This window comes from Stigmatopora argus, chromosome 5 (genome assembly GCF_051989625.1).
Source record: "Stigmatopora argus isolate UIUO_Sarg chromosome 5, RoL_Sarg_1.0, whole genome shotgun sequence".
NCBI lineage: Eukaryota > Metazoa > Chordata > Actinopteri > Syngnathiformes > Syngnathidae > Stigmatopora > Stigmatopora argus.
Genome location: NC_135391.1, coordinates 3,757,047 through 4,302,500, shown reverse-complemented (window position 1 = coordinate 4,302,500; position 545,454 = coordinate 3,757,047). Strand labels below are relative to the sequence as shown.

At 39.8% G+C, this 545,454-nt stretch overlaps 24 protein-coding genes, 4 long non-coding RNA genes and 1 other non-coding gene across 52 annotated transcripts in view; 14 read left to right on the top strand and 15 right to left on the bottom strand.

Moving 5' to 3' along the window:
• LOC144074923 (leucine-rich repeat transmembrane neuronal protein 4-like) overlaps positions 1 to 2,067 on the top strand; it is a 2,743-nt gene extending 676 nt beyond the window's left edge. Inside the window, exons 1-2 of one of the 2 annotated variants that reach the window (XM_077601615.1) lie at positions 1 to 93; positions 159 to 2,067. The exon at positions 1 to 93 is cut by the window's left edge and continues 676 nt beyond it. In XM_077601615.1, coding sequence (XP_077457741.1) covers positions 1 to 93; positions 159 to 1,472 — 1,407 coding nt within the window. In that variant the 3' untranslated portion in view covers positions 1,473 to 2,067. The other variant, XM_077601616.1, reaches the window with a different exon arrangement.
• LOC144074924 (uncharacterized) overlaps positions 1 to 3,626 on the bottom strand; it is a 5,842-nt gene extending 2,216 nt beyond the window's left edge. Inside the window, exons 1-2 of the long non-coding RNA XR_013300418.1 lie at positions 3,576 to 3,626; positions 1,608 to 1,679 (exon numbers count right to left, since the gene is read on the bottom strand). This is a non-coding gene — a long non-coding RNA (uncharacterized LOC144074924). The remainder of the gene's footprint in view (positions 1 to 1,607; positions 1,680 to 3,575) is intronic.
• Positions 3,627 to 13,851: 10,225 nt separating this feature from the next.
• LOC144074926 (uncharacterized) lies at positions 13,852 to 29,540 on the bottom strand. The gene is made up of 5 exons (XR_013300419.1): positions 28,473 to 29,540; positions 28,093 to 28,148; positions 25,790 to 25,860; positions 21,406 to 21,581; positions 13,852 to 13,941 (listed from the first exon to the last, which is right to left on the bottom strand). It is a non-coding gene; the product is annotated as an uncharacterized LOC144074926 (long non-coding RNA).
• vsig8b (V-set and immunoglobulin domain containing 8b) lies at positions 25,575 to 32,292 on the top strand. Its single transcript, XM_077601618.1, has 8 exons — positions 25,575 to 25,688; positions 26,013 to 26,084; positions 28,471 to 28,640; positions 28,755 to 28,953; positions 29,082 to 29,237; positions 29,324 to 29,446; positions 31,261 to 31,408; positions 31,485 to 32,292. The coding sequence occupies exons 2-8, from the start codon at positions 26,018 to 26,020 to the stop codon at positions 31,711 to 31,713; spliced, it is 1,092 nt and encodes a 363-aa protein (XP_077457744.1). The 5' UTR covers positions 25,575 to 25,688; positions 26,013 to 26,017; the 3' UTR covers positions 31,714 to 32,292.
• Positions 32,293 to 33,682: 1,390 nt separating this feature from the next.
• LOC144073916 (uncharacterized) lies at positions 33,683 to 40,255 on the bottom strand. The gene is made up of 3 exons (XR_013300189.1): positions 40,141 to 40,255; positions 35,030 to 35,187; positions 33,683 to 33,942 (listed from the first exon to the last, which is right to left on the bottom strand). It is a non-coding gene; the product is annotated as an uncharacterized LOC144073916 (long non-coding RNA).
• Positions 36,281 to 37,264, top strand: tas2r202 (taste receptor, type 2, member 202). The gene has a single exon (XM_077599896.1). It carries the CDS (start codon positions 36,284 to 36,286, stop codon positions 37,262 to 37,264), a length of 981 nt encoding a protein of 326 aa, XP_077456022.1. The 5' UTR covers positions 36,281 to 36,283.
• Positions 40,256 to 42,199: 1,944 nt separating the features above from the next.
• On the bottom strand, positions 42,200 to 73,048 carry dock5 (dedicator of cytokinesis 5). 3 transcript variants are annotated; one of them, XM_077600879.1, is made up of 51 exons: positions 72,665 to 73,048; positions 68,774 to 68,857; positions 67,878 to 67,918; positions 67,033 to 67,088; positions 66,694 to 66,790; positions 66,405 to 66,553; positions 66,152 to 66,287; positions 65,916 to 66,073; positions 65,121 to 65,202; positions 63,788 to 63,917; positions 61,682 to 61,754; positions 60,525 to 60,667; positions 60,244 to 60,369; positions 59,990 to 60,114; positions 59,442 to 59,540; positions 59,177 to 59,249; positions 58,970 to 59,073; positions 58,299 to 58,473; positions 57,948 to 58,045; positions 57,782 to 57,871; positions 57,596 to 57,696; positions 57,357 to 57,491; positions 57,164 to 57,275; positions 56,868 to 56,938; positions 56,603 to 56,709; positions 56,301 to 56,437; positions 55,455 to 55,550; positions 55,153 to 55,251; positions 54,761 to 54,931; positions 54,555 to 54,655; positions 54,228 to 54,286; positions 53,657 to 53,811; positions 53,327 to 53,412; positions 52,531 to 52,687; positions 52,396 to 52,436; positions 51,170 to 51,260; positions 50,973 to 51,092; positions 49,957 to 50,046; positions 49,433 to 49,537; positions 49,045 to 49,186; positions 48,631 to 48,712; positions 48,455 to 48,539; positions 48,238 to 48,324; positions 47,976 to 48,152; positions 46,469 to 46,552; positions 46,249 to 46,386; positions 45,892 to 46,064; positions 45,660 to 45,804; positions 44,308 to 44,467; positions 44,006 to 44,124; positions 42,200 to 43,894 (listed from the first exon to the last, which is right to left on the bottom strand). In XM_077600879.1, exons 1-51 carry the CDS (start codon positions 72,732 to 72,734, stop codon positions 43,793 to 43,795), a joined length of 5,637 nt encoding a protein of 1,878 aa, XP_077457005.1. In that variant the 5' UTR covers positions 72,735 to 73,048; the 3' UTR covers positions 42,200 to 43,792. The 3 variants fall into 3 exon arrangements, with proteins under 3 accessions (XP_077457005.1, XP_077457003.1, XP_077457004.1); XM_077600877.1 differs by lacking the exons at positions 67,878 to 67,918; positions 68,774 to 68,857; positions 72,665 to 73,048 and having other exon boundaries at positions 44,006 to 44,467; positions 66,694 to 66,767; XM_077600878.1 differs by lacking the exons at positions 66,694 to 66,790; positions 67,033 to 67,088; positions 67,878 to 67,918; positions 68,774 to 68,857; positions 72,665 to 73,048 and having other exon boundaries at positions 44,006 to 44,467; positions 66,422 to 66,545.
• A 5,983-nt stretch (positions 73,049 to 79,031) lies between these two features.
• neflb (neurofilament light chain b) lies at positions 79,032 to 81,587 on the bottom strand. The gene is made up of 4 exons (XM_077601034.1): positions 80,495 to 81,587; positions 80,263 to 80,387; positions 79,486 to 79,829; positions 79,032 to 79,409 (listed from the first exon to the last, which is right to left on the bottom strand). The coding sequence occupies exons 1-4, from the start codon at positions 81,557 to 81,559 to the stop codon at positions 79,288 to 79,290; spliced, it is 1,656 nt and encodes a 551-aa protein (XP_077457160.1). The 5' UTR covers positions 81,560 to 81,587; the 3' UTR covers positions 79,032 to 79,287.
• Positions 81,588 to 87,134: 5,547 nt separating this feature from the next.
• On the top strand, positions 87,135 to 111,603 carry cabin1 (calcineurin binding protein 1). 2 transcript variants are annotated; one of them, XM_077600620.1, is made up of 30 exons: positions 87,135 to 87,312; positions 87,727 to 87,860; positions 87,953 to 88,173; positions 88,257 to 88,320; positions 88,519 to 88,703; positions 88,782 to 88,919; positions 89,006 to 89,194; positions 89,281 to 89,523; positions 89,616 to 89,769; positions 89,830 to 89,945; positions 90,076 to 90,237; positions 90,366 to 90,572; positions 90,987 to 91,132; positions 91,240 to 91,501; positions 91,584 to 91,754; positions 92,220 to 92,309; positions 92,542 to 92,702; positions 92,785 to 92,996; positions 94,774 to 94,839; positions 95,354 to 95,533; positions 96,762 to 97,156; positions 97,817 to 97,930; positions 102,273 to 102,436; positions 103,120 to 103,216; positions 103,287 to 103,961; positions 104,303 to 104,377; positions 106,266 to 106,518; positions 108,495 to 108,674; positions 109,609 to 109,811; positions 109,875 to 111,603. In XM_077600620.1, exons 1-30 carry the CDS (start codon positions 87,155 to 87,157, stop codon positions 110,016 to 110,018), a joined length of 5,559 nt encoding a protein of 1,852 aa, XP_077456746.1. In that variant the 5' UTR covers positions 87,135 to 87,154; the 3' UTR covers positions 110,019 to 111,603. The 2 variants fall into 2 exon arrangements, with proteins under 2 accessions (XP_077456746.1, XP_077456744.1); XM_077600618.1 differs by having other exon boundaries at positions 88,257 to 88,332.
• A 149-nt stretch (positions 111,604 to 111,752) lies between these two features.
• Positions 111,753 to 123,009, top strand: tbx16 (T-box transcription factor 16). 2 transcript variants are annotated; one of them, XM_077600621.1, is made up of 11 exons: positions 111,753 to 111,994; positions 112,252 to 112,862; positions 118,611 to 118,711; positions 118,781 to 118,934; positions 119,022 to 119,124; positions 119,975 to 120,139; positions 120,208 to 120,354; positions 120,871 to 120,941; positions 121,027 to 121,112; positions 121,357 to 121,573; positions 122,274 to 123,009. In XM_077600621.1, exons 3-11 carry the CDS (start codon positions 118,696 to 118,698, stop codon positions 122,710 to 122,712), a joined length of 1,398 nt encoding a protein of 465 aa, XP_077456747.1. In that variant the 5' UTR covers positions 111,753 to 111,994; positions 112,252 to 112,862; positions 118,611 to 118,695; the 3' UTR covers positions 122,713 to 123,009. The 2 variants fall into 2 exon arrangements, with proteins under 2 accessions (XP_077456747.1, XP_077456748.1); XM_077600622.1 differs by lacking the exons at positions 111,753 to 111,994; positions 112,252 to 112,862 and having other exon boundaries at positions 117,759 to 118,711.
• Positions 123,010 to 126,328: 3,319 nt separating this feature from the next.
• klhl22 (kelch-like family member 22) lies at positions 126,329 to 133,033 on the bottom strand. The gene is made up of 8 exons (XM_077601329.1): positions 132,799 to 133,033; positions 132,164 to 132,477; positions 131,275 to 131,440; positions 130,750 to 131,061; positions 130,238 to 130,641; positions 129,031 to 129,223; positions 128,717 to 128,950; positions 126,329 to 127,649 (listed from the first exon to the last, which is right to left on the bottom strand). The coding sequence occupies exons 2-8, from the start codon at positions 132,415 to 132,417 to the stop codon at positions 127,311 to 127,313; spliced, it is 1,902 nt and encodes a 633-aa protein (XP_077457455.1). The 5' UTR covers positions 132,418 to 132,477; positions 132,799 to 133,033; the 3' UTR covers positions 126,329 to 127,310.
• Positions 133,034 to 141,767: 8,734 nt separating this feature from the next.
• On the top strand, positions 141,768 to 146,711 carry npy8br (neuropeptide Y receptor Y8b). Its single transcript, XM_077600819.1, has 2 exons — positions 141,768 to 142,172; positions 145,282 to 146,711. The coding sequence occupies exon 2, from the start codon at positions 145,358 to 145,360 to the stop codon at positions 146,525 to 146,527; it is 1,170 nt and encodes a 389-aa protein (XP_077456945.1). The 5' UTR covers positions 141,768 to 142,172; positions 145,282 to 145,357; the 3' UTR covers positions 146,528 to 146,711.
• Positions 146,712 to 146,786: 75 nt separating this feature from the next.
• Positions 146,787 to 167,840, top strand: ankrd39 (ankyrin repeat domain 39). Of its 2 annotated transcripts, XM_077600820.1 has the most exons (9): positions 146,787 to 147,820; positions 149,402 to 149,502; positions 156,473 to 156,554; positions 161,807 to 161,989; positions 162,086 to 162,314; positions 164,987 to 165,089; positions 165,161 to 165,264; positions 165,343 to 165,546; positions 165,670 to 167,840. In XM_077600820.1, the coding sequence occupies exons 5-9, from the start codon at positions 162,093 to 162,095 to the stop codon at positions 165,814 to 165,816; spliced, it is 780 nt and encodes a 259-aa protein (XP_077456946.1). In that variant the 5' UTR covers positions 146,787 to 147,820; positions 149,402 to 149,502; positions 156,473 to 156,554; positions 161,807 to 161,989; positions 162,086 to 162,092; the 3' UTR covers positions 165,817 to 167,840. The 2 variants fall into 2 exon arrangements, with proteins under 2 accessions (XP_077456946.1, XP_077456947.1); XM_077600821.1 differs by lacking the exons at positions 146,787 to 147,820; positions 149,402 to 149,502; positions 156,473 to 156,554; positions 161,807 to 161,989; positions 162,086 to 162,314 and adding an exon at positions 164,724 to 164,756 and having other exon boundaries at positions 165,670 to 167,641.
• kctd9a (potassium channel tetramerization domain containing 9a) lies at positions 159,751 to 164,470 on the bottom strand. The gene is made up of 12 exons (XM_077600818.1): positions 164,304 to 164,470; positions 163,779 to 163,900; positions 163,673 to 163,716; positions 163,514 to 163,610; positions 163,381 to 163,439; positions 163,172 to 163,300; positions 163,043 to 163,110; positions 162,881 to 162,976; positions 162,334 to 162,483; positions 161,897 to 162,002; positions 161,681 to 161,814; positions 159,751 to 160,542 (listed from the first exon to the last, which is right to left on the bottom strand). Exons 1-12 carry the CDS (start codon positions 164,349 to 164,351, stop codon positions 160,426 to 160,428), a joined length of 1,170 nt encoding a protein of 389 aa, XP_077456944.1. The 5' UTR covers positions 164,352 to 164,470; the 3' UTR covers positions 159,751 to 160,425.
• Positions 167,841 to 168,649: 809 nt separating the features above from the next.
• On the top strand, positions 168,650 to 197,849 carry fgfr1a (fibroblast growth factor receptor 1a). 7 transcript variants are annotated; one of them, XM_077600232.1, is made up of 20 exons: positions 168,650 to 168,747; positions 168,837 to 168,975; positions 174,982 to 175,037; positions 179,988 to 180,168; positions 184,881 to 185,123; positions 185,211 to 185,297; positions 185,368 to 185,540; positions 187,416 to 187,539; positions 188,542 to 188,732; positions 189,139 to 189,289; positions 192,730 to 192,927; positions 193,240 to 193,384; positions 193,483 to 193,604; positions 194,178 to 194,288; positions 194,572 to 194,762; positions 194,868 to 194,990; positions 195,424 to 195,494; positions 195,573 to 195,710; positions 196,440 to 196,545; positions 196,629 to 197,849. In XM_077600232.1, exons 4-20 carry the CDS (start codon positions 180,081 to 180,083, stop codon positions 196,803 to 196,805), a joined length of 2,439 nt encoding a protein of 812 aa, XP_077456358.1. In that variant the 5' UTR covers positions 168,650 to 168,747; positions 168,837 to 168,975; positions 174,982 to 175,037; positions 179,988 to 180,080; the 3' UTR covers positions 196,806 to 197,849. The 7 variants fall into 7 exon arrangements, with proteins under 7 accessions (XP_077456358.1, XP_077456357.1, XP_077456359.1 ...); XM_077600231.1 differs by lacking the exons at positions 168,650 to 168,747; positions 168,837 to 168,975 and adding exons at positions 174,476 to 174,694; positions 174,765 to 174,856; XM_077600233.1 differs by lacking the exons at positions 168,650 to 168,747; positions 168,837 to 168,975 and adding an exon at positions 174,476 to 174,694.
• A 2,666-nt stretch (positions 197,850 to 200,515) lies between these two features.
• On the top strand, positions 200,516 to 210,019 carry lgi3 (leucine-rich repeat LGI family, member 3). 4 transcript variants are annotated; one of them, XM_077600137.1, is made up of 12 exons: positions 200,516 to 201,067; positions 201,319 to 201,422; positions 201,674 to 201,764; positions 203,774 to 203,900; positions 204,668 to 204,739; positions 205,759 to 205,830; positions 206,670 to 206,741; positions 206,886 to 206,957; positions 207,028 to 207,197; positions 207,736 to 207,900; positions 207,990 to 208,080; positions 208,960 to 210,019. In XM_077600137.1, the coding sequence occupies exons 5-12, from the start codon at positions 204,672 to 204,674 to the stop codon at positions 209,687 to 209,689; spliced, it is 1,440 nt and encodes a 479-aa protein (XP_077456263.1). In that variant the 5' UTR covers positions 200,516 to 201,067; positions 201,319 to 201,422; positions 201,674 to 201,764; positions 203,774 to 203,900; positions 204,668 to 204,671; the 3' UTR covers positions 209,690 to 210,019. The 4 variants fall into 4 exon arrangements, with proteins under 4 accessions (XP_077456263.1, XP_077456265.1, XP_077456264.1 ...); XM_077600139.1 differs by lacking the exon at positions 201,319 to 201,422 and having other exon boundaries at positions 203,771 to 203,900; XM_077600138.1 differs by lacking the exons at positions 200,516 to 201,067; positions 201,319 to 201,422 and having other exon boundaries at positions 201,596 to 201,764; positions 203,771 to 203,900.
• A 292-nt stretch (positions 210,020 to 210,311) lies between these two features.
• On the top strand, positions 210,312 to 216,872 carry chmp7 (charged multivesicular body protein 7). Of its 2 annotated transcripts, XM_077600142.1 has the most exons (10): positions 210,312 to 210,809; positions 212,452 to 212,623; positions 212,690 to 212,875; positions 212,947 to 213,080; positions 214,201 to 214,249; positions 214,331 to 214,450; positions 214,526 to 214,624; positions 214,695 to 214,752; positions 215,202 to 215,388; positions 215,947 to 216,872. In XM_077600142.1, the coding sequence occupies exons 1-9, from the start codon at positions 210,547 to 210,549 to the stop codon at positions 215,378 to 215,380; spliced, it is 1,260 nt and encodes a 419-aa protein (XP_077456268.1). In that variant the 5' UTR covers positions 210,312 to 210,546; the 3' UTR covers positions 215,381 to 215,388; positions 215,947 to 216,872. The 2 variants fall into 2 exon arrangements, with proteins under 2 accessions (XP_077456268.1, XP_077456267.1); XM_077600141.1 differs by lacking the exon at positions 215,947 to 216,872 and having other exon boundaries at positions 215,202 to 215,566.
• ccdc92 (coiled-coil domain containing 92) lies at positions 215,695 to 303,996 on the bottom strand. Of its 4 annotated transcripts, XM_077600144.1 has the most exons (10): positions 303,850 to 303,996; positions 300,168 to 300,395; positions 291,099 to 291,141; positions 289,357 to 289,493; positions 268,456 to 268,572; positions 258,720 to 258,815; positions 257,282 to 257,446; positions 254,740 to 254,877; positions 254,613 to 254,654; positions 215,695 to 217,567 (listed from the first exon to the last, which is right to left on the bottom strand). In XM_077600144.1, the coding sequence occupies exons 8-10, from the start codon at positions 254,873 to 254,875 to the stop codon at positions 216,747 to 216,749; spliced, it is 999 nt and encodes a 332-aa protein (XP_077456270.1). In that variant the 5' UTR covers positions 254,876 to 254,877; positions 257,282 to 257,446; positions 258,720 to 258,815; positions 268,456 to 268,572; positions 289,357 to 289,493; positions 291,099 to 291,141; positions 300,168 to 300,395; positions 303,850 to 303,996; the 3' UTR covers positions 215,695 to 216,746. The 4 variants fall into 4 exon arrangements, with proteins under 4 accessions (XP_077456270.1, XP_077456272.1, XP_077456271.1 ...); XM_077600146.1 differs by lacking the exon at positions 257,282 to 257,446; XM_077600145.1 differs by lacking the exons at positions 258,720 to 258,815; positions 268,456 to 268,572; positions 289,357 to 289,493; ... (1 more) ...; positions 300,168 to 300,395; positions 303,850 to 303,996 and having other exon boundaries at positions 257,282 to 257,657.
• Positions 256,794 to 269,439, top strand: LOC144074047 (uncharacterized). The gene is made up of 3 exons (XM_077600148.1): positions 256,794 to 257,511; positions 268,464 to 268,695; positions 268,783 to 269,439. Exons 1-3 carry the CDS (start codon positions 257,479 to 257,481, stop codon positions 268,956 to 268,958), a joined length of 441 nt encoding a protein of 146 aa, XP_077456274.1. The 5' UTR covers positions 256,794 to 257,478; the 3' UTR covers positions 268,959 to 269,439.
• On the top strand, positions 292,591 to 303,804 carry rflna (refilin A). The gene is made up of 4 exons (XM_077600147.1): positions 292,591 to 292,898; positions 292,966 to 293,312; positions 301,101 to 301,204; positions 302,058 to 303,804. The coding sequence occupies exons 2-4, from the start codon at positions 293,088 to 293,090 to the stop codon at positions 302,389 to 302,391; spliced, it is 663 nt and encodes a 220-aa protein (XP_077456273.1). The 5' UTR covers positions 292,591 to 292,898; positions 292,966 to 293,087; the 3' UTR covers positions 302,392 to 303,804.
• A 132-nt stretch (positions 303,997 to 304,128) lies between the features above and the next one.
• On the bottom strand, positions 304,129 to 356,722 carry ncor2 (nuclear receptor corepressor 2). The gene is made up of 45 exons (XM_077600206.1): positions 356,464 to 356,722; positions 347,606 to 347,807; positions 346,395 to 346,510; positions 342,682 to 342,859; positions 341,259 to 341,441; positions 338,511 to 338,624; positions 335,488 to 335,544; positions 334,977 to 335,029; positions 333,570 to 333,636; positions 332,671 to 332,843; positions 332,468 to 332,561; positions 332,154 to 332,332; positions 331,609 to 331,663; positions 331,423 to 331,521; positions 330,424 to 330,563; positions 329,187 to 329,347; positions 328,041 to 328,103; positions 322,817 to 322,959; positions 322,601 to 322,739; positions 321,541 to 321,970; positions 320,365 to 320,485; positions 319,340 to 319,604; positions 318,296 to 318,460; positions 318,067 to 318,203; positions 317,880 to 317,979; positions 317,680 to 317,778; positions 317,377 to 317,468; positions 316,358 to 316,508; positions 316,059 to 316,193; positions 315,874 to 315,966; positions 315,521 to 315,723; positions 315,097 to 315,442; positions 314,423 to 314,623; positions 313,340 to 313,588; positions 312,174 to 312,326; positions 311,866 to 312,078; positions 311,591 to 311,762; positions 310,511 to 310,884; positions 308,576 to 308,706; positions 308,300 to 308,481; positions 307,991 to 308,125; positions 307,762 to 307,901; positions 306,887 to 307,147; positions 306,601 to 306,780; positions 304,129 to 306,429 (listed from the first exon to the last, which is right to left on the bottom strand). Exons 2-45 carry the CDS (start codon positions 347,708 to 347,710, stop codon positions 306,212 to 306,214), a joined length of 7,065 nt encoding a protein of 2,354 aa, XP_077456332.1. The 5' UTR covers positions 347,711 to 347,807; positions 356,464 to 356,722; the 3' UTR covers positions 304,129 to 306,211.
• Positions 356,723 to 372,560: 15,838 nt separating this feature from the next.
• Positions 372,561 to 381,765, bottom strand: LOC144075026 (uncharacterized). 2 transcript variants are annotated; one of them, XR_013300448.1, is made up of 4 exons: positions 381,668 to 381,765; positions 377,563 to 377,686; positions 373,034 to 373,139; positions 372,561 to 372,966 (listed from the first exon to the last, which is right to left on the bottom strand). It is a non-coding gene; the product is annotated as an uncharacterized LOC144075026 (long non-coding RNA). The 2 variants fall into 2 exon arrangements; XR_013300447.1 differs by having other exon boundaries at positions 372,561 to 373,139.
• A 741-nt stretch (positions 381,766 to 382,506) lies between these two features.
• ep400 (E1A binding protein p400) lies at positions 382,507 to 407,253 on the bottom strand. The gene is made up of 53 exons (XM_077600560.1): positions 407,082 to 407,253; positions 405,086 to 406,436; positions 404,081 to 404,188; positions 403,916 to 403,997; positions 403,548 to 403,667; positions 401,722 to 402,110; positions 401,190 to 401,489; positions 400,425 to 400,610; positions 400,215 to 400,355; positions 400,031 to 400,109; positions 399,922 to 399,953; positions 399,786 to 399,843; positions 399,590 to 399,673; positions 399,361 to 399,474; positions 398,612 to 398,790; positions 398,353 to 398,530; positions 398,138 to 398,274; positions 397,892 to 398,061; positions 397,643 to 397,817; positions 397,366 to 397,502; positions 397,057 to 397,243; positions 396,786 to 396,955; positions 396,522 to 396,703; positions 396,226 to 396,390; positions 395,780 to 395,932; positions 395,596 to 395,651; positions 395,204 to 395,493; positions 394,607 to 394,809; positions 394,320 to 394,489; positions 392,902 to 393,098; positions 392,693 to 392,804; positions 391,333 to 391,623; positions 391,185 to 391,259; positions 390,835 to 390,960; positions 390,717 to 390,761; positions 390,321 to 390,474; positions 389,507 to 389,739; positions 389,261 to 389,434; positions 389,149 to 389,196; positions 388,929 to 389,065; positions 388,783 to 388,839; positions 388,625 to 388,703; positions 387,635 to 387,796; positions 387,513 to 387,558; positions 387,324 to 387,430; positions 387,041 to 387,245; positions 386,149 to 386,273; positions 385,795 to 386,028; positions 384,809 to 384,983; positions 384,581 to 384,699; positions 383,682 to 383,837; positions 383,525 to 383,596; positions 382,507 to 383,452 (listed from the first exon to the last, which is right to left on the bottom strand). The coding sequence occupies exons 2-53, from the start codon at positions 406,403 to 406,405 to the stop codon at positions 383,165 to 383,167; spliced, it is 8,982 nt and encodes a 2,993-aa protein (XP_077456686.1). The 5' UTR covers positions 406,406 to 406,436; positions 407,082 to 407,253; the 3' UTR covers positions 382,507 to 383,164.
• Positions 393,214 to 393,342, bottom strand: LOC144075053 (small nucleolar RNA SNORA49). The gene has a single exon (XR_013300462.1). It is a non-coding gene; the product is annotated as a small nucleolar RNA SNORA49 (small nucleolar RNA).
• A 117-nt stretch (positions 407,254 to 407,370) lies between the features above and the next one.
• Positions 407,371 to 418,708, bottom strand: ulk1a (unc-51 like autophagy activating kinase 1a). Its single transcript, XM_077601178.1, has 25 exons — positions 418,204 to 418,708; positions 418,046 to 418,138; positions 417,564 to 417,605; positions 416,333 to 416,365; positions 416,224 to 416,260; positions 414,999 to 415,172; positions 414,039 to 414,112; positions 413,858 to 413,959; positions 413,367 to 413,425; positions 412,505 to 412,587; positions 412,296 to 412,340; positions 411,923 to 412,216; positions 411,788 to 411,848; positions 411,598 to 411,687; positions 410,929 to 411,048; positions 410,740 to 410,858; positions 410,415 to 410,625; positions 410,198 to 410,316; positions 409,896 to 410,021; positions 409,649 to 409,800; positions 408,983 to 409,158; positions 408,774 to 408,892; positions 408,543 to 408,700; positions 408,318 to 408,453; positions 407,371 to 408,219 (listed from the first exon to the last, which is right to left on the bottom strand). Exons 1-25 carry the CDS (start codon positions 418,291 to 418,293, stop codon positions 408,176 to 408,178), a joined length of 2,757 nt encoding a protein of 918 aa, XP_077457304.1. The 5' UTR covers positions 418,294 to 418,708; the 3' UTR covers positions 407,371 to 408,175.
• A 574-nt stretch (positions 418,709 to 419,282) lies between these two features.
• Positions 419,283 to 447,709, bottom strand: adgrd1 (adhesion G protein-coupled receptor D1). 3 transcript variants are annotated; one of them, XM_077601563.1, is made up of 26 exons: positions 446,935 to 447,709; positions 446,794 to 446,830; positions 446,254 to 446,370; positions 445,148 to 445,246; positions 444,255 to 444,377; positions 443,979 to 444,155; positions 442,455 to 442,712; positions 441,143 to 441,210; positions 440,077 to 440,226; positions 439,955 to 440,005; positions 438,459 to 438,582; positions 438,159 to 438,266; positions 436,526 to 436,601; positions 434,883 to 435,024; positions 426,822 to 426,895; positions 426,628 to 426,751; positions 424,467 to 424,570; positions 424,260 to 424,371; positions 424,016 to 424,169; positions 422,428 to 422,494; positions 422,165 to 422,231; positions 421,980 to 422,071; positions 421,770 to 421,896; positions 421,664 to 421,705; positions 421,416 to 421,508; positions 419,283 to 420,300 (listed from the first exon to the last, which is right to left on the bottom strand). In XM_077601563.1, the coding sequence occupies exons 1-26, from the start codon at positions 446,986 to 446,988 to the stop codon at positions 420,205 to 420,207; spliced, it is 2,736 nt and encodes a 911-aa protein (XP_077457689.1). In that variant the 5' UTR covers positions 446,989 to 447,709; the 3' UTR covers positions 419,283 to 420,204. The 3 variants fall into 3 exon arrangements, with proteins under 3 accessions (XP_077457689.1, XP_077457690.1, XP_077457691.1); XM_077601564.1 differs by lacking the exon at positions 445,148 to 445,246 and having other exon boundaries at positions 446,935 to 447,708; XM_077601565.1 differs by lacking the exon at positions 445,148 to 445,246 and having other exon boundaries at positions 446,278 to 446,370; positions 446,935 to 447,708.
• Positions 447,710 to 448,946: 1,237 nt separating this feature from the next.
• On the top strand, positions 448,947 to 455,129 carry stx2b (syntaxin 2b). The gene is made up of 9 exons (XM_077601567.1): positions 448,947 to 449,015; positions 449,080 to 449,179; positions 450,422 to 450,496; positions 450,573 to 450,646; positions 450,736 to 450,844; positions 453,415 to 453,488; positions 453,583 to 453,720; positions 453,836 to 453,946; positions 454,023 to 455,129. Exons 1-9 carry the CDS (start codon positions 448,995 to 448,997, stop codon positions 454,116 to 454,118), a joined length of 798 nt encoding a protein of 265 aa, XP_077457693.1. The 5' UTR covers positions 448,947 to 448,994; the 3' UTR covers positions 454,119 to 455,129.
• piwil1 (piwi-like RNA-mediated gene silencing 1) lies at positions 454,091 to 536,592 on the bottom strand. 2 transcript variants are annotated; one of them, XR_013300409.1, is made up of 28 exons: positions 536,501 to 536,592; positions 536,084 to 536,169; positions 534,939 to 535,026; positions 534,636 to 534,770; positions 533,425 to 533,636; positions 533,227 to 533,348; positions 532,484 to 532,564; positions 532,156 to 532,353; positions 531,943 to 532,051; positions 531,427 to 531,550; positions 531,227 to 531,344; positions 530,928 to 531,042; positions 529,058 to 529,245; positions 528,896 to 528,968; positions 528,587 to 528,787; positions 528,392 to 528,495; positions 528,240 to 528,310; positions 528,016 to 528,169; positions 527,801 to 527,926; positions 527,571 to 527,718; positions 527,119 to 527,288; positions 520,816 to 520,946; positions 505,820 to 505,947; positions 484,042 to 484,234; positions 470,275 to 470,343; positions 466,224 to 466,397; positions 463,051 to 463,171; positions 454,091 to 454,296 (listed from the first exon to the last, which is right to left on the bottom strand). XR_013300409.1 is itself a non-coding variant. In XM_077601566.1 (21 exons), exons 2-21 carry the CDS (start codon positions 536,147 to 536,149, stop codon positions 527,172 to 527,174), a joined length of 2,550 nt encoding a protein of 849 aa, XP_077457692.1. In that variant the 5' UTR covers positions 536,150 to 536,169; positions 536,501 to 536,592; the 3' UTR covers positions 526,983 to 527,171. The 2 variants fall into 2 exon arrangements, 1 of the variants encoding a protein (XP_077457692.1); XM_077601566.1 differs by lacking the exons at positions 454,091 to 454,296; positions 463,051 to 463,171; positions 466,224 to 466,397; ... (2 more) ...; positions 505,820 to 505,947; positions 520,816 to 520,946 and having other exon boundaries at positions 526,983 to 527,288.
• Positions 456,275 to 527,010, top strand: rimbp2b (RIMS binding protein 2b). The gene is given in 31 exon segments (XM_077601561.1): positions 456,275 to 456,301; positions 456,375 to 456,494; positions 468,569 to 468,712; positions 494,283 to 494,366; positions 499,908 to 499,997; positions 500,623 to 500,745; positions 502,996 to 503,100; positions 504,406 to 504,456; positions 504,644 to 504,664; positions 506,126 to 506,327; positions 506,700 to 506,851; positions 506,989 to 507,068; positions 507,329 to 507,438; positions 507,512 to 508,384; positions 510,046 to 510,197; positions 510,438 to 511,058; positions 511,769 to 511,918; positions 512,076 to 512,240; positions 513,730 to 514,461; positions 515,833 to 515,941; positions 516,326 to 516,451; positions 518,625 to 518,806; positions 518,870 to 519,038; positions 519,132 to 519,191; positions 519,357 to 519,460; positions 520,195 to 520,221; positions 520,640 to 520,711; positions 521,476 to 521,610; positions 525,885 to 525,949; positions 525,951 to 526,181; positions 526,307 to 527,010. Coding segments are annotated over 31 exon segments (5,280 nt in total). The 5' UTR covers positions 456,275 to 456,298; the 3' UTR covers positions 526,329 to 527,010.
• Positions 536,593 to 545,454: the final 8,862 nt, after the last annotated feature.

The following is a 545,454-nucleotide window of genomic DNA, read 5'->3' as shown; positions in this document are numbered from 1 at the left end:
GCCCGGCCAGTTGTCGCTGCGAAGGCAAGCTGGTCTACTGCGAGTCGGGCATTTTCCGAGACGTCCCCGAGAACATCACGGCGGGATGCCAAGGTCTGTCTCTGCGCTATAACCATCTGCTCCTGCTGATGCCATACCAGTTTGCGCATCTCAATCAGCTGGTCTGGCTCTACCTGGACCACAACGCCATCGGCGGCGTGGACGCGCTGGCCTTCCACGGGGTGAAGAGGCTCAAAGAACTCATCGTGAGCTCCAACCAGATCGCCCACCTGCACAACAACACCTTCGGCGCCGTGCCCAACCTACGCAATCTGGACCTATCGTACAACAAGCTCCGGGTCCTTCAGCCGGGTCACCTGTTGGGTCTGCGTAAGCTCCAGAATCTCCACCTGCGATCCAACGGCTTGCGCCAGATCGTAGTTCGTACCTTCCTGGAATGCCGTAGCCTGGAGTTCCTGGATTTGGGTTACAACCGGCTGCGGAGTCTCAGCCGGACCACCTTTTTGGGACTCTTCCGGCTGAAGGAGCTCCACTTGGAGCACAATCAATTCTCCCGGATTAATTTCTACATTTTCCCCCGGCTCACCAGCCTGCAGACGCTTTACCTGCAGTGGAACCGCATCCGCGCCGTGAGCCAGGGCGAAGCGTGGACCTGGGCTAAAATGCAGAAGCTGGACCTCTCGGGGAACGAGATCCAGACCTTGGACCCTCTGGTCTTCCGCTCCATGCCCAATTTGCAAACGCTCAACCTGGAGTCCAACAAGCTCCGGAGTGTGCCGGCGGAAGCCGTGGCGGCGTGGACTTCGCTGAGCTCCGTGGGCCTGGCCGGGAACGCCTGGGACTGCCGGCCCGCCATCTGCCCCCTGGTGGCCTGGCTCAGGACCTTGCGGGACGCCAAAGACATCGGCATGATATGCAGCGGCCCCAAGTCCGTGCAGGGAGAGCGGGTCCTGGACATCGTGGGGAATTATTCCACCTGCGGGGACGGGTGGGCTAAACCCGACACCACCGGCGTATCCACCTACGGCCCCTCGGCCGACCCCTCTTCGCGGCCGGATTCGGACCAACCCCTCTCCCCCACGCCTTCCCCCGCCTGGCCCGATAAAACCGACGGACTCAATCTGAGCTCCGCTGAATCCCCGACTCCGTCCTACCCGGAGACGCCACCGGAACACATGGTTTTCCACAAGATCATCGCGGGCACGGTGGCCCTGTTCCTGGCCGTCTCGCTGATCCTGCTGGTCATTTACGTGTCGTGGAGGCACTACCCCAACGCGGCCAGACAACTGCAGCAGCGCTCGGCCAAACACAAGCGGCGGAAAAAAGCCCACAAGCAGGAGCAGGACTTGAACTCGCAGTTGCAAGAGTACTATCTGAGCTACCATTCCAACTCAGAAACCATGGATTCACTGGCAAACGAGGCCAGGCCCTGCACATGCACCATTTCCGGATCCATCGAATGCGAAGTGTAGACGTCGGCTGGGGCTACCGGCGACAAATCTTTCATCGCGCGGTGTGATTTTTATAATAAACGGCGTTCAGCGAGAGGAGCGGAGCAGGAGGTATCCCGGGGGCTCGTTATTCCGGTGACTAACACGCCATTTTACCTGTGCATGACGCCATCTGCGAAGGGGCCGTTATCCGGTGGTGTCGATCGGTGGATCCGTTGGTTGGTCGAACTGAAAGGGTCAAGAAAAAAAAAAAGCCATTTTTTACTTGCCTGTTTACCTGGTGTTCATTGTATACTATGTAAATACAAAGTTGTTGGGGGGAATTGTGATGTCATGGAATGTGTAAGTGGATGCGTGTTTGGGAAACCCAAAGGGAGGAGTTGGTTATCCGGATTGAAAAAAAATATATTGTCAGTTTTAATACTTCGCTATCTATTTTACTCTTTGTCCTACTAGTTCCAAAAAAATGTAAGCCATTTTGCTGAAACCAGATGCTTCTCACACATGTGGAAAAGAGATATGACAGCCTGTAGATGCAATGTGTGTATATTAGATCAGATCCAATGTTTGGGATAGTTCCCAAAATATGAATAAACTCGTACTTCAGAAACATTCACTTAAAGGCGTTTGGAAAGTTGTGTTTGCGTGTGCATTTGGGAAGCATCGCCAGGTTTGAGAGAACAGGTTTTCAAAAAAATAATAATAATATTAATAATGACTAAAAGTTGCTCATTTTTTAGCCCCTCCCACCATGTTAACAGCCTATTAAATGGCAATCCTTTTCATCATTGATCAGAATAAAGAATTTGAATAGAACATGGTTGCTAAGCACATGTTTAATCATCTTTGGGCAAATTCTTCTCTTTGATTTCCCTCAAGTTTGACGTTATCTTCATTTATTGTCCAGTTTGGAGAAGCCCAAAAACAATTGTTTTCCTTTTGTGAGCCATGTATCTGCTTTTGGTTGAACACTCACATATGATTGATTGCTACATCCATTTGGAAAAACTGACCCAAAGTGACTTTCAAATTTAAAAAAGGCATCTCTTATGATCAAATCTGTTTAAAAAAAAAGATCAATACAAGTAGTTACAAGACCCTTAAATCTATTATCTCCATTGGAGATCATGACGTTGCGCCATTGATCATAACATTTTGTACTTTATGAGAAACAGTGTATTGATTGGGCATTGTTTGTGAAAAGCGCTAACAAACGTCGTGTGGAAAATGACAGTAATTAGCACAATACCGATAGAAGGAAAGTAAAAGAATCAGTCTTTGTTTTTTTTTCCTTTGCCATTTGCGGATGAACATTTCACAGTACGTGAAGGCGCATATTAAAATGATGGCAGATTTTCCCTCTTTTGACTTTAATCACACAGACAAGAGTATTGACTTCATAAATGTGCTTAAAGGCCCCCAATTGGGAGTTTTACAATCTTATCTTCCAAAATAAAAGATCCAGACTCACACAGAAATTTCATTTAATTTTATTCGTCGTCTGTACTGAGGTTGCGGGGGTGCTGGAGCCTATCCCAGCCAACCAACAGTGGGCAGTAACCTGAATTGGTTGCCAGCCAATCATAATTGTCAATTGGTCAAAACAATCTTTCGCAATATGTTTCATTCAAAACAACAGAGTACTTATCGACTTCTATTCGATCTAAAAAAACAAAAAACAAATAAAGCGTTGTATCTGCAGGTACAACACGTATTTTTGGTGATAAAACTTCAATTTAACAAAAATGTGGGCCACCACAGCTTAGAAACAAAACGTTTCAAAAAGCCTACCTTCCTATAAATGACTGTGTTCTCAGCAAAATGGAATTCCAATTGTATTTTGCACTTTTTGGCTTTCTTTTACAAAAGAAAGCGCCTCAGATCGTAGCTCTATCTAATTCGGTTAGGAACACCCGGAGGTGATGGTGGGACTTTAATAACACTGACAATTGTATTAACTAAATGTGGGTCACTCGTGTTCTAACAGCTGCTCTATTTAGCACAACTCCACTATTCTTCTTTCCCCCCAAAAAGAAAAAAACAACAACAACAAAAAGATCCCAAAAGCAAAGAAGGATGTTACAAGGCAAGCCTGTTAGGCTAATAGGAAGACATTCTACTTACCCACCTTCATCCGTCTCCTTCCACCCACCCACGTCTTTCTGGGATAACCTGCAGAGGGGACACGTGGGCATGTGTTGAGTCAGGCAGGATTAACTGATGCTCCGGCATGTGAATTCTATAATAAGGCCATACCTTCTCCCCCCCCCACAATCCCTCCCCCATCCCTCCCCCCCCGGGTGAGCCACGACTTGTACTGTTAATCAGTTTACGACACATGTGGTTTATCATCCAGCTGCCATGCATGTCATCAGGGCTGGTTTTTGCTATGGGCAATGTGGGCGACCGCCCAGGGCTCAATCTGTTTGGGGGGGGGAACAGATTTTTTTTAAATTATATTGCCAGTTGTCTAGAATATTATTCCGCATTTCCAAGTCAAGATAGTGGCATGGACCGTTTGACTGAATTTGCAGAAGGGCCATGGCCTTTTAACCCTAGTGGCAGTAAAGTGCCATTGCATCTGATATAAAATGGGGCAATTTTTTTTTTGCTTATGATGCGTTTCATGATTTTACATCCCTAAAAGCCAGGAGTCAAATTTGGGGTTTAATTCAATCATCCAGAACACAGTATAACACTAAGTGTAAAAAAAACAACGAAAAAAACAGGAAAGACATAAAACCGCTGCTTTTGTCTGGATTAGATTTACATCCCTAAAAGCAAGGAGTCAAATTTTGGGTTTAAGTCAATCATCCAGAATACAGTATAACGCTAAGTGTAAAAAAACGAAGAAAAAAAACAACGAAAAAAACCACGAAAGACAACAAACCGCTGCATTTGTCTGGATTGGATTTACATCCCTAAAAGCCAGGAGTCAAATTTTGGGTTTAAGTCAATCATCCAGAACACAGTATAACGCTAAGTGTAAAAAACGAAGAAAAAAACAACGAAAAAAAAACAACGAAAAAAAACACGAAAGACAAAACCGTTGCTTTTGTCTGGATTGGATTTACAGCCCTAAAAGCCAGGAGTCCAATTTTGGGTTTAAGTCAATCATCCAGAACACAGTATAACGCTAAGTGTAAAAAAACGAAGAAAAAAACAACGGAAAAAAAACCAACGAAAAAAAACCCACGAAAGACATAAAACCGCTGCTTTTGTCTGGATTGGATTTACATCCCTAAAAGCCAGGAGTCAAATTTTGGGTTTAAGTCAATCATCCAGAACACAGTATAACGCTAAGTGTAAAAAAAAAACTGAAGAAAAAAAACAACGAAAAAAAACACGAAAGACATAAAACCGCTGCTTTTGTCTGGATTGGATTCAAATGATGATTATTTTATGTTACGACTTTAATTGATATATTTTTGTGGTTCACAGTGTTTATACATTGGCACAGTGGTGCTTATATTGGTTCCAAATTTTTAGCAAAAATAATCCAATGGAAAAGAAGACCTACATTAGCATTTATGTGTATACTTGATAAACAAAACATGAACGATATAATAGAGTATTCCTGTGTTTGTACGTTGGAGTGGTGTGTGTGCGGGTGGGGTTGCGGGGTGGGGGACTAGGAGGGTTGTCACCCCAGGGCGCAAAATTAGCCAGAACCGCCTCTGCGTATCGTTGATTTTTTTCTTCTTTTTTTAGTTTGCGAAGAAGGCACGTTTGCGTCTGTTTTGACAGACGTTATTTGGTCACTGAGCGATGTTTCCATCTCTCCCGAGGACTTTCTGGCAAAGACCAACAGGAACATTTCCAAAGAAAATTCACTCAAGCGTATAAATGATTTGCTGATCCCAGTTTGACACCTATTGTAATTACTGTGTGATTTGTCATTTCGTGACTGATGAAAAGCAATTTTCCCCAGTTTTTTTTTTGCTGCGTGTAGCCAAAACAAGAATGCTGATTAGAGAGTCGTGGTCTGCATCTCGGAGACCATTATCGAGGCTATTGGTTTTGGGTGAAATATTGCAGCGGTGCACGGTATTGACGGAGTGACAACAAGGTACAAATGCAACCGCGCTACGTGGAAAATAGAATGGGGGGACGGACGGGGCTGACAGGGTAGGGAGGGGGGGTTTTGCTTTTTGATTCTTCGTCTATGCTGTCACTTTCCTGAACTGGAGAATGTCCTTGTGTTGATGGAAGCATCTTCGCGTAGACAGCGAAAACAAGCGGATGACGGCGGAAAAAAAAAACACAATTGCTAACATCCTGCCGGCAGAAATCCAAAAATATGATTGGTTTTCCCTCTGTTCCCGTTAAGTCCGGCCGTGAGGGGCCGGCGCTCGCTTGGCAGGCGGAACATTTTGATTTACATCTGTCACCGTGCACCCGTTTTTCCAGCAATGCATGCTGGTATTTGCCAAAGGTGACTAATTTAGAAGGTAAAATGAAGCCAACGTGGCAGTTATGAGAGGCCGTTAAAGATGCGACATAAAGTTTTATTGTCATTGTTTTATTTTCCATTATATGATGTTGGGGAAAAAAATCAATAGTCATTCATTACTTTTAACGAAGTCCTTTGCAGGTGCAATCAATGTCGGTGGATTGCACTCGGCCTCCTGAACGGCGCACGTAAAAAAACGAATTCTATTTTTAACTTAATGGAATCGAATGCTGCGCGCCGATAGTTTGGAGACGTCGCAAAAAACATATTTCATGTATAGAAGAAAAGCACATTGTAACTGAAATTTGAAAGATTGTCATTGATTCCATTAATAAAGTTATTATAGATGAATGTGGTTTTTTAATTTGTTTTCAAAAGAAGTCTCCCCCTAACAAATAGTGGAAAATTGAATTTAAAAAAACTTGTATTTTAGTCTAATTTTGTTTTAAAATGCTTCAAATTAAATGGCAAAGATAAATAAATAATACGGAAATAAATAACCACCTTTCAAATCCAAAACCCCAAAATAAATCATCAAATCCTGTATTAAAATTGACACTTCACGATGAAAAGCCTATTTGAAGATGCATGATCTTACAAGATCTGACTTCCCGTTGTTGTTTTCTTGTCATCTACTCCGAGAAATGAATGCTTCCCATCTTATTGATTGACGATTAAGGAAAATATCATTTGCATAATCATTTCAAACGCAGTGCAGACTTGATTAACCGTCTCAGTAGTTTGTCTGTCATGATTAAATGAAGCAAAAAATGTCTGACCGAGGCCTAAATGATAGACGTGAATAATCTTAACTTTAGCTTCCTAGCATCTCGTGACGCTATTCTTGCCGCAATATTTAGCCGAGGTTGTCATCGATTGCCGTATTAAAAATGACTTAGTCTTGTTTTGGTGCTGGAGAATGCGGTCGTTTTGGAAAAAAGCTTTAGCACGTAGCACATTATCACCCGCTATCAATCAGAGTTTTACATTTTAATCTATGGGGAAAAAATATTACAGCTTGACAAAACCATTCTAATTTTTGGCTGCCTGTTAATATATGAGTTGCACATTTAGTGTCTTCTTTTTCATTTTTATGATGTGTCAAGTGAGCCCGCTGAAGACCAACTCATATGAAACGGGAGCATTTAAATGAATTGGATGTCAACTGCCGTCGATGGTTAAGCAAAGAGTTCAAAATTATGAAAAAACAACAAGTTAATCATGTTATTTGGCACTGGAAACAGTGTGTAATTGACTTTTTCTTCATTGTTATTTTAGTCTGTATTTACATTGATTAATTCATGAATGGATGTATATTACAAAATGATAATATAGAATTAAAATATTCATTAACAATAAAAAGAAATAATCCAATAATGAATATATATACCTAAAAACAAAATAATAACAACAACAAATGGAATTTGGAAGGAGTTAAATGAATTGGACGTCTAATGCCATGAATGGGCTACCATGAGTTAAACATTATGAAAAATAAAATAAAATTTAGTATTAATTTTAAAAGTTACTTGGGCCCATGATAAGTGTGTATTTTAAGTGTTTATTAATTTTAATTTCATGATTACATTGTATTCATTTATGTGTTTTTCTAAAAATAAATAAATAAAAAACAATAACTATGAATTATTTCAAAAATATGCATAATAGCAATTGCTAACATTTGAGCCAATTTCCCTAAAGATGGTTAAAGGTCACGTGTGTCCAAAAACAGAAAAAACAAAAAGAAAATAATTATTTCAATAAGGTTTTAAAGTTGTTCAATGCCAACTTTTGAATAAATTGTGGTTAGCCTAAAGGGGTTAAATCAATTAAAAATATTAACCACAGCAGTCATAAATGAATTCTACGTCGCAACAAAAAAAAATTCAATTAATTTCTTGTCACAGTGTCAATCAAAATGGAGCAAGATGATTTTTTTGTTCATTCAGAACAATTTATTCTGCTCTTTAGGAAATGCTTCCATTTCATGTTTGTGGCTATTTGTGCTCCTTCTTTAATCTGCACCAAAATTATTATTGGAAAAGGTTAGCGGTTGAAATGTTTCGTCATTCCATGACGGGCCACTGCTTTTATCATTTCTGCTTTTTTTCCTTGCCACCCAACCAGAAGGGTTTTTTCTTCAAGGATGACTGCTTCTTAAATTCAATAAAATTAGTTCACAAGATAGACAAGACATCCTTTTTTCCCCTCCTTCATCTCAAGAGTGAAAATTGCAGCCACTCTTCTTTGATTCTAAACGTCCTAACATTTCCTTCCTTCCAGCTACCTGGTCAAAGTAATGAGTTCCTGTCTGTGAAATTAAAATGATTAAAGATGACTGAAAGTGGAGTTAGTGGAGTATGAAGGAAAGTAAAGTTTGCTGTGTCCCTCTTTTTGCAAAACAGCCTTTCTTTATTATGCTACCTTTTGTGAGCCCACCTCACCTGTAAAAACTCATTTGAATGCTAATGCGTTAGCGCCATTGTTACACGAGACAGTAAACTCAAAGGGGAGAACTTTTTTTTTTTTTGAAACGGATTAGACGTCTATTGCCGTCAATAGGTGCTTGCAATATCGATGTCCTGACTTGTGTACACAAATAAATCCAATTTGAGACTCATAATAGCAGAAAAAGGAACTTCTGAATATACATATGCAAAAGGACTACTGGTCGAAGCAAATCAGATCCAAATATTGAATCGAATAATTAAATTAAAGCCAAGCTTATGTATGCAGCAAATATTAGAGAAGAATCCAATTCTCTCATGTGACCAATATTTCGCACAGAAAACTTGAAAAAGGAGCTTGTCGGGCACTTCCAAGCTCATTTATTTTGAAAACTTGTAAAATATAAAGTAACCAATGAATAAATAAGCAGGACCTAATCAAGGCTTATCTTGTATTGCACCATAGGCTGCTTACCACTTTAATCACTTTTGTACCTACTTATTATTATTCGTTGATTATTTATCGGTTTGTTTGGATTGGATTGCATTGGATAACTTTATTCATCCCGTATTCGGGAAATTTCATTGTGGCAGTAGCAAGAGGGTGGGTGATTAGACAGAACAACAAAGTACAAAGTAAATCAAAGTAAATGGGATCATTGAGAATTACCAAATCAAATCATGTTGACAGAAAAGCAGCAAAAACACAAAACGAACAAGAGTGGATGGAGCTACCGCCACCGGCTGCCACTTGAACGGCGCTATTTTGTTGCGGTAGCGCTTCCCTACTTATTTATGTTTTTGACTACTTATTATGTGACTACTTATTTATTTAGGAATTATTTATTGATTATTTGTCTGTTTGTTGTTGTTATTTGTGCACTTTGTGGTGAAGCTATAAATTTCATTCTACTTGTATATCGACCATAAAATCTCATTATACTTGTATAATGACAATAAAAGCATTCAATTCAATTCCAAATCATTCAATTCAATTCCAAATCATTCAATTCAATTCCAAATCATTCAATTCAATTCCAAATCATTCAAATACAATTCAAAATTATCCAATTCAATATCATTCAATTCAAAATCATTCAAATCAATTCAATTCAAAATCATTCAATTCAATTCAAAATCATCCAATTCAATTCAATTCAATTTCGACCTTTAGAGCAAGTGACTTTGATCATCAATACTATAAAAATAGCTGATAACATTCCCAAATGGTTAGAATTACGAAGCCATCTATCATTTAAATAACATTAGCTAAGACGAGGCGAGTGTATGTAACACGTGGTTTACTTTGAATCCATATTTTAGTGAATGACTTTTCATTTGCAATAAAGGGTTCTACGGCAAGGTACTTTTGAGTTTATTAACTTTTGGTTGATGCAAAATCACAAAGTAGGGGCGGCCAATGTGATGCAACAGTAATACTGTGCCTTCTTAATAACTCTTGGCCCTTGATTTAATTTTCGCATGATTTATTTCCCAAGATTCTCCTTCAGTTTCCTTTGCCAACACCTGGGAAATCAAACAACCCCCACAATTAAATGCATGTGATTTATAAGCACATACAGTAGAGCTATTTATTTGGTGGCTTCTTCGCAATAAAAGCATGTCTTTAATAAGTCTTTTCAATAAAATATGGGGACATTTTTCACAGATGGACAGGTAAGGAGGATATTTAAAACATGAAATATTCAACGCTCAGACATTCATCCTGTTTTTGTATTAGACCGCTCTAATGATGGGAAAAAAATAATCTAATATTAAACAACTTCATAAATAAAACAGGTTCACTCGCCTGACTTGGGTTTCGCGGGCTCAATTCCGGCTGTTGGCGGTAGGATTGGGAGTGCGAAAGGTCGTCTGTCTCTCGGTGTCCTACAGCGGCGACCAGTCTTTGGCGGCGACCAGTCTTTGGCGGTGACCAGTCTGCCTTTCGCCCCAAGTTGGCTGGGATAGGCTGGGGCGACCTTTGCGAGGTAGGAAAGATGAATGAATGCATGAATGAATGCATGAATTTTGCCGTACGGATTACGCCGGGGTACCGGAGCCTATTTCCGCTCCAAGCCAGGAACACTCTCAATTGGTGGCCAACCAGGGTACCCGGAGAAAACCCACGCAAGCCTGGGGACAACATTGGATAACTTTATTCATGCCGTAGAAGGTGAGAATACAGACACAGAAAAAGACATTTTAGACATAAATAGATAGGTAATAAGTAAGTTAATAAATAAATAAATGAATATATAAATAAATAAGCGTGTTGCTGAAATATATATATATATATAGTATATATACATACATATACACATACGTGTACATACACAAATATATACGCATATATATACATACATACACATAGATGTACATGCATGCATACGGTAGGTGTTAACACTCAGCCATTTGTTTTGTTAAAGAGCCTGAGAGCTGATGGGAGGAAGGAACTGCGGAAGTGCTCCTTCCAGCAATGAAGGTGCAGCAGTCTATTGCTGAAAGAGCTTTGGAGGGACTCCACAGACTCATGCAGGAGGTGGGAGGTGCTGTCCATGATGGACATCAACCAGCAAACTCCAGAAAATGACCCAGCTGGGATCGAACCCTCGACCTCAGGACCATGAGGCGAACCACTCGACCACCGGGCTGCCTAATCATTATTTTATAAATTGTTTTATCAAATACAAATACATTTAAAAAAAATAAATACAATGTTAATGAAGAAATTTAAAAATATATAAGCAGAAATACAGATAGAGTTTAAAAAACCACTGTGGCTATTTTATAGTTGGAAGAATAGAAGTACTATAGTAAAAGTTACTATACTTATAAAGTAGGTCAAATTTGAAGCAACGTTTTTCATTGTTCATTGTGACCTAAGTGCAAATTCAGGTACTGCCAAAGTGTAGATGTCTTCCCGTTCCTGATGGAACACGGCCTACGATGCTGTTTTTTCTTTTTCGCTACAATTTTCAATCATGTTTTCAAGTCATTTTCCATGGCGCTCTTCCTCATTTAAAGTCACAGCAAGCGATTGCTCGTCCCAACTGACTTCACATGAAAGATAAGAGTCACCCGTACGAGTCACCAGTCAGTCACAGGGAAACGACTGGCGTGGGTTCTCTCCGGGCAGCTGCCTTCCTCCCACGGTGAAATGGTGAGCACATCAAAAAATGAGAACTAGACTTCACTCATGTCATTTTACATGCATGGCTGTCTTTTTGAAAATCAAAATCACAATCAGAATTGATGATCATTCCTAGCTTGCTAGCGCTACGTTAGTTAGTACATGTTGGAAGAATGACAAAACATTCACGGATGAATAACTCGCTAGGCGATACTCATTCTGGGTGTGTCATAATATGCTAACTATTCTAGTGGGCGGGGCCAGAGCATCTGAAAATAGAATTAGATCCAACGTCATTCATTATAAAGCTTTTTCTGTCTTTTTGTGGAATGGATTTGTGTCCAAAATATAGTCTGCTAACATTTTAATGTCATGTAATGTAATGTTTTATGACAAATTTCAGGAACTGCGCAATTTTTATCCACCGCTGCTTTAGAGTGAATATTTCGCAACCATTCTAGAAAAATAACATATTTGGGGCATTTTATGACATTACTTTCTACAAGACATTTTTCCAAGAGAGGATTTATTTCATCAAAAAATGAAAAATAAAAAAGAGAGAAAGCTCCCACTTACAGAAATTCTCAAAGGTCGTTGCTGGGGGCTTTGTCGTTTTCATGTGAATGATGGCGGCGTTGGGGGTGCCGTGGTACACAACAAGATAAGACAGTACAGACCAATAAAAAGCAAAAGTAGCTATCTCATTTTTATCACCACGCCATAGGATGTTAAAGACGAGCGAATAAATAAGCGTTATCTGCCATTGAGTTGTTTGGTCACTGATGTTTAAACCTATTTAACCATCGGGAATGTGGAGCTAGCTACAAGGATTTCCTTGTGGTGACCTTGCAAAATCAAATTTACGCACTGTAATTCCAACACAAGTCAACGTTTTTTTTTACGATGGTGCTTTGGGGCTGAGGGGAAAAATAGGAGTCCAAAATTTGGAGATTACATTTGCAGCATTACGAGAAGAATGAAGTCATACATCGTAAGTTACACTACTACAAAAAAAGCCTTAATATTCATCTGCGACCCCTGAGACTGGTCGCCAGTGAGTCGTCGGGCAGAAACAGAGACAGACAACCATTGGTTACTGTCGCACATTTCTTATGATGTTGTTGATGATTTCCCATCACAGAAGGCCACAACAGTCAAGTTTTTTTGTTTCAATCCAATCATTTGGAAAAAAAAGTGCAAAAAGAGCAAAATACATCAACATTTCAGTTAATAATTTTGTTAAGTATTGTAATTAGCTTATTATTTAAATGTATTTTATTTTTGTGGTTCACTGCAACTTAAATTGGTATTTTTATGTTGGCTCATTTGTACTCTTGTATTGGGTCAAAATGAGTTTTTTGATGCAATTATCTGCGTTTGTATTTACGCGTGAATTTGATAAGCACAAATAAGATGGATAATATAATATATTCTTATGACTGTGTGATGTGAATTTTGTGTTTTTCCCAGCGCACAAGTTTAGCTAGTTAAGACCAACCGTATGTATACATGTACATCTGTGTATGTATGTATATGTATATTTATATATATAAATATACATATATGTATGTATAGGTATATATAGAGATATATTTCAGCAACACGCTTATTTATTTATACAGTGGTACCTCTACATACGAGCAGCTCTACCTACGAGATGCTCGAGATACAAGGAAAATTGTGAACAAATAATTCGCTCTAGATACGAGAAAAATTTCAAGATGCGAGAAAGCCAGGTGGCCATGACATGAGAGGCTGTTTATCATTGTAGCGCACTGTCTTTTTTGTCGCATCTCTTTCGTGTATAACAGATATCTACGAGCACTGAACGGTTTCTTTCGCCTACACATGGACCAGAAAACGCGCAATGCGCATGCGCGAGCAAAAAGAGGGCTTTCTGGGTAATGAAGTATACTCGTGCACACAACACCGATAGCCAATGGCACCCTTTCTCAGAATAAAACTTCATTACCCACAATCAATACATGGGTAAGCTCAGCTATTGCATTTCCTGTTATTCTTTCTAAGAAAAGGAGCTCCCGCGATCGTTCTATTTCTCGTTGGCAAGTGGTCGTGCGTTATCCTATTGTGAGGACATTTGTGTGCATCATTTTCGGAATATTTTGAAGGGAATAGTACGACAGCAAACAGCCCATCGATAGCGAACGTGAGGGTGGAGGCGTGGCAAACAGCTAACCCGCAGAACGAAGGTAAAAAAGATTAAAACAAAATTAGACTTCAGTTTTGTGTAAAGTTACATTAAACATATGTTTGAGTGTGTCTGTATATATTAATCCAAGTTCATTTAAATTTGTTTGTTCCGTTATGAGTGCGTTATCGTGGAAAGACATTAGATAGATTAGAATCACCTGCAATTGGCTGGCGACCACCTGAGGGTGTATTTCACTTCCTGCCAACTGTCATCTGGGTGGGATAGGCTCCAGCTCCCCCATGACCCTAATGAGGACAAACGCAGTAAAAAAAAATGGATGGATGAGTTAATTCACAGTGTTTTGATTTTATGAATAAGATTTATATCTTAATTAGTATGCTATGGAGGGGAAAACACATTAGCGTCGGTATTATCGGCTTTGACTTGATTTTTCTTTTAACTGCTACTCCAATGTCCTTCCCCAGCATAAAAAAAAGAGACTCATCATTTTTCTAATCCAATACCAAATGACCTTCCATTTTATAAACATGAAAATAAATGGCATTTGCCGAGGCAGCACTTTAGTGGCGCGCCGAGTAATTAATGTCACATATATAACGTGCCTAATTGACATCTAATATATTAAGTGGAAGGTGCAAGACGGACGGACGGACGATCTTGCGCCATTGCGGCCTTTTTGATTCTCACAAATTCATTGAAGACTAAATATGTTTCTCTGGTAATTCAAATCAATCAAATATATACATTTTTTCTTGGTAGAATTTGTTCAGTTGTTGTTGTTCAGTGTTTTGGCCACAACTGTAAACACAAAGTCACAAAGTTGGAATAATGAGTCTGTCAAAAGCATGCGGGTTGCATGGCAAAAAAAAGTGGACTCAATTCAATGTTAATTTGTTGTTATTATTTTAGCGGGCTGATTTTGCATAGTAAAGCAACTCCACAAAAATGACTGAATTCCTTCAATGACTGAGTTCCCTGATTTATTGATAAAGATTCATCGTTATTGTTACTAAGACAACGAATAGTGTTCTTGAAAACATTGTTTCCATGATGTTGAGGCTTCAGAGCTCCCGAATAGAAATGTTAGCAACAAGGCCAATATTTCTGGTTTTCAGAGCCAATAATAGCTGACATCCAGCTTATTAAGAGCACTTTGCGCTGCATTAAATGTGAGGGAACAAAAGGTTGTTGTTGTTGTTTTTTTATCCATCTGTACTTGAACAGCTCCATTATTTTCGACCATAACTGGTCAAGTTTGCACTTGTAACTCATGTCATCACATTTTCTGAACCGCTTGATCCTCGCAAGGGTCGCGGGGGGTGCTGGAGCCTATCCCCGCTGACCAGTCAATCGCAGGGCTCAAGGTGACAAACAACCATTCACCCTCACACTCATACCTGGGGGCAATTTTGAGTGTCCAATCAGCTTAGCATGCATGTTTTTGGATTGTGCGAGGAAATCGGAGTACCCGGAGAAAACCCACGCAGGCCCGGGGAGAACATGCAAACTCCACATAGGTGGACCGACCTGCATTTGAACCTAGGGCAACGCGCTAACCACTCAACCACCTGATCACCCTGCAATTGTAACTATTTTAAATAAAAACCTTAGACTCTGTCAGCGCGAATTGGACTTTTAAGGTAATTGTTTTTTTATACGAGCCGTACAAGTCAGCTGCGATTATGCGGGAGCTCACCTGCAACTCTAATGACTTGTGATTACCATACAATTAATCAAGCGATCATTATCAGCAGCTTCCTGCTGCAGCCTTTTACAAATATCTTTTCCCCAGAATGTAAGGGTGCAACGCCAGGGTGTCCAAACTGCTACTACTCTTGCCTATTTCCCAGTTTCCCTGCCATTGACGGCGATATACGCCCAATCCAACATGACTGTCCCAGCCATGTTGTTGCCAAATATGTTTTTTTAGAATTTTAGAAACCCCCTTTTTTACTCCAATATCCATTTTTTTTCACAATGCGGGTACCTATGGATTATTTTATTGTTTGTAGCGCTTAACTCATTCACCCCCATTGCCATTTTACCATTTTTCAAGATCAAGAGCACTGCCAGTGACGGCGATTGACGCTCGATCAACGACGACTGTCCCAAAAATAATGAGACGGACGTCTATTGGTGCTGACTAATGAGTTAATACTTAAACATTGAAATGAATACTTTTTAAAAATGAAAGTCATCACTTGCGGTCTCGGATTTTTCAGAATTCGGTGTGTACATGATATAAAACTTCAATTAAAATGACTGAAAGTAGAGTACTTGAACTAATATTAAAAAAACGAAACAATTCATTATTGTTCCATGTGAAATCCCATTGAAAACATTCTACTCAAAATGTTCAAATGTCTATTAAAATCTCATTTTTTCTATGCGGTCATGGCTGATTTGTAGAACAGTGTGATGATAACTTGTTAAGCCATGTGTGATGAAAATTGTGTTTGCTCAAGTTAATAGACGTTTTAAATATTTGATCTTATTCGTGTGGCTCGCTTTTCTTTCCGGTTCTTTATTTATGAATGCGTTCATCCAAAAGCATTGCATGCAATATGGATTCTGTGGTCCGGGGTGAGCACATTTGACACGGCCCGTCTGCGGAATTCAAGTCCGCGGGGTAACCGAGCGTGCGGCCGGAAACGGAGAACATTTGACTTGGTAACGTGCGATTATCAGCGTATGGCCATGTGCATTTGGACCGTCTCAAAGAAGAAGACGCGCTCGAGGGAATTCATGTGTTCATTTATCACACGACACAGCAAAAGGATCTGCTTGGTCAAGTGCTTTTTTTAACAGCGCGAAGGAGAACACTTTAGAAAAAGAAAACTAGGATTTTGGTCTATAACGCTTGCAAAGAAAAGAAAAGTTGGCATTTTTAATGCATCTCGTTTATAAAACGATTCAGGGTACAGAACTTGTTTGGAATTTTTAACTTTTTTCATGCATTGTGATTTTTTTTTTTAATCCAAAAGGGAACATTTTAAATATTTTTGTTTTTAAATCATTTCTTTTTCATGCAATCAAAAGCTGTTTATATTTTAGGAAATATATTTTCTTTTCTTTTTTTAAATGTGAAATATTCAGTATCATTGGTGGATTTTTAGATTTTCAGAAATCGAAATATTACATTTTGGGATGAAAAAAATATGTATTTTTAAAGAGGAAAAACTGTAAAATGATCATAAAACACAAAGTCACACAGATGATTTAATTTGGCGAGCCTCACAAAATGACGTGACGGGCCGGATCTGTCACTTTCACAAAAAGACTGACTGGGATCATATTTTTGAAGAAAAAAAAAAGGATTGCAGTCAATTACAAAGTTCCCACTTTAAGCGCAGATTGTCACTCATAGCGACAGCAGCACTTGTTCGCAATATTTGCGCAGCCTTTTGGGACGTGCTCGACAGCCTTCGTCTTGTTCCCGTTCCTTTTCTATCTTGCGTCTAATGATGCTTGTGAGAAATGCACCACGACCCAACTTCCAAAAAAACAACACACGTCACCGTAGTGAGTGATGCATAATACAATAAAATCCAAATGCAAATACGCAAGCCCCAGAGGGAAAGTATGACTCAAAATTTCTCAAGACGAGGACGATAACAATGAACACGATCATGGAAGAGCATCTGAAGAACATTTTTTTGGAATGCGCCTTCAAGTGAATTTTCTTTTGTTTTTGAATATTGATTTTACGACTAAAATTGCTGAAACAAAAGGGCAGCGTGAATTGTAAAGTGGAAAATGAGCCGTTTTAATGGGCCGTTTCTGTTATAAAATCATCACACATAACACGAGAGCAGATGTGAAAGTGAACTCTGAACTCACTGGAATTAACGCTTTTTAAAAAGTCCCACTCTCACGTCACTAAATTTTACAGCACTTCGGCTATAAAAAATAAAATGCAAGAAAAATGAAAATGCATATAGTTATTGTATTTGGAAATTTGAAAATGACTGGAAAACATGATTGAAAATTGTAACCCAAAAGAAAAAACAGCAATGTGGAACGCAATTATGTCCCAATTAAGAATGAAAAACGTTTCCCCAAATGTGACCTTGTTTATAAATGAGAATATTTGAAGCGTGGAACAAACAATTATTCTATTATTCCAACTATATAATAGCCGGGGAGCTTTATTAACTCTATAGAGAGCACTCGTTTAACTCAATATCATTTTTTCTGCTTACATTGTTTTTAATTTCTTCATTACCGTATTTTCACGACTATATGGCGCATCGTATTTTAAGCCGCAGTGTCAGTAACAAGTGCTATTTCTGTATTTGACACACACAAAGGACGCACCGTTTTTAAAGACGCAGCCAGGCATGGCAAAACATACACCAGCTTAAACATGCACTCTACAACCACACGGTAAAAACACGTTTTTAAAAAGGCAATGGAAGCAAAACTGACTTCGGTTGTACTTTATTTAGCCATTTTACAATGTACTCACGTCATCATCACCCACAAATCCATCAAAGTCTTCATTTTCTGTGTCCGAATTGAACAATTCTCCAAATGAGTCATGGAAAACGCTGAGTTTGATACGTTCGTCCAGGCGGCCACAATCCATTCGCAAATAGTAGCTAGCTAGTAGCTAGCGTAACTATCCCAACGCTGTCTTCCATGCTTCGTAAAGCTGTGTTGATGTCGATGTCCAGGCCACAATCCATCCGCAAATAGTAGCTAGCTAGTAGCTAGCGTAACTATTCCAACGCTCCCTTCCATGCTTCGTAACGCTGTGTTGATGTCGATGTCCAGGCCACAAACCATTGGGTGTATTGACAAAAGAACTATATATCCCAGCAGTCACTGTGCAGTAAGTTTTCTACGGGGAAAATAGTAGAGTCGGGGGCTGCTTGCCGTAGTTGTGAGAGCTGTAGAGGATGGTGTACCCTATCGACTGATTTATTTTATGGCTAAGCTTGTTCAAGTTTGCGGAAAGATGTTTAGATGTGTTCCTTTTTGGCCTCCTTTATACATTTTCCAAGTATCAGATCGGCACTCGGGATCAGTAGAGCTTCAAAATCAAGTGGCTCATACATATGTGACTGTAACATCCCTAAAGAATACAGTTGGAAAAGGTGTTTAGAGGAGGAACAGATGGGATCTGTTATGATAGGGCCAGACGAACTGAAAAGGAACAATTCTGATCTCATGACTTAGGTGTCCAATTCACTTTGGTTGGCGGACCACATTCATGCCAACTGGATCTCCTTTGGGCCGACCAGTATATTTTGGTCCGAAAAAGTTAACTTACTTGCCACCATTGACGGCAATAGACCTCCTCTGACAGATCTCCACAAAAATGACAGTGGAATATAGCAAACACGTTGGTTTGGAATTCAATAGGCAAAAAGCAAATATTTTCACGTTGGGATTGATTTTTCTTTTCAGAACAAATACATAGCCGCTGGCCTCAGCGAAACACCCTAGCCTGACCCCTGGTTGTCGTGGTAACCAAGATGTATTCTATATCTTCTCCCCATTCCACAACGGCAAACCAAGCAGAAGCTCATTTGCTTGTTAAAGAGCAAGCGACACCTGTGAAGCGTCCACAGTTCCTCCCGCCTTGGATTTCTCGCAGTATCGCAATTAGATCGTTCACATTTCCCCCAATGGTCAGATAGGATGGCCATCATTTATTAAAAACTTAATTTAAGGGGGGAAATAAATATATATAGAGCTATTTAAACTCTGTGCTGTAACGTCGCTGTTATAATAACAAGAACCTTATTCAAGAATTCCGAGAATTACCGCGTGAATTGAATTGAATGCGTTTATTGTCATTGTTATTTTGTACAATGTGATTTAAAGTTTCACCTTGAAATGCACTAGAAAGATGTTTTTTTTCATTCATCATTCATTTTTTCATTGTCACTCAATCATTGACATATACAAAGCAAATCCGGATCATAGACTTTTTTCCTCGAACATTGATAACTGTTTTTTATTTTTTCATTTTTAAAGGGCAACTATTTCACACTCAAAGAGTCAAACAAACCTCAGTCATGCGTCAGATCACAGGAGTGTTCAGCATTTGATTTTTTTCTTTGTGTCAATGTATAATGTAAGAGCACACCTGTGATCAAACAGAATTGGGGGGGCATACTATTGGGTAAAAAATATGGCTACAAAAGAAACAATGACAGACAATCATAAAAGAAAAACATTGTTTTGGATCTGTTCCTTGTAATTTCCTTTTATAAACAGTCTTCATCATGCCACTCCGTCAGCAGGGCTTAAAATATTCACTTTGTATGGACTCTCTCACCGTGTGCCAAACTTGACTTAGTTTGTCATGAGAAACACAATTTATCGGATTATAGGAGTCCGTCATATATTGCTGGGGGCTACGTGTGGGTGTGCGCTTGGAAAACGAGGCGCGGGGGGAAAAAACGTGGATACGCGACGCGTTCCCAAGTCGTTTTCTGCTTCCCAATTTCACGATTCAATCCAACCATATTTCAAACGCCAGTTTTCACAAAACAAAATCATACCCGCACTTCATATCCCGATGGAGGATTTTTCGTCCTAAAAACGTTCTGGCTGCTTATCCAGTTTACCCACTGGAGGAGAGGCTTTTGCAGGGAAACCGTCACCGAGCCATTCGGCGTCCCTGCCGCCTATTCAATTGAAATAATAACGCGATGCGCCTTTCACGCGACTCCGCCAAGGTAGTGTGGGTGTTGCACTTTCCTGCTGATGATAACAACAACATTCCAGGAATCCTTGAATGTGCTTAATGATTAGAAATTCTCCTTGAGACATTTTAGCAGTCTAGCTTAAAATAAAAGGCGCTCAAAGCCTGCCAGTAATCCATCTGGTTTGAAAAAGCCACCAAATGACAAATGACAATATAATGACCATCATGTTTGTGTTGACAAATGAATATTTGATTTTAAAATGTAGTTTATGATCTTGTCAGATCTTGTGGATTCTTTCTATGGTGCTTAGAGAACTCCATACTATACTAAAATTTACTACTACTATTGGTATCGTTAACGATACGCCACTAAATGACATCATCGGTATTGGGGAGTACTAAAAGCAATTACGTGCCGATGCTGTGCAGTATTTTTGTTGTTGTCAATAAGTTCCCAAAGGTTAGCAGCGCCTACTCTCGGACATCGGCTTTGTCATCATCATTGACTCGACAAAAGCCTAATTGGGTATGATGACAATTAGCCTTTTGTCGAGTCAATGATGATGACAAAGCCTATGTTCGATTATTATTATTATTACTCAAGACGAACGCTAGCTACACACTCTACCGTAAATTAAAATAAAAAATAAAAAAGGGGTACCTGTTGCCTACTCAAGACCATGATAGATGTCCAGTTGTGTGCTATCCAATTATGCTATTGCTGTCAATTTAAATGAATTCATCAGGCCGTCAGTGTGCGTCCAATCCATTTGAAGTGGGAGGCTACGGCAGCGAATGAATGTTTGCTCCTTCACACTGTGGTAGTTATTTGTGTTAGTGAGTTGTAGCGGTCTTAGTGTTAAAACTGGTTTCAGTGTCCATACAGGGATGCCAGGCCTGAATTCAAGTCCTAATTGCAGAACTTTGCGGCAGACCTCTCATGTGTATTTCTTCCCTTGGGTGGTTAACTGTATTTTGTATTCGCAAAAACGTCAAAATGCCCTGGGGAATCTTTTCTGCATTTAGTGAACATGCACCCCGGCCTACTGCAGTCTCATCATACCACGAAAAGAAGGCATCCACTCACCTCTTTCTCTGACATCGACACACTATGAGTCATGCCATGGTGCTATTTCAGGACGCCTCCTGGCAAATTCAGCCTCTTTGTCACTTCTCCCCTTCTTGTGTTGGTCATTTATTTGCCTGCTGTTAGCAACATCTTTCCTCCTTTTAATGATCTCAATATTTTTGCAGCTGTAAAACCTGCGAGGATGAACATGAAAACCAGTTAAAAAACTGCGAGACCAGACTTTGACTAGTGGCTTGAAAAAGACGGTGTCAGATTTCACTGAAAACGTCATTTTGTTGATAATTAGTCAAAGGATATGTTTACACCACAACTTAATTACACATTTTCTGACGTATAACTGATATTTTCCCACAGTACGAACAGTGCAATACCAATACTTCTAAATCTGACGTGTTCTTTTTTTTACATAAATGTGGGTATAAATCAGCTTGTGCAGTGATGCTGAATCAATTAAATGAGCTATTTAATTAGACAAATTCTTAGAATTTTGAAGATTTGTTGTAATTGCTATAGCGTTATGATGGTTTGTTTTGAAAGTGTTGTATTTAGTTTGAATTATTTGGCTAAATACATCATTTTGCTCATAGTTATAAATGTGTTTGTGTTACAGCTTCACACACAAAAAAAACGAATGTGGAAAAAGTGAAGGAAGTCAAAAGTTCCAAGACTCACAAATTGTCTTCTTGTCTGTCTAGCTGAATAGGGTCAAATTCAGTGAGGACAAAACAGGCGTATGACTAATGGGATAACTTATGAACTGTGGCTGCCTGAGTTCACCCAAAAGTTGCAAAAATCCAAATACGTAGTTGTTCTTCACCACATTTCCAATGTTTTCAGGAAATATTCTAAACCGCCTCACCTTTTAGCCTCGGGTATTTAAATTTAGTTTTCAATACATTTATTGCTCTTGTGAAATAAAAAAGCAATTTTCTCCAATTTGAAAAAAACGGGTATTTTATTTTATATTTCACATTTAATGCTCTTTTGAAAGTGTGATCCTTCGCCAATGCAAGTCAAAACAAAAGTTATTGCAAGCATAAATGTTGGGGTTATTCCGGGATGTTATTATATATGTGCATATTAGTCATTATATGGTATATGAGCTTGATTTCAATTTGGGACCGAGCAAGCTCGAGGTCACTCTACATGGCAGCTGGCTCCGAGGACATTTAATTGTTTCAGGACTATTGACCTGACAGGTCACCATGTTCCGGGCCGAGGACTGTTGATCTGAGTTCGCAATGAAGCTCTGTGAAGGACTCTTAAATTGCTTTGACTTGGATTCCGGCAGATGGCGATAATCGAATCAACTTCCGAAAATACTCGCATATTGTTTAAAAATACTGTCGCTCGGTTTACCTTATATGAAATTATTATGCTTACTTGTGCAAATTCTTACGCAGGTGTTTTTGGTTTCCGACCTGATAGGCAATTGTTGTTGCAGTTGTTTTTTGACCTTAATTGTTTTATTCAGTTAGCTAATGCAATTGTTTGAATAGGCCCCGAGGACATTTAATTGTTTTGAGGACTATTGACCTGACAGATCACCGAGTCCCGGGCCGAGGACTGTTGATCTGAGTTCCCAATGAAGATCTGTAAAGGACTCTTAAATTGCTTTGACTTGGATTCCGGCAGATGGCAATAATCGAATCAACTTCCGAAAATACTCGCAGATTGTTTAAAAATACTGTCGCTCGGTATGAAATTATTATGCTTACTTGTGCAAATTCTTACGCAGTTGTTTTGGTTTCCGATCCGCTCGGGTCACCTTGTATACTTACTTGTGCAAATTCTTGTTTCTCTGTTTGACCTTTCCTACAATGACACCATAAATGTAGATTCGCCCAACCAGTCAAAACGGATTGGATATCTAACGCCGTCAATTCGCCCTCAAGTTAACTTTTTATAGCCCAAAATAAACTGGATGCTATTTAGTTGGCCCGCCAAGCAAACGGAATTTGACACCCCCGATGTAGATGGCCCTCTCACGCCATGTCTGGACGCAGTTTATCCGGTCCCGTGGCGGGGCCTTCAGACCGTCTGTTCACGCGGTTGCCAGGTCGCCGTCATCCAGCGAGATAATTAACCACCTGCTGATGAAGCAGCCATCCAGTATAAGATTACACTCCTCTTGACATTTGCAGAATCACTCACGGACATATAAAAGGACAGATTTATCGACGGAACCCCCCCACCCGTGAACGGCGCCGCGATGGGGCGGCAACGCCGGAGAAGCGGCTGCGACTCCCGATGCACTGATCGCGCTTCCCACTGAGCGTTACTAATTTGTTCATCTCCTTAATGAACATTATTGCCAGAATCACATTAACCCGGCACTCCGCCGTCTTAATGACTAGCGCCATGCTCGCTGCTCGCGTTCCCTCGTGCCGCTCCCTCCGATGCGATCGATAAGTTCAATTTAGTCTTTTCATTTTAGCCTCATCAGCCCCGGTGCGTCGGAACCTGTAGTTGCAAGCTGATTATGTACACCGCAGTGGCGATTCATTGAAAGCTTCTGTAAATCATTCACGGGTGATAAGAAGTTGAGGCTGGATGATAAATCAAACAATAAAACGCGTCGTATCCGATAGCCAGGAAATGGATTAAGTTGATGGGGAAAGTGCTCTTTTGTCCACCCAATTTGAATAAAGCTATCGCAGAATTAAAATCATATCACAGGGTGATCTCAACGAAGGAAAATTAAAAAAATCGGTTGTGCATCAACAAAATAAGGAGCAAACAAACTCTGTAAACAATGTATTTTACCTAAATAATCTTAAACAGCGAATATCGTTGGTCACGCAATGCGATAAATGGAGATATTTTAGGAGTGATTTGTTGGATCAGATTGTGCAGTGATGCTGAATCAATTAAATTAGTTATTAAATTAGACAAATTCTTAGAATTTTGAAGATTCGTTGTAATTGCTATAGCGTTGTGATGGTTTGTTTTGAAAGTGTTTATTATATAGTATTTAGTTTGAATTATTTGGCTGAATACATCATTTTGCTCATAGTTATACATGCGTTTGTGTTACAGCTTCACAAAAACAACAAATGTGGAAAAAGTGTCAACCCAATTTCAATAAAGCTATTGCAGAATTAAAATCATATCACAGAAGCAAAAGAGGAAAAAAAAATCGGTTGGGCATCACCAAAATATGGAGCAAACAATGTATTTTACCTAAATAATCGTAAACAGCAAATATAGTTGGTCACCTAATGCGATAAATGGAGATATTTTAGTTGTGATTTGTTGGACAGTTTTGACTGCAAGATTTCTTTCACTACTGTCAATCTACATGTAGAAATATTATAAAATATGCTGTAAATCTCTAAATTTTTGCATGATTCGTGATCGTTTTGTTACGTTATCATAAACTGCCGTAGCAAAAAAATCCTGTTTCACTGCCAATGTTCGATCGCTGCCAAAGCCCACAGCAACATTGGATTGGACACTAATGAGCCTATACATAAAAATGTAAACCAACACATTATTTTTTTAAATTGCCTGATTTTAATCTCCTGAAAATGATGGTATCGATTGTAATTTCCGATCCTCAAAACAAGCGACTTCCTCGAGTATAGGGAAAAGGAAGGCTTCATTTCCCATATGAGCGCCACAGCTATTGCAGAACTCGGCACTAAACTCGCACACTTCATCAGCCACGACAGCGCGCGTTCATATCAAGGTGTGTCAGGAGGGTGTGCTGGGAAATGTAGCTATTAAATGTTTACACGTGTCGGCTTGAAAAATTTCTACCTCCAGTCTAAAAGTGAGAAAAATATTGTCTACAGAAATCTTTTTTTTATGTGCCAGCTTCCGTAAAAAAAACGAGAACTTGGCCATAAACGCAGCCGTTCAAATCAGGGCACGTGATCGGCGGGAGAACTTGCGCGGCAACATAGTTGCCGTGGCAGGCAATTACTCATCAACGTCTTCACCCACTGCTCAGAATACATTTATAGACAAGAAACATCGACAGACGACAAATTAAAGTCGTTTGCCGTGCTGCTTTCTGACGGACGGCTTCCATTGGCGCTCATAATTACGCACTCGCTGTCTTTTAGGGCCCAAAAACATAAAAGCTCCCATGGAGGTTAAGTTCTGCAACGTTTGTGGGCGTGGCCGAGAGCTGCCCTATGGACAGAGAAGGTGTGGCCATAGTTATTTCAGTGGAGTTTCCTCTGACAGCTAAATCAGCACAATTCACCTGTGGTGAACTACTGGCAAGTTGTACTAAAGCGCCCTTGATTTTGGACTATTTTCTGTCTCGCAAGGTATGTTCCTACTCATTTTTGTTTGTTTACTTTGGGCATCGGCTGAAGCAAACGACCCAATATACGTTGTGTATGTTTACCTAAGAGGCAGTTTGTCTTACCTGTGTTTGATTAGCATTGCTATTCAGGTTTATTCTGGTGAATGTGGCAGGAAGCAGGTAAAATAAGGATTCTGAAAGCACAAGGTGAACATTAAATGTTTCATTGATGTCTCTTTAGAGAGCCTGGTGATGAGAAAACATGAAATGAGTGACACATCAACTGCACAAAAAGAAATAAATAAATAATGATCATAAGCTAACTGAAGATTTTTTTCCCACTCAGGTTTCATGATGGAATCTGCGTTGTTGCTGAAAGTGACTGCTTTTTTTCTGCTAACAGTTCATCTAAAGACAGGTGAGTCAGATAATTCTCATCTCAAACTCCTGAGGCGATTCTATTTATACAACTCATTCATTTTCAAACAATAACAATCTAAATTGGGGCGCTGTGAAAGATAGGAAATGACAATCATAATAGCTGCTTAATTCACGCGATAGCTGATCTAAAAAGTCAAGGTAACCTGTACTGCGTGTGTACGTAAATTATTATGTTCTATAACAACAACATAACGTATTTACTCGCACATAAGCCGCATTTGACTGAATCAAGGGTACGGCTTATATGCGCATAAAAAGACAATATGCACAAAACTGCAAGGTGACAAAGACGAAACGCCATAACCCAAGACAATGCAGTCGATACGGTAATTTATTTAAAAATACAGAAAAAAATCAACAGATAAAACGCTAAACAAAATTTATTTTGACGTCTATGAATGAAATTCAAGAAAAAAAAAACCATATTCTTGCATAAAACGTGAAAAAACTCACTTGTACCTGTCACTACTTGCTCAGGGCACCGCCATCTTACCTAGTTAAACGTGCTCAAATTGTGAATCAGGGGGCAGCTTATACGCGAGAAATGGTAAAATTCAACAATTTTTAGGCCATTTTAAAGGTGCGGCTTATACGCGAGAAATGGTAAAATTCAACAATTTTCAGGCAATTTTAAGGGTGCGGCTTATACGCGAGAAATGGTAAAATTCAACAATTTTAAGGCAATTTTAAGGGTGCGGCTTATACGCGAGAAATTGTAAAATTCAACCATTTTAAGGCCGTTTTAAGGGTGCGGCTTATACACGTGTAAATACGGTAACATCTCCCTCCCAGTCTAAATGGATTGGACGTCTAGCGCCTTCAATGGTGACAAGAAAATGAACTTTTAGGGTAAAAAATAAACGAGTCTAGATTGAGTTGGCATGCCAAGCAAAGTGACTTTGACACCCCTGATCTCATGAATGAGTGACTGTACTTTGTGGTGCCTGCGGAGTGTTTGCCAGGTGAATTAAAAGCCAAGCTTGTCAACAAACATTCCAGCTGACTGGATTTATCAGCATTCTCCATTAAGATTTTGTACCCAAGGTCGAAACATCGAAACATGAAAATGGGGGCTAAGATGGATGACAACATTACGAGTTAAAACGTGGCCAGCTAAATTAAGAAAATAATCTTTTCAGATAATATATTGAACTTCTGTTCGGAAATTACGAATATTTCTGATACATTTACTTCCCCTCGCCCTTTAAAAATAAGAATTACTCCAGAATAACTGTCTGTTCTTGTTCCCTTTGTCAACTAGGATGAAGTTTATTTACTGATAAAATAAATTGAAAAACAAAGTCAACGGGGCTCTCCATCCTTTTTTTGTTGTGTTTTTCTCAACCGTTCGCTGAATGAACTCTTGTTATTAATGATAATGGTAACCAACAACAAATCTAACGGTGGCGGCATATACATTTCAACTGAAGAGAAATACTTATGTTAGCACTCGAAAATGCAGTAGATAACGGCTGACTGGTGAACAAAGCTTGGATTACATTTTTTTTTCAAAGAGAAATTAATTCAAAGGCACTGATATCTTCTTATTTGTAAATTCCTAGTCATCAAAGGAACAGGGCAAATGGACTTTTTTGTCATTTGCCAATGACGCTTCACCTCTAAAATCCTAAAGACTTCTTAAATAGTCATATTGTCAATTTCAAGAATGTTTATTTTCATTTGGGTTGTGAATATAGCACTTATCCTCATTGTATTATGATTTTTTAAAACCCCTTATATCGCTGTCAATGGCATCCAATGAAAAAAGTACAATTTTATTGTGTTATTTCTGACCGTAACTCGAGTTTTATTCAATTGAATTTCATTGATTTAGATTTATTAACATTGCATTCCATTATACATTTTTCAAAATAACACAAAAAATAAAATTAAGAATAATCATTTAAAACTAACCCAATTTGCACTATAATGTCAACAAACGCCAAACATTGATGCATATTTGTCAATTTTAAGTACATACTTACATTAAGATGAGGACGAGGTGCCGTGACTCATAAGCTTCCGGACTTCATATTTAAACCTGCGTGAAAAAAATGTGATTAAACAGTAAACATTTACTCATTTTCGGAACCGCTTATCCTCACAAGGATCGCAGGGGGTGCTGGAGCCTATCCCAGCCGAATTGGGGCACCAGGCAGGGAACACTTTGAATCGGTGGCCAGCCAATCGCAGGGCACAGGGTGACAAAGGACAACCAATCATAGCTAGGGGCAATTGAGAATATTCAACCAATTTGTTACTGCTAGTTGGTGAAAGTACTTTTGACAGTCTACAAAAAAATCTATAAATTCTGGTACTTGACAAGTATATTCTGAGTTTTTGAAACATATTTGAGCACACAGACGTGACAGAGGCAATGCAAGTGACGTCTTCGGGACCGCAAACCATCCAGAAGGCCCAGGGTGAAAACGTCTTGCTCAGTTGCACATACACTCCGGGACCCCAAGACGTCGGCGAGCTGGACATCGAGTGGTCCAACCTCAGCCCAGACATGACGCAGAAAGACAAACTGGTAGGCTTCTACGAACAAAGACAGGAATGTTTCAGTCTTGGCGAACACGAGACGTCATACCTCAGCGAGTCGTAAAACCGGCTCCGCTCTCATTCCTCAATGCTTGTTTCCCAGATCATCGCCTTCACGGAAGGACGTATACACAACTACGACTCCTCCCTCGCCAGTAGAATAAGCTTCGTGGGAGACCCTAAGCGAGGAGACGCGTCCATATCGATGTCCAACTTGAGGCGGTCCGACACGGCGACCTATCAGTGCAAAGTCAAAAAGTCGCCAGGCGTCGACATGCGAAAAGTAACCTTGGTCGTGATGGGTGAGGACGAATCGTCAACCGGTTTCGCCGGTTGACTCCCACTCGACATGGTGGAATGCCGTCCAAAAGTTGGCGCCACCGCCCTCTGGTTTTCGCTTTCTAACGACACGTGATTTGATTTTCATCAGTTCCCCCATCGGTGCCAAAATGTTGGGCGGACGGCAAGGAGGAGAAAGGCAGTCCGGTCACGCTCCGCTGCGAGTCTTCCCAGGGATCGTCTCCGATGACGTACACATGGAGACGAGAGAACGCCGGCGCAAATCCGCCCGTGGCCGTCCCGCTGAGTAAGTCCGTCGAGGTTCTCCAGGCGAGATACCACGGTAGTCCCTGAGCGATAATCCCATGTTCCTCTGGAATGTCTCCTATGAAGATTCAGAGAGTGGGGAGTATTTGATCAAGAACCATTCAGACAGCTACGCTGGAAGTTACGTGTGCGAGGCCAAAAACCCTGTTGGCAAAGCTCAGTGTAGATATGCACTGAAGGCCCACAATCGTAAGTAAAGGAGAGCGTCACTCCGACTTTGACTTTCTGAACCTCTCAGGAACCATCTTCCAATTAAAAAAATACTGCCTTTTGGCTAACTCGTGTCCGCAACTTGAAAGCGCCGCAAAATACAAACATGATAAAGATTTCAGGAGTCCGGGGCTGTCGATACGTAAGTGCGCTTCAATTAGGAAGGGAAAAATATTTTGCGCCCGCCGCTGTCTGCCGTGATGATCAAATTCTCTGTGAAGTTGTCGGACAGATGGAAATATTCGGTCAGGTTTCTGTTGAATAATAAAAAAATATAGTCAATTGGGTATAAATGTTCTCAGGCTATAATTTCTCTAACTGACGTCCTAATTTATTGGGCTTCGTGCGGTCTGCTGCCAACTCTTTTTAAACATCATTTGACATCGTGCCATGCAACCCATTTTGAAAGATCTACAAGCAGAGATATGGAAAATGAAATATAAAATAATTGTTTTTAGTGCAGTCGTTTGTTGTTCATTTGACATTAAATTTTTTACAGCTTTTCCGCTCGTTTTTAAACATGATAATTCTGGCAACCACAGCTGCAAGTAATTTATTATAAACAAGGCTTTAGGCCGCCTAGCGGGAGGTCTCAAAATCTCGCTAACTTTGTTCTTGTTTTTCTTAGGAAGGTTACTAACTAAAATAGCTAGTACCGGTACTCCTCTGTTATTCATGGATAGATCAGAATGAAATTTGTTAGGTGTGTATAGTACGTAACCTCAGAACCAATGTTCCCTCTAATTTTTTGTTTGTCTGGGCAGAAAGACAACCTCCCTGAGCACTCTGAATACCGGTGTGAGCTATGGGCACACACCAGTATCACACCTGCCATAAGCAGGTGTATGTCTACTACACATAAATGATTTAGTAATAATAAAATGTAATGATTAATATCTATGAATGGGCGGCCCGGCGGATGAGTGGTTCGCGCGTCGGCCTCACAGCTAAAAAATAAATAAATAAATAATAATAAAAATTGGGATTTGATTTTGTGCGCTCCATATGATTTGCTGTGCGCAGAGAAGATGAGAGTAGTGCGCAATTGCGCAAGCGCGCAGCTTAGAGGGAACATTGCTCAGAACCGTATTTTATTTTACCTATTTTTCATCCCAGGGCTATGTAGTAATTGCTCCCCTGATGCTATTTGAGGACAGATTGCCAGGAAATTTGGGCTGTATATTCTCAATTCAAATAGGATTCTCATGACTGATTAATTACAATAATAAATTGCGGACGTATTGTTGCACGTAGCTTCCGAGTTCCACTAGAGGGAGCCGGGCGGTTTCCATTGAATGTGAATTATTACAAAGATCTCCCGATGCGCCACGAATAATTTGTCTAAATGTCTTCAGCTATGTTAATTGGCCATTCAGGACTCTGAATAAGTGGTTTTGACAAGCATGACGAATGGCATGCTGATAAATGCAAGCGAGAAGCTTCGGCTAAAAGCCCGTCCTACTTTACGACTGTTGGGCCGGCCCGCCTCGAGCTGCTTTGGGTGTCCTCGTTAAATTTACCGACGGACAAAAGCCAGTGGATAAATCCACAGTTATGTCGAAAATTGCCGCACGGGTGTGTTAACCGACTTTAAACGGCACAATCACACGGTGAATGTCGAATCTGTATCGTGTAAGGAAATCAGATGGATATGGTCACTTCAAAAAATGCAGAAAAATTAAAACTGACACGAGTCTTACAAGGGCAAAAAGTTTAGAAAGAACCTGTCGTGTGAACATCGCCTTGAAAGTCATCAAGAAACGTTGCGATTCCCTTGACGTTTTCTCTTCCAGCCGCAAATAAAGTGGGAATCATAGTCGGGGCTGTGATTGGTGCGCTCCTCCTCCTCCTCCTCCTCGCGCTGGCCATCTGTCTCCTGGTCTACTGCTGCTGCCACGGCTTCTTCAAATGCTTGGGAAAAGAGTCTGCAAATGAAATCAGGTATTCCAATAGAAAGCATATCAAAGCCTTCATTCACATCTTCGTATGAGATGAAGAGAGTTGTGTGTTTTGCCAGGGAGGACAGCCCCGCCCCCGAGAGCCGTCCACCGAGCAGGAACTCCAGCTACCGCTCGGTCTTGGGCTACCGTACCCACCAAGGGGTGGCTTATAACTCAGTGGGCAACCGCCTGCCCAGTGTCAATGAGTCTAACGGCAGCAACAGGGGTTCCAAACTGGGCGCCTCCGTGAGGACACCACCACCTCCGCCACTCAAATATGACTCTCGTTTCGGTTACCCGGTGTAACGGCGCTGCACAGAAAGGACTCCTAAAATGAAGAAACTTTTGTTTAGTATTTGGATTGGATTGGATAACTTTATTCATCCCGTATTCGGGAAATTTCATTGTGACAGTAGCAAGAGGGTGATTAGACAGAACAACAAAGCAAAAGCACAAAGTACAAAGCAAATCAAAGTAGATGGGATCATTAAGAATCACCAAATCAAATCATTAAGACAGGAAAGCAGCAAAAACACAAAAACGAGCAAGAGTGGACGGAGCTACAACCACCGGCTGCCACTTGAACGGCGCCATCTTGGTTGCGGTAGCAAAGACGGATACAGACTCAAAAAGGACGATGTAAAGTTGGACAAAAACTGGAACAATACACAGGAAGTCTTCCACAAGATGGGGAACTTCTGCAAACTGTGACCGAGGTAGAGAATATGCAGAGTCACTCTTTCAAGCTTATCCGCACAGTTCCTCCGTAGTCTGGAGCTGAAGACAACAGTAGCAGAGTAGAACCCCTCGACTCCGTTTCCGGCCTAGTAAGCGCCAACAGCTCTTCCATCTTATCCCATGATGGAATGGTTTGTCAGAAGCGTTGCTTCTCACTTTTGTCCAGCTCCAAATTTCCAGCGACATTGAGGTGTTGCTCCCTCTGCTGCGTATTGTAACAGCTAGTCCCATGTGTATGACAGCGTAGGTGTTAGGTTCACCAATAGATACGCTTTAAGATAAGGAAGACATCGGAGGCATATTCTGCTTTATCTTGCAAGAGAGAATCGATCCTGACTCGCCTTCGTCCCAGATCATTCTAAAGAACTGAATGCTCTCCTGCCCATTTAATTGCATTAGAGTCAAAACAATTAAGGTTACCTATTAAAAATACTTAAAGTCAGAAATCAAAACAATTGCAGAAGAATTAAAACAAGCAAGCATCCATTCAAAACACAGGAATCAAAACAATTGCGAGTCTTTTCGAAGGGCGAACGGTATAGCCACCTGCCCCAGAATTCAAGTCAAAACAATTAAGAGTCCTTCCCGGATCTTCGTTGTGAACTTGCGACTGGGTGAGAAGTCGAGGTTTAAAAACAATTTGAACTTGAAGTCCAACTTGATAGAGACCTTTCCCTTTGTTTACCAGGGTTGCAAGCAGATGTACTAAAGTGACCCTTTTCAGTGTCAATAAGCTAAGTTAAACAAAGCATTTCCAATATAAAATAATGTATAAACCTAAAGAAAGCGAAGCAGATATATAATAAACCCAACAGTAGGCATGGCTGAATGGTTCCAAAAAAGAAGTAGCAGAAAGAAGCCAGGCTAACAGAACAAGGGAAGTTGTAAAAACATTAAAGTAAAAAGTATAACGTACAAAGTAAAGTAAAAAGGAATGTATTAAGAAATATTAAAATGTAATTAAAAAAGATAGAAGGGCTTTAAAGCACGAAAAACATGAGTGGACAGAGCTACTGCCACTGGCTGCCGCGTGAACGGCGCCAGACATGACTCCAGCTAACTTCATGTTCTACGCTACGCACTGTCTATGTTGTGCATTATTGTCGGTGTGGAAAACATGTTAATATTAAGCGCCATTGATTTGTGCCAGTTGTAAATAACAGATGGTTTATATTGTTATCAGATATTATTACACCTTTGTCCTATAGCTGTAAGTCCAATATACTTTGAATTAAAAAAAAACTAGAGAGGGCGATGGACCAGGAGTGTACTAGATTTTTTTTGGTTTCCAAATGTATTCACTGTCAATTCCAAATGAGGTGTAATATTTCACTTACCGTCCCCCGAACAGCCCATTTGAAACAAGCGCAATCAGGAGTAATGCATTAGCATGCAGATAACATTCAGTCATAAACAAATTACCGTCCAGAAATCTGACCAAGTTCATAAACAAGAACAGACGGCAGCTTTTTCCCTGGCCTTGTATATTTGCCTTTTGGAGATTTTCATTTGCACAACGCCATGTTGCAATATTGTCGTTTCTTGCGCAGCCACCAGTAAACTACTGATTAGTCTAATGGCCAGTCAGGGTACTCACCCTTGATCGCCACTCCGTTAAAGGCCGAGTCAGCACGGTACCTGCGGTGCAACCTCCATAGAAAAAAACAGAGCTTCATTTAGCCTGATGGTGCTTCTTTATTGTGTATGTTGAATTAATAATGGCGGCTGGATGGAAGGGAAGGCACGTGCTCGCTCGCCCTCAGCAACAAATTTTGCCCCGGGACCGCTTCCAGGCAGCTGTGGCGCAGGAGAAATCCTTTAGTTAAGTGAAAATGCCAACCAGGCCAGTGCAATAAGATCCAGAATTGTGGATGTGTCAGAGAGAAAGGAAAAAAAAAGACAAAATACCTGGACTAAATGGAGCGCTGATTCATTTTCTTATCATCGTGTTTTTGTCAGATACTCAGTTTCATAAAAGTAAATTCTCTTACACGGCTCGTCAGTTCCCAGTCTACACACTAATTAAATGATAACATCTTGTCAAAGAGTATTCAAAAATAAATGGCCACACAGATCCAAAACCACTGAAATTGAGCAATAAAAATAAGGTCGGTGACGGAGTTTCTCGGTATTGCGAAACCGATGATTCATTGGAAAACAGTGGAAGAACACGATCGATGTCTGGATTTCCGTGATTCATTTGAAATATCTCACTTTCTGTTTGCCCGATTTAAATGTTAAAATGGGCACGTTAGAAAGACAATGGTTTCAAAGCTGGAGTGTGTTCACGCGAGCATGTCCTCCAGTAATGAATGCGGTGAGAAAATGCTGAAATGAAGATGATGGCTTGCAAATATTTGTCTGGCAGCTTCAATCGGAAATCTCATTTGCTTTGAATTTCAATCTCTAGCGACATTACTTTTAACTGGAAAAACGTTCAATAGGCTTTTCCTTCTCTATTTTGTTTTAATTAATTAAAAAAACTAAATATAACTTTCTCTTTCCTAACAGTGGCGTCTGAGATGAAAAATGTGTACCGATTTCTACCCGGGCTGGTTTACTTATTGTTTGACTCCTTCATGCGTGCAAAAAAAGCATTTAAGATGACAAACATCCGAGTGCACTCTCCTACCACTCAGTGGCAACAGCATTAGCTTATTTTTCAAGGTGATAGAAAGGTTATACGCTTTTCTTATCATGCAAATTGGAAGTGCGTGGTCTGGTGTTTGCAAATGTGCGGCACGCTGCATGAAAATTCTTATTCAACTGTCATGGCACGCTGATCATATTATAGCAAAATCACTGGTTCAATCGCGTGAAACACATCCCGCAGTACAATGCGAGTTTGGGCTTTTATGGAGATTTTAGGGTGGTCACATGTCACCTGATTTTTAGTGGTGCAGTGGTTGTCTCGCCTGACTTCGGTGCAGACAGCGTGGGATCGATTTCCAATGCGTGCCCTGTGACTGACTGGCGACCGGTCTAGGGCATAGTCCACCTTTCGCCCAAAGTCAGCTTGGATGTACTCCAGCACCCCTGGCCCTGACAAGGATAAGTGGTGTTAAAAATAAGTGAATTAAATGATACATACAATGGTGAACCTTGATTATTACAACTGGGAAAATGAGAAATTCATTGACATTAACAGCACAACTGCAATCCACTAGAACACATGTGTCAAAGTGGCGGCCCAGGGGCCAAATCTGGCCCGCCGCATCATTTTGTGTGGCCCAGGAAAGTAAATCATGAGTGCTGACTTTCTGTTTTAGGATCAAATTCAAATGAAGAGTATAGATGTATATTAAATTTCCTGATTTACCCCCTTTTAAATAAATAATTCTAATTTTTAATCCATTTTTTCTGTGTTTTTAGTTCAAAAATCATTTTGTAAAATCAAAAAATATATAAAAAAGCTAAAATAAACATTGTTTTAGAGCTATAAAAACAGAATATTCAGGGCTTTTAATCCAGTTCTTTTAATCCATTTATTTAAAAAAATCTAAATATTATATCTAAAATGGTCCAGCCCACGTGAAATCAAGTTGACGTTAAAGTGGCCCGCGAACCAACCCGAGTCTGACACCCCTGCACTAGAACATACTAGGTATGGCATTAACACCGCTTCCAATATGGCCACCATAGGTACCCGAGCTGCTACGGCGCAATGGCTTATCGGATGTTCACATCAGTTGAAATTGCTGCGTAATTTCAAGCGCCCAAATTGACCCGTCGGGCGCCCATGCGAAAAACCGCCTGTGCATGCAAATATCAACACTTCCTGTGGTTACGACTGATGCAAATCGCACGCAATGCCGGAATGTATAAAGCTTCACCTTGACGCGCACCACTTGGGGCGAGGATTAACACAGTAAACCCAAGATGTGAATTTTCAGACTGAGCCCAAGGTGTCAAAAAGGATTCTGAAGAAAATGTACGCAGAACTCTTAAGTAGGATTGCAAAGTGATTGAAAAAAAAAAAAAACGGATACAAAAAAAGCTTTGCCCTGCCGCCGTAAATTTGACTCACACCCAAAGATTTGGACTAAGCTTTTGTTTCAATCCATTTAAAAGTCTAAACAACGACCCTGGAATGACTGCATCACCTCACGCGACAGTAGTGTGAGGGGATATTCTCAACATGCTCGTGACCAACAAACTGTCTTTGTGGTTTTTGACCGGCATTTTGGCTGTGACGACTTTGTTCTTCAACCTCTACATCTTCTCGACCAGCTTTTCCAACTACAAGAAGAAGAAGCAGTGGAGCCCCAGCGAGACCATGATGGTGGCTCTCTCCTTGGCAAGCACCGCTCACCAGCTGGTCAGCTACTTCTGGATGAGCATGGACGAGTTGGACAGCAATTGTGTGGTGGCCCAGACGCCCTACGCCGTCCTGCTGGTGATCACCTTCAGTCTTAAATTCACCGTCATGTGGGACAGCAGCTTCCTGACTTTCTACTACAGCACCAAGCTGGTGAGCACGCCCAACCGCCGCTACACACGCTTCCAGGCGGCCATCATCCATCACGCGACACTCGGGGTGCTCGCCATCCCTCTGAGCGGCCTGGGGACCTGCTTGCCCATGCTGGTGGTCTTCCACGCCGCCAACGACACTCGAGACAACAGAGACTGCGGGGTGTTAATGCCCGACACGACGCCCGGGAAGATTTACGAGGGCCTCTACCTCGTCGTGGCCGACGTGCTGCCGGGGATCTTGGTGATAAAATGCTGCATCTCCATCTCCGCGCACCTGGCGGTCCACCTACGCCGCATGAAGGCCAGCGCCAACGGCGCTCGCGTGCCCAAGACCGGCAGCCAAATGAGAGTGATTGAAATGGCCCTCTCCCTGGTGGCCGTCTTCTTGCTGTTCCTGGTGGTGGACCTGTACGTCAACTATCAGATAGCGGTACATCACGAGAACGCCATCACGCTGACGTTATTCTTCATATCCATTTATACGACACTTTCTGCCGTCTTGCTGATATATGGGAAAAAAAGCCTTTGGAAAGCATTGATCCATGACGTTAAGGTGTGCATAGGTGCGTGTCCGTGTTTGACATGTCTGAGGGTGCCGGAGCAGAAAGACCATCTGAGCCGCAGCCCTGCCAAGATCGAGAGCTGAAGGGCTTTTTTTCCCCCTGAATCTGTATATATTTTAATCCAATGATTCATATTGCAGAAAAAAATATAATCAGTTTGCTAATTGTAATCATGTCACAAATTAATTTGGTTTTTTAAAACTTGTCAAACCATAATAGGACTACTTGCAAAATTAGTGTTCGGGTTTTATTTTTTAATTTACTGAAGTTCAAGCAAGAATCAAGCAATTATCCCAATAAAGTTTCTTTATAGGGCACGTACGTATGTGAGTATATTTCTATAAACAATTATTCATTTATATTTATTTATATATATATATATATATATATATATATATATATATATATATATATATATTTATTTATATATATATAAACATATACACATACATATACACATACACACATACATATATACACACACATACACACACACATATATATACATACATCCACACACACACACACACACATACATACACACACATATACACACACACATACACACACATATATACACACACATACACACACACATACATACACATACACACACACAAACATACACATACACATACATATACTACCAAAATTGATGCAACAGAATGTAAGCTGAATGTAAGCTTCTTATGCAGGCCATGTTCAATGATATTTTGATCATTTGCTGCGGGCCAATAAAACTGGCCAGTGGTCCGTAGTTGGCCACACAATGTGGTGCATTTACATTTAGGAATAGGGAAAGAACAATAGGGCAGCCCAGAAAATGTCAAGATGCTCTACTTTCTCCTCGGAGGGTTTGAGGTTATGTTTCTCCAGCGAATGAACTATCTAAGCATACCATTAACTCCTTGGCTCAGAGGGGATAGGCTACAATAACGCTGAAAACAAAATGAATATATTTACCTACGGTAGAAGCGGCATTCGTCAAAAAGCATCACAGTACAATTAGAGTGATGCAAACAATGAATGTGTGATTAAGAAATGATGTCTGTGCATACTTATTTTCCCTCCGTCCATGGAGGGATGTGTCGTCTCCCGTTTTGCTCGAAATTTAACCAATCTGCAGGGACGAGATTTACCTAGCACACATCATAGCCAACCAAATGAAGTGCTCGCTATTCCGATCACACGCTCATCACGCAAAAGCTGAGAATGTAAATATTTCATTGCAACATATAACTGTGAGGCACAAGCATAGCCGGCCGGACAGTGTTAAGTCCCCTCCGAAAATGTTAAAAAATACATGTGACATTGAGGGCACAGAGCATATTAATAAAAGAACAGCTACCCACAACCTGAATAGCTTTTTTCTTTTAGTTGTCTAAATCAAAAAAAGAGGTTCAAGAGTTCTTCCTCAGGTCAGCAGTTTAAGCTAGCGCCCTCAGGAAAAGCCTCTGCAGCTACAAAACTGTATATATAAATGAAAACAGATGTAAAGGCTATATAAAACATAGTGGGATACTGAGATTTTGTGTGTGTGTGTGTGTGTGTGTGAGAGTGCATAGAACCGGAGGTGTTCTGAAAAGTGCGCTCATGCCTACCAAATCTACTACCCTCGGTGTCGAAGAAATAAAACATATTTGCCATACTCGAGTGATTTACACCTTGTGGCAGAACACAGCGGAGTTCAAAGATGAGATAATCCCGGACACCCCCGGCAAGTAAATAGACAAAGTAAGAGAGGCCGTATTTTCTTTTCATGAAAGCTGTTCAGTTCTACAAGGCTGTGGCCTTCATCATTTACTGTATTTATCTGCTGCTGTGGAGGCTGAGCCCTGAACGAGCATCCATAGAATAGCTCGCAGAAAAATCCTGTTTCTGGATTTGTGTTGAACAGACATTGGAATGGATCAAAAATAATAATAATAACTCAAATATATTCCTTTTTTTTTTAAAGAGAGCTATTGACGATTTGTTAGTGAAAAACGTGACCGGACGTTTCGTCAAAAGACGTTTGGTCCCCGGATGTTTGGTCCCCGGGCGTTTGGTCCCCGGTCGTTTGGTCCCCGGGCGTTTGGTCGACCGGACGTTTGGTCCCCGGGCGTTTGGTCCCCGGGCGTTTGGTCGACCGGACGTTTGGTCGACCGGACGTTTGGTCCCCGGGCGTTTGGTCGACCGGACGTTTGGTAGAACAGACGTTTGGTAGAACGGACGTTTGGTCGCTAGGTTCGCTCGCTGTCAAATTATGACAGAGTTTACTGTTGATATTTTGATATTAGATATTTAGATATTAAACTATCTCTCTCTCTCTCTCATAATTCTAATTTTGAGAGCTGGTTTCAACAGTAACAACCCGGCGACCAAACGTCCGGTCGACCAAACGTCTTTCGACCAAACGTCTTTCGACCAAACGTCCAAGTACCAGTGAAAAAGGGTGTCAACATTTTAAAGAACAGAAAAGCAATCACAATGATTCCACTCTAATCAATCATCAATCAAATCAAAAGCCTTTATTGTCATCATACAGAGCTGCGTATAACGAAATTGGTGGTACTACTCCACAAAATGCGTTTTCCCAGTAAAAAAAAACATAAATAGTAATATAAAAGTATAAAAAGTCACATCCCGGCTAGGTAAATTGTGACTTTTTATACTTTTATTACTATTTATGTTTTTTTTATTACTGGGAAAACACACTTTGTGGAGTAGCACCACCAATTTCGCTATACGCAGCTGTGTATGATGACAATGAAGGCTTTTGATGATTTGATTGATTAGAGTGGAATCATTGTGATTGCTTTTCTGTTTTTTAAAATATTGATACCTTTTAACTAAAATGTTTCGAAGTAAGAATAAAATGTATTGCAAAATCCCTCGTTATGAAACATCAGCATGTCATATTCATATTTTAAAGCTAGCTAAGGCCTACCAAGGGTTTCAATTAATTGAATAAACCTACCCCGAAAAGTCTTTGCTTCCTCCTTCTTCCTCACATAGGCCTCCGTAATTGAAATCCAGTGTTGAATTGCAAGTGGTAAGATTTAGTTGAAAGTATCCACAAATGTGTTAGTACATGTCAAAAGGGTTTCTTCCAGGAAAAGTCCTAAATAGAAATACAACATTATTCATTGGACAGAAGTTTGTGTGCAATCGTTTGGTGTAAAACATCTAGCGCTTTGCACAGCCGCCACGGAGCAGCTAGTAAAGGACCACTTTTATTTGAAGTTGCCGCTTCAAATGCTGATTATGTGATGAAATATTTTACCACCCCACGATCATTTGAAGGAATATATTGTTATAAAATACCGAGCGCTCGCCGTTGCGGCAGAGCAATCTATCAGACATTTCCACTTGACAATTAAACTGGTATTGGAAGCCATTACTGGATGGGATCGGACCAATGAAATGGTGTCAATGGCAATTTTTGGAGATTGGCAAAAATTGACATGGCAAATAAACGACTGTCAAACTAGATTTTTTAGACCTAGTGATACAAAAAAAGGCAACCTGACCTCATAAATTTGACAGACCACAATATGTGAGACTCCAGGACTGTATGTCTGATGTGGTAGCTTGCAGCACGGGGGTCATTGATTTTCAGAGGAATCCTCAACAGACCACTCAGGTGAACATCCAGGGTACAGACATTGAAATCGTGGAGAATTTTAAGTACCTGGGTGTTCACGTCAACAACAAACTAGACTGGTCCACAAACATAGATGCCCTGTATAAAAGGTGCCAGAGCCGCATCTACCTTCTGAGGAGTCTACGGTCCTTTGGAGTGTGCAGGACACTGCTGAGGACTTTTTACAACACTGTGGTGGCATCTACAGTGTTTTATGCAGTGGTCTGTTGGGGATGGAGAGGGACAGGAACAGGCTGAATAAGCTGGTCAGGAGGGCTAGCTCTGTTCTGGGCTGTCCTTTGGACTCTGTGGAGGAAGTGGGAGAGCGGAGGATGCTGACCAGGATGATGTCCATCATGGACAGCACCTTCCACACCCTGCATGAATCTGTGGAGTCCCTCCAAAGCTCTTTCTGCAATAGACTGCTGCACCCTCACTGCAGGAAAGAGCGCTTCCGCAGATCCTTCCTCCCATCAGCTGTCAGGCTCTTTAACAAACACATGGCTGAGTGTTAAGACCTACCGTATGCATGCATATATCTGCTTATATATGTATGTGTATATATATAAATATATATATATATATATATATATATATATAAATATAAATATATATATAAATATAAATATATATATAAATATATATATATATATATATATATTTATATATATATATATATATATAAATATATATATATATATATATATATCAGCAACACACTTATTTATTTATATATTTATTCAAGTATTTATTTATTAACTTACTTATTACCCATCTATTTATGTCTAAAATACCTTTCCTATTTCTGCATCCTCACCCTCTTGCTAGTGTGACAATGAAATTTCCCGAATACGGGATGAATAAAGTTATCCAATCCAATCCATTCTACCCCCTGGCTCGGATTGATAAACAAAGATTGCCGCCGGCATAAAGTTGCACATGTGATAGCATGTATAGCATAGAGGTGGCAATTTCCATAGCAACTGAGGCTTCTGACACATCAAACTAGAAACCAACATTTGTCTGCGTGGGTGAAATTGTTGTTTCTTGCAGGATACGCAGTGCAGATGGGATATCCTGTAGTATACTCTCTGAAAAGGCATCAGCAATCCAGATTAACAGAGACAAGAACCATCAAACATCTCCTACTAAACATCCTTGTGACTCCCTAAAGACATTCTTGAGGGACACAGGAGCCGTTTGGAGATTTGTGTTAGTTTAACCGTCAGCATTTCCCATCACTTACACTAATTGTGTTAGAAACACATCAGCCTCAGTTTTCTTTATCTTAGAGGCTGCAACCTTGACTAGGTGTAAAGAAGTCTGGTTGGTATGGTAACAACATGAGAATAAAAGAGAAGGCCTGGCAGAGTCAGAAACAACCTTTTCGAAACATTGTATGAAATGGATGTTTAATTTTGGTTTGATTCTTGTGTGCTATAGAAAACTGAAAATTCTTTTGGAAAAGTAAAACAGACAAAAAGAACAATTGTAAATCTAAGGACACATGTACAACAATTGTGCGAGACAGTATTCATGCGATGAGTCATCTCTGCGCACACTGGATGTGCAAAATCATTTTAAAAAAAATTAAATTCAATGAACAATAAGTTAATTGCGGTAATACACAGGAAAACCATGGAAATATGAATGCAACTTCAAAAGGCATCCATGTTTTGTGCCGTACAGTGTATAGGAATTTCCAAAAGAAATAGTTTGATATTCTATTGTAATACATGTGAAGCGTTGATGCAAATGGGAGCTCATTAGCTAAAAAACAACAGAAGCAACACACAGTTCTTAGAACGACACCGGGGGTACTCAAAGGGTACTGATTTAGGGCAATTTTGGATTCCTGACTCGAAAAACAACACCCGTTGTTTATTCAATTCTGATTTTGAAGCCAAGCAGATTTTCTTTCTAACTGAACAATTCTTAGTTTTATTTCTTACACGGAAGGCTTCACTTGAGTTGGTTCAATGGGTTAAGAAATGTCTGTCCAAGCCACCATTGAAATGACTTTACATTAAAGCGAGTTTAATTTACTATTTAAATGTATTTATTTTGTCCCAAAGAAACGTATTGATCGGTAATGGCCGATATCCCATTGTGGTGCTGGAATCGGTATTGGGAGCCAATAAATGGTATCGTGTAAGACTAGTTGAGAGGCGAAGACAAATATTTTGGGGGATTTTTTTTTTGTTTCCTGTTTTTATGGGGAGAGTAGGACTAGTTGTAGCTAGACATTCGTGTAAATTCATCAAATTTCTCAAATAACGTCTAAAAATGCAGAGGTTTGTACAATATCTTAATTCTTACTGGCTCAGGTGGAGTCTCGCTTTTGGTGCGTGGTTGAGATCAGATGAAGGCTTCCACTCCTTTGGACACTGTGCAACGCATTGATCTTTTGAAGAACGACCATTCAACAAGAAATGCCAAACTATTCCTCTGAGTAAAAAGCACCAACATGATGCTCCTTGGGGGCAAAGAGTTACAGTATCCACATCATAAACAAACGACAACAAATATGCATAACATTCAATAAGGCAATCCAGTGTTTCGAAAACATAAACGCTTAAACACCCGCACCGCAATTGTAAATGAACCGTTGTATTGCTTGCTCGTGATTATCGTAAACTATGCAATCCAGCTTTTCCTCTGAAAATATGGAATACTTTTAAGCAGCATTAAGCGTTTTTTCTTTGATTAGGAAAAAAAAACAAGTTCATAAAAAACAGTGGTACCCAAAACTATTATTCTGTCATAATATTTTCTCCAGGGCCGTAAAACAGCCCCTAAAACTGGCGACTTGGCATAGAAAAGATCTCAAAAACCCAACAGTCCTGTAAACACATGTCAAAGATGATCCTGCATCGGTTGTTAACTGTTATTTTGTTCCACTACTACTTGATTACGGTATCGCGTCCTTATGGTCTCACCGCTACTTGATGACAGCATCACATCTTTACGGCCTACGCGGCGTCCCTTACTGGGGGCTGTGCTCGTACGAGGGGAACATGGACTTCCGTGTCTTGGGAGGCGGCGGTGGAGGTTTGCTATCAATTTTCATCGGCAGCGGGGGAATGAACTGCAAAGAAGAAGAGACCTGTTGTATTTTTCCCGTTATTTGACTGTTTATATGCCCTTAAATATGCATTGGCGGGTTGGATTTTTTTTTCTTTCTCGTAGGCGACGTTACCTCTGAAGGCAGCGCGAGGGTGTCAATCTCGTGCGGGTGTTTCTTTGGAGGCATCGGCGGAGGGATCCCTGGGGTGTCGATGGCGTTGGCATCGTTGTCGCTGAGGAGCGATGAAAAGCCTAGCGCACGGGAGGGAGAAAAAAAGAAAGCTAACCAGGTGGTGTGTGCATCTGCGAAGATACAATACTGTACGCGGGAGACCGAATTTTGGAACAGAATGCTGTTATATTTGTCAGGAATGATGGAAAATAAAACGATGACAGGTTCCGTGGGGGTTTGGGGTGGGAGGTTGCCTTGCATACTTGAGCTGCGTGGTGTGTGAGGCGTGTGAGGAGAGGCAGGTAGAGGACTGAGTGGATTGGACAGGCTGAGCTGAGATGAGACGCCCTGGAACAAGGAGAGCGTCAGTCGTCTGTCGTTCAGTTGTAAACTCTTGGGCCGCTGCTGCCTCTCTGTAGTACTCTGGAATTAAAGTGTAATAAAACCGAGAGCGTGAGCTACTCCCAATTCACATCTGGATGGCTAAATAAGATGGGGATGGTTGTGCTTTGTGGGATTTAAAAATAACAGCTCAGAACATCGGGGTTGTTCTGGAATCGGAGGACATTTTGACTTTAAAAGCCTGGGGAAAAAAAACAGGTCTTCACTTCTAAGATTTTCTGTTACATACTCATTAATAATGCATCATATTGTCTTAAGGGCTGGTTTAGCTCATCTTACAGTATGATGGTAACATTTTATTACATAATGTTTTTGATATTTACAATATTTGACTAAATCGCTGTGAACAAAGTCGTATTATACAGGAATTGTGTTTTAAAAAGCTATTATTCCAAGACTAGCCTATCATGATTCTGTTTTATCTTTTTTCTTTTTCTACCGCGATAAAAAGGTTAAGAACATAAGCGTGACCGGACGTTTGGTCGCCGGACTTTTGGTCGCCGGACGTTTGGTCGCCCGGACGTTTGGTCGCCCGGACGTTTGGTCGCCCGGACGTTTGGTCGCCCGGACCCATACAACCGGCGACCAAATGTCTGGCGACCAAACGTCCGGCGACCAAAAGTCCGGCGACCAAACGTCCGGCGACCAAAAGTCCGGCGACCAAAAGTCCGGCGACCAAAAGTCCGGCGACCAAAAGTCCGGCGACAAAACGTCCGGCGACAAAACAAGGTAAAACAACACAGTCTACGCATCAAAAAAAGCCAACAATGGCCCTGAGCAGTTTCACTGAGCCGACGTGTGAGTGTAGAAGAGTTTGTATGTACATGAGTTGTCCCTTTAAGAAGCTACGTCAGTCAGGGTCTTAACAAGTTCTCCAACAAAACACAATAAAAGTATGGGAAATTTGGAGCTTTTCTTTAGCCTAATAATTAATAGGGCTTTAAGTATGACTAAATAATAATTCACAGTTTGTATTTAGGGAATTTGAGCAACAATTTTAAATGGTAATTATCAATAACCTTCCGGGCGACCAAACGGCCGAGTACCGAACATAAGTGGCTTGTAATAATTTTAGGGGTTAGTTCAGACTCATTTAGGTTTTTTGTGCCAAGTAAATTTAGTCAAAAACGTATAATTTTGTATGTGTACTATTCAAAATTAGAGAAGCGGGTTGTAAAATGTCCTCCAATTCTGCAACATTATTAGCACTCGCCTCATCTGCGTCCGATTGTCTTTCCAGCAGGACCTGAGACTTGCTCACACTCCATTCCTTCCTGTTCTTTCTCCCTATCCTGTTATCTTCCTCCGAGCGGGACAACACGGAGGTCCTACGATCGCTGGGGCGGGACAACAAGGAGCTAGTTGGGAATATTAGAAGAGAGCAAAAACAGAAGTCTGAAGATAAGACCAGTCCAAACGAGCAGGTGAAGACAACAGAGACTGACTCTTGGGAGGAAATGCCCGAGGGTCCCTCGGAGGACGCCGAGCCGCTGGAGAGCGCCGAGGAGGTGTTGGAGACGGTTGAGACGGTGGACATGCGACGCAGCGTGGAGGACAGGATGTAGGGCATCACCACCGAGCCCACGCGGCTCTTTTTTCTCTCTGTGAGCGAGCATGGCTGGGATACACAAATAGGATTGATCAACAGGGCCAAATACGTAGGAGACGCAGTTAAAAAAAACAAAATTAAAAATTGAAAAAAGCACGCTCTCCTTTGAATGTGAACAGCGTGGTAGGAAGGAAGGCTAAAGAGTCAAGTTAGTAAATGACTTCCTTTAAAATGAAGTTTCCTGACAACACACCAAGGTTATGACGCCGTAATGCTTCTCCACTTTCTCCCGAAGGTCCTGGAAGCAAGTGACCAGGCGGTTGTGTAAGGGTTTCAGCTGCTCTGTTGCCTTCTCCCCGTGGATACGAATGCCATCTGCCAAGACAGGGATCTGGGGAGGGGCAGTTAGATTATTATGCAACACGTTAGACCTGTGTCAGTGGCGAGCGACGCCGGTACGAGGATTTATTTACCTGCAGGGCAATGAGGTGTTTAAGGACCTCAATACGCTCGTGGTCTTCTGGGTGTTCGTGGATGTAGGTGTCAGTAAAGAAGGCCTAAAAAGGAGGAAGCATTTTATAACATCTTAAACATGCACATTTTAAAGCTTGCCCTAAAGTTAAACTACATGTTTCACGACAGTCACAAATGAGCCCCAGCAGTTCCCTTCTGAACGGAGCCGGCTCGAGGCCAGCCAGAATTCATGGCCGTCATTTTCTTTTGGGGGATAGGGATAAAACATACATTAGAAGTGTATTTACTGAGCAATTCTGCAGAGAATAGAAAATGTTGCCTTGAAGGGAACGTTTATTTGATCAATTGGCATATTTCATGCACTGCAAATGACTAGTAAGTGCTTTAAGAAAAGAAAGATATTGGTTGTTTTTTTAAATGACCTGATTTCATATTTTTGTACCCGAGTTGCCTACTTTTTAGAAGCTGCCAAATAGAGTCCTGATTCAATAGTCCAGCAATTATTAAAGACGGGGACAAGCAAATTTATATCTTTATCTATATCTATATAAATATCAGGATCAGAAAATATATATATATATATATATATATATTTTTTTTTTTTTTTTCAGATTTGTTTCCAGAAAAAAATAATATATATATATATATATATATATATATATATATATATATATATATATATATATATATATATATATATATATATATATATATATATATATATATATATATATATATATATATATATATATATATATATATATATATATATATATATATATATATATATATATATATATATATATATATATATATATATATATATATATATATATATATATATATATATATATATATATATATATATATATATATATATATATATATATATACATACACACATACACACATTTTTTTTTCCTGATCCTGGGTTTCCCATAAAATAAAAAGCCAATAATAATAATTTATAATAAACTTTTCATTCATTCATCTATACCACTTATCCTCACAAGGATTGTGGGGGTGCTGGTGCCTACCTCAGCCAATCATGGTCAGCATACTAATAATAAACTCATTTTGAAAAATACAATACTTGCAGTAAAAACAGAAATTCAAAATGAACATTCATCAATTTTACAGTGCTTAACATCACTAACTAAAACAAAAACAATTGAATGATTCAATTTTTTTCACCCTATTCTGATCCGCTGAAAATAATTCATGTGATCAGACCAGATTTCAACAGCGTCCAAAAAATTGTACATTGGCTCCATAAAAAAAGTCTATTTAACCATTAACACAACTGCCTTGTACAGACACTGCATTTATCCGACACCTAAATTCAGGCCCCATTTCTTCTCTTGTGTGTCATTTGGCAAACGGTAGTAAGCGCCCATACGTTTCCATCCCAGTTATTTTCAGCCCTTGCACACAGTTAAAACCACCAAGCATGTGGCGAACAGAGGGACAGTAAACATTATATCCTGAAAGAGGATTGCCACCCACCTTCTCATAGTTGGAGAAACCACCCATGACAGCGGGATCAACAATGCCGCTGAGCATCATGGACAGTGGGTTGATAGACAATGTGCGATCACAGGCTTGCTGCTGTACCAGGTTGCTCAGCTTCTCGTTTGCCATCTCCATGGTCTCTATGGCATTCTCCAACGGACTGATCTCCTCCTGCCCACGAACACAGTGTTTGGAAATAGTTTGGAGGAATGTTAAAAATGTAAAAAGTGGAAAACAAAATGAGAACACTGCTTACCACAGAGGCGGATTTCACTTCAAACCATTTCAGAATCCCGGGGAAACTGTAGGCTGTGATGTAAGTGGTTCTCTCGATCCACATCGTCTGCAAGGGAGAGTTCAAAGAGTGAGTTTGCAGTGTGTGCAAAAATAAGAGGCTTTTGGAAACATCTGAGGGAATGACATGCGACAGAAAAAGGAGTTTCCATCTGTCAAGAACATTAAAACGTACTCACTGCAAACTCGTTGTCTGGATCTTTTTCACCTTTTCTGAAGGGCCGAGAGTACTGGAATTGCTCCACTTCGTTGGTTCGGTAATAACTGTGAGAACAGAGAGTTGCGGCTTCAGTGACGGGACCTTAAAATGACTATTCATCATCATTCCGTGGAGTTTAAAGGAACTATTGATCACTTTAATATCTGCTCTGGAACACCCTTGTCCTTAAACTGATGAGGCACAATGAGCACTGGCTTGACAGTAAAGCACTGGATGTCTGGAAGTTCGGCTGAGGATAAAGACGAGCTGTACTGTGCAAGCAAAGTCAAATTATACAGATGTCTTCATTCTTTCATTTTAAAAACAAAAAAGTGTGTCACAATAAACACCAAGGGTTTTTTTGTTCATTGTGTTTTAAAAGAAAAACCTATCAAACAAGGCTATTCAATAGATTAAAAATCAAACCAACACTAAAAGGAATCTTTGTGAGCAAGATAATGGAAAAGATCACAGGTTTTCTGTTTTTTTCAAACCCAGTTCCATTTTCGCCAAAAAAGGACAGACATGTTGAACACAACACCTTAACAGTTTTCCAAAATTGAAGGATACGCTGTCCAGGAGAGTTACTGATATTATCTCCAGGGGGTGCTGTGCTGGTCATGCGGACCGCGTTTGGGAACTGAGAGAGCAGTTTCTGACTGAAGTCTTCAAGCCACTCATATTCTTTGCCTCTGTAGATGAAAATCTTGTTCTAGAAAGAATGGAAAACATATATTACCTCACCTGAAAAAAAGCAACACCAACAACATATACTTGATATTTTGGCAATGCAGTCATGCCACCCTTAGTAAAGACTAATAAATAAAATAAAAACTGGTGACATTGCCCTTGCCTTAAGATCATCAATGTAATCCCAAAAAAGGATAAGTGCATGTTCATTGAATAAGTAAAGTTGTATGTTTTTTTTAAATCCTTGAAATAAGCAATCAATTCCTACCCTGAGGAAAGAAGGGAATCCGAGACCATAATACCCAACAGCAAAGTACTCTGGCTGTGGTCGCATGGCGTGCATAATTTTTTCATAGAACTCTGCCTGTTTTTTCTGCAAGAGATAATGAAAATTTAACATATTGTATGCAGTCTGTTTGCTGTTTGCGTTTTCTCAATTCAACAGTTCATAACGCAAGGCGGTTAATACGGCAAACAACAGCTGACACACGATTTGGTTATGACTCGTGGTCATACGTGCACTATATTTCAATTCGTAATTCATCAAAATACATTCAAATTTAAACACCACATCAGGAAGCAAATGTGGGAAAATCAGGTACACGCATCCACACACCCTGCTTGAAATTCTTGAGTGTTTTTTAGTAAGTAATTGCACTCAGCCTCTGGCAGCCTGACACATTTCCACTATTATTCATCAGAAATAAGCTTCAAGTGAAATTAAAAAGGCCACATCTCTATAGTTGCTATTTTCGGTTTGCACTGTTTTTTAATGCACGTGTAGCTACTTACCAGCAGCTGGCTAAGCTCCATGAAGTCAAACATGTGGCTCTCGTGCATCTTGGCTAACTCTTTGCCGAGCTCGATGGCCTTCTCCCACATCTGCGAAGACATACATACTTCAGTTCATAAAGTCAAACGTGGGTGTACAAATCGAATCTGGTAATACAGCTCACAGCCTCCATGAATAACCATTAATAACCAGCTGTAATATTTGACATTTTGAACATTACTAAGCTGGATAGACACTCTAAATTGCACCAAGGTATGAGTGTGAGCGTGAATGGTTGTCTTTTGTCTCTTAGTGTCCTGTGATTGGCTATCCACTGATTCAGGGTCTCCCCTGCCTGGTGCCCATAGTTGGATGGGATTGGCTCCAGCACCCCCTGCAATCCTTGAGAGGATAAGCCACAGGTGTCAAAGTGGTGGCCGATGGGGCCAAATCTGGCCCGCCACATCATTTTGTGCGGCCTGAGAAAGTAAATCATGAGTGCCGATTTTCTGTTTTAGGATCATGAAGATTATAGATGTATATTATATTTCCTGATTTTCCACTTTTTAAAATCCATAATTGCAATTTTAATCCATTTTTTTCTTTCTTTTTAGTTCAAAACACATTTTGTAAAATCTAAAAATAAATCTATAAAAATATTTTCTCTTTTCCACTTTAATATTGAACATAATTTAAAAATTATTTTAGTTCCTTTTGGAATTATATTTTTAAAGACTTTGCCGTTACTAAGAAAAAAAAGCTCAAACATTTAGATCTAAAAAAAACAGACTATTTAGGTCTTTTTATCCATTTATAATAAAAAAAATCTAATTATATCTAAAATGGTCCGGCCCACATGAAATGGAGTTGACGTTAATGCAGCCCGCGAAACAACCCGAGTTTGACACCCTTGGGATAAGCGGTACAGATAACGAATGAATACCTTTGCAGGGGTAATAAATTGAAATGATTCTAGGAGCTAACGTGCTCATAATTACAGTGACCTCAATACAGTGGCTTAGCTGGAAATACTTACCTTGCCCTTGTCCAAATAACATATGATCTCCTGGAAGAGTCTTTCCTTCAACTCCTGCTGTGTCCACACATGCTTTCCATCTCTTGGGATTAGATGAGCTGCACAGGCTTTGTCAGACCACTGAAACAAAATCCAAGTTGAAATCAACAGCAGCAGTCTTTTAGACTAAGAGAAATCATCATCTTGATATGACAGACCTCAAGTAATTCAGCATGTAGCAGCAGCGTGTAGGAGGCCTCCGTGTAATTTTCACAGTCCAGGTGTAAATCGCGCAGCTTGTACAAGTACCTATTTAAAAGAACACAGCCTGAAGGAACACTTAAAATGATGCTTATAAGGTCAATTTCATGATTTTCTTCTAAATACATTAAATCTGTTTAGACACCTCATCTCATTTTCCGCTTTATCCTCTTTAGGGTCGCGGGGGGTGCTGGAGCCAAACCCAGCTGACTCCGAACACATTGCCGTCAATATGCACATTTCATGCACTTATCAACACGATGACCTTATTTCAACTACCGTATTTTCACGACTATATGGCCCATCGCATTTAAAGGCGCAGTGTCAGTAACGAGTGCTATTTCTGTATTTGACACACACAGAGGACGCACCGGTTTTAAAGACGCAGCCAGGCATGGCAAAACATACACCAGCTTAAACATACGGACTTACGCTAAAACACGTTTTTAAAAAGGCAACGGCAGAAAAAACTGAGTTCGGTTGTACATTATTTAGCCATTTTACAATGTGCTCACGTCATCATCACCCACAAATCCATCAAAGTCCTCATTTTCTGTGTCCGAATTGAACAATTGTCCAAATTAGTCATCAAAAACGCTGAGTTTTATACGTTCGTCCAGGCGGGCACAATCCATTCGCAAATAGTAGCTAGCGTAACGTAAAGCTGTGTTGATGTCGATGTCCACGCCAACATCTAGCGGCAGGAGTTCTTTTGTAAATCCAGCTGGAATGACGGCGAGCACCAAATTAGTGCGCTCGCCGTCATACTTGGTGTATTGACAAAAGAACTATATATCCCAGCAGTCACTGCGCAGTACTTTTTCTACGGGAAAAATAGTAGAGTCGGGGGCTGCTTGCCATAGTTGTGAGAGCTGTAGAGGATGCTGTACCCAATCGACCGATTTATTTCATTTTATCGTGATAACAATTTTAGTATTGGTCCATATATAAAGCGCACTGGATTATAAGGTGCCCTGTTTATTTTGGAGAACATTTAAGACTTTTAAGTGCGCCTTATAGTCGTGAAAATACGGTGCAGAGAAATGAAGCGATAAAAAAATACTTTGTTAAGAGCCTAACAAATGGAGACCTTTCTTTAACCCAATCCGACAATTTATTCATTTTAATTTGACCCTACAGGACCTATAGTCAATGTAGCTATCAACAGTGCTGGCTGACTTACCGAATATAAATGTCCTCCCTCTTTTTTTCCTTGTAAAAATTCTGGAGGAGCAAACAAAGTGTCATGTCAAATAACTGCCTTAGGGCAAGCTCAATGTGTCAGCCTTTTTGGGGGAAGACGGGAGGGGGGTTTTACCAGCACGTTGACAGTGCAGCTCATGCGATGCTCAGGACTTTCATCATGTGTGATGGTGCGATATGCCAGGAGATTCTCTAGGAGGCTACTCAGCAGAAGCGCCAATTCCTCACCTGGCTGCGACAGATATCTGTGGCGTCTGCAGTGTTCCAGCAACCTGTAATTTCGTGTACACAAGTATCATCACTTAACCATTATATTTGACAGATGCAGAAATAAACACACACAACAAACCATATCTTGTTTCAATGACCTTCACATGAGAGACGGTTTTCTTAACGCATTTAAGTACGGAAAGGGCAAATTTCTCAGTTAAAAATAAAATATCTGCCCACTTGTTGGCTTCTGGGTAATTGTGGCTTTTATCTACGATTGTCTCCACTATTACATATAAAAAATATTTTGTTCTGGTGTGTTATTAAACAAGATTCTTTCCACTGGAATGACCTTTACAACATGTTTTCTGCTCCTGTATTTTTAATCAAAGCAGATATGTCTGCCAATTTCTTCAGGGGCTTCAAATGTAAAGTTACAAAATAAATAAATCAGAATATTTTGCAAGTGAACTTATCATTTGCACAAAAAAATGTGAGAAATGTGTGAAGATGAAATATATGTCGCTTTTTAATAATTAGGACACAAATATTCTGCGCTGAAATTGGGGTGAATGTAACCCCTGAAGTAAAATGAGTTTGACACCCACGATCTAGAGTTTCAGACCAAATCTGTGTCTATTCAGTGGGGGGAATCTGCAAGCAAGAAAATTGTGTCTATTGGAATGAGTGTCAAAAGTTACGTTTTTTCCAGCAGGACTTTGTATTGCTCATCTCCTCGACCTCCTTCGACTTCTTGGTCCAGTTTTGTGATCAGTTCATTTTCAAACTGAAAGGAAAATCATGGGTAAATGACTCTATATGACAGTTTTGTTTGTTGCATTTGCACTTAATTTTCTACATATACTTGGTAAACAGCTAAGTAGCATAGTTCCTCTCTGTTCTGCACAAAAAAGGATGATAGATGCAGGCACTAACATGCTTATAGTCAAATACTAGCACAAGTGATTCATCAAAAAACTATGACAGTATTAGAAACACACACACACAGTGCATAAAAGTGGACACTGTACCGTTTCAAATGTGCGCCCAGGGCTGAAATTATGCTCACACTGCATCATATCGAAGAAGATGGGAATCGTGGCCTTTCTCAAATCAGGCTCAGGCACCAGTGTGACCTCTAAAATAGGTCCGACCATGGCTGGGATGAACTTCATTTTATGGGGGCCTGCCGGGCAGCAAAAGATTACCACTCAGATGAGTACAAACATGATTTGAAGAGGCAATAATATTCATCTTCATCTTACAGTAAACGCAGGGCAATCCAATAATAATGCTCCCAAAGAAACAGTACAGTGAAACTGAACATAAAAAATAATGTCTTGTTTTTCTGCCTGCATTGCAAGCAGTGCAACTTCATGATTGTCCCAGAAATAGATTTGAAATGAAAAAATCAGTTTTGCTTATTTGGACTTTACAAAAGTCTGAGATACATGGTTTTGTTTTAAAAAAGAACGATTGATTTTTTTTTAATAACTACTTTTTTGTGTTTGAATTTAAAAAGGAAACTATTCACAATTTCCCTTTATTTTTTAAACATGAAACCATAACCCTGATCCGGATTAGATGCTTGTAAATACTCACCAAGATTGTACCACATGTCTCTGATCTTAAAGCCAACTGTCATCCTCATATCACCATATCTATAAGAAATTTAAGTCAATGAGCACACAATCCACAAATGTTTCCTGTGTGTAAAAGCTGTAAAGTTTCCCTCTCTTCTCCTGTATTCCGTATGTCGAACTCAATTGTTTTTACCAAACAAATAAAGGAAGTGCCTCAGTGTTAAAAGAGTGCACATTTCATCAACATGGCCCAAATAAAATGTGACCTGTATTCTATCATTAAAATTTCAACACTGCAACTTGGGTTTGACACATTAATTTACCGCACAAATCCAAAAAATCTCACTTGTTTAGTATCTTGTTGCGTTTCTCTTGAGAAAAGGATTCCAGTTGCAGTATCTTATGTGTGAGGAATGCCACAGTCAAATGAAAGTAGCTATTCCACAGCTGTGAAGGGCACATAGGTTTAAAATAGTGAATCATCAAATGATTTTGAATGAATAAAAAGGGAAAAACCTTGAACATAAATAAATAAAATCAATGAAAACTCACCGGGAGTTCAAAATGTGCCTGGTCTAAAAAATACATGTTGAGGACATCAGAATACTGATTGATGGCCCTCAGGAAAACTTGCATCTGCACCAGATTCATAACCATCCAGTCCAAAGGAAAGACCTTCCCCATTAGATCCTTGAACATGAGGAACGTCTCCATGAGGAAGTCCTGTTGATAAGAGAAGCTTCGTAGTAACTGTCATCTGAAGACAATTTGGTTCCCTCCCCCCAAAAAAACAAAAAAACGCACTGTTGCTGAACACTACAAGCCGTCTGACATCATGTCATTTTCACCAATTGCATGCTACCTTTACAAGCAAAAAATGTCCATCCTAGTGGATAGTTTGTTTCAAGGCGTGCAGCTAACAAGGGCACCACCAGGACACTTACAGTGATATCCTGCCTTGTCTTGAAGGTGCCAATATAGTGGGCGTAATGCATGTCATCCATCTGCTTCAGTATGGCTGTCATGCAGGACAAATAGTGGCCCTGTCACAAAGAAAGTCATTTCTTCCATTAAATTCATTCACAATTGCACACACAAAAGCTTATGGTTTATGTTGGCTTTACTCAAGCAAACGTTAACAAACATTACTGTCTTGTTTGTTTGCCCCTCTATAAAGAAAGCATTTAGTATTATAAATGCTTGCTTGCACAGCCCGAGGACATAACTGTAGGAACATGACACTTACAATGAGAGGGGAAGCCCTGTCCATGCCAATGACTGTGCGATTAACTCTGCGAAGTAGCCGCTCCATTACCAGTTGAACATGTTCCCTGGTCGGACCCTGCAAAAATGGGTATTTTAGAATATTAGAAAGAGAAAGCCAACACCTTCATCATGTGTATACCAGTAGAAAACGTCATCCTTGATTGGTCACTCCAATTAAGTGTTATGGGGTAAAAAAAAAAATGAAAATAAAATTTGGAAAATAAAGAAAATCAGCTTTCTGGTGTTGTTGAGGGGCATAACCGTAGTTATTTTGGTTTTTATTTGTTTGCAGTCTGTGGATGTTGTTTGTATTAACTTGTAAATACAAAAAAAAGCATAAATAAATCCGGAATTTCCAAGAAGTGGGGATGGACATCTTGTCAATGCCAGTACAATTTTAGCAGATCAAATGTGAGTAACCAAAATTAAGGGCTCTTCTTCATTAATACCTGTTATCACATACACCTGTTGTTAAGCCTATGACTGTGTATGTGGAAAGTGACATTTGTTTGGGACATTATTTTTGTTTGAAAATTATTTTCTCAATAATGAGAGCTGTAAGAAGTCTGCAATGGACTTTGAGAAAGTCTTTTGAAGGTCATTTATACTAGGTGTTTTTTCTTTTATTGCAAAATACATCCGTCAATGGTAAAGCAAATTATACACACATGTAGGGCAACAACATAAATGTACTGTCATCAATCACTATATTGTAGTCGCATGAAATCATTACTCTATTATGAGCAAAATCAGTGCAATTAGCGCCATTACCAATGCGCCGGTCATGTCGCATTAACAAAATGATTCCTTCATTTCGACTACTTACCACATCCTTGCGATCTAGGATGTCCAACACTGTGCTAAGCACTTGGACGCAGGCCTCGTAGTCAGGTTTACTGGAGTGATCGTCCAACTGCCCACTCAGCTGGTCATTGACAAGTGGCAGAAGCACATCTCGGCAATCTGCGGAAACAAATTAAAGAAATTAAGTCGCGCAATGTCGTGCTGCTTTGCCCGTCCCTGCGGGAGCTGTGGTAAAGTTTTATGAGCGCGTGAGGCAGAGGTTTTTGTTTTCATTGCATCTCGTGGGAAATTTCATGATGTGGCTTCTGGCTTCGAAACACCTACCTGGCTGCATGAAAAGGTCACTCTCCACCATTTTGCACATGCAACCAAGCTTCTGCCGCACAAGTTGAGAGTCGGGAATGCTTTCAATAAACTTTGCAACCAGCACGCTGTAAAAGGAAAGTTCCATTTTTTTAGGCTGACATTTTTCCAAACAAAAACAGCTCGCGTGATGTGTTGTTGACATCACAGTAGAAAAGTGCTTTGAAATTAATCAGGGTGGAAAAAAAATATCATTAGCGGTAGTGCAGAATCCCTTGAGAATTACCTTAACTCCACAGGATCAAATACAGACTTGATGTCATTGATGATGCTGGGGAGGTATTTCAATATCGCCCCCTGAAAACACAGTGTGCTTTGCTTGCTTAATATATTCTACAAAAACCTCCTAGAAGCAACATTTCTTTACTAGACAATACCGGCGTGTAGCCGACATCTATTTTCCTTATCATTGATTTGCTAAACTATTCACACTTTGACAAGACGTAAAGTCACGAAACGAACTGCTTAGTTCACAGAGAGCGGGAAATCAATGCGACGAAAACATAAGCACACGGCTCCAACCTTTATTTTGACTCCTTCGTCAAGTGGTCTATCCATAAGAGTATTGAATGAAAGAAACACAGAGCGAATGGAGTTGGAGAAAGCATCTCCATCTTCACTGTTTCCATAGAACCTGTAACGGGAATCAAATAGTAAAGCTTATCTTCCAGAAGACAAGTAAATGTGGGAAAATGAAAGGCACCTATATATATACCTTAAATAGAGGATCCGAGACTGGACAATAAACCTAAACAAATACTTGAGAGCCTTGAGTGCCGCATAGAGCTTCTCAGTCAGGGCCGGCTCCTCCGCGTGACCCACATAGTGATTGAGCACTTTGGTAAGCTTCCTGGAAATGGAATTTTACCTCTAATTACACACTAAAGGTAGGCGGGGAATAACATAAATGAAGCTTGTCCCATTGCGAGCGATTTCAGATGTGAGAAGACTCACATGTAAGCCAACGTGGCGCTGAAGTGCTTGTTGATGTAGGTTTCAAGGACTGGATTAAAGTGCTGGAATTTAATGTCACCGATGAGCGAGATTATAAAAACCTGGAAAAAAATAAGGAAACTACAGTCAGCAAATGGAGAAAATGCTCAAGGAATATGCGATGAAGCTAACCGATAAATAACTAACCAAGGCATCGAAAACCAGTGTGTCATAGGTATCCTTTTCTGAAGTCTCCATCATGATGTTAAACAGAGCATCCAGTGTGTCCTGGAGAAACTGTGAATAAAAGAAAACCGTGGCAAAAAAAAAATCATTAAGATACTGAAACCTTGTAAATAAGTGTGGCACTTACTTTGACTATCTCCCCTCCTTCGACCTCCATCAGCCTCTGCAAGATCTGATCAAGATCGTCTGGGTTTGACCTCCAGTTCAACAGTCCGAGTAGATCGACTAAAAATGCATCAGCACATCAATTTTAAAAGTCTCCACAGCATCAATTCAGTTTGATGAACATGAAATTGCATGTATACCAAACCAAATGCATTTTCATCAATCAACAAAAATGAATAAAGCATTTAACCAACAACAAAACAAGTTTAAATTTAATTAACATGCCATAGGAATAAAACTTCCAGCACCTCCCTCCTTGTGAACAAGACTTTTTGATTATCTAAAAAGAAAAAAAATGACAGTTGATAAATACCATTCTGTGTTAGTTTAGTGGAGCAAGTAAGCGTGGAAATCTGGAAGCTGTCCTTGGTGACGGGTCCTGAATGATGAAACTGCTTTCCCGTTTGTTTCTCTTTCTCCTCCACTTCAGCCCACGTCCCCGGCAAGGTCAGATAAACTTTTGCATCATCTGGCCTTTTCATATCGACCTAAGAAAGTCATCAGATAGTAAAAGACTCTGGACAACATGCGTTCAATCCCGCTCCATCTATACCCAAATTACTGTGACATTCGAGTAATCCCTCAAATATCGCGAAAAATGGACCCATTGCCACAAGAAGACAAAGGACTTAGACTAAAACTTCCATTTACCAGTTTTTTTTATTATTTATATCAAGCAGAGAGGAACTATTTTCACTGTCAGTACAGCATTTAAAATAGTTACATTTTTAAATATCTACATTATATTTAGATATTAATACATTCTTCAGTCTTTTGCTATGCTTATAGCTATAATATTTAATAAATATACACTTTTTGATAATTGTACTTGTATTTCTGTATAGGCGCAAAAACGTATTGTGTTAGTTATAACCCTACTTTGCAGTTTTTCGTTTATCGCGGCCATGTCTGGTCTACATTAACCGTGATATTCGAGGGATTACTGTAGTGTTCTTTAAATAATAAAGCTAAAAAAGAAACTACCTTATAGACAATAGGTTCATGCCTTCCATCCCTGAGTGTTGTCCCATCTCCTCTCATTAGGCGGACGAAAGCCATGCCGAAGGGTTTTTCTGATTTGTCCCTAGCTGAAGGATAAAGTGGAAGAGATCAGCTCTATTTACCGTGGTGGGGGGATTGCACGTGGGTGTTTGTCATACAAATAAGTGACAATATGTCAGGGTGACTCACAGTCCTGGGAGGATCTATGTCGAAACGTCACCCTCAGGTGACAGCGGCACACATCTTCAATGGGAATTGTCACCTTGCAAAGTGGAGACAAAAATCAGAGGAATTACATCGGCAAGATAAAAAGATGGTGTATGCAAATGATCATTAGCAGTACATTCTGACCCTTTAGAATTATTCCGTTACACTGAGCTGTGCTAAGTCAATTTCACTATCAAATTTGAGCTGATAGGATGTTATGCTCACTGGTGCATGTTAGTAAGCTCACCTTCACTGTTTCATTCCAACAAGGTTGCTTCACCTGGTAGTAAATGACAGACTTGTACTCTGTGATGCCATCGTAACCAGCTCCAGGAAATATTGCCTTCTATGAAATGAAATTCAGATTGAATATTCCGCCAAAGGCTGGAACAAGTTAACATTACATGGGAATTTACACATCAACAAATTGGAGTCTACCGTCCGTGTACCATATCATTTAATGGAAGAGTTAGACCGTCAAAGCAATTTTTCAAGGGTGAAAATTTGAAAGACATTTTTAAATTGCATTACCTATACTTAAACCAACGAAAAAAAGATCTTCAATTTAATGGACAATCAGAAATAACAGACGACACCTCCCCCCTTTTAGGTGTTAGAGCAACGTTTAAATGTAGGTCACTCTGCGACTGCAATTATGCAGCGGTTTGCCCAATAAAAATATCAAATGCCTGAATAGAAGTGATTTGACTTAAAATATACTCGGTGCAAAATAGTCATTGGATGTTGTGACATGCCATTACAGTATTGGAAACAATCATGTCTTATTATTACTACCTCCATGGCATTGCCTTCGTCATCATGCACACTCAATATGACCTCCACATTCTTGGGTGTCTTCTTTTTACCACGGTCAAACTCTCCCTGCAGCAAGGTGACGTAAATATCGTTCCTCACGTTGCCTAAAGAAAGGAGAATAGATGACGGGCTAAACGTGGCAGCAATTTGTGCGGCCTACTTGCAGCTCTGCGGGCCATTAGAATGAACATGACCCAATCATATGTAGAGCAAACAAAGAGCAACAAAGCCACCTGGGAGGATGATTTCTGGAAAGCCCATTTTTCTGACGACGGCTGTGCTCCGGTCCACGAAGTGAGGGTAGTCTTTCCTGACCTGTGCAAGATCCCCCGGGAGTAGCTTCAGGGTCACAAACAAGCCTGCCAGCAGACATGAAAAGAAAGCCAATGAGGCGCACGACAAAAACTGTGATATTGTAGTCCCCCGTGATTTATCCCCCTCTAAACAAAAAGGTCAATTTGGAACGACCTCCCAAATCACGGGGGAAGGAACGTATGGGAGCACTTCATTTTACCCTGGCCTTTATGATTGACCTCCCTCGTGGCAATGACTTTGTTGAAAACAGCAGTGAGTGGCTCATTCTCGCCGATGACTCGAGACGGGATGAGGGGAGACATGATGAGTTGCCTCTGACGAATGTAGGTCTCCATTGCAATCCTGAGAAAGCGCACAAGGGTAAAAATAAGACAACCGGCGTGCCGCGAACACACGTCGGATAGTTGACACAGAAATGGACATCAAATTGTATCAAAGGGGAACGATGTCATGTCACCATAGCCCTCGGCTATGGTTCTGTCTATGCCATATTGAATAGTGGCACGAGGATTTGATGACCTGAAAGCTTCAACTTGACATAAAAATGTTTGGTGTTCCTCATGGCCAATGTCTTCAGACAGTTTTGAGCGTTATTTATTCACACAAATATGGTATGATAGTGTGTGATTAATTCATGAAGTCAAAATATTAAGCATTGTCCTCTTTGCTGGTTGGAAATGTAGAAGTTTTAAGATCCTGAGTGTCTTTCGTCATGGTTGCAAAGTCATTCATACGAAACGGGTAAAGTGCTTTGACCTGTTTTGCCGAATGAGCATACACCGGAGTAAAGGCTTCTGGGAGCTCAGGTTACTTTAGCTTTTTTTTAAATCTTTTTGTAAGGGTGCATTGGAAAAATGCTAAAAAAAAAAAAAAAAGGAGAAAAAAATATGGTGTATGACTTGGACATTTTTGTGACTGGAAATTTTCAGATTGCTGATGATTTGAAACACAATTTGCAACAAAGTAATAATTATAAAATGCTTGTATTTTTCCAAAATAACATTTGTGGAAAATCTAACATAAAGCCCCACTCTATGCATATGTTGGTTCAAACCACTTGAATTTGGGTGCACAATCGAGTTTTACAATTATATAAGAAGTAGCATATCTTGTTTTGTTTTTTAAAAATAGAATAAATAACAGCAATTTAGTTTCAATAGGTTTATCCCAAGTGTTGGACGTACTGAAATTGATTTGTAGAATTAATATCCAGATCTGACAGAGTAGCGAAGTTCTGAGCGGAGCAAGTTAAAAGCGAGTCCAGAACATTTCCACCATCAACAAACATGTGACTTTTTAACGCAAAGTTGATGAATTCAATTATGTAAAAAAGTATGCTAACATCACAAGACTCACTGCTGAAAAGGGATGAAATGCTGTTTGTCCTCATCGTCAGTTTTGCCATGAGCGATATCAGTGATGTCCATCACTGCAATGACATCACATAATCAAAGACTGTTCCGAATGTCTCTAAAAAAATAAAATAAAATAAACACTTTGAAAGATTCCTATCCTAAAAGAATTGCTGGCAACATTCGAACAATCTGCATAAATCTATGTTTTATGCTGTAACTGGACAAAGTAAACAATAATTATGACAGTACATTGTAAAAATGACTCTGTGCATTTAGCTCTCTGGTATTTTATATAGTACATTGTATAATTAAAGTGACATTCATCCAAAATCAATAAGGAAAAAAAATCTGTTGTTATAGCACATAAAGCACATAAATTGGAATGTTACATTTCACATGATAAAAAAACAACAAATTGTTTGGTCTGTCAATGTTTCCAATAATAACATAACTTCCTTGCACAATAACAGCTTAAATGGAATTTCATTCCCTCAAAGTATTTAAAATTCTTGTGTATGTTGTATTCCTCAAAGTAGACTGATGACTTCTTGTGAATTTCCCTCATATGCTTTTTGTTTTACCCATCAAAAGACATATATTTCACCCTTAACATATAATTTTTGCCTCAACATCAAAGAATCTTGGGTCGAGTCAACTCAGCTTTATTTTAAGAGCGCTTTGACAAGCGCTGTAAATAAAAAGAACTGTATAGAAAGAAAATGGACACTGAGGACCACCTGGTTTTCCACCAGGATCCTTTGGGTGGTCTCCAGGTGTTTGAAGTGGTGGTCCGAATCATAGCCCTATGCTAACCTAACCTCATGGAGACAAACAGAAGGGATATTGTTTTTTTTATTTACGTTGATTTTCAGTCTACTAAAGCCTGATGTTGTTAGCAGATCACATAAACCACATGTGTCAAAGTGGCGGCCCGGGGGGCCAAATCTGGCCCGCCGCATCATTTTGTGTGGCCCGGGAAAGTAAATCATGAGTGCCGACTTTCTGTTTTAGGATCAAATTAAAATGAAGAGTATAAATGTATATTAAATTTCCTGATTTTCCCCCTTTTAAATCAATAATTGTAATTTTTTAATCATTTTTTCTGTGTTTTTAGTTCAAAAAACATTTTGTAAAATCTAAAGATATATTTAAAAAAAGCTAAAATAAACATTGTTTTAGATCTATAAAAAACTGAATATTCAGGGATTTTAATCCATTTATTAAAAAAAAATCTAAATATTATATCTAAAATGGTCCGGGCGACGTGAAATCAAGTTGACGTTAAAGTCGGACACCCTTGACATAAAGCAATATTATAGGCAAATCTGATTCATATGAAACTGTGATGCTGAAATTAGGTCATAATATTGTGTATGACATCACTCAAATTGGCTTCACCTGATGTAAACGAAAAGTTTCTTAGCACGCGTTAGTTCATCCATTGGCAAGTAACTTAAGATTCTTTCCATCGTCATGAAAGGAAATGCTTTATATCAACTGTCGTTCAGTTCTTTTGCTTTACCTCTTGAATTACCCTCCATTCTTCATTGGGCCAAAAAAAGCAGGAGTTTTAAATCAAATATTTATTGGGAGACAGAAAGTGCAGAATGTTTTTTCCCCGACTTGTGTTCCCAGTGAAAGGGAAATACTATTTCAAAGTGAATGTCACACCTGAAGCTAAACACAATCGACATTTTCTTTTCTCTTCCAATTTAACAAAGCACCCAAACATCGTACTCACCTTTCCTGATTTTCATTTCCCCCCCAAAACGCGGTCGCTTCAGAAATGTGTATTTTACCCAGCTCTTTTCTTAATGTGTTCAATTTTCCTGGCAAAGAAGAAAAATGTGACATCTTCTCCGCCAGACTGCGGTTTCGCTCCATTTGCTGAGAAGACATTTCTCAAACAAATAGGCTAATCGTCTGGCCAAATACAAAAGATGGTCGCTCAACTAGTTTCCACGCGTCATTCTGCATTTTCTACCTCAGGAAACAGGTGTTGCTATTGAATTCCGCACCTGGAGCTCTCATCAGTAGCAGTTCAAAGGTACTGCAGCACAAAGAAATCTAAGTGTATTTTTCTTTCTGATATGAATAAGCATCTCACCAGCCACACCAAAAGGTCTTCTTAGTCCACCTGTTTGTTTCTTCCCTTCTTTTAGCTCCATGCTTCCTACTCTGATGATTTGACACACCAGGAAGAGACGCTGCCTCATCAGGTCACTTCTGCTTAGTTCCTGGATGTAAAAATCCAACCAATAAAAATGACAGAGGTAAATTAAAAAAACAGGTTGTAAAAACCACCATACAAATACTTAATATTAGGTGTTGAACTTGAATAGAATAAAAACTCTACATATTTTTGGCAATTTATGTAAGTATCACAAGAGTAAAAAAACTGCTAAAGTAATACAGTGGTACCTCGTGGTGGTACGACATGCTCGTGGTACGACGAAAATTTCGATCGAATAATTCGCTCGTGATACAATTAAAATTTCGAGATGCGACGAAGCCAGGTGGCCATGACATGAGAGGCTACTCGTGCACACAACACCCATAGGCAATGGCACCCTTTCTCAGAATAAAACTTCATTACCCACAATCAATACGTGGGTAAGCTCAGCTATTGCATTTCCTGTTATCCTTTCTAAGGAAAGAAGCTCCCGCGATCGTTCTTTCAAGACAATTTCTCGTTGGCAAGTGGTCGTGCGTTATCCTATTGTGAGGACATTTGTGTGCATCATTTTCAGAATATTTTGAAGGCAATACAACAGCAAACAGCGTGGCAAACAGCTAACCCGGCCAGAAAGTTGCATTAAACGTATGTTGGAGTGTGTCTGTATATATTTATCCAAGTAAATTTTAATTTGTTTGTTCGTTTACGGGTGCCGTGGATAAAGTCCCCCCGAACATTCCCCCCTCCGTCTCCGTGTGTGTCGTTGTCTCTCCCCTCCGCGAAATGCGTCTAATTTTACATCTATTAAACACATTTTATTACTATTAAACCACTGGTTATTTATTACTTTGTCAATATATGCCGAATTAGAAGAAATAAAACATTTTTTCCAATCCAATATCCTGTTTTTGGTGTTTTTTCAGAGGGTTGGAACGAATTAATTTGTTTTCAATTCATTTCAATGGGAAACGTTCGCTCGAGTTACGAAAAGATCGACATACGATCTCAGTCTCGGAACGGATTGCGATCGTATGTCGAGGTACCACTGTACTGTCTTTATGTTTGCATGGAATTAAGAAAACCAGTCAAAATAGACTGTCTGCAAATATATTACAACTGGGAATGGTTGTTGGAAGATGGGCAAGGGACAATAATGTATATAATCAGTTAGACTTTGGGGAAAAGGAACAAAGTGTCTTATTTGTCACATAATTCCGCATTTTCAAAAGCTGAAGAATGATTGGCAGCTTGTGATTTGGATTACCGTGAAGAGTGCTGGAAGGTTGTTGAGTTTTTCGATTTCTTTGGGCATTCCCATGCTGTCCCACCGCACCAAGAAGTTCTCACTGCATGAATTTAAATGAGGAGCACTTTAGGAAGAGCATACTTGTATCAAACAATCCTATGCAAATATTCAACAGACTGCTTTTACTCTGTTGGAATGTAAATGGATTGTAATGCATCACTGAAATTTCAAATTTCGAACAAATGAATTGCAAAAATGGTCACTTTCATGTGGTAAAGACATTGTATTAGGAGTTGTGGTCATTTGTGGGGGGAATTATCTTGTCTCTCTATCTGGATCCATAATTGCAGATGTAATGACGGCATTACGTGGAAAAAAAAAATCATCTTTGCTTAAAAATGCTCATCTTTTTATCTTTTTTACATCTGGTTCCAACCCACAAAGTGGTATTTTTATTTTTACTACATTACAACCTGCTTTTAATTCTACCTCTTATTTTAGAATATAATTTAAATCACTTTACGAATGATCGAAAAATATTCAAGGTTATATTATCGGGAAGACAGAGGATGCAGAAGTTTAGAATTTTGAATTATTAAGTATACCTACTTGATTTTCATTTGAAAGAAATTCTATAATGCAGTCAATTTTCCATTATGATTCACTCTCAAAGTGTCAGTTTTTGATTTTAGCCTGTTACAAACCATTTTCACCTCCCTTTTGTCATGTACCTACATCATGTTAACAATAAATAAATAATGATAATAACCCAGGTGTTACACGATGCAGTTCGGCCGGAGGTGAAGAGCTCACCTGATAAATTCTGACTGATCTGGGTCATAGAGAGACATCAGTAGCTCAGCATCTTCTCCAATGTTGCAGACAAAGTTTTTCAAGTTCATCAGCAGACTATATGTGTGAACAGTACTAAACAGAGCCTGCCGTCTCATTTCATGATTTTGTAACCGTGTCTGCAAAAAAAAAAAACGCAAATGACAACATTATTACAACAACAAAAAACACGGTCACCAATAAATGTTCCTCCCTACCTTCTCCTCTTGTATCCTGTCATCCACACAACGGGACGCGGTCTCGTGGGCCCGGAAGAGACTGACCGTACTCGTGCAATCCGGATCCAGTGTATTTCCCGCTTCGTCTCTCACGACCAGATCCAAGCCCAAAATCCTGTATACCACAGGGGGGTTAAACAAATAACCACGGTGCTATGACTCAAGCGTATAAACTTTACAGTGTTGTCAGAGTCCAAATTATCGTGAGGTAGTACGTCAATATGATTCATACCGGTTTCCGTAGTCTACCTTGGCAGTGACTTTCTTTTTTAGTTCTACAAGGTCATCCTTGGGTAGTGTTCCTGACACTATCTGTGATCGATATTCTATAAGGCTGTAGGCCATCTGCTGAACACTCCGGAACAGGGAGACTTTGTTCGCCTGTCAGACACAGATTTATAAACTTGTAACGGAAGACTTTCAAGGCAACAGAGCGTTCCAGTGTGAAAAGTATTGAAGTATTTATTAGAGGAGTCCACAAATATGAGCGGAAAGAGACCAAGTAAGTATGCTGGACCTACCACAAACAGCTTGTGCCATATCTGCGCCCATTCCCTCAGAGTAGCCCCTAGCTCCTGCACCAGTGGTAAATCTGCTGGAATAATTATTTCCTGCTGGCTACAGGCCACAAAAGCAGAATAATAGGATATTGGAAAAGTGGCTCATTGCTCACAGCATGTATGGTATAATTTCAACAGAGACACCAGTATTTGTATACATGACGAATACTAGACTAATGTTTCCTTTCATAGCCAAGAAATGCATTTCTCAAACTATAGTTCAAATCATTATAAATGCACTACTACAAAGAGTAAAGTGTATTATTACAAAATGACATGTTTACTGATATGTGAGCTTACCCAATTCCCTCAACTGATGCCTCCTTTAAGTGGATGTAAGAAGATGGGAAAATTCCCTAAAGAAAGAATCAAACACTTTAATGAACCAGTCAAAAAATAATTCAAAAAATATCCAGCATAATGCTATTTCATATAAACAATGCTAATGGTAGGAGATATCTTTTAAAGGTTTTTTTTCTGCTGCTTTGTAAATTTCATCCATGTTTGCACTTTGTTGCTTACTTAAATTTGGCTTAAGAATGTTAATACGATTCTGAGAATTGCATATGCCAGTGTTGGACAATTAGCAAAATAAGCATGATTAGCCTTAATAGCCTAAATTTCATTGTTTGGCTAATAAACGATTTGGCTTTCTGGAACTTTCAGATTTCAAAGTGCTATTTTTATGATCTGATGATTTATGATTTTTTTTAACATGCAATTGCACACTGACAATTATATTGTTAGCGTTAAAATTTCAACATCTTGAGACAGATAGATTTTTTTTTACATCATGTTTACTTGGCATAACAATGTCTAAATCAATTGTCAGCCTGGATGATTATGGGTATTATGCTAATTGCATTAATTATAAAGGTTATGCAACAGGTAAATTAGCATTTGAGAGAGTCTATACTCTAAGGACCAACATAATACATTTCTGAAATTAAATGTTGGTGTAATATTTCTGGTTCCACAGTTGAGCCATCGCTACAATATTTACGGCACGCATGTAATTGTAGCATACTTCTCCCCTTGATCAATTATTGAAACTTCCAAGAATTTAGTTTTTTTTTTTTAAATAGCTTATTTTACAGCCTTAATTAATATCAAATAAGAAATGTTCTAATGAATAATCCAAATACCTCATGTGACTTCTCTCGCAGTGTGTATCCCCGATACCAGCCTTGAAAAATACAGAAATAATCATGTTACACTGAAGAGAGAGACAGAGAGACAATGGCTGTGGGAGTAATAACGGTCTCGTCTTGGCTTCTTGAGGACAATATGGAAGACTGCACACTCATTTTAATTACTCCCCCACATATTTAATGACAGTCAGCTTAAAGGTCCCCCATTCCGTCAAATTTCATTGAATGGGAGACGCTTTTAAATATCCCCTTCTCTCTTATTTACATCAAGTCCCCTTTTCTTTGTGCTCATTTGTAGGGGCCGGACGGTTGGTAAACAAACATTCAACTTCATCATTATTTTGCATTAGCTCAGACTACGTGTAGTTATTTTGCTACATGAAAAAAATGCAACGGGTAATAGAAATATTGGTATTTAGGATAGAGATGTCCCAGCTCTGATTGGAAATCGGCAACGTAATTTTTAGAGGTTTGGAATCGTGTACATTTTTATTTATTTTTTTAAACGTCGGGGTTTTAAAATGTATTCATTTATTTTTATGTATTATATCAATGGCTGCCATTGACGGCTATAGGTGTCCAATCCATTTGGACTAGGGTGCCGAATGAGAGCTAATTTATCACATTATTTTTTTATATAAATTAAAATAATCCAGAGGTATAATGCATAAAAAAACCTACATTTAATGCTATATATTTATAAGAAAGCATAAAAATCAAGACAATCCCAATCACAAGAGCACACTTTATCCCAATGTTTATTTTTGAGAATCAAATATTTAAACATTTGTTCTCAATATTTTCAATATTGCAATATTCAACATCCTTACAGCATATTGCAGATTTTTCAAATTAGGTGTATATCTTATTTCATAGTCGGGCTCACTCACCTTCCAATTTCTCGAGTATATGCACAGTGTCCCCAACCTGTAAACACAGCTCCAGCTCCCCATTGGCATCATAATTGTAGATTGCTACAAGGACAGAAAAACAAAAAAAACATAAGTCAAAGTTCACCTACCCAAGCACATGTCACCGTAATATTCGGATGTATTCCCTCCCCAGCTCCTCTAATAGTGCAAACTTGAAGCCATTTCATAATTGAAATGAGATCCTATATACTAGCAGGTAGCTCCGATCGCTGCACTAAAGACTTTGACTTTATGGCCTCATTATATCTGTTGGTCAATAAAGGTTCTGTTACTGCGGGCCGACACACTTGTGAACCCTAAACTTTCCTGTAATCATTCCTTCCCATGTGTTATCCTGAAGGTGACCCTGTGCTTTTTAAACCACCATTAATACAGAGTAATGGTCACCCTCAAGAGAGAACGCTTCCCCAGGCAAATATGTGCACATTTAAGCAGATGTTAAAGGAGAAAGAAAGCTTAGCTAGATATTTGCCATGGCTTCAGGGATATGCAAGAGCATGCAAGCTGTCAAGCGCATAACTAGGTGCAGGTATCTGTCCTGACTTGCATGTGCTGAAGGCTGAACATTTCAAGGCACACTCTGAATGCCTTATGTAAACCAATGTTTTATCACCCGCCCAAACCGTGAGAGGTTTAAAATGTGAAAACACACCTAAAAGTGGTTGTGTCTCCTGCTTCTGGGCTCTCAAGACACTAGATTATTATCTTTTATCTAAACACTATCAAATTTGTGCAGTGGTTTAAGGAACAGTTTAATGCAACAGCTTTGTTACACTGTACCCTCGAAGCGATAGGGGCATAACTGATTTGGTTACTTTACGGTCTAAACAGGTGCCGAAATGTTATCTAAAAGATGAAACGCTAACTCAAATAAATGAGTATTTTACAACTTGTTTTTTAGCTGTTATATCATTTAGCATTCCAATTACCGTTTTTTCTCGCATATTAGCCACCTCCGCGTATAAGCCGCACCCTTAAAACTGCCTTAAAATCGTTTAATTTTACAAATGCCCTTGTATTAGACGCCCCCTGGCGCGAGTGGTTAGCGCATCGGCCTCACAGCTCCTGGGTTCAAATCCAGGTTGGTCCACCTGTGTGGAGTTTGCATGTTCTCCCCCGGGCCTGTGTGGGTTTCCTCTGGGTACTCAGGTTTCTTGCCACATTCCAAAAACATGCATGGTAGGCTGATTGGACACTCTAAATTGCCCCTAGCTATGATTGGCTGTCGGTCTCCTTGTGCCCTGCGATTGGCTGGCCACCGATTGAGGGTGTCCCCCGCCTCTGGCCCGGAGACAACTGGCATTGGCTCCAGCACCCCCCGTGACCCTAACGAGGATAAAGCGGTTCAGAAAATGAGATGAGATGAGTTTTATCCGTTTATGTTTTCTCTATTTTGAAATAAATGACCGTATCAGTCGCATTGTCTTGCGTTATGGCGTTTCGTCTTTGTCGCCTTGCAGTTTTGTGCATGTGGAGTCTAATTTGTGCCCATATAAGCCATACCCTCGACTCAGTCATCATTTTTTTAGCGACAAATATGGCGTATATGCGAGAAAATACGGTACGTAGATGTTTAAGTTACATGATTCCTAATACTACTGTAGATCAGACTCACTCAGATGCATCTTAATTCATCACAGTTACAGATTAGTCAACAATTAAAGGATGTCACTGTTGAAAGATCTGAGCGGCGACTGACAGCTCATTAAAGTGACAAAATTAATGATCTGTACTATTAAACAGTGTCTAGATGAGAACCATAAAAATACAGCTTATGGCAAAACTGAATAATTGATTTTCCGGCTCCTTCAGACCAAATCCTTTTCTCTTTGAAAACTAATAGCCATAGTGCCCACTATTCAGCTGTTCTTTGGCGGTTTATCATTCGTTCTTGGCAGGGATAGGGACTAGTAAATAAGAGAAAATAGAAGTAGGGAGGTGACTCTCTGGATTGCACAAGTTTTTGTGCAAGGTTCTATCGTGAGTATAACTCACGTCGTTGGGTGGACTTACGCAGCAAATTAGCTAGGAAACACAACAGTCTAGACAGGGCAGAAACTTTTGACAAGAATTCTGCGAAAAGTTGGGCAGTGTTCGTATTGATTATGTTAAGTCTGGCAAGTAACAAACTAGCGTGCACTGCAAGTGATATGAAAAAAGGGTTTATCAGTTTGAACATGAAATGTGTTGTCTTTGTAGCAAATTCCATCAAATAGGTTGTGAAGTACTTGAAAAAACGTGTATTCTATATTTAATTTCAATTTCACACACGGTCCACAAACGTAGTAACAAATAGTTATTATTCTGATCAGGAACAATTCTGACCTCCCCTCTGGCGGTCCAAATAATTTAAATAAATAATCCAGAAATCTGTACACCTTCGCTGTACTGTGATGTACTATATTGTACTACGAGGAAGAAACTGTAGGCGGCCCGGCAGATGAGCGGTTAGCGTGTCGGCGAACTTGGGTTCGAATCCAGGTCACTCCACCTCCAATTCAGGGTGTCCCTCGCCTTGTGCATGAAGTCAACTGGGCTAGGCTCCAGCAACCCCGCGACCCTTGTGAGGATAAAGCGGTTCAGAAAATGACATAAGAAAATGAATGAAGAAACTGTGGCTAATTCTCTTTCCTCAATTAGTTTGAGTTCCACTGGCCATATTTTCCCCTCAACCAACATTATTAATATTATGATAAAAATCAAAGGCAATACCTTCTTTCCTCAAAAATGTAAAATCCCAAAATACAGCATGATCTGACTAATCAGACGATAACAAGATAGTAGTAGACGGCGGTCTGATAGCTTTTTAGGATGAAAGCATTTCCTATCCTTTTTCTAATTCAAAAGCAGAACAAGCGCATTGTCTTGAAGACGAACTTAACTTTTGAAAGTCACGCCAATTGCCACGTAAAAGGATTAAGATGGAAATTCCTCAATGTCAATCACTACACCCAAGGTGACGTCTCCTCTCACCAAAAAGCAGTGACGGTGAGCCCTCCAATACTTGACTCATCGCCTGCCTTTGACAATGACAGACGTGCAGTTCATCCAAACGGCCAGAGAAGGCTCTCTTTCAATGCCATTGACAGCGATAAACGTCCAATCCACTTTTGTCACTGCCACTCCTCCCAGTCAAACTAGATTGGACGTCTAAAACTCTCCAAGGCAGGCGATGAGTTCAACATGAATTGACAGGAGATTGAGTCGAACTGCAATGGTCAAAACTACTTTAAATTTCCAGAACTCAAGTAAAATGCAATATATTTTCAGGTAAAATTGAATATATCTTTGCTGCAGAGTTTCAATTATGCGAACAGGATTTTTTTTCTTCTTTTTTATGCCTTAAGGGTGCAGTCTGCACACACACGTAGGTATCAATGCCACACCTTTCCGAAGCTTCCAGCAATGTGTGTTAAAGTCCAAATATTGTGAATAAAAATGTTGAACAAACGGAAAGTCTATCCTAGGGTGCCACATGTCTCAAACGACGGTAGTGCCACTTTTTGCCACCTTATTGTCACACTTTTAGAGCCTCGGGAACTATTTTCAAAAGGCATACAATTCTTACGTGTACTTTAATGTCGTCTCAAGTGAGATTATGTGCAAGAATAGTTAGCATGCTCATTCAAATCCCAAACATTTTCCATTTTCCATCGTTCCAAAGCCCCTTAGAAAACTTTCGCAAGTCCACTCATGGAATTTGTAACGAGTTGTTTTCAACCGCCACCTTTAAACAACAACACATTCGCCAGAATAGAGGCTTTTTCTTTATTCTTTTAAAAGTTATTTTACTTTTCTGGGAGCCGTCGACCAACTTTCAAAAGAGCACCGCTTGTTTGGAAAACTTACCCACACCATACTTCTCTTTCTTTGTGGGAACCCAGCGTGTCATGGCGTTGTGGTGGGGAGAGACAACCATTGAGTTCTCAAAATAAATAAATAACTATTTACAAAGGATATGAGAGGGAGGCTAGTGCACTTTTCCTGCTCGTCCCGAAGTCTACGAGAGTATTTCCGCCATCATGACTTTCTTCTGCGAGTGTGGCGGGAGGGCGAAAAGGCTCAGAAAAGGGGGGTTCAATGAGTTGGAAAAATACTCGAAAAACTTTTATTTATAACCAATTCTTACAAAAAATGGCATAATGAGATTCAAATAAATAAATAAACGAGTTCAGGGAGTTCCCCCATTTTTCCTGCATGTCCTGCAGTCCTTTTAAAATAACTCGCCCTGCATCCTGCGTACCCTTTTAAACAAAATATTATGTTTTCCTTTATGGACTTGGACCTGAACGCAACACCCTCGAGTGTGTCGGTGATTGCTGCGTTAAAGTCCCGTTGTCATTTTGACATATTCATTAAGTGAATTTTGTCAGTACATATAGGAGTTATTACAGAAATTATGAAAAAACGCCAAATTTTGTTTCTGAATATGGGACGCTTCCGTTTTTTAAAGGACGGTTGGCCACCCTAATTGTAAATACCGTGGCAAAAAATTATTATTCATTTTTTTTACTTCACTCTCTCTTCTTAATTTCATTGAATTTCTCTTGGTTGCTCTGCTTTGTATAATATTATTTATTTGTATATTAAATGAAAATTATCATCATTATTGATTCATGATCATCTCATCTCATTTTCTGAACCGCTTTATCCTCACTAGGGTGCTTATTTCATATATATTTTGGAATGTTCATCTAATTTACAGTTTCACGAGCCTTCAGAATCGTTTGTGCTGGCCCATATAAATTAAACTATATTGCCAATTGAACTTCAGTAGCTGGGAAAAAGGACGTCTGGACATCCCCGTTGAAACCGTGGCCCCCGCGACCCCACATCATCCCTCACAGCAAATCACAACCACTGTTAAGTTAATGAAAATGACATCCAGGCTATTCTATTCCCCTAATGCTTCCTGGGATGTCATTGGTGTATTTTTTCTGTGTCACGCTATTACCCGACATTTAACGATCTGTTTGGTCATTAAATGGTTATTCTTTTCAATTTCAAACACTCATAATGCAAACACGTAAAGGTTCGCGGAGTACAATGACCTGATATAACTGTAAAGATAGTCACATTGCAAATAGCACACAAGCACGGTGAAAACAATTCTATTGAACGTTCTTATTATGAAACCATCTGCTTATTGATGCCTTCGTATTACAAGACATACTCAACAGTCCTTTCCGTATTAGTTGAAGTAATTTACAGCTGTTGGCAGAGAGCTGGTTGACCACTTACCCTCTTTGTTTGCTTGTGTGCATACGTGTGTGTGCATGTGGGTGTTTGTGTGAATTTCCGCTGCCAAATTGTTTAGTTATCCAGTTTGTTTTTGTTCTTCCTGACAGGGTGGTTCTTTTACACGGTTATCGAGCAATCTGTCTGTTTTTAAAAACAACCAATTACAGCCAATGCAATTAGAAAGGCTTTCCATGTATGGCTCTTTTGATTATGATTCTCCGCTAACCTTGGAGGCAAAATATGGAAACCGCCGTCCCCAACGCACCAATCGGAGCGTCAAGTCGGCAACGTGGCGCCGACGCAACCTCTAGCGCCGAATCATATAATCATATTTTTTTCATTATACTCCTCTGAATGCATCCTCCCATTGATAGACATTAGCTACAATGTAACAATGTTGTCAAAAGACACTTTTTGTACACTAAGTGGTGAAATATAGGCACACATTTTCATATATTTTAACGGTAAAGTTGTGAGTTGAAGGAATAACATTTGTTGCTGTCAATGTTCACATTTCAGATAGTAAAAATGTATTGTCAAAGAATATAAAAATGCACTTATCCTCTTTTTCTCACCCTAAACCTCTAATGTAAAGTTCATTGAAGCCAGAGAGAAATAGTGAAAAAGAATACAATATTGCCATCACCTGCCTCATTTGTGCTATTGCAGAAAATATATGATCAGTGACACAACTTAATTAAACACTAGTAATTAAATTTAAAAAAAAAATGCCCAGAGACGCCACTATGGGATGCTCATACTGGTATGGAACAGTTAGTATGAAATGCATCAGTGTTTTTGATGGCTCTATTAGCAGTAATGGCCCACACATAAAAAATAACTGTATTTTAATGTAAGTCAATTTTACTGAAGTATACATTGCCGCATTAAACTACCTAACCATTTTCCATAGCACCTTTTTAAGGCACTGTGTATTCATTCAAGTGACATTTTCATTTGTTGTTTGATTTGTTTAATCAATTTTGCTCCCTCATTTGGGTTGTAAATACTACACAATTCACCTGAATTTGAATGTAAATCCTCAGTTTAAAGTCTTACTGGTCCTAAATTAAAAAAACAAATGTCAAAAGCCTGTGTAGCGTGAAAAAAAGAAAATGTAAGAGGACTAACAAAAATGGACTGGGCTGTAAATGAAGAGAAACTTATTTAAATCAATGTGTTCACAAATGTAAAGTTGCAATACAAACACTATGTGTGTATATATATATATATATATATATATATATATATATATATATATATATATATATATATATATATATATATATATAATATAATTTAATTGCCCTTTTGTTTTTCCTCCCATTCGTCACAAGCTGAACTCAAAGACTTTCTGTATACAAAAAGGAAATATTCCTGCTGAGCAAACAAGCCGATCATGCCAATCCTAGAACGGCGCAATAAAATGTCTTTATGTGCTTTTATCACACAGCACAATGCCACAGAAATTTATGGCGGCATTGAATAGGGAGCTGACTGCAGGAATGGCCACCGGAGGTATTAATCGTAAATGAAAATTTTAATCACTCTACCATAAACTGTCTCTAAAGGCTTTTCAGATAATTTGGCAGTTACATCCAAGTAGCTTCACCAGCATGTCGCGAGTGCAATCACACCAGCCTCCACATCTCACCTACGAGATCATCCGAGACGAGCCACTGGAGAGCTGGTGTAACAATCTGTTGGCACAATTGAGTAATCTTTGCACAAACTGCCAGAAACCATTTCAGAAAAGCTCATCTTCGCACTGGGGGGACGTCGCGCAGTGGCCCAAGACAGATCGTGGCCCAAGGAAACAGTCCCGAGCAGCGATGCATTTATTTATATTTCAAGCAAACCCTGACAGTAGCCGGAATCTTATCGGCTCGCGTCCTAGTCATGGGAAGTCCAATAGATTACCAGTACATTCCACTGTCAGAATGCAGCAGGTAATGTTCCGCTTCAAAGCGCATAGGTCGATGACAGCTACAATGTGACTGCAATCCCACTTTTTCTTCAGCGGAGAACGAAAAAAACATTGGAAAAGCAGCAGACAAAGAACGTATTCACAAACTGTAGACCAGGCAATTGTTTTGGAAGACTTTGAAAGGGACGACGTGTGGCTGATTACAGGCAGAACAAGTGTCTGTAGTGTATTTTCTCCGTATTATTCATTTATTTTCCTTACTGCTTATCCTCACAAGGGTCGTGGGGGTGCTGGAGCCTATCCCAGCCAACTATGGGCACCCTGAATTGGTGTCTAGCCAGGAAACAGACAGCCTTTCACGCTTGATGGATTGAACTCTCGATCTCAGAACTGCGAGGTCGACGTGCTAACCTCTCTTCCACATGGCCACCTCTTCATGTTGTTATTATTCTTTAAATAAATTTGATTAATGACGTATCATTGTTCCATCTGGTCTCCTATATATAAAGGGTCATAACCTTACTGTACTAAACTGACTTGAATCACTTTCTAGAACAGAAACTAGCATGACTAGCATGTGCGAGGCCCACGCTGCATGCGAAATCTAGCTAGCCTTGTCTGAATGGCTACGTTTTCTTACTTGTGAAAGCCACGACCTACGTTGATTGTGGTTAATGTTGCGGTATATGATGTCCAAAAGCCACTTTAATTGAATTAGCAGATTCTCTGAGCTCGTCAGGGTGAGCCAATCCGCTTATCAACGAGTTCCTTTTCTTTGTGGAAACAAAGCAGGGTTGTCAAACGATTACGAACTGTCGCCAGAACACTTTGTCTGTAACAGTGTGTCATTATTAGGGATGTACACAGCAGTTGAAAACCCATTATTGCTCAAAGTGCATTTTCTTCCAATGAAATCTGATCTACATTTTTGTGTTGTTGTTGTTGTTGTTGTCTTGCGCAGAACAACGTACTGCGGTTTTCAGCACTGTCATTGTTGTTTGATGTGCATTTCCAGGATACGAAAGTCATGCAATTTCAGCACTCTATAACCTTAATTAATAATTCAAATGTTATTGGGCGCATCAGACTGAAAGGCAACACTAGATTTAGATTTTCTCAGGCCGACAGATTGTATTTCCAACTTCAGTTTAGCATGTGGTTTTACAGAAGGAATGGTTCTAAAGGAATCCACATCATTGAGCATGTCAGATCTGCCATTACAGGAAATGCTAGTTTGAGGCTATTGCTTCCAAACGAGGGGTGAACAATATTAAATGCAACGTTTCACTTTATCGTCCCTCGACTGGGAATGTTCAAATATGACATTGCGTAAATCCAAGCTGGATGAAAATCCTATAAAACAATTGCTCTGGTGCGCACAGAAGAAATCTGGCATAGACTGTATTATAGGACACATTATATGGTGATAAACCATGATTAAATATATGGAGCCATTCATATACGCAGACCATGTCACACTATCATGTCCAATTTGAAATCAATCCAAAATGAATTTACCATAAACATTGTGTTTTATTGGTCTTTTTTGTTCCTGACCATGCGTCTAACCAATAAAAAAAATCTCAAAAGCTTAATTAATGATGCTATTCATTCACAGTGCTATCCTGTTTAGCGTTACTATAGCTTTAGGGTGTTTTTGTGTATGTGACTGCAGTCAAAAGCTTCATTAGTTGAGTGTTTTAATCAATAACAATGCATTTATCAAATTGCCATTGCCTTCCTTGAGTAGCGAAAAGTGTGCATCCAGCCAAAGCCGCTAAATGTAGTATTTGCAGTGATTACATTGAGTGCACTTTTGGACTGGCTCATGCTGCATTCTATCGCTAAAATAAGATGCTGCTACTTTCACTCAGGGTGAAGTAAGACAAGGGCAAGGAGGATGGAGATAATGGCCGCGACAGTTGAGGCCATTACCTGGTTATTAAAGGCATTCTTCAATATTTATTATACGAGCATGCTGGGATGCATGTTGTTAGCCTGCGCTACACCTCGTAATGAAATGTAGCCATTCCTCAGGCAGTGTCTGGGTGTAATAAGCCAAGATATTGAGTATATGTGCGTGTGGTCAATTCATTTAAGTGATATACTAGCGTGGATTGAGACTACGGTGGCCTAAAGGAAGACCTGGCGTTGGTGTTTTTTTACTGGGTATAAAACAGTCTGTCCTCTGTCAAGGTTTAATGCAATGAGATATGGCAGTGCAAATCCTCCCTGAGTCATTCCTCCTCTATTCCGCCCTCTTTATGTCTGTACCCCACCCTAATGAAATAATGAAATTCCTCTTCCCCGGCTGTCTTGCAAGAGTTGACACTTTGCCAGATTCATTGACGCAGCACACTTGCTGAATCATCAAGGTTTCAACATGCTTCACTTCACAGGCGGGAACGTGGCTGAAGGGGCGAGACGGGCAGGAAATACGTTGGCATCCACTCAAGTGATCACACGTTGAAACGGATTGGATTAGAAGGATGTCCTTCTCACTCAAAAATGAGCTAAATTACAACTAGCAATTTAGGGGAACAAACATGAGACGATCTGATACGGTACTATACAACATTCACTTCAATTAGCGCAAGGGTGCTAGACTCGGGTTGGTTCGCGGGCCGCTTTAACGTCAACTTGATTTCACGTGAGCCATTTTAGATATAATATTTAGATTTTTTTAAATAAATGGATTAAAAGAACTGGATTAAAAGCCCTGAATATTCCGTTTTTTTAATAGATCTAAAACAATGTTATATTTTTTAGATTTTACAAAATGATTTTTGAACTAAAAACAAAGAAAAATGGATTAAAAAATGACAATTATTGATTTAAAAGGGGGAAAAAATCAGGAAATTTAATATACATCTATACTCTTCATTTTAATTTGATCCTAAAACAGAAAGATGGCACTCATGATTTACTTTCCCGGGCCACGCAAAATGACACCCTTGCTATAAAAGATCATCCAAAAAAAAAAATCAATTTGCTGTGAGATGCGTGTTTAACTATAAATGAAAACCACAACATTGATTTTGTGTTTATAAGGCGTCAGGGCTTTATTATTGCAGAGAATTGTAGCTAGCAATCACCATAAGTTGTTAGCCAACACAGAATAGGCTTTTTTATTAGCACATTCTAGTGAGATGCAAGCACTAAAACGCAAATATACACAGTCCGGAATAATAGTTTGATGTTTTTAACATTCTCCTTGGATAATAAATCATGTTTAGCAAGCATCCATGCAACAAAGGAGAGGGCTTGCTTTCGTTGTCATTCTGTAAACCATGCAAATAAATCATTAGGAATGTTTTTGTTTTGCTTCCTTGTCGTCGTCACTTGCATCTTCTTCTTTCATATTGTCAGCTTCATCTGCTTCTTCTTCTTCTTCGTCTTCTTTAACTGTTTCTTCTGCTTCAGCGTCTGTAAGGGGAGAGAAAAAAATCGAGATATTGACCGCTACACTTTCATAGACGGTGTATAAAAATACTGCATTTACCTCCTCCATCCGCTTCATCCTGGCCATCCTCGTCTTCCTCTCCGTTTTCCTTGTTATCGAGTTGGTCCTCTTCCTCCTCCGCCTCTTCTTCATCTTCCTCCTCTTCCCGAAGAGGGCTGGCTTCGGCTTGTTGGGCTTTCCGAGCAGATATCGTCTCCTGAGCGGAAAAGGTTGACGTGTACAAGCGAGGGGTCAACAGGTATGACGCTTGTGAGTGCAGTTGAGATTGCGTGGAGACACGGTTTCGTCCATGATGGTGTCCAGAAAACTGAACATGGGAGTGGACAACAGAGGACATCTGGCCACAGCGGTCCAAGCGGTTCTCCTCTCCTTCAAGTAACTTTCTAAAATAGACAGAAAGGAGAAATATTCGTGGATTTTTATTAGTACAACCCACAAGTGTCAAAGTGGCGGCCCAGGGGCCAAATCTGGCCCACCGCATCATTTGGTGCGGCCCAGGAAAGTAAATCATGAATGCCGACTTTCTGTTTTAGGATCAAATTAAAATGAAGAGAATTGATGTATATTAAATTTCCTGATTTTCCCCCTTTTAAATCAATAATTGTCATTTTTAAATCAATTATTTTCTGTGTTTTTAGTTCAAAAATCATTTGGTAAAATCTAAAAATATATTTTAAAAAAGCTAAAATAAACATTGTTTTAGATCTATAAAAAACTGAATATTAAGTGGGTTTTAATCCAGTTCTTTTAATCAATTTATTAAAAAAATAATCTAAATATTATATCTAACACCATGTCTGACACCCTTGGTACAACCTGTATGCGGCAATTTCAATATCCAAGGCCATCTTCACGTTGAGAAGATCTTGATAATCTTTCAGGTAGCGAGCCATTTCGTTCTTGTTGGCCCTCAATTCCTCCTCCAGCTGATTGATGCCATCCTGTCACGAAAAATGAAAAGACAGAACTTTGAAAATTGCCTTGCTGAATCATTTGAAAGTTATTTGCTATTTTTTTCCTCACACACGAATGACTTGCATTTCCTCACCTGCAGTGCGGAAATCTCGGCGCTCTGTTTCCCCTCCACTTCCTGCAATTGGTTTTCCAATGCATGATTGACATCTCTACAGGCGTCAATCTCCATGCTTCTGGTTTTAAGCTGCCTGCGGTATTCGCACGCCTCATCTTTGAAGTTTCGTACGCTCTCGGCGTTAGGTGCGCTTCCTACCGACATTACATTCATCTTATTGCAGAACCAGTCTTCGGCGGTCTGGCGATTTTGGTGCGCCATGGTTTCATACTGGGCCCGTATGTCCCGTAGAGCTACGGAAAGGTCGGGTTTGACCACGTTCATTTCCACCGACATCTCCGCGCCGTACTGAATTTGGCCTTGCAGTTCGACGATCTCGCTCTCGCAGAGGCGCTTGAGAAAAGCCAGCTCGTCCAGAAGAATTTCCACTCTTTTCTCGAGCTCGCTTCCGTCCATCGCGACCTCATCTGCGTCCTTCCTGGCGTCCATCAGCCTGCCCTCCGCTGCCTCTCTGGCAAGGACTTCATCTTCATAGCGTTTTTGCAGGTTTTTCAGGACGATCTGGACCTCGTCCCGGTGCCTCTGGACTGCTTGCCTCTCGTAACGGGCCTCCTCTACCGCGGCGTTGAGCTGGCGGATCTCGTGCTCGTATTGAGCCCGGAGATTGGACGGCTCGGTTTGGCGTTGCCTCAGCAACAGCCGTTCGGTCTCCAGCAACTTGTTTTGTTGCTCCAGTTCGTGGACGCGATCGATGAAACTGGCAAAGCGGTCATTCAGGTCTTGCAGCTCGGCCTTCTCCTGGGTCCTCAGTCGTTTGAATTCATGGGTCACCTGCGCCGCCTGGTCGAGGCGGAGCTCGGTGGGGGCGCCGTACGCCGGGGCGGAAAGCAGGAAAGAGCTGGAAGACAACCGAGTCTGAGGAAAACTTCGGGATGACGAGGCGTAAGACGCCGGAGCGGAGTGGCTGGAATACGCAGCAGACCTGGATTCGAAAGATCCGCTTGGTCCGTACCCCGGACTACGCACGACTGTTCTTCTCTTGTAGGTGGACGGGAAATAAAAGTCAAAGCCGGAGGAAGTCATGATTCAAGGCGATGCGTCTCGGGATGCAGCCGTGTCAACTGCTCCGTGATTCTGCATTACGCCGGCTTTTATAGAGCCGGTAATGACCGTGACGTAAGCTGCTTTTTGCGGGCGTGCTGACAAAACGAATTGGTAATGGAGCCGACCGGCAAGCCGTCTCGGACGGGAGAGAGAGAGAGGGGTGCGGCGAGGACGTTCAATAAGTTGAGTGGCGGTGGCACTGCATCGAGAAAGGTCACCGAGTGCACTGGCATCCTAGCCCGCAACCTGCAACTTGTTGTAGCATTATTACATTTTCTGCAATGTCACGAGGAACAAGAGTGATAAGGCAAATGACTAAGTAGGCCTACAACAATTTATGTTGTAGCTAATGATTGCAGTTTAAGATTCATGAGATTACAGTGAAAGCACATTGGACATTCTATACTCATGTGTAATATATACATTGCATGTGTCAAAGTGGCGGCCCGGGGGCCAAATCTGGCCCGCCGCATCATTCTGTGCGGCCCGAAAAAGTAAATCATGAGTGCCGACTTTCTGTTTTAGGATCAAATTCAAATGATTATAGATAGATTTCTTGATTTTCCCCTTTTTAAAATCAATCATTGCAATTTTTCATCCATTTTTTTCTTTTGTGTTTTTAGTTCAAAAAGCATTTTGTAAAATCTAAAAATAATTATATAAATATTTTCAATTTTCCACTTTATTATTGAACATCATTTAAAAAAAATTGTTTCCATTTGAAATGAAAAACATGATTAAAAGAATTTTTCCCTTACTAAGAAAAAAGAGCTCAAATAATCATTGCTTTAGATATATAAAAACTGACTATTTAGGGCTTTTGATCCAGTTCTTTTAATCCAATTAAAAAAAATCTAAATATTACATCTAAAATGGTCTGGCCCAGATGAAATGGTGTTGATGTTAATGCGGCCCGGAAACCAACCCGAGTTTGACACCCCTGGTATATACATTTTACACAGGGTGAGATAGTCTCCAGCCCAATTACATCGCACCACCCGTGCAGTTCTCATCTCATCTCATTTTCTGAACTGCCACCAATTCAAGGTGTCCACAGTTGGCTGGGATATACTCCAGCACCCCCTGCGACCCTTGCCAAGATAAGTGGTGCAGAAAATGAATGAATGGACCCCCAAATCATAGATGACATAAATTTGACAGTTCCACGTGCAATGAGGTGCTAAAATGCCAGATTTAATCAGAGCAAAAAAGATGCTGCTGCAAGAAAGCAGTGTAGCTGAACTCCAAGGTGGTAAAAAAAAAGTTTCCCTGTCAAAACGAATCAAACTGCCAAACTTTGTCAAAAGTAATCCCAGAATGAATCAACCCGACCCTAATCCCAACCCTAACCCTAATTTTGCATTGCAAATGAGATGTAGTATTATTTTCCTCTTTGAAAAATGGTATATAATATATGGCAATATACTATAGTGCTCGTATTAGCGATCGCTCCAGCATTCGCGCTGAGTGACGGAAAAAAACACTGAAAAAAATGGAACGCTCCGCCCAGTGCTCGTAGATATCTGTTATACACGAAAGAGAAGCGGCAAAAAAGACGCGCTACAATGATAAACAGCCTCTCATGTCTTGGCCACCTGGCTTTCTCGCATCTCAAATTTTTTCTCGTATCTAGAGATAATTATTTGCTCGAAATTTTCCTCGTATCTCGAAATATGCTTGTATGTGTAGAGGTGCTTGTATGTAGAGGTACCACTGTAAATAGGTCTAAAGCAGTCATCGTGGGCAGCTGTGGGTGGGGAGGGTGGAGCTTTTCTGTTCCAAGCCATCCAGCACCGACCGAGCTGACAAAGTTGAACCAGTGGGGGTTGTGCTGCAAGAAGCACCTGACAGCAATCCACTGATTGCACTTGTAAGACACTAGTATTGTGGAAAGCTTTGCTCTTTAGAGCAGGGGTGTCAAACTCATTTTTTGTTGCGGGCCACGTTGTAGTTTCGATTTCATCCGGAGGGCCAGTATGTCTTCCAACTAGGCTGCCAAAATTAATTGATTAATAAATTGATAGATTTTTCAATCATGCTGATCGATAGATCATTTTTGGACATTCAAATTTGTACAAATCATCTGCAATTATTGATTTGAAATCAGCAAACAGGAAATATTCCCTATACATCTATAATTTTCATTTGAATTTGATACTAAAACAGAAAGTGGGCACTCATGATTTACTTTCTCGGGCCGGACAAAATGATGCAGCGGGCCAGATTTGGCCCCCGGGCCGGCACTTTGACACCTGTGCTTTAGAGGTTGAAACCAAAGCACTCACTTTGGCCCTTATTTTAGTCTGCCCAGCCCTGTTAAATAAATGCCTAGTCTTGTGGATGCTACGTTTTCCTTCATATGTCCAATGCTTCAATTTCTTCGAGGCGCTTCCTCGCTCTTCAATGGTGAAAAGTTTGCACTTTGATGGCCCACGTATGAAATAGGGCCAAAAAAGTCTTGAACTGGCTTTGACAGTTTAAACCAGGCAGGGGTGGCTTTGCAAAGCCATTCGGCACATATAAATGTTTGCCCTCTAGCGGAATTTTGATGACTGTGCAGGTCGGATTCTTTTATTTTTGACACCGCTCAAAAATTTAGTCATGAGCAAAAAGCAGAAGCTGGAAATGCGGATAGCCCTTTAGCTTATAAACTTTAAAGGTTTTGAATGACAAATTGCTTTTTTTCAACGGAAAAAGACATTGACTATTTGCCTGTTGATAATTCAGGAAAATGCCGTGAGTGGTTTAATATAAGAAAATATGATTGGCCAAGTGAATACCATATTGGCCAATGAGCGACGAGCTTCCTGTTGAGTGACAACGTCCCACTCAGATGCTTCTTCCATGCACAACAACAAAGGCTGATGGATTGTATGAAGTTCCGAACTTAAATAGTACTTATAATACACTCGTTTGCAGAATTTTCAAAATATATGTCTTTATTTTACAACATGAGTCTTATAGTTCCTGCCGAAATGAAAATGAATGGTAAGTCTCAGTCTCTTTGCATCAATGGCATCCACTTCACGTATGCCACACATTGAGCTGAGCTACCTAACGGAGATTTTCTTATTGTTTTATTTTATTTTATGACGTTGAAAACGGAATAACAGCTCATTAATTCATTATGATAAGTTGCCTTTATTTAATTCGACATTGTCTCGTGGCAGAGCTATGCTAACTATGCTGTATGTACTTTCATTGACACACCGGGTAAGGTTATGCTAATCATTTCGGCAATGTTCTCAGTGGTTTGAACTCACCAAACCCCAGAATTGTAAATAGTTACCCCCTTGTAAGTTTTCCCTTTCAACGCTACTATGTTTTAAACTTGTAAACAGATCCCTTCGGGAGTTGCTGAACCCAAAGGTGGATGGATGGTTTGCTATGAAATAGCACATCATCTTTGACATCAAAATGGTAAGGTGGTATAAATAAACCGCTGCCCCACATTAGCATGTTTTATCAAGCAATCACTCAAGGAAGTGTTTTATTTTTTTGGAATGACTCCTCTATTTGTGAGCTCTTTTGTTTGAGTCATTTTTTCTGCATACAGATTCGAATTGCTGCCCTAAATGCTGCATCTTCAGCTGCAGATGAGTCTCAAGACCCCTTGAGAAGTAAAAAAAGCAGAACAAAAGAAGCTCAGGTATGATTAACCTATGCAATCTGGAATATTTCAGTTGATGTTCCCTTATTTTTTCATCTTTGCAGGAAGCAGAGGCTTTTGCACTTTATCATAAAGCATTAGATCTACAGAAACATGACAAGTTTGAGGAATCTGCTGAGGCATATCATGAGCTGCTTAAAACGCCGCTCCTCAAAGAGGTAAGCTAGCATGCTACCTTGCTTTACTTATTGCATTTTCAAGCCATAATGTAAGCTTGATAATAATAATAATAATAATCGAACATAGGCTTTGTCATCATCATTGACTCGACAAAAGCCTAATTGTCATCATACCCAGCTGCGTATGACGAAATTGGTAAAAGCTTTGACTACAGTTGTCTTTTAATTTTAGTCTACTGACAACTAAACAACTTTTTTGGCATTGCCATAACATTTCATTAAAATGGAAAATACTACATACAGCAATGTGTGGGAAAGCAAAAGTTGGGTTTTTATCAGGTGGTAAAAACAAAATATCACTTTAATTTGGAATATTAAATCCATTAATTATTGAGTATTAAGAAGAATTTACTTGAATCCTATTTGTGATTTAAGGCTATGCCATCGGAGGATCAGAGCATGGGCCTCAAGCACCCTGGACTGATGTTGAAGTATTCCACTTTTAAAAACTTGGCTAGTATGTCTGCTTCACGGGATGACCTGGAAACAGCCATGGACTTTTATTTAGAGGTGAAAAGAAAAGAACAATAAACCACACATAATTTTAGTTTAAATGATGTCTCACTTTATGGGAAATTGTTGCCTATTGTTTTCTCTAATAGGCTGTTCTGTTGGATTCCACCGACGTTAACATGTGGTATAAAATTGGACAAGTGGCTATACGACTACTGCGCATTCCTTTGGCCCGACATGCATTTGAAGAAGGTTTGCAGTGTAACCCAGATCACTGGCCCTGCCTGGACAATCTGATCACTATTCTGTACACACTCTGTGATTATACCTGTATGTTAAACATCCTCATATATCTGTTGGCTGTCTAATATTTCACAATAACTTGATGATCATTTGTATGCATATTCCCAGGGTGTTTGTACTTCATCAGCAAAGCCCTTGAAAAGGATCATTGTTACACAAAAGGCCTGGTATTGAAAGAAAAAATCTTTGAGGAGCAACCTAGTCTTAAGAGGGACACAATGCAGATGTTCAAAAAGTGGTGACTACATTTATTTTTCTGTCCTTTATTTTGTTTCAATCCTGTGCAAAGAGCTTTTAATTAAAAAAGAAATATTTTTATTTCAGTGACATGTCCATCCACTATGTGGAAGTAGAAGAAGAGGAACATAAATCTATTTTGGAGGAGGCTTTGGATTTGCGAAAACGTCGACAGGCAGTGTCTTACACGGAACCGACCCCTGATCTTACTTTAATTCAGCCTATTCGCTGTCTTTCGTGAGTCTAAATTTGTTCAATATTTCATATACTAATCAAAATCTGTAGACGCACCCCCCAAAAAAACTTTACAACATCAGCATTAACATTGGTCTATTTCCTGAACACAGGTGGAGGAATGTGGGCGAATGCCTCGTGGCAATGTATCGATATCAAACAACCTGCGAAGCGCCACGGCCAAGTCTCGGTCGCAGGATTGACTTGTCGGCGTACCGTGATCGAAGCTTTCTCCAAAACCTGCCCGAACCCAGCAGTCCAACCAGCACGGGCCAGACGACAGTGCTGAGCAGCAGCCCCAGCTCATCTCTGCCGCCGACTGCCCCTCCTGAGCCGGCAGCGTTCTCCCAACCGGCCATCCTTACCCAAATGGCAATTGTAGAAATCCCCGCAGCTTCTCCTTCTGTCGGTCAGTTCTATACTTTGATTCAATAAAGTCAAATTCATGGTTTGAACACTGTTTTCTCCCCATCCACAGTTTCAGCAATAGACATTTCTATGGTGGATAAGGCAAAAAAGGCACCTAAAAGGAAGCGCGTTGTAGAAGATAACGTGGAGACCGCCAAGCGACGGTCAGCGCGGGTTCGGAACACTAAATGCAAAAAGGAGGAGAAAATAGATTTTCAGGAGTTGCTGTTCAAGTATCTTCCTTCTAGGTGAGCCCCATTTGCTTTATATGTACCGTATTTTCTCGCATATAAGCCGTATTTGTCGCTCAAAAAATGATGACTGAATCGGGGTACGGCTTATGCGCACAAACTGATTTATGCAGGATCTCAGAAATACCAAGTGGCATGATTTTTCTCAAGATTTTCCCTTCAAAGTAACATATTTGTACTCACTATTAAAACCATGAATATGGAGGCGAAAATTGTGAATCAGGGGATGGCTTATACGAGAGAGATTGTAAAATTCAACGATTTTAAGGGTGCGGTTTATATGCGGAGGCGGCTTATATGCGAGAATATACGGTAGTTCATTATCGTATTATGCGGTTCGTGATCGAGGTGCATGAAATCAATCCTCTTTTTGTAGGTTAAGAAAGTTTGAAATCAATCCTCTTTTTGTAGGTTAAGAAAGTTTGATCCCGATAATGAAGATGAAAGTCTGAGCAATCTTGAGACACAGTGTATTGGGAAGGACGACATACAGCCTCTTCTTGGGAGCTCCATTCCAGTCGATACAGTTGATTACATGAAATTTGGTATGTAAATCATTCATGTGTCTTTATGCTGACATCACTCCTGCAATTTTATTTTATTTTAAAAATGGTGCTTTTTTTGTCTGGTTTTACAGAGCAACAGGATGTTCATAACTTCCTCCTCAAGAATATGAGCAATGGAGGAATACTGGACTTGATGTTGTGCTATCTGAAAGCAGTGGGTCAGAAATTCCTGGAGGAATGGCCTCCAGGTATGGCTGCCGTGGTGCTGGAAGTCTACCAACTTTGGAGAAAGCATAGCTCCGGGCTTCCGAACCCTTTGTTTCGGGACTGCAGTAAACAGCAGCACCTCCGGGTAAATGATAAGATAAGAATAATTCAGAATTATGGACATCGATTAATACATATGCAGTGAGCATTCTATTTCTTTCTGCACAGGAAATGTTGGAGATGAGCTTGGCATGCATGGAATTGCAGCTAGAACAATGGTTGCACAACAAAGGCAAGACTAGTGGTACCAAGAATATCATTAATGAGGCATTACGACAGCATTTTTTTTTCAATGTCCATTTGTACACTGTCATGAATGTCATTTCATATTTCGGCTTAGCAAAATTGTTCTGCGTAATTTATCATCTGGGCTCACTGATTTCCTTTTCCAAAGTTGTGAGGAACTGCACATTTCCTTTTTTTCTTCCAGTGACTCCTAGAAGAAGCACAGGTTCCATTGTTGACACGGCGGAAAATGAATTTCCTGGGCAATATTTCCAAGCGGATGTTTTGCTCCTGGCTTTGGGGTCATCCCAAAAAGATCTATTTGAGGACAAATGTTTACAAGCCATGGTGCGTGTCTACTGGCTGAAGGCGAGATTCCTCGCTCTTCTTGTAAGTACACCCCACCCCTTAACTATAATATTTGAATTTATCCTAATCCATATATGACAGGTAATTTTGTCTTTCTAGGGTGATATGGAATTGGCTCAAGAAAGCTATGACGTCTGCACTGGGCTTCTGCAGAGCAAACCTAAGCAGCCTGATGGAAAACATTATACTATTAAACTCCCGAATTTAAGAGTAGATGCAGCAATCTCTGTTGAGGAGGTCGGCATATTAATTATTTAGCCGCATGGGCTTTTTCAGTCATATTTCTGACATTCCAAATGAAATTTGTCTGTGTTGGTGATCAGATTGACAAAAGACTGAAGTCTCTGGAACGTTGTCAGTCATTGGAAGAAATCCAACGTCTCTTTGAGTCCGCAGACTTTGAGTCTGTCGTGCGCTTGTTGCAGCCTACTCTCAATCACGGCAGCAGGAGTAAACATTTGGAGTTCGTCAGCTCCGCGCCAGAGCGTCCTGCTCAGATTCTGTTGTTGCAGGTCATGATTAGCAAGTACTTTTCTTAATGCAAAGTTCGTGTAATTCATGTCGCTTTTTGGTTCTAACATTTGTCATTTTGCCGCAGAATTCCCTCTTGAGCCTCCAAGATTACCAGCAATGTCTAAGGACAAGCGAAGTGGCTCTGAATGAAGCCGTGCAGCATCTCAACTCTTCTACCACCAGCTCTTCGCCTATGAAAGAAGAATGGGTCAGCGTCATTACAAAGCTCTTGGAGGGCATCGACACCTGTTTTACGAAGGACTCGCAGCTCCTGAGCCACATCACTCACTTTTCCAGCATGGCTCGACTGGCAAACAATCTTATTCAGGTGAAAAGAGTGCTCACTATTTGTAATTTCCACTCAATTCTGATCCCATTTATCTCATTCAGCGTTAATATATTTTGCGGTTGTCTTTTCAGCTGATCGACCTCAGCATGACAACTTCGGACGATCCCAAAGAACCGTATTTTTTCTCCGTGCTGCCGTGGATTATTTTATACCACATCATCAAACACGAGGAAGCTGCTTTCAACGCTCTCCTTCAACAACATTTGTCTGTAGGAGATGATGAAGGTTGGTGTTCTCCTTGAATTGTTGCTGTGTGTTTACCCTGAAAAACTGCATGACCTCTAGATGACTCAGACGCGCCGATGCTGCCATCCTCCCTTATGCTTCTGAACACCGCTCACGAGTATCTCGGACGCCGTTCCATGTGCTGTTGTTCAGACGGTTCACTACTCAAGTTTTTCGTAAGTTTGTCCAATATTTACAATATTTATTAACTACTAGGCTACAAGGGGCATATATATGCATGATTGAATTCAGCTTATGTATAAGCTAAATAGGTCTAACCGCATTGTGCTGTTGTGATTAATAAAGGTCCGAGTTTTGGAAAAAGAGTTTTCTGCCAGCGCCAGCAACATCTGTCACCCCTACAAGGAGGAGTTGGAGATGGCTTTAGAACAGTGCTTTTTTTGCCTCTATGCCTACCCTAGCAAAAAGAGCAAAGCCCGCTTTCTTGAGGACCACTCCTCTCCACAGGTCTGATTCGGATTATAATGTTAGCTTTTCACTGGAAATCTTTTTGTGTCAAATGTACTAGGTGTAAGCGAACAAAAATAACATTCAATACACTAATCTGGTGCTTGAAACTAATCATTCTATTGCAGGTGGAACTGTTGTGGAATGAGGCCCTGTTCATGTTCCAGTATTTTAAACCAAAATCCCTGCCTGAGTTTGACAGCTACAAAACGAGCACCGTCTCTGCAGATTTAGCTAATCTGTTGAGAAGATTTGCAGGAATCGCCCCTCCGAGTGAAAGTCCTGTGCTTACCATGGATGAAGTAGCAGCCTACATCGATGGCGGCGCAAAAAAGGTCACTTTGGGTTGCTCTGAATACAACAACAAAATCAAACATGGAACTTTAATTTACTATTATTTTTGATTATTATTTTATATACATATATTTTAATTTTATTGTTTAATTTGAAAAATAATTTAATTTTAATGTTAAAATTAATTTAATTTTAATGTTAAAATTAATTTAATTTTAATGTTAAAAATATTTAAATTTTAATTCACAATATTTTATATATATAAATATTACAATATTTAATGTACTTTAAACATTGAGATATAATTGTTCCGAAATCAATATCTAATGCCAAGGTCAGACTGACTTAGTTGCACCAAGGCACAAAAAAATGTTAACACTATACATATTTTTACCAAGAAATCTTCCTTATTGAGTGTCTTTCCTTCTGATATCTTGATTGTTTCGTTTCCTAAGACTCCAAGCCTTCCCGAGGGTACTCCTCCTGCCCCTCCAATCGTCAACGAGGTTTACTACTTGCTGGCTGATTATCACTTCAAGAACAAGGAGCAGTCTAAAGCCATTAAATTTTATTTGCATGACATCTGTGTGTGCCCCAACAGGTGGGTAATGTCAAATATTGAATAGTTCGACAGCTAAAGTATGATATCCAATATCTAGGCGTCTGGTTTTAGGAGGCTAACTCCTTGTGTGCGTCTTTTGTGTATAGGTTTGATTCCTGGGCGGGTATGGCCTTAGCCAGGGGCAGCCGGATTCAGGAAAAACTCAATTCAAATGAACTTAAGAGTGATGTGCCCATATGGAAACACTCGCAGTCGGTGCTCAACTGCTTTCAACGGGCCTTGGAGATTGACAGCTCCAACCTATCGCTCTGGATTGAGTACGGAACAATATCATACTCTTTGCACTCCTTTGCTTCCCGACAGCTAAAGCAGTGGCGGGATGAGCTTCCTCCAGAGGTGGTAAAACAGGTGAGGTCAATGCAGTTTCTCCAGGAATTATGTCATCTAGACTACTTTACTGACCATAGCTCTGACCTGTCTTTATTTTCAGATGGAGGAAAGGAGGGAGTCCATGTTAGAGACTGCATGTCAGTGTTTCCAGGGAGCTTCTCGTTGCGAAGGAGACAGTGATGAAGAAGAGTGGCTCATACATTATATGCTGGGGAAGATAGCAGAAAAACGCAAACAGACACCAGCGGAATATCTGAGCCTTTACAAAAAGGTAAACACAAAAGTATTTGTGAATGCACCCATTTGTAATGATAGCTAATGATATTCTATTCATGGAAGACAAGGCTAGGTGACATAAAAGTAACTTTTTATTGTTGAAGCTAGGCAATCTTGAGAAGAATCCACCTATACAAACACTAAGATTTCTGTTTCTCCCCTATCACAAGATGTTGTTTTGTGCGCGTATGTTTTTCTTTTTATTCCCACCTATGCTGGAAAGACATTTACTATACTTGTAACGCTATTGTTTTGATGGAATCGTTGGAGGCAGGTGAACTTTTGAAATTTCAAACATAATGTCACGGCGGCCAGCTGCTATTCTAGTAGAGTGAATTCCTATTACAGTGCTCCCATCATTCCGTTTCCATACAAACCCCATTCTTGTCAAATATGTTTATATCGTCGTCATATGCTTCTTTCCTGGTTTTCTGAGTCATCGTTTGTTGTGAATTTGAAGGCAGCAAACTTTCTGCATGAGGAGGCTGCCAGGTACCCTCGTAAAATCCATTATCACAATCCACCTGACCTGGCGATGGAAGCCCTAGAGGTAAGTCCTTTCTATATAGTGATAAACCGATATGGGTTTTTCTGGACGAATACCGATTATTAGTAGAAGGTTAAGGGGTTAAATTTGCATTGGTGCTGGTGTGTTTATTACCCAAAAAGGGCTCTGCGAATTGAAGCATAGCAGCCGCAACAACATCATTGGCCCCAATATTTTTTTTTTTAATGTCAAAAGAAGTGCTCTTAAAAGGGATTGTTAACTTTATTTCTTCTAGTTGCACTTCCGTCTCAGTGCCACCATCTTAAAGTTGTTGGAAGCTAATGACCCTAAAGTGGACCATGAAGTTTTGTTCAGTTTGTTGGTCGAGGCTGCTACAGGCCCCTTTGCCATAGGTGAAGAAAAGAGTATGCCCAGCATTCCTAGGTCGAATGAAAAGTAAGTATGCAATCGTGCAATGGTTAAAAAATGCTTTGATTCTACCACAAAAAAAATCAACAATGTTTGGAATTTATTTCAGGGAGAAATCGGTCTCTGTGGTTGATGAAGACTTTAATAGTTCTTCAGTCGCCATGGGCAACATCCTTAGCTCTTCCCTCCCCTCAGCTGCCACTCCAGGTGTGACATCCCCACTCTATGTGGCCACGCCGTTTGACCACGATTACGCCAAACGCAAAACGCTCCGACGGCAGCAGTGGCAGCAGCAGCGGCATGAGGAACAGCAGGCTGATGGTACAGTCCCAGTCCTAGACACGGTCTCTGGGCTTGGGCCCTTTGCCATTTTTCGCACTGGGGCAGGAAGTCTACTGAGGAGTGCTCAGATTGATAATCACCATTTTGTGCTTCCTAGATTTGGGTTACATTAGTGACCCTCCCTACACGGGCTGATTGGGATGTGGTGAAATGGGCAATATGGCTACAATTTAGTCGACTACTTTTTAATAGCAGGGCGCACACTGGCCAGAATGCACTGCGCATGATCACGTATGCCTTTTCACTGCTTTTTTGTAATTTTTGCTGTCCTTACCTGCTTATCAGTTTGCTTATCCGCATGAGGTCAGTGTAACTGCCCCAAGTTTAAAGTTAAAACAACCGTATTAAAGTAGCTTGTCGATAAAAATGAACAATTAATTCAATTTAATGTCAAACTTTGAGCGGTGTGAAACTCTAACCATGCATCCCAGTTTCACCCCTGTTTCAGGGACATGTCAAAATGAGCATGACCTGCTTTTACGTTGACATCTCCACGGTTTGTCGATTGATGGCGATAGCCTTTCAAAGTCACTCATCTTGCAAACAAGTGAGTTTGAATTGAGTGCTGAAATGTTGTCAAATTGTTTCATTGTTTCTTTGTAATTGCCTATTTGTGGTTGCGACACGTACCAGAAAAACTGGCTGAGAGACAATCATAGACTGCGAAAAATCCTCCTTGACATGACAAAAAGGACTAGTCTACAATATCTTATTGGCTATTTCTCTTCTCAATGGCTCTTCAAATGACTTTTAAAATAGATACATCAAATTAGAGGAATCCTACAATGACTATACAAGAATATTTTAATTTGACAGTTTTAACATATGACTGAGGATATACTGTAAAAAGTGTTATGTTTTTTAAACTACAAATTGAAATCCCACATAGCTTGAATTTGCAATGCAGCTATATTGCCCATGTTGCCAGGTTTGTCCCGCTTTTCCAGATTTTTTCCCCCCTTCCTCCTTCCCTACCTACCTGCCTGCCACCTCTTTTGCCTGCTTGCTCCTACCACCTGCTTTGCCATTTTTATGCATGTTCTTTCAATGGGGTCAGTGTCTTCAGCAATGAGTAAAGTTCACTTTCTTGTCTGATGCTTTTTTTTTAAATTAGATTTTGGTGTGGGTTTATTCAGCTAGACTCAAATTCTTGACTCTCTAGAGATGGCTTGCCCTGGTGTGATTCGTTGTTCACTGCACTAATGGGACATATTTGGAAAGTCTTTCCAATTAGTGAAAAAAATGGGTGGTCTGTTATTGGCAAAGAACTGAAACCCAAATTTTGGGAAAAGTGGCACTTGTTAGCCAATCTAATATGCTTCTATCTTATTCTGGCAAAACTCTGTAAGGCCTAATTCAGACATCCAGTCATTTAGAGATTTTATTTTAGTTGTTTTCTCTTGACTGTGTCTTTACACAATGATAGAAGATATTCATATTAATCGTAATAGGTCAGACCACTGACCAATGCAAAGAAGATATTCTTATTAATAGTAATAGGTCAGATCACTGACCAATACAAAGATGTTGACTAGGCAAAAAAATAGGCAAAAGGTAAAGTGAGAAGTAATCTAATAGAGAGCGGTTGTGTTTCGTTGTACAAATATGTAATTGTCTGAATTGGTCTCTACATGGGGATTGGCTTTTTTATTTTCCTGTTGCCAACCTGCATTTGAAATGCAATGTATAAAAATGCATTGAGAGGTACAGTTCTGCTTGATATTGTTGTAAAACAAGCTCCCCATATCTTCAACAGCCTCACCAGAGTTTGACCATGATTACTGCTTGCCCAGGTCTTCAATGTGGCTGGCTTCCCTGAATGGTACTGCTCTCCAAACTCTTAGAGGCTATGTCTTAAGTCAGAAAACAAGCTCTTAAACAAAGTGCATTCTCAACGGAGGCACCCATTCTCACAGTTTTAACTGTATTAGTCACTTCCGGTGCCATAAAATGTTTGATGTTACTCATGACTGTGAATCTTTTGACAAATCCCGTGTGTTTTATCCTCCTCTCCCCATTTGGTTATCTACAGTTCTCTGCCAATGATCCTCCATATCTCAAATAAGGGAAATGCTGAAATAGTTTTGGAGTCCTTTCCAAACTATCCAACCCTGCCCACCATACCTAATCCTCTTTTTGTGATTGCTTAAAATCTGTGTGACTTATTTTTTGGAATGTAGTCATTCTTTAATACTTTGAAACGGAATACACTTAAGCAAAAGAACCATATAGCGAACTTCTAGGCAAAATGAACTTGAATTGCTTTGCCATGTTTTTCTGGAAGCTTTAATTTCCCTTCAATGGAGGAAATGACTTGTAATTTCTTGTTTCAATAGAACGCAGCCAGGACAGCGAGGTGGTCTTGCTTTCTGACTCCAACTCCACCCAGGATGCTTTCACAGATCCTACCAGTTCACAAGACAGTAGCCACAAACCTGCTTGTGGTGAAGTCAGTTCTTCATCATCAGAGAGCACAACCCCTGTGAAGGAAGGACACGCTGGAACTGAGGATACAGGTATACCAGGACTCTGATACTAACAGTAAAATAAGCTCGGGAGACAGAAATGTACAGATCAGTTTTGCAATTACAGTGGTACCTCTACATACGAGCTTAATTCGTTCAGGGACTGAGCTCGTATGTCGATCTTCTCGTAACTCGAACGAACGTTTCCCATTGACATGAACTAAAAACAAATTAATTCGTTCCAACCCTCTGAAAAAACACCCAAAACAGGATATTGGATCGGAAAAAATGTTTTATTTCTTCTAATTCGCCATCTATTAACAATGTAACACATAACTAGTCGTTTAATAGTAATAAAATGTGTTTAATATAACTAAAATTTGACACATTTCGTGGAGGATACACAGGCGGACATAGAAGCAGGGGGGGGGCTCGGGGGACTTTATCCACAGCAACACACTCGTAACCGAACAAACAAATTTAAATTAACTTGGATTAATATATACAGACACACTCAAACATATTTTTAATGTAACTTTACACAAAACTGAATTCTAATTTTGTTTTAATCTTTTTTTACCTTCGTTCTGCGGGTTAGCTGTTTGCCACGCCTCCACCCTCACGTTCGCTTTCAATGGGCTGTTTGCTGTTGTATTCCCTTCAAAATATTCCGAAAATGATGCACACAAATGTCCTCACAATAGGATAACGCATGACCACTTGCCAACGAGAAGTAGTCTTGAATGAGCGATCGCGGGAGCTAACAGGCTAAGGAAGGAATAACACCCTACCCACATATTGATTGTGGGTAATGAAGTTTTATTCTGTGAAAGGGTGCCATTGGCTATCGGTGTTGTGTGCACGAGTATACTTCATTACCCAGAAAGCCCTCTTTTTGCCCACGCATGTGCGTTGTGCGTTTTCTGGTCCATGTGTAGGAGAAACTCGTGTGAAGAAATCGTTCAGTCCTCGTAGATATAGTAGTTATACACGAAAGAGAAGCGACAAAAAAGACAGTGCGCTACAATGATAAACAGCCTCTCATGTCATGGCCACCTGGCTTTCTCGCATCTTGAAATGTTTCTCGTTACAAGAGCGAATTATTCGCTCGAAATTTTCCTCATATCTCGAGCATCTCGTAGGTAGAGCTGCTCGTATGTAGAGGTACCACTGTAATAGATTTTCTTTATCTGTGGACTCAAGATAGCCTTCCATTTCACCACAGTATTGGATTTTTCTTACAACCCTAATTCATGTCTTTAATGTTTCCTCCCTTAAGAGTCACACAGCGTTCAGACTGTCCCCCAAACCGATGAAAATCTGGTTGAAGAAATCGTAGAGCTGGTGGTCATGACACACCCCGAGACGTCAAGTGGCAAAATCTCTTCAGATCTCAGCCTTCCTCCCGTACTTGTACCAGCTACTCCTGCGAAAGCCGCCTCTAACCCACTGATCGTTCCTCAAAGCCCAGCCAACGAAGTCAAAAAGAAGCCGGAGCCTCCCGCTGAGGTGATAGAGCTACCTAAGACCCTGCCTGCAGAATTCGCTGACCAGAGAAGATTGCTGGTGGAAATGTGCGTCCGTTCGCTTTTCCTCTGCCTTGGACGATTCCCTCAACACTATAAGAGTCTCTACCGCCTGGCATTCTTTTACTCCAAAAGTCAAACCCACCAGGTCAGTCCACCACCAGATGTCATCTTATTTGGTTGGGGTTAAATCCCGTTCCCACTGTTGCCCTATGTAGAATGTTTTTTTAAGACTCCTGATTTAAACTGATAAAGCTAAATTTATTTACACAGCCTGTCTCTAAAGGGCTTCACATGTTAACATTTGATGACCCATAACAACTTATCTAACACCTCCAAAGAAATAAGTATACTTTGTAACATTTGTTATGCCAAGTGGCGCCCACTCTGAATTAGTAAACGATATCATCTACAATGACTGCTTCACTTCTCCCCTCAATTTCTCTGACTCTGCACACTGGTTGCTGAAATAGGCCATGTGAGCACTAAGGCTTTGTGGGTAGAGAAATGTGTGGGTTGAGAACCATGCTTTGCTCAGCCAACTTGGCGTATTGCTTAACTACTGTAGGAGCATCCTTCTGTTACCAGTAAAACCGAGTCTATTGTGTAATTACATTTTAAAATGTGCCTTTTACCTTTTTTTTAAAGCCGTCTGCATCACAGATTTCCTTTCCTGCTTCCAAATGTACTGTTTAAACATTAGGTCAAAAATAACATGATGATGTAAGGCGTGCCAAAGGATGATCATTTGTTTTTGTATAAAAATGTATCTTGTTGCATTTAATTAAAAAAAAAAATATGACCACAGAACCTACGGTGGGCCCGAGATGTGTTGCTAGGAAGCAGTGTCCCATGGCAACAACAGAAGCACATGCCAGCACAAGGACTGTTCTGTGAAAGAAACAAGACAAACCTATTCAATGTAAGTTTACTTCAGTTCTTTTGTACACTGCACTTTTTTCCCGTTTTTGCAGACCCCACGCTTTGCCAGTTATTAATACATCTACAAGGCTTAACATAAGTAAATACTTAATTAAATACGCATTTTTTTATCCAATCTATGAAAATTCCTGGGAGTTGTTGTTGCTTTCTGACTCCCAACTCCACCCATGATACTCTCACAAATCCCACCAGTTCACACAAACCCACTTGTGGTCAAGTCGTGACCAGTCCTGCAGATGGTAGCAATGGGTCTTGACAGGCTTGTCTTAGAGTGACAGAAATAAGAGAGGAGTATAGAAAGAGAAAATGGCTGACCAATAATAAAAAAAGAGCTTCTTCTGCTTAAAGAAAATGTTTGTGGGGTAGGTCACGATCAAGCATACCACAAAGGAGAGCTCAATTAGAGAAATGGTATTTATCTGTAAACCTTTTTTTGAAGCTCCAAGGGTTTTTCGGGATGGTTCGGATCAAAATCCCAGAATTGATTTTGATGTTTCATTATACAACCCGCTTGCATTTGAGCCAAGTGGGGGAAGTGACCCATCAGATTGAACAGATGGTGCTGTGGAGAAGAGCATACCATTTTTGGTCAATCAAACAGGGTAGGAAGACAAAGCAGTATTCCAGTTCGCTTTACATTAAAAGCAGATTTTCATAGATGTGCGTATGTTCTTGTTCAGGTTGAGCCGGTACGTGCAATGCAGTATTAGCTGAATTTAATGTATTGCAAATGTTGCTTCATAATGTGTTGCTAACAATGGCTGCTGTTTTTGGTAGGAGCACAGTTTTGTCATTTTTAAGTTCACTGTTTTCTTTGTACACAAGTAGTCCACAATAGGTCGTATTTGATTGTTTCAAAAGGCTGGTTGGCTTCAGAGTTGGAGTTCTCATCCTTTATTTGCTCTTCGTTTCTCCACTCAATCAAACGAGAAACTAACTACTCGAAAATTCAAGCTCGTAGCGGCGTGTCTAATACGCATCAGTTGTTGCTACCGATTTCAGCAGTGTTTCCCTCAGAATTCAGCGTTCCTTGACAGGTTTACTGAGGAGTCCTTCTGTGTTAGAACATTTCTTATCATACCTTCTTACATCTTTTAACTGATTTGTTCGTATCAATATTATTGTATTGGAGTGTTGATATTGTGCCTGCTCTCATTTGCTTCAATTGTGACAAGTGTCTACCCAATACACTTACACACAAACACAACTTTCATGTGCAGTCCACCCACGTGTTTTTTCCCTTCTCCATTTCTAACACATTTGTCAAGCTTTCTTTTCAGGAGATTTTTATTTATTTATTGTGACTGTTACCCTAAAAGGTTGCTATTAGGAGCAACTTACTATCAAAATATCATGACAGTGTTCCACATAGCTCAAATGACTTCCCTCAGTCTGATGTATGATGCAAGCATTTGTGTGTTCAGCTGCGCAGTGTGCTGGTTGTAGGAGGAGCTCCTCTCAGGAAAACCGTGTTATGTTTTTTTCTTTTTTTTCTTCTTAGGCAAACTGTATTGGACAGTGAAAATATTGCTGTAATCTTTTGATTTGCATGTTGGCGGCTGTAAGATGGGATTTCTCTGCCTCGCCTCAGTTGTTTTGTTCAGCCTGGCCCTTTTTTAGAACTTTTTCTGGCACTACGCGTACACAGGAAAGAGTTGTGCATGGTTAGTATGTTTATCAACTTGAGGGACGCAGCTAGCGTTGAAAAAAAGCAGGTGAGGAGGGGTCTTGGTTGGAAAAAAAATATGTATGGCAGTGATTTGTTGCCTGTTTGTTTTGTTTCGTTTTGGTTGATTGTGAGATTGTATACAAGCCTGTTTTTTTTTCCTTCAAAAATGCATTATTATTATTTTTACCTTAAATGGTATGCCAGCCTGGGAATGTGCGTTTGTCGCACTCGATTCATTTTTTTTTCACCCAGTTTATGTTCTCATGTTCTTTTCCTGTTGCTTTGGCTTCAGCATGATCATGCTTTACCCCTCCCCCTGGCTGTTATTCGCTCCACTCATCTCGTCTCTGTGTTCCTCTTGTTCGGCTTCCTCATTACTCTCTCGCTCCTCTGTTTGTGTGGGTGTGCATTAATAGGCGGGACGTTTTTTTTTCGCCGCTATACCATTGGTTGGCACGGACCTACGAGGGCTGGTTTGTGCCCTGTGTAGAGTGCAAGAGAAAACTCGGGAGGAGGAGGGAGGGAGGGCCTGGGGTTCTCCGCCAGGCTGGGGGTCAGGGGAGAGTGGAGATGAAGTGCGTGGGTGTTTTTGTTTTGAGACGGAAGGAGAGGGAAAGAGAGGAGTGGAGTGGAGAGGAAAGACTCTCCCGCTCTGACAGCGATGACCTGAGCTTGACGGTTGTCATCTCACCAAGGCGGCTATCGTTCTTTCTTCCGATCGCTTTCTACCGTGCGGAGCTGAGCTTCCCGTTTTTCCTCCTCTGCGGCTCTGCCCTGCCACCCAAATGCATCCCACCCGTTGCTCTTTAAGCGCGAGCTCCTATTAGGGTGGAGGCACAGCCGGGGATGTGCCGCCGCTACCACTCGCGAGCCTACCTTCAAAAAATAAAAGCGTAGGAAACGAGGAATTAGCCTTCTTTGGTGATGGTGAGTTGCTTGCAGTCCGCTGTCTTAGTTGTGGGATTTTGTGGGAGTTTGGAGTTGCCACTTTGCGATGAGAAATATGCTTGGGTATCTTCATTTTTTTTTTTGCAAGGCTCCATGTGATAAGTAGGATCGCATACGTGAAGTGTTTGTAGTATTGGCAGGTTACCGCCATCTTTGTCGTAAACCATATTTTCATAAGTTCTGCTTGCTGGCGTGATGCCGTTGTCGTGATTGATTAACTGCATCAATTGCTACTGGTTGCTTCTAGTCACATGACTACCCAACTTTTCTCCAGTTGTACCTGGTAATCTTCCGTGCTATTATGTGGTTCACGTCGAGGCATGTATCCACGAAGACGAACAGACACACCCACGCGTCATGTTTTTGTGAAAGTATACTACATTTGACGCACACGTTTCACAAAGCTTGGGGAATAATTACATTTCCTAATTCTTCCACACGATGCATTTTCTTATTAAAATCTCATGTTTTTTTCCATTGGCCCTGGTTTCATTTTCTCGCAAAATAGATGGACAAAATCATTGCAGTCTTACCCAATCTGCTTTAGCTCTTGTGCTAGAGAATAATCTGCGTAAAGCCATGGCTTTGCGTTCTCCGAAAGAGATTTGTGTGATGATAGTTTGATGGTTCTCTGGACAACTCTTGTCCATTAGTGAAGCTGTATAAAGCGTACTTATCTTGCTTCCTTCTCTTTGAGTGTGCTTGTAATTTGAGCATGGAAAATCATCATCCTTGCAAAACTTGGCCGTCACTGATTCAACCTAATGTCGGTGAAGAATAAAGCATACACACCTACTGGCACCTGCTACAAAGGATATCCAAAAATACATTGGGCGTTTTTTGGGTGGCAGATTTGTCACTTTGGCTGGCAAGTGGAAGTTTTTCTTTTAGATATGTTTTTTATCTGGATAATAGTTTTCCCTTGTCATGCTTTCGCGCTTGATTTTCCTCCAGAGTTTTTGCAAAAAGCCATCTCGGACCATCTGGAGCTGTCTTTTCAGAGGACCACTAGGCTCCCGAGCGTCTCGCCGACTGATAGAGCCATCTCATTCGTTGTCGTCAATCCTGATAGGATCATCTTTGTTTTGTCTCGCGTACGTTTTCCTTTGCCAGAAGCTGCACTCCGCTCAGCGTGATCCCTGACTGTAGCTTAGGCCGCCATCTGCACCAGCATCGATTAAAAAAATGGTGGGGTAAATACAAGTTGGCCCATTTCACCTGCCCGGCAAACACGTCATTGGCGAAAAGGTGCATTTGGCCATAAAGGGAGACATCAAGCCCGTGTTTTGTTGGCTTCCGTTCTGTGGCTGTTTTGCACGGCGTGGCCACAACCAAGAACTAATGAGGCCTCCTATCATGGGTGCCCAGAGAGAGCACTCTCTCCGCCTCCCTCCCCACCTCCAACGTGTGTCCAGGCAGTCTGCAAGATCTCCCCTGCAGCCTTTCTATCCCTCATTACCGTCTCTTTGAATGCCATGTTTTTCCTCTCACTTAATTGTTACTTTGCGCTCTATTGCATCTTTCCTTTCATATATTCGTCTTGCTAATTGATTGCTCCGATGCCGCATCCCCGCCAAGTCTGTTGCCGTTTTCTTACGTCTAGCAAAGACACTAGTTGCATAGAGGAATTCTCCTCTTTTTTGAAACCCTGGTAGAACTGTCACAAAGGCTATTTTCACCTTCTTGTGTTCAATTTCCGTTGCAGGGCATCTGGCGTATTCCAGTAGATGAGATTGATCGCCCGGGAAGTTTTGCATCTCATATGAACCGATCCATTGTCCTCTTGCTGGAGGTGTTATCACAGCTTCAAGATCACGACACCTTGCTGAAAGTCTCTTTCATGCTGCAGAGAACCCCTGACCAGGGAAAGTAAGGAGCAATTTTCTCTTATTCCTGCACTGGTTGACATTTTGTGTTGACTCTTAATTCACATAACTCAAAAATTCACATTAAAAGATGACTTTCTGAATATATAACCTTGTCAATATAGTTAATTTCCTATTATTGATTGATAAATAACCTATTTCTCGCATATTAGCCACACCCACGAATAAGCCGCACCCGTAAAATTGCCTTAAAATTGTTGAATTTTACAATTTCTCTCGTATAAGACACCCCTTGATTCGCAATTTTTACCTCCATATTCATGTGAGTACAGATGTGCTACTTTGAAGGGAAAATCTTAAGAAAAATAATCGCACGTGGTATTTCTGAGATACTGTATAAAGTGATTGCTGGATTGCACATTCCTAAAGGGTGTGGCCTGCACGTAGACAAATTCCAAAAGGAAGTCACGTGAGCAGTACAACCGGGAAGTGTGTCCGTAGCGTTCTAATTTATCATCCCTACGTAAGATGCCGGCGCCCTGAGCGAGCCACGGCAGGCACAAGTATGACAAATACGGCTTATATGCGAGAAAATACGGTAACAGGAAAAAAAAGCAGACAAGTGAAGGTTTAGTTTTCCAAAATGTCTGTTATACGTTCTGCAATTCTGGAATGACCCTCTTAGGTCCTCCGTTAATCACCCTCCCAACTACTTGTCTTCTTCAGGAAATATTTACGGGATGTCGATCGCCAGGTTTTGGCCAAGAGAGCATTTTTCCTTAATGTAAAAGTCCTGGAGGACAATCTGAACAGTCTCACCAGGGTAAGAAAGCGAACCTTAGAAATCGCAGGTCCTCTTTGCTCGTTTGTGACTTGCTTCCATTGTCATTTAGGTGCAGCTTCCCAAAGCAGCGACAACACCCTCCATGGGGGAGATGACTACGACAGTTGCATCCAGCAGGCCACGTTCAGAGGAGAGCAAACATGCGCTTCCCAAGAAACCGCTGCTCACAGAAGGGACGGCTGACACTGGACACAAGGAAGGCTCCCACCCACCAACGCGGCCATTTGCGCCATCCTCCGATAAAGGTGGCAAGCTTGACAATCAACCTGGAAAGATGGAATCCGCTGGGATTGAGGGGCACAGAACAAGACCAGAGGAGCCGATGGATTTGGAATCCAGTCATTGGCGGAGACCCGCGTCAATCACCGCAGACGTTCAAAACAGGGAAACGGAGGCCAAGATCTCCATGGGCACGATAGAAGCACAGCAGAGAGGGACCGACAACAGCCGGACATCAGAGCTGTCCCTGGAGGAGCTAAGTATTAGTTCACGCCAGCAGCAGCTCCAATCTTCAGCGAACAAGCTGACTTTGGCAGCGGGCGGCGCTGATCAAGGCTTACTAAGAAGGCCCAGCAGAAAAAGGAAACTTTTGGAGGACGTGGAGTCGGGAAAAACCTTACTGCTTGATGCCTACAGGGTTTGGCAACAAGGCCAGAAGGTCATGACCTATGACTTGGGCCGCATCGAGAAGATCATGTCCGAGACATACATGCTCATAAAACAGGTAAAAGTGCCACACTGAGTGTTCCCACTATGCAGACTTTCAGATTGTGTTGGTTCTGCTATAATTCTTTCTAGTTCTGCAGTCATAAAAATTTTATTGTCTCCTTGATTAAATTGCGCCTCACAAACACCTCTTCTAGGGAATAGTATACCACCTTTAAAACTTACATTTTTGAACTCATTGGAAATGGTGCTCCACAGTACGAAGAAATATTTTGTGTTATGTAAAACCCATAGCATATTCGTATTTGGTTCAGTGACCACGTGTAAGAAAGAGTAAAGAGGAATAGTTTGAAAAAGAGAACTGATTGTTTCTTTCTCATTTGGCTCTTCCTTTTTCAGGTTGATGAAGATGTGGCTCTGGACCAGGCCGTCAAGTTTTGCCAGATCCAGTTGGCTACTTCCGCTCAACGACAGGTACACCGACCTCATCTCTTTCGCTCACTGCATCTTTGCACTCGGACTGGGTGAACATGGAATTGAATTCACACCCAAAAGTAATAATACCTGGTAATGTCGGACTTATAAAGCAATGGTTTTCATTTCCCCGAAAAATGACCACTCTGTGAGTATCACCTTCAGGGCTAACATTGACTCACTGGCTTCCATGGATGGCAATAGATGTTTTTTTCCTGGGAATGACTGGGAGCTAATGGTCGCTAACACCGTCAATAGCACAGAACCTCACTTTCTTCCAAAATATTTTCCAGAATTGACCATATAAGTGTTTTGTCTTAGGCATCATGAGTTAAATTGTGCCAGACTGATAAATAATTGGTAATCCCCAGACATATTTGAGTAGATGCCAGCGCTAAATATAAGCCAGTTCTCACCGGTACTTCCCCCGTACTCACCAGTTCTCAATTTGGCATTGATTTCTACGCATTAGCGGTTGTCCTGCAGCGCAACTGCGTCACTTAATAGACGATCTCGTTAAAAGGGAAACAACTCGACATGGTTGTCATGTCGTAAAATGGTAACGAATTGTTTCGTATTGGTTTAGATAAGGGAAAAAAACAACGATATCAGCCGCTTATTAGTTCTGCCCTTTGACTGTGATTCCTCTTTTAACACGTTGTAAAAAAAAAAAAAAAAGAGTGGAGTGCATCAGGCTTCGGGTAACCTATTCAACTACTGGCTGTGTGGAGTCCTTGTAGCGCCTGCTCACATTGTGCAATGGCAAATGTGAGGAGACACCTCTGCGCATGAAAATTGTGTGCCTGCTTCTTTTCCACATCCACAAATTCTTTCAAGCCCACACAAGTACAAAGCGCCAACGTGCCGGTGTAGAACTGACAATGAGCTTTGGATATAGGCTGTCTTTTTATTTCCTTTTGTTTGAACAGCAACCACAGCTACTCGTAGCTAATTTCAATACCTGCAAATGCTGGTAATATTTTTCAGTTTTTCCCAGGGATAAATGCAACTGGTCCATTGTCTAGGAAATTAGGTTATACAGTAATCCCTTGATTATCGCAAATTCGCTACTTAGAAATTTTTTTCTGCTATTAATTATTTTTAAAAAAAAAATAAAAAATAAAAAAACATTTATAATTTTTTTATGAACTTTAAAAAATATGTGTATATATATAAAAGTTCATGAAAATGTGAAATTCCACGCTGAAACTCGTAAGCAGAAGCTACTCTTGCGACTAGAACTCAGCACTGAAAAAACTAAAATTAATTAATTAATATATTTTTTTAAGTTATAATAAGGGTGACCCTAATTTGGGATTTTTTTTTTATCGCGTCCATGTCTGGTCTACATTAACCGCAATATTCGAGGGATTACTGTTGTTTTTCTTTACTGTAGTTTAGCTATCAATATTTGTTCGTTTAAATTCACTTTCATTTTTCTTGTCGTTTTAATGTTAGCTTAAGTTAATTTTATTATTTATTATTATTATTTTGTACGTTTTAGGTTTTTTGTTTAAAAAATAGATAATGAAACTCAACAAATAGGAGCATATTACGTTTTGGAATGTGTAAATACGATACGGTTGAAGTTAGTTGCCGTGGACAACAAGATTTGAAGAAAAGGAGACACCTGGGCTTCATGAAAAAAACGAATTATCCTTGAAATTCTCATAAAGACAATGAGAGGAAGTATCCATTGCTACCAACTCTGCTCCTCTGTTGCCATAGCAGCCACTGTAGGAGCAAGCCCACAGTTGTCACAGGTTGTTTGCGCAGCTCTCGTGTTTTTGATTCTTCTCAAAGACATTGAGGAATGTAACAGATACCTCTTAAACATTAGTCTCATTTTGACTATCATGTTTTCAATGGCAATCTTCTTCTTCTTTAGCCCACGTGTGACGTCCCTGCCACCACACCGAAATATACCAAGGAGCACAAAGATCTCTTCTTCCCTGCCTCCCTGCTCAGCCATGCCGCCTGCCATCCGTTATCCAACCAAGAGGCTCAAGTCAAAGTCATGTTTGAGCCTTCCAGCAAGCTAGCCAGACCTCAAAGCTCGGGCTTCCACGATCAGCACGCGCAGAGGAAAATGGCGTGCCACCCACCGGCGGCAACAGCTTTGTCCTTCCTACAACATACAGGTATTTTATTGTCATCATACAAGTATAATGAGATTTAAAGCTTTCGCCACATGGTGCACAAATAACAACTGACAGACAAAATAAGTAGTCCAAATGAGGTCAGCAGAGCGGAGCAGGCTTGTTCTATCAGAAGTCCAGGACGCGGTCCACGGTTTTGGAGACATTCGGCGCCTAGTTGCACCACTCGCTGATTCTATGGTATACAACAAGAGACCACATCCACCTCCTCTCTTCCAGTACAGTGGTACCTCGACATATGATCTTAATCCGTTCCGGGACTGAGATCGTAGGTCGAGCTTTTTGTAACTCGAGCGAACGTTTCTCTTTGAAATGAACTAAAAACAAATTAATTCGTTCCAACACTCTGAAAAAACACCAAAAACAGGATATTGGATTGGAAAAAAATGTTTTATTTCTTCTAATTCAACATCTATTAACAAAGTAACACATAACTAGTGTTTTAATAGTAATAAAATGTGTTTAATAGAACTAAAATTAGACGGATTTCGCGGAGTGTACAGAGAGGGACTTTCCACGATAACGCACTCGTAACGGAACAAACAAATTTAAATTAACTTGGATTAATATATACAGACACACTCAAACATGTGTTTAATGTAACTTTACACAAAACTGAATTCTAATTTTGCTTTATTTTTTTTTAACCTTCGTTCTGGGCGGGTTAACTGTTTGCCACGCCTCCACACTCACGTCCGCTATCGATGGATGGGCTGTTTGCTGTTGTATTCCCTTCAAAATATTCCGAAAATGATGCACACAAATGTCCTCACAATAGGATAACGCTCGACCACTTGCCAACAAGAAGTAGCCTTGAATAAGCGATCGCGGGAGCTAACAGGCTAAGGGTGGAAAAGCAGGAAATGCAACAGCTGCCTACCTACGTATTGATTGTGGGTAATGAAGTTTTATTCTGAGAAAGGGTGCCATTGGTTATCGGTGTTGTGTGCACGAGTATACTTCATTACCCAGAAAGCCCTCTTTTTGCCCGCGCATGAACGTTGTGCGTTTTCTGGTCCATGTGTAGGCGAAAGAAACCGTTCAGTCCTCGTAGATATCTGTTATACACGAAAGAGATGCGGCAAGACAGTGCCATGGCCACCTGGCTTGGTCGCATCTCGAAATTTTGATCGTATCTAGGGCGAATTATTCGATCCAAATTTTCATCGTATCTCGAGCATGTCGTAGGTAGAGCTGATCGTAGGTCGAGGTACCACTGTACTGTGAAAGTTGAAACTCTAAGATGGTGCTTGGGTTGACCAGCAGAGGGCGCCCATTAACATTGCCAGTGCTGTTACATCATAGCACAGGGGCGGCCAAGTCCAGTCCTCGAGAGCCCCTTTCCAGTCTCTTTTCTGTATCTCCCTTCTCTACCACACCTGAATCAAATGATCAAGTCATCAGGAAGCTATCCAGAAGCTTAATACCGATCCCGATGATTTGATTCAAGTGTGTTGGTGGAGGGAGATATGGAAAACAGTGGATAGGGGCTCTCGAGGAACCGGACTTGGCATGACAGAACTCATTACCCCTACAATGGCGGTACAGACAGTAATGAAAGGAAAAAGCGTGGTTTAGAAATGAAAATGATAATCTACGAGATGTTTCCTTTGCAAACCGCACTTGTTTTTTTTTCTGATTAAGTTATTCTATAACCAAAGTCTACAGTTTAGTTCGCACACTATGACACATGGGGTGTGGCTCAATTCTTTTATGAGCATGTAATTGAACAGGTGTTGTTTTCAAGTCAGCTGAATGTAATAGTTCATTCTTAATTCGCTAATGGCAGACTGCCATCCTTTCCACTTTCAAATGGGTTATACAATTATCGCCGTCAATGGCAGCCAATAAATTCAAATTAGGGCAATCTTTAAAAGCTTTCCAGGAATGCAATAGGAACTTTATCGGTTTGTTCTCCATGTGGATTGTCACATTTGATTTGTGTCACCCTCCCCTAGATGAACGTGAGGAGCCCACAGAGGGGCTTTTGTACCGACAGCAGGAATCCCACCTCTGTCACCAGATGAAAATGGCGTCCGTGTCCCAAGCCCGGGAAGCGGCGGGGGCGGCGGCCGGCTCCTTCCGGGAGGAAACCGCCACATGTAGCAGCAGCGGTGGCAGCACGCAGCAGTGTACAGGTCAGCGACATACCGTAGCGGGGTGCTTTTCATAAGCGCCTTCAATTTTTTTCTTTTAAATTGGCGCTTAGAATATGGAAGTGTGCGTATTTTGTTATGTTGGCTGTTTTTGTGAACAATGTTATCATGATTGTTTTTATGTCTAGTGAGAAACATATTTGGCTCATGGGTGTTACTGTTAAGGCATTTGAATTGAAAAACATGCTTTTTTTGCAGATTGGATTGGATTGGATAACTTTATTTATCCCGTATTCAGGAAATTTAATTGTGACATTGGCAAGAGGGTGATTAGATAGAACAACAAAGCAAAAGCACAAAGTACAAAGCAAATCCAAGTAAATGGGATCATTAAGAATCACCAAATCAACTTGGGTAGAAATCAAGTTGCAAATAAATTACGTTTAAATATTTGGATTTATAGCAACAAAAGTATATGAAAATTCAAGTTGGCGATCCATTGGGATCAAATGAGTCATGTTGATATATTTTTTTACTTTTTGTTTTGTTTTCCTTGATGTTTTTCATAGTCAGATTGGATGAGACGTCTGTCGCCGTCAATGCTTGAACTCCCAAAAAAGTAAAAAATACGTTTTAAAAACTGGATCTATTGAACATGTCAAATCATGTGATCGAGCGATGACGTGATCATTGAGAGATTGGATTGGATTGGGTTGGATAACTTTATTCATCCCGTATTCAGGAAATTTCTTCAAAGCAAAAGCAAAAAGCACAAAGTACAAAGCAAATCAAAGTCAATGGGATCATTAAGAATCACCAAATCATTAAGACAGAAAAGCAGCAAAAACACAAAAACGAGCTACGAGTTTCGGTAGCAAAAACGGATAGACTCAAAAAGACGTAAAGTTGGACAAAAACTGGAACCACACACAGGATGGCAAACCTGTTAATAATAATGTTAAATGTTTGTCCCTAGACCTGCAGCACTACGCCTGCAGTGATTTATCCAAGCTTCCGGACGCCAGTCGAATCCGCTCTCGCGTCCCGCCCAACATGCCAAAGCTCTTCATCCCCTGCACCATCAGCAAGTTCCCCCCGGAAATCACAGTGACTCCCCCCACGCCCACTCTTCTCTCTCCCAAAGGCAGCATCTCGGAGGAAACCAAACAAAGGCTAAAGGTACGATCCCGTCGCGTGGCGCTCCCATTCACGGGTGACCTTCCCTTTCCGCTCCGCGCGCAGAATGTCATCCTGTCGTCGCAGTCGGCCGCCACCGTCAAGAAGGACAATCTCAGCCAACCCTCCCTGGAGGTGCAGGAGACGTCCAGCCAGGAGTCGTCTTTCGAGAGCGAGTCGGAGGAGGAAGACGATTACATGGACATCTGAGCGGCGCCGAAGTACGTCAGCGCGGCTTCGCTTTTTTATCCGTGCAATCCGTGTTTATTCTCAATGGGCTCTGGCCACCCTGTCCACTTTGGGTGGCGCGCCGTGGCTGCGAACTCAGCGCGCAAGTCGCTTACCCGGGCGGCGACGGCCGTTTATGCATCGTTCGTGAGGTCCACCGCCGCACATCTTCCGAAGATGAGGACCGAGGTACTCGGTCGTTTAGTCGCCGGTCTTTTAGTCGCCCGGAAGGTTATTGATAATTACCATTTAAATCGTTGCTCAAATTCCCTAAATACAAACTGCAAATTATTATTTAGTCATACTTAATGCCCTATTAATTATTAGGCTAAAGAAAAGCTCCAAATTTCGCATACTGTTATTGTTTTTTGTTGGAGAACTTGTTAAGACCCTGACTGATGTGGCTTCTTAAAGGGACAACGCATGTACATACAAACTCTTATACACTCACACGTCCGCTCAGTGAAACTGCTCAGGGCCATTGTTGGCTTTTATTGATGCGTAGACCGTGTTGTTTTACCTTTTTTTGGTCGCCGGTCTTTTGGTCGCCCGTTGTTTGGGTCCGGGCGACCAAGAGACCGGCGACCAAAAGACCGGCGACCAAACGACCGGCGACCAAAAGACGGCGACCAAAAGACCGGCGACCAAACGACCGCACACGGAGGACCGAGGCCAGTTGTGATACATTTCATCGGACGCGCAGGTGACAAAGAGACGCTCGCCGCCGCCGCGCTAGGCCGTAACCTGTAGCACATGGGGAATGTTTACACTCAACATTTGGGTCAGTAAAGCACTGTGCAAAGTGTATTGCTTTTGTACTTCCCGTCTTCTTGTGAGAATATGTTCCTTCTTACTTGGGAGGGCATTCGTAGCCGTCACCAGCACTGATGTGAATCACGTTTAAAAAAAAGAGGACATTTTTGTACATATCCAAATCCAAATATCTTTAATGAATGTGGCTTTCATTCCAAAGCCTTTTATAAAGTCACTACAATTCAACATGCATGCAGACGTGGTGTCGATGAATTCTTAGGCTTTTTTATCAATTTGTCGCAATTTGGCGTTCTCAGTGGAAGACAACGGAATGTTTTTTTTTACGGATTGCTTTCTATAAAATGAATTGTGTCAACTGATTTTTTTTGGGGGGGGGAGGTCCAGTGAAATGATAACAAGAAAATGTAAATTGTAAGTGTTTTTGTATTTTTTAATTGAGGTGTGGGATATTTTTCTGCAGAGCTTTTGGAAATGTATCACAGTTTAGAGGCCATATGTCTGGCTTCTGAGTATTATTGATGTCCAACCAAAAAAATCTATTTGAACATTTTTAGGCATTGTGCTGCTGTACTTAAATTGCATACAAATGATATGACAAGGAACTATGCTGCAGTAAAAGCCGAGATGGGAGGAACAACGCATGCTGTCGTGTTACAATGATCTGTCATCAAGTCAACTAAATGACATCTCACTCACTGCATGTAAGCACTTCCTTTTTTTATCTTGTCGTATCAAAATTCCTTTTCATGTGATCTTCCATTCTATACAGTATTAAAAATCTTGCTACTGTTTATTATTGGGCGAACATTCATCGGACATGCTTATAATCAATGACTTCAAATATTAACTAAGTTTTCAAGACATGTTTAATAAAATATAACACTTCAATGGCAGTCTTTAGTTGTCTGCCATCTTACATAATTATAATTAGAGAAAGTCATACACATGCAAAAGTTGAAAAGAAATAATAAAGATGCGCCATTCCATGCCCACAAATCCCACATAGTAATCTTCCCAGTCTCACTTTGTTTTGTGTATATGAATATATTCACGCAATGTAATGTCAAATGACCAAATCTGATGTTTAAGCCTCCTAGTTAAGGTTTAGGTGCCACACCCACTTTGGAATCTGGAAATTGGACACAAAATGTGGGATCATATGTGGAGGCCATTGCACTTTTAAGGTATGTATCGACATTTTATCTCCGATTTTGAACAAATTAAGACGTCTGAGTTTTAAAATGAAAAAACAACAACAACTATCCTTTAAATCCAAATAAAAGAATGTCATTTCTGCCAGCTCCTCTGTTGCCATGGCAGCAGCTGTTGGAGCAAGCCCTCTGTGGTCAAATATTGTTTATGCAGCACTTGTGTTTTTTTTATGTGGTCTTCTAAAAGACATTTAGGAATGAACCAGTTGTCTCTTTTCATCAACATACAGGCATAGGACGAGTTAACATCCACTTATCTTCCAAATGATGGAACGCTAAAATGGTGTTTGAGTTGACCGACAGAGGGCGCTTGTTGACTTCTAGCCAGCGCTATTACATAATATACTAACATGACAGAGTACATTACGCCTACTGGTTAGTCTATGAACTGTGACTTATGGGTTTGACTTAATGATGTCATTTATGTTTAAAGAGCATATTAGATTAGATTTGATAACTTTATTCATCCCGTATTCGGGAAATTCACTTGTTACTATTATTATCATCAATATTTTATATTATCATTATTATCACTAATTATACAGGGGTTATTTGTAAATTAGTTTAATGTAATTGTTGATCATCCATTTACTGTTAATATGTACATTTTTATTGGATAAATTTGTGGTTTTACAAAGAAATTTTGGACAAAGGCAGCATCTCAGACAAACAAAGGTTAAAGGTACAATTTGGAAGCAGATGGCTCTGATTTCTCGGTGACCCTTCCTGTCTACTTTACAGAATGTCTTCCTGTCGACAAGGACAATCTGAGCCTGAAGACGTCCAGCCAGGAGTCGTCTTTCGAGGGCAGGTCGGACGTGGAGTCCCGTCTGGAGTACACGTCAGTGCAGTTTTTATTGACACTTAAAGTATTTCTTAACTCTGGATTTGGCCAAAAATTGATTGGAACATGCTTTTAACTAAACACCAATTCTTTCCATTTAAAAGATCATTTAAATAATAAATTTTAAAGATCTATTTAATTTAAAAAAAATCAGGCCACAATGATATAACTGAGTTGGATTGGCCTCCTTTTTCCATTTATGCAGGGGTTATTACCATTTTGTGAATTTATACATTAATGTTCATTAAAAAAGTAAAAGTACTAACAGTACTACTTGATTAAGAATGGTCACATTTTTATGACCAAAAATCTACTCACTTAAATTATAAAGGGTAACCAAAAAAAAGAAGTGTATATTGTAGTAGCTAAATTTTGAAAACATATACAAATACATATGTGTTTATGACCACTGTGTTTATAAAAATATAAAAATACAGTAATGATTGATTTAAAAAAAAAGGTAATATTTTTTACTGACCAAACACATACAGGGTAAACCTAAAAAAAATAAGATGTCCATTGTAGAAGCCACTGTCATAAAAGGGTTAAGACGCTGATTAGGCAGAGTGAGTTGATCCGCACGTGTGCCGCTGCACTATTAAAAAAACACTCTAAAATGTGCGGGTATTGTCGCCTTCTCCAGACGGCTTAAGACGGTCATATTGCGTACAATTTTTTTTTATTTTTTGGGAGGGAGGGGTCCCTCTTAGTAATGGCTGACCTTTTGAATTCAATTATCTATCTCTCATTTGTAACATCTTTGAGAAAACAAAATCCGCAAGACCCGAAATGGCGTTTTCCTGTCCCGAGTTAGCGGCCCAACCCCGCGGACCCCGCTTCGGTGCTCAAAGGCCTCGTACACTCAGGTGTGAAGTCTGCGACACGAGGGAAGTCATTAGTCTTCATTAGCAACTTCCAGCAGTTTCTTATGAAGTGCCGCCAAGTTGTCATTTGGCCCAGTCACATGTGACCTTTGTTTTCTTACGTGGGCGACCAAATGTGAGCGTAGCCCTCCTCTGCTTGCCTTACCAACTACTCAATTTTTTAGTCAGCGTTCAACTTTTAACCAATCCGATTTCCTGTTCATTGCCACCGGAGAACCCCCCGAGGGTCCTTGGTGTTAATTTTTCGCCCGGGCTTTTCTTACGTAAGAAACGGCGTCTCGTCCGAACTAACGGTGAACAAACCCCTGAAAGCGGCCACTTAGCCATCAAAAGGGCATGCTGCATGGCTAATGTGAGCAAAAGGTGCGAGATTTCTCGTCAGTCCACTCCGGGGGCTCTTTATTGGGCCGCTAGAGAGCCGTCTGATCCTCGGCGCGGGCTGTATATTGGCAGCTGTTAACGGCGGAAAACGGGAGGGGTCTGTGCAGTTAAAACAAATGGCAACAAGAATCACGCCAGATAAATGGCATGTCGGCGGCGGGTAAGGAGATAAGTCGGGAGATTCTCTTCAACTTGGGCCTATCTCTCGATCGGGTCTGGTTCAGGGCAATGTCACGACAATCCTGTCTGTTAACTGGAGTATGAGATTGCAATAATATGGCCGCTGTTAAAATTAAGGAAGCTGGTTGACGTTAAAATCTGATCAAACTTGCACAGCGTAGTGAACACAAAACTGTGCATCAGTGCAATGATCACTTCCGGTTGTCTTTTCTTTTTCAACACTTTTGTGTCCTTTACAGCCAGATGAGACTCATTAGGCAAATAAAAGGGAATTCACTGGGCAGCCATTTTTTCTCGAATTTTTAAAAAACTAATTCTTGTGTGCAGAATCCACATGCCTGTCAACCTCTGCCGATAACTGCCCTTATAAATGATTATGATTCCCCTTACAAACCCCCCAAAAAACCTTACAAACACCGTACGACTCGTACGGTGTTTGTAAGGTTTTTTGGGGGTTTTTAAGGGGAATCATAATCATTTATAAGGGCAGTTATTGGCAGAGGTTGACAGGTATGAATCCAAAACTGATCAGTTTTTGTCTCATTTTTTTTCCCTCCATCATTTATCTGGTTACACAACCAGACATGTATGCATTCCCCCAAAAATGTTACATAAACAATGCACTTGTTTGCTTCATATTTCATTGTATCTTATTTTCCGTAGCATAAAGTACACCATTAATGAATGAGTTAGAGTTAGGTTAATATTGTAATTGTTGTTTTATTAAATATTTTGAATTAATTGTTTGATTAATGCATCTCAAGCACTTTTCTGGACTAGTATAATACAGGTATGCAACAACAAAATAGGTTTGAAATCATTACGCACAACCAGAAAACTGTCGCACTTGAAAATTAGGATAGATTTTGGGTGAAAATAAAGGTTTTGAAGTGTGTATTATAGTCCCAAAAAATTAATGTGTGCCCATACCTTAAAACTTATCAAAAAAGCACGTTTCCGAATTGACTGGCATTAACAACAGGGCACGTCCAATTCCTTTAGACTGGGAGGACTGACTGAAGGCTCATGTTTCAGCTAGTGGGCGGCTAATTGGTTCATTTTTTAATGTATTATCATTATTTATTTGTATTTTTGGGGATCCTATAGTTCCAAAGCTTGACCCGTTTTGGATTCTGCGACCCCAGACTTCCAAATAGTAAGAGAACAAAATGTCAGCACAACTTCACATGCCTTGGACAAGTGAAGTCGCTTGACAGTGTGATTCCCCTCAGGCTTCACTCAAGGCAGGTGTGAGGCTCAGTAAATAAACAACAATTATTAGACGTTAAACGGCGTCAAGAGGTGTGTCGATGAATGAAGTCTATTTAACTCCATTGACATTCTAACCCCTAAATGGCGAGCTCCACCAATGACCTCGGACCGCTTTCTAAAGGGCCTTGTGCTAAGTGCTAAATGCTAAGTGAGCACAGCCACACGCAACCTGTGACTAATAACTCCTTGGCAACAATTGCTTTCACAAAAAGGTGGATAAAAACACAGCTCTCGTCGAAGACCGTCGTGGCCACGCCTCGGCCAATCGTCCGAGTCCGCGTTTAAGCTTTAACTCGCTCGTCAAATAAATGCGCAAATCTTTAAGTGCAACCTTACGAGCCGGGCGCCAATTTACCGTCTCGTCGTTCATCGACACGGCGCGTCGACCCTCGTCGACCCCAAACGAGCCGGTCGATATTTTTGATGCGCTCTGAAATTGCCACGGATTCCTCCTCCAAAGTGCGGCCATTTGGAGTGCATTAAGTGCGGCCCTCTCCATACAGTAACTGTAAAGTGGCTTTTATGTGGAGGTGTTAAGCTCAGGCTCTGTATGTATGCAGTGTGGGGGGAAACAATGAAAAAAAGGGGAAAGGAAGTGGTAAGACTGTCCAAAAAAAAAAGAAAATCTCTTCAATTCAAATTTGGATGTTAGTAGGAAGAGACTATGCTAATCGCTACGGCGAGGGTGTCGAGCTCGCCACATGTTGACGTTAGGGTTTCCTTCGGTGGCGAACAAACCATTGGAATGTTGACCTCGATTGGCGGGTATGGACAAAGCGAGACGTCCAATTCATTTTGACTGCGATTCAAAATGGATGCCGCGGTGAATTGATTAGCAAAGGAACCATTGAGAGATGTTGCGAAAGTCATTTTTTTTCAAATTCTCTTTGAGCCCATTTGTATTTTGCTTTATAATTTTGAATTAAATCAGTGGAAAGGCAATTTTGAAAGGAAATATATTTAAATTGTAATAAAATCTGTGGTCAAGTGGCTAGCTAGCATGTGGTCCTGGTCCTCACAGTTCTGAGATTGAGGGTTCAAGCCCAGCTTTTGACTTTTTTGGATGATTAAGACACCGACAAAAAATTGTAAAGAAAAAATGTAAGGCGATTATTTTAAGAGGGTGATGATATATGATCTTGCTTGTTAATTTTATTTCATTTTATAAATCTCATTAACTCTTTGGAACGGTAAAAAACGGTTAAATGGTATTCAGTGCCACATGATTCCAGCAAAATTAGCCTGACATAATAAAAGTAATTCAAACGTCAAGGTTATTTATTCACTATGCTTCAGCTGGTTAAAAAAAACAGTGCAATATTACATAGTTTTAAAACTCATTTACTCCTAACTTGACAATAAATATGGTTTACAATAAATATGATGACCAACATAAGCATAAATATGAACAAGGAGAACTTATACATTTGCTCATTCGAATGAACACTTCTTTTTTTGTACAGTGCTAACATGCTTCCTTTAAATGGTTTATTTTATTTAAACACATTTTTTTCTGGGAAATTGCTAGCAATAGACGTCCAATCCATTTGAACAGGGATCGATGGCTTCCAGTTGGAATGGATTGGACGTCTATTGCCGTCAATAGTTGTTTTCAATCCTCACTGTCCCCAAAAAGCTTCGTACTGGTCCCTCCTGTCCCAACCAGAACTGATTTTGAGCTTGTGGTGCTAACTGCTTGTTAATTAGCAACTTTGACTACATGCAGAACAGACCGACTACATGCCTTCTCAGGGAAACTAGCCTAATGAGATTAGCTGTCTAGACAGCCCCAATACACACACAAAAAAAAGAGAATGTCCTCCAGGTAAAATCTACCTGTGGAAGAAATATGACATTGTTATCGTCATCCCATTATGGATTTCCATTGAGTTTCCCGCCCAGAGTGGTGTGGCTTTTGTCTTTTCATGAATTTATTCCCTGCCTGGCTAGCTATACGTCAAGTATTCAGAGAGTAGGTGTCGTGCTAGTTGGTAAAATAAGACAGTTCCAGATTAGGACAGAATTTGGCCTTCAAAATTCTTGTGAGCTTTCAACAAATGGTCAACAAATTCTTGTTTTATTTCCTGTTGTGTGACTTTTATTTTATTTTTTACTGATGCAATACCATTTTTTGCTTGCTGATTTCCCATCTTCTAATGTTTTCCCCCTTCTTTATGTATGACATGCTGTTTTTTCCGGTTGGTATCCATAACTGGCGGCCGCCTTGGGTAGGAAACTAGATATACTAACTTGAAAAATACAAATGGCATAAGATTGCCGCATTTTTTCGATACCAAAGATTTAGCGATACAATTTTTTTTTACTTTTCAGTCCTTCACATATATATAAGTCAATTTTCCTAAATTATTTTCAACATTAGCTTGGTTGATTAGCACCATTGCTGGTCTCAATTTGTCTAAAAAAGGCATTATTTTGCTACTTTTGGGCTATACCAACATGGATCAAAATATCACATTGCAGCAGAATGGAATCCATTTTTTGGTCAAAACTTTGATTATCTCACCCTATGACTCAGCTGTACATTTATTGAAGACATATTTCGTTTGATTTTGTGTCGGACACTAGACTAGACCCCGGTTTAGCACGCAGGTCATTTAGCACGTTGCGCGCACACTTTTTTTGTGTACGTGAACGGTCTTTAGACCGGTCCTGGCGCCCCCGCGATGGGCAGGCGGGGATGTGCGTCCATATTTGTTTAAAAGTCTCTTAGCAGTTTATAAAGATGCATTTCCTCCGAGCCTCTTCCTGTGGGGACGGTATCAAGGCTCTGTTAAGTCCCTTTGATTTTTGCCACCTCCAATCACAGCGGGACACTGACTGGTCATTGTGCCACTTCAAAGCCTGGGAATGGGCGTCCTGACCCCGCCCACCGCAGGAGCCTCCTTAAAAGTCACGGCGGGACCTCGCCCCTTTGCACCCAAGGATGCTAACGTGACGTGAGGACACTTGGATGAATGACTGGATTTCTTTTTTTCTTTCTTTTTTTTTGTTTTTGTTTTTACTCCAGTGTGGATAACTTGGTTGGGATTTCTGGATTGCCTCCTGTGTGGGATTTTCTTCTCCTCTAGAAATTGCACTATTGAATATTGAAAATGCAGTCCATTAGAGGTAAGTTGACTGTTTTTTTTTTTTGCACAATCATTAAGATGTTTTGAAGAATATTTGCTTGTTTTGCAGACTTGAAGGCCAATTTCAGCGGGCCTCCTCCGTCCGCCATGCCTTCGAGCGACGCTTACCTTCAGGGCAGTATCCGCATGACTTTGGAGGACCCGGAACTGTGGAGGACTTTTCATGGGATCGGAACGGAGATGATCATCACCAAACCGGGCAGGTTAGTAAGGCAAAAAACATCTGGGGATGACTAAATGGCATTTTCTTTTTTTTTTTTTGCATTCTTACATGCTCACTTGTTTTTCAGGAGAATGTTTCCTCACTGCAAAGTCAATCTTTCCGGTCTTATTCCTTGTGCCAAGTACATTTTGCTGGTTGATATGGTGCCAGAGGACGGCTTCAGATACAAGGTAAAAATACATTTGTTGTCGTTTATTTTTATTTATTTTTATATAATGGAATTGACTGACATGAATTTGTTGTCTGGGGACAGTTCAGTTCAGTCTAAAAGTAAAAGGGCTTTTTTTCTGAAAATTTTCCCATGTCGTCTTTGCATGTCAACAGTGTTTTTTTATACGCCCTGTCACATTTTAATTTTCTTTCTTTGTAGTTTCATTCATTCTAATTGGTATAATCTGGAGGTTTTTTTTATTACTGGTTTAATGAAGCACTCTATTGGTTGTGTTGCTCCCTATTAGACAATTGTCATTTGTCTTGTCGTATCTGGGGGAAAAAAGTCAAACTAAATGTTGTAAATTGTGCTTTGACGCCACAGTAATCTTAAAAATTCATTGGGATATTTTTTCCCTGCAAATTCTTAACTTGGTAAAAAATAAACGATTTTCCGCGGGTGACTGAAAAAAACCCCACTCCCGCAATTCCAACTATGAAAAGAAATCGACTTCTTTGCCTCAGCATTGTAACAGTTGAGTTGAGTTTCCCTATTTGTATTTCTTGATCTGTTGATTTGTCTCCGCCTTGCCAGACAAGTTTGTCACCCCCCAGGTGGGCCCCCCCTTTGCTAACATTGAACATCAAAGGGTGCTATCTCTTCCTGTTTTTCTATCCCCTGCTGGGAGACCACTGTACTAGCCCTCTATCTCAGTGGGTGGCACTTTCCCCTCTAACTCCCCCCCCCTCCGACCGTGGGGAGAGGGGACCAGGTTCCCTCTCCGTCTTTCTCCGTCTTTCTCCGTCCATCCATCGGCTTGCCTCGCTCCCCTTTTAACGACGTTCTGCGTCCATCCGTCCGTCCTGCAGTGGAATAAAGAGAAATGGGAGGTGGCGGGAAAAGCGGAGCCGCAGCCCCCCTGCAGGACGTACCTGCACCCCGACTCCCCCGCCCCGGGGAGCCATTGGATGAAGCAGTCCATCTCCTTCCTCAAGCTCAAGCTGACCAACAACACGCTGGACCAACACGGACACGTGAGTCCAAAAGTAAGCCCTTTTTCCTTCTAGGCTAGGCAAGTTGATCCCTTTTTATTGGTCCGCAGATCATCTTGCACTCCATGCATCGCTATCACCCTCGCTTCCACATTGTTCAAGCCGACGACCTGTTCAGCGTCCGCTGGAGCGTTTTCCAGACGTTCACCTTCCCCGAGACCTCCTTCACCGCGGTCACGGCCTACCAGAACACCAAGGTACCTTTCTGTTTGTATATTAAAAAAAAGAAAGAGTCCTATTGCCCAAAAAAGGGACAAATGTAGCTGATTGCTGAATTTTTGGCTCGCTTCTTAGTTAAAAAAAAAAATCAGCTGCAAAAGTCTTGATTTTTAATCATCGGAAAATTCTCTGGACAAAATCCATGCAACTGAATATATATGTATTTTTTTGTATCTATGATGATTTTTAAAATTATTTTTCCTTGCAATTTGATTTTCTTCATTTCATTTTATTAAGAATTTCCGACCTGGCAAAATACAAGCCTGCTTTTTATTTTAGTTTTTTTTATTTGTTTACCACTATTTTTGTCTATTTTATTATCCCTGTATTCATTCATTTTCCAAACCGCTTATCCTATGCGCAGGCCACGCCAATATTATAGTACTTTGATGATCAATAGGTGGCCGCAAAATATTTTTTGCCGGCCTCAACTAGCGAGTTGTGACCCCTTTAGCTGCTGAAGTCACTAATTTGAACCTCTTTTCAATGTCTAGATCACCAAACTCAAGATTGATCACAACCCCTTTGCCAAAGGTTTTCGCGATGAAGGCACAACAAAAAAAAGGTACCAACGTGAGCCACCCACATGATTTTTTTTACCTATAAAACGCTTCAAAAAGTTTTTGAACGGTGACAACGCTTCTTTTCAGGCGCGCAAACAAGAACCAAAACGACCCGGACAAGAAAGCCAAACTCTCTGAAATGAACAGGGACTCCGGGGAAGACAGTCCCACAGGTATTGGTCAGATTTTGTGTTATATACTTGACAAATGACAGAATGGTCGACAAGAGAAGGAACCTGTACGTAGCATGCTAGCAGGTATACGTAGGGTCTGCTTTCATTGGTCGGCCTTTTTGATCTTTTTTTAAATGTCTTTCATTATTTCAAAGTCATTAGCGGTAGTATTTACGGCTCTTCTTTAATGATTTTCTTTTGTCTCCACTTGGAAAGTTGAATCTGAGGGTTTGTGCCATGCCAGGTTTCTGCAGATCATCTTTCGAGGGCTACGACGGAGATGAAGCAGAGTTACGGAAGAGGAAGGAGAGGGAGGAGGAAATCAAGGGCGAGCGCTACTCCCCTTGGTCTACGGAGAGGGAGCGCAACACCAGGAACGGATCTTCTCCCGCTGCCGAACCACGCGACGTTTACAGCGCGGAGCAGATGGTTCCCGCTCTTGCATCCTACCAACCTTACAGGTGACAACCGGCAAATTAACAAATTCATGACGATACACTGACGGTCCAAAAAGAATCTGCGTCATTTAAAAATGAAACCTCTCAGCTCACCCAATAAAATGGAATGGGTTGTTTGGGTTCATATGCTAGGTTTTATTCATTCATTCATTCATTTTCTGAACCGCTTTATCCTCATTAGGGTCGCGGGGGGTGCTGGAGCCTATCCCAGCTGATTCGGTGCCCAGGGCACAAGGAGACAAAGGACAACCGTGCACACTCACACCCATAACTCGGGGAAATTTAGAGTGTACAATCACGTTTTTGGGACGTGGGAGGAAAACCGGAGTACCCGGAGGAGACCCACGCAGGTCCGGGGAGAAAAACGACCTGGACTTGAACCCAATACCCCCGGAGCTGTGAGGCCGACGCGCTATCCACTCGCCCCACTATGCTAGGTTTTAATCATTCAAATTTGAAAGCCAAAATCAAAGATTAGTATATTTTGTAACCAAATCCCAAAGTTCCCAGCATATTCTAAATGTCAAAATATAATCTAAAATAATATAATATATATCTTATAGCGTTTCTCAACCTCAGGAATGATAAACTTTTCTTTTTTAAACTTTTACAGCAGTTTGACACTATTGACTTAATGGTAACAAGTACAAACTATATAAAAAAATATTCAATAAATATATCCCATTTTTTGTGGGCTTTTTAGATTCCAGGAGTACGGAAAATCTCCGTCCCCGTCCTCCAGCGTGGGCAGCAGCGCCAGCGGTTCGGCCCGCGGCAGTTTCGAGTCGCGCGTCCCCGACGTGGCCGTCCCGGACCAGGACGCCTCCAAGCCCCGCCCGCACGGAGCGGCCCCTCCGTGCGTCGCCCCCCAGCCTCTCCCGGGCTCCCAAGACTACCCCGGGCTGCTCAACGCCTCGGCGGCGGCCCCGGGGGGCAAGCCGGCCGTCCTCGGCCACCACGTCTACGGCCCCTACGGCGCCGAGCAGCCGCTGGGGCAGTGGAGCGGCTCGGCTCCGGCCCAATACCCGCCTCCGCACCACCTGAGCGCCGATTACGCCACGCCGGCCGTGCATCACGGCTATCCCCACGGCAACGTGACGGAGTGGAGCCAGTACCCGCTCTTCTCTTATTCTTGCTGGTGAGGGCCCCCCCACCCCGTTCAGGGACCACAGTGACGTTTTCGCAACCCGTCATGGGTGCGCGTTGACGACGGGGGCGACGACGAAACCGTCGGTGGCGACGAGGCCGTTTTTGAGTTTGTGATGCCGTACTGAGGACTTGCTTTATTGTTCACTTGTCTATTTATTTGCTATTTGGTTCTGTTTGCGACTGTATTATTTTTGTAAAAAGTCAAAGGAGAAAGAAATTAAAAGGAAAAGAAGAAATTAAAGAAAAGAATAAGAAAATACTAATCATAAATGTGTGCAATTTTTTTTGGGGTTCCCCTCTTGTGATGTGTTGAGGAAATAAAAACTTTAAAAGGTTTGTTTGGTTTGTTTTCTTTTCAATTGGAAATTTCAGGTGTGGGATTGATGCCCAACTTGGTTAAATGGAAAGGAACACGATCTAGTGATGAACTAATAAAAATATCACAGACTAATTCATTGTATTAACTCATTCAAACTGCAGCAGAAGGATGGGAAGAGCCACATGCGGCTTTAGAGCCGCAGCGGATGTCATTAAAGGTCACCCTGTATCCAAAAAAGAAACCCAAATAAGAATTATTTTAAAACCACTCGTCAGCTAATTGTAATGTTCTTTTTAAAAGCAACTTTAACCCTTTCACGAGCCATTCACGGACGGCGCCAGACGTCCAATTCATTTTGAATGGGAGGGTTGCCGAAGACAAAACATACAAAATTGTCCGTCTTTCCACATTTTCCGCATTTAGCATTCAGATTTCAACAACAATGAGTTCACATAACACTCTTTTGCATTTTTGATCCTCTCCAATCCAACGTTATCATTATTATACTGCCGATTAAAAGTACACAGCAACAAAATACAATTTGTATCTAATCAGAAGAATGAGATGTGACCCTAATAAAAAACAACATAACAAACATGTCCACATTAATGTGTGCTGTTGTTGTTTTTTTCCTAGGAACAATCATGTTTAATAAGCAGCACAACATTGGTGTTTATTTGTATTTGTCCATTGTGGCTCTAATGAGCGCCAGCGCGTAGTTTGGACAGGCCCAGCATGCTTTAAAGGCCGTGCGTAACTGCGACTGGCGCTCACCTGCTGAGGTTTACCCACTCGCATCATAAAGCAAAGCACGACTCTTGTTCTTCACGTCAATGGCTCTAAAAAGCATGACAATGGAGGCTTGTCGCCCAGCCTTTCAGCCCAGGAAAACACAGGCTGAGCACTGACACACCACCCGGGATGGATATGGCCCGCTAATGACTGTTGTAAATAAGGGGGGAGGTTTTTAGGCCTCCTGGAAAACCATCTCGTGTACAATTGCTGATCTCGGGGGCTGCCGGATGGTCGCGTCCTCCTGCTGTGCCACCTAAATGGCAAACTGCTGTTTCAAGGTCAACTTTGCCAAAATCTTTTTTAGCTCCCAACTCTTATCCAAAGGTGACGACATGTTGTTTTTCAAATTCCACCGGGTGTCATGGTCGTCACGGTGGTCTTTTAATTGCACTGATAATGGCCCGAGCTTTGATTTGTCCGTAAAAAATCCACTATGTCGTGCTTGAGTGCCAGAAATGAGTCGGAAACGTCCCTCGGTGGCACTAGAGGAGAAAGATGAGCAGCGTGTATAGGTTGATGGTGGACATCCGTGATGGGTGTTGGTGGGCCGCAAGGTCCCCCCCCAGACGGGCAGCACAATAGTGTGAAAGATAGCAAGTGGGGGGATTTTGGAGAGGTTGACAGATGTAGAGGAAAGCAGCAGTCAGCCTTCATAAAGCTGATGGAGTGCAGGGACAAATGGAGAGGAACTACGAGAGACTGCCTGCCTGCCTGGCTGCCTTAAATAAAAGTAGGACGTCTGCAATAAGCGCAGTTGCTACAAATGTCCAAAGTTGGACCGTAAAATGATGAATAAATAGAATAAAATGTATTTTTTGCCAATGTTGATCTTAAATGAAATAATACAATTTGAACAAGGGATTTTTTACCTTTTGGCAGCTCGATGCTGCGACGATTTCTCATCTCATCTTATTTTCTGGGGGTGCTAGAGCCTATCCCAGCTGACTTTGGCTGGAAAATTGCATTTTATTGATAATATAGGAGTGTTCTATTCTATTTTCTTGCATCAGTGTCTGATGTTGTGTAGTTTTCCGATGATTCAAATATACCAGTATTATCTTCTAAGATAATTCATGTTTATTATGAATATTTTTTGGGGGAAAATGAAATATTTTAAGCCAAAAATGTTTGTTTACCTCCAAACAACTTGTAAATGTTTTTTTTGGAATCCGGTGCATTTTTTTCTATTTAGGCCTGTCATGAAACTGTTTAAATTTTGTAGTATGTCCTTTAGGCAGTTAAAGGGTTAAATTAGGATAATTTGACCCAGCTGTGGTATTAAATGGGAATTAAGACTCCTGACAGAACTCCTTTAGAATGGTCTCAAGTTCCCCACTTTGTCAACTTTTAATCGATTAAGTAGATTAATTTAGTTAAGGGAAAATGCGTCAAATTCCATTTTCACACTCAGACGAATCATTTAATTACTGGCGTTTTAGTAGTTTTGTTTTGAAATTGCTGTTTTATTTTTTAATGATTTGGGAGGAAACACCGCTCTCTGACGGCAACAGTGAATATAACAACTCTTTTTGATTTTGGGAGCATCGCGAATGAAGGCAGCAAGCTTCCGGTATGATATATTTAATAATACAAACATTTTTATCGACTATTATCTAATTTATTTGGATGTCTAATGAGTTGTTTACTTGATAGGACACAGAAGTTGGCATTTATGCAGATTTCAAGCCCTGTGGTCGTCGTGTTGAGCTACGGTAAGCAAAACGTATTATTGATTAAGCCTTAATACTAAACCGTGTACGTACTAATATCTTATTTAGCTAAAGTAAGTCTTGTTCGAAAATTCATAGAAACAATCGGAGAAATGTTGAATATTTTCGTGGGGGTCATCAATTGCAATATCATGTTAATTAGCGATTAGCATGAGGCTAGCGCTAGTCGCGAGTGGCTAATCGCTACGCTAGCAGACAAAGTTCATATATTGTTTATTTTTGGTACATGGTAAGTGATAAATGTGAGGTTTATTAACGTAGTGTGCTTACTGCTGACATGCTATATAATGTATTTTGTTTGTATAAAACACTCTTGGTTTCAGTATTAAATCAAAAGCCTTAATTGTCATTATACACAGCTGCGTATAACGAAATTGGTGGAATGTTTGTTTCAATGCATCACGTCGTTAATACAGTGTGAAATGAATTGTTTTATTGATATCTCTGGCTGAATATGACATTTTACCTGTAGTTTTTATCATGGTCAACTAGATATTGCTGTTAAATAGCATGCACCACAGACAGAAAACTCCATTTAATTGCCAGAATTTGAGGGATTCCATCATTTAAGGTCCATTATATCGTCCAATGAATCCCTGAAAAGGTCATGTGAAATGACCTATTCATGGTCATCATAACATTGCCACGTAGATAGAAATTATTTCCTTGATATTGAACATCTGTTTGTTCCATTAAATGTTTTAATAAAAGGAAATGTATAATGAAACCCCTCTTTTTTTTTAAATGATCAAACCAGAACACAAAAGTGTGTACCGCATATTATTCTTTATTTTTCTTTCACAACATTTGCATAACATGGGTGACAGACTTAATGGTAGTCATTCAATAGAAAATATTGCTTGATTATGAGTATGATTCTGAACTAACCCATTCATCCCACTTTGAAAATAAACAAGCAACTTTTGACTTATCTGCATTAAATATTGAAATGTTAAACCGCAGCGATCAATTTATGAGGCAAAATAGGGTTGCATACAGTGCACATTTCTAGATTAATAACAAAATGCAAAATAGTGTGAAAGAACACAAAAGTGACAAGAGTTATTAGCTTTTTCATGATCACAAACACACAATACACCAACAATTAATTCAAAAAAGGGCAAGTCAACCCAAAATTTTAAACCTATGTAACAGTTTTTGGTTTAGTACAGCTAAAGACAATTTCCTTGCTTTTTCGGATTCAAACCCCTTCAAAACTGAGGTCTTTATCCAACAGCCTCCATTATGAATAGGTGCAACAATATTCCGATACAGTCCGCTTTAAGCCTCATATCTATCAAATGTCAATACAAACATTAATATACAGGAGATATGGAAAACCTAAACACTTGGTTTTTAAATGTCAGGTTTTTGTGCTACAAAAAAAAGACCTGAATCCGCTCAAAACTTTCCCCACCAATAATGTGGCCCAAAACCTCCATACTTTATTCATTTAATTTAAAACACTTGGAGGCCATTGACGGATGGCACTTAGACATCTAACCTATTGTTCATTTGCCCCACTCAGTAACAATGGATTAGACGTCTAACGCTGTCAATGGCAGCCAGTGAGTGACACGAGTGCTCCCCAAAAAGTTGGTGTTCCATCGTAAATTAGCGTTTAAATGTGCAAATTTGTCTTTTGATAGGCACGGAATAAAGGCCATAAGCTTGACGTAACGCTTCCATAAATAAGACGACCACGCCGATACCTTGACATCGCTAACGCCGAGTTCGTTCGCAGTCGTTAGTCTTCATCGGAGCTCGTTTCCGAGTTGAGAAATTCATCCATCGACGCCTTGAGGTTCCGCTCCAAGCCGTTGGCGAGCTCCATCACGACCGGCGGCACCAGCGCCACGCAGGCCGCCAGCCCCGAGACGCGATCCTTGAACGGCGTGCCGCTCTCCCACTCGCCGGTGTCGGGGTCGAACACGTGAACGTATTTCATGCGGTCGCCTTTGTTGTGAGAGCGCCCTCCCAACACGTAGATGCGATCGTTCAAAACTGCTACGCCGGGTTCCCCGTGGCCGGCGGGGAGGGGGCTCAGTAAAGTCCACGAGTTGTCCGAGGGGTCAAAGCACGCCGTCTGAAAACATTGAGATAGAAAAAAAAATACGTGGTGATCTGTCGTTTATGGTTGACCCACAAAAAATATTGTAAAAATGTTTTTACGCTCTTAACTCATTGGATGTGATCATTGACCTCCTTACTTCAACATTCAATTTCCTCTGACAAACATAGATCTTTAAACTATAGAGCAAGGGTGTCAGACTCGTCAACTTGATTTCACGTCCTGGACCATTTTAGATATAATATTTAGATTTTTTTTAATAAATAGATTAAAAGAACTGGATTAAAATCCCTGAATATTCAGTTTTCTATAGATCTAAAACATTTATTTTAGCTTTTTTTTAAATATATTTTTAGATTTTTGAACTAAAAACACAGAAAAAATGGATTAAAAAATTAATTATTGATTTAAAAGGGGGAACATCAGGAAATTTAATATACATCTATACTCTTCATTTTAATTTGATCCTAAAACAGAAAGTCGGCACTCACTCATGATTTACTTTCCCGGGCCACACAAAATGATGCGACGGGCCAGATTTGGCCCCCGGGCCGCCGCTTTGACACATGTGCTATAGACCATGGGTGCCCAAACCAGTCCTCAAGAGGTACCGTGTTTTCTTGCTTATTAGCCGCCTCCACGTATAAGCCATATCCTTAAAATTGCCTTAAAATCGTTAAATCTTAGTTTCCCTTCGTATAATTGTTAAGCGTTTTATGTTTATCCTTTCTCCATTTTGAAATAAATGGCTGTATTGGCCGCATTCTCTTGCATTATGGCGTTTCGTCTGTCACCTTGCAGTTTTGTGAATGTAAAGTCTAATTTATGTGCATATAAGCCGTACCCTTAATTCAGTCATCAATTTTTTTTAGCAACAAATACGGTGTATTTGCGAGAAAATATCCCAACCGATGAAAAGGATAATTTTTTTCTTCGCTTTTTTTGCCTGAGAAATGCAATGACTTGATCACAGTCAGATGTTACTTATTTCAGAAGAAACCTCATTGGCCGCTATGGCCTCCGCGGAATAGTTTGGTTACCTTTACTATAGACAAATTGAAAAAAACATAACGACATTCTACCTGTAAGACATCCTGCCGATACCCATGCTCATCATTGCTTCCCCCGATGACGTAGAGGCGAGCGTTGACAGCCGCCATTCCGTGCCAGGCTCGCCCCAGCGGCCCGTCGGCGCACGTTGTCCACTGATTGGCTGCCGGGTCAAAACAACTGGTCTCCTTTAGGTACGCCCGCCCCCTGCGTCCACAGCTAATGTAAATTTTGCCATCCAGCACAGCTCCGGCATGAGCGTAAACCTAAAATGGAGAGGAAACAATTAAAAGCTAAGATTCCAATGGGGGAATACACAGCGCCCTCCTGTGGACAGAGCTCTTACCTCTCTGGTCAGAGGGGCCACGAACTCCCAGGTGTTGGTGTGCGGGTCGTATCGCTCCACCGAGTGGAGCTCTTTGCTGTAGTCGCGACCTCCGATGGCGTAAATGTGTCCGCCCGCCACGCACACGCTATGATCCGCGTGCTGTTGCTGCAACGGCTGGATGGCGCACCAGGTGTTGTGGCGAGGGTCATATCTACGCCACATGGACAAGAGCACATAACGATCAATTTAATAATTCACTCACTATTATTGCTTTCATGTTAATGGTTGCACTTAATCGCTAAACAATGCCATTCTTTCATTTTCCGTACCGCTTATCCTCACAAGGGAGGGTGCTGGAGCCTATCCCAACTAACTTTGGGCACCAGGCGGACGACACCCTGAATCGGTGGCCAGCCAATCGCAGGGCAGGAGGAGACTAAAGGACAACCAATTATAGCTAGGGGCAATTTAAAGTCTTCAAACAGCATACTTTGCATGTTTTGGGGATGTGGGAGGAAACCGGAATACCCGGAGAAACTCACAAAACCATGCAGAGAATAAACTCCACCCAGCAAGGCCTGGGATCGAACCCTCGATCTCAGAACTGTGAGGCCGACGCACTAATTACTCGTACACTGGGCCGCCTTAAATCATTCCAATTACGAATCAATATTTACATATTGAATGGGTATTCGGGAAATCATGATGCACTTAGAAATTTTAGTCTAAATCCAATATTTTTCTGATCAGTCAATAAAAAAGTCAAAAAGTATTCGAGAGTGACTGCAAGCATAATTGTTTGCTCTATTTAGTCTGTTAAATGAACTGAAAAAACTGGAAGTCTTGGCTGAGTGCGAAGAGTGCAATGTCAACAAAAATCTCGTCGGATTCACTTACTCTTGGAAATTGGTCTCATCAGAAACCACAACAGAACAAATGAAATGTCCACTTTAACTTCCTAAGACCTGGCGTCCATCCACGTGTGTGGACATCACATTTTTGGTTGTCAAAGACTACAATGTTCAATTTTGGACTACAAGGGCCTGGCGTCCATTTTTCTCAGAGACATGTAAAAACACCATTCTTTGTTTTTACACTCATCTCCCAATTAGTCTAAATATCATGGAGAAAATAAAAATGCATGCCTTGCAAGAGTCTGGGTCATAGGTGGTTAAAAACACAGTTCTTTTGTTCCTACCATTTGTAAGCAAATTGTCCTCCTCACCTGGAGCAACGAGTCTCCGCCCGAAATCCACTGGTGTTCCTGTCTCCGCCAATAAGATACACAAAATTGTCGAGCACGGCGACTCCCTGATTGGACATCCGAGGACTATTCGTCGCGTCGAGAGCTCGCCACTCCTTCCAGCTGGGATGGAACACCTGGAACACGTGCTGCTTTTCCACCTGAGACGCGAACATCCCCCCAAAGGCCAAGATGCAGAAGAACGTAGAGCGAGGCTGCGTGAGAGGACTCTGAAAAACGGGTTGCCAGATCTCATTCTCGTGGTAACGGAGGGCGACGGACACGGCTTCCTTCAGCGGGCACGGCTCCAGTTTGTCGTGTAGCCTTTTGAGCGTCGGTTTCTCCATCAAGCTGAAGCGCACGGCGTCCAGCATCTGGAGACGCTCCTGCAAAGGCGTCAAGATTTAGATTTAGCGAACCCGCGAGGGAATTCCTTCACGCCAAACGCTGCTCAGGGAAGCGAGGAGAAAGAAAGTTGGACGAAGACAACTGACCTGCAAGTACACTTGGTCGCTTTCCACCTGAGCGGGACTGTAGTGGTAGTGAAGCGCCGCCTCGTAGACTTCGTTCTCACTTCGCACTTGCAACTCGTCGCTGCTCAGCGCGCGGAATATTTCCTCCGCGGGGAACCGTCTGTAAACGTCGGTGCGGGAAAAAGTCTGCAGATTGCTCAGGATGTGAGCGTGGACTCTGGCCTTCAGCTGACCCAGTCCGTAGAGGTCGGCCAGGTGGTGGATCTCCAGTATGTTGCTCTCGTCCAGCCAGGATAAGAGGAACTCGCAGCAGAAGTCCATCACGTCCTCAAGCTTTTGACAAAGACAAAGATTCAAAAGTGGGAACTTCAAACTTGAGCAATTTAGAGATCACCCAAAATATAAGTCTCCCTATTTTACATTTGCAGAAATATTGGACTTTCAGGGCCAACGTCGTATTTCTTATCCCCGCTCCAATGATAAGAAATGGAATCCCAACCTGAACTGACGTTTTAATCAAATGTACAACAGCTATCACAAGCCCACCTGCAACAATGTAGCCGCTATCAGGACTTCCTGCACGCTGTCCAGGTCTAACTCGATCTTTGAAGTGTAGATGTAGTCCATTATTTTGCTCATGCCCAAATACGTCACTCCGTGAATGGGGATCTCCTTTTGCTGCATCTCCCGGAGGCCTGCCGTGAACATCCCCCTGAGGACAATATGACCCTGGGTGTTAGAGGACGGCGGCTTAGGATGACTTGGGAGATCTTAAGCGCGACGTTCAAATCAATCTTAGCGCAGCTTCCATGCGTCTGTTCATCAGATCTTTACGCTTTTGTCATTGAACCTTAAACATGGCTTGTTTTGCCGTGTTCAATAACAGATCACAAAGTGGCTCCAAAAACACCTCACATGTGGTTGATCTATTTTCAGAGACCATTTATATAACAAATATGTAAATACCTAAAAGTAAGGATGACAGTTCTTGTATTTCTCACAATTTCTGTTTTTGTCCAACTTTACGTCTTTTTGAGTCTATCCGTCTTTGACTGTACTGTCTAACTTATAACTATGCCTTTTCTTGCTACTGTCACAATGAAATTTCCCGAATACAGGATGAATAAAGTTATCCAATCCAAACACATCATGAGAATCTAATTGCAACCTCAAGGGCATTAAATATGATTCAAGTGTTTCAAGTTCCAATTAGTGCCATGTTAATAATGACTAACTGGAATAAAATGGTTATGCCACAACTGCCACTTTATTCTATGTCTTCCACTCTGTCGCATCCTCGGTTGCTAGGCAACGTCAAATGACCTGACGTCGCCAAGGCTTTTCCGATTTTTTTCCCCCCACTTCCATCAATCAGCAAGATATGGTCAGCAATAGAATTTGTTCGTCTAATGAAATAAGATTGGAAAAAAAATACCTAAAGTAATCGCAGGAGGCAGCGAGAAGCACACGGTGGCCAGGGATGCTTCGACCCTCCACCAGAAGAACCACGTCGGACAGGATTCCATCTTGCCGCAAGCCCAGCAGCCTGTCCAGCAGACTTTGAGAATGGGCCCGACTTTGGTAGATCTGCCGTCGCCGACGAACCGACGAGCCGCCGGCTGCCAGACCGCCCAGATGTCCAAGCTGTCCATTCTCGGACATGGTGGGACTGTGTGGTTTAGGCTCCATCACCCTTGTTGACAGGCGCCAGCATCATCAGGACGACTTTCAGCGTGAAGTACTTGACAGCTTTATGAACAACAACATACCTGTCAACCTCTGCCGATAACTGCCCTTATAAATGATTATTGATTCCCCTTAAAACCCCCCCAAAAAACTTACAAACACCGTACGAGTCGTACGGTGTTTGTAAGGTTTTTGGGGGGTTTGTAAGGGGAATCAATAATCATTTATAAGGGCAGTTATCGGCAGAGGTTGACAGGTATGCAACAACAACAATAACAACAACAACTAAATAAACCAGAAAGGAACTGCGTTCATGTCAGTTTACACAGTAGAATGAAATTGAGATTTGAATGTAAAGTCAACGTCAAATGGATCCACACTCACCTGATGTCAACTGGCGAGCTAACGAGCTAACATTGAAAGCTCACTGTTGGAAGGTCAACAAAAATGTTGGACGACGATGACAACAAACATTCAGATGCACTCGTTGGGCCCTTTTCACTTCCAATTCGGATTCTGTGCTTCCGGCGACGTGATTTTTGATCTTTGCTGATCTGTTTACGTCGAAGCTGGATTGTTTTGAGTCTTATCTTTGGAGCACGCCCATTTGTCTATCTTAGCCAATCAGAAACGTGTAAACAGACGACAGGCAAGGTATGATGATCAAAGCGTTTATTTTATCATCAAATTTTAAAAAACAAATGAAGTCAATGAATGAAGTAGTATATTTGATTACGCGTCACAGTAAAACATGTCAAAACGTATTTTTTTGGAGTCATGCTGTCATTTCTAATTAACACTAGAGGACGCTCTTTGCTCATAATCTCTTAGCTTGCCACTCACAACAATTATTCATTCATTTATCCATTTTCCATACTGCTTATCCTCACTAAGGTCATGGGGGTGCTGGAGCCTATCCCAGACAACTATGGTCATGAATAATAGATGCCAATGAGTAAAATGAGTCTCCGTTAGGGTTCATTGCATTTCGATTTTCATTGTATAAACTCCCATCTCATCTTCATTTTCTGAACCGCTTTATCCTCATTAGGGTCGCGGGGGGGGGGGGGGGGGGGTGCAGGAGCCTATCCCAGCTGACTTCAGACCAGAGGCGGGGGGACACCCTGAATCATACCTAGGGGCAATTTAGAGTGTCCAATCGGCCTACTATGCATGTTTTTGGAATGTGGGAGGAAACTGGAGTACCCAGAGGAAACCCACAGAGGCACTGTATAAACTGAATGGCAACAAATACATTTTATATACATACAGCTTATTGTTCCTCTACTTGAATTATATCCACTGCTGGGTTTCCATACTCGAACTTGACTCATTCACGAAGCCCAAGTGATCTTTGGTTATAAAATTTCAGTTAAAATTGTGCACTAAAATCTGTTTTCCCATTTTTAATTCAACTTTGTTTTGAATGGGCTTAGAGTGAATCTGGTCTCTGCATTGTTGGTATTCGCACTCCCTTCAATGTGATTTGTAGGACGAATTGGAAGTTGTAAAGTTCCTACATTGCTGGCAGGTTCAATTTTGTTGTGGCCGTTCCGTATTTAGGAATCCAGCCATTCATTTTCCTCCGAGTCAAAGTCCCGTGGTTGCTGTTGGTGGATATTTAATAGCCCTGCAACGATAAAGAATGCAGTTCACATATAGTACTTTGACAGGATTCGTCTATTGGATCGATATGTCATTGTTCTTATAAATCACTTTGTTACAAGTTTGACCTCAAGCCCGCTGAGACATTCCGTGCTCTTTGAGGCTCTTTGAGGATTCCGAAGAAAGCAAAGAATCAATCCATCATTCAAACTACACCACTGATATGCAGAGATGAAAAATCTCACTTGTATTCCTACTTTTTTTTTTAACTATACATGGATATAAACAGCCAAATTTGATTCCAAAATTACATTAAAGCAGTCATTTTCATTTTTAGCACATGCCCACCATTTCATAACACCTTCTAAATGCGAAGACTGGCTATGATAGCTCATATTTCAGTTCCATTGACAGCACTAGATGACCAATCCAATTTGGCTGGGAGTTCTTAAAGCGATCGTTTGCTGCCAACCTCCCCCAGTCAACATAGTTTGGACATCTCATGCGGTCCGTGACCGGACGTTTGGTCGACGGGACGTTTGGTCGACCGGACGTTTGGTCGACCGGACGTTTGGTCGAACGGACGTTTGGTCGACCGGACGTTTGGTCGAACGGACGTTTGGTCGACCGGACGTTTGGTCGACCGGACGTTTGGTCGACCGGACGTTTGGTCGAACGGACGTTTGGTCTCCGGGTTCGCTCGCTGTCAAATTATGACATGTTGATATTTTGATATTAGATATTTAGATATTAAACGCACTCTCTCTCTCTGTCTCTCATGATTTTAATTTTGAGAGCTGGTTTCAACAGTAACAACCCAGCGACCAAACGTCTGTTCTACCAAACATCCAGTCGACCAAACGTCTTTCGACAAAACGTCCGAGTACCCACGCGGTCAACGGCAGCTAACGAGTTTCTTAAAATGGGTTCATTTACAGTCCCTGCTGACGTCATATTTTTTTTGTCTTCTTTTGCACCAGTGTGATTTTAGCCAAAGACATGCAAAAAAATAAAATGCATTGCTTCATAAAAATGCACGCAATGCAATTTTTTTTCTGAGTGCTGATTTGCCAAATTAACATCACATGGGCCCCACACGTGGCGGAACAGTAGGAACGATTACACAAGACGTCAAGCAGGCAGCGTAGCTCCAGATAGCTTTCCTGGACTCTGTTTTGACAGCTGCTCTCCAAGGGGAAGTAGGCAAAGGGAGGGCTAACTTGTCCCCACTTCTAATGGAATGTTCCAGGAATCAGAAGCAACTTTATGTCCTCTTCCGCTTTAACATCAAATGATCAATTAGCATGCAGCTCATGGTGCAGAACGCGCCGCATTTCCTGCGAGACCTCATTTCACAAACACGAACAAGACAACCCAGTTGCATGTCAATAGTTGCAGATGCAGCTCTCGACTTCAAATGTCACGTAACGAAGCACCGTATTGAAGTTAAAACTATTCCGCGTAGCTGTTATTTATGGGGAGGTGGCCACATTGTCATTCACCCGGACCCAAAAATAATCCAGAGAGTCAGAGAGATGAATTGGCAAAAAGAAAAAGCACCCATAGGTCCATTTTGCAAATGTCACGGGCTGTTGAGAATATGGATGTGACGAGATTCATATGCAGACTATTTATATGAATTAAATTGGGTAATCAGACCTCATGCACGGCGGAATGAATCTCTCCTTCAATCTGCTCATTCGACTGTTTTAACAAGCCTCATCTCCGAAACCGTCTCGCAATTTAACTTGTTGTTCCGTTAATGGCATAACAATACATATTCTAAGAAGCAAATTTGTATTCTTTTTTTCCCCTCTGCTTTTATTTCTGACTGGACTTAATGGTCCATAAGAAAAAGTGTATTTCCAAGGAGATAGCGATTCGGATACATTAAGGAAGAACAGAATGGAGAAATTAAGCGTCAGTATATTGCACTTAATTTGGAGGTTCAATAGTACGATTGTATGTGCTCCATTAATGAGACGCTGCCACGGCGATGTGGTCGTGCTTCGTACAACAAAGAACAAGTATTCATTAGCATATTGATTGTCCTCAATATTTTCCACTACGCTTTTCTTCCTGTGGAAAAGCAGTAATTTGTATAAAATTGTCAAAATGGCAAGGAAATGAAAATCAAATTATATGCTAGCCTCTTTGGAAATTGGATTGGATTGGATTACTTTATGACACTTGTTTCAAATATATATATATATATATATATATATATATATATATATATATATATATATATATATATATATATATATATATATATATATATATATATATATTTGCAGTTTCAATTTTTTTTTATTTTTTTTTGCAATCGAAAGAAAGAATCGTCTACACCACGTGTGTCAAAGTGGCAGCCCGGGGGCCAAATCTGGCCCGCCGCATCATTTTGTGTGGCCCGGGAAAGTAAATCATGAGTGTGACTTTCTGTTTTAGGATCAAATTAAAATGAAGAGTATAGATGTATATTAAATTTCCTGATTTTTTTCCCCCTTTTAAATCAATAATTGTAATTTTTTAATCCATTTTTTCCAGTTTTTAGTTCAAAAATCATTTTCAAAAATCTAGAAATATATCAAAAAAGCTAAAATAAACATTGTTTTAGATCTATAAAAAAACTGAATATTCAGGGCTTTTAATCCAGTTCTTTTAATCCATTTATAAAAAAAATCTAAATATTATATCTAAAATTGTCTGGCCCACGTGAAATCAAGTTGACGTTAAAGCGCCCCGCGAACCAACCCGAGTCTGACACCCCTTGTCTACACGAAAAGATTCCAATCCAATGCAAGCATTTAATCTAAACATTGCATGTATGAAGATTGAATTACGACCTAGTACATAGAGGTGCGGTATGAAGTGCCCAATGTGTTATTATGATATTAATATGTGGTAATGTTGGAACTAATCTGAAATGAGGCTAAAGAGTGGTTAGCATGGTCTTCCTGGGCCTGTCTGGCTTTTCTCTGGGTACTCCGGTTTCCTCCCACATTCCAAAAACGTGCACGGTAGGCTGGTTGAACACTCTAAACGGCCCCTAGCGTGAACAATTTTCCGTCTCCTCGTGCCCTGCGATTGGCTGGTTGTTGCGATTAGACATCCAATCCATTGGGACTGGGAGACTTTGGTAGCAAATGATCGGCGCCCATGAGTACTCTAAAGAGGGTTAAATTGCTCATCAATGTAGTCTGAATGCAAAAGTAAACTTTTTCAAAGTAAAGCCATAAAGCCTTTTGAAGATGTTTTATTCCCATTGACACAATGACAGTGCTGCAAAGTAGCATCCGGGTGAGCCGCATGTCAGACGTGACCTGCGCGTCTGATGGGGGTTGTTTGTCATCGGCCAGTACCTGCAGCATTTTGGCATTTGTTGTAGGCCGAGGTTATTTAATGCCTCTGGGGATTTAAACCGCCGTGTCTCAGTGACGGTGTCAAGGATCACTTCGACTTCGCCTCGCCAAAAGGGCTGAAGTAGGCGGCCGAGATTGTCCTCCACTCCGTCTTGGGGCTGTCTGCACACAATACATCATAGCGTGAGAGGTGCTCGGGAAAAGGCTGGGACACGTAATCAATGTTCCTTTCCTCTCTTCTTTTTGGACTTGAACTCAGTTGAAAGAATGGCTTATCCACCAATTCAATTCTTCTAATCGCACGTATTGCTTTCTGTCAAGTTCACCATTAGATGTTCCCAAATGCAATGTACCGTATTTTCACCACTATAAGGCGCACATGAAAGTCTTAAGTTTTCTCCAAAATAGACAGGGCGCCTTATAATCCAGTGCCCTTTATATATGGAGCAACACTAAAATTGTTATCGCGATAAAATAAAATAAATCAGTCGATAGGGTACACCATCCTCTACAGCTCTCAACTACGGCAAGCAGCCCCCGACTCTACTATTTTCCCCGTAGAAAAAGTACTGCGCAGTGACTGCTGGGATATGTAGTTATTTTGTCAATACACCCAATGGATTGTGGCCTGGACATCGACATCAACACAGCTTTACGAAGCATGGAAGGCAGCGTTGGAATAGTTACACTAGCTACTAGCTAGCTACTATTTGCGAATCGATTGTGGCCTGGAAATCGACATCAACACAGCTTTACAAAGCATGGAATGCAGCGTTGGAATAGTTACGCTAGCTATTAGCTAGCTACTATATGCGAATGGATTGTGGCCGCCTGGACAAACGTATAAAACTCAGCGTTTTCGATGACTCATTTGGACAATTGTTCAATTCGGACAGAGAAAATGAGGACTTGGATGGATTTGTGGGTGGCGATGACGTTAGTACATTGTAAAATGGCTAAATAAAGTACAACCAAACTCAGTTTTGCTTCCGTTGCCTTTTTAAAAACGTGTTTTAGCGTGTGTCCGTATGTTTAAGCTGGTGTATGTTTTGCCATACCTGGCTGCGTCTATAAAAACAGTGCGTCCTTTGTGTGTGTAAAATACAAAAATAGCACTCATCACTGACACTGCGCCTTTAAATGCGATGCGCCATATAGTCGTGAAAATACAGTATTTGTCTTGGATTGTGCAATTTAACAATAGTATATGATTTTTTATCCTAGCTGGAGTTAGGGTAACGTACTGTTCTTATATTTTTCACTATTTCAAGTAAGCAATTTAGGTCTTCTAAGCAGTGCGGCTCTGAATATAAAGTAGAAATATGTATAGAGGTCACTTTTTTAGAATGGCAGAATCAAATCAACAGAATGTTCTACTCTTGGATGGAATGTCATTATGTTGTGAGACCAAAATATAAATCTTGGGTGACATTTTCAAGGACCAAAAACATTGTACGTAGCCTTGAAAAAAAGCACGATTGCACTTATTATATTTAACGAGCATAAACACAAGGTAAAAAAATGGTCATGTTTTGTTTAAACAGTCACATGGTTCATTTGTGGTTATCGTTATCGCACCTGCGCGTCTTGTCCAGGTGTTCCTCATTGTCTCGTCACTTTGTTTGCATTTAATCTGCGTTCCACTTTCGTTTTTGTCGCGTATTCAGTCAAATGCCAGCGATTAACAGAGGTATTTTGGAATAATAATTCATAATGTTTAGCACATTAATATTGGAGAATTGCTGCTGTGCTGCCTTGCTGATATTTTACACTTCTGACTCACGCAATAATGCGATAACACCTTTTGCCATCTGCGACCTCACCACTACATGCGGGTGAATCCCAAATGTTCCATTAGGACACATCTTCAACTATCAAGGTGAAGCCGTATCTTTCCCTCTCCTAATTTCACATTAAAACAAATCAACCACTTGATTAAATATCTCCTGAAGACGTGCTAATAATTCCACCCCAAATATGTACTCCAGTCTAGTAATAGGTTAACAGTGCAGTAGGGGAAGTTTCCCCAAGCGACGTTTCCTTGAATTATACGCACACTGACACATTTAACCTTTCAAAAATGTCGCCTTTTGTAACGTATACCTCCACGGAATCCAAATATGGTTGTTAGTCTTATTTTTGCCGTATTATGTTGATGTATGCTTTGACAGAGAGAGAGAGCTGAAGTCAGCGATAAGCAAATACGACCATAGACGGCAAAATAAATTGGAAGATTCTTTGACGTCATTGTAAACGCGGATAGCTCGTTATCCGTCTTGTTTAACATATTTTCTCTGACCGACGTGTTTGTTTTAAAACCCATAAAAGACATTCTCGCTGCCCCCGATTAGAAAATCTTATCCGACTTCCCCTTTTGAGTATAAATACCGCGAAGATAAGAGTCAAGACAAAGTTTGCTGGAAAACTATTTCATGTCGCTCTTGACTCGAGTCTCTCAGGGGGGTTTGTTTCCTCCTTCAATCAAGACAAGAGCAGACGGGAAAAAAAACTAAAAAACAAAAGGTGAGTGACAGTGGGAAGCAAGGCGTAGGCATCTTAACATGGGGGGGATGCTCATTAGATGGGTATTAGTTCCCGCTGTTCTCCTCAAATTGTAACATTGATTCTACGGTGACTTGTCGCCCGTTTCTGGGCGTCAAGTGTACACCTACGAAGCTGCTGGCGGCGAGGGAATGAGCGCCAATAGTTTTCACTTTAGACAGCCGTGCGGGGACGGTGCAAAGAATTTAACGACCTGCTTTGCGAGTAAGAGACGCGGGGATGAAAGAAAGTTGAAAATAGAATCGTTTGTTCAAGTCGGTGGAGGTTGGGCACCAATTGGGATCGTCACGATGTCTGGATGGGGAACACCAGGCATTATTTGGGAAGATCTCATATTTGCATTTAATTCTGCTGGAGGCTAATCGTCAGACGTTTTGCAAGGCATGAACATGACCTGTGAACCAAACTGAATTTGACAACCCTTATTTTAGATCACATGTGTCAAAGTGGCGGCCCGGGGGCCAAATCTGGCCCGCCGCATCATTTTGTGTGGCCCGGGAAAGTAAATCATGAGTGCCGACTTTGTGTTTTAGGATCAAATTCAAATGAAGAGTATAGATGTATATTACATTTCCTGATTTTCCCCTTTTAAATCAATAATTGTCATTTTTTAATCCATTTTTTGTGTTTTTAGTTCAAAAATAATTTTGTAAAATCTAAAAATATATATAAAAAAGCTCAAATAAACATTGTTTTAGATCTATAAAAAACTGAATATTCAGGGCTTTTAATCCAGTTCTTTTAATCCATTTATTAAAAAATAAATCTAAATATTATATCTAAAATGGTCCGGCCCACATGAAATCGAGTTGACGTTAACGCGGCCCCTGTCATAGGGTGTCTCACGCGCTATGTACCTTACACCATGTATCCATTTTATATTTAATAGAGAATGGTTAAGCATGGCTGCTTTGTTCTTAGCAGATCTTTCAAGTTTCACTTTTTCAAATCAGGATTTGAATACTGTATCCATTTTAGGGAAAAGAGCCACGAGTCATTTTCTAATATTGTGTCAAGCATTAAGAAAGGCCCAAATGGCATCGTGCCCTGATTAAAGTGTATTATCGGTTTAGTTTCTATTTAACTGCGGTTGCGTTTGCCAGTGAATTCATTCTGCAAATGCTAGGTTTTAAAAAGGGGTGTCGGAGTCATGCGAGGAGCAACTTGGCAATTTTTTTTAATCGCTTTTACATCCCTTTCAGATATATTTGTTATCTACACATGGTTCCGAGTATAAACACTTGTTTCTTTATTTTGCATTTCCAAATATTATTTAGCATCTCGTTAAATGTTTGTTTTTCCGAATATACTCGATGAATCCAACAAGTGAATCGGGAGATTAATTCTCGCTAGAAGTGTGTTTATCTCCTTCAGCTCCATCGAGAGCACTTGTGCGAGTTTGTGTGGGTTTTCTTATCTTAATATCATGTAAATGGTACTTTAAATGGAATGTAACCTTTAATGCTTGTTTCACCATACACAGTGCTGGACGTACAACTTTTTAAATTGTGAAAATACATTGTTTTAAGACAATTAATTTAATATATCTGTGGGGGGGCTCCCAGCTAGATTTTCCCCCAGGGCAGTTTGGCATACAAACCCAGTGTAAGAAAAAATATAATTCCATTCCACTTGTTGCACAGATGCTATCATTTCATGATGTGTGAAACTATTTACTGGAAACTATTCCAGGAACAGCTCAGATTCTGCTCATTTTGCGATATCATGTACCTAATGTGAGTTTTCACACCCTTATCAGCCAATGGTGTGAAGTGGCTGTGGGAATCAAGGTTTAAACAAGAATTACTGTGTTGTGGAGGCAAAAAAAGGAAGAAATGTAGATAAATAACATGTGAAATTAGTTTTGTCAGAACGCGATAATGACGTCCACATGTATGAGCCTGGAAGCAGACCTTGTGTGCAAATTTCTCATCATTTCATGTCCTACAGCTCCGCGTGTACGCGACTTTCGGATCGGGGGGGGCGTCCTGGTTGCGCGTGCGCGAGGGTGCGCCACGGAGGAATTGATTATGTAACATGTTCCCAATCACATCGTCGTCAGAGTGCGAGGATGCGAGTGAGGTCGCTTTAAGGAGGATCTGAGCTGCCTTCCATTTGGAGCAGCTACCTTTTTTCTCTCTCTCTCAGACATCCACACAAACTCTCTGGCATTTTTGGGCTCACCTGGAGGCTCCAAGTCATCACCCAAGACTTCAAGACTTCAGCCCGGTAAGAAACTAAAGATCACTTCTAACGTACAGACTGATATTTATTAACACCGTCTTTTAACTGTCCTTAGAAAGAGTAGAACTATGTATTTTTTTAATGACACTGTATTGGCTAAAAGTCTATTTTTGGGCCATTTTTTTTCAACCCAGAAAATTTTTACTTCAACGTATTTTATTTTCATCATGCGATACTTTGTGAAAAGCAAAGAGTAGTACGTCAGTGTGGATTTTTTTTTTCCCAGTGCCCCCATAGTAGGCAGTTGTTGGCAGAAAAGTCACCTGAGATATCTAACCCGACACATGCACATGCAAACATTTGACTATGGTCTACAAACAGCCCAAAGCAGGATGGCGCGGGTGGCGGGTAGGACGCGACACGTGCACGCAGATTGCTACTTTCACACGTTTTCAGCCTGTCATCTTTCTCTTCCGCCACTGCTGCGTCCCATTTGTTGTCCATGAGCAAGTCCAGAGCCAGATCTGTTGTTTTTGTTCTTTCCGCCAGTGTGTGGGTGCTCTAACGTCTTAGATTAAGGGTGTCAAACTCGGGTTGGTTTGCAGTTTAACTAACGTCAATGCCATTTCATGTGGGCCGGACCATTTTAGATCTAATATCTAGATTTTTTTTTTTATTATTAAAATCGGATTAAAAGAATTGGATCAAAAGCCCTAAATAGTCCGTTTTTATAGATCTAAAACAATGTTTATTTGAGCTTTTTTTTCTTAGTAATGGAAAATGTCTTTTAATCATGTTTTTTTTATTTCAAGTGGAAAGAAAATATTTTTTTTTTTAGTGGAAAATGGAAAATATTAACGTCTATGCCATTTCATGTGGGCCGGACCATTTTAGATCTAAAATGTAGAAATTGGATTAAAAGAACTGGGTCAAAATCCCTAAATAGTCTGTTTTTATAGATCTAAAACTATGTTTATTTGAGCTTTTTTTTCTTAGTCATGGAAAATGTGTTATTTTTTATTTCAAATGGAAACAATATTTTTTTAAAGTGGAAAACGGAAAATATTTGTATATCTATTTTTAGATTTTACAAAATGCATTTTGAACTAAAAACACAAAAGAAAAAATTTGGATTAAAAATTGCAATGTTTGATTTAAAAAAGGGGAAAATCAGGAAATGTAATATACATCTATACTCTTCATTTGAATTTGATCCTAAAACAGAAAATCGGCACTCATGAGTTACTTTCTCGGGCCGCACAAAATGATGCAGCGGGCCAGATTTGGCCCCCGGGCCGCCACTTTGACACCTGTGTGTTAGATGATGGATATCCTTTGTTAAGAGATTTAATATAGAATTGAACCAAAAAAAAATCATCCGGAATTTCCATCATATCCCAATTTATAATCTTTAGATTGAATAACTTTATCGTGTTAAACTTTTCCCAAAAGTGTAAAAATCTTTTTGTAATCCAATTAGAATATCCCAAATTTCGTTTGTATTTTTTATTTTTTTATTTTATTTTGGGGCAGCCTTCGCAAACAATCTCCAAAACGAATATGAATCATTGAAGTAGACGTTACTGGGGTGAGATTTTTTATCATCAATCGCTGAGAATGTCACACTAAATTGGATAAAATAACCAGTTTGCACCTCAAGGGCGCAGTACTGTACGTCAATTTAAAAATCCCACTTTGAAGACCTCCAAGCACCAATGGACATTTGCATTCGTCACGAAAAAAAGAGCCCCAAGTGTCGTTATAATGGGTCTAATTTATTTTTTTAATGAGGTAGACGATCTACCTGTGTTTCTTAGCAACACATTAAACCAGTACTTTTAAACCTTTTAAATATTTCAGAGTTACTCAGAAACTGATGGGGTCTAAATACCCGCATAATCCGTTTTCTTCAATGATTTTCCTTTTAATAATACAAGTAAAGGTCTTCACTTAATTGGACAAAAAGTCAAAAGAGCTTTTAGTCCACATTTTGTAATCCCGCCAGCCAAACGCTGTCCAACAATAGGACATAAAGATATAGCCAGCAGCAATTTAATTCCCACCTGCCAACAGCTATCTGCTTTCCGGGCGCTTTAAATGTAAGCTAATATATCTGTTGATTTAATTTTGTTCACATAGATATGATACGAGAGACGCATATTTTGCGGAACTGGGCGGCGGACTAACCAGAATTCATAAGCAGGGAAATGAATACGTACACAAACACATCGTTTTGTTCCGTTTTTGTTTGTCTAATAGACTCGTTTTCCGAGAAGTCATTTTGGCAAACATTGACATTAAAGAAGCTCCTGTTTTTTTTATTGAACATAAAAGCATAGCTTTATTTACTAGTTGCTTGCCATGAACAAGAGATGGAACTCCTATTTTTTACAGTTTGGCCCTTTTTAGAACGATGGAGTGATGAGAACGATGATATCAATGGCTATTTTGGAATCTTTGTTCCTTGGCGTTCTCCCACTCGAAGATTGAAGCGGTGAGACGTAGTGATTGTCTCAGAGCAGTTATTATCTCCATCATTATGCTGGAAATCACATGCTATTTTAGAGGCGCTCGAAAATCTTGACTAGCCGATGCGCCAAGACGAATACGTGCAAATGAAAATGCCGCTATATATTCTGCGAGTAGCATTCTCGGGGTACTCGGTCGTTTGGTCGCCCAAAAGGTTATTGATAATTACCATTTAAATTGTTGCTCAAATTCCCTAAATACAAACTGCGAAATACTATTTAGTCATACTTAATGCCCTAGTAATTATTAGGCTAAAGAAAAGCTCCAAATTTCCCGGACTTTTATTGTTTTTTGTTGGAGAACTTGTTAAGACCCTGACTGACGTCGCTTCTTAAAGGGACAACGCATGTACATACAAACTCTTCTTCTACACTCACACGTTGGCTCAGTGAAACTGCTCATGGCCATTGTTGGCTTTTATTGATGCGTAGACAGTGTTGTTTTACCTTGTTTTGTCGCCGGTCTTTTGGTCACCGGTCTTTTGGTCGCCCGTTGTCGCAGTCGGGGCGACCAAAAGACGGCGACCAAAAGACCGGTGGCCAATCGACCGCACACGATTCTGCGAGTAGCATTCTCGGCTTGGAGGAATTCCCGTTTCATGATGAGAACTTTCTTTTTCACACAGGTATAAAATGAAGACGCCCGCCCAGAGAAAAACAAAGATAGGCTCCGGAGACGAGCGCTACTTCTGAAAACGACCCATGCCAAATCTCCCCGTTCACTGTGAAGGTCGGCAGTGTACTAGTTGGGAAGACCAGACGCCGATGGAGCAACCGGCCAACAGCAACTACCACCAGAGCGGGTCTTGGAAAGAGATCCCGTGGGATTTCACCGAGGACTGCTCGCTCTCGTTGAGCGCCACCACCTTCCTGATCGTGGCGTACAGCGCCGTGTTGGCGCTGGGCCTGCTGGGCAACGCCTGCCTGGTGCTGGTCATCGCCAGGCACAAGGAGATGCGCAACGTCACTAACATTCTCATCGCCAACCTGTCCTTCTCCGACATCCTCATGTGCGTGGTGTGTCTGCCGGTCACCATCGTCTACACGCTAATGGACCGCTGGATCCTGGGCGAGGCCCTGTGCAAGCTCACGCCCTTCATCCAGTGCATATCGGTCACCGTCTCCATCTTCTCGCTGGTCCTCATCGCGCTGGAGCGCTACCAGCTCATCGTTCACCCCACCGGGTGGAAGCCGGCGGCCAGGCAGTCTTACCTGGCCGTGGCGCTCACCTGGATCACCGCCTGCCTCGTCTCGGCGCCGTTCCTCAAGTACGGCGTCCTGGCCTCGCCCTTGGAGAACCTGACCGTCCCGTTCCCCATGGACCAGAAACTGGTGTGCATGGAGCTGTGGCCGTCGGTGGAAGCGCGGCGGGCCTACACCACCTCTCTGCTGGTCTTCCAGTACCTGCTCCCCCTCTTCCTGGTGGTCTCGTGCTACCTTCACATCTATCTGCGGCTGCGCCGGAGGAAGGAAATGGTGGAGCGCGGGCGCAACGCGGCGCAGAAGAATATCAAAGGCGCCACCAGGATCAACGTCTTGTTGGTCTCCATCGTGGTGGCCTTCGCCGTCTCCTGGCTCCCCCTCAATATCTTCAACGCGGTCTTCGACTGGAACTACGAGGCCATCCCCAGATGCGGCCACGACCTGATTTTCTCCTTCTGCCACCTGGCCGCCATGGCCTCCACGTGTATCAACCCGGTCATCTACGGGTTCCTCAACAACAACTTCCAGAAGCAGCTCAAGGCCACCCTGTTGCACTGCCGCTGCTGGGGGGTGGCGGAGAGGTACGAGAGCGTGCCGCTCTCCACCGTCAGCACGGAGGTCACCAAGGGGTCGGTCCTCAGTAATGGCTCCAACAGCATCAATACTTAAAGCGAAGGAAGCCTTTGGCTGAAGAAAAAAAAAAGAACAGGCAACTCCAGCCCAGTTTATGCTTTCCTCTCAATTTTTTTTGTTCAATGCAAGGATGGACATTTACAGAAAAGTCTCCAAAGGGTATGACCTAAGTCAAGACTGCTGTCCTCTAATTGTTATGACTCGTGACTAAAAAATGGGAACTCGGACGTTTCGTCGAAAGACGTTTGGTCCCCGGACGTTTGGTCGATCGGACGTTTGGTAGAACGGACTCTCTCTCTCTCTCATGATTATAATTTTGAGAGCGAGAGATTACCTGGTTGCTCGCTTTCAACAGTAAACTCTCTCTCTCTCTCTCTCATAATTTGACAGCGAGCGAACCCGGCGACCAAACGTCCGGTTCACGGCCCGTCCGTTCTAACAAATGTCCGATCGACCAAACGTCCAGGGACCAAATGTCCGGTTGACGGCCCGTCCGTTCTACCAAATGTCCGATCGACCAAACGTCCGGGGACCAAACGTCCGGGGACCAAACGTCCGGGGACCAAACGTCCGGGGACCAAACGTCCGGGGACCAAACGTCTGGGGACCAAACGTCTGGTCGACCAAACGTCCGCTCGACCAAACGTCCGCTCGACCAAACGTCTGGTCGACCAAACGTCCGGGGACCAAACGTCCGGGGACCAAACGTCTTTCGACGAAACGTCCGGTCACGATGACATAAGACAGGATGTCTTATGTCATTTTTTAGTCTAAGTGGAAGTGACTTGACGCAATGGAGGATGACTACAAGACACATTTGACATCAACAACAATTCAGGGGTGTCAAAACCACGGACAAATATTGCTGACAACGCCCCGCATAAGAATCTTAAATTCAACTTGCATTTGCACTCCTCATATTAAACATTAGATGGAGCCAGTCCTTTAAACAGTGCCTCTCCTCCGATGTGGGAATGATGGATGTACAATTTCCGTAATTTTCTTTACAATAATAAAATTCTGTAATTATAAATAATCCAATTTGATCAGTGGAGCTTTCTTGGTTATGAACTTTTTTTCTGTCCTTGGGACATTTTCTCTTTCTTCTGCAGTTTCAATAATAGAAATGTAAATATTGCAATATCTTGATATTTCTGGTTCATTTTGTTGCTTGTAACCATTAACACATTCACTACTCTTGACAGCCATTGACGTCAAATTCAAGGTTTTCAAGGTGACCTGAGTTTTGGGAGGAAAAAGTTTGGACACCACTGACATCTGCAGCATATTCATTCGATCCATCTACAAAAAAAGGACACGGCTCACATGGTATGTTAAAGTCAATATTTTGCAGCTCGCTTTCCAATCTGTTTATTGCGTAAGACGCGAACCTCAAATGAGGCGACAAGGTGGGTGTCTTGCAAATTCTGACGGTATTGACGGGAAACCAGAGTGTCGCCGGGGACGCGTCGATGATTATTGACGGTGTGCGCTATTAACAAGTTGAAATAGAGAACATTCTGTTTTGCATCTAGGCCTTTCATCTCCTATGTGTTTCCTCTTACTCAAATTCACAAACAATTGAATAACCATCACAAGCAAAGACATTCCGTGCCATTGCATTGATTTCTTAAAAAATGATTTGTCTTACAAAACAAGTGCCCAGAAAAAGACAAGACAAAAAAAATAAGGACATTTCAGGCCAAACTATGATTCCTAAACTGTATATAAGCCTGCTACATTCATGTATGGCTTGTATATTATGTGAGCGTTTCATTTATTGTGTGCTTGACAAAAAAACAACAACAAAAAAACATTGTGTAGCAAAGCAATAGACATGTTACTTTTGCTTGTCGATTGAATTAAAACATTTACTGTTATCTTGAGTAATGTGTTCCTTTATAAATTCATTTATATGACAAAGCTTTTTGCTGATTTTTTTTTTATTGCATTGTTTTTCCATTTCCAACTAAAATCGATGCATTGCAGCATCTATCTCAGGGGTGGGGAACCTATGGCTCGGGAGCCATATGTGGCTCTTCTGATGGGTGCATGCGGCTCTTTGCTAAGGTAAAATATGTAATTAAACCACTGGTGACAGAGCCAAGTCCTGAATGCACCAATAGGAGCGTCACGTCGGCACTATGACGCTGACATTACCTCTAACTTCAATCATCTTTTTGTTTTTCATTAGACTTTTCTGCATGCATATTTTCATTGATTAGCAACTGCATAACAGTGTTGTAAAAAAAAATCATTTAGTACTTTAAAAGTGGTAAAATGACCCCCCCAAAAAATCACATCTCATTTTCACATTTTTACTCTTAAATTCTGAGTATGGCTCTGGAGCAATATCATTTTAAAATAGGAATTGTTTATGGTTCTCTGTGTTAAAAAGGTTCCCGACCCCTGATCTATCTGCTAAACGGCAAACTAGTACAGGCAGATCTGAATGAGTATTTTCAAGCATCCCTAGAGATTAAACATGAGCCGTTTCCTTCATTCTATATGTCAGCAGAAAGAACATGATATGGAGACACGCTGTTCTCTGGCGGAGCATTGTTTACTGTCGTAAATACGTTATGAGTGTGCCATATTTATCACCTGTGGGAAAAAAATATTGTGAGTAGAAAAGAATCCTTGACATGTACCTGTTTGCATATCAAAACAAGACTATAACCATCAACCAAAATAATTGTAATGCTTGAAAAATAGATTTTTATATATTTGTGGCACTCCGTATACTATGTATAAAGTAACTACAATTATAAAAATGATTTTCAAGAGATTTTCTAGGAATGTTGTTGAAAGGTTCATTTGAAAATGTGAATGTGTTTTTTTCAGAATGAACATATAGTCATTTTCTTTATTAACCATCAGTCAAACTCACACAATCTCACTTTTAAAAAGGTTTGTGACCCTTTCCTGGCTCCTTAAGTTCCTCGAAAAATCCATGTGGTCCAAAGAAAGCTGTTGACGGGAAGCCTTAACAAGACATGTCAACACCAACGGTCAGTGAATTTGTTTATTTTTCTGTACAATTGATATTTCAATCGATAAAACATGAATCCAATACATGAAACTAACACAAATGTCGCTATATTTTACGATCAATAACCAATGAAATGTTGCTGTTTCTTTCAAGCCCGTTACTAAAATGATTAATTTCAATGAAATATAAACAATGTCCAAAAAAAAAGGGAGCTACAGGGCACCTTTATCTTGGCCATAATGTGTTTAGCAGGAAATTGATTTCTGAGTAAACAGGCAGCCGTGTAGCTCTGCCAGTGTGTAAATCACCAAGTCTGCTATACCGTCATTAAACATAATGAAGTGTCTACCCAGAATTGATTGTCGATATCTTTCGTCCTATTGTTAGTCGGCTCTGTTACGGTAAAAAGTGTTACTTACCTAAGCTGTTTGGTCATAGAATTTTTTTATGAACGTGGATTACGATGCAGACACAATCAAAAATAAGTTTAATCTAACCTTACGCTAAACTTAATTTTAATTTTGTTTTAAATGTTGATACCTTTCTTCTCCCGGGTTGGCTCTATTTGCCCCGCCTCCACCCTGACTTTCAGATGCAACCTATCGAGGGTTGTATGCTTTTATATTCCCTTCAAAATATTTTGAAAATGATGCACACAAATGTCCTCACGATAGGATAACGCACGATCACTTGCCAACGAGAAGTAGTATATACTCCTCTCGTATTAGCGATCGCCCCGCCATTCGCACTGACTAACGGGGGAAAAAAATCACTGGAAAAAATGCAACGCTCCGCCCAGTGCTCGTAGAGACATTACAAAGAGGGAGTTGCGGGGTGAGAGACACAGTGGTCATGCTGTTCTTATGAGCAGCATCTCGTGTCTGCTGTCTGCTCGTATATCAAAATTTGTCTGGTATCTCAAGATAAATATTTGCCCAAAATTTTACTCGTATCTCATGTCAGAGCACTCGTATGTCGAGGTAGCACTATACTTTCCAACTGGTATTTTGGGCGACTTTTCATCATTAGCAAACTGCTTTTGTTGTCTCACCTTTAAAGGGGGATTTTTCCAGATGGCATCTTTTAGCTCCTGGGATAGGCTCCATCACCCCCGCGACCCTTGCGCAGTACAGAACATGAACAGAGAAGGGATTTGGCTCATTGATGGCCACTTCAGAAAAGTCCAATGTTTTGCCCTCAGCCATTTTGGAGTGTAACTCAAACCAAGATTTTTTATCTTTAGCCAGCAATTTTCTCCCTTGAAGTCCTTGAAAGTTTGTACATTTCATTGTACGCTATACAGATTGAAATCATGCTGTGCCAGCATGTAGCAAGCAGCCCGTGAACAGAAGAGCTTCCCTCGTCTTTCAAAGCGGGGGCAGCGTACATTTCTTTGGATTTAAGAAAGAGCTACAAACACTTCACTGTACAAAGTAGATGCGTTTGACTCAAGTGTTTCTCTCCAGCACTTTTTTACAGCAAAACAGTCTCGGGCAGGACTGCATCGACAGAATTAAGCAGAAAAAAAATAAATTGGAGATAACCAAAGAGCCCTCGGGGAAACACAATGGATGATATGGTATCGGAATGTTTACTGGAATGGTTTAGGAGTGTATCGGAGATTCTGTTGAAAGTTACACTCCAATGGAGGATGTCCAGAATCATTGGTCAATTGGCGCAGAACTCAAATAATGAAACTAGTGTCTTCTATTCCCTTTCAGTCTCATCCAGCATGAGGCAGCTCATTTGTCTTTTTCGTCCGTCCGGTGTACAACCGATTCATTAAACCAGAAGATATATCATCATTTGTACAATTACGTGAAGCGGAATCTGGATGACAGGATGACAAATGAGAGCTTTCATACTCTCATTGGCAAAGAAACACTTGGAAATTATAATTCGTTGCGATTTAACCTTAGGTACCTTGAGCTATGAGCTTAATTCGTTCCAGGACTGAGCTCGTATGTCGAGTTATTTGTAACTCAAATGAACCTTTCCCATAGAAATGAACTAAAAACAAATTAATTCGTTCCAATCATCTGAAAAAAAAACACCCAAAACTGGATATTGGATTGAAAAAAACATTTTTATTTGTTTGTAATTCGCCATCTATTAACAAAGTAACAAATAACAAACAAATAATTTTAATCGCATCTCAAATTGCTTGTATGTCGGGGCACTCATCTGTCGAGGTATTACTGTATACTGTCTTTTACAATAGCTCAAAACTATTGTTCCTTGATCTAGTATAACTTCCAAGAGAGTGTCTCAAAATTAAAATGCACTTCCTGTACCTCATTCTTGGCGTACTGCAGTTAGCATCCCTCATCCTCTCTCAGTGTCGACTAGTGTAACAATGTAAGACGGCGTTGTAGAAATGGATTCTAGACGGCAGCCGACGGGCTCCTCGTCCTGCCTCTGGGGGCAGTAGAGGTCGGAAAATGTCATTCCGGGCCAAGGCGCGGGATGCACGCAGTCAATTATGTGGACGAGGCCTTCGGAGAGCTAATTTAAGAGGCTGCTGCTCTAGGAAAACATTTGACGAGTTGTGAGGAGCACTTTGAGCAGAGGTCGGAGACATCGGTATGCTCTCAAATATTCCTGCGAGTGTTCTATCTCTGCGTAAAATATAGGTTTAAGTGTGAATATACTTTAAAAAAATATATAATAAATTGCATTTAAAGTTCTATTATCTACTCAAGGGGTGCTTGGTTGTCGAGTCGAGAGGCCCTCCCCGGAATCCTTACCTTCGTTTGCGCCATTGGTTTCGACTATGCAGAGGCAAACGGCTGTGTAAATTAGTTTTTATTGCACAATTTCAAGAGTTATGGCTATGTGCGAATAATGATCATTTACCAATTTCGTCATACGCAGTTTCTGGGTATGATGACAATTAGGCTTTTGTTGGTTCAATGATGATAACAAAGCCTATGTCTGATTATAATTATTATTTTGGAAAACTCTTTGACAAGATTTGATTATTTGGTGTGGAAAATGTTGTGATAGGGGACTTGAAGACTTTAAATATTATAAAATGCCACTAGAGCAGTAAATACACAGCTGTTGGAACCACTCGTATATGGATGGGTCTCACTTATTGATGGGTGTACTGGAAAGTTAAATATGCGGCAGGTGTACCTAATGCAGTGAGTGCTCTGAGTGTTGTCACAACATAAATATTTAGCACAATTCCCAATGAGCTCGGAGTTGGATTTAACGTTGCAGGCACAAGATGCAACATTGATTTTTCTCTGAATCTCAATTGTGTTGTGGACTGAGAATTGATAGTCAACTGGATTTGACTTGTTTTAAAAAAATATATATATAGTTTTGAATTTTAAAAAATCAGTTTTCCCTGTGCAGTATGAGGCGTGTCCCAAATTGCTTCTGAGTGTATTTGTTTTTATTGAATAGGATACAATATAAAGTTTAATTCTAGAAGTCTTTTCGGAGTTTTGCTTAAGAACTTTCTATTCAATTCGATGTTGATTGTCATTGTTTTAGATCTATAAAAAAACTGAATATTCAGGTCTTTTAATCCACTTCTTTTAATCCATTTATAAAAAAAATATCTAAATATTATATCTAAAATGGTCCGGCTCACGTGAAATCAAGTTGACGTTAAAGCGGCCCGCGAACCAACCCGAGTCTGACACCCTTGAAATACATCAAGGAAAACTTTAAAACACAAAAGGGGCAAATTTTCTTCTTGCCTGGACCTAATGACATTTTTAAATATAAGAAAACCTTGATTTCCTTATTATTTAACCCTAGGACCTCTCTTTATCGATCAGCCCCCACTGCCATCGTACCCGTCGGTGCAATTGTGACCGGGAGTCCAAATCCAGCTGTTCTTTTTCCAGCAAAATACTGAAAAGGGGACAAAGTTAATCAGACTGAGAGCTCCTCTTCAGTGCACTTGTAAATCCATTACGGAATATCACATTGGTGTCCAACCTACTGACTAAAAGCGACAACTTGCCATTTGCCAGGGTGTCATTTGCCAGGCTATGCCATGACAACCAGTTGCTAAGCAACCGGCAGAGACTCCAGCAAGTCACTGGTCTCGGGCAAAGTCATGCTTTTTAGTGTTTGTGGTCTTGAGCTGCAACTTATTGGGGAATATTCCGACGTGTCAAGTGCAGTTTTAACGAACAGCCCTTGATGTTATGCTGACCATCAGTTTGAGGTTGATTTAGTTAATAAGGGGACAGCACATATTCATGAACATACAGTCGTACTTGCGAAATTAATTGGTTCCAAGACTTTTTTTGTAACTTGAAAATTTCGTAAGTGGAGGTGTACTTTATATGTAAATTCTCTCATTCGTTCCACGGTCCTCACACAACTACCAACTAAACCTTTAAGGTGTGAGGAAACAGACCAAATTAGAGAAAATTAGAAGGAATTGATTTATTAATGTCTTAAAATAAATAAAGCGTATGAAAATGTGCCCTGCGCCGCTGAACTATTAACCTCCACGGCCATTATAGATGAAATACCCGTGTTTGTCCGCCAGGAGCCCGTTCTACCAGGACCGGAAGCCGTCCACTTTGTAGTACTTTTTAGACTTTTACGTGTGCCCTATGTGTGTGTGTGGATGAAAATATGTGCCATGTTGCATTTGTAGTTTTTAATCGCTTAATAAGGGGAATTCAACATAAAATAATGGATAAGGAAATTTATCTTTTTGGGGGATTTCATAACTTGGATCTTTTTTGTATTTCCAGTCACTCATTTGCATACAAAAAAATTCGTGAATCTGAAACTTTCGCGCCTAGAGGCATTCTTAAGTAGAGGTATGACTGTATTTATATTCATGTTAATGAACATATATATGTAAGATTGTAGCAGAGCGCTAATTTACATCTTTAGTCCTTTGTGTAGGTTAAAGATAAACCGTGATACACAAATTTAGACCGCCTTGCGATCGCAATTTTGTTGGTCTAACAGCCAGGCTTTAAGACGATTGGCCAAGAGGTTCAGAGACAGAAGTTCACGTATGCTAATTGGTATGTGAGGCACGGCTAAATGCACTTTTTGAAGGGAACTACACAGTCGCCTCTAGAGCCAGCCGTTATTGAAGTGTTGGATTTTTTTGGGTACAAAATCTTGCAGCGGAGGGGAAGCTTTTTGTTGGAAGATTTTGTGAACTAAGGTGCCATCTGCATATTTAACAGTATTGCCCCACTTCAGGCGTTTGTGTTTTTTGAATATCTGACTGTGGTGGAGAAAAGGAACCCTTAACGGGCAAAAGTCTGTTATGTTAATGATAAGAAATGCGATGGAGGAGGTTTGTATGGACACGGTATCCCGCCCGCAAGCATGACCCGGTGCTCTGCTTAGACCGACCGGGCATCGTGTCGTGACTGATCTCAAGGACGCTAAACGCTAATTATACATAATCCCAAGCAGTGTCTCGCTTCAACCACTAATGTCTGATTAGAGCGTTGTTTCAAATCATGCGCGAGAGTCCTCATCTTTGATATTTAATCACCTGGCTTGTTCCAATTTATTCTGTTTCAAGCATCCAAAAGGAATCAAATATCAAGACCGGGGTTTTTTTTTTTCGGGGACCCGCTTTTTCCCGGAAGCGAATGAACTGAACTCGAAGCTACAATCTGCAACAGTGCAGCCAACGGTGATGACAGTTACATTTGAACTGTACGCTTCTATCAAGTGTGTACTTTTAGGTCTTATTTTATGGTAAAATTAACTTTTTAGGAAATTGTAATGGCCCCGAATTAAGAGTCTGATACCACTGAGCTGCTTGTCTGCTATGAGGAGTTTATTTTAATGGCCCAAAAGACATATTTCAATTCATGACATCACACTTTATTCTACGATCGTACTGTTTGGCTCCGACGGATTCTTTTTAGCGATGCATCAGTCGTTCTGTTGCACAAAGCAAAACCAGAGATTCTCAGTTTGAGAAGTAGGTGAAGCCTCTCGCAGCTTCAAAAGCCTCCTTGATCTTGCCTTTTTATTCTGTAAAATGCTTTATTAATGGAGTAGCAGTGTATCCATGTTTTTGGATTTACTGGTTGCCTTCCACTTTTAGGAAGATGCCTTCCAAATTCTCTAATGATTACATTCAAAGAGTCTAGAAATTTGCATTGATTCTGTGATAAACTATGCCAGTTTTGCAATATGGCATTTTGTCAGAAAGGATCGCCAGCCAAAGATTTTTAGAATAAAGCAAATTATTGGACTGCTGAATTATTTTTTTTTATCCTGATTTTTATATATATTTGTGTAAAAGACAGGCTTTATAAGGTCTTATTTAAAATGGCAAAGCTTGATATGAGCCTCAAAGCTAGCTAGCTAGCTAGCTAGAGGTAAGATTGCTAGGAGTTAGAAGCAGTTGCCCAATAAACAATAATTATAATAATAATAAAATAAAGCAAATTATTGGACTGCTGAATTATGTTTTATCCTGATATTTATATATATTTGTGTAATAGACAATCTTTTATGATTTGAAAATGGCTCACGTAGGCTTTATAAGGTCTTATTTAAAATGGCAACGCTTGATATGAGCCTCAAAGCTAGCTAGCTAGCGGTAAGATTGCTAGGAGTTAGAAGCAATTGCCCAATAACCAATAATAATAATAATAATAATAATAATAATAACCAATAACTAAAATGTACACATTGGACATTTCGATAAATTCTTGGATAGTGACTACCCAGTTTTTTTGTTAGTTTTTTGTAACCATTGCAGTGCTAAAGCTAAAGCTAGAAAGCAAAATAGAACCAGTCAAAGCCCAGACCTAAACCCAATTAAGAATTTTGGCCAAAAGATGTTGAAATGTAAATCTCTATACATAATGTGCAAAACCAAAAGAGTTGCATCTTTAGTTTTTTTGCTGCAGCCTACTCAATACTTTTGCCTTTCAGTTTGATACATTTTTATACATTTTTCATGTAGCAAAGTACGATTGAGTTCGATGTTGCAATTTTCACTCACTAAGCTTTTGGTGTTGCAGAAATGGTGAGCCCAATTCCCGTGACTTCCTTGACAAATGTCCTGCCATCTCACCCGAATTCCAAATGGATCTCCATAAAAAGGTAAAATGAGCTTTTGTCCTTCTATTTTGGAGATTCACTATGATACTTTTCTAAAAACTAAAAAAAAGAAGAATTCAAACAAAAAAACTACCTCCAGCAGGTGAATTTCCAGCGCCATTTAGTGGTAGAATACAAAACTACAGAAAAAGTGGGCAACCATTATCTCACATGAATAAAATACTACTACTAAAATACTAATATTGGCTAAAATACAAGCTAAAAGGTTTGATAACCAGTGAGGAAAAAGTCTAACCTATTTGAATGTAGGGATTTTTTTTAAATAAAAAGTGGTTACACTTAATATTTCAATCATAAAGAACTGCTGAGGGAGTATTAAAAAAAAGAATGGATTAATACATTATAAAAGAAGGCAAGAGAAGTTGAAATGATGAAAACCTGCTTTAACTTGCTCATTGAATTCAATGCTTTTATTGTCATTATACAAGTAGAAACAAGATTTAAAGCTTCACCAAGTGCACAAATAACAATAACAACAAATAAATAAACAATAAATACATTGTAAATAAGTATGTAGTCAACATAATAAATAGTCAACACCATAAATAAGTAGGGAAGTGCACAAATAACAACTATAAACAAACAAACATAATAAATAATCAGTAAATAATAATAATACATAAATAATCAATAAATAAGTAATCATGTTGAGATTTAAAAAAGCAGAGAAAGATGGATGGACCGGTGGAAAATAAAATATAAAATGATTGAACAAATCCTATTTAAATGGGACGGTGAATAATTTTTTTCAAAATGGATCCGTGAAGACATCATACCTGTCAACCTCTGCCGATAACTGCCCTTATAAATGATTATGATTCCCCTTACAAACCCCCCAAAAAACCTTACAAACACCGTACGCGTACGGTGTTTGTAAGGTTTTTTGGGGGGGTTTGTAAGGGGAATCATAATCATTTATAAGGGCAGTTATCGGCAGAGGTTGACAGGTATGAGACATGTACACATGACTGATGCAAAAATAAAGTGCTCAGAAAGCTAGATGGAATTAAAATGAAGACAAACAACAAGGAGAGTGTAGCGATGGAGAGATTATGATGGAAATCAGACAAGATGAATGCGTGTGGGGAACACGAGGGAGAATTAAGCAAGATAAATGACAGGCAAAGATTAATATCTGAAAGATAGTCATGGAGGGTTTGTCCTTTTCTTTACCCCATTTATTCATCACAAGTAATACAAGAACAATATGGATCTTTGCTTTGCTTTTACAGTACAATCCCATTATTTTCTTTCATCCAGATTGCCCTAAAAAGGGAAAACTGTTTACTACTGTAATTTAACACAAACAAAAACAACAATACAGAATGCCAAAAATACATTATGTTCCATTAAAGCTTAAAATCCACATGGAAAAATCTCATTAACTTCAAATCCAACGTGGTGGCGCTTATTCCAATAATTATTATTCGTACGTCGTGCTTTCGCGTTTTTTTTTCAAACTTTTTAAACTTGCGGGAAATTCTCGGACCGTGCGAAGTTTGATAAAAGCCAGGAAGTCTCGACAAGCCCGAACACAGCAGGGCTGGTCCACTTGAGGAAAGCCGCCAGCCACCTCGAAATAAAATGCGCAAATGAGGAAAAATGAATATGTAATTGTTCACCATGCAACTGTTGGCTACTCACATTTGATTTAAGCTCTCGTTTTCCTCCGGGGTTGAGTCCGTAAGACCAGTGTTGACCCAAGATCACCCGTGCCGACGTTGTCAAAATAAGCAGCCGCAACATCCACGACTTCATCACGTTGCTCTGCGTGGCTTTTGCTTGGATTTCTCAGAAATTAAGAAAAAAAACAAGTAAAACAGCAATAATATTGCATTTTTCCGACTAAAAGTCACATTTTTTTTCATAATTTGGCTTCGCATACCATTTTTTTTTCTCTCTGAGCACCAAAAAAGCCTTAAATGTTATCTACAAAAACTAATTTTACTATTAACTAATTAAATATTTAGCCTGTTGTGCTGCATTTTACTATTGTTACTTTAGCATATATTTGTTCTCCGCTTCAAGTAAAAATAACACAATTGCCCTCCCAAAAATACGACTTATACTCCAGTACGACATCGTTTTTTTTTATCCGACTGGTGTAATCTGAAAAATATGAATTTAACCAGTAAACCCACAAAGTAAGATGAATCTTAAACTTAATTACCCGCATCTATTTCTCAATCAGTCCCTCATATTACTAGTCCCATATTTACCAATGGAATAAAGTAAATAACTGTACACAAGATGAAAAATAAAAAGAAACTCAAGCTATGAACATAAAAGGTTGAAAATCACAGAGGTGAATTTACCTTTGTGGAAAGAAAAGCGTAGATTTCTGTTTTTAGCGGATCCTTTCATCTATTTATACGACTTTCTTTCCTTAGCCAAGCACATCCATCTCACTGCAGGGGATCTCAAAGTAGGATTAGGCAACATCTGCTCTTCAGTGCAAGCAAAAAAAGACAAATGTGCTTGTTAAAGGAAAACACGCATTTCTCTTTTTCCGAGTCCAAAAGTCAAAGCAATTATCAGGAACATTAGTTTGACACAGAAGCAAAATAATGACTTGTAATGGCCAAATAATGACACAAGGGAGCCTGCTCTTCTTTCAAGGAGTTTATTTTTATTTTTAACAGTCAAATATTGGAAAATAATTTCCACAGTCAAGTGCAATAATGACAAGGAGAGCCTGCCAGTTTGAAGTAAAACCACTGCACTGCTCCATATTGCATTTCCAATGTCTTCAAATAAATAATCAGTTGACTTCGTATGTGTTGCACAGCAAAAGTTGCAAAACAAAAGCATTACCTTCATCATGCTTCGTACCTTCTGTTAAACAGTAAAAAAAATGATATATATATATTTCTATATAGATATTGCATCAGAGCAGCGCAGAGCTACAACTACACGTTGTTGACCACTAAAAGACAAACAAACATGCAAACAGACAAAATCCAGCACGGAACAAACAAAAAAAAATGTTCCTTGACCAAAGAACGCCTCCCATAATTATTTACTATGTTTTTTTTTCGGGGGGAAAATTTTTGGAAGCCCCGGATTAAATATACATAAGAATACACGATGGACATTTTTAGGGGTGGGCACGATATAGAATATAATTGTGCAAATAAGTTGAAAGCATGATTAAGCGATGACATAGTTCCCAGCTAAATGAAATGACTTCGTTCAAAACCTAACATATACGTGAATATTTTATCACGTGGCGTCACTTTAGAATTCCATGCGAGTGGATAACGGATGCTAAAAAGAAAGAGGTAGTTCCACAGAACACAAGAAGAAACTTTTGGAGCACAATAGGAAGTATTGTGAGCGAAATGGTGCACGAATATAAATTGTATATTGCATACCTGAGGTGTGTTGACGTCTAACTATTGGCATAGTTTCACAGCACCTTGATACGGTTCTCCTACGGCTTTGGCTTTCGTTTAGCGAGCGTCGTATCGCGGGCCAAAGTGACTCCGGTTCTTCAACAGCAGCATTCGACGACGTAAACCACGTTCTGGTTTTCGACTCGAGACTAACACGACTTAAAAAAATACACGACGGCCAACGTTATTGTGCCAAACGGCAAACGATTGTGATTCGCTAGGCTTCTACAAAGACTAGTTTTTGCTTTTCTACTACACGTGGACGAATAGGCAGCGAAATAACATCCAAGCAAAAATAATCCTGGATAAATAGTGCGATATTAAAGCTGACGTGAGATCGGTGGAATGTCGGGGAAGTGCATACGATTCCCCCGGTAAGAGATTGGACATGAGGGAGGATACCGTGGAAAAAAGGCTGTCGCCTTTGCGTGATTTCAAGAGTTGACGGGTGGGTGGAGTTATCTAACACTTTGCGACATGTGTAGCGGCGTCAACATCTCCTCGAAAATAGCTCCTTTCACATTGGAACCCCTCAGGTTAGCCTCTTGTAGGTCACAGCCAGATAGGTCGCAGTTCTGCAAACAAGCATACAGTTACGACAAAATGTTAGTAGAGACCTAATTAAAACAGGTTTAAAGGCGGTATTTCCTGCTTCAAATTATAATGGCACTGAAAAACGGGTTAAAATAACCGACGACAAAATAAAAAAACAATCAGACGTGAATTTTCTCAGGCATTATATAACTAACTGCCTTCTTGAGACTGTTGTTCGTTTTATTGTTATGGTCGTAATGCTAGTTCTTAGTCTCTGATTAAACTAAGTAGAGGTGTGCTTTATATGTAAATTCTCTCATTCGTTCCACGGTCCTCACACAACTACCAACTAAACCTTTTAAAATTGGTCAAAGTGTCCCAATTTTGTATGAAAAGTGTGAGGAAACACACAAAATGAGAGAAAATTAGAAGGAATTTATTTATTAATGTCTTATAATAAATAAAGCACATTAAAATGTGCCCTGCGCCGCTGAAATATTTCCCTCCGCGGCCGTTCTAGATGAAATGCCCGTCATATAGCGGCAAGAGCCCGTTCTACCAGGGCCGAAAGCCGTCCACTTTGTAGTACTTTTTAGACTTTTATGTGTGCCCTATGTGTGTGTGTGTGGATGAAAATATGTGCCATGTTGAGTCCTTAACCCCCAAAATGTGATTTATACTCCCACTTTAGGTGCATTTTTTTTGCTTGTTGCAAATGATACTCCGATGCCACATACGTCCCAAAAATATGGCATCTTATTCACAAATAGATAAGGAAATATGTCAACTAAATGAGAGAAAAAAATCAACCATGCACTTGGCTACTTGACTAAAAAAAGACCTCCATGAAATCATTATGGAGTTATTAAATTTTAAACTTAGTCTGACTTCATTTGGAACAAAGACAATTTTTAACAGATTTTTTCCCCTTAGTCTGACTTCATTTGGAACAAAGACCATTTTTAACAGAATTGTTTTTCCCGTTACTATAAATCTCCATTTTTTTTGTTCATATCTCCCTTGCAAGATGCTCAAGTTGACACCAAATCTTAATCAAGCGCAAGTCACTTCAAATTGACAGCAGTCAGACTTAAATGCCCCGACATCTCTTGACGTCACAAATCTGGCTAAAAAAAGAGATTACTAACGCGCGTTAATTGACGGTTGGACTCATCTCACCTCCAGGTCCGTCCCCGCCAAAGTGGCTCCCCGCAGGTTGCAGTTTTTCAGTTTAGCATTTTTCAGAGTGGCCACCCGTAGGTTAATGCCAGTCATCTGACTTCCTTCCATGTCCACTCCTTTCAGGTTGGCGCCTATTTTCAACAAAAGCGCAAAAAGGAGACCGCCGTCTTCATCTTTTCGTCGAGACCCACCATCGATCGATCGATCGATTACCTTCCAAGTTGGCCTTTAGCCCGGAGGGATCTTCAAAATTGCATCCTTTAAGAGAAGCTCCCTCTGCGTTGGAGCAGAGCATCTTCACGCCTTGTAAATTAGCCCCCTTGGAACAACACAAAAAAAAACAATCTGCTTCATTGCCACTTCAAAGATTTCTTCTCACTTGTAAGATATTGTGTTTCGTAGGTGCTTAATGGCTTCTGCGTGGGTGGCTTTTCTGGACAGAGCGGCCCCTGTCTACACGACTGAGGGGGAGGAGATGCCAAGTGGACCAAGAAAAAGACGGCATTGTTCACCGGAGAGAATGCCAATTATCCATCTATTCCCCGTAGCGGATTGGTCGCTAGCCAATGGCGGGGAATGCCAAGGATGGTCATCAAATCGGAAAGCTGGCGCCGATCTGCGAGAAGCTAAGGTAAGATGGACCCACTCACATCCAGGTTGGCGCCGGACAGGTCGGCCCGCTCCAGATTGGAACAGCACAAGTTGGCGTGCGTCAGATTGCAGCGGCTGAGATTGGCCATCTTGAAATTAATGTAGCGCAAATCCAGGCGGGACAGATCGGCGCCGCTGAAATTAAGACCCTAAAATAGTCAACAAAAAAGGTCAGACATAAAAACACTTTAGTAGCCTTGACTGATCAAAAACAAAATTTGATTCACTGACCAAAATGTACATGCACAAAAAATTATTTTTCGTCATTTGAGAATTTGATTATAATTAACATTACATCGGTAATTTTTTTCTGCGTACACACTTCATTCTTCCCCGAAATCGCCACTCCCAAAAACATAGAATCTTTTGCTTAAGGTATTTTCACAACTATAAGGCGCACTTAAGTCTTAAATTTTCTCCAAAATAGACAGGATGCCTTATAATCCAGTGCGCCTTATATATGGAAAAACCGTTAAAATGTGTCATTCATTGAGGGTGCACCTTATAGTCGTGAAAATACGGTATATATTTTTTAACTCTCCCTACCTGGCAACGCAGTTCCGACTTGGTAGGCGTGGCCAAAAGAAAGCGCACAAATTCCTTGCGGGAAATGGGAGAATGGTCCTCTGGTGGCTGCGAATTCTATTGTGTGTAAATTCCAAATCAGTACACACACACACAGGGTAGATCACATCAAAACAACATCACCTTAATAACCAACTCCAACTGTTCGGCAAGCTGCTCGATTCCAAAAAAACGAGCCTCCTCGAGAACCCCTGAAAGACAATTTTGGGCGCCGTTAGCACGCCTTGACGATCCCGATTCGAATCCTCTCACCTCTTATATTTATTCCCTCGTTGATAATGAGCTGGCCATGTCTCAAGTAGTTAAGAATAGGCTCAAAATACTCAGGGCTTCGGTCAATGAGGTAAGCTCCATGCTCATCTTGCTTGTTTCCCCACACATCTCAAACAAAGACACAAAGACACTCCACTAAATACCCGCCTTGAAATGAACGCTAAAGAGTTCCGGGCCACCTTTCTTACCTTTCTCTCTAAACATGTGAGCAAGCATACTCTCCGGCTCTTTGCTGACCAGAGTACTCCTAACGGACACATTTCATAAACAAAGACGAATAATACACACACACGCACATTACAATTTAGAAAAGCAACATACCTGGTCGTCGTGAAGAGCCGACCGCCGATATTTAACGTTAACCAGTCAGTGTGAGCGCTTTGTTGATCGCTGATAACTTTGATTTCGTTCTGAAATTCTGAGAGAAATGACCAGGTCAATCAATGGGAAGGACAAGCTTTTTAATATTGCAGGACTCACCTATAAATGAATCACCTTCCGAGACATACAGCACGTCGTCGTCTCTGTAAAGATAGGGCAAAATTGTTCATGCACTTCATGGAAAATAGTTTTTTCGTGTTCTTACCTGATTAGGCCAATGTCATCGATGAGACCTCCCTTTCCGTTGTATAAACAAGATGCTTTGATTCCTAATTTGTTGCTGGCTACAGATAGTAAGTCAGACAAGGCTCCATACACAGCTACAACCTGGACAGATAAAATATTTTGTGAAATGACATGATAGTGTGTCAATAGTTTCATAAATAAATCGCACCTCCAGCCAAACTAAAAAAACACCTGCGTCTTATAGTCCAGAAAATACGGTATCTATATGTATTTATTTTTATCACTGGTCAACAGAAATGATTTAAACTAGGATCAAAACTGATTGTGTGCAGGTTGTAGCTTAGTGAAATCCAGTCCATCTAATTCAGTAAAGTCCCGTGACAGTCGGAATTTAAGGTAAAGATGTGAAAGACCATTGGGTTGGTAAATGATTGGAAATCGTTTACCTGATCGGCAAAATACTTTAAAACGCACAAAAACAGGTTAGTCAAAATAGGCCAAATGACGTCCTACAAAAACCAGATCGTGAGGAGTTTCAACCTACCTTGCCGTTTTTAGAGGTCCCGTTAACAAATAACGTGACTCTTCTCATTGTTGCTCTTTGGTTGGTTATGTTTGTTGTTGTTTTTATCTATCTTATAAACTACGTGCCAGCTAGCAAACGTTTATCGTATCTCAAGCTTGCTAGCTCATGTAAAAGTCAATAAAGCGACGGTGCCTTCACTGTAATCTGAAACCAATTTGAGGGGGTGAAACTAAAGTTATTCTGAATACGTGTTTCACTCAAGTTATATTATAATATTTTTGAATTTTCTTCTATTCAAAATATTTGTTAGTATAAGTTGTAAACATAAAGCAGTGATCTTGTTTTATTATAAAATGTAAAGTCAACAACCCTTCACACAGGTCCGTAAAGGTATCTTCAGTTTCCCGAAATGCGATTGGCTAAGAATAATCTGACGTCATTACGTTCTTTGGGTCCGTGGTGACGTACAAGGTAGTCACATTGAACCGTGTTTTGCTTCTGTATTTATTTACAACTAATTGTTCATTCATTATATTTAAAGGGATTTCAGCAGCTAATTTAATTCACGTATGCGTCATTGTGAGTTTATTCTCAGCGTGATGTTCTGGGTGTTGAGATCGTAGACTTGTTAAAACGGTGCACGGCAAGTTTTGGCGAGGCAATTGTTTATGTTTGACTAAATTTGAATTGTGTCACTTCAGGCGAACACGATGGCCAATGTTGGACAAAATAGCTGTTTATGCTGCAGCCTTCCCGTCACTCCCAGTGTTCATCAGACATTTAACGAGATGGATTTTGAGCGAGGCTAGTTTCTTATAAGACACTATCGTATACTTTGTCAATTCGGGTAAAAAATCAAATCTTATTATGTGCAGGCATCTGGTCGGCCGCCATGGATGGAGACTTGAAGAGAATCCAGTCATTGATCCAAAAAGGCACCAATCCAAACGTTATGGACTCTGCTGGATATACAGCTCTAGTAAGTTACCTGACATTAAGATGTCAGTTCCATTAATCTGGATTTTTTAAATTAATATTTTGCATTTTTTCCTTTCAGCACTATGCAAGTCGGAGCGGTCATTTGACTGTATGTGAGTTTCTACTTGCGAATGGTGCTTGTGCATCTCCTCAAACACCAGGTGGTGCCACGCCCCTCCACCGAGCATCGTTTTGCGGTCACGTGGATGTTGTCCGATTGCTTCTGATCCATAAAGCTGATCCGATGACCCTTGACGACGATGACGCATCACCTCTGCACAAGGTAAGGTAGACCAAAAGTAGTGTGGACGAGGACCTAGCCTGCTGATAACACAAAAAAGACCTCTTATTGTAATTGAACTGTTGTCATTTTTTTCCTCTGTTATTTTCTGAAATGCTCGGGCAGGCTGCAGAACAAGGACACGAAAAGGTGTGCCAACTGCTTCTTGAGGCCTGTCCTGCGCTTTGCAGCCAGAAAAACAAGAGGCATCAGCTACCCTATCAAACAGCCCCTAAAGAACATTTGCAAAAGCTCTTAAAACAATCCCTGTAGTAATCGAATCGGTGGAAAAGAACCCACAGTACAACAGTTTAAAACTGACATCTCGGGTGGATTCTATGGCTTTCCCAAAGACGCCATGAGAGGGAGCCATCAATTTAGGACTGAGTGCAGTTTTGAAACGGCCTTGCTAAAAGGACTGTTCCGCAGATGTCTAGGGGCAAAAAAGTATTTTATAATTGAGTATAATGATTGTTTATTGTCCCCTTTCATCACTCACTCTGTTGTTCTCTTCTCATTACAAGAATTGATTACAAAATATGGCGTATCCCTTTGTTTTAGCCACCGAACAATATCATGTTTGTTTTAGTTGGACAAACTAGATACGAAAGGAGAAGAACAAAGAGGAAAAGTCTGCCAGTAAATGAGTAGATCCTGCTATTTTTACTGAAACAGATGGAAGAAATTTCCTACTTATGCAAACTGATTTCCACGCAGACGTCGGAGACAAATTCCTTCTCTTCCTCCGAACACAATTACAAGTGCCAACAGAAATTGCAACTTTCATTGGGTCTGCCAGTGGGTGGTGGTTCCAAACTACCTTCTAAAACCACATCCAGTGCAGCAACTGGACGGGTGCCAGGCCACATCTGGAGCTCATTGCAGCTGACTCCACACAGCACAAGGGGGGAAGAGAGAGAGAGAGAAAGATGGGGTAAGATTGGGGGGGTCTAAACTCAGAGGACTTTGCCAAGAGAGCCTGTTTACGCTCAGTGACGACTTCCTCCTCTCGCCCGATCACCCAACTCGAATGACTTCCGCCCAAGTCTGTAAATCATTCTCCATTCATAAAGATGCGAAGCATTATGTCATTTAGATACACACCTTTGCTATTGTTGGGGTTATTCTGGGATATTATTATATATGTGCGTATTAATCATTATATGTATGTGTGGAATATTAATAATTATATGTAGACCAAGGATACTTTCCCCTGCAGCTGGCCCCGAGGACATTTAATTGTTTTGAGGACTATTGACCTGACAGATCACTGAGTCCCGGGCCGAGGACTGTTGATCTGAGTTCCCAATGAAGATCTGTGAAGGACTCTTAAATTGCTTTGACTTGGATTCCGGCAGACGGCGATAATCGAATCAACTTCCGAAAATACTCGCATATTGTTTTTAAAATAGTGTCGTTCGTTTCACCTTTTATGGAAATTGTTATGCTTGCTAGTGCAAATCCTTACGCAGTTGTTTTTGGTTTCCGACCTGATAGGCAATTGTTGTTGCAGTTGTTTTTGGACCTTAATTGTGTTATTCAGTTAGCTTATGCAATTGTTTGAATAGGCCCCGAGGACATTTAATTGTTTTGAGGACTATTGAGCTGACAGATCACCGAGTCCCGGGCCGAGGACTGTTGATCTGAGTTCCCAATGAAGATCTGTGAAGGACTCTTAAATTGCTTTGACTTGGATTCCGGCAGATGGCGATAATCAAATCAACTTCCGAAAATACTCGCATATTGTTTTTAAAATAGTGTCGTTCGTTTCACCTTTTATGGAAATTGTTATGCTTGCTAGTGCAAATCCTTACACAGTTGTTTTTGGTTTCCGACCTGATAGGCAATTGTTGTTGCAGTTGTTTTTGGACCTTAATTGTGTTATTCGGTTAGCTTATGCAATTGTTTGAATAAGATAACCTTAAGTGTTTTGATTATGTGCGACTAAATGGACAGAAGAGGATGCCTTGCTTCAGAATGCTCCGAGGCGAGGACGAGCCAGGATCGATTCTCACTTGCAAATTATCGCTGGATTATGTCTCCGATGTCTCTCCCTTTATTCAAGTATACCTATTAATAAACCTATCAGCTATCTTGATCGTTTGCTAGCTTGATTAACTACGCAGTTTCAACTGACTGCCATTCATTAATCGTGTTAAGTTAGCGAGTGGTGGACACATATAGCTTTTCAAACTCTATTTTTCCCCCCGTTTTAAATGAGCTGTTTCTAACGCATCCTCATCTGTGGGCATGACACTCTTTGGTGTATTTGGAAATAAAGAGGTGTGATTTTTATACCTTTTATCTGGTGCGAAGATGGATGAAGGACTCCACAAGATGAGGAATTTGGATTACAGCTCTGTTTAGCCAGATTTATTTGGAAAGCAATGAAACTTCCTGGCCCAAGAACCCACTTCCACCATAATGAGCCCACGTTTAAGCAGCAATGGCTGTTATTTTCATCAAAAATAGATGGTGGTCTGTTCGCAATGCCTGGGTGGATGGGAACTGTTTTTTTTTTCTTTTTAACCTTTCAAACCACAGTCATTCTATATGTAATTTTTTTTTTTGGGGTAGGTGATGAAAATTGAATGTTACTAGCATGTGTACGATAGATATACTAGGCATTTCCTGACCGTATATATTTGGACCCCAATCCAAGTCACCTGAATTTGATGATCTTCTAAGACAGTGTCAGACTCGGGTTGGTTCACGGGCCGCTTTAACGTCAATTTAACGGAAATTTAATATACATATATACTCTTCATTTTAATTTGATCCTAAAACAGAAAATCGGCACTCATGACTTATTTTCCCGGGCCACACAATGATGCGGCCCGGGGGCCAAATTTGGCCCCCGGGCTGCCACTTTGACACGTGTTCTAAGGGATAATTTAGTGTTTAACTACAATGCATGTTTTGGGCGCATTGGAGGAATTCCGTGTACGCAGAGAAAACCCACGGAAGCCCGGGAAGAACATGCCAAAGACACACAAAAGTCGGAACTCACCGGGGATTGAACCCACGATCACAGAACAGTGAGGCGAGCGTACTAACCAGCCTATTTGCATGACATTTTTATTGTTTTCCATGATACAAGAATATTGTGCTCCGTGTCTTTTCAGTGCGAAATGGGTGCCAGTTTCGAGCTTTCCAGCTGCCTTGGCACAGCTCAATCTGCCTGCGATCACCTGATGCAATCAGGTAAAAGGCTGCCAGATGGGCGGGCGCACATTAAGACAGTCTGGCATGGACGTCTGTCTGACCCAGCCATGTTGTCTCATCTGCATTAGAAAAGTAGACCAGTCTGAAAGGCGGCTGGCGGGGACTATGGATCTCATCAAATCTGTGGGAGGCCCTTCTCAGAGAAAATCCATAATCCAATTTGAAAGTACCATCACATCATCTTTAAGTCTTGCTGCGCATCACCGGGTAAGCCATTTTTTTCATTTAAATTGGGTTTTTAGCATTTTCTTGTGGTCCACTAACCACACCAGAAACCTTGATCACAAACAAGTTTCTTTAAGAATACGTTAACAATAATTGTGCTAGTGCAAGGGTGGTTCGCGGGCCGCTTTAACGTCAACTTGATTTCACGTGCGCCGGACCATTTTAGATATATTTAGATTTTTTTTAATAAATTGATTAAAAGAACTGGATTTAAAGCCCTGAATATTCAGTTTTTTATAGATCTAAAACAATGTTTATTTGAGCTTTTTTAAAATATATTTTTAGATTTTACTAAATTATTTTTGAACTATAAACACCGAAAAAATTGATGAAAAAAAATACAATTATTGATTCAAAAGGGGGAAAATCAGAAATTTTAATATACATCTATACTCTTCATTTTAATTTGATCCTAAAACAGAAAGTCGGCACTCATGATTTACTTTCCCCGGCCACACAAAATGATGCGGCGGGCCAGATTTGGCCCCCGGGCCACCACTTTGTGAGCTAGTGGATTGTTGAGGGATTAGAGTTCATTTTTTTCCTACTTTTTACATTGAGCTGATTTGTTTTTATTGATTATGGAGATGTCATCTCATCAAAAGACGAGGCAGGCAAGTCATAAACTATAATACTTGGGATCATATGTTTGCATCGTAGCGTAGTGGATAGCAATCTGTTAGAAGCCCCTTAAGAAATGTTGCAGACACATGGCGCTTTATTTTAGTTTCAAGATGTTTGGGGAGCACATTTTTCTTTTCCATATGCACCATTCAACTTCAATTTTTGAGGCGCTCCATGCACACAGATGGGGAGACGTTGACTTTATTATAAGTACACGAGCTTGGAGCATTTTGAGGAAATAACATAAAGCAGAACCGTTCTCTTCCACCTTGATCTATCGCAGCTTTCATTAATGACTTGCAGCATTCAGCTTCAAGGGTCCTTTTATTGTGTAGAAAACGCCAATTACTGCATATCGCATAAAACTAAAGCCTCACTTTTGATCCCAATACCCTCATTTTTCCCCCCTTTTATGAACCATTAAGTCGGTAGCTTTTGGAGAACTATGCTTGCAGACGCATGATCTATAATTACATGTGAATTGGACATCTAGCGCTGTCGATGGCGGCCAATGAGTTACAATAAAATTGCGGGGGGTGCTTGTGCCACCCTGAATCGTTGGCCAGCCAATCGCAGGGCACGAGGGGACGGATAACCAAGCTAGGGGCATATTTAGACTGCTCAATATTAGCTTAGCTGACATGTTTTTGGGGATGTGGGAGGAAACCGGAGTACCCGTAGAAAACCCACACAAGCCCGTCGAGAACATGCAAACCAGGACCCAGCTGGGATCGAACCCTCGACCCCAGAACTGCGAGTCCGCCGCGCTAACCACTCAGTCGCCGGGTCAGCTAGTTGATAAGCATTCATTCATTATTTTTCTGATTTCTGCTTTTCATTCATTATCTTTACATGGGTCGCGGGGGGTGCTGGAGCCGATCCCGGCTAACTACGGGGACACCCTAAAAGAACTGGATTAAAATCCCGGAATATTCAGTTTTTTATAGATCTAAAACAATGTTTATTTTAGCTTTTTAAAAATATTTTTAGATTTTACAAAATGATTTTTGAACTAAAAACACAGAAAAAATGGATTAAAAAAATTCAAATTATTGATTTAAAAGGGGGAAAATCAGGAAATTTAATATACATGTATACTCTTCATTTTAATTTGATCCTAAAACAGAAAGTCGGCACTCACGATTCACTTTCCCGGGCCACATAAAATGATGCGGCGGGCCAGATTTGGCCCCCGGGCCGCCACTTTGACACGTGTGACCTAAGAGCAATTTTCGAGTGATCAAATACCTTACTCCACACCGCGAGGACCTACCTGGGATCGAACCCTCGGCCCTAGGACTGCGATGCGAGGCCGACACCCCACCGGGCCGCCTCACTTAGCACCACTTAGCCACAAATGACATCGTGGGTATAATAGAAAACGCGGGTTCCGCCGACGTAGAAGAACCACGGGTACGACGTCCCCCTATCAGCAGGTGCCCGACACACACTGGTCCATTCATATGCGCATTCCAGTCTCTCCACTGGCGGCCCAGCTGGTTCCTCCCGGGCCACTCAAGACAGGGGTGGAAACACACAAAGGGTCTTCAATCTGCCTCGGACAACGGGCCGCATAAAGACCCGGAAAAGCACAACGGCATCGTGTCAAAGAGCAGGCCGGGGGGGGGTGGGCGTCCTAGCTCGGGGGGCCCGCGTCGGGCACGGTCTCCGCTGACGGATGGATGAGGCTCCAGCTCCGGCATCGGCCCCAAAAGCTTTGTGCGAACGCGGAGGACATTTGTTCTCGCCCATTGTCTATGGAATGCAAACACAAGGAAGGACAATGAAACGTCCTTTTGGGGTGACGAGGAAGCTGTTAGGAAAATGACGATGCAAAGCTCTCGGGTAAAGATATTGTTCCGACTCGCTGCGGCACCCTCTCATGGCGACCTGTGGTCAAATTTGCCTTTGATTTAAGTCGTGTTGGGCAGGTTTCACAATCCATAATATGAGTGAGCGGTGAGCAAGAAGCGCCCCACCTTATCCTGGAAACCAGTGTGTTGAAAGAGAGCTTTTGTTGGGAAAAGGAGAAGTTGAAATGATGTCAAAACCACCGCATTGTCACAATGTAGTTTTGTAAAAATGGCATTTTTTTAGAGCTTGTAACGCGTTTCCTAGTGTTTGATTTGGAATTACCCAAGGAATGGTGCAAAACTAGCGTGTTGTTGTTGACTTAAAAAAAAAAACATTTTTTTTAACTTGTCCCTTTCGCCAATGTGGAACAGAGAGTTCATGGTTTACAGTATTTTCCGGTGGTGTGCCGTCAGGGCCTTCAAGGCCTTCTCTGCTGGCCTAAGAAATATCTGAATCATATATTATATTTTGGCCATTAATACTTAGTAAATAATTCCAAATTGTCTGTTAGCATCCTTTCATTGCTTTCCCCTGGTTGCACTGCTTCCAGATGTGTGTTTTCATAATAGAGCATTTAGCCAATCACATTTCAGCCATTATTTGTTGCCAGGGTCAGAAATCTGCCTCAACGCCTTCACAATCAGTTCTGCAGGCTTTGCTGCATTAAACAAGCGTCGATAATACTGTTGCTTCAACCAATCAGAATTCGATTTGGTGACACCAAGGCCTTCTCGCAGGCGTAGGGATAAGTCATCGCTTTCACCAACTATGATTGGCTAGTGATAGAGTGGACTAGCCAGAGCTACCAAACTGTATCTGGAGCGAGCTACACAAGCAAATATATTGTTGTGTTGATTTAATAGCGGTTTTGTCAACCCACAACGGCCGACGGAGGAAAATAAATGGATTTGGTTGCAGATTTGCTGGCAAAGCCATTTTCCATCACATACTTTTCAAGAAAAAAAGCTGGACATCATTAAGAAAGGTCGGACACCTCCAAAGCAAGCAAGCCTGTCGCAACCGGGAACGAACATTTTCAGCACTAATTTGAATAAAAACGTATGCCAGAAATACGACAGGACAGGCTCGACTTTCAGCATTAGCTTTGATGGCGATAGAAAAGGAGGAAGAAAGAAAGGAGGATGGATATTGTGTACAGTTTAAAAGGATTTTTGTGAGTAAAATATGGCTACGTTCCTAAATAATATTTCAATAGTATGAGGTTGTTATTGATGATTTTTAATGTGTCGCAGCTGTAGCTGCAGTAGAGGTTTTACAGCCATAAAATCGTTTTTGAGGGTTGGATTGATTCCGATAGCTGAAGGCGCTACTAGAAAATGCACGGACCGCCACTGGTACTTTCCATATTTCAAATCGAATAAAAAACACAACCACGCAAGAAAAAAGCATCATTTTTATTATTTTCAAATCAAACCATTTCACCATGGCTCTTTCCAGCTATTGTTTTAAACGCCGTCAGATCTGATTACACAAATATCATTCTAATTCCTTTTCACATGGCCATAAATATGCCTCCTCTGGTTTGTAAACAGTTTTCAGATGTGAATTCAAGTGCAGGCAGGTTGTTAGCAATACTGAATTATTTTAAAAAAATGGCATTCTGATATTCCATTGTTCGCTTTTGGCTGTTGCCTTTGCCAAAAATATTCCAACATTTATTTGTAGTAGAAAGTAGAAAAAAACATTCTAGTGACTTTCTGGTAAAACACCCATTTCCTATTTAGGAGTGAGTACAGTTAATAAAGTCAAAAATAAATGTATCATCTATAATCCTAATATAAAGCGTGATTTGTGGGTGTGTGAGTGTGTATGTTAAGATTCTCTTGCTACGTTTGTCCAAACCGTGCAACGTAGAGAGTTGAAATTGCCTGTCGAATCCTAATAGACGAAGGCTCGAATTTTTTCACCTTCTCTAAAAGTGTGAACTCAAGCTTTTATCTGTTAAACAACCATTTTTCAAAAGAGAATTATTTTAATAGTGCAACAATTGTCTTTTGGTTCTAAATCAAAACAACAAAGTCCCCTTTATTTATTAACAGTCTCAAAATGACACAGGATGAATGTTGCACACATGTTGCTGAAGGAAAGCTGCCTGCCACGTGTTAAAAAAACACATCTGCTCCACCGTTATCTGCTACTAAGCCGAATTCGACGTGTTTTACGGCGATCGGTCATTTCTAAGATGTGACAGCAAGTCAGAGGCACCCGTCAAAAATTTGTTTTGATCAGTTCGGATGACTCGCTGGATGTTTTCCAGACTTGCGTTAAAGTTTGAACTGATGCCAAGGTACAAGAGCACAAGAAGGTTTATTGCAATCATGCTTGGAACAGGAAGTGATGAAAATGCAAGCAGGGGATTGGTTGGACCTGTGCATTCATTTACACATTTAGCCAAGATTGATAGCACATCAGCACGTCTTAAAAAACAAATAATCATTTATTAGTTAAATTGGACTATAGAGATCCCCCGACCCCAACTCTATAGAGTACATTTTTGCAGTTGTCCCTAAAGTGGCCTCAATTTATTTATTTGAACATGTTTGAAATTCATCACGAGTATGTCCGTTTTTCTTTTAATCATTTTAGCTTTACAAATAGAAATGGACAGGTTTAATTGTCAATTCCCACAATGCAAAGTGTGGAGATCCACAGAGGGACAGTGGATGGAGCCAGGTTTCTTCCAAGCAACCAAATGGCCATCAACTGCTAAATCACGGCTTAAAGATGGAGAGGAAGTCGGACCTGTGATTTTCAAAACAAAACGTTGTTTATGCAACGCCACAACTCGCTATAAACTACTTGTGTTACTATTAAGAATAAGAATTCCTTTATTTTATGCTCTCTATTTTTGAAACTGTTTTAAAAATTTGATTGACTAATTTGTTGTTAAACAACGTTGCACGACAATTTTGCACGTTCCATCCAAGCTTCGCAATCGTCTTTTATTTGCAAAGCACAAACCGGAAACCACCGCTATTGCATTCGTCAATTCTTCAGAGGATGCAAATCTTCGACTCAGAAAATTAAGGGGGAGCTTTGGAGTTAGTTGCGTGGATTCTCCTTCTTCAAGCCTTTTCTTTCACTCCAAATACCCACAAAACTTTTAAACCGCTTTTTCTTTCCCCGTGAGGAATAATCTAGACAACAAACGACTTAAAGGACTCGTAAAAGAGCATTTTTAAAGCGAAGACTGCGATTTACCGTGAGTGAAGAAGTTGCGTTCAATGGAGGTCCGAACCACTAAAGTTGGCCAACATTGTTTGTGTTAGCAGGCTTTTAAAAGAAAACCTGCGGGTGGAAAAAAATCGGGAGTACATCCCACGTTTGGTTTCATCCCACGGAAGTTTTTGTTCCGCTTTCTCTGGTATTTAATCTGGCACGCGTGCTCTGAACTCCGCACTTTCCGAGTTTCGGAAAATATGCGCGAGTTTCTAAGCTAAACTTGGATTTAAACTCCTTTTTTTTTTAGTATTTTTTTCTTTTTTGCAGTCAATCTCAGTTCTGGAGTGTTCTCAGTAGACCAACGCTGGCTGGTTGCCCGTAAGGTGAGCTGCTTCTTTTTCTTTTCTTATTCCCCAAACACGTTTTTTTATTGTGTGTTGACGTGCTGCGGGGCCAGCATTGTTTCCCGCTGTAATGTGAGATTCTACTGATAAGAAACGTCTTTTTCCCCCTTCAATCCTTCTATAAATGTTCGCTTTTTAACGTTTTTAATATTAAAATATTCGCGAAATTCTGGCATGTCGTTTTTAGGATTGCAGAAAAGGAAAGGAATGTATTAAAGCCGTTTTCAGAAATATTTTCCACTCTGAACTGAGTGTTTTGTTTGATTTTCACAGTATAGTTAAAAAGAAAAGTCAATAAGCCCCACCCCCTCGCTTACCCCATTAAATGTAAATGCAATATGTGCTACTTGTATTTTTATGTTGTATGGTTTTTTTGTGGCCATCTTGCCAAATGTCTCTTGGACAGTTTTGACAAATTCCAGTGGAGCGACTCACGAGGAAATGCTGTCAAGTTATCCTTGTGGAATGCCAATTCTGAGTTAGTTCTCATGAAATGATGAATTGAATTTTGTTTTCTCTTAAAACGACATGTCACTGAAAGGATCCTTTCTTCAGATATGCTTCAGATTCCTTCTTTTTGGTGTTTTTTTATTTGATCCGTTTTTCCTGATTCAGATGCTTGCGATGTTTTTGTTCAGATTACAAATAATGTTAGGTTTTGCACTCTCAAAACATTTTCTATTACACAGTATTTTTCTTCAGGTTTGCTTTGCTTGCAAGGTTTTGTTCAGACTAGAAATATTCGTCGTTTTTTTGCAGTATATATTCCAAATTCTGATAACAATCACTTGTATTCTGGCATTGTGACTTGTCAATTACACACACTTTACAAGATATTTATTACAATTTAGTCTCAAATATGCTAAATCCTTCCAGTCCTAACGGTTTATTGAATGAAACCAACTTCATTTGACAACATTGATGGTTGTAAAATAAAAAAATATGTTTTTATACTGATACTCGTATCGAATGCCTGCGGAATAGATGGAAATGTTAGTGTACACAACAACAACAGCTTGAGTGGGTTCTTGACAGTCTCTCCGCCTGTAAAAATATATCAGGACATCTCTACTATGTTGTCCACATTATTACAAACTTGGTCAAATTAATGTGTGCAGAATTAATATTCCACACGTATTACTCATAACACTGAGAAATCAATCCAATATTGTTGACAGTTCTGCTTGACGTTGCGCTCGTCCTCGCCAGGGAATCGTTTCCCTTCTCTCATGTCGTTATAACTTCCCTTGCAGAAAGCTATGGAGAAAACAAAACACCCTTGTAGGCGGCGACCAATTGTGTAGATGCTTGAGATTTCCTGAGGTCATACATGAGTGTGCTTTGAATACCGTGTGGTTTAAGTTTGGATGGATGAGTTGGAGCCTATCCCTGTTCGTTTTGGGTGAGACGTCGGTTGAGCTGGTCGCTAGCCAATCACAACACATATACTGTATATACGTGGATGAACAACCATCATTTAGTCTTGAATTAACCTGCAACGCATGTTTTTTTGGGGGGGGGGGGAATGTGGGAGGAAAACACGAATGCAGGAGAACATGAAATGAGGCATGTCCAGATGCTAATTTTGTTTTCTATGCAAATATAAATGGCAGTGGCTCCTTAAACGGTAACCGGTCAAATAGTCCCAGGGGCTATTTAGCCGGTAACCATTGAGTGAATAGGGGATTTTCTAAACCATTCAACCAATCTTATTGAAATTTGATGTGTCATTGCCAATTGATAGATTTTAACATTAGGTGAATAGGGATTTAATGACTATTATTTAGGCAGTGGCTCCGTAGCCGTAGTTTCTTACTATTTACCCCACACAGTATTCTTACCGGCTAAATAGCCATATGGGGCCATATAGGCTATTTGACCGGTTACCGGCTAAATAGCCCCTGGGACTATTTAACCGATTACCGGTTAAGGAGCCACTGCCAATATAAATAACGCAAACAGTAAGCGACTAATAATATTTTTCTATTTAGGCTTACAAATACTACATGATTGTCTTTTACTATATTGTTAGTTTAGAAATTGAAGGTGTTGTCTTTTAATAAGGTATTGACATCTGATTCCTATCACATGTGGAAATGTAAACATTCTCTGTGCTAGCCTCACCTTGCATTTTTGGAGATGCATGTGAACCAAATGGCAATGTGTCAAGCAGTTTGAATGCTTTTACATTTAAGTGTTATCTCTTGGAATCCAGCTGGTAAACCACATATTTACTTTACCAGTCTGTCAGGGGAAAAGATTCGTATATGCTTTAGCCTCAGTAGTCTGGTATTACATTAATCCCTCGATCATTGCGTCGTCACTTATCGTAAATACACTACTTTGCGAACCCCCCCCCCCCCCCCCGCAGTTATTTGTTTACAATTTTTAAGTTCATAAAAATGTGAAAATTTACGCTGAAATGGAAGCCACTCTGCACTGAAGAAAAAGAAAAATAAGGTAGTTATAATTTTAAAAAAAAAGCAGTAATCCCTCGATTATCGCGTCGTCACTTATAGCGAAATCACTACTGCGTTTTTTTCGCTATTGTAAAAATGTGAAAATCTACGCTGAAACGGAAGCCACTCTCAGCACTGAAGGCAAGTAATAAGTAGTTATAATTTTTAAAACAGTTATAAAATAATCCCTCGATTATTGCAAAATCACTACTTTGCTTTTTCCGCTATTGTTAAAAATATTATTATTTTAAATTCATAAAAATGTGAAAATCCATGCTGAAACTTGTAAGCGGAAGCCACTCTTGCTACTAGCACTCAGCACTGGAAAAAAAATAAAAGTTATAATAGGGGTGTCCCTACTTCGCAATTTTTTGATTATTGCGGCCATGTCTGGTCTACATTAACCGCGCTATTCGAGGGATTACAGTATATAACTTTATTTTCTATATACGTTTTGCGTCTTCATGCCCACTACTGTCTGGCTAGCATAGTGAAAATGATGACACCATCAAACTCCAAGTATATTTGTCCCTCTACTTCTGTAAAATGACTGTAAATTGCGCACCACCTACGTAATTGCTCCAGTCATCCAACTATTGAAAAACAGTCCAAAGAGTTGCGTCGGTTTGAATGAGTCATTTGAAAATTCACACTACATTAATCAATCAATGGTCTATAAACACAATCCAAAAGGAACCTCTTTCTTTATTATTTCTGCTCTAATACTGCATACCTCTCCTGAAATGAGTTCCTATTTCAGTCTGACGTTTTGCAGAACAAGTCAAAGCCTGTGTTGGCTATAGAGTGAAACGCTGTCGTTTGACTTCCACTCTCGTGGGATCTTAAGATGACTGAGGTCCGTGTCATGCTTGGAACACGGCCGTGGTGCCGGGGAACGTGTGTGTGCTCTTAGCGCAGGAGCTTTTTCTTGGAGTCATCCCAAAGAATGAGTCACCTCTTACGAAACGCCGATGACCAAGGCTTCGACATCACTCTCGGATCCCCCTGACCCAACTCGGTCTTCTCGGAAAGGGGAAACGAATGAGCTTAGTAGAGGGACGCGAGGTGCCTTTTTGAAACCACAACACTCACTTGTGATAATCTCATAAAAAATGTAGCTGCAGCAAAACATTGATCTGAGTAAACAAATAAACCCAATTAGGGATTTGACTCACATGTGACGTCTGTGTTTTCACCGCTGACTAACAGTTCTCACGGCAAAATTAATTAAAAAGAACTGCTGTAGTCGGACAGCCACGCAAAGTCATTTGTGTGTATGTGTGTGGTAAACGAGGCCCACAAGCGTGTCCTCGCAGTGCATCGGAGCAAATGGCTGTCGAGGCTCTTGGCTCCCAACCAAATGTTAGGTGATAGATCTCAAAGTGTGGAAATGATGTCTCTCTACAACGGTGTCACGTAACACGATGTCGTTTTTTTTTTTTTGCTCTTTAACAGATTCCTCAAGGGGGGTAGGGGCAAGTGTTAATCTCCCAGGCCAGATGCTTTGGGGTGATGATGCAAACAGATGTGTACGTGTGTGGGTCAGTCACAGGGCTAAATCCCCCTACCCCAACCCCCGAGTGTATTTCTAAGAAGAAGACCAGCCTGGAAAACTAAAGAATGAGATGTTATTGAAAATGTTTGATCACAAATTATCTTGTTCTATCAAACTATGCAAAACTCCTCTGACTGAAGTGGTTACATTCCTGATTATCCGTGTGCGGTCGATTGGTTGCCGGTCTTTTGGTCGCCGGTCTTTTGGTCGCCGGTCTTTTGGTCGCCGGTCTTTTGGTCGCCGGTCTTTTGGTCGCCGGTCTTTTGGTCGCCGGTCTTTTGGTCGCCGGTCTTTCGGTCGCCCCGACCGCGCCAACGGGCGACCAAAAGACCGACGACCAAAAGACCGGCGACCAAAAGATCGGCGACCAAAAGATCGGCGACAAAACAAGGTAAAACAACACGGTCTACGCATCAATAAAAGCCAACAATGGCTATGAGCAGTTTCACTGAGCCGACGTGTGAGTGTAGAAGAGTTTGTATGTACATGCGTTGTCCCTTTTAAGAAGCTACGTCAGTCTGGGTCTTAACAAGTTCTCCAACAAAAAACAATACAATTCCGGGAAATTTGGAGCTTTTCTTTAGCCTAATAATCACTAGGGAATTAAGTATGACTAAATAGTCATTCGTAGTTTGTATTTAGGGAATTTGAGCAACGATTTAAATGGTAATTATCACTTCCCTTCCGGGTGACCAAAAGACCGGCGACCAATCGACCGTGTACTTGATTATCATTCTGAACGAATGATAATGTCTTTTAAGTACCTCTGCAGTCATTTGCAATGTCCTTGTTTTTATGATATTTTGATTTACTTGCAGTACTTGTGCTTTGGCATGTTTGCTCGTTGGTGGGTTGTTTTTTCGGAAACCAGACAGACCGTTAAATTTGTCCTTTTTTTTTCTTCTCTCCCCACAGTTTAAATCTGCAAATGACCCACTGCTGATCCACTAAAGTTCTGAATGGAGTTCCAGTCACAGAAAAGGCAACAATTCTAGCTCCCTCAACAGGATGCTGATGAGGCCAAGTTTACCTTTCTTACTGGCTTTCTTTGGCCAGATTTTAAGGATACAGTGCCGCCCTGCCATTCCTGATGCAGGTTGGTTTGTGAGATAAAGCTCTACTTTGCTTCTTGTATTTTTAGAGCCGATTCAAGTGAACTCTTAAGTCCGCTTTATCTTTGCTCTTGATAAATAGCTCGCTGATAAGCAAAGTGTTGTTGTTTGACACACATGCACGCCATATTTAGTGTAGTCTGACATTTGTTTTAAGAGTCCTCCATTTAAGGAGCTTTAAAGTTTTTGATCAAGTGCATCCTAGTGGAAAGAATCAAAGAAAGGGAAAGACAAGAATTAAATTTCATTTTTTTGGTAATAGAAAAAAGTCATTTTTTCCAAAATTCCTTACTTATTCAAGTATAATGCCCACCCATAATTTGTGGAGGATTGCACCAGTACTTGTAACTAACTGGTTAATGCTGAACACATGTTGCCATGACAAAACATTTATTCACAACATATGTTACGGAAACCTGGTTAAACAAACTATTAGTATGAACACTTCTCAAATGTAATTTACAATTTTAAATCCTCCATTAAATCCATTAAAACGGCTGCCGAGGAGACTTTGTCGACCAGCGCAGGGCAGTGTTTCACCGGGATTCGTGTATAACACGCACCCCAACTTTGCTTCAAAATTGGTAAAAATTTTGCCCGTTATACTCGAATAAATACGGTAGCTTTTGTCAGACATTTTTAAAGGCCAGCACTATTTCAGCAAATCAAATGCCTGAATTTTAGATTGTCTCGCCTACTTGCGCCCCATTGGCTAACCACTGTAATATGCGTGGTGTATTGAAGAAACAAGTTTTAATGGACCTATAAAGATTGTTTGACCATAAACTGCGGTTAAAGTAAGTTATAAGTCGTACATATTTACAAGTTTTGTGATGCGGAGAAACGGATCCTCTGTAAATGGGCTTTTTGGAAAAGTGGCATTTCCATAATAGCTAACTTAAGTTGTGGGTTGAAGATTTTGGGTGTTGACACACCGTAGCCGGATGTGGGAATTGACAGAGAGATATTATCAGCTCAACTTATGATTCGAATAAAAAAGCCTTAAAATATAGTGGAAAAGCAAAGGATACGTTTGGGCAGGCTGAAGTAAACGATTCCCATCTGTCGCCATGAAACGGGTATCCTACTTGCCAGTGTGACCAAATTTGGAAGTGCTGATTAACAGCATTTCATGGATTCAACATCCAGGTTTTTCCTCGATGAGTGCTACGTATAGTTGCCCTCGCAGAGACGTAGTTTAAAAATAAGGTTTACGGAGAATAATTGTCTCCCAGGTTAGCTATATTGGCACGTTATTATTTGTCTTGGGCAGGTGCGAGACACTCCCCAGTTCTCATCCACCAAATGGCCAGGTATTATTTCTGCGCCTCTGTGCTTTTCTTCTTGCTCCCCCACTGACTGCATCTTGAGAAGGCTTCACTATTCCTCACGTTCCTGCTGGGTGACAAATGACTTCAGCTGCCAACAAATAATCACAGCGCAAACATTTGCTTTCGTTCCTTTTGTCATGAGCAGAGGAAAAATGATGGAAATGTTGGGAAGTGGTAATGACGATCTTATTCGTGTTTTCATTACTTGTTTTAATAATTCATGTTGTATCTCGCTCAAGGTTTAGCCTGATACAATTCAATTTTTTTATTTTTACCTTGATTTTGTGTTTGTCAAAAATACGTCTGTCAGAAAAAAACCTGCATCTGGATCTGGCAGTTTACATTACATAAAGCATACATACTTTAATCCCTCGAATATTGCGGTTAACCAGACATGGCCGCCGCGATAATCGAAAAATTGCGAAGTAGGGTAACCCATATTATAACTTTTTTTTTTTCAGTTCGGAGTGTGTATTTTCACATTTTTATGAATAAAAAAAAAAAAAGATAGTGGGAAAAAACAACGTAGTCAAGATGCGCTAATCGAGGGATTACTGTATAGTGTTATTGTATTGAAAATACAAAATAATCAATAATCTTTACAAATTTCGCAAATATTTCTGGGTCACCATTGAGCCAAGTTGCAATATATGGTGGCTTTCAAAAAATATTGAAAGAGAAGATATTTAATGCCTTTGTCATTGTGATTTTGTCTTGAGCTGCCGATGGTTTTGATTTCTTCATTTTAAAGTCGTGTTAACAATTCGAGAAAAAAAAAATCAGGTGCTCGGTTGGGGTTTCATTGTCCGTCCTATTTTTCTTCAGTGCCAATTTAAAGTCGTAGCTTGAAGCTAAATGGTATTCATCTCATTTGAATGACAGAGGAAGAGTTTAAAATGTAACTTTTGCTGCTCCGTCGCTTCCAACTGTTAATCCATGCTAATTGTCAGCCGCTCATTCAGCAGTGAAAGGCTCCTCCACTGGAGTGCTTTCTTGTTGCATTTCTTCTTGAATTTTTGTGGACTTGCTAATGGCTATTGTGCTATTCTTGTTTCCTGCATGTCCTGCCTTTTGTCTCACGGCAATCCCGTCTACGCATGGCCCACCTTTTCAATCTCTTGTATTTGCTGAAATAAAAGCGCAACAACAGAGCTCAGGCCGGCCACTCGATTTTGCCGCATTTAGCCATCACTTCAGTGGGAGCAGGAAATCCCAGAAGTCATTCATGCAGCGTATTGCTTCCTATTGCTTAGCCAAAGTGTGTTCCAATGACTGGCGCCAACTCTTCCTTTCACACCACTGAGCTTTTTTTGCGTACCCCCCGTCGCATGCGTCTAAGCGTGCTTAGCTCTTTGCGTAAATTCCTTTAAGTATTTCTCTTATTAGGATGATTTTAAATCATGTCAATCATTCTCTTCCCCCCCCCCCCCCCAAAGAGTCAGAGCAAAAGTCCAGATAGGCGTTGAGGATTTTTAATCCAATGTAATCCAATCATAGCAGCAGGAAGCTTCGCCGAGATCAAACGAGCAGAAATGTTCACTCGGGGTTATTTTTTTATTTAAGACGAGAGTTGAAAACAAAATCTGTCTGGAAATTTCTACACAGTCGTTGTTTTTTTTAGTTTCTACACTCATTGCAGTTTGACACGCACCGTTTTTTGGAACTGGTGCAATTGAAAACAACTTTTTGGGGGGTTTGTTTTTATCGTTTCAACCTGTTTTATCATGTCTGCAGTCAGATTAACGGATGGGATGTTGACACAGCTCTATCAGTGGCATCTCTGTATTGTAGTCAGGATTAGAAACACTAAATGGCCCTCACACAGAGTAAAAGGCTTTCCTTGTGTTTAGGTTGGCAATCCAGGTTGGATCACCATAAAAGTCTCTTCTGCTTTGGACCCTTCAGTCGTGTTTCTGAGGAGAAAGTTGATCCTAACCCCTGGCCCCTTTTCCTGCTGGGATTAAGGGCCTGTCAGACATATGCGATCCAGGAAATACCTTTACTAGGCCCAAATGGGGTCACCATAGCAACTGGTACTAGAACCTGCCACTGCAGGCCCTCACTTGTGCGCTCATGTGCTTATGCTAACTTTCCCGGGCTTTCTGGTCCTCTCGTTGTTGGGATGGTGGGCGGGGTTATACGGAGGTTATGATACACAGGTGTTGTGGTGGGTCGTGTTTTCTGCAAATTGCCTTTGAAAAAGATGTCACCGTTCTCAGATCACTTTTATATTAGACATTTGTGTAAAAGTAACGATGAAAGAAGACCGTCACTCTGATTGTGTGGTATTTTTAGTCTTGTACAAAGTTGGCCGGCAATTCTTCCTACCTTTTTTGTAACCACACAAACAACGCCATTGTGACTGTGTATCAACATAATTGGGTTACTCCCTCCCTCTTGGGCTATGTAGTAATTTAGAACGGTGGGGGCTCAGGTGTCCTGCTCTGTGATGCTTCCTCGCTCTTCATTCCTGTAATCAAATTTCACCTTTCTTTCCCAAGCGGCACCTTGCCTATTTGCCGACTGGGCCCCATTTAGGAGGCAATTTAATTTGGGAAAGAGGCACCGCGGGCCTTGTGCCAGAAGGAAATTTAAAGGAGGTCTTTTCGAGTGTCTCTCGGTCTTGCCGGCGTGATTAAAGTACATTTTTCAAACGGACAGCCTCTTTTTTTGGGGACGTCTAATGGTTCTAGAAAGTCAACAAAGGTTCACATTGGGATATAGCCGTTTATTCCAGAATCAACTAGTACATGTGAAATGTTAGATTGACGAGTGATTTTTCTTGATAAGGAATTCCCGACTGCGAGTACACGGTTCGGGGAAAATAGGAAAAAAAGGTAATACATTTTAGAACAAGGGTGTCAGACTCAGGTTGGTTCGCGGGCAGCTTTAACGTCAACTTGATTTCACGTGGGCCAGACCATTTTAGATATATTTTTTAGATATTTTTTTTAATAAATGGATTTTTGAACTAAAAACACAGAAAATATCGATGAAAAAATTACAATTATTGATTAAAAAGGGGGAAAATCAGGAAATTTAATATACATCAATACTCTTCATTTTAATTTAATCCTAAAACAGAAAGTCGGCACTCATGATTTACTTTCCCGGGCCACACAAAATGATGCGGCGGGCCAGATTTGGCCCCCGGGCCGCCACTTTGACACGTGTGTTAGAATGTAAAGAGAAAAATCCTTGGTCAGTTAGGAGAAAAATGTCTTTGGTTATTTGAAAATCGTTTCTAACATTCGAATTTTAATGAGAAAATGCCAACCTAATTATCATTAATTGTGACTATTAATATCCTCAACAATCTCATTTTCACTGATAAATCTATGATCATTTCCAATTGTTCCTTTTAGTTCCCATGGAAACACAAGCGGAGCTTTTCACCCTCTATCTTGGGGATCGTCTGGACCTAAGTTGTTCCAGCAAAGAACCCCCAATTGCCGTCAACTGGACCAAAGACCACGCGATTGTAGTGGACGGAGAACACACTCGTATACGCAATGGCCGCTTGGAGATTGAGACTGTGGAGTTGACTGACTCGGGCATGTACACCTGCAAAACCTTTGCCAACCGGAGTGTCTTTTTCAACGTCACAGGTAATTTCATGAAATATGGACCCATAACATCATGGCAACATCAGTCAATACCGTCAAATGCCTCATCAAACATGTCTATCCAAACAGTCGACACCATGGCGTCATCCGAGGACGATGACGAGGATGAGGAATCTTCCGAGGAAGCTAAATTATTGGGCAGTCAGAAACTACTCCGTGAGTCGGCGTCTCTCTTTTAATTTCTTAATGCAGCGCTATTAAAGAAGCTTTTGTTTTGATGTCGTAGCAATGCCCCCACAGTGGGCTCATCCAGAAAAAATGGAGAAGCAGCTCCACGCCGTCCCTGCCAGTAAGACTGTCAAGTTCCGCTGTCAGGCCAATGGTAACCCAATCCCTACATTGAAGTGGTACAAAAATGGAAAAGAGTTCAAAAGAGACCATCGAATTGGCGGTTTCAAGGTCAGTAACATTGTTGTTGTTTTTTTTATCTCTTTCACAGGACACCATTTGCACAAAACCAACATTTTTAAGACTTTTCACCACAAAGAAAGAATGATATTTCATAACACTGGACATTTAAGAGCTTATTGAAAATCTCCTCACCATCAGTCATTTTATTTAGCACACATGAAGCTTCATGTTTTTAACTGGAATTTATTTTGTTCTTCGCTTTTGATCTTCCACGGCTAAATTCACAAAATCCAGTAGTACAGGTGGGCGTGGGGTCCACGTCTTTAAAGATTCAGAATTCTAATTAAAAACATTCCTCCTCAATGCCTCAAAATAAAATATACCGTATTTTCACGACTATATGGCGCATTGTATTTTTAGCTGCAGTGTCAGTAACGAGTGCTATTTCTGTATTTTAAACACATAAAGGGTGCACCGTTTTTTAGACGCATATATATTATATATGAATATCGAACCGCAATAGCACTGGCTACCGGAAGCAGCCCCAGACTCTATTTCCGGTTTCCGGTGCGCAGTGACAGCTAGGATATATAGTTCTTGACTCTACACCCACACGCTAAAAACACGTTTTTAAAAAGGCAGCGGAAGCAATACTGAGTTCGGTTGTACTTTATTTAGCCATTTTACAACTTACTCACGTCATCATCACCCACAAATCCATCAAAGTCCTCATTTTCTGTGTCCGAATTGAACAATTGTCCAAATTAGTCATCGAAAACGCTGACTTTTATACGTTCGTCCAGGCGGCCACAATCCATTCGCAAATAGTAGCTAGCTAGTAGGTAGCGTAACTATTCCGGGGCTGTGTTCCATGCTTCGCAAGGCTGTGTTGATGCCGATCGCCAGGCCACAATCCATTCGCAAATAGTAGCTAGCTAGTAGCTAGCGTAACTAGCCCGGCGCTGCCTGCCACCCTTCGTCAAGCTGTGCTGATGTCAATGTATACAGGCCACAATCCATTGGGTGTATTGACAAAAGAACTACATATCCCAGCAGTCACTGCACAGTACTTTTTCTACGGGGAAAATAGTAGTCAGGGGCTGCTTGCCGTAGTTGAGAGATGGTGTACCCTATCGACTGATTTATTTTATTTTATCGTGATAACAATTTTAGTATTGGTCCATATTTAAAGCGCACTGGATTATAAGGCGCCCTGTCTATTTTGGAGAAAATTTAAGATTTATGTGCGCCTTATAGTTGTGAAAATACGGTAGGCTAATTTTGCCTTTTCTCATGCATCCCCAAGTTCTCTCCCTTTCTTAGCTTTAGGACTTTACTCCTAGCTCACAACAGCCAACCAGCTCATTTTACCATCTGGCTGGTGTTGTTTTTTAATTTTTTTTTTTTTCAGTCACGGTGCAAAGGTCTGGATTGGCGGCTCGGGATGTCTCTAATCTCGCTCACACTTGCTTTTATGGCCGGGCTTCTATTGTTCATATACTGTATATCGTCTGCGTAGAGACGTGCAGGAAGGAGGGAATAATTTAGACCACATGTAAGCACGCAAGTCAAGCACAACACATCTGGCAGCAGGCGGCTGGATTCCCCCTCGCATTGGCTAAATGAGGGAAAGCGCAGTCTCGTCATGAGCGTTTGATGTTGCCGTTGCCTTAGAGGCCCGTTGGCTAATCACACAATGGTGGTCTTGGCAGATTTATGGAAGAAAAATTATAACGTAACATGAAACGAACCAGTCATCACTGAGTGCTAATAAGACAGGCTGCTACAGATATTTATGAAACATGTACGTGGGTAGATCTGTTGAGAAGTTCTTGTTCCGGAAGATTTGTATCTGGTTTTAGAAATTGGTTATGCATACTTTTACATAATGGTCACTTAATATTTTTTTTCTGCAATGCTTAGGTTCGCGACCATGTTTGGACTATCATCATGGAATCCGTCGTGCCCTCGGATAAGGGAAACTATACTTGTGTGGTGGAAAACCAGTATGGGAGCATCAATCACACCTACCTGCTGGATGTTGTCGGTAGGTGGTAAAAAATATATATTAAATTGATTTATGTAATGCAGGGAATCCTCGGGTTGCAAATTACAATGTCCTCAACTTAAATTGAATGGCTAACATTATAATATTAACATTTGGTTATTTTTACTTGGATGGTTTTTAAATAAGTCCCATGTTTTTTGGATTGGATAACTTTATTCATCCCGTAGTCGGGAAATTTCATTGTCACAGTAGCAAGAGGGTGAGAATGCAGATACAGGAAGACATTTTAGACGTAAATAGATGGGTAAAAAATAAGTTAATAAAAAAACATAAATAAATATATAAATAAATAAATACGCGTGTTGCTGAAATATATATACATATATAAATATACATATGTACACATAGATGTACATGTATAATTTTTTATTTTAATAAATACGTTAATAAAAAATAAATAAATAAATAAAAACATAAATATATAAATACATATATAAATACATAAATAAATATATAAATACATAAATAAATATATAAATAAATACATAAATATATAAATAAATAAGCGTGTTGCTGAAATATATATACATATACTTACATATATAAATATACATGTACATATGTACACATAGATGTACATGTATAATTTTTTAATTTTTTAAAAATATATTTTATATTTATTTACATTTATAGAAGATCTATGCTTTGAGTCTTAAAGCGTAGAGGACCAATGAACCTCAGTCCTGCCCTGACATGCTTTCACTACGGTGCTATAAATCACATTCCCCATGCCTATGTCACCTTGCCGTGGCTGGACCTCAACAGGGCACATGACCATGACAATGAAAGTGCTACAGGCACAGAAAATCTGTCATTGTCATCCAAGGATTTATTTGAATTTCCCATGCATTGATGAAGCAGTAAATTCGACACGTGAATTGCCGAAGCCATTTTTGTACTAAAATGTTACATTTTTATTTAGAATGTGTACATATGATAATTTCTGTCGTACTGTACATGTGTGTTTTGTTTATGTTGCAGAGCGCTCTCCACACAGGCCTATCCTGCAGGCCGGCCTTCCTGCTAATCGCACCGCGGTGGTGGGTAGCGACGTGGAGTTCGAATGCAAGGTCTTTAGCGACCCCCAGCCTCACATCCAGTGGTTAAAACACATCGAGGTCAACGGGAGTCGCGTTGGTGCGGACGGATTGCCGTATGTCCGTATCCTCAAGGTAGAGTTTGCTTTGATTGGTTTTCTGACTCTCAGCCCTCTATTAGATTTGCTGCAGTATAAGCGTGTTAAAGAAAGAAAATAACATATTTTTCAAACTATGAGTCGCGCATTTTGCTTCATAGTTTGACTGGGCCCGTGATTTATAGTTGTTGTTTTGGGTTTTTTCTCCACAAAGCTGTGACAAAGACGTCATCAGTCTGGGGTCTATTCAATAAAATAACTGCTGTAAAGTGACTAATATTCCAATGACACATTTATTGTCCATTATTCGGCCGGCGCGACTCATAGTCGGAAAAGTGCTAATTTAATTGAAACCGCAAGTCGATAAAGCGATTCGGGTGAAATGCCTTTGTCGACGTGGGATTTTTGTGTTTGAGCTGCACTTGACATTCTTTTATTTCCAGCATTCTGGCGTCAATAGTTCGGATGCTCAGTTGCTGACCCTCTACAATGTGACCGAGGAGGACGGAGGAGAATATATATGTAAAGTGTCCAATTATATAGGCGAGGCCAATCAGTCGGCCTGGCTGTCCGTCACCAGATTTGAGCCCACAGGTAAACAGGACTACACCAGGGAGCCATTCCCAAGACCACCTGGAAAAACTAGGGCCGTTGAACAGGACACAACTTCATGCTGTTTCTCTCCTCCCACCCGCCCTCCATTTTTTTTTCCTCCCTCCCCGTCTCCTGCCTCAGTGCTCCCGACAGTAAATGACGCTATGGAAAATTCCCAGCAGAACAGTCCAAAGTGTTTAGTCCCAGGTTTACATTGGGCCTGTTGTCAATATTCATTCTTTCCTCTACCCCTGCCGTTCTACCGTCAGCCCGCCGCCTAATCAGATTTGCTTCCTTGCCCCGTATCTTCCCACTCGGTCGTTTGCGTAACATTCCCCGTCCACAGACGGGAATGCGAGGTGCGTCCCAAGATTGAGCGCGATCTGTTCTGCTGTGGACTTTTCCATGTTGCCCATCTCGTGCATGTGGAGATGAAACTGAAATGTTCAACGTGGTGACGGGGTGGCCTCGTGTTGGTTTTAGTCTGTCACGTTCTGTGTAAATCGCTGTTCCACTAACAGATTCTTTTGGTAAGGCTATCTCTGACAGGTCCTTGGCTGTGGCTTTAAGTCATAACTTTTGGGGGCAAAAGGTGTTGTGATGTAGGAGGAGAACTCTCCTCTTATCACTTCTCTCTCTTTCAGAATTCTTTACTCACGGGTCCCTTCCTTCTATTGGGCCTCTGCTTCCTTTATTTTCTAGACCGCCGGCCTTAACACCACGGACAAGGAAATGGAAGTCCTGCAACTGAGAAATGTGTCTGTTGATGACGCTGGGGAATATACCTGCTTGGCGGGCAATTCTATCGGGTACTCTCATCACTCTGCATGGTTGACCGTTTTTGAAGGTATCAGTGGTTCTGCTTCTCCCTTCCTAAAACTCCTGTCGGTTTCTTTCACCAACGTCCGTCTATCCGCTTTCACATTTGCGCCAATCGGAAACTAATTCTGTCCGAATGTGAGAGCGCAAATGGTCACGCTAAGCTTTCCTTCTCTCGGCATGGCTCCTTCCTTCCTACCTTCGGTGGGCCTCGCTGTCTTAGAATGCCAAACAACAAGCCTCAATGTTTTTCCAAAAACAAAAGTGGAGGCAATTAACAAGCACAATTTAACCCAAAGGAAGAAATTGTTGATTTTTTTTCTTTTGCCTTGGCAAGATTTCGTTTTAAATTGCTAAGTTTGGCATCTTTGTTCAGATTTCACTTTGAACCTTCCCAACCTTTCCGCTCTTTTAAAGACTGCAGTTAATTTGGCTTAAAGCTGATTTCCTTTGACAAGCGCGTTAAATGACATGTACTCCGCATGTCATTTCCTGCTGCGAGTTCTCCGGACGGCTCTGATAATTGGCTCTGTGGACTTTGTGCGTCTCATTCCTCCCTCTTGGAATGGGCATTTGGCCAATTATCAAGCTGCCTTTCAGTCAGCCTCTTAACACAAGTGGAGCCGCCTTGTACGCTGCTGGTGTTGGTGAAGGGTTTAGTGGCACACTTGGTTTGGGATGCAAGGACAGCATCTTGAAAAAGCAATTATTATCAGTACACATATATATATATATATATATATATATATATATATATATATATATATATATATATATATATATATATATATATATATATATATATATATATATATATATATATATATATATATAATATGTCTCACAACATGCACGCCATATTGTTATCACCCTTTTACTGTGGTAGAAGAAACCAATGCAATGCAATGGTATGCTTGACTTGACCCTGATGAACAGTTTTTCAAAAGAATATCTTGATTAATTGTTGTTTATTTTTATATAATAGCTTTGTTAAACATCTGTACTTTGTGCAACCGTGTTGTGCATATATAACCACAGTAGGACAATTATTGTTTTATATTTTTTTCTTAGTTTATACTTTAGATCTAGCAGCTAGATCAGAAGTTCAGTTCAGAATGAGATTCATAAAATATTGGTATATATTAAAATAGGTAGGTCAATCCAGAAATGGGGGGATTTTTGGGATTTAATTTTGGGGCAAATTAGCCTTCAAATTTTCTACATATTGTTCAGCTAGCCGCTAGTAGCTAGAATCTAGCTACTAGCGGCTAGCTGAACAACTCGCTTCAGGCCTGAGAAAATGCTAACTTTAGCATGGGTTGACAACTCTTTTAATTGCAACCCAGTTGTAATTATGCTAAATACTGTACATATAAACTAATGTAATAAAATTATAAATCTTCTGGAAAATGAGCTAATCACGCCTTTGTTAGTTCATTGCTTATTACTGATGCATATACATATAGGTAGAAAATTTGGAAAAGTGAAGGCTAATTTGCCCCAAAAATTTAATCCCAAAATGTCCCCCAATTCTGGATTGACCTATCTATTTTAATATACCTATATTTTATGAATCTCATTCTGAACTACCCTGTATCATATCAATAAACAGTCCCATCTCAAGCTAATGTGTGCCACAGTGGGTTTTCCATGACGTGCAACTATTGGTGTTAATAATACATACACGATCGTCTCTTCTGTCAAATGGGAGGATAAAAACAAGATCTGATTGACTTTAAATTCAACTTTAAATTCAATCTAATCCAAAACTTGAATTAACTCCGCCATAAATCCGACATTTTTGGCATCACCAGCACCAACGCACTCAACACTTTTGGTTTAAATTACTAAGTAATTAAACCTTGTGGTATCTTATGGTCTGTGTGTGTGTTTGTGTATGTGTGTACATTCATAACCATCGTGTATGACAATTAGTAATGTCCCATCCGAGACTCAGTATTAAAACGGCTCATTTTTGGAGTATCGGATTTCATTGTAAGATCGGTTCCGATTCAGTTTTTCGTATTATCGTGGTTTTTGGCTTCTCTAAATCAACCTGCTAAGCAAACATCTCTGCTACTTCTCTTTAGAAACAAATGGTAGTAACAGAACATCATGTTATAGTTGTACACACAGTATTTCTGGAAGAGGTACAACCAGGGTTCACTTTAATTCAAAATATTTACTGGCTACATTATTTTTGCATTATTTTGATTGGTTTGAGAATGAGGTTGGTATCGGTAAATTATAGCCTAAAAAATAGACATTTTTCTATTGACAACCATATCCTTGACACTTTTTCTGTAAATGTAAACTACGAAACTGAAATGACTATCCAAACTATTCATAATAGATTAGCGTCAAGCGGGGTTTAGTCAAAGTTTGAAGTATTTTTAACATGTTTACTACAACGATATTACGGTGTGTTGTGGCGATGTGTCAAAGGGTTTTGTTTTAGACACAGTCGGCTGATTGTATGTTTGTGGATACCGTGGTGCTTTTGTACTGCCGGATTAAAGGGAGCATGAGCGTCTTTTTGTCCCGCTTTGGTACATAAAATTCATTTGCGAATGCGATTGCAACCACCTGACCCCTTTTACCCTGCAATCCCATCCATGTAGCCGCCCCACACTCACCTCCTGCCAGTCACACGTACCTGGAAGTGGTCATCTACTGCGTGGGCTTCTTCTTCATCGCAGTCATGGTTGCCATCGTCATTATCGTGAAGATTCGCTCCTCCTCCAAGAAGAGTGACTTCAACAGTCAGCTGGCTGTCCACAAGCTGGCCAAAAGCATTCCCCTGCGTAGACAGGTAACAGAAAGTAGATAGGGGGTTTGAAATATTTACCTTTCTCACGTCTTACTCTCCAAAATACTGTTCTTCCTCCCATTGGAATGAGTGTATGTTGACATTTTTAATTTGACTAAAAGCATGCTTCCATTGAGATTGTCAAGAGTCCAAGTCTTGCATCAGGTAGGTATCGTGCTCTTGAACCTATCGATACAGGTTATTTCAACACACAGAACTTAAAAAAAATGTTTTATCTCTCTCTCTCGGCTAAATTAATTTTAGACTAGCTCTGTTTCGCTTTCACTATGAGGGGAGTAATGTCAGGCTTCTTTATCGCAGGTGTCTGTGGACTCTAGTTCTTCCATTCACTCTGGTGTGATGTTGGTTCGACCTTCTCGGCTCTCCTCCAGCGGCTCTCCAATGTTGTCAGGGGTTTCCGAGTACGAACTGCCCCAAGATCCACGCTGGGAGCTTCAACGAGATCGGTAAGAGTTTAGGAAAAATATTGTTTTTATTCATTACAGGGCAGGAATTACGGTGGTGTGAAATAAAACCAAATGATTTTTTTTCGACTTATTTCCAGACTTGTTCTTGGGAAACCCCTGGGTGAAGGGTGCTTTGGTCAGGTGGTGATGGGAGAGACCATGGGTCTCGACAAGGAGAAACCCAATCGCCTGACAAAGGTGGCAGTGAAAATGTTGAAGTGTAAGTTAAGCCCGGTTTTCGAAATTTCTAATATCCGTAATGGCAGTTGTTTGGAAAAGTTTTTTGGAGACCTCTGCTGAAGACTTCTGTAACAAAACTGTGAAGGCAATTGACATAGTTAACAAATATGCCATTTAATAATTCTCCTTAGTCAACAGGAATCGTAGCAATCAATGTTCCCTCTAAGATGCGCACGTGCGCAACTGCGCACTAGTCTTGCCTTCTCTGCGCACAGCAAATCATATGGAGCGCACAAAATAAAATCCCCCTTTTTTTTAAGCTATGAGGCCGACGCGCGAACCACTCATCCGCCGGGCCGCCCCATTCATAGATATTAATCATTACATTTTATTATTACTAAATAATTTATATGTAGTAGACATGCACCTGCTTATGGCAGGTGTGATACTGTTGTGTGCCCATAGCGAGCAATGATGATGTTGCTCACACCATACTCGGTGTGCTCAGGGAGGTTGTCTTTCTGCCCAGACAAACAAAAAATTAGAGGGAACATTGGTAGCAATGCGTGTTATTTTATGAATGAATCGACTAACTTTGCAAAATGCTCTCCAGCTGATGCCACTGAAAAAGACCTGTCAGACCTGATTTCAGAAATGGAAATGATGAAGATCATCGGGAAGCACAAGAACATCATAAATCTGCTGGGAGCCTGCACACGGGATGGTAAGAACTCCCATCTGTAATGTGGAACAGTTTCTCTTCTGGAATAGAAGTACATCTTGAGTAATCGTTGGCGTGTGTCCACCGATGGCGTAGTTTTTCATCAAACTGTCAAAGTAAAAGCCATCATCATTAGCCTGAATGTCACTGGAGAGAATGTACGCATTGACAAGATGGTTCTCATTTACATAATTTATTGTGACAGTGTTCAGGTTCATGTTAGTTTCCTATACTCCTGTGGAAAAAAAAATGTTTAAGAGTCGGTACCCTCATTTTTTTTCTATAGGTCCTCTGTATGTGATTGTGGAGTATGCATCCAAGGGCAATTTGAGGGAGTTCTTGCGTGCACGGCGCCCTCCGGGTATGGAGTACTGTTACAACCCAGACCAAGTCCCTGTCGAGAACATGTCCATCAAAGACCTGGTGTCCTGTGCCTATCAAGTGGCCCGAGGCATGGAGTACCTGGCTTCCAAGAAGGTAACATAAGCAACACCAGACCAGACTATAGAAATAGACTTTTGTCAACCCCTTTGTAATGTTGGTTGTACGATAATCCTTTTTTTCTTCTTCCCTTCTTTAAAGTGCATTCACAGAGATCTCGCTGCTCGTAATGTTTTGGTAACTGAGGACAATGTGATGAAGATAGCTGATTTTGGCCTGGCCAGGGACATACACCACATTGATTACTACAAGAAGACCACCAATGTAAGTACCGTATTTTCACAACTATAGGTCACACTTTTTTTCACAGTTTGACTCTGTCTGCGACTAATACGCTAAGTGAGACATGTTATATTTTTTTATTTTCATGCTGACCACCTGACCTGTTATGTTTTTTTATTCAGGCTATAGTTATCTGAAAAATTATGTTAACGGATGCCTGTTGTTATTTTTCTTACTTTAACATGTTTGTTCTTGGTTTTTGATCAAATAAAAATGTGTGTATATATATATATATATATATATATATATATATATATATATATATATATATATATATATTTATTTATTTTCCCCTCTGTGTGTGTTTTTTTGGGTAATGCGACTTATAGTTCAGAAAATACCTTAGTTAAAATCACTTGCAGAAAAAGCTCCTGAATTTGTGCACGGCGCATTATTTTTTTTCTTTTCTTCACAGGGTCGTTTACCAGTCAAATGGATGGCCCCTGAAGCACTATTTGATCGAATATATACCCACCAAAGTGATGTGTGAGTATACAGTTCTGTTTTTTTAATCCTTATTTAGTCCTAATGGACTGTTGGACTTAATGAGGCGCTTGTTTGCAGCTGGTCATTTGGCGTTCTGCTTTGGGAAATCTTTACCCTGGGAGGCTCTCCGTACCCCGGCGTCCCGGTAGAAGAACTATTTAAGCTGTTGAAGGAAGGTCATCGCATGGACAAACCCTCCACCTGCACTCATGAATTGTAAGTAAACCTTGAGTTTTCTCTGCCAATGTTAGCTACAATTAATATGGAAATGTAGTCATCTCTTCAAGTTGGGTAGAGAACTTTGGAGTGCTTTGGAATAACCACATTCGTAATTGATTTAATAGGTTCAAGCTGAATATTCTTACTACTTGGAGAGTCTACAAAACAGCTGTGTGATGTTTAATCGTTGTTTTTAACAAATTATTATGGGTTGGGAAGCTTGATTTATCCTAAAACACAGGTTTTTATTTGCCTCACATGCTCTCCATGCATTTTATAGATCTCTGAAAATTGAGAAAATAATGTTTAAACGACAAAATTGACAAAATTGCTTACGAGCGCAGCCATTCCGTGACGAGCGTGACTCACGTCAATTATTGGCGTACGTATAGCACCAACAAGGCCCAAAACCAACAGGAAAAAAACTGAAAAAGGCCAAAAATCAGAAGAAAACAACCAAGTAGCTTGAAAATTGACCTATACCCCCCCCCCCCCCCAATCAATAGGAAATGACCCAAAATGTACAGAAAGTGACCTACAAGCACCCTAAAACAACAAGGAAGCGACACATAATTGAGTCGCTCCCTGCTATTGACATTGGTAGATTTCCAATTCACTCAAACTGGCTGCGGATGCTCATCTTCCATTGAGTTCCCTTTTAATGGCCGAAAATAAACATGAAATCTTGTTGGCACCACACTGAGTTTGACACCCTGATTGACGCAGGTACATGATGATGAGGGATTGCTGGCATGCCGTGCCTTCCCAGAGGCCCACATTCAAGCAGCTCGTAGAGGACCTAGACCGAAATCTGGCCATGACGTCCAACCAGGTCAGTTCTTTTCACCATCGTTGCCCAAATCGGCCGGCTTGGAAGGCCGCGGCGGCTTCATTCCATGTTTTTCCCGCACGCAGGAGTATTTAGAGCTCTCCGTGCCCTCGGATCAATACTCCCCCAACTACCGGGACACCCGCAGCTCGACCTGCTCCTCCGGGGAAGACTCGGTCTTCTCCCACGACGCCGGCGCCGAGGAGCCCTGCCTTCCTAAGCTTCCCCCGCATTCTAACGGCGCAGCCATCAAGAAACGCTGATACCTCATTGACACGCAGATGTATAAACGCTGACATTTCCTCCGCTCCTCGCCCGGCAGGGTGGCGGACTTTTCGCCTTTACGTTGCCAGAGATGAAGCTAAGGAGCGCCGGCGCACGGCTGAGACGCTTCAGAGGACTCGTTGGATATTCCAGGACTGCGTCACGCAGCCGTTTCCCGGTTCTGGTGGAATAACGTTTACGGGGCACTTTCTTTATCTGGAACCAAAGTTTGTACGGGTGTCGGAAATGTGTTTCTCATTCCCGTGCAGGACAGGAGAATCGCTGACTTGGACCACGCCAGCTCCCCGATTTTATTTTTTATTTTATTATTATTTTTTAATCCATTTACTCCCCCAGACAGCGTTTTACTTCACGGACTAAAATCCAGAGAAAATAATAGGGAGGACATCCAAGACCATGGTACACTGCCATTCACTAAATCTTCTTGTAAATACTGCTAAGAAAATATAAATATGAATATATATATATTATATATATGTACTGTATATTTACACCATACTTTTTATCATCTTAATAGATTTTTTTTTTTGTAAAAGGATGTTGGTTTTATCCATTTTTAACTATAGTCCTGACAACATGACTGTCTTTTTACAGGTTTAATTGCCCTCATTTAATGTCATAACCATCCATAGAAAAGAGGTAGGGTCTTTTTTATTATATTTAAACATGATTTTTCTTAGTACATATCATTGTAACGTGATATTTGAGGGTGCTCTGTCTGGCATCGTGAAAGGTACCTTTATGTATAAGTGCGACTGAAGCTGTGTGAGAGTGAGGAAAAAATATTTTTTTTACAGCTCGACAAATAACGAAGACTAAATATGGTTTTCTCATAATTATAGGTTCAGTCAGTGTCATGCACTTCCACTGCATGCGTGTCGTGTGATAAACTTACCCTGTACTATATACATGCTTTAACATGAATGACATCTTTTGCCAAATAAGTTCTCCTGAAGGGTTGCGCAACACTTCAACCCACATAAATGGATAACATTAAATAAAATGATTTTCCAAGAAAAACACGAATGACCAAAACTTTTATACACTGAACTCCCACAAAGAATTTATACGTACTCAATGTTATTTTTTTAAGAATACACACTATTTTTTGTCGCACCAGCCCCCTTAAAAAAGAGACAAAAAGCAAACAAACTTTTTGCACAGCAACGCGCTCGTAACATAACATAAACAAACTTAAATCAACTTGGATTACGATCCAGACACTCAAAAATAAGTTTAATCTAACTTTACACTAAACTTAATTCTAATTTTGTCTTAAAGTTTGATACCTTTCTTCTCCCGGGTTGCTCTATTTGCCCCGCCTCCACCCTGACTTTCAGATGCAACCTAGACCGAATTATTTGATCGAAATTTTCGTCGTAACATGAGCATGTTGTATCACGAGGTACCACTTTATACTCCTCTCGTATTAGCGATCGCTCCGCCATTCGCAATGACTCACTATTATTACTGTACTTTTTCGCGGAAGACTTTCCAATGTCTTTTTTCACCTAAACTTTATGGAGGCTGCTTCGATATAAAAATGTTCTACTGACATTGGGAGATGTGTCGCTGATGGCTAGCCGCGGCGGCGTGCTAAACTTAATTTACGGCCTCGTGAAAGGCTCGGCAAGCACTCATTCTTTGCGTCCATTTATCAACCGGCCCGACCTTGATGCCTGTTTTTTGGCTTCCTGCCACTGACTGACTCGTTACCCGGCTAGCCGTCACCCTGCAGCTAGCGCACCGCGCCACACACGCACTACCTTTAGCTTTTTTCAAATAATAAAACCGTCTCTTAAAAGTCGGGGTTGGAGCAGACCTGGTTTGTGGGTGTTTTAGCGCCGATGACTGACCTGACGCTACAAACAAGATTAGCCTTTCCACATCCATCAACCGCGTGACGCGCTACATTGCCACTAGCGTCCGATGCTATAGGAGACAGACAAACATATGAGCTCATTATTTTGGGGGGTGAAATGTTTTCCACGCTTGGAAACGGAGAGCAATAAAAGTCCTCTGAGCCGTTTGTGGTTGAGGTGATTTTGAAGAGCGCCGTATTTGAACGGGAACAACGGGAGAAATGTTTCTTTATGAGTGGCTAATGGCGGACATGTGCTTTTAGGCTAAGGGTGTTATCTCGTCGGACAGATGGCGCGGGAAGAATTTTGGATTGCTTATGAGCACTTTTAGCGTTAATCTTGGGTACGAAATTTAAGGTCAGATCTTGACCCGTGGGTTTAGTCGTCAACCATATCCATATTAGCAGAGATATTTTTCTTTGTAGACATCTTATTCCAGTTGGAGCGTAGTCTGCTCGCCTAAACGCAACATGGATCTCCTAAAATGGTGATAACTCATCACTCCATTTTCTCGTTTTAACCGTTAATCGGAATATTTGTGCGGTGGCCCGAACGCTCTGATTCGTGCCCGTTTTGGATGATTGCTTATAGAGAATTCTCCCTTCAAAGGTGATGAATGAGCCATGCGGCAAAATCGGTAGCCCAGAGACCACCATTTTATGATTCTTTTTTCCAAATATATTTAAGGAAGATGAGTAGGGCAATTAAAAAGAAAAGATTGGAAAGGACATTTCATGTGGTAATATTGTAAAACGCCCTTGAAATGAACGTGCTCCTCATTTATTTATTTTGAAAATGAGCGAAGCCCTGAGTAAGCAGCAGCGATGACGTCAACCTTTCCTTTCAAATGAAACCATTATTCATTAAATGGAGGGTGAATCATTTAGCGGAGTGGATGGAGAGAGCGTAGAATGACCGCAGTAGAAAAATGGAGCTCATGAATAGGACTTGGCCAACATCCATTTGTAAGGTGCTGTCCGGATAGGCACTGGAAATGTCTTCTTACTTGCTTGCTTTCAATGTTGGGTGTATTTAAATGTAATTTGCAGGAATTGGTGAGTGGAATGATGACATTTATTGTTTCATGAAATGCTCAAACCATCTCTTAATGAATTGAGTACACTTAGGTCACAAGTGTCAAAGCGGCGGCACGGGGGCCAAATCTGGCCCGCTGCATCATTTTGTGTGGCCCAGGAAAGTAAATAATGAGTGCTGACTTTCTGTTTTAGGATCAATTAAAATGAAGAGTATACATGTATATTATATTTCCTAATTTTCCCCCTTTTAAATCAATATTTGCAATTTTTTAATCATTTTTTTTCTGTGTTTTTAGGTCAAAAATCATCTTGCAAAATCTAAAAATATATAAAAATATTTTCTGTTTTCCACTTTAATATGGAAAATAATTAAAGACAAATTTGGTTTCCTTTTGCAATGAAAAACAAATGATTAAATAAATGAGAATTCCCTTACTAAGAAAAGATTCACTGATTTAGAGTCATGATCAACCTCCTGATTACAGTGATTTTTGTGTGTGTTTTTATTTTTGGGGGAAAATTGTATTTGATGATTTAATTTCTGGTGTCTTGTGTTTTTTTGTCAGAGGGTGACTGCCCAAAATCGACTTTGTGAGATGTGACAAGGCCGCACTGCCCTGTTGGCTATTTTTAGACGTCACATGGCAAGGGAGGTGACCTTAGGGCACGACGTGTCAATCACGATTGCCTACTGAACATTCAGTTTAATATTTTAAAAAAAAGTATTTTTAGTGTGCTAGGCTAGTTGGTTGAATACTCCAAAATGTCCCTTGGCATGATTGGTTGGCCATCAATTCGCTGTGTCCCCTGACTACTTGACTAGGATAAGCTCAAGCACCCTCTGCGACCCTTGCGGTTCAGAAAATGAATGGATGTTAGTATACATTTATTTTAAAGAAGTCTGTTCTTGTAGGGAATTTTAAATGGTAGCATTTTGTCTCATAGACGAACAAATCTGGCCTTGTTTTGATTTTTTTTCAGTGTCTGGTAACACAGGTGTGGTCAGTTAAAGATGTTTTTTGTGGGTGTGGTGAATCCAGGTGGTGGTAGCAGATTTTTCCTATGTCTTTGACATCCTTACACACACAAAAAAATGTTGCCTCCAGCTGTGGCCCCGCCTCTTTCTCACCAGATCGACTTTCTTCAGCACAGGCCGGAGACACGGAAGCCCCCGCCAGACTCCGACATCTAATCCCGCCAGCCCTGTCGGGCCTTTATCAAACGGGATCAAGGGGAGCGGGCGTGGGGCCTTTCTCCACGGTAGCCGCAGGCGGTCAGACACCCGCACGTGCCGTCCCAATACGCGGACAAATCGGCGCACAAGAGACGTCTTTTATGACGGTTTGGTCAATTCATGGAAGATTACAGTTTGTCTTTGATGGCTTATGTGATCCTCTTTTGAATTAACAAATGCAAAGTGGCTGATTACTGTTCATCGCTTTGCTGGAGTTAAGTCTCCAAAACATTTTTCACCCTAAAAGAAACATTTACGGTGAAATAAAGGGAGTTGTGCTTACCAGTATTTTACTATGAAACATAATTCCATATTTTTCCAATCACCATTTCAGGACTGTTAATATTTTCCTTTTCAGGTGGCCCAGTTGACCATGTCATTAACATTTGCCATTTGTGATTGGCTAACAGATTTGTGCTGAAACTTACTGTGAAAAGAAACAAACCGTTGATGCTAGTAAAAGTAAGGTTGAAACATTTTAGCCTTTTTTTAAATTTAAATTCAGACTTGCTTTATTAGTCTTTATCATGAAAAATAAAAGGATTGTAAAAGAAATGGCTATTTTCCAGCCAATCAATTTACTTTAAATGTATTTTAAATTGTAATAGAACATTTTTTGTTTACATTTTATCCTACTTTACCATTGCTGTTTTCTGGTATTTCACTGCATTTAATTTTTTTCCACTGACTTTGTCTTTTCTTCTTCTTTACAGCTCTTTGTACATGTCTCAACACCTTTATGATTCCTGTCTAAAATACATTGCCTGAAGCAGTGGGGATTTTCCCGGGCAAAAGAATGTTTTGGTAGGTGAAACAGATTCCGTCTTTCTTCTTGTTTTGTTTTTCCCATTTCTTGCATGGCCAGGAGAGCAAACCTTGAATTTAAAAAAAAACACCGTCCCCTTTTAGGCTCCTTGGCCCAGAATCTAAATGGGAAGTGGGTTTGAACCTGGCATGAATGTGGAGAATTCCATTTTTTTGTAGTTATAACCTTTAAACCACTTTCAATTGAAAAGTTTTATCTTGCGGACACAAGGCAAACTCAAAAAAATGATATTTTGTACCAAGTGTTATCGCCACAAACTGGCTAATTCAAATGTTTTTTAACTATGTAAGATAATATTGTTGAGTATCCCAAAAAGGATATTTTGTACCAAGTGTTATCGCCACAAACTGGCTAATTCAAATGTTTTTTAACTATGTAAGATAATATTGTTGAGTATCCCTTTCACTGCTTTGGAGACAGAGGACAGTGTGTTGACCTACAAAAAATGTTTTTGACTGCCTGACTGGTCTTGTGAGGACTGCTAGTGAGTGACAAGAGTGTCCTTGTAAGGGGAACTTGGTTGGTAACGCCTGGCACGGGCCACAAACTATCCTACACTCCTCTCTCACTGGATTATTTTTATGAGCAATAGCACCACCTGGCGGTTATTCTTATATTTATTGATTTTGCTCTAAGGCAGGGGTAGGGAACCTACGACTCGGGAGCCATATGTGGCTCTTTCCATGGGTGCATATGGCTCTTCACTAACCTGTGAGGTAAAATATGGAAATCACTAGCGAGAGAGTCGAGTCCTGAACGTCAATAGGAGCGTCACGTCGACACTGTGGCGTTGAGACTAGCTCTAGCACCACTTTAATCATAATTTAGTTTTTCATTACTCATCTCATTAATACTGATTGATTACCAACATCATAACAATGTTGTCAAAAGAAATCAGAGACTTTTTGTGATTAAAAAGTGGTGAAATGACAGAAAAAAAATAATCGCACATTTTCATACATTTTTACTTTTAAATTCTGAGAATGGCTCTTTAGCAATAACATTAGAAAATAAGAATTGTTTATGGCTCTCTCTTTCAAAAAGGTTCCCGACCCCTGCTCTAAGGCCTCCCTTTTTGTTTCATTTTTTAAAAAGTATTAAGTGGTTAGCTGCTATGGATGGCGATCAAGGTCCGAACCGCCTATAAATTGGATTGGACGTCTAATCGTCGTCATTGACATTCAGTGAGTTGAGGGCAACAAAATAATCCATATTTGTAATGACACTTGATCGGAAATTGGGTGCGTCGTTTTTAGAGGATGGGAATCAGGTGAAAAATATTGTTTTTAAGATATTTTTAATTGAAGGTCTTCAAAGTCAAAAATTCTGATTTACAAGGATGTCAAAAGACAGCAAATTTTTCTGTTTTGTGTTATGCAATATTTTTAGAACATTAGAATCAGATGAAAAGGGCAAAATAAGATCACACTGAAACAAAAATCCAAATGGACAAAGAAGGAACAGGAAAAAAAATCATAAAAAGCTTTTGTAATGAACAGTCGGCAGATTTTGGGTGACTTGAACTCCGGTTTACAAACATGTCATCGACACTACTCTACTTTGTGTAATTCATGCCAAGTTAACAAGGAAACTTTCTGCTGACCCTAGTGAAGAAAAGCCAATCCGGAAAAGGCCGGACATCTGCAAAAGTATTTTCAAGCACTCTTTTAGCAATAGTTAATAATTCATTGTAGTCCTACTTTTCATCAATCCTGCCGCACAGCATTGAACGAATTGAATCTAGAAAAAACTGCAGAGCACCCACGCCCACCCAGAATCCCCCCTGTCCACCCTCCCTCCCTCACCCATCCATCCCCTGTGTCAACTCTGCACTCAGCATTAGTGTTAGGCTGGCAGGCATCGTGCTGGTTGTCCCCCCGTTGCCGCATAGCTTCGAATAGCTTCTCGACTATGATGGAGATGGGCCGAAGATGCCTCCATGTGATCTACTTGCTGCTTGTGTGTCTGTCTTTTTGCCCGCCAGGAGAATCGATCGCAAAGAAGGCCGTCAAGGTACCCCGCTGTCCTGCCACATGCTCTTGCACTAAAGACAGCGCCTTCTGCGTGGACACCAAAGCCATCCCCAAGAGCTTCCCACCTGGGATCATTTCTCTGTGAGTTCAAACCGTCTTGCAGTTGGACCAAGTGGTCGCTTTGTGCATGCATCTGTACGTAATATATATATTTTTTGTACCAATTATAATCGTTCTAATTGGCGTATGTTGAGCAACTCGGCTTTAAAGTGTCTTTGCAATTTGCAGGGCCAGTTTTTGCTATGGGCAATGTGGGCTAACGTCCTGGGTGAAATCTTTGAGGGGGCGCACGAGAGCCCTCAAAAATGTTTTTTTCCTAATCATAATTCCTGTCTCGATCAGAGGTTGGAAATTTTGGTGATCAGTAGAGCTGAATATGCTGCCTAAATTGTTTTTACACAAGTGTGTTTGCGGTGGGGGTGGGTGCTTATACATATTGATGTTGTGGCGAGAATTAACAGTGGGATTTAATTTCCTTTAATTAAGACAGACTCACTTTTTAACACAACTATCAAGCTACATTACCCCAATTATTCGGGGGTTTGAAAGAAAATGAAATCCATTTTTCAACACGGCGTCCTCTCCTCATCATCCAAACTACGAGGACGACCGTGGCTCAATCATTGGCCATAAAACCCGAGTTGGATTGGATTGGATTGGATAACTTTATTCATCCCGTATTTGGGAAATTTCATTGTCACAGTAGTGAGAGGGTGAGGATGCAGAAATAGGAAAGACGAGTTAACAACATGACATTACACCCGTGAATTCCGACCCTGCCCGTAAACCCCGCGTCGCGCTTTTAAGATCCGGCTTTAACAAATGCCCTTGCCCGTCCGTCTACGCAGGACGATGGTGAACGCTGCATTTACGAGCATCCCAGAGGGCGCTTTCTCGCACCTTCACTTGCTTCAGTTCCTGTAAGTATACCACAGCGCCCCCTACTACGAGGAGTCACATGGAGGCAAAAACTAGAGAGCAGAAAATAAATCCCTATTCCCCTTTGTTCTTTCTTTCTCACACCACAAACTCATTCGGCCACGAAATAACACAATATAAACAACCACTTAATCTCCCAGGTGGCGCATTAAAAATGTTTCAGCTGTTGAAGAAGTGCAGATTTCCCATTCCCCGTCTATAAGCATCTTGACAGGACAGGTTCAAATGAAACAACATTTTTAAGGGTGTTTTTCCCTTAAAAATAATAAATATCAGGGTTTCACTTGATATTTTTTAGATTAGATTAGATTAAATTAGAACTTTATGTCAAACATGGGGGTTCCATCTGACCCGTATACAAAATAAATGCTTTTATTCATTTATTTTTCGACTCGGGTGCTTGAATTGTAGAATTTAGCGAGTTCTGTTAACTTTTTGGGCCAAAAACAAACTGTTCCAGTCCCCATGAGACCTATTTGGCCCGCGAACTAAACTTTCACACACCCGTTGTATAGATATATACTGTCCAACTTTGACAATGATTATTTCAAGCAATCCTCTTGAAACGATTGACATTTAAAAAGAGTGGTGACCAACCCACTGGAGCTGGAATACGTGCGGGTTGCGTTTGTGTGGCAGCGTCATCTCTGATGACTGAGCGCCTCAGTTGCCGATTGACAAAGGCTTATTTGTTCCGTCACAGGCAATCGTGTTATTATTGTGTGCGAGTCTGCGTTTGCTTGCTTCAATTTCACTTCTTTTATTTTTTTAATACTGACTGATAGCATTTGATGTTTTAACGGGAATGCAGAAAATGCGGGGCAAAGTATTAACATGGGGAATTTGTCATTGAAAATTTGCTTTTTTTTAGGCTTTAGGGAGATTAGATACTGTTAGAGTATTGTAGTGTAATGCAGTTTTTTTCTATTTATGAAACTACTTTTTGCTGCTGTAATTGAATAATTTTAGTACTGTTTTTTTTCTGTTATTGTGTCTGCAGACTGTTGAATTCCAACACATTCTCCCTGATTTCAAATGATGCTTTTGCTGGCCTGTCTCACCTGCAATACCTGTGGGTAAAAATACACGGCATTTTGATTATTAATACATACTGCAGCATGCTTTTTAATTATTATTTTTAAATGTATGTTATTCCTTGAGAATTTTCCAGCCTCACACATTTCTTCCTCTAATATTTCATGTATATTTCACTTACAATTAGTCATTCTGACTAATGAGAAATTTGCATTTTGTTTTTGGAGAGCCCTTACGGGATTGATAATGAAGAACAATTATCTATGTCCCTGATATCTAAATATTGATAATGTACAGTATTTGAGTTTGAGTTTGATTTATTTAATAAGGGACAGCACATATTAATGAACATATTTATATTCATGTTGATGAACATATATATGTAAATATTTAAGATTGTAGCCGAGGGCTAATTTCCATGCATATATGTATATATATGTGTATATATGTATAAATGTGTATATATATATATATATGTATGTGTATATATGTATATATATATATGTATATATGTATGTGTATATATGTATATATATGTGTATATATATGTATATGTGTATATATGTATATATGTGTATATATATATATATATGTATATATGTATATGTATATATGTATATATACATATATAAATATGTGTATATATGTATTTATGTATGTGTATATATGTATTTATGTATATGTGTATATATGTATTTATGTATGTGTATATATACATATATGTATATATATATGTGTATATATGTATGTGTATATATCTTTGTATATATAGCTTGTTTGTAGTAGTCCATTAGCTTTTAAGCCTTGCTTAGTCATCTAGTCTTCTGGATGACACATTTTGTTTCCCTTCGAGCAACTGTCTTCTTTCTATCTCAGGTTCATCGAGAATAACGACGTCCAAATGCTCTCCAAACACACCTTCCGAGGTCTCAAATCTCTGACTCACCTGTGAGTATGTCATCACCAAGCGATCAGACCTGCAGTAGAAAGCAGCAAAAGCACTAATACCCAGGAGTCAACATGACCACAACAACGCCATTTCAGCTCAGTACGTATATCGATCACCCAATGAATCACTTCATCTGATTTCAGGTCCCTCTCAAACAACAAGCTCCAAGAAGTGCCCAGAGATCTTTTCAAACATCTGGACATTCTCACAGATTTGTACGTTTGGCTTTTTCTATGCACGGAACTACCGGGGATTGAACGTGCGTGCTTTCTCGGTTGCTTTCAGGGATCTGCGGGGGAACTCCTTCCGCTGCGACTGCAAAATCCAGTGGTTGGTGGACTGGATTGAGAAGACCAACACTTCGGTTCCGCACATTTACTGCGCTAGCCCCTTTGAATTGCAGGGACGCAGAATTCACGACCTGGCCTCCAGAGACTTTAACTGCATCAGCCCAGGTTCCAACTATCTTTTATTTCGATACGGCCCGCGGGGGTGGTCTACCTGACTCCTATAGTTCATCCACACTACATACAGAATTAACGGCTATTTTAAAAAATATACATTTTGAAACAAGTGCTGTTAAACTAGAATTTTGGCGATGGAGTGCTCAATTTCCTGCCGTCAATGAGTTGACACGGAACCTTAAAATGACCCAAAAACAACAGGAAATCACCTGGAAATGGGTAAAAATCTGCAGAAAGTAGAATGGAAAATCCCCTTCCCCCCCAAAAAAAATTCAATAGGAAACGGTCCAAAATTTACAGAAAATAAACTTAAAGTCCGCTAAAAAAAACAAGGAAGGGACGGCAAATTGACTCACTGCCCGTCATTGACGACGATAAAGGTTCAATTCACTTATATTGGCTGTGGATGCTCAGCTTTGACAGCGATTAAGCTAGTTTTTTACCGTCAAGTTGGCATCAATGCGAAATACAATGTATTTAATAAAGAAGTATCAATATTGTGATTGGCTATCCTTCTCTCTTTTTCTAGATTTTGTAGTTTACGGAACATTTCCCTTCCACGCCATGTCAGCGGAATCTTACCAGTTCGCCGGAGATCAATTCATCGCCTTTGCGCAACCGGAATCGGGCTTCTGCACTCTTTATGTGTGGGATCACGTGGAAATGTCCTTCAGGACCTTTTATAACATCACCTGTGAGTCCCGAGCACAAGTATGCGCAAAGGAGATCTCTTTATTTGACCGTGTCATTCCTCCTTTCTTTTCTTTTTGCATGTCTTTGAAGCTCGATCGGCGCTGTACTGCAAACCAGTGGTGATAAACAACACGCTTTACATGATTGCGGCCCAACTTTTTGGTGGTTCTCACATCTACAAGTAAGTTTTGCAAATGTAATGTGAAGCACGCTGTTTTTATAATGATATTTTCACGACTATAAGGCGCACCGCATTATAAGGCGCACCCTCAATGAATACACATTTTTTTTAAAAAATCCATATATAAAGCGCACTGGATTATAAGGCGCCCTGTCTATTTTGGAGAAAATTTAAGACTTAAGTGCGCCTTATAGTCGTGAAAATACGGTAAGTCGCACTGGAGTATGTCGCATTTTTTGGGGGGAAATGTATTTGATAAATTTCAACACCAAAAACATACATGTCGTCTTGAAAGGCAATCTAAAATAAAAATAAAATCGAGAACAACAGGCAGAATAATATATAATATATACTAATGTTACATGACTGACATGCCTGGTAATGTCAGTAACATCGTAACATATTAAGAGTTATTCAGATAACTAGCATAAATGCTAACACGTTTACCAAACTATCAGTTTCACTCCATATCACTAAATCCAATGAAATCTTCATCCTCGGTGTCATTTTTTAAATAACTCCCCCAACTCGGGGGTAGATAATTTCACACATAAGTCGCAACCCCGGCCAAACTATGAAAAAAACAGCGATTTATAATCCGAAAAATATGGCAGTTCGATTAAACTTGACTTTTAGGGCCGTGTTCTAACATACTAATACAATGGCGAGATATGAGTTGATTATTTATTACTTCCCGTTGATTATGTGATTTTCCTAATTATTTTGGGTCATTTTCAGTTGATTTTTTTGTATAAAATGCCAAAGAAGATTCTTTTGCGGCTGTTTTGCACGACCACGACCATCTTTCGCTACCGAAATGACCAAAATTTGGCGTGAATGTCTTTCTAATGTAGTTTTTTTTCCACCCCCCAATTGCAGGTGGGAAGAGGACCCTCTCCGTTTCGTGAAAATCCAAGACATCGACACAACTCGGGTCAGGAAGCCTAACTTCGTGGAGACCTTCGAGCTGGACGGCGAATGGTATTTTGTCGTAGCGGACAGCTCCAAGGCCGGCTCCACCAGCATTTATCGCTGGAACAGCAACGGTTTTTACTCCCACCAGTCGCTCCACCAGTGGCACCGCGACACCCACGCAGAGTTCCTGGACGTGGGAGGAAAGCCTCAGCTCATCCTGTCCAGCGCCACGCAACCCCCGGTGGTCTACCAGTGGAACCGGAGCCTGAAGCGCTTTGACTTTTCCACCCAAATCACCCAGCAAGCCGACGTGCAGATGGTCAAGCACTTTTGGGTCCGCAAGGCGCTATACCTCTGCCTCACGCGCTTCATCGGCGACTCCAAGATCGTGCGCTGGGAAGGACAGCGTTTCGTGGAGACCCAGACTCTCCCGTCTCGCGGCTCCATGGTGGTGTACCCCTTCTCGGTGGGCCTTCGCCAGTATCTGGTCCTGGGGAGTGATTTCTCATTTTCCACCATCTACTTGTGGGATGATCTCACTCAGCGCTTTCAGCCCTTCCAGGAACTCAACATGAGAGCCCCGAGGGCCTTCGGGTTAGTGTCGGTGGACGATAAGGACATTTTGCTGGCTGCCAGCTTCAAGGGCAATTCCCTGGCATATCAGCACCTGCTGGTTGACCTCAGCGCCAAGTGACAGAAGAACGGGACACGCCGGAAAAACAAACAACTATGCATGTACAGCGACTAGCTGGCTGCTTATTAACACGTTTCTTGTGAGGAACAACAATGTTTATTTTTAACAGCTCCACTAAAGTCACTTTTCTGATTTTTTTTGTCCAGATGCGCCCATATTTTATGAATTGTGCCAGGAAATGCCACATTAATGTCAAAATTCAGTCTCCGTGCCATGTATGCTGATGGAAATATCAAGTCACTTATTGTTAAAATGTATTTGTTGAATAGTGTTTTATTTTATTTGATACCAGGTAAAAAGGATTCATTGAATAAAATGCATGTAATTATACTTTGTTAATAATTCAAGTCAAAACTAATATTACCACGTATGCTTGCGCCGCCTGGTGGTATTATGTACTAACAACAGGTACGCAACGTAAACAACTCCAGATCACCACACGTGCACGTTCCTGACTTTATTTAGGCATTCGTGATTATAGTTACAGGTTTATGACTGGCTACGTATTTGTGAATCCAATAATGCACTTATACTATATTAAAATGCTAAATAAATACATTTAAAAAAACAAACAAAAAGTATAGTAGTATATTGTACAATCGACAGTGGGTATCGTACTATGGCGTCATCAATATGCGCGTACGGCAGGAAATGACGACACAGATGTCCAATTGCATCAAACATTTTACACTCTGCTCGGCTCACGTTTCTTAATCTCAAGTAGTGAGTAATTTGTGGGAAAAGGGAGAGAGTATTTTCGATTCCTACTTATTACAGCTCCATTTTTATTCCGGACGTGTCGCGACGATTTTCCGCTGCTTCGAAATGCGTTAGAATTTTCTGGCCGAATTTGAAACATGTCCAACGCCGTCGAAACGACGCTGCCCTCGGAATGGGGTGACGACGAACGGATGAATTTTCTATTCTCCGAATTCAAAGACAGCCGTGAGGTCAACACGATGGATTGGGACAGTAAAATGAACTTCTGGACAGCTTTGGTCTTGCAAAACTGCAGGGAACGCTGCACCGTGTGTGTCAATCTCGAGGAACTCAACAAGACCTTCCGAAGGAAAGAAAAAACACCTTTGGGTTTGACGACCGTCATTCAGTCCATGGCAAGGTAAGTACGAAAAACAATTGGATAAACATAAACAGTGTTTACATTTATTTAATAAAAGATGACGCGTGTATTTTTGAAAATACATCGTATATTAGGTTAAGTTTTGAAAAGATACGATTCAGTGTAGAAGCCAACATGACGGCCATGTTGGTTGGGGCACAATTTATTTATTGGTGGTTATACTTGGGTTTTCACTTCCATTTTAAAGATGGCGCCGTTCATGCGGGATCCAGTGGCACAAGCTCTGTACACTTGTTTTTCGTGTTTTACAGCCCTTCTATCTTTTATTAAATTACATTTTAATATTTCTTAATACATTCATTTTTTACTTTACTTTGTACTTTATACGTTTTACTTTAATGTTTTTACAACTTTCCTTGTTCTGTTAGCCTGGCTTCTTTCGGCTACTTCTTTTTTTGGAACCATTCAGCCATGCCTACGCTGTCACACACATGGGACTAGCCGTTACAATATGCAGCAGAAGGAGCAACACCTCGGTGCCGCCGGAGATTCGGATCTGGACAAAAGTGCCAGGAGAAGAGGCAGCGCTTCTGACCAACCATTCCATCATGGGATAAGATGGAAGAGCTGTCGGCACTTACCAGCAACGGAGTCGAGGGGCTCTACTCTGCTACTGTAGTTTTCAGCTCCAGACTACTGAGGAACTGTGCGGATAAGCTTGGAAGAGTGACTCTGCATATTCTCTACCTCAGTCACAGTCTGCAGAAGTTCCCCATCTTGTCGAAGACTTCCTGTGTGTGGTTCCAGTTTTTGTCCAACTTTACGTCTTTTGAGTCTGTATCCGTTTTTGCTACCGCAACCAAAATGGCGCCGTTCAAGTGGAAGCCGGTGGCGATGCTTTCCTGTCTTAATGATTTGATTTGGTGATTCTTAATGATCCCATTTACTTTGATTTGCTTTGTACTTTGTGATTTGCTTTGTTGTACTGTCTAACTTATAACGATGCCTTTTCTTGCTACTGGCACAATGAAATTTCCCGAATACGGGATTGGATTGTATAACTTTATTCATCCCGTATTCGGGAAATTTCATTGTGACAGTAGCAAGAAAAGGCATAGTTATAAGTTAGACAGTACAGTCAAAGGCCGCAGAACAACAAAGCAAAAAGCACAAAGTACAAAGCAAATCAATGTAAATGGGATCATTAAGAATCACCAAATCAAATCATTATGACAGAAAAGCAGCAAAAACACAAAACGAGCTACGAGTTTCGGTAGCAAAAACGGATAGACTCAAAAAGACGTAAAGTTGGACAAAAACTGGAACCACACACAGGAAGTCTTCCACGAGATGTGGAACTTCTGCAGACTGTGACCGAGGTAGAGAATATGCAGAGTCACTCTTCCAAGCTTATCCGCACAGTTCCTCAGTAGTCTGGAGCTGAAGAAAACAGCAGCAGGGCAGAACTCCTCGACTCCGTTGCTGGTAAGCGCCGACCGCTCTTCCATCTTATCCCACGATGGAATGGTTGGTCAGAAGCCTCTCCTCCTTTTGTCCAGCTCCGATATATACCACTGAATATGTTGTCCTGGGGGAGGAGGTTTTTTTAAAATATTTATTTTATTGTTTTTAAACCTTAATACATGCAAAGTTTATTAAAGGGCGAATTTGCCTCATCCAGATGTGGGAAGCTTCAGAGGGAGTTGGAGTTTGCCGCCAACGTAGATTGCGGTTGGCTGTCGTGGGGTGTCGGCGTCCTGCTCGTGAAGCCCCTCAAGTGGACTTTCTCCTCTCTGTTGGGAGGAAGCCGAGTAGCTCTGGAGGAGTCTTTTGTTCTCATCGAACTGGTGAAGGTGAGACACTCGGACATCTTGACAACATGCCGACGTGATGTTTCTAAACGGCGTTGTCCTCTCTAGGAGAAAGCGGCCGAAGTTCTCAAGCTTTACCGAAACAGCGAATTGGCCAGCCACTCCGTGGTGTCATTTCACGAGCTGTGTACGCTCACCCGCGGCGTCTGCGCCGACGAAAGTACCCTATGCATGGCTCTTCTGCAGCTGCAGAGGGACAAACAAGTGGCGGTCTCCTCCAATGAAGGGGGGAAGGTAGCAGCCAATCATGCATCACTCACTCACTCTCCCAAGAGTGCCCTCATCTCACTTGTGTCTTTTTACAGGTTGTCAAATTTTGCCAACCCGGTCAGGCTCGCGTCTCCACCGTCACTGATGTTGATATTGGAATCTACCAGTTACAACAAAGCGAGAAGTTGCTGGAGGAGCGGCTGGAAAAACTGGGTCTCGAGGCAGAGAAGTAAGTCATCTTCATTCTGACAAAATACCCAATTTAGTCTAATAGAACTGGTCTGAACAGTACAAGGACATGTACTGTAATTGCATGTACTAGTCCTACTAATACATGTACTTGTACTACAAATATGTGTTATTGTACTACGTGTATGTGTACTTGAAGGGCAAGTCTGTACATGCACCACAAGTACATGTAGTTGTATTCAAGTAGTATGTGTAGTTGTACTACAAGTAAGAGTAGTATTAGTACAATAAGTAATAAGAATAATACTACAAGTATGTGTACTTGTTTTACGATGTTTCAAAATGCTATTACGAAAAGCACATGTACTATTATATAGTATATTTTTACTCCAAGTATAGTTGTAATATGTACGTGCACTCGCACTACAAGTAGATGTACTTTTAGTACTCAAAGTAATTTGAAAAAAATGGTAGTATAAGTGGGTACACGGTCCATTGGTCGCCGATCTTTTGGTCACCGGTCTTTTGGTCGCCAGGAAGTTAAGTGATAATTACCATTTAAATCGTTGCTCAAATTCCCTAAATACAAACTGTGAATTACTATTTAGTCATACTTAAAGCCCTGGTAATTATTAGGCTAAAGAAAAGCTCCAAATTTCCCGGACTTTTATTGTTTTTTGTTGGAGAACTTGTTAAGATCTTGACGACGTAGCTTCTTAAAGGGACAACGCATGTACATACAAACTCTTCTACACTCACACGCCGGCTCAGTGAACTGCTCATGGCCATTGTTGGCTTTTATTGATGCGTAGACAGTGTTGTTTTACCTTGTTTGGTCGCCGGTCTTTTGGTCGTCGGTCTTTTGGTCGCTGGTCTTCTGGTCACCCGTTGTCGCGGTCCCGGCGACCAAAACACCGGCGACCAATCGACCGCACACGGTACAAGTGTATGTACTTGCATGTTTACTTGGGCGCACATGTTCTACAAGTACGCCTTCTCACAAGCAGTCGTACTGCAAGTATACCGACCGACCCATGAAAGGTTTTACAGAAATGCTACTTTGTAGTTTTTGCCACCGATCTTACATAGTGCTCTTCTGATAGATTTATTGTCCGATCCGCTTCTCATCACAAGCTATGCTTTCTATCACTCCTGCCCAGGTGCCGAGAAGAAGCGAGAGCGCTACTTCGGGAAGGAAAAAAAGTGCAGGTGATGCTTAAAAATGCAATTCTTGGCATTAAGCGATCTATAGAATGACCAGCTAAGCCATTTCGCCATCTTGTTCAACAGGCATTGAGGTGTTTGAGAGGCCAGAAAAGAGTGGAAAAGAGAGCCGACAACGTGGCCGGACAGCTGGAGTCCATTCGAGGCATCAGGGATAGAATAGCCCAGTCGCAGACGGATAAAATGGTAACGAGAAGTCACCGCAGGGCTTGCTCTCGTAGGTTTGCACGTCCATGCTAAACGCTTCTATGGTTTTTGTAGGTTCTCCAAGCGTACCAAGCGGGAATGGCTAGCCTCAGACACGAGCTCAAGGACGTGACGGTCGGAGGTGCCGAGAGCCTTCTTGATCAGATCCAGGAGGCGAGTGGTGGTCTTGAAAATATTCTCGCATGCTTTGGATTGACACTGAAAGCTCTCGTTCTTTCCCCAGTTATGCGACAAACAAGATGATATCAACCAAATCATATCTGGCGTAGTGAGCAATGCAGGTACGTTACTGGTGCTTTTCTTCAATTTTTAACGTGGCAAGTGAATATTTTTAGTACGTTTTTTCCAGATTACGAGTTGCACTTTTCTCATAGTTTGAATGGGACTTCTGGCTTTTATTTTTTTTGCCCCTCTGACCGCCAACAGCTAATGTTGTTACATTTTAAAAATATTTTAATTGAAATTGATAAATACATTTTTCCTTGTAATTTTTTTTAATGGAATTCTTACAATTACTGTATTCTCCGGACTATAAACCGCACTTTTTTCATAGTTTGGCCGGGCCTGAGATCAATACTCAAGTGCAAATGATATATTTATATATTTTTTCTCTCTGACCACCGACAGTCTGTTATGTTATTGTTTTCTATAGTTATCTAAAAAAATAGTGATGTTAACATATCAAGTTTTTTGGTTCCCGTCAATGATGGAGTGAATGATTATTTTACAGATGACGATGAGTTGGAGGAAGAACTCAAATCACTCTTGGAGCAATCCGACGGCAATGTGGATATTCCGAGAGACGTCCCGGGAGAGCACCCGCTGGATTTGCTGCCTGCCGTCCCTTCAAACGACCTGGATTTTAACGCCAAACAGCTAGAGGAGGAACTGAAGATGCTGACTCTCTAAAGATTCAGGTTAGCTGTAACCATGTAGAAATGCTTTTATTCAGGATAATGGCAGAAAACTTTATATTGGTTAGCTTAACTTAAATCTTCTGTGCCAAACCGTAAGGACATCTTAAATGTACTCATTTAGATGATTGGGAGCTTTACCCATAATTCCTTTCTGCTAATAAAAGTTATATTTATCACACTGCTGATTTTCATACCAGTTTCGTGACATTAAATGTCTTATTTTCTCATTTAATTCGTACTTAAATGATTAAAAAGTAACAATTCTCTCGTACGTTTGAGCATAATCCGTCATAAAACAAAAACACATCAGCGACATAAGAAGCTTTATTAGGTGGATTTATATTATTAATAAGTGTTATGTGAAAAGCAGAATATAAAGTGACAATTACCATCTGAGGCGTCGTTGTATTCTCTAACAATAAATAAAAAAAATCCTTACAAATGTACAGGCATTATCAAGTATACGACAAAAACCTTATTACAGCAGTGCCCTTTTATCACAAACAGCATGAAGAACAATGAATACACTTGTCCTCTTTTTTTTTTTTCTCTCCCCAGAAAGACAGTTGCACGATGACCTTTAGCTCGCATTGAATTGAAGCATAAACACAGGTGCCGTTACCGGTTAACCTCCACCACGGAACCTACAGTAATATTACGCCGACGAGAGACGTTCGAGTCGTTCCACATTTAACGATATGATTTTTCCGACTTTCCAGAACAAACCCGTCGCCCCGACTACGCTAGCGAGCGCACGCGTTAGCACCGAGCAGGCACCGATGCGGATATTTGGCCGAGGGCGCGTCAAGTGCAAGACACGGTTGTCGAGAGGGGACGTTTGGCATGCTTTGCGATTCAGCAAGTCCTTTTAAAAATGTGATTCCCTTGCATTGTTTTCGTTTTTACCTAGCGGTTTTGCGTCGAAAGCGGGCTACACAGTGCTCGGGCTACTCTCGTAGATGTGCGTGTATCTTTTTAATATTGACGCTCGCGCTCGGTGATTTTGCTTTGAATTTCAGGATGAAGCTTCACGTGACTCACAAACTATTTTTCCCCCCGTGTCCGTTTTAGGGCGTATTCACAGCAGTCCGGATCTGGCGCTCTTTGGGCTGGACCAAAATACATTTGTGGTGTATTCACACCACGAGTTCAAAGTTCGCTTTGCAGACAATGAACCATTGGACAAAAGGGTCCGAGAACACTTTTAGGAGCAGAATGTTTGCTCTGCGCCAAAGTCAGCTAAGTTTGTTAGCATACCCGGCCGATGTGAATACGCCTTTAGCTTCACCCTGAAATCTTAGCCTGGATTTGGACGTGTGTGTGTGTGAGTAGCATACGTTCGTACGTACGTGCGTGCGCTAGACTGTCCTGTCAGCACCGGAACGCTTGCGCACCACCTTTTCTTCTTTAACTCTGTCCACCGCCAAAGTTTCCAACTCCGCCTGGGGCGGGGCCAAGGGCAGGGTTCCGTGAGGAATGCGGTGGGCCACCCCCACGTGAGCCCTGTGCTGGCGGTCCCGTGCCGGGCTGCGGCGGGGGCTGGCGCAGGCTCGGGCCCCCAGGGGAGAGCCGGCCGGGCGTTCCGAGGCGATGGGGGGGATGACGGCGGGACGCTCCCGCACCACCTGCACGTCCAGGGACTCTCGACCAGCCTGCAGGAAGGGCGTGGGGTCGGGCATGGCTTCCACGGCGTCCCGCAGGACCACCCGCTTGCCGTCGGCGCCCAGCCGGTAGACCTCGGTCAGCTCCGGGTGAAGAGGCTGGGAGAGGCTCTTCCGCATGCGGCGCCGCGGGGTCTCCGGCTGCCTGTCTTTGGGCGGGGGAGGCGGCGTGGGCACCAAGGACGCCACGGGACTGACGTTGGGGCTGGCCTCCGACGACGAGCTGCCCGCCAGGAGCTTCTTCTTGGTGGCGTGAAGCTGCGAGGTGAGATAAGCGATGGTGCTGGCGCGCTGCTCCAACTCTCCGGACAGAACGGCCAGCTTGTGGCTCTTCATCTTCAGCTCCTCCAGGTACTTCTTCTCACGCTCCTTAATGGTGTTCTCCAGCACAAAGATCATGGCGTTCTTCTGCTCCAGGTCCCTCAGCAGCTCCGTGTTCTCTTCCTCCTTCTTCTTCAACTCCGCCTCCAGCTCTTCGCACTTCCTTTGCAGCTCTCGGCATCGGGAATCGCCGCTGTCTGCGCCGGCCATACGCAAAGAAAAGAAGAAAATCAAATGCCGTTCTGATGGTATTAAAGCCTGAGAAAAAAAGCTTTACATGGTACATTTTTTAATATAAAAAAGCCTTACTATACATGGTCGTTTTTTAAGAAAAAAAGCCTTACTATACTATGTCGTTTTTTTTAAAGAAAAAAGCCTTACTATACATGGTCGTTTTTTAAGAAAAAAAGCCTTACTATACTATGTCGTTTTTTAAAGAAAAAAGCCTTACTATACATGGTCGTTTTTTAAGAAAAAAAGCCTTACTATACTATGTCGTTTTTTAAAGAAAAAAGCCTTACTATACTATGACGTTTTTTAAAGAAAAAAGCCTTACTATACTATGTCATTTTTTAAAGAAAAAAGCCTTACTATACTATGACGTTTTTTAAAGAAAAAAGCCTTACTATACTATGTCGTTTTTTAAAGAAAAAAGCCTTACTATACATGGTCGTTTTTTAAGAAAAAAAGCCTTACTATACTATGTCGTTTTTTAAATAAAAAAGCCTTGCTATACTATATCATTTTTTTCAAGAAAAAAAGCCTTACTATACTATGTCGTTTTTTTAATAAAAACGCCTTACTATACTATGTCGTTTTTAATAAAAGCCTTACTATACTATGTCGTTTTTTTAATAAAAAAGCCTTACTATACTATGTCGTTTTTTAAGAAAAAGCCTTACTATACTATGTCGTTTTTTAAAGAAAAAAGCCTTACTATACATGGTCGTTTTTTAAGAAAAAAAGCCTTACTATACTATGTCGTTTTTTAAGAAAAAGCCTTACTATACTATGTCGTTTTTAATAAAAAAGCCTTACTATACTATGTCGTTTTTTAATAAAAGCCTTACTATACTATGTCGTTTTTTAAATAAAAAAGCCTTACTATACTATGTAATTTTTTCAAGAAAAAAAGCCTTACTATACTATGTCGTTTTTTAAACAAAAAAGCCTTACTATACTATGTCGTTTTTTAAAGAAAAAAGCCTTACTATACATGGTCGTTTTTTAAGAAAAAAAGCCTTACTATACTATGTCGTTTTTTTAAATAAAAAAGCCTTGCTATACTATGTCATTTTTTTCAAGAAAAAAAGCCTTACTATACTATGTCGTTTTTTAAAGAAAAAAGCCTTACTATACATGGTCGTTTTTTAAGAAAAAAATCCTTACTATACTATGTCGTTTTTTAAAGAAAAAAGCCTTACTATACTATGTCGTTTTTTAAGAAAAAGCCTTACTATACTATGTCGTTTTTAATAAAAAAGCCTTACTATACTATGTCGTTTTTTAATAAAAGCCTTACTATACTATGTCGTTTTGTAAATAAAAAAGCCTTACTATACATGGTCGTTTTTTAAGAAAAAAAGCCTTACTATACTATGTCGTTTTTTAAGAAAAAGCCTTACTATACATGGTCGTTTTTTAAGAAAAAAAGCCTTACTATACTATGTCGTTTTTTAAGAAAAAGCCTTACTATACTATGTCGTTTTTTAAGAAAAAGCCTTACTATACTATGTCGTTTTTAATAAAAGCCTTACTATACTATGTCGTTTTTTTAATAAAAGAGCCTTACTATACTATGTCGTTTTTTAAGAAAAAGCCTTACTATACTATGTCGTTTTTTAAGAAAAAGACTTACTATACTATGTCGTTTTTAATAAAAAAGCCTTACTATACTATGTCGTTTTTTAATAAAAGCCTTACTATACTATGTCGTTTTTTAAATAAAAAATCCTTACTATACATGGTCGTTTTTTAAGAAAAAAAGCCTTACTATACTATGTCGTTTTTTAAGAAAAAGCCTTACTATACTATGTCGTTTTTAATAAAAGCCTTACTATACTATGTCGTTTTTTTAATAAAAAAGCCTTACTATACTATGTCGTTTTTTAAGAAAAGGCCTTACTATACTATGTCGTTTTTTTAATAAAAAAGCCTTACTATACTATGTCGTTTTTTAAAGAAAAAAGCCTTACTATACATGGTCGTTTTTTAAGAAAAAAAGCCTTACTATACTATGTCGTTTTTTAAGAAAAAGCCTTACTATACTATGTCGTTTTTTAAGAAAAAAGCTTTACTATACATGGTCGTTTTTTAAGAAAAAAAGCCTTACTATACTATGTCGTTTTTTTAATAAAAAAGCCTTGCTATACTATGTCATTTTTTTCAAGAAAAAAGCCTTACTATACTATGTCGTTTTTTAAAGAAAAAAGCCTTACTATACATGGTCGTTTTTTAAGAAAAAAAGCCTTACTATACCATGTCGTTTTTTAAAGAAAAAAGCCTTACTATACATGGTCGTTTTTTAAGAAAAAAAGCCTTACTATACTATGTCGTTTTTTAAGAAAAAGCCTTACTATACTATGTCGTTTTTTTAATAAAAGCCTTACTATACTATATCGTATTTTAAGAAAAAAAGCCTTACTATACTTTGTTGTTTTTAATAAAAAAGCCTTACTATACTATGTCGTTTTTTAATAAAAGCCTTACTATACTATGTCATTTTTTCAAGAAAAAAAGCCTTACTATACTGTCGTTTTTTAAAGAAAAAAGCCTTACTATACATGGTCGTTTTTTAAGAAAAAAAGCCTTACTATACTATGTCGTTTTTTAAGAAAAAGCCTTACTATACTATGTCGTTTTTAATAAAAAGCCTTACTATACTATGTCGTTTTTTTAATAAAAAAGCCTTACTATACTATGTCGTTTTTTAATAAAAGCCTTACTATACTATGTCGTTTTTTAAGAAAAAGCCTTACTATACTATGTCGTTTTTTTAAGAAAAAGCCTTACTATACTATGTCGTTTTTAATAAAAGCCTTACTATACTATGTCTTTTTTTTAATAAAAAAGCCTTACTATACTATGTCGTTTTTTAATAAAAGCCTTACTATACTATGTCGTTTTTTAAATAAAAAAGCCTTACTATACTATGTAATTTTTTCAAGAAAAAAAGCCTTACTATACTATGTCGTTTTTTAAACAAAAAAGCCTTACTATACTATGTCGTTTTTTAAAGAAAAAAGCCTTACTATACATGGTCGTTTTTTAAGAAAAAAAGCCTTACTATACTATGTCGTTTTTTTAAATAAAAAAGCCTTGCTATACTATGTCATTTTTTTCAAGAAAAAAAGCCTTACTATACTATGTCGTTTTTTAAAGAAAAAAGCCTTACTATACATGGTCGTTTTTTAAGAAAAAAAGCCTTACTATACTATGTCGTTTTTTAAAGAAAAAAGCCTTACTATACTATGTCGTTTTTTAAGAAAAAGCCTTACTATACTATGTCGTTTTTAATAAAAAAGCCTTACTATACTATGTCGTTTTTTAATAAAAGCCTTACTATACTATGTCGTTTTGTAAATAAAAAAGCCTTACTATACATGGTCGTTTTTTAAGAAAAAAAGCCTTACTATACTATGTCTATTTTAAGAAAAAGCCTTACTATACATGGTCGTTTTTTAAGAAAAAAAGCCTTACTATACTATGTCGTTTTTTAAGAAAAAGCCTTACTATACTATGTCGTTTTTTAAGAAAAAGCCTTACTATACTATGTCGTTTTTAATAAAAGCCTTACTATACTATGTCGTTTTTTTAATAAAAAAGCCTTACTATACTATGTCGTTTTTTAAGAAAAAGCCTTACTATACTATGTCGTTTTTTAAGAAAAAGACTTACTATACTATGTCGTTTTTAATAAAAAAGCCTTACTATACTATGTCGTTTTTTAATAAAAGCCTTACTATACTATGTCGTTTTTTAAATAAAAAATCCTTACTATACATGGTCGTTTTTTAAGAAAAAAAGCCTTACTATACTATGTCGTTTTTTAAGAAAAAGCCTTACTATACTATGTCGTTTTTAATAAAAGCCTTACTATACTATGTCGTTTTTTTAATAAAAAAGCCTTACTATACTATGTCGTTTTTTAAGAAAAGGCCTTACTATACTATGTCGTTTTTTTAATAAAAAAAGCCTTACTATACTATGTCGTTTTTTAAAGAAAAAAGCCTTACTATACATGGTCGTTTTTTAAGAAAAAAAGCCTTACTATACTATGTCGTTTTTTAAGAAAAAGCCTTACTATACTATGTCGTTTTTTAAAGAAAAAAGCTTTACTATACATGGTCGTTTTTTAAGAAAAAAAGCCTTACTATACTATGTCGTTTTTTTAATAAAAAAGCCTTGCTATACTATGTCATTTTTTTCAAGAAAAAAGCCTTACTATACTATGTCGTTTTTTAAAGAAAAAAGCCTTACTATACATGGTCGTTTTTTAAGAAAAAAAGCCTTACTATACCATGTCGTTTTTTAAAGAAAAAAGCCTTACTATACATGGTCGTTTTTTAAGAAAAAAAGCCTTACTATACTATGTCGTTTTTTAAGAAAAAGCCTTACTATACTATGTCGTTTTTTTAATAAAAGCCTTACTATACTATATCGTATTTTAAGAAAAAAAGCCTTACTATACTTTGTTGTTTTTAATAAAAAAGCCTTACTATACTATGTCGTTTTTTAATAAAAGCCTTACTATACTATGTCATTTTTTCAAGAAAAAAAGCCTTACTATACTGTCGTTTTTTAAAGAAAAAAGCCTTACTATACATGGTCGTTTTTTAAGAAAAAAAGCCTTACTATACTATGTCGTTTTTTAAGAAAAAGCCTTACTATACTATGTCGTTTTTAATAAAAAGCCTTACTATACTATGTCGTTTTTTTAATAAAAAAGCCTTACTATACTATGTCGTTTTTTAATAAAAGCCTTACTATACTATGTCGTTTTTTAAGAAAAAGCCTTACTATACTATGTCGTTTTTTTAAGAAAAAGCCTTACTATACTATGTCGTTTTTAATAAAAGCCTTACTATACTATGTCTTTTTTTTAATAAAAAAGCCTTACTATACTATGTCGTTTTTTAAGAAAAAGCCTTACTATACTATGTCGTTTTTAATAAAAGCCTTACTATACTATGTCGTTTTTTTAATAAAAAAGCCTTACTATACTATGTCGTTTTTAATAAAAGCCTTACTATACTATGTCATTTTTTTAATAAAAAAGCCTTACTATACTATGTCGTTTTTTAATAAAAGCCTTACTATACTATGTCGTTTTTTAAATAAAAAAGCCTTACTTTACTATGTAATTTTTTCAAGAAAAAAAGCCTTACTATACTATGTCGTTTTTTAAAGAAAAAAGCCTTACTATACATGGTCGTTTTTAAAGGGAAAAAAAGCCTTACTATACTATGTCGTTTTTTAAGAAAAAGCCTTACTATACTATGTCGTTTTTAATAAAAGCCTTACTATACTATGTCGTTTTTTTAATAAAAAAGCCTTACTATACATGGTCGTTTTTTAAGAAAAAAAGCCTTACTATACTATGTCGTTTTTTAAGAAAAAGCCTTACTATACTATGTCGTTTTTTAAGAAAAAGCCTTACTATACTATGTCGTTTTTAATAAAAGCCTTACTATACTATGTCGTTTTTTTAATAAAAAAGCCTTACTATACTATGTCGTTTTTTCAGAAAAAGCCTTACTATACTATGTCGTTTTTAATAAAAGCCTTACTATACTATGTCGTTTTTTTAATAAAAAAGCCTTACTATACTATGTCGTTTTTAATAAAAGCCTTACTATACTATGTCGTTTTTTTAATAAAAAAGCCTTACTATACTATGTCGTTTTTTAAGAAAAAGCCTTACTATACTATGTCGTTTTTTAAAGAAAAAAGCCTTACTATACATGGTCGTTTTTTAAGAAAAAAAGCCTTACTATACTATGTCGTTTTTTAAGAAAAAGCCTTACTATACTATGTCGTTTTTAATAAAAAAGCCTTACTATACTATGTCGTTTTTTAATAAAAGCCTTACTATACTATGTCGTTTTTTAAATAAAAAAGCCTTACTATACTATGTAATTTTTTCAAGAAAAAAAGCCTTACTATACTATGTCGTTTTTTAAAGAAAAAAGCCTTACTATACTATGTCGTTTTTTAAAGAAAAAAGCCTTACTATACATGGTCGTTTTTTAAGAAAAAAAGCCTTACTATACTATGTCGTTTTTTAAATAAAAAAGCCTTGCTATACTATGTCATTTTTTTCAAGAAAAAAAGCCTTACTATACTATGTCGTTTTTTAAAGAAAAAAGCCTTACTATACATGGTCGTTTTTTAAGAAAAAAAGCCTTACTATACTATGTCGTTTTTTAAAGAAAAAAGCCTTACTATACATGGTCGTTTTTTAAGAAAAAAAGCCTTACTATACTATGTCGTTTTTTAAGAAAAAGCCTTACTATACTATGTCGTTTTTAATAAAAAAGCCTTACTATACTATGTCGTTTTTTAATAAAAGCCTTACTATACTATGTCGTTTTGTAAATAAAAAAGCCTTACTATACATGGTCGTTTTTTAAGAAAAAAAGCCTTACTATACTATGTCGTTTTTTAAGAAAAAGCCTTACTATACATGGTCGTTTTTTAAGAAAAAAAGCCTTACTATACTATGTCGTTTTTTAAGAAAAAGCCTTACTATACTATGTCGTTTTTTAAGAAAAAGCCTTACTATACTATGTCGTTTTTAATAAAAGCCTTACTATACTATGTCGTTTTTTTAATAAAAAAGCCTTACTATACTATGTCGTTTTTTTAATAAAAAGCCTTACTATACTATGTCGTTTTTTAAGAAAAAGACTTACTATACTATGTCGTTTTTAATAAAAAAACCTTACTATACTATGTCGTTTTTTAATAAAAGCCTTACTATACTATGTCGTTTTTTAAATAAAAAATCCTTACTATACATGGTCGTTTTTTAAGAAAAAAAGCCTTACTATACTATGTCGTTTTTTAAGAAAAAGCCTTACTATACTATGTCGTTTTTAATAAAAGCCTTACTATACTATGTCGTTTTTTTAATAAAAAAGCCTTACTATACTATGTCGTTTTTTAAGAAAAGGCCTTACTATACTATGTCGTTTTTTTAATAAAAAAGCCTTACTATACTATGTCGTTTTTTAAAGAAAAAAGCCTTACTATACATGGTCGTTTTTTAAGAAAAAAAGCCTTACTATACTATGTCGTTTTTTAAGAAAAAGCCTTACTATACTATGTCGTTTTTAATAAAAAGCCTTACTATACTATGTCGTTTTTTTAATAAAAAAGCCTTACTATACTATGTCGTTTTTTAATAAAAGCCTTACTATACTATGTCGTTTTTTAAGAAAAAGCCTTACTATACTATGTCGTTTTTTTAAGAAAAAGCCTTACTATACTATGTCGTTTTTAATAAAAGCCTTACTATACTATGTCTTTTTTTTAATAAAAAAGCCTTACTATACTATGTCGTTTTTTAAGAAAAAGCCTTACTATACTATGTCGTTTTTAATAAAAGCCTTACTATACTATGTCGTTTTTTTAATAAAAAAGCCTTACTATACTATGTCGTTTTTAATAAAAGCCTTACTATACTATGTCATTTTTTTAATAAAAAAGCCTTACTATACTATGTCGTTTTTTAATAAAAGCCTTACTATACTATGTCGTTTTTTAAATAAAAAAGCCTTACTATACTATGTAATTTTTTCAAGAAAAAAAGCCTTACTATACTATGTCGTTTTTTAAAGAAAAAAGCCTTACTATACATGGTCGTTTTTAAAGGGAAAAAAAGCCTTACTATACTATGTCGTTTTTTAAGAAAAAGCCTTACTATACTATGTCGTTTTTAATAAAAGCCTTACTATACTATGTCGTTTTTTTAATAAAAAAGCCTTACTATACATGGTCGTTTTTTAAGAAAAAAAGCCTTACTATACTATGTCGTTTTTTAAGAAAAAGCCTTACTATACTATGTCGTTTTTTAAGAAAAAGCCTTACTATACTATGTCGTTTTTAATAAAAGCCTTACTATACTATGTCGTTTTTTTAATAAAAAAGCCTTACTATACTATGTCGTTTTTTCAGAAAAAGCCTTACTATACTATGTCGTTTTTAATAAAAGCCTTACTATACTATGTCGTTTTTTTAATAAAAAAGCCTTACTATACTATGTCGTTTTTAATAAAAGCCTTACTATACTATGTCGTTTTTTTAATAAAAAAGCCTTACTATACTATGTCGTTTTTTAAGAAAAAGCCTTACTATACTATGTCGTTTTTTAAAGAAAAAAGCCTTACTATACATGGTCGTTTTTTAAGAAAAAAAGCCTTACTATACTATGTCGTTTTTTAAGAAAAAGCCTTACTATACTATGTCGTTTTTAATAAAAAAGCCTTACTATACTATGTCGTTTTTTAATAAAAGCCTTACTATACTATGTCGTTTTTTAAATAAAAAAGCCTTACTATACTATGTAATTTTTTCAAGAAAAAAAGCCTTACTATACTATGTCGTTTTTTAAAGAAAAAAGCCTTACTATACTATGTCGTTTTTTAAAGAAAAAAGCCTTACTATACATGGTCGTTTTTTAAGAAAAAAAGCCTTACTATACTATGTCGTTTTTTAAATAAAAAAGCCTTGCTATACTATGTCATTTTTTTCAAGAAAAAAAGCCTTACTATACTATGTCGTTTTTTAAAGAAAAAAGCCTTACTATACATGGTCGTTTTTTAAGAAAAAAAGCCTTACTATACTATGTCGTTTTTTAAAGAAAAAAGCCTTACTATACATGGTCGTTTTTTAAGAAAAAAAGCCTTACTATACTATGTCGTTTTTTAAGAAAAAGCCTTACTATACTATGTCGTTTTTAATAAAAAAGCCTTACTATACTATGTCGTTTTTTAATAAAAGCCTTACTATACTATGTCGTTTTGTAAATAAAAAAGCCTTACTATACATGGTCGTTTTTTAAGAAAAAAAGCCTTACTATACTATGTCGTTTTTTAAGAAAAAGCCTTACTATACATGGTCGTTTTTTAAGAAAAAAAGCCTTACTATACTATGTCGTTTTTTAAGAAAAAGCCTTACTATACTATGTCGTTTTTTAAGAAAAAGCCTTACTATACTATGTCGTTTTTAATAAAAGCCTTACTATACTATGTCGTTTTTTTAATAAAAAAGCCTTACTATACTATGTCGTTTTTTAAGAAAAAGCCTTACTATACTATGTCGTTTTTTAAGAAAAAGACTTACTATACTATGTCGTTTTTAATAAAAAAACCTTACTATACTATGTCGTTTTTTAATAAAAGCCTTACTATACTATGTCGTTTTTTAAATAAAAAATCCTTACTATACATGGTCGTTTTTTAAGAAAAAAAGCCTTACTATACTATGTCGTTTTTTAAGAAAAAGCCTTACTATACTATGTCGTTTTTAATAAAAGCCTTACTATACTATGTCGTTTTTTTTAATAAAAAAGCCTTACTATACTATGTCGTTTTTTAAGAAAAGGCCTTACTATACTATGTCGTTTTTTTAATAAAAAAGCCTTACTATACTATGTCGTTTTTTAAAGAAAAAAGCCTTACTATACATGGTCGTTTTTTAAGAAAAAAAGCCTTACTATACTATGTCGTTTTTTAAGAAAAAGCCTTACTATACTATGTCGTTTTTTAAAGAAAAAAGCTTTACTATACATGGTCGTTTTTTAAGAAAAAAAAGCCTTACTATACTATGTCGTTTTTTTAATAAAAAAGCCTTGCTATACTATGTCATTTTTTTCAAGAAAAAAGCCTTACTATACTATGTCGTTTTTTAAAGAAAAAAGCCTTACTATACATGGTCGTTTTTTAAGAAAAAAAGCCTTACTATACTATGTCGTTTTTTAAAGAAAAAAGCCTTACTATACATGGTCGTTTTTTAAGAAAAAAAGCCTTACTATACTGTCGTTTTTTAAGAAAAAGCCTTACTATACTATGTCGTTTTTTTTAATAAAAGCCTTACTATACTATATCGTATTTTAAGAAAAAAAGCCTTACTATACTTTGTTGTTTTTAATAAAAAAGCCTTACTATACTATGTCGTTTTTTAATAAAATCCTTACTATACTATGTCATTTTTTCAAGAAAAAAAGCCTTACTATACTATGTCGTTTTTTAAAGAAAAAGCCTTACTATACTATGTTGTTTTTTTAATAAAAAAGCCTTACTATACTATGTCGTTTTTTAATAAAAGCCTTACTATACTATGTCGTTTTTTAAGAAAAAGCCTTACTATACTATGTCGTTTTTTTAAGAAAAAGCCTTACTATACTATGTCGTTTTTAATAAAAGCCTTACTATACTATGTCTTTTTTTTAATAAAAAAGCCTTACTATACTATGTCGTTTTTTAAGAAAAAGCCTTACTATACTATGTCGTTTTTAATAAAAGCCTTACTATACTATGTCGTTTTTTTAATAAAAAAGCCTTACTATACTATGTCGTTTTTTAATAAAAGCCTTACTATACTATGTCGTTTTTTTTAAGAAAAAGCCTTACTATACTATGTCGTTTTTAATAAAAGCCTTACTATACTATGTCTTTTTTTTAATAAAAAAGCCTTACTATACTATGTCGTTTTTTAAGAAAAAGCCTTACTATACTATGTCGTTTTTAATAAAAGCCTTACTATACTATGTCGTTTTTTTAATAAAAAAGCCTTACTATACTATGTCGTTTTTTAAGAAAAGGCCTTACTATACTATGTCGTTTTTTTAATAAAAAAGCCTTACTATACTATGTCGTTTTTTAAAGAAAAAAGCCTTACTATACATGGTCGTTTTTTAAGAAAAAAAGCCTTACTATACTATGTCGTTTTTTAAGAAAAAGCCTTACTATACTATGTCGTTTTTAATAAAAAAGCCTTACTATCCTATGTCGTTTTTTAATAAAAGCCTTACTATACTATGTCGTTTTTTAAATAAAAAAGCCTTACTATACTATGTAATTTTTTCAAGAAAAAAAGCCTTACTATACTATGTCGTTTTTTAAAGAAAAAAGCCTTACTATACTATGTCGTTTTTTAAAGAAAAAAGCCTTACTATACATGGTCGTTTTTTAAGAAAAAAAGCCTTACTATACTATGTCGTTTTTTTAATAAAAAAGCCTTGCTATACTATGTCATTTTTTTCAAGAAAAAAGCCTTACTATACTATGTCGTTTTTTAAAGAAAAAAGCCTTACTATACATGGTCGTTTTTTAAGAAAAAAAGCCTTACTATACTATGTCGTTTTTTAAAGAAAAAAGCCTTACTATACATGGTCGTTTTTTAAGAAAAAAAGCCTTACTATACTATGTCGTTTTTTTAAGAAAAAGCCTTACTATACTATGTCGTTTTTTTAATAAAAGCCTTACTATACTATATCGTATTTTAAGAAAAAAAGCCTTACTATACTTTCTTGTTTTTAATAAAAAAGCCTTACTATACTATGTCGTTTTTTAATAAAAGCTTTACTATACTATGTCATTTTTTCAAGAAAAAAAGCCTTACTATACTATGTCGTTTTTTAAAGAAAAAAGCCTTACTATACATGGTCGTTTTTTAAGAAAAAAAGCCTTACTATACTATGTCGTTTTTTAAGAAAAAGCCTTACTATACTATATCGTTTTTAATAAAAAAGCCTTACTATACTATGTCGTTTTTTAATAAAAGCCTTACTATACTATGTCGTTTTTTAAATAAAAAAGCCTTACTATACATGGTCGTTTTTTAAAGAAAAAAGCCTTACTATACCTGGTCGTTTTTCAAGAAAAAAAGCCTTACTATACTATGTCGTTTTTTAAATAAAAAAGCCTTACTATACATGGTCGTTTTTTAAGAAAAAAAGCCTTACTATACTATGTCGTTTTTTAAGAAAAAGCCTTACTATACTATGTCATTTTTAATAAAAGCCTTACTATACCATGTCGTTTTTTTAATAAAAAAGCCTTACTATACTATGTCGTTTTTTAAGAAAAAGCCTTACTATACTATGTCGTTTTTTAAAGAAAAAAGCCTTACTATACATGGTCGTTTTTAAAGGAAAAAAAGCCTTACTATACTATGTCGTTTTTTAAGAAAAAGCCTTACTATACTATGTCGTTTTTAATAAAAGCCTTACTATACTATGTCGTTTTTTTAATAAAAAAGCCTTACTATACTATGTCGTTTTTTAAGAAAAAGCCTTACTATACTGTCGTTTTTTAAAGAAAAAAGCCTTACTATACATGGTCGTTTTTTAAGAAAAAAAGCCTTACTATACTATGTCGTTTTTTAAGAAAAAGCCTTACTATACTATATCGTTTTTAATAAAAAAGCCTTACTATACTATGTCGTTTTTTAATAAAAGCCTTACTATACTATGTCGTTTTTTAAATAAAAAAAGCCTTACTATACTATGTAATTTTTTCAAGAAAAAAAGCCTTACTATACTATGTCGTTTTTTAAAGAAAAAAGCCTTACTATACTATGTCGTTTTTTAAAGAAAAAAGCCTTACTATACATGGTCGTTTTTTAAGAAAAAAAGCCTTACTATACTATGTCGTTTTTTAAATAAAAAAGCCTTGCTATACTATGTCATTTTTTTCAAGAAAAAAAGCCTTACTATACTATGTCGTTTTTTAAAGAAAAAAGCCTTACTATACATGGTCGTTTTTTAAGAAAAAAAGCCTTACTATACTATGTCGTTTTTTAAAGAAAAAAGCCTTACTATACATGGTCGTTTTTTAAGAAAAAAAGCCTTACTATACTATGTCGTTTTTTAAGAAAAAGCCTTACTATACTATGTCGTTTTTAATAAAAAAGCCTTAATATACTATGTCGTTTTTTAATAAAAGCCTTACTATACTATGTCGTTTTGTAAATAAAAAAGCGTTACTATACATGGTCGTTTTTTAAGAAAAAAAGCCTTACTATACTATGTCGTTTTTTAAGAAAAAGCCTTACTATACATGGTCGTTTTTTAAGAAAAAAAGCCTTACTATACTATGTTGTTTTTTAAGAAAAAGCCTTACTATACTATGTAATTTTTTTCAAGAAAAAAAGCCTTACTATACTATGTCGTTTTTTAAAGAAAAAAGCCTTACTATACATGGTCGTTTTTTAAGAAAAAAAGCCTTACTATACTATGTCGTTTTTTAAGAAAAAGCCTTACTATACTATGTCGTTTTTTAAGAAAAAGCCTTACTATACTATGTCGTTTTTAATAAAAGCCTTACTATACTATGTCGTTTTTTTAATAAAAAAGCCTTACTATACTATGTCGTTTTTTAAGAAAAAGCCTTACTATACTATGTCGTTTTTTAAGAAAAAGACTTACTATACTATGTCGTTTTTAATAAAAAAGCCTTACTATACTATGTCGTTTTTTAATAAAAGCCTTACTATACTATGTCGTTTTTTAAATAAAAAATCCTTACTATACATGGTCGTTTTTTAAGAAAAAAAGCCTTACTATACTATGTCGTTTTTTAAGAAAAAGCCTTACTATACTATGTCGTTTTTAATAAAAGCCTTACTATACTATGTCGTTTTTTTAATAAAAAAGCCTTACTATACTATGTCGTTCTTTAAGAAAAGGCCTTACTATACTATGTCGTTTTTTTAATAAAAAAGCCTTACTATACTATGTCGTTTTTTAAAGAAAAAAGCCTTACTATACATGGTCGTTTTTTAAGAAAAAAAGCCTTACTATACTATGTCGTTTTTTAAGAAAAAGCCTTACTATACTATGTCGTTTTTTAAAGAAAAAAGCTTTACTATACTTGGTCGTTTTTTAAGAAAAAAAGCCTTACTATACTATGTCGTTTTTTTAATAAAAAAGCCTTGCTATACTATGTCATTTTTTTCAAGAAAAAAGCCTTACTATAGTATGTCGTTTTTTAAAGAAAAAAGCTTTACTATACATGGTCGTTTTTTTAAGAAAAAAAGCCTTACTATACTATGTCATTTTTTAAAGAAAAAAGCCTTACTATACATGGTCGTTTTTTAAGAAAAAAAGCCTTACTATACTATGTCGTTTTTTAAGAAAAAGCCTTACTATACTATGTCGTTTTTTTAATAAAAGCCTTACTATACTATATCGTATTTTAAGAAAAAAAGCCTTACTATACTTTGTTGTTTTTAATAAAAAAGCATTACTATACTATGTCGTTTTTTAATAAAAGCCTTACTATACTATGTCATTTTTTCAAGAAAAAAAGCCTTACTATACTATGTCGTTTTTTAAAGAAAAAAGCCTTACTATACATGGTCGTTTTTTAAGAAAAAAAGCCTTACTATACTATGTCGTTTTTTAAGAAAAAGCCTTACTATACTATATCGTTTTTAATAAAAAAGCCTTACTATACTATGTCGTTTTTTAATAAAAGCCTTACTATACTATGTCGTTTTTTAAATAAAAAAGCCTTACTATACATGGTCGTTTTTTAAAGAAAAAAGCCTTACTATACCTGGTCGTTTTTCAAGAAAAAAAGCCTTACTATACTATGTCGTTTTTTAAATAAAAAAGCCTTACTATACATGGTCGTTTTTTAAGAAAAAAAGCCTTACTATACTATGTCGTTTTTTTAATAAAAAAGCCTTACTATACTATGTCGTTTTTTAAGAAAAAGCCTTACTATACTATGTCGTTTTTTAATAAAAAAGCCTTACTATACTATGTCGTTTTTTAAGAAAAAGCCTTACTATACTGTCGTTTTTTAAAGAAAAAAGCCTTACTATACATGGTCGTTTTTTAAGAAAAAAAGCCTTACTATACTATGTCGTTTTTTAAGAAAAAGCCTTACTATACTATGTCGTTTTTTTAATAAAAAAGCCTTACTATACTATGTCGTTTTTTAATAAAAGCCTTACTATACTATGTCGTTTTTTAAATAAAAAAGCCTTACTATACTATGTAATTTTTTCAAGAAAAAAAGCCTTACTATACTATGTCGTTTTTTAAAGAAAAAAGCCTTACTATACATGGTCGTTTTTAAAGGAAAAAAAGCCTTACTATACTATGTCGTTTTTTAAGAAAAAGCCTTACTATACTATGTCGTTTTTAATAAAAGCCTTACTATACTATGTCGTTTTTTAAATAAAAAAGCCTTACTATACTATGTCGTTTTTTAAAGAAAAAAGCCTTACTATACTATGACGTTTTTTAAAGAAAAAAGCCTTACTATACTATGTCGTTTTTTAAAGAAAAAAGCCTTACTATACTATGACGTTTTTTAAAGAAAAAAGCCTTACTCTACTATGTCGTTTTTTTAATAAAAAAGCCTTGCTATACTATGTCATTTTTTTCAAGAAAAAAAGCCTTACTATACTATGTCGTTTTTTAAGAAAAAGCCTTACTATACTATGTCGTTTTTTTAAGAAAAAGCCTTACTATACTATGTCGTTTTTAATAAAAGCCTTACTATACTGTCATTTTTTTAATAAAAAAGCCTTACTATACTATGTCGTTTTTTAAGAAAAAGCCTTACTATATTATGTCGTTTTTAATAAAAGCCTTACTATACTATGTCGTTTTTTTAATAAAAAAGCCTTACTATACTATGTCGTTTTTTAAAGAAAAAAGCCTTACTATACATGGTCGTTTTTTAAGAAAAAAAGCCTTACTATACTATGTCGTTTTTTTAATAAAAGCCTTACTATACTATATCGTATTTTAAGAAAAAAAGCCTTACTATACTTTGTTGTTTTTAATAAAAAAGCCTTACTATACTATGTCGTTTTTTAATAAAAGCCTTACTATACTATGTCATTTTTTCAAGAAAAAAAGCCTTACTATACTATGTCGTTTTTTAAAGAAAAAAGCCTTACTATACATGGTCGTTTTTTAAGAAAAAAAGCCTTACTATACTATGTCGTTTTTTAAGAAAAAGCCTTACTATACTATGTCGTTTTTAATAAAAAGCCTTACTATACTATGTCGTTTTTTTAATAAAAAAGCCTTACTATACTATGTCGTTTTTTAATAAAAGCCTTACTATACTATGTCGTTTTTTAAATAAAAAAGCCTTACTATACTATGTAATTTTTTCAAGAAAAAAAGCCTTACTATACTATGTCGTTCTTTAAGAAAAGGCCTTACTATACTATGTCGTTTTTTTAATAAAAAAGCCTTACTATACTATGTCGTTTTTTAAAGAAAAAAGCCTTACTATACATGGTCGTTTTTTAAGAAAAAAAGCCTTACTATACTATGTCGTTTTTTAAGAAAAAGCCTTACTATACTATGTCGTTTTTTAAAGAAAAAAGCTTTACTATACTTGGTCGTTTTTTAAGAAAAAAAGCCTTACTATACTATGTCGTTTTTTTAATAAAAAAGCCTTGCTATACTATGTCATTTTTTTCAAGAAAAAAGCCTTACTATAGTATGTCGTTTTTTAAAGAAAAAAGCTTTACTATACATGGTCGTTTTTTTAAGAAAAAAAGCCTTACTATACTATGTCATTTTTTAAAGAAAAAAGCCTTACTATACATGGTCGTTTTTTAAGAAAAAAAGCCTTACTATACTATGTCGTTTTTTAAGAAAAAGCCTTACTATACTATGTCGTTTTTTTAATAAAAGCCTTACTATACTATATCGTATTTTAAGAAAAAAAGCCTTACTATACTTTGTTGTTTTTAATAAAAAAGCATTACTATACTATGTCGTTTTTTAATAAAAGCCTTACTATACTATGTCATTTTTTCAAGAAAAAAAGCCTTACTATACTATGTCGTTTTTTAAAGAAAAAAGCCTTACTATACATGGTCGTTTTTTAAGAAAAAAAGCCTTACTATACTATGTCGTTTTTTAAGAAAAAGCCTTACTATACTATATCGTTTTTAATAAAAAAGCCTTACTATACTATGTCGTTTTTTAATAAAAGCCTTACTATACTATGTCGTTTTTTAAATAAAAAAGCCTTACTATACATGGTCGTTTTTTAAAGAAAAAAGCCTTACTATACCTGGTCGTTTTTCAAGAAAAAAAGCCTTACTATACTATGTCGTTTTTTAAATAAAAAAGCCTTACTATACATGGTCGTTTTTTAAGAAAAAAAGCCTTACTATACTATGTCGTTTTTTTAATAAAAAAGCCTTACTATACTATGTCGTTTTTTAAGAAAAAGCCTTACTATACTATGTCGTTTTTTAATAAAAAAGCCTTACTATACTATGTCGTTTTTTAAGAAAAAGCCTTACTATACTGTCGTTTTTTAAAGAAAAAAGCCTTACTATACATGGTCGTTTTTTAAGAAAAAAAGCCTTACTATACTATGTCGTTTTTTAAGAAAAAGCCTTACTATACTATGTCGTTTTTAATAAAAAAGCCTTACTATACTATGTCGTTTTTTAATAAAAGCCTTACTATACTATGTCGTTTTTTAAATAAAAAAGCCTTACTATACTATGTAATTTTTTCAAGAAAAAAAGCCTTACTATACTATGTCGTTTTTTAAAGAAAAAAGCCTTACTATACATGGTCGTTTTTAAAGGAAAAAAAGCCTTACTATACTATGTCGTTTTTTAAGAAAAAGCCTTACTATACTATGTCGTTTTTAATAAAAGCCTTACTATACTATGTCGTTTTTTAAATAAAAAAGCCTTACTATACTATGTCGTTTTTTAAAGAAAAAAGCCTTACTATACTATGACGTTTTTTAAAGAAAAAAGCCTTACTATACTATGTCGTTTTTTAAAGAAAAAAGCCTTACTATACTATGACGTTTTTTAAAGAAAAAAGCCTTACTCTACTATGTCGTTTTTTTAATAAAAAAGCCTTGCTATACTATGTCATTTTTTTCAAGAAAAAAAGCCTTACTATACTATGTCGTTTTTTAAGAAAAAGCCTTACTATACTATGTCGTTTTTTTAAGAAAAAGCCTTACTATACTATGTCGTTTTTAATAAAAGCCTTACTATACTGTCATTTTTTTAATAAAAAAGCCTTACTATACTATGTCGTTTTTTAAGAAAAAGCCTTACTATATTATGTCGTTTTTAATAAAAGCCTTACTATACTATGTCGTTTTTTTAATAAAAAAGCCTTACTATACTATGTCGTTTTTTAAAGAAAAAAGCCTTACTATACATGGTCGTTTTTTAAGAAAAAAAGCCTTACTATACTATGTCGTTTTTTTAATAAAAGCCTTACTATACTATATCGTATTTTAAGAAAAAAAGCCTTACTATACTTTGTTGTTTTTAATAAAAAAGCCTTACTATACTATGTCGTTTTTTAATAAAAGCCTTACTATACTATGTCATTTTTTCAAGAAAAAAAGCCTTACTATACTATGTCGTTTTTTAAAGAAAAAAGCCTTACTATACATGGTCGTTTTTTAAGAAAAAAAGCCTTACTATACTATGTCGTTTTTTAAGAAAAAGCCTTACTATACTATGTCGTTTTTAATAAAAAGCCTTACTATACTATGTCGTTTTTTTAATAAAAAAGCCTTACTATACTATGTCGTTTTTTAATAAAAGCCTTACTATACTATGTCGTTTTTTAAATAAAAAAGCCTTACTATACTATGTAATTTTTTCAAGAAAAAAAGCCTTACTATACTATGTCGTTTTTTAAAGAAAAAAGCCTTACTATACATGGTCGTTTTTAAAGGAAAAAAAGCCTTACTATACTATGTCGTTTTTTAAGAAAAAGCCTTACTATACTATGTCGTTTTTAATAAAAGCCTTACTATACTATGTCGTTTTTTAAATAAAAAAGCCTTACTATACTATGTCGTTTTTTAAAGAAAAAAGCCTTACTATACTATGACGTTTTTTAAAGAAAAAAGCCTTACTATACTATGTCGTTTTTTAAAGAAAAAAGCCTTACTATACTATGACGTTTTTTAAAGAAAAAAGCCTTACTCTACTATGTCGTTTTTTAAAGAAAAAAACCTTACTATACATGGTCGTTTTTTAAGAAAAAAAGCCTTACTATACTATGTCATTTTTTTCAAGAAAAAAAGCCTTACTATACTATGTCGTTTTTTTAATAAAAAAGCCTTACTATACTATGTCGTTTTTTAAAGAAAAAAGCCTTACTATACATGGTCGTTTTTAAAGGAAAAAAAGCCTTACTATACTATGTCGTTTTTTAAGAAAAAGCCTTACTATACTATGTCGTTTTTAATAAAAGCCTTACTATACTATGTCGTTTTTTTAATAAAAAAGCCTTACTATACTATGTCGTTTTTTAATAAAAGCCTTAATATACTATGTCGTTTTTTAAATAAAAAAGCCTTACTATACTATGTAATCTTTTCAAGAAAAAAAGCCTTACTATACTATGTCGTTTTTTAAAGAAAAAAGCCTTACTATACATGGTCGTTTTTTAAGAAAAAAAGCCTTACTATACTATGTCGTTTTTTAAGAAAAAGCCTTACTATACTATGTCGTTTTTTAAGAAAAAGCCTTACTATACTATGTCGTTTTTAATAAAAGCCTTACTATACTATGTCGTTTTTTTAATAAAAAAGCCTTACTATACTATGTCGTTTTTTCAGAAAAAGCCTTACTATACTATGTCGTTTTTAATAAAAGCCTTACTAAACTATGTCGTTTTTTTAATAAAAAAGCCTTACTATACTATGTCGTTTTTAATAAAAGCCTTACTATACTATGTCGTTTTTTTAATAAAAAAGCCTTACTATACTATGTCGTTTTTTAAGAAAAAGCCTTACTATACTATGTCGTTTTTTAAAGAAAAAAGCCTTACTATACATGGTCGTTTTTTAAGAAAAAAAGCCTTACTATACTATGTCGTTTTTTAAGAAAAAGCCTTACTATACTATGTCGTTTTTTTAATAAAAGCCTTACTATACTATATCGTATTTTAAGAAAAAAAGCCTTACTATACTTTGTTGTTTTTAATAAAAAAGCCTTACTATACTATGTCGTTTTTTAATAAAAGCCTTACTATACTATGTCATTTTTTCAAGAAAAAAAGCCTTACTATACTGTCGTTTTTTAAAGAAAAAAGCCTTACTATACATGGTCGTTTTTTAAGAAAAAAAGCCTTACTATACTATGTCGTTTTTTAAGAAAAAGCCTTACTATACTATGTCGTTTTTAATAAAAAGCCTTACTATACTATGTTGTTTTTTTAATAAAAAAGCCTTACTATACTATGTCGTTTTTTAATAAAAGCCTTACTATACTATGTCGTTTTTTAAGAAAAAGCCTTACTATACTATGTCGTTTTTTTAAGAAAAAGCCTTACTATACTATGTCGTTTTTAATAAAAGCCTTACTATACTATGTCTTTTTTTTAATAAAAAAGCCTTACTATACTATGTCGTTTTTTAAGAAAAAGCCTTACTATACTATGTCGTTTTTAATAAAAGCCTTACTATACTATGTCGTTTTTTTAATAAAAAAGCCTTACTATACTATGTCGTTTTTTAATAAAAGCCTTACTATACTATGTCGTTTTTTTTAAGAAAAAGCCTTACTATACTATGTCGTTTTTAATAAAAGCCTTACTATACTATGTCTTTTTTTTAATAAAAAAGCCTTACTATACTATGTCGTTTTTTAAGAAAAAGCCTTACTATACTATGTCGTTTTTAATAAAAGCCTTACTATACTATGTCGTTTTTTTAATAAAAAAGCCTTACTATACTATGTCGTTTTTTAAGAAAAGGCCTTACTATACTATGTCGTTTTTTTAATAAAAAAGCCTTACTATACTATGTCGTTTTTTAAAGAAAAAAGCCTTACTATACATGGTCGTTTTTTAAGAAAAAAAGCCTTACTATACTATGTCGTTTTTTAAGAAAAAGCCTTACTATACTATGTCGTTTTTAATAAAAAAGCCTTACTATCCTATGTCGTTTTTTAATAAAAGCCTTACTATACTATGTCGTTTTTTAAATAAAAAAGCCTTACTATACTATGTAATTTTTTCAAGAAAAAAAGCCTAACTATACTATGTCGTTTTTTAAAGAAAAAAGCCTTACTATACTATGTCGTTTTTTAAAGAAAAAAGCCTTACTATACATGGTCGTTTTTTAAGAAAAAAAGCCTTACTATACTATGTCGTTTTTTTAATAAAAAAGCCTTGCTATACTATGTCATTTTTTTCAAGAAAAAAGCCTTACTATACTATGTCGTTTTTTAAAGAAAAAAGCCTTACTATACATGGTCGTTTTTTAAGAAAAAAAGCCTTACTATACTATGTCGTTTTTTAAAGAAAAAAGCCTTACTATACATGGTCGTTTTTTAAGAAAAAAAGCCTTACTATACTATGTCGTTTTTTAAGAAAAAGCCTTACTATACTATGTCGTTTTTTTAATAAAAGCCTTACTATACTATATCGTATTTTAAGAAAAAAAGCCTTACTATACTTTCTTGTTTTTAATAAAAAAGCCTTACTATACTATGTCGTTTTTTAATAAAAGCTTTACTATACTATGTCATTTTTTCAAGAAAAAAAGCCTTACTATACTATGTCGTTTTTTAAAGAAAAAAGCCTTACTATACATGGTCGTTTTTTAAGAAAAAAAGCCTTACTATACTATGTCGTTTTTTAAGAAAAAGCCTTACTATACTATATCGTTTTTAATAAAAAAGCCTTACTATACTATGTCGTTTTTTAATAAAAGCCTTACTATACTATGTCGTTTTTTAAATAAAAAAGCCTTACTATACATGGTCGTTTTTTAAAGAAAAAAGCCTTACTATACCTGGTCGTTTTTCAAGAAAAAAAGCCTTACTATACTATGTCGTTTTTTAAATAAAAAAGCCTTACTATACATGGTCGTTTTTTAAGAAAAAAAGCCTTACTATACTATGTCGTTTTTTAAGAAAAAGCCTTACTATACTATGTCATTTTTAATAAAAGCCTTACTATACCATGTCGTTTTTTTAATAAAAAAGCCTTACTATACTATGTCGTTTTTTAAGAAAAAGCCTTACTATACTATGTCGTTTTTTAAAGAAAAAAGCCTTACTATACATGGTCGTTTTTAAAGGAAAAAAAGCCTTACTATACTATGTCGTTTTTTAAGAAAAAGCCTTACTATACTATGTCGTTTTTAATAAAAGCCTTACTATACTATGTCGTTTTTTTAATAAAAAAGCCTTACTATACTATGTCGTTTTTTAAGAAAAAGCCTTACTATACTGTCGTTTTTTAAAGAAAAAAGCCTTACTATACATGGTCGTTTTTTAAGAAAAAAAGCCTTACTATACTATGTCGTTTTTTAAGAAAAAGCCTTACTATACTATATCGTTTTTAATAAAAAAGCCTTACTATACTATGTCGTTTTTTAATAAAAGCCTGACTATACTATGTCGTTTTTTAAATAAAAAAAGCCTTACTATACTATGTAATTTTTTCAAGAAAAAAAGCCTTACTATACTATGTCGTTTTTTAAAGAAAAAAGCCTTACTATACTATGTCGTTTTTTAAAGAAAAAAGCCTTACTATACATGGTCGTTTTTTAAGAAAAAAAGCCTTACTATACTATGTCGTTTTTTAAATAAAAAAGCCTTGCTATACTATGTCATTTTTTTCAAGAAAAAAAGCCTTACTATACTATGTCGTTTTTTAAAGAAAAAAGCCTTACTATACATGGTCGTTTTTTAAGAAAAAAAGCCTTACTATACTATGTCGTTTTTTAAAGAAAAAAGCCTTACTATACATGGTCGTTTTTTAAGAAAAAAAGCCTTACTATACTATGTCGTTTTTTAAGAAAAAGCCTTACTATACTATGTCGTTTTTAATAAAAAAGCCTTAATATACTATGTCGTTTTTTAATAAAAGCCTTACTATACTATGTCGTTTTGTAAATAAAAAAGCGTTACTATACATGGTCGTTTTTTAAGAAAAAAAGCCTTACTATACTATGTCGTTTTTTAAGAAAAAGCCTTACTATACATGGTCGTTTTTTAAGAAAAAAAGCCTTACTATACTATGTTGTTTTTTAAGAAAAAGCCTTACTATACTATGTAATTTTTTTCAAGAAAAAAAGCCTTACTATACTATGTCGTTTTTTAAAGAAAAAAGCCTTACTATACATGGTCGTTTTTTAAGAAAAAAAGCCTTACTATACTATGTCGTTTTTTAAGAAAAAGCCTTACTATACTATGTCGTTTTTTAAGAAAAAGCCTTACTATACTATGTCGTTTTTAATAAAAGCCTTACTATACTATGTCGTTTTTTTAATAAAAAAGCCTTACTATACTATGTCGTTTTTTAAGAAAAAGCCTTACTATACTATGTCGTTTTTTAAGAAAAAGACTTACTATACTATGTCGTTTTTAATAAAAAAGCCTTACTATACTATGTCGTTTTTTAATAAAAGCCTTACTATACTATGTCGTTTTTTAAATAAAAAATCCTTACTATACATGGTCGTTTTTTAAGAAAAAAAGCCTTACTATACTATGTCGTTTTTTAAGAAAAAGCCTTACTATACTATGTCGTTTTTAATAAAAGCCTTACTATACTATGTCGTTTTTTTAATAAAAAAGCCTTACTATACTATGTCGTTCTTTAAGAAAAGGCCTTACTATACTATGTCGTTTTTTTAATAAAAAAGCCTTACTATACTATGTCGTTTTTTAAAGAAAAAAGCCTTACTATACATGGTCGTTTTTTAAGAAAAAAAGCCTTACTATACTATGTCGTTTTTTAAGAAAAAGCCTTACTATACTATGTCGTTTTTTAAAGAAAAAAGCTTTACTATACTTGGTCGTTTTTTAAGAAAAAAAGCCTTACTATACTATGTCGTTTTTTTAATAAAAAAGCCTTGCTATACTATGTCATTTTTTTCAAGAAAAAAGCCTTACTATAGTATGTCGTTTTTTAAAGAAAAAAGCTTTACTATACATGGTCGTTTTTTTAAGAAAAAAAGCCTTACTATACTATGTCATTTTTTAAAGAAAAAAGCCTTACTATACATGGTCGTTTTTTAAGAAAAAAAGCCTTACTATACTATGTCGTTTTTTAAGAAAAAGCCTTACTATACTATGTCGTTTTTTTAATAAAAGCCTTACTATACTATATCGTATTTTAAGAAAAAAAGCCTTACTATACTTTGTTGTTTTTAATAAAAAAGCATTACTATACTATGTCGTTTTTTAATAAAAGCCTTACTATACTATGTCATTTTTTCAAGAAAAAAAGCCTTACTATACTATGTCGTTTTTTAAAGAAAAAAGCCTTACTATACTATGTCGTTTTTTAAAGAAAAAAGCCTTACTATACATGGTCGTTTTTTAAGAAAAAAAGCCTTACTATACTATGTCGTTTTTTTAATAAAAGCCTTACTATACTATATCGTATTTTAAGAAAAAAAGCCTTACTATACTTTGTTGTTTTTAATAAAAAAGCCTTACTATACTATGTCGTTTTTTAATAAAAGCCTTACTATACTATGTCATTTTTTCAAGAAAAAAAGCCTTACTATACTATGTCGTTTTTTAAAGAAAAAAGCCTTACTATACATGGTCGTTTTTTAAGAAAAAAAGCCTTACTATACTATGTCGTTTTTTAAGAAAAAGCCTTACTATACTATGTCGTTTTTAATAAAAAGCCTTACTATACTATGTCGTTTTTTTAATAAAAAAGCCTTACTATACTATGTCGTTTTTTAATAAAAGCCTTACTATACTATGTCGTTTTTTAAATAAAAAAGCCTTACTATACTATGTAATTTTTTCAAGAAAAAAAGCCTTACTATACTATGTCGTTTTTTAAAGAAAAAAGCCTTACTATACATGGTCGTTTTTAAAGGAAAAAAAGCCTTACTATACTATGTCGTTTTTTAAGAAAAAGCCTTACTATACTATGTCGTTTTTAATAAAAGCCTTACTATACTATGTCGTTTTTTAAATAAAAAAGCCTTACTATACTATGTCGTTTTTTAAAGAAAAAAGCCTTACTATACTATGACGTTTTTTAAAGAAAAAAGCCTTACTATACTATGTCGTTTTTTAAAGAAAAAAGCCTTACTATACTATGACGTTTTTTAAAGAAAAAAGCCTTACTCTACTATGTCGTTTTTTAAAGAAAAAAACCTTACTATACATGGTCGTTTTTTAAGAAAAAAAGCCTTACTATACTATGTCGTTTTTTTAATAAAAAAGCCTTGCTATACTATGTCATTTTTTTCAAGAAAAAAAGCCTTACTATACTATGTCGTTTTTTAAGAAAAAGCCTTACTATACTATGTCGTTTTTTAAGAAAAAGCCTTACTATATTATGTCGTTTTTAATAAAAGCCTTACTATACTATGTCGTTTTTTTAATAAAAAAGCCTTACTATACTATGTCGTTTTTTAAAGAAAAAAGCCTTACTATACATGGTCGTTTTTAAAGGAAAAAAAGCCTTACTATACTATGTCGTTTTTTAAGAAAAAGCCTTACTATACTATGTCGTTTTTAATAAAAGCCTTACTATACTATGTCGTTTTTTTAATAAAAAAGCCTTACTATACTATGTCGTTTTTTAATAAAAGCCTTAATATACTATGTCGTTTTTTAAATAAAAAAGCCTTACTATACTATGTAATCTTTTCAAGAAAAAAAGCCTTACTACACTATGTCGTTTTTTAAAGAAAAAAGCCTTACTATACATGGTCGTTTTTTAAGAAAAAAAGCCTTACTATACTATGTCGTTTTTTAAGAAAAAGCCTTACTATACTATGTCGTTTTTTAAGAAAAAGCCTTACTATACTATGTCGTTTTTAATAAAAGCCTTACTATACTATGTCGTTTTTTTAATAAAAAAGCCTTACTATACTATGTCGTTTTTTCAGAAAAAGCCTTACTATACTATGTCGTTTTTAATAAAAGCCTTACTAAACTATGTCGTTTTTTTAATAAAAAAGCCTTACTATACTATGTCGTTTTTAATAAAAGCCTTACTATACTATGTCGTTTTTTTAATAAAAAAGCCTTACTATACTATGTCGTTTTTTAAGAAAAAGCCTTACTATACTATGTCGTTTTTTAAAGAAAAAAGCCTTACTATACATGGTCGTTTTTTAAGAAAAAAAGCCTTACTATACTATGTCGTTTTTTAAGAAAAAGCCTTACTATACTATGTCGTTTTTTTAATAAAAGCCTTACTATACTATATCGTATTTTAAGAAAAAAAGCCTTACTATACTTTGTTGTTTTTAATAAAAAAGCCTTACTATACTATGTCGTTTTTTAATAAAAGCCTTACTATACTATGTCATTTTTTCAAGAAAAAAAGCCTTACTATACTGTCGTTTTTTAAAGAAAAAAGCCTTACTATACATGGTCGTTTTTTAAGAAAAAAAGCCTTACTATACTATGTCGTTTTTTAAGAAAAAGCCTTACTATACTATGTCGTTTTTAATAAAAAGCCTTACTATACTATGTTGTTTTTTTAATAAAAAAGCCTTACTATACTATGTCGTTTTTTAATAAAAGCCTTACTATACTATGTCGTTTTTTAAGAAAAAGCCTTACTATACTATGTCGTTTTTTTAAGAAAAAGCCTTACTATACTATGTCGTTTTTAATAAAAGCCTTACTATACTATGTCTTTTTTTTAATAAAAAAGCCTTACTATACTATGTCGTTTTTTAATAAAAGCCTTACTATACTATGTCGTTTTTTTTAAGAAAAAGCCTTACTATACTATGTCGTTTTTAATAAAAGCCTTACTATACTATGTCTTTTTTTTAATAAAAAAGCCTTACTATACTATGTCGTTTTTTAAGAAAAAGCCTTACTATACTATGTCGTTTTTAATAAAAGCCTTACTATACTATGTCGTTTTTTTAATAAAAAAGCCTTACTATACTATGTCGTTTTTTAAGAAAAGGCCTTACTATACTATGTCGTTTTTTTAATAAAAAAGCCTTACTATACTATGTCGTTTTTTAAAGAAAAAAGCCTTACTATACATGGTCGTTTTTTAAGAAAAAAAGCCTTACTATACTATGTCGTTTTTTAAGAAAAAGCCTTACTATACTATGTCGTTTTTAATAAAAAAGCCTTACTATCCTATGTCGTTTTTTAATAAAAGCCTTACTATACTATGTCGTTTTTTAAATAAAAAAGCCTTACTATACTATGTAATTTTTTCAAGAAAAAAAGCCTTACTATACTATGTCGTTTTTTAAAGAAAAAAGCCTTACTATACTATGTCGTTTTTTAAAGAAAAAAGCCTTACTATACATGGTCGTTTTTTAAGAAAAAAAGCCTTACTATACTATGTCGTTTTTTTAATAAAAAAGCCTTGCTATACTATGTCATTTTTTTCAAGAAAAAAGCCTTACTATACTATGTCGTTTTTTAAAGAAAAAAGCCTTACTATACATGGTCGTTTTTTAAGAAAAAAAGCCTTACTATACTATGTCGTTTTTTAAAGAAAAAAGCCTTACTATACATGGTCGTTTTTTAAGAAAAAAAGCCTTACTATACTATGTCGTTTTTTAAGAAAAAGCCTTACTATACTATGTCGTTTTTTAAGAAAAAGCCTTACTATACTATGTCGTTTTTAATAAAAGCCTTACTATACTATGTCGTTTTTTTAATAAAAAAGCCTTACTATACTATGTCGTTTTTTCAGAAAAAGCCTTACTATACTATGTCGTTTTTAATAAAAGCCTTACTAAACTATGTCGTTTTTTTAATAAAAAAGCCTTACTATACTATGTCGTTTTTAATAAAAGCCTTACTATACTATGTCGTTTTTTTAATAAAAAAGCCTTACTATACTATGTCGTTTTTTAAGAAAAAGCCTTACTATACTATGTCGTTTTTTAAAGAAAAAAGCCTTACTATACATGGTCGTTTTTTAAGAAAAAAAGCCTTACTATACTATGTCGTTTTTTAAGAAAAAGCCTTACTATACTATGTCGTTTTTTTAATAAAAGCCTTACTATACTATATCGTATTTTAAGAAAAAAAGCCTTACTATACTTTGTTGTTTTTAATAAAAAAGCCTTACTATACTATGTCGTTTTTTAATAAAAGCCTTACTCTACTATGTCATTTTTTCAAGAAAAAAAGCCTTACTATACTGTCGTTTTTTAAAGAAAAAAGCCTTACTATACATGGTCGTTTTTTAAGAAAAAAAGCCTTACTATACTATGTCGTTTTTTAAGAAAAAGCCTTACTATACTATGTCGTTTTTAATAAAAAGCCTTACTATACTATGTTGTTTTTTTAATAAAAAAGCCTTACTATACTATGTCGTTTTTTAATAAAAGCCTTACTATACTATGTCGTTTTTTAAGAAAAAGCCTTACTATACTATGTCGTTTTTTTAAGAAAAAGCCTTACTATACTATGTCGTTTTTAATAAAAGCCTTACTATACTATGTCTTTTTTTTAATAAAAAAGCCTTACTATACTATGTCGTTTTTTAAGAAAAAGCCTTACTATACTATGTCGTTTTTAATAAAAGCCTTACTATACTATGTCGTTTTTTTAATAAAAAAGCCTTACTATACTATGTCGTTTTTTAATAAAAGCCTTACTATACTATGTCGTTTTTTTTAAGAAAAAGCCTTACTATACTATGTCGTTTTTAATAAAAGCCTTACTATACTATGTCTTTTTTTTAATAAAAAAGCCTTACTATACTATGTCGTTTTTTAAGAAAAAGCCTTACTATACTATGTCGTTTTTAATAAAAGCCTTACTATACTATGTCGTTTTTTTAATAAAAAAGCCTTACTATACTATGTCGTTTTTTAAGAAAAGGCCTTACTATACTATGTCGTTTTTTTAATAAAAAAGCCTTACTATACTATGTCGTTTTTTAAAGAAAAAAGCCTTACTATACATGGTCGTTTTTTAAGAAAAAAAGCCTTACTATACTATGTCGTTTTTTAAGAAAAAGCCTTACTATACTATGTCGTTTTTAATAAAAAAGCCTTACTATCCTATGTCGTTTTTTAATAAAAGCCTTACTATACTATGTCGTTTTTTAAATAAAAAAGCCTTACTATACTATGTAATTTTTTCAAGAAAAAAAGCCTTACTATACTATGTCGTTTTTTAAAGAAAAAAGCCTTACTATACTATGTCGTTTTTTAAAGAAAAAAGCCTTACTATACATGGTCGTTTTTTAAGAAAAAAAGCCTTACTATACTATGTCGTTTTTTTAATAAAAAAGCCTTGCTATACTATGTCATTTTTTTCAAGAAAAAAGCCTTACTATACTATGTCGTTTTTTAAAGAAAAAAGCCTTACTATACATGGTCGTTTTTTAAGAAAAAAAGCCTTACTATACTATGTCGTTTTTTAAAGAAAAAAGCCTTACTATACATGGTCGTTTTTTAAGAAAAAAAGCCTTACTATACTATGTCGTTTTTTAAGAAAAAGCCTTACTATACTATGTCGTTTTTTTAATAAAAGCCTTACTATACTATATCGTATTTTAAGAAAAAAAGCCTTACTATACTTTCTTGTTTTTAATAAAAAAGCCTTACTATACTATGTCGTTTTTTAATAAAAGCTTTACTATACTATGTCATTTTTTCAAGAAAAAAAGCCTTACTATACTATGTCGTTTTTTAAAGAAAAAAGCCTTACTATACATGGTCGTTTTTTAAGAAAAAAAGCCTTACTATACTATGTCGTTTTTTAAGAAAAAGCCTTACTATACTATATCGTTTTTAATAAAAAAGCCTTACTATACTATGTCGTTTTTTAATAAAAGCCTTACTATACTATGTCGTTTTTTAAATAAAAAAGCCTTACTATACATGGTCGTTTTTTAAAGAAAAAAGCCTTACTATACCTGGTCGTTTTTCAAGAAAAAAAGCCTTACTATACTATGTCGTTTTTTAAATAAAAAAGCCTTACTATACATGGTCGTTTTTTAAGAAAAAAAGCCTTACTATACTATGTCGTTTTTTAAGAAAAAGCCTTACTATACTATGTCATTTTTAATAAAAGCCTTACTATACCATGTCGTTTTTTTAATAAAAAAGCCTTACTATACTATGTCGTTTTTTAAGAAAAAGCCTTACTATACTATGTCGTTTTTTAAAGAAAAAAGCCTTACTATACATGGTCGTTTTTAAAGGAAAAAAAGCCTTACTATACTATGTCGTTTTTTAAGAAAAAGCCTTACTATACTATGTCGTTTTTAATAAAAGCCTTACTATACTATGTCGTTTTTTTAATAAAAAAGCCTTACTATACTATGTCGTTTTTTAAGAAAAAGCCTTACTATACTGTCGTTTTTTAAAGAAAAAAGCCTTACTATACATGGTCGTTTTTTAAGAAAAAAAGCCTTACTATACTATGTCGTTTTTTAAGAAAAAGCCTTACTATACTATATCGTTTTTAATAAAAAAGCCTTACTATACTATGTCGTTTTTTAATAAAAGCCTGACTATACTATGTCGTTTTTTAAATAAAAAAAGCCTTACTATACTATGTAATTTTTTCAAGAAAAAAAGCCTTACTATACTATGTCGTTTTTTAAAGAAAAAAGCCTTACTATACTATGTCGTTTTTTAAAGAAAAAAGCCTTACTATACATGGTCGTTTTTTAAGAAAAAAAGCCTTACTATACTATGTCGTTTTTTAAATAAAAAAGCCTTGCTATACTATGTCATTTTTTTCAAGAAAAAAAGCCTTACTATACTATGTCGTTTTTTAAAGAAAAAAGCCTTACTATACATGGTCGTTTTTTAAGAAAAAAAGCCTTACTATACTATGTCGTTTTTTAAAGAAAAAAGCCTTACTATACATGGTCGTTTTTTAAGAAAAAAAGCCTTACTATACTATGTCGTTTTTTAAGAAAAAGCCTTACTATACTATGTCGTTTTTAATAAAAAAGCCTTAATATACTATGTCGTTTTTTAATAAAAGCCTTACTATACTATGTCGTTTTGTAAATAAAAAAGCGTTACTATACATGGTCGTTTTTTAAGAAAAAAAGCCTTACTATACTATGTCGTTTTTTAAGAAAAAGCCTTACTATACATGGTCGTTTTTTAAGAAAAAAAGCCTTACTATACTATGTTGTTTTTTAAGAAAAAGCCTTACTATACTATGTAATTTTTTTCAAGAAAAAAAGCCTTACTATACTATGTCGTTTTTTAAAGAAAAAAGCCTTACTATACATGGTCGTTTTTTAAGAAAAAAAGCCTTACTATACTATGTCGTTTTTTAAGAAAAAGCCTTACTATACTATGTCGTTTTTTAAGAAAAAGCCTTACTATACTATGTCGTTTTTAATAAAAGCCTTACTATACTATGTCGTTTTTTTAATAAAAAAGCCTTACTATACTATGTCGTTTTTTAAGAAAAAGCCTTACTATACTATGTCGTTTTTTAAGAAAAAGACTTACTATACTATGTCGTTTTTAATAAAAAAGCCTTACTATACTATGTCGTTTTTTAATAAAAGCCTTACTATACTATGTCGTTTTTTAAATAAAAAATCCTTACTATACATGGTCGTTTTTTAAGAAAAAAAGCCTTACTATACTATGTCGTTTTTTAAGAAAAAGCCTTACTATACTATGTCGTTTTTAATAAAAGCCTTACTATACTATGTCGTTTTTTTAATAAAAAAGCCTTACTATACTATGTCGTTCTTTAAGAAAAGGCCTTACTATACTATGTCGTTTTTTTAATAAAAAAGCCTTACTATACTATGTCGTTTTTTAAAGAAAAAAGCCTTACTATACATGGTCGTTTTTTAAGAAAAAAAGCCTTACTATACTATGTCGTTTTTTAAGAAAAAGCCTTACTATACTATGTCGTTTTTTAAAGAAAAAAGCTTTACTATACTTGGTCGTTTTTTAAGAAAAAAAGCCTTACTATACTATGTCGTTTTTTTAATAAAAAAGCCTTGCTATACTATGTCATTTTTTTCAAGAAAAAAGCCTTACTATAGTATGTCGTTTTTTAAAGAAAAAAGCTTTACTATACATGGTCGTTTTTTTAAGAAAAAAAGCCTTACTATACTATGTCATTTTTTAAAGAAAAAAGCCTTACTATACATGGTCGTTTTTTAAGAAAAAAAGCCTTACTATACTATGTCGTTTTTTAAGAAAAAGCCTTACTATACTATGTCGTTTTTTTAATAAAAGCCTTACTATACTATATCGTATTTTAAGAAAAAAAGCCTTACTATACTTTGTTGTTTTTAATAAAAAAGCATTACTATACTATGTCGTTTTTTAATAAAAGCCTTACTATACTATGTCATTTTTTCAAGAAAAAAAGCCTTACTATACTATGTCGTTTTTTAAAGAAAAAAGCCTTACTATACATGGTCGTTTTTTAAGAAAAAAAGCCTTACTATACTATGTCGTTTTTTAAGAAAAAGCCTTACTATACTATATCGTTTTTAATAAAAAAGCCTTACTATACTATGTCGTTTTTTAATAAAAGCCTTACTATACTATGTCGTTTTTTAAATAAAAAAGCCTTACTATACATGGTCGTTTTTTAAAGAAAAAAGCCTTACTATACCTGGTCGTTTTTCAAGAAAAAAAGCCTTACTATACTATGTCGTTTTTTAAATAAAAAAGCCTTACTATACATGGTCGTTTTTTAAGAAAAAAAGCCTTACTATACTATGTCGTTTTTTTAATAAAAAAGCCTTACTATACTATGTCGTTTTTTAAGAAAAAGCCTTACTATACTATGTCGTTTTTTAATAAAAAAGCCTTACTATACTATGTCGTTTTTTAAGAAAAAGCCTTACTATACTGTCGTTTTTTAAAGAAAAAAGCCTTACTATACATGGTCGTTTTTTAAGAAAAAAAGCCTTACTATACTATGTCGTTTTTTAAGAAAAAGCCTTACTATACTATGTCGTTTTTAATAAAAAAGCCTTACTATACTATGTCGTTTTTTAATAAAAGCCTTACTATACTATGTCGTTTTTTAAATAAAAAAGCCTTACTATACTATGTAATTTTTTCAAGAAAAAAAGCCTTACTATACTATGTCGTTTTTTAAAGAAAAAAGCCTTACTATACTATGTCGTTCTTTAAAGAAAAAAGCCTTACTATACATGGTCGTTTTTTAAGAAAAAAAGCCTTACTATACTATGTCGTTTTTTTAATAAAAAAGCCTTGCTATACTATGTAATTTTTTCAAGAAAAAAAGCCTTACTATACTATGTCGTTTTTTTAAAGAAAAAAGCCTTACTATACATGGTCGTTTTTTTAAGAAAAAAAGCCTTACTATACTATGTCGTTTTTTAAGAAAAAGCCTTACTATACTATGTCGTTTTTAATAAAAAAGCCTTACTATACTATGTCGTTTTTTTAATAAAAGCCTTACTATACTATATCGTTTTTTAAGAAAAAAAGCCTTACTATACTATTTTGTTTTTAATAAAAAAGCCTTACTATACTATGTCGTTTTTTAATAAAAGCCTTACTATACTATGTCATTTTTTCAAGAAAAAAAGCCTTACTATACTGTGTCGTTTTTTATAGAAAAAAGCCTTACTATGTGTCATTTTTTAATAAAAGCCTTACTATACTAGGTCGTTTTTTAAATAAAAAAGCCTTACTATACTATGTAATTTTTTCAAGAAAAATAGCCTTACTATACTATGTCGTTTTTTAAAGAAAAAAGCCTTACTATACATGGTCGTTTTTTAAGAAAAAAAAAGCCTTACTATACTATGTCGTTTTTTAAGAAAAAGCCTTACTATACTATGTCGTTTATAGTAAAAAAGCCTTACTATACTATGTCGTTTTTTTAATAAAAGCCTTACTATACTATATCGTTTTTTAAGAAAAAAAGCCTTACTATACTATGTTGTTTTTAATAAAAAAGCCTTACTATACTATGTCGTTTTTTAATAAAAGCCTTACTATACTATATCGTTTTTTAAGAAAAAAAGCCTTACTATACTATGTCGTTTTTAATAAAAAAAGCCTTACTATACTATGTCATTTTTTTCAAGAAAAAAAGCCTTACTGTACTATGTCGTTTTTTAAAGAAAAAAGCCTTACTATACATGGTCGTTTTTTAAAGAAAAAAGCCTTACTATACATGGTCGTTTTTTAAGGAAAAAAAGCCTTACTATACTGTGTCATTTTTTAATAAAAAAGCCTTACTATACTATGTCGTTTTTTTAATAAAAAAGCCTTACTATACTATGTCGTTTTTTAATAAAAGCCTTACTATACTATGTCGTTTTTAAATAAAAAAGCCTTACTATACTATGTCATTTTTTCAAGAAAAAAAGCCTTACTATACTATGTCGTTTTTTTAAAGAAAAAAGCCTTACTATACATGGTTGTTTTTTTTAAAGAAAAAAGCCTTACTCTACTATGTCGTTTTTTAAGAGAAAAAGCCTTACTATACTATGTCGTTTTTAATAAAAAAGCCTTACTATACTGTCGTTTTTTTAATAAAAGCCTTACTATACTATATCGTTTTTTTAATAAAAGCCTTACTATACTATGTCCTTTTTTAAGAAAAAAGCCTTACTATACTATGTCGTTTTTTCAAGAAAAAAAGCCTAATTATACTATGTCGTTTTTTAAAGAAAAAAGCCTTACTATACATGGTCGTTTTTTAAGAAAAAAAGCCTTACTATACATTGTCGTTTTTTAAAGAAAAAAGCCTTACTATACATGGTTGTTTTTTTTTAAAGAAAAAAGCCTTACTCTACTATGTCGTTTTTTAAGAGAAAAAGCCTTACTATACTATGTCGTTTTTAATAAAAAAGCCTTACTATACTGTCGTTTTTTTAATAAAAGCCTTACTATACTATATCGTTTTTTTAATAAAAGCCTTACTATACTATGTCCTTTTTTAAGAAAAAAGCCTTACTATACTATGTCGTTTTTTCAAGAAAAAAAGCCTAATTATACTATGTCGTTTTTTAAAGAAAAAAGCCTTACTATACATGGTCGTTTTTTAAGAAAAAAAGCCTTACTATACATTGTCGTTTTTTAATTAAAATAAGCCTTACTATAAATGTTTTTTTTTTTTTAAAGAAGCCTTACTATATACCTGGCCATTTTTTGCCAAAAAAGGCTTACTATATACATGGTCATTTTTTTTTGCAAAAAAAGCCTCACTATACAAAGCTATATTTGTAGTGGTGAGAGGTAACATGCGTATTTTTCCCAGTAGTTAATGGAATGTTATGGCAAGAGAGACAGCCGTGCATTAGGCTCATGACACGTAATCTCATTTCCTGCACTCACTCTAGTCTCCGATGCCTGACATTGACCCACACGATCGCGGCTCTCTCCATCTGCTCATTCTTCTCTCCATCCCCTCCAAATCTCCCTGATTTTCGCTGCCCGTTAAAGTGCTCCGTTTGCTCGCGTCGAGTCCCGCGGTGTCACGGCTGTAACAACGCGGGGGTTGGGCGCTTGGCAGTGGGTGGACAATAGTGCGTCCCACAATGCAACGGCCAAGAGTCGTTTAATCCCATGCTGTATTACTTTCATCGGTTTAAAAAAAAGGTGCTTAGATTTACAGCGCTGTGTGTTTGGATTTAAGTAAAAAGCAAAGTAATTTTTCAAAAATATCATTTGACTGAGTTTCGTAATATTAACACGTGGGTATTCTAAGTGCTTAATCCGCCTTTTTCACGTTTTATGCAAGATACGTTTGTTTCTTTAATTTCATTAATAGACGTCAAAATAAAATGTTTAGCGTTTTCTGTTTATATTTTCTCTATTTTGAAATAAATGACCGCATCAGCCGCATTGTCTTGCGTTACTGTTTTTCGTCTTTGTCTCCTTGCAGTTTTGGGCATGTTATCTTTTTTATGCGCATATAACCCGCACCCTCGAGTCGTTTTTTTAATTTTTAAAAAAGCCTTAATATACTATGTCGCTTTTTTAAGAAGAAAAAAAAGCCTTACTATACTATCTGGTTTTTTTAAGAAAAAATCCTTGCTGTACTATGTCGTTTTTTTAAGAAAAAAGCCTTACTATACTATGTCGTTTTTAAAGAAAAAAGCCTTACTATACAAAAAGCCTTAGTATACTATGTCGTTTTTTTAATAAATAAAGCCTTACTATACTATGTCGTTTTTTAATAAGAAAAGCCTTACTATACTATGTCATTTTTTTAAAGAAAAAAGCCTTACTATACTGTGTCATTTTTTAAAGAAAAAAGCCTTACTATAATATGTCATTTAAAAAAAAAGCCTTACTATACTATGTCGGTTTTTTTAAAAGAAAAAAGCCTTACTATACTATGTCGTTTTTTTAAGAAAAAAGCCTTACTATACAAAAAGCCTTACTATACTATGTCGTTTTTAATAAGAAAAGCCTTACTATACTATGTCATTTTTTAAGAAAAAAGCCTTACTATACTATGTCGTTTTTTTTGGGAAAAAAAGCCTTACTATACTGTCGTTTTTTAATTTAAAAAAGCCTTACTATACTATGTCGTTTTTTAATTTAAAAAAGCCTTACTATACTATGTTGTTTTTTCAGAAAAAAAGCCTTACTATACTGTGTCGTTTTTTAAAGAATAAAGTCTTACTATAATATGTCATTTAAAAAAAAGCCTTACTATACTATGTCGTTTTTTAAAGAAAAAAGCCTTACTATACCATGTCATTTTTTTAAGAAAAAAGCCTTACTATACTATGTCGTTTTTTAAGAAAAAAGCCTTACATACTATGTCGTTTTTTGGGGGGAAAAAAGCCTTACTATACTATGTCGTTTTTTTTTTTGTTAGAAAAAAAGCCTTACTATACTATGTCGTTTTTTTTTTGTTAGAAAAAAAGCCTTACTATACTATGTCGTTTTTTTTAAAGAAAAAAGCCTTACTATTATGTCTTTTTTAATTAAAGAAAGCCTTACTATACTATGTCATTTTTTAAAGAAAAAAGCCTTATTATACTATGTCGTTTTTAATGGTGAAAAAAAAAAGCCTTACTATACTATGTCGTTTTTAATTTTAAAAAGCCTTACTATATCGTTTTTTTTAAGAAAAAAGCCCTACTATACTATGTTGTTTTTTAAGAAAAAAGCCTTACTATACTATGTCGTTTTTAATGAAAAAAAGCCTTACTATACTATACTATGTGTTTTTTTTTAAATAAAAAAAAGCCTTACTTACCGATAAATGCAGCTCATATGCGAGTAAATAAGGTAAGCGTATAAAATTAAACTAAAGGCAAAGGAAAGGTAACCGAGGGGCTTCCAGAAAAGTACATTTGGAACATAATGGAAGAACTCTTACCTGAATTATCGGAGCTTCGAACGGTCAGCTCGTAGGTCAGATCTGCGAACGTACAGGAGCGATGACTAGTTGGAAACCTTCCGAGGAGTACTGCGTGTCCCCAAAAGGAACGGTCGCGGCGAGTCACCTGTGCATTGCTGCTGCAATCGTCGGATCTCGGCGTGCAGCCCCTTCAGTGTGTTGGCGTGGTCCTGCTGGAGGAAGAGCAGGTTCTTCTGCGCGCTCTGCAGCTGATTCTCCAACGTGACGTTGGCCGATGCCATGGCTGATGGGAAAGTTCACCAGACACAAAATCATTGACTTGCTCAGATGAACCTTGAACTTTTGATTCGACGACTGTGCCTGTTAATATCCGTGATAGGACGTTTGGTCGCCGGTCATTAGGTCGCGGTCTTTTGGTCAAGTTCTCCAACAAAACACAATAAAAGTACGGAAAATTTTGAGCTTTTCTTTAGCCTAATAATTAATAGGGCATTAAGTATGACTAAATACTAATTCGCAGTTTGTATTTAGGGAATTTGAGCAACAATTTTAAATGGTAATTATCAATAACCTTCCGGGCGACCAAAAGTCTGGCGACCAAAAGTCCGGCGACCAAACATCCGGCGACCAAACGTCCGGCGACCAATCGACCGAGTATCGTTAATATCAGCAATTGTGCTGACTTGTAACCTTCTATTCATTCATTCATTCATTTTCCGTACCGCTCATCCTCACATGGGGTGGACACCCCGAATCGATAGCCGGCCAATCGCAGGGCACGACGAGACTAAGGACAGTCAACTCTGGATCCATGACATAATAGTAATATATGATGCAGCGACACATCCTTGCCCTAGCCCCAATGTCGCGATACTATAAATAACACAGACCACAGCACATCCTGCACACGGAGAAAATTTGTTCGAAAAACGCCTCGGCGCCGGCGAGCCACAAAGTCCGAGAGACGATGTATTATTGATGAATCCTTCCGGTAACGCAAAGCGGCTCTCCTCCCAACCCTTTCCTAGAATAGCTCAGATTGCTTTGCGTGTTTTTTTCCAAAGCATGACCTCAAGTCGCATCAAGGTGACTCAGAGGAGAATGGACTGTTCTGCAACTGCTAAAACAACATTTGAAATTGCATTGGCAACATTCTATGGTTGATTTGAAACTTATCCCGGCTCTCTGCCATTGCAGTGAATTGCATTGTTTTTGTTTGTTTATTAAACTGTACCCTAAGACTTCTTTTTTTTAAATTCTATATTGAGTGTTATTGATAAATAGCTTATGACAAACAGTCCTAGTCTCAAAATTCTCATCTATTTAATATTTTTATTCCATTTCCAAAACATTTTTACAAATTTCCCTCGGGAAATCCCTGATTACAATCGAGTCCTGGCATCCACGAGAAGACATCACATTTAGGCTTACGTAGGCCAGATGCATGTAAATGTTGTGGCCCACGTGACCCCAAATTTAATGTCCAAAATGTGACGTCGACTGGCAGGTTTGGCAATTTTTCTCAATGACCTAAAGTGGACATTTGCCCCAAAAACAGTCAAACAAAACACACCGCATCTAAAGAAGTGCTAGCATGCAGTCAAATTCAAGTAAACGGGGTCGGAAAAGCTACTTCTGTTGAATATTCTAGACACACCATTAATAATAGATGAACTGCAGCAGCATGAAACATTAGCCACCAGAACCATTGCGAGGGTACTCAAGCTGGACACAACATTTCTATCAGTCCATGTCCCCGTACTTAAATTTGACTGACACCATTAGAGGGATTCCAAGCACATTGTCAATCAAATTAGCAAAGCCTTACTATACTATACACTATGCTATCAGCAATGCTTTGGACGTCTATCGCCGTTATTTGAACTGAAACATTAAGCGAGTCCATTTAAAATGAATTTGATGTTTATCGTTGTCAATGGCAGAGTTCACCTAAAATTAGACAGGATGTTTTTTTGAGAGCGGATAATAGAACAGCGGGTGATGTTTAAAAGGACACCTCAATTCTTGCCCTATCGATCCCCAAAGTATCGCGATATATCGTCAACATGGGTATTATCGACACACCCCTATGAAGCAATTGATTGATTTGGCATGTGTGTGTGTCTGTGTGTGTGTCGCCTACTTCGCAGTGCACTTGCCCTTTCAGCACCCGCATTGCGGACAGCACCCAGAGGCAAGCTGGAGTGACGTGCGGGCGGCCGGGCGGCACGCATCCGAGACGGCACCGGACCGGACCGAACCGAACCGGGCCGTGCCCCAATGTCAGCCAGGTCCAATCCGAGACGAGCCCAGCAACATTTTCAGCGGAAGCCAACGACAAACGCCGGCAAACAAAAGGCCATCATTTTTACAGCGACGCGGCTTAACCTACATTTGGGGACGACGTGGCCTTAAAACCGACATGGTGTTCGTTTTTTTTAATTAAATGTATATATTTTTAAATGAAAATTCCATCCGTTTTCAAGCCCCAAAACCACCCTAACAAGCAATAAGGTAGAAACCCCAAGTGTCACGACACATCGTCGCCCGGTTTGGTTCTTCTTTGAATGAAACAAGGCGTGTTTCCCGTGTGACGCTTTTTAGCCGTCCTTTTAGCTTTAGCTCGCTTTGCTATCGAAGACAGCCGTCGTCTCGTCTTCGTTACGTGACGTCAAGTCTTTGCTTACCTTGCGGCTAAAAGTGGGGACGCCGGTCAGGGACCCCCGGACCACCAGAACGGCTGAGTCAAGGACAACGACGCTGCGGCACGCCGTCGAGCATGTTGCGGCGCTGCCGAAAGCAGAAGACGGCTGGATGCGTCTGTCCCACCCGATCAGCTCCCTATCATCTCCCTAAGCGACAACACTAAATAAAGCGATGCATCATGGGAAGGCAGGGCAGCGCATCGCAGCAGGAGGTAGCGAGAAAAACTTGATTTTATTGTGTGATCTTATTTATCCACACAACAACAACAACAACAACAACAAAAACGGCGACGACAACATGAGAAAATTCCCCATAGAAATGTACAAAGGGGAAATGATGATCATATAATTGACCCTGATGTTGTGCATTGGCTCGCGTCATTACCATAACAACAGACTCTCATGTTAGGATATTTCGCCACCTGGCGGCAGCAATCGGTATGGCAGGGGAACGCTTTCTTCTGACGTGTAAACAAACCTTCACCTTAATGTCAGGATTAGGTTTCTGTATTTAATTTTATTAATGTGGGACTATTTTTAAAATTTCATACATTTAAATATGAAATTATTATTTATGTTATTTGGAGCGACAACCCAAGGGTCTGATTATTATTATTATTACTTCAGATCATTTTTCACATTTAGGATTAGGTTTCTTTATTTAATTATTGTATTATTGTGGGACTAATTTTAAAATTTCATACATTTAAATATGAAATTATTATGTATGTTATTTGGAGCGACAACCCAAGGGTCTGATTATTATTATTATTACTTCATATCATTTTTCACATTTAGGATTAGGTTTCTTTATTTAATTATTTTATTAATGTGGGACTATTTTTAAAATTTCATACATTTAAATATGAAATTATTATTTGTTATTTGGAGCGACAACCCAAGGGTCTGATTATTATTATTATTATTATTATTACTTCATATCATTTGTCACATTTAGGATTAGGTTTCTTTATTTAATTATTTTATTAATGTGGGACTATTTTTAAAATTTCATACATTTAAATATGAAATTATTATTTATGTTATTTGGAGCGACAACCCAAGGGTCTGATTATTATTACTTCATATCATTTTTCACATTTTGTAAATCTATTTGTAAAAGTCGGAATAAAAACAGTCATCTGATGGTGTAGTGGTTCTCTCGCCTGACTTTGACGCGGGCTCGATTCCCGCCGGTTGCGGTAGCGAATGGCCGTCTGTCTCTCTAAGTGCCCTACGACTGACTGGCGACCAATCAAGGTGGTCTGTTTCGCCCAGCAACTGCCACAACGTTTACGAAGTATGCGCGGTAGGGAGGATGAATGAATGAATAGAAAATTTTAAATAATGACATAATTGATCATGACTAATCATGTTCCGATTATACAAAAAATTTAGGGATCAAATGTTGCAAAAATACCTGCCGTTTATTCACCTCACGTCCCAATTTCAGGTCATCCGCCATCTTTGAAGATCTCCGACCGCAGTTCATTCCTCCGAATAAATCTCAAGTGCCCTGCCAAACAAAACCAAAGACAGACTTTATATTTCTGTGGTGCGTGTCCAGGAAAAACACACTGAAACATTTTCTCACATTGGGGAAATTTCCCATCTCCCATCGCCCAGCAGGAGTGTTTTGAAACTGTCTGAGCTTGGGAACATTTGCTTTCACACCGTCTTGTCTTTGTTCAACTGTCGGGACACCGTCTTGTGTTCCCACATTAGCTGGCGATCATCGCACGTGTCGCGTCGACAACAAGGACGCGCAGAAAGGAGGAGGTCGGGGCCTCGCAGAGAAATTTGGACTTATCCAAAGGGATGAAGACGACCACAGAACAACATTGTGGCCCAGCTGTTTGAATGGAAACCCAACACCAGCTGTGCGAGTTTCATCCGCACAGGAAAGCCGTGGCTTACTGCCCCTCGTCTTCAGAGAAGCTGCCGACAACCTTGACTGCCTGTCGACGCCGAAGACGAAGGATGTTCTAAAAAGAGGCTTTGGATGCCAATTGGCCCGTTGCTGCGGTATGCTGATGATTCCTGCCGTGCGTATTGTGCTGTTTGATGGCCAAATGGAGTTTCTTTTCAGGAAATGCTTTCCATTTTCTACTCGTCTTCAGGCAAGGGCACAGCTTGGCCTGGAAAACCACTCCCACTGGGATGTGCGATGAAAACGAAGCTGGATCTGCTGTTCACACTGACTGGCACTGTGTCAGGAACACTTAAAGCATTGGTGTCCAAACTATGAGCCCGTGGCCTTGTTTTTATTGGCTGCTAACAAATTCTGAAAATATTGAATGCGGCCCACACCAGAAGCTTAAGTTCAGCCTGCGTTGTTGTACTTCTCATCTTCAACACTAGACGGAGCAAGTCAATTCAACAGTGAATAGAGGATCTGCTTTACCTTCAGGATTAAAAATCTTACGCAATGATAAAATTGATGCAGGTAGAATTTCCATTTTTGTTGACATAAGTACACTTGTACATGTGAAAAATATCCAATGTGATTAATCGAGCTAACTTAGTTGTTATTTGCCTGACTTTTTTGCCGTCACAGAAAATTTCTGCTGTTTGCCTCAGTATATATATTATTATAGCCATTTTTCCCAGTCTTTTGTTTATACAAAATACATTTGAAATGCAAAAATAAGTTCAAAATCAAATATACATCTATAATGGCCGCAGAGGGCGATATTTCAGCGGCGCAGGGCACATTTTCATATGCTTTATTTATTTTAAGACATTAATAAATCATTTCCTTAGAATTTTTTTTGTTTCCTCAAACCTTTCATACTAAATTGGAACACTGAATAATTTTGAAGGGTTTAGTTGGCAGTTGTGTGAGGATCGTGGAATGAATGAGATAATTTACATATAAAGTACACCTCTACTTACGAAAAAAGTCTTGGAACCAATTAATTTTGTAAGTAGAGGTACGACTGTAGTTAAAATAGTTGGAAGGTTGTTGGTGTGTTTCCTTAGTTTCATTAATGTCAGTGGCAATATGATTCTGTTGGGTCAATGTAAAAAGAGTTCTGATTGGTCTACCATGAGTTGAGGGTAAAAAGGTATACTGAGTGAGTGCAGTTTTCAATGGAGAAAATAAGAGCCATCAAGGTTGACGCGGACTGACTCACGTACACAAAGTTGACAGATGAAAATGTTGGTCTTGGAGGTTGTGTCAACACACTTGCCGTCTGCTTGTTGACCCCGCCTCCAGTGCTGAGAGGGCAGCTGCTGGCCCGACGGGGTGCAGTCAAAAGGGCCACAAACAACACGCACAAACCAAATAGTTGGAAAGAAGTGACTGCATGTTGACGGGAAAATGCGCAAGGGCATAACTTTTGGTCCTTCCAAAAAAAAATTGCCGGCAAAACTATTCTTATAGGTTGAACTTGTCGAAATTTCTAGACACGTGAAGAAATGAGCATCTGTATGTTGGAGCACATTCCTTCAATCCGTGTCTTCTCTCAAGACCAAGTTTTGGGTTTCCCCAAATATTTTCTAATGCCACTGAAAAATGTTCTTATGTTGTTGAAGTGGCAGCACTTTTGTTTTTTTCTTTCACTGGACACTTTGCGAAGAGCCTCGAAAGTTCTCTTAAACTGGTGTACAGTGTTCCCCCCCTCTGAGGAATTGGGAATGCGGTTAAGCTTTCATAACACGCATATGAGGGTTTTGCACAATATGTGCGGGATTGTATAGCAAGCATTCAAGTCATAAATGTCATGATTTATTTTACTGACAGATATTTGCTACTGTGTTAACTTGAATGAGTACATTTGGCTAAAAATAAAGCCGGTGTCATGGAGAGTGTGGCACTCAGGTACGCACCCGTTCATGTGGTTGGTTTTATTTCTCCAAACATTCTTGAACTAAAATCATCAAGACATTTTATGGAAAAGAATGGGAATAAACGAGCTAAACAACTAGCTTCTCCTAACGAGAAAAAGCTACCAGTACAGATTAGTGCTGAATCCGCTTGCCCAATTGAAGCATAATTGCACGTTTGAAGTGTCCAAGATCAATGTGTCACTTAGCGAGCAGCTGTCACAGCTGGTTTATGTTAGATGAATGGTGATTTTTAAAACATGCGTGTTAAGTAAATAAATTACAGCATCGCACGTCCTTCAATGTGACTATCAAAAGTAAAACTACAAAACGTTAACCATCATCACTGTTTTCTCGACCTCAGCAGATCACAATATTAATCAAATTTCTCGAAATAATTCATGCTTTTAACATGAACTAGTTTTACTCCTGCGTGTTAAGCTTAAGCTGATCCGCATATTGAAAAAAGGTCATGCAAAATATGAGCTGATTATAGTTTTTGGCTTGAAATTGCTATGGCACTTCCGCCATGTTGCAACCTGAAGGCTGTTGCCTGCTCCGGGCTATTTCAGGTGCAGTCCCTATAGCTTGTAGAGGTATATTTACCTTTGCTCCTAAAAGCAGGGATGGCGAGGCCAAAATGACAACACACAGCTGTTTGTTTGACAGCTGTTTGGTCCCAAGAACAAGCCTTCTTTGTAATTTTTTTCTTCCTATTCAGGGTTTTGAATGGAAGCGCTGTTGTGAGAATAAGCGGTACACAAAATGAATATATTTACACTTCTGAAACAAAGATCATTTTTGTAAAACAAAAACTACAATTCTAGTTTTCGTCGTTTCTTTCAAAATTTTGTCATGTTTTAAAGCGAAGAAATGCAGGCTGAAGTTAAGCTTCTTGTGCGGGCCATATTCAATGAGCTCTTCATCGGGCCAATAAAAAGTAGGCAGCGGGCCATAGTTTGGACAACCCTAGTTTAGTTGATGCAAAATAATGACAAGTGTTTTTAAATAAAAGACTGCTTGGAGTTATAAACACCTTTAATTGACCACTTTTAGGACGTTTTCCTGCCACAATGACAGGGAATGAATGGCAAGTCTGGCGAAGGATTTGAGAGCCAAAGGAAAAATACAGCAGGAAAAAATATGTTTATGAGTGCAAGTCCATTCATAACAAGCAAACGGTTATGGGACACTTTCCACACTGAATGCAGCGAGCTAGACTGAAAAGCGCAAATGAGAACTAAAGTTGACAATGATGAAAACATTTCTTCACATATGAAAATAGCAAAACCTCCATCTAGTTAGTAGAAAATATTATATTTTTTTTACAAAGGCAAGTAAGACCCTGCATGACCAGAATTCATTTTTTTTCAGTTGAAACACTGCACAATTTTGGACGAATAAAGCTTATCTAATTTTGAGGTTATTTTAAACTGAGGCATTTCTCTTCTAGTTATCAGGTTCAATTGAGCACCCTTGTTGAAAGATTTCAGCCGTCCCCCGACTTTGACCCTATCCAGAATCCTAGACTTGACACTCACCGTTGCTGGTCTTCATCATTTCTTAGTTTTAGTCTTAAAATCGTGGCATTTATCACTTTGACCTTTTAGGCTTGATTTACTCCAAAACAATAAAAAATAACGTAAAAAAAAGGTCTATTGGACATGGTACACGGTCGATTGGTCGCCGGTCTTTTGGTCGCCGATCTTTTGGTCGCCGATCTTTTGGTCGCCCGGAAGGTTATTGATAATTACCATTTAAATCATTACTCAAATTCCCTAATTACAAACTGCGAATTACTATTTAGTCATACATAATGCCCTATTAATTATTAGGCTAAAGAAAAGTTCCAAATTTTCCGGACTTTTATTGTTTTTTGTTGGAGAACTTGTTAAGACCCTGCCTGACATAGCTTCTTAAAGGGACAACGCATGTACATACAAACTCTTCTACACTCACACATCGGCTCAGTGAAACTGCTCATGGCCATTGTTGGCTTTTATTGATGCGTAGACCGTGTTGTTTTACCTTGTTTTGTCGCCGGTCTTTTGGTCGTCGGTCTTTTGGTCGCCCGTTGTCGCGGTCCGGCAACCAAAAGACCGGCGACCAATCGACCGCACACGATTGGACACGCTGTAAGTTGTCTTGATATCCCTAAAAAATCCCTTTATCATTTCTTAGTTTTAGTCCTAAAAGCCTGGAATTTTATCACTGACCTTTTGGGCTTGATTTAGTCCAAAACAATATAAAATAACTTCAAATAAAAAAATATATATAGTTGTCCTGATATCCCTCAAAAATATTTTTCTCACCTCATTACTCGATGCAACCAATAAATGGCCGACTTATTGAAACCGGGAACACGTGACTGAAGTCCCTTTTTTCTTAAGCAACCGTTCATTCAGGGATAAAATAGAAGTGTATTGTGATATCCCTCGTGTTAGTCGTAAAAGGAACCTTTGGTTTGGTAAAGCCTTCTGAATCTGTCAGTAGGGAGACCTTTGACATAGAATAACAGCCAGGTCCTTCTACACATGCCTAAACATACAATCAGTCACACCGCAGTGCTTTGGCAACAGCGTTTTCTGGGCTGAGTCAGAGAAACCGTATAGGTTGTCAAGCGCAAACTAGAAAGAACATAAACCTAAGGATGCAAATAAGCCTATAAAATAAATCCTCGTGGTCTTGGCAGTCATGATAGGAAGGCGTTCGTCTTCTGAGTCAGACAGCAGTTTCCCTTCGACTAGACCGAAGCAACGTAGACCAATCAGAAAATCGAGATTTGTTTTTAATGGATAATTTTTTTCCTGACTATTTTCTAATTGGTAGCCAAAACCAAGCGACAAAGAGAAGTTAGGGTTTGCACGATGGAGGTCCCTCAGCTCTAGCCCCTCCTCTGTTTGCACAGGTGTGAAGTAATATATCATACGAGGTCGGGGTGATTGAGCGTCGACCCGATTTAAGCGGCGTTTGGCATTCGGGTACCGCTGGCACTTTCTTGAGACTTTAAGCCAGAGCAACAAATGGTCTCTTGTCACCTTTCTGTGAGCCTTTAGATTCATTGCCTGTCCAGATATTTATATGCTTCTCTTTTGGTTGCCTATTATTGACAATGCATCATAACATTGCACAAATATGTGCAATTGCCTAAATATGGTCCTGCAGGAGTTCAATGTTACGTGAGCATAGAATTTTGGTTTTTGACGAATGGTGAATCTTTGGATTTGGCTTCTTTCAAAACATTTTTAAAAAGGTCAAATAAAAAGGTATGTGTGAATCATTTTAGCATGTTAACACATTCATAAATGAAAAATTGGGGCTTTGGTCACTGTGGGTCTAAAAAGATGACCCAAAACTTATAACATATTTTAAATCCGACTTGGGTTTTGGAAATAATTGATTTTTTTTGCTTCTTAAAATTTAAGAATGTTGCCAAAGTAGATGAGACATTTTCGTGTGCGGTCGATTGGTCGCCGTCTTTTGGTCGCCGGTCTTTTGGTCGCTGTCTTTTGGTCACCCGGACCGCGACAACGGGCGACCAAAAGACCGACGACCAAAAGACCAGCGACAAAACAAGGTAAAACAAGACGGTCTACGCATCAATAAAAGCCAACAATGGCCATGAGCAGTTTCACTGAGACGACATTTGTGTATAAAAGTTTGTACATGCGTTGTCCCTTTAAGAAGCTACGCCAGTCAGGGTCTTAACAAGTTCTCCAACAAAAAACAATAAAAGTCCGGAAAATTTGGAGCTTTTCTTTAGCCTAATAATTAATATTGCATTATGTATGACTAAATAGTAATTCGCAGTTTGTATTTAGGGAATTTGAGCAACGATTTAAATGGTAATTATCACTTACCTTCTGGGCGACCAATCGACCGTGTACCGACATTTTGCATTTCAAAAATTTCAATTTTCAAAAAAAGACATCCAACTTTCTTTTTGATTATTTGTGGAAAATTCAATGATGGGGTAGTTGATATCTGTAAAATAAATAATGGGAACTAACAAAAAAAATTAGCAACTTATGTCTTTGCAAGGTCTGCTTACACTTAAACACAACTTTAGAATTCAAACTTTTAACGCAAATGTTTCTGAGGCGAAAGTTTATTTACATATATATATATATTTTTCATTTTTTCTCTCTTTTTTGGAATGATGTTCCATTTTCATTGGCAGGACATAACATTTATGGCAAGTGAAAAGAAGTGCTTTTCTTTTGATGTTGGCTTTTCCCGAACATAATTTCCTCCCCTCATAAAACAAACCATATGATCTGCATACCAAAAAGCCTTTCTACACTTCACTCTGTCCTCCAAAAACAACAGGCATGTCCAAATCCCGCTTTATTAATCGGCCATCTGTTCTATTCTTCTTCTTCTTTGGGGTGTGCATTGAAAAGCATCCAGTCGCACTCGCCCTGTTTTTACCTGACACATCTGCAACAACGGCTTGGCAAACAAAAACTCTTTGCTTCCAGTAAATTCCCTCAGGCGTTCATTTAAACTTCTGATTCCAACTCCCCTCAACTTTGACTGGAAATTCCTTCCTATATTTCAATTCTCCCTCCTTATTCAAATGAATTGAGTTCAAACAGCCACACATTGACTAATACACTATGTCCAGTTGGTAAGTGCTTATTAAAATCCAAGAGCCCTGCTTTCATCTTCACTTAAAACAAGCTAAATTTGATCAATCAATTGCGTTGGTGAGCACGAAGTCGATTTATTTGCCCGAAAAGCAAACCATTACCACGAGGGGGCTCTTGTTGGTACTATACAAATCCAGATACCTCTGAACTCTGCACTGCCAACAAAATACAGTTACAATATAGATTTTATTATGTAAAGGACTTCAGCCAATGCGTTTCAAGGACTCAAAGACACACCCAAAAAATCTGCCAATATTGCCATCCTAAAGTCAAAATCGACTATTTTATATTACGCTATTGGAGAAATGCCTGGTTTAAAGAAACAGACAATAATTAAAAGAGTCGGAAATTACCCCCCAAAAATCTGAATATTCAGGTAACTATTCATTCCGCTAATTCGGGGGGTGCTGGAGCCCATCCTGGCTACCGGTGGGCTCAGCCAGTTGCAGGTCACAATGAATAACCATTTTTGCACACATCCATACCTAAGGACAATTCAAATCAACCAGCCTACATCCATTTGGAGACGTGGTAGGAAACCGGAGTACCCGAAGAAAACGGACGAAGCCATGGGGAGAACATGCGAACTCCGCACAGGAACATGGAAACCCATTGGGGTTCAGCGAAAGGCGGAAAAAACCCTAAACTGGTTCGGGAACACATCGCGACGGACAAACCATCCGTACCGTCAACGAAGCCGCCACCGAGTTGAAATTGAACCCACGCCGCCAGCACCCAAGTCGGGCAAAAGAACCACAGCATCATTAAAACTGATATATTTATAATTACAATTTTTTGCACGTCCGCAAACACTCTACTGCACATGTGTCAAAGTGGCGGCCCGGGGGCCAAATCTGGCCCGCCGCATTATTTTGTGTGGTCCGGGAAAGTAAATCGTGAGTGCCGACTTTCTGTTTTAGGATCAAATTAAAATGAAGAGTATAGATGTATATTAAATTTCCTGATTTTCCCCTTTTTAAATCAATAATTGCAATTTTTAAAATCTTTTTTTCTGTGTTTTTAGTTCAAAAATTCTTTGGTTAAATCTAAAAATGTATAAAAAAGCTAAAATAAGCATTGTTTTAGATCTATAAAAATTTGAATATTCAGGGCTTTTAATCCAGTTCTTTTAATCCATTTATAAAAACAAATCTAAATATTATATCTAAAATGGTCCGGCCCACATGAAATCGAGTTGACATTAACGTGGCCCGCGAACCAACCCGAGTCTGACACCCCTGCTCTACTGTATCTCGATCTCAAAGAAAAGTGCGTATTTGCCTTGGAAAGAGTTTCCCGAAGTGGAGCGGCGACTTGGCAGCCAATGGGAGTCGCGCTCGCCAGAGGTGGGACTCCCGCCGCCGAACGCGGTTTTGGCCTCGGCCGTGGAACGATTACGGCACGCCATTAAAGTCACTCTCGCCGGGCTGGACTCGGGCCGAGCATTTTGGACCGGCGCCTGCTTTCATTACGCTGGAAAGCAACGGTGTGGTAAACTGGCACCAAAGTGGGCCACGAAAGGAGGGTGGCTAGGAATTAAGAGCTCAAGTTCGGGGGTCTTCGGGGTGGGAACGCGGGAGCCGCTTTATGGCGTAGTAAAAAGACAGCTTGGGTTGACGGAGGTGAAGATGGAAGATGACTGTCGCGTATCACGTTTGGCTGTAAAGTCTAAATGTATGACCTGAATATAAATAAAGTCTCTTGGAACATCTTTTTCTTTGAAAAGTACATCACGGGCCATTGCAATCATTAAACGTGAGTGCAATTATATTTAAATATTAGCGTTTCTTTTAAGAAGGTATGAAGATTCTATATATTACACTGTTTTATGTTGACCCATATATATATTTTCTACATATAGATATATATATATAGGTTTGGCCTGAGTACAGTAAAACAAAAATGTTACACCACAAACATGACAGGAGTAAATTACGTCATCAATGTTTTTGATATTATGAGTCATCGAGAATGATGTGATAAATCATTGCATAATAAATGTTTTTGATATTAAGAGTCATCAATAATTACTTTTTTAACGTGATAAATCATTGCATGATGAATGTTTTTTAGATCAAGAGTAATTAAGAATGACTTTTTTATGGAATAAAGTATGATTCATTTATACAGTTATTGTCTCTAAATTTAAAGTCCAAGGCTCAATGCCTTGCTCAATTTGTTTCGCTAACTAAAATTTCTCTGCCTGTTTTTTATGGACGGATCAGAATGACATTTTTTAAATATATTTAAGGGATGTACACACCTTGGAGTTTGCTTCAATATGTTTATCTCGGGGCTGATTAATTAAATGCGGACTCATTGTAGCCTGTAGATTCCAAGTGAGCCAGTAGAGGGAGCTGGGTGGTTGTAGTTCATTTTGAACTTGTTTAACAAACTACAGTGCATTCATTGAAATGCCGTTTTTTTTTCTTCTTCCAAAAATCCTCACATTAAATGTTTTAGAATTTATTTTCAAATATTTAGGAATAATTCGTACTTCGTAGTGGAATATTTTCAGCCATGCTATTAATTGCCGATTAACGTCCGATGGTAGGATTGCGAACCAACAACGGTTTTGGACTAACAATTCATGCTCTAAATTGGCTATATTTAATCAAATATCTACTGACAGTGACAGAATTTTTTTGGGCTGTAATATCTTGATTTTCTCACCTGTGCAGGTCATCCATGAATCTGAAGAGAAATCCCAGCATCCTCTCTGGTGGGATGTGAAGAAGCATCCTGTCTGGCGTCCACAAAACAAGGCCGCTGTCTTCAAAGGCAGGAAAACTGCGGGAAATGGCAGGAACATTAGACAGGACACGGGCTACAAGCAGAAAACCCTTGATAACGAGTCTTTGCGACCTTTGAGCCCCCCTTCCTTCGATTCAAAACCAATCCCAAACTTTCCAGGTATTTCACACCGTTTCTATTCGAGTCTTAATCACCGTCTGTCACCGTACAAACAAGGGCAAATCTTGACTTTGAAAATATGCGCAGTTGGCAAATGGAGACGCACCCTTCTCCACTGGCATCTGAGTCATGTTCCAGCCACGGCGGAGTGTGCCAAGAGCAACACAAGCACAGAAAATGTCAGTCAACGGTGGCAGGATCATAAAAAGAAGAAAGTGGCCATTCTACCGATTTCCAGGAAACAATGCATGTGTGCTTGGTGAAGCGTTCCAACATTTGACACTTGTCTTGCGCTCTCCATCAGGTGTAATTGCACCAAAAAAGTAGAGTAGGATTCCAACAATGATGGCTTTTGCGCATGTGTTTAGCATTAGCAGTCCTGCACCCCCGCCGCATTAGAATAGACATCTTATGATCATTAAAAGAGCCTGAAAGGGAGCCTGGAGCAGTCTAAATATAAAAGCAAGGAGGGACCACAACAAGATAATTGCTGCGCTGCATGTTCGCGCAAGAAGTGCAGTGAAAGCAGTCAAATGTTATGTTTTCGGATAAGGTTTTTGTGCCTGCGATACTGACAATGAGGACAATTAGGAGTGATTTACTGCAAGATTGAGGGTGTTAACATTTGTTTGTGTTGAAACAAAGACGTTTTTGTCCGTTTTATGAGCCACGGTTTGAGAATTAGCACTGCAAGTTGTCGAATAAAATGTACTTAAGGATTGCAAGAGGGTGAGAATACAGACACAGAAAGACCTTTTAGAGGGAAATTTCACTCACAGGAGCAAGAGAATGAGAATACAGACACAGAAAAAGACATTTTAGACATAAATAAATAGGTAATAAATAAGTAAATAAATAAATAATTAAGGGTGTTGCATGAAATATATATACACACACACATATATATATATACATATGTATACATGGTACTCGGACGATTCACCGAAAGACGTTTGCCCGACGGACGTTTGGCCGACGGACAGTTCGCCGAACGGACGTTTCGCCGAAACAGGATTCGCGCGCTCGCCCCGCCCCCGGATCGTGTGTACATGTTTTTCAACCTCGGCCCGCGGGCCATATACGGCCCGTTACAGATAACAATTATTTAGGAATAACAAGGGCATGTATTGCCCCCCCGCTCGACATATTTCTAAATACAAGTACGTACTACAATGTGCTGCCAATTTTTTATATTTTTTATTTTATCCTTGCGTTTAAAGTAGTAGGTCCGGTCACGGTATACATCCATACAGTTGGTCTTAACATTCAGACATTAAGAAAAGGAAGAAAATGGACTTAAACATTGAAAGCAAAACTTTTGTATAAATTAAAAACAAGTGAATTGTACTTCATTAATGTATTTTACTCCATTAAAATAAGGTCGTTTGAACATTTGATTCAGTCAGGTGGTACTCGTACAACACTTTAAAAAAACACTGCTGTAATGCAAATTATTTGTTGTTGGTCTCTGAAATACCATTCGCCCCAAATAATAGGAATTATAACCCTTTTTTTCACCCCCGTCTTCCTTGCATAAAATCGACTTTTACGGCAGTCCAAAAATGCGGTAAATACGACGAAGCCTTCAGACTCAGAAGCGTAATCACACGTGTCGATGTTGCCGATGTATCACGCGGCGCCACGGAAAAGCCCGTGCCTCATTTGCTCTGCGGCCGTAAGCAATGGGAGTCAGTATTTGTTGGAATAACAAAATGCTCCCCATGCCAGAAAGTCCTCATAGATCCTGCCTGCCGGGGTGTCAACATGCCCCGCAAGAATGTGCTGAGCTGCGCCCTGGCCAAGTGTCGATGTGTGTGCATCGCCTGTGTGTGTGTTTGTTTGTGAGAGTGTACTAGACGAAGTGAGGGGGAGCTTAGGGTGAGTCAGCTGGGACAGCGCGTGTACGTGAAGAGGAGTGGGTGGGAGATGTGAGACGAAGCTGTCGTGTCGTGGATGGCGTTTGGCGCCTGGGGCGCTCAGCTGCTAATTAACAGTTATCGCTATACTTACATGTGAAAATTCGATAAAGACGAGAGTAATTGTCTATAGGTTGTCAGAACCCAAACGCTTGTGTGTTGTACGTTTTTGTGTTCGCCAGAAATCCAATGATGGTCCCTTCAATCTTTGAAAGTATTACAAAGATTGCTAAAGTATTTTTCTTTTTTTAAGGAGATTTTCACGGGTTCGGAAATTTTGGTATTGAAATCAAATGCCAGTTTTGCGAGTATTCCGTAACTTTCTCAGCCTAGTTTTGCCTGCTTTTTTTCCGAGACGGTTTCATTCGGAAAATTATTATTTTCTAAAAACAGTCACATTTATCAATGTCTATCTTGTCTTTAAAGTGAAGCATGATTTGCAAATCATTGTATTCTTTTTATTCTACGATGTATTTGAACGCAACTCTTTGGAATTGTGTCTTAGGTTAGGTTAGAACTTTATATCATCCCATATTTGGTCAATCACTTGGAGCCTGTTGTAACATGTTTCAATTTTATTGCCCCTTAAGGGACATTAAATCATCTTAATTTCCCAATGAACCCCCATTTTACAAGGTAGACATTATATTTGACTAATCTTCCTCTGAAGTGGGATCGGAATTCCTTCGCACCAATTTTCCCGCGCAGCTGTTGCAGCGCTTCTTGTCTTTTGGGGTAGCGTCGCTCCACTGAATGGGCCCACACACATCGAGAAAGAATGAAAAGTGTCACGGCCAGCTTACGATAGATACAAGCCCCCGACGGCCCACCAGGATCAGTCCCTGTCCAAGTTGAACGGGGATCACATGGCGAATGTGCGTCTGTCCCAACTCGTTTCCTTTTCCAAGGTTTGTTAGCATACCTACAGACCCCAAAAAACGTCTCCAAACCCTTTCTTTCGGGCATTTTTGTAATAGGAGGAAATACACTAACTGCTGTAAAGGATGCAACTCGACACAAAGACTGATTCACAGGCACGGAAACATGTGTGCAACACATGTTCGAGCAAGCGTACCGAGGGCCACAGACGAGCTAGCTTGCCAAAAGCAGGCTGCAAACAACCACAAAAAACGCAAACACGCAGGAATGGAAGTGGTTGCGTAGCAATATTGCTTTTTATTTAAGATTGTTGGGCTCGTGTCTGCGCGCCGAGTGAAATCCGGGCCTAGCGCCGGTGTTTGGATGTATCTTAAAACTCCCGGAAAGCTGATGTTGGGGTTATTCTGGATAATATTATAGATGTATGCATTTTAATTACTTTTGTATAAGAGTCTTTAATTTGAGACTGGGGGAAACTCAAGGTCGCCCTGCTGGCTCCAGCTTTTTGACGTAACACCTCACCGTCCAAGGACTGTTTACTGGGAGACACACCTCGCAACCCAGACACCCAGATGCAAGTTCGCAATGAAGATCTGCGAAGGACTCATAAATTGCTTTGACTAGGACACCGGCAGTTTACCTTATAAAGAAATTATTATGCTTATACTGCATACCTGTCAACCTCTGCCGATAACTGCCCTTATAAATGATCATGATTCCCCTTACAAACCCCCCAAAAAACCTTACAAACACCGTACGGTGTTTGTAAGGTTTTTTGGGGGGTTTGTAAGGGGAATCATAATCATTTATAAGGGCAGTTATCGGCAGAGGTTGACAAGTATGATACTGCAAAGTCTTACGCAGGTGTTTTGGTTTCGATCTAATATGAGCAGTTGTTTTTTGACCTTAATGGTGTTATTCGGTTAGCTTATGCAATTGTTTTGAATCATATTACATTAAATGTTTTGAGTATGGCGCGACTAAATAGAGAGAACAGTATGCCGCTCTTCAGAATCCTCTTGAACGAAGGCGAGTTATGGGTGATTTTCACTTGCAAGTTGTAATCAGTGTATGTTAAAGATGTCTCCTGTTTGATTAAAATTGTATTAATGATTAATCCATCAGATTAGAGCAAATAACCTATGAAGCCCGCAACAGCTGGACCTGTCTTGCCGCCAATCAAACATAATCCCGCCTACAACGTGAGCCCCGACTTTCAACGGTACTCAAATGAACCCTCCACCCGTCATTCGCCCGGTTCTCCTCCCGTGGAAACGAAGAGTCGCTACGATCTAGCTTGACCCCTGATCCCTCGTGGCGGCTTTCTTCCCGCCTCACGGTGGAATCCCAAAGACGCGAGCGGAGAAATGTCCCAGCCGAAAGGGAGGCCACGCGTCGTAAATCCCGAAAAGCACGCGCCGTGATGGTCTGTGATCCTTATCCATCTAAAAATAAACACGTCGTAAAAGTGATTCAGAGATGGAAGGTAGGTGAATTTGCGAGGACGTCTCTGACATCCGTCATGCTTGGATGGCAGAAAACGTTTTTTTTCCAAGTAATGCCACTTGAATACTTCGGGGACTTAACTCATTGGCTGTCAGCCATGCCGATAGATATTCAATCCATTTGAAGCGGAATGGTCACTGTCAGAATTCCCAGTTCAAATAGATTGGGTGCCAATGAGCTAAACACGTGAGGCGGTAACATGATAAACATAGTAACACCTAATTCAAAGCAAACTACAGTGGTACCTCGACATACGAGCAATTTGAGATACGAGTACAATTTCGGGCAAATATTTATCTTGAGATACAAGTCAAATTTTGATATATGAGCATACAGCGGACGCGAGAGGCTGCTCATAAGAACATCATGGCCACTGTCTTTCTGGTCGCAACTCCCTCGTGTAATGTCTCAACGAGCACTGGGCGGGGCATTGCATTTTTTCAGTGTTTTTTTTCTTCCCATTAGTCAGTGCGAATGGCGGAGTGATCGCTAATACGAGAGGAGTATATACCACTTCTCCTTGGCAAGTGGTCGTGCGTTTTCCTATTGTGAGGACATTTGTGTGCATTATTTTGGGAATATTTTGAAGGGAATACAAAAGCAAACAACCCTCGATAGGTTGCATCTGAAAGTCAGGGTGGAGGCGGGGCAAACAGAGCCAAGAAAGGTATCAAAATTTAAAACAAAATTAGAATTAAGTTTAGTGTAAGGTTAGATTAAATTTATTTTTGAGTGTCTACATCGTAATCCATGTTCATTTAAATTTGTTTGTTATGTTACGAGCGCGTTACCGTGCAAAAAGTTTTCCTACCTCTTAATTTGAACTTCAATGGGAACGGTGTTCTTTGCGCTCTGTTTTCTCCCATTACATTCTTTCTGCCTCATCTACTTCTCTTGTTTACAGTCACCTTTTGTGTCCTTCCGCTGCTCTTTCTTTGCAATACCTCGTGCTGACAGGAAGTGGGACCTCCTCAACGTTTGGGCCCGTCGGCGAGGTGTTTATTGTACTAGCTACGGGGTTTAAGCACCGCCGACACGGACTGCAACGTCAAGGGCATCCCGGCCAGTGAAGGTTCACGGGAGGAATAGGAAACAAAGCAGAAACATGCTGGCTTGTATATTTTTTCAGTGCGAGCCTGCTAACATTCAATAAGAGAAAAAGGGGAGTCGAAGAGTTGGGGTATTGGCCTTTCCCTTGACTTGTTCCCCTATTGTGCTGTGTGAACCTTTTTAGCCCAGTTTTATTCCAATACTTTGACTTTATTCCTGTTACAATTTGCCAACTCATCTCTCATCAATCATCTGCTGGCCTAAGAAATATCTGAATCATATATTATATCTTGTCCATCAATACTTATTAAATAATTCCAAATGGTCTGTTAGCTTCCTTTCATTGCTTTTCCCCCTGGTTGCACTGCTTCCAGATGTGTGTTTTCATATTGAAGCATTTAACCAATCACATTTCAGCCCTTTATTTGTTGCCAGGGTCAGAAATCTGCCTCAAGGCCTTCACAATCAGTTCTGCAGGCTCTGCTGCATTAAACAACCGTCGATAAGACTGTTGCTTTAACCAATCAGATTTCGAGTTGGCAACACCACAATGCCTTGTCGCAGGCGTAGGGATACATCATCGCTTTCACCAACTATGATTGGCTAGTGATTAGCCAGAGCTACCAAACTGTATCTGGAGCTTGACGTTCATCGCTGTCTTTTTCCCATGGAAATGATACTCCGGGCCCAGTTCTGATGTCTAAAAAGCTACAGTATTTGTATTTAATCAATAAATGCTGTTTTCGGCTGGATTTTACCCTATTTTAGTGCAATTTTTGCTGTTTCGCCATTGATGTTCATCGCTGTCTTTTCCCGGGAAAATCACCCCCTTGGCCCGGTTGTAATGTCTGAAAAGCTCCAGTATTTGTATTTAATCATGAAATGCTGCTAGGAAGTGGATTTTACCCCATTTTTGTGCATTGATTTATTGATTATATTTTATGTGTCGCACCTGTAGAGGTTTTATAGCCATAAAATAGTTTTTGAGGGTTGGATTGATTCGTTGAAGGCGCTACGAGAAAATGCACAGACCGCCACTGTATGACTCAAATAGGCAACGAATTAATTCGTGTTTCAGTTAAGTAATAATAATAAAAACATCTTTACGCAAACACGGGAAAAAAAGAACGAAAGGGTGACAATTTTTGGGCCCTTGCTAACGTTATTAGCAATTTTAAGTGCTTTTTTTGACTCTTTAGTCAGAGCATTTTAGAACAGTAAGGTGTAAGAATGTTACACAAGAGTGCATAAAATCATAGTTATACAGAAATTTCAAGTTTTACTACTTAACACACCCCAATATACTTATTGTTTATGTTAGCTTGTGCTAGCCAGATTCAATGTAGCGTGTAAACGTTGGCAACATTTAAAGACCAGGTGCATCTGGTTATTAACACTCACCTTTATTTCATAGCGCAAGAGTTGAAAATAGCAATCACAGCTTTAAAAGGATAAATGAAGTTTTCATCATGGTAATAACCACTAACAAAAACATAAGCCGTTTTCTGAATACACTGTAGAGGAGGTGAGAGATTTCGTATAAATGTGAAATTAGTGTTAAATACACAGTCTGAACCTCAATTACCTTAATCAAGAACATGTGGAGGAGTCATAAAAGTATGCAAGCTGTTGATCTACATTATGCCGGCAAGTGAGAAAACCTTCTGTAAAGCTCTGTCAAGCAAATCAAATGTCAATGACTGAAACATTTAAAGGTAATTCCCATAGCGTGGGGGATTTTCAAACGTCAAAAGCTGGGGGCTAACGGTGGCCCAAAAGAAAGTAACCACATTCAGACGCTGCCAAGAAATGATCCGTCTCACGAGGGAAAGAAAAGTGGTTCATTCGTGTTATAGGTGACCAAGTGCAGCTAAAACTGGAGGGCTTTCGCTGACTCAGTACTCGTGGGCAGCAATAAATCCCCACTCAATTAATCTAGTTTATCAGCCGAGACAAAAACAATGGTAAAAATCTGGAATCGATGCGTAAAATTGCCAAGAAAATACCTAACAAATCTCTTTATGATCTGCCCATGAATAACAAAAAAGTGGCAAGAAGTAGAGAAATAGTAGTAGAAGTCCTGTGAAACCTCTGTTTAGGCGTTGTTATAAAAAAATAAGGGTTAAAAGGTTTCACAATGACAGTTTATTCCTAAATATTTCAAAAGAATCTGTTCTTAAACATATATCTTAACTTTTAACATTTAGAAAATTTAAAATTGCCTTAAACTTGTTGAATTTTACAATTTTCTCGCGTATAAGCCGCCTCCCCGTTTCCCAATTTACACCATATTCATGGTTTTATTGTTGTAAATCAACGTTGAAACCATAATAATAGTGAGAGGATGACTGTCAGGTCTTCCAATTTGGTCTCTCCTCTTCCGGCCTTTTCCGCCTTCTTTCCAAACTGCTCATCTAGGCAGCCCCTCATTTCCCCATGGCCATTAATTAGCGTACATTTATAGGAAACAGATGACTTAATAGATTAGAGGCATGTTTAAATTGCTTTAATGCCTCCATTGTGGTTCTCGAGGACACACAAAAAAAGCATTCCTCTGCTTGTGGGCCAAAATATTTCTCGAGCACAACACCATGTTGTCTAATTCTGCATCTGGAGCAGTGGTTCTTAAAAGTGGGGAACGAGTAGCAACAGGGCTCCGTCTAGTCGTATGCAACAAATTAACTGAATTCAGTCTGAAAGCATTTTTAATCCACTCCAGTGCTATAGTTAATCAAGTGCTATTTACCGTATTTACTCGGATATAAGCCGCATTTGTCGGACAAAAAATGATGACTGAATCGAGGGTGCGGTTTATATGCACATAAAAGGACGACATTGGATTGGATTGGATAACTTTATTCATCCCGTATTCGGGAAATTTCATGCACGAAACTGCGAGGTAACGACAAAATGGCACAATGCCATAACGCCATGACGCAAGACAATGCGGCCAATACGGTCATTTATTTCAAAATAGAGAAAAGATAGAGATTTTCTTAAGATTTTCCCTTCAAAGTAACACATTTGTACTCCCTATTAAAACCATGAATATGGAGGTGAAAATTGTGAATCAGGGGCGTCTTTTACGAGAGAAATTGTAAAATCCAACTATTTTTAGGGTACGGCTCACACGCGGAGGCGGCTAATATGTGAGAAAATACGGTACTTCCCCGAAACTCAATGAAATCCGACTTTCAAATCAGGTCAGGTAGCAAAGATAAAGTCTCCTTCTGTGAGTTTCATCACCCCTCCACACATTTGAACCTTCAACATCTGTTTCCAAGCTGCTGGAATCAATGTTTGCGCAGCTGGCTGCTTTTTCAATTTTTCTCCAGTTCTCTGACACCCACGACAGGGTAAGAAATTCACAGGAGCTCCCAGGTAGCCACACTTCTCCCTTACGGAAGTCGGATAAGTGAGACTCTCTGGGACCAGCGCCCGACTCCTCCGTTCTCATGATTGTGCCGGACGTAGCGTGTTGATAGAGGAAGCCGAGGCGTGTTCTCACAGTGGGGCTCAGTCAAGGATTTGAAAATATAAAAGCAGCTCCAATTCAGAGAAACGAATCATGTCTACTTCCCTCGGCAGGAGGTATTATGGGTAACACCAAAACGCATTTGGGAAATGGGATTACATGAGTTCTAATGTTTTTATACTTTGTTCCACTGATGCAGTTTTGTGGTCATTTGTCAAGTGTCATGATCCAGAGAAGCTGGCGCTTTCATAGCATTCGTGTGTCTTCTTGAAAGATTTGCAGCGGCGCTTCTGCGGCATTACTTAGCAAGGTCTTCATTGAAATGTCACACATCTCACAGCAGGAGGGCTGGCAGCTGGCGCGCATGTGTCTTGTCTTTCTTTACACCTACAGTACTGCATGAATGCTAGTTTTTTTTTGCTGTTGTTCATCTTTGCAGGGCAGAATAGATGTAAATGATTGTAAGATTCACAGCACATGAAACAGGTCTTAATTTCAAGTTCTTTCCATGCGGTCATGTTCGGCCGAAATGCTATTAACTCATTTGCTGCTAACGACGGTGCTGTAAAAAGAACTTTTTTAAACCTTTACCACAAAGTAACTTTAGCATTTTAGCTTTTCAAAAAAAAATTAAGGAAACAGATCAGCAACCTTGTTGTGACTGATAATGTTACTGTTAATATGATTTTGTATTATATTATTAGCGTGCAAACTCCACACAGGAAGGTCGGAACCGAACAAGAATCAAATCCGTGATCTCAGAACCATTGGACAGACCAGCGTGATGACTTAAATATGAAGAAACTGAAATAAAATCAATATTAATAAAAACTTAAACTCTGGATTTGGGCCTTGGTAGCACAAGTGTTTTATTTTTAATAGCATTTAAAAGAGTACCCTACGATGCGGGTGTCTTTATACTGGTCGCATAGGGTTTTTGTTCCAACTGATCTCGCAAGACAGATTAACCAATGCGGTTTTTGCCAGAACCTGAATGCAATCTGCAAACCAGATTGGTGAAAAGGTGTCGTCTTGTTTGGTGGGAATGAAATCCTGCACCCACTGCATCCCTACGCAAAATAGTTTGGGGACCCATGTGCTATAACGGGTTAAAGTCAACCACCCCAGCGATGAAGCGCAAACCTGTTTGTAAACAGTTCCTATCCTTAACGGCACCGTATAGAGTATTATTGGACGCCACCACTGTCTCCTAGTTGGCGCAGCTCCAGTGTATTTATAGACGGGCTCTATTTAGAATTCACTTTTACTTGGGACGCGGCGTGTTCTTCTCTTTTGCTTGGTACGTGTCGAGACTAAGCATCGGCCGGCAACAGCGGGTTGGCAGCTGCGTCTTTGCTTTGGCTGCGAGCACAGAAACGCATGTGTTCGGTTAAGAAGGCGGGGGCGACGGGACTGACAAGGAAGGGTGCGCTCGTGAACGTCCAAAATTCAGGCCCGGCCCGGAGTTAAGTTTAGCTCAGTTGAGCCGGCAACGACTCGAGAGAGAGAGTGGCCGACGGGGGTGAGTGTGTTGTCATCAAATCTGTCAGCGGCAGCAATGTATCATGCAGTCCGATCCCTGGATCTTTCTCTTGGCTCTCTCTATATGGACAATATGATTCATGTGCATCCCAGTTGAGTGTGTGGACACTCTGGATGGGAGTCAACCGTGTCTGATGTATGGATACGAACGCCACAGGGCATCACGTGCAGAATTGAGGGAAGCTCGTGTTTACCAAATGTCAAACACGTTACTGTCCTTCATGCATTTCTCTATTCTTCCGAATTATAGCGGAATCATTATAGTTGGAAAAATGGGTATTTGATTTCGCATTATGTCTCCGATAGAAAATCTGGCATTATGCGAATGCTAATGAGTCGCAGTGACTAGAAATAGAATGCAACCACATAAGCTAACCATGCTATACTATAATATACTGTATAAAAATATTGCTCAGTTAAAAGTTAACACCTACTCTCCTGTTTCATGTACCTAAAGAGACATTGCAGTTCGGGTCATTGCGAAAGTGAAGGTTTTGTCGTAAAATAAAAAAACTTAAGAAGCTTAGTTTTACAGTGAGATATCATGTAATGTGCAATGTTATCTGAAAAACTTGTATGTTAACAGATGCCTGTTTTTCCCTTCTTACTTTAGCGAATGTCTGTTCTTGGTTTCTGATGACATTTTAAAAAAGCCCTCTCAAAGTCCGACTAGTACTCCAGTGCGACTTATATACTGATTTTTCCTCTTCATTGCGTATTCTTTGGCTGATGCGAAGAATACGGTAATTTGAAGAGCTGGCAGGGATTCATTGAAGGCCAGCGCTGGTGCCCGTGATGAGGTTCCCCGATGAAAGACATTAGTTCTCAGCGAGAATAGTAACAGCAGGGGGTTTCTAATGTATGAGCTTCTCTCTTTCTGTTTTCTTTTCAAACCCTCTCCATCACTCCTTTGCCACCTTTAGCTCCTTCGCTGGTCTTACAGCATCATCACATGTCTTCTGCCTTTGTTGGCTGAGTTTGAAACGCAATACTGGCACCAGGAGTCACCTTCCAAGCGTGGCTCAAATGTCCACTGGAGGTGGGACGACGGGTCAACCGTGTGGTCCTGACATAATGTCACAAGTTACTGGCGGGCACATCATCAAAACACGTTTGATACGTGCCGGTGGCAGTCTCCCAAGGTGGGCCGACGTCGACCTATCATAAACCTCGGCCTCTTCCCTTTCACTGAAGTCGTGGTACAGATTCCCGTAATACCCCGTGTGGCACATGTGAGGTGCGTGATGAAGAGAAAAGGCACGATTGCGATGACGGCTTCTGGAAATGGAGATGTAAAAAGACACAAATAGAGAGATGAGGCCAGTGTGAAGACAGGGCACGAGCGCTTTGGCCATTCGGGCTTGATGTTGCCATGGCTGAGGTGATTGATGGTCAGTGGTGGGAAGCGGGAGGCGTTTTTCTGGCGGAACGTTAGCTTGCCAGGGTCTGCTGACTCGGCGGGTCGACATGAACGATACGGAATCTGAGTCCCGGTCGGATCACCGACTTGGCTTGTCATAATGATGAACTTGAAGGGATTTTTTTAATGACGGTAGTAATCTACTTTGGCTTCAATAATATCGACTATGAACTCTTTCAGTGTCTTCAGTGCTGCTCTTTCAAGGCCCCTTCCAATTTAAATCAGTTTACTAGTAGAAGTCCAATCCGTTTGAATGGAATGAACATTGGTTCCTTCAACGTCAGTCCTCAAATGGATTGCACTGGCAATGTCAGTCGATGAGGATTTGAACTGGTCTTTGAGTTTCAATTTTTCCGGTTGGGAATTCCAAGGGCATTCCAAAGACTTGGTGTGGTTGTTTTAACCTAAACCCGTCATCAGTTCAGGAAAATTCCACCTTCCGACATAAACTCTTTTGCGTGTTCTTGTACATAACGGAATAACTGCTCAGGTGGGAACTTGTCTCGCTACAGGGCAACAAGCAGAATCTGTCAAGAAGGCAGAAAATACAGCCACATATTCATGTAGCTCGTATATTTGGGTGTAAATTGAAAACCCATTCGGTCCCTCGACGTGTCTGTGTGCATAGTCACCAGTCGCCCTGAACACTTGCCCGAACCTGTGAATTTTACACACAATACGCTCCTTTCACTCATTTGCTGCTATTGGTGGCGACAGACATCACATCCATTTGAACTGGGAGGGCTTGCCGTCAATCACTGGGCTTTGAGCTTCTTTAAAACATGATCCCCAACCCGTCTGGTCCTAAAGGTGCCGGTGTCACAACAAGGGTGCTGTTTGCAATATTCCCCAGCTAATGTAAACCCACACACATTGCATTCTTCTTGGTAACAGAGCGCCATGCAGGAGATGGTTTCCTTGAACCCACATGGAGTTATAAAGAGCAGAATGCCTGCAGAAGACACCCCCCTACCACCAGCAAGGTATCGGTTTGTGATCCATTAGCGCTCACCTTTAGTCACACTTTCTCCATCACTCTACCTCAAGGGTGTCAGACTCGGGTTGGTTCGCGGGCCGCTTTAACGTCAACTTGATTTCACGTGGGCCGGACCATTTTAGATATAATATTTAGGTTTTTTTTATAAATGGATTAAAAGAACTGGATTAAAAGCCATGATTATTCAGTTTTTTATAGATCTAAAACAATGTTTATTTTAGCTTTTTTATATATTTTTAGATTTTACAAAATGATTTTTGAACTAAAAACAGAAAAAAATGATTAAAAAATGACAATTATTGATTTAAAAGGGGGAAAATCAGGAAATTTAATATACATCTATACTCTTCATTTTAATTTGATCCTAAAACAGAAAGTCGGTACTCATGATTTACTTTCCTGGGCCACACAAAATGATGCGACGGGCCAGATTTGGCCCCCGGGCCGCCACTTTGACACATGAAGATAGTACCTTATGTGCCATTATAACTTTACAAATAAGAAAAAATGAAATTCAGTTTTCTTCTTCAAGATCTAAATCCAATCCTGTCTTTCTGTTTAAGTGTTCTTTTTACTAAACCAAGTGCTTCTTGGGTCCACCTTTCCTCCAGAATACCCCAAAACTCAATTACCCCAACAGAATGAACTGACCTAACAGATTAAGTGCCCCTCTGATATTGATTGTTTCCCAACCTCGGTGTTGATAGACTAGAAAAACTGATGTAGAACCTGCTCTGGCGCCCCAGCAGCTCACGAATGCTCTCCCACCAAAGATCACGGCCATTACGTGTAATCCTCTCGCTTACAGAGAATAGTGCCGTGTCTCCAAGCAGGACTGTGGGTGCGCCGCATTTAAAGGCAATTGAACCGCTTTGATTGGCGGTGACTGAAGTGGACCGTAAACACTTCCACAGTGGCGCAGCCCGCCCACCATATAGCATATTTATAAAGACAGAGCGTTAACTTTATGTAAACCTCTTCACACTGCCTTAAAGGACTTTCGAGTCAAGTGTAACAACCCGACCGCAGAAAAAAACCAAACCAAACGTAGCTGAAAATATGTTAGTTTCAATAGGGGCAAAGAAGTCAGAACGTGAGGAGATGACAGAGTGACTGAACCCCATGTGGCTCGGGTGTCGAGGTGTTGAAATGGCCCATTGAGTCAGAATGTGAGCTATACAAAGCGATAGAAGTGAGCAGCGGTCCGTCCACGGTTTACAACCATTCCTCTCCACCGGCCCAATCTTTTCAAAGGCATTATTAACACTTGTACAAAAGGGAAGGAAGTCCGTGCAAGTTGTCAAATGTTGTCAGTGGAGTGGTTGGACATCAAAAATCAAATAAAAGTCTGTTTCCTACTCAGCACACGGTGTTGACACGCAGAATTCATTTCCATTGTAAAGCAGTGAAAGGAAGCCTTTGCTCTGAAATGCCACGTCCTCCCCGAAAAAACTCACGGAAAGCCTTCACAAGGCCCACATTGTTCCTCTAGTCTGTTAAAATGCGGACGTTGTGGAAGGGGGAAAAAACACTGTAGGTCTGTTGGGTCTCAAACTGCTGCTAGATAACATATTAAGAAATCAACATGACCCTTTTCCACTTAGCGGACAGTATAATCTTCACCAGAATTCAATACACCGCCGTCATTATTTTCGAAAACCACTAAAAGGTACTGCTAGTGAATCACTTTTACGACATTTTCCTTATACCCACAAGGGTGTGATAAAGCAGAACAGAGGCTACTTGGCAGCATGACTGAAACTGATGGGGCGATAGGCAAGAGAAGGGTACGACAGGGCAGGGCTAAGTGATCGGCTCAAAAAGGAGATGCAACTAAAGACAAGGGATGCAACAATAATTCAAACTATTTTTACTGTCGACCCGCCCAAAAAAGTTCACGATTATTTTTCCATTTTGTCCAATACAGATTTTTTAACAAATTCTTTTCTCAACTTGGTTTTGATGTTCTTGCTTTTTCTAGTAGTATATACACATAGCCATCGGATTACGACTGAGTTCCGTTCTTACGCTGGCAACTTAACACAAATTTGCGCCTAAGTCAGGTTTCACTCTTAAAGTCGAAATTTATGCTAAAATAAAAGTAAAAATTAAAATACACATAAAAATCTCATCTCATTTGCTGAACCGCTTTATCCTCACTAGGGTGGCGGGGGGTGCTGGAGCCTATCTCAGCTGACTTCGGGCCAGAGGCGGGCGGGGGACGCCCTGAATTAGTGGCCAGCCAATCGCAGGGCACAATGAGACAAACAACCAATCACACTCATGGCCAGGGACAATGTAGCATCCAATATCCAATTAGCCTAGCATGCATGTCTTTGGAATGTGGGAGGAAACCGGAGTACCTGGAGAAAACCCATCCAGGTCCGAGGAGAACATGCAAACTCCACACAGGTGGACCGACCTGGATTTGAACCCAGGTCCCCTACTGTGAGGCAGACGCGCTTACCACTCATCCACCGGACCGCCAGACACACAGATAAAAATATATTTTTTTAAAGTACTGTACGTACGATGATTGCTGAGAGTTGGGTTTGGTTAGGCACGAATAATTTTCTTGATGTGTCTTTAGCTTTACCGTTTACCTGAACAGAAGTGAAATAAATAGACTACTTTAAAAGCAACATTGGACTTGATGATCCCTTGAGAATCGGCCAAACCAGTCAGTTTGCATCTACGTATACATATGGATAATTAAATATAGCAAGGTTAGGGTATAACATTGCAGGATGATGCAACATTTGAAGCGATCTGCTCCCAATTTCAGCAATAGACACAATGAGTTAATTCTAAGGCATTGCCACAACACACAATGGTAAGTAAGAGGCTACACAGAATCATGTTTCCGATCAACGGCACAAGATTTTATCCCATTTTTGCGTGCCTTCCTATTAAAAGGAGCAATTCCGTTGCGGTGATCAATCAAGAGTTGCTTTAAGATGTCTGCAACGCAATGCAGCATTTCTGGCTGTCGTGTGGAAAGCCACACCACAGGGCTAATGAGCAGAGAACCAGCGCCACATTTTCTACGGTCTGCTGGCGATAGAGCACCCACAAAAATCCAACAAATTAAAAGCCGTCACTGTGAGTCAAAATAGCCTCCGGCTCCTACTGCTTGATTCGGGTGTGAGGAGTTTCACTCTTTAATCTGACAGTTGTAGCAACAGCAAAATCCAAGCTATCGTTATCGAACGAACTATGGCTATATTACAGTATCTACCCATAAAAAGAACTTCAATACACGTTTTTCTCCACTTTACAGTTACTTGAAAAAGCAATTGATACTTTTTGTGCTTTTTGAGTGCGATGTTTACTCAGGATCGATTTATAATCCGACAAATGCAGAACTCGATTTCAATCTACCAAAAAAAATGTGAATTCCACAAAACTGCAAAGATGTCTCCTTGGCTACAATAAATTCTAAGACAGTTTCAGCAAGGCCAGCCCAATCCAGTAAGTAATTCAGTGTGTCTTTGCAAAACTAGGGCTGTTTATCATGGGAACCCATCGCAGTACTTGAACCTTCACCCTTTCAACTTCTTCAAATGCATGCCAATCTCGCTGTCAAATTCCCCGATCGTTTCCTCGTAGGTTAAACCGTTTGCGAGAGGACCAATGGAACGGGGGTGAGGCGGGCCCCCTTGACAGTCCAGATCACCAGTTTGCCCCCACGACGGAGCCAACGCAGAAACCACATCAAAGCGGGCCGGCCAAGCCACAGCGCCCCTGTATTGCAGTTTGTTTTTCTCCCGCAAAGGTTAATTACGGTTCTCCATCAAAGGACCGGCTCGGCCATCTGCTCAGAGTTTAAGACTTGAACTTGGGAGATTCCCGTCGGGCCAAAGTGAAATATACACAGACCAATCAATCATTGAAGCGTTAAATTACACAGGGCCTGCTGCGCCTTGTGGCGATTGATTGCGAGTTAATGTCTTACTATGAAAATGGCACCTGACTGCGCGGCCACATTGTTCATATCCACCAAAAACACACGCCGAAAAATATTTTCAGACATACTTTGAACCGATACAAGAATTGTGCAAGGCCAGATCGTAATATACCGCAGAATCGATAACATAGATTCAAATCAAGTACAGTGGTACCTTCTTGGCAAGTCGTGAGGTTCCAAACTTTAATGCACCCAGCTTGTGGTTTGATGTGTCCCCCATTTAATGGAGCCATATGCTTCCACATTTGCTGGACACATTAAAAACCCAAGCGTGCAGGCACCTGAGAGTCATCAATACATGAATCTTAGACCGACCAAAGCCATTGAGCAGTTCAGATCTACTCTGCCTATGTGTGCCCCCCAAACCCCCCCCAATATTCGAAACACTACTCAGTGTAATGCAATACTTTTCCGAGTGGCCCACTCCGAGAGGTATGTTTATTTGTGCGGTTACAATATATGACGGTCAGGAACGGTGCTGTAAATTGCCGAGAGGTGTTTGGTTACCATATTTAGCTAAATGAGAGGGAAATAATATTAGAGTACATTTTAGGACGATGCAGTGCAGTTCTACACCACAGCCAAGTATAACCACAACGAGAATAGAACGGAGTAGAGCCCTTAAAGCTGGGAGTGTAACACAGATCTCCACCAAGGCCTAACAATCATAAATGTGTCATGGTCAAAATCCTGATTTGTGGGATAATCCTCTTTCACTGGCCTCAAAATAAGAGATTTTAAAGGGGGAAATGCCACACAGTTATGCAGATCATGTGGTTAAAATCACACGCTAACAAACAATACAAAGAATGGGAGGGTAGTGGTATGGGACCAGTCAGTGGGTGTTATTAAAATGTTCAGGGTGTGTGAACATTATTGAAAATGTCACATTTTAAAATAATAATAATAATAAAATATAGCATTTTATAAATGAAATATCTTCATTTTGTATTTTTGGGCTGGGGCGATTTGGTGTTATTAAAATTTTCAGGGTGTGTAAACATTATTGAAAATGTCACATTTTAAAATACAAAAAAATATATATATACATATATATGCATATATATACATATGTATATATATACATATATACATATATGTATATATATATATACATATATATGTATATATACATATATATATACACACATATATATATATATATATAATTTCATAAATGAATTATCTTCATTTTTGGGCTGGGGCGATTTGGTGTTATTAAAATTTTCAGTGTGTGTGAACATGATTGAAAATGTCACATTTTAAAATTAAAATAATTCAAAAAATATATATATATAGCATTTCATAAATGACTTATCTTCATTTTGTATTTTTGGGCTGGGGTGATTTGTTCTCAGGTGCGACTAATAGTCTGAAAAACATAGTAGTTGCCATAATACGCATCAAAAAATACAACAATTTCAAATTGGTGTTATTTATAGAAGGTTAAGCCACAAACAAACTGGTCTGGCCCAAACCACATAATCAGACTTTTTACTTCTACCAGTGAAGTCGTCCGTCCGCCTTGCAATAAAGTCAAGAAAGTACATGACAGCGTACTAACTAGCCCCAATACAAACAGGGTGGTGTATAATAAATGTGTTTGGATAGTGCTTAATGCTTCCTAAAAGTTTTAAAAGGAATTTGCAGAAAATCTAGTCCACCTCAGCTTGCCTACGTCCAAATGTGCGAGAAAAACGCTGAGTTGTCACCCAACCCAGCCCTCGCGAGGAAGACGGGGGAATGTGCTGCTCTCGTAAACATCTCATCTCAAAGCTCAAGCGTCAATGCAAATGCTCAATCTGTCACTCAGACGCCCCCAGCTAGCTCCATGTTACGACCTAAATGCAATATTTCACTAGCAAAGTGTCACATTGGACAGATTGCTTTGGTACAGGAACTATTTTTTAAAGCATTCGTCTTTCAGACTAAAAAAACAAAACAAAAAAAACAAGTATGATTCATTTGTAGTTCTTCATGCTACAAGAAGAAAAATCGTAACACTCAATTGGTAATGTATGTAGAACATTAAAAAATAGAATTTATTTCTTTATCCAAATTTAATAACCTATATGCACGCCACATAAAGTCTATCTCATCTTCACGGACTCATGCTAATCAACCAAATCAATCAATCACATTCCAAATGTCAATTTATAACCCAAAAAGTTTGGTCGGAAAACTCGTCCAATACATTTTTTTATGGCAATGGGTTCAACGAGGCTTAATAATATAATTATTAAGTGACATTTTGCCAGGTGTCTATAACTGAAAAAGCAAAGAGAAAAGTTTAGGGACAGCGTGACAATGTAAAAGAGCATTTTTTTGCCCCTCTTCGGCGTGCAATCGTATGTTTATGCTGTTGAACGTGTTGTGGCAAGAGTGTTTGGTCTAACACCTCGAGACATACACCCGCCATGTGTTTGTTGCTTTTTGTGTGTGCAGGTTGAGACGGGTAACTAAACACAAGCTGTTTACACGCAGATAGCATTCAGAGGTGTGCGCGTGTTGTTGAATGACTTTGTTGGAAACCCCTGAGGCCAGACAGCACAACTATTAAAAAAAATAGAATAAATAAATAAAAAACAAGAGCTCTTCTCAGCTAAACTTGAATCAACAATGAAAAATATTTTTTTCAAATGGCATAGATTAACAAAATAACTGCTCTCACGCGCAAAGACAACCACAATTTGGTTGCATTTAACATACTTGACACATGAAAAATGCTAGGAATATAAATATAATACAGTATATCAAATACAATTGCAAAAATGTCTTGGATAAAAACACACACGGGTGGTCCTTACTTGCTATTCTAGCCCCGCAGGCGAGGAAGCAAACACAAAGCATCATGGGAAATCTTCCCAGATGGCAAAGTGCTTAGAGTTACTGTCAGACTGGCAGAAGTGCAATCGTGAACTCTTGAACTTGGCGTGACTTCAGGCAAAAAATGCAGCTAAAAGCGCAGCATTTGGGCTTGACTCTTATGAGGAAATTAAAGAAGAGATAAGAAATTCCTCCCTGTCTCTGCTAAGGACATCATCTTAATTGTTCTACCTGGTGCATGTTTCAACCAGTGTCAAACCAGTATCTTGCAAAGCTACCAACGTATAATGTTGTTAGTATTACGCAGAAAATTATATTTTGTCCATCAATACTTATTAAATAATTCCAAATGGTCTGTTAGCTTCCTTTCATTGCTTTCCCCCCTGGTTGCACTGCTTCCAGATGTGTGTTTTCATTATAGTATTTAGTATTTGTATTTAATCAATAAATGCTGCTAGGAAGTGGATTTTACCCGTTGAAGGCGCTACGAGAAAATGCACGGACCGCCACTGGTATTACGGCAATAAACCAAAATAGCCCCCGGGAAGGGGGCAAACTGCCCTTTCGTTTCAACGTCTGTCCAAAAGGCTTATGATGTGAGACGAACAGTACCAGAAACATAAACAATTGTTATCTCTCCGTCCAATCCCCCCCGACTGTGACCTCTTCCTGCATTCATCTCCTCCGCCCGCGAACCACGACGAGCACATTGTTCATTCAATAAATAACACCCAGAAAAAAACACGCTTACTGTAGTACTCAAAGCGCTGATTGTATCTGAAGCCACTTGTTCTTTGTCTCAAAAGTGTTGACATTTCTGCACCCAATTATTATTGCTGTCGTGTACTATTTCACCCTCAAAATAGCCCGCAGAAATGAATATTCATTCAATCAGGCAGTGTTTTCATGGCATAAGAAGGAATTTTCAGGGCAATACGTCCGCTTTGTTTGTAAAACTCACCTTTGTCGGGGGCTACATTGTAGACTATTACGACTATTCAGCTAAATGGACACACTAACTAAAACATTTCCAGTGTTGAGGTGTACATTGTGTGAAAGGCATGGTGTTGAATGGTCACCTACCTGCGAGATATTGCGAACCATTCCACCAGGAAACCACAGTTGACGTCCCAGGCCGACTGAAAACAATCTTTCCTGCCAGCCCCCGCTTCTTTGCGGTTTGTTTGCGTTGAGAGTCGGCCTAGACAGCACATGAATGCCTGAAAAAAAAAAATATTGCTTTGAAAAGAAGGACGACTACTTTTCTCACGCAGGTTTTTGCAACATTGGCTCCAAATCACATTAGTCGCAGGCTTTCTTATTCTATATGGCATATACAACAAATTTAATGGTACCCAGGGCTCCTGTTAATGTGTGAATTAGAGTACACGGTCGATTGGTCGCCGGTCTTTTGGTCGTCCGGAAGGTAAGTGATAATTACCATTTAAATCGTTGCTCAAATTCCCCAAATACAAACTGCGAATGACTATTTAGTCATACTTAATGCCCTAGTCATTATTAGTAGGCTAAAGAAAAGCTCCAAATTTCCTGGACTTTTATTGTTTTTTTGTTGGAGAACTTGTTAAGACCCTGACTGACTTAAAGCTTCTTAAAGGGACAACGCATGTGCATACAAACTCTTCTACACTCACACGTCGGCTCAGTGAAACTGCTCATGGCCATTGTTGGCTTTTATTGATGCGTAGACCGTGTTGTTTTACCTTGTTTTGTACCCGGTCTTTTGGTTGTCGGTCTTTTGGTCGCCCCGACTGTGACAACGGGCGACCAATCGACCGCAGACGGTGAATTAGTATGTTTTTATTTATTTTTTTAACCCTTACAAGGATCTCGTGTAACTGCGTGGCTGCCATTAAAATTCAACAGAATGTGATCTGGAGTTAAATTTAAATCAAGAAGTGAGGAGATACATGAAATTCATGTTAATAATTAGCTTTTCCGAGCCACGCAAATTCATGTGGTGGCCCCCGAACTCTGAATTGGAAACTTGTGAGGTTCAACAACAACGTTCATTTCCCCATCAGGACTATGAATGCATCTGCTAACGTGAGAGCGCCGATCTTATCGAGCGGGGTTACTGAAAATGAATCATCAGCAGACAACTTATCCTCTAAGCCACTCAGAGTTTTTGTCTCTGTTCAAGTCTTGAGGGACCTCAGAGGGCTCAGGAACGCACTCCTGATTGCAGAACTCTTCACTCAACTCCTCCATAATGGAAGCAGCCTTCCAGCAAGGGGAGCGTGTTTGTCCCGCAATCTCTACAACAACCATCCATTATAGAAAAGGTCAAAGGTTTGTCAACTAAGGAAGTAAACTCGGTGAAAACTGGGGGCCATTTGCAATACGGTTAAATGATATAACATACAAACTAATTGGAAATGTGAAAGGGATGAATAGTAAAATAAAGGGTCTGCAGATTTCCAAGTTGTTTTATATTGATGCTACAATTAGGCCACTCTCAGACACGCCCACAACAGTGTCTCATGGGTAATCTGTTGCAGATCTGTTTTAAAAAATGCCTGTGGATCAACATACGGCTCTTTTTGAAATTCTTGAATAAACACTTCCGACTCGCTACCAAATTTGAAACTGGAACTTTTGACCTTTTTTAAAATGGATCGTTGTTGTAGAGATAGTGGGACAAAAAAGACTAATTAATTTATCTGTAAATATTTAAACCGAGATTTTTTTACAGGAATAACGCAGAGTAAAGCCTTGTTGTTTCTGTTTCTATGTCTTTGTTTACAACTATTATTGGTCACACGTCATTTGTCACAATGTTTAAAACAACAGAATCGACTACTTACCGGCTGTTCCACTTCCTTTTATGTGCTCAATCAATCAGCTCACCTTGAGAGACAGAAAAAAAATAGAAGCTTATAGCAGTGTTCGTGTTGGAGCAATTTCCTATCCAACACATATTAAACATTCCGATAAAACGTTTGAATATCTTTGAAAAAAAACAAAACCTAAAACCTTAACGATAAAACTGAGCAGATGAAAAAGCCGACCATTCGCTACATAACGTCTTGTAAATTGACACGGGCTTCCGGGTCTGGTTTATTTGGTTGATTTTACAAGGAAAATGACTACAGGTTTTTGTTCAGTGAAGTCCAATCTATCAAATACAGAAAGCACCCCCTGAAGTGCAAGTGAGCCTTTAAAAATCCACCCCAAAACACGATTGACCGCTTTTCTTCTTCCAAGCATTAATACAAAAAGCACGAGTCATGAAAAGTGAACAAACATCACGCATGAGTTGGTGGCAATGGCGTGTTCATCACCATGGAGAGCTGCTGGACCATCACACGCACAATCAAACACGCAATTGCCAGCTTCTTATTTCCTTTCTGATTTCCTGCATTTGGCAGCGCTGTTGAATGTCAAGTGTATGAACAGTTTGGCCAAATATTATGTGGAGTAAATAGGCAGGGATTTAATTCGTTCTCCATGTTTGACATTAAAACAACACTGGATGCATTTTCTGCAGGATGCTCATTTCCATCCCAAAATTTGTATAAGCAAAGACATCTGAATTGTCATTTATGACATTTTTTCTTGAAAGGCACAAGTTTACATGGCGCATCATTTTTTAAGGCTATTGACCCGTCGATTTATTGATTGGTCGAGCAATATAAAATCCAATCTAGGTAAAGACAAAACATCAGTCAACAATGTCAACTTTTTGAAAGGCTGTTAGTTAAATACTAGAATGTTTCTCATTCAATTTTTTTATTTAAAAATAATAATCAAAATTGCCATTGGATGAGGGTGGGGGTCCTGGAGCCTATCCCAACTAACTACGGGCAACGGCACCCTGAATTGCAGGGCACAAGGAAACAAAGGACAGCCATTCAATGTTGATGAAATTAAAAATATATAGATATAATAAAAACATAAATACACCTGAGGGACAACCCATAGTAAAACTGAAGTGGAACCCCCACAGTATTTAACGCACTGCATCCCACTAACAGCGATATACGCCAAATCCAATTAAACTAAGAGGTTTTACCCTGAATGCTCATCTTTCAGTGCCATTGACAGTGCCTTATGTCTAACCCATTTTGACTGGGAGTGCCCTGAAAGGGTTAAAAAGAAAAAAAGGTCATAATTCGTGCATAAATACTGTAAGTACATCAACAACTTTTTTGATTGTGGCAGTTGTGCACATTGTGAACATATAGGATGACTTATTCCCGAATAATAATCTAGGAACAGTTAGCAAGCGATGACATTTAGCTTCATGCTCCAATCAACAAAACGATGACAACTAATGCAACAACACGCGCCCTCCTCTGGTCATTAACGGTAGCACATGCCATCTCCGCCAGCAGACACATGAAACTCACACACTTCGCACACCCACAAACACACACTAACCGAGCTAGTGATGCGCACACTCGTCTTAGTGGAGTGTGAGCGGTGACGAGCTCCGTAGAGGAGCTTTCATCCAACCCTGCGACAGACGAACGTAGTCTGCTTTGTTTTCGTGTCGAGACGTCGACATTCGGTTGTCATGCCGATCTAACCTTCGCCACGGTCGGGGCTGGGAGGAGACATTTTTTGGACGTGACACGGAGGATTGTCTTGCTTTGGCGACACAGGTAAGTAAGAACCGCATCTTGTTGCTTTTCAGTTCTCACAAACACTCTGAATTCTCCCAAAATCCAGACGCGGAGTTTACAGTACACTTGGACGCGGAGGCTCGACGAGAGGACAAGCGTCGGCGACGTTTTTTTTTTAAGTTTTTTTTTTTTTAGGGCGACTTTGCGAATTGTTCTCGCTGCCAAGAAATGGTGGGGCACCTCCACTTGCAAGCGATGGATGAAAGCCTGAAAGGAAAGAACCGGGAAGGGCTGCTCGACAGTCCGGATTCGGGGCTGCCCCCGAGCCCCAGTCCGCCCTTCTGCTCCCTCTCCCCGGCGCTCGTCGAGCCGCGCTCCGGCAGCTGCCCGACCCCCGTGGAGACCCGGCAAGCGCCCGGGAGCAAGGACGCTGCCGGCCGGGAGGGAAAACTGGTGAGTGAGTCTTCATTCCTAATCCGTCCTATCAGTCATCGACAAGGCAACGCCATGCGAATTTCACAAATTAAATGCTGCTTTCTGCAAAAATTGGGGTTCTTTAAGGCACCCAACCTATGGCTCGGGGGCCACATGTGGCTCTTTTGATGGGTGTGTATGGGTCTCCGCTAACCTGAGAGGTAAAATATGGAAATCGTTGGTGACAGCTGAATCCGGAACGCACTAATATGATAGTCGGTGGCGCTGACACCATCTCTAGCATATTTTTTTCCATTAAACTCTTGGGCATGTGTATGCTAATTGATTAGCAATAGCGTAACAATGTTGTTTCTTCTTTAAAAGTGGTGAAATGACTATGAAAATGCACACATTTTCATGGATTTTGACTCTCCGAGGATGTTCCCAAGAAATAACATTTGAAAATTGAAATTGTTTATGGCTCTACCTATCATAAAGGTTCCCCTGGAACCAATGTTCCCTCTAATTTTTCGTTGGTCTGAGCAGAAAGTCAACCTCCCTGAGCGCACTGAGTACCAGTGTGAGCGACATCATCGGTACTCGGATGATTCGCCTAAAGACGTTTCGCCGACGGACGTTTGACAGACGGGCAGGTCGCCGAATGGACGTTCCGCCGAACGTTCATTCGGCCGAACGGAGGTTTCGCCGAAACGGGATTCGCGCGCTTGCCCCGCCCCCGGATCGTGTGTGTACAAGTTTTTCAACCTCGGCCCGCGGGCCATATACGGCCCGTTAGGATTTTTAATCCGGCCCGCCGCCGGTGTTGTCCAAATTATAGTAAAAATCAATGTTCGTCTACCATCAATGGCAGCCCGGGAATAAGCACTCTTGGGCGGGCAGATGTAGCAGAACCGAGCCGTAAAATGACAGCAATCGGGTCAAATCCATCCTAAAACAGCATTTAATGATTAAATACAAATACTGGAGCTCTTTGGACATTAGAACCGAGCCCAGGGAAGTGAATTCCTCGGTAAAAAGTCGCGATGGAGGCAAAAAAATGTCCATATACGTCCATTCGCCAAACGGCTCAAAATGCTCTCAAATTCGGTCAAATCCAGCTGAAAACAGCGTTTAATGATTAAATACAAATACTAGTATTTGTATTTAATCATTAAACTATCAAATACTAGTATTTGTATTTAATCATTAAACTATCAAATACTAGTATTTGTATTTAATCATTAAACTAACAAATACTAGTATTTGTATTTAATCATTAAACGCTGTTTGAACGAACGTTCATTCGGCGACCTGTCCGTCTGTCAAACGTCTGTCGGCGAAACGTCTTTAGGCGAATCATCCGGTCACGACATCATCATTGCTCGCTATGGGCACACCAGTATCACACCTGCCACAAGCAGGTGCATGTCAATGTTCCCTCTAATTTTTCATGTAAAACATGCTGTAAAACACGAAAAACATAAGTGGACAGAGCTACTGCCACTGGCTGCCGCTCAACCGGCGCCATCATGAAGAAAGGGGTAAAAAAAAAAAAAAAAAAAAAAAATCCGTTTTTTTTTTTTTACTGCGCGCCATAGGATTGCTGCTGCGCAGAGAAGACGAGAGTAGTGCGCAATTGCGCACGTGCGCAGCTTAGAGGGAACAGTGCCTGGAACCCTGGTCCATGACCCTATACGCAAATGGGACTATGTGATAACTATTGCGAGTCCACGTCTCCCCTTCTCTGACCCCCCACGCTGTCCCAGGAATCCGTAAAAGTTAAATGCCCGCTTGACTTACAGTGTGGGACTTAACTGGTTTTACGGGGGGATCCGAAGTGAGACCCCGGCGCAGTTTCGCAACACGTATCAGTTGCAGAAGGCGTAGCCTTTGTTACTTGCCGTCTTTACCGCGGCAGAAGCAGTAGTCAGTCGCTTGGTTTTAGATATCATTGTTATTGCTGATGAGCGTCCGGCCGGGATGCTTTGACTCTTATTATTGCGCTAAAGTTTTTGCCTTCACGGTGTTGTGGTGCACAATGATACAGGCGGTAAATTCAGGTTTAAATGTGAGACTGCTAACAGGTCATTGGGACTCCCAAACAAGATGGATGCATCTTGTTGTTGTTGTTGTTCTCAAACTGGCTGATCATTATAGTCCAACTATCACGTCAAGGTATTTTACAGAATTGGATAAATTGGACTTCACGAGCTACAACATGACTTTTCTAAGTAAGATAAACAAAAACAGAAAACAGTTTAATGCCATTTCACTGTTGCTATGGAAAGAGATCATCTTACCAAAGACTGCCATGAAAAGTTGATAACAATGTATACAATAATCATGTTTTTCAGGACCTATTTCTTAGCAAAAAAACTTTTTGGGGATCAAATATATGTCATGATCACAATAGGAACACCGTGCATTTATTTTCCATGAGGTGTCAGCACAAAGCAAACGTAGTTTTGATCATTATGGAAAATTGGCGAAAGCACCTAGCCTACTGCTAAGGCTTTTATATTTAGCGGCAGACATGTAAACACTGCTCAAATGTGAAACTTTGGGATTTTTACAGGCGGAATGCCTGTCACGTCGCCACTCAAGTTGCAATGCTTGTTTTTCTTTCTTGTGGAAACTCACTTTGAAGTCCTACTCGTCAGTTTTTTGTCTTGAAACCCGGTAGCTCTGTAGCCTGGGCCAATATTTATCCATCCTCAAAGGCTATCTTATGATTGACTCTTTTTAAAAAAAATCAGTTTATTAATTAAGTGTGGACTGAGTTTGCCTGTAGTTTAAGAGTTAGACAGTAGAGGGTAGCCTGAAGCCTATCGTAGCACACTAGTGCTTGTTTTTGGTCTTTTTCTCAATGTACTTACAAAAAAACAACAATAAAAGCATTCGATTCCATTCAAACAATAGTTTCGGGGAGCACTTTGCATTAGTGGTTAAGATGTTTGGCACACAGTGGAGGTCTCACATGTTCTCTTGGTCTTGGTGGTCTTTTGGAGCTTGGCCCAGCGCAATGAGAAGCAGGCTACATCCTGTCTTCTTAATTTGACAGGCATGTTTTTGGGGATGTGAAAGAAAACTCAAGTACCTGTAGTACCTAATTCAAACACCATTTTTTAAGGCATGCAGGCTAACTGCTAAAGAGCAAATTTGCCCCATCGAAATGCTAACTTTTTACTGGATCTATACAGTTCTTTCCTTCTCATAATGTACTGTACTTTAAGGACTACAAGAGACATTTAAAACACTTTCATTTCCCCCAAAATTATTAGATCAGAAATTTATTTCATCCCGTATTTGGGAAATTTCTTGGTTGCAGTAGCAAGACAGACATAAGACACAGAAGACATTGTAGACCTAGTTAAAAATCTTATCGTATTTATTGTTCCTGTCTTATGTATCCCTGTTTGCTGCTATGAATTAATTTTGTTGGAACATTGTGTCTAAGAGTAATATTGTAGTTTACAGTTACTTACAGTACAACATATAACATGTATTCATAAACAGTAGTAATAGCAGTACAGTAATCCCTCAATTATCACGACCTCACTTATCACAAAGTAGTGAATTATTTTTTCTGCTATTAATTTTTTTTTTTTTTAAAAAGGGGTGACCCTTTTTTTGCGATTTTTCCATTATTGCAGCCATGTCTGGTATTTTGTAGTAATTATTAGTTCAGTTTAAATGTATTCAATTAGGTCGAACATAAATAAACACATTTATGAAAAAAACGTTTATTTATTTATTTTAAAAGGGGTGACCCTACTTTGCGATTTTTCGATTATTGCGGCCATGTCTGGTATTTTCTAGTCATTATTAGTTCAGTTTAAATGTATTCAATTAGGTAGGACATAAATAAACACATTTATGAACAAAATGTTAAAAGATAAGGAGGAAAAGGCCAATGCAATTTTTTTGTCGTGAGATGCCGTAAGACACGTTGCGTCCAAAATCCTCCTCTTCAGGTTGCTCCCACTTTCCAAAGGTCTGGAGAACATGTCTGAGCGGGTCCATGTGGCTTTTAAAGGGTCTAATGGAAGCTTCAGAAATGCACTGGTGAATCCCGGGAGTGTAGTGACATTGGCCTGAGACGCCCACCTAATGCAGAGAGGTGCACCAATCCGCCGGAGGTTCCTACTTGTCGGACTTTCCATTTTTTTAAGCTCCATCTCAATCTTGTGGAAAGAATGCACCTTTTCCATCAGAAAAAACCCCAAAAACTCTTCATCTGGGTTTAAATTCGAGTCTGGCTGCACAAAGACCTGAACTACAATCATCCCTGTGGTCCCCCTCCCCTTTCCAAATCTATTTTTAAGTTTTTGCAGGCCGCCTAAGAACAATCCGCGAGCTCTATTTCGAGGTGCTGCGGGCGGGAGGGCTCGTTGCGTAAGTGTTTGACGACCTTTCATTTCTAAATGCAACTGGGACAAAATGCCCAGACAGCCCGTCTGTCTGCGCACCTTCGCCGCCGGGATGCGACGAGCACGAGACTAACCCCGCTGGTGTTCACATAAATGTCTGGAGCCCCCAGTCGGGAGATGTTTGACTTGGCCTTTGGACTCTGCGGCTCGCCGTTGCTCTTTGGACACTGTGTGGCTTTGTCAGCAGTAGCGGCTTGTTTTTCTGGGCATGAACGTGCTTCTTCCAGGACTAGTGGATTCTTTGCGCGCAGACCGCCGCCGCTTCTTCCTGGGGGCCTTCTAACCTCCTTTCGGGGGTGTTTACTTTGCGCGAGATGGAAAGCGCAGCCCACACGCGACTCAAGTAGTCGATAAGCGGGCGCAAAGAGTTTCAGTTGAGATGGGACGCCCCATTTTTCTTTGGAATAGATTCAAACCTCAGAAAGTTAGGAATCAATAGTTTTTGAGAGCATGCAGACTCTGTATGAGCATTCAAATTTTTGAGAAGGTTTCACTGTGTATGGTTGAATTTTGGGAAGGCCTCATTGCTTCGATGACTACTTTCACATATTTTACGATATTGATTGTTATTATCATTTTTATTATTTTTACCAGATTGGAAGGAAAACTAATGTCAGGTGGTTGTGTTAATTGTACATAACTATTATGAGAAGAAGTCATTTATTAGGGCTGTATCTCATAGAAAATATGCATACAATGTGAATATTTTTTTTCATTTGAATTAAAAATGTGTTTCTTCATTTTTATCCATTTTCTAAAATTTTAGGATCTGGAGTTTCCTCCATTTTTAAGTGAAATATGACTACAAACTCACCAAATCTACTTGAATTTATGATATTTTGGGAACGTTTTGGAAAAAAAGCACAGTAAGGGCATTATTTTAAACATTTTTCATAAAAAAAAACCTGGTGGAATTTCAAAAATGTTTATCTATGGCGAGCGACGCAGTGCTAACTCCCCCAGTTTTCTTGTCAAATGCCATTTCCTGAGAAGAATTTCAAAATAAAGGCATATATAACATATATTTGTAATAACAGCATGCACAATAAGAATAAACGTATTAAAAAGATGAAATAAGGCTTTTGGTCCATGTCCCAGGCTTTGTTTTTGGCACTCATCCGATTTGACCTTAAACGCGCATTGCGATATTCTCCTTGAGTTGCAATCGTGTACATTTTAACAGCTGCCAGATCGCATATGTAAGACGAGCCCGACGGCGCCGCACTCATCCGCCGTGCCCTTGGCCTCTTCTCGGCCGTCCCCCGTCCCGCCCGGCATGCGCGCTTAACCGCGTCCAAGCCGCAGCATGTGACCGCCTCCCGCTGTAACGTGAGAGGAGGGGGGGGGGGCGCCGGGGCCGGGCCGGCCGGCCAGCGCTCGCTTGGCCCGGCTGGCCGACCGACCGGGCTCGCACGCAGAGACGGCCATCAATCACGTAGTGTGGCTGCGGCGTCTGCGGCGGCGCAAATTGCAAGTGGTTTTCCATAAAGGGGGCAAATTAGGCTCAGTTCAATCAGCACATTCTTAGTCCTTTGACCAGATTTCACGTTTCCCAAGATGCATCTGTGCAAAGTCGGGCCATTCGTGTCAATCACGACAAAAGCGGGACGATTTTTAAGGCTATGTCAATCAAAATGAGAGCATTCTAGGACAAGGACAGGATTTAAAGTTATTTTTTTTTGTATTTGATCAGAAAACGAGAACAAACATACGCTAAAGCAACAGTGTCAGACGTCAACTCTGTTTCATGTGGGCCGGACCATTTTAGATATAATATTTAGATTTTTTTATAAATGGATTAAAAGAACTGGATTAAAAGCCCTGAGTATTCAGTTTTTATAGATCTAAAAAAATGTTTATTTTAGCTTTTTTAAAATATATTTTTAGATTTTACAAAATTATTTTTTAACTAAAAACACAGAAAAAATGGATTAGAAAATTACAATTATTGATTTTAAAAGGGGAAAATCAGGAAATGTAATATACATCTATACTAGTTTGATCCTAAAACAGAAAGTGGGCACTCATGATTTACTTTCCCGGGCCACACAAAATGATGCGGCGGCCCAGATTTGGCCCCCGGGCCACCACTTTGACACATGTGCACTAAAGTAACAATATCAATACTATAGAATAAAATAAGTCTTCTATCCTCTGTATATAAAAAAAAAACAATCCAAATAACATTTTATGTAAACTGGACTTATGTTTAAATGAATGAATACATAATAAATGTGTCCAAGCAGGGCTCAAAAATGGCATAGACAACTGATCTAAAACCTTGTTCTTTTAAATTAGATTAGATAACTTTATTCATCCCGTATTCGGATATTTATTTATAATTTATTTTTGATTTGCAATAAAACAGCTTTAAGATAACTTTTTATTTCTCTTTACCACTATTTTTTTCTAGCTAGCCCACAGCAAATTTCCCCCAATTTTAGTGATGGAAGAGACAACTTACTTTGACCCAAATGTCGTCGAGGAGTGCGATTCGAAGTTTTTGATGAATTTCATGGCCGGTCTCGACCTTGGGCCACGTGGGTGGGGAGCACCGGAGCGTAATGGCGCCGCAGCTGTCGGAATGTGGCTCCAAAACCTCACTTGCGTGGATCCACCACTTCACATGAGGAGAAGCGGCTCCTCTCCACCTGCTCGCCAGCTGTTATTGTGTCGTCTGCGAGCTCAACATCTGCAACACACATACCGCCGTTAACGTGGGGACGACTAAAGGGAAAGCGGCATGGCTGAATTAATGCTTTTGTCTCCTTTTAGTGGAATTAATGGCAATTCAGAAAAATAAACCAAGATTTTAAAAGGATTGAAGGGCGTGTTGCGGTAATTTTTAAAAATAATCTATTAAAAACAGCCATTGACAACAATAAATCATCATAGTGAAGAATCACATGCTCATATAGACAGAATATAATTAGTATGTAAAAATCTAAGCCAATAACATAAACAAAACATGCATAAAACAGATTATGCTCAATTGGAGAAGTTTCAATTAGCAATTGAATTGAACATTGTTGTTCAAAAGGGGTGATTTAAAAAAAGAAAAGAAAATCTGTGAAAATGGCACGCATTCTGGATCAAGAAAGCAATGTTTATATGTGTGCCTAAATATGATACGGTTCCACCCTTGGTTCCCATGAATTCCCATGGAAAGTGTCCAATTTGGCCGATTTCCATCATTCTCCGTCTCAATTTCCCTTGGAACTTTATGATGACTTTACAAGGTGGGCCTGCCTGCTTGCCTGCAGTGCTTTTAAATGAGCTTGTTGGCTCGGCGAAAGCCCCGAAGCATGCTAGGTCCTTTTACTGGATTTCTGTCAGGGTACACATTGGCAGCCTTGTTGTTTTTTTTTCCCCTAAATGAAGTTTTTCCTCTTTGCAGCTGCCTTACCTGCTGCTCAACACAGGAGAGCCCAAAACTCGCATGTATCCGGTCTTCTATGGGGAGAGTATTGAAGTTGACCCAAAACCAGAGAAGGAAGTCAAGTAAGTAACCATGGAATTAAAAGAATTGGACGATGTTTACGTTTCACCCTACAAAATTTCATCCACATCCCAAATTCTAATTTCTGAGTACAAATCTACTAATTCTTGAATGCTAAATTTGTTATTACTGCCCTCTTAAACACCATTTTCTCTTGTCCCACTCCCCTCATGACCAAACAAGCTTTAAAAAAAGGTCAAAGGAGAAGGCTAACATTAAAATGGTTTTGGAATCCTGTTAGCATAACCTTTTTATCTTAGCAGAAATAAAATCTGAAATAATTCATACATTAGACTTGATCTGTAATGGGTCGAATACAATTGTCTTCGTTTCTTTTTATACTTTTTTTTTTAAACCTTATGCAACCCTGTAATGGATTTTATCTTTCATAATTATATCACTAAATTTCCCCTCTTGGTTAGCAATAACAGCACGATTAGCAGCTAGCTTGTATTCTCATTAAAAAGTTAACAAAAGTACAGATTTCCTCCCATCAATGTTTATCCCAAATGTGATTATTATGATCTGACATTATTAAATATCGTCTTTGTTTACAATCAGGTTCTTCTCTCATTGATCTACAACACAGCTAGCTAAACAGCTAGCATCTCATGAGAAAAATCTAACGGTACAGATGCGTTACAGTTTTTACCTTTTGAATATCAAATTTATTCAACGAAAGGTTAACTTTTAATCTTTAAACTGGGCTAATTGGACCTTAAACAGTTTATTAATGTTAAAACGTACCAGAAAACCAAAGAGAAGGCGTATATTTTGAAGTCGCAATTCTGCAATCACGAAGCACCTGTCCCAACATGGCTGTTCAAACCTAACTCCCTGCCTCCCTTCCCTCAGGTGCACTTCAGCAGTTCGTTACGATTCGGACAAACACTACCAAGACCGCGTGTACTGCGTCCCCGTCCCCACGCCGACCTCGTACAGCGAAACGGTGGTGACGGTCCCCGACTGCACCTGGCGGAGCTACAAAAGCCAAGTGTACCTGGAGCCCCGGCAGAAGGCCGTCGGCTACCAGAGCACCACCATCGTGTACCCCAAACACGCCAAGAACATTTACCGCACCACGCTCACCTACAAGCCGGCCGTGGCGCGGCGTTGGTTCGTGTCGAAAGTGCGGCTGGAGTCCGGCGAAGATTCCAGTCCTTGCATTATCTACACGGAGGACTTATAGTCATCCTCACCGGATCCGCTTTTGCTTTTGTTCCGGACTCCGTTTTAGAAAGGGAACGCACGCGAATGCTGGAGGCTTAACCATGTTTTAGTTTAAATATATCATTGGGCAATGTCTTACTATTTCATGATGACACGAGTATGGAAGAAACTTCACAACGAAGAAGATTAAGTCGTGCGAGATGGTGCATCCTTCCTAATGACGGCTTTATTGCACTTGTTTCCATTCATAAAAATCATCTGTTTGTGTGTGCGTGTCTGTGTGTGGGAGTGTGTGTGTGTGTGTGTTCCAATGATTGGACCAAAGATTTTTTTTTTTAACAGGCTCTGTGTTCCTTAAAATCTGTAAATTAGTTCATCACAACATTTTCTTAGCATATTTATAACTGAGGTGAGCAGGGGTGTTAGAGTAACACGGGGGAAAAAGGGAATTTTATTTAAATAAGTGTTTTGTCTCAGTATTGGTACGAGCTTATACTTTTCACAGCATTTCATGGTTAGACTACCAAAGATATCTTTCATTAAGTGTTTTATTTTATACCTTAAAGGGAAAAATAACTCTGTAAACTAACAAAATTGTGTTTTAATAAACAAGTGCAGTAAGTTAAGAAAAAATGTAATTGAAAAGCAGTAATTGGAAGCATGTGGGTGAATTTTAGCCAATTAAATGATTCGTTGTCTGCATTTATGACACCATTAATATAATTGTCAAATGTGCTCCAATTTGGGTACAAGTGATGACACAAAATGGCATGAGGCGGTGAGCAGTCTCATGTTTTTTGTTAAAACATTTATCCATTAATTTGTGAACTACGGTGATGCTTCATGATCTTACTTGATAAATGTAAGGCATTTGATGAAATATCTTAATTCTAATTACAATTTTATTGCCACAAGTGTGGTCTAATCCCCCCTTTGTACAATTACAAATCAATAATAGCTTCGGGAAATAACTGGAGCCCAAGTTAAGATGTTTAACGTGTTTCTGAAGATGTTAAATAGAAAGTCAACGGATAGGGTTTGTCACTAAATCTGTTGCATGACAATTTTTCATACTTATAAAGGGAGTTTTGGAAGCTATTTTGAGGGGTGCATGTTGGGATTTTTGAGGGAACGGTATGTTGAATTTGAAAGGATGGCAGTTTTAGTGGTGGAAGAGAGTTTAATGCAAAGATTTTTTTAGGGGACAGTCAAGTGAATGGTTGGCAAAGTGAAAAGCAGGTTGGGTGCGAATTGTTTGCTGGTTTCATGAAAGTTCAAGTCTAACACGTGTTGCTGTAAAATATGTTCCTGATGTATATGTGGAATTGAGGCACTTGTTAATTCTCTTTATATTTTTGTACGTCGGCTGCCGTTTCTGTTCTGATCTAATTTAAAGATGTATATTGTCATTGAATAAAGGCAATCAATACAATTGGACTTTTGCTCTGTGCTGTTTGGGAAATAAACATGTACATACCAAGACTGCTACTTGTGGGTGAGGATCAAACTTTGCCAAAGGTAAGGAGATGCATCATCAATTCTTAAAAAGCAATATTTGATAAATAAACACTGACGGTATAACACACTGAAGTTCACCGTTAAACCACGAGGAACGCTAAGTACGTCATAAAAATGCGCCGGTGACTGGTTACGACATGCAAATTCAGGATTATTACTCCCCCTAGCGTTTGAAGAGCTTCAATTACAGCTCAAGTGTCCACGTAATATCTTATAATAAAGTGACTCCGAGACTATGAATGGCAATAAGCTTTTTATTTAAACATTAAGGCAGTGTCTTATTCGTTTTCCATTTGTACACTGCTATCCACAAAGCTTGCTGGTGGGCATGTAGAATTTAACCGTGTTTTTCCTCTCTAGTCTTTTGTAATATACCAACCTAGAAGCAAGCCACATAAATATTTACATCTATTTAATTTTATATACATTCCTTGCTATTATACAGTGGGTTATAATTATATATAAAAAAACATTATGAACAAAATGTTTGAACAATGTTATACTTTCTCCACGGCCCTGCCAGACCTCCCTCCAAGGGCCAAAATATTCTTTCTCATAACTATTTTGTTTTTTTTAGGTGTAGAGAAACCGTGGTTGGACAAAAAAAAATTTAAGAGCAAAAGGCAAAATTAATGCACATTACATTTGAATTTAGTATGGATTAGTCCGTCGTCCGGTAAAGCAACAGCTAGATATGGCTTAGTTTGTTTACGGTCACATTCCTAAACTTCAGCGATTAAAAAGGTGGAGTTTGATAAACTGTACAATAATGTGGGGACATTATTCTCGTCTTCACCCGGGCGGGGGACTCACCCCGTTTCCAAAATGGATGATGGCTGGCTGAGATGAGTAATTGTGCAGGCATGAACATGCTTGACCATCAACGGGCGGGATGAAGGAAGGGAAGAGAAGGTAGTCCTGGAACAGTCAAAATGGGGGACATTTGTGTGCTCAAATAAACGACAAGCTGGAGAAAACTCCACACGAGCAAGTTCTCAACTTTTGAGACATTACACAGAGTGAATCAACATGAAATTCAAACTTTTTTTTTTGTTTAATGCGTCCCCTCGTCTCCCTTGTACCCGACCGAATGCGGGCGCAGTGAAGCAGACTGTCACAGTTGTCGCCATGGAAACAAACAAACAAAACAACACTGAACGCAGGACTGATTGCTTAAAAACGGATAAAAAGGCGTTTCATTCGCTTGACGGTTTGTTTACACAATTCCCAGCCTGGATAGTAGAAACTCTGGCGAGGGAGGGGCCAAAAAGTGGGGGGAAAAAAAACAAACAAAGAAAATAAAAACTATTGTGCGTCACTTGGTAACTTCAGTACTGTGCGTGTAAAATAAATGGCACTTAACACTAAGAATATAATGTACAAAAGCTGCACAGAAGAGAAGCTAAGGGTGTTTCCTCTATGCAGTAGCAGTACAAGGTCAGACTGTCACAAAAAGCTCCAATGGCGGGCCAAGCTGAAGACGACGATGCCAAGGACTGAGGTCGACTTCTCCTTCACTCACACGCGATTGTCGTTTTGTGTTGTTTTGAAATCACCGGTGGTGAGAGTCAAGTCAACGGGATTGGTCGCCACGCTGTGTTCTCAAGTCCACGTTCTATGCAGTGCCGTGGCAAACGGGCCCCCCAAAAAAAGAAACTAAGTGCTTTATCGTCCAAAAAAAACAGTTCGGCAGACGCGGTTAATATAAAAAAAAAACGAGGAGAAAATCGCCACTTGTCCGTGTGTCGTCGTCGTGTGGCAAAACGTCTGGCAGGGGGACACCTGATGTCAGCAGGTCTGGACCCTCCCCAAAGTGTGAGACGACACGGGCGATGAACAGCATGTTTACCCTGTAAACCAATGATATGACCCACCCCGAAAGCATTCGTCGTTGCAAAAAAACAAACAAAAACAAGGAGCAGGCCCGCATAAACTATGATTGCGAGATCTCTGTAGTACTTGTCTACAATCACTTTCCAATCCCGACAGAGGACTGCAAGTCGAAAGAAAGAAAAAAAAAAGCCAGGAAAAGCAAAACAAGGTGTGTCGTCCCATCCCTTGCGTACAGCGTGAGGGGCCCTCTTGCTGATTGGCCCGTTCGCTCCCATTCATTGACGCGTAAGCACTTAATCGTGAAGAAGGTGGTTGGTTGTGCCCCGATGGATAAGGCCGGCGGGAGATGTGACGCCGTCGGAAAAAACGGGAGTCGTCTGTCTGGGAAATCCTGCTGCGTTCGGGAAATGGAGAGTGGAATGGATTTGGATGGGATTGGGGGGCTGTGGATGGGGGTCGCCTGTTTGCGCCTACGATAGCTTTGTGGGTCACTCGCTGTCAGACAGGGAGCTGTACTGCGACATGAGCAGGGGTTTGTCCTCTTCCTCCCAGGCGCGGCCTTGCCCCTGAGCGGGGGGGACGTGGCCCACCGGTTGCCCCGCCGGCTGACCCGTCGGCTGGCCGGACGAAGGCGAGGGGACCGAAACTGTCCCGCCGGGGAAACGCATTATCAACGGGTTGCAAGGGAAGGGAGTCGGCGTTGAACCTGAAAGGAATGAATAGACAGCGCTTAGTTCCCGAATGCAATCCCGTTCCCAATTCTTTAAGTTGAGTTTAGGAATTTCCACACTACGTTATCCATTTTTAACTCAAATGTTTGTCGTTTGGTAATACTTCTGTGTATGATCGATTGTGTTGCATTTCATTATGAGAGTACCTGTGGACGAGGGTCGATCTTCCCAAACTCGGTTAGTCAGCGGCGTTCTTCGGTTGCAGTCTCCTTCGGAGTGGACCGAAGACACGGAGGATGGCCTTTCACCCCCCGACAAGCCTGGTCCTGGAGACTTGGCCTTGCGCCCGTTAGAGCGCCCACCGCCCTTTGAGGGTTTAGCACTACCTACAAACAAAGATGATGACATGATTTCAAGGTGCGCCAAAAAACGCAAATGTTGACTACGCCCATACTATTATTGTCCGTGTACGTGGATAGAGAAAGTCGTTACCCTGTGAAAAACCGTCCTCAACTCGTCCATCCGTCCCGCTCATGGCGCCCGGCAGGCTGGATGGGAGCGGGTTAGCAGCATTAGCTGGGGAGCGTTCCTCAGGCTGGTCATCAAATTTCCCCATTAAGGCCTTTCTTATGATGGCCTCCAGACCGATGGAGCTGCCGGGCGTCTCGGGAGCCGGGTGGCTGCGAACGCTAACTGACCCCGCCGTCGTTGACGCCGGCATGTTGAAGATTTCGGTTCCGGGCTGACCCGCATCTGGAAAAGGTAGAAAGTAGCTCGCTAGGAAAATTCCTATGGGAACCCAAAAGTAGCTAAACCAGACTGGACGTTTCGTCGAAAGACGTTTGGTCCCCAGACGTTGACCGGACGTTTGGTAGAACGGACGTTTGGTAGACCGGACGTTTGGTAGACCGGACGTTTGGTAGACCGGACGTTTGGTCGAACGGACGTTTGGTCGCCGGGTTCGCTCGCTGTCAAATTATGAGTTTACTGTTGATATTTTGATATTAGATATTTAGATATTAAACTCACTCTCTGTCTCATGATTATAATTTTGAGAGCTGGTTCCAACAGTAACAACCCAGCGACCAAACGTCCGTTCGACCAAACGTCCGTTCATTCGACCAAACGTCCGTTCGGCCAAACGTCCGTTCTACCAAACGTCCGTTCTACCAAACGTCCGTTCTACCAAACGTCCGTTCGACCAAACGTCCGTTCGACCAAACGTCCGTTCTACCAAACGTCCGTTCGACCAAACGTCCGTTCTACCAAACGTCCGTTCGACCAAACGTCCGTTCGACCAAACGTCCAGTCGACCAAACGTCTTTCGACGAAACGTCCGAGTACCAAGCTTGAGTCATGGTACTCACTGAAATCATTGTCGTTGCCCACCACCGTCATCTTCTTGCTCATCTCCTGCTTTTTGGATTTCACAATGGCCGAGGTATTCTCCGTCAGTTTGCTGAAGAAAGCTGGAGGTTGCGAGGTGGGAGGGGACCGCGAGCCCATTCTGTACACGGTCAACAGAACCCACATCAAGCAACTGACACATCTTTATCCAATATGTGTGCTGAGATGCAAAACAACACCAGTTCCTACGTTTGCTCTCCTTGTTCGTTCGGATAGGTCATCCCTCCCTGCATTTCCGACTCCGAGTTGGCTCCGGCGGGAGATACCGGTTCGATACAGTCGTTGGAAAAACCGATCGGAGAAGACTTGGCCTGAGGGGGGGACCTGCAGAGTGCAAAAAGACAAATGACCTTTTCTACCCACGCGTTGACCTCGCGTAACCTCATGTCGATGAAACCCGAGGAGTGGCGGCCTATTAATACATTTATTAGTCATCAGAAATAAAACGTTGACCTCTCGTGTTTATTACTGCTGATCCCGCTTGGTACCGACTCTTACCGGTCTCTGTTACGATCCGCCCCGATACCCTCGGGAAAGCGGCCCAGTTGGGCAGACTCTTGAGAAGTGGGCGGGTTCTGTGAGGCACTGGGGGGACGGGTCAAGTCCAGGATGGGTGAGCCGTGGTAACCTTGTTGATGCTGTTGCTGACTCTGACGTGTATAATCTTTCGTTATCACCTCCTGGCATGGTAAAGACAAAAAAATAAAAAAGTTATTGCCGTGAGGAGGGAACTTGATACGGGATATATTTGTACGTTTTAATGTGAAGACTTACGCTGATGTGCTGAGCCAAGGTGACAACCCTCTGGCTACCTTTCACACAAGGAGAAGGCGGTTTCTGGCCTGGGGAAAGTCGCTCCTCAGATGGAGGACGGTACAGAACGTGTGACTCCATCTTTTGTTGAGCTGACAGTCCAAAAAAAAGCACAAAAAAAGGTACAAGGGAGATTTAGAGAAGAATTTGAACTGATGCAATGAAAATGATCGCAATGAAACATTACTTTGAACACAGCTTTTCTTCATTTTGATTGCTTCTAACCAAGTAGCTCATGAATAAAAAATGGGTAAAAGGTTGCCATAAAAAGGACCTCCCTGCCAGAGTTACAGTAAAATGATGATGCAAGTGTTTAGCAATGATTGCATGGAATCCCTGTGGTGACAGACATTACTCCAAAGGATTTTTGTTTGTTGTTGTGCTAGAAATAATAAACAAAGAATTAAACCGCCAATTCAGTCCCAGCCCCTTAAACAAAATCAGCTTGGAACTGCCTGCCTTATTAAATATTATTGAAAACAAATGAATAAACACAATTGATGCCTGCGTTGATTTTTTTTCTTATACACTTAGACAAAGTATAAATACTGCTTAACTTTAGGCCCTTTAGTGACTTAATATATTTTTGTTCATCTTGTTTTAAGTGGGAAGAAAATTAGCCCCTCCAATTCTGGTCCTCATTTGGAAGGAGGTACAGAGCACTCTCCTAGTTGAGGCGGCTTGGGCATCTAATTAAGATAACGCCTGGACACCTAACACGTGTTTCGGTCATATCCCAAAGGTAGGAGGCCAGGAGGACACACTAATGAGACATTGACCATAAGATGGCCAAAGAACTGTCCCCAAAACATCTGGACGAAGTGGCTCGGGAATGGTAAGTATGCTTCTGAAGCTGTGTCTTCAAGCCACAACCACAAATAGCAAAGAAAATGGATGGATGGACGGATGATATCTACCAAACTGTTAATGTACAACAGGGGTGTCGAACTCATTTTTTGTCGCGGGCCACGTGGTAGTTTCAATTACATCTGGAGGGCCGTTATGTCTTCCAACTAGGCTGCCAAAATTAATCGATTAATAAATTGACAGCTTTCTCGATCGTGCTAATCGATAGATCATTTTTGGACATTCAAATGAGTACAAATTGTTTGCAATTATTGATTTAAAATGAGGAAACACAGGAAATAATCTACAATCTTCATTTGAATTTCATCATGAAACAGAAAGTTGGCACTCATCATTTACTTTCTCGGGCCACACAAAATGATGCGGTGGGCCAAATTTGGGCCACGGGCCGCCACTTTGACACCTGTGATGTACAACATAATCTAATCTAAAAGTAGTTGTGCTGTAAAATAAATAGAAAGAAACTGGATAGCCATAAGCAGAATATGATATGCATTAACAATACGACACATTAGAAAAAGTGATTGACTGAGTATTTTGAAAGCGTGGCAGATGGGAAGATAGTTTTGCATAAATTATGATGCCATAATATGGAGCATGCAAAGATTTAGAGGGCAGGAGTAGCCTATATTGCTGTGACAGGCTTAAAATTGTCATACAGTGGAAGTGTAACAACAGGAGTCTGTTGGCTGGTTGGAATAGCTTTTAGGTTTGCTATGACTGAGTGACAGCATTTAATCGTAGTGCCAATTTTCTACATGTTTTCTATATGTTTCTAAGCCTAGAAAAATATGAGGCTGATATGGCCCAATATCGCTTCAATTGGGCTATTTCATTTACTAAGTCAGGCTAGTTGCCAAAAGGGAGAGAGAAAGGGTAACCAAAGGTGAATTTTCTAATATTTTTTAAACGAAGAAATGACGTGATTTCCAGTGTCTTAGTGTCTGAGAACAAGCATCCCCGTTTCACAAGAAATTTGACGCATAATAATCACGTTTATAAAGTTGGCCACAGTCGTGAAGGTCTTACCGAGTGCTCTGAGCTCTTGTTCCTGAATGGACATCACTTTGTTTTGAGTCTTTTCTCTACTAGGCGTACCACTTTCTCCACGACCTGAAGGGTTATCCAACTGCAGGTGTGGTGGTGGTCGTCCTGAAATGGAGGAGTAAGGACCTGGGTACATTCCGCCCAAGCTGGGGCTGGAACGCTTGGGGTCGGATTTGCCCGAGAGCCCGTGCTGGTCTTGGATTTGTTTGGGTAGACCCCTATTCTTCCCTCCATCGCGACTCTGCTCTTTGGCTACGCTCGAGTCCAGAGAAGTCGCGTAGGCGTCCGAGGGTAAGCCGGTTCTTTGAAGGTGGCCGTGGTAACCTTGGTAACGGGACTGTCCCGAGGGTACGGATCTGACGAGAGGAAAAACATAAACGTCATTTTTGGGCACTCGGACGTTTCGTCGAAAGACGTTTGGTCGACTGGACGTTTAATTTGGGACAATAATAGTATAAAAGAGGCAAGTTTGTCTATACCAGGGGTGGGCAAACTTTTTGACTTGCGGGCCAGAATGGATACTAAAATTTGACAGCATTTGGACATGCAATGTAAGTTATCAAATGTCGGGATTGAAATATAAGAAAAAAGACACAATTGAAGGTGAAAATGTATTTTCAAATTTACTTTCAACATTAAGAACATATAATTATTCAACGAAAGAGAGCAGTCTTTAAATTGAGAGTGATGAGCGGTATTGCAGGGCAAAGGGAAATGAATGAGGTCATTGATTTTTACTATAATTTGGACAACGCCGGCGGCGGGCCGGATTAAAAAGCCTAACGGGCCGTATATGGCCCGCGAGCCGAGGTTGAAAAACATGTACACACACGAATCCGGGGGTGGGGCGAGTGCGCGAATCCCGTGACGACGAAACGTCCGGTCGACGAAACGTACGGGGACCAAACGTCTTTCGGCAAAACGTCCGGGGACCAAACGTCTTTCGGCGAAACGTCCGGGGACCAAACGTCTTTCGGCGAAACGTCCGGTCACTCATTTTTGCGGCTGTCTGTTCACGTTTGGTTGACGTAGAAGGGGGGAAACTTAAAAACAATAGTTTACCTTAACACGGAGGAGGTGGGATGTTCGGCGGAAAGATTCTTGCTTCCGGTGTTGTGCAGGACGCTCGGTCTCTGCTGGACGTTGTCTTGAGTACGAGGGGAAACTGGGGAATGCTGGTATGGCTGGGAAGAAGGTCTCACACTGCTACTGCTTGCCAAGCTGTGCTCTGTCCCTGAAGCAGAAAAAAAAGCAGACATAAGTACATTCCCAAAGAACAGTTTCCACCTCGTTCACCGACGAAGAAATAAAATAAAAAAATGAAAGCTGCTCCAGACCTGGTCGCCAAATGGGGGCGTGCTCCACATTAGCGCCACTCTTTTCTCTGTCCCGCTCTCGGTCTCTGTCCCGATCCCTTTCGCGGTCTCTCTCTCGTTCTCTATCCCGTTCTCGGTCTCTCTCTCGCTCCCGGTCTCGGTCGCGATCCCGTTCCCTTTCCCGCTCGCGTTCTGAAGATGTGGCTTGGATCTTGTTCATGTGGGAGGAGCCAACTTCACAGGAAAGAAATTGGAAAAAGGGCAATGAAATGGACAGCGGTGGTTTTAATTGCAATGAATGGACGGGACTGATCTATGACTCATCGTACCGGGTGAGATTGGGGGAGTGGTGTAAGGCCTGCCGGGGAAGGTGGCGGTTCCCCCTGGGATGTAGGTGATGCGATCCATTGGGGAGCTGGTGGTCCCTGCAGAGGGAGGGACTAGGACAGGTAAGTGCGGCACCTGAGATAGATCAATGATTCCTAAAATGGAAGGGGGGAAAAAAAGAGGAGAGCAAAAAAATACAGTTTAATGGCAAAAAGGCGACGGATGGTTTAAAGATAAGGCTCTGATGTCGCCGCAAGGGAAAATTGCTATACAAAAGTACCCTTTTCTGAATAGTGAGATCAGATAGGACCCCCAAAAAATAAAAATCTCAACTGTGCATTAAGACCTGCAGTCATTATTTTCATCTAGCACAAAATCATCACGATGAGTTCCCTCAGTAGGTCATTGTGTTACTACTACGTACGTACTACTAATGCAACTGTGATACATATACATATTTATATATATGTATGTATATGTATGTGTATGTGTGTATATATATATATATATATATATATATATATATATATATATATATATATATATATATATATATATATATATATATATATATATATATCAGCAACACACGTATTTATGTATTTATTTATGTATTTATTTATTCATTTACTAACTTGCTTATTACCTATCTATTTATGTCTAAAATGCCTTTCCTGTATCTGCATTCTCACCCTCTTGCTACTGTGACAATGAAATTTCACAAATACTGGATAAATAAAGTTATCCAATCCAATTAATATATCAATTTGTGATCATTATTCAAAAGAACAATGTCATTTTCAAATGTGAGATTTCCTAAATTGATTTATAATGAATCCAAGTTGGTAGCAACTAAATACGAAATACCGAATGGGTGAGTTCTGATACGCCTTTGGTCAAAAAGCTAAAAAAAAAACCACCCTTTTTAAAATTGTTCAAATATCTGTAGAAGGTACATTAATAGATGCTCATCTTAAAAAAATAAAAAGGCACGTATACTTTGCGAGACTCCAATACTGTCCAACATTCTCGAGTCTGTAATTATGTGGAACGTAATATGCTTTCATTCAAACAGAACCTTCCTTTTGTGTACGTTTGAACTCATTGGTCCAATTTGGTGGGGCAATATTAATCCTTTCGTGAATGAACACAAACAAAGCGGTCTTACCACGAGGGGCTGCAGAGTAAGGCAGAGGAAGGGGCTGATCTCGTGGAGTAAGGCCCCTTAGCATGTCTGAGCGCTGGGCAGCCATTGCAGCCGCTGCAGGCCACTGGTGCATTTGCTGGGAAGTTATGTAGTCGTTGAGAAGCGTCTGACGGTTCTCCAGGGCTGCCGTGTCGGGAAAACCCCGGATGAGGTAGGGATAGGGATGAGGGTACCCCGGATTGGGAGCCAGATGGCGAGGCAAGTAGAAGGCTGTAACGAAGGAGGGAGAAACCACTTTTCAGCAAAGGCTAAAAATGACCGGACGAAACAGCCCACATCCTTTGTTAGGTCGGAGTTACAGAATCCATTTGCTCCGATATTTGGTATACTGACATTGAGTGGTTGATTTCATCGTTTAATTAGAGTGGCGTTGTGGTGGTTTGTTTTGAAAGTGCTGTATTTCATTTTATTGATATCGGAGGATAGACTGGTAGCTGCTGCTAACAGAGGAAACAATATGAAATAACTCATCTACCACAGCCTCAAGGCACAAAAATGATGCCTCACAAGCCTAAGCCTCCTTAAATCAACTATAAATAGAGCCAAGAAGAAAGGTATAAAAACTTAAAACAAAATTAGAATTAAGTTTAGTGCAAGATGAGATTCAATTTATTTTTGAGTGTCTAAATCGTAATCCAAGTTCTTTTAAATTTCTTTATTACGAGCGCGTTGCCGTGCAAAAAGTCTCCCGCTCTCTCTCTCTCCTTCGCGAAATCCGTCCAATTTTAGTACTATTAAACACATTTTAGTACTATTAAACACATTTTAGTACTATTAAACACATTTTAGTACTATTAAACCACTAGTTATTTGTTACTTTGTTAATAGATGGCGAATTAAAACAAATACAACTGTTTTTCCAATGCAATATCCTGTTTTTGGTGTTTTTTCAGATGGTGGAACGAATTAATTAGTTTTTAGTTCATTTCTATGGGAAACGTTCGTTTGAGTTACGGGTAAATCGACATACGAGCTCAGTCCCGGAACGCATTAAGCTCGTATCTCGAGGTACCATTGTGTGTGGTGCGCTTGCGATGACTGTACCTGGGTCGATGGGGATGCCGCGAGGCAGAGCTGCAGGATCAAAGGCCAAGGGAATTTGTCTGTAAACATCAGCTCCAAGGCCCTGCAACAGACGTTCGTAGGTCTGTTGGTCAGGAACCCCCGGAAGAGGGGACTTGGTGGCGCTCATCTCCCTCGGGGTTGGTGTGGCTTTACGCTCCTGAGGTTCTTTCTTACTAGAGCCTGGAGAGGGAAAAAAAATATGTTCCAAAAAAATGCAATGACAGTGACTCTGACAACGAAGAGAGGGAACCCGGCGTTTTCGATGACTCATTTGGACAATTGTTCAATTCAGATACAGAAAATGGGGACTTTGATGGATTTGTGGGTGATGATGACGTGAGTACATTGTAAAATGGCTAAATAAAGTACAACCAAAGTCAGTTTTGCTTCCGTTGCCTTTTTAAAAACGTGTTTTTAGCATGTGTCCGCATGTTAAAGCTGGTGTATGTTTTGCCATACCTGTACCTTTAAATGTGGTGCGTCTTGTGTGTGTCTCTAATACAGAAATAGCATTCGTTACTGCCACTGCGCCTTTAAATGTGGTGCGCCATATAGTCGTGAAAATACGGTAACACTCAAGAAACGGAAAACAACTACCTTATTATCCGGGTTCTACACTTTGTTTCGTATCGTGCAATAAAAATTCTTCTCACCGTCGTGTTGCCTTTGACCTGCTTCCCTGGAAAGAGGAGAGCCACGGTGTGATGGTCCCGGGTAAGGGTTTCTTAAGGTGCCCTTTTCGTCATAGCCCACTGGGCTATGATGGGATTTAGCCCCCTGCTCGCTTGCTAGCGTCAGGGGAGAAGAGCGTGCTATCGAGCTAGCCGTGCTGACCACTGCGCTAGGGCGTCCTTTGGGGACATCTTCGTAGCGTCCCCTCTCCGTCCGCATCTCCAAGTGAGGGGGTGCGTTATGGTAGGAACGCGGGGAACTGGCTATGATGGAGCGGACGTCGTGTCGTTTACTCGAGCCGGCCCCCTCCTGCTTCATGGGCGTCCCCTAGAGACAAGTAAATCGGGGATTTAACGAAAAGAGGAATACGATGACTGTAATCCATTTTGCTGAAATTATAATGACCTCCTTGGCTGTTTGTCTGAGCTCCTCCCTGGGAATGAGGTGAATCGAGCGCCCAGCTTCCTTTACTGTCGGCACCATCGACTCTCTGCCTTTCATTGGGTCTGATAGTGAACTGCCCCCACGTGGTGGGGAGTTCTCTCTCTTCATTTGCTTGGCCTCCCTTCTCAGATAGCTATCTTGAGGGTCCAGATGACGGGGTATACCTGACGTCACAAGAGTGTATGACTTACAGGCAGCATATGCAAACATTCTATTGTTCATAGTAGACATTTCTGGAGAAGAAAAAATAAAAACCGCAAAAGGAAACTTCGTGATGTGAAAAAGTGTTGAGTAGAAATCAATTGGTATTTTACCTTGCGAGATTGAACCCCGGATATGGTGAGTATCTTTATAAGATGCGTGGTGTGGACTGTCCCTGTCATGTGGCATGGCTCGGACAATTAGACCTGATGTAAGAAAGGTGGCATTATTATTAGAATTTTTAACTCACTACTCGGGTTAAAAAAAATTAAAATAAATCAGATTTTGACATTTCTACCTTCAGACATTGGATCCCTCATAGGAAGACCTCGTGAGATGCCGCCCTCCATGACGTCGTAAGGACGTTTCAAGCCAAGAATTTCACCAGCTTGCCCCGTCCCTCGGCCATCCTCCTTAGTTTGAGAAACTGGACCTACACATTCCAATGAGGGAGAGATGAGAATCATTTAAGGCCTTGATCCAGAAAACTTTGACAGCCTTGCCATGTTTAAAAAGCAAATAAATCCATTGAAGTAAAGAAAATGGGAGCGTTCCATTGATATTGTGGACATAGTTGGCTTTGTGCAAAACACTCACGGTCATAAGTGAGGATGTGCCCACTTATTCCCTCGTAGACCACATGACCTTTCGTCAATGCGTCGTCTCTCTCCCTGTCGACACGGCTAGCAGTGTCCTCGGTGATAAGTCGGGTTATGGTTCCCTTATATAGCACATCAGCTGGTGTCCCCTGTAGTCAGATTGTCAAGTGAAACCCATAAACATCATTTAACTACGGTGCTGTAACCAACTGATGCGATACAACTGAAATGCATAATAAAAACCTGCTTGTATGGTAAATGCTAATCGTGACTTTCAGCTTTTACAATCATTCTTATCCAACTTCAAACCATCTAGTTGCATCATTTTTTTTTTTACAGTGATCATATTTGAGCTTGTTCAAGAGTTTGAAGTAAACTGTTGACCAGAGGTGGAGTTCTGAGTGCATCTGTTTCCTTACAGCCATAGAATTAAATCTAAAAATGATAGCAAAGTGATGAGATGACACGACAGCTTGTTCACTGGTCACTTTCTCTTGACCAATCTGCTTTCACGGACCGAGTGACCCGCTTGGAGATTACGTTACAGCGGTTAGGCTAGAATTAATAGGTACAGACACAGCACACCATGTACTTGTTGCTAGGGTGACAAAGACCCGTCAGAGCCGTGGTTATGTCACAGCTGCTGGGAAATCCAGTCGCCGCTGCACTTGGTCTGCCTCATGACCTCGCCGCTGCTCTGTCCTGTCCTACATCCTGTGTCCATAAATCTCAGCCAACTAAACACCATGGCTCCAAATTATATGACAAGAGAGGATTTGGGGGAGGGGGGAGAAATAACGGTATATCTGATGGATATCTGGATAAGAACTGATTTTTGGGGGGAATTATTTTCTTCATGCTGAGATTCGGAGGTGACTTTAAAGTTGTAACATTGGATTAATCCCAAAACCAAATTGAACATGTAGATATAATATGTAGAAAATAGAAAAAAATACAGAAAACACAACAATATTGTTTGGGCCATTAAAAGTATCATAGTCAACATTCCAAGCTTACCTGAGTTATAGAACCGCCTCTATAGGAGATTGCGGAATCAGGATGCATTCTGGTCCCTGGGATACCCTTTGTGATACTTCCTCCCTGAACAGCTAAGATTAAAAAAGGGGGGATTAAAGTTAGCCTTCTGACGCAAGAAGGAACAGAAGTTGTGTGGGCTATTAATAATACAGTTAATGTGTAAAGTTGGATGACGACATGTTGAAAATGCTTAGTTTTTCAACAATAAATTGCAATGATCTTAACCTAAAACTACTATGAGGTGTCAAATTTAACAGGAAGAGAGCTCATGTGCTGGCCTACCCCTTGCACCATCATGAGGTGTGGTAGACGGGTTGTCAGCTTGCAAGGAAGAGCTGCGGGGGGATAACTGTTCCTGCTTCACCACGGGGAATGGACCACCTATAAAATGCAGGAAAAAAGAAAGATGCTCTTTGCTACCCATTTATTCAGAGGCAAAAGCTTAGAGCAAAAACAGAATAGATTTATCCTGATTCACTTACCAACTTTCCTCTGATCAATCCAAGACAAACTCATCTGCGAAGAAGGCATTTTGCCGTGTTCAAAACTATGAGCTGGGCTATGCAACTGCACAGGAGTCCCCTAAAAAAAGAATTCGCTTGTTTAATAAGATCATTTCCTAATAAATACAAATACCTTTCTCTATTATTTAGTCCTATCCATTTATACCTGTGTAATGGATCCTCCTGGCTTGGTTGAGGAAATAAGTGGTGGTGGCTCCGGCATAATGAGGGGTCTCACTGCTGCTTGCCTGCTGCCGTCCTGGGGCAACCCGGAAAGTGCCGGGTGGCCCACTTGCTGAAATGCTAAAAGGAAAAAAAGAAATTGGGAAAAAATGAACAGAGAAGTAGTGAAAAGCAATGCGAATTGGGCGTAAAAGTTAACGAATAGTCTTTACAGTTAAATTGGAGCAAGTGTTGGTCGTGACTGATCTTGGTCATGTCTCGTGGGGACATGGGGAAGGGCGACAAAACTGGTCGCCCCATGTTAGTGGACCTTAGGTCGTCCGGAGTCAGCGCGGGCCTCTTGACTTCACCGTGCGAAGAGAAAGCCTGTGACTTTTCTGCAAGGAGAACACACACATTACTCCCTCACCACGCCATTCTTTTTATTCTATTTTAAGCCTGTCTTCTCTTGAAATGTGTATTTAGGCACCAGAACTGTTCACATTTTCAAAACATGGCAAATCAGATAGCCACATCCAACAAGGTTCCAGCACTAAAACCTAGTCCCCTCTGGGTCGTTAGGAATACATTAATCAGGTCCCTCTCTGCTAATGTCCCAGAAACCCGATACAAAGTAAAAAAAAAAACAGACTCGACGTTTGCAGCAAAACTAGTTCACCATTAAAACACTATTAAATGGCTTTAATAAACGGCTTAACATGACACAGGAGTCTCAGCATAACTTTTGCACATGACATACTATCTGCCAAGATCGGATAAATCGTCATGTATCCAGTAAAAAAACAGAATCAACGTTTGCAGCAAAACTAGTTCACCATTAAAACACTATTAAATGGCTTGAATAAACGGCTCAACATCACACAGGAGTCTCAGCATAACTTTTTCACATGACATACTATCCGCCAAGATCTGATAAATCGTCATGTATCCAGTAAAAAAAAAAAAAACACTCAACGTTCGCAGCAAAACTAGTTCACCATTAAAACACTATTAAATGGCTTTAATAAACTGCTCAACATCACACAGGCGTCTCAGCATAACTTTTTCCACATGACATACTATCTGCCAAGATCTGATAAATCGTCATGTATCCAGTAAAAAAAAAGGTCACTGGAACTTCATCCAAATTAGCCCTCTCAAAAATCACGGTAATGTGCCTGTTCACGGTCAATATTCCCAGCAAAAATCCGGTGCGGCTCGGCACTATGAAAAGGCAAACATGAATTATCCATCAGGCAATAAAAGAGGCGGCTTACCATCCTTGTCACCAGCGGAAGGGCTGCGTGGGCGGATGCGAGGACTGCTGCTGTGAGGAGCCTCCCTGTCTCTCTCGGCTTGGACGGAATAAGGCTGCTGCTTGCTAGGCTGGACCACAATCTGTGGCTGTTGTTTGACCTCCTGAGACGACTCCCCGTGCGCCATGGTGATCTGCTGCTGGTACAGTGCCAACGCATGGGGATGCAAGAGCGTCTTGGCACCCGCTGGCATCCGCTGATTGCCTTGGACTGACGCTTCAGGTATCTGCAAAACGGGATGATAGGGCATTAATAATGTAGAACGCAATCGATGAACTTCCACATGATATTAACTATTCACTGCCACTGCCAGCAATAGACAGTTAATCCATTTTCACTGGGACGGGTGGCATTGAATTATCTGATGGTGATTGACGGCCGATCTGTTTCTCCCAGGAAAAATGGTTTGATGGTCAATCGTCATCAATGGCATTTGAATGTGATAATTGAATGCCAGCCACCCTGATTAAAGTGGATAGGAGATCTGTTGATGTCGGTGGAAGAGACTAAGTTAAAATCCAGTTTAAGTACATAAGTTATCCTCCCAAGGTTAAAATAAAATAAAATTAGATCCCAAGGTTAAAATTAAATAAAATTAGATGCTGTACTGAGAGGCGAACAGAGAGTTAGGGTTAGCAACCAAAAGCACGGACCGTAATCATAACAAAACAAAACCTAAATCCGTCAGTCAGGCACACGGTGTGTTTAGGTACAGTCCACAAAACACTTACCTCAACATTGTTACATTACTTTCCTATATTTAAGTTAAATGAACCGGGAGTGAACCGAGCTCCACATTGAGGCAAGAAGTCATTAAGTTGAAATATCGTAGATGGAGGACATCGTAACCCAAGGACTAGCTGTACTCAACTGCAGGATGGGATGTATTGTCAGCCCATTTAAATTAGTTTCAATTTATTTTATTTATTTTATTAAAACCACTATGCTGATGAAAGAGCACAATGTTCAAGAAGAAAAAGACTCACAATAGGTGGTATAGCAGCTGCCCGCTGTTTGAGCTGTTTAAGGTCCATGGGCTTCTGCAGCGGTGAAGATATGACCCCATCATGAGTGTAGTTCAGCAGACTTGGACGGGGAGAAGTGATTCTACAGAGGTAATAAAAAAAAAATATAAAAATGTGCATATACATACATATACACACACAAAAATGCATTTAATATATATATACATGTATATGTAAATGTATATGTAAATGTACATGTATATGTACATACATATGTAAATGTACATGTATATGTACATACATATGTATATGTAAATGTATATGTATATCTAAATGTATATGTACATGTATATGTACATACATATGTACATACATATGTGTATACATATGTATATACATATGTATATACATATGTAAATGCATATACATAAATATACAATAACATATACATATGCATATATATATACACATACAACTTATGTACTTATACATATACATATATATAAATATATCCTCAAATTATTTGGGGTCTCCTCCTGGACTCTCAAAACAACAAACAAATATATCTCATTTAAAAGATTAGACTTTGAGTTCCAAGATGTCAAATTGCATAACTGTAGCGCCGAGTGGAACAACACAATTATGTACACACTCTATAAAGTGGCAGAAAGACACAATAGAAGGTCCAAACAAAAACTCCCACAAACAGACAGGCACACACGTACACCCCCTCACACACACGCGCACACACACCAATGCTCACACACGTCTCTTTGTTTGCTTTGGCAGAGGGCAGCATTTTTCTCAGCTCTGCCAGTGTGTTCAATCCGCTCTCATGGAAAAAAAAAAGAACAAATACAGGGCAAACAAGACTAATCATTCCTCCCACGCACTTTGACACCCATTTCTTGTGGCCTCATTCACAGGCACGCACATATACAGCATACACTTAAACTTGCACATTATTAGCCATGAGGGCCACTGAAAGTCTTTCGCCAACGGAAAAGGGCAAGTGTGTGACTACAATACACACAAGTGTTTAGTAGAAAACTAACGACACTCCCTGCGTCCTTGTTTTCTCGGAACCCTACAAAAGTAGCGCCCATTTTTTTATCTCAATGACTGTTTAATGCATTGGACATTTTGGGGGTTGAAAAGTAAACAATGGCTTGTAAAAACCGTTGGGTGTCTTTTTACCTGTTCTTTTCTGCATTGTCAGTTTCTTCCACCTCATCCGCACTGCAAGTGGCGCTGGAGTCGCTGTCCCCATGAGAGCCCACTTTGACCCCGTGGTCCTTCTTTGAAGTCTTGGGACAGTTCTTGACGTCGTCACCGTCCGCCGTGGAAGGTTTCTTGTCGGCGGCGTCCCCGCTTGATGATGGCGGGGTCGGTTCCTTGTTGGCCTCCCCCGTTTCTGTCTTGATCTCTTGCTTGACGGGGACCTCGTCGTCTTCTTTTACGGGAGGTTTCGCATCTCCGGCCGGCTCCGTTTCGGGTCCAGCGCCGTCTTTGTCTACAGTATTGGAGCCGGCTTTTGACTTATTGGAACCTTCTTCTTTAGCCTTGGCGTCATCTGCAGAATGCGGTGAGGGCAAACTCTCCGTATCCGAGCTGTTGTTGGCACCGCCTGCAAGAAGGTTGGCACGATATTAAAAAAACATTTTGCTTAAAGCAAAACATCCAATAAAGCAAGGGTGTCAGACTCGGGTTGGTTCGCGGGCCGCTTGAACGTCAACTTGATTTCACATGGGCTGGACCATTTTAGATATAATATTTAGATTTTTTTTTTATAAATGGATTAAAAGAACTGGATTAAAATCCCTGAATTTTCAGTTTTTTTATAGATCTAAAACAATGTTTATTTTAGCTTTTTTTAAATATATTTTTAGATTTGACAAAATGATTTTTTAACTAAAAACACAGAAAAAATGGATTAAAAAATTACAATTATTGATTTAAAAGGAAGAAAAATCAGGAAATTGAATATACATCTATACTCTTCATTTTAATTTGATCCTAAAACAGAAAGTCGGCACTCATGATTTACTTTCCCGGGCCACACAAAATGATGCGGCGGGCCAGCTTTGGCTCCCGGGCCGCCACTTTGACACATGTGCAATAAAGCATTAAAAGATGAGCATTTACAGCCAATGCTCACAGTTTAATTGAATATCGATCGTTGTCAATGGCAGTCAACTTATTCATTTGCTCATGATTAATGCGTAAATAATACATGATTTTTTTCTATTCAATGTACCTTCTCCATCTTCAGGTGCCTCCTCTTCATTGCCACTTGCCCCTGAGCCTTCCAACTCTTCTTCCTCTGCTGGGAACTGTGCAGTGGCCTCTTCATTTTGAAGGCTTTTGCCCCTGCGGCGAGCCTTGCGTTCCTTCTCCTAGATTGAGAAGCAATGCTCGGAAATGAACAAATAACAACAGCAAATAGGTGGCATTTGTCGATGTCTTTGCTCACCGATTTCATTTTATGTTGCTGCAAAATCTCATCCAGTTTTTGCCTCTTTTTATAGTTGAAATAGAAGTTCTTACATTGTGACACAGTTTTTGATCCCACCATCTTGGCAATGGCAGACCAGTTTCTACCATACTGTAGGAGACCTGCAACAATGATAAACAAAGTGGCGTTTAACTCCAAAACGAGGATCTGTTGCAACGTGGTTCTTAAAATCGCTAGAGTAACTTAGTAAACACGACAATTCAAGTAGAATTATAACATTATTATTACCATCACTTATCAGAATAAGAAATTTCCCGAATACGGGATGAAATAAAGTTCTAACCCAGGGGTAGGGAACCTATGGCTCGGGAGCCACATGTGGCTCTTATGATGGGTGCATATGGCTCTGAGCTAAAATATGGAAACCAGTGGTGAGAGAGCCGAGTCCCGAACGCACCAATAGGAACGTCACGTCGGGACTGTGTCATTGATTTCATTGATACTCATGGAACTCATTGATATTCATTGATTAGCAACAGCATAACAACGTTGTCAAAGGAATTCAGAGACTTTTTGTACTTTAAAAGTGACAAAATGACTACAAAATTTCATGTATTTTGACTTTTAAATTGTGAAAATGGCTCGCAAGGAATAACATTTGAAAATAGGAATTGTTTATGGCTCTCTCTTTCAAAAAGGTTCCCGACCCCTGTTCTAACCTAACCTAACATGTCTTAACTGTGGGACCATCAAAGACACGATTCCACAGTGTAATGGACACTGTGGAGGAGTAGGAGGAGCCTTGGCAAGCAGCCATGATATTCCCGGATAAACATAACCATAGAATAGTCGAGAGGAGTGGTAATATGGCAACTGAACGCCCCTTATGTCAATGACATCACTAACGCTCCCTGGCTGAGGTCACACTGTGTTCAATTCTGACTAACTTTGATGTGACCCAGTTCCAAGAAACAGCGGTCCTTTACTCAGTCGACCACATGATTGCGCGTTACACAAGAGTCGACATAAACCCGCCAGACCAGAGAAGGCTCGAAAAAGCGGTGGCCAAATTCACGTATCGCATGCGCTTAAAAGAAGTGTCGTAGGGAGCGGTCAGCGTGTTTGGTAAAGAGAGGGGGGGGGCCCAAGACAGAATTCACTCCGGTGTTTCCCCTTCGGCATGTGCCGTTAGCTAAAAGCAGCCCATTAGCGGTGTGTGTGTGTGTGTGTGTGTGTGTGTGTGCTGTAAGAGGCTTAACCTACACCACCCACTTGTTTCCTGTGCCAGTATGACAGGTCCTGGCAGGGCAGTCTCTCGGAGTGTTGTGGGGGTTGCGATAAAACAGCAAAGAGCCAACGACGAACGGCAGGGCAAACTTATCCAACGTTTCAGAGGTCCTTGTGTGGTTTATTTAACGGAGGGATGAAGACGATCTGACATTTTGATAGACAAAGAAGTGTTGTCTACTAATCTGAGACATGCAAAGTAGCAGATCATCTGGCGGTACTTGAATACAATATTCCCTTTATGAGAACCCACGAGTGACAAGACTAAACTCTTGTCATCCTATCAAAACTGAAGGAAAACCTCCCAGGTTTTCATTTGTAAGACCGAGGTAAGAGAAGAAGAAAAAAGCGCAGACGTGTGTACTGCTTATCTTATCTTATCTGCTTTCCGAACTTCTAGGAAACTAGTAACTCCAACATGGTACATAATAGCTAATGCGGGTGTAGACAGCCTTGGGCAAATCCAAAGTTGAAAAAAAAGCGCAATCAGCAAGAATGAAAAGTAACGGTAAAATCAATACCTAGTTGAATCCTTGTATGCGATTGTACAAAGCGCATTCCCAAGTAGCTGCAGTTGACTCAAAGCCTTAGAGGCAGGGGAAACACGTGGATCAAACATCCAATCGGTAGGAGCAATACTCAAGCAGGTGGATGCCTGGCGCCCAATCAGGAACTTGCTAGGCCTCAAGCACCACCCAGAGAAATCCAATCAATACCCGCTTGAAGCTCGAATGTGGTTGTCACTGTCACATGCCTGTTACTTCAGTACTTGTGGTCTGGCTTGGATCACATGACCCGACGGCCTACTCTCTAGAGAGACGGCCTGGAACAACGCTGTCCAACGCCGGGCCTTCCGATCCGGGGAACAGATGAAGAAAACAACTCAATCCTTCCACTCTTGCTTCCAGCTGGCTTGATCCTCGCGCCGGGGTCAGGTTGACATTCTCCGAAACGGCGCATGTTCCCGCTTCCTCTCTTTGGCTTATTCCCTCTGCTTGGGTAATTGCGCCTCTGTGCTCCTGTTCGGCGGTGGCGACTCTCCTCAATGGCGGCCGTCTAGAAGACTTCTCCGGGAAAGTGGGACTACGAAGCCGTGCTCTGAGCTCAGGCGCTCTCTCTCTTTTTCTCTCTCTCTCTCTCTCGCTCTGTCTCTCGCCTCATCTGATCTTTCCTCTATCTCTCTCTTGTTCCCCTCCCTCTCTCTCTCTCTCTCTCTGTCAGCCTATCCCTCCCCCCTACCTCCCTCTGCCAGCAGGCACCACCGACCAGTGCACACACAAATGTACGAGTACACACTAACTTGAGCCCTCTCGCTCCCTTCTCTCTCTTTTTCTCTCTCTCTCTCTCTTTCTCCTGTTAATACTTTAGCACACAGACACAAACACACACTCAGGCAGTCCAAGTGTAAACACCGAGGGGGAAGAGAGAAGGGGAAGGGCGGGAGAAAGCATGTGAGAGAGAGAGAGAGAAAGAGAGTGCCAGAGAATGGAGACTGCTGAGGGATAAAGAAGTGGAGAGAGCGAGCAAAAAGAGAAGATGGGGGACAGGAGAGGAGGCAACAGAGTTGATGTTGATACCATGAGAAAGCATAAAGGCTTTCACATTTTTCCTGACTGACCTGCTTTTCATCTTGAATGTGACCTCTCTAGTCTATAATAAAACAGAGTAAGGCGAGCGAGAGCAAGTAGGAGTGGGAGGGGGTGCTTCTCACTTGCCAAATCTTCCACAGCTCTTGCCAACTTGGGCCGGTGCCATCTCCCCAACCGACAAGTGGACAGAGACCAGCGAAAGAAAAAAAAGCGTGCAAGGGTGGAAAAGAAAGATGAGATGTGGCTTTCTACCTGCAGCTCCTTTATGGCTTTGTGGCTGGTTTTTTTACAGGCCGTTATCTAGGTGCTTGCCTGCACACTGGCAAAGCCTTGCAGATTATCGCACTTATGTGGATGCTAGCCAAGTAGTGTGTGCACATGCAAACACACAACTTTGCAGAAAGACGACCTTTACAAGACATCTAACGCGCAGGCCCACACAAAGAGATTGAAGTAGTTTTTTTTTTTTTTGGTAAGCAGCCTTGGTACAAAGTTAGAACGAGTTAGAACGACAAGACTATCTTGGAAAGCAGGAAAAACTCTAACCGTGTTCTTTTTGAGAGCCGTTTAACTAAAGGTGCTGAACATATTAAGCTTGCGGACGACTAAGCCTCTTTAAAACACACACACGTCAAGCACTTAGAGGGAAGACCTTTGAGCACCTTGACGAATTTGTGGAGCACAACAAACGACAAATTTGGGTTTACGTGTTTAGTTATTAAGGATAGGGCGGTGATCTGTTTTTTTTCCTTCTTTTTTACGAGTGGGAAGTGTGTGTATGTGTGTTTAGGAGGGGCAGTTAGAATTTGTGATAAATGGCAAGACTCGTTCTTCAGCTCTGGCTACTGTCGCTGGAGTTCTGTGGTTACATAAGCACTTCATAGAATCCCTGTATCTACTGCACTGCCAGGCTAATCCTCTGGGATGGAGCACCCCACTAATCCCACAGCAGAAGAATGGAACTGAAGACATTAACCAGGATTACTACATGGGCCTGTGTTCAAGCCAAGCAGTGCCAGATATTAAAAAAACAACAACAACAACTCAAAAGACAAATAAATATGTGCAAATTTCTGTGGCTAACAAACAAGAAGCCCAGTGGTGTCGGGTTTATATTGCTACAATGTTTAAAATGATGGGTTTAATTATTCAGAGGCAAAATTTAAGTCATACAAAACTACACAGTGGACCTATATGATCAACTGTTAGTTAAAAGGTGTTAAACTCAAAGAGTAATCTCATTAATTATTACATATGTATATATATATATATATATATATATATATATATGAATACATATATACGTGTGTATGTGTATATATATATACACACACATATATGTATGTATACAAGTATATATACATGTATATATATACATATGTATATATACATATGTATATATATATATATATATATATATATATATATATATATATATATATATATATATATATGTATATATATGTATATATATGTATATATATGTATATATATATATACACACACACATACACACACATATACACACACATACATACACACATATATTCATTTTTTATTTTATTATTTAGTATGTATTATTTATTTTATTGGGGCGGGAAAAACAAAAATTGTTATTTTTTTCTTTTTAATCAGTTTGTCGCTAGGAGACATTTGAACACGACCCCGAGTTGAACATCTATCACCGTCATAACAGCCGAAAAGTTAACGGCTACATTTTCACAAATGTTCAACAATGTTTAAACGTAGGCCATTTTGATCATTCACGAGTAACGGCGTTCAATTTAAAACACAACACTAGCAAGCTTGCCAAACTGCTATTACAGATCAGTGGGGAATCCCTATCAAAGAGCGGAGAATTCTCAAACCACCGAGGTTTTGAGAACCTCTTTTAATCATTAACCGGGAGGGTGAGAATCGTGTACTCGGTGCAAAACACAATCAGACACAGTAAAAGTGTGATGACATTGGGCAGAGTATCAGAAAGCTCAGTGAATCGCCCATAGGCTGCCCAGTAATCTTCTCTTCCAGATAATAAGACAGGCAGGTTAATGACTGCTGCAATTTTGCCGAGGTTAACTGATAAAGGACAGACTTTACAGCCACTGTGATAAGAACAGGCTGCCTTGACCCAGAGAAAGGAAATGGCGAGAAAGAGCAGCCGCCACAGTCCGCACTGATATACACAGACAACTTGGAAGCACGTGGCAATTGCTGCCTCACGAACAGGAAGGCACATTCTCATCATTTGTCTGCTGTGCTTTCAAAAGCCATGCGCGATATGTCGATTATGTAAAAAAAAAAAGGGGGGGGGGGGGGGGGTTGGTGTTGCAGTCCAATAGAAAACAAAGGCTTGTGTCTGTTACCTTTTTTTGCAGTTTCCATTTCTTCTTCTGTCCAGCGAGAGCTCTCATTCATCTCCAGATTGGCTGTGTCAGACACACACATACACAAGTGAGAAGAACGAGGGGGTGTGGGCAATTGCAAGTGACAAAGTCAGTTAGGGACCGACTGACAAGGAAAGACGACTTAGACAAGGGGGAAAAAAAAAGCAATACTGGGCGAAAGGTTACTTTTGCTTCTTGCCAAAAAGGCACTGTTGCCTAGGTGGCTCGGAACTGTTTGTTTTAGATGGAGGAAGCAGGGAATTGAAGGAGAGAACTTAGTTAATGATTATACAACAACTGGCTTTTCCCTTCTCTCCGCAAGTTATTAGCCAGAGTGACCCTGACCCTGCCCGACGTGTAGAGAAGTTGAATGTTGCACTTGTAAGTCCCTGGCATGGACTTGTTAGAGGACAAAGCAGCTAGCTAAGCACCGCTACTAGCATTGAATGGACGATAAAAGAGGAAGGCCGGTGTGTCTCGGTTGCTTGAATCACAGGGGAATCCTGCATGACTTGAACATAGCAATGGCAAAAGCCAGACGCAGCACGTGTAAAACCAGCCAAGAGCAGATTTGAAGCCGTGAGTACAGCGGACATCAAATCGGCCCAACAGTGCACTCTGGTGGTACGGGTCAGGAAATCAATATTTGGAGTATAAAATCATAAAAGGCTAATTTAATTTTTGCACTTTTGCAGTCGGTTTGATTTCAATTAAAATGGCTGCTATTGACAGTATAAAGGGTTTTAGTCTAAATATCTGTCAAATCCATAAGTAATTTGTGAAGGAACTGCACACTAAAATCTGCCTGAAAATGCTGAATAGAATAATGTATGGCGTTCAATCTAAAAATTTTAAGCACACCTTTTGGTATGCCTTTCAATTAAAAACCATTTGTAGCTCAACCGACAACTCCGCAAAGGTGTGGCATGTTAATTTGCATAATAGAACCACAAACTCTTGAGTACTCTGTTGATGACATGATTGAGGAAATATGACACTTCACATATTTCTCGTATAATCAAAAAACAGACGAGTACTCTTTTGTGCAAAAGGTTACTTGAACTTGAAAGTCCTGCTATTGCCATCCACAAACATTCTTACATCATTTCATGTTTCAAGACTGACCAAGTTCGTTGTTAGCAGGCGGCGTGGTCGTCTCCTCCACTTCGCTAGTCATTGAGCGGGTGATTCGGCCCTTACGGCGCCCCTGGCTGTTGGCTGTTCGTCGACCCTTAACAGTGACTGCCGGCTCCTTGTCCTCTGCATCTTCCCCAGAAGTTTCATCTCTGCCATTCAGAAATAACACCTAAATGACTATTTGACCAAATGACATTGGATCGCAATTGCAAATGATCATTCGATCTACTTGGTACAATTGGCGACCATTCCAAATGCGCACCAAAAATAACGAAAACCCTGACAAAACAGAATACAGCATTTCGAAGGTTTCAAAACTGTAACTTGGAAATAACCTTTCTTTAAAAAATAGAAGACATAACTGATCATAAATGTCTATCTAAGAACTGGAATTTCCAGACGACTACACAGCACTACTTTAGGACCCTAACTCAGCGACTGGGTCAGTGAGTTTGAACCCACAACAGCTCCTCAATTCATTTCCCCCATGCGCCATTAATCTTAACGAGGTGTAAGAATTCTGCTCCAAATATCGGGTGAGCTGCTGCTCTAAAGTTGGCAGGGCTTTCTTGCCCATGTGACTATGCCATAGAGTAGCAATGCCTCATCAGCAATGCAATTTCAAGTGTGACACAAATGCTCAAGAATGTACATTACCTCTACCGTTCAAAGTACAATCGCAGATTAGATAATACTGATCCTACCCACATGGATTGGGTGCGTTCACCTATTGATTTCCAAGCAGAAAAAGACTGCTAGTCCATCAGTTGTTCTTTGCATCTGTTGCTGTTTGACAACACTGCACAAACATATCCACCCACCCACCCACATATAAACAAACCTAGTAATTCATTTCAACCACACTGACACCAGCGACACCTCCGAATAGAGGAAATCTCATTTGAATAAGGTGAACACATTAAGGTTGTTTCAGGTGGAAATATTTCAAGAGCAACAGAGTTTCCTCTCCTCGACAAACTTTCTCTCTCCAAAACATACTTTCACCCAAGTCCGGTTCGTTGGCAAATAAAGTGTAGCAATAAAGCATAGTGCTCGGAATGAAGGGAAAAAATAAATAAAACAAGTACACTCCAAAGCCTATCTTTTCCAGAACAAGAGTTCTAATGGTCGTGCATGCCGTTTTTTTTTGTTGAAGATGATATACAGCGTAATATATGCCGTAAATCCCCACGTTGCACTGCTTAGAGATCACGGCTTGACTTACTTCATTCCATCCTCCTTCTCTTCGGCTTCTGTTTTATCCTCCTCCCTCTCTCCTTCCTTGTCTTTCTCCTCCTTTTCCTTGTCTTCCTGGCTGGTGCGATTGAGTTGTTGCTGCTGTTGTTGCTGTTGCTGCTGGCCGTGCTACAGATGAAGACAGAGGAACAATTCCGATTAAAAACACAGAGTCAGCCAAGTTCTCAATTGACACTACCAAAAGTCTTCTTTATAGCAAAGCAACTCAGCAATAACCAGTCATAAATTTTATCATAAACTTGTTTGTCTTGTTTAGTGCGACTTATATTCAGGTGAGACTTATAGTCCAAAAAATACGGTATATACCGCACACAAAATAATCTGCATTCCCTGAAGTACTCGAAACTAAAAAGAATGCCTGCAAAGGCAAAACAAAACAGGATATGAAAGTTGAGAAACCACAAAATAACTGTTCTGCTGTATAACTTTTGGTTTTCACGCTAACACTACCACTTCCTCACCCGTGCCTTCTTGCCTGTCTGGCCTTTCAGGGTGAGAGTTCAGTTGAATATAAACATGTAGACTGACAACTATTCCCGCACTAATGACTGATGAAACAACTGCTAATTGCCATGTATTTGACATTCAATCTACCTTGGGCCATAACAACACATTCATTTGGTGATGTCTGATAATTTCTCTCATTTGTGAACCTGACTCAATAAAAGAGTGAGGGCAAACATATATATTTTTTAATTAAAGGTTGCATAATGGGGATTTCTTGTTGGAAAAACATTGTGATTACAATATGTTATAGTCATAAGGAAAGTAGGGTAAAGGTTAGTAATAGTTTGTTCCTGTTTGACTGGTTTCGCCCGAGAGGTTCTGGCGTTTTGCCCAGACGGTGACTACTACAACCTCAGGAAATGAAATCAGCGAAAAGTAATATTGTCATTTGAGATACAATGTGCTACATGAAATATCACACGCCACGATTCAAACTTTTCAAATTCAATATGGACAATACCTGGCTTCTTCCTCGGCGTCTGTAGTTTCTTCGAACGATGTTCTTATAGTTCTCATTCTTTTTGGTCAAATAATAAAAGAGAACGCATTCCGCCACAGTCTGAAAAATGACAGAAATGTGATTTCCCTGGAAATGGGATTTCCTGAAAAGGCTGGATTACTCAATTGAAAAAAAACAACAACATACCTTTCTTTCCAGAAATGATGCGATCAGACCAAAATTTTTAGGATGTTGGATGAATCTATCGAAACAAAGAATGGAGAATATAACACATTTAGATATTTTAAATATCTCAATCATGAAGCACTGCATTTTATCTCTAAAACCCCAAAACACACCACAAAAAAAAAGATTCTTTCAGTAATGCAGTACTTCCAAGTAGTCAACTAAACAAGGAATATAAATCTCAATATAAGGAGATTGATTAATTTAGCTGATGTTTCTGCAGATTAATGTTAAGTGTTTTTAACCAACCTTAATGAACAAAAATACAAGGCAACAGGGGGGCTCGGATAAGGATAGGATATGTTTTGCCCTCGTGGGTCTCCATACTTGACCAAAACCCCTGTTTCACCCCGATGTGATGGTTGGCAGTTTGCATGGCAACAACTATCATCACTCCATGAATTTGTGAATCGGATGCAATGTTACGCCGTCGAGCATTTCACATTGATGTACAAAATAAATGCTCTCCATTTATCACGTTGATGGGATGAAAGAGTTGTCCTTACTTCTCTCTGAAAGTGTCCTTCTCTTGCTCACTCCACATGTTCATGACCTGCCGGTCCTTGTACACCTTCATCGGGTCATCCATCAAGCCGTTCATGTTGATGAACTTGATGCGTTGCTGCTCGGCGTCAAATAGCATCGGAGGGATAACCGCCAGCTGTCGCATTTGCTTCTCGGTGTTCTGATGTTCGCACAGGACATACAAAAGATACAACAAAAATCCCAGATATAATAACATAAGTCAGTAAGATATTTATTTTTGAATTTTAAACAAAGGGAGAGTGGTGAGTACATTCAGTTTGACGGAAAAGTTTACCTCGTGCTCGGATATTCCATCAATGATTTCAGAGACCTCATGTTCGCTGCGAGCCGCCGAAGAGCTCAAGCCACCACCTCGTTGACCAACGCGGCTACAAAAAATATTGCCTTCTTAGAATTCTTTACAGTAATTGTTGCACATAAATAAGAGCAGGTGAATAAGTGGGTTTCGGTCCATTGGTTTGAAAACGTGTAGCTCACCTCTGGATTCGTTCTTGCATCTCTCTCTGCTTGCGAATTTCCGGGAACTGTTTCTCGTAGTACTCCCGTACCTTGCTCTCCTTGGCTCGGCGGCGCGGGTTGCTTTCGATGCGCTCCACCTTCTTCTCCCAAGCTTCCATCAGTTGGTCGTAACGCTGGCAGAATTTCTGTTCCTGTGTCATGAGAAAAAGCGGAATATTAAACAGGAAAAATGAAAATGATTAAAAAAAACTGCGCCGATTAGAAACTACCTACTGCTGTAGCGGTATATACTTTTTGTTGCGCAGCAAAAAATGGTCCCAAATCAAACACAAGTAGTACAGTAATCCCTTGAATATCGCAGTTAATGTAGAACAAACATGGCCGCAATCATTGAAAACTCACAAAGTAAGGTCACTCCTATCATAATGTTTTTTTTCCCCGTCAGTGGTGAGTTTGAGTAGCAAGAGTGGCTTCCGTTTACGAGTTTCAGCGTGGATTTTCACATTTTTATGCACTTTGAAAAAAAGTTAAAATTATTAGTGGAAAAAAATCGTAAAGTAGTGAATTCGCGATAAGTGAAGCCACGATGATCGAGGGATTACTGCAGTAGTTCAGATGTAAATTTGAGCTGCAACTCCAATTTGTAGGTTTCTAGCATAGTATTTTGCTATACAAATGCTGTACTATGCTAGATAGTATTGTGTTACTTAGATGATAGTCTAATCTTAAATCTTTCTGAAACAGTGATCACCACTTTAAGTACACTGAAATGGATCCAACCCATGACCTGTCTCCTCTACGGTCTGTCTCCCTAAAATGGCCACTCACTTTAAAGGAGCCAATGACCCAGTTTTACAATAATCGTCCATCATTTCCTGACTCCAACCAATCAAAAATATTGAATTTTCAACACTTACCCATTGCTTACGAGCATGATTTCGTCTCTTGAAGTACAAGATGAGTTTTTTCCTCATGGCCTGGTTTCTAAGAATATTGAGAAGAAAAAAAAAACTGGCATTAGTCCAATAGAGAAGCAGACGAGATGATTCGGAGCAGAAATTATAGTATGCTTGAACATATTTCTGTTTTCCAAAATGTATTAAATGCAGACAACACACAGAAAACATCCGTCAACAACTTTCTTTGGACGGCAGGGCACGGGTGTAAACACAACAAACTTGTCTTGCAGTTCTTCAAATAAAGGTCAGGCAGGGCCAGTAATCTCCTTAAGCAGCAGCTCAGTTTGTCTCTTTCTTTGCTGCGAGACAAGAGTTTTATTCCTGACACTTAATCTGTCAATTGTAAGGTCACACTCCCTGCTGATTAATGTAATCTTATTCCACATTACTCAATTTAACTGAGCGTTACAGTCGAGTCAAAAAATCCTAAAGGGAGGGCTACTCGTAAGTTCTGTGTGGCGAGATGCAATTCCAAAACAAGGTAAGATTTAAACACTGCACAAATAAACAACGGATAATCTCTTCATTTGCCGACATTATCTGCGATACAAGTGGAATCCTCGAGTCTATTACGCCAAGCATATCCAAACACAGACAAGCAAATGATGGTAGCAACAGAGTCAAACAATATGAAAAATGGATGTGACAACTCGAGAAAAACAAGCTGGTGCTTTAATGGTCTTACACTTGCACAGCACTCTTGTACCTTCTAGTTACTCAAAGTGCATTGACACTACTTCAACATGGGGTTCAGTATCTTCTTTAAGACGCTGTGACATGGTCACCAGGGCGTGGGGGTCGAGTCCACAACTTCTGGGTTTCAGAACGTTTACGCTACCACTAGGCCATGCCAGAATTAATAATACATTTTATTTGTAATGCATAAAATAAAATGCTTTGATTGGGAAAGACATGCACATTCTAGCAGAAGGAATCTTATTTTACAATGTGTAAAAAATGAATAGCATTTTTCAGATGTGCAATAGTGTAGAAAAAACATTCATTCAAGTTTATTTTCCAATTTCATGTTGCAAACAATTCCTTGCACATTTCTGAGAAGACTAAAACAAACTAACAAAAAACCCATTAAAGATCTCATTTGATCAACCTGGTAAATCTAATACCATTCTACTGTGCTTTATCTAAATAAAAATACTGATCAGAATCCTGTATAAAGCCTTACATGACACAATTATTTGAAAACTATCTTTTAAACCTGAACCAAGTCTGACAATAATGCAGAACAATTCTCACAGATTCATTTGGCTTGAGTTGTATATTTATGTAGGCTATCACCAAGACTGTAACCAGGAAATATTACCATCAAATTTTAATATGAAGGCACATACATAGGAGATGACTTACATTTTGATGTTGTCATGGTACTGCTTGGTATCAGAAGGCTGATTGTACAACGGCTGAAAGAAATGAGAACATTTTCACAGTGCTGTTCAATTCTTCAGCAGCGCGGAAACAGAAGGATACATCAGAATGGATGTGCTGCCTTGTGACAGATAAATGTGTGACTTGAATAATTGCAAACAGTTCTTAAAATAGTCAGTGGAGACGCCGCTCTAATTAATGGACATAACCTAGTTAATATGCTACTTAACCATGGAGAGCAAAATTCACCATGTGTAACGGACACATGCAGATGGATGGATGTTGACGTTTGACAATATGCACACCCTAAATAATCCATAACAAAATATGAATAAAAAACATTGCCTTTCTATTTTTAAAACCCATCCCAGAAAAGATCTACAGATTTTGCCGATCTTTGGTTTGCTTCAGCACTGCTCAACACTTCTACCGCGACCGAAGCGGTTCAATTTTGACAAATAAACCCAATAATGAATAAGATAACAGAACTCACCAATTCCACCCTAGGTCCAAGTCCTTCCAGTATCCTGTGAGCCTCTTCTGCCTTTTTCTGGGAAAAAAGAACACAACCAGAAGTACTAGATTAGCCGGCTGCCTGCACCTCAGTCATCACCATGACAACACAGTGAGCACACTCACTTGAACGCTTAGACTCCAATGGAGCCAGCTGGGTGACTGGATGAAGAGATGGATACATTGACTATTATTAGAGCTTTTAGCCCTTTGCCTTAGCCCATCACTTTTCTAACGTGGAAGCAACAAAAAAACACTTTCCCTAAGCATATAAGAGATAGTGGAAGTCGAAAGAACCAAGCCAATTCAGCATGCAGGACTGGGATGGAAGAAGAGGGGATTCTTGCATTAAAAAAGGGCTTTGTTATTCTAATAGAAAGACATCTAGTAAACGACAGAAAGATCAAGACTTACCGTATTTTCACGACTATAAGGCGCACATAAGTCTTAAATTTTCTCCAAAATAGACAGTGCGCCTTATAATCCAGTGCGCTTTATATAGGGAAACCAATACTAAAATTGTTATCACGATAAAATAAAATAAATCAGTCGATAGGGTACACCATCCTCTACAGCTCTCACAACTACGGCAAGCAGCCCCCGACTCTACTATTTTCCCCGTAGAAAAAGTACTGCGCAGTGACTGCTGGGATATATAGTTCTTTTGTCAATACACCCAATGGATTGTGGCCTGACATCAACACAGCTTTACGAAGCATGGAAGGCAGCGTTGGAATAGTTACGCTAGCTACTAGCGAGCTACTATTTGTGAATGGATTGTGGCCGTCTGGACGAACGTATAAAACTCAGCGTTTTCGATGACTCATTTGGACAATTGTTCAATTCGGACACAGAAAATGAGGACTTTGATGGATTTGTGGGTGATGATGACATGATTACATTGTATAATGGCTAAATAAAGTACAACCAAACTCAGTTTTGCTTCCATTGCCTTTTTAAAAACCTGTTTTTAGCGTGTGGGTGTAGCGTGTATGTTTAAGCTGGTGTATGTTTTGCCATGCCTGGCTGCGTCTATAAAAACGGTGTGTCCTTTGTGTGTGTAAAATAGAGAAATAGCACTCGTTACTGACACTGCGGCTAAAAATATGATGCACCGTATAGTCGTGAAAATACGGTACATACGTGGCGACAACAAAAACATGCACTGTGGCCTCTGTCAGGCTCCTGTTAGAAGCCAACCATTGTTTTTTTCCCTTTATCGCTTTGCTGTATGAATCCTAGTGACACAGAATGGGGGAGTGAAGTTGACCCAGCAATTATCTCCTTCAGAGGTAGCAGCAGAGGCAGCATGACACTTAACATGTGAAAGGATAAAAGGTAAGACCACCGGTGCAAAAAGGTTAACACGCACTTTTGCTGTTTTTAAACCCTTTATTCCTGTCTGCGAGGATTGTAGATGTCACAGTATTGTATCAAATATCGTGTCACTGAGTTGTCGCATTTGTCCAATTGTTGAGTTAAAGGTTGATCTATTTTATTCCAAGGCGGGAAGCATTTTACCATGACTCTTTTGCAAATATGTTTTTGCATTTATTTTCAAAAATATGACGTATTTAGAAAGAAAACAAACATGTTACTATAGGACGCTTAATGCTCACAGCCAAGCTGATCCTGCATTAAAAGATGCAAAGGAGGAAGTATACAGACTCCATGAGAGCTATTTTAGGAGTAAAGTGAGGTAAGGTAAGGACAGACATCTGCCAGTACATGTGAACATCAACATCAATCTTATCAGTTCAACTCCCACCTTCCCCACCATCCGCATCCCAAGCGACTTGAGTAAATTTGTGTGATTATTTAGCGAAAGCCCATTCCGCACATGCTAAATGGGTGCAATAGACGCATAATGCAAAAGCTTGCATTTATTGATTTGCAGGTGAATAAATAAACATGGTCTTTTTCACACAAGCAGATGGCAAAATCCTCATTTGGCCAATCAGCTACTCTAACATGCACTGTTTTTCATTATATAGTCTTTAATATTTTGTGTCATCTAGACACATTATCATGCTTTAAAACCTTTATTTCAACTGTGACGTCATGGCCGTAAGGCAGAAAGGCTGAAGGCAACAAAACTGCATACGAAGACTTTTAGATTACGAGTGGAGGCAGAAAATGCAGAGATCAAAGTGTTCCTATTTTTTTTCTCTCGCTAATGATTACTCAGCAATGTCCCACACTGATTAAAACCCTTATTTCCGGAGAAATGTCTAAAATATTCCCCCAATTACCATACATATACTCAACCTAAAATCTAAAATATATCTATTGCATTACATTTGCATTTAATCTTTTGTCAAAGTGACTATTTTTCCCTCTCCCCCTTAGTACTTACAAAGAAAGTACCATTTATGATACAGCCTTCATATTTCCATAACCAATTCATTATTTATTGAAAAGAACCAAATCGAACAAAAAAGAAGCATTAAAGATGGCCATGCTATTTTACTTCATAAAGTATGCACATAGAATTGAATTTATTCATGCATGACATTGATAGTCACTTCTATTATATCTACCTTATAATGGATTATTTAATCTACCGTGTAATTCGATAGATATTAAAGAATTTCTTAACAACCCCATTCATTCATTTTCCCTATCAATAATCCTCACAAGGGTCGCAGGGGTGCCGGAGCCTATCCAAGCTCACTACATGCGCTCACACTCATACATAGGGACAATTTAGAGCATTCGACCAAGGTATTTGGGATGTGTGAGGAAACCGGAATACCCGGAGAAAACCCACACAAGCCTGGGGAGAACATGCAAACTCTGCACGGGAAGGTTCGGACCTGGGATCAAACCCTCGATCTCAGAATTGTGGGGCGACGGTCTTAACGATTGTCCACCATATTGTGACAATAAATTGAATGCGAATGGACATACACACAACAGAATGTACAGTAAAAACAATTCATAACGCAAGCTACTCGCTCAGTTTTGTTGTAAAAATATAATGTGGGCATTTATTTCACTAACCCTGTTTTCATCGTAGATAATTTGCACCAAACTGCGGTGTTTGGCCTCGCTTGGTGGAGGGGAAATGGGCCGCTCTGGCTCGTGAGGTTTGGCTGCCTCCTCCTCCAGCTGTTGCTGTAACAAAGACACACACACACACAAAAAAAGATGAGAAAAAAAATCTTTTAGGGGGGAAAAAAATGCAATGCATTTGTGAGTGTCTGTTACATGAAGCTTCATCAAGAGCTCTCCAACAAAAACAACACTACGGGGCCTAATAGCAGTAATACCAACTAACTCTCCAGAGCCTTGTTAATCAAATTGTTACCTCAACAGCCAGTAAACAGAGATGGCTGGCATGCGAGTAGAACATAACAAAGATTGAAAATGTACTGAGGCAAAAGTACACGCCGTGAAAAATGCATGGAATGCATCCAGTAAAAAATCCAACTTAAAACAGGTTGTTTTTTAACGATTTTCACCACACGATTCGTCAACTCGTCAACCTTCTCAGCCTTTTCACACTTAATAAAGTCAATACTCAGTAAGTGCAAGTGATCATCTCCTTTCATGTTTTAGCAAAATAATTAATTTGAGCTATTAATACCCTAAATCACATGTGCCAAAGTGGCGGCGCGGGGGCCAAATCTGGCCCGCCGCATCATTTTGTGTGGCCCGGGAAAGTCAATCATGAGTGCCGACTTTCTGTTTTAGGATCAAATTAAAATGAAGAGTATAGATGTATATAAAATTTCCCCCTTTTAAATCAATAATTGTCCTTTTTAATCCATTTTTTCTGTTTTTATTTCAAAAATCATTTTGTTAAATCTAAAAATATATTTAAAAAAAGCTAAAATAAACATTGTTTTAGATCTATAAAAACTGAATATTCAGGGATTTTAATCAATTTATAAATAAACAACTAAATATTATATCTAAAATGGTCCGGCCCACGTGAAATCGAGTTGCCGTTAACGCGGCCCGCGAACCAACCCGAGTCTGACACCCTTGCTCTAGTTCACATGTGTCAAAGTGGCGGCCCGGGGGCCAAATCTGGCCCGCCGCATCATTTTGTGTGGCCCGGGAAAGTAAATCATGAGTGCCGACTTTCTATTTTAGGATCAAATTAAAATGAAGAGTATAGAGGTATATTAAATGTCCTGATTTTCCCCCTTTTAAATCAAATTGTAATTTTCTAATCCATTTTTTCCGTTTTTAGTTCAAAAATCATTTTGTAAAATCTAAAAATATATTTAACAAAAGCTCAAATAAACATTGTTTTAGATCTATAAAAACTGAATATTCAGGGCTTTTAATCCAGTTCATTTAATCCATTTATTTAAAAAAAATCTAAATATTATATCTAAAATGGTCCGGCCCACATGAAATCGAGTTGACGTTAACGCGGCCCGCGAACCAACCCGATTCTGACACCCTTGCCCTAAATGATCAAATCCCTGCAGAAGAGCGCTATTACACAAGCTGACTGTGGGAGTGATTCAACATGGGCATTAATGTGACTTTTTCCCCCTTCCCATTATTGCGTTGAATTATTTACATACAGGGATTTGAATAATGAGCAGTAGCTGCACTGAAATCCAGTTTAAAAAAATGTAACCAACAAGGCCATATTTTTTCCCCTTCACTTTTTTTTGCGTATTTGTAAGCACAACTGATTGTAACAATAAATCACATATGACTGCAAGGGTAGGCGGTGACATAGCGTGCAGCTGGTACATGGCCACTGAGCATGAAAGGACACAAACTGCTGTGCGCCGTGAACAAGGTGTAAAATAAAACGTGGTGCACATATTTTTCAGCTTTCCTAAACAGACCATACTGTTTCTCGACTAAACATGGCAGGCGGCCAAAAGGATGACAGAGTGGAAGGGATGCAAGTGCTTCAGCATTCCCAAAAAACCTCTGCTATAATCCAACTCCTCCCCAGGGGAAAATGTTATTTATAGCTCTATGTATTTTTAACCTACTTTCCCCCTAAATAAAAAGTGAAGACAAGGGTAGAAAAGGAATGCAGCTGCCCAGAGGACAGCATGGCATTTTCTGCATGAACCAGCAACAAGGCTCGACGACAGAAAAAATGGATTCTAGCCATGGCTAATAAAACTTGAAGTGTTTTGTTATTACTAGTTTGAAAACATGGTTAATACAGATTTTACAAGATGGAATTTCGGAATAATTTTCGAACTGTTAGCCCTTTAAAGGCCGCTCAATTGTGTTGACGGGGCTCACTTTGACAAGAAGGGCTGAAAGCCATCATTCAATGCTAATGGCATCAACAGCACTTAAACGCGAGCATTGAAAGTCAGTCGTCCCAGTTAAGATGAATTGGACGTCACCTAAATTGGAGTTTGGCCTAGATCATCCAAAACGGGATGGCCACAGATGTGGATTGCGGCCATCCGTCTTTACAGCAAACGATTTATCACTTGACATGAAAGCAAGCAAGCTGTATTTCAAGATGGATGCTCCAAGCACTTAAGTCTGCGATTAAAGATTCACTGTTTATTAAACTCGACATAACTCTAGAAAGTATTTTTGATCAATTTATTTAAAAAAAAAACGTGAAAAATATTGAAATATCAAATCTTTAATCATCCTGTCCTGTTTTTTTTCGACAATTGTTGATCTTATTATGGAAAACATGCAACTTGAAATAGCCCCAATTGAAATCATGTTATTTACGATTGAGGTAAGAAACCGCGCCAACGTAGTACTACCGACGTGAACGTAATCATTTCTATTACCGACCTGTTTTTTGCGAAGCTTGCAGATCTGCTGTTCTACCATGGTGATCTCCCTGTCGACCCGGTCCATGTTCTGGATCAGCTCTTCCTTGGAAAAGCGGGCTGGCACCAGATCCAAATCAGGGTCCAAGTGTACAGGGCTCACAGGGGAGATTGGCTCTAGCTTTCCCATTGAATTTCCTCGGTCCTGAAATTCAGAAAATGGTTTATTAGCGCAAAATCCTTATTAAAAAAACATACATCTACAGTAAGTACACAAATGAGCTTTTCTCCTTTAGTGATCCCAATTTGTGAAAAAAATTGTAAAATGTACGTGCATAGCACATCATTAGGTTCACTTCAATGAGTGAGTGATAGGGTACATGGTCGATTGGTCGCCGGTCTTTTGGTCGCCGGTCTTTTGGTCGCCGGTCTTTTGGTCGCCCGTTGTTGCGGTCGACCAAAAGACCGCGACCAAAAGACCGGCGACCAATCGACCGCACACGGAGTGATAGCATTTGACAGGACTGACAAAATGGCTTAACACACTGCATTGCTTTGACAGTGTAATTGACATTTGAAGGCATCAGGAATACATTTTTACCATATTTGAATGTATGAATGCTGCTACTTGTAATTCAAGTTGAGGCTCTCTCTTTGAAAATGGTGTCAGGAACGTCAGAGGAATATCGCTTCTACAGTATTGTGGTGCACGAGGGAAGTTTGGAGCTGCAGTTTCATTCCCAACCTTATAAAATGTAGGTCACATCTATTATTAATAATTATGTTTTGCAGTCTCCTCGAGTGTTAGAAATGGCTACAGTTTACATATAGTACTACAATACGGACGCTCTTTCTCTGTTTCCCACTAGGCCCCGACGAATATTATCATGTGTTGTTTTGACGGAAAAAGCAATAATGCTAGAAAAAGAGATGAAGAAAATTGGATGTGCAGCTTGTGGCATTAAAGAAGGAATTATGATCAAGAGTGAGTCTAAGGACTGTCATAATCTGAAATTGATTTAATTTAAAATTGGGGGAGGGGTGGGGGGATAATCTTTTTAACTGTGAAGTGACTCAAATAAAAATTGATTTGCGTTTATTCAACAGCCAAAGGCTGGCAGTTATGTGCCCTTCAAAGTCAGCAAAAAATCCAGTTCTCATAAGCTATAATGTGGAACAGTTCATATTACCACGATGCATATTGGACCATATTCTCCCACGCGCATAAAGGAAAATGTGCACAGATGCGGTGCAAATTCTCCCATTGACATGACATCACCGTGCCAGATGCAGGCTATGGGTGGAACGGCCCTAAATTGTGGACCTTTTCCTGTCAAATCAGGCCTTCTGTGAATTCTCTTGTCTACTAAAACACTTTCCCTATCAAGCATTTCACAAGCTACAATAGTTACATTTTATATGGTTATTTTACAGAGTTTACCGACCTTGGCGAGCTCCTCGGGTCCTCCGAGAGTTAACTGCGTCCGATGGGATGAAGGTCTCATCAGAGAATCTGGTCCCACTTCTAAACGAGGCCGTTTGATCTCTCCAAAATCCAACTCTGGATGACCGCTCGGCTCCGGCAAGTAGATGTGCTCGTAGCGGATGTGCTGCTCTTGTCCCCTGTGACGCGAGGATTGTGTCAAATAAAAGTGTCCGTCCAAGTAATTTAAGGCAAAGTGAGCAAAGGGGAAATCTCCCCATTCTGGAAAATAGCATCATAAAAATTGAAGGCACCAAAACAGCAGCTAAAAATGCTATACATTTGCCATAAAAGCATTGTAAGCGTTGGGTGAGAATACAGACACAAAAACATACAACAGACATTTTAGACATAGGTAATAAATCAGTTAATAAATGTGTGGTTCCAGTTTTTGTCCAACTTTACGTCTTTTGAGTCTGTATCCGTTTTTGCTACTGCAACCAAAATGGCGCCATTCAAGTGGCAGCCGGTGGCGGTAGCTCCGTCCACTCTTGCTCGATTTGTTTTTTGCTGCTTTTCTGTCTTAATGATTTGATTTGGTGATTCTTAATGATCCCATTTACTTTGATTTGCTTTGTACTTTGTGCTTTTGCTTTGTTGTTCTGCGGCCTTTGCGACTGTACTGTCTAACTTATAACTATGCCTTTTCTTGCTACCGTCACAATGAAATTTCCTGAACACGGGATGAATAAAGTTATCCAATCCAATAGATAAATAAATAAATGCATCATCAAATAGATGACAGAAAGTATTTAATCATGATGAAAATCTCATACTTTCTTCCTTTTATTAATTTATTCTTGTGCAACGTTCCAGCTAGAACAGCCACAATGTGTGTACAACGGGCTATGAGAGAAGTAAGCAAAATTTCCATCATGGTGTACTGTACTCTCTAATTTGGAGTGTTCTGTCCTATCCCTGCAATACAGTAAATATGCTGTTACACCCCTTGGAGCCATACTAAAAAAAACCTCCGTATCATCACACTATTCATCACATGGTGGCCTAGAACGTTCAACCTGCTCAAACAAAGCCTAAAAATAGTTACATTCTTCATTTTGTATTGCGGAAGACAGCAAAGTATTAAGTTCAAACATTTCTACCCAAGTGAGCAAAGATTAGGAACATGATTTGCAAATTGAGAGGGCAAAATCAATTTATCAAGGTGTCAGGAGTTTTTTCCTAAAGATAAGGACGAGCATGTGATAAAGCAAATAACCTCAGATCTTCAAAGAAAAGTAAAAACTGAGATAGTAATCGATAAGTCCTAAAAACAACAAAACAAACTAACCCCATGTTATGCCTTCAGAAAAAAACTACATCATGGAATGCTCCAAATTTCAGTGTGAGCGAGCACTATAAAAAGCAACCTCGGAGGAGCTAAGTACGCGACTAAAGTATATTTAGTTCAATTGTCAAGAAAAGATTATATCAAATCTGTGATGCAGTCAGCTGCGAATAACTTTGTTGCCAGAGTCAAAGGGAAGCAGCTTTTGAATAGCAGAGGGAAAACACAACCACAATTGATGGTCCCAGCCCACAAAGACCTAGTGTGTGGTTTGCGAACATACCAAGAACCAAGAATCCTTTCTGACTGGTTGGGGTGCTGGAGTAGCATAATCCCAAAAGTCCACTGCCAAGACTATGGATTGCTACTGGAAATATAAATATCCTGGCATTCATAGCCTGATATAATCATGTTAACCAGGGCCTAACTTCTACGAAAAGGAAAAGCTGGCAAAACTTCTAGTGCAGACGTGGGCAAACTACGGCCCGCGGGCCATATACGGCCCGTTAGACCTTTTAATCCGGCCCGCCGACGTTGTCCAAATTATTATATATATTTTTTAATGCGGTCAAAATACAGGAAATCATTGGATGACCTGCATGAGCAATTCTGCCGTCGGTTTTGTGATTTTGGAAAAAATTGACAGCTGGTGTCATGCCCTTTCTCACAAGACCCGGAAATGGTTCCACAGGAGTTGCAGTTGGAACTGATTGATCTCCAATGTGACAAGTTCAACTCCCTGAAAGTCTGAGTTTTAGGCTTCAGTAAGTGTAGCCAAATTTCCAAACATCCAGAAGATGGCACAGAGGATTCTGGTGTTATTTGGCTCTACATATGTGTCAACAGACCTTTAGTCTGATGAAAACCAAGAAAGCACCCCATAAATCCCAGATGAGTGATGAGTATCTTCATAATTAGTCCTTTTTTTCTGTTTATGTTTCATATGTACTGTTAACGGATGCAGTTTTTTATATGTATTGTATCTTGTGCTGACCAGGCCCGCCTGTCAGATTTTTAGTCAATGTGGCCCCCGGGCCGAAAAGTTTGCCCAACCCTGTTCTAGTGGCATAGACCGATGGTGGAATTGAACCCCACTCCACATTGACTCCCATTCTTTCTCCATCTTCATAGATGGCTGACACTTACATAATCACATCAAGTTCAAACCCCTCCCTTCTATCTCCCTATTTTATTTCCTCCTCTCGTGAGCGTGCAGAATAATCTGATCCCCGGGGAGGATTTGTCTGGAGGATGAGAGAACGAGATGTGTGTAAGGGTGGGGGAGGAGAGAGGGGGGAAAAAAATAACAGAAACACCGACACCTAACGACCGGCTCCGTCCGTTCGATTGTCGCCGGCTTGGCTCCGATTACAGCGAGAATAGAGATTATGTGTGCTGATAGTAGTGTGTTACTGTGAAAGCATTTCAGTGTTTGTCTGCAAATCTCCAAAAGGGTAACATTTCTACATCTTACAAAGAAGTCTACACTCCCAATCAAAGAAACTAAGTGGCGCATATTCAAAAATAAATGAATACAAATAAGCCCAGACCGTAAATTATACATGCTTGCATATGCATTTGATTATTGTGTTTGCACGGAATGTTGCATGTTAATACAACAGGCGCTACACTCGAGCATGATTGGATATGAATTATGAGACATGCTATGGTCAGAATTGCTAAGCGAATGGTGAAACATCGCAAATCATGGGGCGATATTATCCTCATAAAACAGGGGTACGGGAAAAAGTTTAAAAGTGTGATTTGGGAGAATGAACTAATCTTTCAGAAGGTGTTAAAATGGAGAAAGAATATTATTACATAAAATGTAGAGGAAAAAACACCAGATGAGATTTTCTACAAATGATGAAGTCTTATTAAAAAAAGATATTTTTGTGAATAAGCAACTCCGCCAATGCCAGACCACGAAGGGATCGGCTGTGTTTTATTGGGTTAGTACCGTATTTTGCCGTTTAAAATACCCGGGTATATGAAATGATCTTTGCTTTTTTGAGCCTCCCGTTTGTGCGCCATTTAATATACCCCTGCCGTTTAATATACCCTGGGTATATTAAATGGCAACTCGGCTTTTTTGGCAAGATTTGTATGGTGTTCATGGGGGCATAATTATAGATACTTAAGTTCATTAAAATTCCAAGTCAAACTTTATTCAGCAGTAAGTAGTTTTAGCCTGCAAAACGTTGATGCACCCCGTCATGGCATAAAGAGTGCGTAGTGGATCGTACCTTCCCGTTTGTGCGCCATTTAATATACCCCTGCCGTTTAATATACCCGGGTATATTAAACAGCAAAATATGGTAAGTATAATACATAATTCCTATATGTCATAGAAAGTGATTGGGATTATTTGAACATGGTAGTTTTACCTCTCATTTCCAGGTTGGAACTCAGAAAGCAACGAGGGCCGACGGCGATGAGGCTGAGCCAGGTGCGAGCTGTAGTCTCTGGCATGATGGGAGTGGTAGTCCATCATTCCAACTTCCTATGGAAGATAATACAAAAAAAAACTTTTTAACATTAACCATTAATCGCTACATGAATAATGCAGACAAATCATCATGTACCAAATTTGGTAAGAACCGGTTACCGGGATCATAGTAAGAATGACAACATCTTACTGATCAAATCAGAGAATCAAAATAGCACAGTTGAAAAAATAAAGAATAAATCCAAAGACAAAGATGAAAATACATTGAAGCGAGATCTCTACTTTTCTACAGAACACAGCCTAAAGCAACAAAACATTCAAGCCCACCTACAACAATACTATAACACTATATCTAATTATAGCTCCAACAGTAACATATGCACATAAAACATCATTTAATGGTGAAACTGGAGGGGAAAAAACACATTTGCAACCTTGACTTAGTTTTGCATTCGGTGAAATCTAATTGGGCTGATATAAATTTGAATATTACTTTAATAAGGCATCAGTGTCGGCCTTGAGAAGCAGCGAGTCACAGTCATCGGCATGAAAAATAATATGTCACATCGGCAATATCCAGACCTCGTTACTCATCAACATTCTTCTGAACGAGAAAACAATTCCGAGATTAACGACGGGGAGAACTTTGTGAAGACACAATTCATCTCCAGCCATGTAAAAGCACAAACAGAAGAAGAAACATCAGGGATGACGGTGCCACTGATATCTAGGACATAATCTTGATAATTAGGACTTGTGTATAGAAACAATCCTCCTCACAATGACAATGCCAACTTCAAACCACTAATGAGGAGCTGGAGTTGTGTGCAAAACATTGGGAGAGTGAGAGGGGATCTTTCTAAAGAAAACCACAAGTGAAATTGGCTGGAGGCAGGCACTGTCAAACAGGTCATCTTGATGACTTCTACCTTGTGGACTTCCTGTGTGGCTCCATTTTTTTGAACTAGGTCTACAATGTCTTGTGTGTCTTGTGTCTGTTTTGCTACTGCAACCAAGAAATTTCCCCAATATGAGATGAAATAAAGTTCTAACCTAAATGTCTATTAAGTGAGCAGCACATTTTATTAAGGTTAGCTTGGAAAGAGGGGGAATTTTAACTTTAATTTAGCTTTAAATTGTGGATCTTACCGTGTGTGCCCTCTGGAGCTGCAATGGTAAGGTGGCTGGGTTTGGCAGGTGCCGTGTGTCCATCGTCCTCCGGCCTGGTGGCACAGACTGGGGATGAGAGGACATCCTGGCACGGCCTCTTCCTCTACAGGCAGGAAGTTGGTGTGGTTTCCAAGCAGATGGGTTTTGTGTGCATGATGGTTTGCTTCCTTAATCCAGCACGCTGCAGGTGAATATAGAAAAGGGAAGAGCAATTTAGTACAAATAAGAACATTGAACATACAATTGCTACAGAACAAATGACATACTATCAGTGTGTGTTGCCTAGAACGTCGTTAGATGAATAGCTTAAATTGTGGCGGGTAGCTAGCAAAAATACTGTTCCAAATTGATAGCCATCTTGATTAATCATTTTTATGGCAGCCTGTTTCTGGAAAACGACTGTCCATCTTTTAAATGTAGGGGAATATAAATATAGAGGATCCAAATAGATCAGGTCACATCCTAAAAGGTTTTCCATTGGACCCACAAGAATTCTGGGTGTAGACATGGCTAGAAGTTGTGTAATGGATAGACAGAGTAACGAAAGAAAAATGCCCCAAAGGGATAAGTGTTCGGATGTGGTCTTAAAGGAAAATGAGACTTCAATCATTTTGTAATTGGAGTTATTCTTAACATTTTCAATCCCATGTTTACCCTAGTAACAGCAGATCTCGCTTCTCAATAACGTTTCAATAGTCCAACAGAATTCACACAACAAATCATATCCAACTCAAACACGGAACACAATGACGTTCGCCAGGTTGGGAAGCCGTTGACTTTAAGAGTACACTGTCAGCTGTAAAATGTCGGACGGAAATATTTTCCTTTTCACCTTTCAAACAACACAGATGAGGTGATGATTCGCACAACACTAATATCACACCACGTTGTTACATTTTTAGATTACAAGCATGAGAGTAAATCTGTTGGCAGCTAAAACAGCATTTTAAGACATGAAGATTCCATCGACATTCCCCTGAGAAAGACAAAGCTAGTACAGCAGACACAGGAGCTGCTGAGGACAAGAAAAAAAAACTGAATCGAGACAAGGGGAAGAAAACAATGAAGGAGCTTTGACATAGACTCTGAGGCAAATGGGGCCTTACAGATGAGAGGCTAAACACATGGACTGGAACTACTACAAACACCCACGGGCAAGCCACTGGCTCGCAGCCAACTGCGGGGATGAACTCAATCACCTCACTCCCTCACTCTAGTATGCTTTACGTAGCCACTTTTTGGAGCTCTCCACAGATTGAAGTGGGCTTCGGCATCCAGTAGTCAATACCTCATTACAAGCATACCGTCCGTCTTCGCACTGAATTGTGAAATGGCTGAGGAAATCCTCACATGGTAGACGGCAGGATTTTAGGCTTTGTTTAGCTCCTGTTTTTTTTAAGAACCCAAATGTTCGCTATCAACATCGTTTTCATACATTTTTAAATGATTTTCAATGTTAATTCATTCAAAAATCGGTTTAGGATAGCGCCTCGAACTCACAAATTATGAAATAAGCGGAAATTCCATCTAAAGGAGGCAAAGCCTCATCATTATCATTTTATTATTTGGATCTCCGCGGGATTTTGTCTCTTGAAAAAAATACATTGGATGGCTTTGAGGCTTAGATAATGTGATGTAATGTGTGTAACTCTATGCGTCATAATTTGGCAAATAAAACTGATGAACATCTGGTTTATGTACAGTGGCATAACTTAAGTGTGAGAATATTGCAAAAGTCTAATAACAAATGTGTTGTATGTTCTGCTGCTGATTATTTAAGACAGAAGTGAAATATTTTATTTGCTAGGTTTGATGTTTAAATAAACAGAGAACTTGTTCTGCGGGTTTGAAAATAACAGTCACAATTGTGTGAAATGGTATTGAAGGGTTTGTATGTATGAAATGTTTGGGATTGTATAAAGGTTAAGATAGAGGTAACTGTGGGTGGCATTAATTCACTTAACAGCTTAATGGCAAATGCTTATTTTCAGTCTTGTGATTTTAGCCTGTCATGTAGTGATTTTCCATGTGTGTGTGTTAAGTCCAGCAAATCTATTTATGGTGTTTATTTGAATCATATCAACATTCAGTGGACTATGATTATGATTGACTGGTCTCCATCGCCAGATGTGGTTTTTCCAACATTACGTCAATAGCATCCAAAACTAGCTGAGCATCCAAAACATACCATATTTTCACGACTATAAGGCGCACTTAAGTCTTAAATTTTCTCCAAAATAGACAGGGCGCCTTATAATCCAGTGTGCTGTATATATGGAAAAAAATTAAAATGTGTCATTTGTTGAGGGTGCGCCTTATAATGCGGTGCGCCTTATAGTCGTGAAAATACGATAACTCGCTATATCCTTGGAAGAACTTCACAAAAACAAACTACATTGACAATTTGAGCAAAACTTTTACATTAGCATACAACACATTGTTGGGTGTGTGTGTGAGGAAACCGGAGTACCCGGAAAAAAAACAACCTACCCAGACTTCCACTTTTTCCCCAGGAATATCGTTACAATAAAACCAAATAACTGCTGCATAAGGTCATTTGTAAAAGAGTGGTGCAGAAAATGAGACGCCTTTTTTGACACGTCTGAGCCCCTTAAGACACGGTGTGAAAACATGCTGACGGTTGAGGTCTGAAATTATGCGAGCATCTCCCGAGTATTGGCAGTGTTATGAAAGCCCACTTGCAATTCACTTCCCATGACAAGTAGCAGGAAATAAAACTGTGGGCTGCACTTGTCTTCTGGGCTGACCTACATCCCCCTTCATGCTACTTAATTATTCAGGAGCTTTGAAATGTTCTTCTGTGTGGAAGCATGCAACCTGAGTGGAGGCTCTGTTTGCCCCTCATGACAGCCGCCTCATAACTTAGTCTATTTTAGTATATGACGTTATTAGTGTGTGCTATGGGATTGAAGAGGGTTCAAGTGCCCAAATGCAATGTCATTTATCAGAATTATTTTCTAAAACACAGTCAATTTGTTGTGTTGACATTCACAAAACATGAAGCGCCCCAAAATAAATGTGAATCACTCCACAAGTGTCAAGCCAAAGAATTTGCGACATGGAAATAAACAATGATCAAGAAATGTTCTATATCAAAGGTTAGACATTACTCAACAGGCTGCCATTGGAAGTTACTATCCCTTTATTCATATTCAGTTTTGAGAAAAACATCTGTACCAAATTCAATTCCTATTGTCAACTATCAATGCATTTTAATGATTAATGTAAAGCAACTAGAGCAAGTGTGTCAGACTCGGGTTGGTTCGCGGGCCGCTTTAAATGTCAACTCGATTTCATGTGGGCCAGACCATTTTAGATATAATATTTAGATTTGTTTAATAAATGGATTAAATGAACTGGATTAAAGGCCCTGAATATTCAGTTTTTATAGATCTAAAACAATGTTTATTTGAGCTTTTTTTTTATATTTTTAGATTTTACAAAATGATTTTTGGACTAAAAACACTGAAAAAATTGATTAAAAAATTACAATTATTGATTTAAAAGGGGAAAAATCAGGAAATGTAATATACATCTATACTCTTCATTTTAATTTGATCTTAAAACAGAAAGTCGGCACTCATGATTTACTTTCCCGGGCCACACAAAATGATGCGGCAGGCCAGATTTGGCCCCCCGGGCCACCACTTTGACACCTGTGAACTAGAGTCTCAAGCGCGACGGGCAAACTTACCAACCCCATTTTAATTTACTACACAATTAATTGACTTATTGCATATTGCGACAGGCTGACATGCCACTAACATTTTCCACAGCAAGGTCATCAACCCTGAGGTGTACGTCCCGGACTGCCCCTGAACAGACAGGATCCACATTACGACAAACAACCCGTGCTGTAACACGTACTCTAAGCAGAAAGGTCCGGCTAATCAAAAGAGATAAACATACTGTACTGCAAGCGCGACCCATAACTGGGGCTTGGGCACAAAACAACAGCAACAGTAATGTCCTATAACATTCTGTCATCTGTAGTTGCGCAACCGAGTCAAGTGAATCACTTACCACAGAGCCATTTCTAATCCCTGCTAATGCGCTGTCTGCCTCTCCTAAAAAGGGGTGACTGGTCTTAACTGCGGCTAAAATTCACACACCAGAACATCACAATAGAAAGCTTTGTGAGGAAAATAAATAAATAAAAATCATCTGGGACTCACGTAACAGTTTAATCTGGGTGAAATATTCAAACCCGCTTTCCTTCTGCAAGTTTACTATTTTTAGTTGATTATTTCCAACGGCTATGTAGGATTTGTCTATTGGATACAGTATGTGTCACCTAATCCATCAGACCGTAGACTAAGAATCACCAAGATGGTGTCTGTGATAATAAAATAGTCTCCAAGGAGCATGTCAGTAGTCTAAAAATAGCTCCAGTGATTGGACAATGGACATTGTCATTTGGTAGGATTATATGAAAATGGAAACAGAGTTTGATTAAAAAAAAAAAGTGTTGCGCGGACAGTTCTTTGTCTCCAAAATTGGATCTGATCAATCAAAGACATAATAATAAGTCTCAAAATATGAATACAGTAATCCCTCGATTATCGCGGTTAATGTAGACCAGACATGGCCGCAATAAATGAAAAAACGCAAAGTATATATTTAAAAAAATATATAAATAGATATGTTTTTTTTAACTTTAGTGCTGAGTGCTAGTATCAAGCGGAAGACAGAGTTTCAGCATGGATTTTCACATTTTTATGAATTTACAAAAAAAAATTAATAAAAAAACAATTCCCCAGAAAAAATAAATTGCGATGTAGCGAAGCTGCGATAGTTGAAACCGCGATATTCGAGGGATCGCTGTAGAAACCTTTTTTTGGAACATATCTAATTAATAGTGTGTAACTATAAAACCATGTTCCTGGTCAATGTGCCACTGGATAAGACAAGCAATTGGACACTTTGCAGCAAATACTGAGATAACATAACATGAAATCCTGAAGTTATACATCCTTACAGGAGGAAGTAACTACTTGTTTGTGATTGCGCAGTCGGTTTTAAATGCCCTGGAGGACATAGGATGCTCCAAGTTCCTGAAAGCTAATCGGGCACCTTTGAAGCTACATTTCACTTACATAAGCAGCTTGGTGATTTTGTTGAGCTGTCATGAAAATGTGACAACAGATGTTTTCAAAATGAACATCACGGTGACCGTTCCTCCATTGAGTAATCCTTAAATATAGGAAATGTGCTCAAACTTTGCCAAATCAGGGCCAACCAAAGTTAAGTGGGATAACGTCCAATTTAATTGAACTTTGCCCGTGAGTAGTCCGGAAAACTCTAGCACCTGGAAGTTATGGGGCCTCTCTGGAACCAAACCAGTGAGAATTTACGTGGAGTTTGCCAAGAAATGCCAGACAGCTGCTCTTTCTCAATTGGAAAGACGGAAGATACCTTGGAAGGAGGATGTGTCATGGTCAAGGCCTCATATTTCACTTTTTTTTTTAGTTTCTGCCTTTTTACTCGGGACATAATATAGGACAATTATTTGGTATAATACAAACAGCAACATCTGCACGCACAGTTCAAAGGAATTTGCAGAACTATTTTTAGGCACTTACAGAAAATAGTCCAAGGACTGTTGATTATGCAACTTCCATCTTTTTTTAAAACTAATAGTCAAAATAATACCAGACTGGTTTTAGATAAAAACCTTAGCAAGGTTTGACAGTCAGCCTTTTTGAGTGATGGCCAAATGGGGCAATCATAAGCCAAGGCGTGGAGACCCTGTCAATGTATTGGCTCCATTATGATAACTTAATAATTACACACACTATCAAAAATATTCCCACCATTTATAAAAATAAAGCTCTTTCATTTTTGGGGCGGAATGAAGCTGAGAAACTAAATGCAATTTTGCGATGTGATGTCATCACTCTTTTATAGGATAAGAGGAACTGATGAAATGATTCATAAAAGCAAAAAATATTTTTTTTAAAAATCGTAGTAATCATCTTATTGGGAACCGGTTCACAAAAAAGGAACCCTTTTCATTTCCCATCCTTCAAGGCATCACAGACTCGATCCCTTACAAAACGAAATCCCCGTTCTGCCAAATTTTGTCACAGTACGCAAGCCAGCGAGTGTACGGTATCCATTTCATTCTATTCAATCTGTGACACGAGGCTTCACATAAGCGGTTTTAAATGGCGGTAGATGCGAGGGAAAATTTGCCTTTTGGTCACCTACAAGCAGGAAAGAAGCGAAGCGAAGCTGCAAGATAGAAAATGGTGAATAGAGAAGAAAAAACACAGAGTAAAAAATGTCAAACTTGCAAGAGGGGGGAGGGCAGCATTCCTAATGGAAATAAAAGGCGAGCAACGTGTAATCATTGTTGCGCAGACCACAGTCTGTGCTGAGAACATATCATTTAAAGCAGTGTAGGACCCGATACAAAGTAAAATTAATGTAGCATAAATTAGAGAAATAAATCGTGTTAATGTACCTTAGTAGCGTAACGCTAGCCCTGCAGAAAGATATCTTTCTGTTAATTATGACTACAGTTAAATAGGATGGATTTTGAGACCAGTACAGAACATGCCTGCAACTATTAATGCGTCATAATGGGTTGCATGATTTTTTTCCTCAGTACTAATGGCACTGTGTGAAATAATGTTACAACTTAACAGTTTGTGTTCATCCTAACATCCAACACCTATTGGACAATTTGGATTGTCCAATTGACAACCATGTTTTTGGAATATGAGAGGAAACTGATCTAGCCAGACAGCCATTGGATAACTAAAGTAAAATCAGATGTTTCATAACCATATTGTGTTTTTAATACTATGAGCAGGGATTTAATAAGGGAGTAAAAGTGTCTCCCACACTGAGCTCTGGATGATCACTGCTTCCTTTCAGGTTGATGAATCTGGTAGCAAGGAAACACTGCGCTCATGCATCACTATTCCTAACTCAAACAATTGTCATGTGTCTTCTCTCATCATAAATAATCCAAGCCATTATAGTAGCACAAACATGTTAAATATATCTTTTCCTAGGGTCGATCTTTAGTCCTGTTCTCTGGCAATTCCACCCTCAACATCCTTCTATCGATGGTACAGGGTCGATCTTTAGTCCTGTTCTCTGGCAATCCCACCCTCAACATCCTTCTATCGATGGTACACGGTCGATTGGTCGCCGGTCTTTTGGTCACCCGGAAGGTTATTGATAATTACCATTTAAATCGTTGCTCAAATTCCCTCAATACAAACTGTGAATTACTATTTAGTCATACTTAATGCCCTAGTAATTATTAGGCTAAATAAAAGCTCCAAATTTCCCGGACTTTAATTGTTTTTTGTTGGAGAACTTGTTAAGACCCTGACTGACGTCGCTTCTTAAAGGGACAACGCATGTACATACAAACTCTTATACACTCACACGTTGGCTCAGTGAAACTGCTCATGGCCATTGTTGGCATTTATTGATGCGTAGACCGTGTTGTTTTACCTTGTTTTGTCGTCAGTCTTTTGGTCGCCGGTGTTTTGGTCGCCCGTTGTCGCGGTCGGGGCGACCAAAAGACCGGCGACCAATCGACCGCACACGCTATCGATAGCTCTCCTCTGGTCATATCCAAACCACCCAAGTCCAGTCGGTCTCCCTGCAGATCACAATATCATCTGCAAACATTCTATTCCAAGGAACTTCCTGTCCCACCACATCCATCAGTCCATCCATCACCATGGCAAATAAAAGGGCCGACCCCTGGTGCAATTCTATCTCAACATCAAACTCTTCTGTCACTCCCACTGCACACTTCATTTCTGTAGTACAACTGTCATACACTACTACTCTACTCTGACATACTTCCCTGCTACTCCAGAATTCCTCATCCAGTACCGCAGTTCCTTTCTAGATACCCTTTAATACATTTTCTGAAGACACAATGCAGCTACTTCTGACCTTCCCTGTACATTTCCATTGCTAGCCTCAATGACAATATAGAGCTTTATTATACAAAGCATAAGATAAAGTGAACAGATGTGAACTGATCATGTATTGTCCATTTAAAAAAAATGACAGACTCAAGTTGTAAACACATGTAGGTGGCTTGGCATAACAATACATACGTCACAAAAGATAAAACCTTGACTAACCCCTGGTAATAACTAAGTAGTACACAATAACATCTCCGTTTTTGTTTTTCTTGTTAAGGTTTCGTCCTCTTCTTCCGATCATTCAACATAGTTAGTTGGTATGCGAATGATTTTTAAAATGCCATCAATAAACATGTTATTACTATTACATATATTTAAGAGCCGACGTTGTTACTATGTTTACACACGCAAACCGGCCGTCTCTTGCGTAAACTACTTCTAAGCATCCCGACAAAGTTACACCACACAATCATAATCTTCATTTTATTGGTGTGATTTCAAATCTTAAATTAGATTTTCAAAGACACTGAGCGTTCCAAAACAAAGCCAAGCGGCCACTTCGTAGCTTTCTGACAGCTAGCCGCGTTAGCCACTAGCTTAGCTTAGCCATGTAGCACGTGTTTGTGAATTATAAAATAATCAACTTCATCTGACAATGGACGGCTCGCCAATTGCGCCGCCGTGACGTTTCGAACCGCACATCGATGCGACGCTTCCTCGCTCCTAATCGCCTCGTAAAAAAAACGAGTAGCTGCAATGTTTACGTAGCCTGGAAAAAAAAGGTCAATACTGCTTCTCGCTTTCTGGTCTTGGAAGAATGACTCGATCCTGTGATCCCACAACACAACACAACACATCAGACAGACAGACCACCCTTAAGCCCACACGAACAGCGAGCAATGGAGGCTAACTAACCTTCGGGACCATTCAATGGCGTTGTTGTACAGTCAAGCGAAAGTCCCGATCGTCGCCAAGGGGGCTTTAGTGATCTCCCCGGTTGGATGGCCCGTGTCCCCCGAGAATTAGTCCAGGGCAAATGCTAGATTTCCTTGTCATTTGTCCCGCGGAAGGTTGCGCTATGTCGTGCCTGGTCCTCCACAATGCACTGATCTACCGTTGCTTGCTGCTCCCTGCGGCCGACACACACACACACCACGTCGGGACTGAACCGCCTCCCTCTCCCTCACCCTTTCTCTCTCTCTTCCTCTCTCTCCCTCTCTTTCTCTCTCAATAAACCCCGCATGTTCACTCTTTCCTCTTCTGGGCTGAAGGGGGACATCTGAGTAAAATGTGAAAGATGGCGAGTGATGATCTCCTCATGTCGCTTGGCATCAAGATCCAATTCAACTTGAGTGTACATTCATTCAGTTGTGGATTCAAACAGTGTTGTGCAGAAGATAGCTAATCATGATCAAGTTAGGGATCTGGAACTTTTTTTTCTTCAGCCTTCAATGAGTCCTATTATTATTATTATTACAAGTGCATTGATCTGAATAGGCAATCAAGATAAGTTTGCCTGAATGGTTGACCACAAATTTAGTTTATTTTTTAAATTTAAAATATTATTCTCACTTGTTCCATAGTTATTACTACTGACAACAATGCCTCACTGAAGATGGCATTTGAAAGAGGGTACACGGTCGATTGGTCGCCGGTCTTTTGGTTGCCCGGAAGGTAGGTGATAATTACCATTTAAATCTTTGCTCAAATTCCCTTAATACAAACTGCGAATTACTATTTAGTCATACTTAATGCCCTAGTAATTATTAGGCTAAAGAAAAGCTCCAAATTTCCCGGACTTTTGTTTTTCTTGGCTTTTATTGATGCGTAGACCGTGTTGTTTTACCTTGTTTTGTCACCGGTCTTTTGGTCGCTGGTCTTTTGGTCGTCGGTCTTTTGGTCGCCGGTCTTTTAGTTGACGGTCTATTGGTCGCGGTCTTTTGGTCGCCCCGACCGCGACAACGGGCGACCAAAAGACCGCCACCAAAAGACCGCCACCAAAAGACCGCCACCAAAAGACCGCCACCAAAAGACCGCCACCAAAAGACCGGCAACTAAAAGACCGGCGACTAAAAGACCGGCGACTAAAAGACCGGCGACTAAAAGACGGCGACCAAAAGACGGCGACCAATCGACCGCACATGATGAAAGAGTGTGTGTGTCACTGTTTTCCTTCAACCTGCACAAGGGACTAAAGATGGAAATTAGCCCTCAGCTAAAATCTTACATATTTACATAATTATGTTCATTAACATGAATTAATTAATATGTGCAGTCCCTTGTTATTAAACAAATCAAACTGAAAGCTCCCGTTTCAAGACTCTGCCTCTCTTTTTCCACCCAAAGAGTATCCATCTGCAATTTCCAAAAGTGCACTTAGTCAGTTCATTCTACAACTCATCTTCACATGAAAAACAAACCTGGATTTGATGGCCAACTATCAAATCTGAAACGGGAATCTGAAGATAGATAAAGTTAACACTACTACTCCTAGAACCCAACCATGACCGTCGCAAATGGAGAACTCCCTAATAGGATTAAACTTTCTCCTCCCATCACAGAGTCAAACGCTATAGTCCATTCTAAACTCGTCGTATCAAATGAATAACAAATAGCTCCCTGACCAAATGTGTGTTTGTGGAATAATCAATAAGATGGTTTCACATCATTTACTCCGACAATCAGTGACCCAATCCTTGCACCCAGAATTTTGTTTACTTTCACAACAGATGTAAACGTCAGGCTCCAAAAGGGGTCCAAAACAAAACCCCTTCAGGCCAGGGGAGCATACATCTGTGCCGCTTGATGCCCACTGAGAAGTACAAGCTGTGAATACAGCAACTTAACATTGAAGGATGAATTTTGGAGATCACCCGACCACATGCTGTCTACAAACTAATGCCCGACTAAATAGCGTGAAAGCTCCCCACCACACACTCCAAATACTGCAGGTGATGGCATCTCCCCCCAAAAATATTACTGTTTTGCTTTATAGAACTACTTTGGCCTACTGGCAAAGCAATGAAAGTATCTGACACGTTCCCAACAGGCCATAAATCTTGACCTAAATTTCGCTGCAGCAGACTTCACTGTGATGTCAGGGGATTGTTTTTCTTTCCTGTGTTTTTCTTTCTGCTCTGCGGTTTGGGAGACCCCCTCTAACCATCAGCGCTCCCGCCCCCTCTTCACCCAACCGTCACAAAAGCGGAGAAGGCAACAGTCGACTTCAGATGGGCCCGAACGTATGGACGGTTAATCTATCCCACATTGCCGCAATGGCCAATTTGTCAACTTGCTGATAAAACACAAATGTTTTTCACTCCTTGCGAGTTAAAACCCCCCCAAAAAAATCAAAACAGCATCTCTAAGCAGTCGACAGATTTCAAAGGCTGTCAGTTGATGTGTATACCACGCACTCATTACAGCTCTGAAGTGAGGGGGAAAAACTGAAAATCTCTGCACAGAGAGCTAGCTCGAGGGAACGTCATAATCAAAACAGAAATTTGAAAGCCTGCCCCAGATTAATGAAGCCTATATGTGTGATGGCTTTGATTAGAAATTAAAAAGTACCAGGTTTGGTGCGTTTTTGCCCTCTTCACATACCTAAGGCACACTTAAGTCTTACATTTTCTCCAAAATAGACAGTGCGCCTTATAATCAAGTGTGCCTTATATATGGAAAAAAATTAAAATGTGTCATTCATTGAGGGTGCGCCTTATAATGCGGTGCGCCTTATAGTCGTGAAAATACAGTAATACGTCAATAGTGGAGCAACTTCACTGAACTGAATTTGCAATCAAATCCAAAAAAAAAAAACTTGTCTTCCTACAGGAAGTAATTGATTAAATATATGAATTGCGTGATACGGTCCATAAATGTTAACTGAAACAATATGTACAGCTATTACTGTGTCTATGTGGTAATAGTGGAGCAATTTCATGGAACTGGATTTAAAATCAAATCTAAGACCAAGGCTGTGTTTACACCTCCATCTTAGCGTTAAACATTTCAAATATATCGATATTTTGATGTGAATTTTGTCGTTTTTATGTTGGTGTCTGCCCAAATATCAAATACCCAGACACAGACTTCACATTGCTTTACGTTGAACCTCAACTCATGTTGGCCAACGTACGGCTAACTACAGACTGGAATGCTAACCAAACAACATTTCCGATATTGCCTGTGGCTACAAAAGCATGTTAGGTGGAAAAAGGTGTGCAATTTCAAAACAGCTTGGAACCACGATGCAGTCACATATTTGGACCAAGACTGACTCTCCAGCGACGTCTCAGACTGACTATTTACTGCGCGCCAAAGTTCGCTAGTTTGTATTTACACCAGTCCAAAAGGAACGTACCACCCACTTTTGGGATTTAGCCCGAACCAAAACAGGACAGGTATCGATACACCCCCCCCCCAAAAATTGTGTATTCCTAAAGGACCTACCATATTTTGCTGTTTAATATACCCCCCCATTTAATATACCCGGGTATATTAAATGGCAGGGGTATATTAAATGGCAGGGGTATATTAAATGGCGCACAAGCGGGAAGGTACGATCCACTACACACTCTTCATGCTGTGATGGGGTGCATCAACATTTTGCAGACTAAAACTACTTAATGCTCAGATTAAAACTACTTACTGCTGAATAAAGTCTGACTTGGAATTTTAATGAACTTAAGTATCTATAACTATGCCCCCATGAACACCATACAAATCTTGCCCAAAAAGCGGAGTTGCCGTTTATACATTAAACGGCAGGGGTATATTAAATGGCGCACAAACGAGAGCCTCAAAAAAGCAAAAATCATTTAATATACCCGGGTATATTAAACGGCAAAATACGGTAATGGATAACACACATGTTTTGTGCGCTAAGGTCATGAATCTTACCTACCTGAAACAATATGTGCTGTAATTCATCTTCTGGTTAAGTTACATACCACGTTCTCTTTCTGACCCTATTGTATATTTGAGCTAGAATTCACTCAAGCGATCTGGGATGATTAGTTTACAGATCAGATGCAACTGCATTATCAAACGAGTCCAAATTTCCTGTGCAGAGTCAGGCCCACAATGTATTTACAAGCACTGGACCTGGTCTGACTTCCACCTTACCTCCACAAAGACGGCTCTGAGAGGAATGAATGCGGCATCTGAGTGAAAAGCCGAACAACTGCCCGCATTGTTGAAATTCCGGCTTAACTTCCTGACTCTGTCTGCACCTGGCTTGCAGCCAGTGTGTGCTTTTCTTTTCATTTCACCCCCTTCCTTTTATTAAAATCATATGTAGACTTATCTTTTGCTGTTGAGACATTAATGAGCATCGCACACAAGAGGGTTCTGTTTTCAATTCTATTCGAACTCTATTTTTAGTCATTACTAATGAATGTTAGGCTATTTGTTTGCGTGTACACATACAAATCAGTTCAAATACTTATTGTCAATCTCTGAATACGTTAGATTAGAGTAAGAATACAGATACGCGTAATTGTAACAATTGTATGCCCCAAATATTTACATATACACAAAGTCTCCAATTACGTATCCTTCTATTTGTTTTGTTCATCCATTAGAAAGCTTGGGGCCAACAACGAAGGCTGAAAGGAATCGTTTTGTATTTGTTCAGTCAAATGTTTCATGCCCAAACGAGATCACACAATGAGATACTTTCGGTGTTTACATTCATTTTTGTAAAGAGCTGTAAATTCTGATTACAAAATGGAAGGTAATGGTAACACGACAGTTCCATGTTAAAATATTCCGCTACTCCGCTAATCCAATCATTCCCAAATTCAGTGTTGTGGTCGCGGTGGGCACGGCAAGAACATTAACAACATCCAAGTGAGCCCCTATGATGAAATTGGCAGTGTGAAAGCATTACTCGAGCGCAGTCGACCATCTGTTAGCTTGCATGGTCCAAAGACCTTGTTTGAACGTGTTTCAGCAAGATTGTATGACATCCATTTTCAGCAAGAGGATGAACACACGCACACAAAAAAAACACATTGCTATCATTTTTCGCAATGGAGAAAACATGCCTGGGGAGTATGATTCACTCACTGCCTGTTGGCACTCTACCCTGAGAAAAATAGGTTACAGGGATAGGATCAAAGGTAGATATATGGTCAGATGCTATAAAAAAAACTAAAGGAAGTGACTTTTCACAATAATGAAAATGTTTATCATACTAGGTTTCATTTGACATGTTTTTCGCTGATGGGATATGATAATTTTCAGTAGTCGCACCAAAGTATAAGTCCTGACAGCCCAAAAAAACGCATAATAAGGAGGGCGGGTACTTTGTTTTTTGAATTATGCCTTGTAAAAATGATGATAAAATGGTGAACAACAGGCTAACTATGTGTGTTGCATATTGAGACTCTCCTACCAGCACGAAAGGGGCCCCGAATTGAAGCCTATAATTTTCGGCACGTGTTTGATGTGTCCAAGATCAAGGTATTGCTTGATGAGCAGCTGTCAAAATAAGTTGCTGTGTTCAAAATAAACAAAAAGTGAAAGTATAGCTTTTTCTGCAATGTGAGTGCTGCGTAGCCGTGCATTGCGGTGTCATAATACAAACAAAATAGTTTAGGCGTAAAGGAAATGAACAAACTGTCATGCGATCTACCAATAGGACCTTGGCGATGGACGTATTAAGGCGAATGTTACAAAGCACATGAACAGAGAGAGTCAATGTACAATTGACTGGAGTGGCTTTTGATTTCAAGTGCTACTATATTTCAAATAATCCTTCCAAAGAGGGCCAAATTCCTCTCTTCGCACCAAGGACACAATGATTTTGGCTCAGCCAAGAGAACAGAGGTGACTCGCCTCTGCCTACCCAGCACAAATATGCCTGTTCAAAAAGTGCTGCACTGCCAAAAAACAGCTATTAGTTTCAACTATGCAGAGGGAAACTCTTCCAAACATTATTCTTTCAATAGTTACGGATCCATGTTTAAATACTCTCTGACCAGATTCCACACTACAATGAGCGTTTAAAAACTTGGTGGCGCTATAAGAAGGAATATCGTAATGGGAGGTGTTCAGAAGAGTGCAGAACCTCCATAAATTAAGCTGATGAAATGACATTTGAGTCTGGAGAGAGGTGGGATATCACCCACCCTGATTTATCCTCTGTGTCCCTGGGAGCACAGCGGGTACATCCATTACCTCACTTCATCAATAATGTCCCACGGACAGGGCCAAAGGCCCACTTTCTGCACCGACACCCACCCAAGGGACCGGCTCGGAAGACTCACTCGACAGGGGGAGGGGAAGTCCCCGTAATGTAGTGCACATAGAAAGTGCAGAGCAAAAAATCTCTCCGCTGGGGGTTGGGTTACTTAACAGCCAGACTCGAACGCACATAACATGTGTGCATATCTTACGAGGCATAGAAATGGACGCACATACCTCTGTGAGGCTCACCCTGCAGTCTTGGACTTAAATATCCAGAGAGTTAACGCCGTTGAGAGAAACCGAGACATGTGACTCAGATAATGCACGCTTGAAGTGTCTTGCAAAGGAGGTGAAACGTCACCACAACTTTACGGTGTGCATTTAACAGTGCAGAGATAAGAATAGAGCGGAGCAGCAGATACAGTAATCTAAGTAATCTCTGTCACACACCTCCTCCCGTGTTAGCGAGCGCATTTAAGAGTGGCCTTTCATCTACTTTCTCGCAGTAAGATCATACAAGTGTCCGTTTTTCAGATTTTCAGATGTGGAGCTCATGGCTCAATCGCCTTAAAAAGACAGTCTAGTCCTCGTCAATAAGTTCCAGGCGTTACTACGCTATCTACGAAGGATACGTTTGACTTTGATCACGTTGAGGAAATCACCAAGTGTGTCAAGAACAGAATGCCAATTTGTCCGTGAAGATGTGCTTTGATATTTTGCCAGAGGGGGGCTAAAACAAGAAAGGTTCTCAGTTTTCACGTAACACGTTTTGAATACGAAAAAGGATGAATCATTTCTGTCATGGTTTGCCTCTGCATAGTAGAAACCCATGGCGTTATTGTAAGTAGGAATTCCAGCGGAGTGCTCATCAGTAGTCCATACTCATTGGGGCTGTTGTGCGAATACAAGATTTGAAGTGGGTCAGGGGAGGAAGTAAGTCCCGTTAAACATATATCTGCCAAGATTTTACAATGCAAGGTCAAACCCGAGGCAGGCTCACCTTCACACAGCATGAGTAAGAGAGTAAGAGAGTGAGAGCCCAACACGAAAGCATCGTGGGGTCCATTAACATCGGAACTCGGGCGCCTACTGAATGCTAAATATCTTACATTTACACCTCTTGACTCTACAAGGAACCAAAGTGATTGAAAAACAAATAACTTATCATCTGGAAATACGAAAACAGTTTTTTTCCAAGTGTACCTTTAGCGACGCCAGGGCCAAAAACACCAGCAAAATCCTTGTTGTCTCGATTCCAATGTTGTTGTTAACAACTCTTCATTGGCAACACATTATTTGTCACTTGGCCAAATATAGCGAATCCAGTTAAGGACCCGTAAGGTAACAGTGGGACTTTAAATTGAAATCAGTTGAACTTTTTGCAGACTGATGTCTTATTGTGCAGTTAGGAACAAAGCAGACATAATTTAGTCCAATAGAGCCCCGATACGCTATCAAAACAATTCGCAAGCTGTTTGAGAGATAAACCAATTTGACGGTCACGTCTCCAGCTGTTGGGAGGCCGATCCACATTTTGTAGCGTTCCTGACGAAACAGACACTCGACTCTTACCGCATGCAGTCTTATTCCGTAAAAAAAAAACGATCTTATCAGGAAAAAATTCGTGACTGGTCCATGACACATTTCATGAGGGAGGTGGTCAAAACAGCTGTATAAACACTGAAATATAAAGCAAAGCTGGTGTGGTAAAATGTGATCATGCATGGAATTCTGTATTGTTTATATCTCAGATGAAAATGAGTGCATGACCTGGTTGAAGTTGGTTCATCGTGAAGCAAACATGACTAATAATCTGCCTAAGTCATTTCAATGGAAATACTCTTGTAATCATGCAAGGTCACCTTGAAAGACAAAACATTTGTTGTCAATTTGTACAGCCAGTGGACATATTTGGAGTTTTCTAATAAAAATAAAGCAAAGTGCTCCAGTTGTACGATGCAAAGACTGCGAATGTAGCCAGTGAAATTGTTGGAAACACGAGTTTTAGGTTTCTCCGAAATTCTCACTAAGGTTGGGGTGGGGGGGAATGGGGAGCTCAATATTTTCAGCCAGTTTTGTCAACAGTTATTTAACAGGCCAGTTCCTGTTACAGAATTAAGAGAACTTCTTACATACCCAAGATCAGATGACCTACAGATACTGTACCTCACATCGCCACACACACACTATCCGATCGTTAACAGGACAACCTTGACGGAGGTCTGCGCTCTACTCGTTGGTATTATATTTAACGTGGGAAAGTTTTGAAAGGGAAGGTCACTTGAACATAAGGCCATGACTTCATATTTGCTCCCTTTGGTGAAAAGTGTAAACAGGATTATGAAATACATGTGTTGGAAGAAACATTAACACGACAAAGAAACATTTGCACGGCAACGCGCTCGTAACATAACATAAACAAATTTAAAAGAACTTGGATTACGTTGCAGACACACTCAAAAATAAGTTTAATCTAACCTTACACTAAACTTAATATTAATTTTGTTTTAAATTTTCATACCTTTCTTCTACCGGTTGGCTCTATTTGCCCCACCTCCACCTTGATTTTCAGATGCAACCTATCAAGGGTTGTTTGCTTTTGTATTCCCTTCAAAATATTCCCAAAATAATGCACACATTTAATCTAACCTTACACTAAACTTAATTCTAATTTTCTTTTACATTTTGATACCTTTCTTCTCCCGGGGTGGCTCTATTTGCCCCACCTCCACCCTGACTTTCAGATGCAACCTATCGAGGGTTGTTTGCTTTTGTATTCCCTTCAAAATATTCCCAAAATAATGCACACAAATGTCCTCACAATAGGATAACGCACGATCACTTGCCAACCAGAAGTAGTATATACTCCTCTCGTATTAGCGATCGCTCCGCCATTCGCACTGACTAACAGGAAAAAACACTGAAAAAATGCAACGCCCCGCCCAGTGCTGGTAGACACATTACATGAGGGAGTTGCGACCAGAAAGACAGTGGCCATGATGTTCTTATGAGCAGCCTCTCGCGTCCGCTGTATGCTCGTATATCAAAACTTGTCTCATATCTCAAGATAAATATTTGCCCAAAATTTTACTCGTATCTGAAATTGCTCGTATGTCAAGGCACCACTGTACTGTAAATGCGCGAAAGACATCCCAATAGAGAAGAGCTCACGAGCTATATTCTTTTAACTCCAACTTCAATGCGGCAAAGAGAGATATTTCCCATGTGCTTTCCTTTTCACTGTCATCTAAAAAGACACACAAAAGGAATGTGCTGCTTTTTACGAGGGAGATATCTCATTGGGTTGCTTTCTGCCTCTCTCTGCTGGCACCAAGGTCAAAAGGCACACAGCCCTGGCTTCAGAGGAGGGAAAGTAGTACATCAAATAAGCACTGAAGCAGCATGTGTGTCCTGGAAAGCGTCAATGCAGGAATACTGACTCACTCCTTGGAGAATAAAAGCCAGCCTGCAAATTCTCCTCGCAGCTCCTCATTGTTCCCGTTTCCACTTGGTCGGGCTTTCCGAAGAGGAAAATAAGTGCTTGAGAAAATGGATGCTTTTAGAACAGATTGATGTGTTTTGACATGGCGTAGTTAAGGCGATTGATTTCAGTATGTAAAATTTTTTGGGAAGGAACCGGCGAGACAGTCTGGTCCGTTGGCAACATAGCTCAGATGCGTTCTATTGAGACGAGACTCCATTGTGAGACTGTAAAGGAAAGAGCTCTGTGGTTGGAGACTCACAGGAGAAGAATTTCACTGGAGACGGCCAAAGCAAGTGAGTCACATCCGATCGGAGAGATTCTGCTCAGATGTGGGAGAGTGGGAGTTGTGTGGGCTGCACAAATAGGATCTGGAGGCACACATCCAGCCTTCAAGCATTTGCTCAGCAACGGCGAGAAATGAATCCGTCCACCTTGGAAGGTCCTCAAGGCTTTTCACAGTGAAGATGTGATGAGTAAGCAACAAGAGTCTCCGTGTTCTTGCGACAGAATGAAACGGAATGAAGATTTTTTGACAGTTTTTGGACAAAAGTTGGTCTGGTCCAAAATGAAACGCTTAATATGTGAGACGTATTGTTTCAAATAACAGAACTCAGCGGATTGCCAACCACAAGTAGTATATATACTCCTCTCGTATTAGCGATCGCTCCGCCATTCGCACTGACTAACGGGAAAAGCCCACCATGTTATAGAAGCGTGGTTCTAACCTTACATAATTTAATGTAAAGTCCTTATTATAAAATCCTTAGGAATGGTTCTTCTGTGCCTGCAGATTTCTCTCTGAGTAAATAAAACAAGGCAAATTGCGTCATGTCGGGTTGCTGAAACAACTTGAAAACACAAATAACTTGAATTATTAAAAGCCATATTATGCACCACTGGCTGTTTTTGACCACTTTACTAGTCGAGTGTTGTTTCTGTCCTTCCCTGGTTGATGGATTCTGTCAGGGACTGTCTATGTTTGCAGTTTACAGCTCGACTCACTGACTCATCTCTCTTGCGAGGATAAACGCTTCGCTAAATGAGCCAATATTTTAACCTGATGCTGGAGGGTCTAAAATCTAGCAGTCAATAGTGCTGGAGTTCGCCCAAATTTGTAGCCCACCCCGCCTCCACACACACACATGTACTTGAACATTAAATATTTGATCCACATATACCGTAACTCATCACGACTCCAAAATATGCTGCATACCAGATGTGTTTGGAAGGATAATTCATTTCTTTGCTGTAGGGCGCTAATTTGTCATGATCAGGTTCGACAGAGTAGAACTAATGTTACAGAGAAAACTATAAGACCAACTTTATACAATGTTTTAGAAAAGTCACTCATTCGTTCTTTCAAAATATCCCAATAAAGACTTTTCTCTCAACGATCATAACACCAACCAAGCCAAATCTAACCTCCACACTCAATTAATTACATTTTTTTCCAATCCATGATACACAAAAACATGAACAAACAATACACTACGAACAGCACACTTTCCCGCTTCAACAAAATATTTCCACAAGTAATCAGTTGTTGCCCTTCTATGTAAATGCCATGTCAATTCACGCTTAAGCTTATGCATACATTTTTCCACTCGCATTAATTCGATCATAATTGAATTCAGATGTCCGCGACGTCCCAAGGAGATAACGCGGGAATGCGAAACGTCCCCCGCGAAAACATAGACCCAAGTCGTCAGATACCGAGCCCGTAAAGTGTATTTCTTCTGTGTCAATGTGCTTTCAATAACGTGATGTGAATGAAAGATTAGAAAAGGGAAATAGTTACACTATGACAAATGCAACACCAACAGAGTTGAATGAGTTCTTCCTCCATACTCTGGCGCGCCCCACCTCTTCCTTGTCTAATCCCCCCCTAAAGGAAAGCAAGAGGCCTCTGGTCCTAGGATCCCATTGCCCCATGACTGTGTGTATGTGCGTGCACGGGGGTGATTTATGTGTCTTTTCCAGACTCGGTGGGAGCTGGGAATAGGGAGCCTGACCCCGCCCTCCCCCCCACCTAGCTAACAAAGCTCTCTGAAAATGTGCGCGAGAGCTTTTTGGGGGGATGTTCCCCCGAGAGGCAAATAGAATTAAGGAGCCAACTGGAGTCTCTCAAAGTATGCGAGTACTTCTTGGCTGAGATGAGAAACTCGCAAGTGAGCTTCTTGCTATTCCTGCCAGCGAGCATCGATTTGACCGTTTTCCTCTTTAGTTTTTAGCTGCCCGTGCTCACGATAATATTTCATCTGTAGTCGTGGGTTTATGAGTAGCCGCTTTTTACGAGACAAGTTCATAGGGGTCCGTCGGCTGTTAAAAAAAATTGCAAATGGCAAAACAAGGATGAAGGGTGTGTGTGCCCTTCAATGGATGGAACAAAATATGGCATTCCTGCCAAGGACTTTTCAATGTGATAGATGTCATTGGGCGTTTTGACGACTCGTAGTTCATTGAATGTATTTACTACGTCTGGATATACGTTTACAAAAATGTGATTTAACAGGATCAATTCCAGCTCAGTACCAGTGTGACAATGGTTAGATCAGCCGACCCTGATAAGGACTGACCACCAAGTATTATTTGACTATTTATGACCCAATTTTCTGTTTTCTTGGAATGGCTCACATGAGAGAAGATAATCATCAGGACCACCTGGTAGAGCACTGTCCAAACCTCCCACAATGCAATAAGCGACCATTTACATGAGACAGTTGATTAAACATAAGTAGGGCAAAGGGACTATTTTTTTGGTGATTAAAAATAATGACTTAAACCCTATAAAGCACATTAATCAAATTCGGTATGTGGCCTAAATGGCCAAAAACATGATGTCAAATAAAGTATCCTGGATGTGATTGACAGTGTATCTAAAGTAGAAATGCAAACATTTGAGATAAGAATAGCTAATATTAAAGTTTTTATCTGCATGTTAACAACTAACAACAATTCATGCATTCAAACGTCCTCGTGATTAGTTCATCGACCAAAAGACCGGCGACCAAAAGACCGTCGACCAAAAGACCGTCGACCAAAAGACCGTCGACCAAAAGACCGTCGACCAAAAGACCGTCGACCAAAAGACCGTCGACCAAAAGACCGGCGACCAAAAGACCAGCGACCAAAAGACCGGCGACCAAAAGACCGGCGACCAATCGACCGCACACGAGTTCATCAGGGGTTAACCTTACACATTTATTCTGGTCATTTGTTCTGACTACTTGCACGAGGGAATCAACCTGGAGATCTCATGATGCGCATCGACACTTCCATGAGGGCCTTAAGTAGGTTAAAAGGAGGCATGCACACTCCAGTTTGGGCCCCGAAGCCTCCGGGCGCTAAGCGGTTGTGTCAGGGAAGCCGCTGCCTATTATCGACATGCTCACAGACGGCGAGTTGCGGCAACTCTTGCAGTTCGGAAGCCGCGTCCCGACAGCTACGGGTGATGGAGAACCTCACGGATCACTTGAAGCAGCGTCGCTGGCAAAGAAACGCGCCGCGGTGCGCGATGCATCACTTTGTATTGATCCCGCCAGAGTGCATGGTAGCCTTTACGTGCTGTTTTATGTCGGCCAGATGATAAGCGACGTACAACTAATGAACGCTTGTGGCAGAAAGATTGAACAATCTCGATAACGCAGACGATCCGCTCTACCGCAGCTTACATAATAGTAACATCTTTTTAATCATCTCATGTTAGCATGGACGATAACCAGAGGTGCTAAATCTAGCTATCGGAAAATACACACTGCAAAATGATCCTTTTTACGATCAATTATGACCCACCTAATGCTGAAAGAGCCAATAATCAAAGTTTTAGACTGCAGCTGCAAAGGCGCTAGAGACACGACACCCCTAAAAGAGGGCTAGCTAGCTCCGTCCGGCTAGACTCATAAAACATAACTGATTCTTAATGGAGTCGCAGTAAAATCTACACCTCCTTCTTAAACTGAAGCAATTTCACTGTGACGACATGCCTTTCATGTAAAATGAAGCAGTCAGAGCCTTGGTCCAGGGGAGTGGCTGGGATTTGGGGATGAGGTTTAACCCAAATAATAACTCTTAAGAGCCAAGTCTCGAAAGTAAGACGCATAATCAATGTTGCGTTTTAGTAGAGTTTGAGCGTGCGCTCCGACAAAGTGCACTAAACTTGAGCTAAGGTGTCAAAAGCTCACATACATTGTCGTATTTGCACTCTCTTCTCTCTAGGGCACAGGTGTCAAAGTGGCGGCCCGGGGGCCAAATCTGGCCCGCTGCATCATTTTCTGCGGCCCGAGAAAGTACATCATGAGTACCGACTTTCTGTTTTAGGATCAAATTAAAATGAAGAGTATACATGTATATTCAATTTGCTGATTTTCCCCCTTTTAAATCAAGAATTGTAATTTTTTAATCCATTTTTTCTGTGTTTTGAGTTCAAAAATCATTTTGTAAAATCTAAAAATATATATAAAAAAGCTAAAATAAACATTGTTTTAGATTTGTAAAAAACTGAATATTCAGGGCTTTTAATCCAGTTCTTTTAATCCATTTATTTAAAAAAAATCTAAATATTATATCTAAAATGGTCCGGCCCACATAAAATCGAGTTGACGTTAATGCGGCCCGCGAACCAACCCGAGTCTGACACCCTAGAGTCTAGGGTGATGGACGCAACTAGGAAACTATGGAGGCTTTGGATATAACAACATTGCAACAACAAAAAAATGACTAATCTAGTCTTGTGAGAAAACAAACATTTTCTCAACATATATCATCATTGTTACTATTCTTGACCCTGTGTCTTCGTTTTGCTCTTTTACATTTTGCAGAATATCCATTTGGGTCATTGTTGACCATTGCACTTTTCCTAAAATGTACTAGGTGTTGCTTGTCTACTGACAAACTAAATTCAAAACTGTCATGAGCCCTAACTAGGCGATTTTTAAAAAAAATATATATATAAACAGGCAACGACAACACTTAACTTCGATTTCAACTACTAATTTGACGACCATGTTCCCAACCATACTCTTCTTGCTCATTTTAGCGACCAACACATAGCGACAACCTTACAAGTGGTTACAAAGTCAGTTTAGAAATATCTTGACCCTTCAAATACGGTGTACGGCGCATTGGTGGAAGAGGGGGAAAAGGGGGCTGGGGGGGGTCAGGATGAAGGAAAGCCATCAGTGGGGGCGGATCAGGACAAGATCAATGGGTGTGACGAGGAGTGCATGAGGCAGCGGGGCCTTAAAGTAGGCCAATAAATAACACCCCAGTCAAGCAGACCCCGCCCCGTCCCTCCTTTGGAGCCCCCTCCTTGCCCCCCAACCCAGCCGACCGGGCCCCATGATAGGATCCGCCGCTATGTGTGTGCGTGTTTGGGGTGAGGGGGGTTATAGTGCACAATACATCTCTCATACGGGATCGCCTCCTGCTTCCATTTGTTGCTCATTCGTCTTTCAACATGTGTGTGAGTTTGTTTAGTGGGTGGGGACTCCGTAGAAATGGGGGTGCCCGAAACCCCCTGTCTGTAATACTACTTTATATACCGCCGTGTCAATAAGCTGGTGGTTTAAACATGACCCCCTTTGGGCTTCACTCTTAAGACTTGAAAAAGGACAAATACTACATTCTCGCTACAGTCTGAGGAGGCAACAATAGTTCTGACTGTGAGTTGTATATGAACGATAACAATCCGCAATACGACTCTAAAAGTAATGTCAGACATGGTGTTCTATATTTAAATGCACTTCCATTCATCTATTTACAATAGGGCTTCTGATACTAGTGAGAGTGATAGATATGATTGCGTACTCAAATCCGGGTAATGGTTTCACAGTGACTAGTGGTGACCACACAAAATAAACACTTTCAAAACAAACATTTTCACATGCCTGAGTTGTTTGTTTGTTTTTAACCAACTCACTTGTTGAATAAAAAAAACATGACGTTAATGGCGCTAGTCATAAGGTACTACTGAGTATATATATACACACATATATACATACACCGTATTTTCACGACTATAAGGCACACTTAAAAGTCTTAAATTTTCTCCAAAATAGACAGGGTGCCTTATAATCCAGTATGCTTTATAAATGAGGGAAAAAAATAAAGTGTCATTCATTGAGGGTGCGCCTTATAATGCGGTGCGCCTTATAGTCGTGAAAATACGGTATATATCCTAAAAAATTGTGTACATTTCTTTCAATTTTATAAAAAACACCGCAGTTTATTAATGACACACAAGTTGTATTTATCATTTTGGAAGACCTACTTTAAATTGTACTAAATGTAGCATTGGAAATTACAGGGTAGTGTCTTTTTTGTGTGTGTTTTGCTTTTAGTATATTTAAATGTAGTGTGTACATGTTAATATATTCATTTTTTAGGTGACATATTGGTTTAAGATCCATTACACTGTCGCCATTTTTTATTCCAGTTTTTTTTCATGCAGTGACGCCAATCGGTTTTGTCAGAATGACAATTGTTATTGTCTTACAGCCCCTTAGCTACACGTCACAAGAGTTGGATTTCATTTTGAATGTGTAGGAGGAAGCGACAGTCTGATGAGGGGGAAAAAACACGGAACATTTAGCTGCCAGCTGTCTGCCTGAATAAAATAAATCCACTTCAAGCTCTACAAACGATTGCTCGGTGGAAGTCGAAATGCTTGCCAAGAGTTCGAATCTGCAGGTAGTTGCAGCCACAGCAGGTTGTTAGCGGAGATGATATGCTGGTGAATTTAGTGTCTGCCAAAATTCTTAAGTGAAGGCAGCGACTACAAATGACTACCAGATGCCGTTGGCTGAGATTTACCTGCGTGCCAGAAACTTGCTCCGACGGACGTTGCGCAAGTTGTGACGAAAAAAACCCCAGCGGTTTCCAAATCGAGGTTTTTGGACGCCCGCCATAATCCAGACTCCTAAAGGAGGAAAAAAATAAGAGAAAATGCACTTTGTAGTGTTTGTATTGGTGAATAAAAACAGGAGATACAAAGCATCAAGTTTGAATTTAGGGTCCTTTAAGCCCTCTGCAGTCAAAATGGCAGCCAATGAGTTAAGAATGAACCTTTAAATAAACCAAATAAGACAGAAATGGCCCAAATTCAGCAATCAACACACAGAACGCAGCCCGGCAAACCCAAATCAATAGAAAATGATTAAAAAATGTACTGTAAGTACCCTGAAATGAGGCAAAATGAACTCATAGCCTGCCATTGACAATGATTGACTTACTATTTGGCATGAATGTGGCCCCCCGCGAACCAAATTGATCTTAACGCTGCTGATATGGAGTGTTTCAATCGAACCACGATGAAATCTTTCAATGGGTTGAAGAGAAAATGTGCTGCTTCCAAAAATTCCCCCCGTACGAGAAAATGCTGAATGGGAATTCCAATCTAATCTCATCTGTCAACGCATCCGTTAATGAAGAAGGGGCTCAAACCGCCTCCCTAATGCGATCTCAAGGGTCCTCAGTTGGACCCAAGGGGGAATTCACTTTTAGCCTGAAGTAACCAGGTATAGCCACTGCGCTTTGGCTTCAAATTAACTTGTAAAATTGACGTTTTGGTTTCTTTTTTTGTACCACAATTGTTCCAGGTCTTTGATTCTAAATGTGTTCCTTCAATACTCTTCTTCTCCCTCGAGAATTTGGTCAAAAACCTCGCAAGATAAGCCATCACGTCCAGTTTTCATCCTCCTCGGTGACTTATATTTTTCCCCTTGTCCTAAACATGGCTTATTTATGCTCAAAAACAATAACCTATTACCTTCTTTATTTTCCAGATTCAATAAAAATTAATTACTGGAACCACATAACTCTATAAATCAATCATTCCAACCTTAATTGTTCCTTCTTTCCCTCTACCTCCAAGTCTGACAATTTTAGGCTGTGCTATAATGGAGATTTACATCGAAAAAAAGGGAAAATATGTCACCTTTCTGCCATATTTTGCATTGGTTGGCAGTAAATTCAACACTTTGAAATCTTGCCAGTGAAGCTGCCAACTGGACTTGACATGTCGACACTCTATAGGGATCAATTTTTTTTTATAAAACGACATCACAGAACTCTTTTGATTGACACGGGGGTGCCGAAACGTCTTGAAAGGGCCCATAAAGCACGGCAAAGCAGTGCAAACTTCAGCACCTTCATGCCTAAAATTTCTGTGTGTTGACACGGCATTTTTGGATTAGTGGACCGCCGCTCTTGCGGAAATGTCATATGCTTTAAAATGTTCCGCTCTTTGTGGGAAAATAGGAGGAGAAGAGCGTTTTTTGGGGGAAAAACGTTATTGGATCGGTATGTTCAGTAGGAAACATGATGCAGTATTTAATGGCTGCTGGTTATCAAATGTTATTTTATGCTGTGTGTGGATCAAGGGAGACTATGTTTTTTATTTTACACGGAATAAGACGAACGGTTGAAAAATAGATCCTCATTCACTTTTCTAACATCAGTCGTATATTTTTTAGAGCTTTGGGAAAATGTGCATTATATGGAAGATGATTAGGGCTACTGACAAAAAAATGAAAAGGTGGCCAATTCATGTATCTGAGAATAAAGACAGGATTCTGACCATGAAGCAATTATTCTGAGATTAGAGTCAGAAATATAACTTTAGTCAGATTTCTGAGAATAAAGTCAGACTTTTAATTTTAGCGTCAGAACTGTGAAATCAAGGTCATAATTTTGAGATTTGTCATAATTTTGAGATTAAAGTCATCATTCTGAGATTAAAGTCAGAAGTGTGAGATTAAAGTCAGAAGTGTGAGATTAAAGTCAGAATTCTGAGATTAAAATCAGAATTCTGAGATTAAAGTCAGAATTCTGACTTTAATCTCAGAATTCTGACTTTAATCTCAGAATTCTGAGATTAAAGTCATCATCCTGAGATTAAAGTCAACATTCTGAGATTATAGTCATCGTTCTGAGATTATAGTCATCATTCTGAGATTAAAGTCATCATTCTGAAATTAAAGTCATCATTTTGAGATTAAAATTATAATTTTGAGATTAAAGTCGTCATTCTGAGATCAAAATCATGATTCTGACCATGAAGCAATTATTCTGAGATTAGAGTCAGAAATATAACTTTAGTCAGATTTCTGAGAATAAAGTCAGACTTTTAATTTTAGCGTCAGAACTGTGAAATCAAGGTCATAATTTTGAGATTTGTCATAATTTTGAGATTAAAGTCATCATTCTGAGATTAAAGTCAGAAGTGTGAGATTAAAGTCAGAAGTGTGAGATTAAAGTCAGAATTCTGAGATTAAAATCAGAATTCTGAGATTAAAGTCAGAATTCTGACTTTAATCTCAGAATTCTGACTTTAATCTCAGAATTCTGAGATTAAAGTCATCATCCTGAGATTAAAGTCAACATTCTGAGATTATAGTCATCGTTCTGAGATTATAGTCATCATTCTGAGATTAAAGTCATCATTCTGAAATTAAAGTCATCATTTTGAGATTAAAATTATAATTTTGAGATTAAAGTCGTCATTCTGAGATCAAAATCATGATTCTGAGATTAAAATCATAATTTTGAGTTTAAAGTCACAATTCTGAGATTAAAGTCATAATTTTGAGATTAGGATCAGAATCTTGCCCACCTTTGTTTTTAATTTATTTTATTCCAAATACTACTATCGTTTTCCAGAACTTGAAACGGTCTCAGTGGTGAAAAATCCATCCTGGCTAATCCCTCCAGTCAAATGCATCCCCGTGTGATTTCCAAGCACGATTTCTGCCAAATCCATTTAAACGATGAAAACCAAAGTTTGGATGTTTACCTTCTTAAAAGGACTCTTTGTGGCGTCTATTTCAAAAGGCTAAACGACGAAGAACAAAACATGTCAGGTAACACCAACAAAACGCTTGAAGCCTCCACGCCTCCTCACTCGCAACACTTTTTAATCCCCATTTATTCGGTAATTACACGCTGCCTTCTTGCAAAGCCTATTAAAAATCACCAATTTTCTCTCTGGTTTATATTACGCCATTTAGTGAAAGGTTCTCCGTCGTTCCTACGTGTTTCTCGGGAAGAAATAAAAATACTAATCCTCTTCTGTTTTTAAATGCTATTTGCTTTGAGAGTGGGGGTGCTATAGTAAAGAGAGGCAAATTGTCAACTGCCGTTGTCAGGTGGAGAGAAACCAGAAGGCCGAGAAAACGTTTTGTCAGAAACATGTTAACATCAAGATCTGCTATTTATCCATTTTGTTAAGTATACACAGCTGTCAAATACAACGAAACTTCCGTAGTTTACTACTACAGTATTTACCAAACGACTAAACACCCATTTTGTATTTAAAAACAAAAACATTTTTTTAACAGCAATTTACATGAAAAAAAATTCAAGTGCTGAAAGTTTTCATTTTTTGGCTTGACATTTTAACAGAAAATAAATGTCAAAACGCAACATCATGTTCTAATTCATTTCATTTTCTGAATGGCTTTATCCTCACTAGGGTCGCGGGGGGTGCTGGGGCCTATCCCAGCTGACTTCCGTGACCGGACGCTTGGTCGCCCGGACGTTTGGTCGCCCGGACGTTTGGTCGCCCGGACGTTTGGTCGCCCGGACGTTTGGTCGCCCGGACGTTTGGTCGCCCGGACGTTTGGTCCCCGGACGTTTGGTCGCCCGGACGTTTGGTCGCCCGGACGTTTGGTCGCCCGGACGTTTGGTCGCCGGACATTTGGTCGCCCGGGTGAATATAATTTTGAGAGCTGGTTTCAACACTAGAAATTTAGATATTAAACTCTCTCTCATGAATATAATTTTGAAAGCTGGTTTCAACAGTAAACTCTCTGTCATGTCGTCAAACATCCGGCGACCAAACGTCCGGGCGACCAAACGTCCAAGTACCGCTGACTTCGGGCCAGAGGTGGGGAACACCTTGAACTGGTGGCCAGCCAATCGCGGGGCACAAGGAGACAAACACCCATTCACGCTCACACCCGGGCCTTTGTGGGTATCCTCCGGGTACTCCGGTTTCCTCCCACATTCCAAAAATATGCATGATAGGCTGAATGGACACTCTAAATTGCCCAGGCAATTTATAGTGTCCAATCAGCCTATCATGCATGTTTTTTTTAATGTGGGAGGAGATCGGAGTACCCGGAGAAACCCCATGCAGGCCCGGGGAGAACATGCAAACTCCACACAGACCACCCCAACTTGAATATTCAATCCTAAAATTTGTCACTAGCAAACTCATAGGTGTTGGCACCCTGTTTTCCAACCATGACACGCATCGGGGTGCCGTGAACTACAATGGTTCTTCACTGACACCAACCTTCCCTATTTCACAATTGGACAAAAATGAACTATTACACACGCACCACACTCGCGTCTCCACTGGATTCCATCCGGGCTTGCACGTGGAGGCCCATTTCAGTGGAGGAGAAATATTGCAATGACTTTTGATGCTTGCAAATGGATGGGCTGCATCTCTGTCGCTTATCTCTGAAAGAAAAAGAGAGAAATCCCCTTTTATGTCTGGCAGCCAGTAGTCGCCTTAGAGCCGCAATATATAAGAAGCTTGTGTGGAAGATGAAAGGAACAGTAGTATAGTACGCTGATACGTTTGGCCCCGAGACAAGCCAGGATAGAAAGATGTGAAGATGCAGTGTGATTCACACAGAGGGGAAAAAAAGGAAAAAAAAAGTGTGGGTGCAAGGGAGAAGAGAGATTCACATAGTGCGGAATGACGTTCCCGTTCAGTGTTGCGAGAATTGGAACGTGGCGCTCGGAGCAAATACCTGTGACACACACATACACTGCTATTGTGTGAAATCAGCCAGGAAAACTGTGATTCATCACATTGAGTAATACTCAGTGTCCAATAAAATGGCATCAACAAGTACATTTTACACAATAAAGTGGGGAGAACGTTTAAGTATGCCTTCCAAAGAAAGTGTATAGTCAGCGGTCATGTAGCTCAACATTTTCATGAAACGAATTAAGAACTGAATCGTGGGGCCGTTTAATCTATTTTGAAAAAAAAGTCATAGTAGGAATAACTTTAACTGACGTAGTTGAACCGGGAAGCAACTCCAGACGTGTACTAGCATGTCAAACTAGTAGATCCTTTCTGGAAATGACCCACAAAAGATTGACAAGTACATCATAACTCTCTCTTATCTGAAATTGCTAAACTGTTATCGAGCCTAGTCGTTAAACGACACCAAAAACAGTAAAAAAAAATAGGCTGCAATACTCTTATCTCATTTTCTGCACCGCTTTATCCTCATTAGGGTCGCGGGGGGTGCTGGAGCCTACCCCAGCTGACAGTGGCCAGCCAATCGCAGGGCACAAGGAGACAAATGACAACCATGCACACTTACACCCATACCTAGGGGCAATTTAGTGTCCAATCAGCCTAAAAAGCCATGTTTTTGGAATGTGGGAGGAAACTGGAGTACCCGGAGGAAACCCATGCATGCTGCAATACTATTCAAACAAAATCTCATTAGAACTAAAACGATCGAATCTACAAGCTACAACAATAGAGAACGTTAAGCACAACTGTACGCTTCCATCTACGGCACATGGGTCAAAGTGGCGGCCCGGGGGCCAAATCTGGCCCGCCGCATCATTTTGTGTGGCCCGGGAAAGTAACTCATGAGTGCCAACTTTCTGTTTTAGGATCAAACTAAAATGAAGAGTAGAGATGTATATTAAATTTCCTGAGTTTCCCCCTTTTAAATCAATAATTGTAATTTTTTTATCCATTTTTTCTGTATTTTTAGTTCAAAAATCATTTTGTAAAATCTAAAAATATATTTTAAAAAAGCTAAAATAAACATTGTTTTAGATCTATAAAAAACTGAATATTCAGGTCCTTTAATCCATTTATTAAAAAAAATATCTAAATATTATATCTAAAATGGTCCGACCCACATGAAATCAAGTTGACGTTCAAGCGGCCCGCGAACCAACCCGAGTCTGACACCCTTGGTCTAGTTCACATGTGTCAAAGTGGCGGCCCGGGGGCCAAATCTGGCCCGCGGCAGCATTTTGTGTGGCCCGGGAAAGTAAATCATGAGTAATTTTTTAATCCATTTTTTTCTGTTTTTAGTTCAAAAATCATTTTGTAAAATCTAAAAAAATATATAAAAAAGCTAAAATAAACATTGTTTTAATCTATAAAAAACCTGAATATTCAGGGCTTTTAATCCGGTTCATTTAATCAATTTATAAAAAAAAAAATCTAAATATGATATCTAAAATGGTCCGGCCCACATGAAATCGAGTTGACGTTAAGGCGGCCCGCGAACCAACCCGAGTCTGACACCCCTGATCTACGGGTTCGACATCATCGGCAACAAGCTCATTAAACACCGTCTTCCTACCCTGTGATTTGCATAGGTGGTCGTCATGGCAACCTTTCAGCCCCAAATAATGGCCTTTTAGTGGCCTTTCTCTTGAACAGCGTTGGCAGCTGCGTGACCAGCCAATGGCACCATTTTGATCACGAACTGGGTACAATCACCTGACTACCTGACTACCCGGCACCCCCAAACTGCATCCCCTCCCCCCCCTCCTCCACATCAAACAAAACCCATCATATGCCAGCCTGTGCGTCTGTTCCGCTTCGGCGCTTTGTTGTTTCTAAGGCAACGTGGAGGCAATCTCCTTGTTTTCGTGTCAACGCGCATAATGAAAACATCATCACCGTTTCCCGGCGCTGTCAATCAACGATGGGAAAAGCACAGGCATGTGACTTCCCCGATGATAATCACACACTGGCTATCAAAAAAAATCCTGCTGAGGTCACACGACTCGCATGCCAGCGGCCATAAAATGCATTTTCAGCGTTTCGCCTTCGCAATGGAAATACGTAAACGCGTGGCCACGTTTAAACTGTCGGCTGTTGATTTTAATAGCGGTTTCATGGCAGGAAAGAGATGGCGGCGTTCCCGTCCTTTCGACACGCGGACGCGTGGGCGGTGTGATGCCAGCGAGGTGTTGGAAACACACTGCGATTGGTCCACTTTTCATCGCGGCGCCACGACAGCTCTCATCCTTTGAGATTTGGCGGCTGTTCCGCTTGACTGCTTAAATAAATGAGCTCTTCTCCAATTTGACCTGCATGTTTTACATCCAAACCATTAACCACACTCACCGTTTATGCTAAATCACTCTAGTACGTACTGTATTTGTGCGTCTATCCCAAGGGTGTCAAACTCGGGTTGGTTCGCGGACCGCAATGACATCAACTCGATTTCATCTGGATCGGACCATTTTAGATATAATATTTAGATTTTTTTTTTTTTGATTATAAGAACTGTATAAAAAGCCCTAAATATTCAGTTTTTTAATAGATATAAAACAGTTTATTTGAACTTTTTTTTCTTAGTTAGGGAAAACATCTAATAATCATTTGTTTATCATTTCAAATGGAAACCATTTTTTTAATTACCGTATTTTCACGACTATAAGGCGCACCGCATTATAAGGCGCACCCTCAATGAATAACAGATTTTAATTTTTTTTCCATATATCCACTGGATTATAAGGCGCCCCGTCTATTTTTGGAGACACTTTAAGACTTTTAAGTGCGCCTTATAGTCGTGAAAATACGGTATATTCAATATTAAAGTGGAAAACCGAAAATATTTTTATATATTTATTTATTTATTTATATTAGAAAATGCTTCTTAACCTAAAAACACCAAAAGAAAAAATGGATTACTGATTTAAAAAGGGGGAAATCAGGAAATATAATATACATCTATAATCTTCATTTGAATTTGATCCTAAAACAGAAAGTTGGCACTCATGATTTACTTACTCGGGCCGCACAAAATGATACGGCGGGCCAGTTTTGGCCCCTGGGTCGGCACTTTGACACCTGTGGTTTATGCATATTTGAGGCTACCAATTAAATAACTGTTCTAGTTAATGTCACCATTTACAGTGGATATAGCAGAGGTAGTGTATTGAAACTGCTGTTATTTATATTATTAGTTATTAAACCTATGTGCTTGAGATACACGAGTATACTATGTTATGATGTTAGGAATTATGGTCATGTTGCTGGAATCCATGCAAAGGGGGAAAAACGATGCTGATGGTTTTTAAACTTTAAACAATTTAAAGTTGTGTCATCATGTTTGCCCGGAAAAGGAGTGATGGAAAAGAACCAACTATGACTGTAATTTTTTCTTCTCACACATGGCGAGAAAAGCTATAAGAAATGTGTCAAAACAGCTGTATGGATGTGCATCAATTTTAGAAATATGATGAGGCTAAGCCTGGGGAATGTTTTAATTGGCAAAAAAAGACTTCAAGTTGGAAACGTGAACATGCAACCGACTTGATGAGACATTGCACAAATGCGGAACATAATGTGGATTGGTGTATTAACAATTCAATTTGCGAGTGAATGCCGAATAAAGATCAATTATATGTGCAGTGTAAGGGAATATTAACTCAACTCACCTCTGTTCACGAGAATCGGGCCCGTAGTTACTAAACTAAAATAAAAATAAAAGATATGTCGTTGTATTAAACGTACACACTGAGCACGCCGATGATTGCATACAATAAATTAAACCACCTGTTTGAGTTCAACAGGAAGTTAGACTAATCGGTAAACAGGAAGTTAGCATTTTTTTTTGTTAACAAGACAAACACGTGTCCATTGTTTACGTCAAAATTGCATTAAAAAAATCTCGAAAAATAACATCAAGTTGAGTTTTGACTATTTTCTCCCACTTCAGAGGTCTGAATTACGAAAAGAATAACAAATTTAGCAGAGCAATACATGTTATGGAAACCATTTTCGATGTCGATTCAGCAGATAGGACAAGAAAAACCTAAGTGAAACTCAAAAGAATCAGGTTTGACCATCTGTTTAGCAGAGGGCATCGCCTTTTGACTCAACTTTGTTTCGTTTAGTGGGTATTGTGACCCGGATACCGAACACTCGTGCAAACAAGTGGGGTTGCGCACCGAGAAGCAGATGGGAAATTTCAATGAGCTGGAAAATCTAACTCACAAGATAGTCTTCCAGGTAGAACATGGATCAACTTGGTTTAACAGCGCCCTCGCGTGGCCATTTCAAACAAGAACGTTATTAAAAATGAACTCCCTATATAGGCCAAACATTTCCACATTTTCAAACCCGTTCTACATACTTTGCATGAATAAAAAAAAACATTCTCAATACATTCATCAATAACCATTAATCATGTGTTAATTTCTTTGTAAGTGACACAAACAAGCACAATTGATCTTCTGTTTACAGCAGCCATTGTAAAAACTCACAAGACATCCTGGCACTTACAATGGATTTAATGGAAAACCAATAATTAAAAAAAATATATTTGTGTATAAAAACAAAGCACTTTATTACAATTAGACTGGAAAAAAACAATGAAAACACAACTACTTTACAAGTACAAATATTTTTTTCCACAGATATTTACATTTTCTGACATCAATTTAAAAAAAAAAAAAGGAATTATGACTAAACCCAAAATACTAACGTACATGTTTACAGTGTATTTGTTGGAATAAAAAAAAAAAAGAACAAAATAATGACTAAAGGAACGTGCACTACTCGCCATCCAATATTATAACACGACAAAGGAATTTGACATGCAAGGGACTATTTAAGAATACACATATCGGACAGCCCCAAAACAATGTGCCTCAGAAATGCGATAGTTTCTCTTTGTCAGGTTGATTTTCCTTATTTTTTTTCTCTTTCGTATTTAAACATTCAACATTTCAACAGATGAAAATAGTTAAAATCCCACCAAGGTGACAAATTTCGACATTAGGACACGTATGCGAACGGACAGGATTTTCCTCTATGTTCTGTTCTTATTGGGGTTAGGCTCCAAAAAAGAACATTTGAGTGCAATTTCTGTGTACTGCAGAAAAAAACAAACAAACATACAAACAAAAGAACACTGATTGAATTCTCGTTACCTAACTGCTCCCCCCGCTGGGCTTGGCGGGTGGTTTGGCTCTTATGCCACCCTGGCGAGCTTGGCCTTTGGCAGGCTGCTGCGTTTGAACGGGTTGCGGCGTGGAGGATTCTTGCTGAGCGGGGCTGTGAGGGGGCGGAGTCTGGATCTGCGGCGAGGCGGCGGTGACCACCTGCTGTTGGATCAGCTTCTGCTGAACCACCTGAGCCGAGGCGCCCCCGGCCGGAATCATCTGCACCTGGGCGGGTGCCGACGTGGTCAGCGTCACGGTCTGAGCTTGCGCTTGGATCTGCAAATGGACGTGAGGGAGGTAAAGACGCGCTTTCCCCGCTTTCCTCGCTTTACCACGAGCGACTCCTACCTGCTGTGGAGACGATACAATTTGCTGAATGTTAGCCACGGTGGGCTGTACAATTTGTGGGAGTTTTGTCATCTGCTCAAAAGGAAAAAATGAATAAATTGTCAAAGGTAAAAGGACATTCGAGGGTCCACATCTTTGGGCTTATAACTGGAGGTACCTGAATTTGTCCTGTAGGTTTCTGGGTTTGGGCAATTGATGTGGTAAAGAACTGAGGCTTGATCCCGGGTTGGAGTTGGGTGGTCGTCGCGTAGGTCACCTTCTGTTGCTGCTGGGTAGGCTGGGCAGCCTGCACCGTCACCTGCTGTGGCCCAATCTGAAAGTTTAGGGCACCAATGTTGACGTTTTGGGATATAGATAGACGCCCAAAAAACTGGAGACCAAGATGAATCATTAAAAAAAAAAACAAGGTACAACTCAAGTCAAATAAACAAGTGTACGTACATCTGCCCCCATTTAAAGTACATGGCATGAAATATCACAGAACAGAACTAAGGTTGTGATTTGGACAAAATTCGAACCTCATTTTAATATATACAGCATATATCCTAAAGCAGGGGTGTCAGACTCGGGTTGGTTCGCGGGCCGTGTTAATGTCAACTTGATTTCATGTGGGCCATTCCATTTTAGACATTTTAGATTTTTTTTAATAAATGGATTAAAAGAACTGGATTAAAAGTCCTGAATATTCAGTTTTTTTATAAATCTAAAACAATGTTTATTTTAGCCTTTTTAAATTTGTTTTTAGATTTTACAAAATGATTTTTGAACTAAAAACACAGAAAAAAATGATTAAATAATAACAATTATTAATTTAAAAGGGGGGAAAAAAAATCAGGAAATGTAATATACATCTATACTGTTCATTTTAATTTGATCCTAAAACAGAAAGTCGGCACTCATGATTTACTTTTCCGGGCCACACAAAATGATGCAGCGGGCCAGATTTGGCCCCCGGCCCGCCACTTTGACACCTGTCCTAAAGCATCTTTTTCCTTTGGAGTACCCCTATAACGGGTTTCAAATTTCATTGCTTCGTTAATCTCAAACCTCATTTACCTTTTGTTGTCCTTGTTGCGTCTGTCCCGCCTTCTGCTGGGCCACCTGCTGCTGCTTCTTCATTTGAAGCAGCTGCTGCACCTGCATCTGCGGGAAGGACGGCGTCAGCACGGGGCCACCTGAGCGAGGAGACAAAGTGGCATTTAAAAGCCGCCAAGGGAAGCGTGACGACTAGACAAACACGCATCTTGGTGTCCCGTGACTGACGAGGCATTCTGGCGACGTTACCTGTTTTCTGGGCCTGACCAATAGCCACGCTGATGCCAGCCACGGTGACGGGCAGTGTAGTGACGCCGGCTGACGAAACCACGGCCGGCACGGATACGACGGGATGCTTGGTGAGGGTCATCTGGGCCGTCTGGCCTGCCTGTGCCTGAATCTGACCCTGAGCGGGCACTCGGGTCTGCAACGGCAAAAGAGGAACGTCATGTCTGCGTGTGCCGCGGTATCATTTAACTCGGTGGTTCTTAAAGTGTGGTAGGTACCACTAGCACCCCGTGGGCGTCTCTACTGGTACATAAAAGATTGACCGAAAAAAAATACTACAAAATAACATATATAATACAATATTAAAAAAATATAAATATTAAGCAACCTGGGCGGCTGAGTGTTTAGCGCGTCGGCCTCACAGTGGGAAATCTGGGTTCAAATCCAGGTCGGTCCACCTATGTGGAGTTTGCATGTACTCCCCGAGCCTGCGTGGGTTTTCTCCGGGTACTCCGGTTTATTCCCACATTCCAAAGACATGCATGCTAGGCTGATTGGACACTCTAAATTGCCCCTAGGTATGAGTGTGAATGGTTGTTTGTCTCCTTGTGCCCCACGATTGGCTGGCCACCAGTTCAAGGTGTTCCAAACCTCTGGCCCGAAGTCAGCTGGGATAGGTTCCCAGCACCCCCCGCGACCCTAGTGAGGATAAAGCAGTTCAGAAAATGAGATGAGATTAAGCAACCCTTTAAAAAACATTTACAATACAGTGCATTAATCAAAAACTCCGTTGTATTCAACTAAACTACAAAACAAATCACATTTAATGTTTAAGAAATTAAGACGCAAGACAAAACTATATTCTTTAAGGTGGTACTAGCTGCAGAATGTTTGAAAACCACTGATTTAACAGGTAGGAGCGCGTTTTATGGCCTGCTTGTATTAAATAGGAACACAACGTTAACAAACTAGAGGTGTATTTTGCGCAGAGAATCATAAACATTTACCAGTCTGGCCACCTGCAGGTTGGTCACAGTAGTGCCTGTCAAAACCGAGCCGGGTCTCGGCGTCGCCACCGCTGCAAGCTGAGGATTGGCTTGAGCCGCCTGCGCGGGTTGCACTTGGGCTTGCTGGGCTCCCGCAGCTTGCTGGCCTTGAGCGGCGGCAGCCGCCACTGCAGCGGCGACCTGCTGCTGCTGTTGCTGCAACTGCAATTTATGCTTGTGCATCTTTAACAACTCCTGTCGAGGAAAATCCTTGTTGTGACATGACAAAACCTTCATTTGACGATCACAAACCAAACGTTTTGAAGAAGAGTTCGACTTCATTTTCTGTGGCAATTTTTTGTTGTTGTTGGTTACCTGGGGCTTGCTTACAGCTTTGATCTGAGGAGAAGCACCCTGCTGCTGTTGTTGTTGAAGTTGTTGTTGCTGCAGCATCCGAAGGTGGGCTGGGGTGAGAGTCTTTCCTTGTGCAAGCTGCATACCTGTAGTTTGGCAAAATACAGTACATTCAGAGCAGTCGTATGCAGGCGATTTGCAAAAATAAAAAGATTTTTCCTGTATCTGTAATATTTTTTTAAAAAAGGTACCGTATTTTGCCGTTTAATATACCCGGGTATATTAAATAAGTTTTGCTTTTTTGAGCCTCCCGTTGTGCGCCATTTAATATACCCCTGTCGTTTAATATACCCAGGTATATTAAACGCCAACTCAGCTTTTATGGCAAGATTTGTATGGTGTTCATGGGGGCATAATTATAGATACTTAAGTTCATTAAAATTCCAAGTCAGACTTTATTCAGCAGTAAGTAGTTTTAACCTGAGCAGTAAGTAGTTTTAGTCTGCAAAACGTTGATGCACCCCATCACGGCATAAAGACTGCGTAGTGGATCGTACCTTCCCGTTTGTGCGCCATTTAATATACCCCTGCCGTTTAATATATATTATATGTACTATATTAAATGGGGGGCAGGGGGGTATTAAACAGCAAAATACGGTAGAGTTTCAAGGTGTCATAAAAGTTGCTAAATTGGTGTGTTTGTCAATATTGTTGTTAGTGAAAGCAGTTCAAGTCAGTAGGGATGTGCATTGAAGTAAAAAAAATAGGCTTAAAACTAAATCCATCAATTTAAAAAAAACATCTACTGTTCTGGGCAATCTGCTTGAATGAACTACTTCAATCAACAAATCAAACTAAACTACTGGATGGATACAAATATAAAAAATACACAATATTGGATTCACTACGTTACCTGTGGTTACTTGAGTGACAAGTGGCCGAGTCTGAGCTTGGACCGGGCTCAGTGTGGTTGAAACCACAGTAGATGCCGTTGCCGGAGTAACCGCTCGAACACCCTGCCCTGTAGCTATGGCAACCACTTCACCCGGGGCGGCAGCAGCCGCAACTGCTCTCTGTTGCGCGTGGACCACCTGCGCCCCGGCGGCAGGGCCGGCGGGCTGGTATTAACAAAACGTGCAGTTAAAGTTAAGAGATCTTCTTTCACACGGGGCATTTCTGTCATCACGGTGACTCACAGAAAGGGTGCCAGGTATAACCGGAGATGCCAGACGTTTGTTGGCCTGGAAGGGACTTGGAGGCACTCCAGCCACTGTGTTCACAATCACATTCCCCCCAATAGCGGCTGTAGGGCCAAACCAAGTGGGGTGCGGATTAAGTAGAGAAAAAGACAAAAGTTCTCGGAGGAGAAAACGGCGACTACGCACCAGCCTGTATGGTCGTGCCTGCCGTGGCGTTTTTGATTGCTCCAGCCTGAAAAAACATGAAAGGTATTTACAGACGGCTAAACCTTTTGGGATTTTAAGCGTATCCTCGGATTGATGCTGACCAGAACGGCTGCGTTGGGAACGGTGGTGCCTCCGGCCACCGCGCCGGCCTGTGGAACCTGAGCTTGAGCCTGGGCAGCAGCGGGGGTCTGGGCCTGGCAGCCCGAAGCCTGAGCCTGGGAGGCTCCGGCCTGCTGCTGAGCTTTCTGCTGCTCTGCCAGGGCCTACAAATATAAATATTAGTGACCGACTGATAATCGGGGACGATCTTTGGATAATTGACGTTTATCGGTATTCGCCTTTTTAAAAAATCCGACCGGCTGATATAGGGAAATCAATTTAAAACTAGGTTATTTCAGCTCAGATGCAGCTGTGCTTCTCCTCTCTCCTGCGTGCTTTCACTCTCTAACCCACGTGTCAAAGTGGCGGCCCGGGGGCTAAATCTGGCCCACCGCATCATTTTGTGTGGCCCGGGAAAGTAAATCATGAGAGCCGACTTTCTGTTTTAGGGTCAAATTAAAATGAAGAGTATAGATGTATATTAAATTTCCTGATTTGCCCCCTTTTAAATCAATAATTGTAATTTTTTAATCCATTTTTTCTGTGTTTATAGTTCAAAAATCATTTTGTAAAATCTAAAAATATACAAAAAAGCTAAAATATACATTGTTTTAGACCTATAAAAAATTTAATATTCAGGGCTTTTAATCCATTTAAAAAAAAAATTCTAAATATTATATCTAAAATGGTCCGGCCCACTTGAAATCAAGTTGACGTCAAAGCGGCCCGCGAACCAACCCTTCTCTAACATAAACGACTAGCTGCTCGTTAAGTTGAGGGCGTTGATGTTGTTGCGACCGCTATGGTTCAATTCGCGGCACCCTTTATTGGCAATAACCCACATACACACGCCTGAAAAACCCATATCGGTCGATTACTAACACATATAGTGTCAATTCACTGGCCGAGGTTATCCAAAATAGGAGAACAACCCAAAAATGTAAAGACAATATTTGGTCATGAAAAATGATTCAATTGTCAATGAGCATGACCTTTTTCTCTTTGGCGATCCTCTCGGCGCGTTGAGATGCCACCTGAATGGGGGGGAGTGGCTTGTCGTAGCTTATCCCACTGCAGAAAAAAATAAATACATTTATACTTTGAATTTCTGAATTCAGACATCACATGACAGCTACGACCAAAACAGTACCTTTCTGCTAACACAGAAGCATGTTTGGGATTCTTCTGGAGCGGATTCATGCCTAGCCTATTAAATGAGTAAATTAAAATGCATTTAAAAACACAAACAGAAAAATCTGTGACCTAAAAGCATTTTCCTCCAAAAAATGTACACACAGTGGTTTGATAGGTGGACTCCTCTTGCTCGCAATCATTTTCATGAGCTCAAATCGGCTGTTGCAGAGCTGAATTTGAGTAGCGTTGTCATCTTGTGTGTAGATCTGACAGGTCCTTAGAGGACGGCTATTCTTAGACTGACATACACAAAAAAATGAATGAGCACAACAGTTCAAATTAATAAAAAAGGAGGGTGGTAGAAGAAGTAAGGAGGTGGCACCTTGTAGATACTCTTTGTTTTCTTCTTAGGGTTTGCCTCGTACATCAACTGAAAATGACAAAGCGCAGTTTCATAGTTGGAAAGTCCAGATCAGAGAAGTCAGACTACATACCTTGCCCTCTTCCCTGGGAATGATGACATTTTCGTAGCGGTTTCGGCACTGCTTGGGAGAGCGGTAGATCCGGCTGCAGGAGTTCACCACATCACTCACCAGATCCCAATTAGGTGTGTGGGCAGGAGAGACGATCGTCAGATTTAGAGGCAATTCCAGCAGTTGTTTCACAGCCTGAAACAAAAAAAGAGCGATTTACCAAGCTGTAGCTAATTCCAAATGGATGACGCTTGCTGATAGCAGTACCTGAAGCAGAGCCCAGTCTTCACTGATGAGCCACTCTGGGTTGTCCTGACTGGCGTCCATGGAAGGTTTAACCAGCGAGGGCAGAGGCTTGGCAAAGGGCGCCTGTTGCTTGAGGGAAAAGTTCTTTTTCTGGTCTTTCCCTTCTCGGCGAACCTTGAGCATGCTGGCCTTTTCGAAAAGAGAGCGTGGTGGAATCACTGTTTCCCCGTGACCTTTCTTCTTCTTCCTGGCTGCTGTTGATTGGAAAGGGAAAGGAATTGGGATGAAGTTATCCCCCCCAAAAATGCTGAGGATAACACACACTTTGCCGACATTAATTGAAGGTTTCTCACACGAGTCTGAATTAGAGTTGACTATTGCTAGAGAGCAGAGTGATTAGAGCAAGGGTGTCAGACTTGGGTTGGTTCGCGGCTCCCATTAACGTCAACTCAGTTTCATGTGGGCTGGACCATTTTAGATATAATATTTAGATTTTTTTTAAATAAATAGATTTAAAAAACTAGATTAAAAGCCCTGAATATTCTATAGATCTAAAACTGTTTATTTTAGCTTTTTTATATATATTTTTTGGTTTTACAAAATGATTTTTGAACTAAAAACACAGAAAAAAATGATTAAAAAATTACAATTATTGATTTAAAAGGGGGGAAATCAGGAAATTTAATATACATGTACACTCTTCATTTGAATTTGATCCTAAAACAGAAAGTCGGCACTCATGATTTACTTTCTCGGGCCGCACAAAATAATGCGGCGGGCCAGATTTGGCCCCCGGGCCGCCACTTTGACACCCGTGGATTAGAGCAAGCAATACCTGCGGGGTCCAGTTTCATTCTCTTGTGCTCCTTTCGGACGTAGATAGGGGGGAGCTTGGCCTCAGGAATGGGTGTGGTGTCATACATCAGACACATGAAAGAGTCTATGTAAATATCATTGTCATCTTGAGGTGGTGTTGGTGGAGTCCAAACCTATGTTCCAAATACAAGCAAGAAATAACTGTAGCGTTGAAAAAAGCCTGGGTTTAGTCTTTAATAGGACATGTGACTAGTGTGACAAAAAAAAAAAAACTGGCGTCCACACGTCAACATCACATTTTGGGCCATATAAAATACACAAGTATTCAACGAATACAATGGAGTGCCTCATAGAGTTAAAATTGCTGGGTCGATTATTAAAAAAATGCTAATAATAAAATTAAATATCGGCTTACCGGCATGATTTCTGTGTGCCCGTCCTCAGCTTCGAACACATACTCCTGATAAAACAACAATATTATCGGAACATGGACGCTGAGAGGCTGTGAAAAGTAAGATCCGATGACTACCCACCATGTTGTAGGCATCCTCTCTTGTGTAGGTGAAAAGCTCTTCAGTTAATTCCACTCCGTGGTCCTCCTCTTTCAGCTTCTGCAGCTGTTGCAGCTCCCAGCCTCTCTTCGAGCACTCCAGCCGCTCCTGAGCAAAAATGTCACAAATGACTCACTGAATACATTTCACGGCACTGGCCATAATTGAATCTTTGCCCTAAATATGTCCACCTTGGACAAAACTAAAGTAGGTGGCAATGATGACACTTTCCAGCAGGACGCAAAAGTTAAGTAAACATTTTTCAAACAACTTTTCCATAGAATATGTGATTAGAAGGCTTTCAAATTTTGCATTACTTCAACTGTTGTTACCTTGAGGGCAGTTTCGTCGTCACTGACATGAAGGTACTCCAGGTAGTTCAGAGCGTACCTTTCAATTGGCGTGAGCTGGTTGAAATAATACGGCAATTATATTTTGTGACACGAAGGCAACATTGAAATATTAAATGAGTCGACGTACCTGTTCCATAACTGCGTTCAATTCCTCAATCTCGGCAGATTCTTTTGTCTGGCTCGCCGACGACTCCTCATCCGCCGTTGCAGACTGCTTGCCAGTGACTTCATTCTCCAATTTGGCACTGTCTTCTTCTGGTAAATCCTCCAAGTTAATGCTTTGGAGAGCTTGGATGTAAGGTCTTGCCACTTTTGGAGAGATGCTCTCAGAGGCTGACGGCTCCTGGTGAAGGACGACAAACTCCTCCACTTTTTCCCCAGAACCTGCCTCCACTTCAAACAAATCCTGGATTGTTCGCTGGAATTAGAACAGGCAAAAGCCATTTACTAAAGCTGCACTGATTGATGTGGACGGATATCATACATTTTGGGGGATCTGTATTCAGTCAACTACTGCAGATACAGTAGTACCTCGAGATACGAGTTTAATTCGTTCCGGGACTGAGCTCGTATGTCGATATACTCGTAACTCGAACGAACGTTTACCATTGAAATGAACTAAAAAGAAATTAAACTGAAAAAACACCAAAAACAGGATATTGGATTGGAATTTTTTTTTCTTCTAATCGCCATCTATTAACAAAGTAACACATGGTTTAATATGACTAAAATGTGTTTAATAGAACTAAAATTAGACAGATTTCGCGGAGGGTAGAGAGAGGGACATAGAGGGAGGCGGGGGCGAGCGGGGGAGACTTTTTGCACCGGTGAATCGTAATAGAACATAAACAAATTTAAATAAACTTTGAATATGATGCAGACACACTCAAAGTTTAACCTAACCTTACACTAAACGTAATTCTAATTTTGTTTTAAATTTTGATACCTTTCTTCTCCCGGCAGGGATGGCTCTATTTGCCCCGTCTCCGCACTGACTTTAAGTCAATATCAAGGGCTGTTTGATTTTGTATTCCCTTCAAAATATTACGAAAATGATGCACACAAATGTCCTCACAATAGGATAACGCACGACCACTTGCCAACGAGAAGTAGTCTTGAATTAGCGATCGCTCCGCTAACGGGAGCTAACAGGCTAAGGGGAAAAAAAAACACTGAAAAAAATGCAACGCTCCGCCCAGTGCTCATAGATATCTGTTATACACGAAGGAGATGTGGCAAAAAAGACAGTGCGCTACAATGATAAACAGCCTCTCATGTCTTGGCCACCTGGCTTTCTCGTATCTCGAAATTTTTCTTGTATCTAGAGATAATTATTTGCTCGAAATTTTACTTGTATCTCGAAATGCTCGTATGTCGAGGTACCACTGTATAGTGTATAAAGCACTGGAGGAAGCCCTAGTTTATACATTTTGTATTAAATAGTTTCCCTGCGACTCCTGGGTAAAATACAGATGAACTGATCTTACCTGTGTGAGGAAAGCCAAAGTATAATCAGTGCCTTGAGCAGCCACCTCTCTGATTAGGTCCTTGGTACCATTCTTCAACAGTTTCTCCTCAATGGAATTCCCGCTCTCCAACCTGTGCAAACAAAGATGGAAAAAAAAACATGGTAAACTCCCAAATGATTCATATGGTGAAAAATCAAGAACTGGTGTGTTTTCGTTCATCATAATACCTGTAGATATGTATATCCTTGCTGCGCCCAATTTTGTCACACCATTCCTGGGTGCGGGCATCCATGCTGGGATTTAGGTCTGTGTCATAGAAGATGATGGCATCTGCATCTAACATAGTTCCAACTGCAGCGCAGCAATGATTTGTTAGGATGCTGCAGAAAATCTGTCTGTTCCTGTTAAATGTCCTTATGATCTCCTGCAAGTGGAAAATCATATGAGGGGAAGAATAAAAATACACACACCCACACACACAGACACAAAAAAACATAAATATTCATTCCGGAGACACAGTCGTGGTAAAACAATGTGGTGATGTGTGCAACTATTTTGGGCCCTGAAAGGAACAGAATCCAACAGGAAGGGAAAAGTGCACAATGATATATCCCCTTGAGCCAGAACTCTGCACGGTAACTGGGAGGTTCTGGTGTTAGATGGGGATGAAACGTCTAACAATGCATCAATACGCAAATACACATACAGTATTTTCTCGCACAAATGCCGTATTTGTCGCAAAAATGATGACTGAATCGAGGGTATACGCATATAATATGTGCAATTCAGCAATCGATTTATACAGTATCTCAGAAATATCACATGCAATGATTTAAAAAAAAAAGATTTTCCCTTCAAAGTAACACATTTGTACTCCCTATTTAAACCATGAATATGAAGGTGAAAATTGTGAATCAGGGGGTGTCTTATACGAGAGAAATTGTAAAAATTCTACGATTTTAAGGGGGCGGCTTATACGAGAGAAATTGTAAAAATTCTACGATTTTAAGGGTGTGGCTTACACGAGAGAAATAGTAAAAAATCTACAATTTTAAGGGGACGGCTTATACGAGAGAAATTGTAAAAATTCTACGATTTTAAGGGGGCGTCCCTATACGAGAGAAATTGTAAAAATTCTACGATTTTAAGGGGCCGTCTTATACGGGAGAAATAGAAAAAAATCTACGATTTTAAGGGGGCGTCTTATACAAAAGAAATTGTAAAAATTCTACGATTTTAAGGGGGTGTCTTATACGGGAGAAATTGTAAAAATTCTACGATTTTAAGGGGGCGTCTTATACGGGAGAAATTGTAAAAATTATACGATTTTAAGGGGGTGTCTTATACGGGAGAAATTGTAAAAATTCTACGATTTTAAGGGGGCGTCTTATACGGGAGAAATTGTAAAAATTCTACGATTTTAAGGGAGCGTCTTATACGAGAGAAATTGTAAAAATTCTACGATTTTAAGGGTGCGTCTTATACGCGGATGCGGCTAATATGCGAGAAAATACGGTACTTGCCACTTGATCTTACGTCCAAAACAGTCTATGACAGCCAGCTCCTATGTCATTTCTGTTTTGGAATTCCCTCAATTTCTAGAAGGCCATCCAAGGTAAGGTCGCAAAAAAATGATTGCTTTTACCTGTCGCTCATCTGGAGTGTAGCTTTCATCCATACGCACATAAGTGAGCTGCCTGTAATCTAAGAAACCCTCCAGGATATCAAGCATCTTCACCATTTGAGTGAAGATGAGGACACGACGATTGTCTGACCGAAGCTTCTGCAGCAAAATCGCCATAGCTTCTAGTTTTCCTTTGGATGAAAAACATATCCACAGTTAATATTTCTACTTTATGGTTTGCTTTTCACACTCTCCATGACTTCCACTAGAAAAAAAAAGTTAAAATGAAGGAAGAGAATCCAACAAACCTGAATCCATCTGCATTAGCTGAAAGTCAGGGGATTTAAAGCCAAGCCTGGCCACCAAACGATGCATTTCAGCAGCATGGGGAGAAAATGATTCCTGCAGCTGACGGTGGAGTACTTTCTGTTTAATGGTGTAAGGGATAGGAGGATTTGCTGCATACAAGTGAGGTTGAGATGCAACAGCTGGAGGAACCACACATTTCAGCCTAAAAAAGGGGACAAGAGGACTTCTTGAGATTTGAATATTTGGATTTGTAATCGGGAGTTTTGGAGATTTTTTTTATCATTTACTTTGATTTAGTTCTGATTTTTATTTTTCCTGAAAGTATTAGGTTTTACTTAGTTTTAGCATTTCACATGTTATCCACAAGTACAATATATAAAACAGCAATAATAATATTCCTCCATTTTCTGCAAATGTGTGATGAAATATTAAAAACTAAAATATGAGTATGTTCATTTTGGATCATTTTTGTTCTGTGAACGTTAATGTTTTTCCCTTTTAATTACAGTTACTTATTTCAGTTAACTAAAGGTTTTTTGAATTCCTAGTTTGTTTCAGTTGACGACAATAAACCTTGACGGCGCAAAATGACGCACCTTTTGGTAAGGCTGTTAGTGGCCATCCTTCGCTCATCGACGGAGAGCAGAGTCGATCGCAGCGCAGTGGTGGTTGTCACAGAGGTGTTCCGGGCCCTGACGCAACTCTCAAGACCAACCCACATCCAGCCTCCCGCACTCAGAGCAGTGTGAGCGGGCTCCGAACTCATAGTGCACGCTTGCAACAAGTCCGACCCGTACACAACACTCCGGCTGCAGCGTCGCTCGTTGGCTTGGAAGAGAAGGCTCAAACGTTGCTTGGCTTGCCGAGTCTTTTCTTCGGAAGAATCCTGCGGGAAATTGCAAAGGAGGCCCCAAAACGTTTATTCCCATTGCAAACACTTGGTCAGAAAACGGGAGGGTTCTTTGGGTTAGTGAATTCATGTACAAACCTGTGAGGAAGCAGTCGTGAGCTTGTTAGAGGTTGCCGTGGCGTTTGTCGTCACACCTAGTCCAAATATACCATGTGAGCTGATGGACATGTTCCGGCAAATGGCATATCCATGCTAATAGTAGTGCTAGAAGCTCCTTTACAAGACCAGATGTATGATATGGAATGGTTAAGGGATGAGTCACCTTGCTGGACTGAGGGCAGAGCTGGATGAGGTGCACTGTGTGAAGCTGGGGCATTGGAGTTAGGGACAGCATGTGCCATCGTTTGCATAACCATCGAACCCTGCGGCCTGATGATTTGCTGCCCAGGAGCGGATACAATTTGGAGAATATTCCCTAAAACCATGATATATAAACAACAACAGTAAGTGCTGCTTTAACCACATTTGAAAAACAAAAAAAACTTGTCTGCTCTTGTGGGTGAAGGAAACAATGCTAACATGTTAAAGCTGAAGGGGGGACATCAATTAAAAAAATGATATTTTAAGGATAATGTCAGTGAGAAGTTCTATTGTAAGAACCAAAGTTTGCAATGAATGTTTGTTAATGTTATTACAAACGATGAAGGTGCAACCTTTGAAAAGGAAGAGCAAACATTTCATGTATAAAGGTGATATTCAAAAGTTTACCTTGGAGCTGCAAGGGCTGTCCAGTGGTGAGTTGGCGGAGCTGACTTGGGGACAACGTGAACTTGTTGCCCTGAAATTGTAGTGTGACAGGAGTCTCTGGCTGGGAGATACGATTCTGACTGCCAGCTATGTTGGCCAGCTGGGCAATTTTGACTGCATCCCCTCCTTAAATGAGAAGAAACAAAATAAGGGCTAACAATCAGCTGACCGGCGGGCACCATATCTTGGCCACCTTCCATTTTAGTTTTGTGGATAAAAGGTAGATTTTGCTAAATCCAATAGACTTCATTTTGTACCTTGACTTGCTGTGCTCATTGCAGTGGTGACCGGGGGCTTTCCCCTTATCTGGCCTGAGTTGGATGTGGAAACGGAGTTGGTAGTAGCAGAGGAGTTTGCGGGAGGATTTTGTCCTGCAGGACCTGTAAGAGCAACTAGTCGCCCTTCTGCCTTGGTCCCATATTGCACTGGCTGAAACAATCTAGGAAAGACATTTCACCATGATGTAAAAAAAAAAAAATCCAGCACATTTTGCTCAAGAAGAAAAAAAAAAACTTTCAAACCTCATTGGTTTTATTGGGCATGGCTTGGGAGGTGCTGCTGCTTCTGGACTGCTGTAGATCTCCTCTATAAGCTGTTGTGTGACCTTTAGTCTGGGTATTGCTTCTTCAGTTTGATACCGAGTCAGATGCTTCTCATTATTGATCAAATCAAACAGGGATATGTTTGTCTCCTAAAACAATGGAATCAAGGAGAGGAGAACAGGAAAATCAGTATTAGAGCCGAAGAGGGTCAAATAAATGTCATGACAAAAATAAAAAAATGATAGTATACTTTGCTTGAGTCTTTCTGGATTGCTTCCAGTACGAGCGAGGGGCTATTATATTGCAAAGGAGAGCAGAAGTAAGGGCTGCTGGTTTCTCGGGGTACAACCAAATCAGGGTGGTTACACACGCGCTGCAACTGCATCAAGACTTGAAGCACGCTGACAAAATGGCCCGTCTTCAGGGCCTCTTGAGCGCTAAAAACATACACAAAAACCCAAATGTAATCACATAAGATCCGGAGTCCCCCCATCATAACAGTGCTTAAAAATCACATGAAATATGATGTGCAAATTGTTACTGAGGTTCAAAATCTCACCCGGGTTGAGTTAGGATATCCTCATACAAACTCTTCTGTCTCCTAGAGAGTCTGCACTTCAGGATGTGTTCATACTTGTTTGGCAATTGTTTTTCCACTTCCCTTTTTGAGCGCTTTAGGATGAAAGGCTGGATCATCTACCGAAAGGATAACGTGCATATTATGTTAAGCACACTCACTCATTGGCTGTCAATGGTGGCAATCAAACGCTGCCTGCCCTCTTAAGTAAATTGGTCCTTATACAAAGGAGAACTATTGTTTGCATCAATATACAAACCCTGTGCAGTCGAATGACAAGTTTGTGGCAGTAGTCCTGATTCTGGTCCGTGCCTGCCTTCACGGGGAAGTCAGAGTAGGGCCTGGTGATTCCTGGCATGAGGAAATGAATCATAGTCCATAGCTCCTTTAGAGTATTCTGTAGTGGGGTGTTGATGAGGAGGATCCGCTGCTCACTGTAAATTTTCAAGTGTCAAAAACGTAAGTGCTATCTATTATCAGGGGGAAAAAAACTGAGCAATCCACTCACCTTCGAAGAGCAAATATCGTTTCCCAGTGTTTTTCAGACAAGTTATTGATGAGCTGCACCTCATCCAGGACTAGATGTCTCCACCTACGTCTCAGAAAATGGCTTCGGTCTTTCATCATCAGTTTGTATGATGTTAGGCATACGTGGAAGCTGTTTCTTTCCCGCCACCTCTGTTGACCAGATCCGCTTGAGTGAGCTCACCTATCTTTAAAAACATCTATAATTTCCATAGCAGACAAAAAATACCATTCTCTGGAGTTTCCGCTCCCTCTCAGTTCCCAGGTACAAGAGGATTTTAAGGCCAGGACACCAACGCTTGAACTCCACCTCCCAGTTGAGCAATTTACACGTCCTAACCACAATGAGGTGGGGTCCCCAAACACCTGTTGCCAAATGAGTATAACAATAAATCATACAAAAAAATTCACCCCTCCATGCACGCGACAACACTAGCAGCTTACCCTCTTGGCCAGCTAAATGCGCCATATAGGCAACGGTTTGTACAGTTTTACCAAGGCCCGTCTCATCAGCAAGGATACCATTGAGACGTTTCTTGTATAGGTTTACCATCCAATCAACACCAATTTGCTGATATTCTCGCAGTATACCATGTAATAGAAAGGGTGCAGGTTTGTGCGTCTGGTAAAATAAAACAAATCATGAGAACAATGCGATAAACAATATGAAAAAAAACTGTTCCCACACGTCTATGGGTCTTACTGAGGAAGTGGTTTTGAAGGTGCCTTTTGGGAGGAGGAGCTCTGTGGCAGCAGCCACTTCAGATATGTCTCTAGCAGGCTTTCCGTCAGAAGTGCAAGAAGAGGTCTTGTCAGGATTACGAAACTGGTCCACCATAAGTAGAGAGTCTATAAGCACGGCCTCAGGCGGACTCGTTATTGCTGAAAAGTATACAGCAAGGGTGTCAGACTCGGGTTTGTTCGCGGGCCGCTTTAACGTCAACTTGATTTCAATGACCATTTTAGATATAATATTTAGATTTTTTTTTATTAATGGATTAAAAGAACTGGATAAAAAGCTTTGAATATTCAGTTTTTTATAGATCTAAAACAATGTTTATTTTAGCTTTTTTTAAATATATTTTTAGATTTTACAAAATGATTTTTGAACTAAAAACACAGAAAAAATGGATTAAAAAATTACAATTATTGATTTAAAAGGGGGAAAATCCGTAAATTTAATATACATCTATACTCTTCATTTTAATTTGATCCTAAAACAGAAAGTCGGCACTCATGATTTACTTTCTCGGGGGCGCACAAAATGATGTGGGGGGCCAGATTTGGCCCCAGGGCCGCCACTTTGACACCTGTGATCTAGACAGACCTTTACTGCGAGTCAGTAATTTATTTTGTGAAACACTGTTTCTGTTTAGGTAGTAAAAACGGGGCAAAAATTCTATGTGATAAAGGAAAAAATAAAATAAATCAAATTTCAGAGCACACTGGCACCTTCAGTGTCTTCCTCTTCATCTTGATTACTTGGAGGACTTGGCTGAGGCCACTCAAAGCCTGCAGCGTAGGCACCAGCATATTGCTTCCTCAAAGCATCCAGAGGCAGCTCAGCTAAGGTTCAATGAGAATATACATGAGAGTTACGAATCATAAAACACAAAGAAAGTCATAAATTGGTGCACCAAGATGTTAATGATTCTGAAAAGAGTAGCAACAAGAATCTTACCATCTTTGGCAAGATCAAGCAATTCTGCTTTGTAATCTGATTCTCCCTCCAAAACCTCTTGTTCTTCTATTGTGCTCTCTTCATCTAGAACACACCAACACAAAACATACTCCATGCTATTGTATACAATAATTTTACATACTAAAGTCATGTATGACTTAAAAATATATCAAATTTTAACTTTTTGGATAAATACCAGCTTCAGATGCCAATGGTGAATTTGCTTTCCTTTTTCTACAGCCACCATGAATCTCCTACAAGAAAAAATAATGGACAAAATGTCAAATGCAATATTTCTGCCACCATTTTTTGTACTCGAGCAAACAACCTACCTCTTTGTGAGCTGTCTCTCCAACCAAAAGACCTGGTCCAAAAAAATAATTGAAATATGTATGATTAAGTATAGTAGTACTAAAGAAGGCTACCATGAATAAACCATACCTTTGACTGATGCCTTTTGTAAGCAAAGTGCTCTAATCCTCTTTTCATTAATTTCAAAGTGTAGTTTAATGTCCACAACCTAAAAAAAGGGGTTATTCATTGAAATACATTTGCATTTTTTCCTCATAAGATATCATAATAATTGGCTTGTGTTGCAATTAGGATAAAAAAACAGGTAACAAACCTGTTCAATGTTAAACCAAAAGAATTCCACTTCTCTGGCAATCGTGCTTGCAATATGGCGAAGGTGAAGTTCCCTTTCTTTCTTTGACCTCTCTTCACTTTTTCTCTGCTCTTGATGGTAACGGGCACAAGTGCGTGCCATCTGAAATAAGAGTACAAAATGTATAAAAACAGTAGAGCCGATGGAATTTTGAATATTTGGCTCATGTACCTTCTTGGCCGCAGCTTCTTTCCATCTTCGCTCCTGGGCAAAGTCAGCCGCCATCCATTGCATTTCCTCCAGGAGGTAGTCCCAGTGAGACTTTGGACGAGAGGCCTCCACGAGTTTGGGGAGTCGACTGGCTGACCACTGGCCATCCTTTCTAAGCTCAGAGATACGGTGGTGAACTTGGCTCTCCTAGAGTAGTGAGGAAAAATAATTCAATATCAATATTATTTGCATGGTGGTTCAACGGAAAAAAAAAATGCTACAGGTGCAATAATTCCCACTATCACCTCAAGGGGCGCATTACTGAAATAGATTAGATTTCAAGAAGTCTCCAAAATGACTTAAAGAAGCAGTACACAGAGTATTAACCCCGTTGTCGTGTGCATTACAGCGAAAAGAATAGTATGGGAAGAATTGCAAAAAAAACAATGTAATTTTTGCATACCTGTCAACCTCTGCCGATAACTGCCCTTATAAATGATTATGATTCCCCTTACAAACCCCCAAAAAACCTTACAAACACCGTACGACTCGTACGGTGTTTGTAAGGTTTTTGGGGGGTTTGTAAGGGGAATCATAATCATTTATAAGGGCAGTTATCGGCAAAGGTTGACAGGTATGCTTTTGTAATGTGTAATATTGGAGGAAAAAGTCAATAATACACAAATGCATTTGTGCGTTGACCAAACTTATGTCCCAACATGGCGGCTCTGAAAATTTGCTATGCTATTTAATGATTGAGGCTTTAAGGATGATTCCAAAACTTACCAATTCAGCTTGTTCAACTTGCTTCTCTTGAGAAGCCTCCTGCGACGATGACTGCGTAGTAGCATTTTGCCCAAAGCCTGTCATTTTGACTCCAGAGATACCATTTGTTCCCATCAGTTTAGATGGCGTGCTGGGATTTGCGTTTGCAGCAAGAGGGCGCAGGGGACTAGTTGGTTGAGATGTCGGCACGCAATTAGGAACGGGAGTAGATGTCATGGAGGCGAGTGCTATGGAGTTTGTCACGACTCGTTGAATTGGTGGCGCCGTCGTCTCCGCGCTGGGACGGCCAAGAGTCACCGTCTGCGGGGGGAGGAAACAATTCCCATCTCTTTCAATGCCATCAACGATGGTAGACGTCCGATGGTGTGAATTGAAATGAATTTGATCACGAGTAGACGTTCAACCCATTTGAAGTGGAACTCCATGTTCAAATGGATTGAACGTTCCATCACCGTCAGTGGCAGCCAACACGTTCAAGATTGTACCACAGAAAACGTACAAAGGTCAACGATATAACTGCATGCGCACTGACCGCTTGCCCCGTCTGCAGCATAGCCTGGCTTTGTAGCTGCTGGGGAGGCAACTGGATATGAATCCCCGATTGCATTTGCTGTTGGAGTTGGGCTTGGAGTTGTGCGTGGGGATTGAGTGACGCCATGATTGGGGCGCCCGCCTGCACTTTGACTTGCGTTTGGAGCTGACCGCCAGGTTGGACCGGACTCTCAACCATCTGACCAGGCTGGGACAGAGCCACTGGCAGGCCAGCCAGGGCGCCTTGCGGCAACCTGCCCGGCAACTGAGGAGGCGGGGTGTGTAGGCTAGCCGCGTTCTGCACCGGCGGTCCTTTGGATGGGTCGTACTGCTGTTGGTTCTGCTTCTGTCCTGCAATCTGGACCGATTGAGGTGTAGGCGGCATCCCGCCTAAACACATGAGACAAAATTATAGGACGAACAAGGGGGTGGGCGTGCAAAAAGACACATACAAAGAGAGATGCTTTTTTTAATTATCCCATATAAGGCCATAGAAATGTCTTGTAAATTGTGGTCTTGGTAGTATATAAAGATAATTAATTGAATACAGGTGTTTGGTAACTTTCCCTGAATATTAGATGCTATCGTTAAATAAAATAATACGTGAATGTTTTAAATTGAGTTTCAGCAATTGCAGCTCCGGAGAACAGCGCCAAATGAAATAAGATGAAATTGATTCAACAGAAGTGTACGACTTCCTGATGATCATAGCGTCAAACTAATACGGCAAAATGATTTACAGAAGAAATGAAATCAATGTGGTCGTCTACATGTCTCTCAAAACAAAACATTCCATAGGTTAATGCAAAAATCATAACATTGCATTTCATGTTGAATGTGGCTAAAATGTCAAAAACTAGACATGCGTTGAGAGCTTTTGAAAGAGGAAAGATGTGGAAAGAGAGAAAGGAAAATGGGGAAACACCAACAGAGACAAGGAAAGGAATCAACAAAAACAAAGCAGACACACGCAAACACACACAAAAACAGCATGTTTCACATGCATGAAAGCTACAGTATGTCATTCTGGCAGTAATGGAGGCATCTGAATGCCCCATATTGCAGCAAAGCACAGAGATGAGCGAAAGGACAGACATTGGGTCTTGCAGATAGCGGGCCTGAGCAGAGCTGTGCAATCTAAAGCAGCGCCTGCCTTACCTCCCTGCACGTCACACCACCAACACCTGGCCCTGACACACCCACACCATCGCAATCGCAAAAACCTGCGCGCCGAACACAACTCCTCCTACTTAGACTGAGGGAAAGAAGCCGAGTCAGAACAAAAACGCTATGAAATAATGTAAAGGGAAATCAATGTGATCATGGGAGACGTCAAAACTACTGAAAGAGGCACTTGGAAAAGTGACTCAAAACACGCTGATATAAGAAATGGCGATGGCAAACCAAAGTAAGCACAGATGGGAGTCGTTGAAGCCACTGGATTCTGTGATCCAACCAGAGGTGAACAAAGAAATGAAATACAATAAAAAAGCCATCATCACATGACATATGACGAATAAAAAGAGACAGTCGTGGATAATGAAAATGAAGGATGGCCAAACACACGACCAAAAGCAAAATGATAGGACAAGGCATCTTCCCAGTGTGTGACGACTATTCTTCACGCTTGGAAAATCTTCTTCCCGTTTCGTCCTGACAGAGAGACGCATTGTTGGTAGAACTACGCCTGAAGGAAAGATCGCTTGACAAATCCAGCATCTGAAGATGGTCTGATGCTGCTTGGGAGTTTAATTGTCAAGATACTGATACTTAAATCTTCTTGCTCCAGCGGCATAAGAAAGGAGGGCTTGATCGTAGCGCTCCTACCTTGCGCAGTTGGCATAAGCTGCTGGAGTGGCACGCCAGCCGATCCTAAAGGAGCTACGCCAGGATGCTGGAAAATCAGCCCGTGGCGACCAACGTCAATCCGGGATCTTTTAGCCTGATCTGGGATTTAAAACACACAATACCCTCATCACGGGAAAAAAAAACACTCCGCACAAAGGCAATGACCATCGGAAGACCTCACGGGCCAACTCTCCTTCCTTGACTTGAACATACAGCGCTAATAGAGGATGGCAAATATCTAAAAGCAGAAGCCATTAAAAGGGAGAAAAGAAAGGGAAAAAACAAAACTAAAGAAAGCAAACAGGGGGGAAAAAGCAAAATCCAAGTGTTTTTAATCCTCGCCCTACCTGCTTGAACCATTGCCTGTTGCCTCTTGAAGGGATCCATGTCTCCGGGATTGGCAAGCGTCCCGGCTGGTCCTTGGAGACCCTGCCCCACAAAAAAATCCAGTTGTCCTAAGCTCGATATAAGCCCCCGTAAATACTCTTTCGCACAAGATGTGCATTTAATACCTGAAACTGCTGCTGGGTAGAGAAAGCTGCAGAAACATTGGGAGGAAGCTGCGTTGCTATGGCAACCGGCGTCACTGCTTGACCATCTTTCCCTGTGCCAACTTTGACCTGAAAGAAGTAAAAGTATAAAAATGAACAAGGAAGGAAAACCGTTTACCAGGTCTGCCCCCAGCGGTTTCTTTGATGACGAATTAAAAAATGGATTAAGTAAACATAAGAGGCTGTTTGTAACTAATTCCTGGGAATCACTGTCGATTTCAGCCAATCAGTCAAGAGCTTCAAAAAAATGAAAATTTGGACAGAACGTTTCTTCTAAAAAAATTAATCAACTATCAAAACAGCTGTGGCTTATTTTGACACTCAATTACCGTATTTTCTCGCATATTAGCCGCCTCTGCATATAAGCCGCAGCCTTAAAATTGTTGAATTTTACAAGTCTTATTTTGACACTCAATTACCGTATTTTCTCGCATATTAGCCGCCCAATTTACAATTCTTATTTTGACACTCAATTACCGCATTTACTCGCATATTAGCCGCCCCAGCATATAAGCCGCAGCCTCAAAATTGCCTTAAAATCGTTGAATTTTACAAGTCTTATTTTGACACTCAATTACCATATTTTCTCACATTTTTGTCACCACTGCATATAAGCCGCAGCTTTAAAATTGCCTTAAAATCGTTGAATTTGACAATTTCTCTCATACAAGATGCCCCCTGATTGCCAATTTTCACCTTCATATTTATGGTCTTAATAGGGAGTACAAATGTGTTACTCTGAAGGGAAAATCTTAAGAAAAATGATCGCATGTGGTATTTCTGCAATACTGTATGAATCGTCTGGTGGATTGCACATTCCTAAAGATTATTGCCTGCACGTAGACATTTTTTTTGCAAAAAATACGGTGTACATGCGAGAAAATACGTTACTTATCGATTATTCGATCAATCACGACACCCTTAGAGTGGAATTGAACGCATTCTAGATTCTGTCTAATTGAATACCTCATCGTTGATGACCTTGGACTGCTCCTCCTCCTCTTCTTCCTCTTCCAGGTCCAAGTCGTTCTGCCGTAAATAGGTATACAAGGGAACACAAGGCTTCTTTTTGAAAGACAAGTAGTCCATCATATTTCCTTGGAGATGCTGAAGAAAGAAGAGTTCTATAAGGTATTCTTTGAACACCTCCTTTAAACTGTCCATCTTCTTCGCATGGTGCTCCAAGCACTGTTTGCGTAGCTGGGCAATCTCCGGAGTAGCCGGAGCAATTTCTTCTAACTTCTTGGGAACTTGTTTTTTAACGGTGGCTACCGCCGAGCCGGGGGCCGCGAGGGGGTTGTTGCTATTTGCATGGGCCGGGCCGGTGAGGGAAGGGCTGGACGACGGGATGGTGGAAGGTATACTGAAAGATGCCGTGGGCGTGGAGCCGACGGCGGAAACGATCGCCTGCGACGTCTTATCGAACATCACGGGGCGCGCCAGCTGTCCTTGTATGATGCTGCTGATCTGAGGAGGTAGGTTCGAAGTGGTAATGTGTCCAGGGCTGCCCAAAGTGGAGAGCGCAGCGCTGGTAGCCACGGGACTTTGAGGTCCGAGGTGATGAATGGTGCCCCCGCTTTGCGAGTGAGGCTGAGAGAGGCGGCGTTCCCTCACGGAACCCGGCGCTCCCGGAGAGGACAGTTGTATCTGACCCGTTGTCCCGGGCGCGATCTGGGCCAGCCCCGTCCCGTCCTGGTACACGAAATGACCGCTTCCCGACGGGCTGCCCAAGCTGATCTGCCGCACCAGCATGCCCGTCTCCACGAACCGCGTCGGACTCTGTCCGCACACGCCGAGAGCGGCTTGGGGCGCCACGGGCCTGGTGACGCCTTGCAGCGAGATGGAGCTTTGTTGGGTGGGGCTCTGCGGCTGCACGGCTTGAGGTAAAGGGGAGGTGACCTGAATGTAGGAAGATGGAGCGTGTTCAAATCTCCATTGGGGTGTCGCGTGCTGGAAGCCGGGGGACGCCGGGGTTTGGAGGGGGAGTGGCGTTAGAGTGATCTGCTGGTTGCCACTCACCATCTGACCCACGTTTTGCAAAGTGATGTTCATGTTCTGACCAGTGACCGGGCTGCGACTCATGATTATCTGATAATTGGGAGATTGAGGAGCTGATGGGCTGGCCGCAGAAGAAAATGTTGTCATGGGAGACTGTGGGTGGGTAACCGTAGTTTGTTGTTGTGAAGGTGCCAAGGTTGCTTGCTGTTGCTGATCCTCCACTTCTGGGCCAGACTTGGGTCTCTGGAGTTGTCGTTGAATGTTCTGTGACCCACTTCCATGTTGCATTGCGTGACACTGTAACACTAGTTATCTTAACCTGGGGAAAAAATCAAATATGCATTAAAAATTATTCTGACTGATTAAAAAAAAAGATTTATTATTGAACACAATACTGTACTTTAGACAACGAACAGAAATAAACTTAGTACTCTGAGACATTTCCTCGCTCAATCTATATTGAGTGTCCGTCATTATTTATTAACGCTAAGAATCCCACTGGATTGGCAAACAAAATAACGTCATGTTTTTAAAAATGATCATGTTACCCGGTTGCATTAGCTGTAAACGCAAATGAATTCGCATGCACTGTATCAATGTACTGTACAAGATGATTACTTTAGGATAACGAAAATGTCTCTGTTAGTTGTTTACAAGAAATATTCTGTCAAAATAACCGCATCGCTTAGGGGCGGATCATTAGCATGGGAACCCGGTATTCATTACATGCAACAGTTCTCTCCAAATATGCCCGCGTACATGCCAATTTTGCTAATAACGATTTAGGAATAATGCACATGTATCGCCAATAATATGTGGATAGCGCTGATACATAGCCATTAGTGGAATTTCAATGTCTACAATAAGCCATGTTACGGTAGCGAATGCTAATAACGTTAGCTACTTTTTGCTAGAGGGCCAATATTTACGAAATATATTAAGCGATCTATAACGCATTACTTACACGTGCGGTTCGTCTGTCGCCGTTTAATATCCCCTACGTCATCTTTATGCCATTACAAATGCAGTAACAAATATAATACGGCGAACATGAATGATTACAATATTGCTAACGGATGCTCAATGTTTGAAGCTAATTTCATTGAGCAACATGGCGACCACAGCGACCTGTACATAACCCGGATATAGTTCTGAAATACCGGAAGTCGACAATGGAGCGAATTTTTTTCTGTTCATGTTTATTATTTTGGATGCATATTCTTGGAATTGTAAATGAAATGAAATTGTCACAATTTATTTAATATTTTGAAGACACATTTATTTTCAACCTTAAATTTTGTTACAGTACAGTGACTCCAAGGTAATCTGGTACAATCTATTAAGAGCTACTTTTACAAAAAAAACCTAATTCAATTAGAAAACACAAGCAACTCATACAGCTTTTCTTTCCACACTCTTCATACAGTCAATTATTCTCCATCAATTAATTTACCTATTAGCAAAGTGATTTTTTGCACAAAACATACATCTTAAAACACACATCATGAACAAAGTAAAAATGTAAACAAAGAAAAAACATGTCCCATGCAAGAAACCCACAAATAATTAATATCATAATCTAACTCTATAATAAATGTAACAGTCTCCATCCCCAAACTTTAAGAAGGCACAAGCTAAACAATCAACATAGTTGGTCATTCAATACAACTTTTTTGACTCCTGTTTGTCCATTCAACTTTTGCCAAGAACCCAAAAATGCTCATCGTTGTTTCAAGTATGATCTATGATTGAATAACTACGTGCAAAACACACGGAACAAAAAGTCATGTAACAAATACTGTGCAAATTGTCAGTTTCATAAAATACCCACGACAAAATTTCACTTCAAGATCATAGACCAAGAAAATCCAGTCTTTTGTGCATATGTCTGGATTGGATTTCAGACATTAGACTCTGTGCTCGGAGCAGGTGCTCCAATGGTCATTCCCTTGAAGAGGATAAAAGTGCTAGTGTATGTGAACGGGGGAGATCTCCTCGCTCTACATTCCAATGAGGTGGATCAGGAATGACAACGCGGGTGCTGTAGTCCAACACTTGCTAAGTTTGCAGAGCAGAGATGTGTCGTTCAATAGATTGCTTGCCTGGCAAAAGAAAGACAAACATTGGACTCAATTAAAAGAATTGTCATTGAAAAAGTAACATTTTTAAAGCGAAAGCATATAATCTTGCTCACACATACATCTATCTATACTGTGAATATCCTTTTCTTCTGTGACAAATCGCGACAGACCCTCCAGAAGTACAAGAGCTTTATGGTAGCGCTGTACTATTTCTGTACCACAGTGGAACATCTCATCTAAAGCCGCAGACTGTACCTGAAAATAGTTTGAAAACATACGAGGCTCAGAAATTGAGGCAACGTGAGCAGTACATACATCATTTTGGAGTGAATCGAGGAGCTTACCATGTGCACCGTGTAGCAATAGATGAGCTTCTCTGCTGTGAGTCCGTTGAAGCGATCCATCAGCTTCTGTTTGTCCAAAAAAAAGCTCTGCAGCTGATTGCTCAGGGTGCGACAGCACGTAACACAACTCTTGTACAACTCATTCAGCTTCTTGATGACTTTATGTAAGAGACACAATATGAATAAGGATGAGCATATCCATTGACCTCTCACACCAAAACGTTGTCTTACCTTGTTTGACGGTAGTTGACGGAACCAGTCGACCTTGCTGGATATTTTCTTTGGCATCTTGCAAAGCAGTGGTCAGGGACTCTGCCGCTTTCATGTAGAGCATCAACTGTTCGGCATAGCTGCAAGAAGAATATGATGGTTCTTAGTGATATTTTTCAAATAAAATTTGGACTGTGGGTATGAAGAAAATGGTTAATGATGTTTCCAACCTCCATTCTCGACTTAAGAGGCTGATTTGGTCTGTCAGTAGACTGTGTTCCAGAAACGAACCCTCAACGCTGCCATTGGGCTCCAGCACGGAGTCTTTCAAAGAAGCCAATTCCATGATACAGTGAACGAAAGCCAGCGTAAACTGGAGGTCGCTCAAAACATCGGTATGGACTTGCTGTGCGAAAATAAAAACGCATCAAGAGTTGTGAGTACAACTGTCAACATTCCCTTTCTCCGTGTGCGGTCGATTGGTCGCCGGTCTTTTGGTCGCGACACGACAACGGGCGACCAAAAGACCGACGACCAAAAGACCGGCGACAAAACAAGGTAAGACAACACGGTCTACGCATCAATAAAAGCCAACAATGGCCATGAGCAGTTTCACTGAGCCGACGTGTGAGTGTATAAGAGTTTGTATGTACATGCGTTGTCCCTTTAAGAAGCTACGTCAGTCAGGGTCTTAACAAGTTCTCCAACAAAAAAACAATAAAAGTCCGGGAAATTTGGAGCTTTTCTTTAGCCTAATAATTACTAGGGCATTAAGCATGACTAAATAGTAATTCGTAGTTTGTATTTAGGGAATTTGAGCAACGATTTAAATGGTAATTATCAATAACCTTCTGGGCGACCAATCGACCGTGTACCCCCTTTCACAGTCTTTGTACCTCCATTAGTGTATCTTCAGATAGCTCAGGTGGATGAAAGACAAAACTGCAGTGTGGAGTTACATCCATAGCTTCAGTTTCCCTGCTGATACCGCTTTGATAACGATGGGGGCTGTGACGTAACAAGGCTGGGTTAATGCAGTTAGGAGAACCTGCATTACAAATAAAAAATGAAAATAATTTTAAGAAGAGTCAAACAAATATCCATGCAAAAAAAAAAACAGGATCAAATTTTATTCAACAAGACCTGTCAGCATCCTTGGCAACATTGTATCCGGGGGAGAGCTTCCAAGTACTGGAGAACCCAAAGAGAAAACTGCCTTTGGTGGACTCCCCCATACACCGAATCCTGTAGGGTAGCCAGTAGGTGGCGCTTTAGACAGAGTTTAAAAGGACAATATGGTCCAATAAGAGTTAAATAAATAAATTCCACTAAAAGTACCATCGCTATTAATGAACTATTACTGAAAAACTACTATTGTTGTCTGGGTCATTCCACATTACAGCAACAAAACAATCTGTGGTTGAATTAGAAATAAAATCCAGTACCTGCAATATCCATTGTTCTTTCATTGCAGAGACTTTCATTACTACTTCTCCTTTCAAGAAGTTGTGCTCCAAAAGCAGCTTTAAGCAAAACGTCAGACAGTTTTCCAATGTTTGGTGATCTGGCCATTAAATTCACACAGACAGAAAATTAAGTGCATTGAATTCCTTATACGATTGAATAATAATGCTTCTACAAACAAAAAGAACTTGTTCTGACCTTTTGAATTGCGCCTTTTGGTTGCTGGGTTTATTGGTGGTGTTAATGTGGGATGGAGATGTCGGGCTAGGGCTATGTCCGTCTGACATCGTCGTGGGTGAATTGTCCAGCTTCTTAGTCGCGCTATCCCTTTTGTCAGAGAACTCCACGGGAAATCCAGTTCTTGTACTACAAGGTAGAGTCTGCTCCGAGGGCCTCGAAGTACTTCCCACTAGAAAATCAAAAATAAACAATGGATCAACACGTTTACTTGATTTTCCCGCTATATATTGTCTTAACATGATCAAATGGTTAACTATTTTGTTTAGACAAAGTAGTTGGAGACCTCGTGGAGAGCACTGAGGTGCCTGGCCTCCTTTTCTAGTTGAACTGGAGGAAGAGGGAGATGCACATCCTTTGGTTGGTGAAGAACTTTGACTGTAGCCAGGATAATACAACTGGAGCCTGGAAGATGTGTCAAAGTCAAGTAGAATAAGGCCTATAAACGATAAGGTTGACAAGTGCTTCGTTCTACCTGTTGGAGCCTTGCGTGGAGCCTGAATGTTGCAGATTCTGCTCCATACGCTGGTAGTTCTGGATCTGACTTGGGACGGGAATAGGCTCTGAATGGTTGCGGTTATAGAGTGCAGGTTTCCTGTATGGATTAAAGCACAGGTGTCAAAGTGGCGGACCGGGGGCCAAATCTGGCCCACCGCATCATTTTGTGCGGCCCGAGAAAGTAAATCATGAGTGCCGACTTTCTGTTTTAGGATCAAATTAAAATGAAGAGTATAGATGTATATTAGATTTCCTGATTTCCACGCTTTTAAAATCAATAATTGTAATTTTTTTAATCAATTTTTCCTGTGTTTTTAGTTCAAAAATCATTTTGTAAAATCGAAAAATATATTTAAAAAAGCTAAAATAAACATTGTTTTAGATCTATAAAAAACAGAATATTCAGGGCTTTTAATCCAGTTTTTTTAATCAATTTATTAAAAAAAATCTAAATATTTTATCTAAAATGGTCCGGCCCGCGGGAAATCAAGTTGACGTTAAAGCGGCCCGCGAACCAAACCGAGTCTGACATCTTTGGATTAAATTATTGTTAAAAAAAGAGAAAAAAACAATGGAAGAAAGATCTGAGTGGCTGCAAAAGTACATCGGAAGACTTTCATTTTTGGGCTAACGGAAACGGACTTACCCAGAAGGCTTTCCATGACAGGGCAGCAAGGGAGAGGATGGCGGTGTTCTGCAAGCTGCTTCAAGAACTCTCTCAGTGGTCGGTGGGCTTCTGTTGGGAAATATCAGAAAAAATGGCACTCTGCATTATGATGACCCAGAGGAAATAAATAAAAAGACAAATTGGTCTGTTTATAATATTTCAGACTCACCCAGTGTATATAAGGCAACTTTCACTGGGTGATTCACTGTCTTCCTCACAAGCGTACTCATCTGTGATATGGTGAAAATTGATAAATGAGTGGTCTTTTAAGGTAAATAATCTACTAAATTGACTCTATACTTACTGGAAACTTCAGGATGAACAACCACATAGTCTTCTCTGTAGGAGGATGACGTGTTCCTGCTGTCTTGATTGGCTAGTTCTTTCAAGTGGAAGACAACAGTGTCCTGGATAGGAGTGTTTTTCCATTTCGTCTGTCGGCAGGAAAGAGAACAATTATTTTCAAAAACGTTTTGACTTTTTTTTGGTCTACAAAGAACTGTACCCACTTGAGGAGAGGCTGGATGGGATGTGCATGAGCTGCTGGATGAGCTCCCCGAAGCAGAACTAGGATAGAAGCACATAGGAGCTGGAGAGCCTGTTTAAAAACAACAACATGCTTTTAAGGGAGGAGGTTGTTTGCGTGCAGTCCACCAAGAAGATTAGAGTATACATACATTTTCTTGAGCTTGTTTCCAAGAAGGGGTGGTAGAAAAACTCCTCTGCGAATGCAAAGTAGACACATTAGACATAAAACAAATTGTGCCAAACTGGTTGAAATAAAAAGGACCAATTGCAGGTTAAATTCTGGCCTAAATTGTAAAAGTTTCTGCAGAATTATTATTTGGGATCATGAAATGTCAATGAATTTTACAAGTTTTTTTACCGAAGCCAATCCGATCCTTGTGATTTCTCTGTAGAAGTCCCAACAGTAGCTGTCTGAGATGACTTGAGGTCTCCTTTGGAACGCTGTGGTGAAGACAATTTATTATCAAACAAAAAATGGCTGTTATACACCAAATAGGACTCTGCAATTACTACATTGACAAATATATATTATTTTGAATGTGGAGCAATGTCAATAATTTATTCATGAAATAACATTTTTTTAAAAATGCCTGCCATCGGCAACAACAACAATAGACATCCAATTCCTTGCCCCAGTGCGTTGCCAACCTCCCGAGTCCAAATAGATTGGACATCTAAAGCTGTCAATGACAGCCAATGAGTTCATTGAGTTAAAGTATTTCTTGCTGTAAAGTGATGACAACATGTGCAAATGGATTCATGTAATGTAATATTTTACATCAGTATTTTTTTCTTTTTCAACATAAATTAAAATGTCATTTTCTTCGTAATTTATAGCACTTGGGAACTAAGATAACATAGTGGCAAGTCCAAAAACTGTCAGGGCAGAGATATGTGGGTCGCATGGAAAATGATAGCAGTGCAGTCCACTCGTTGGCAGCCCCAAGCAGGATATATATATAGAAAGAAATAAACAAAGTATGCCTTCCCACAAATTTGGCTAGCTTATCACTGGTTTTATTATAGCCTAAGATAAGCATGGTCAAAAGCCACACAAACATGTCAAAGCCAAGAAGGAAAAATTCTTGCAAAAGGACTCAATCCAGTGGAGTTTTTTTTTTTTATGTACATTATTTTTCTTGACTTCCATGCTGTCCTTTTGTAAGAATAAAAGTATAATGAATATAGTAATGTGTGCACAGTACAAAAGTTACACCCACCTCGGTACAAGTGTCCTGTTGCATTCATAGAAGAGGCGGAGCTCCTGTGGTGTGTTAGCCTATAAAATAATACAACTGCATTTAAAAAGAGAATTCATACACACTTGGGAGTCATGGACTCGTGGTCACATGGAAAAACAGAGTTACGCAAGAGTTTTTACGGGGGAATCACAACCACTTGTTCTTGTCAGCCATCCTGTAAACAAGAGTCTTTCTTAAGCAACATTCAGATTTTTCCACATGACCACTGGAGAACACAGAGGGTGTCGGTCGAGCACATGGTGTTATGTATCAAGTTCCTGTTTTAAAAACCACACATCATGTCCAGTTTGGTGTTGACAATCATAGGGAAGAGCCTTTCGAGGAACCGGGCATGTCAACAAAGCAAATTCACAAGGTGTTACGTAACCGTCGCTCTTAAAAAAACATACACGGGCCGTCGTAAACGTATTTGGACGTGGTCAAGAGGGTGCTTTTTTGACGTCACTCACATAAAATGGTGCTTTTCCGGTCAAACACTGGTAGATGATGGTCCCGATGCTCCACAGATCCGCTTTGGCGTCATAATTATGCGACATGATGACCTCGGGAGCCTGCGTCCACACGGGATTAAACTTTAGTGCCATTAAAAATTTTGAGTAGAGGACACAATGTAGTGACCTTAAAACCTACCATGTACATGGGAGAGCCACAAAGTGTTGCTGCCATTGTGTTGGTCTGAAGATATCTTGCAAAGCCAAAGTCAGCTGTGCGGGTTAAGAGAATTTGAGAGATTAGAGTGCATTTGGGAGCGTCGGAAGTTTATACAGTGGTACCTTGACCTAAGATCAGCTTGTGGTACGACGAAAATTTCGATCGAATAATTCGCCCGCGATACGATCAATATTTCGAGATGCGACCAAGCCAGGTGGTCATGACATGAGGCTGTTTATCATTGTAGCGCACTGTCTTTTTTTGCCGCATCTCTTTCGTCTAAACAGATATCTACGAGCACTGAACGATTTATAGACTCGTTTCGACCAGGAAACGCACAACGCGCATGAGCAGGCAAAAAGAGGGCTTTCTGGGTAATGAAGTATACTCGTGTAGACAACACCGCCCAATTTTAGTTATATTAAACACATTTTATTACTATTAAACCAGTAGTTATGTGTTACTTTGTTAATAGATGGCGAATTAGAAGAAATAAAACATTTTTTCCAATCCAATATCCTGTTTTTGGTGTTTTTTCAGAGGGTTGGAACAAATTAACGCCCCCACCCCTCTCTCTCTTCCCCCTTCGAGATGCGTCTAATTTTACTTCTATTAAACACATTTTATTACTATTAAACCACTAGTTGTGTTACTTTGTTAATATATGGCAAATTAGAAGAAATAAAATATTTTTTCCAATCCAATATCCAGTTTTTGGTGTTTTTTCAGAGGGTTGGAACAAATTAATTTGTTTTTAGTTCATTTCAATGGGAAATGTCCGCTCGAGTTACGAAAAGCTCGACATACGATCTCAGTCCCGGAACGGATTAAGATCCTATGTCGAGGTACCACTGTATTGGGAGTGTTTTTGTATATTATTTTTGAGCTTTAGAGATACTACTTCTTCTAGTATATTATACATAGTGCTGATCTGTTTACCTATCTTGACGCTGATGTTGACAGAACTCGGTCTTCTTCCCTTGGGATGGCAGAGCAAGATGTTCTGGGGTTTCAGGTCTCTATGAAGGATGCCTTTGCCCTGGAGAACTTTCATGGCTTGAGCGATTTGCTGGAAGAACACTCGGATTGTATCTTCACTTAAGGTTCCTTTAGCTGAGGGTCACAGGGAGGTAAATGCACATTGAAGACTACACGGCGCATTATTATTAAACAACAACAAGTGAACAAAATGTCTGGAAAGATACATATATGTAGGATTTATAAATGTCCAGAGTTAAATTCAACCTTTTCCAAAATAAAATAAAAATCAGATAATTGTCCAATTATATCAAGTGGATACAAAAAGTCTTCAAATTCCAGCCTTTTATTCTAATAATCTCAAAATATTTGATATTAGAACCTGTACAAGTCACTATGGGAGTTCCATGCAAAAAAATACAATTCAAAGTGGCTCTATTTATAAACATAAATAAAGTAAAACTATTCTAGCCATTTTTCCCTAACATTTCTGTGCTTAAAGTAAAAAAAAAAGCATTTTCTTCAAAATTGATAATATAGTGGCTAAAATAAAAAAATATTGACCAAAAAAACGGCCCCTTGTTTTGTCTTTTTAAACAGAAAGGCAGTAAATGACACATCAGATGTGCTAATGTTACCGAGAATCTTACTTGAGGAAGTAAAGCACCTCTTTCCTAACAATCATTCATTTTATAAGTTTGTTTACACGCAAAGTCAGGCACATGGATTGCAACATTCAAGGACAACTCCGATCACATTAACGTCACACTGTGTCGGAGAACCTTGTTTACAAAGGCGCTTAATATTAACGGCGGCAGTGTTTTGGTCTACCGGAGGACTAGGATAAGTGTGTGACAGATGGATGAGGTCACGGGTGCCGTGTGAGCCACCTCGCCTCTATAACGTGCTTGCAAATAGCTGGCAGGGACACAAAACAGTCAAGTTTACAAAATAGGAGCTGCCCGCAGCATTACACAAGCCGTTTATATCGGTGTTTAAACAACAACGTCAACTGGCTAAATTTAGCGTAGGAAAAAAATCAAATCTGGATCCTAAACGGTGTCATTGGATGGTTTTGTAACCTGATGAAGGCACAACTTTAGCAAGGTATTTTCTCGGTGCGTTTCGAGAATTTACGTGTGGTGGAATTGTGGGTGAGTTTAAAAGTATGTAGAAAGAAACTTACTTTGAAGGTACTCAGCCAGGTCACCTCCATTGCAATACTGTAAAGATAAGAGATGGTGTTAAAAGAATGGAAGGAAGAATGCATTTTCTTTTATTGTTTTTATACATACCTCCATGACAAGATACACACAGCCACCAATTTCCTGTGGATGGAAATGAATACTTTAAATTAGTTTTTAAATTAAAACACAGGTGTAAAAGTGGCGGCCCGGGGGCCAAATCTGGCCCACTGCATCATTTTGGGCGGCCCGGGAAAGTAAATCATGAGTGCCGACTTTCTGTTTTAGGTTCAAATTAAAATGGAGTATAGATGTATATTACATTTCCTGATTTTGCCCCTTTTAAATAAATAATTGTAATTTTTTAATCAATTTTTCTGTGTTTTTAGTTCAAAAATCATCTTGTAAAATCTAAAAATATATATATAAAAAAGCTAAAATAATTATAATAAGATTATAGATGTATATTATATTTCCTGATCTCCCCCTTTTTTTAAATCTATAATTGCATTTTTTTAATCCATTTTTTTTGTGTTTTTAGTTCAAAAAGCATTTTGTAAAATCTAAAAATAAATATATAGAAATATTTTCTGGTTTCCAATTTAATATTGAACATAATAAAAATATTTTGTTTCTTTTTTAAATGAAAAACAAATGATTAAAAGAAATTTTCCTTTACTACGAAAAAAACTTAAACATTGTTTTATATATTCTATAATAAAAACAACTGAATATTTTAGGGCTTTTGATCCATTTTAGATTACATTATTCATCCCGTATTTGGGAAATTTCCCTGTCACAGTAGCACGAGGGCGAGAATACAGACAGCAAAATACATTATAGACATAAATAAATAAGTAATAAATAAGTAAATAAATAATCCTCAATTTGTCTACACAGTGACTGAATTAATGACACGTGAGATGGCAAAAGTACAAGGGAGTCAAGTATAAGGTGTCATATGACCCGGGATAAAAAAGATGTGCTAAATGCTACCATAACGTCACTAATTTATAGGAAGGCAGGTCAATAACAGGTGAGCACGGTCCTAAAATGCTAATTGCAACCTGACCCAGAATGCTGTATAATCATGCAAGTGTGCATCTGGTGTGTTTCTTTAGAAGCCATTGTTCAACTGACCATCTGTCCCAAATAAGAGATTAGTTGACAGCTTCCCGGTTGCCTGGCAGGTGACATTAAGGCAGGCAGCCATTCATGCCAGTAAATGCACCATGAAATGTTTTTTTTAGCCAATTGTGTTACAGTACATTTTTATATTAAAGCATACAATTGTTAGAACTGCTACGATTTGTGTCAACGCCATAAGGAAAGTCAAACCCACCTGATAGTCTAATAGTCTCACGATATTGTCATGCTTGAGTTCCTAGAAGAAGAAAAAGAACATTGAAAAATGATATTGAGCACAATTGAAAAACTATTTGTTGTCCAGAACTTATATTGATGGCCTACGTCTTACTACGTTCATTTACCAGGCAGTTGCATTATAATGTTACAAGTACAATCGGGCTTATTATTCAGCCAATAGTACTGTAGAAATATTTTCCACCATCACATCAATGGTGAGCTCATGGACAGAAAAAGCAATATAGCACGTTGACATTTCAAGACATTACTAATTCTCCAAATATGATTTGACTCCCATGTGGAATATTTACTGACTATTTAGGGACTGACATATTTATTAGCTTATTAGTTTAGACTTGCCACCGGATGGTAGTGATTATCCTGGCTGACTTTGGGAGTCTGGGTTCGATTCCCACTCAGTGCAAGTGTGATTGACATTGGTAAACAATTCTCAATTACCTTTAATATCTTTATTTCTTTTCCGAGTAGAGAATGGGATTTAGCCAGATTTTTCTTGTTGATGCATTTCACAGCCACTTCGATGTCATGTTTCTTGACAAACAAACAAAACAATATTAGATAGTTTGCAAAATAAGAATGAAAGTTGAAAAATTCACCTCTTTGTGTCGTCCTTTAAAAACAACAGCAAAGGCACCGTGGCCAATCAGGTGCTTCCTGTTGAACTCGAACTTCCCAACAGACTCCATCAGCTCCCTCGTGTGTGTCCAAGGACGGCAGACAAGGCAGGAAGGCAGGTTCCGTAGGACGAATCACCGAGTCATGAACATATACGCAACCCCAAAACCTTCTCTGGACGCTGGGAATTCCATTTCAATGTCCACCAACAGAGTCGATAGGCGCCATGGTAGTATTACTTTAAGAAGCAATGTCAACGACCGTCCAAAACAAGTCTAAACACGTGCGACAAGATGTAAAAATATAGAAAATAGTAGTAGTTCTAACGCGTCCTTTGTTTGTCCAGCATAAATAAAGATACTTATTCGTATAGCTAACGATCCGTATTCAGCCAAAGCTCATATATTAACTTGTTTGGTGCCCTCCTCACCTTTTATCGGTCTCAATTCCCTGCGCTCATGTTACCAATGCGCATGCGCAAAACAAACTGGGACTACTTGACTGTGGTGCCTTAAATGACATCTTGTAAATTTGGCATTTTCAAGAATGGACCGTGAACTACTCATGCTAATGAAAATATTACATAAACATGTCCGTTATGATGACCTAGAAACAAGTTGTACAATCATAAATCAATAAATTCTACACTTCAGACAAAAGTACACTTAATGGGAGTGTGTCTACTGAAAATACATAATTATTCGCCCAGCAAATAAAATGTCCACTATGAAACAATACATGAATAATAAGTGTTCTGATGTTGTAGACTCCATTGTGGAAGGGCAGGAATTCCGTTTATTGTATACAATGCTTATAATTAATCACAAATAAATAGTGTCTTGGAAAGCACTTATGGCCCTTTGTTTTGTGTCAGTGCATTTGCACATCAACTACAATGAGGTCAAGAGAAAATGCTATCTAATTAATGTGCAGACATGCTGTTCAGAATGGGACACTTACTGTAATGTACATTATCAAGCCTTTTTGGTCAGACAATATGGCAGTTTTGTCTCAAAACTTTTTAATTTAGGTAATTTAAATCACAGTACAGAACAGTACCGTAGTGAAAACCGATGAAAGTGAAGATGAAAAAACTGAACGATTGCGATACTTGATTCTAAAGTTGACATGTGATTGCTTAAAAATGTTACAGTAGGCCGTTTCATTTTCTAAAATCGGGGTTGGTACAGTGTTAATACAGATTAATGACGTGTAGATGTCATCTCCCTTTGTTCTCACAGTTATGAACATAAAAAGTAGAATGGCATCGTGTTGAAGAAAGAACCTTTGAATTTCCATTTTACAAAAAAAGTATTAAATGAAGCTCTGGAAACAGCAAAAAAACTGTAAAACTTCACAAAACAGTGTTCATACTCCACTGCCAAAGGCGTCAGCTCATTCCAAGAGTGAAAACAAAACACAGAGAGAAATAATCACTGTTGAGGCCATTACAAGTAAAACACAGTGAACAAATCGATTAATCACAAAATAAATATGCCATATCGGAATAACCCATGCTCCAATTTAATTTTACATCTCGCTGTGTTATTTTGCAATTGGCTGCGTTGTGACATCACCAAAAGCCACGTGCAATTGTTTTGAACGACCTTACGGACACAGGAAATAAGGCCACATTCCGTTATCATCTGACCAAGGTAATGAGTTTCGAATGAAATAAACTTGAGCTAAATGAACTTCTCTAAACACAGGAAAGCCTACATTAGATGTCGCCACTCTACCGCACAGTTTCCTAGTCACAAACTGAATAACGGTACATTGTCGTGACCTCGTGACCTTATCTGCGCCAACACGTCGTCATTAAATGAGATGCTAATAAAGCACAGTTCTTTGGGTTGATTTCTCTTAAAAGATGGAGAATCACATCACTTCATTTGGCATCCCTTGAATGTTGCTCACAAGGAATTGTGTAGGAAATACTCTGTCATTCTACTCTAGTGTCCACAGACTGATTTTGCGTTGGCCTACACTGCAGAGAGATCAATACGATTGGCCGAGTTGGTACTTTTGTCCCATGTGTTCATCTTAGTGGGGGATACACCCTCCTTGTTTCCATTCATCTACAAGATAGAAGATCGTGAGAGTGTTTAGCGCGGGCAGTTAAAAGTTACGCAGGTGTTTAGTCTAGCCCAGGGGTGTCAAACATGTGGCTTGCGGGCCAGATGTGGCCCACCAGGGGGTCTGATCTGGCCCACGGGGGCTGTTCCAGCACTTTGTAGCTCATTCATACCTTACGTACAGAATTAAATAATTTAAATGTTTTTCGATAAGGGCGCCGCAAAACCAGATGTTTATGAATTATGTGATCGTAGACACGCACGACTGCACTTTGCTCCATTTCCTATCCGCCAGGTGGTCAAAACAGCGTCTTCAATGGCAGCCGATGAGTTAATAGGAAACCTTGAAATGCCCCAAAACCAACAGAAAGTACCGTATTTTGCTGTTTAATATACCCCCATTTAATATTAAACGGCAGGGGTATATTAAATGGCGCACAAAAGGGAAGGTACGATCCACTACGCACTCTTTATGCCGTGACGGGGTGCATCAACGTTTTGCAGACTAAAACTACTTACTGCTCAGGTTAAAACGACTTACTGCTGAATAAAGCCTGACTTGGAATTTTAATGAACTTAAGTACCTATAATTATGCCCCCATGAACACCATACAAATCTTGCCAAAAAAGCGGAGTTGCCGTTTAATATACCCGGATATATTAAATGGCGCACAAACGGGAGGCTCAAAAAAAGCAAAAATCATTTAATATATACCCGGGTATATTAAACAGCAAAATACAGTAATCCTCCAAAATCAATCAGAAACTGACAAATGGGCCAGAAGCATCCCAGAATGTCCCTCAAAATCAATCCAAATTTTACCATCTTTCAGGGCCATTGACGTCCAATTCATATTGACGGATCCCGGTCAAGATGGATTGGATGTCTAGTTCCATCAATGGCAGCCAAATTTTACCATCTTTCAGGGCCATTGACGTCCAATTCATATTGACGGATCCCGGTCAAGATGGATTGGATGTCTAGTTCCATCAATGGCAGCAAGTTCACATACATTTTTAGGGCAAAAATAAACTGATCTAGTTGGCATGAATGCGGCCCGCAAAGCAAATTGAGTTTAACACCCCCGATCTAGCCCTTAGGTGTCGCAGGGTCTCACAATGTCAGAGTTGAAGGGCTTCACGTTGATGTGTCGCATGGAGCTGCTGGTGAGCGACCACACTTTGGTCTTGTGTTTGAAAGCAGCTCTGACCTACAGAAAAGGGAAAACAACATTACACCATCGCACATTCTGGCCAAATTCAACACTGCTGGAGGAGGGTGTGTGGAGATTTGCATCCCATGAGGCTTTGCAAACCAAAACAACAAAAAGACCAAAACATGGATTTAACGTGTCGACGAGCATACCTCGGAGTTGAGAAGACAATGAAACAGGAATACGAAGAAACCCTATGGAGAAAGAGAACGTAAACATTTAAGGAGGATTTTGAACTGCAAAACTTAGAAGACTTACCTGCAAAGAGTTAAAAATGGCAAATATATAAAGGAATGGCAAGGAATGCGTGTTGACAGCTAGAACGCCAAATATCCAGGAAATTCCCAGTATAGGTAAAAGTACTGCCACAGCCTTTGCAGTGAGCCTTATAGGACAAAAAATAAACAAATAAATAAACATTGTGTTATAGCTAAAAGAAAATCTTGATAAGAAAATAGCTGCACTCACTTGACTGCATTGGCATCTCCGTGAACTTTGTAATTTTCTCCACTAATGCGAGATATAATTCTGGTTACCGATATCAAAATGCCAATGTTTACCTAGTATTGCGAAATGAAAACACAAATGAAGTTATGCGGTTTTTCATAGCCTGTAAAAACAAAGATAATGTCATTAAAAAGAGTGAAAATTACCACAATGACACACAGAGCCGGTGCCACAAAAGCCCAAATAGCTCCGTTTTTCAGCGACAACCAACAGCTGAGAAAGAAAAGGTAATGAGAATGTACATTCCAAGTGTAAGAGATTATTATTGTGGATGGTCACTATGCAAAAAGAATATTTATTCAACAGTTTTGATGATGATGCAATGTCACTGGGCTTTGATGGAGTATTTAATTCAATTTGCTGTTATTCAATGACGCTTAGTTTTCCATCTGACATGCAGATGACTTACTTGTCAACCTCACCGTAACTGCCCAAAGATGATGTCATGGAGACTACGCATATCACAAGTGGAGAACCTGGTGGATACAATAAAAAAGAAGAAAAAAAAGAGGAAAAATCAAAAGTAAACAAAAAAAAATAGACTAAACTGATTTTTTTCATCCTGGAAACAACCATAATCATACTAAAAAATCAATCTTTTCTTACAAGAGTGTTTATTGCCACCATGTTTAACCTGAGTGATTACGAATGTTCCCATAATCCATTTCCAGATGTAGAAGAATTCCTATTATCGCTAAATAACAAACAAGCTCTGTGTGCCTACCGATTGTTATGTCATCCAAGATGTCCTAAAACATATTGACTGTACTTTTTCTCAAGTTCAAAGGTTTCCCGTACAGTACAATGCGTCCACAGTCGTAATCAGCAGCAGAAGATAAAAACCGTGCAGACACAATGAAATGTACATTGAATTTGTACTTCAAGTATACACTCTATTGTTCACACTGTACTCTCTGTACACTCTCCCACCGGCATTGCAAAATTTACATTTACCACATCAGACCCACCCTAGGTTGGAATAAAGGAAGTTCTGCGGAAAAACCGTTATGTTGCCACTAATGGATTTAGCATGTGAAAGGTTGGGGGGGGGGGATTATTTTTCAACAGCCATGGTATACATTTACAAATATACAAGTTTCTTTTTTTAGCGTACGATCTGGAGAGGCAATTGTTATAGTGGAATGCAATTCAACAATTCAAAGCAGATGGGCACTACAGGCGATAATAGACATGAATGAATGAATATATTTGAATATAAAGTTTTAAGAGGAGAATAGAATTCACCATTAGTTCCTTTAAATCAGGGCAAAAACACTATTGTTTACCACAGCATATTCATGATTGCCCAAATAGTTCAAAATTCAAGTTATATGATTCATTCATACATTTTCCATACAGTTTAAGGTTCAGGGGGTGCTGGAGCCTATCCCAGCCAACTTTGGGGAATAGTCACGGGAGGCACTGAATTGATTGGGCCAATCACAGGGCATCAAATTATACTGGTCATTTTTTGGTTTTATTTCCTGTTTCAATAGTTTTTTTGTTTTTAACCGTCTTGTTGATTTAATATGACTTCTATGTAGTTTAAGGTTCAGGGGGTGCTGGAGCTTATCCCAGCTAACTTTGGGGAATAGTCACGGGAGGCCGTGAATTGGTTGCTGGGCCAATCACAGGGCATAAAATTATAAGTCATTTTTTGGTTTTATTTCTTGTGTCAATAGTTTTTGTTTTTTGGATTGGATTGGATTGGATAACTTTATTCAATCCCGCCAAAATATTTTTTAACCGTCTTGTTGATTTAATATGACTTCTATGTATCTTCCCATCAATCATTTGCATGGCAATGAAAAACCATAACATGGCTATTTCTCAATTGATTTGCCATCGATCGTCTTTTGGTCAACGTCAAAACATGTGCTATTATTATCTTGCGACATGTCAAAGTGTAATTTCATTTTCTATGATGGACTTAACTGACTTTTTAAGACAATACGTTATCGATCCAACAATGAATAGCTAACTAAAGAGTGACTTACCCCAACCAATACCATAGTAGTATATGTGTTTACTGCCCTCTGAACCAAACACCTTGACCACCATGCTGTACAAGTGAAGCCCCTCCACGAGCATCCAGGCGAATGCGCTCAGAAAAAAGAAGTGGAGCAGGACAGCCATGATCTTACACGGCAGCTGACGACAAAAAAGGTGTTGCAAAAAAAAAGTCACTTTTCATCCGTCCTATCATCATCATCATCGTGCAATTCTATTTCCTATAATTACCGTTCCAGGGTCGAAGCTGGCACTGATGAGCAGCAAAATCTCTGCCACCAGGATGGCAAAAGATAGGTTGGCATGGATGTGGTAGCGTTGGTTCCGGATGGTACTCACTGACCTTGAAATTAGAATGTGACAATATTAATTTAAACATGCAATATCAATGTTAATAATAAATAAATCATCCGTGTAAGTGATGAGAGCGATACTTACGATAGGACTGCAAATGTGACAAGTGTGATGGCCAGACAGAAAATGGAAATGGAGCATCCAACATAGCCAATGGTTGATAGCGCCACCCGGTGGCGAGCTGTGAGCTGGGCGCAGACACATAGTGACCATTATATATATTAATACATGCCACAAAAGGCCGTATTAATTCATTTTCCAACCACAAGGGTTAATGGGATAAGTACACAATTATTTCCTCAAATAAGAACTGCTTTAAAAAAAGCTTAAATCTAATTTTTTTATAAGATATTTTACATTCCCTGTCATTTAAAATACATGATTTCTATCACATGACATCTGTAAGAGTACAGTAAAGTAAACAATTTATCTTTATCATTTTGAATATGTACGTTTCCATTAAAAAAAACAATATTTTACATTATGCCCCAATAGAAAAAACAAAATACAATTATTTTCTCATTGCCGCTTTAATTAAAGCACTAAAATAAATATTTTAAATTCCCTATCAATAAACATGTTAGCCATTAAAAAGACACGATTTAATACAGTATATAACACCTTAAAAAATAATATACTGTAAGACTGCAATAAAATAAACCACTTATCCGAGTCATCTTGAATTGAAGTAAGTTTTCGTGGCTTGACAACACGAGTGACAACTTTGTACTTCTTCATTCACACACTGGCGTAGGCTTTCGTACAATATGTTATTTTAGAGTCTCAGCTATTTCAAGAGCTTGGCTTTGAGTCTCTATTAACTGTCTTCACATGTGCCTTGTCATTACCAGAGTAGAGCAGTCTAAGACATCTCCAAAAAGGATATGTGGTACATTCCCTTGCAGCTGAGGGACCGGGCCAACCACTAATTACAGAGTGACTAAAGGGAAAGAATAGCATCAAATACACTTCTGCATTTAAATACAGAACTCAACCACTGAGTGGTTCTCTATTTAAATAAAAAAAAGCCAATGCAGTACTCCAACCGGTCCTACTGTACACATAGTTTTGGCATTTACTACAAATGCAAATAGTGAAAAGGAATAATTCTATATTCTGAATATTGATATATCAACATTTTTATCAGGGAGTCTTTTACGGGACTGAGTTGCTTGAAGTTTAGAATTTTTGTAAATGTGTCTTACATGTCTACGATGCTCTGTCAATGGTTTGAAACAGCAGAGAAAAAGCCGCAAAATCTTGCAACGTGTGTACTGTAGATGACAGTGTATGATTATGCATCGACATCTGCCAGCGACACTGTCTGCTTGTGATTTGCAGCCAATGCAGTGCTTAGTTTGTCTCCTGTTTCCCACCCGGTTGGTGTCAGTCAAAACGGGACACGTCCCTCCTCCGTCGCGGATAGTAAAACCATTTAGAAGACTATACATGTGTTTCCATTCAGGCTAAAATGGAATCAATTCATTTTTGGGCAATTTTTGCAGTAAGTTGACATATCTTTCTTTAATTTGATTCAAAATGTGCATCAGATTTGGATTTTCATGACTGAGTGAATAAACTGTTGCGTGTTTCGTTGGACACATTTTGATTTCTCGTCTTAATCAAGCCAAGTAAGCACGTTAGCTTACCTAAATGTACATTGAAATTGATGCCATAATATTCACCATAAAACAGAATGAGCATATAATTTCTATATAATTTCTCCAGTGGCGGGCCATCAGGGCCTTCTCTGCTGGCCTAAGAAATATCTGAATCATATATTTTGTCCATCAATACTTAGTAAATAATTCCAAATGGTCTGTTAGCTTCCTTTTCCCCCTGGTTGCACTGCTTCCAGATGTGTGTTTTCATATTGAAGCATTTAACCAATCACATTTCAGCCATTATTTGTTGCCAGGGTCAGAAATCTGCCTCAAGGCCTTCACAATCAGTTCTGCGGGCTCTGCTGCATTAAACAAGCGTCGGTCGATAAGACTGTTGCTTTATCCAATCAGAATTCGAGTTGGCAACACCACAATGCCTTGTCTTTTTCCCGGGGAAATGATACTCCGGGCCCGGTTCTGATGTCTAAAAGCTCCAATACTTGTATTTAATCAATAAATGCTGCTAGGAAGTGGATTTTACCCGTTGAAGGCGCTACGAGAAAATGCACGGACCGCCACTGAATTTCTCCCATAAGATAAGTTAGAATAACTATGATATTTAGATTACAACTAAGTCATACCTTCAAGGGAACCACTTGCATAAGAATTGCAAAATTGGTGAGGTGGTTGCACAAACATACAGAATATGTCATGTTTCCCTCGGAACGTAGGCAGCCCTGATTGGACCACACTCCCTCTTTGGAACTGAAAAAGAAAGCAATGGATTGTGACGATTTGGTGGGAAAAAAAGTATGTAAATCACAAACAAACACACCTGTAGTCCAGGAAAGCGCAGTACACGAAGACTTTATTGCTTTGATTCAACACTTGATGCATCTGCTCTGCACTCTGAAAAAGATAACAAGATTTAAAATTAGAAAAAAAACATAGGTAAATTTGGGTAACTTTCTGGGGGAAAAAATAAAATAAAAATTGATCAACGGTGTCCAAACTGCGGCACGCGGGCAATCTACTGGCCTGCTGCCAGGTTTTTATTGGCCCGCAGCTAATTTTGAAAATATTGCCCCACAAAAGAAGCTGGATAACTTAAATATTTAGTTTTCCCAAAAAAATCTGTAAAAAAAAAAAAAAATCCAATTTGATGTAGAGCTTTCTGATTTTCTTGGTTTTATTTTACGTCTATTAATGGCAACTAATGAGGCAATACTTACAAAAAAATAACAGAAATACACCCCCCTCAATTCTGATCTCTTCAACAAAAGAAAGCAGTCAGATTTTAAAGTTGCCCTTCACATTCTTTCATTATTTTTCAAAGTGACCCTCAGTGTGAGCACCCCTACTTTAGATTACCACCCAACACAAAAATCTAATGAAAACCTTCCCTATCCACGAGAGATTTATTTTTCTATCACGACGCACTCCTTCCAAATAAACTCCAATTAAGCGATTTGGCATCCCTGGAGAGCGTGAGCTAATAACCGAGGCCCGACCATTGACCTTGTTGTTAGGTCAAACAAAAAACAAAGCCATTTGACGCCTCAGGCTGCACACCAATTCAAAAAGACTGCTCTCCGCTTTTAGCCTCGACTTCCACGCTCAAATGACGAGATGAACTGCGTCTGCAACTTCTGGAAAAGTGCGAGTCCGAGCTAAAATTGACAGTCGGACTGTTTTCTGGCTTCTTAGCCCAGTGATTTATTCCTAATGTTTTGGATAGAGCAACACCTTGACTTCATTACGGGACCACTCTCGCTCTCATTACGTCTAATCTGCACACCCACAACGATGGTGACACTACAGATGATTGCGTGGAGAGCTGGTATGTGCGCTCTAAAGAAATAAGGAGAACATGCTTTAAGTAATTGGAGTCACCTTTAAGAAAACCAGGCTATAATTGGTACTTTGTAATCGTCACTTTGTAGTGTTATATTTGCTTTCCGCAATTGCTGTGCAATGAAAGACGGCTAATTATGTGCGCCAAGTACTAAATACGAACCTTACTTTGTGGGAATATTTTCATATATTGATGAAAACCCGGTATGAAACATACTCCGATGCAAATATATAGAACTAGAGCGAAAATTAAAAAGTCAACATACATTGTATAAAAAGACGCACTTGGTTTGTATACTGTTTCCCATTTGAGGAAAAAAATTGGACCAAACATACCTTCTATATTTTGCTTTTTAAAGCCAACTTGTGTAATTTGTGACGCGAAAAGACTCAATTGGAGAACAAAATTTAGTTGGCAAAATTAAAAAAACTGGATATATAGGAGCCTTTCTGACCTCTTTGACCCCATCACCCCAAATCACCTCCATTTCATATTCCGCAAGTTATTCATTTTAAACTATTCTTGAACACAAATATTACATTCAACATAACCTTCGTAAGCTTTACCAACTAGCGGAGGCAATTACCATTTTAGCCACACCCACAAACAAACAAAAAACTGTCAGAAGCAAATTTGGCACAAGTTTAGGTAAAAATACGAAAAATGTGCATTTTTTTTTCAGTTGAATCACAATGTAACTTTTCCCCAACCCCAAAATGCAAATGGTTGACTTTTCTCCATCTATTCCTAACATCTGACATCATTCACCATGAGCCACAAAGTAGTCTGCAAATTAACACACACACACACACACACACACAAACACTCATACACTTTTTTTCTTATTGCCTCATGGAGAAACTGTTGCCCCTTACTGCATAATAAAAAATATCATAGTTCCACCATCTAATGCTACATTTACATAAACTGAATCATTAAGGATGAAATTGTACCCTCCCAAAATGAGATTATTTTTACATTGGTATTTGTGAAAGAAAAGAAAATATTTTATACTAAAATAGAAGCAAATCTGGATTATAATTTTAAAATTAAGTGACTTGCACATAATTTTTTCAATATCATGTATAAATTGCTCATCTTTACAACCTAATACATTTCTTCTTTTGTTTTTTTAAATGGTTGAACCCTACAGTTTGCTAAAAGAAAAGTGTCTCCAATTTTGCTTATGCAGCATAACATTGCAACTAAAGCATTGTGGAATATATGAATTGTTTAAGAAACATTTTTCTTCCAAGCTCTTTCATTGTTTACACATTTCATTGTTGATTGCAAACTCCCGCTAGCCATTTTGTCCCCAAGGTTTGTTTTATCAATCCATTCCTTGGCTTTGGACCAACTTCTTTTGTTCCCCCCTTGATTATTGCCTTGTTTGTTTGTCCATTTTCCTGTGTTTTGAATCACCTATCAGCTTTTCACTTCCCGCAAAACCGCTCTTAATTTAGCTCCCAAAACTCCACCCGTCATTCAGTCTTCCATCTCCAAACATGGCTGCATCAAAGTATTCATATTTCCGCCTTTAATTTGTCATGCATTTGTACTTTTACGACATTGGGACGATACTGCTTAGATTGGCTTAGTTTTTTTTTTTTGTCAAGCACCCCCTTTTTTACTTTTTTTGTGGTGGATCCAGAATGTGGTTTGGAGTTGTTATCCCAGCAATGATGCAGGAACCCAAAAGTCACTGGTGAGTGTTAAAATGCACTTAGAGATCTGGCCAAGCACACCACTTTTTGTTCCCGGGTGTCCTATAAGGCCCGAGTACCCCCCCAAACCGCCGCCCCCTTTCCCAGCCAAAAGTGCAGCTGCTTGCTCCAAGTCTTTATTAACAACAGAAGGCGAGCAAACACCATGGTGGAAATTCCTCTGAGCCTTGTAAGAGGAAAAGCCAGTGAGCAAAAGAAAAAGTCAGCGGACTATTATGAACGACAGGATAATAATAGAGAACATTCACAAAGCAGATATATGGTTCATTTATTTATATCTTAAATATTTTAAGTTTCACTTAAATTGTTTTCAAATGGAAAGAAACCCAAAAATAATCTCTTTTTAATGTATTTTAATTTCTTGTCATTAAAATAATAAATAAAAATGGTGGCAATGAGTCTATTTAATTAAAATGTTTTTTATTTTTTTGAAATGATATTTTTAGATTGTTTTAAATTATTTTTTTAGATATTTTTAAATTATATTTTTTAGATTTTTTTAAATTATATTGTTTAGATTTTCGTAAATTATATTTTTTTAAATCATATTTTTATATTTTTTAAATTATATTTTTATATTTTTAAATTATATTTTAATATTTTTTAATTATATTTTTAGATTTTTTTAAATTATATTTTTATAATTATATTTTTAAATATATTTTTATATATTTTTTAAATATATTTTTATATTTTATTATTTATTTATTTGGATTTAAAACAAAAATCCAAACCAAAAATGTATAGGTCTTAAAACAAACTTGCACTTAAAATGACGTCCCAAAGGGTTCGTTAAATGGGGCTTTGCAAATGGAAACATTTTGTCCTGTCAATCATCCATCCGTCCCAATTAGGAAAAGTTGCAGCTAGCCAACGTTGGCTGCATTTACTGAATAGGAACAATCACGTTGCATCAAAAAAAACATTCCCAGATGACCTCTGGTCTTGATTTAAAAATGACTGTCAGAGTGATCAATAAAAAAACCAACACGAATGCCATCCCTCCAAAAGTGACACTAAGTGTCTCTAAGTTCCAATACATTAAACAAGTAGAAGCCTATTTAAAGCTAAAGCAACGATAGCAATTAGAGCCGCGTGACATGCGAACCCACAACGCAAAAAAAAAATCCACATTTCTTTCAGCGCATGAGCTCACAACTGACAGACGAGTGCCGACGGCAACTCGCATTTGAAATTTTTCGTTTTAATATGTTCTGGATGACTACTTTATGTGATGTCATGCTACATCAATAATTCTTTTCTCGTGCATTTATGGCCAATTGGATCGTATGTTCGTTTGAAGTTGAACTCTCCTGGTTGCTACGGAAACAAAAGTATGCATACTATTAACATAACTCGAAATATCAACTGTATTTTGCTATATTAAGTGTACAGATTGCACAATTTACCCTCCATTAGACACGGAAAATCTCATTTATTATTTCCCAAACGTTGTATTTTTGTTGTGTCATATCTACTACCGACAGTAGTAAATACATTTTCGTCAGGGGCGGATCTGAGGGGGGCCTTGAAGGGCGGGGGCACCCGGACCCGAGGCTCTAGGGCAGGTTTCGGGAACCTTTTTGACGAAGAGAGCCACAAACAATTCATATTTTCTAATGTTATTCATTGTGAGCCATACTACAAATTTAAAAGTCAAAATACATGCAAACGGGTGCCCTTTAAATGTTTTTTTTAGTAATTTCAACACAGTAGTAAATACATTTTCGTCAGGGGCGGCTCTGAGGGGGGCCTTGAAGGGTGGGGGCACCCGAACCCGAGGCTCTAGGGCAGGTTTCGGGAACCTTTTTGACGAAAAGAGCCAAAAACAATTCATATTTTCTAATGTTATTCATTGGCAGCCATACTACGAATTTAAAAGTCAAAATACATGTAAACGGGTGCCTTTTAAATGTTTTTTTAGTAATTTCAACACTTTTAAAGTGAAAAAAAAAAGAATATTTAAAAAAAAATTCTAATGCAGTTGAAAAAGAAGTTTTAAAGCAGCTTTAGACGTAGTATCGCAGTTCTGTTTCCATATTTTAGCTCACAGGTTAGCGAAAAGCCAAATGCACCCATCAAAAGAGCCACATGTGGCTCCCGAGCCATAGGTTCCCAACCCTTGGGGGGCCCGGTTTGCTAAGGGAGCGTAGTTGGGCAAGGGGAGAGTCTAAAACAGAAATAAGATTTCGCACAAATCTATAATGCCGTGTTTAAGCGATACAGTATGGAACCCAGCTAACCCGAAACTCAGTTTGACAACCCTGATATAGACTCTCAATTTGAGTGCATGCGGTGGGACTCAACCGGTTCTCGAGTGAGGTCATAATGTCGGGGGACAAGCAATATGATGCGCAGCTGTGGTTATGGCTCAGTCAACGAGTTGGACGATCAAAACAAGACGTGTTGATAGCCACGCGCGGGACACGAGGAAAATTTGTCAAAATAAAACAAAGCCAAGACTTTTTCGGGGTGAATAAGTTTAACAACTAGGTGCCGTTAGTTCAGATCTGGGTCATGAATTTGGCACTTTTCCACAAATTTATTTGAATTCCCACAGGCCTTGCGTAATACAGTGGTAGCTCTACCTAATTTTAGTTCCATTAAACACATTTTATTACTATTGAACCACTAGTTATGTGTTACTTTGTTAATAGATGGCGAATTAGAAGAAATAAAACATTTTTTCCAATCCAATATCCTGTTTTGGGTGGGGTTTTTTTAGGGTTGGAACGAATTAATTTGTTTTTAGTTCATTTCAATGGGAAACATTCGTTCGAGTTACGAGAAGATCGACATACGAGCTCAGTCCCGAAACAAATTAAGCTCGTATGTCAAGGTAACACTGTATATATTTGGTTCCTAGCCCGGCCAGGCACATTAGCACCTTTTAGTTGCCCCTTATAGTGCGGAAAATACGATAATCCACATACACAATGAGGCTTTTCATTTTCAGGTTACCTATTCCCATTTGTTGTTTTACAAAGTCACTAAACTAATGCCCTTTTAGACATTTGGATGAAAATCTGTTTTCATTTGTGACCTCATTCATAATCTTTACTAACGGTGTAAATGGTTCCATTAATCTTCTTCATAGTGACTCTCGGTGAGACGATAACATTGTGAGTGATCTGAGTGAAGAATTAATGTTTAACCATACAGCCCAATTCCTCCTCCCACCTCACGGACTCGACCTCCACCCGAACAAGCGAGACAGCGCTACTAAATCTCCGACCTCGCCAGGTTCTAATCAACATTAAAGCTGAGTGGTGTGAGAAAGCTTGTGGGCCTCCCAACCTCCAAAACATTTTCTCTGGGAACTCAACTAAGCCAACCCCATGCCACGCAAAGCGTGACCTCATCGCTTTGTTACCCTCACATCAATCAAGAGTGGACGGTCACCAACTTCACACTGCCACATTCGACCCAACGGTTCGCGACACCATCCGACTAGGTTAAAATCTCTGATAAGGAAACCAGGTGACATTTGGGACCAGACTTGAACCGTCGCCATAACAACGGCATGCCCAAAGGAAAACTTCCACTGTACATTTCCTCTACGGACATTCACATTCAGTCTCCAAGCAAAGTTTTAATGAAGTCGCCGGGTGCTTAAACAAAGACGTCAAGCTGCAAATCACCAAGTCTCCACCGCTGGTGCTACCAGAGGATTTGGAAACGACCGGGTGGTCATTCGTTTTTACTAAATCAGGTCAGCGCAACAGAGGCACGTGGGAAAAGCAACACTCTGGACAATTTCACAGTCAAAGACACATGGCCAATTGCGAGGGAGCTATATTTAAATCATCTGATTATAGATAGACAAACGTACTTAGGTATACTCCAGGGTGGGGAACTAAGAAACTAACTCCAGACCTTAGTCTCAGTCTGCAGAAGGTCCCCAGCTAGTGGACTTCCAGTGTGTGGCTCCAGTTTTTTGAACTAGGTCTACAATGTCTTGTGTGTCTTGTATCTGTGGTAAATTGTATTCTTCTTACAAATCAAGATTACTAAATCCAATAAAAAAAATTAGGTAAACACCATGAATAAATATTCATCTGTGCATCCATGTGAATGATTTGAATAAAAGAGTAAGAATAACATTTGATTGACCTTAAAGAAATAGTCTTTACGCTGATTATCAAAGGAGTTATACACGATTTTAAAACATGGTAGATTTACAGTCCAATATTACATTCTCGTGAACTATATGAATGACAGATACATGAATATTCTCATTTACAGATGGTTGTATCTTGGTTGTATACTGCAACCAAGAAATTTCCCCAATACGGCATGAAATAAAGTTCTAACCTAAGAGATTGCAGCTAAATTGAAAAGTTGAAGCGTAATACAAACATGCCATTTATCGTGAATAATCTGTGAGAGGTCGTATCAGTAATAGATCGAATATTAGCAAGCATGGTGTGTCAAACAAAGAGTTCAAATTGCCATGCTGATCAGCCAATAAAATTGGAGCGTCCACATTTATTCCACCAAGCTAAATTATTGGATTGGATTGGATAACTTTATTCATTTTATTGTATTCACTCAAATTATTGTAAATAAAGAGGATTTTTTTCCCATTTAATTCATTTGCGATGCCACTTTTCCTCACGAGGGTCATTGAATTGGTCACTAGAATTGTAATTAATACATCAATTAAAAACCAAATCGAGGCCTTTGATATGTAAATTAATTGGGATGGAACCATGAAATTCTTTTAAAATAAGAAATTCACATGATTAAGTGATTTTTATAGGTGAACCAAAGCTATCGTATTGGAATCGAACCATGAAATTCTTTTAAAATAAGATTCACATGAACAAGTGATTTATATAGATGAACCAAAGCTATTGTATTTCCCTTAAAAATGGATACTCCAAGTCTAATACTGTGATACCAAACTTTCATTCTTACAACAACCTTGCTAATATCAAAGCAACATTAAAAAAAATCCATTCAACAAATCACTCCTTAACCTTTAAGATCAGCTTTCTTATTTGAATGAATAACAAACGAAAGAGTAGAAATTGAACGTCTAGCAACGTTATACAAACAAAATACTGGAAGAAAGTGGCACATTAGCAAATGACTTTTCATAATGAGTCAACACTTCCTAAAAATGAATAAGACTGGTGGGAATGAATGGAGTTACTTTTTGATAAGGTGGGAGTCCCACGCCCGGACTGGAAAACCCGAAATGATGAATTTTTTTCCCCCAGCATGACTGACTCATCCACCGTTAATGGAACATCAAGACGCGAGACGGCAACATGGAAATTGAGACGGTTGGAGTGTCGCGTTAGATTCTCACCAATGTGTGGGTAAGGACGATCTTGATAAGTGGAGCTCCTGATAGGTTGACCGACAGGGCCGGTGACGGTTCCACGTTTAGAGAAATTAAGGAGCTGGCGACCTGGATTTTATGTTCCTTGAAATGAGAAGCTTCGTCAATCCTGGAAGAAAAAAATGGAAAAGTTTTAGGAAAGTGCGAAGAAATGGATCGAATGAAGAGGTTTAATGGGATGAATATACATTGACGTTAACATTCATTTAAGAAGGATTATTTTTCTATTCCACAAAAAAAATCTATGATACTATAAGTCCCTCATGTGTATACCAGAAAACGTGGATAAACAAAACAATCGGCTCGAATGAAAACGTTGGCATTGTTGGGTGAAAATGTCATGACATTTTCATCATTGAGCGAGCAAATTGAATTTAACCAACCAGTGTGATGAAAATTTGACACTTATGTTCGCTAATACTTTGCTCAATTGCCATAAGAAGTTTTGTCCACTTAACAGATCCGCTTAATAAAAATGTGTACCGTATCTTCCGGACTATAAGACACACTTTTTTTCTCAGTTTGGCTGGTCCTGCGACTTATATGTCCTTTATTTATTTTTTTACTTTGGCCTGTATATTACATATACAGCTGCCTGCCTATTTTGTGTTTTTTTCCAAAAATATGCTATATTTGGACAGATAGCCAACATTTACTTTCTTATCAAATTAGCCAATAGAGTGACCTTCATAGATACTTTTTTTCCCTTCTGTTGTGTATTGTTTGGTTAAACCACATGTATCAAAGTGGCGGCCCGGGGGCCAAACCTGGCCCGCCACTTCATTTTGTGTGGCCCGGGAAAGTAAATCATGAGTGCTGACTTTCTGTTTTAGGATCAAATTAAAATGAAGAGTATAGATGTATATTAAATTTCCTGATTTTCCCCCTTTTTAAATCAATAATTGTAATTTTTTAATCCATTTTTTTCCCGTGTTTTTAGTTCAAAAATCATTTTATAAAATCTAAAAATATGTAAAAAAGCTAAAATAAACATTGTTTTAGATCTTTAAAAAAACTGAACATTTAGGGCTTTTAATCCAGTTCTTTTAATCCATTTATATAAAAAAATCTAAATATTATATCTAAAATGGTCAGGCCCACGTGAAATCAAGTTGACGTTAAAGCGGCCCGCGAACCAACCCGAGTCTGACACCCTTGAGTTAGAGCAACTTATACTCAGGTGCGACTTTCAGTCCGAAAAATATAGGAAATTTGGACAGAGACCCTGCAAATGATCATGGCCATGTTATTTTTTCCCAATTACAGGCCAATATAAAGTGTACAAATTGAGTAAGAGAAGAAAATAACGTCACATGAAGTAAAAATAAAACACTCCAGCTGGAATCCGGAGCAAAAACGAGCCGGCTTTTCTGCGTAATGGAGCTACGTCGCTAATAGCAGGGTGTATCGGTCAGTGGAACTTGAGTGGTGAGATTAAAGATAGGCCAGGGCCCAGATAAGACCCCGACTCCAGGAATTGGCTGTTCAGGAAACACGGGCGCCTCGGACTCAGCGTACAGGAAGTCCATACAAAGCTTAAGCAGCTCGAGCGCCCGCAATAATCAGCAGAAACATTTGTGTTGGCCGAACAAATTGACGTGACATTTTACCTGGTCTCGGCAGGGCTGATTTCTTTGTAGTAGCTGTGCATGTTGTGGTAAAAGAGACCCACGATGGTGGTTTGGGCTGGTGAGAAAACAAAAGGGCACAGCCCAGTGGATCGGGGGGAAAAATGTCAAGCGGGCCTGCAAAAATGCTCGTGAAGAAGAGAAGTTAATTAACACCCGTTTGCCGCCGTGTGCTGACGATGGCCTCCAAATAGAACATTTGAATATTTCGTAGCTTGGTGAAAGGTAGGAGGTTGGGAAGGCAATTCTTAGCAAAGCTGATGTGATGTTTCCAGTGGCGCTGAGGGTCAAGTTGCCCTTTCCTAATCTGACAAATTATCAATAATAGTCCTACTTTAAGATTCTAACATAAACAATGGAAGTGCAGGAAGTCCTTCATTTGCCTTTTCCTCTTTTCAAAGGATTTTCACTTTGTTTTTACGTAGTTTTGTTCACGTTAGATCCACGTCCAGCGCATTTCATGATGATAAATTAATGATCCTCTCTAGAGCTCGGGGGTGTCAAAATGTGTCTTTGTCACGGATAGCACAAGAGTAAATATCTTTTTAAAAATATTGATTTTTATTGTTTACTTGTTTGTTTGTTTTTAAAGGGAAAAAAACAGCAGATCTCTTCTTTATTCTTCGAAAGTTGGATTTAGTGTCATGAATATTCTCTTTTAATTTATTATTTCCATTTAGTTTTTTAAATGTTACAAAAAAGGGAAACAATATTGTTCATCCTTTTCTGAAACTGAAATTAAATATAACAAATATTCTTTTTTTATTTTTAAAAAGGAGTACAAAATAAACTCTTTTAACTAGTTATTTCTGGGTTTACGAACAAAGTTACAAACAAAAAAGAGAAACAATATTGTTCATACTTTTCTGAAATATAAACATAAAAAAATATTATTTTTATTTACATTTTAAAAAAATATTATTATATTTTATATCAAGGAGCAAAAACTAAACACTCTTTTAATTTGTTATCAGTTTTTTTTAAATTACAAACAAAAAAGGAAACAATATTTTCCACACTTTTCTGCAAAGGAAATATAAAAATGCATAAAAAAACAGATTTTATTTAAAAAAATTGACAAAATGAGAAAACACTAAATATTCTCTCACTTCTATCCTCCTTAATCTTTCACTCTGTAGTACGGTTATTAAATTTGAACAAAAAAACAAAGTCAATGCACATATTAAGTATGTTGAAAAAAATGTCACCATGCTAAACAAAATGATATGTTGGTCTGCATCTGGTCCCCTGGTGGTGAGTTTAGCACCTGTGATATATGGCGGCAGGTAAAAATGACCTGCACATAAAATCCAGCACGCTGAAATGCACGGCGTAATAGCCGTTCTAAATTCCCCAGCCTTTTTAACGACGGAGGAAAAAGAGGAGAATGTCACTCTGAATGAAAGCATAATTACTCGTCTTAAAGTCAGCGCTGGAGTTCTACACTAACCCATAAAGTCAAACAAAGGCAATCCCCGACACGGCTAAACCATAGCATGTCATTAGCTTTAAATCTTAGCCAAGTAATTTAGAGGCAAAAAACGTCAGCCGAGAGTCTGACACATTCCGACGCCAGCACGAGGAAGCGGTGACTTTTAGATAAAAGATCACTTACACTGCATGGTGAAAGCCTCCCCGGGTACGGATATGTAGCTCTTTCCCTGAGTGGGGAAGCGGTAATGTGGCAAATTGTAGTTTTCGGGAAATTTCAGCAAGGAATAATCTGCAGAGACGGAAACAAAGATGGAACGCTGACACATAAAAACTAAACGAGACCCGGACTGGTGAAAATGGATATCTGTTGATGTGAATGAAAATGACAAATTCAGGTTTACGCACCACTTATCTTTGTCTTAACGGTCTTACCACACCAAGTACAAACACTGAGTCACTTTTTGCTTTTTTTGGGACTGACCTGCAACAAATGACGTTCCTCCCAGGGAGATGAGAGAGTTTGGACTGGGTTCCAAGTTAGCCACCATGTGGTCCATCACTCGGTCCACGGTTTCGATCAAGCCGCTGACCACAGAGCCGGACTCCTGAAAATTTGTTTTTGCAAAGATTAAACTCGCAAACTTGAAATATTGCAATAAAAACACTGGATGTTAAAAGTTTGCCTCTGCATAGGGCGTACTACGACTCAATGGAAAAGGGTAGTCGAGACTCGCTGTTTTTATCGTGCGATGAGTCGGAATATGAAATTGAAATCTTGCAATAAAAACACTAAATGTTAAAGGTTTGCCTCTGCATGGTTGAAACCGATGATAATCAAAGGGTAGGATTCCGGCTGAGGGCGTACTACGACTCAATGGAAAAGGGTAGTCGAGACTCGCTGTTTTTATGATGCGATGAGACGGAATATGAAATTGAAATCTTGCAATAAAAACACTGGATGTTAAAGGTTTGCTTCTGCATCGTTGAAACCGACCGACAATCAAAGGGTAGGATTCCGGCTGAGGGCGTACTACGACTCAAAGGAAAAGGGTAGTCGAGACTCGCTGTTTTTATCGTGCGATGAGCCGGAATATGAAATTGAAATCTTCCGATAAAAACACTGGATGTTAAAAGTTTGCCTCTGCATAGTTGAAACCGATGACAGTCAAAGGCTAGGATTCCGGCCGAGGGCATACTACAACTCAATGGAAAACAGTAGTCGAGACTCGCTGTTTTTATCGTGCGATGAGTCGGAATATGAAGAGACGAAATAAGACGTGAAAATGTCGTTATTAACAAGTCTTCATTGGAAATTCATTAGTCTCTTGGTCAAAACAGTCTTGGTAAAATGTTTTGATCAAAACAACAGAGTAGGCTACTTCCCGGCTAGTCCACTAGCAGCGCTCGATTGGACAGAAAAAAAATACAGGCCTATATCGGCAGTGTCTGCGTTGCAGTCATTAAAATTGTATTTTACACTTTTTGCGGGGGTTTATTTTGCAAGTAAAAAAGACTATAGATTGTGGCTCAGTGAAGTCTCCCCTGAGGCGTTACTGGGACTTTAAATGGAATTGTCCAATTTTATGAATGCACTTTCTTTGGCTGAAAAGAACCCAGTAAAAAATTCCCAAAGCACATAAAGTGACCACAGAAGGTAAGGCAATTCATTGAAGGCTATCTTTTGCAATCACCTATGTGTGCAACATCTGTTTCAGTTTGCAAAAATCAAAACAAGCGCATTTATTTTGGAGACTCGGTGTTCTAAAACCACACACTTTCATCTGGCACTATTATGTCTGGATATGAAACCAAGTTTGAGCAGGAATTATATCACGAAAAGCCCTGTTTCTACATAACGACGATGCGGATTCATTTTATACAAACAAGCGTTACGTTGGACTTTTTGTTTGAATTCACAATATTTATGCCAGGGTTTTATTTAGTGGGCTCGATCGGGTTCGTAAAGAACTCGTTTACCTCTGGTAGTCCAGGACTCAGCAGGACTTCTTCCACGTTTATGAGAAAAGCCTTAGAGTGAAATTATTGATGTTAAATTTGCACGTAAAGGCAATTTGCATCGTGCTGGATTGTTTGCAAACCTGTGTCAGGTTGTTGGCTGTATTGTGAGGAATGGTTTTATTGGGTAGGACCTTCAGAAAGCCCAAAACTGGCATGGACTCAGGATCCTGGGAGCCTCGGACCTCCTCGAGCATACCGTCCACCACGGGAAGACTCGCTTGGATGGCTCTCTGAGGAAACAACCGACATCACGTTTACTATTACAAAGCGGTAACCAGGGAGTTCCAGTGTATGTAATGCAGCAAATTCTTCAGAAATTTGGGTCCAATAATTTCGGAGATTTTTTTTATTATGCCTCGTACTGTAAAAAAACAATAAAACTTCCCTTTAGTTCTACAAAGGTGACGTAGAAGAAAAAAATCTGAAGTTGTCTAAAGTAACATGCTATGTTTGCCTATTGTTAAGTCGTTTGATCAAGTTTATATTGGGAATTTGATTATATTTGTTGAATTTGTTAGTATATATATATATGTATATGTATGTGTATATGTATATATATAAGCAACACGTTTATTTATTTATGTATTTATTTACTAACTTGCTTATTACCTATCTATTTATGTCTAAAACGCCTTTCCTGTGTCTGTATTCTCACCCTCTTGCTACTGTGACAATGAAATTTCCCAAATACGGGATGAATAAAAGTTATCCAATCCAATAATCAAGTTTCTAGGCTACACTTAAATTTCAGAGTATATTGTAAAACAAATGATATGTTCCGGGAATTTAACCGAAGACTCACTTGCGATGTTTAATTCTCTGCATCAATCTAATAAAATAAAAAATAATATCAGCTTATTGGACTTAAAAACTGCTTTTTTTGGGGCTTTGATTAACCCAGTCGTGTATTTGGTTGAGCTTCAACATTCAAAAAAGATGAGGAATGTCAACAGTTAATAACTTTGCTAAAAGAGAAAGTTTAGCAGCCAGAGCCATGACCTAAATACATGGTTATTTTTTGGGCATTTTAAGGGACTTTTGAGTTGTGTTTCATTTCAAGTCATGACTCATTGATCACTGTGTGAATGATCGTATATTATAAAGAACCACTGGAATGTGACCAAATGCCAAAATCCATCAACTCACCACAGTTGTTGTAGCGAGCGCCGGTTCTTTAAAAACACCCGGCGTTGTGGCAGCTTCTATCGCGTGACCTACACAATTCAACACATTGAAAGTCACGGTTAACTTCATTTCTATTTCTGCTTTGCTAAATCGGATCAGACACAGATTGGCCCAAACTCGGTCATGAAAAACGATTGAAATTTTCACCCACACCAATAAAATATTCCAACACGCGCCTCTAAGCAAGTCTGAAACACATTTTATGTCGAGTTTTAATGAAAACAGCTTGCTGCCAATGCCTAAATATGGATACACTTATTAGTCTGGCTCATTCCTGCCAGTTCTCCTTTGTTTCAATGGAAGATTCAGAGAGTCTGTGTACTCAGGGGAAGTGTAATACTGTTCGGAAACACTACATCAGACTCTTTGAATAATAATACGCCTTGATTCTGGCAAAAACTAATTAGCAGCTACATTTCAGACGTTGGGCTCGTCGTCTATGGTCATATTTTGCTATAATGTCATCGTTCCAGGGGCGGAGCAAATGTGAAACTGGCCCAGGTGCAAAGAGTGTCAACAGGCCCCTTATATAGTCTTAGTGTTTTTTTCCCGTTAGTCAGTGCGAATGGCGGAGCAATCGCTAATACGAGAGTGACGGGAGTATATACTACTTCTCGTGGGCAAGTGGTCATGCGTTATCCTATTATGAGGACTTTTGTTTGCATCATTTTGAGAATATTTTGAAGGGAATACAAAAGCAAACAACCCTCTATAGGTTGCATCTGAAAGTCAGGGTGGAGGCGGGGCCAATAGAGCCATCCCGGGAGAAGAAGCGTATCAAAATTTAAAACAAAATTAGAATGAAGTTTAGTGTAAGGTTAGATTAAACTTATTTTTGAGTGTGTCTGCATCGTAATCCAAGTTCATTAAAAAAAAAATTATGTTATGTTACGAGCGTGTTGCCGTGCAAAAAGTCAACCCTCCCATCTCTGTCTCTCTCTCTCTCCCCTTTGCGAAAGCCATCTAATTTTAGTACTATTAAACACATTTAGTACTATTAAACCACTAGTTATTTGTTACTTTGTTAATGGATGGTGAATTAGAATAAATCAAAATGTTTTTCCAATCCAATATCCTGTTTTTGGTGTTTTTTTCAGAGGGTTGGAACGAATTAATTTGTATTTAGTTCATTTCTATGGTAAACATTCATTTGTTTTACGAGTAAATCGACATACGAGCTCAGTCCGGGAACGAATTAAGCTCGTATCTCGAGGTACCACTGTACCACAAACAAACAAAAAATAAAATACTATCTATTAGCATGTTTTCTTACCTATAGCAGCACTGTAGTACTGAAAAATTTCAGTAGGCAGAAGAGCTCTTTCCCAGATGACAAACTCGTCAAAGGCCCCCGTCACGTAGTGGCCATAAGTTCTATCGTTGCCGGTTCCAATCACCAGATCAGGGAAGGGATCGCCGTAATTTTCGGAAGTGCTGCCATTTTCGTCCCCGGCATTAAAGGTGCCATTTATGTAAACCTTCAGACCCGCCGTCTTTTTCCAGGTAAAGAGAATATGTGTCCAATAAGGTTCTGAGGGCCACAAGAACAGGCAAGAACATTTTGAGGACCCCCAAACGACTACTCATTGAATTAACAAAGTCAGTACGACTAGACTGCAGTCAGTTTTTCATTAAAAAATAGATTTTGTTCTGAAAAAAACTCATGGAAAACAGTATTGTCAGCGGAAATCATTGGCTCTCTAAAAATCATTTCAAATTAAACCATATCTAATAAGCCTTTGAGGTTAAAATTGAAACATGTCTGAGACTAAGCCATTATTTCATTTGAAATGTACGCCTTCAAAAAATTATTGATATACCGTGACATTTCAGTTCTAACAATGTTTGTCACAGGACACCTGAATGCTTTTATCTCCTCTCAGACGTTTTTCCCCGAAGACAACCTTCCCTGAAAGGTCGGCGTCATGCTGGATGACAACCAGCTGAACGCTGATCCGTCGTAACTCGAAACAATTCAATGTGGAACCGGGTCGGCGTGTAAAACAAAAGCAAAAAAATACAAAGGCAAAACAATCTCAATGAGAAAACACCTTTTCAAAACTTTCTCAGGCTATTGAAAGAACCACAACTGGAATTTTCTGGTTGTCTTGGAAGACAGTTTGAGTAATAAAGCCATGTTAGCATACCTGGCAACCTCGGCCAATTGCTCTGCTTATTAATGATTACAATTCCCCTTATTATACGATGAAAAAATACATATACACATATTTACTCACATAGGGCGCACTTAAAAGTACAAAGTGGACGGGGTGCCCAATCAGTATGCGCTAAATTCAAGATTCTGTAGATGTCGCAGTATAATGCTAACAGCTTGACTGCCTGGGTACATTGCTTGCTGACGCGCTATATCTATATAGTGAAAAAGGGGAATGCGGGTGCACAAAATTAGCAGTCGACGATGACGTTTTCGTCTCCTACCACTGACAGAGACAATCCGGATTAGAGCCGAAAACAAGATCAATTTGACAAAAAATGTACTTCAAAAATCCCATACAAAAGATGTTTTACGACGTACACAATTTGAAATAATCAAAAAAATTATACAATACAGGAAAAACGTTTCTGTTGACAGGTATGTGTTAGGATCGCACTAGCCGTCTCAAAACAAAAAGTCGTATCTCTCTTGCCTAAAACTCATTCTGATTCAAATCCCAGCCAGACTTTTAAAAATCATAATTGAATGTGCTTGACCATTTATCCAATCGAAGGCAAGTCATCTTGTGGCGTGAAGCTTTTAATATTTGTGACAGATGATGTGTTCATGATTTTGTGGTACCTGGAACTTTGATATTAATTTTCCATCTGTGGTTGTTGCCTCGAGTGTAGAACTCCACGTATCCGCCATGAGGATTGGTGTAGACAGAAAAGCCATTAGAGATAACTTTACCCCCAGACGTCACTGCGAAACGCGATTCCGCTTCGTGGTTCTTCCAAAAAAAGGAGAACGTGATCCCTATGTGGGATAAAAACAGAAGGCAAAAAAAACTTTTATAATTGCTATGATCTGATGGCATTTACTCCCTTAGTACACTTTGTACGATTGAATACGTACCATCAGGACCACACAATGTTGGGTCACTAATACAAGAATTTTGGTAGCTTCCAAAGTGAAGAAAAGTACCACCTTTATCTCCATCCAAGTAGATGCCATTATTGACCATTCCTTCAACAATATCTACAACAAAAATCAAGAATGGATTTTAGGATTTGGACATAGTAAAGACAAAAGTGACTATAAACTACGTCTCAATGAAAAAAAACTCTTTACAACACAACATATTACCCATTTATAGTAACTATTTTCAAAAATTATGCAGTTATGTCCTTTTTTCAGGGATGTTAAACCTACTTGAACTATGTAGCATTTTTAATTTGTTAAAAAAAATCATAGTTTTATACTGGCGGCCCAATGGATGAGCGGTTAGTGCGTTGTCCTCACAGTTTTAGGGTCGAGGGTTCGATCCCAGGTTGGTTCTCACCGTGTGGACATTGCATGTTCGCCCTGGAAGTGCGTGGGTTTTCTCCGGGTACTCCGGTTTCCTCCCACATTCCAAAAATATGCATGCTAGGCTAGCTAGTTGAACATTCTAAATTGCCCTTAGGTATGATTGGTTGTTCGTCTCATCGTGCCCTGTGATTGGCTGGCCACCGAATCGGGGTGTCCCCTGCCTAGTGCCTGTAGTTAGCTGGGATGGGCTCCAGCACCCCCGCTTCCCTTATGGGGATAAGTTTAGTACTGTCACTTTCAGAACACTCCATAGTAATTTCATTTTTTTCCCAGTTAAAAAAATCTAGGTTAACATTATGCTGCATGGATGCACATAGAGAATAGTGAGAAAATTTATTAAATGTGTGCGGGGGGGAAGGCGACAGATGTGGCATGACATGCGATATACTAAATACGTCTGTGGATATTTAGGGTGGGGGGGGATGGGGATATCTCACCTACTGTTGCAGAAATGTTAGTGTAGGCAGAGTCATTGGTATACACATAGGAAGTGTTATGGGAGGAAGGGAGCACAGTGTGCTTGTGGATTCTGAGAGCTGGACAAATACAATGGAGAGACAGTGATGTGATTGACACCTAAATGGACACAACAGAGGAGATGGTGAAAGACAAAAGACAACCAGAGGGACATGATGCGCAGGTATGAGACAGAGAGTGATGCTGAGCTAAGTGACTCCAAGCTGTGGACTTCACATGGCATTCTCAAGTCTATACCCGATCCCTCTTCAACTTCATCGCATTCAAAATCCAACAAGGTTTGACAACATGACTAAAAGTACACAAACATTTTTGGCTCATGGACTTCAATTCACAATTATTTGGGATTTTAGGTCATGATCAATGCTAAAGTTTAGCACTCGCGTTATGATCGCATGAGATCAGGGGTGTCAAACGTGCGGCCCGCAGGCCGGAAGTGGCCCGCTCGTGGGTCCGATCCGGCCCACGGGCACTTTGTAGCTTTACGTATGGAATTAAACGCTTTCATTTTTTTCGACAGGATGTTTGTGAGTTTTGCGTACGCTACTGCACTTTGCTCAATTTCCTATCCGCAATATCATTGGTTCATTCACCCCCTGCCATCAAAACAGCACATTTAATGAGTTAATAAGGAACACAAATGCCCCAAAGCCATCAAAAAGTAACATGGAATTGCCCAAATATCAGCAAGAACCGACAAACGAACAAGAAGCATCCCGCAAAGTCCCTCAAAATCAATAGGAAATTATCCAAAATGTACCAGAAGTGACCTGAAAGCACCCTAAAATGGAAGTGAAAAAAAATTAATTACGCAAAATGAACTCATTGCCTGATCGATAGATGTCCAATTCACTTTGACAGGGAGGGGGCGAATAAACGAACGTCAGTAAGTTAACTTTTGGGCCAAAAATAAGTTTGCCCGGCCTGCCAAGCAATCCGAGTTTGACACCCCTGCATTCGATCATTTTGAAAAGCGTGGTGATTATAGTGGAAAAACATGAATGAGGTCATGCGTGGTTCATACAGAAAAGAACGGTTTGCTGATGCAGAGGTGAGATACACATACTTATATTACTTCCGTTAACATAACCTGGTCTGTTTCCAATCTGGTCAGGTAGTCCGTGGATCCCATCCACAGCGTCCAGAGGCCAATAATGTGCGGCGGAAGACAAGACTTTCAAGCCTGGGGGGAACAATTCGGGGGTCAACGTGGATTTCCAGAGCAAAAAATTGAATTGATGGGCAGAAAACACCTTTATAAAAGGCATCGTATCAGAAAAAAAATAAAAAATAATTTTTTTTTAAAGAAATGTTTTTAGTTTTGTGCTCTATAACAATAAAAAAACATTTCATTAAATAAGAAGACATTTTAATTTGTAATTTCTATATACAATAACTATTGAAGGGTCTCTTATGTGTTGCTATTTGATTATATGTGTCTATATGTGCACAAGTCAGAAAAAAAGAATGAAGAATTGGGACTTTGTAAAATAGATTCCTCTTTAAAAATATTTTTCTCATCACAAAATATTCAACAAATTCAATTTCATTCACCTTACATGATAACTTGGGGAAAATTATATGTGCACATGTCAAATATATCTACCTGGATGCTTGAGCTGATGCGCCACTTGGGCATAAACCTGAAAAGAAACCACATTTATACCATTTGCCAATCACCACAAGGCCAAAAAAAGCAATATTCCATGTAAGTAAGTCACGCTTGACATTTAAAAATATGACTTACCTTGACAGATGAGAAAAAAACAGTCAATAATTTAATTCCCAGAGAAAGATCCATGATTTCTCAAGGGCCAACTGGCAAAAAAAATAGCATTCAAATCACACAGTTACATCCACAAGTAAAAATGATTCCAAGAAAGGTCACCCATTACTCCAAGGAAATCTTAGAGGAGACCACTTGTCCAGAATGCAGAATAATTCAATTGAACGGAGTGTTTAAATGAAGAAATGGTTTTTTTTTCCTCTCATTTTAAGTTTAACAAAGAAGAAGAGAAGAATCCTTTAGGAGTGTCCCAATATACACACAAGGAATCGTTGTGGTGTGCTCAAGTGTGTGGACTGACTGAGTTGGAGTGAATGTTGGAAGGGGGAAAAAAACGTACTTTTTGGAGCTTTTGAGGAGGGGCGTTGGACCAGTGACTGAGTAGATGACGTTATTTTTGCATACAGGATGGCAGGATGGATTACCACCCAAACACTGTAGTAAATACATTAATTTTTTTTAGATCTAGGATTGTTATTTCAAAGACACACTCATCATAAAGTATGATTTCTTTCAATCACAGGGAAAACTGCCCAATAATGTGCTAATAAAATCAATGACACACAAGTTATTCTAAACATGTTCAAAAATACTACCCTATTTCATCCCCTTGGAAGTATACAGCGATAATTTTTCAAATTTGGATTCGATTTTTGATTTTTTTTAACATTGAGTCATACAGTGACACCTGTCGGCCGTTTTAATAATCGCACCTTATCTACCATTTAACGACTGTTATTTTGATACTGAACGTCTCTTGAATTGAACATTCATCACAATATATAGTTTTTTTTAATCCTTTTGAAATGTATCATGCAGTATAACCTGGAGATTTAATCAAATATTTATGTTGTTGACTACTTATGATTATTATTATTATGTTGACTACTTATGATTATTATTATTATGTTGACTACTTATGATTATTATTATTATGTTGACTACTTATGATTATTATTATTATGTTGACTACTTATGATTATTATTATTATGTTGACTACTTATGATTATTATTATTATGTTGACTACTTATGATTATTATTATGTTGACTACTTATGATTATTATTATGTTGACTACTTATGATTATTATTATGTTGACTACTTATGATTATTATTATGTTGACTACTTATGATTATTATTATGTTGACTACTTATGATTATTATTATGTTGACTACTAATTTATTTATTACATTTTATTGATTATTTATTACATTTTATTGATTATTTATTTATTTTATTGATTTTTATGTATTATTATTTACTCATTATTTATTTGTGCACTTCAGGGTGAAGCTTTAAATCTCATTATACTTGTATAATGACAAATATTTAAATTCAAATGAATTAATTGAATTAAGGATGGATTTATTTCATCTCTAACCATGCTCTACCTTATTTCATCCTATTGGAAATACTTAGTGCTAATTTTTCAATTTTGGATTCAAGTTTTTATACATTAACATGTGCTCATACAGTGACGCCTGGCGGCCATTTGAATAATCGCACCCCATCTATCATTTAACGACCATTATTCATTCTGACACTGACCGTCTCTTGAATTTGTTGCGCATTCGTCACACTATATATGACATTTTTTTCCCTTGTGAAGTTTATCATACAGAAAAACGTGTCAGTTGAATGAAATAATTGGATTAAGGATGGATTGATTTCATCTCTAGAGAGCGTCAAGGGGAGGGACGTAAAAAGGCGTTTACAAGGAAGAGTTATTGGAGTAAAGATCTCCAAGTGGGAATGGTCTTTTTTCAAATTTGTTCCTCACTCCTCATGGCTCGATGACCTTGAGGGACTTTGAATAGAATGAAGAAGTAAACTCTTCAGGAGACGAGCTGGCTTTTGTGATGAAGGATCGACTGGTTGAGCTGACTGTTGTAAGTTGAGATGCTTTTTTTCCGTATCTAGAGGACGCCAGGTGGACCTTTGCCTTCTTATTTATCACGAACAGAGCACACGTTCAGCGGAGGAGGATGTGGTAGTCTGCGTGGATCGAGATGGCTTCATGGAGGGCTTCTTTAGGAGGGTCAGTCAACATGAGAAAGAAGTCCATTCTGCTAGGGTTGCTTTGAAAATGTTGCATTTTTAAGGTGGAGGAGGTTCGAGGGCTCATTGAGAGGATACACCAACAAGTGGAAGATGTGAAGAAGATGCACAGCATGATTTTGTCTGCACCCCACCCTGATGACAGTAAGTTCATTTCAAGAAATTCTTAGAAACATACTATCAAAATCCAAAAGAAAAATGGTGTGCTTCGGAATATCTGTCATACACATCATTATTATCAATACAATTATAAACACAGAGTCCGTTTAATCTAATCTATGATGACTACTACTTATTTATTATGTTGACTACTTATTTATTTATGACTTATTTATTGATTATTTATTTAGTAGTATTATTTATTGACTATTTTTCTTTATATTTGTTTGCTTGTTCTTGTTATTTGAGCACTTCCCTACTTATCTATGTTGTTGACTACTTATGTATTATTTATTTGTCTCTTTGTTTGTTGTTGTTGTTACTTCTGCAGTACTACTTATTTACGTTGTTGACCACGTATTATGTTGACTACGTCTTATGTTGACTACTTATTTATTGTTATTATTTATTGATTATTTATTTGTCCCTTTGTTTGTTCTTGTTATTTGTGCACTTCCCTACTTTTCTTTGTTGTTGACTACTTATTTATTATTTATTTGTCTGTTTGTTTGTTGTTGTTACTTCTGCATTACTACTTATTTACGTTGTTGACTACGTATTATGTTGACTACGTATTATGTTGACTACGTATTATGTTGACTACGTATTATGTTGACTACGTATTATGTTGACTACGTATTATGTTGACTACTTATTTATTGTTTATTATTATTTATTGATTATGTATTTGTCCCTTTGTTTGTTCTTGCTATTTGTGCACTTCCCTACTTTTCTTTGTTGACTACTTATTTATTATTTATTTGTCTGTTTGTTTGTTGTTGTTACTTCTGCACTACTACTTATTTATGTTGTTGACTACGTATTACGTTGACAACTTATTTATTGTTTATTCTTATTATTTATTGATTATTTATTTGTCCCTTTCTTTGTTGTTGTTATTCACGCACTTTGTGATGAAGCTTTAACACTCACTAAACTCGTATAATGACAATCAAAGCCTTCAATTCAACTTCCTGGCCACAATTGACAATGACAAACTTACATTCAAACTCAACGACCTGGCTAGAAATGCTCATCTTTCACTGCCATTGACGGCAATAGACGTCTAATCCATTTTGCTATGCGTTAACAGTCCAAATGCACCGGACACCTAGCACCGAAATTGCAACCAATGTGTAAATAAGTGGTCGTTTTTATAATTTTGTGTATATATGATCACTCACTATAACAGTAAGAGTCAGGTGTGTTTTTCTTGCTTTCGTGTAGGGACAAAAGAGCAATTAAACGCACTGACCAACGACATTAAAGGAAACGCCAACGTGGTGCGAGCCAAACTCAAATGTAAGTTCCCCACAATTTTTTTCTCCCACGCGTCCTTGAACCTGAATTTCACCCGTGTGTTACGTTCCCACTGAAGCCATGGAGCAAAACATACCTCAAGATGATGCGGCTAACAGAGCCTCTGTTGACTTCAGGATACAGAAAACACAGGTCACTTTAAAGTTACTACCTAATAAGTATTCAATACATCATTTAGTTCATTATTGCTATGCTCACATGAATATTTGATTTATTTCTAGCACACGGTGCTGTCCAGAAAGTTTGTGGAGGTCATGACTCAGTACAATGAGACACAAGTTTCCTTTCGGGAGCGAAGCAAAGGACGTATTCAAAGACAACTTGAAATAAGTAAGTGACAAACACCAATCATAGCCCATCTTAAATATGGAATAACAATAATCTGACAGATCTGGATTATAAATCCCACTTTTTTTTTCATAGTTTGTAGTGCAATTTATCAGTTTTTTTCTTCTCTCTGACCACTGATAACCTGCTATGTTATTTTTTTAAATATGGACTAGCAATAATAATAATAATAATAATCGGACATAGGCTTTGTCATCATCATTGACTCGACAAAAAAGACTAATTGTCATCATACCCAGAAACTGCGTATGACGAAATTGGTAATAATCGGAGATTCCGTATATTCCGGACTATAAGTCCCACTTTTTTTTAATAGTTTGTAGTTCAATTCACGTTTTCTTTCTTCTCTCTGACCGCCGACTGCCCGCTATGTTATTTTTAGGCTCTACTTATTTATAGAGCTGTTATGTTAACATATGTCGCCTATTTAGCCCGTTATTCTCAATTTTAGTTACTATAAGGTGTGTTTTTACTTGTTTTCTGATTTAAAAAAAAAAAAAAACATTTGCCCTCCCAAAAATTGAACTATTTATTTCTTCCTCTTCACTTTGTATTCTTTGACTGGTGCGGTTTATAGTCCGAAAAATACGCGAATCCCTAAAAAATATGCGTTATTTGAACAGTTGTACAGCCGACATTTGTGAATTCAGCCACAATACGCGGCGTGCGTTTTCTTTAAGTAGCAGAACTAAATGCCCCACATTAAAAGTATTGCACGGCGCCTACTAGATGTTTTGTATTTTTCCCATTACGACCATACAATAGTGAAAAATAGGTCTGCTCCCCCAGGCCCTCGCGGCCAGCATTAATGAGAAGCTTTGCACTCGAGCTGGTGAGCCTGATACTGGAGACTCTGCCGTGCACTGTATCGGTGTTGCCGGGACAACGGGAAGAGGGTTGGGTTGCTTTGTGTGTGACAGCTTCACCTGCGACCCACACTGCTGTTTTGGAGTGACAACGTCAATGACATCACAATAAGTGACCTTTTATTTGGGCGTTATAGTGAGGGATTCACTTTGAATGAGATGTGAATGGGGGTGTTTTGTTGTGTTAGCTTGAATCTCTCTGAGGGAAAGCCTACACAAAAGGGGTGTTACATCCAATAAGTGCTTTCCTCTCCTGAGGGGAGTGGTTAAGCAACAGGGGCAGAGGTGAAGTCCGCAGGGGAAGCTTTCTGTTTATAGTCTTGGTAGTTGTTTCTGTATGAGAGGGACTGCTGTCTATTTATTGTTTGGGATTGATTCTATTTTTGGGGACGCCTGATCCTAAAATGATATGCAGTAATGCCTCGACATACGAGTGCCCCTATGTACGAGCAATTTGAGATAGGGGTAAAATTTTGGGCAAATATTTATCTTGAGATATGAGTCATCATGGCCACTGTCTTTCTGGTCGCAACTCCCTCGTGTAATGTCTCTACGAGCACTGGGCGGAGTGTTGCATTTTTTCAGTGTTTTTTTTCCACATTAGTCAGTGCGAATGGCGGAGCAATTGCTAATACGAGAGGAGTATATACTACTTCTCGTTGGCAAGTGGTCGTGCGTTATCCTATTGTGAGGACATTTGTGTGCATCATTTGGGGAATATTTTGAAGGAAATACAAACAACAACCCTCAATAGGTTGCATCTGAAAGTCAGGGTGGAGGTGGGGCAAATAGAGCCAACCCGGGAGAAGAAAGGTATCAAAATTTAAAACAAAATTAGAATTAAGTTTAGTGTAAAGTTAGATTAAACATATCTTTAAGTGTGTCTGCATCGTAATCCAAGTTCATTAAAATTTGTTTATGTTATGTTACGAGCGCGTTGCCATGCAAAAAGTAATACATCTGGTCTAAATTGTTATTGGAAAGCATGCATGCATTTTTTTGTAGAGCAAAAAGAGTCATTTAGCTAATTTGACCGATATTTAGCCCTGGAGAAATGACTAATTAAATGCAACTTGAATTCAACTTAAATGGCAAACACGACAGCTACGCTGACAGATGTCCCCACAACTCGGTGGGATTATAAACCGCTAAACAACACAACCTAATCAAAAAACAAAATTAGAATGAAGTTTAGTGTAAGGTTAGATTACATTTACTTTTGAGTGTGTCTGCATCCTAATCCAAGTTCATTTAAATTTGTTTATGTTATGTTACGAGCGCGTTGCCGTGCAAAAAGTCTCTCTTAACGGTTGTTAGTTTAGCCAATTCAGTGGTGCTTGGAAAAGATATTCTTTGCAAAATACCACACTATAATCTGTTGTTGTGGGATTAAACAGATTGCATTATTTTATGTGTTAAAGTTCAGGTTTGGGTATCACATTAGTGCAAAGTCATATGTTTAAACATTAGACAACTGAACCTTTTTTTGCCACTGACGAGGGGTCTGCAGTCCATCGTCGTTTATTTTTGCCGGGTAACACAGTATCCCCCAAGAACCTAAAAATAAAATGGACAATTGTTGTTAGGTTATGGATTTAAACTGCCTGATTGACAAGATGGAATATAAATCAATGGAAGAATTGGGTGCTGCAAAACGTGCTTGAAAAGTTCCCTTAATTATTTTAGCAGGACGAGTGACCACCAATGAAGAACTGGAAGACATGCTCGAGAGCGGAATCCCTTCCATCTTCACATCTGATGTAAGAATTCGATCAACTCCCACGACGAGTACGAACGTGACATTGTCATCTCGTTTTTAAACACTTTAGCACGGATAATCTGCCGGATTTTTAGATCATTTCAGACTCCAAGATCACACGTCAGGCTGCGTTCGAAATAGAGTCACGACATCAGGACATCATCCAACTGGAGTCCAGCATCCGGGAATTACACGCCATGTTTATGGACATGGCAATGCTGGTCGAAACGCAGGTGACAAACTACAAATCGCTCAATTACACCATTATACTATCAATTTATTGACCTCAAAACCTCCCCAAAAAGCACATTTGCCTCAAACAAAACAAACTTTTAACATATTTTACAGGGCGAAATGGTCAACAACATTGAAAACAATGTCTCCAATGCAGCCGAATACATTTGTCGTGCTAAAGAAGAAACAAAAAAAGCCGTAAGATACCAGAAAAAATCCAGACGGGTGAGTATCACTTTATAACAACCAAGTCCAACTTTGATAAGATACATTTCAACTAACCTCACATTTTTTTTGGCAGAAATATATCATCCTCGCGTTCGCTCTCCTGATCCTCCTCGCCATCGTTGCCTTGATTGTCGGTTTGTCCGTCGGTCTGACCAAACCTCCTGCTTGACACAGTCAGGTTGTAATTAGATTTAAATTCATATGTGGTCCAATTTTTAAGATAGTTTTACTCCGACTCATTTCCTCTTTTGTTTCGGTTTTTCCCTCTTGGGCTGTCCTTGTTTTACTCGTCGGGGCCTTTGGGTGAAGGATTACACAGGTCACGACCTCACAGTAATCTCTTGTTCCTGTAGTGATAAAGCTTACAATAGCGCCATCTCACTCACCGTATAAACAGCATTACACGGGAAAATACAATCAGGTATGACACGTTGTCTTACAGACTTGTTGGCATTATTCACACCGGATTGTGACGCTCACGTTGGTACGTCGAGACGTCCTAACCTCATTGTCAATAAGTACAACTGACTAGTTTCACTTTTTGATCCAATGGTATATACATTGTTCACAGATTAATACATAAACAAATACTGTATTGGCCCGAGTATAAGACGACCTCCTCTTTTTCAAGACTCAAGTTTGAAAAAAGACTTTTTGAACAGCAAATTCAATTTCTATACAGAAAATAATTACTGTAGATCTGAAACAATTGATTCTAAAAATATATTCGAGAGAAATAGCATGTTATTTTCGTAATATTTGAACATATGGAAACTAAAGTGCAATCGCATTCGGAAATGAATGGCTTCTGATTTTTGAAATGTAAATGTAACCAATCTACTGTGATAAAACAACAACAACATTGCAATAACTGCATTACCCATCAAAATGGCCAGCATTTGCTATAAAGATATTTGGCGCCAACTAGCGTTGTGAATGGGTGTAATGTCAAAACCCCAAATTTAAGACAACTGAGACTTTTTCAGTCTTATTTCAATGCAAAAAACACTGTCTTATAGTCAGACCAATAAATTAATCTCTTATACATTTGTTTTCTAATTCTGTGCTAGTATTGTATTTTAAAGTTGTAGTAGTATAAAGACCCCCAAAAAATATTTGCAAAAATGAAATTTACTGAATGTGCCAGTCTATTCATTTTGAACAATGCTTTCTGCTGATCTTTTTTCGAATAGGAATGATAAACTTTGAAATGTAAATTGAATCAAAGTGCTATTTCTCAGGTTGTTTTTGCTACTCATTTTGCTAAGAAGGAATGTACGTTTTGTGTTTTGTTTACCATTTGTGACTGAGAAATAGTCATAGAATTTCATTTTAATATGTCGGTCACAAAACAAAATATTTTATATTATTGATGACTTAAAAGAGTCTATAAATGACACTTGGTTTGGATGTTTAAATGTCTGGAGGAAATTTGGAATGAGCTCATTTGTCGGCGATAAACGTCCAATCCAGTTTGACTGGATACAGCCCTCCCAGTCAAATTGGATTGGACGTCTTTCTGCATTAATGGCAGTGAAATATGAATTTAATGTCGATAACTGATAGTCAAAGAAACATTCATTTTGGCTACCAAACCAAAGGTTGCCTTCCTCAACATTAATACAGAAATGTTAAATTGTGACTGTGATGCCATAAATGTCTGTGAATGTCATTTTAAGGGCACATTGTGGTTGCTTAAATGTTACCAAGTAGATTCGCTATCAAAGTTCTGTGAAACGATGAAAAATAAAAATGTTTCCCAAATGATTTTGTCCACCTCGACATTTTTTTTACACCACCCGGAAAGAATAAATTCAATTATTAATTTCAAATGAACAATATAAGATTGAGAAATGCCTCGACCTGATCAAAATTATTTTGCTTACAATTCCATTCACCAAATTTGCCACTACGCTCAACCAGAAAAGGTCGTATTTTATTACTGTAATGTTGCAATGTCTATAATTTAATCATAAATTGACGAGATGTACATTAACAAAAAAACTGCACACGATATTATAATCTCATTTCTAACGAACCTGTCTATAATCCCAAAAACAATACCTAATTCCTAAACCAAATTTCCCACCAATATCATCCAACCCCCCCAAAAAAGCCACCGCAAAACTCCCCAACCCCGAAACAATTGATTTTCCATGGCTTCTAATGCGTTCCTCGCGCCAGCTGTGCCGCCGCCGCCGTCTGTGTGTACGCACCGTAATCCAACATCCACTTATTATGTAACCCTGCTGGATACAGATATTTATAATCTGACGTTATGACATCATCCCGCCGCCCGGCGCATCTGACCATGACGAGCGAGCGGGGTGGCGTGCGAACCGGCCTGTCATGGTACGTCGTCCATCCGCCACACTATCGCTACGCGGCTCACATCGCGGTTATCGCCCATTGCTTTTCGCCCCAGGGCTCCATGGGTGGTCAGAGGACGCGCAGGCTGGAGAAGAAGCCCCTAAATACGCGTCGGAGCGAGAGCGCGGCCAGCCCGAGACCCCTGGCCGAGAGGGGCGCTTGGACCAAAAGCGAGGTGAGCCCGACACGTCGTTGACCCGCGAGAGATACCCCCCCCCCCCCAGCCCCGAAGCCCCGTTCGACCCCGCGTCGCCATCCAGGCGGTCGCCTTAGCTCGGCTTAATTGAGGAGAATTCGTAATTACCCGCGGTAGAATACGATGCTCTGATTATGGGCAAAGGATTTAAGTTAAGTAGCTCAGTGTTCGATTTTTTCATTTGCAAACTGGTGGTTTCTCCTCGCCGGAAAAAAAAATGTGAGTGGTTTTGGGGTCATGTGAGGACAAAGCTTTCCCCGCTGTGCTTCTGCCCGCGTTGACCTCTGACGCGACCTTTCCCCTGGCCAGTTAAACCAGAGCGAATTGGGATGGTGATGGTTATCTTGGAGTGTACCTTTTTAGAAGTGGCTGGCAAATCTGACATTAACGCATTGTGACACGCGGTTGCCTCGAGGTAGGATCCGTGGATGTTTTTCTTGATAAAATCCCACAATATTTAGCGTTGGCTTCGACGTTTACTCTCTCTCGCTATTTTGTGGGCTTGAGAAAAGCGTTCTGGTAAAAATGAAGTGAGAATTGGTCGTTTTTCCATGAATTCAATGTCATTTCTATCTCAGAGCGAGCTATATGGAAAAAAAATGTCTTGTCTAATCTGCTGTCTGACCAGCATTGAGGTGCCCTTGAGCAAGCCCCGAGCACCTGTCCTTTTTATTTTCTCTTTACACTAGATGACTACTGTGTTTTATATTTGGATCTCATGCTGTCAAGATTGGGTCATACTCAGCATACTATGCAGAATTAAAACTCCCTCGTTTTTTTCTCCCCGTTAGTCAGTGCGAATGGCGGAGCGATCGCTAATACGAGAGGAGTATATACTACTTCTCGTTGGCAAGTGGTCGTGCGCTATCCTATTGTGAAGACGAGACCGGATCTTAACCAATGGGAACGTTAGGAGACGAAGCTTGCCTCTCTGCACCCCCGTGTGCGGGAGTCTTTGCAACTCGTGTGCCGTCGTTTGGTCGCCGGTCTTTTGGTCGCCGGACTTTTGGTCGCCCGGACCCAAACAACGGGCGACCAAAAGACCAGCGACAAAACAACACGGTCTACGCAATAATAAAAGCCAACAATGGCCCTGAGCAGTTTCACTGAACCTACGTGTGAGTGTATAAGAGTTTGTATGTACATGAGTTGTCCCCTTAGGAAGGGACGTCAGTCAGGGTCTTAACAAGGTCTCCAACACAAAACAATAAAAGTCTGGGAAATTTGGAGCTTTTCTTTAGCCTAATAATTACTAGGGCATTAAGTATGATTAAATAGTCATTCGCAGTTTGTATTTAGGGAATTTGAGCAACGATTTAAATGGTAATTATAAATAACCTTCCGGGCGACCAAAAGACCAGCGACCAAAAGACCGGCGACCAAAAGACCGGCGACCAAAAGACCGGCGACCAAAAGACCAGCGACCAAAAGACCGGCGACCAAAAGACCGGCGACTAAACCTAGTACCTAGCCAATGCAGTAGTGCTGGGCAAATAGAGATTCTTTGTAAAACACCACACTATAAAGTTCTCCAACAAAACTAGATCAAACCCAAAGACTCTCAAACGACCTTGAGTGGATTCTCCGACGGACGAAAATTCTCAAAATCGTGCCCCTACCTCCCAATACAACACCCGATCTTAACCAATGAGAACGGTAGGAGACGAACCTTGCCTCTCTGCACCCCGTGTGCGGGAGTCCTTACGACTAGACGTGTAAGCGATGGAGAAAGTGAGAGAGAGAGCGGGAGAAAGGGGGCGTGTTGATGTGTGTGTGCTGCTGCTGCTGCTGCACAACGGTACGAGTGTGAGCTGAGTGATGCTCGATGTGCTGGCTCTCTCCTCCTCTTCCTCCTCCTCCTCCTCCTTCTCCTCCTCCTCATCCTCTTCCTCCTCTTTCGGTCTCTCCCCTGCATCGCCCGGCCACGCTCCTCACTGCCCTGCGCCGATGAACCATTTTACGCTACCGATCCGCCACCGACATCGTTTTCTCGCCTCCGTCTCCGTCCTTGGGAAGCACCTGCCGCGGGACCGGTCCTTTAAGCGTTGCCGCTAAAAAGGTACGGCGCAGTTTTAACGTCTGATTTATTTGAATTTTATTTTATTATTATTATTTTTTTTTACAATCGGAGGCTGAGGTTCGGCTGGCCGTGCTGCGGAATCGCGAGGCTGTTACCGAGGGATAAAGATGCTCTGGCACTCTTAAAGGTTAAGCTCATTGAAATTTTTCATCCGTCTTTCAGTTGGCGGGCGACGGCGGGTTTTTCAGGTTTGCCGAAGTAGAGCTAGAGGACGTGGCGTTTCATTTGCATGCGGGAAGGATTCACTTCTTATTCGCTAAGGTTTTTGCTCCCCATCTTGCCTTATGTGGGTTCCAAAATACCATACTTGGATGTGTTTTTTCCCTTTTTTGAGTCTGTGAGCGATACACGATTTATCCTCAGCTCCAGTTAAGACCGCCCTCGCCCTCAAGTCTGAGGAGAAGTTGCCTTGATAAATTGCCTGTATAAATTGCGACCTGCAAAATCAACGGTGCAGACCGGCGGACTGCGATTGGTTTAAATCTCGGCTAACCGGTGCCCTTTGAGTCTGGCGCTCATGTTATGCCGCTTATCATTTTGCCACGTACGTCGCAGAGGATGCTTGGCGCGCTTCTGAATGCCGTGTCGTTAAATTTCTGCACCATCAGCATTTCGCCACCAAAATGGAAATTAAAAACGTGGACGGCAACCACCAGAGAATTGGGGTATCGCTATAAGAGAATGCTTTGCTGCGGGGTGAAAAGGTGCTTTTTGCAGCCAATGTCACGGCAAAAACGTGTCGTTCTGGACATGAAAAATGAGTTCTGTCATGACAAGTTTCCATTCATACTGTAGCTCCTCCTGCCCACCTTGACAAGTTTGCATGCTCATTCATCATCTGCAGGTTAGCCCTGAATTGCCGGCAAGTGGCTTTTATTAAGGGGAAAGACAGTCGTATTTTTAACTCCACTCTGAAATGAGTTGAATAAGGTTTCGCGGTTGTGAGAAGAATCTTCAATGAATGGACGCGAGTAGTCCTTTGGAACTTAGATTGAAGAAGTACGGGTTTATTTGACAGAAGGTGTTTTATGTCCCTGACTTACTTGAGTGGAAACGCCCCATGGGATAAAAAAAATCGTGCTGGGATATATCGTTTTCTTGTCTTGCTGTGAAATCAGCTCACTTAAGAAACAGCCACACGTACTTCTGGGCTATCGGTGTTCCATTTTTATGACCAAATGTTGACTTGGGGTGAGGTAGGCAGCAAATGTGGACAAGTGTACTAGAAAACGCATTCGATCCAAAATAGGGCAAAAGCTTTGGAATTCCAAAAAAAATGCCAAAGTCACCTTCAAAGTCAACTTGTGACTTGCACCGAAAATATTTCTCACTCTTGTTTACACTTTATGACAGCTCTCCTTGCACTTCCTGACATTTTGATTGTGACAAAAACATCTTGGCTTTATAGACGTTGTAGGCTGAACCATTTGAAAGAATGCTAGTTACTTGATTAAAACAGAATGGCTATTTACTTTTGATAAACCTAATTAAAACACAAATGACTGTACCGATAAATTCAATATATGAGATGGTTCCAATTGCCCAATTCATAACAATTCTCTATTTTTGTTCCCTATGTTGACATCACCTCCTCTTAAAGCTTCCCCTTCAATGCGTCATAAACATACTTTGCATGCTTTGACACCCTGCACTCGCTGCATTTATAGGGGATGATAAGAGCCGCTTTGATTGGCAGTAAGAGGAGTCTGCGGAGATTGAATTTGGTCATATGATTGGAATTGATCCAGAATTCTTGTATTTTTAGGACCGTTGTGAGTTTTGGCTGCTGTAAATCAAATGTTTGGGACTAATTCTCTTTAGAAAGTCATGATAGTCACATAGTATTGTGTAATATTTGTAAACAGAACAATTATTGAGGGAAAATTAAAAAAATAATTGATACGTCATTTTGCATTATTTTTCTTGGTCTCAAAATATGGGTAAGAAAATAAAAATCACGATTGGGATAGAGTAAATTGCTTCATTTCAAATTTTCAAATGTTCAGGCAAGCGCACTTGTGCCAAAATAATAACAGATTACTGTGTACTTTGGGACTGCTCAAAATAATGAATAATAATCTGGCATCTGAAGTAAAGAAACTCATGAATTTACAGCGCTTTGATTTTGGCCTAACAAACCTAATGAACTGAATGGAGTGCTGGAGCAAGATTCCCGTGGGAAATGCTTGCTTTTGGGCCGCGGCTGATCCACAGCGCAACATTACTACATGTTTACTGCACTGAAAGCCCTCTCACTTTGGCTGCTCAAATACCCGCATAGTATATTGCCTTTACACACCCTATATGTTTTGATGGCAGCTAGCCATCAGTTGCTAATTCCTCCAGCAGCTGTAGCATCGACCCACAAGATATTTCAAAGCAGTCAGTGTATGTGCTTGATAAGACTAGGAATAGCAAGGTCATTTCATTTTTTTAAAATTGGAAAAATATTGTCGTTAAATCCTACGATTGAAAATTGGCTTTCGTGTCGACTTTAAATTGACTAAAGATGCACTTTTAGCCGTCAAAGGAGCATGTAGGTAGAACAAATATTTGAGAATTCTTCATTTTTTTGAACCGCTTATCCTCACAAGGGTCGCAAGGGGTGCTGGAGCCGATCCCAGCCAACTACGGGCAAATGGCGAGCCAATCGCAAGACACGAGGAGATGGACAACTATTCGTGCTCACTCAGTGTTCGACCAGCCGAGCTTGCATGTTTTGTGATGTGGGAGAAAACTGGGTTACCCGGAGAAAACCAGGTTACCCGGAGAAAAATGGGTTACCCAGAGAAAACCGGTTTACCCGGAGAAAACCAAGTTACCCGGAGAAAACCAAGCTACCCAGAGAAAACCGGTTTACCCGGAGAAAACCGGGTTACCTGGAGAAAAACGAGTTACCTGGAGAAAACCGGGTTATCCGGAGAAAACCGGGTTACCCGGAGAAAACCGGGTTACCCGGAGAAAACAGAGTTACCTGGAAAAAAACGGGTTACCCGGAGAAAACAGGGTTACCCGGAGAAAACCAAGTTACACAGAGAAAAACAAGTTACCCGGAGAAAACCGGGTTACCTGGAGAAAACCGAGTTACCTGGAGAAAACCGGGTTATCCGGAGAAAACCGGGTTATCCGGAGAAAACCGGGTTACCCGGAGAAAACCGGGTTACCCGGAGAAAACCGAGTTACCCGGAGAAAACCGAGTTACCCGGAAAAAAACGGGTTACCCGGAGAAAACAGGGTTACCTGAAGAAAACCGAGTTACCCGGAGAAAACCGAGTTACCCGGAGAAAACCGAGTTACCCGGAGAAAACAGGGTTACCCGGAGAAAACCGGGTTACCTGGCGAAAACCAGGTTAGCCAGAGAAAACGTATTACATGGAGAAAACCGGGTTATCCGGAGAAAACCGGGTTACCCGGAGAAAACCCACGCACCCGGGTAGAACATACCAACTCGACACAGGGAGGACCCAGCTAGGATTGTACCCTCGATATAAGAACTGTACACGGTAACCACTTGTCCACATTGGAGAATTAATATTCAAAATAGCTATAATTAGTATATCTCAGTGTGTATCCAATTTTTTTTTATACATGATCGAACCTGTTAAAAATACGGGCTGGCTTCAGGAAACGCAAAAGAGCGACATGTGATATTCTTCACTAGAAACATACGCTTAGAACAGACATGAAACGGAATGCGTTAAAACCACCTTCCTGTTATTCAAAACCCCCCCTTGTCGAAAGAGAAAGGCTAAATATGGCCGATCCGTGGCTTGGGCGGCCGTGCACGCCTGGACGGGCTTTGGCCGAGCGTGGTCTTAAGCGACCGAAGCTAGGTCGTAGTAACAGCTGGAACGCGGCTGCTGCTGGCACCAGAACGGAGACTGGATGAGGCACGTGACCCACAGTGTGAGGCTTTAGTGATATGAGCAGCAGAGCTGGCGTGCAATGTTACATAACACTATCTTCGCTGGGAAATGGCTTCTGTAAGGCTCCGTGACAGCAGAGTGAAAGTGCATCATCATCGTTAGCAGCCATGTCACTCGGGTGGATTGTCCGACTGTCCGACGCAAGACAATGACAGTGCAAACAAGGATTTAACACTCTCTGGCATCCTCCGGCTATTTGACTTATGAAGTCCGATTTTTAGATTCTATTGGCAGCGAAATGTTCTAATCCAAACCAGTACATTCAATTTGGTTGCAACTTTATTTCATCCCGTATTCGGGAAATTTCTCGGTTGCAGTAGCAAAACAGACACAAGACACACAAGACATTGTAGACCTAGTTAAAAATGTAATGGCTCGTTTTCATTTCATCCATGGCACGATATTATCTGAAAATATTTCAACTTTTGGCGAAAAGCCTTGTTTGTTTTTTGGTTCCAATGTCGTTGTTAAAAACTGCATAAAATTTGGAGTAGTCAGTCTAATTAAAACAACAGGATAGGGTACTTACCGGTTAGTCCATTTTCTTTTGTGTGATTATCACTTGGTTGGATGGAAGAAAACAGGCTTATTTTTGCAGTGTCCAGGTTTGGAGCAATTTGCTACTCAGTGTGTCATAACCATTTATTTACCTGGAAAAAAAAGTAAAACGGTGGCTGCCACAACAATAACAGTAAACGGATAAGAAAAGCTTTCACTTTACACATCCCTTCAGGTAATCTACTGGTTTCCTGCTCAACAGCGATATGGGATTATAATTGTGCTTCTTAGGGTTAATTTGACAAAAAAAGAGCTTAGTCAAATCCTATCTATGGAATTCAGTAAAGTAAAAGAAAGCAGGAACCTCAATGCAAACAATTTGGCAAGACTATGAGGAGATAATAAGTAATTAAGGGAAGCTGGTTGGCTAACAGAAGGGAAGAAAACAGTCGGAAATAATGATCTAACCAACAGGTGTCAAAGGGGCGGCCCAGGGGCCAAATCTGGCCCGCTGCATCATATTGTGTGGCCCGGGAAAGTAAATCATGAGTGCCGACTTTCTGTTTATTATAGATGTATATTATACCTCCTGATTTTCCCCCTTTTAAATCAATAATTGTAAGTTTTTAATCTTTTTTTCTGTTTTTAGTTCAAAAATCATTTTGTAAAATCTAAAAAATATAAAAATATTTTCTATTTTCCACTTTAATATGGAACATAATGATTAAAAGAGATTTTCCCTTACTAAGAAAAAAGCTCGAATATTTTTTTAGATCTATAAAAAATGGAATATTTAGGACTTTTGATCTAGTTCTTTTAATCAATTTATATAAAAAAAATATAAAAATATATCTAAAATGGTCCGGCCCACATGAAATCGAGGTGACGTTTAATGCGGCCCGCGAGTCTGGCACCCTTGATCTAACCAATAGAGTAGGTTAGGTTAGAACTTTATTTCATCCCGTATTCAGGAAATTTCGTGGTTGCAGTAGAAAGACGGACACAAGACACAGAAGACATTGTAGACCTAGTTAAAAAAAACTGGAGCCACACACAGGAAGTCCACAAGGTGGGGACTGAGGTTACCACACAGTCCCTCGGTAGTCTGGAGGTTTTAAAGATCATCAAGAGTACATGAGAACAAACGAAATGTCAATCAAACTGCAAATGTTCTACCAGATAAAAAAATAATAATCTGAAAATACCAAAAAGTACCAAAATCTTGCGTCTAATTCTAATATGATGCAATAGCAACTTAAAAAGTGTGCTAACTTTGCCCTGATTTTTGGTTGTAGCGTCATTCCCTTGCATTTTCCGACCCTGCTGATAAACAAGCGTGTCAGCTGTGTTTCACTCAAACCCTGAAACAATCTGAACAGCAACCTCCGTGTCCGGCCTTGACCGGGATTCACCCCTCACTCTGCCCGTTGGATGTGATTTGCACTCTTTGATCAAGCATTAGTGGCGGGCTCGGCTGGAGGGAAGGCGGGGCTCCGTGGAGAACCGGGGCGGCGAATAGAAGAAGGCCAACTTGCACTTTTAACTTTGGGGCAGATTAATTGAAAGCTAATGCGATCTGGAGTTAATGCTACGTGTTTATGTTGGGGTGTAATTGATGCTTATGTCCTAATCAAGTGGAATTTTACAGTGGATTAACCGGGAAAGCACGGCGCTACTGTCCTGTATTCGTTGACGGCTTTTAGTATTTCGTTTGCAAAGATTTATCTTTCTTTGAAATCTGATAGCGGGATGCTACGTTGTTTTATACTACAAGTCTCAGTGGGGGGTGTGTCAGGTCTTCTTTTTAGTCGACAAAGAGCCCACCGTGGTGGGTAATTGCAAGAAAGTGTCCAATTAAATGAGCGTTTCAATAACGGTCCTGAGATGGTTTTGTTTGTCGGATAGCGTATCGCAATTTGGAAGGATCTGGAATAATGGATTGTAAAGATTGGATTTTGGGAAATAGACTTCCTTTTTTTTGATGGAAAATACCAAAGCTAACGTTTCTTATTCGAGGACAAAATAGTCTCGCTCGGATCTTTGACGAGGAGAGCGGGCGGGCTATGCATCGTTTCAAAGTGTCAAATCCAAATATTTCTTGGTCCTCTGAAGAACTGGGACACTCCAGACAGCATTTTACGCGCTTTATGTGTAGAAATGAATGGAAGTGGGTCAGAGTTGTTTGAAACGACGCTGTCAAAGTCAGTTTTGCTGCCTCCAATCAATCATTAAACTGTGCAATAACAACCAACAAAAAATGGTTGAATTGTCAAAGTTTTGACGGAAAACTACACAAATCAAAAGCTAAAGTGAAAGAATGATAACTTACAGGGCACTCATTTAACTTCTTGGCTGCTATTGATGGCACTCGACGTCCAATTTATTTCGACTGGGACGCTCCCAATCAAAAAGGATTGCATGTCTGCACTTCTTAAGACAGCGGTGGCAAACACACGGCTCTTAAGCCGCATTCGGCTCCCGGCCAAAATGAATCTCTTTGCTTTTTATCATTATTTGTATATATTGTGGCTCTTTGCTTCGTTTCATGTTTCTTATTTTTATTCTCTCTTAAAACACTCCAATTAATCTGGGCCCATTATAAACAAATATTACATTTTATGTCAAAAATAATTTGGCAGTTTGCATTTTTTATGCTGCTTTTTTATTATGTAAAGTGTGGCTCTTTGACGGTTTTAAATTGTGGCTCTTTGTGTCTAAATTGTTCTTAAGGTGTTGGGAATTTGTGGTTAATGTGTAGAATGGAACTCATAGTTATCATTTTTTAAATGAATATCTGTCTGCAGGGTCTTAGTCTCTGAAAATTTCCTTAGGGATATTATATGGATAATTTATTCCCCTGATATTTTTTTAACCAAAATGTTCTGACGAGCTCCATAGCAAAATTTCCAACTAATAGGATAAAAGCTACCGCTTATATCAGAAGATTTCCAAATTCCAACACCAATAAATAGTATCGTATCCTGTAATTACAACCTGACGCCTTGTGTTTTGGGAAGCAAACTAATTGCGTTTTTGGCCGTGGCGCTATGGACTTGCATCTAAAAATATCATCACCCGTTCCCTTAAGTGGCAGCCGCATGCGGCGACATTGCATTAAGAGTCATTACTAATTGATAGCATGGACAAAAAAAAGGTTATTTTCCGGCCATGGTCTTTATGTCTGGAAATCTCCAACCGACTCACCTTTTTTTAGTGTTGGACATGTCGGACGCTTACAGTCATGTGACGTTTTCAGCCATTTCCACGTTTCCTACGTCAAGACTGGAGATGCATGGAAAGATGTCCCGCCATGCTTGACTTGTGTTACAGCTCTGACGCTTTGGCACAAAAGCCGCACATGGCTCCATCTCAGTGGACCTATCAATAATTCAAATGTTGCATTATTAGAACGCTAACATGTTAATACAGTTGTTACATCAGCAGTTTGGCTTGAGTGCTACAGTATGGGAATAGAGCACATGTGTCAAAGTGGCGGCCCAGGGGCCAATTCTGGCCCGCCGCAACATTTTGTGTGGCCCGGGAAAGTAAATCATGAGTGCCGACTTTCTGTTTTAGGATCAAATTAAAATGAAGAGTATAGATGTATATTAAATTTCCTGATTTTTTTCCCCTTTTAAATCAATAATTGTAATTTTTTAATCCATTTTTTCTGTTTTTAGTTCAAAAATCATTTTGTAAAATCTAAAAATATATTTAAAAAAGCTAAAATTAAATCAATAATTGTAATTTTTTACCCATTTTTTTCTGTGTTTTTAGTTCAAAAATAATTTTATAAAATCTAAAAATATATTAAAAAAGCTCAAATAAACATTGTTTTAGATCTATAAAAATGAATATTCAGGGCTTTTAATCCAGTTCTTTTAATCCATTTATAATAAAAAAACTCTAAATATTATATCTAAAATGGTCCGGCCCACGTGAAATCAAGTTGACGTTAAAACCCGGTTGTGACATCCTTGGAATAGAGTATGTGTGGATGGTAGTAGTATTATGTTATTCATTCATTTTCCATGCTGCTTAACCTCACCAGGATCGCGGGGTGCTAGAGTCTATCCCAGTTTAGCACGGGTAGTGGGCGAGTACACCCGGAATTGGTCGCAATTAGACAAAAAACCTGTTAGCTTTGCGAGAGGTGAGCGGAGTTTGACCCAAATACATATACCTATAGAATGTTCAATCATCATATATTTCCATGGTGTGGTGTACCCAAAGAAAACCCACCAGGGATTGATCTCAGAACAGTGATGCTAACCACTCTTCCACCTTATATTACGACTTTGTATTCCTTTTTCTTTCATCATAAGATGAAAATAAAAAGTTCTCTCATTTTTTTGCGTGATTCAAATCTGAGAAAACCCTGCCGAGCAGGAAAATTAGACATAAACAAAGCCATCCATCATCTATCAGCGTCCAGATCGAAAATGTTATGACTTACATAAATAACAAGCATGGAAAACAACACAGTAATAGTTTCGATCTTCCCCTCTTCTTCTCCAAAGGTAATTTTGAACTGTTTCCAGTAGACACATTCATTTTTCTTATTGCAAACGTGCAAACATCAATAGAAGATTGTTTACCCGCATTGCTGTTGGATCTATTTGTCAAAATTGACCCCCTGCTGGCTTTTAGCACTCACCTCGACTTCAATTTGAGTACCAGACTATTTTTACCATCAGCAGCTGTGAACTACTATTTTACTTTTAAATCTAGCAAGAACAGAAGTACATACCGTATTTACTCAAATATAAGTCGCTTTTGTCGGACAAAAAAAATGACGACTGAATCGAGGGTGCGGCTTATATGCGCATAAAAATACGACATGCATAAACCTGCAAGTTGACACGATAAGATCACATCCTAAACTTCTGGTAAATTTTTTTTAATTTCTGTCATTAGAACGCATCATGTTCTCATCAAGAAAGACTCATTTCCTTTTTCAAATTGAATAATTTGATATTTTGCATTTACAAAGACAGGCTTTTAACTTCCTTATGATAGTGACACTAATAATGTGCTTTTGATTCATACAGTATCTCAGAAATACCATTTGTGATGATTAGTCTTAAGATTTTCCCTTCAAAGTAACACATTTGTACTCCCTATTAAAACCATGAATATGGAGGTGAAAATTGGGGGCGGCTTATATGCGAGAAATGGTAAAATTACAAAAATTCAAGGCAATTTTCAGGGGGCAGCTTATAAGCCAGAAATGGTAAAATTCAAAAATGTCAAGCCAATTTTCAGGGGGCGGCTTATATGCGAGAAATGGTAAAATTCAAAAATTTCAAGGCCATTTTCAGGGGGCGGCTTATATGCGAGAAATGGTGAAATTCAGAAATTTCAAGGCAATTTTCAGGGGGCGGCTTATATGCGAGAAATGGTCAAATTCAAAAATTTCAAGGCAATTTTCAGGGGGCGGCTTATATGCGAGTAAATACGGTATATAGTGTCCAGCCACACTCGGAGATGCACTCTTCAAGAAAAAACGAGTTAACCATTGATTTATTTTGGCTTTCTTTTTGCTCCAGGTGCAGTCAAGAAATGAGGTGGTACCACTGCAGCTCCCAAGTGCAAAGCGTTTGGACCAGTTTTGTCCTCTAGAAAAGAGCAACGCCAACCTGAGCTACAACGCCGAGACCCTGAGAAGCCACAGGCTAAAACAGAGGTTACTGGTGAGCTCGTCTTATCAAACTTTGATGGCAGCTTGTTAAAGCTGGACTGGACAAGAGTCCATCCACTGGGAAATGTTCACACAGTAAAAATAGCAATGCACCACTTTTTTTTTAACTTAACATTTCAAATAGTTGACACACACGCAGACATATACACACATACACACACGCACACATACTCAAACACACACCACACCACACACACATTAGCATATCAAAAGGATGATGAAATATCAAGATTATTACACAAATGTGTCCTGGAATGGACACTGAAAATGTATGTTGTAATTATTACACTACAGGGCGCCCCGGCGACTTGAGTGGTTAGCGTGTCGGCCTCACGGTGGGGGACCTGGACTCAAATCCAGGTTGGTCCACCTGTGTGGAGTTTGCATGTTCTCCTCGGGCCTGCGAGGGTTTTCTCCGGGTACTCCGGTTTCCTCCCATATTCCAAAGACATGCACGGTAGGCTGATTGGACACTCTAAATTACCCCTAGCTATGATTGGTTGTTTGTCTCATTGTGCCCTGCGATTGGCTGGCCACCAATTCTGGCCCAAAGTAAGCTGGGATAGGCTCCAGCACCCCCGCGACCCTAGTGAGGATAAAGCGGTTGAGAAAATGAGATGAGAAAATGACATTTTGCCTCAATTGTCACAAACCCAGTTTTATTTGGTGATGTTGTTGAATTAAAATGGATGATAAACACGGAGCTGCCAAATCATATTTTGTAGAGAATTTTCCCATTTTGTCAACCTTTTTCGATGCTTACTAAAATAAAGCTCAATATTACATATTGTTTTTCAATTAGTTTCCTTTTTTTCAATAGTTAATTATTGCTAAGAAATAAAAAAACCAAAAAGCAAATAAAATATTAGTCACATTTTCGTTTTGTGGACATAGCTAACACGCAAACAACCGATGAGAATGCACAAGTGTCGTTGAAAAAGAAGTGAGCACGCTACTTCACTTTCAAAATAATTGAACGTTTGGACAACGTGCAAAATACAAGACGTATTTGTAGAATGTCGTTGCGTATTTAGTAGTTTCGAAATGAATCAACTCGGTAAGTTAAAATGGCGAGGCAAAAACCATTCAAAATTCTTATCTTTTTTCATGTAAATTGCCGAAAAAAATATTGCTTGATTTTTTTTATACAAAATGCGTATTTAGTAGTTTGATAAAGAGTGATGTAGTAAATTACGGAATATTTGTAGTATTTGGCAGCTCTGTAAACAGCCCAAAAAAAATAGGAATAAGCATAATCGATTAAATTGATGGATACAGTTGACTCATTCTTTGGACAAAAAAAAAAAAAAAGAGTTGTCATGATGGAACTAAAAGCCCTATCTTACTGACACGACAGTATATAAATAAAATATTCATCACCGTGTACATCTTTATGGATTATTCATTTGCTAGGGTCAAGGAAATGACGTTTTTTTAAATAATGGAAAGCACGTGTACGTGAGGATATTTTTGTGACCTTCGCACCACTCGCTGTGACTGTTGACAAAAGCCAAGCGCATGTGTGTGTTTGTGTTTTATTTATACATTTCTCACCTGCTTATTACATAACTTCTTGCTGATTAGCCTGTCACCACTTTGTCCGGGCTCATCTGCATCTCTTTGCTAGGATTGAAAAACATGACAATGAATTAATACACTTGCAAAAAAGCATTAAACTGTTTCTATTTGAGTTTGTGACATACCGCTAACCAATAAAATATGGAAGTTCTGCTTCTAAATTGTGCTAGGTGAGCACGTGTGGTATTGCTGACAATGTTTTGGAGACGGTTGTGCCACCATTAATTTATTTTTTGCACTCCTTAGTCAGCAGGGAAATGGGTTGCCCAGAAGAGGGGATGGGGGGGGGGCTATGAGGCGATGTTAATAGTTCCCTCAAGTGGAAAAACAGATGCTTATGGATCCTGAAAAATGGGCGAGCTGTCTGTAATTGGCAATATTGCAATATTGCATGGTTCTACATACAGGCAGACTGAGTGAAGTGGTAATGAAAAACTGACAGAGCATGAAGCTCTTGTTGGGTAAGCACCATTAGCCTGCAGCGCCGTTCTTCTATGATGGAGATGCAATCATCAAAACATAGACACCCTTGTTAAGGTCTCCTCCTACACAGCTGTCTGACCCCTTTACGCAAAGTCTGTCTTATCTACTGTATAATAAAAATAGCTCTGATATTACCTTGGTGGACTCAAGAGAAAGCTTTTTTGGCCAGTCTGAGCCTTTTTGGAGAAAAAAAAATGTACCGTATTTTGCCGTTTAATATACCCGGGTATATTAAATGATTTTTGGTTTTTTGAGCCTCCCGTTTGTGCGCCATTTAATAGACCCCTGCCGTTTAATATACCCGGGTATATTAAACGGCAGCTCAGCTTTTTTGGGCAAGATGTGTATGGTGTTCATGGGGGCATAATTATAGATACTTAAGTTCATTAAAATTCTAAGTCAGACTTTATTCAGCAGTAAGTAGTTTTAATCGGAGCAGTAAGTAGTTTTAGTCTGTAAAATGTTGATAATAACAATAATAATATCGTATTTTCACGGCTATAAAGCGCACTTAAAAGTCTCAAATTTTCTCCAATATAATAATCGGACATAGGCCCTGTCGTCATCTAGACAGGGCGTCTTATAATCCAGTGCGCCTTATATATGGAAATAAAATAAAATGTGTCATTCATTGAGGGTGCGCCTTATAGTCGTGGAAATACGGTAAGCACCCCGTCACGGCATAAAGAGTGCGTAGTGGATCGTACCTTCCCGTTTGTGCGCCATTTAATATACCCCTGCCGTTTAATATATATTAAATGGGGGGTTTATTAAACAGCAAAATACGGTAGGCTGTTTTCTACATTATGCGAGGTATTGTTGTTCACGTACAAGCACACTTTGCAATCTTATCAATTTTAAGACTTAAGCGCTGTTAAACCTTTATGCTTCACTGTGTTATTGTTTATTTCATTTTAAGGCATTGTTGGATATGATTAGATTTCAATTAATGGTGGCAATGGTTTGGATTTGTTCCTTGGAATGACGATCGGAAATGATTAATTGTCGTGAAATGGGATTGCCAACTTTTGAGCAAAGGAAATTCGACTAGTAGAACTTAAAAATGAATTCCTGAATGCTGGCTTGGTTTTTGTTTCTAGTGTGGGAATCAGGTTTCTTGAGCTGACTAGAAAAGATAAGAAAAAATAGTGTTAAAGGGAAAGGCAATCAACCCACTCATTGGTTTGAAGGAGTCGGTCGGCAGCGTTCACAACATTCCACCAGAATACCAAAAACCGACTCTAAAATGAACCTTTGCCCCGAGCAAACTCGCTCTAATCCAAATTTTAGACATCATATGAATATCAGGCACAAGCAGCTTATCTTTTATCTTCATCCTGGACAGCAAAAATACAATTTTTTTTAGTCACTCTGCCCCCCAGCTCTGGCGGTCCCAACCCCCTGACCTTCGCACATTTAACTTCTTCCTCCCTTTTAAAATCCAGACTGAAAACACATCTGTTCGAACGATTTTATCCGGATGAATGCTCTGTTCTAGGACTTTATAACTCCCTGACACTTGTATTTAATCTCATCTTTTCTTCACTTGAATTTGTAGCTCTTCTACAACGTCCTTGAGTATTCTGAAAGGTGCCTCGAATGTATTATTATTATGATTCAGGTCACCATATGCTCTGTTTTTTTTTTCTGGCATTTTCATTGAAGAGGTGTCCAATTATCCCGCGGTGTGTTGAACATCTCAACTGCAGCAGCCACAATGTCAAAAAGACCAGACTTAAAAAAGCCATGTGTAGTCGTAGATGTGTAACTACACTTCTACCTTCGTATCTATTCGTTTAGCAGGTTTAGTTAGAAGACATTCCATTTGACGGCGTTGTGAATCATCCCACAGGACACATTTTTAGTGATGATCATAAATATAAAGCAGCCAGACAGGAAAAATCTTTCATTCTCAGGCTAAAGAGCATCCAGACATTGTCAGGGTTTTAATGTTCTTCTGAATAAACACAAGTTGAGTTAACGTTATCCCATCTCTTCTTCTGCAACGTACTCTAATTGCTTGGATTAATATTTTATTCCGCTTTATTAATATTCAGAGACATGAGTAGGAATGTGTACTTTTTTTTTTTTACAAAAGGGTTTCTCCTCTGTCTTTTTTTGTTTTTACGACACAGCATTGTTGAACAGATTCAATTCCCATGCGTCCATTTTTTTGATGATAATGAGCATTGACATTTACTCGTTTCCTTTTTTTTTGCATTTAGTTTTTTGTACTTAACCTCCATTTATGGAGCAGGTCCTTTTGTAATTGGGGGAGCAACCTCATGTTTACATCGCTTGTAATGAAATTAAAGCCGTGTAGCCCTCAAACGAGAGGCCTCCATCATCCACTAATTTAATTCCCCGTCTTTAATAAAGCCCAAATGCTCACATATTTTCATAATCTTAATTCAATTGCATGTTATCCATATATCCTCACATTATAACTTTATCTCAAAGGGAAAAAAAAAGAAGAAAAAACATTACACTATTAAACTAATCCAGAATAGTTGTTATGACAAAGCATGAAAACATCAACAAAGTGTTATCGTGTTAAATATAGCGCCTGGCGGGCAATTTGAGGCTTTCTGTCAAATAGTCCTTGAAAGAGCAACGAAAGAATTTTGACAGAGAAAGACCATTGTTGTGTTTTGACTGTTTAACTGTGGCAGGTTTTTTGATGGATGGTCTTGTTATAGTGGAGTCTGCTAATATTGACTCTGCCTCTGAATGCAGTGTAACCTTTTAATTGAAAGGCTATACAAACTGGAATGTAACTTCAAGCAAAATGCACCTCAAAAAACGCAAAACTTTCTAACCTCAAGCCTAATAGCGAGTAGCGTATTTTCCGAACTATAAGGCACTTTTTTTTCATAGTTTGGCTGGCCCTGCAACTTGTTTTTTTTCTCTCTCTTTCCACCAACAGCCTTTTTTAGGCTATAATTATAAAAAAAACAACTGCAAATGTTGCATTGACAGGTGACTATTTAGCCTGTTCTTCTCTATTTAACAATACTTCACTTTACTTTAAATTACGTTTTATTATTTGGTTTTGATCAAATAAAAGTAAAAAATTGCCCCGGTGCGACTCAGTGCAAAAAATATGGTAGTTCTGGCTAACATGTCGATATAACTGATGTATCTTACAGTATTTAAATTTATTTTATCATCACTACATATTATCAATTATTATACTGTCTCTATATCAGCACCCTGCAGAAATGAAATGAAAATTAAAACAATGGCTGCTATTGCAAACATCATTTCTTATGCGTAATCCAAATAAATTGTGGTTAGCGTTAGCGACTTCACCGCAATCACATCAAAATATTCCAAACAATAAACCGTGAGTGTCCAAGAAAATTGGAAAGTTTGCAGGAAAAAATGAAGCTAACGATGGATTCCGGGCAAAACACCTTGAAGGGACATTCTGAGACAAATGAAAAGTCCAATGCAGCATGACATGTTTAGCCATAAAAAAACAAGGCCACCCTGCCAAGTAGAAATCCCAGAGAGGAGTGGCAGGGAATTAAAACCATGAACAATTTCCCCCTCAAGGGCAGAAGAAAAGCTTCCCTAGAGGACTGAGCAGGCTGAAGCCGGCGACTACCTCAAAATAGAGCCGATATTGCCTCTTTTGTCCAACTTTGACATCCTGGAATCAGAGGTCAAAACAACTAAGTACAGAGGTGGAACTACTTCTGCTGGATATCTCAGTCTATGCATTAGAACTAAAGTTATAGTTTGCAAATTTCTCCTGGAAAATTAAAAAAACTAAACGGAAATATTTATTTAACTATTTGGAATGACTTCAAAATTGGATAAAATGATGTTATTTATTTTGCCATGTCACATATTAGAACAATTTTGGTTTAGGTTGGCGTCACTCATCTCTACACTGCTTCTAAATATTCATGACAAATGTTGCAAAATGGCTAGATCGTCGATCAAATGGATATTTAGACTCCGTCAGGTCAAAATCGGAGGAATGTAAAAGGCCAAACTTTGGACCGTAACGCTTCATTTATGCCATGTTCAATTGGCCCCTGTTGGTTTTATTCTGGGATGTTACTATATGTTCATTAAGCATTTAATAGGTAATGAACTTATAATTTAATTTGTGAGGACACTTTCCCCCCACAGCTGCTTTCGAGGCCAGTTAATTGTTTTAAGGACTATTGACTGAACAGGACACCATGTTCCAGGCCGAGACTGTTGATCAGAGTTGGCAATGAAGATCTACAAGGGACTTTTGAATTGCTTTGACTTGGATTCCGGCAGATGGCGATAATCGAATCAACTTCCGAAAATACTCGCATTATTGTTTAAAAAATACGGTCGCTCTGTTTACCTCATAAAGAAATTAATATGCTTATTCGTGCAAATTCTTACACAGTTGTTTTGGGTTCCGATCCGCTTGGGTCACCTTGTATGCTTACTTGTGCAAATTCTTATGCAGGTGTTTTTGGTTCCGATCTAATATGAGCAGTTGTTTTTTGACCTTAATGGTGTTATTCGGTTAGCTTATGCAATTGTTTGAATCAGATTACCTTAAATGTTTTGATTATGCGCTGACTAAATTGACAGAGGAAGATGCCGTTTTTTTAGAATCATCCTGGACGAGGACGAGTTGGGAGTGATTTTCCTTGCAAGTTGTAGCCAGTGTATGTTAATGATGTCTCCCTGTTTTGATTAAAGTGTATTAATAATAAATCTATCAGCCCCTAACCGCTTCCTTTGGCTTGCCTCTTGAAAATCACGGTTTGCCTCCAAACACATTGACGTTTTAATTACTGACGCGAAGACAGGAAAATTATGAACTAAAAAAAGAAGAAGAAAAAACCAAGAATGTGCACATAGACTATGGATGTGTATTTATTTATCAAGAGTAGTGTGTGGTTATGCAATAACTTTTTTGATTCTGTGCAATCCTCCCTTGAAAATCCTTGCCAGCCAGGGGGTCTATTTATTTAGTTGATGGATTAGACATCTATCGCCGTCAATGGCAGCCAAAAAGCAGGCCAGAGGCCTAATACTAGTGTTAGTTTTTTTTTTCCAGGGTGGATAAAACAGCATGACTGCTATGCAAATTCTGACCTACTTGAGTTCATAATACATTTATTCATTCATTTTCTGTACCGCTTATTTTCACAAGGACGTCGGGGGGTGCTGGAGCCTATCCCAGCTGACTTTGGGCACAAGGCAGGGGACACCCCGAGTTGGTGGCCAGCCAATCACAGGGCACGAGGAGACAAAAATGGACAAGCAATCATAGCTAGGGGTAATTTAGAGTGCTTAATTACCTTAGCATGCATGATATTGGGATGTGGGAGTACCCGTAGAAAACCCATGCAAGCCTGGGAAGAAACGCAAACTCCCGGATCTGGGATGAAACCCTCAATCTCAGAACTGCGAGGCAGACGCGCTAACCACTCCACCACCGCGCCTGATACAACGAGACAAAATCCTCTGGTGTCCAAAATGCGGGTTTTCAGAGCAAAATCTTTGCCAAGTCTGCCCATCCCCTACCGAGCTCATTAACATTTCAATCCACCACTCGGACAACGAACGAGCCCTTTTTTATAATGTAACCGGTTTTAACAAGATCGTAAAGCGTCGGCCTGACTTTCATAAGCCTGTTAGCAAAGTGTGGGAGAATCACTTTGTCGCCGCTTCGGTTTTCCATCAATGCGCCATTTTGGTTCTGCCCGACTTTGTAACCCATGGCAAAAGATTTAGATTGGTCTTCTGGTAACTGATAGAGCTTGGCGGAACACTCCCCTTCTCCTCTACCTCATCTATAATGTACGTGAATCCACACACACACGCAAGCTAGACCCTGAAAATCCAGCGTGTTCTTCAACCGTGCGACAGCTACCGTAATCCATTTATTTTGGATGAGCTCTCGTTCTTTTGACACTCTCGTAGAAAGTGGCTTTCGCTTAAATTTGTCTGTCTCCCAGTGGGTCGGGGTAGAGAGGTATTGACCTATGTAGGGGGGGTGGATAGATACATATGTGTGTCTGGATGGGGAAATGTGACCTTCATGGGGAGATTAAAATATTGTTGCAGGCATACATTGATTTTTTTGGGACTGGGCGTTGGTATTTATGGACTCAGTCAGTGCATAAATATTGATACGTCCTCTGCGAGAAATGGACTCATCGGACGGTGTGTCTGCGCCGTCGTCTCCCGGTGCCGATAAAGTTATTTATTCATTCAGATTTAGGGAATTTGTCATGAAATGAAATGGAATACGGTGATTTGTGGTTTGGAGGTGGGAACGCTTTGCTGACCGAGTGAAATCTTGTGGTGTATTTAGCACTGTTTGGTTTGGAATAGACTTTAAAAGTTGAGAAATTATACACTTTTTGGGGATGTAATACGTAGCCAAATGCATTTTGGGAAATGTTCAACTTTCGTAATTTAAAGATGGATTATTTTTTTAGGGTTGAAATAGGTGCTATTATCAGTGCAACTATGATTAAAAACATTGTACTATATACAAGGTTAAGGTATTACATTTGCTGTATTTTTAATTGAAATGTATAACTATAATTTGAATCAGATTTTTGTTATATTTTTGGGGTGATGTGTTAAACTTGATGTTTAGTTTTTCTAATTGCTGTTTTGTGCTCTGCATTTTCAGAAGAAAAAAAGGATATTGAATATGTCTCTTAGTATTACTTGATTGCAAATGTTTAATAGTTTTAATTGTATGCTGGGAAGGTTATATTTATTAACACTTTTTTTACCTAATATAATTTGGATTTTTACTAAGTAATTTCACATTCATAATTTAGATTTGTATTAAGTAATTTCACATTTATACGCAAGTTAAATTTGCTATGTGCTATGTTAGCCTAAAACGATTTGGATTTCTATGAATGTTTAGGTCTTGTGTTTCAATTTTACTTACCGTATTTTCACGACTATAAGGCGCGCCACATTATAAGGCGCACCCTCAATGAATGACACTTTAATTTGTTTTCCATATATAAAGCACACTGGATTATAAGGCGCCCAGTCTATTTTGGAGAAAAATTAAGACTTTTAAATGCGCCTTATAGTCGTGAAAATACGGTAACTTATTTTTTTTATGATGATAGATCATAAAATTGCTTAATTTCCTCTATTTTTGTGGAAAATATGTTGCTAAATGACGAAGAAATGGTTGACTCTTACTCGTCTGGCGTGTTTTTACCCAATTTATGGTGATAATAAATATAAATGCATCACATTTTGTAGTGAAAATGCAGGTATCTGAGTAAAATCGACTGCCTCATCCACTACCCTGAAAATCATTAAAAATAAATAAATGTAAAAAATGATTCAGAGCGCAGCAATTCATCCACTGGGGCACCCTATCGCGTGCCCTTCAATTCGATCAATAAACCAACCCCGACCTTCTTAATTGTAATTATCGTTAACAGCACGCTTATTAAGGCAACAAAACCGAGTCCCCTTCCCTCACAAAAACCACGTAGAGTATTTTCTTCGAACATAACGACTGACTTTTGGTGCTTTTGGATTTTATTTGCATGCTATAGAGCTCCACCCTCTTTTTTGGAAAAGAGAGCAATCAAATATGAAACGAGAACACCTATTGTTTTGCTTATCTCACACATTTCCGTCATGATTTGATGAATACACCCGCTTTGTTTTCAAAGCTTTGGCCTCATAAATCAGGAGGCGTTTGTGCTGGGCTAGTCACATTAATGAGATTGCTGCCTGGCTGGAATTAAAGGCCAATGGTGTCTGACAGCAATTCTCGCGAGCTGACCACTCATACAACGCAGAAGCCGGAGTCCATTTGTTCCAAAGGTTGCTTTCTATTTACATTCATTTTTTCTCCTCCTTGTTGTTGTTGTTGTCTTTTCAGCTTACTCTCTTGTGATTTTGAGTTGGGAGACATGCGGCAACTGTCACTGATTATTTCTCTGAAGTTCACTAGGGGAAGCTTCTCTTTCTGGGTCATTTACTTAGATCCCATCTCTCCTCTTGACTATTTTTAAATAAGCGCTGCTATTTTAAGCCGGCAAAATGAGTGCCACCTCAGAATCCCCTCTATATCAAAGTCATGAATGCGCCAATGCAAGCAAAAATCACAAAAAAATACACCTTTTACGTGTTGTTTTTTTTGCTTCGAGTGTAATAGACAGTGGGAAAAAATAGTTTTTGCTTTATTTTCAGAGACAGTCAACTATCAGGGGATATTAGGGAATCATGAGGGTGGTGTGAGGAATTGGGATTTTCGAGTAAACGTCGCACTAGCCAAAAAATGCTTAATTAAGAGGGGGAAAAACATACAGGCAAAGTCAAATTGGGAGTATGAGTTACAATTTTGAAGGGGAATTTTATTTGGTCAGAGAGCAAAAACAAATATCTGTCATTGTAGAAACTCGTGATGTAAAAATGGATTAATCTGGAGCGATACAATGGCTGAAAAGTTGAGTCGATTTGTGGCAAACTTTGGAATATTGGCAAGTATCGCAGTGCAGTGAAATGAAATTTTATTATAGGAGAAGGTAATGCATTAAGCCGATTGGACAGAAAGCCAACCGCAAATTGATTGTAAAAAAGTGTGGCAGATTTATAATATCGCATCGAATCAAGTTTCTCATCTCATTTTATGCAATACTTTATCCTCACTAGGTTTGTGGGGGTGCTGAAGCCTATTTCAGCTGACTTCAGGCCAGAGGCGGGGGACACCCTGAATTGGTGGCCAGCCAATCGCAGGGCACAAGGAGACAAACAACCATTCACAGTCACACTCATACATAAGGGCAATTTAGAGTGTCCAATCAGCTTAGCATGCATGTCTTTGGCATGTGGGAGGAAACCGGAGTACCCGGAGAAAACCCACGTAGGCCCAGTGAGGACATAAAAACTCCACACAGGTGGACCGACCTGGATTTGAACCCAGGTGCCCTACTGTCAGGCCGACGCGCTGACCACCCATCCGCCGGGCCGTACCGAATCAATAGTGTATCGTCGAAAAATTGGGGATTTGCATTACTAATAACAATAAAATGAAGAATAACGGGCTAAATAAGCTCCTGTTAACGTGACATGTCAACACTCATTCAGATGACTACCGCCTTAACAACACAACATTTTAAAGTATTCATAAAAACAACGACAAATGTGTCACACCTGAGTATAAGTCGCACAAATTATAAGTGACTTATAGTCTGGAAAACAGAACACCTAGCTCAAAAAATGAATTAGAAAATGTATTCCAAGCCTTTTTTTCATTCTCTTATCAACATTGCAAAACATTAAATTAGGATGGTTATGTATGATAGCCTTAAGTTCGTGTTCGTTTGCTTTCTTTCTTTCGTTTTGCAGTCTTTAATAATGTTTTATTGGGCGAGTAGCACTCCACGTGCTGTAATCGAATCGGGAGGCTCGGGTAGCGTCATGGACTTGAGCTGTTCTTGGGATCTGGTTGCACACTGTTATGACCCCGGTCTATATGTGGCTGCATTGACTCCCGCCAGGACAAACCTTCCAAGACCTGAACCTTGTTTTTTTTTTCATCGGGATATGAGGGAACTTATCCTTCAGTCTTGCACCGTCTCAAGGTGGGAGAAGGTAACATTAAAATAGCGTTTGTTCATTCATGAAATGTCAACAGACGTCGGCATTGCGATCTATTCTGAGCTTTTTCTGTCGATTTCTTGAAGCAAGCCTCAGTTCTTGTATAAATGTTTGTAATTTCAGAGTGAGCACCCTGCTGGAATTTAAAAAAAATCTGTGCATGTTTAAATGTTGCATGTAGAGCGAATGCAGTGGGTGTTATTGACGCAAGCTAAAGATGCGCCCTAATGGAAGCAGGCTGGTGTGTGATGCTAGGTGTGACAAGTGTAAAGGTGGGAGCTAGCGGACTTGCGTTGACGGATGAATGTGCGGAGAGTGCAAACAGGAAGGAGGGCAGCAGGAATCTGGAGATTGGTGCAAGGCCAATCCGACAACCTCTACTGTTAAGCTTACGCGTTAATTTTTTTTATAGAAGGTGGATATGGCTTAATATGCAACGCCTAAAGATAGTTTCAAAGTACATTACAATGATTACGTCAACAAGGCAAGGGGGAAATGATGTTGGCATCGAAATGGAATTAATTAGGTGATGCTAACTCTTAAACTCTTATCTTAAAGAGGCTTGGCTTTTGTAGAGCAGATGTGCATGCTTGCGAGGTTATAAAAGATAAATGCATTAGAAAAACAAAAGAAAAGCATATTTATTTGAGGATACATATGTTGAAGTGTTATATTTACCTTTAAAATAGAGAGAAATCAGTTGTTTGGTCAATGTTTTGACCCTCTTTGTGTTCATTCGAAATGGGTTCTATAAGTGTTGATGCCATTATATCTGTTATTACGACAATGGGGAATTTCTTGGAAAACAAATGATTGTGACCTCGATATTCAGTATTTGACGGCTCGCCAATTCAAGGAGGCACGGCATGAGGATGCATATTATATCGCTTGAATGAGGTTCAAGATGTAATCATGCGCACTTTTCTGAGTGATAAACAAATGCTGAGTCTTGATTCCGAGTTGTCTGAGGTCACAGCTGTTCAGATTAAGCTGGAGATCCAGCATTTCCTTATTTCTCCAATCATGCGCGCTCTTTATTATACAGTACAACAGAAAGAATCAAATTGGAAAAGACGGATTTGATACATTGTTGTTCACGTTCACAAGTTTCCACAGTTTTTAAATCGCATTTTGGTAAATTGGCCCTTTTTCTAGCTGTGAACTCACCCAAAAAAATACACTGTTACCAGACAATGTATATTTACTCATGAAATTCGGTTGACTATAAAACAACTTTAATATTCTCCAATCATCAGTCAACTCAGTTAATTAGCATTCTCTGCATTGCCCCCAACTTTCCGTCCTCTGTGTGTTAAAAAATTTGACTTATTGAGTTGTTAACATCACAGACACGCGCCGCTTTAAAATATTCAAATCTAACGCATCGGACCAACACGGTTATACCGAATGCAAAAATCCTACTTTCCGCTCGAAGCAGTTGTGCTGACTGGCTGTTACATAACGGCGGACTCCATCTATTTACACCAGCGAGTTGTCCTTGTGCTTTTATTTTTTTCGACTCTGTAGTGGAATTGAACCATAATGACATATTTAAAGGCAATGAGTATCGTATTTTTGTGCTGCATTGCTCCCATAAGCCCCCCCACTTAAAGAATGCCTCTCCCTTTTCCTCAGTGTGCACTGATGATGACTCACACTCCAGCGCACCCTGCAGAAATCTTACAACCCTTGCAAAGAGAGCGAGAGAGAGAGAGAGAGAGTGGAAGCGATGCATTATTTTTCATATCGCTCCCAAAGACGCACTTTCCGACTCTACTCGCTTTGTTATAAACTCCTCTATAATGGTTAACCCACGATTCGGAATTGAGCCCGCGGTTCTCACTTCAAATTTTGAGAGTGATTGGCCAGATCATCTTGAAAAAAAAATGGCACCCTTCCGATAATTTGCCGATTCCGACACGGAATGGCCGCCCGCCATTCGGCACGCTAACATTGTGTGACATTTGCAGCCATGCCGAAGTCGGGCCCGCCCGGCCGCACGTGCGGCCGTGGCGCCGTGGGTCCGTTGCGCCGTCAGGCTTTGGCTTCTCCGGAAATAGAAAAAGAGCAAATAGCCAGAGCGTGATTAATGGCCGTGTATGTGTAGCAGCAAACACAACAGGCCTGTCCGCCGCCATCTCCCATCACACGGCCCCACGGGCCAATTATTACGTAAGAGATCTCCAAAGTTGCTCATGCACATTCTTAATTGCTTTAATTCATTAAACGCGTGTGTGACTGCAGCTGTGAGGAACGGAATGGGAGGTACGCGTACCCACGTGCCAGGTGGGATGCGTTATTGTGCGGACTGATTTGGGATGGTGTGTTGAATCGATTAAAATTTGCTGTGAAAAAGCTTTGAATTTCATTTTCGAATGGTTTGTTTTTAAAGTATTGAATTCCGTTTTCTGGATCTGATAGCATAAAATGGTCCAAATGAATGCTTGTTTTACATTTCCTAAAAGCATACTCCAAAATGTGTCAAAGTGGCGGCCCGGGGGCCAAATCTGGCCCGCTACATCATTTTGTGTGGCCCGGGAAAGTCAATCATGAGTGCCGACTTTCTGTTTTAGGATCAAATTAAAATGAAGAGTATATATGTATATTAAATTTCCTGATTTTCCCCCTTTTAATTCAATAATTGTAATTTTTTTAATCCATTTTTTTCTGTGTTTTTAGTTCAAAAATCATTTTGTAAAATCTAAAAATATATAAAAAAAGCTAAAATAAACATTGTTTTAGATCGATAAAAAACGGAATATTCAGGGCTTTTAATCCATTTATTAAAAAAAAAAATCTAAATATTATATCTAAAATGAACCGGCCCACATGAAATCGAGTTGACGATAACGCGGCCTGCGAACCAACCCGAGTCCGACACCCCTGGTATACTCCAACGCATTAAGTGTTTGTGATCGCCCGGTTATTGCCCGGACTGATTCTGGATGGCGTGTTGAATCGATTAAAATTCGCCGTGAAAAAGCTTTGAATTTCATTTTTGAATGGTTTGTTTTTAAAGTATTGAATTCAGTTTTCAGGATCTAAGAGCATAAAATGGTCCAAATAAATGCTTGTTTTACATCTCCTAAAAGTATCCTCCAACGCATTACCCGTTTGTGATCGGATTACTCGATAAATCAAACTAATTAATCAGCAGATATAAAGCGATTAGTTAAATAATAGATAATAGCTGCAACCCTGGAACGGAGGATCTTTTGACTGGCGCTGCGCTGTACACAAAAAGATGTTTGATACGCTCTGCCTCATGGCCGTCTGGATTTGACTGGCATTCTGATGTTCTGCCTCTTCTTTTAAGACCAAGCTATTTTTAGCCCACTGTGTCAAAACACGGCCACGTCATCCCGTGCACGCATGTGCGCATTGGAATAATTTTGCCTCTCCACAAGACCTGAGCGCTCTCTCCAGCTACGTGTGCTTAATCCACGTTTGCATTCCTCCTTACCGAATGCAACGCACGAGGCGGAGCCATTACGCAACGCCGCGCATCAGCGACGAGGGCCGGCGGGCCAGAATGGCAGCCAGTTACCAATCGCTCTTCCTCTCGCTCGTCCCCCCCCCCCACCGTTCTTCATCTTCCCTCTTTTGCCCTGATCCCCTCTTCGTATCTTTTTTAAAGCGGCGGATGTGCGCACTTACCAAGTTGCCGCAGTCATCTTTTAGGCAGTAAACGTGCGCGTGGCTGGCCGTCTTGCCGTTAGCGTGCGGTGTGGATCTCGCTGTTTGGCGGACTGTGAAGGCAGGTCAGTGGAGGTCAAGGCAGGAAGAGAGGATGAGTTGCCCTTACTTGTCCGTCGCGTTCCACCGTGCAGAGACGATGCAATCCAAAATTCTGTGAGAATTTGGATCGGAGGGTTAGATTTAAAATATCTTTAGTATCGCAACCAAAACATGAAACTGGCACCAAAGTTAGTACCAAAAAGTAACACAGACATCGTTTTGTGACCTTGACCTCATTCAAGCACTGGGTAATCTCTTAATCTGAGCCCAATGAACTTTCACATCAAACTGCAGATTTATACATCACACAATTTTTGGTGTCTAATCCTGGGAGCAGACAAACAGGTGTTTTTAAAGACATGACGTTCTGTGAATTTTTGAGGTCATTCACGTTTTCCTCGTGTCAGATTATTTTGGACTAGAAAGCGATGTTTATGAATCTAAGGATGTAAAAACATTTTGAAAAGAAAATATGATGCCTCTTTTTGATTAGATATTATATTAGAGATTATATTATATTAGAGATTATATTATATTAGAGATTATATTAGAGATTATATTATATTAGAGATTATATTATATTAGATATTATATTAGAGATTATATTATATTAGAGATTATTATTTTAGATTAGAGATTATAATATATTACATTAGATTAGACATTATATTATATTAGAGATTATATTAAATTAGATTAGAGATTATATTAAATTAGATTAGAGATTATATTAAATTAGATTGGAGATTATATTATATTAGATATTATATTAGATCAGAGATTATAATATATTAGATCAGAGATTATATTATATTAGAGATTATATTATATTATATTAGAGATTATATTATGTTATGCTATGATATGTTGTTATTTTCCTTCCCCATTTTTGACGTGCCGCCTCGAGAACATTAAAAATGAAACGATAAGAAATTGAAAGACACTACGCTATTTCTGATGGTGGGGCAAATTGCCAATGGTTTAAAGAAGCTCCTCAGTTGTTTGTCGCTTCCTCTTTTGAAGCCTCGCGTGTTGCTGTTGCGCCTTCTTTGATGAGAGCAGCTGCTGTTTACAGCCTCCAACGTGCAGGAATGTGTCTCTGCTGTCACACGTGGAGAGCTGCCACTTGATATCGGGCTCAGTGTTTATTTGCGCCGCGCAGGTGTCGGCACACACGCATTTCGAGACCCCGCGGGTCCCCAGGAAAGAAGGAACATGGTGCTTTCTAGTAGGATGCACCTTGACCAACATTTCCCATTTTTCACAAAGCTACAAGCCCGAAAAAATGCTCAAATCCCAATACGTCATTCGGCGGATGAGTGGTTAGGGCGTCGGCCTCACAGTCTAGGGTCCTTGGTTCGACTCCGGGTTGGTCCACCTGTGTGAAGTTTGCATGTTCTCCCCAGGCCTGCGTGGGTTTTTTCCGGATTCTCCGGTTTCCTCCCACATTCCAAAAACATGCATGGTAGGCTGATTGGACTCTAAATTGCCCCTAGCTACGAGTGATTGGTCGTTTGTCTCCTCGTGCCCTGCGATTGGCTGGCCACCGATTCAGGATGTCCACCCCATAGGCAAGCAGCTCAAAAAATGAATGAATAATACATCATCCTTTTAAAACATCGTGTGAATTGTGCCCTCAAATCGTGCCAGAATTACGAGGTGGTCGTGCTAACTCCTTTCCAGTTTTAACCACAAATAGATCATTTCAATTGAGGTGTTTCCACAGGAATGTGGGCAACACATTCCAGATTGTCTAATAGCAATGATTTGAACACTTGAAGTCACGACCCGCGACGTGGCCTCTAAAGTGGGATAGTGTCGTCCCAGATGGAAAGTGAAAGGATCTATTTTGTGTTGTGATTGTGCCAAGATTCCCGCGGGGCTAAAGCTTTCCTCTTTATCTCCCCCCGCAAGGCACCACCTGCCTCCTCCAAATGCGACCTACACGCTTTATTTACCCGCAATCGAATTGTGTGACTGCGGGTCTCGGTGATTTCTCCACGCGGGGCCGGCCCGTTAAGTAAGCCGCTGGTCTTTGCGAAGCTCGTCTTTGCGCTCTTGGCAAATGTTTGCGTTCAATCTAAAGAGAGAAATGTCAAAGCCAGTTTCACACGCATGCTTGGAAGCGCTAAGAGATGCAAAGCCAAGGTACGCTGACTGTATTTTGGGTTTGCCATCTGGAGAGCACACTAATTGGACGCCAGCTGTTGAAGTGCACTTGGAGTGGAATCGAACGGGAAGGCAATGGAGAGGTGCCATCCCCTGCATCCCGTTGCTCTCTCTTGCGGGATGCACGGTACGGGAGGAAGTATTTGGCTCTGGCACGGCCTCAAAGTCAAAATGCTCGAACAGACCTCCATAGCGGATGACACCGACAGATGTTCCGCCGTTTCGGAAGACGGTAAATTAGCCGGCGGAGGTTGGGGAGCTGGAGAAAAAAAATTGGATTTCGCCTAATAAATGTTCACCCTTGACATCAAAGGTTGGAATTGTCAGACTCTTGAAAATGTTTGTCATGAGAATATGTAAAGCAAAGTGAAACTCATTGACAAACAAATGACCGTATTTTCCACACTATATGCGCAACTAAAAGCCTTTAAAATTCGCAATTTTCCCCAGTGCGCCTTGTAATCTGATGCGGCTTATATGCAGATCTATTTATTTATCATTGTATGAAATTCCTTTTAGCACAGCCCCATCTAGTTGATGTAAAACACAACTCCTAACCACGACTACTATTGCTACTAATACAGCTCCATCTAGAAAAATACTTACCTTTGATTTTATTATTATATTTAGCCTACCGTATTTTCATGACTATAAGGCGCACATAAAAGTCTTAAATTTTCTCCAAAATAGACAGGGCGCCTTATAATCCAGTGCGTGTTATATATGGACCAATACTAAAATTGTTATCACGATAAAATAAAATAAATCAGTCGATAGGGTACACCATCCTCTACAGCTCTCACAACTACGGCAAGCAGCCCCCGACTCTACTATTTTCCCCGTAGAAAAAGTACTGCGCAGTGACTGCTGGGATATGTAGTTCTTTTGTCAATACACCCAATGGATTGTGGCCTGTATACATCGACATCAACATAGCTTTACGAAGGGTGGCAGGCAGCGCCGGGCTAGTTATGCTAGCTACGCTGGACATCGGCATCAACACAGCTTTACGAAGGGTGGCAGGCAGCACCGGCCGGGCTAGTTACGCTAGCTACTATTTGCGAATGGATTGTGGCCGCCTGGACGAACGTATAAAACTCAGCGTTTTCGATGGACAATTGTTCAATTCGGACACAGAAAATGAGGACTTTGATGGATTTGTGGGTGATGATGACGTGAGTAAGTTGTAAAATGGCTAAATAAAGTACAACCCAACTCAGTTTTGCTTCCGTTGCCTTTTTAAAAATGTGTTTTTAGCGTGTGGGTGTAGCGTGTATATTTAAGCTGGTGTATGTTTTGCCATGCCTGCCTGCGTCTATAAAAACGGTGCGTCCTTTGTGTGTGTAAAATACAGAAATAGCACTCGTTATTGACACTGCGGCTAAAAATACGATGCGCCGTATAGTCGTGAAAATACGGTATATTTCAACTATATGTCACCGTCTCTGAAATAAGCCTCAGACCAACAGATTCTTGCTAATTGTAGTATGATTATCAATATCAAACGACAAACAATCCTCTCCAGTTGAATAGTTTGCATCGTCACACCTACCAATTATCCATTTTAACAATCCTAAGGTTGGTGATTGGAGGTTGTGATGACACTGGATCGGAGCAAATCGGAACGCAATTATGCGTGTCCGCGTATGTGATAATCAGCTTATGTGCTTGTGGCCCAAGTAGGCTGATTTGTTGTGAATCAATTTAATTATGGCATATTTTCGAGATACTCTTTCATTGCTAGGCTATGACTGAAAAGTATAAAGATGAGCGAGCAAAACGGGACTACTATTTTTACTCTGTACATCATTGCTTCGTTTGTCCTCATCGGTACAAAACTACAAATTGTTAGAATTATATCTTCTACAACCCTGTTCAAATAGGTGTCAGGTTATCTTATGGTTGACAAGTTGCTGACTGATGGAATGCCGTCATTAATTATGTGACACATTCCATTAACTTTCTGGTAATGCCCATGAAATGTGATTATTTTGTTGACTATTTTATTGAAAGCTACGATATTTTGGGGGGTTGTAAATAACATTTTCCGATGTCTTGGGACAAAATAAGATTTTTATCGATATTACAACGTCTGCTACGATTTGATTTCAGTTTGATTCAAGGACATTCAAGCAATTATGCACACAATCAAGAAACTCTATTGCGTTTCATAAACAAAAACAGTAATTTATACTTTTATAAAAAGTCATTTTGACATTTTTGACAACTGGGCCGATGAAAAAGCCTACCTTCTTTGGCTTCCTGGTGAACAGTGACATGACACAATAGTGTGGTTTGTACTTTTTTTTTTTTTTTTTTTTTACAAAAAAAGGACGCAAATTTGTGGCTAAGTGATGTCCGATCCATCAAATTCAGTAAAATAGCCCTTGAGGTCATTGGGATTGAATGGATTTCATTCTATGTATAGCAGGGGTGTCAGACTCGTGTTGGTTCGCGGGCCGCTTTAACGTCAACTTGATTTCACGTGGGCCGGACCATTTTAGATATAATATTTAGATTTTTTTTAATAAATGGATTAAAAGAACTGGATTTAAAGCCATGAATATTCAGTTTTTTTTTTAGATCTAAAACAATGTTTATTTTAGCTTTTTTTAATATATTTTGAGATTTTACAAAATGATTTTTGAACTAAAAACACAGAAAAAAAATGATTAAAAAATACAATTATTGATTTAAAAGGGGGGAAAATCAGGAAATTTAATATACATCTATACTCTTCATTTTAATTTAATCCTAAAACAGAAAGTCGGCACTCATGATTTACTTTCCCGGGCCACACAAAATGATGTGGCGGGCCAGATTTGGCCCCCAGGCCGCCACTTTGACACGTGATGTATAGTATCGTATCAGCAGATGATTCCACTTGATGGAGCACTTTTAAGTAGATTTATTGACAATTAAAGAATGACTTGTTTACGAGCCCAAACATCTATGTGGTATGCGAAAAAAAAAAACAGTGTTAAGATAGCAAAATTTGTCTATTGAGTCCAACCCGAATGGACGAAAGTTGCAAAAACTACGAAAAAGTGGTAAAGACGAACGCACGTGAATAAATTCGCAGTGAAGAAAGTGTCCGTTTTGATCTCAATCGAAGCCAGCCAACACAAAAAAGTCCTCGTTGCGCTTGATATTTTATCAAATGTATTTCATTCATCCATCAGCCAGCAAAAAATCTCGTAGAGGTGATCCAGAATCCCACAACGAGTAGAGTTTAGTGCTCTGTCAGGCGGGGATGGAGATTACCCAGTGAACTTAATGACCATCTGCAGAATCTTGGCTCCAGAGTCCATCTGAGAATGAGTAATCTTGCTCGTGTGTGGGCACCAGTGCAACACTGGGCTCTCCCAACATTTGCTTGGCTCCAGAAGCAATCATCAACAGTTCTCCGCGGACCTTCTCTCAGCAAAACGGCTACAGCAGCCCGAATAGATGAATATACACCGCCATTTATTTCCCCGTCCTCTCCTTATTTGCGTTATATCACATTTAATCTGATAGATTATGTCATCGCCAGGAATAAAATTCAGCGAATGTAACTTTGGGTCTTTTTAACAGTGCCAAGGCTCGTTGAGTCACTGTTTAGTTTCCTTTATTAAAGCAGAGTCTCATCTGACATCTTGGTGTTGGTTCATTGGGATTATCAGATTTGCAGCCATCTCCCTGGAGATATCCACACACAGTCTGCTCCTTTAAATTAGTCCTCTCTTCCAACTTCTCATAGTTGTGTTATTAGATCGCAGTTTGTCCGTTCCGCTCCGTTCTTTCCTTTCCCGCAATTGAGGCCTTTTAAGATGGTAGCAAATTTCTGCTTTTCCAGATGAAAACAATCTGCTCTTTTCACGATTCACCATTTTTCTTCATAGTCCTTTACTTATACGTGACCGGACGTTTGGTCGAAAGACGTTTGGTCCCCGGACGTTTGGTCGACTGGACGTTTGGTCGACCGGGCATTTGGTCGAACGGACGTTTGGTAGAATGGACGATTGGTAGAACGGACGTTTGGTCGCCGGGTTCGCTCGCTGTCAAATTATGATAGAGTTTACTGTTGATATTTTGATATTAGATATTTAGATATTAAACTCACTCTCTCTCTCTCATGATTATAATTTTGAGAGCTGGTTTCAACAGTAACAACCCGGCGACCAAACGTCCGTTCTACCAAACGTCCGGTCGACCAAACGTCCAGGGACCAAACGTCCAGGAACCAAACGTCTTTCGACAAAACGTCCGAGTACCTTGCTTATACGTGTTCCCATTGAAGTGCAATTGTTAGTTTAGGCTAGAACTTGATTTCATCCCATATTCGGGAAATTTCTTGGGTCCATTTCTTGGTCGAATTGAGTCAAAATTGAGTCAACACATCAGTCGGCGTCAGATTTTTCCCCCCCGGGGTCTTTCAGAGAAATCAATGTAAGGGCCCACTTGAAATCCCTCCATTTTGGCTCAAGAGAGAATAGAAATTGGGCAAAAACAAACAAGCAATCATTTTGACTGGAAGATTGGCAGCGATCATTCACAGTCAGCCATCCAGGTCAAATTGGATTGGACGTCCAATGAGTTCATGTTGGCCCTGATGGCGCGTGGTACGCACATGCACATGCGTTGAAGCATTAGTTGAGTGTTAGCATCTGTGGCTGCACACCCAGGCCTAAGCTGCAGGGGTTATGTAATTTACTCTGCCATTTCCAATGATCTGAAACCACAAGCGACTGTTGTTGACTTGACTACTGTATCTGTCCCAACACTGAATCTTGTACAGTCAGCAGTTGAACATGACTAACGGAGAAGAGCTAGCAAGGGGATATTAGCGCGCAACGGGGGGATTGAACACCCTGTCGACACAGTGCCAACTCGGCGTTCGTAGTACCCCTGCCGCCCCGCTTAATGTTCCCATGTGTTAAGTCGTCTCGGCTGAATAGAACCACGCCGGTATTTCCATTAAAGTGGAAGCTCACATTTTAAAAGCTAGCGATTAGCGGATCAATATCTTTGCGAACTGTATTTTACCTATTTTCGTCAACAAAAGACTGCCAAGTGGATTAAAATGCCTGGCGAAGAAGTAAAATAATCAGTGAGAGATTACTGTACGGATTTTGCATATTGAACTCGCCGTCAGATGAAAAAAAAGTGAGTCATGAGGTTCCCTCTGCTGGCCTAGGATTAGGCGCTGAGGTTTTCCAGTATTGAAGTGCAAAAGAGGCTGCTATTGGGATGGGGAAGCCTGCTTCGGTTCATTAGTTCATCCATAACTGATTCAGGCTCTTGTACAGTAGAGGATTTAAGGATGTAGCAATAAAATATTTATACAATTATCTTTCCAGGTTGCATGAGCGTTAAGCAATACCCATAAATACTGTACATACATGCCCACAAACTGTATATACTACGTGCTTTATGTATATATTATTCATCACCTATCCTGACTCACAAGCCCCAAACAATTATGGATGTAATTTTGCCAAGTTGCGATCGAAGATTATGTTTAATTGCTACTTCAATATGCTACTCCCTTTAAATTATTACTGTTGCTGCAAAAATAGACAAAGTGGGGACCAATACGTTTAATCCTTCGGGTAACGTTCTCCTACGCTTTTTTAACTGACGATAAGGTGTTAAAACTGTAATTAAAACTTTTTTTTCCCCACAACAATCGTCAAATGACGACTGAGCGAATCTCTTCTGGGGGAAATATTTTCCTGCAAACCTCATTTTAAGAGATCCTGGCCAAGTGGATCAATATCCTGTTGTTGGAGAATAATTCAATCATAAAAAAGATGGTGACATTGGCTTTTGGATGAACAGTCTCCCGCTTTTATCCTAAGAGACTCCACTTTCATTGTGTACCTTATTTGCATTATTAGTGCCAGTTTGATCCAGTTTAAGGAGGTGGTCTTCCTCATTCGTCTTCATCGGCTGTGCAGCAAACGCCTCCCCGCTTATGCGGGAGCTCATTACTCACAATGGCAGTCATTTAAATCGTTCATCAGAGGGAATTTTAATTGAGCACCGGCAAATGTGTCCAACAATCGCGTCCCCCGTAAGCCCACGTGCTGTGTGTCTGAGGACATGTTTGCGAGTACACAAGATTTGCAGTGCACGCTGGTATGATGAGCCTGATGAGCCCGATGCCGTCTGCTTGCGGAAACTGTTCACTTTAGAAGCCGGGCCACATGGGATATGACAATCAGTCTGCCAAAGTACTCTACTGTAATTCTCCCTTATTTCCTTTTGGTAGAATGGCGCCTTGTAGTGTGCACGTGGGGACTTTTTTGATTAGGTTGTGTTGTTTAGCGGTTTACAATCCCACCGAGTTGTGGGAACATCTGTCAGCGTAGCCATCGTGTTTGGCATTTAAGTTGAATTCAAGTTGCATTTAATTAGGCATTTCTCCAGAGCTAAATATCGGTCAAATTAGCAAAATGACTCTTTTTGCGCTACTGAAAAAATGCATGCATGATTTCCAATAAGAATTTAGACTCGATGTATTACTTTTTTGCACGGCATCGCGCTCGTAACATAACATTAACACATTTAAATCAACTTGGATTACAATGCAGACACACTCAAAAATAAGTGTAATCTAACCTTACACTAAACTTAATTCTAATTTTGTTTTAAATTTTGATACCTTATTTTTGGCTCTAATTGCCCTGCCTCCACCCTGACTTTCAGATGCAACCTATCGAGGGTTGTTTGCTTTTGTATTCCCTTCAAAATATTCCCAAAATGATGCACACAAATATCCTCACAATAGGATAAAGCACGGCCACTTGCAACGAGAAGTAGTATATACTCCTCTCGTATTAGCGAACAAGCTCCGCCATTCGCACTGACTAACGGGAGAAAAAAAAAATCTCAATTTGCTCGTATGTCGGGGCACTTGTATGTCGAGGTACCACTGTATACAGTCCTCTATATGTGATATTCCTTCATTTTCAATATCTCACATCCTTGTCAGGGTCAAGGGGTGCTGAAGCCTATCCTAGTTAACTATGGGCAGTAGGCAGGGGAACCTCTGAATTTGCTTCAGTCTTGACAGCCTTTGTCTCGGGCCCAGTCACCCCAATAAGTAGAGAATCTGTGCGGCAAACTTAAAAAAAAAATAATAATAATCAATATCGAATTCCTATCTATTATTTCAAGCCAAATTAGGTGTAAAAATGCCTGAGTTCCAAACCAAAAATAAGCAATTATGACATGTGGTTTGACAACGAAGGGGCTAAACCTCACTTGTTTGCCTCGCCCTGTTCTCTTCTGGTCTTATCCTTTTATTAAATTTAGCCGGGATTCGTGGGACTAAAGTACGTGCAAACAACCTTTTTTTCACTGGCATTTGTGTCTGTGTGTGGGACTGTGGTGCCCTCAGACCTGGATTGAACACTCAGTCATGTTTGATGGGAACATAGCGTTCCCCCTCAGCCCACTCCAGTGAAAAGCATATGGTGCTGACACAGACGAGGGAAGTCATCATCCATATGAAAGTGAAGCAGATTTATGTTGTTAAGAGGTGAACGACATTTCACTTTGCTTGATGCCAACACTTGATGAAATGAATTGAACAGGGGATTTTAGATGCAGTCTTGCTTTCTGACTTAATAGCTGCGCACAACGATGCAATGTACGTGTCTGCGAAAAAATAGGATTTTGACAGCCTTGCTTCATTGGGACAGACAACACAGTATAGATTACGTGAAAGAAGGTATTAAAGTAGAAAAATTGCATTTTTTTTTATCCCTCTGATGAAGGAAAAGGAGAAAAATAGAACCTACATTGGCAAAAATCATACCCATTTTTTTTCCATTGACTATTACACATTAGAAGTGTGTTTTCAACGCTATTTTCACTGCGTTGTCTGTCCCTTTAAAGGAATGTAATTGTGATATATATATTTCACTCATTTACGTAGTTATATTTCACACTTTCGTCACGGCGCCGTCTCATCTCTGATGTTTCCCTCTCTCAACTTCCAGGAGAGCGAGATCAGCGCCAAAAGGAAGGAGTGCGAAGTGCTCGAAGCCCAAGTGAAGAGAAAAAATCAAACATGTCAGACTTTGGTAAGTGTTGCCTGGAGGCCCACGAGCTGAGAGTAAAAAGGATGCCGGCAAAATAGGCACTGAGGCAGGACCCTTAAATATCCCCTTCGATCAAATGAGTTTCACTTCGCAGTAATAGCTTGATTCTCAGGTGGTGATGACAGAATGTGACAAATGGTAGCAATTTACGGTGTGTGTGTGTGTGTGTGTGTGATGTTATGACCCAGACAGGCTCTATGCTACTCTTGTACTCTGTAGCATTTCTCTTTAGAAATTAAGCTCAATATGCATTATTTGCAGTATAGCATGACAATACTGAATGCGGTATAAAGAATATATATGTATGTATGTATATATGTATATATGTGTATATGTGTATATATGTATGCATATATGTATAAATATATGTATGTATATATATGTATGTATATATATGTATATGTGTATATATGTGTAAATATATATATGGATATATGTATATGTATGTATATATGTGTATATATATATGTATATATGTATGTATATATATGTATATATATATATATATATATATATATATGTATGTATATATATGTATGTATATATATGTATATATGTGTATATATGTGTAAATATATATATATGGATATATGTATATGTATGTATATATGTGTATATATATATATGTATATATGTATGTATATATATATATATATATATATATATATATATATATATGTATGTATATATATATATATGTATATATACATATATATGTATATATGTGTATACATACATATATATGTATACATACATATATATATATATACATATATATATATATATATATATATATATATATATATATATATATATATATATATATATACACACATACATATGTACATATACACATATACATACACACAAATATACATATATAATATTAGAACCTGCTAACTGGAAATCTTTTCAACAAGCACTTTACAGACAATAAAAGTATTAACAGTTCTGTTTAAGAAAATTGGAGATTTGCAATATTTGTGTTGAAATTCATGTCATTATGTTGTAAAATAATATTGATGTTACACTTGTTGGGCCACAGTAAAAACATGTGCTTATTATTGATGCAGATATTTTTTCCCCTCAAAGTACTGATTTGTATGTATAATATATAAATTGGATGAAACATTTAGTTGATTGGCCTAAACCATTTTTGTACATGTTTATATTAATTTGGAATATTTTTTAGTAACAAAAAACATCAAATGCTAATGAAAACTAAATCAACAACATTTAAATGAATAACAATAATACATGCTGGTTATTATTTCATTTCATAACATTCAACTCTTTGCCTAGAGTTAGAAGACACCATCAATGGCAGCCACTGAGTAAAAAAAGATAAAGAAGTCCTCTATAAAACATTAAATATCATCCACATTTGATGTTTATACGCTCAAGTTAGTTCCAGAAACTTTTATACCGAGAAATATTACCGTTAGCAATGTTTTCCAGCACAACATAATCTTGATCTTGGGGGTTTCACCTCTGCAGTTTATGTCAATCCCAAGTGGCAGATAGATATAAAAGATGATTCTGTTATTATTATTTTATATCACACCGCGGATAAAATAGATTTGCCTCAGGCCCTTTATGTTGTACTTGAAGAGAGAAGACTAACAACTGCTTTAATGCTCCAAAAGTTGATCTTAAAGTTTGTCCCCAACAGCCTAATACAAAAACTAGCTGAAATCACCCATGTTGTTTACAGCACATTTTACACAGTAAACATCCATATACACTTCTTTGACTAACGTACGATATTAAAAGCTTATAAATCAAAATGAATATAGTAGGAATAGCAAAAAGTGGATGACGTGATTTACAGTGAGAAAGTTCCAAGAAAGAAACAAGCTGGGGGATATTTAGGAGTGATGCAAATAACACTGCGACCACTCATATTCTGAAGCCCTCTTTTGTACGGGGCCCAAACAAACACTCCATTAGGAGTATTTTTCTTAAAGCTCCAGCCCACAGCGGCACTTCCCCTCACGCCTATTGTAAGCCCACCGAGGACAGGCGAACCGTCCACAAATGGAAAGTTGTTCTCCAGTATAGCACTTATCTCCTCCTACAAATGCCACTGAACATAACTGAGGTATACATAAATTTAAATACATGAAAGTAGTTGAAGCCTAGAGAGTCATTTTTCTACAGAAGTGGACTTTAAACACGCTAGATTAACAAGGCTCCATTTTACAGCTATGCATTATAAAAGCTTATTTTTCCACTGTAATATAGTAATGTCATTTGTGTACGATTATAGCTGTTACACAAAAAGCCCACATGCGTTTGAATCTTAAAATGTGGTATTTTTGCATTTTCTCTTTGAGTTTTTTGCTTTTTCAAAGGCAAAAAAGTGTTATAGGGTACGTGTTGATATTTATTTTGATATTACAGAAGTTTAGATTAGTATAAAATACCTTTAAAGCCATTTTAAACCTCATCTTAGAACATTCTGTACGTCAATTATCATGTCTGCTCGGTTTGGTCAACTGTGAGCATACTGTCTTGTTCTTATCACTGACTTTTATACACTCATTTTAGATGTCTTATTGTTGCTTACACTATGGTGTTAAGACCTACATTATACAGTGGTACCTCGACATAAGAGTGCCCCGACATATGAGCAATTTTTAGATACAAGTAAAATTTTGAGCAAGTATTTATCTTGAGATACGAGACAAATTTTGATATACGAGTAGACAGCGAACACGAGAGGCTGATCATAAGAACATCATGGGCGCTGTCTTTCTGGTCGCAACTCCCTCGTGTAATGTCTCTGGTCGCAACTCCCTCTTTGTAATGTCTCTGCGAGCACTGGGCGGAGCGTTGCATTTTTTTCAGTGTTTTTTCCCGTTATTCAGTGCGAATGTTGTATATACTACTTCTCGTTGGCAAGTGGTTGTGCGTTATCCTATTGTGAGGACATTTGTGTGCATCATTTGGGGAATATTTTGAAGGGAATACAAAAGCAAACAACCCTTGATAGTTTGCATCTGAAAGTCAGGATGGAGGCGGGGCAAATAGAGCCAATAGAGAAGAAAGATATCAAAATGTAAAACAAAATTAGAATTAAGTTTAGTGTAAGGTTAGATTCAACTTATTTTTGAGTGTGTCTGCATCGTAATCAAAGTTCATGAAAAAAATTATTTATGTTATTTTACGAGCGCGTTGCCGTACAATAAGTACTAAATCGAGTCTAAATTGCTATTGGAAAGCATGCATGTATTTTTTTTGTAGAGCAAAATGAGTCACCATGAAAATTTCCCCCCTCTCTCTGTCTCTCTCTCCCTTCTGCAAAATCCATCTAATTTTAGTTAACTATTAAACACATTTTAGTACTATTAAACCACTAGTTATTTGTTACTTTGTTAATAGATGACGAATTAGAACAAATAAAAATGGTTTTCCAATCAAATATCCTGTTTTTGGTATTTTTTTCAGAGGGTTGGAACAAATTAATTAGTTTTTAGTTCATTTCTATGGGAAACGTTCATTCGAGTGACGGGAAAATCGACATACGAGCTCAGTCCCGGAACGCATTAAGCTCATATCTTGAGGTACCACTGTATTACATACTAAAGCAATAGGTGCACGCATGCATGTCCAAGTGTGATTCTTAATTAGCATGTTAGCAAAAATCCAATTTCCCTTTAATCCCCTCTCTTTCCCTTTAGTCGCAGTACCAAGTCAACAGCGCTATTACAACACAAGTACTGATGGCATATCTGTTCAGATAAATTCAGCTACTGCGTTTACACGTCCTCCAAGTGATTGATGGTAAACACCACCATTGCCATCTGGTTCCTCCACCCTGGCATAGAATTAAGTGTAACGTCCAAGCCCTTGCCATGGCAACAAGCATCAACTCTGCAAGTGACACCCAAATACGTACTGTATCTCTGCTAATCAAAGATCAATACAAGCAGCCTCGAGTACGAGTCTCGCGAACCCGGCGTCTCGTTCCTCTCGGCTTGGACGGCGATCTGTTTGCAAACACGACGCCTTCTGCTAAAAGCGTCATTGGCAGCGCTTTTATCGAAGCCGCACGCCACGCATTTTGTCCTCAGGAGTATTCTTCAATAGTCCGTGGAAGGATTCACGGCACCCCGAGGATTTTATGTCCCCCACCCGGGGGTTTCATTTTGCACAACGTCGGCTTGCCGCTTTACGAGCCGATGGCGTTGTGGCTTGGGTGCAGTCGGGAGGTTTTCAATAAATGGCGGGTAACCTTCAGAGCGGCTCTCTGGGTCGTTTTGGGAAAAGACATTGCGGAAATTAATAAGGATGGTTTTTTTTTTTTTGGTGCGTGGGAGGTCGGAGGCAGATGAGGCTGCGAAGGAGAGGGCGAAATGTTTGCTTTATTGCCGTGTTAAATGGCACCACTGAGTCATTCGTCAGCCGCGTTGACATTAAGCACACATCTGTGGTCCACCGAGCTGAGTCAGGCCACGTCTAGACATAACCCACACTCCAATAAACAATAAGAAAACAACTCCACCAATGCGCTGTAATTGCAGCATTTATACCTCATGTAATTATACAGGCAATTCACGATCCAAACAAAAGATTACCCCAACATTTGGCCTTACGTCAGGTTTTAAGACAACGGCCACGGCTATGTTATTTCAATTTACGACTAACGAAGGCAAGTGCTGTGCGTGGACGTAATACTGTCCTCGGGGTTTTATTTAGTCAAGGTTTCTTATCCCTCGCACTGGAATCCAGCACCGTCATGCTCGTATATGAGCATTTTTTTCATAGTCTATGCAACAATTTTCTTTCATGAACCATCAAGAATTTCTCTCAAATTGCGGTGCGGCTAGCACAAACATCATTTTTAGCTTAGGAGAGAAATCCTTGGCTATATATTTATATTGCAAACTGTCGTTTTAGTTTCAAGTGAGTCGTATTTAGCGTGCAAAAAAAAAAAAAGTCAACAAAAGTCCTCCAAAATGGAACCTTGCCGGGGATTGCGTACACATGCAAACAATTGAGGCGGCGGTCCTCAATGTCAAGTGAGCTTTATATTTTTTTCCTCGCTGCAGTGCCATAGGAAAGTGGAACACCTGCTTTATATTGAATGGCTAAAAATAGGGCTAAAAGTGGAGCTTTCATACAACGCTGTCATTATACTTCAAGTCCAAACACTGATAGATGTTCCCAATAATGATGTGGCAAGACGTCACATCCATCCATCAATGCCAGAGCGCATAATTGCCGCTCAATATAATGAACTTGGGAATGCTTTTCCGGCAAAGTATACGTTACTGAAGACACATTTTGTCTCTCAGTGACTCTCGACGAAAACATATAGCATGGAAATACCAAATGACATTTTCAGCATTCAGATGGCAAACCGTTTTTAGATCACTAACATAACGTGAATGTGTGAGCAGTCTATAAATTGAGTACTTCTCAATCGATGGAATATCACTGATAACCTCGATTTAGTTCTGCGGACTATATTAATCGACATCATGTTCACTCAATTTTCCTCTGCCTTTTTCTGCATAGGAGAATGAGATTCAAGACTTCTTCCAGGAGAAGACACACTTAAGCCTCCAGTTTTTCAACGGCAGCCACAAATCATCTGAATATGAGAAGGTAAGAAGACTTTCAGAATACTTTCTATTTTCCATATTAGTATTAAATGCAAAAAAAGTTACAATGTCTTTAAAAATCAGCAGTGAAGGAGAATTACTAGTATTAGCAAACATGGTGGCTTCCACTAAAAAATCTCTTGAAAAAGCTCTTTTACCAATTACTTCTGATGGGTCTGCTTACAAAAATAACACCCAAACAAAACCTTTGCTTTCAAAACTAGAAGTGAATGTTTCTGAGGTGAGAGTATATTCATAATGAATAACTAATGCACGTAGAGGAGAAGAATCTGGTTCAGCATTGACATTTGATCAAATATTCCAGATCAAACGATCTCTGCCCGCGACCTTTGAGGATAAACGGTTTGGAAAATGTTTGAACGAATGATCTTTCCTCAAAAACATATCTGTGAACGGCTCCAAAGTTTTCCAAAATATCAGAACACCCCGTTCCTCCATAGTTCGTTCACCATCACCACCACAAAGCGGCAAATTTGACAGCCGGCGCGTCTTCACACCGAAACAAAACGCATCTTTATCGCAAACGCTTTGGTTTTCACGGGAAAAACAAACAAGTGACAATCGCCGTGTAATCCTAGCTTTGTTCTCTCCTTGTGTTGTGTGCACAGGTGAAGTCTGAGTATGCCCAACTCAAAGATACGCTTGGTGCTGTGACGCAGGAGAGAGATTTAGCCCTGTGGGAGAGAAACCATCTCCAAGGCAAACTGGAGAACCTAGAGCAGGTGCTCAAGGTGAGAAATCGGCTCGTAGGTGAAGCCCACGTCTCGTCCGGGTTCCCAATTCAAGTCCTCGTGTTCGCCCTGTTCTCAACGGCCTGAAACCGGCTGACTCTTACACCTCGTCTAACATCCCTCACGTGTCTGTTGCCTTCTAGTGCCGTGCTGGAAGGTCTGACCAGGAGAAGTGACAGACCTTCTCCCTCCTATTCCAATATTTCATATGTTTCCCATCCCCGTTTGCCTCTTTCCCATCTAGAATCAAAAGGTATCTCGGCTACGCCCAACCAGGAAGCAGTGTTGTTCACTCATTGGTGCGATGTTTACAGACGTAGCGTTTGAATGCTCACCTGGCAACACCATGGAGAATGCGATTGTTGCATGAGGCGGAGTGGAATAGCCAGGCCGGCCCCGCCACCCCCTGACGATAATGTCACCTAGCCACACATTATCCCAAGCTTCCGCTAGCACGCTTGCTTTGGCTTCTTTCACTTTCTATGCAATGTCACAAGGGAATGGAGGACGGGCGTATCAGACTCCGTTCCGTCCTTTGGTTTTGACGTTAGGAATGATCACGGGTGATAGAGGCGGACTTTTGGAATTTGCTCACCCTTTTCACGCCGAAAATGCAAATGACGTTCAGTACTGTGTTACTCAAAGGTGGAAGCAAACGGAGCTTGATGCATATTGATGTTTTCTGTCCTCATCCATATGGAGTTTGGTTCAATTACTGATCTGATTACGCTCGGTGCGGACCGCGGTCACGCAGCGGTTGCCGCGATAAAGAGTGGGAATGCTGAGAGACGAGCTTTCTTCGGGTGAAAGGTGGACGCCGACAGAGACTGATTACTAGTGGCTCTCTGTGAACGGGGCATTGATCAGCGATGTGAAACTCTGGAGGACCATCAGCTTTATTCTTCCTGTAGATCCTGAGGGATGAGCATGTGCGCTAATACCGATGTAATTAAGCAGCTGCTGTTTTTTTGCTTTCGTTTAGAAAAATAGGAGACAACGAGCGGCTACTATTCTCGGCCCAAACAGGATTTATCCAGAAGAAGTTCCGGGTTTTTGTGAGCATTTAGAACTAAATTTCAATACCGAGTCCGAGGCGTATTTGACAGACAGTCCGTAAAAAAAGAAGTCCATCTTAGAATGTCGTAAAGTTTCTTATATGGGGTTTTATGCCATGCAGCAAAATACAGTGGTACCTCGACATACGATCTTAATTCGTTCCGGGACTGAGCTCGTATGTCGAGCTTCTCGTAACTCGAGCGAACGTTTCCCATTGAAATGAACTAAAACCAAATTAATTCGTTGCAACCCTCTGAAAAAACACCAAAAACAGGATATTGGATTGGAAAAAATGTTTTATTTCTTCTAATTCGCCATATATTGACAAAGGAATAAATAACGAGTGGTTTAATAGTAATAAAATGTGTCCTTAATTGCGTCCTTCTGCTTAAGGATGGTGGATATGGTTGACATATTCCTCTCGTATTCCCGAGCTAGCTCGGTGACACGTACACCACTCATTTTTCAATTATTTCGCTCTTAATGTTGATTGTCAACGGTCGCTTTTTCTTTGCAAAACTCTGCCGATCCATTGCTGTGTACTTTGTATGTAAATGTAGTATGCATTGACCAACGTGGGGGAAAAAAAACAGGGGGGAAATGCAAAGCTCTGCCCCGTGCTCATAGATATATTTTATACACGAAAGAGATGCGTCAAGACAGTGCCATGGCCACCTGGCTTGCTCGCATCTCGAAATGTTTCTCGTATCTAGGGCAAATTATTCGATCGAAATTTTCATCGTATCTCGAGCATCTCGTAGGTAGAGCTGCTCGTAGGTCGAGGTATCACTGTATAGAATTCAGGGAATTAAAGAGCAGGCGTTCACCTTAAAAATTCCTGTCCGATATTTCTCGCAGGCTGACCCTGTAACGTAATGAGCATCATGAGCGTTCACCATGATTACTGTTACGGTTTTTCAGTCTCTCAGCATTCCCACATCATTTACGAGGGAACTGCTCTTTGTCGTCCAGGTTGCTCTCGACTTTAAGGCCAGTACGCCGCACTACACGCTGTTAAACAGCTTCCGCGAGTGGGCATGTAACACTTGCATTGAGCGCAACGTAGAGTGAAAAGACCGGGATGCACTTTACCTTGGCTCTTAGTACCACTAACATTAGCCGTCTTTATTCCCTCCCCTCACAATGCCCTGGCTTCCCCGCTTCTCCGACCTCTCCAACCTTGCCGGCGGACAGCATATGCGCGAGGCTGCGGAGCGGAGGCAGCAGCTCGAGTTGGAGCATGAGCAGGCCTTGGCTGTACTCAATGCGAAGCAGCAGGAGATTGACCTTCTTCAGAAGGTAAGAGCAGACAAATCTGCAGACTTCTCGACAGTTACTCTCGCCCGATCCCCCAATCAGTGTCAGCGACAAGCTAATAGAAGTGAAAGTCAACCCAAAGAGTCCTTTCGCTCGGCATCTCTCCAACTATTTGTCATCCTTAGCGTTCCCCTGTTCCTCAGCTCTGTCTTCCCCGCCTAATCCTGTCCGTAACATCGTTCTGTCACGAGCAAGCAAATCGCGGCGCCCGATTGCAAAGCAGTTATGGCACCTTTTAGAAGCCCACGTCTCCAAAAGTGCTGGCCCAGGCCATTTTTGGTGCTCTTTTTGTGCACCGGAGCTGACTTTAATGTCAAAGCGAGTGGAGCAAAGGCTGAGATTGTTGATAGTGCGAACGTGATAAGAATTGTCACCAGTTCTTTTCCCGCGCTGCAGTCTTTGCGCTGACTTCACAGTCGGCCACTTCTCAGGCGGCATTTTCTCTCATTAGCAGAAGCTCATTACTGCTTATCTGCTTTCAGACGCTAAATTAATTGCCAGCCAAATGGATTTATGAATGTGTTAAGTCGACGGATGCTTGTGTATTTTCCTCTCAACAGAAGCTCCTTTCACTTAAAAGAAATATGTCCTGGGCCATATTCTTTGAATCATTTGATCGTTGGCAATTACCGCCGCCGTCGACGGGACGCGCCAGCACAATACCGCGGTCAGTTTTGTCAGCAATCATTTAGGTTGACAAATTACATCCTTTCAGGATTTAACGAGCAAAAACATGTTGACTGATTTGCTTCTCATTACCATTGTAGAAGGAAAAATGGAGGAGAATTTATGACAAGTAAAATACTCGGCGCTGCTAACATCGGGAATCCATTTAGTTTTTGTTAGAGTTGAAGTCAAACTTATTTACATCGAACTTGGATAATCTAACTATTGTACAAATTAGAAACCATTCAGGAGAGTTCTCACCGCCATTTCAGTGCCAATGAACTTTGAGCTAGCACAATAGGCGAGCTCCTTTTTATTCAAGTTGCATGACAAAGGAAAGTTCATTGGCATAGAAGGAATAGATTTGCCTCTATGAGGTCAGAAGGAGGGCATCCGAGACTCAATAGCACGCCAAAATGAAGCATAGATGCGGCAAGTCTCATCATGGGTTCAACATCAGAGCAGCGACTTTCACAAGCAGCCGTGACAGGTCGTTTATGTTAGCTATGTTAAATAATAACCAATGTTACGTAGATAGAAACCTGGCAATATTTTCAATGAAAACTACAGCAATTCTAATAATGTTGACACAATCTGAAGCACTTTAACTGTGTTTTCCAGGCTCAGGTTGAGGCTAAAAAAGAACATGAGGGCGCCGTCTATCTATTAGAGGTGAGCTGATGAACTGAGGGGTGTGGCTGTCTATAGTTCTCATGAATTGATATAACCTGCAGAGCTTTTTAAAATCATAATATTGAATAACTATAAAAGCATAAATAGCCATTTTTATAAAGTTGGCTTTCTATTAATATGTGCATGAGTGATTTCTTCAATTTTCTTTTACTTTTTTGATGCTTAGAACCACTTGGACAGCATGCAGGTATTTATTAATTGCTTTTTTTGTGTCTTGTTATGTGAAATGAGTAGGAAGTACTTGTTTGGCAGCGCCCAACCCACCCTGTCAAAATGAATTGGACATATATCGTAAATCCGATTGGACATCTAAAATAAATTCGATTATCTAATTAACAAGTAAAAGTGAACCTTTGATTTTTTTTTTAAAAGGGCCTTTGGAGATTAAAAAAAAAATGAATACCAATTTCTTACAATGACAAAGTCTAAATTAAATCTAATAAAATTGTTACATTGGGTCTTGTGAGGTTTCCCTCCGGGGGTCTTACTGCCCACCCTTCCCATCAAAGCAAACTCACACGCCAGCCTCTGAAATATGACTGACAGTATAATCAAAACTTCCCTTTGCATTGATCACAGAGAAATATTCAGCCTATCTTGTTAATATTTGATGAAAAGATTTGGCAAATTAAACATTCAGAAAATGCGTCAAGTCAAGTCGGCTGTCGTCGCTGAGCTCACATGCCGCAATTTTAGAATAACGTTACACTTTGATGAGATCAATCAGAGTATGCATTGATGAATAGTGTTTAATTGATACTCTCATATACCGTATGTTCACTTATAGGATTTAGAAGTGACAGCAATGCATGAGATCAAGAATGGTTGCACGTGCATGTCTTGCTGACAGTTGGTGTAAAGCAGCATGAAACTAATGCAGCGTCATTATGTGATTAACAAAAAAAATTCATGTTGGCATTCACAACACTTTTAAGTCTTTTTTTACATGAAGTTGATTTTTTTTCTAGTAAGAAAAGAATAGGAATGCTGCTTTTCCCAGTTTTGCATGCTAAATGTTTTCATATTCATTTTTGTGATTGTGCATTGCGTCATTTTCTCTGTTGTGACTTTCCATCTCATAAACTTAATTAAGGCAGTGATTCTAAAAAAAAAAAGTGCAGCAGGTATCAACTAAAAGAATATTTCACTCCCCAAGTAGTAAAACTATAAATACTATGAATAAAAAAACATTACATTGTATTATATATATTTTACCACTCACTGTAATACATTTAACAAACATTGTAAAATCAACTTTTTGAGTTAATTGGCATTACACCTAGAAGTTGAACAAGTCTTACACATTAATTGTAAATCTTTTTAACAAAGAAAACAAACTTACCGGGAAGGGCGAAGACGGGTAAACACACACCGACGACAGGCATCATAACTAGACCCAGAAAATACTTCTACGCCGATGCGCACATGCACTGGGTTTAAATGCACTGACAATGGTTGATGACCAAATACCTGAAGGAGAGACAGAAAAGACACAGCAGGTGAAACTCATACAATCAGGAAACACAAGGAAACACACCCAAGCACCGAAACGCCAACAAAACATGACACATTTATCTGTTTAAATTGCAATCATGTTGCGCCTTGTTTGCAACTTGCACTTGTTATTTTTGCCTTCAACCGCCATCAGGCCAAAGTGCGTGAGCTGGAGGAGAAATGTCGGAATCAAAGCGAGCAGTTCAACCTGCTGTCCAAAGAGCTGGAGAAGTTCCGACTGCAGGCGGGCTTTGACATCCTCAGCACGGAACCTTTGACAGTGTGTGAAACTCCTGGTTCTCCCAACAAGTCGCTTTCCCAGCTTCTCAATGGATTGGCAGCCCCCGTAGGCAAAGGTGCGGATTGGCCATGGCAGTTATTGATGGAAAATGGAAGAAATATTGACATGCATCTTTTGGGGGGGATTAATTTGTCAGAACTTTTGCCATTTATACTTCCATCCAGAGGCGGAACATAGGGGGGTGCAGCTGGAACCGGGCCCCCAACTATTTGGGGCCCAGTTTGAGGGCGTAAAGGTGGTTGGGTTGCGGAAGAGTATAAAACAAATGTAAAATGACCAAAAGTGGAATAATCTAGTGTTTCAGTCAGTTTATTGATAATTTTTTCAAAAGTAGTTTGCTACCTCGGATGTTGTCACCAATTTGAGTGGCCCACATTGGAGTTTTGTTGTCGAGATGTCACGAGTGATGAGATTATTTGCTCCGCAGGCAGTGAGACTAAAACAAGCAGATCTTTGATATCGGAGTTGATTCGTCCACTCCAAAGCAGCGGAGATAAACCGGCGGAGCTCCTGTCTGTCAAGCCAACGTTTCTAACTCGTAGTCGAGGCATCGGAACGGGAAGGACGCTTCTGTCGGAGGTTTGTAGTTGTGTTCCATTGTAAATTATGCAGTTTTATGAAGACAGTGAATGAAAGTGCATAATCTCTAGAATTCAAGGGTCAGTTCTAGCTTGGATATCTGCGGTACTGTATTATTTTGTTTTGTTTTTTTATAGATGGACAAAGACCTTGGTTCCACCACCAGGTCAAAACCGAGGTTTACAGGGAAGGTTCGTCTGTGTATAGCTCGATATAGGTAAGTCTTTTTGTATTTTAATACATTTTCTTTTCTAAAAAACACTAGATTTCTCATGTGCATTGCGACTATTTGCAAATGTATCGACCGATTAAAAATCTATTCGGCATAGCTCGTCCTTGTAATACTGCGATCTGAACTAAGCTTGGTTCGTTACACTTATGTTCCTGCTTCACTTTGTATTAATTAACCCTTTGATTGCCGCGTTGGGTTCATGAGAAATGAGGTAAGATTTGTTAACCATGTGCTTTTTGTGCTAGTTACAATCCATACGACGGGCCAAATGAACATCCGGAAGCCGAGCTCCCCCTGGTGGCAGGAAAGTACCTCTATGTTTACGGAACGATGGATGAGGATGGCTTTTACGAAGGTCTGGTGCCACTTATCGTCTCTTCTTCATTTTTGAAAGAATCCTCACGTGGTTTTCCCATTTGATAATTCAGGAGAGCTCCTCGATGGCCAACGGGGGCTGGTCCCTTCCAATTTTGTGGATTTTATACAGGAGGAAAAATCCTCCGTTCAAGGCAGGGACTCGGTAGCTAAAGAACCTGGCAACCTCAACCACAGTAGCCTGGGATCTCAGAGACTGGGGGTCAGCAGGGGGATCGGGACGGGTTTAGGTAGCCTGCTGTCCGACGGCAAACAAAGCTGTCTGAACAGCAGCGGCGGCCTGGGCGTGGACCTCCTGGGTTCCTCCAGCAACGGGACAGGAACCTTAGATGTCAATATCGACGAGGTCGGTGAAAACCTTGTGCCTTATCCTCGCCGCATCAACCTGATCAAACAGTTGGCCAAGAGCATCATCATCGGCTGGGATCCCCCCGTGGTTCCTCCCGGTTGGGGCTCCATCAGTGGCTATAATGTCCTGGTGGATAAGGAGTTACGCATGAGTGTCCCCTACGGGGGCAGGACTAAGTCGCTGATCGAGAAACTTAACCTGGCAACCAACAGTTACCGAATATCCGTGCAGAGCGTGACCGAGCGAGGCTTGTCGGACGAGCTCCGGTGCACCGTGTTGGTGGGAAAAGACGTGGTGGTGGCACCTTACTACTTGCGGGTGGACAACATCACGCAGAGTTCAGCCGAGCTCTCGTGGATGCCCAGCAATAGCAACTACGGTCACACCCTCTTTCTCAACGGAGCGGAGTACGACATGATAAAGGCCGGCGGCTATAAATATCAATTCCTCAACCTCAAGCCCATGACGGTTTACAAAGTTAAGGTTGTGGCACAGACGCACCAGGTGCCTTGGCAGCTTCCCAACGAGCAGAGGGACAAGAGGGAAATCTCCGTGGAGTTCTGCACTCAACCTGCAGGTGAGCTTGCGAGTTGACTCGCGATAAAAGCAACTCTTCATTCAGGATGCTAAAGTCATTGTTGACTAAGCACTAGCACTCGGTTCCTAGTAATTAAGTCATGACTAAGCACTGTAGACCACCTATTCTGGGTGTAGTTCTATAAAATTGTATAGATCACAAAGTAAGTTAAACTCATTTGCTACGTTTGACAGGGAAAGATCACTATAGTACTTTTCAATATGTATATATTGATTCATAGTCAGATAAGAACTTACATTTTAGAGAACAGACAGACTCAAACGAACGATGATAAGAAAGAATGGAGACAACTGCTAATACTAGTACATACTAGCATGTAGTACTGTTCTTTGTATGTCATGTGTACAGTATGTTTTTACTGTATAGGGAGGAGATGGTAGAGCGGATCCAACTCCCAATGCTAGTACTAGTAATTACATTTAACATATATAATATGTAGCATGTAAAAGACATTTCCAGCATAGTTGGTAGAAGGGGCCATTGGTTGACCCAGATCCGAATGCCCACCCTCTGCAAGGAACTGAACCCCGTAGAATGTGTGCGTAAATGAGCAAATGAGAGGCTGTTAAGTGCATTGTAATTACAGAGACAAAAGTGCTACTATAGCCTCTTCATGTACCATTTACAACTACTACTCTACTCTACTCACCAGTCCACGCAGTGTACGCTACGCTCAACTTATTCACAGGTTTAGGGCATGGTAGAGGTTCACCCAAAAGAGGATTTATTTCACGGATTACAATTCAACTAGACTAAAAAATTACATATTTAGTCACCAAACGCAGCTTTAAGTCCCTTGCTACAAATTCAGTGTATGCAGCCGGGATAAGTGAAATTAACTTTGCAAAGTAAGACATTAAGAGATCGGCGTGTAGCCCGAAGTTTGAACATTACAAATTGAAAAAGAATCAAAGGATTTAGCCTCTGGTCTAAGAGTGTGTTTGGTGCGTGGGTGGAAATGTGTTGGCACGGGTTTAGCTTCATAGAGACACGCGCTGTTAAATGCATCTAATCACTGAGGGCTGCTCGTATGCAGCACTGACAGACTGTGGAAACAACTGTGCTCTCTTGTCTGGGAGTTAAACCGACAATCGGATAACTGAGGTCAATGTTCTCTCTAATTTTTCACGAGTCTCAACGAGTATGATGCGGCCCGGTGGACAGCTGCTTAGCGTGTCAGTCTCACAGTTCTGGGGTCGAGGGTTTGATCCCAATGAGTGGAATTTGCATGTTCTCCCTGGGCTTGCGTGGGTTTTCTCAGGGTACTCCGGTTTCTTCCCACATCCCAAAAACATGCAGGGTAGGCTGGTTAAACACTCTAAATTGCCCCTATTGTGAATGGTCGTCAGTCTCCTCGTGCCCTGGGATTGGCTGGCCACCGATTCAGGGTGTCCCATGCCTGGTGCACATAGTTAGCTAGGATAGGCTCTAGCACCCCCTGTCTTTCAGGGTGGCATTTGCCCCCCAATTCCACCTCGGTGATCCGCCCATGACCACAATGACGTTGACTCTCTTGCATATTGAGCAAGAATGTTTAAATCTCTCTGCATGTTGCGCCGTTTTAATGGAGTATTAAATGATTGCAATTGATGAAAAAGCTATGATTAAGAATGATAATAAAATGTTTGTGTGGTCCCCAGGTCCCCCTCTCCCACCACAGGAGGTTCAGGTCCAATGTGGTCAGACACCTGGGATTCTGCAGGTTAGATGGAAACCCCCACAGCTGACTACAGCTGGTACTTCCAACGGTGCCAGTGTAATTGGCTATGCTGTATGCACAAAGGGACAAAAGGTACTAGCTTGTTGCTAGGTTGCTGTGGCAATAGGATTTTTTTATGTCAACAGTGCTCTGTCGCCATCTGAAGGACAAAGAAAGTAATGTTAACAACCAGCTAGAGTAAAAAGTCCCAATTTACGCACTTCATCATCATAGCTTTCTCCTCCCCATATTGTAAAACCAGACTTATTAGAAGATCTTTGATTGAGTAGTAGTATTGATCACTGAATTGTTGGCTGTGGTTGTTGTGCACAGATTGCCGAGGTTTTGTACCCAACAGCGGACTACGTGACAGTGGAGTTAAACCGAATCCAAGGCCTGGAAGCCAGGGAGATCATTGTAAAGACGTTATCAACACAAGGAGAGTCCCAAGATTCCCCCGTGGCCGTCATCCCGCATAATCTCTTGGGCTCCCCTCATCTCGCCCATCGAACTCCAGGCCCCCCGCACACCTTGCCCCACCCGGCTATCCCTCCAACTCACCCCCCTTACCCGTCCACGTATCCCCCGCTTCACCCCCACCCCCAAATGCAGCCTCTGCCCCGAGTCCAGCCCCACACCTTGCCCCCGCAGTCCACCTGTCACCCTCCGTTCCCACGCCAGCCCGTGGCCAAGTCCAAACCGCTCCTAAGTGCCAGAGAGCCCGAAACCAAAGAGCACGTGGCGAGCATGCGGGCCGGTCCGCCCTGGGAACGCTGCCCTTCCCCGCTGCCTCCCATGCGTGGCGCCAACCTGGAGCCGCCGCCCTTCCCGACGCGGCGATCGCCCTCTCCTCAGAGGATATTGCCGCAGCCTCAGGGAGTCCCCATCCCCAACACCATCGCCAAGGCCATGGCCAGGGAAGCCGCTCAGAGGGTGTTTGCTGAAGGCAACAGGGTATGATATAGTCCAGGGGTGTCAGACTCGGGTTGGTTCGCGGGCCGTGTTAACGTCAACTCGATTTCATGTGGGCTGGACCATTTTAGATATAATATTTAGATTTTTTAATAAATGGATTAAAAGAACTGGATTGAAAACCCTGAATATTCAGTTTTTTATAGATCTAAAACTATGTTTATTTTAGCTTTTTTATATATTTTTAGATTTTACAAAATGATTTTTGAACTAAAAACAGAAAAAAATTTCAATTATTGATCTAAAAGAGGGGAAAATCAGGTAATTTAATATACATCTATACTCTTCATTTTAATTTGATCCTGAAACAGAAAGTCAGCACTCATGATTTACTTTCCCGGGCCACACAAAATGATGCGGCGGGTCAGATTTGGCCCCCCAGACCACCACTTTGACACGTGATAGAGTACGTTTACTTCCCAGTGTTTAAATGTTAAATAATCCACATATTCAACAAGAAATCAAATTGCATGGATTAGCTCAGTAGTGGCGAACATGGGTTTGGATGCCTCTTCTATTCTGGAATTACTTATTTAGAAGAATTAGTATTCATTAAAGGCCATTCTGTTGTCACATCCAGACAGCGAATGTTGTATTTACCCAACCAGAACCAGTAAAATTTGCACAAAAGATGATTTATAGTGGTTTTCAAGACAAAGCGACATTCAGCATGAACTCTTTTGTCTCATCAGGTCGAAAAGAGGAACATCTTCAGTGAGCGCGGTAATGCTCTGCACCCCCTTAACTCTGACGAGGAGGAGGATGGTTACGATTCTCCTCACGCCAGACGAAGAGGCGCCTCGGTGGATGAATTTCTTCGAGGTTCCGAACTGGGAAGACAGGTATTGTCCCCTCAACTTGACCAAAAGTCCCTCCAGTCATTCTCCAAGTGCAGTAAAACGACTACTTTTGTTGATATACGAGCACCCTCTCACAACTCAGAAACACTGACCTTTGTATCAACAAACAATATATTATAGTTATTTGTTTCCCCCTAAGCACCATTACCACCATCACCACCACTACAGCGAGGAGTACTACACCGAGAGCAGCCGCGGATCCGACTTATCCGACATCATGGAGGAGGACGAAGAAGATCTCTACTCGGAGATGCAACTAGAAGAAGGCCGCAGGAGAAGCATCAACTCTCACAACTCTCTAAAGGTACCTGCCACGTATCTCCATCCATATTGTTGTTTTTAGGGGAATTTAGGGAAAGACCTGGTAGGCTAGAATGTGGTCACCAAGGTGTTTGTAATTTAGCAGAATTAACTAACGAGCCCTTCAGTTCGTGAAACTGCGGCATATAGTATGTACAATTACAAGTACTGCATGTTGCCAGATAGAAGCGGAATAAAATGTCCATTTCTGGGTTGAGCTGCATTTGGATGTGCTTTGCTAGCAAAATGTGCAATTTCAAATGTTCCAGGCATAACAAGTGCACATGGGAATCTCATTTAAGTGAGCACTTAAATGTATTTTTTTTGCTCATGTTTGTCATCTCTTGTTTTAATTTTTCTTATTGATCATTATTATCAGTACAATTCTGTTTCGTGTGGATGTAAAGCAACAGTGGTGGCAACATGTAACGAAGGGAAGCGTAATGCTATTACAGGGGTGTGCAAACTTAAAAAAAAACTTTAAAAAAGTTGAAGGATGCAATGCGAAATCCTTCCAGTTTTGTTATTGACGATCGGAATCAGGTAAATAGGAGAGATTGTGTTTAAAAAGGTATTTAAAATATTAACTTATTGATAAGATAGAGTGAATAAATATAGCAGCTTTACAAGTTAAAAATGATTTATAGAAGTGTCAATAGAATTTAATGAGTTAAGGACTACAAGCACCAAAAAAACCTTAACCATTATGTAAAACAAAATATTAAAATTACAATTTTGTTTCAGCGTGTTGTCAGGTTTGACCCTTCAACTAATGGAGAACATAGTTTTGACCCCCCTGTACTAAAATCTTCATTGAAGCTATTCTTTTTTGCATATACTTTGCCTTTTTTTAATGAAATATCATCATTAGTTTGTGGTTTCCATTGACTTGTATATAAATGTTGTAGATGACCCACTTCAAGTACAGTGAAAGCTTGTTTGCCATTCACCTGTACATTCACCAAATTCTAATAATAACGAACAATGTAGAATTTCTGTATATATTGCAAATGTAAATGCTTACTAAATATGTGCATCATATGTTAAGTCCCACTTTTATGCCTTGCTCAGCTTCACAATGCTTTCTGGGTTATCACAATCTCATTTATTTTTCTCTACCCCTTACAAGAAAACGCTTGAATCCACCAACCTATTTTTTTTTAAGTTATTCAAACAATTCCTTTTCTTTTCCCCCTCCAACCACTGTGCTCACGTCCCATTGGTCACTCCATCTTTTCACAGATTCCCGTTCAGAGCATGCCATTTCCTCTTCACGGACTGCGACTGCATGAGTTGCATTATTGTCACAAATAACTAATTCTGTCTTTATTTTGTCTTTTCCCCCCATTTACTCTATTCACATGTCGTGTCGTTTCCCCGCCCGTGTTAAAACCTTCAAACACGTGTCGACTTCCCCCTTCCCAAACGCTAAACCGAACCTTTCGAACGGACTAACCCGACTGCGAAAATGCGTGGAACGTTGCTCGGTGGAGGCGTACTACCAGCGTCAGGACCTGGCCCAGGAACGAGACTGCTGGGACCTCCAGAGGGAGGTGGTGAAGCACAAGTCCCTCCGGAGCAAGCGTCTCCACAGCATCCCAGAAGTGGAGGAAGAAAACGACGGCGTGGACAACATGGGCCAGCGCCTCCGCTTCGATGAGGGCGGTCGGCCGGTGACGCCGCGGGCCGGCCGGAGGCCGTGCGGCCTCGACGGCCACGGGCACCACCGTTTCCGCCATTTGCAGCGCCAACGCTCTTCGCCCCGCTTCGCCGACATCCGCTACTACTACCACGCCGACGACCGCCTCCCCGGCCGAGCCAGCCGGCAGAACACCAAGAGCCCCGACAGCGGTTTGGACTGCGGCAGCGAGGAAGAAGGCGGCTCCATGGGTCGAGGTCACCGAGGTTACTACACCCACGCGGCTCCCCTGCGAGTCATCCATTGCGAAGGTCCGGTGGAGAGGCGAGCGTTGGCCATGGGCCGCAAGAGAACCTTGACGAGGCAATGCAGCGTGGAGGGGGACTTTGCCGACATGATCCGGCCCAACTTGGTCCACACTGGGGACTTTAAAAACCGGGACCGGGAACACTCGAGGTCACGCAACTATTCCCGAGAGGTGGCCTTGAGTGAGGGCAGGCTGAACGAGGTGGACAGAGTCTATTACAGTCCTCACAGGGAGGCTAAGGCCCAGTCTTTGTCCAGGCTCCACTGGGACCAATCGCTGGTGTGTGTGATTCGCACTTTACAGTCAGCAAGCATTTTTTTTTGGCTTTCTGAATGTTGTCTGCTTTTTCGTCATGAATAGTATCCCCCTTTCTTGTCATTTCATGGGTTTATTTTTGTGATTGCCTTTTATGGTTGCTCTGATTTGACGTCTTTGTTTGGTGTGTGACTTGCTTGGAAACTTCTCCGACGGACAGGTGTTCTTTTTTTGTAGACAGCCAAACTTTGCTTTACCTAAAGGCCATTTTCAAGTTTTGACATGTCACGTCCTTATGGGTAACGGTCCTTTTCCAAAGCGTGCAACGGGTGGTTAGTTTGCGCTTTCTCTCCATTGGCTCCAAAAAATCAGGACTTCGTAATCTTGTGCAAGCTTAATATGGCTGACATACATACACATAAGGGACATCCACTATTCAAATTGTTTCTCCTTGACTCATTTGATTGTTGTGGAAGTTATGCAAGCCTATTAGTAGGTTTCTCCTTGACCGAGACAAACCGAGACCATAGAAACCAAGACCAGAGAAGTTATTCTTGACATAATTAAGGTTGCAATCATTTTAGGCGTTGCATAAAGATGGTATCACAAAAAAGCATGTGTTGTTGTAGTGGTCCTTGTTATTAAATTTAATCCTGGTCTTGATCAAGGAGAAGGACTTGACAGGTCTAGACAAGAAATCCTCAGTTCATTGAAGAACTTCTGTCAAACGGGCATCTAGCAAAGCTATATCTTAGCCCCTTTCTCTTGACTAGCCTATTTTTAAATGCTGTGATAACGACATGGAACACAGGTGTGATGCAGGGAGCTCCGCCCACCACGACACACCTGGGCTCTGTAATGAAAAGTCACAAACAGGCCAGCAGGAGAATGTGACAATTATAAGAATTTTAGAACGCTATGTTTAAAAGCGTTTGGGGTATGCTACGCGGACAAGGTATTTTAATTTGACAGGACAAACTTTCAAACACTCGCTACTTTATAGATTTTCACTTCTAGTTTAGAGATAGAGACAGATAATGCTGGTGTTATTTGTTTTTTCCTATAACACCGTCCTGATTGTTTCCTGTCATGGAGCTGACATGCGGAGAACAAAACAAACCAAAGAAATGGTCTTTAGTCCAACATGTGGCTCTACGAACCCCAATCCGCGTTGGGGGTTGTTTTAACTCATCTGTTCCTGTATTCCTTTCTCGTTTTATTTTCAGTCATTCAGCCTGTCTAAGGACAAATGGCCTGATCATTTGCTCCTCTGGCGTTTTACGTCAATGTTTCGAGCGACTTGTGGGATTTTGTTGGTCATCGTTTCAAATGCTAACTCTTCCTGCCTGATCCGATCAAGCTATCGTAACACTCTGTCTTTTCTCATCCCTAAAGCTGATTGGAAACTCTCCGTCTCACGGGAATGCTGAGCGTCTGGACCATGCGGGGCGGCGGCCGTCTCACATGGGCACCCCCCCTCAGCGAAGACCCATCCCATCCATTGGTTAGTGAGGTCACCACCCCAGGAGACGTCCCTTCCCCATCGGGAGGGCCACGGATGTCTGTTGCAATCATGTAGCTAGCTCTACATTGCTTCCATAGCGCTTTAACCGCCACACAGCCCCTCTAAACAAATATCCGTGAGCAATTTTCACAGGAAATTGATGCCCGATAAACCCGTGTTGACAGTAGACTGACATGTTTACACGTGGCCAACGCAACAGTGCAAACATTGCTGTTTTACACGACTCAAAAGTGAGACCCTATTGCCTCGTGTCCGTCCCCCTTTCCCTTGGCTTCATCTCCTAGCATGATTGAATGGAACGCGAGTGCGCAACTGTGTGTGTGGAATCACTGACCATGATGCTGTGATTGGTGTTTCCTGTAGAGATCACCATGGACAGTAACAGTGAGGGGAGTGAGGGGAACCCCTCACCCGTCAAGGAGGATGTTTACTATGGCAATGTAGCTCGGCGAAGGATATGGCCATCTATGTCCTCAGAGGATCATTATGGTATGTGGCGCAGCTTCTCACCCAGGTCAAGACTTTGAGGTCAACTTGACAATGCCAGAAAAGGCTAAGAACGGCAATCTGTGCGATCCGCTGGACGCTTAGCGCCTTTGTATCCGACTAACTCCCTTGCAACTGATTGAAAAGACAACGATTGGCCACTTGGCTTTCTGGAGAAAGCCCAACACCTCCCAATCATCTTGCATCGCCATATCACTGAGCAAGACAGTTTGGTTCAGTCGGTATCACAGTCCAGACCAGATTATAAGTAAAGCACCAGCATCCACAGAAGGGCTTTTTGCTGAATAATGGATTCAAAGGCAGAATTTTGATTGAAATGAGAGACCTATCGAGGCTTATTGGACCAAACTGGAAGTTGCCGAGCTGAACTGAACTTCTGCTAATGCTTGTTGTTCAAATGGAATCAATCCAAACGGTTTCCTTATTATTATTTTACCCTTCCTCTACCGTTTTCTTCCACTAGTTGCCACCTTTTCACTCTTAATTTTCTGTAAGGAGTTAGTGTCCAATGGAATCTCTAGTGTGGTAAATTAGGTGTGCGGAAAACCACATTTGAAATAATCTTGTATGGACTCATTGTGAAAATGTTTTGCAAAACCAAAAAAATGGGTTTCACGCTGGGTATTACATTTATTATCTATTATATAAATAAGTAAGGTCAAGGTGAGTTTTAATTTTGGGATAGGAATAGTTCTCAGAGAAATTTACATTTTTTGTTGTTGTTGTTCTTGTAAAAACTAACTTTGAATTCTTACTGCACCGTCATTTGTGAACCAATCGTCTAGAAACTTGCTAGCTATGTAGTGTGGGCCCTATGCATCAATCTTTCCATCCCATTTTGTTTGTTTTTTGTGTCTGGGCTGGGTAATTACGGTGTGAATTTACGGTTCGTGACACGTGCTCATTTAATTTAAAGATAGATGGAGATACAAAACTACTTACTGAAACCGTAAACCCGGAATACGTTGCTAATTTGGAAGCGCATAGCAAAAGAAAAGAAGGAATCGGAGCATCGCTTCATATTGTTAAGCCCCGCCTCCGATTATAGGCCGTGGCCACACTGATCTTGAGAATGAGAGGTGGAGTTATTCATGTCCATAGATCACATTTTTCCTCATCCTAAACCTATTCGTTAGTTTGGGCTTGTCCTATAACAATTGGTCAGATTTTTGGTTCTGCCATTGAAATATTTCACATGGTGATTCACAAGAAGCATGAAAAATTAATGTCAGGTTCATCTCTTCCAACCTCACGGTCCTATATCTGTCACTTGGAATTTAATGGTTTTCCTCTTTCCAGACTGCTGCCCTTTTTGCATGAAATGACGAAAAAGTGTATGCAGTACTCCTTTCCTCGTGACGTCCAAACCTTTTGACTTGGCCTTTATGAGTTGAGGGAGTGAAACAGCAATGAGAAACCGTGCTTTGCTTCTTGTGTTGTCCTCATCTTGCACATCATTCATTTTTTTCCCGTCTCACAAAAGCTACTTGAATGTTGTCATGTATCACACACGTATGTGGAAAGAGTCAAGATTGCAGTTTAAAGTCCTTCTGAACTGGATTTGAGATTGGTTTGGTGCTCCATGAAGTCCAAAATCCTTTTTGGAACCAAAACAAGAGTTTAGCTGGCGTCGTTGGTCCTGGCCTCATCAAAAATACACTAGTAAAAATGTCTGGGTTTTCACATTTTCAGATAAGTTTCCCCAGAATCATGGATTCCCTTCCTCCTCTGACACTTTCAATTTCGTATCCAGAATTGTCAAATTACAAAGGCGAGCCTCAACAACCATTTTCCTTTCAGTCACATTCTCTCTGCCCGAATCCTCAACTTCAATTACACTATCGGTTTCCACTATGCAGAGGTAAACCGCCACATAAATGATCTTTATTGCACAATTTCCATAGTTAATGGATCTGTGCAAGTCTTGATCATTTATTTTTGACTACTCTTTGACAAGATTCTATCATTAAAGACTCACGAGCACTCAAATGACTTTCCAGTTCTTTATCCTCATATTCAAATTTGACTTCAAAGAAGGATTCCCAACACCAATTGGCTCTTTTCACCCACTTGCATGTCACGTCGTCCCTCCTTATCGGTCCCGGATAGCATTTCAAGGCTTGTAGTACCAGCAGAGACCTCCTCTCTGTTTCAGACAGCTATGGCGGACGCAGGCATGGACGCAGACGCCGTCCGCTGGACTACTTTGAGGAATCCGAAGCGGACCAGATAACCCGTGTCTTCGTGGCCCTCTTCGACTACGACCCGCTGTCCATGTCGCCAAACCCTGACGCTGCCGACGAGGAACTTCCTTTCAAAGAGGGCCAGGTCATCAAGGTGAAGGTCTGCCCGGAGACTCCCGAGTCCAAGCAACTTCTCATTGATGTTCCCGCCTCTTAGGTGTTTGGGAACAAAGACACCGACGGATTCTACAGAGCAGAAATCCGAGACCGAGTGGGCTTGATTCCTTGTAACATGGTCTCTGAAATCCAAACGGAGGACTGCAACATGATGGGCCAGCTTCTTAAACAGGGCTTTCTCCCACTCAACACTCCCGTAGAGAAGTTAGGTAGGCGGGACATCTTGCGTTCTGGCCCTGTTTAATATGATTTTTGATGTCTCTCTCTTTTGTTTTTCCCAATTTTTCTGCTTCCCCACGAAGTTAACTGCGATCGTTTCAAAGACGGACGAATAAATCGCAGGTCCAGAAAGTCCAAGCGAGGTCTGTGTCCTCTATTTTCTTGTGCTTTTTGCTTGAAAAACATTTATCTGGGATGTTTCTTGATCTTTCAAGTCAAACCCCTTAAGATAAAGCTATACGTATCAATCAGTGTCATCAGTCTTCAGTATAATGTACAACCTCTCTTCTCGTTTTGCTACTTCGCAGAGAGAAACCGACGCAGTGGGCGTCAGCACGCCATGTCCACCCGCAGAATGGTGGCCCTCTATGACTACGACCCAAGAGAGAGTTCTCCAAACATTGATATTGAGGTAGCGTCCTACAAAACACACTTGTAGTAGGGGATTGTGTAATACTTCCACTAGATGGAGCTGTGCTAAATGGAATTTCATACAATTATTAAGCAATATTCATCCAAAATATAAGCCACACCGAGTCTTTTAGTTGCGCCTTATAGTCCGGAAAATACGGGTCAAGTCAAATCCTTTTTTGCTTGGCCTTGAATCTTTTTTTTTGGTATATTTTTTGAGTACTCGGGCGTTTCGTTGAAAGACGTTTGGTCGACCGGACGTTTGGTCGACCGGACGTTTGGTCGACCGGACGTTTGGTAGAACGGACGTTTGGTCGCCGGGTTGTTACTGTTGAAACCAGCTCTCAAAATTATAATTATGAGAGAGAGAGAGTTTAATATCTAAATATCTAATATCAAAATATCAACAGTAAATTCTCTGTCATAATTTGACAGCGAGCGAACCAGGCGACCAAACGTCAGTTCTACCAAACATCCGGTCGACCAAACGTCCGGGGACCAAACGTCTTTCCACGAAACGTCCGATCACGATTTCTTATGGTTGACTACTTTGACTTGAGTCATATTATTTTCAAGAAACTATTCTTTATCAGCTTGAAGCTTGGCCCAAAATAACGAGTCGGCCTTCCTTCCTTCAGACGGGGTTAGCGTAACGGTTTGGCAAACTGTTTTTTTTGTTCCATCCCTTGGTTTTTACTCCCTCTCCCCTTTCCATTGGCACTCCCACCGACACAGTACGAGGGCAGCAGACTAGATGACGAGGTGAGTGAGGGTGAGGAGGATGCGTCGGTGTCTGCTCGGTGTGTGTTTTCCTTCCCTGAGTGTTGGGGGGCCAGAGGAGATGGGGTCTTGAGTCCAAGGCGGTTTCGCTAGCCCAAACCGCTCCACTAGGCCTGAGCTAGCGTCTCCCTCCCCCCCCCCGTCACCGTGGTCTGTGTCAATCTGTCTTTGACGTGCTATCCACACACCGCATACTGTACTATGACAGCTTACGTGATAGTGATAGCACAGTCTGATGGACACTGGTGTCTATTAATGTGATATTTCGCATTAATTTGGAGGACACCCTTCACACATATTTTCCCGGTCCCCCAAATTGATGTGATATTTTGCAAAGTCTGGAAAGAGCGACCAGAAATAGCGAGGAAAAGTACAAATGCAGATTTTTTCTTGCTTACAGGCCGAGTTGACATTCTGCGCCGGGGATGTCATCACCGTTTTCGGGGAAATTGATGAAGATGGTTTTTATTATGTGAGTAGACTATTTTTTTTCCCCAAGTAGCGATTATTTTTTCTATTTTTTAGAACATTTGCAGATACTAGCGCTTACATTTTCACTTTAGAAAACATTCCTACCTGTCAAGGTTCCCCTTTGGGCGGGGGGTGCTGGAGCATATTCCAGTTGAGTTCAAACACCAGGTGGGGGACTTCCTGAATCGGTGGACAGCCAATCGCAGGGCACGGGGAGACAGGACAACCAATTATACCTAGAAGCAATTCAGTGTTAGAACAGCAAGCATGCATGTTTTGGGGATGTGGGAGGAAACTGGAGCACCCGGAGAAAAACCACGCAAGCCCGGGGGGTAACATGCAAACTCCACACAGTAAGGACCCACCTGGAATCGAACCCTCGACCTCAAAACTGTGAGTGCGATGTGCTAACCACTCGGTCCACTCATGTATTTTCTTGCTATTGCTGTTTTTATTGACCAAAACCAAAACTTAGATCATTTTAATTGTCAATTTGACAGTAAAAACATTTTATAGGGTTCTCTCAACTATTTAAAACAAAATTAAAGCCTTTTTTAAATTTTCTTTTTCAAAATTGAGCTCGGGACAAGTGAGTTTTTAAAGAAAAACTCAATTTTTTAGTATTTTCTACGTTGATTATTTAAAAATCTGAAGGACGGGACGCAGAATGTCCTCCATTTTGGCTCTGGAATATGACCAAAAGGAGCGTCCCAGTCAAGTTAAGTTTGAATTGTCTCACCAAATCATCACCCGTGTTGTATTCAGGGCGAGCTGAACGGACACAACGGACTGGTCCCTTCCAACTTTCTCGAAGAAGTGCCTGATGATGTCGAGGTTTTTCTGACAGACACCCCATCTCGATACCCCCAGGACACTCCCACGCGGATAAAGACCAAAAGGGTACACGCTCCTTCGCAGTACTAGGCCTCTCGGTCATGCCGTGTCTCCTTCCCGTATTAGTCGGGCGGGCGGAGGCCTCGTTGTTCACAGGGCGAGGACATTTTGTAAATAGATGTATACGCTCAACGAAAAACACTTTTAAGACCAATACTTGACAGAACTTATTTTTATGTTCAAGGTGAAAGCTCCGCCATGGCTTACTGTACAGTGATATAATATATAGTATATATTATTGATAAAGCATTTTCGATGAGAATATGAACGTTGCAATTGTTCTGTCGTGTCTCCAAAATAGCAGCAAACACCGTGTTTTTGGGCGGATTTTTTCCGCTCGAGTTCATAGTTTGGATTTAGTAAAAGTGTTAGGCCAGCATGATTTCCACGTCCACACGCATGCATTTTCAATTTTTTTATTGTTTTTTTGGGTTGTTTTAAGTCACACTTTTGTATTGCTCTAGAACAGGGGTGTCAAACTCACATTCATGCAAACTAAATCTCATTATTGTCTTATTTTTGGCCCCAAAAAGTTCACTCACTGGACCCTCCCGGTAAAATATATTGGACGTTTAGCGCCGTAAATGGAATTTAAGGTGATCATCCACAGCTAGTTTAAGTGAATTGATCATCTATTGTTGACAAAGGCAGGCAATTATCATATTTTCACGACTATAAGGCGCATCACATTATAAGGCGCACCTTCAATGAATGGCACATTTTAAATTTTTTCCATATATTAGGCGCACTGCATTGTAAGGCGCACCACTCCGCATTAAACTGATCTATCGCACCGCATTATATGGGTCTACAGTAGAGGCTGGGGTTAAGTTATGCATCCACTAGATGGTGCTGCGCTAAAGGGAATGTCAACAAAACAGTCAGATAGGTCAACCAAACTTTATTAATAGATTACAAATCAGCTTTCTGACAATTCCATTCTCTCCCAACATGAATAAACAACAGTTTATTTTTATTTTCTCCGAGGTTAAAGTATTAGTATTTTCGTGACCCAGCAATAGCATAATAACTCATGTTGAACAGGTGGGTGAATGCGGCATCCAACACGCACGTCTCCGTCTCACCAAAGTCGTCATTAACCGAGTCTGTAATTTCTGCCTTCCTGAAATCTCGGACCACAGTTGAGACTTCCATTGTGAATGACAGCGAACATATAATTAATGTGCTAGATCGAGCTCAACTCATCTCAACATTCACCGCGCACCGAAAATAGTCGGGGTCTGCTTGCCATAGTTGCGAGAGTTGTTGCGGCTCAAGATTGACCCATATATAATATATTTATATATATAGTTTGCAGTCTAGTTCTGAATGCTCTGTTGACGCCAACATCTAGTGGCAGAAGTTCTTTTGTAAATCCACCCTAGTAAATGACGGCTGCTGTCAATTGGTTGACAAAAGAACTATATATCCCAGCAGTCACTGCGCACTACTTTTTCTACGGGGAAAAAAGTCGGGGGCTGCTTGCCGTAGTTGCAAGAACTGTTGCGGCTCAATATTGATCCATATATAATAGACATATATATATATATAGTTCGCAGTCTAGCTTTGAATGCTCTGTTGACGCCAATCTAGCGGCTGGAGTTCTTTTGTCAATCCACCCGGAATGACGGCGAACACCAAATGAGTGTGCTCGCCGTCATACTGGGTGTATTGACAAAAGAACTACATTTCCCAGCATGAACCGCGCACGGGGGAAAATTAAGTCACAGGCTGCTTACCGTAGTTGCGAGACCTGTAGAGGATGGTGTACCCTATCGACTGATTTATTTTATTTTATCGTGATAACAATTTTAATATTGGTCCATATATAAGGGGCACTGGATTATAAGGCGCCCTGTCTATTTTGAAGAAAATTTTAGACTTTTAAGTGCACCTTATAGTCGTGAAAATACGGTAGTTAATTTTGGGTTGATTCTCTGTCATTTTAAGTATTTACACTTCACTCTTTATAAATTTTAGACCGTTTTGTATTTCCCATTTCCTTCTGATTCATTGGTAGCTTCCTGTTGATTTTTGGGGATTTCCAGGTTACCTCCTTTTGTTTTGTGGGAATTTTAAAATACCTTGTTAACTTATTGGCCGCCATTTTGACTGCATGGTGCGAAAGAACGAATGTGACTACAGATAAAAAGTATAGCAAAATGATTTATTAGAGAACTTCTATTTTTTGCAGCGCCCATTTTAAAAATAAAGTATTTGCATGTACACTACCAGCTACAAAATCTAAACAAAAACCCTTAGCGGGCCAACTTAAACCCCCAGCGATCCACTTCCAACCCCCGAACCATATGTTTGACAACCTTGCTCTAGAATGTCTTTTTGATTTAAATACTGCTTTCTTGTAAAGTAGCTTACCCCTGTTCTTATTGGAAGTACTTGTGTGTACCGAATAATCCAACGGTTTCAAGGTTAATAGGTGTCGCCCGATATTTTCTTCTGTATTCGAATTTAACTGTTGAAATTCCGTCACCATCTCTATATTTGTCATTTCTTTTCCTCACCTGCTTGGCAAAACAGAAGAAGAGTGTTCATTTCACACCTTAAAGGCTCTGTTTCCATCACGTAAGTGAGCAACTGAGGATACCAAGATTACGCTCCCCCTCGTCTAATGCAGATGACACGGGTGCCCTTAAATTTCCGGTATGCAACCTGTGCATTTTTTTAAAAACTTTGTAGCCAGGTTAAAAGGCCCAAAAGTCCCAACGTGCTGTTATATTTTGTATTTTTTTTTGTTCTTAATGGTGCTGTGACCCGCCCTAGCCAATGCATTAGACAAGACATGTATGGTATCTTCAGTTGTTTCTTCTCCGAGTGTTGTACATGACAATGTCTGTCCCCTCAACCAAGTCTCCTGCTGTAACTCGTGCTAAGCTAAAAGGCGATTTTGCACTGTCCTCCCCCCTTCTACCCGTACGACCCACTTTGAACCACGGCTACGTTCCCCGGTGTGCTCGAGATAGGAAACGTCTATGCAAAAACATTCTCAAACATCTAAGGGGGTTTCAATTGCCAATTGAGTACTTATTTCAGTGCTAGATTCCCTTTTTTAAGCGTAATTTAGGTTGAATTTTCCGAAGCAAGCTCAGGACACAGGTTCTAAAGACGATAGAAAATGTGTAGTGTTTTTCGTACAAATGCTAAGAGCGGTTTGGTCAACTTAAGCCTTATCCACACGTAGCAGGGAATTTGGCAAATAAGTTTTTCTACCGTCGCAGATTTTGGGCAATAAAATTCTGCGTTTGTCATGGGTAGCGTATTTCACGGACTATAAGTCCACTTTTTTTGTCATAGTTTGGCTGGGACTAACACACTCAGGTGCAATTTATAGTCTGAAAAATACAGCAAATGAATAACTGATCACTGCCTGCAGGGCTAAATATATTCAACCCATGTTTCCTTCCAAAGACAGTGTGCTTAACCTAAAATGGTTAGATCCCACTTTTAGTCTAGGGGCTTTTAAAAGACCAGAAATCAAGGTGCATCACAATAAAACAGTTCAGGCACACTAGTCAAATATGCATACGCGCTTTTAAAAAAGCCCTGCTACATGTGGACAAGGCATTCCACACAAAAAGAAGAGGCAACATAACATATTGAAATAAATAACAATAATTATTAGTAGATTGAAGTTTCGGGACACCTTTGCATCGCAATTTGACTCAATGAAAACACTTGGTTTTCCCATTGTGGCTTTGATAACATCTCCAAAAATGGTTTAGGATATTCAGGTGAAATTAAGGTATGGTGCATTTCCACTCTCAAGACTTTACTTTTGTCCTTATTAGGGCAAAGGTGTCTCAATCCTTCAACCAGAGTGCGCTCATCTCAGTACTGTAACCTCGTATTGTCTTCCTCAAGTGCAACTTGCCCAAGCCTTTTAGCTTTTGATTACAGAACCGGGAGTCGTGACCAGTCATTTCTCTGTAACCAACCCACTTGTATCACTAGTCTCTCTAGATTTATGTCTCCAAGAAGTGAATGTGTGATGTCCCTCTTGTCTCCAAACATGTGTAAGGAGCTGCCATTATTTGGGGAAACGTCTCAAAATTGAGGAAGCGAGTTGACGCTTCCGCCGCGTTGTTCCTTACTCGGGGGCAGCTTCATACAGAAACAAGACAAGCAGTGTTTCTTACTCGGCGGGGCCTCAGAGTGCTTCTAGTCTTCTTCTAGAGCTAGACTTGAGCTCCCTGACGGTGTGAGCGACAGCTGTTTTTCTTTTGTTAACACCCTCAACTGTCCCCCTACGGATCTCCCATTAGGTTCCGTGGGACAAATGTGGTCCGCCCAGAAGAGCAGGCTCACCCCCAGCGCGTCCATACATCCTGCAGTCCCATCAGGGTCCCACTGGACACGCACGCCTCCATAAAGACAAAGGGACTGCAATCAGAAGGGAAGAAGTCGTTGCTTGGCGCTCCTAGTGGACCACACGGTGGTCGGGACGGCTCGGCTCGGCTCGCTGGCCACAACGGATCTTCTCCCAAACCAATAAGCACACGTCATCATCCGAGCAAAGGCTTTCTTTCCGTAGCCACTTCCACCCGACGTCTCTCTCATAGGTCAAAAAAACCTTCTTAAACTTGCCTTGGAAATCACTTTTGTTTTACTGGTCATTTATACGGATGCAGACTGATGGTTTGTGTCCTTGGAAAAAACAATCATGGTCAATGTCCTCATCCCATAGGCCCAGATGTTACATGATGTAGAAAGCTCCAGAGGGGAAGAGAAACATTCCCCAAAAATTCAGCACGGTGAAGACTTGAAGGCTGATGGAGCGACATTCCCCTGATTAAAGACTACTACCTCTTTACAGCACCTCTCCCCACCTCATTGGAAAGGTTTGATCGATCACGAGACTCAATACGACGGTGCGAGTTCCAAGTACTGTAAATCTATATATAGCCACACTCCTGTCTGTAGTGAATGTATGTTCCATTGAAAGCCAATGTACTCACTTACTCACTCACTCACGTCACCCCCAACAGAGCAATTACACCACGTCAGCATTAAAAAGGGACGCGCACCCACTGACGAGTACCGCAACTGCCAAAACGCCAGATCAAAATGTATGCAAAACATTTCGAAAAGCGACACGTGGCATCAACCGACCGACAGTCTCCATAGTGCACGTGGCTTCCGATCATTTTTGTGTGACTGTTGCTCTTTTGTAATTGGTTTATAAATGTTTGTACTTGATTTTCAAACTGCCTTTTTTGTACATTCACTTTATAATTAAGCAGTGCAAGCGTTTCCCATGGTGTCTTGAAGACCTTTTAGTTTGCAATGTGAGCTAGCTTTAATCAATTCATAATCGGCCTATATTGATGGATTCAAACTACTGTGTGGGTGCATGTGCAATCTTTTCTAAATAAATTTGATATTTTCTAACATTTTCTTGCTTTAATGCCAAAGAAATATTGTACACGACAGAAAACTTTAGAACGGCTGACAGTGTGACATTTGCCCGTGCGTAGTTGAAAGATTTAACAAACAAACCTTATGGTTTAACTTAGAAACAGCTCAGCAAACAATTCCTCCCCTCCCTCTCCCTACAAATAGAAGAGGAGGTTGTCCAGGTCCATGTGGGGCTCCTTATGAAGGTTTTCGCCCACAAGGTAGGCCAACTTGTGGGCATACTGACAGGGAGCAGGGACTGCGATGATCCCCTAAGATGAGAAATTTGTTAGCTGGGACATTCCAAGGAAAGCAAATAGTGTGGTATAGTACTTCAATCGTGATGGGAAATGCCACATAACATATAATACAGGAAAGATTGTATTTTTATGACCAAGTCATACCCGAGTATGAGTCACAGGTTCAATGTTATTCACCGAGGAGAGCGGGGAAAAAAAGGGACCTATAGTCTGAGATTTAAAGTACTTGACATGGCCTGTAATCTGCTGCTTATTTGTCGGGTGCTACATAAACATGTCAAAGGGGGGGCTTACCTGCCAGTTGTAGTACAGGTGGCACAGCTTGTAGGTGAGCCGCTGCATGTGGTCGGGCTTGAGTCCACTGGTGTCGTACACAACATTGTAGTGCGTAGGAGAGACACTTCCAAAGCGGACTGCTTGGCTCACAATGTAGAAGTCATACCTGGCGAATTTAAGGTCACAAGTCACTCGTGTGTTTTTGCCGGAAAACTTCTTTATCAAGTGTGGGAATGGACTCGGCGTACCATTCCGGGCGCGTGACCTCGTTGTCGACAACGGTGCCCGGCGGTGGGTTGATCAGCGTTCCCTGGCTGTGCTCAAAGAGCCTGCAGCTGACATGCTTTTTCACCACGATGACGCTCAGCTTGGGCCTGGACAAAAAAGAGACGCTTTTTCAATAAGTCTTTTTTTTTGTTTGTTTTTTTAATGAAGGCAAAGTGGTTTCTTGAGGGCCACTTACATGTAGTTTTCTCCCATGGACTTGATGGACTGGATGATCTGGGGCACCTCGAACTTGACAACGCTGTCGAGCTGGCCGTCCCCCACGCCGTCGCGATACAAAATGATGCGTGACGGGAAGCATTGGTTGAACTTGTAGTAATCCTTGAGCGCGCCTGTTAGGCACACGATGGAGTATACTCGTCAAGCCGTTCTCTGATTTTTGCATTTGAATTTCCAACTTACCAACAAAGGCCATCTTGAGTTCACTCATGATCTCCTGACCTCGGGTCTGCAGTTTCACCTTTGAGTACCATCTTTCCAGCAACAAAAAAAATAAAAAATACATTTCAACGCTATATACAATGCTATACATCATCTCGGCGTCACTCCCAAACCTGCTCAGGCTTTGATTAAGGCTGGCCACCAAAGCGCCAATGGATCTTTTCCCACTGGCACTATCATGGTAGCAATCGATGCCCACGACCATCAGCTGTTTCAGCTGCGCGCGCCAAATGAGACAAGTGCATCGCCATTTCAAAAGAAGTCATGCGGAAACGGGAAACCCTTCACCTAATAACGCAACAACTCACAGGTATTTCCACGCACCACAGCTCTCCGCCGATTTTGCAGGCCATTTGAAGGACAATCTTGGTAGCGATGGTCATGAGGGCTTGTGGCCGGCTCAGGGTTCGGGCCAGGGCGCACTGACTGGGAGTGGGGCACTCCACGCACAGGTATTTCTTCACGCTGTCGTATTTATCCTTTCTGCTGCTGCTGAGGATGACCACCACCTAGGGCACGATGGATACGCCAGTGGTTAGGGCATTCCCTTTTCGCTTATGATCAGATGTGCTTCATTATGCATTAGAAAAACAAATGTATAGTAACCAAAAACTTACCATCTGTGTTTCATTTCTGACATTTTTCTGAAGGGTTCTCAGCAGAGATTCCTGATGATCCTCATACTCAATTCTAAAAGGGGGTTACACGGCCCAACAGTTTAATAACTAAAACTAGATCTATAGCTAATGGCGTCAGTCCAGATATTTACTGGCCCTCACATGATAGGTCTTTGTAAAGTGATCTTAAGTGGGCCGGAAACTTTGTAGAGGGCCTCCAGGAGGCTTTCAGCTTCTCTGTTGTTCTGGCGGGTGTAAAGCAGCAGCCAGTTTTCTAGAGGTGGAGAGCCCATCACTGGCAACCCACGCATCTCTTTTGCCCAGTCAGCCGTCCGGGGGTTATAACTATACTGAAAGGGAGGGCAAAATATTAAATTACAGTGGTACCTCGACCTACGATCAGCTCTACCTACGACATGCTTGAGATATGATGAAAATTCCGATCGAATAATTTGCCCTAGATACGATCAAAATTCCGATCGAATAATTTGCCCTAGATACGATCAAAATTCCGATCGAATAATTTGCCCTAGATACGATCAAAATTCCGATCGAATAATTCCCCCTAGATACGATCAAAATTCCGATCGAATAATTCCCCCTAGATACGATCAAAATTCCGATCGAATAATTCCCCCTAGATACGATCAAAATTCCGATCGAATAATTCCCCCTAGATACGATCAAAATTCCGATCGAATAATTCCCCCTAGATACGATCAAAATTCCGATCGAATAATTCCCCCTAGATACGATCAAAATTCCGATCGAATAATTCCCCCTAGATACGATCAAAATTCCGATCGAATAATTCCCCCTAGATACGATCAAAATTCCGATCGAATAATTCCCCCTAGATACGATCAAAATTCCGATCGAATAATTCCCCCTAGATACGATCAAAATTCCGATCGAATAATTTGCCCTAGATACGATCAAAATTCCGATCGAATAATTTGCCCTAGATACGATCAAAATTCCGATCGAATAATTTGCCCTAGATACGATCAAAATTTCGAGATGCGAACAAGCCAGGTGGCCATGGCACTGTCTTTTTTGCGTCTCTTTTGTGTATAAAATATATCTACGAGCACTGGGCTGCAAAAGATGAACTCGTTATAATGGATGATATCATGTCGCTTGGAAATTCCTTGGGGCTGGAGGTTAACGAGGCAGATGTGAATGACCTAATCGCCGAGCACCACGAAGAACTCATGACACAGTATTTAATCGAGCTCCAGGAGAGTGAACATTTGGAGGTGTTGCCGGAACTCAGTAGCGAGGAGGCGGTGGAAGAGGCGGGGCCCCTGGCTACAAAAGATATCAAAGACATGCTCGCGAAGTGGCAAGAGCTTTTGGATTTTGTAGAAAAGAGGCACCCTGACAAGCTGGCAAGTGGTCGCGCGTTATTGTATTGTGAGGACATTTGTGCGCGTCATTTTCGAAATATTTTGAAGGGAAGGCAAAAACAAACTCTCGATGCGTTCGTTTTGAAGACTCCGGCTGAACGTCCGGATGGAGTCAACCCGTTACAAAGGTAAAAAAGATTAAAACAAAATTAGAATTCAGTTTTGTGTAATGTTACATTAAACATATGTTTGAGTGTCTGTATATATTAATCCAAGTGAATTTAAATTTGTTTGTTCCGTTACGAGTGCGTTATTGTGGAAAGACACCACCACCTCCCCTCTCTTTCTGTCCCTCTCTGTAACCTCCAAAATCTGCCCAATTTTAGTTATATTAAACACATTTTAGTACTATTAAACCACTCGTTATTTGTTACTTTGTCAATATAGGGCGAATTAGAACAAATAAAAATGTTTTTCCAATCCAATATCCTGTTTTCGGTGTTTTTTCAGAGGGTTGGAACGAATTAATTTGTTTTTAGTTCATTTCAATGGGAAACGTTCGCTCGAGTTATGAAAAGCTTGACATACGATCTCAGTCCCGGAACGGATTAATATCGTATGTCGAGGTACCACTGTATTACATTTTCACTGAAGAAAAAATAAAAGATGCAGAAGAGTAGTACCGATCTGGGTCCCTGGAAAATAGTTTCTGGTGGAAGGACTCTGCCGGACAGATTTAAGAGTTGCTTGTCAAATTTGAGTCCCCAGTTTTCCAGCTCTGCTTGCACTGTCTCATTCCTGTAAAAAGCACACCAAATTTTGAATGACTATTTTTCCACTGGCTAAAAAGCCTGAAATATTCAAAGCTGTGCTTCATTTTAAAAGAAACATACATTGGGCCCTATTGGTGAGCTAATAATAATTTTAAAAGTACAGATTTAGGGGTGGGGGTCTCACGTTAGACAGAATAGTGGGGACTTACTTGTTTATGGCAGTGGAAAATCCAAGAAGGCGCCCTGACCTCTGTTCTGGGGTCAGTTTGGTGTGCATACTCAGGTCCTTCATGATGGTGTAGTCTGTTCGCATCTTGTCAGTCAGCCCTGACAAAGTGAGATTTTTTTTTCTTATTTGTTCATATTTTATATAGTTTGCAACTTAAAATCTTTATCTTGCAATGTGTACCTGTAAGGTAGCATAACTCTGGAATGAGCAAAGCTGGTCCAAGAGGAGTTAAACCTGGAGCTGCCTTCTTCACGTGGCTGACCAGTAGAACTTGATTATTATCAGCAATATCCAGGCCATATTGCTATTAGACAATTCAAGAAAAATAATACCAAATTAGCTGTCACAAATTGAAAAAAATATGTACACTACTCTCTTAAAAGTTGCGAAATTACTTTTGCTACTGTACTTGGGAATGCAAACCAAGACTTCACTTAGTTTGCTTCAATGATAGATAATTTGCTGTATATTAGTTACTTTCTATGCACAGTTAAAAAAAAGCCTTCCATTAGCCTAAATACCCAAAGCACTCAACTCCATTCAAATCTTAAATCTAATTTCATGTATTTCCAACAGCTTTTTTTCTGTTCCATCGCATGTCTTGTCTTCCCGGGTTCTAGTCATAATAGAGGATATAGCATTTCCTTCTCTTTTTTTAAAGTTTTAAAGTTTAAAGTTAATTTTAGTATAACTAACATTTTTGTAGTAGTTCTTGAAAGAGACTTCAGCCTCCCCTCTCTTGAAAGTGTTGCAGGGTGTTTGGTCCCATGCAATGTCATCAATCCTGTAGGTTTTGTTGTTGTATCTGACAATGAGAAACCGGCCTAGGTCATGATTTGATCATTTGTGTGCTTCATTCAGGCTGATTTTTGCATAGCAAGTACAAATGACACATGTTGTGCTTCTTACTTGGTGAGAACGACAAGTCCAATAAGCTCCCGACTACAGGTATCGGTGAAGGAACGGGGGCCACACTTCTGCCTCAGGTTGCCCATGAAATCAAGAACAGTCTCACTACGCAGCACCTTGTGGCTCACATCAGTACACAGCATAATGGAGGACTCGTACTGCAAAATGGCCGAAGTATAGCCTGGCCAAACAGTCAGTCTGAAAAAATAAATGAATAAATTGAGGACAGTTGTAATAAACCTTCCACCAGAAAAAAAAATTCCTGAGAATATTTTACTTGGAAAAAAATCTACATTTCAAAAGAGTTTAAACAAGCAGAAAATCCTACCTGTGTTGTGGGATATTAAGCGGATCTTTGGGATTGTAGTGATGGCGTCCAATTTGCTGAAAGCTGAGAACCCTCAAAATCCTTCAAGGGGAAATAAAAAAAAAAACAATTTCATAATCGTACAACAGCGTCCGTTTAAATCCAACTTGGCTTCAGAACAGACAAAATATATCAAATGATAAATGAAAATAAGCGACTCCTATCTGTTTGAAAAAATCTTGAATGGTCAAAAAAACACTGCGTGTGGTGGTACTCGGCAGTTTGGTCGCCGGACTTTTGGTCGCCCGGAAGGTTATAGATAATTACCATTTAAAATTGTTGCTCAAATTCCCTAAATACAAAGTGCGAATTATTATTTAGTCATACTTAATGCCCTATTAATTATTAGGCTAAAGAAAAGCTCAAAATTTCCCATACCTTTGTGTTTTGTTGGAAAACTTGTTAATACCCTGACTGACTCATGTACATACAAACTCATACACTCACACGGCCACTCAGTGAAACTGCTCAGGGCCATTGTTGGCTTTTATTGATGCGTAGACCGTGTCCGGCGACCAAACGTCCGTCCGGCGACCAAACGTCCGTCCGGCGACCAAACGTCCGTCCGGCGACCAAACGTCCGTCCGGCGACCAAACGTCCGTCCGGCGACCAAACGTCCGTCCGGCGACCAAACGTCCGTCCGGCGACCAAACGTCCGTCCGGCGACCAAACGTCCGGTCACGGCGTGTGGTAGAAAGCTGACCTTTTGAATATAATGTTGTAGAACTGGATGCACACTGGTGAAGTTGGGGGCAGTTCATTGGTCAGGGTGACAATTATCTGCACGTCCTCTCCATGGTTGGTCCTGCTGCACAACTCAGTCACCTAAACAGATGGCGTGTCATTTTCCAGCGAAAGCCAGACTGTCCTATGCTTCTGTATATATATTGAGGACCCCCACCTTGTTATGAAGTTTAATTGGCAGAAACAACATTCCTCCATCAAAGCATCGAACAGGGCCCAGTGCTTCGTGCTGGTAAAGGAGGGCTGATCGTAGGCGAATCGACTCCATTGGTGGTTTGAAGTCAACGTGGTACTGGTACAGGACCCACTTGGGGCGGGAGAGGACGCGGAAGTAGTTGGCTGACAAATTAATAGTCAAGCCGCTGGTTCCTGAAAGAAACTTTGAATCTCATTATACTTGCATTATGACAATAAAAGCAATCAATTCAAAAGTTTGAAGTACAGACGCTCCCCTACTTACGAACGAGTTAGGTTCCGAGCGATTGTTCATAAGTTGAATTTGTTCGTAAGTTGCTCAGTGCTATATTTTGAATTATAATTTATGTTTAAGGCCTATATAAGTATATTGAAGGTTCATATAAGTGCATTTGTATGTTTAAGGCTTGTATAAGTAACACGCATTATTATTTGTACTGAAAAAAAACATTTGATAAAATGGAGAGAATACATACAATACTGTATACATACATTAGAGAGAGAGAGAGATTTACTAGAAACTGGCCGAAAGAAGCTATCTAATGACAATTGCAGTTATTTTTTTCATCATAAATGATGCGGTAGCACTGTATGGCATCATTCAATTGATTTGCAAACTTTGTGCAACGTTCAATATTTGGGTCCTGCTGCTCGATCTTTACGTTTATAAATGGTACTGACGGTCGAACGATTCAAGTTGTATTCCCGTGCAACGCTCACCACTTTCTCACACGCATCAAGCTTCGTTATTATTGCCACTCATTTCAAATGAAATGGCTTGCCTCTTCCTTGCACCTCCCTCACTAGAAGCCTTTCGCTTTTCACCAACCATATTGAATAATGGATGCACGAGACATTTAATGATAAAAATGAAAAAGGTTCTTTGCGGACTGGAGATACATTCACGCACTTCCGCATTGCAACGAAGAAGGTAGATGCTGGGTGAGCTGAGCTCTCACAGCGCCAGGCGTCGGTATTAGCGGCGGAAAGAAGCACTACTCGGAAAAAGGCGCGCAATACAAAATCGAACTTACGAACATTTTTCGACATAAATGCAATTTGCAGACATGTTCGTATGTACAGTTGTTCATAACTCGAATGTTCGCAAGTAGGGAAACGTCTATCACAAATTTCAAATCTTACAAATTTTTATTGGATCTTGAATTGACTAACCACACTTTGAAGATTTCACATGTTCGATCGTCTGCCTGGTGTTAATCCCTGCATCAAAAACATCTCTCCTGCGTCCACCTCTAACTCCTATCTGTACATGCTGAAATCCAGCGGAGATCTCCGAAACAGCTTTATCTTAGAATTAAAATAGCCAACAATTTACATGGGGGGGAAGGAATATATTGTACATGTAACACAGTGGTGACATTTCTGAAGTACTAACCACATTTATTTGTTAACAAAACAGGTTAATTCATATGAAAATACCATATACTGTAATTGAAATGTTGTGTAACATCGTACCTTCTTCAGACCGAGTCACTTGACCGGTCTGCTGCCTTCCTCGACCAACCACAACTGCAACTTGTGGTGCAGGCTCACGCGGCTGAGCCTTGAGGATTTAAAGTGAAACGAGATTTACGTAGCCGCTCTACACTCTTTTTTATTATATACAGACCCGGTTACAAATGATATACGTACTAGGTACAGAGCAGTCCTTAATTTATGATGGTCAACAAGGCAACAGCAGGAGGAATAGGCCTATTTATTATCTTGCCATTTTTTAGTCATCAATCTCTACTTTTATCGTACAAATTTTGACTGTCGTGGAAAAAAGTAACTTTAAAAATGTTGGTTAAAATCACATTTACAAGCTAAAATGACATTTTGAGGGACTTTAATAATAATTACGGCATATTGTATATACAAAGAGCAACGTGATAATACAGTACAATGTAATGCTTTAGAAGTTTAGATACATATTTAACTGACCAAAATTCAAGGTTAAAATGCTGACATAAGTCAGATACGTTATCATTGGGGTCCTTGAAAAATCAGTTGCTTTCCCAATACAGCAGGGGTCGGGAACCTTTTTGACAGAGAGAGCCATAAACAATTAATATTTTCTAATGTTATCTCTTGAGAGCCATTCTCGGAATTGAAAAGTAAAAATATATGAAAGTGTAATTTTTATTTTTTTTGTCATTACATCACTTTTAACGTACAAAAAGTCTCTGATTTCTTTTGACAACATTGTTATGTGGTGGCTTACAAAATCAGTATCAATGATACCATGCATGCAGAAGAGTAATAAAAAAACTAAATTATGATTAAAATAGGGGTATAGGTAGTGTCGACGCCGCAGTGACGCTCTTGTTAGTTGAGCTCGGGACTCAGCTCTCTCACCAATGATTTCCATATTTTACCTCACAGGTCAGTGGAGAGCCATATGTACCCATGGAAAGAGCCACATATGGCTCCTGAGCCATAGGTTCCCTACCACTGCAATACAGGGAACGCCCTTTATCCCTCTAGCCCCAAAATGGCGACCTCAATAGTATGGAGGCCTCAACAAGGAGAAAGGGTAGTGACCCCCAAACCTTGGCAATGTCCCACAAAATTCAAATAATAAGGCCGACGTGACTTTTCTGTGTTAAAACTAGACTCACCCCAGGTGCAGATGGCTCCAGGCCTCGTGCTCTGCCTCTGGCTCTCCCACGTGCTCGACTGGCCATTTCCACTCAGTTTCTCTAATCTATTTCAAAAGAAATGACAAATAAACAGTAAACATTGATTCAACCAAACGAACCAAGAAAAGGCCAGGTTGATTTATAATTCGTTAACAGTAACGTCCGCCATTTACTTTCTGAGGCCCAAGTACCCCCCTGCATTTTATACTTATCAAAACGACCACACGATTACACTGCTCACATTAGCTACAGTTACGACTAACGGAACAAACCGTTTTCAGTTAATTTTTAATTAACGATGATCACCGCCATACTAAAATCAACTAACTCGCTATAACTAACCAACAAGTAACCGACAATGCAAAGTTATGAGAATCTATCGTTTTATTTACTTACTCGCGAAAATACGACAAGTTTTATGGATGATCAAAAGTTGCAGGTGAATCCTGAGTTGCTTTCGTCGATATGGTGCGGCTGTCTAAATTGGCCTTATAACTTCTGAAAATCACTCCGCGTAAAACACATAAAATCGCAGTTCACCAGATTTCAGAACATTTCATTTTCATATCAAATACTAAATGTTCTAGCATTAATAAATTATACGTTTGTAAGGGTCTTGGCAAAAGCATTTTGTCAATTTTGTTTTAGGACTATTTTTTTCAGCGGAGTTTAACTGTGTGCTCTGGTTCTAATTTCAAATGTGCGGTTTACATAATCGCCTCTTGGTGGCAGCAAAATCCAGCTGTACATGCAATAACTCTGGTTGCCTCCCATGTATTGCAAATGTACACATACTATATGTAGACTTTAAAATAGAGACATTTATTTGGAATATGAATTGAATACACAAGATATTACCAATTAATCATTAATATTCGCAGCACTGGTATAGTCCTTGCAGTTTTGCAAAATATGAAAATCTTTTTAGTATGTAGGCATAAGAGGAATGATGTGTTTTAAATATATGCACTTCTTACTTCATAAAGAAAAGTCTGCAGTTGATGCTCTGTAGATATTCATACATAAGGAAAATGACACGTACTGTATAGTGTTTACATTAATATCATCCTATAGGCTGTCTAAACACTGTACCCCAGAAATAAATCATTTAACAGATAAATACACCACATTCAGTTCACCTTCGCAAAGAAATATGAGTTTCATTACCAAACGTATGTATATGTTTAACAATTCCTTGAATCTTGAGGTAGTAGCAAATATCCAAATCTCAATGACTTCATGATGGCTCTTTCAGTCAATTGTAACATCAAGAGACTTGTAACGGGACCTTAGCTTATTTTCGGAATAAAATATAAACAAGGGGAAATATCAAACCCATTAATCTTTCATTAAGCTTGCTAGATAAAAAAGAATCGCTTAAAGTATCTTTCGTTACCATCAGTGCAAGTGCACAAACCCCCCGCTAACATCAAAGACTCCTCAAAGAAACAGCGTAGAGAGTCAGTTAGCCGGATTTGGCTGAGAACCAACTTGCGTTTTACTTTTAATAACAGCTAATTTTCGATGGCACAGAGGAGGAAAGACAAACAGATCTGTCAATATTTCTGGCATGATGAATTCACATTCATCCTGATTGTGGAATAAAAAGGTCACAGGTCAAGATTTGACCAAAACCCTTTACACAACAAAACAGAATCTCCTTTTATAGTATCTTTTTGCCCTTCAGACAGATTTTATGAAAGGGAAGGCTAAAACTCTGAATGAAAAACAAAAGATGTCATTAAAAGACACCCATTTCCCCCATTTTGCAATGAACACACTAAACAGCTTGGAAGCAATGCCAAGTAGGTTAATGACATGCGATGGATTAAGGTTTACTATAGTGACGCTCTCTTTCCGATCTGTGAAACCAATCGAATAAAAAATGAAATTAGCTTCTGTGATTTCTTGTTCTGACTCTTTCCATCTGCTTAACATTGTCACGATACAGAGACATATTTTCTGTCCCGTGAGCGCGACAGAAGAAGCATTTGATTGACTTCAGAAGCCCAGCTCGTCAGGGTTCACGCTGAATTAAACATGGAAAGATGGGCTTCCTTTTATCTCCACCCAAAGTGCTAAATCTGACCACCGCAACAGATAGTCACCCACTTTAAAATCTTCCCTTTGATAGTGAAAACGCAAGACCTTCAAATGTATCACTTTGTCCTCATTTGAAAGTCTCCCAGTCGCCTACACTGAATGTTTGCAGCTGACAATGGCAATGTGATTAGTCTTTCTGTTGTCTTTGCCCCTTTGAACAAACACCATTGATATTCGTGGAGAAATTCTTTCATGTTACCCTTTGTATTTCCTTTTTATTTCAGTTACACCATTCAAATGAAAGGATTTGTGTATTGGATGAATTTGGTCATATAGCTGGTAAAGTAGGAAGTGCTAACAGAGAGATTTAACAGGTTTTCTGACCATCATTTACAACTAATATTAAATTGTATTCATTTATTCCCACCAATCTATCATTTTATTTAGTTTTTTTCTTTGATCAGATGTAGGCATTGACAATCCAAATTGCTAGCATTGCACACAAATTGTAAACCTGAGAATCATAACTGTTTCTTGTTTTTTAATTTCAGATTCACTTCTAACATATTTTTTTTGCACATTGGACGATGTCCATGAACAAACATTCATTTTCAAAGTGGATATTTCAGGAAAGCCTTTACAATGTAGGCCTAAATTCGGTAGCATAAGTGCTACCATGCTTTAGCTTTGCTTTAGCAACATGATAGTAGTATTAATAGATGGTTTAGGTCATTGAAGTTCACACTGAAAGGCTTGTTTTACAGAATTTACCAACCTGATGACCTTTAAAGGCAATATCCAATTCTTCACACTTTAGTTTTGCTGGTCAACGCGTTCTCTTTTCAAAAACGACTTTGTTTCGACGTGGCTCTACGCTCTCATATGCCTTTTGATAGTCAAGGTCTCATCTTTGCGGGTTTGGAGTTATATTTTGGGAAATGCAGGGATGAAAGCCTCGGGTCGTGTGGCTAATGAGATACTGAAGCAGTGGGAATGATGGTTTTAATTACTGCCCAGCACTGATCTAAAGGGGGCGATTGGTGAAGAGCATGCTGAGTGTCCTAAGTTGGGAGTTCACACCGATGCCAGTCCTGCTGTGCCTGGTTGCCTTTGATGCTCAACACCCCCCTCCGTTTTATTCCCACATTGTGCTTTTTATATTCTTTGCTAGTGACGCTTCCCCTGCAACTTTGTTCAAAGCCAACGCTTTGGACAAGGAGAAGCATAAGCACCGAGTTTTCAACTTGATGCTAAAGGCAGCTTAATCTTTTGTGTAAGTTAAAGCTTCACATTTCCTACCACGCGGTGCCTCAACAGAACGGACAGGAAATCCACTTCAACACCAGCTCCAGTTTGTAACGAGGCCAAGATTGCGACACCATTGCTTTACAAATGTGGCTTATTGGTTGGACACATGGAGACACGGAAAAGCCATTCAGTCTATCAATGCCACCACTCGGAGAATTCAGAATAGGGAAAATAAAACTGTCATATCAGAATGAGAAAAGGATGTTTTAGACAAAATACAAGATGGGGCTAAGAATAGAAAGTATCGGGTAGCAAAGACAAAACGGTTTAAATGGCTGATTCGCCTCTCTTCTTTGATTTCAATGGATAGAATTCTACTGGATGGACTGGCTGGCTGTGATTCCGTCGTCTCCTAGGCTTCTCACAGCAGGAGGGTGTTGCTATGTGTGGGCTCTGTGTTCTCCCGAAGCCCAGCTGTGGACCGAGCCTTGTTGACTTTCCAGAGATCACATGGCATTCTCGTCGGGGCTTCCTCAGTGGTGCTCTGCCTCTCCAGGACACTGCTATGGTCAGCACAGCCCTTCTTCCCATGCTTCCTTGACCCCTCCCACCAGCAAGAAGAAAAAGGTCAAGATTGGCTAATGTTTGAACTCCCCAAGCCTTTCTAAAAGCACAACTCTCCAGTCATCTTGCAATTATAGTTCCTCTTACTAATTGGACAAAAATATAACATTTCTAGCTAAAACGAGGACATTTGTGTGACCGGTGAACAAAGCGCCGTGGTTTATGTCAGCTTTGAAAAATCGCTTTTGCTTGCAGGTGCCAGAAATAGTATCTTGTAATAGGGTGTTTGCTGCAAAGCGGAAAAAGGAGGATTATGGGAAAAACATTTTGGGGTGTGTGGAACTAGTGTTTACACCCTATAGATTGGATTTGTCGCCAATAAATCACAGGAGAGAGACAATTCACACCAACATCCATGCATTTCAATACTTGTCAACTACCAAAACGTTTTTCCCATATTTTATAAAAAAAATTGTACGCCATATAGCAACCTTTGTACGGGATTTTGTTTAAGTACGTTTTTTGTAAAACCGATCTCGGTTTACCCATTTCGGCTCTAATCCGGATTGTCTCGGTCACTGGTAGCAGACGAAAACGTCATCGTCAAATGCCATCCGTCTTTTCACTATATGTCTGATATAGCGGGTCAGCAAGCAATGTACCCAGACAGTTAAGCTGTAGGCGTCATACAGTGACATCTACAGAATCTTGAATTTAGTGCACACAAAAGTAAAGTAACATTTTAGACTTTAAAATGCGCCCTATGTGAGTAAATATGTGTAGCGTTGCATTTGTACATCTTTTTAATCGATTCATAAGGGGAATTGCAATCATTAATTAGGCTGAGGTTGACAGGTATGATTATGTGAGAACAAAGCAACTCCAAACTCCACCCCAGTTTCATATTACGAGCTGAAAATAGTACCAAACCTTGCTGTTATTTTCAGAAAATTATGAATGGCGCTCCATTAGGCAACAAGGGTGTTGGAATAAGGAAATGACAGAAGCCATTAAGTGTCTGACTAACATATCTGCAGAAAGGTCAAAGCCCCCATCGGCCAAACTGCGATTGAGAGGGCAAAAGCAAAACATTAGGGGCAGGTGAAGTGAGGATTTCGGAGAGAGGACAAGGTTTCTGTGTCTTGACCCACTTGGCCTAATCTTCTCTAGGTCCTACCTCTCTGTGATTTATGCCTAGCCTGTAATTACAGTGCCGATAGGAGCAGCCGTCACACATGTTTGGCGAGGCACAAACATGCCCTTCCACCTGAGAGCAACCACTCTCCAGCTTGTCTGTTTAAAAACAGCTGCAATTTTCCCATCAGTCTCTTCTCCTTGAAATTGGCCCTAGGAACATTTTTCTGTGACAACAAGACATTGAACAGGCATCCTGCCAATTACAGTACTTAGTTTCCATTACAAAAGTCATCGTTGGCTTCCACTCGCGACTTCTTCTTCTAACCGCAATCATTTTTTTCTTGAACCTTATCGACTTGACTTCAACAGAATCTAAAAGAAGCGCATCCCGGTGTCTTATTAATCTTTTGGCGTAAACGTTGAAACAATCCACCCACTCGATTCCCACAATTAAAAAAACAGGAAAAAATAATTGCCATGTGTTTGGGGAAGCGCAACGCTGTTGGCAAATTGCTTGATTCGTTTTATACGAGATATTTAAACTATTGTCAACAGTTTTACGTCTTGGGGAAGCGGCAGTCAAAAAAAAAAAGGACGAAGAGAAGGAGAATGCTATTGGACTCGTTTGTTCACCATGGCAACGTGTCAGGCAGGGGGGCCGGGCGACCAACTGGCTTTTTCGGAAAGGGCACAAAGCAACGAGACACAGCTGTCTTAACCTGACTGACACCACTGTTGTCTGCAGGTCAAATCCTTGAATATAAATGAACTGACTCCGTGCCCCCTTGCAGTGGTCCTCAAAAGTGACTTAGGTCGTATAGAAGAAGCTTTTGCTGTCCTTTCTGACCTCCCCAGACTTTTGCAGCCTTTAGATCCAACAGAGCGGATTGAGCTAAGCTAAACGTGACTTCACTTTCTGCTACGAGTTTGAGATGATAAGAATAAACATGGCAAAAAAAGCAGACAAGAAAACAAACAGGACAAACTATGTGTGTTACTGTGAATTCTTGAGATAGCTACTATATCAAATGGGCCACACCAACAACACAAAAAAACACAATGACGCTAGTTTTCTGTTTCTCGGAACACACCGCCAGCAAAAATCAATTAATTCTGCTGCTTTCTGAAAAGCTTATGTGCTTTTTATTTGAACATTTTGTTTTCTTTGATGATCTTTCAGCAAGATTGGCATAATTTTTTCTAAGTGTTACATAAGCACAGGATTGTACTACCAAATTACTAATATTTGTCTGTTTGTTTGTTGTTATTTGTGCACTACATGGTGAAAGATTTAAATCTCATTATACTTGTATCATGACAATAAAAGCATTCAGTTCAATTCAATTCAATGGTTCAAATAGCAAACATGCTGCTAATCACGGACCGCTAACTAGACAAAATTTCCCTTAGTACCTCTGACTGTATTCCCATGAAAACTGTGAAAGTCTGTCTTATTTTCATATACTTGATTTGGTTGTCAAATGATCACATGACCTCGTATCCGATGCACTTCCAAACCTGAAACTCCGTACTTATCTTAAATTGCTTCCAGTCCTGTGGCTGTTAAACAAGCATGAAGAAAGCCCAGACATGATTTTTTGGTAAATGCATGTTAAGACATTCTTGTTCTCTGCCTGCCAAGTGGAATTTAACTGAAAAGTCGCAATTGGAGAAAACGCGGGGACCAATGACATAATGAAAGCCATTTGACAAAATGCATAAGTGCTGCAGTATGGCTTCTGGACCTAAGTAAGTGGATACCGACGGATTCGGTAGCAGGTTAAAGACCTATTTTGTGCAAGTTGTACTCTGGTTTAGTCTTATTTAGGATAGGGTAACAGTGACAAAATTCTAAACTAAAAAGCAGCATGTACTTGTATACCGGATTGGGTCTTGGTTTGCTTCGATTTGATACCAGATATAAGTACTATTTAAATGCTTCATGTACGTAAACAGTTTTCGAACTGATATGCATACCACCAAATTTTTCAGATTTTCTTCAGATGGCATTTTTGGGATGACCTTTTTTTTCAAATCAGAAATTAAGAACAAACATGCATTAAAGTAACAACAGGCCAAATAGACACCTGTTTTTTCAGATAATTGTAGCCTAAAAAGAACAACAACGGTGGTCAGAGAGGGAGAGAAAAAAAATACATGTCGCACTTGCGTATTAGTTGCAGAGCCAAGACAAAATATGAAAAAAAAGTGCAATTTATATATGGTAGAAAAGTATTTATCAAACACTGCACAAAAGTTGGGTTTCTCTCAATTGTTCTGCAAATTGCGCAATGTCCACTGGTGCGCTATGACGTCACAATATTGATGTAACAATTGCCATTTTGTATTTACGTCCTATGGTGTAAATTAGATTAGAGTAGATTAAACTGTATACAAGCTCAATTAGGATTTAATAATGTTAAACTATATTGTGGCGCAGTGTCCCATTGGGATGTCATGTGGTTTGGGAGACAAACACAAATGGAATGTAAACAATACAAACTTGGTTGTCCAAATATGGAGAGGGAAAAAAAACAAATACAGTAACACCATAATCTAGTGGACTATGAATTTAACAGAGATGTTATTTTTGTGGCTTCATTTAAGGGAAGGATGCATTGCCTCATATTGCGTTATATGGCACATCAATTATAAAAAGTAAATAGGCGTACATAGGAGAGATGTTTAGTACTTTTTTGCTTTCATTTGTGAGCAAAAATGATCATGGCATGTTTTTACGGGGTTTGTAATGGATATTTTTATTGCTGCGACTAGTTAGCAATGAAAAAGGAGTAAAGTACAGCGTCTCATTGATTTCAGGTATTGAATACAATTCCTCGACACAAACTTGTCGCTTTTGTCAGTGCCTGTTGCCCGCTGTGAATTTCAAAGGTCTGAATTCCATTTATTCTGTCAACATGTTGTCGGCAAGTTTTGTGACAATTTATCGTGTTATTTCCTTTCATGCGATCCCCCTCTGTGGCGTCACTCTCTGTTTAGTTTAGCGAGCGTGCGTTTGCTTTCTCGCAGCGGTTTTCACAATCACTGGCAGATCCGCCATCATTCTCTCCTCCTGCGAATCCTTCTCTGGCTCATGTGAGCGTCTGTACAAGAAATATATTCCATGCGTTGCTCATGTAGAGTCTTTTGTCCTCGCTCTCCCCACGCCATCATCAATTCCGACACAGCCTGGTTGTCACGTGCACGCCATGCAGGCCAAGAACACATCATATATTTGCCACTCTTACTTTCTCCATATTTTTGACTTGATAGAATTCCAATTTCTACTAAATGTGTCCAATCATTTATTTAAAAGGTGATTTTATTTCTGTCAACATAAGTTGTTTGTACAACCTGTAAAAGAGCAGATTATGACGGTCGCATGTAAATGTAACACTGCCTCATATATATATATATATATATATATATATATATATATATATATATATATATATATATATATATATATATATGTATATATATATAAATTTAAATGTATATATATATATTTGAAAAAAAAGTATATATATATACACATTTAAATATAAAAAAAATATATATATATATGTATATATAGGCTCCAGCACCCCCCACAACTCTGATGATGATAAAGCAGTTCAGAAAATGATATATATATACATATAAATGAAAAAATAAAATAAAAAATAAATACAAAATAAATAAATAAAAAAAAATAAAAAAAATAAAAAATAAAATTAAAAAAAAGATACTATATTTTTTTAAAAGTTGTATATATAGGCTCCAGCACCCCTATATATATATTGAAACTTAAAGATACAAAATTCCAAAGTACATCATATGCTACTAGCTTGATTTTGAAAACTACGAAAGGTTAATATTTGGGGGAAATTCATGAAAAAAAGCTTCTATTTATAGTAAAGTGAAATATTTGACCAGGGTATCAATGTAACTTGCTCTGTTTTGAAGCTCACCAAAATCTCATTAAACCAGTATCATATCACTCAGGTAAGTGAGGTGTGGCCCGAGTAGGCGTAACCACAAATTGTCAGATTTGACGGCGCGCCCTCATTGCGACATCACACCCAGTTTGTTGTGCCAAATTGGCATTAAGAATATCCGGCCAATGTTTATGCCCTCTGTACTTTTCACCATGTACAAAAATGAAGCCCACATTCACAATTTTCTTTCCTGGGAACAACACAAAAACAAATTAAACCTGATTTGTGAGTTACATTAGCCCAACCTGTTTATTCACCCTCATACACTTGTCAAATTATTCCAATTTCATTCCTCTCATAATCTTCTTTTGTATCAATACTTGATCCTGCTTGTAAATCCCAATCAACATGACGAATGACCTACGCGCCGTCAGTTTT

Bases quoted from the DNA above. Each gene is read 5' to 3' on its own strand.
- vsig8b (XM_077601618.1), top strand. From the start codon at position 26,018: ATGATGGAATCTGCGTTGTTGCTGAAAGTGACTGCTTTTTTTCTGCTA. The intron at 28,954-29,081 runs GTGAGGACGAAT...GATTTTCATCAG, and splicing joins AGTAACCTTGGTCGTGATGG to TTCCCCCATCGGTGCCAAAA. The intron at 29,447-31,260 runs GTAAGTAAAGGA...TTTCTCTTCCAG, and splicing joins TGCACTGAAGGCCCACAATC to CCGCAAATAAAGTGGGAATC.
- piwil1 (XM_077601566.1), bottom strand. From the start codon at position 536,149: ATGGCCAGTCGAGCACGTGGGAGAGCCAGAGGCAGAGCACGAGGCCTG. The intron at 533,637-534,635 runs GTTAGTCAATTC...AGTTTCTTTCAG, and splicing joins TGTGAAATCTTCAAAGTGTG to GAACCAGCGGCTTGACTATT. The intron at 528,311-528,391 runs GTTTGGGAGTGA...GTTGCTGGAAAG, and splicing joins CTTAATCAAAGCCTGAGCAG to ATGGTACTCAAAGGTGAAAC.
- ankrd39 (XM_077600820.1), top strand. From the start codon at position 162,093: ATGGCTTCTGCGTGGGTGGCTTTTCTGGACAGAGCGGCCCCTGTCTAC. The intron at 162,315-164,986 runs GTAAGATGGACC...GTGTCACTTCAG, and splicing joins CCGATCTGCGAGAAGCTAAG to GCGAACACGATGGCCAATGT. The intron at 165,265-165,342 runs GTAAGTTACCTG...TTTTCCTTTCAG, and splicing joins CTGCTGGATATACAGCTCTA to CACTATGCAAGTCGGAGCGG.
- npy8br (XM_077600819.1), top strand. From the start codon at position 145,358: ATGCCAAATCTCCCCGTTCACTGTGAAGGTCGGCAGTGTACTAGTTGG.
- neflb (XM_077601034.1), bottom strand. From the start codon at position 81,559: ATGACTTCCTCCGGCTTTGACTTTTATTTCCCGTCCACCTACAAGAGA. The intron at 80,388-80,494 runs GTGAGGAAATGC...TTTTCGTGACAG, and splicing joins CCGAGATTTCCGCACTGCAG to GATGGCATCAATCAGCTGGA. The intron at 79,410-79,485 runs GTAAATGCAGTA...CTCCCCTTACAG, and splicing joins GGATGAAGCGGATGGAGGAG to ACGCTGAAGCAGAAGAAACA.
- klhl22 (XM_077601329.1), bottom strand. From the start codon at position 132,417: ATGGAGCCTAAACCACACAGTCCCACCATGTCCGAGAATGGACAGCTT. The intron at 131,441-132,163 runs GTATTTTTTTTC...TATTGTCCTCAG, and splicing joins GCCTCCTGCGATTACTTTAG to GGGGATGTTCACGGCAGGCC. The intron at 131,062-131,274 runs GTGGGCTTGTGA...CTTTGTCAAAAG, and splicing joins TAGCGGCTACATTGTTGCAG to CTTGAGGACGTGATGGACTT.
- ccdc92 (XM_077600143.1), bottom strand. From the start codon at position 256,828: ATGCGTGCCGCCCGGCCGCCCGCACGTCACTCCAGCTTGCCTCTGGGT. The intron at 254,878-256,737 runs GTAGGCGACACA...CTTTCCCATCAG, and splicing joins AAGGGCAAGTGCACTGCGAA to CCATGGCATCGGCCAACGTC. The intron at 254,655-254,739 runs GTGACTCGCCGC...GTACGTTCGCAG, and splicing joins ATTGCAGCAGCAATGCACAG to ATCTGACCTACGAGCTGACC.
- tbx16 (XM_077600621.1), top strand. The intron at 118,935-119,021 runs GTTAGTAAGGCA...CTTGTTTTTCAG, and splicing joins ATCATCACCAAACCGGGCAG to GAGAATGTTTCCTCACTGCA. The intron at 120,942-121,026 runs GTACCAACGTGA...GCTTCTTTTCAG, and splicing joins GAAGGCACAACAAAAAAAAG to GCGCGCAAACAAGAACCAAA.
- adgrd1 (XM_077601563.1), bottom strand. From the start codon at position 446,988: ATGGATCTTTCTCTGGGAATTAAATTATTGACTGTTTTTTTCTCATCT. The intron at 444,378-445,147 runs GTGAGATATCCC...TTTTTGTTGTAG, and splicing joins TAACATTTCTGCAACAGTAG to ATATTGTTGAAGGAATGGTC. The intron at 420,301-421,415 runs GTGAGACCCTGC...TCTATCTTGTAG, and splicing joins AGCCCTTCAACTCTGACATT to ATGAATGGAAACAAGGAGGG.
- fgfr1a (XM_077600232.1), top strand. From the start codon at position 180,081: ATGCTGATGAGGCCAAGTTTACCTTTCTTACTGGCTTTCTTTGGCCAG. The intron at 195,495-195,572 runs GTGAGTATACAG...GCTTGTTTGCAG, and splicing joins TATACCCACCAAAGTGATGT to CTGGTCATTTGGCGTTCTGC. The intron at 196,546-196,628 runs GTCAGTTCTTTT...TCCCGCACGCAG, and splicing joins TGGCCATGACGTCCAACCAG to GAGTATTTAGAGCTCTCCGT.
- cabin1 (XM_077600618.1), top strand. From the start codon at position 87,155: ATGGTGGATAAGGCAAAAAAGGCACCTAAAAGGAAGCGCGTTGTAGAA. The intron at 88,174-88,256 runs GTAAATGATAAG...CTTTCTGCACAG, and splicing joins GTAAACAGCAGCACCTCCGG to GAAATGTTGGAGATGAGCTT. The intron at 89,946-90,075 runs GTAAGTTTGTCC...TGATTAATAAAG, and splicing joins GTTCACTACTCAAGTTTTTC to GTCCGAGTTTTGGAAAAAGA.
- stx2b (XM_077601567.1), top strand. From the start codon at position 448,995: ATGGAGGGCTTCTTTAGGAGG. The intron at 449,016-449,079 runs GTCAGTCAACAT...TGCATTTTTAAG, and splicing joins TGGAGGGCTTCTTTAGGAGG to GTGGAGGAGGTTCGAGGGCT. The intron at 450,647-450,735 runs GTCACTTTAAAG...ATTTATTTCTAG, and splicing joins TCAGGATACAGAAAACACAG to CACACGGTGCTGTCCAGAAA.
- LOC144074047 (XM_077600148.1), top strand. From the start codon at position 257,479: ATGGGAAGGCAGGGCAGCGCATCGCAGCAGGAG. The intron at 257,512-268,463 runs GTAGCGAGAAAA...TCACCTGTGCAG, and splicing joins GCAGCGCATCGCAGCAGGAG to GTCATCCATGAATCTGAAGA. The intron at 268,696-268,782 runs GTATTTCACACC...AAATATGCGCAG, and splicing joins ACCAATCCCAAACTTTCCAG to TTGGCAAATGGAGACGCACC.
- ep400 (XM_077600560.1), bottom strand. From the start codon at position 406,405: ATGCAACATGGAAGTGGGTCACAGAACATTCAACGACAACTCCAGAGA. The intron at 395,933-396,225 runs GTAAACTTTTGA...TCATGGTTTTAG, and splicing joins ACAGCCCTTGCAGCTCCAAG to GGAATATTCTCCAAATTGTA. The intron at 389,066-389,148 runs GTGCCACCTCCT...TGTGTATGTCAG, and splicing joins AAACAAAGAGTATCTACAAG to TCTAAGAATAGCCGTCCTCT.
- dock5 (XM_077600879.1), bottom strand. From the start codon at position 72,734: ATGGTTGTCTCTCCCCACCACAACGCCATGACACGCTGGGTTCCCACA. The intron at 58,046-58,298 runs GTATTTATCAAC...ATGCATTTTTAG, and splicing joins CACTAAACTAACACAGAATG to TCGATCTACTCGGACTGTTG. The intron at 48,325-48,454 runs GTGAGTACGTTT...TCTCCCTTGCAG, and splicing joins ATCCAGACAACGAGTTTGCA to ACGATGTGGATCGAGAGAAC.
- chmp7 (XM_077600142.1), top strand. From the start codon at position 210,547: ATGTCCAACGCCGTCGAAACGACGCTGCCCTCGGAATGGGGTGACGAC. The intron at 213,081-214,200 runs GTAAGTCATCTT...ACTCCTGCCCAG, and splicing joins CTGGGTCTCGAGGCAGAGAA to GTGCCGAGAAGAAGCGAGAG. The intron at 214,753-215,201 runs GTACGTTACTGG...ATTATTTTACAG, and splicing joins TGGCGTAGTGAGCAATGCAG to ATGACGATGAGTTGGAGGAA.
- kctd9a (XM_077600818.1), bottom strand. From the start codon at position 164,351: ATGAGAAGAGTCACGTTATTTGTTAACGGGACCTCTAAAAACGGCAAG. The intron at 163,611-163,672 runs GTGAGTCCTGCA...CATTTCTCTCAG, and splicing joins GGAAGGTGATTCATTTATAG to AATTTCAGAACGAAATCAAA. The intron at 163,301-163,380 runs GTAAGAAAGGTG...TCTTTGTTTGAG, and splicing joins TCACATGTTTAGAGAGAAAG to ATGTGTGGGGAAACAAGCAA.
- rflna (XM_077600147.1), top strand. From the start codon at position 293,088: ATGGTGGGGCACCTCCACTTGCAAGCGATGGATGAAAGCCTGAAAGGA. The intron at 293,313-301,100 runs GTGAGTGAGTCT...TCCTCTTTGCAG, and splicing joins CCGGCCGGGAGGGAAAACTG to CTGCCTTACCTGCTGCTCAA. The intron at 301,205-302,057 runs GTAAGTAACCAT...CCCTTCCCTCAG, and splicing joins AAACCAGAGAAGGAAGTCAA to GTGCACTTCAGCAGTTCGTT.
- lgi3 (XM_077600136.1), top strand. From the start codon at position 203,698: ATGATGGAGATGGGCCGAAGATGCCTCCATGTGATCTACTTGCTGCTT. The intron at 205,831-206,669 runs GTGGGTAAAAAT...TTTCTATCTCAG, and splicing joins CTGTCTCACCTGCAATACCT to GTTCATCGAGAATAACGACG. The intron at 206,958-207,027 runs GTACGTTTGGCT...GGTTGCTTTCAG, and splicing joins CTGGACATTCTCACAGATTT to GGATCTGCGGGGGAACTCCT.
- ncor2 (XM_077600206.1), bottom strand. From the start codon at position 347,710: ATGTCCTCTCATCCCCAGTCTGTGCCACCAGGCCGGAGGACGATGGAC. The intron at 322,740-322,816 runs GTGAGCAAAGAC...TTCTCAATCTAG, and splicing joins AGCAACATAAAATGAAATCG to GAGAAGGAACGCAAGGCTCG. The intron at 308,482-308,575 runs GTAAGTCTTCAC...TTACCATGCCAG, and splicing joins CCTTGGCTCAGCACATCAGC to GAGGTGATAACGAAAGATTA.
- tas2r202 (XM_077599896.1), top strand. From the start codon at position 36,284: ATGCTCGTGACCAACAAACTGTCTTTGTGGTTTTTGACCGGCATTTTG.
- ulk1a (XM_077601178.1), bottom strand. From the start codon at position 418,293: ATGGAGTCTGTTGGGAAGTTCGAGTTCAACAGGAAGCACCTGATTGGC. The intron at 411,049-411,597 runs GTAAGTCCGTTT...TAATCCATACAG, and splicing joins TGTCATGGAAAGCCTTCTGG to GAAACCTGCACTCTATAACC. The intron at 410,022-410,197 runs GTACTGGATTTT...CTCTGTCTAAAG, and splicing joins AAGAACAATGGATATTGCAG to CGCCACCTACTGGCTACCCT.